Source organism: Agelaius phoeniceus (genome assembly GCF_051311805.1).
Source record: "Agelaius phoeniceus isolate bAgePho1 chromosome W unlocalized genomic scaffold, bAgePho1.hap1 SUPER_W_unloc_2, whole genome shotgun sequence".
NCBI classification, from domain to species: domain Eukaryota; kingdom Metazoa; phylum Chordata; class Aves; order Passeriformes; family Icteridae; genus Agelaius; species Agelaius phoeniceus.
In genome coordinates, this window is record NW_027509867.1 from 7,224,519 (window position 1) to 7,791,023 (window position 566,505).

The following is a 566,505-nucleotide window of genomic DNA, read 5'->3' on the forward strand; positions in this document are numbered from 1 at the left end:
GACATCCAACCCGAGCCTGCCCCGACTCAGCTGCAGCCGCTCCCTCCACTCCTGTCCCTGGGCACCAGAGGGAAGAGGTTCCCACAGCCCCAGCCAGGGACCCGCTCCCAAGGCTGCTGCCATGGCCACCAGGGCTGGCACCAGCTGGGATGCTCGGTTTCCACGGGCCGGGCTTCAGCAATGGGATTCCCCAATTTCCTGCTCCCGCTAAAACCGTGCTGCCCTCGCTGCCCTCCCGCCCATGGAAAGCACAAAAGGCAAAGATCCCGGGCTGGGATAAGAACAATTTATTGCGAACAACAATGAGATAAGGAAACAAACAGAACAAAAAAAATATTGATAACAGAAGGGATAAATAAAACTATTTACAGGGAAAACAAAAACACAGCTCACTGAGTCTGCCTGGCCACAATTTCCCCTGCCTGGAAAGGACACCTTTTTCCTCAGGGAGGGAGAAAGAGAGAGAGTCCCTTTCCTGCCCCTGGCAATGACCTGAGGTGGGAGCGAATGTAATGACAGGGCCATGGCCAGACCCTCATGTTCTTCCATCCTACATCAGGTCATTCGCAGGGGCAGGAAAAGAAACAGGTGTCTTACCAGCATGGATCACAGGGAACATGGATCACCAGGGCTCTTCCCAATGTGGCTTCTCCCATGGAGGATGAAACTGGAGTGGTGCATGAAGCTGTTCCTGTAGTCGGGGCAATTCCAGGGCTTCTCTTACCGGTGGCTCCGTTTATGTTTTGTCAAATGAGAGCTGCTGGTGAAGCTCTTCCACACTGGGGACACTCGTAGGGCCTCTCCCCAGTGTGGATGCGCCGGTGGGTGATGAGGGTGGAGTTGTGCTTAAAGCCCTTTCCACAGTCTGGGCAGAGGAAGGGCCTCTCCTCTGAGTGAATCCGCTGGTGTTAGAGGAGCTGGAAGCTGGTGGGAAACCTCTTCTGACAATTGGGACACTCGTAGGGCCTCTCCCCTGTGTGGAGGCGCTGGTGCCTGATGAGGTGGGATTTCTGCTTGAAGCCCTTCCCACAGTCAGGGCAGTGGAAGGGCCTCTCCTCTGAGTGAATTCGCTGGTGGCAGAGGAGATGGGAGCTGGTGTGAAGCCTCTTCTGACACTCGGGACACTCGTAGGGCCTCTCCCCAGTGTAGATGCATTGGTGGATGATGAGGGCAGAGCTGCAGCTGAAGCCCTTCCCACACTCCCCACACTCGTAGGGCCATTCCCCGGTGTGGATCATCTGGTGGCTGATCAGGGTGCTGCTCTGCCTGAAGCTCTTCCCACACTCCAAGCACTTGTGGGGCTTCTCCCCATTGTGAAGCTGCCCATGGACCACCAGCTCTGAGCTCTGGCTGAAGCTCTGTCCACCTTCCTGGCCCAGGGTGGGTCTTTCCTCCTCAGGGCACCCTGGGCTGGGTTTTTAGCCCCTCCTCCTGTGGGATCTCTGGGGCTTTTCCTCCACGTTAGAATTCTGCACCATGGAGCCACTCAAAATGGCCTCTTCCACGTGGTTCTGCGGTGGGGATTTGTCCTCCCTGGTCTCCATCCTGAGCTCCTTGCCTGGGGGAGGAAGTTTTAGACTCTCCCCAGGTTTGCCTTCAAACAAGTACAAAATTCAATGTACTTATCCCTTGTTTTCTTCTCAAAACAGGATTTTCCATCCCATAAACTTGGCCAGATGGAGGAGGAGGCTGTGAGGAAGAAGAAGGTGCCCCAGGAGCCCCAGGCAGGTGAGGAGGAAGTCAATGCCCCTTTCCCCCTCTCTCCTGCTCCATCTCCCAGCCCAGTACAGCCCCCGGCTCCAGGACAACCCTGCTGCCAACCCCGTCCTGCCGGGGATGCACTGGGGGGATCTCCTTCCCCTTCCCTCTGGCACGGAGGCAAATCCCATCCTCTCCTTGTCCTTCCTCCCCCAGGGAAGAAGCTGAGGATGGGGACCGGGGAGGACAAATCTCCATGGCAGAACGTCATGGGAGAGGCCATTTTGAGTTACTCCTGGGCACAGGAATCCAACAGGGAGGAAAATTCCTGGAGATCCCACAGGAGGAGGGTCTCCAAACCCAGCCCAGTGTGTTCTGAGGAGGAAAGACCCACCCTGAGCCAGGAAGGTGGACAGAGCTTCATCCAGAGCTCAGAGCTGGTGGCCCATGAGCAGCTTCATGATGGGGAGAAGTCCCACAAGTGCTTGGAGTGTGGGAAGAGCTTCAGGCAGAGCAGCACCCTGATCAGCCACCAGATGATCCACACTGGGGGGAGGCCCTACGAGTGTCCTGAGTGTCAGAAGAGGTTTCACACTAGCTCTGATCTCGCCAGGCACCAGCAGATTCACACAGAAGAGAGGCCTTTCCTCTGCCCTGACTGTGGGAAGGGCTTCAAGCGCAAGTCCCACCTCATCAGGCACCAGCTCATCCACACTGGGGAGAGGCCCTACGAGTGCCCCATGTGCAGGAAGAGGTTTCAGACCAGCTCAAATCTCCGCCTGCATGAGCGCATTCACACTGAGCAGAGGCCCTTCCGCTGCCCTGACTGTGGGAAGGGCTTCAAGCGCAACTTCACCCTCATCAGGCACCGGCACATCCACGCTGGGGAGAGGCCCTATGAGTGTCCCAGTGTGGGAAGAGCTTCACCCACAGCTCTGACCTGACCAAACACCAACAGAGGCACCGGTAAGTGAAGTCCTGAAAATGCCCCAAGTGCAGGAGGAGCTTCGTGCACTGCTCCAGCTTCATCCCCCATTGGAGGATCTCTATTGGGAAAAACCCTGGGAGATCCATTTCCCTCTGATCCATGCTAGGAAGACACTTGTACCTTTTCCTGCCCCTGCCGATGATATGATGTGGGATTGAAGAACATGAGGGTCTGGCCATGGCCCTGTCATTACATTCACTCCCACCTCAGGTCATTGCCAGGAGCAGGAAAGGGACTGTCTCTCTCTCTCTCTCCCACCAGGGAGAAGGGTGTCCTTTCCAGACAGGAGGAAATACATGGCCAGGCAGACCCAGTCGTTGATCTTGTAGTTTTCCCTGTAAATCCTTTTTCTTATCCCTTCTGTTACCAATATTGTTTCTGTTCCCTTTTTTCCTTATCTCGTTGCTGTTCCCAATAAATTGTTCTTACCCCGTACCAGGATCTTTGCCTTTTGTCCTTTCCATGGGAGGCGGGAGGGCAGCAAGGGCAGCACGGTTTTAGCGGGAGCAGGAAATTGGGGAATCCCATTGCTGAAGCCCGGCCCGTGGAAACCGAGCATCCCAGCTGGTGCCAGCCCTGGTGGCCATGGCAGCAGCCTTGGGAGCGGGTCCCTGGCTGGGGCTGTGGGAACCTCTTCCCTCTGGTGCCCAGGGACAGGAGTGGAGGGACCGGCTGCAGCTGAGTTGGGGCAGGCTCAGGTTGGCTGTCAGGAAAAGGTTTTTGGCCAGAGGCTGCTGGGGCCCTGGCCAGGCTCCTCAGGGCAGGGTCCCAGCTCCAGGGCTCTCTAAGCTGCAGCAGCATTTGGCCAGCGCTGCCAGGCCCAGGCTGGCATTGTTGGGGTGTCCTGTGCAGGGCCAGCAGTTGGACTGGAGGATCCTGATGGGTCCCTCCCAGCTCAGCCAATTCTGTGCTTCTGGGATCCCATCAGCCTGGGGATGGGGCTGCCAATGGTTGCCATGGCAATGGGCTCTGGCTGCAGGCCTGAGCTGGTGTCCATGGCAACCACCCCTGGCATGGGGTCTCCATGGAGCTGCCAAGGGACTGAGCATAGCAACAGGGGGCTGGTGATGGTTTCCATGGAAACTGACCATAGCAACAGGGGGCCTGGTGATGGTTGCCTGCTAAGGATCAGATTTGTCACAGGCCCTCACAGGGGTTCCATGGGGATCTTTCCAAGAGTCTCCAGGCTGTTCCAGAGCTGGAATGTCACAGGCACAGACAGGGGCTCCATGGAGACCTCCCAGGGCTTTCTGGGGATGGTAAAGAGCCCTGTGGTCAGAGGCTGTCACAGCCATTCCATGGTGACATCCCAGGGCACCTTGGGCTGCAAAGGCACCGATCTGTCACGGGCACTCACGGGGGCTCCACGGTGACATCCCAGGAGTCCCCAGGCTGCCAAAGAGCCAGGATGGCCCAGACACTCACAGGGGTTCCTGCTATGGGCAATGTGGGAGCTTCAGGCAAACGCTTTGTTTCTTTATTGGTGAAACTCCTCCTGAGTCATGAGATGGAGAAATGACCCCCAACAGACACCATGGATCCTCTAACTCCTGCAGGGCCCCTAGACTTCTCAAATTCCTTCAAAGAGAGGAGAATGGGAGCAGCTGGATCCAATCCCAGCCCCAGAATTTTTCAAAGGTTTATGTGTAAAGATTGGACAGGTGGGATTGAACTTTAACCCAATTTGACCCACAGGATTAATGATGGTGTACCAGATAAATTTATATAAATAGAGCTCTGATTGATTCTGATCATGATCAGACAGAAAGATCTTTAACAGAATTATTTACTCCACAGTACAGGAGCTATAACAATTATTAGAATATCGTGCTCTAGGCAGCAATTTTGAAGTCAACAGGGCCTTGCTGGAGTTGTTGGAGGCCATTGCAGGCAGAGCCTCCTGCTCCAGCAGGAACTGCCTTTCCTGTGCCATCAGCAGGGCAGGTCCCGCTGCAGGAAAAGCCCCAGGCCAGCCCCAGCACAGGGAAGGCCTCGGGCACAAGGGCAGAGTGCCGTGCTGGGAGCTGTGCCAGGGAGAGCCTGAGGCACCAAAGGCACCTTGGCAGCAGCAGCTGCCCACAGGCCATGGCCAGAAGCCTCCCTTGGCAGCTCGGCCTGGTGGCCACCACTGTAGAGCTGCTGCCTCAGGGCTCATTCCTGGTTGGCCTCTGAAAAGCCACTTCTGCTCCAGGAGCCTGACTGGGAAGCCATTGGCCCCAGCACCTCGGGGACAAGATATCAATGACAAAACTCTTCATGCCAGCAGAGCCAAGGCAGGGGCAGAAGAAAGGGCAGAGCCAGGCCCAGGGGACAGGGCTGCCATGGTGATGGCTGTGAGGTCACTGCCCCTGCAGCAGCCTGGCTGCCCTCAGCAGACATTCTGGCCAGAAGCGTTGTGAGGGCACCCAGCACATCAGAGAACACACACTACAGGAATTCTGTCCTTGGGGATGAGAGGGTTTCACTAGGTCAGGCTGCACAAGGCTTCTGATCTTGGAGTGTTCCTGGGATTGGGCATCCAATTCTCTGGAGAAACTCTTGCAGTTTTGTGCCTCGGTCATAACTGCAAAATATTTCCTGTTCTAATAAATGTAAATCTGCCCTCATTCAGTTTAGAGATATTGACCCTTGTTTTGTCACTGCAAGATTTGGGAGAAAATACTTCTGATCAGTATTTTTCCATTTTCACAGACCTTGGAGAGGACCCGAAAATCTCCCAAGATGGGGTTTGGAGGCCTCATCATAAAACGGGCAGGGAGAGGCTGCAGACTCTGGGCTCAGTTTTGTGGAGACTGAGGACAGAACAGGAATAGCCTGGGAGGGATGGAAGGGTGGTTTCAGAGAGGCTGGAGTGTTTCTTCATAGTGGGAATGAGCCTGAAGAAGACATAATAGCACCAAGGGCAGCTGGGGAGGCCCAGAGTGGACACCAGGAGAAAGGAATTTCCCTGCCAGGGCAGGGCTGTGGTGCAGCACGTCCCCCAGCAGGAGCCTGGAGCAGCCCAAGGCTTTGTGTGGGCAGGCAGAGGCAGGCAGGAGGCAGAGCTGTGAGCAAAGGAAGGGGCCAGCCAGGTGGGGCAGCCGGGGGATGCCCACAGCCTGCAGGGACAGAGGCGCAGGTTTGCTCAGCACCAGAGACACCTTTGCCTTGCTTGTCCCCACCTGTCATCACTGCCACCAGTGTTCTGCTCTACCTGGAACCTGGGGACACTTTCTCAGTCCTTTCCCTCAGAAGGTTCTATTTAAAGTTTAAAGTATGAGAAACTTCAGTGTTTCACTTTCTTTTTGAATCCCTGAGAAGTTCTTTGAGCACACTCTGAGGGACTGAGTCTGATGCAAAGAGCACCAAAGGCCCAGAGGGTCATTACAGTCCTTGTGCTGTGTCTGTGCTGCTGAGCTGGGCCGGGCTCCTGGCCAAGAGGCAGCTCCTGGCAAGGGCAGCAGAGCTGCAGAGAGACAGCTCTGGCCAGGACCACCTCCTGTGCACAGCCCAGCAGGGCTGGGGCACTGCCAGGGCCCCTCAGGGACACCAGCAGGGCACAGACAGAGCTCCCAGGGGCTCAGCACTGGCAGGGGCTGTGGCATGTCCCAGAGGGGGCTGTGTCACAGCAGCTCCTCTGTGGCTGTGTCATGGAGGCACAGAGCAGCTGTGATGTCAGCAAGGGGCTGTGTGACAGCACAGAGTGGGCTGTGTGAGGTCACAGATTGGGCTGTGACATCACTGTGTTTGTTTTGTGAGGTAATTTTGGTGACTGAGCATCATAGAGGGGACTGTGTGACATCACAGAGCAGATTGTTACATCAAGGCATGGCTGTATGACATCATAGAGCTTGCTGTGAGGTCAAAGTGTGTGCTGTGACATTAAAGAGTGTTAGTATGACATCACAGAGAGGGTTTTGTGGCATCACTTAGGGGATTGTGACATCACACATCTGTCTGTGACATCATAGTGTGAGGCCATAGAGCAGATCTTTCCTTCATAGAGAGTGGCTCTGTGATATGAGAGAGTTGGTTGTGACATCACCAGGTGGCTGTGTAACATCATAGAGCAGCCTGTGACATCACACTACAAACTGTGACATCGCAGTGTGACTCTTTGACATCAGAGTCTTCTGTGACATCTAAGAGCAGCTGTGTAACACCACAGGGGACTGTGTGACATCACAGAGTAGCTGTGTGACATCACAGGGGCTGTGTGACATCACAGGGGCTGTGTGAGGGCACTGGGGAGGTCACTCTGCCCCGGCCCCCCTCACAGTTCCCCCCAGAGCAGTCCAACCCTGCTCGTGCACAGCGGGGTCCCCTGTCCCCCCGGGTCCCCCCGCCCCTGGCGCCGCAGCCTCCCCCAGAGGATGTTCCACGAGATCGACCCCAGAGCCTGACACGAGGACAGGGGGCCGGGGCCCTGGGGGTGGCACAGGGGGACAGGGACCCCCCGGCAGCGTCCCTGTGTCCCCCAGGGCCAGAGCCTGGGCCAGGGCTCCTTCACCCTGTTACCAACGAGACCTTGAGAGCGCTGAAAAAATCCCCAGCAAGGGATCAGCAAAAACCAGATTGAATATTAAGGGACAGCAGCACAAAGTTCCTTGGCAAGAGTCACTCTGCTCCTGACTGGACACTTCAGGCACAGCAGGGAAACAAAGCAACAACGAAACGAAACAAAATCCAGGCAATCAAACCAGAAATGAACTGAGAACTCTCCCTGTGTGTGTGACAAAGAACAGTGAGGACAAGGATAAAAGGAATAAAGAGATAAAAGCTTAGAAGAGCTCAAACTTAACAGGACTTAACTTACACCTTAACCTTAACTGATACCTTCAACTTCACAATTATGCAAAAGAACAGCACTTAACACTATTTAACCTAACTTTTAACCTATAACTTAATGATTCAATAGTGGAATAACACATACCAATATTCAACTTAGCTAATAACTTATATTAAACTTAAGAACTTAGCAAAAGAACAACACTTAGGAGCATTGAACTTTGCTTAGACCACATGACCTAACCTCACTTCCAGGCCTGAGTGTCTCAGCTGTCCAAGGCTCTCAAACCCCTCAGAGAGCAGCATTTCTGCCACATTTCCCCAGCACGGGCACTCCTGTATGCACACAGACACAAAGAGTCAGTGCAAGGCACCTGGGAGAAATTCCCCTCAGGGCAGGAAATGCTCCCTGTGGATCCTTTGGCATCTCCCCAGAGGGTGAAGGGTTGAGCCTGGAGGAGTGGGGGGATCAGCCCAGGCTCCGTTGTTGTTGGGGATCCCCGAGTGCAGCAAACAGGAGAGTTCCCGGCTGGGAGAGGCCCCACTCAGAGGGAGTCGCTGGCCCAGGAGAGCTCCAAGGGCTCCTTTTGGAGCGCTGTTTGTAGGGCCCCAAGAGAGGGGCTTCAGTCCCAGCAATGGCTCATCCTGGCCACACGTGGCATCAACAGCTTTCTTTGGCAGTGTGAGAACAGGGATGTTGTGCCACGGAGGGAACAAAACCAGTTCCCAGGGCTGCTCCTCCAGAAAGCAGGAGCTGGTTGGGCAGCAGCAGTGCCTGGAGCAGACAGTGTTTGTGATGAGCTGCAGAGGAGCTGAGCCCAGGGGCTGTTGGCCAAGGCCGAGCCCCAAGGAGCATTTCTCAGCTTGCAGGGCGGCCTGAGAAGGGGAGGGGGGAATGCAGCAGCACAGGGCCCACGGAACCAAGGGAGCATTGTGACACTGTGGGGCCTTGTGAGACCCGGGGACCCGGGGACCACTGTGACTCTGAAGGGCCCCATGGAATCGTGGAGAGCACTGTGACATTGCCGGGCCTCATGGAACCAAGGGGACCATACTGACACTGTGTGGCTCCATGGAATGCAGGGATCATTGTGACACTGTGAGGCCCCATCAAACCAAGGTTCCATTGTAACACCGCAGGGCCTAATGGAACCGTGGAGACCATTAAGACACTTCAGAGCCTCATGGAACCAAGAGGCCTTTTTGTACTATGGGGCACCATGGAATCATGGAGATCGTTGTGACACTGAGGGGACCCATGGGATCATGGAGACCATTGTGATGCTATGAGGGCCCATGGAATAAGCAAAGCATTGTGAGATTGTGAGGCTTCATGGAACCAGTGAGACCGAGACCATGGTGACCCTGGGGGTCCCCAAAGAACCAAGAGGACCATTGTGATGCTGTGGGGCCTCATGAAACCAAGAGGCCTTTGTGACACTGCAGGGCTGCATGGAACCAAAGCTCCAGGGTGACACAGAGGGGCCTCCTGTCATCAGTGGTCCATTGTGACACTGCAGAGCCAAAGGAGACCATTGTGACACTGCAAACCCCCAGGGTCCAAAGGTCCATTGTGATATTGCAGTGCTCATGGAACAGAGGAGTCCTGTGACATTGTGGGGCCGGTGGAACCAAGGAGGCCATTGTGACACTGCAAGGCCTCATGGAATCATTGGGACCATAGTGACACTTCAGGGCCTTGTGGAATCGTAGGGACCATTGTGATACTTTGGGGCCTTCTGAAACCTAGGGGCCACTGTGACGTTGTGGGACCCTATCAAACCAAGGGGACAGAGAGCATATCTGACTGGTTTGGTCTCCCATGGACTGCCTGACTGGTCCAGCTGACCATTGCATGTTGAGGGTCTCTTCTCATCTGCTGCTGAAACACTGGGGCTCCATGCTTTCCTTCCCAATGGAAAAGAACTCTCCTTCTCTGCCAGGCACCCATGGCCAGATTTGGGATTTCACCTCCAAATTTTCCTTATATCCAAGGATAGTTCCAATAGGAATATTGCCAGGACAAGTCTGGCTGGAAATGGTTTCACAAGGGTCAGGTCTCACCCATCCCTAAAACCCTGGGGAAGGCTCCATGCTCACCTTCCTATGGAAAAGAACTTTCCTGCTTCTGCAGGTGCCCATGGTTGAGATTATGGTTCCACCTCCAAAATTCCTCAAATCCAAAGACTGCTCCCAGACAAAATCTGCCATTCCTGACAAGTCTGGCTGGCCATGGACTAGTGAGGATCTCACCCTCCTTCCAAACACTGTGGCTCTCTGCATTCCTTCCTATGGAAAAAAGCTGCCCTTCTTGTCCAGGTGCCCATGGCCAGAATTGGCATTTCATCTCCAACATTCCCTGTTGTGAGAGACTGGAGGAAATTCTTGGCTCAAAACATTTAATGTATGGGGGAGGAAGGGGCAGGTCCAGCCTTGCCCTGCCCTGGAACCCCAGCCCTGCCCTGCCCTGGAACCCCAATCCCCCCAGAGCCTCTATCCCAGCCCAGCAGTGACTGCCAGTCCCTGGCACAGCACAGGCAATGCTCCACAGCCACCTCTGCAGCCCCAGCCCAGCTCCTGAGGGACCAAATGAGCCCAAGCCCCACCTGGGGGAAGGGCCCAGGGAGACCAAGGGGTATTGAAGGCTGACCACAAGGTGAGCACACATCTTGACCCTGCATCCTCTTGGAATTTCCATCAGAACACTGCTGGAATCCAGGAGTTGGTAGCTGTGTGTCTGTGCTTCTCTGTATCTTTTTTGTCTTTTATCTCTTTCTGTGTCTTCTTCTGTTTCTGTGCTCCTGCAAATTTTGATTAACATTCTATTGAACAGGCTTAGAGTTTGTGAAGTTGAATGGACCTAGTCAATGCTTTGAGAAGTGTTTTTTGTTGACTGAGTATCTGTCGTAGTTTGACACGAGAAGAATTTTAAAAAGTAATACAAAACTTTTTGTGTAACTGACAATCTGTTAAACCACTAAGATACTGAACACGCCTCTGTGAAACACAAATGTTAAAGATGAAAAAACCCAGGAACCTCCTCTTTCTTTCCAGTCAACAAAGAAGCAGCGGGTCCCAGCCCCCATCTCAACCAAACCAAACCAAACCAAACCAAACCAAACCAAACTAAACCAAGCAACCCTGCCATGGGCTGAGCCCCTTCCCCCTCCCCAGGCTGCTCCACCCCCATCAGCCCCATTCTGACCAAACCAAACCCCAACAACTCCCAAACAGGAAAACAAAAGAGGCTACAAAACCCCAACCAGAACAAAGCCAGCCACAGCTATTAAAATCTCACCATCAAGTCCCCGCCCCCAACACAATTAAAACCAAAACCCCTACAATCTACAACCCACACAAAATAACCCTACAACTAAAACACAAAAAACCCTAAAACCAACCATAAAACCAATCCTAACACAACCCAACCACAACTTCCACCACACGATGCCAGCAGGTCAGGTGTTAACTCTTTCAATACTTCAATCCTCCCATGAGTAAAAGAAAAAAAAACAAAATACAAGCTTGTAAGAAACCAATATAAAACCATCAAAGTAAGTAAAGAAGAGATTAAATCCTAAAAAAAAAAAAGAATAAAAAATACTTTACTCTTAAAACTAAAATCCTCTTGTAAACTATAAAGAAAAAACTCTTTTTCTTTTTAACACAAAATAATATTTTTAAAAATTCAAAATATTATCAAAGAAAAACCTCCATACTAAAATAAACAAATGTTAAAAATACTTTAATTTCATAAAATGCTTAAACAGGGAAAAAACAAAGTAATCCAGTATCTCCAAGAGAAGATCTCTATTCCCAGACATAAAAATAATTTTAAAAGTAAATAATAAAAACTTATACCTTTAAATAAGTCATCTTTAAAACAATACCTCATAAGTCAACATGGCCCATCAGCAAGCTGTGAAAAAGCTTGTAGCAATAAAAACAACTTAACAAGAGCAAAGTTCCCAGACAGGTGTTATCCATGGCAAAATTAAGAGCCACAAAAAAGTATATTTTTTCCTCTTGTAAAATATCTCCACAACCTTAACAAGAAAAACTTCTCTCCCTAAGTAAACTAAAGAAAAACAATTCTATAACTAGTAAACTAACTAGAAATTTTAAGTTTACATTCTTTACATTGTCAGTAAAAAGAAAAAGTTGTAAAGAAAAAAAAGTGTTCTAAATAAATTATTTAATTCCTACTACATTTTTTCTTTATGAATTTATTTTAAATAAAATTTTCTATATACCCTTTTAAAATCTTAGGCCTACTTTACTATTCTTATATTACAATCTCACAATAAAATAAATAGATAAATAATTACTGACACTAAAACCCCCCATATTCATCAATCCATTAATTAAGAAATCTCAATAATAGAAAAATCTTAAATTGACAAACCAAAACCACTACAATGTCATAATAAATCTTTTGCCAAAGTTTCTCTGATTTTCTGAACTTCCCAGGGAAGGCTGTTTGGTTGTTTTGAGCTCCTAGAATCTCTTGTACTGGTATTTATCCAGTGCACCTAACTCAGAGGACACAAACAATTGTAATTCCTTTTAAATATCTCCTTGAGAGAATTATTTTAGGGATGGGAGTCAGGGCTTGTGTGTGCTGCTTGGCCCAGCCCAGGCAGGGCTTTCCCAGCCCCATTCCACACTCCATTGCCCAGCTGGAGCCGCTGCTGCCTCTGAGTTGTGCTGCCCCAGCCCCAGGGACGCTCTCCTTGTCTGCCCATTCCCCCACGGTCTCTGGGCAGGGATGGCCTCACTGGGGGCTGCTGACATCCTCAGCAACTTGGAGGCTGCTGCTGAATTTCACTGCTCCAGAGGCTTGTTCAGCCTTCAGCTCTTCAGTGCAGGAATTCAGTGTCCCAGGGCCCATGAACATTCAGAGCACCTGAACAAGCCAAGCCTCTGGGAATCATTTGATTTTAATTTTCAAATAATTTGTGGTTAAGTAGATCTCAGTAGTGCATTGAAACTGAATACATGATATTTAAACAGACAGCGAGAAAAGATTTTTTAGGTCCTGTTTAGATTTGTTTTCTTGTTAATTCAATCATATGTGCAATCTCCAATTGACACTGAATCCAAGTACCTCCTCATGCAGTTTGAATGGATATGAAAATCAAGACCCTTCATGGCTGACAATCAATCAGACTCTGTCCCTACCCCCAGCCCACCATTTCCCCCATCCAAGCCCTGGCACTCAGAGCAGCCTTGTGCAAATCTGAGCTCCCTCCAGCCCAGGCTGCACCTGCAGCTTTCAGCTCCTTGGCTCCAACTCCCACCTGCTTTCCTTGCAGAAGGAGCTGCCCGAGACACAGAGGGATGTTCATTTCTTGTCAGCCAACAAAGCCAAGGGAAGGCACAGCTCCATCAAATGCCAAAGTCATTCTTCTCCCTGCATCTGCCCCTGATCCCCCCAGCCTGTTCTGTTTCCTTCATCCCTGCATTGCCAGGGACTCTCTGGGACAAGGGAGCTCTGCTCTGGGGATGGATGGAGGTGCAAGTGCCACCACTGGAGTGGGAACCACAACTCATCAGGTTTGTGTCCTTTGGGGGTCAGGAACTGGTGAGACTCAGAGGAACAGAAAGTTTCTCCTAGTGCCCTAGAGATCACAGTTGAAGAGGACACAATTTAATAACAATCACGCTCTTCCCTGAGCTATGTGCAATGTCCCAGCAGCATCTGATGAGTCCTCCATCCACAAGTGATTTCCATACTAGAATTAATTTTAGACAAAACGTGGTTCTGTGACAGATATAAACACAATTAAGTTCTTGTATCAGGATGCTCATCCTGGAGTGGGTGCAAAACAGCTCCAACAATTCCTGATTTGCAAAGCTGTCAGTGGTGGATGGAGAAGGGAGGTCAGGCTGCTTTTGGTGTTGAGGAAATGCTGAAACCAGCCTGACTCATTTCATCTCCTCCTGTCCTGGCTGATCTCCCCTCTTTCCCCTTCCACCCATTGGCTTTTGTCTCCCACCAGGCCCCCGGTGAAGAGCCTGGCTCTGTGTTCTCCATCCCCTCCTCGCTGGCACTGCCAGGCTGGGATGAGGAGCCCCTCAGCCTTCCCTGCTCTGGGCTGGACAAGCCCAGCTCCCTCAGCCTCTGCTCACAGGCCAAGGGCTCCAGCCCCACCTTGGAGGCCCTTCCCAGACCCTGCTCCAGCTGCCAGACATCTTTCCTGCCCTGGGCAACCCAAACCAGGCCACAGTGACCTGGATAATCCCCGTCCTTGATGTCCTGGTCACACAGCCCTGGCCCCTTGTCCCCATGTCAGGCTCTGGGGTGGATCCTGTGGAACATCCTTTGGTGGAGGCTGTGGCTCCAGGTGAGCCGGGGGGATCCCGGGGGACAGGGACCCCGCTGGGCATGGACAGCATTGGACTTGTTGGGAGAAACTGTGAGGGGGAGCTGGGGCAGAGTGACCAACCCAGTGACCTGACACAGCCCTGCTGGGATGTCACACAGCCCCTCTGGGATGGCACACAGCCCCTCTGGGATGTCACAGCCTGCTCTGTGAGCTCACAGCCCCTTCTCTAATGTCACACAGCTGGTCTCTGATGTCACAGCCAACTCTGTGATGTCATAGTCTGCTCTGTGATGTCAGACATCTGCTCTGTGATGTCACAGAGGCAGCCTATGATGTCATAGCTTCTCAATGACCTCACATAACCCACTCTGTGATGTCATAGCCCACTCTGTCACCTCATGTTACCAGATAATCAATTGCCTACACCAGCTGAGCTGACACCTGGAGCTTGTTCTCCACATCCCCAGGCCTATGGAAACCACACAAGGCCCATTGTGTGAGAAGGGGAACTGGAAGTTCAGCAGCCTCAGGGTCCTGCCAGCTCAGCCAGGCCCACTGGAACATTGGGGTCCACGACCACCAGGGACCACCAGAGAGACCCCCCCAGGACAGAAGAACACATGGGTAAAGGGGAGGGGAAATATGTTAATGATTTTGGGGAAATGATTATCATATGTATGTTTAGTCCAGGACAATCAATGGATATGTGTGCAAAATACAGAAAATAAACAGAAACTTTCCTGTACTCAGCATGCAGGGCTTTGGGAGGAGCTCTCCCCTGTGCATCCAGCTGAATAAAGAATGCTGCTTCTTAATGCTACACTGGGGTTAAAAGGAGTTTTCTGTTTTACTGAATTTTTGGTAACACTCCCACTGCCAAGGAAAGCTCTGTCTGCTGCTGTTCACAGACAGAGAAGGGCTGGGGGCAGATGTGGGGCTCAGAGGCTGCCTGGGGCACAGTGACCATGAAATAATCAAGTTTTCAATGTTTTGTGAAAGAAGGAGGGGCAGCAACAAAACTTCTACACTGGAATTAGGAAGGGCAGACTTTGGCCTGTTTAGGATGCAGATTTGGGGAGTACCAAATCAGGTACTGACTTTTTTAAAGAGAAAGAGCCCTTTAAAACAAAGGGGTCCAGGAAGGATGGAAACATTTCAACAAAGTAATCTTAAGGGGGAAGAGCAGCCTGTCCCATTGTGGCAAACGATGAGCTGGTGAGGAAAATGACTGGCCTGGCTCCACATGGAGCTTTTGTGGGATCTCGGGAAAGAAAAGGATGCATGAACTTTTGACAGAAGGTCAGGCAACTTAGAAAGTGTTTAAGGATGTTGTTAGGTTATGCAGAAAGAAAAGTTGAGATGTGAAAGCTCAATTAGAGCTTAACCTGGCCACTTCTGTGAAAAACAATAGAAAATATTTCTATAAATAAATTAATATCAAATGATAAGGTAAGAAGAACCTATACTCTTTTTTGAGTGCAGTGGGGAATACAGTAACTAAAGATAAGGAAAAGGCTAAGCTACTTTACACTTGTTTCCCTCAATTTTCAGTATTAGGACAGGTTGTCCTCAGGACAAGTGTTCTCCTGAGCTGGTAGATAGGCACAGGGAGCAGAACAGCCCCCTGGAATCCAGGAGGAAGCAGCTGGGGACCTGCTGAGCCACTCAGGTGCTCACAGGTGTATGGGATCAGATGGGATCCATCCTAGGGGGATGAGGGAGCTGTGGATCCCAAGCTGCTCTCCATCATTTACCATCAGTCCTGGCTCAGCAGGGAGGGCCCAGAGCACTGGAGGTGCCAGTGTGAGCCCATCCCCAGGAAGGGCTGGAAGGAGGAGCTGGGGAACTCCAGGCCTGTCAGCCTGACCTGGGTGCCCGGCAAGGTTATGGAACAGATCACCTTGAGTGCCATCACAGGGCACCCACAGGATGGCCCAGGGATCAGAGCCAGCCAGCGTGGATTTAGGGCTGGCAGGTCCTGCCTGACCAACCTGGTCTCCTTTTATGCCCAGGTGACCCACCTGTGGATGCGGGAAAGGCTGTGGATGTTGTGTGCCTGGACTCCAGCAGAGCCTTTGACTCTGTCTCTGACAGCATTCCCTGGAAAAGCTGCAGCCCACGGCTTGGGCAGGTTCCCTCCTGGCTGGGAGATTTAAGAGCTGGCTGCAGGCTGGGCCCAGAGAGTGGTGGGGATGGTGCTGCACCCAGCTGGTGTCCAGGCACTGGGGCTGTCCCCAGGGATCTGTGCTGGGCCCAGTCCTGTTTAATATCTTCACTGATGATCTGGGTGAGGGGATCGAGTGCTGCATTCACAAATTGCAGATGGCACCAAGCTGGGTGTGAGTGTGGATCTGCTGGAGGGCAGGACAAGAAGACCCAGCCTTAAGCTGCACCAGGGGAGGCTCAGGCTGGACAATAGGAAGGAGTTCTTCACAGAAAGGGTGAGTGGGAACTGGAATGGGCTGGCCAGGGGGGAGGTGGCAGAGTCACTGTCCCTCTCCAGTGGCACTCAGTGGCATGGTCTGGGTGACAAGGCAGTATTAGGGCATTGGTTGGACTTGATGATCCCAAAGGTCTTTTCCAGCCTATTTGATTCTGTCATTCTGTGATGATTGGGACACTCTGGGACCTTTGTGACACTGCAGGGCCTTGTGGAACTAAGAGGACCAGGGTGACACCGTGCAGCCCCACAGAACCAGGGCTCCATGGTGGTGCTCTGGGGCCAAATGGACCCAGGAAGTGCCCCGTGACACTCTGGGTCCTCGTGGAACCACAGAGGCCATTGTGACACTGCAGGGCCTCGTGCAACCAAGGGGTTTCACCATTTTGACACTGCAAAACCAAGGAGACCATTGGGAGACTGCAGGGCCCAGTGGAACCAAGGGGCCGTTCTGACACTGCTGGGCCTCATGGAACCAAGGAGACATTGTGACACTGCAGGATCCTGTGTAACCAAGGGGCCACTGTGACACGATGGGGCCTCAAGGGATCTGGAATAATGCTGTGACACTGTGTGGCCTTGTGGAAACAAGGAGTCCATTGTGACTCTGAGGGGACTTGTGGAACCAAGGGGACCATTGTCACATTTTGGGGCCCCATGGAAGCAAGGAGTCCATTCTTGATCTGCATGGTCTCATGAAACCAAGGAGACCAGTGTGACAGTGCAGGGCCTGGTGTAACTAAGAGGCCGTTGTGACACTGAGGGGCCCCTTGGAACCTAGGACTTCTATGCAGATGTCACCAAGCTGGATGTGAGTTTTGATCTGAGAGAACATACGAGTGGTCTGCACAGGGACCTTGATAGGCTGGACCCAGAGGATGAACCCAACAAGGTGAGGTTTAACAAATCCAAGTGCTAGGCCCTGATATTTGGCCCCAGTGCTACAGGCTGGGGACAGAGTGGCTGGAGAGCAGCCAGGCAGAAAGGGACCTGCAGGGACTGATGGACAGTAGGCTGGACATGAGGCAGCAGTGTGCCCAGGTGGCCAAGAAGGCCAATGGCTCCTGGCCTGGATCAGGAATGGTGTGGCCAGCAGGAGCAGAGCTGCTGTGCCAGCACTGATCTGCCCCAGCTCTGCACACAGACATTGCTGCTGCAGCTCCAGAGAACGGAACACAAGGGGATCTCTGCAGAAAACTCTGCTAGGAGATCCTTTAGTTAATTTAAAGCCACCAAGAGCACAACCCCTCATTGACACAGTCTGTGGGCACAGGGAAGATGGAGAGAAACAAAATGAGAAATGGCACAAACAATGACATTTATTTGTAGATAATATGAAAAAAGTAAAAAAAATAAAAAGAAATTCCAATTGAAACCAACAAGAAGTATGAAAGATGAATTTTATTACAAGTGATATGCAGAAATTGGCCAGCAGTTTAATGTTTCCGAAACCATTCAGACATCAGTCTCCACACTGCAGCCTTGAGCTCCTGGTTCCTCAGGCTGTAGATGAGGGGGTTCAGGGCTGGAGGCACCACCGAGTACAGAACTGACAGGGCCAGATCCAGGGATGGAGAGGAGATGGAAGGGGGCTTCAGGTGAGCAAATATTGCAGTGCTGATGAACAGGGAGACCACAGCCAGGTGAGGGAGGCAGGTGGAAAAGGCTTTGTGCCGTCCCTGCTCAGAGGGGATCCTCAGCACAACCCTGAAGATCTGCACATAGGAGAAAACAATAAACACAAAACAGCCAAGTGCTAAATAGACACTAACAGAAAGAAGCCCCAGTTCCCTGAGGTAGGATTTGGAGCATGAGAGCTTGAGGATCTGTGGGATTTCACAGAAGAACTGGCCAAGGGCATTGCCATGGCACAGGGGCAGGGAAAATGTATTGGCCGTGTGCATGAGAGCAGTGAGAAAGGCACTGGCCCAGGCAGCTGCTGCCATGTGGGCACAAGCTCTGCTGCCCAGGAGGGTCCCGTAGTGCAGGGGTTTGCAGATGGACACGTAGCGGTCGTAGCACATGATGGTCAGGAGGTAATACTCTGATCCAAGAAAGAACAGAAAGAAAAAGAGCTGAGCAGCACATCCAGTGTAGGAGATGTTCCTGGTGTCCCAGAGGGAATTGTGCATGGCTTTGGGGACAGTGGTGCAGATGGAGCCCAGGTCAGTGAGGGCCAGGTTGAGCAGGAAGAAGAACATGGGCGTGTGCAGGTGGTGGCCGCAGGCTACGGCGCTGATGATGAGGCCGTTGCCCAGGAGGGCAGCCAGGGAGATGCCCAGCAAGAGGCAGAAGTGCAGGAGCTGCAGCTGCCGCGTGTCTGCCAATGCCAGCAGCAGGAAGTGCCTGATGGAGCTGCTGTTGGACATTTGCTGGGGCTGCACATGGGCACCTGTTTGTGGAGAAAAGGACAGTGAAGAGTTAGAGGAGATACCTGTAAACAAAATCAAAGCCTTTTCCCATACACCCTCCCCTGGAACACACAGACAGCTTTTGGTGTTTAAGAGTTCTAGGATTTTCTTTTTAAGCTCCCCCTATGTCTCTTCTTCTATTCTTAGATATCAGGAACTCCCAGGCTGAGGGCAGAGGCTTGGCTGGGGCACAGGAGGGAGGGGGCTTGTTCAGAGTGAGGGGCTGCACTGCAGGGGCTCCTGTGGGCATCTCTAAACTCTCCCTGCCACAGCATTGCTGGGGTTTGGTTTCTCTCATTGCCTGATCTTCTCTCTGCTTCCTGCAGATTTCCCTCCTGCAGGTGTTTCCCTGTGCCTGATCTCTCCCTGCCAGCACTCACAGACCCCAAATCTCTGTGCACTCTCCTTGGCCCTAAAGAACCCTGCCTGTTTTCAGGGCACTGGCTGGGGGCAGGTTCTGTTTGCAGCTTGGAGAAAGGACAGCTCAGACTGAGCCTGATGGCTCCAGCAAAGGTGATGCTGCTGCTGTCCATGGGCAGAGGGGCTGAAAGCACATTAGGGATCTCCTGTGAACCTATTGATCACTGAAAGGAACAGTTCGGATGTCTCAGGATCTTGTCAAAATTAATAATTAATAATTCAGAATTAATCTTTAATATGTATCCCCTCCTCCCTGCCATTCTCCAGTAGTAGTAAACTGAATACCTAGTCTTAGGAAATTTCCTCATTTTGAACAAAACCCTTGCCCTGGAAATATTCTATGACTGATCAGAACTCCTCAGCATGTCAGAATTTCATGAGCATTTCACCTCCCCTGCGCCAGAAATACTCAGAGTTGTACTCACAGGCTCTGCAGGCATTGGGATGTTCCAGCTGCAGGAGATGGCTCCAGGAGCTGCAGCTGCATTGTCCTGCAGCCAGAGGTTCCTGTGCCAAGGGCTGGCAGTGATTGTGCCCCAGGCACTTCTCAGCCCCTTCTCAGCCCTGACTGATTGAAGCTCTCTGTGCCTCTGGGCTGTGCCCGGGCTGGCTGCAGGCAGTGCCCCAGCCCTGCTGGGCTGGCACAAGAGCTGCTCATCCAGAGAAATGTGCTTTTGAAGTTCTTCTTGGTGACCAGGAGCTGCCTCTGTGCCAGGAGCCCAGCCCAGCTCAGCAGCACAGACACAGCACAAGGACTTTTATGAGCCCCTGGGGCTTTGTGCTCAGGCCCTGGACATCAGTCCCTGAGAGGGAGCTGAAGAAACCTCTGCAGAACTCCACGTCAGAATCCAACTCCAAACTTTCTTGGACTTTTAATGGCTCCCAGAGAGGGACACGACTGAGCAAGTGTCCCCAGGCCCCAGGCAGGGCAGAGAACTGCAGGCAGTGATGACAGGTGGGGACAAAGAGAAGCCAAGTCTTGGTGCCCTGGGGCACAGCAGGGTCTGTGCCAGCAAGGGCTGGGAGGAGACACCTTGTCCTGAGGCCCTGGGGCCTCCTGGCACAGCCCCAGCCAGGCTGGGCACTGTCAGCCCCTTGTGCTGCCCTCAGCATCCCCCCCTAGCCCACATCCCAGTGGCCTCAAGGATCTGCTGCAAGGAGTCCCTGGGGAGCCTTGCTCAGCAATGGCCCTGGGGGCTCCTGAATGCTCCCTGCTGGGACTGCAGGTTTTTCAAAGGACTTTGGGTTTGGCTTTTGCCTTGCAGTCTCTGAGAGCTTTGTGCAATCCTGGCCTCCAATTATCTGCTGTAATTAGTCCCTGGAGAGGCTTTGTCATTAACAACACTCAGTGGGGCTCATTAATACTTCAAGGTACTTCAGTTATTTGAAGGTACTTGGTGTTTCCCTTTTGATACAAATTCTGTGAGAGGTTTGTGCAATCATGGCCCCAATTATCTGCTTTAACGAGTCCCTTGAGAGCTTTGTACTGACACTCAGTGGGGCTCATTAATACTTTCAGATACTCAAGGTTTTTAAGGTACTTTGGATCTAAGAATACTTTTAGCTATTTTTAAGGATTTTCCTTCCCACACTGAGTCTCTGGGAGGTTTTTGTGCCATCCTGGCCTCCAATTCTCTCCTCCAAGGATTCCATGAGGAGCCTGTGTTGGGTATCTTAGCCCTTTCTGTTTTAACACAAAGATGGAATTGAAAGAATTTTGTAAGACTTTCTAAAAGCATCCAAGCAAACATGGGACAATTAACAATACAACAACAACCACTAAGAGAATGAAGAGTCCTGTTGTAGCTAGACATCATCCAGCCCTTTTAGTCCCTTGGATTGGAAGAGTTTATTGAACCAGTCTTTGTTTTCCACTTGAAGCTTCTTGAACCCTTCCTTCAGTACCTGAATGCTCTTGTGGATTGACTCGCTGTGGCTGGAGAGGTTCATGCAGCACATGCCCTCAGAGTCTACACAGCCATGCCCATGTGCCCAGAGTAAAAACTCTATCGCTGTTCTGCAAGGTGGCGTGTCTGATGGTCTCTGTGTCTGAGAGCAGCCACTCAATGTGAGGGAGGCAGCATTGGTTTGCTTACTTAACAGGCATCCAGGATGGTCTGATTGCCCTAAAGCTTTAGCTGCAGCCATCCAAGGTAGTCCAAATTGGGGGTGCTACCATCCGACACCTGGATTAAAGTTTTCAAAGCCATCTCTTTGATATCATCCAATACTTCTCTGGGGATACCTGCTGCTTGATCATCTGGTCGGCTGTGTTGTCCTTCTCCAGCTAGATGGTTGATTGTCAATTCTGCCCTTGCCTCATTATTAGCATAGTCTGCTATTAATTGATTTAGTAAACACTTCCATCCCCCTTCCCACAGGGTGTATTCTGTAGGTGACAACAACATGGTCATAATATATTTTAAATCTTAGGGAGTTAAGACGTGGGGTAAACATGGCCCTCATTATGCCATTAAAACAAGGTAAGTCCTTCCTATGGTCTTTAGCTGCCCTACACAGATCCTTGATTTCCCCGTAAACCAATGGTTGATACCTGGGATTCTGCCCCCTTCTTTCATAACATACCAGGGCAATGAGGAGTTTCGAGGCTATTTGCCAGTCTCCTTCCTTAACTGGAGGCATGGCCCAGGGTGGAGGGGACGATTGACACTGGGGGTGTGACCCGCAGTTATGGGGGCGGAGTCTGGAGGTTCGTTCAGGGCGGAAGTGAAGGCTGTGGTAGCAGGAAGTGGAGGAGCCAAGATGGAGGGAGGATGGTTGGGCTCCCGTGCCACATTCGGGCTCCTTCTGTCTTGAGTCTCCAGGGCATGATGCTCCAAGACTGCGTGGCCATTGCCATCTTGGACCATCTTGGAAGGTCTGAGAAAGGCAGGTTTTGAGGGGAGGTCCCAAGTTAGGAGTGACAAAGGGATCGAGTTTTCAACACACTGCTTGCTGGTGAAGGGTCTCAAGGATGGTGTGGAAGATGGGGAGCATGCAGGGTGCAATGGGGTCCCTTTTGATCGAAAGGTTGTACAATTTAACTCCCAGTGACTCCCAAAATTCAGTGGTATGGATTTCGTCAGCAGAGGTGTCTGGAAAATTTTTAATGATCCACCTCATGATTGATTTTAATTCGTTCTTTCAAAATATTATGTCATGATCAGTGAGAATTAAAGCACCCATATATGCTCCTTTCTACTTTGGACATCTGGCTGCCCATTTTTCTCTTTCTCTGCCTTATGGGGAAGAGCCACTGGAATGCCCCAAATCAGTTATGGGACATGGGTGCATATTGTAAAAACACTGTGACAAAATGGGCAATAAATGTCTTGCATTTCCCCAAACCCACCTGCAATCCTATGCAGGTGAAACTGTTGTTGTCCCTGCTGATCCTGTGCAAGATCCCTTGAAGCAACGATGAATCCACTGGGCCCGGCACAATCCAAAATCCCAGGGAGCGCTGGCCTATCCATCAGCTAACCCCAGCTGACGTGACTGACACAGGGAGCCCTGAGTGTCATGGTCCCTGTTCGGGCGCCAAAGGTCACAATGAGGGTGGCTGTGACAAACCTCTCTGGTTCCCTGACTTCAGGGCAAGGGTGGGGAAAATGAAAAGGAGCAGGATCAATGGAGTTGCTTAAAAGGAACTTTAATAACAGGGTGAAAAACAATAAACATGGAGAAGTCGAGAACAGTATGAGGGGCAGGATCCTAAGACCCGAGACAAAGGGGAAGTAACAACATGTACACTTGGGGGTAGAACACTCTAGAACAATAACCCTCTAGGGGAAACTAGTAACCAATAGGGGAGGAGAACTTGGACAACTTAGCATAACAACACTAAAGGCTTATGGGCGAACTCTCAAGCTCACCCTAAGTTAAACACATGATTCCCAGGGCTTGAAACTCACGCCCAGTTCTTCCGAGGTAAAATCTGGCTGACTCTGAGTTACAGCTGGGCTAACTCCCACATTGCTTCTTTGCTCTGGTCCCTTGGGACCATGCAGCCTAACAGAGCCACAATGATGTCCTTGGTTCCACGAGGCCCCACAGTGTCACAATGGTCCCTTGGATCCATGGTGCTCTGCAGTGTCACAATGGCCCCTGCATTTCACAAGGCTCCCAAATGTCACATTGGTCTGCATAGGAAGGAAACCACGGAGCCCTTGTGTTTCAGGAGCTGATGAACGGCAGCCACCAGAGGCCAAGGCAAGCCTGACCTGTCTGTCCTGGCAGGTTTGCTTGGAGCAACCCTTGGATATTTGAAATTATGAATGTGGAGTCCTAATTTCAGACATTTGTGCCTGGAGAAGGATGATTTTTTCCATAAAAGGAAAAGTACAGATCCCTTTCCAGTGTTTGGAAAACAGGTGAGTTCTGGCACTCAGGAGTCAAAGACCAGCCAGATTTGTTTGTCCTGGCAGCTTTTGTCTGGCAGGAATCCTTTCATACACAGAAATTTGGAGGTGGAATTCTAAATTTTGGCCATGGATACCTGGAAAGAATGGACAGTTCTTTTCCATAAAAAGAAAAGCCCAGAGCCCCAGTGTTTCAGGGGCAGATGGGAGTGGCCTTCCACATTCCAAGGTCAGCCAGACCTGTCAGGTGGCCCCTGGGAGGCCAAGGCAGCCACAGCTGTTTCATGTTCCCTTGGTTCCACAGGGCCCTGCAGTGTCACAATGGCTCCTTGCTCCCATGAGGCCCTCAGGTGTCATAATGGCCCCTTGATTACACAAGTCCTTAAGGATCTTAATGGTCTCCATGGTTCCACAAGGCCCCACAGTGTCAGAATGGCCTTTGGGTTCCATGAAGCCTGGCTGTGTCCAATGGCCCCTTGGTTCCATTGGGGCCCAGTAGTGCAACAATGATTCCCTTGGTTCCACAAGTTCCCATAGTGCCACAATGGCCCCTTCCTTCCATGAGGCCCCACAGGGTCACAATGGTCTCCATGATTCCATGGGGCCTTGCAATGCCACAATGCTCTCCATGGATCCACCGTGCCCTGCAGGATCACAACGGCCCTTTGGCTCCATGAGGCCCTGAAATGCAGCAATGGCCTCTTGGTTCCACAAAGCCCTGCTGCTTCACACTGGCCCCTTGGGACCATGCGGCCCAACAGAGCCACAAAGATGTCCTTGGTTCCACAAGGCCCCACAGTGTCACAGTGGCCCCTTGGATCCATGGTACCCTGCAGGGTCACAATGTTCCCCTTGGTTCCACAAGTTCCTACAGTGTCACAGGTTCCACAAGGGCCTGCAGTGTCACCATGGCCCATTGGTTCCACAATGCTCCGCAGTGTCACAATGGTCTCCATAGGAGAGAAACAAGTGAGCCCCAGTGGTGCAAGGTCAGATGAGAGGCAGTCACCAGAGGCCAAGGCTGGCCAGACTTGACTGTATGGGCAGATTTTGTCTGGGAGTAACCCTTGGATATAGGGAATTTTAGATGCACAATCCTAATTTCAGCCATGGGAGCCTGGAGAAGAAAGACAGTTCTTTCCCATAGGAATAAAAGCACAGAGCCCCAGTGCTTCATGGTCAGATGGGAAGTGGCCCTTGACATGCCAAATTCAGTGGGACCTGTCAGACAGCCCCCAGGAGGCCAAACCAGGCAGGCCTGTTCCATGTTCCATGGACTTCATGGGTCCTAACACTGTCACAATGGTCTCCTTGATTCGATGAGCTCTGGCAATGTCACAATGGCTTCTTGGTTTCATGAGCCCCAACAGAGTCACAGGGTTCCCGTGGCTCCATGTGGCCCCGCTGTGTAACAATGGCTCCTTGTTTCTATTTTAAATCAATCACAATCAAAGCACAGTTTGATCATTGATCCTTGCTTCCATAGGGCCCATGATTTGCACAATGGTCTCCTTGATTCCATGATTCCTGGATTCCACAGTCTCACCATTGTTTCCTTGGATCTCCATTGTCACAAGTGACCCATGGCTCCATGAGGTTCCGTAGTGTCACCGTGGTCGCTGTCAGAGGCTGGATGAGATCCATGTCCCGAGACACCTTGGGATGCTCGGAATGCCCGTGTGGGGCCAGGGCCGGGTCAGGCCTTGGTTTGTGGTGGGACAGAGCCCCGCCCCCAGCCCTGACCTGGCAGAGCTGCCAATCACACAGCAGGGGGCGGTGCTAACCCAGCTCTGATTGGCCCAGCTGTCAATCAATCACACGCCAGCAGCTGGTGCTACCCTGGCTCTGATTGGACAAGCAACTGGCAGTCCCACCCCAGGGGCGGGGCCATGAAGGCCCAGGGGGTTAAAAGCCGGAGCACGAGGCCAGCCCAGCGTCTGGATCCTGCTTTCTCCTGGGGTTCCTCTGTTGGTGATGCTGGAACCCCAGCAGTTGGTACCCATGTGCGTGTCTTTCTATGGATCTTCTGTCTTTCTGTGGTTCTCTATTTCTTCTCCTTCTAATCCTGCTTACCTGGAACATTTTTGGCTAACTTGACATGTTAAGGGTTAAAAGATTTTAGATTAAATCTGTGGGAACCCAGGGCACAGGGAATATTTCTCTGTCTGCTCTGAGGGGTCCTGACCCCCAGAGAAACACTGCCTTTAACCTTCGCCCATGGAGAGGACTTCCAGGACTTTGCGCGTGATTAGAATTTACTAAGGTGTGGAATAGGTAATAGAGAGTAGCATACTATGTCACTTGGGTGAGAAATTTAGGTTTTGGGATTTCTAGTACGGTCTAGATAGGAAGCAAGATGCAGGAATTTGGGTGTAGTCCCTGTCTTCTTCTTCATCTACTCCATTTTCTGCAGTGTTGGTGGCACAGGGTGATTGGTCAAGGAAAGCACAGTGCAGAGGTTATGTGGACAGTCAAGGGATGAGTTAGTGGTTGATAAGTAGAAATAATGTAGGTTTTAAGAATTAATTGGATGAGAAAACTTTAAACGACCTTTAAACCATTCATTTTAGTACCATTTTGAGGTGTTTTCCCAGCATGTTGAGCCTGGTGTGGATAGCAATGCAAAACTTCAGATAAGATAAGAAAAAACAAGAAGCTGAAGACTGAAAAAGTCCCATGCATCTCCTTTTACCTGGCACAGAACTGCTACAGAGGGTTTCCCCCATCCAGGGAGCCCCCAGAAAGGCCCAACATGAAACAAACATCAATAACTGGTGCCTCTACAATGTTTCTTATACATTGGCTTTTTTCCATAAAGTTGTTTACTAAAGGGTGTTGGCTTAATTGGCCAATCATGTGAAATGTGTTGATTAAATGACCAGTGGGGTCTACCTGTAGCAAATCAAGATATAAAAGAAGAGGACTGAAAAAACAGGTGGCTTTTAGCCCTTAGCCTTCTGATCTGAGTCTGTGTCATCTCTGATTCAACGGTGAAATTTGGGGATCTGTGGGGGCTATTGGGGCTCCTTTCTGCACCTTGTGACCCAACAGGAGCTTCTCTAATAAACTTTGCCTGAAGCTCCCACTGTGCCCATGACAGGAACCCCTGTGAGTGTCTGGGACATCCCGGCTCTTTGGCAGCCTGGGGACTCCTGGGATGTCACCGTGGAGCCCCCGTGAGTGCCTGTGACAGATCGGTGCCTTTGCAGCCCAAGGTGCCCTGGGATGTCACCATGGAATGGCTGTGACTGCCTCTGACCACAGGGCTCTTTACCATTCCAGAAAGCCCTGGGAAGTCTCCATGGAGCTCCTGTCTCTGCCTGTGACATTGCAGCTCTGGAACAGCCTGGAGATTCTTGGAAAGTTCCCATGGAACCCCTCTGAGGGCCTGTGACAAATCCGATCCTTAGCAGGCAACCATCCCCAGCCCCCTGTTGCTATGGTCTGTTTCCATGGCAAACATCACCAGCCCCCTGTTGCTATGGTCAGTTTCCATGGCAACCATCACCAGCCCCCTCTTGCTATGCTCAGTCCCTCGGCTGCTCCATGGAGACCCCATGCCAGGGGTGGTTGCCATGGACACCAGCTCAGGCCTGCAGCCAGAGCCTGTTGCCATGGCAACCATTGGCAGCCCCATCCCCAGGCTGATGGGATCCCAGAAGCACAGAATGGGCTGAGCTGGGAGGGACCCATCAGGATCCTCCAGTCCAACTGCTGGCCCTGCACAGGACACCCCAACAATGCCAGCCTGGGCCTGGCAGCCCTGGCCAAACGCTGCTGGCGCTCAGAGAGCCCTGGAGCTGGGACCCTTCCCTGGGGAGCCTGGCCAGGGCCCCAGCAGCCTCTGGCCAAAAACCTTTTCCTGACAGCCAACCTGAGCCTGCCCCAACTCAGCTGCAGCCACTCCCTCCACTCCTGTCCCTGGGCACCAGAGGGAAGAGGTTCCCACAGCCCCAGCCAGGGACCCGCTCCCAAGGCTGCTGCCATGGCCACCAGGGCTGGCACCAGCTGGGATGCTCGGTTTCCACGGGCCGGGCTTCAGCAATGGGATTCCCCAATTTCCTGCTCCCGCTAAAACCGCGCTGCCCTCGCTGCCCTCCCGCCTCCCATGGAAAGCACAAAAGGCAAAGATCCCGGGCTGGGATAAGAACAATTTAATGGGAACAGCAATGAGATAAGGAACAAATGGAACAGAAATAATATTGATAACAGAAGGGATAAATAAAACTGTTTAGATATAACTGTTTACAGGGAAAAGAAAAACACAACTCACTGTGTCTTCCTGGCCACAATTTCTCCTGTCTGGAAAGGACACCCTTCTCCTCAGGGAGAGAGAGAGAGAGAGTCCCTTTCCTGCTCCTGGCAATGACCTGAGGTGGGAGTGAATGTAATGACAGGGCCATGGCCAGACCCTCATGTTTTTCAATGCCACATCATGTCATTGGAAGGGGCAGAAAAAGGGACAGGTGTCTTCCCAGCATGGATCACAGGGAAAATGGAACACCAGGGCTCTTCCCAATGTGGATGCTCCAATGTTGGATAAAGTTGGCAGCGCACAAAAATCCTCCTTCACTTGGGGCATTGGCAGAGCTTCCCTTACCGGTGCCTCCATTGGTGTCTGGTCAAATGAGAGCTGCAAGTGAAGCTCTTCCCACACTGGTGACACTCGTAGGGGCTCTCCCCAGAGTGCATGCGCCGGTGCCTGATGAGGGTTAACTTGTGGTTGAAGCCCTTCCCACAGTCTTGGCAGAGCAAGGGCCTCTCCTCTGTGTGAATCCGCTGGTGGCAGAGGAGATGGAAGCTGGTCTGAAACCTCTTCCCACACTGGGGACACTCGTAGGGCCTCTCCCCAGTGTGGTTGCATTGGTGGATGATGAGGGCAGAGCTGCAGCTGAAGCCCTTCCCACACTCCCCACACTCGTAGGGCCATTCCCCAGTGTGGATCATCTGGTGGCTGATCAGGGTGCTGCTCTTCCTGAAGCTCTTCCCACACTCCAAGCACTTGTGGGGCTTCTCCCCATTGTGAAGCTGCCCATGGACCATCAGCTCTGAGCTCTGGCTGAAGCTCTGTCCACCTTCCTGGCTTAGGGTGGGTCCCACAATGGGATGATGGAATTTTATCAGCCCTGCAGTGACACTCAATGGCCCATTCACAGAAGATATCTCCCCTGGAGGGCATTATCAGGGCTGAGTCATGGAAGAGATCAAGAACACTGCCCCACCTGTTTATAGCAGTTGATGAAGATGGGCATTGAAAACATGCATTTGGTTTAGGGCAAATTTGGTTGAAAACCTCCAAAAGGGGTTTCCTCTAGAATGCAGATTCAGCAGCCCCACCCTCAGCCAGTTCGGGAAAATATTTCCTTGGGGAAAAGTGGAAAAAACTTTATTTAACAGGCAAAGTGTTCACCAGCACAAAAATTGAACAATATTAAGTAATAAAACCTCCTGCTGCTCCAAAAGAGATGACAAATTCCGAAAGTGCCTCCGTGGGCTGTAGCTCGTCTCACTCAGTCTCTTATCAGTCTCTTATCAGTCCCTTATCAGTCCCTCCAGCACTGGAAATGCCGCGACCCAGGCCCGGCCAGGTGGGCCACAGGTGGGAGCTGCTGGTGGTGTTCTGGGTGTTCAGTCCAGAGCAGGATTAAACAGCTCCAAAGAAAAAGAAAAACCACAGTCCAGGGAACTTCTCTGCCTCAGAGAGCTAAAAACTAACTAAAAGCAAAGGAGAGCTCTGTCCCACACTCTGTGCATCCAGGAGCCAAAATGTGGAGGAGTGAGTGCAGTGTCTGAAAACAAACTGCCGCTTCTTCCTCCTCCCCTTGGCTCTCAGAACCAGCCTTAAAGGTGCAGAACTCATTTCTGGGCTAAAGGGACCGATGGGGCACGAGCATCATGAAGTCACCCCAGGACGCGCCCCTGTCAGGGTCAGGGGGTCCCGTCCCCGCCTCATCTCCGGGCTGCCGGGGGTGCCCCAGCTCCGCTATCGCCCCTTCCCCTCTCCCCGCCCCGGGGGTCCCCCGTTCCACAGCCCCGGCTCTCACGGGGATCCCCAAAACCAATGTCCCGCCCCGTCGGTACCAGGCCATCCCCACGTGGACCCCCCGGGACCCTCCCGAGGGGCGATGGCGGCTCCTCTGCCCCCGAAAAAGCTCCTCTTAGGGAGCCCGGAGATACCCGGGGCTCGAGTCCGGGATCTGCCGGCTCCGAACACGCTCCAAAAAAATCCTCCCGGAGACCCCTGGCTGGAGTTATTTGGGAATTGAGCTACTAGAGCTGGGCTTCTTGTGGGACTTTTAGCAGCCTTGTGTTTCTCACCCCTGAGTAAATGAACTTTATCAGTCACGCTGATATCATTTGCTCCCTCTCCTCCAGTGATTTTAAAACTTTTCAAGGAAGGACAACAAAATATTTTCTTTTTCCTGGCCACCCACAACAGCCATTTTCCTCATAATTTCTCCCATAAGTTCCCCGGGAGGAAGGAGGGACTGTTTCCAAGTTTCCAAGAGTTCCTCCAGAGAGAACCACAACCTCCTCAGAGTAGGGAACCATGCTGTTGTCAAAGGCACTTGGGGTCAGACAGCAGTGCCTAAACTCACAATGCCCGAAAAATGTTGCCATCTGGTTAAGAAAATTGTTACAGAGATGCCTCTGCCCCAATTAAAGTGCCAACGAAATCAAATCCATCGTGGATTTTATTGAACAGTAAATGTGAGGTAGAGAGAGAGTTGGAAAGAATGAGAAGAGGGGGGCGGGCAAGGGAGTGACAGGGACAGAGACCTCCCCTGGGGCAGGGCAAGTGTGACATTGTCCCCTGTGTGTGTGGCCTTCCCAGGGTAGGGGTTTTACACATGAGCCAGTTTGGGTAAGGAGGGTGGTGTTCACCCCCTGAGCAGGGATTCCCCCACTGTTTCAGGTTGCAATGTAAGATGGAACCAAATGCATGTTTTCAATGCCCATCTTCATCAACTGCTATAAACAGGTGGGGCAGTGTTCTTGATCTCTTCCATGACTCAGCCCTGATAACGCCCTCCAGGGGAGATATCTTCTGGGAATGGGCCATTGAGTGTCACTGCAGGACTGATCAAATTCCATCATCCCATTGTGGGATGCTCCGCCCAGGGGGAGGATCCAAGCATTCCTACCTGCATATAAGCTGAGGCTCTCAACACCAGGAGCAGCTTGCCTACTGGATTCCCAGAGGACAAGAGCTCCAGAACCACCCCTGGACCTCCAAAGGAAGACCAGACCCTTCTACAGGATCACTGCTTGGACAGAATCACGTTCATCACTCCCACAGGACTGCAGCCACCATTTAATGGGACTGCAGCCACCACCCTGACCAGCAACAGGGTGTCAGGTTATATCCAGACTCTGTCAGTTTAAGGCAGTGTTTCTGCATCATTGCCTTGATCTTCATTTTCTTATTAAATTGTAATCCTGTTTTAGACTCTCCCCAGGTTTGCCTTCAAACAAGTACAAAATTCAATGTACTTATCCCTTGTTTTCTTCTCAAAACAGGATTTTCCATCCCTTAAACTTGGCCAGATGGAGGAGGAGGCTGTGAGGAAGAAGAAGGTGCCCCAGGAGCCCCAGGCAGGTGAGGAGGAAGTCAGTGCCCCTTTCCCCCTCTCTCCTGCTCCATCTCCCAGCCCAGCAGAGCCCCCGGCTGCAGGACAACCCTGCTGCCAACCCTGTCCTGCCGGGGATGCACTGGGGGGATCTCCTTCCCCTTCCCTCTGGCACGGAGGCAAATCCCATCCTCTCCTTGGCCTTCCTCCCCCAGAAAAGGAGCTGAGGATGGAGACCAGGGAGGAGAAATTCCCACAGCAGAAACTCATGGATGAGGCCATTTTGAGTGACTCCAGGACACAGGAATCCAATGGGGAGGAAAATCCCCAGAGATTCCACAGGAAGAGGGGCTCCAAACCCAGCCCAGGGTGCTCTGAGGAGGAAAGACCCACCCTGAGCCAGGAAGGTGGACAGAGCTTCAGCCAGAGCTCAGAGCTGGTGGCCCATGAGCAGCTTCATGATGGGGAGAAGCCCCACAAGTGCTTGGAGTGTGGGAAGAGCTTCAGGCAGAGCAGCACCCTGATCAGCCACCAGATGATCCACACTGGGGAATGGCCCTACGAGTGTGGGGAGTGTGGGAAGGGCTTCAGCTGCAGCTCTGCCCTCATCACCCACCAACGCATCCACACTGGGGAGAGGCCCTATGAGTGTCCCCAGTGTGGGAAGAGGTTTCAGACCAGCTCCAGTCTCCTCCAGCACCAGCAGATTCACACAGAGGAGAGGCCCTTCCACTGCCCTTACTGTGGGAAGGGCTTCAAGCGCAACTCCACCCTCATCACCCACCAGCGCATCCACGCTGGGGAGAGGGAGAGGCCCTACGAATGTCCCCAGTGTCAGAAGAGGTTTTACACCAGCTCTGATCTCCTCCTGCATGAGCGGATTCACACGGATGAGAGGCCCTTCCGCTGCCCTGACTGTGGGATGGGCTTCAAGCGCAACTCCCACCTCATCAGGCACCGGCGGATCCACACCGGGGAGAAGCCCTACGAGTGTGGGGAATGTGGGATGAGCTTCTGCCAGAACTTTAACCTGATCTCCCACCAGAAGACCCACACCAGGGAACGGCCCTATGAATGTGGGGAATGTGGGAAGAGCTTTAGGCTGAAGTCTCTCTTGATCTGCCACCAGAGGATCCACACTGGGGAAAGGCCATACAACTGCGGGGAATGTGGGATGACCTTTAGTAGGAAGACCCAAATGATCATCCACCAAATGATCCACACAGGGGAGAGGTCCTACCAGTGCCCCGAGTGTGAGAAGAGGTTTCACACCAGCTCTCAGCTCCTCCAGCATCAGCGGATTCACACGGATGAGAGGCCCTTCCTCTGCCCCGACTGCGGGAAGGGCTTCAAGCACAACTCCACCCTCGTCACCCACCGGCGCATCCACACTGGGGAGAGGCCCTACGAGTGTCCCCAGTGTGGGAAGAGCTTCACCAGCAGCTCTCACTTGAGCAGACACCAACGGAGGCACCAGTAAAAGAAGCCCTGCACATGCCCCAACTGCAGGAAGAGTTTAATGCACTGCTCCAGCTTTATCCCCCATTGGAGACCCCACATTGGGAAGAGACCTGGTGATCCATGTTCCCTGTGATCCATGCTGGGAAGACACCTGTCCCTTTTCCTGCCCCTGCCAATGACATGATGTGGGATTGGAGAACATGAGGGTCTGGCCATGGCCCTGTCATTACATTCACTCCCACCTCAGGTCATTGCCAGGGGCAGGAAAGGGACTCTCTCTCTCTCTCTCTCCCTGAGGAGAAGGGTGTCCTTTCCAGACAGGAGGAAATACATTGCCAGGAAGAACAAGTTGTTGATGTTGTAGTTTTCTCTGTAAATAGTTTTACTTATCCCTTCTGTTATCAATATTGTTTTTGTTCCTGTTTGTTTTTTATCTCATTGCAGTTCCCAATAAATTGTTCTTATCCCAGCCCGGGATCTTTGCCTTTTGTGCTTTTCATGGGAGGCGGGAGGGCAGCGAGGGCAGCGCGGTTTTAGCGGGAGCAGGAAATTGGGGAATCCCATTGCTGAAGCCCGGCCCGTGGAAACCGAGCATCCCAGCTGGTGCCAGCCCTGGTGGCCATGGCAACCACCCCTGGCATGGGGTCTCCATGGAGCTGCCAAGGGACTGACCATAGCAACAGGGGGCTGGTGATGGTTGCCATGGAAACTGGCCATAGCAACAGTGGACTGGTGATGGTTGCCTGCTAAGGATCAGATTTGTCACAGGTCCTCAGAAGGGTTCCATGGGATCTTTCCAAGAATCTCCAGGCTGTTCCAGAGCCGGAATGTCACAGGCAGGGGCAGGGGCTCCATGGAGACCTCCCAGGGCTTTCTGGGGATGGTAAAGAGCCCTGTGGTCAGAGGCAGTCACAGCCATTCCATGGTGACATCCCAGGAGTCCCCAGGCTGCCAGACAGCTGGGATGTCCCAGACACTCACAGGGGTTCCTGTGATGGGCACAGTTGGAGCTTCAGGCAACATTTATTAGAGGAGCTCCTGTTGGGTCACTGGGTCCAGAAACGATCCCCAATGCTCCCCATAGATCCCCAAATGTCACTGTTGAATCAGTGTTCCATGGTTTCTTTCCAATGGAAAACAACCATCCTTATCCTCCAGGTGTCCATGTCTGAAATTGGGATTCCACCTCCAAAATTCTGGATATCCAAAGGTTATTCCCAGGCACAATCTGCCAGTACCATCAAGCCTGGCTGGCCTGGACCTCTGGTGGCAGCCCCTGCAACACTGGGGCTGGGTTCTTCCCTTCCCATGGAGATCACTGGGACACTGTGGGGACCTCATGGAACCAAGGGGATCATTGTGGCACCACTGGAGCCCATGGAACCAAGGAGCCATGGTGACACAGCGGGGCTTCATGGAACCCAGAGACAATTCTGGCTCTGTGAGGCCTGATGGAACCATAGAGACCATCGGGACCCTTCAGGGCCTTGTGTCACCAAGGGGGCATTATGGCACCTCAGGGCCTCAGGGAAGCAAGGGACCATTGGGACACTGTGGGGCCCCATGGAACTGAGGGAACATGGAATAGGTCTGGCTGGCTTGGTCTCCCAGGGGTCCCCTGACAGGTCTGGCTGATGTTGTGATGTCAAGGGCTGCCTCTCATCAGCTCCTGGAAAACTGGGGCTCTGTGCTTTTTTTGCTATGGAAAAGAACCGTCCCCCTTTTCAGATGCCCATTGCCAAAATTGGAACTCTCCCTAAAACAATTCCTATATGCAAGGATTTCACTCAGAACAAAATTCTGCTTGCTCTGGCTGGCCTTGGCCTCTGGTGGCCACCTCTCATCTGCCTCTGAAACTCTGGGGCTCTGTTCCTTCCTTCCAATGGAAAAGAACCGGCTTTCATGTCCAGGGACCATGGCCAAAGTTAGAATTTGGCCTCTCAATTCTGTTTATCTAAGGACTGATCTCAGACAAAAGTAGCCAGGACAGAGAGGTCACCCTTGCCCTGTCCTCTTGTGATTTTCTTAGACCTTGAGCTGAATGTTTTCATTTGAAAACATCTTGGATAGGGCACAGAGATCTCCCAAGGAGGGGTTTTGAGGCCTTGGGCACATGAGCCCTACATATGGACAAAGGAGCTCTGTGCTCTGTGCAGTTGTGGTGGTTTTGCATCACAGAATTGATGTCCTAAAAGGAGTTGCTAGCAGTTTTCTTCCATGTCTGACAAAAAACCAATCAGTAATTATCTTTGAGAATTGACAATCTGTTAAACCACTAAGGGAACTGTACAAGGCTCTGTGAAGACACATGTTAAAGATGGGAAAGCCTGGGAGGGTCTCTTTCCCTTCTGGCTGGCACAGAGGTAACCAGGCTGACCCGGCCCCGTCTCAGCCAGGCCGGGCCGGGCGGCTCCTGCCGTGGGGCCGGGCCCCTTCCCAGGGACCCCGCCAGGCCCCATCGGCTGCCGGGCAGGGCAGGGGAGGCTGCGGGGCCGAGGCCGGGCCGGGCCATGGCTGCAGTTGGGAACATCTGGGCCCTGCTGAGCCCTGCCCCGCCGCCAGCCCGGGCCCAGCCAGGATCCGCCGGGCCCCAGGAGCAGCCCCGGGCCGGGCCGGCTCGGCCAAGATTCTGCCACCCTTGGGCTTCAGCCGCAAGCCCCGGGCAGGGGCAGGAGAAGCCATCGGCCCCCGGCCGTGCTGCTGCTGTGCTCTGGCCTGGCTGCTGAGATCCTGGCCCTGCCCCAGCGTGGCCCATCCTGACACAGCCCCAGCGCAGCCGCTGCAGAAACCTCCATCATAAAACAGCTCCGGCTGCAAGCACCGAGCCCGGCCGGGGGCACGGAACCATCTGCAGGCCCTGGGTGAGATATGAACTCTTTCAGTGCTTCCATCCTCCCTCCAGTGAGAGAAAAGGACAAACATGAAGACACCCAGGTCACTGAAGGGGAAGCTGAGTCCCAGATGGGAGGAATGAGGAGATGCCTTGATCTTGGGGCTGAAATCCTCTTGTAAAGCTATGGAGAAGGATGGAATTAATATATCAGACTCTCTTTTCCCTATAACTATTTGAAAATATGGGGAGATGACCTGTTCAGCAAAAACCTCCATGCTAAAGTAGGCAATTGTTGAAGTAGCTGTGATCCCATGAGAAGTTTAAACAGAGAAAGAGAGAAGAGTGGTGAGACCCTGTGCCCTCAGGGAGAGAAGAAGAAGATCTCTGTTCTCAGAGATGAGGATGATTTCAGAAATAGATGAAGAGAATCTTTGCTCTTGAACAGCTCATCTTTAAACTCATACCCCATAAGTTGACATGGCCCATAAAACCAGCTGTGGGTTAAGCTGTGAAAAATGGGAGGGACTTCACAGTTGCAGATTTTCTGGGCACCTTCTCTTCGTGGGAATTGAGAGCCACAAGAGAACATTTTTCTTATGGAGAAGTCTCCATAGCATGAAAGAGAGTCTCCTCTCCCTAAGTGAACTGAAGAAAGACTGTTCTAGATGGTGTAAACTGACTGAAACTTTCAGGTTTTGTCTCCTTGCATTGTCAGTAAGAAAGAAAAGGTTGTAGGGAGAGGAGAAGTGTTCAGATTCTTATTATTCTTTTTTCTATCTAGTGGTAATAAACTTTTCTATATACCCTTTTAAAATTTTGAGCCTACTTTGCCTTTCTCCTAATCCTATCTCACAGCAGGAAATGAGTAAATATATTCCAGTGAGTGCAATGGTAATTAGCTAACACTGATCCCACTGCACTGATAGGTGCATTGGCTGAGAAATCTCAAATTAGCAAACCAAAATCACTCCAGATACATTCCTGATAAAATGCATTAGAGCAGAGGGAAATCAAGGCAGAGCCATGGTTTGTCAGGACTTGCTGCATCCTGATGAGCCCTGTGGTGCATTTGGAGCTGAGCCCTTGAACCTCAGGGCCTGAGAGGAGATGGCACAAACCTTTCCAGGAGTCAAAGTCAGAAGAAAACCCCAAAGTGTCTCAAAGCATGAATGGGTCCCACTGAGGTCCATCCCCAACACAGGCTTCTCATGGACATCTTGGAGGAGAGAATTGGAGGCCAGGATTAACCAAAAACCTCTAAGAGTCTCAATATGGAAAGGAAATTCCAAACTACCTTAAAAATTTTGAGTATCTCAAAGCATTAATGAGCCCCACTGAGTGTCAGTGCAAAGCTCTCAAGGGACTCGTTAAAGCCGTTAATTGGGGCCATGATTGCACAAACCTCTCACAGAGTCTGTATCAAAAGGGAAACACCAAGTACCTTCAAATAACTGAAGTACCTTGAAGCATTAATGAGCCCCACTAAGTGTTGTTAATGACAAAGCCTCTCCGGGGACTAATTACAGCAGATAATTGGAGGCCAGGATTGCACAAAGCTCTCAGAGACTCCAAGGCAAAAGCCAAACCCAAAGTCCTTTGAAAAAACTGCAGTCCCTGCAGGGAGCATTCAGGAGCCCCCAGGGCCATTGCTGAGCAAGGCTCCCCAGGGACTCCTTGCAGCAGATCCTTGAGGCCACTGGGATGTGGGCTAGGGGGGGATGCTGAGGGCAGCACAAGGGGCTGACAGTGCCCAGCCTGGCTGGGGCTGTGCCAGGAGGCCCCAGGGCCTCAGGACAAGGTGTCTCCTCCCAGCCCTTGCTGGCACAGACCCTGCTGTGCCCCAGGGCACCAAGACTTGGCTTCTCTCTGTCCCCACCTGTCATCACTGCCTGCAGTTCTCTGCTCGGCCTGGGGCCTGGGGACACTTGCTCAGTCCTGTCCCTCAGTGGGACCCATTAAAAGTCCAAGAGACTTTGGAGTTGGATTCTGACGTGGAGCTCTGGAGAGGTTTCTTCAGCTCCCTCTCAGGGACTGATGTTCAGGGCCTGAGCACAAAGCCCCAGAGGCTCATTAAAGTCCTTGTGCTGTGTCTGTGCTGCTGAGCTGGGCTGGGCTCCTGGCACAGAGGCAGCTCCTGGTCACCAAGAAGAGCTTCAAAAGCACATTTCTCTGGATGAGCAGCTCTTGTGCCAGCCCAGCAGGGCTGGGGCACTGCCTGCAGCCAGCGCGGGCACAGCCCAGAGGCACAGAGAGCTTCAATCAGTCAGGGCTGGGAAGGGGCTGAGAAGTGCCTGGGGCACAATCACTGCCAGCCCTTGGCACAGGAACCTCTGGCTGCAGGACAATGCAGCTGCAGCTCCTGGGGCCATCTCCTCAAGCTGGAACATGCCAATGCCTGCAGAGCCTGTGAGTACATTCTCTGCTTGTCTCTTGTGCAGAGCAGCCAGGGGTGCCCAGGGCTGTCCGGCAGAGCAGGGTCCTGCAGCCCAGGGCGCTGTGCTGGGGCAGGGACTCTGCTGCCTGCCAGGGACAGCTCTCAGCCAGCCCTGGCAGCTGCTCCCAGCGCTGGGGAGAAGCTCTGGGGGGAAGGAGCCGCCCTGAGCAGGGCAGGGGCTGCTGCTGAGAGAGCCTGGGTGGGGCAGGGCTGCTCCCAGCTCCAGACCAGCCTGGCCACAGCTCCGCAGGGCACTTCCCAAAGAAGGTAAGCCTGGGATTGCTGTATAGATCAGGAGCTTTCCTGAGAGTGTTTTCAATTTCATGCTTGAAGAAGGATGGGAACACTGGGGTGATTACAAGAAGATTTTTTTTACTTTATACAATTTTCATATATTTGTAGCTCTATAAATTACTATTACATAATTATAAATCTATATTGCTTTTTTAAGTCTATTAAACTCTTAATGAACTCTATTACTATTATATAAATCTATAACTATAATCCTTTATTAACATTATTATTTTCCCTAACCTTTTTCTTTGATTTTAGAAAAATAAACTGATTGTCTAAATGCATTCCTGAAATTCATATAGTATACAAAACATATAGTATCCTGTATAGTTTTATTATCAGGAAGAGGACCTACAAGAAGAACATTTTGTTTTTTGACCAGAATGTGAGCAGTCATAACAAAAAGTGAAGGCAAAGAAGCCCTTGGACCTACTCCAATGGATTGAGCCAGGGATGTGTAACTGGGGTAAGTGAATCCCCTATTGGATGTTCCTGTTAAATATCCTAATTAATCAACCTTAATAAATTGTTGAAATCAGGCCCTGGGTGTGCCCCATCCCCACTGGGACACCTGGAAGCTTCCAATTAATGTCTGGTTTTTACTTTACTGTTCTAACACTGTTGAAAGGGGTTTTTTTTCTCTTTTGATTATAAAAAACAAGGGGATGAGAGAAGCAGAACAGGAATTGTAATCCAAGAATCCCAGGACATTCTGAGTTGAAAGGGACACACAGGATCATCAAAGGAATGTTTGAACATTTACAGAGAGTCCAGAACTGTAAATTAAGTTGATCAGTGTCTCTGCTGGGAGCCTCCCAAAGGGCCCTCAGCCACTCCTCAGCCCTGCACAGCAGCAGCATCACCTTTGCGGGGCCCAGCAGGGCTCTCCTGAGCTGCCCTTGCCCAGCTGCACACAGAGCCTGCCCCAGCCAGGGCCCTGCACACAGGCAGGTTTCTGTAGGGCCCCAGCCAGGGCACACAGGCTGGCATGGGCTCTGTGAGCGCTGGCAGGGACAAGGCTCCTCTCAGGAGGGAATGTCCAGGCCCAGGGAGATGCTCAGGGAAGCAGAGGGGGCTGAAGAGAGCAGGGCTGGGGCAGGAGGGCACTGTTGGTGTGTGGGAGGTGCCGGGCACAGCTGGGCACGGGAACACTGTCCTGAGTGCCCGGCTGTCTCTGCCCTGCCCTCTCAGGCACAGCACCACAACATCTGCTCTTGCTTCTGCCCTGCCCTGACATTGGCACTGTTATCTGCTGCTCTCAGGGAGGCTCTGGCATCTGCAGCAGCTGAGTCAGGCACTGCCCTTGGCATTCCTGCCAGGCAGGGCTGTCCATGGGAATGGGGTGTCCAAGCTTCCTTGGCACCTGTGGGGCTGTGGGCGAAGCAGTCCATGGGAAAGGGGAATGAGCTGAGCCCCCTCCCTGAGATCCCATCATGGGCACAGCCAGGGATCTCCTTGCTGTGCCCTGCCGGGCTCTGAGCTGCCCTCCTGGGTGCAAATCTGTGCCAGAGCCTCTGGGAGTTCCCTGAATGTCCCACCGAGAAGGGCAGAGCTGCCACAGCTGAGGAAATGCTGCTGGGTTTGCCCAGGGAGCCGTGAGTGTCCTTGGCACGAGGGGGTGCTGAGACCTTGCCCAGAGACCTTGAGAGAGGGTGAGACATTCAGGGATCCCTCTGCTCTGGGCAGGGTCTAGTTCATCCCAGGGTACCTGGGGAGTGTGATTGTGCTCTGATTGCAGCCAAAGGCTTTCCCACAGAAGCTAGAAGGGCAGTTTGTCCCAAATGTAGGGACAGTCTACAGGGAATGGCCCAGGTTTGGCTCCAAGCAGCCTCTCCTAACTTGTCATTGTCCTTTCTCCATCAACAGGTGCACCTGTGCAGCCCCAGCAAATGTCCAACAGCAGCTGCATCAGGCACTTCCTGCTGCTGGCATTGGCAGACACGCGGCAGCTGCAGCTCCTGCACTTCTGCCTCTTGCTGGGCATCTCCCTGGCTGCCCTCCTGGGCAACGGCCTCATCATCAGCGCCGTAGCCTGCGGCCACCACCTGCACACGCCCATGTTCTTCTTCCTGCTCAACCTGGCCCTCGCTGACCTGGGCTCCATCTGCACCACTGTCCCCAAAGCCATGCACAATTCCCTCTGGGACACCAGCAACATCTCCTACACAGCATGTGCTGCACAGCTCTTTTTTTTTGCCTTTTTCATCTCAGCAGAGTATTTCCTCCTGACCGTGATGTGCTACGACCGCTACGTGTCCATCTGCAAACCCCTGCACTACGGGATCCTCCTGGGCAGCAGAGCTTGTGCCCACATGGCAGCAGCTGCCTGGGCCAGTGCCTTTCTCAATGCTCTCATGCACACAGCCAATGCATTTTCCCTGCCCCTGTGCCATGGCAATGCCCTGGGCCAGTTCTTCTGTGAAATCCCACAGATTCTCAAGCTCTCCTGCTCACACTCAAACCTCAGGGAATTGGGGCTTCTTGCTGTTAATGCCTGTGTAGCACTTGGTTCTTTTGTGTTCATTGTTTTCTCCTATGTGCAGATCTTCAGGGCTGTGCTGAGGATCCCCTCTGAGCAGGGACAGCACAAAGCCTTTTCCACCTGCCTCCCTCACCTGGCCGTGCTCTCCCTGTTCCTAAGCACTGCCATATTTGCCTACCTGAAGCCCCCCTCCATCCCCTCCCAATCCCTGGATCTGGCCCTGTCAGTTCTGTACTCAGTGGTGACTCCAGCCCTGAACCCCCTCATCTACAGCCTGAGGAACCAGGAGTTCAAGGCTGCAGTGTGGAGACTGATGACTGGATGGTTTCGCAAACATTAAACATCTGGCCAATTTCTTTAAATCACTTGAAATACAATTCATATTTGATACTTCTTCTTGGTTTCATTTTTGGAAGTTCTTTTCCTTTGCTTTACTTTTTTCATATTGTCTGCAAAGTAATGTCATTCTTTGTGCCATTTTTCATTTTGTTTCTCTCCACCTTCCCTGTGGTACCAGACAGTATCAACGAGCTCTCGGTGGCTTTAAAGGAACTAAAGGATCTCCCAGCAAAGTTTTCTGCATGGATGCCCTTTTGTTGCCTTCTCTGGAGCTGCAGCAGCAATGTCTGTGTGCAGAGCTGGGGCAGATCAGTGCTGGCCCAGCAGCTGTGCCCAGCAGCAGCAGCAGCAGCACTTGGTGTTGCCAGTGCTGCTGCTGTTGTAGTGCGTTCTTATATTTTGTAATACTTTGAAGTAGTTGGTTTTGTATTCTCATGTTTTTCCCAAATGGTTTATCTCAGACTGTACCCCCCCCCTCCTTTTCCCTGTACTTGTGCTATCCCTTTCCTGGGATAAGGTCTCCAAAACCCCCACCCTGGCTCTCTGCCAGTCACCTCGACATCCCAGCCCCCTACCTAGAAGTTTCGGTCCAAGTTGTCGAGTGATTAGCCAGGGGCCAAGGGTCAACCCCCCAAGTCCTGCCCCATATGCTGTTTTGTATGTCTGTCCCCCCAGCACCCATCCCCCAGAGATACCTATTGGTCAGTAGGATTTTATCTATGTTAGTTTCCTCCCCCCTTTAAATGTGAGCTCCAGACTTCCCCCAGCGCTCTCGGCAGGAACCCCCTGAGGTATAGGAGCTCTCTCGGGACTCCTTAATAAAACCTTGGAATACCCCCTGCTGGGAGTCGGCCCCTTTCCTCTTCCACCGACGTCTCGGTCGTCTCTGCTGCAACGAAGGCAACCAGCCTGAGTGCCCTCAGCACCCTCGGGGCACAGAGAGTGTCTCCCCGCAGTCGGCCGTGGTGGGGTCACCCCCCCCACTCTCTGCCGACCCGGGTAAGGCCCAGGGACTCGAGAGGCTTGCAGAGAGACTGGGACAGCTTGGCGCCCAACGTGGGGCTCTGGGACCATTCCAGGAGCCCACGGAAAAGGGCTCGGACATACTTTCAGTCTGTTCGATAAGCCTTCGGCCGGCAAGCTACCTCAGGAAAGAAAAAACTCCGTTTTAGTGAGTTGCTCTCCTGTGGACGAAGCTGGGAGCTTCTTATGTACCCTAAGAAGTCAGCTTTAGGTGGAAATCAACATCCCAAGCTTTTTCGTTCCCCTCTCCTGCAGTTGGATTGGTAAGTTTTACCCTTCTCTTGTTTTTCCCCTCTTTGGGAGGGGGTGTTTCCCTTCCCTTTGTTCTCAGCCCCGCCGCGGAGGGCTGAAGTTTTTTTTCTCTCTATTGTGGGCAGGCTGCCAGCTGTAGGCTTTTTTCTTCTCCCCCCCCCCCCACCTGGGTTGCTGAAATTTGAGATACAAATTTAAAATCAGAGCCAAAATGGGTGCTAGGCTTTCTGTATCTCACAAGGGTGTCTATTATCATCTCTTAAACATTCTTAAGAGTGAAAAAATCCGATTTTCAAAAACAGATGTTAAACAGTTTGTCAGATGGCTTTTTGTTCACTTCCCTGACGTGTCCACTGAAAATCTCAGTGATTTAGCTTTTTGGGACAAAATTGGTAGTGAATTATTGAAAGCAGGGAAAGCAGGAGACATATCTCCGTCAAAATTCGCTTTTTTAGCCCTGTAGATAAGAAATGTTGTAAAATTTAATTTAAAGATGCAAGAACAGCCATCCGGCAACAGTTTCAATATCTCTGTTTCCCAAAAACCCGATCTACCCCCCTCCGAGTTCGGTTCTCCCTCCCCCACCCCCCTTTCCCCACTCCCAGCCCCTGCACAAACCCCCGCTCCCCCCCCGAGGCTTCCTGTCTCCAACCCGGACACTTCTACCCTGAATTCCCGAAATCCCACCCTCCCCCCTGCTTCCACAAGTTATAATACCGTGTCTCACAACCTTAGTGCCCGCCTTTGTACCCCCGAGCCGCGTCCGGTAACTTCTCAGGACCATAATGGCGGACACCACGTGGCAATGGTGGTTTCCTCTCTTTCCCAGAATTCCTTTCGCTCTCCCAACAACCCATTCTGCTCGGAGCACCCCGCCCCCGAAACCCGCCCTCCCTCCCTTCCCCCTTCTCCTCCTCCGGCCCCTCCTCCGGCTCCTCCCACCCCGGCCCCGGCCGCCCCTCCCGCTCTGGCCCCGGCCGCCCCCGCCCCCTCAGAGCTCTGCCCGCCCGCCGCGGGCTCCCTCCGCCCCCCCCACGGCCCGCCCTCCGGCCCTCAGACCAGTGTAATAAGAGACGCTGTCGCCGGCAGACAGAACCCGGAAACAGGACAGTCCTTTTCTGCTGCCCCTGTCTCATATATTCCAGATGTCACCGGGGCATTCCAGCCAAATTATAGCCCCCTTTCTGTTGATTCTGTTAAAGAACTAGCCAAAGCCCAAAAAGATTTTGGGAGATCAAGTGAATATTTTAGAGGACTCCTTAAAGCTACATTATTCGCTCACATTCTAACCCCTGCTGATATAAAACACCTTTTTTCCTGCCTGTTATCCTCTTCTGAATATCTCTTGTGGGAAGTTGCATGGCAAAAAGGATTGAGAGCGATTTTACCAGCTCTGTGAGCTGATGAAGCTACTGCTCGTGATGTTTATGGTAATATGTTATCCCTCGATCACCTCTGTGGACAGGGGGGTTGGGAAGACGCCGTGATCCAGGCAGAAAGCATTCCCACAAAGGCTTTCAGAGAAGGTGCTAGAGCAGCTGAGAAAGCTTTCTTTGGGCTCCGTCCTAGTATTCCAATTGAAAATTATTTGAAAATAACACAATCTCCATCTGAGTCCTTTTTGAGTTTTGTGGAAAGGTTGAGAAAAGCTGTTGAATTGCAAGTTCAGAATGAAGGAGCCAGGATGGAAATCCTCACCGAAATTGCTAAAGAAAATGCCAATGAGAAGTGCAAAGCTGCTATTCTCAGCCTGCCTCTTGACCCAACGCCTACGCTGCAGGCCATGCTTGAAGTGTGTGAAAAGAAAATTACCATTACCCTCGCTGACCACGACGAGAGACCAAAACCACAGAGGAAGATTGCTGCAGTGGAAACCCCTGAGCCATCATTTACCAGCCAGCTCCAGCATGTCACGATGCCACAAGAGAGAATCTCCAGCTCTAATAGACCTTGCCATCTTTGTGGGAAGTTAGGGCATTAGATGCCTGGCTGCCCTCTGAAAAAGCAGTTTTTAGACTTTAAATACAATACGCTTAAAAACCAGAATTCCCCAAAGGACCACCTCTCAAAAAACTGAGTAAAGAGCGCTCCTTTCCCCAGCGCTATGACAAAAATAGGGTGGGCTCAATTCAAGTACGGGGGAGGGAAAAGAAATCTAGTGTAAAAGATGTATCAGTGCCAAGCGAAGCACTGGCTTTGAACAAAACAGAACATTCATTTCATTGGAATAATCCCAGACCAATCTTAACCACTGACTCTTCACATAACCCTTACAGGCTGGCGTTGACCGAACCTCTCCATCTCAGAGACACTAACTGGCATTTCATATCTGTTAACCCTGAACAACCAGGTACTTGGACACAGCTTTGCCAGAAACGTCACAGTAAGTATGTCGTCCTTGGGGACACAAAACACACACCCCAAGAAATTATTATTCCTCCGGGTCTCATATCATCAGACCCGAAACAATTTGTCATATGGCTTCACTGTACTCATCCACCCGTGTACTTGCCCAAAGGCCAAATCATAGCCCAAGCCATCCCAGTACCTGAGCCTCCATGGGACCAGGAGCAAGCAGACACCCTCAGAAGTAAACTCCTTCCCAATGTCTGCTGGACTCAGGTATTGGGAAAAGAAAAACCCAAGCTATCATGTGGGTTACACCGTGGTGGCGAGTACAAGTCCATACAAGGACTTTTAGATACTGGAGCAGATGTCACGATTATTCCATCTAAAGAGTGGCCATCACACTGGGAATTGCAAAACGTAGCAGGACACGTGCAAGGTGTAGGGGGAATTCAATTGGCAAGACAGTCAAAAAACGTTGTTCAAATTGAGGGACCCAATGGCAAAATAGCTTCCATTCGCCCGTTTGTTTTAGACTACACAGAGCCCCTCTGGGGCAGAGATTTAATGGTTCAATGGGGAACCACAATTGACATCCCAGAAAACCCGCAGGTTTTTCGGGGAGCGGTCGCTGAAGTGCGCCATGCCCAAAAATTGATTTGGAAAACTGATACTCCAATAAGGGTAGTTCAGTGGCCGCTCAACAAAACCAAATTAAAGGCGCTTGAAGAACTTGTACAAGAGCAGTTAGAAAAAGGTCACATTGTAGAGACCACGTCGCCGTGGAATTCGCCTGTCTTTGTCATTAAAAAACCAAACAAAGACAAGTGGAGACTACTCCATGACCTCCGTCAAATCAACAACGTTATTGAGGACATGGGCTCCCTACAACCAGGGATGCCCTCACCAAGCATGCTTCCACAAAATTGGTCTTTAGCTGTAATTGACATTAAAGATTGTTTTTTTCACATTCCCCTACATCCTGACGATGCTCCGCGTTTTGCCTTTTCGGTTCCCACCATTAACCTAGAGGCCCCAATGAAGAGATACCATTGGACCGTCCTCCCTCAGGGACTGAAAGTCAGTCCTGTGATTTGCCAGAGGTATGTTTCTTCCTTGTTGTCTCCAGTCCGTGAAGCTGCAGGAGATTCCATCATCCTGCACTACATGGATGACATCCTGGTGTGTGCCCCAAGTGATGACATGCTTACTCACACACTTGACCTGACAATCAATGCATTGGTTGCTGCAGGGTTCGAGCTCCAAGAAGAAAAGATTCAAAAGATGCCACCTTGGAAGTACCTGGGCCTTGAAATTGGAAAGCGGACCATTGTGCCGCAAAAATTGACTATCAAACATGATATCAAAACCTTAGCGGATCTCCATCAACTCTGTGGATCCTTAAATTGGGTGAGACCTTAGCTAGGCATTTCCACCGAAGACCTAGCCCCCCTTTTCAATTTGTTAAAAGGGGGAGATGACCTTAGTGCTCCCAGGACCCTCACCCAGGAAGCGAAAACCGCACTGGAGAAAGTTCAGGAAATCATGTCTACTAGACAGGCCCACAGGTGCCAGCAGGGTCTCCCCTTCAAATTTATCATTCTAGGCAAGCTGCCACATCTCCATGGTATGATTTTTCAGTGGGAAACTGTCCAGGCAAAGAAAAAGGACCAGGTCAAGAAAGATCCCCTCTTAATTATAGAATGGGTCTTTCTCAGTCACAACAGGTCAAAAAGGATGACAATGCCACAAGAGCTGATGGCAGAATTGATCCGGAAAGCAAGGATACGGATCAGAGAATTGGCAGGGTGTGACTTTGACTGCATTTACATTTCCTTAAACCTGAAATCAGGCCATTTGTCTCAAGCAATGCTAGAGCAATTTTATCAAGAGAATGAAGCCTTGCAATTAGCCCTAGATAGCTACACAGGCCAAATTTCAATTCACAGACCGGCCCACAAAATTTTCAACTCAGATGTTCAGTTTTCATTATCACTGACAAGAATTCAGAGCAGGACACCTCTAAAAGCACTGACAGTTTTTACTGATGCGTCTGGTGCGTCTCACAAGTCAGTGGTAACTTGGAAAGATCCCCAAACTCAACAGTGGGAGGCAGATATTGCCAAGGTGGAAGGATCACCCCAAATTGCTGAATTGGCCGCTGTAGTCAGAGCTTTTGAGAAGTTTCCTGAGCCTTTAAATGTAGTTACTGATTCAGCTTATGTTGCAGGTGTAGTGTCTAGGGCAGAGAATGCTGTGTTGCAAGAAGTTTCCAACATTCCTTTATATGAATTACTTTCTAAGTTAGTAAGAATTATTTCTGGCCGAGAACACCCATTTTATGTGATGCATGTTAGGTCACACACAGACCTGCCGGGGTTCATTGCAGAAGGTAACCGGAAAGCTGATGCCCTTGCGGCTACAGCCAAGATGGCCCCGCTCCCAGAAGTATTCCAACAAGCAAAGATCAGTCATCAATTTTTTCATCAGAATGCACCTGCCTTGGTCCGACAATTCCATCTGAAGCACAAACAAGCCCAAGCCATCGTAGCCACCTGCCCTTCTTGTCAAAATCAGTCACTACCTACCTTAAGTGCAGGTGCAAACCCTAGGGGCTTGCAGAGCTGCGAAGTGTGGCAGACAGATGTAACCCACATCCCATCATTTAGCAGATTTAAATATGTCCACGTCTCCGTGGATACCTTTTCTGGTGCCATCTATGCTTCTGCCCACACAGGGGAGAAAGCCAGTGAGGTAAAGAAGCATTTCATGCAAGCCTTTTCCACATTAGGAATCCCTAAGGTCATCAAAACGGACAATGGCCCAGCGTACAAGTCCAAAGACCTTCAGAGCTTCCTGCAGCAATGGGGAATAGAACACAAAACAGGCATCCCCTATTCCCCGACAGGCCAAGCAGTGGTGGAGAGAGCCCATCAGAACCTAAAAAAGGTTCTTCACCGACAACGTGAAGTGATGAAAACAGAGACCCCTCAAATCCAGCTGTCCAAAGCGCTGTTCACACTGAACTTTTTGAACTGTACCTTTGAAAACCTTAACCCACCTATTGTAAGACATTTTAACGAGAACAGTCAGCACAAATTAAAAGTGCATCCGCCAGTCCTCATAAAGGACCCTGAAACTTGGAAAATAGAGGGGCCCCATGAGCTCGTAGTCTGGGGTAGGGGGTATGCGTGCGTATCCACTCCCTCAGGCTTGAGATGGATCCCCTCCAGGTGGGTGAGACCGTACATTCCCAAGGTGTCAAAGGACAAAGCTGCAACACAGGTAGCCAGCGCCTGCTGGAGGAGGAAGCGCCGTCAGACTCTTTAAAGTTAAATTGTTGTTACCTGGACCTCATCCCTAACATTTTTTATTTTCAGTTTTAGTGTTTTCCTTTGATCTGAACTCAGCCCTGGTATCATCAGAATGAGCCCCATCCTTCCGTTGCTTCTGTTGACAGCCGTCCATCCAGGTCAGATGTGGATCGTTCCACAACCCCAAGCAAATGTGTGGACCACCCTCGCCAGAGTCCTCAACCAAGACCACATTTGCCTGTCAGCCTCTTCTGTGTCTGACCCGATGTCCACTTGCCTTGTGGGGATCCCATCTAAATATGATGAATTTCCGCCAACATTAGCTGCTCCCCTTCCCCCAGTATATAATCCGTTATCCCCTTGGTCAAAATTAATTGATAGACAAGCAGTAGCAGAAAAAGAACCCCAAGAATTTGAACTCCTTGGTTCTGCCAAGGCATTCTATTGTGTTCAGTTTACGTTTACACCAAAAGATCAAGTAGATTTGTACCATGAAGTCAAACAGTTTAAAGTGAACTATACAGCAAAAATTTGGTGTAAGAAAATTTCCCAAGTAGGAACACCTTCTACCCCTGATAATAAGCCCCGTGCCCTTCCTAAGGGGTTTTTCCTCATTTGTGGTGACAGGGCATGGGCAGGCATCCCCTCTCGTCTAATCGGAGGTCCATGCACCATTGGAAAGCTGAGCCTGTTTACACCCAACAAAACCCAAATTATGGATTGGCGAACCAAAACCAACACCCGCAATTCGGCCCGCAAAAAGAGAGATTTAAAGAATCTGGACCCAAATTGCGATTCTGAAATTGTACATTGGTCCAAGCCAAAAGGAGTTGCAATCACCGTGTTTTTGCCATGGGTGTCTGCAGCTAAAGCTCTAGGCGAATTATCACATCTAGAGTGTTGAGTTGCTAAACAGGCCAATATTACATCAGCTGCACTTTCAGACCTCCTGGCAGACGATGAAACAACAAGGAAAGCCACCCTACAAAATCGGGCTGCAATTGATTTTCTCCTCTTGCTACATAATCATCGTTGTGAGGAGTTTGAAGGTCTCTGTTGCCTGAATCTGTCATCCAAAGCTGAAAATGTCCACAAAATCATCGGAAAGATGCAACAAATGGTCCAAGACATCAAGCAAGAAACAGCGGACTGGATGGATGGACTCTTTCAGGGATGGGGACTCTCGGGCTGGGTCAAATCCATTTTGAAATCTGTATTTTTAGTTTTGCTTGTTCTTCTTGTTATTTTGATCAGTTTTGGGATCATCAAGAGCATTGTGACCAAACTGATCTCGAAAGCTATTTCCCCTTTAGAGGTCAATCAGGTGACTGTTCCCACCTCTTCTGAGGAAGGGACAGGAACCTCTGCAGAATTTACAAAACAGCCTTGGTTTGCTGATGATTGATAGCACTCCGAGCTGAAATTTAATGTTTAGGTGCCTCTTCCTTTTTTATTTAAACGAAAAGAGGGAGATGTTGTAGTGCGTTCTTATATTTTGTAATACTTTGAAGTAGTTGGTTTTGTATTCCCATGTTTTTCCCAAATGGTTTATCTCAGACTGCACCCCCCCCCTCCTTTTCCCTGTACTTGTGCTATCCCTTTCCTGGGATAAGGTCTCCAAAACCCCCACCCTGGCTCTCTGCCAGTCACCTCGACATCCCAGCCCCCTACCTAGAAGTTTCGGTCCAAGTTGTCGAGTGATTAGCCAGGGGCCAAGGGTCAACCCCCCAAGTCCTGCCCCATATGCTGTTTTGTATGTCTGTCCCCCCAGCACCCATCCCCCAGAGATACCTATTGGTCAGTAGGATTTTATCTATGTTAGTTTCCTCCCCCCTTTAAATGTGAGCTCCAGACTTCCCCCAGTGCTCTCGGCAGGAACCCCCTGAGGTATAGGAGCTCTCTCGGGACTCCTTAATAAAACCTTGGAATATCCCCTGCTGGGAGATGGCCCCTTTCCTCTTCCACCGACGTCTCGGTCGTCTCTGCTGCAACGAAGGCAACCAGCCTGAGTGCCCTCAGCACCCTCGGGGCACAGAGAGTGTCTCCCCGCAGTCGGCCGTGGGGTCACCCCCCGGCCCGTGGGGTCACCCCCCCCACTCTCTGCCGACCCGAGTAAGGCCCAGGGACTCGAGAGGCTTGCAGAGAGACTGGGACATGCTGCCGTGGCCCTGCCCCGCTGCCCTGGTGGCCCTGGTGTTGCTGCAGGGCCTGAGTGCTCTCGGGGCCGGGCACAGCCCTGGGGGTGGCAGTGCCGGGGCTGCAGCAGGGACAGGCCATGGGCACTGCTGGGGCAGCGCTGACGCCTCAGGCCAGGCCCTGGGGGCTCCAGGCTCCTTGCCCAGGCTCTCTCAAGAACACGGCCAGGCCAATGCTCAGCACAGAAACCCCCGTCAGCAGCCCCAGGCTGGCCGTGGGCAGGCTGGGGGCAAACAGCATGGCTGGGGCTCTGCAAGGGCCCTGGGGCAGACGGGAAGGAGCAGCAGAGCAGGGGCTGATCCATGCCCAGTGTGCTGCACAGCCCAGGGCAGTGTCCCAGAGCGTCCTCATGCAGCTGCCAACAACATCCCCCCTCTGCAGCCCTGGCCTCTCCCCCAGCTCACACAGGTGCCCCATCCTTGCAGGCACAGACACGGCAGCACTGCCTCAGCAGCCCTTGTTTGCATTGCATACAGCAGGACCAGCACCCCCATGCTGTTGCTGTGGGGACATGAACCTGAGGGAGCACAAATGCCATCAGCTCCTGGGGCCATCAAGGGCTGGGGGACACCAGGGAAACCACTCAGCTTTGTCCTGGCCTCTGCACTCAGCCAGAAAGTTTGTTCCCATCAGCTGGGAGTTTCCTGTGCCACTGCAGACGCTGTTGCTCAGAGCCAGGGCTGCCTGGCAGCCACCCCCAAACTGCCCTGAGCATTTCCTTTGTGCCACCTTTGCTTTCTTTACTCTTCCTGGTACATATTTCTCTCTAATGCCCACCCCAAGGGGTCTAGAACTGGACACAGCACTCGAGGTGCTGCCCAACCAGTGCTGAGCACAGGGGAAGAATCCCTGCCCTGCTCCTGCTGGCCACACCATTCCTGATCCAGGCCAGGAGACATTGGCCTTCTTGGCCACCTGGGCACACTGCTGCCTCATGTCCAGCCTGCTGTCCATCCGTCCCTGCAGGTCCCTTTCTACCTGGCTGCTCTCCAGCCACTCTGTCCCCAGCCTGTAGCACTGCAGGGGTTGTTGTGGCCAAAGTGCAGGGCCTGGCACTGGGACTTTTTAAAGCTCACCTTGTTGGATTTGGGCCCTGGATCCAGCCTGTCCAGGGCCCTTTGCAGAGCCCTCCTACCATCCAGCAGATCAACACTCCCAGACAACTTGGTGTCACCAGGGTTCCATGTGGCCTCCCAGTTTCACAATGGCACTGTGGTCCCCCAAGGCCCAGCAGTGTCACAATGGATCCTGGGTTCCATGAGGTCTGGCAGTGCAGCAATGCTCTCCTTGGTTCCACAGTGGCACAATGGCCTCTTGGTCCCAAGGGCCACCACGGTGTCAAACATGTTTCCTTCATTCCATGAGTCCCTGAGGAGCAGCCCTGGGCCCTTGGTTCCATGGGGCCCTGCAGTGTCACAATGGCCCCATCATGACACCAGGTCCTGCTCTGTCACAATGCTCTGCATGGTCCCACAAGGCCCTGCAGGGTCACAGTGGCCTCTGTGGTGCCACCAGGACCCAGACTGTCACCATGGACTCCTTGCTTCCATCCAGCCCCACCGTGTCACAATGGCCCCTTGGCTCTGTGCTGCCATGTCGTACACACTGTCACCATGGTCCTCTTGGTGCCACCAGGCCCCGCAGTGTCACAATGGCCCCTTGCTTCCCCAGGGCCCTGCAGTGTCACAATCATCAGAGAATCAGCCAGGCTGGAAAAGACCTTGGAGAGCATCAAGTCCAACCTGGCACCCAATACCACCTTGTCACCCAGACCATGGCACTCAGTGCCACATCCAGTCTTTCTTTAAACACTTCCAGGGACGGCGACGCACCCACCTCCCTGGACAGCCCATGCCGTTGCCCGATCACCCTCTGTTTGAAGAATATTTCCAATGTCCAACCTAAATGTCCCCTGGTGCAGCTGAAGGCTGTGTCCTCTTGTCCTGTCCCTGTTCCCTGGGAAGAGAGCCCGACCCCCACCTGGCTGCACCCTCCTGTCAGGGAGTTGTAGACAGTGATGAGGTCTCCCCTGAGCCTCCTCTTCTCCAGGATAAACAACCCCAGCTCCCTCAGCCACTCCTCACAGGACTTGTGCTCCAGAGCCCTCAGCAGCCTTGTTGCCCTTCTCTGGACACGCTCCAGCCCCTCCATGTCCTTCCTAAATTGGGGGTCCCTGAACTGGACACAGACCTTGGCATGCTGCCCCACCAGTGCTGAGCACAGGGGAAGAATCCCTGCCCTGCTCCTGCTGGCCACACCATTCCTGATCCATAGGAGATCCAGTGATTGGATGAGGGAAATGGTGGGGAGGAGGTGGGGACAAAGTGTTATTGATTGTCAGCCATGAAGGGCCTTGATTTTCATATCTATTTAGACTGCAATAGAAGGTACTGGGGATCAATATCAACTGGACATTGCTGATATGAATCTATAAACAGGAAGAGAAAACAGGACATATCACTTCTCTCTGCATTCTTTTCAATACAGTATATTCACCTTTAATAAATGTCTGAAATCTGTTCAATTAACCACAGAAAGTTGAACATTTATATGATTCCCAGGGGTTTTTCCTGTTCAGGTGTTTTGGAACAAATGTTTATGTTCCTTTTTCAGTGAATTCCTGAACTGAAGAGTTCAAGAAAGAAGATGCCTCTGGAGTAGTGAATTCATCAGCAACCTCCAAATGGCTGAGGATACATCCCCATGAGAACAGCAATGAACAGAAATGGGCACAGCTTTGTGGCTGCTGTCCCAGCTCTGGCATGGGCCCTGGGCCTGGAGCAGGAGCAGCTCTTGAGGGCCCCAAGGCCGGGGCTCTGGTGCTGCCCTGGGCAGATGGGATGGCAGCAGGGGCTGCAGAGCTCTCAGCACCTCAGGCCGAGGGGAGCAGGGCAGCCAGGGAGCCTCCTTTGGCCTTGGCCAAGCACCTTCCCCCATGGCTGGGGCTGAGTCCTGTGGCAGCTGCAGCTGCTGCTGTGGCCTTGGCAGGGGCTGAGGCCGTGGGGCCAGTGCCCAGAGCAGCCTGGCCTGAGCAGAGCTGTGGGGCCAGAGCCGGCTGGGCTGGGCTGGGCTCAGAGAGGCCCTTGGTGCTGCCCAGAGCTCAGGGCAGCTGGCAGAGCTTGCAGGGAGCTGGGCTGGGCTCCGAGAGCCTGGCCCAGAAACCATCAGTGTCCATCTCAGCCTGGCTGAGCGTGCAGGGCCAGGACTCAGGCCAGGCCTTGTGGGGCAGGGCCAGCGCCTGTGCAAGGCATTTAATATCCAGCAGAGGAATGACTTTTGCATTTGATGGAGCTGTGCCTTCCCTTGGCTTTGTTGGCTGACAAGAAATGAACATCCCTCTGTGTCTCGGGCAGCTCCTTCTGCAAGGAAAGCAGGTGGGAGTTGGAGCCCAGGAGCTGAAAGCTGCAGGTGCAGCCTGGGCTGGAGGGAGCTCAGATTTGCACAAGGCTGCTCTGAGTGCCAGGGCTTGGATGGGGGAAATGGTGGGCTGGGGGTAGGGACAGAGTCTGATTGATTGTCAGCCATGAAGGGTTTAATTTTCATATCTATTCAAAGGGCATGAGGAGGTACTTGGACTCAGTGTCAATTGCAGATTGCACATATCATTTAATTAACAGGGGAAAAAAACTGGTCCTGAAAAATCTTTTTCTCACTGTCTTTTTAAATATATTGCATTCACTTTGGATATACTACTGAGATCTGTCTAATTAACCACAAAAGATTTGGAAATTAAAATCAAATGATTCCCAGAGGCTTGGCTTGTTCAGGTGTTCTGAATGTTCATGAGCCCTGGGACACTGAATTCCTGCACTGAAGAGCTGAAGGCTGAACAAGCCTCTGGAGCAGTGAAATTCAGCAGCAGCCTCCAAGTTGCTGAGGATGTCAGCAGCCCCCAGTGAGGCCATCCCTGCCCAGAGACCGTGGGGGAATGGGCAGACAAGGAGAGCGTCCCTGGGGCTGGGGCAGCACAACTCAGAGGCACCAGCAGCTCCAGCTGGGCAATGGAGTGTGGAATGTGGCTGGGAAAGCCCTGCCTGGGCTGGGCCAAGCAGCACAGACAAGCCCTGACCCCCATCCCCTAAACAACTCTCTCAAGGAGACATTTAAAAGGAATTACAATTGTTTGTTTACTCTGAGTTAGGTGCACTGGAGAAATATCAGCAAGAGATTCTCAGGAGCTCTAAACAACAAAAGACGAACTTTACTGGCAAATTTAGAATATCAGAGAAACTTTGTCAAAAGGTTTAATACAACATTCAATTAACAAGAAACACTTCTAATAACATTAACTTTGCTCATTCAATTTCCCAAACTCTAAGCCTGTTCCATTTTAGGTTACTCAAATTTTGCAAGAAGAGGGAATAAGAAGAAGACAAATAAGATTTAGAGAAGCACACACACACCTTGTAACCCCTGGATTCCAGGACATTTCAGAAGGAAGTTCCAAGAGGATCCAGGGTCAAGATGTGTGCTTGCCTTGTGGTCAGCCTTCAATACCCCTTGGTCTCCCTGGGCCCTTCCCCCAGGTGGGGCTTGGGCTCATTTGGTCCCTCAGGAGCTGGGCTGGGGCTGCAGAGGTGGCTGTGGAGCATTGCCTGTGCTGTGCCAGGGCCTGGCAGCCACTGCTGGGCTGGGATAGAGGCTCTGGGGGGATTGGGGTTCCAGGGCAGGGCAGGGCTGGGCTTCCAGGGCAGGGCAAGGCTGGACCTGCCCCTTCCTCCCCCACACACAATAAATGTTTTGAGCCAACAATCTCCTTCAGTCTGTCACAACAGGGAATGTTGGAGGTGGAAATCCCATTTCTGGCCATGGGCACCTGGCTGAGAAGCACAGTTGTTTTCCATAGGAAGGAAAGTATGGACCCCCAGTGTTTGGAGAGCCTCACGAGGCCAAGGCCAGCCAGACTTGTCAGGAATGGCAGATTTTGTCTGGAATGAGTCTTTGGATTTAGGGAATTTTTTAGGTGGAAGCCCAGTATCAGCCATGGGCACCTGGAGAAGCCGGACAATTCTTTCCCACAAGAAGGAAAGCACAGAGTCTTTCCCAGTGTTTTGGGGATAGCTGAGAGGTGACCCTTGTAAAACCATTGCCAGCCATACTTGTCCTGGAAATATTCCTGTGGGAACAATCTCTGGATATAAGGAAATTTGAAGGAGAAATCCTAATTCTGGACCTGAGTGCCTGGAGGAGAAGGAGAGTTCTTTTCCATAGAAAGGCAAGTACAGAGCCCCAGGGTTTCATTAGCAGAAGAGACCCTCAACAGGCCAAGGTCAGCTGGACCAGTCAGGTGGCCTCTGGGACAGACCATTTCCATGTTCCCTTGGTCTTATGGGGCCCTGCAGTATCATAATGGTACCTTGATTCCATGCGGTCCAGCAGTGTCACAATGGTCTCCGGGGTTCCCCAGGCCCTACAATGTCACAGGACTCCTCTGTTCCATGAGCCCTGCAATGTCACAATGGACCTTGGGACCCTGGGGGTTTGCAATGTCACAATGGTCTCCTTTGGCTCCACAGTGTCACAATGGACCATTGATGACAGAAGGCCCCTCTGTGTAACCATGGAGTTTTGGTTCCATGCAGCTCTGCAGTGTCACAAAGGCCTCTTGGCTTCACGAGGCCCCACAGTATCACAATGGTCCTCTTGGTTCTGTGGGGACGCCACAGTCACAGTGGTCTCACTGGTTCCATGAGGCTTCACAGTGTCACAATGCTTTGCTTATTCCATGGGGTCTCATAGTGTCACAATGGTCTCCATGATTCCATGAGTCCCCTCAGTGTCACAATGGTCCCTTGGTCTCACAGGGCCCCACAGGGTCACAATGGTCCCTTGGTTCCATGGGCCCTGTGCTGCTGCATTCCCCCCTCCCCTTCTCAGGCCGCCCTGCCAGATGAGAAATGCTCCTTGGGGCTCGGCCTTGGCCAACAGCCCCTGGGCTCAGCTCCTCTGCAGCTCATCACAAACACTGTCTGCTCCAGGCACTGCTGCCGCCCAACCAGCTCCTGCTTTCTGTAGGAGCAGCCCTGGGAGCTGGTTTTGCTCCCTCCGTGGCACAACATCCCTGTTCTCACCCTGCCAAAGAAAGCTGTTGGTGCCAAGTGTGGCCAGGATGAACCATTGCTGGGACTGGAGCCCCTCTCTTGGGGCCCTGCAAACAGCGCTCCAAAAGGAGCCCTTGGAGCTCTCCTGGGCCAGTTCTCAGTTCATTTCTGGTTTGATTGCCTGGATTCTGTTTGGTTTTGTTGTTGCTTTGTTTCCTTGGTGTGCCTGAAGTGTCCAGTCAGGAGCAGAGTGACTCTTGCCAAGGAACGTTGTGCTGCTGTTGCTTAATGTTAAATCTGGTCTTTGCTGCTCCCTTGCTGGGGATTTTTTCAGCGCTCTCAAGGCCTCGTTGGTAGCAGGGTGAAGGAGCCCTGGCCCAGGCTCTGGCACTGGGGGACACGGGGATGCTGCTGGGGGGTCCCTGCCCCCAGGGGCACCCCCAGGGCCCTGGCCCCCCGTCCCCGTGTCAGGCTCTGGGGTCGATCTCGTGGAACATCCTCTGGGGGAGGCTGCGGCGCCGGGGGCGGGAGGACCCGGGGGGACAGGGGACCCCGCTGTGCACGAGCAGGGTTGGACTGCTCTGGGGGGAACTGTGAGGGGGGCCGGGGCAGAGTGACCTCCCCAGTGACCTCACACAGCTCCTGTGATGTCACACAGCCATCTGTGATGTCACACAGCCATCTGTGATGTCACACAGTCCCCTGTGATGTCATACAGTCAGCTGTGATGTTACACAGCTGCTCTGTGATGTCACAGAAGACTGATGTCAAAGAGTCACGCTGCAATGTCACAGTTTGTTCTGTGATGTCACAGCCTGCTCTATGATGTTACACAGCCACCTGGTGATGTCACAACCCACTCCCTCATGTCACAGAGCCACCCTCTATGATGGCAAGATCTGCTCTATGGTCTCACACTATGATGTCACAGGCAGCTGTGTGACGTTACAATCCCTTCAGTGATGTCACAAAACCCTCTCTGAGATGTCATAATGACACTCTGGAATGTCACAGCACACACTTTGACCTCACAGCCTGCTCTCTGATGTCAAACAACCACACCATGATGTCACAGCCCACTCTGTGATGTCACACAGTTCCCTCTATGATGCTGTAGCTTCTCAATGACCTCACACAACAAACTCTATGATGTCATAGTCCAATCTGTGCCCTCACACAGCCCACTCTGTGCTGTCAAACAGCCCCTTACTGACATCACAGCTGCTCTGTGCCTCCATGACACAGCCCCAGAGGAGCTGCTGTGACACAGCCCCCTCTGGGACATGCCACAGCCCCTGCCAGTGCTGAGCCCCTGGGAGCTCTGTCTGTGCCCTGCTGGTGTCCCTGAGGGGCCCTGGCAGTGCCCCAGCCCTGCTGGGCTGTGCACAGGAGCTGCTCCTGGCCAGAGCTGTCTCTCTGTAGCCCTGCTGCCCTTGCCAGGAGCTGCCTCTGGGCCAGGAGCCCGGCCCAGCTCAGCAGCACAGACACAGCACAAGGACTTTAATGACCCTCTGGGGCTTTGGTGCTTTTTGCATCAGACTCAGTCCCTCAGAGTGTGCTCAAAGAACTTCTCAGGGACTCAAAAAGAGAGTGAAACACTGAAGTTTCTCATACTTTAAATAGATCCATCTGAGGGACAGGACTGAGAAAGTGTCCCCAGGTTCCAGGTAGAGCAGAACACTGGTGGCAGTGATGACAGCTGGGGACAAGCAAGGCAAAGGTGTCTCTGGTGCTGAGCAAACCTGCACCTCTGTCCCGGCAGGCTGTGGGCATCCCCCGGCTGCCCCACCTGGCTGGCCCCTTCCTTTGCTGACAGCTCTGCCTCCTGCCTGCCCCAGCCTGCCCACACAAAGCCTGGGGCTGCTCCAGGCTCCTGCTGGGGGACGTGCTGCACCACAGCCCTGCCCTGGCAGGGAAATTCCTTTCTCCTGGTGTCCACTCTGGGCCTCCCCAGCTGCCCTTGGTGCTATTATGTCTTCTTCAGGCTCATTCCCACCATGAAGAAAAGCTCCAGACTCTCTGGAACCACCCTTCTATCCCTCCCAGGCTAGTCCTCTTCTGTCCTCAGTCTCCACACCACTGAGCACAGAGCCCTCAGCCTCTCCCTGCTGGTTTTGTGAGGAGGCCTCCAAATCCCATCTTGGGAGATTTTTGGGTATTCTCCAAGGTCTGTGAAAATTGAAAAATACTGATCAAAAGTATTTTCTCCCAAATCTTGCCGTGACAAAACAAGGGTCAATATCTCTAAACTGAATGAGGGTGGATTTACATTTGTTAGAAAGGGGGAAAATTTTAGAATTATAAGAGTGGCAAAAGACTGCAAGATTTATTCCAGAGAAGTGGATTCCCCATCCCAGGAATTGTACAAGAACAGGAGCTTTGTGCAACCTGACCCAGTGAAACCCCCTGCCCTCCCCAGTGACAGAATTCCTAGTGTGGGTTCTCTGATGCGCTGGGTGTCCTCACAAGGCTTCTGGCCAGAATGTCTGCTGAGGGCAGCCAGGCTGCTGCAGGGGCAGTGCCCTCACAGCCATCACCATGGCAGCCCTGGCCCCTGGGCCTGGCTCTGCCCTTTCCTCTGGCCCTGCCTTGGCTCTGCTGGCATGAAGAGTTTTGTCATTAATATCTTCTCCCTGAGGTGCTGGGGCCAACGGCTTCCCAGTCAGGCTCCTGGAGCAGCAGTGGCTTTTCAGAGGCCAGCCAGGAATGAGCCCTGAGGCAGCAGCTCTGCAGTGGTGGCCACCAGGCCGGGCTGCCAAGGGAGGCTTCTGGCCATGGCCTGCAAGCAGCTGCTGCTGCCAAGGTGCCTTTGGTGCCTCAGGCTCTCCCTGGCACAGCTCCCAGCACGGCACTCTGCCCTTGTGCCCGAGGCTTTCCCTGTGCTGGGGCTGGCCTGGGGCTTTTCCTGCAGCGGGACCTGCCCTGCTGATGGCACAGGAAAGGCAGTTCCTGCTGGAGCAGGAGGCTCTGCCTGCAATGGCCTCCAACAACTCCAGCAAGGCCCTGTTTGCAAAGGCCCCAGTGGGAAATGAAGGAGGGGGGGGTCATGCTGCTTTTGGGGTGAATAATGCAGAAACCAGCCTGACTCCTCCATCCCAAAGTTCAACATCCTCAGAGGGAGCTGAAGCTGTGACAGTGCTGGAAAATCCCCAGAGTAAGGAACAACCAAGTGACACCACTGAGAGCTTCTGCAGAGCTGCTGAGCTGGCCCAGCCTGGGCACACCTGACTGACAGGGCAGCACCTCAGACTAGAAAAGCCCCATCTCAAATTTTAATGGCAGCATCTCCTGATATTTCCCTTCCTGGGGGGTGTGGAGATTCCTCCCTGCAGTCGGGACACCCCTTAAGGTCACTTCTTCAGGCTGAGCCCATGGTCATTGGTCTGTGGAAGTGACATCAATCTCTCCTTAAAAACAGCTTCTTTTCCTTTAATAAAATTGCTTTGAAATCCCTTCTGAGTGCTTTCTATAAATTAATATAATATAATATAATATGGTACAGCTCCTATACCTTGGACTCAATATTTCTGATTAAGATAAGATAATTTTGTCTAATTGTTACCATAAGAGATAATAGAAATTTTTTATAAATATATATGCTTTGTCATCCTTAATCCTGTGGGACAAATGCTAAAGGTTAAATTTCACCTTGATAATTCTTTACCCATGAACTCTGTAAAAGTCTGAGGCTGGGATTGGAGCCAGCTGCTCCAAGGCTCCTCTCACAGAAGGAGATTACAAAGCCTGGAGGTCCTTGGGGATATTTTTCTGTGGATATGAGAGTCTGGTCAGAGACACAGAAAGCAAGAGAGTTTTCCCATTAATTAGATTTGGAACCATTAGGAAGCTGGAGAGAAAGAATTGTAAATTATCAACAGGTGGTGTCTGTAATAGGTTGTTTTTTCCATAAAGTTGTTTACCAAAGGGGGTTGTCTTTATCAGCCAATCATGTGAAATGTGTTGATTAAATGACCAATGAGATCCACCTGTAGAAAACCAAGGTCAAAAGGAAGAGGATTGAAAAAATGGGTGGCTTTTAGCCCTTAGCCTTCTGATCTGAGTCTGTGTCATCTCTGACTCAACGGTGACATTTGCGGATCTATGGGGACTATTGGGAATCGTTTCCGCACCTTGTGACCCAACAGGAGCTTCTCTAATAAACTTTGCCTGAAGCTCCCACTGTGCCCATGACAGGAACCCCTGTGAGTGTCTGGGACATCCCGGCTCTTTGGCAGCCTGGGGACTCCTGGGATGTCACCGTGGAGCCCCCGTGAGTGCCTGTGACAGATCGGTGCCTTTGCAGCCCAACGTGCCCTGGGATGTCACCATGGAATGGCTGTGACTGCCTTTGACCACAGGGCTCTTTACCATCCCCAGAAAGCCCTGGGAGGTCTCCATGGAGCCCCTGTCTCTGTGTGTGACATTCCAGCTCTGGAACAGCCTGGAGACTCTTGGAAAGATCCCATGGAACTCCTCTGAGGGCCTGTGACAAATCAGATCCTTAGCAGGCAACCATCACCAGCCCCCTGTTGCTATGATCAGTTTCCATGGCAACCATCACCAGCCCCCTGTTGCTATGCTCAGTTTCCATGGCGACCATCACCAGCCCCCTGTTGCTGTGTTCAGTCCCTTGGCAACTCCATGGAGACCCCATGCCAGGGGTGGTTGCCATGAACACCAGGGCTGGCACCAGCTGGGATGCTTGGTTTCCATGGGCCAGGCTTCAGGAATGGGATTCCCCAATTTCCTGCTACCACTAAAACCGCGCTGCCCTCGCTGCCCTCCCACCTCCCATGGAAAGCACAAAAGGCAAAGATCCCGGGCTGGGATAAGAGCAATTTATTGGGAACAGCAACAAGATAAAGAAAAAATCAACAGAAACAATATTGATAACAGAAGGGATAAATAAAACTTTGACAGGGAAAACTACAATACAACTGACTGTCTCTTCCCAGCCACAAATTCCCCTGTCTGGAAAGGACACCCTTCTCCTCAGGGAGAGAGAGAGTGAGAGAGAGTCCCTTTCCTGCCCCTGGCAATGGCCTGAGGTGGGAGTGAATGTAATGAAAGGGCCATGGCCAGACCCTCATGTTCTTAAAACACACATCATGCCACGGGCAGGAAAAGGGACAGGTGTCTTCCCAGCATGGATCATGGGCAACACGGATCCCCAGGACTCTTCCCAATGCGGGTCCTCTAAAGGGGGATGAAGCTGGAGTGGTGCATGAAGCTGTTCCTGCAGCTGGGGCATTTGCAGGGCTTTCCTTACTGGCGGCTCCGTTGGTGTCTGGTCAAGGGAGAGCTGCTGGTGAAGCTCTTCCCACACTGGGGACACTGGGCCTCTCCCCAGTGTGGATGTGCCGGTGGGTGACGACAGTGGAGTTGTGCTTGAAGCCCTTCCCACAGTCAGGGCAGCGGAAGGGCCTCTCATCGGTGTGATATCGCTGGTGGCAGAGGAGACTGGAGCTGGTGTGAAACCTCTTCTGACACTCAGGACACTCGTAGGGCCTCTCCCCAGTGTGAATGCGTTGGTGGATGATGAGGGCAGAGCTGCAGCTGAAGCCCTTCCCACATTCCCACACTCGTAGTGCCATTCCCCGGTGTGGATCATCTGGTGGCGGATCAGGTGGTTACTCTTCCTGAAGCTCTTCCCACACTCCAAGCACTTGTGGGGCTTCTCCCCATTGTGAAGCTGCCCATGGACCACCACCTCTGAGCTCTGTCCACCTTCCTGGCTCAGGGTGGGTCTTTACTCCTCAGAGCACACTGGGCTGGGTTTGCAGCCCCTCCTCCTGTGCAATCTCTGGGGCCTTTCCTCTACATTGGAATTCTGCACCGTGGAGCCACTCAAAATGGCCTCTTCCACGATGTTTTGCTTTGGGGATTTCTCCTCCCTGGTCTCCATCCTCAGCTTCTTCCCTGGGGGAGGAAGGACAAGGAGAGGATGGGATTTGCCTCCGTGCCAGAGGGAAGGGGAAGGAGATCCCCCCCAGTGCATCCCCAGCAGGACGGGGTTGGCAGCAGGGTTGTCCTGCAGCCGGGGGCTGTGCTGGGCTGGGAGATGGAGCAGGAGAGAGGGGGAAAGAGGCACTGACTTCCTCCTCACCTGCCTGGCTGTCCCAGGGCATTGTGTCAGTTTTAAAAGACAGGTGTCTGCTAAGGAAGGCAGGAGACTCCCTTGAAATGGAAAATGTTAATCCCTTCACTTGGAATTATAATTTTCAAAACAAGAGGCTGTCAAGCAAATCTATGGGAATAGGAATAACAGTTCTTCAGAAGGAAAATTAAAAATACAAATGCAGTAGTACTAAAAACTACTTACAGAGTAAGAATACAACCTGACACCCTGTGGGTCAGAGTGTTGGTAGCACTCCTGTTAAATGGTGGCTGCAGTGCTCCTGCAGTGACAGGTGTGGTTTTGTTGGAGCAGTGATCCTGTAGAAGGGTGGAGTGTTCCTCTGAAGGTCCAGTTGTGGCGTCGATTGGTCTGATCTTCCTCTGGGATCCAGTGGAGCTGAAAGCTGCTCTTCTGGGAATCCTGTGGGAGAAGGCTGACTCTGTTGTTCACATTCTCAGATTATATCCCGGTAGGAATGCTTGGCTCCTCCCTCTGGGCAGAGCTTCTCACAATGGGATGATGGAATTTTTATCAGTGACACTCAATGGCCCATTAACAGAAGATATCTCCCTGGAGGGAGGATTCCTTGCGGAAGAGATAAAGTAAACTGTTCAATTAACAGATGATAATTGCCCCAGCTTTAACAGAGGGTAATTGAATACACACCCAGCTAAACCTGAGACACTGTTCCAGCCTTGGAAAGCAGGATTTGGTACCAGGATTCTTTAGGGAATGCAACCCTGATTGAAGGCAGAGATAGAATCTCCAGAGCCTGCAGCCAGAAATGGACAGTTGTGTGATACTCATTTCAACATCTTCTCTTTTGGAATTATTGACTAATGATTATTTGCTTTGCCTACCTAATATTTTTGTAATTTTTTCCAAATTTGCATTATCTAAATTACACTGTTCCTTAAGTTAAGTTGGTGTCTGTGTCTTTGGTGCAGGCTCTGCCTACTGGCGAAACAGGGCCCAATCCTGCCTAAGTGTTACCTGGGGAGACAAAACCCTGACTGCAAATGTGCCCCCTTCCTCCTTGTTCCCCACACTTCATGCACTGATCATGATGTCCTATGGTCTGGGCTATCCCTGGGGTCAGCTGGGATCTCCTGTCCTGGCTGTGTCCCCTCCCAAGCTCCCCCACACCCTCAGCCCCTCCCCAGCGTGGCCGAATGAGGGGCAGGACAGGCCTTGGTTCAGTGTGAGCTCAGCAAGAACAAAACCATCTCTGTGTGCTCAGCCCTGTGCTCAGCCCCCGGGCCCGGCATTTCCTCCACTGCCACCCCGGAGCCCCCTTTCCCACCCCTCTGCCCCACGGCCGCCGCAGCACCGGCTGACAATAGAAGCAATTCTGTGGCAATTCCAAGTTTCCTTGGTTCCTGCACAGCTCCAGCTCAGCTGCTGGCAGGTTACAATTAAAGAAAAGTGCAAATTCGGCCCAATACAGATATTATTAAAAGGAAGGGAAAGCTCTGTGTAGCTGTCACAAAGGTGACAGGGATGAAGAGAATAATGATTCTCACATTTGGAAAAAACCCAAGCCTGGGAATTCAGTAGTTATTTGGGAATTTAGCTACTTGAGCTGGGCTTCTTGTGGGACTTTTAGCAGCCTTGTGTTCCTCACCATGTGGTGAATGAACCTTGTCAGTCTTGCTGGTATTATTTGCTCCATTTCCTCCAGTGATTTTACCAAACTTTTCAAGTAGGGACAACAAAGTATTTTCTTTACACTCCAGTCCCACAACAGCCATTTTCCTCATCAGTTCTCCCATAGGTCGCTCAGACAAAGCTGCATCCAAGTTTCCAAGAGTTCCTCCAGAGAGACCCACAACCTCCTCAGAGGAAGGAACCATGCTGTTATCAAAGGCAACTGGGGTCAAAGAACAGTGCCCTGAACTCCCTGTGCCAAAATAATTTTGCAATCTGGTTAAGAAAATATTAGAGAGATGCCATTTGCCCTGGAGCAGGGCAAGTGTGACATTGTCCCATGTGTGTGTGGCCTTCCCGGGGTGGGGGTTTTACACCTGAGCCAGTTTGGGTAAGGGGGGTGGTGTTCACCCCCTGAGCAGGGATTCCCCCACTGTTTCAGGCTGCAATGTAAGATGGAACCAAATGCATGTTTTCAATGCCCATCTTCATCAACTGCTATCAACAGGCGGGGCAGTGTTCTTGATCTCTTCCATGACTCAGCCCTGATAACGCCCTCCAGGGGAGATATCTTCTGTGAATGGGCCATTGAGTGTCACTGCAGGACTGATAAAATTCCATCCTCCCATTGTGGGATGCTCCGCCCAGGGGGAGGAACCAAGCATTCCTATCTGGATATAAGCTGAGCCTTGCAACACCAGGAGCAGCTTGCCTACTGGATTCCCAGAGGACAAGAGCTCCAGAACCACCACTGGACCTTCAAAGGAAGACCAGACACTTCCTCAGGATCACTGCTCGGACAGAATCACGTTCATCACTCCAACAGGACTGCAGCCACCATTTAATGGGACTGCTGCCACCAGCCTGACCAGCAGGGTGTCAGGTTATATCCTGACTCTGTCAGTTTAAGGCAGTGTTTCTGCATCATTGCCTTGATCTTCATTTTCTTATTAAATTGTAATCCTGGTTTAGACCCTCCCCAGGTTTGCCTTCAAACAAGTACAAAATTCAATGTACTTATCCCTTGTTTTCTTCTCAAAACAGGATTTTCCATCCCTTAAACTTGGCCAGATGGAGGAGGAGGCTGTGAGGAAGAAGAAGGTGCCCCAGGAGCCCCAGGCAGGTGAGGAGGAAGTCAATGCCCTTTTCCCCCTCTCTCCTGCTCCATCTCCCAGCCCAGCACAGCCCCCGGCTGCAGGACAACCCTGCTGCCAACCCCATCCTGCTGGGGATGCACTGGGGGGATCTCCTTCCCCTTCCCTCTGGCACGGAGGCAAATCCCATCCTCTCCTTGTCCCTCCTCCCACCGAAAAGGAGCTGAGGATGGAGACCAGGGAGGGCAAATCCCTGTGGCAGAACCTCATGGAAGAGGCCATTTTGAGTGGCTCCACAGTGCAGAATTCCAACGTGGAGGACAAGTCCCAGAGATCCCACAGGAGGAGGGGCTCCAAACCCAGCCCAGGGTGCTCTGAGGAGGAAAGACCCACCCTGAGCCAGGAAGGTGGACAGAGCTTCAGCCAGAGCTCGGAGCTGGTGGCCCATGAGCAGCTTCACAATGGGGAGAAGCCCCACAAGTGCTTGGAGTGTGGGAAGAGCTTCAGGCAGAGCAGCACCCTGATCAGCCACCAGATGATCCACACTGGGGAATGGCCCTATGAGTGTGGGGAGTGTGGGAAGAGCTTCAGCTGCAGATCCACCCTTTTGACCCACCACTGCATCCACACTGGGGAGAGTCCCTACGAGTGTCCTGAGTGCCAGAAGAGGTTTCACACCAGCCCTGATCTCGCCAGGCACCGGCAGATTCACACAGAAGAAAGGCCCTTCCACTGCCCTGATTGCGGGAAGGGCTTCAAGCGCAAGTCCCACCTCATCAGGCACCAGCTCATCCACACTGGGGAGAGACCCTACGAGTGCCGTCGTGTGGGAAGAGGTTTCGGACCAGCTCAAATCTCCTCCTGCATGAGCGGATTCACACAGATGAGAGGCCCTTCTACTGCCCTGACTGCGGGAAGAGCTTCAAGCACAATTCCACCCTCATCAGGCACCAGCGCATCCACACTGGGGAGAGGCCCTACGAGTGTCCCCAGTGTGGGAAGAGCTTCACCAGAAGCTCTCATTTGACAAGACACCAACGGAGCCACCAGTAAATGAAGCCCTGCAAGTGCCTCGATTGCAGGAACAGCTTCATGCACCACTCCAGCTTCATCCCCCATGGGAGAAGCCAGATTGGAAAGAGCCCTGGTGATCCATGTTCCCTGTGATCCATGCTGGGAAGACACCTGTCCCTTTTCCTGCCCTTTGCCAATGACCTGATGTGGCATTCAAAAACATGAGGGTCTGGCCATGGCCCTGTCATTACATTCAGTCCCACCTCAGATCATTGCCAGGGACAGGAAAGGGACTCTCTCTCTCTCCCTGAGGAGAAGGGTGTCCTTTCCAGGCAAGAAATATTGTAGCCAGGCAGACCCTGTGAGTTGTGTTGTAGTTTGCCCTGTAAACAGTTTTATTTTTCCCTTCTGTTATCAATATTGTTTCTGTTCCTGTTTCTTCTTTATCTCATTCCTGTTCCCAATAAATTGTTCTTATCCCAGCCCGGGATCTTTGCCTTTTGTGCTTTCCATGGGAAGCGGGAGGGCAGCGAGGGCAGCGCGGTTTTAGCGGGAGCAGGAAATTGGGGAATCCCATTGCTGAAGCCCAGCCCGTGGAAACCGAGCATCCCAGCTGGTGGCAGCCCTGGTGGCCATGGCAGCAGCCTTGGGAGTGGGTCCCTGGCTGGGGCCGTGGGAACCTCTTCCCTCTGGTGCCCAGGGACAGGAGTGGAGGGAGCGGCTGCAGCTGAGTCGGGGCAGGCTCCGGTTGGATGTCAGGAAAAGGTTTTTGGCCAGAGGCTGCTGGGGCCCTGGCCAGGCTCCCCAGGGCAGGGTCCCAGCTCCAGGGCTCTCTGAGCTGCAGCAGCGTTTGGCCAGTGCTGCCAGGCCCAGGCTGGCATTGTTGGGGTGTCCTGTGCAGGGCCAGCAGTTGGACTGGAGGATCGTGATGGGTCCCTCCCAGCTCAGCCAATTCTGTGCTTCTGGGATCCCATCAGCCTGGGGATGGGGGCTGCCAATGGTTGCCATGGCAACGGGCTCTGGCTGCAGGCCTGAGCTGGTGTCCATGGCAACCACCCCTGGCATGGGGTCTCCATGGAGCTGCCAAGGGACTGAGCATAGCAACAGGGGGCTGGTGATGGTTGCCATGGAAACTCACCATAGCAACAGGGGGCTGGTGATGGTTGCCTGCTAAGGATCTGATTTGTCACAGGCCCTCAGAGGGGTTCCATGGGATCTTTCCAAGAGTCTCCAGGCTGTTCCAGAGCTGGAATGTCACACACAGAGACAGGGGCTCCATGGAGACCTCCCAGGGCTTTCTGGGGATGGTAAAGAGCCCTGTGGGACAGAGGCAGTCACAGCCATTCCATGGTGACATCCCAGGGCACCTTGGGCTGCAAAGGCACCCATCTGTCACAGGCACTCACGGGGGCTCCACGGTGACATCCCAGGAGTCCCCAGGCTGCCAGACAGCTGGGATGTCCCAGACACTCACAGGGGTTCCTGTGATGGGCACAGTTGGAGCTTCAGGCAACATTTATTAGAGGAGCTCCTGTTGGGTCACTGGGTCCAGAAACGATCCCCAATGCTCCCCATAGATCCCCAAATGTCACTGTTGAATCAGTGTTCCATGGTTTCTTTCCAATGGAAAACAACCATCCTTATCCTCCAGGTGTCCATGTCTGAAATTGGGATTCCACCTCCAAAATTCTGGATATCCAAAGGTTATTCCCAGGCACAATCTGCCAGTACCATCAAGCCTGGCTGGCCTGGACCTCTGGTGGCAGCCCCTGCAACACTGGGGCTGGGTTCTTCCCTTCCCATGGAGATCACTGGGACACTGTGGGGACCTCATGGAACCAAGGGGATCATTGTGGCACCACTGGAGCCCATGGAACCAAGGAGCCATGGTGACACAGTGGGGCCTTCATGGAACCCAGAGACCATTATGGCTCTGTGGGGCCTGATGGAACCATGGAGACCATGGGGACCCTTCAGGGCCTGGTGTCACCAAGGGGGCATTATGACTCCTCAGGGCCTCAGGGAAGCAAGGGACCATTGGGACACTGTGGGGCCCCATGGAACTGAGGGAACATGGAACAGACCTGGCTGGTTTGGCTTCCCAGGGGTCCCCTGACAGGTCTGGCTGATGTTGCAATGTCAAGGGCCGCCTCTCATCAGCTCCTGGAAAACTGGGGCTCCGTGCTTTTCTTGCTATGGGAAAGAACCGCCCCCCTTTTCAGATGCCCATTGCCAAAATTGAAACTCTCCCTAAAACAATTCCTATATGCAAGGATATCACTCAGAACAAAATCCTGCTTGCTCTGGCTGGCCTTGTCCTCTGGTGGCCATTTCTCATCTGCCCCTGAAACACTGGGGCTCTGTTCCTTCCTTCCTATGGAAAAGAACCGGCTTTCAGGTCCAGGGACCATGGCCAAAATTAGAATTTGGCCTCTAAATTCTGTATATCCAAGGACTGATCCCAGACAAAAGTAGCCAGGACAGACAGGACAGGTTGGCCCTGTCCTCTGGTGATTTTCTTAGACTCTGAGCTGAATATTTTAATTTGAAAACACCTTGGAGAGGGCACAGAGATCTCCCAAGTAGGGGTTTTGAGGCCTTGGGCACATGAGCACTACCTATGGACAAAGGAACTCTGTGCTCTGTACTGTTGTGAGGGTTTGGCATCATGGAAGTGATGTTCGAAGAGAAGCTGCTAGCAGTTTCATCCGTGTCTGACTAAAAAACCAATCAGTAATTAGCTTTGAGAACTGACAATCTGTTAAACCACTAAGGAAACTGTACACACCTCTGTGAAGACACATGTTAAAGATGGGAAAGCCTGGGAGGGTCTCTTTCCCTTCTGGCTGGCACAGAGGTAACAAGGCTGACCCGGCCCCGTCTCAGCCAGGCCGGGCCGGGCGGCTCCTGCCGTGGGGCCGGGCCCCTTCCCAGGGACCCCGCCAGGCCCCATCGGCTGCCGGGCAGGGCAGGGGAGGCTGCGGGGCCGAGGCCGGGCCGGGCCATGGCTGCAGTTGGGAACATCTGGGCCCTGCTGAGCCCTGCCCCGCCGCCAGCCCGGGCCCAGCCAGGATCCGCCGGGCCCCAGGAGCAGCCCCGGGCCGGGCCGGCTCGGCCAAGATTCTGCCACCCTTGGGCTTCAGCCGCAAGCCCCGGGCAGGGGCAGGAGAAGCCATCGGCCCCCGGCTGTGCTGCTGCTGTGCTCTGGCCTGGCTGCTGAGATCCTGGCCCTGCCCCAGCGCGGCCCATCCTGACACAGCCCCAGCGCAGCCGCTGCAGAAACCTCCATCATAAAACAGCTCCGGCCGCAAGCACCGAGCCCGGCCGGGGGCACGGAACCATCTGCAGGCCCTGGGTGAGATATGAACTCTTTCAGTGCTTCCATCCTCCCTCCAGTGAGAGAAAAGGACAAAGTGCAGGCACAGAGAGGAGCAACATGAAGACACCCAGGTCAGTGAAGGGAAAGTTGAGTCCCAGATGGGAGGGATGAGAAGATGCCTTGATCTTGGGGCTGAAATCCTCCTGTAAAGCAATGGAGAAGGATGTAATTAATATATCAGACTCTCTTTTTCCCTAGAACTAATTGAAAATATGGGGAGATGACTTGTTCAGCAAAGGCCTCCATAGTAAAGTAAGCAAATGTTGAAGTAGCTGTGATCCCATGAGAAGTTTGATCAGAGAAAGAGAGAAGAGTGGTGAGACCCTGTGCCCTCAGGGAGAGAAGAAGAAGATCTCTGTTCTCAGAGATGAAGATGATTTCAGAAATAGGTGAAGAGAATCTTTGCTCTTGAACAGCTCATCTTTAAACTCATACCCCATAAGTTGACATGGCCCATGAAAACAGCTGTGGGAAAAGCTATGAAAAATGGAAGGGACTTCACACTTGCAGATTTTCTGGGCACCTGCTCTTCGTGGGAATTGAGAGCCACAAGAGAACTTTTTTCTTATGGAGAAGTCCCCATAGCATGAAAGAGGGACTCCTCTCCCTAAGTGAACTGAAGAAAGAATGTTCTAGATGGTGTAAACTGACTGAAACTTTCAGGTTTTGTCTCCTTGCATTGTCAGTAAGAAAGAAAAGGTTGTAGGGAGAGGAGAAGTGTTCATATTCTTATTACTCTTTCTTCTATTTACTGGTAATAAGCATTTCTATATACCCCTTTAAAATTTTGAGCCTACTTTCCCTTTCTCCTAATCCTTTCTCACAGCAGGAAATGAGTAAATATATTCCAGTGAGTGCAATGGTAATTAGCCAACACTGATCCCACTGCACTAATAGATGCATTGGCTGAGAAATCTCAAATTAGCAAACCAAAATCACTCCAGATACATTCCTGATAAACTGCATAAGAGCAGAGGGAAATCAAGGCAGAGCCATGGTTTGTCAGGACTTGCTGCATCCTAATGAGCCCTGTGGTGCATTTGGAGCTGAGCCCTGGAACCTCAGGGCCTGAGAGGAGATTGCACAAACCTTTCCAGGAGTCAAAGTCAGAAGAAACACCCAAAGTGTCTCAAAGCATGAATGGGTCTCAGTGAGGTCCATCCCAACACAGGCTCCTCATGGACTCCTTGGAGGAGAGAATTGGAGGCCAGGATTGACCAAAAACCTCTCAGAGTCTCAGTGTGGACAGAAAATTCCAAACTACCTTAAAAAATGTGAGTATCTCCAAGCAATACTGAGCACCACTTAGTGTCAGTACAAAGCTCTCCAGGGACTCATTAAAGCAGATAATTGGAGCCATGATTGCACAAACCTCTCACAGAGTCTGTATCAAAAGGGAAACACCAAGTACCTTAAATAACTGAAGTACCCTGAAGTATTAATGAGCCCCACTGAGTGTTGTTACTGACAAAGCCTCTCCAGGGACTAATTACAGCAGATAATTGGAGGCCAGGATTGCACAAAGCTCTCAGAGACTCCAAGGCCAAAGCCAAACCCAAAGTCCTTTGAAAAACCTGCAGTCCCTGCAGGGAGCATGAAGGAGCCCCCAGGGCCATTGCTGAGCAAGGCTCCCCAGGGACTCCTTGCAGCAGATCCTTGAGGCCACTGGGATGTGGGCTAGGGGGGGATGCTGAGGGCAGCACAAGGGGCTGACAGTGCCCAGCCTGGCTGGGGCTGTGCCAGGAGGCCCCAGGGCCTCAGCACAAGGTGTCTCCTCCCAGCCCTTGCTGGCACAGACCCTGCTGTGCCCCAGGGCACCAAGACTTGGCTTCTCTTTGTCCCCACCTGTCATCACTGCCTGCAGTTCTCTGCTCTGCCTGGGGCCTGGGGACACTTGCTCAGTCGTGTCCCTCTCTGGGACCCATTAAAAGTCCAAGAAAGTTTGGAGTTGGATTCTGCCTTGGAATACTGGAGAGGTTTCTTCATCTCCCTCTCAGGGACTGATGTTCAGGGCCTGAGCACAAAGGCCCAGAGGCTGATTAAAGTCCTTGTGCTGTGTCTGTGCTGCTGAGCTGGGCTGGGCTCCTGGCCCAGAGTCAGCTCCTGCTCACCAAGAAGAGCTTCAAAAGCACATTTCTCTGGATGAGCAGCTCTTGTGCCAGCCCAGCAGGGCTGGGGCACTGCCTGCAGCCAGCCCGGGCACAGCCCAGAGGCACAGAGAGCTTCAATCAGTCAGGGCTGGGAAGGGGCTGAGAAGTGCCTGGGGCACAATCACTGCCAGCCCTTGGCACAGGAACCTCTGGCTGCAGGACAGTGCAGCTGCAGCTCCTGGAGCCATCTCCTCAAGCTGGAACATCCCAATGCCTGCAGAGCCTGTGAGTACATCTCTGGGTATTTCTGGTGCAGGGGAGGTGAAATGCTCATGAAGCTCTGACATGCTGAGGGGTTCTGATCAGTCATAGAATATTTCCAAGACTAGGATTTTGATAAAATATAAGAAATTTCTTAAGACTTTGTATTCAGTTTCCTACTATTGAGGAATGGTAGGGAGGTGGTGATAAATATTAAAGGATGATTATAAATTTTGACAATTGCCTATAATATCTGACCTGGTAAATTTTGCTTATGAATTATTATTTATGAAATTTTAAAAGTTCCCAAGACATCTGAACTGTTACTTTTAGTGATCAATAGGTTCACAGGAGATCCCTAATGTGCTTTCAGCCACTCTGCCCATGGAAAGCACCAGCATCACCTTTGCTGGAGCCATCAGGCTCAGTCTGAGCTGTCCTTTCTCCAAGCTGCAAACAGAACCTGCTCCCAGCCAGTGCCCTGCAAACAGGCAGGGTTCTGTGGGGCCAAGGAGAGTGCACAGAGATTTGGGGTCTGTGGGTGCTGGCAGGGAGAGATCAGGCACAGGGAAATACCTGCAGGAGGGAAATCTGCAGGAAGCAGAGAGAAGATCAGGCAATGAGAGAAAACAAAGCCCAGCAATGCTGTGGCAGGGAGAGTTTAGAGATGCCCACAGGAGCCCCTGCAGTGCAGCCCCTCCCTCTGAACAAGCCCCCTCCCTCCTGTGCCCCAGCCAAGCCTCTGCCCTCAGGGCCGGGCTCCAAGGCGTGCAGCCCCTCCTGTGCAGGCAGAGCTGCAGCAGAGCCGTGGGGCAGCTCTGCAGCCCCGGGCCCAGTTCCCTCTGCAGAGCACAGGGCTGGGAGCAGCTGCCCGGCCCTGAGGGCTCTGGCAGGGGGCACAGCTGGCTCAGGGTGACGCTGTCCCCAGGGCCCGGCTCTGGGCAATGCTGTCAGTGCAGCCAGGGAAGGAGCTGCATCTCCCACAATCCAATGCCATCAGAAGGACACTTGGAAGTCTCCATGAGATTTCAGTCCAAGATGGGAGCTTCAATCCAGGGTGCAAACCTGTCCCAGAGCATCTCTGTGTTATGAGATTAATGGGGAAAGGCAGAGGTGTTGTGACACTGAAAATGCTGCTGGGTTGGTGAAATGAGCAACGTGAGTCCTTGGCTACAAATGTGGAGCTGGGCTCTGGTGGATCCATTTGTTCTCAGGAGTACCTGGTGACATTTTAGGGGAAGCATGGGAAGGTGATCACCCTCCACCTGAGAAAGGTTAAAGCCCAGAGAAATTCTGAACAGGTCAGAATAACAGACCATCTCCCCTCCGTCTCCACTCATCATCTTGCCCCAGGGAAATCACTCTTCTCCCTGAGGGCAGCAGAAATGCTGAAGGTTTGATATCCAAAACTACCGGCAGACACATGGGGGGAGCTTATCAAGAAAACTTCAGAACTCTGAAACACTAAAGACCATGTCTGTGTGTTACAGAGGAGGGTGTATGGGGAATGGCTTTGATTTTGGTTACGAGGATCTCGTCTAAATCTTCTCTGTCCTTTCATCCATGTGCAGCCCCAGCAAATGTCCAACAGCAGCTGCATCAGGCACTTCCTCCTGCTGGCATTGGCAGACACGTGGCAGCTGCAGCTCCTGCACTTCTGCCTCTTGCTGGGCATCTCCCTGGCTGCCCTCCTGGGCAACGGCCTCATCATCAGCGCCGTAGCCTGCGGCCACCACCTGCACACGCCCATGTTCTTCTTCCTGCTCAACCTGGCCCTCGCTGACCTGGGCTCCATCTGCACCACTGTCCCCAAAGCCATGCACAATTCCCTCTGGGACACCAGCAACATCTCCTACACAGCATGTGCTGCTCAGCTCTTCTTCTATCTGTTCTACCTCTCAGCAGAGTTTTCCCTCCTGCCCGTGATGTGCTATGACCGCTACGTGTCCATCTGCAAACCCCTGCACTACGGGACCCTCCTGGGCAGCAGAGCTTGTGCCCACATGGCAGCAGCTGCCTGGGCCAGTGCCTTTCTCAATGCTCTCATGCACACGGCCAATACATTTTCCCTGCCCCTGTGCCATGGCAATGCCCTGGGCCAGTTCTTCTGTGAAATCCCACAGATCCTCAAACTCTCCTGCTCCAAATCCCACCTCAAGGAACTTGGGCTCATTGCAGTTAGTGCCTGTTTAGCATTTGGCTTTTCTGTGTTCATTGTTTTCTCCTATGTGCAGATCTTCAGGGCTGTGCTGAGGATCCCCTCTGAGCAGGGACGGCACAAAGCCTTTTCCACCTGCCTCCCTCACCTGGTCGTGGTCTCCCTGTTCATCAGCACTGCAGTGTTTTCCCACCTGAAGCCCCCCTCCATGTCCTCTCCATCCCTGGATCTGGCCCTGTCAGTTCTGTACTCGGTGGTGCCTCCAGCCCTGAACCCCCTCATCTACAGCCTGAGGAACCAGGAGCTCAAGGCTGCAGTGTGGACACTGATGACTGCAAGCTTTCAGAAACATTAAACTGCTGGCCAATTTATCTAAACCACTTGTAATAAAAGTCATCTTTGATACTTCTTGTTGGTTCCACAGTGGAGGTTCTTTTTCTTTGTTTTACTTTTTTCAATATCGTCCACACATATATGTCATTGTTTGTGCCATTTTTCATTTTGTTTCTCTCCAACTTCCCTTGGCCACAGACTGTGTCAATGAGGGGCTGCACTCTCAATGGCTTTAAAGGAACTAAAGGATCTCCCAGCAGAGTTTTCAGCAGAGATGCCCCTGTGTTCCCTTCTCTGGAGCTGCAGCAGCAATGTCTGTGTGCAGAGCTGGGGCAGATCAGGGCTGGCCCAGCAGCTGTGCCCAGCAGCAGCAGCAGCAGCACTTGGTGTTGCCAGTGCTGCTGCCGTGGCCCTGCCCCGCTGCCCTGGTGGCCCTGGTGTTGCTGCAGGGCCTGAGTGCTCTCGGGGCTGGGCACAGCCCTGGGGGTGGCAGTGCCGGGGCTGCAGCAGGGACAGGCCATGGGCACTGCTGGGGCAGCGCTGACGCCTCAGGCCAGGCCCTGGGGGCTCCAGGCTCCTTGCCCAGGCTCTCTCAAGAACACGGCCAGGCCAATGCTCAGCACAGAAACCCCCGTCAGCAGCCCCAGGCTGGCCGTGGGCAGGCTGGGGGCAAACAGCATGGCTGGGGCTCTGCAAGGGCCCTGGGGCAGACGGGAAGGAGCAGCAGAGCAGGGGCTGATCCATGCCCAGTGCGCTGCACAGCCCAGGGCAGCATCCCAGAGCGTCCTCATGCAGCTGCCAACAACATCCCCCCTCTGCAGCCCTGGCCTCTCCCCCAGCTCACACAGGTGCCCCATCCTTGCAGGCACAGACACGGCAGCACTGCCTCAGCAGCCCCTGTTTGCATTGCACACAGCAGGGCCAGCACCCCCATGCTGTTGCTGTGGGGACATGAACCTGAGGGAGCACAAATGCCATCAGCCCCTGGGGCCAGCAAGGCCTGCGGGACACCAGGGAAACCACTCAGCTTTGTCCTGGCCTCTGCACTCAGCCAGAAAGTTTGTTCCCATCAGCTGGGAGTTTCCTGTGCCACTGCAGACGCTGTTGCTCAGAGCCAGGGCTGCCTGGCAGCCACCCCCAAACTGCCCTTAGCATTTCCTTTGCTTCTTTGACTTCTTTACTATTGCTGCTACAGATTTCTTCATGTTGCCCAGCCCTGTTCCCTGCCCTGCAAACAGCCCATCCCTGTTTGCCTTTTCCTCTCTGGCCCCACTCCCCATTGCAGTTCCTGACTTGGCCTCATGGGAATGTCCCTTGGGCAGCAGGATCATCCTACAAGTGCTGCAGGAATTGTCTGCAGGCTCCTGCAGTGCCTGCTGCTGCTCCCTTGCCAGAGGCACCCCAGGCCAGGGGGGCACATCTGGGCTGCTGTGTCTGCCTCTGGGGCTCCCTGTTCTGGGCAATGAGGAGGAGCTGCAGAGGCTCTGCAGGACTGACAGGATGGGCTTTGGGGCTGCCAGGAGAAGCTGAGGGACCTGGGCTGCTGGAGCTGCTGAAGAGGAGGCCCAGGGCTCATCCTGCAGCTGCTCCAAGGGTGGTTTCAGGGAATCCCAGAATTAGGAAGTTTGGAAAAGGCCTTGGAGATCATCAAGTCCAACCTGTGCCCTGGCGCTGCCTTGTCTCTCCTGAGCCTCCTCTTCTCCAGGATAAACAACCCCAGCTCCCTCAGCCGCTCCTCACAGGACTTGTGTTCCAGATCCCTCCCCAGCCTTGTTGCCCTTCTCTGGACATGCTCCAGCCCCTCCAAGTCCTTCCTAAATTGCGGGGCCCAGAACTGGACACAGCACTCGAGGTGCTGGCCAACCAGTGCTGAGCACAGGGGAAGAATCCCTGCTCTGCTCCTGCTGGCCACACCATTCCTGAGCCAGGCCCAGAGCCATTGGCCTTCTTGGCCACCTGGGCACACTGCTGCCTCATGTCCAGCCTGCTGTCCATCAGTCCCTGCAGGTCCCTTTCTGCCTGGCTGCTCTCCAGCCACTCTGTCCCCAGCCTGTAGTGCTGCAGGTGTTATTGTGGCCAAAGTGCAGGACCCGGCACTGGGACTTGTTCAACCTCACCTTGTTGGATTTGGGCCCTGGATCCAGCCTGTCCAGCTTGGTATCATCTGCTAATTTGCTGACGATGATGGACTCTATCCCCTCATCCAGATCATCAATGCAGTTTTTGAAATGCATGCTGGCTCTGATCCCTGGGCCATCCTGTGGGTGCCCTGTGATGGCACTCAAGGTGATCTGTTCCATAACCTTGCCAGGCACCCAGGTTAGGCTGACAGGCCTGGAGTTCCCCAGATCCGCCTTCCAGCCCTTCCTGGGGATGGCCTCACACTGGCACCTCCAGTGCTCTGGGCCCTCCCTGCTGAGCCAGGACTGATGGTAAATGATGGAGAGCAGCTTGGAGAGCTCATCCACCAGGTCCCTCATCCCCCTAGGATGGATCCCATCTGATCCCATACACCTGTGAGCATCTGAGTGTCTCAGCAGGTCCCCAGCTGCTTCCTCCTGGATTCCAGGGGACTGTTCTGCTCCCTGTGCCCATCTACCAGCTCAGGAGAACGCTTGTCCTGAGGACAACCTGTCCTAATATTGAAAATTGAGACAAACAAGGTGTTAAGTAGCTCAGCCATTTCCTTGTCTTTAGTTACAATTTTCTCCCCTTTATCCAATAAAGAGTAGAGGTTCTCCTTCTCCCTCCTTTTTGCTATTAAATTTTATATAAAAACTACTTAACTTTTTTTTACAGATGCTGCCAGGTTAATTTCTAATTCAGCTTTCACCTCTCAACTTTTTTTTCTGTATAACCTAACTACATTTAAACACCTTCTGAGTTAATGGTCCTTTTATCCTCTGAGTTCCCACAAAAGCTCCATGTGGAGCCAGGACAGTCATTTTCCTCACCAGCTCATCATTTGCCACACTGGGACCGACTGTTCCTTCCCCCTTAAGATTACTTTCTTGAAATATGTCCATCCTTCCTTGACCCCTTTTTTGTAATGGCTGTTTCCCTTAAAAGAATCAGTACCTGATTCGGTACTCCCCAAATCAGCATCCTAAATAGGCCAAAGTCTGCCCTTCCTAAATGCAGTGTCAGCAATAAAGAGATTGAACCGACCAGGCCCCAACCCTGAGCCGTGGGGACAACCCTGAATGTGACTCCATTTCTGAGCTGCTCTGAGTGGCAGGGATTGGATGATTGGATGAGGGAAATGGTGGTGTGGGGGTAGGGACAAAGTCTGATTGATTGTAAGCCATGAAGGGTCTGGATTTTCATACCAGTCTGGATTTTCATACCTGTTCAAACTTCATGAGGAGGTGCTAGGGATAAATATCAACTGGACATTGCTGATATCAATCCATAAACCGGAGAAGGTAAAAGGACAGAACAGTTCTCTCTGCATTGTTTTCAATATTTTATTTCACCTCGAATATATTTCTGAAATCTGACTAATTAGCCACAGAAGAATTGAAAACCTAAATTTTTCCCAAGGGCTTTTCTTCTTAAGGTGTTTTGAACAAATGTTTATGAGCTTCCTTTTTCAGTGAATTCCTGAACTGAAGAGCTCAAGAAAGACAAGGCCTCTGGAGTAGGAAAATTCTTCAGCAACCTCCAAGTGGCTGCAGATCCATCCCCATGAGAGCAGCAATGAACAGAAATGGGCACAGCTTTGTGGCTGCTGCCCCAGCTTTGGCATGGGCCCTGGGCCTGGAGCAGGAGCAGCTCTTGAGGGCCCCAAGGCCGGGGCTCTTGTGCTGCCCTGGGCAGATGGGATGGCAGCAGGGGCTGCAGAGCTCTCAGCACCTCAGGCCGAGGGGAGCAGGGCAGCCAGGGAGCCTCCTTTGGCCTTGGCCAAGCACCTTCCCCCATGGCTGGGGCTGAGTCCTGTGGCAGCTGCAGCTGCTGCTGTGGCCTTGGCAGGGGCTGAGGCCGTGGGGCCAGTGCCCAGAGCAGCCTGGCCTGAGCAGAGCTGTGGGGCCAGAGCCGGCTGGGCTGGGCTGGGCTCAGAGAGGCCCTTGGTGCTGCCCAGAGCTCAGGGCAGCTGGCAGAGCTTGCAGGGAGCTGGGCTGGGCTCCGAGAGCCTGGCCCAGAAACCATCAGTGTCCATCTCAGCCTGGCTGAGCGTGCAGGGGCAGGACTCAGGCCAGGCCTTGTGGGGCAGGGCCAGCGCCTGTGCAAGGCATTGCAAACAGGCAAGTGGCCCAGAGAGGAGGCTGCTCTGTGCCCTTGGTGGCATGGACAGAGCAGGGAGGAGGCCCAGGACATTTGTCAGCTCCAGCCTCTGTGCCCATGCGTTGGCAGCCCTGGCTGCTGAGCCCAGCTTTGGCCTGGGCTGAGTTTGGCTGTGGCCCAGCTCCATCCTCCTGCGGGGCTCAGGGCCTGTTCCCGGCCATGGCCAGCCCTGGCTGCCTCTCTGCTGGCCCAGAGGCCAGCAGAGCCCGGGCAGGGCTGTCTGTGCAGCCCCACAGGTGCCACGGGCTCTGCAGGAGCTGGCAGAGGCTGCCCAGCAGGGAGGCCATGGGGCACAGAGCCCCAAGGCTGCTGTGGGCACCACGGCACAGGGGCCGTTCCCAGCCGCAATGCTCCTGGCCTGGGCTGGGCCTGCACAGGGGCTGGGCCACCATGGCTGGGCCAGCACAGGGCCACAAAGGGGCCACGCAGCCGCTCACAGGGCTGACAGCAAGGCCAGGCACACACAAGCAATTGCTGAGCATGGCCTGCGCTGGCCAGGCCTGACTGTGCCAAAGGCAGAGCTCAGCTGCCCTTGGGGGCTGCAGCAACACTCCAGAGCCCAAAGAGCCTCCATGGCTGGGATGGAGACCAAGGCTGCAGCAGGGAAATGCAGGGCTGCTGCGGGATGGGGAGGCCATTGAATTCCAGCACACACCTCAGCTCTCTGATGATCCCGGCACCATGCTGGGCCCTGTTTCATATTTTAACAGAGCATAGCAGATGTTGATGGGACAGGAGTCCTGCAGGTTTGGCAGGGACCTGCAGCTTGCAAGGTGCTCTGCTCTCCCTCAGGTGCTCTCAGAGAGATCCAATCCCAGCTGGGCACCTCAGGGCACAAGTGGCACTGCCTGTTCATGGGGACACAGCTGATGTCTGCCTGGAAAGGGACACAGGTTTTAATACTTGTAAATTTTATAATATGCAAGCACATTTTCATTATCTGGGTCATTTGAGTACTCTTAAGACATGGCAAAATTTTCTCACCAGGAACAGCAATTTCCTGGAAGTATACTGATGGCAGGAGAAGAAATACTGATCTTGCTCTCTGCTTGAGTCTCCAATAATCTGTGTATTATATCATCTCCCTTTTCCTCACAGGTGTTACCTGTGCTGTTTAAACGGCCGTCTCTGTGTATGTCTCTTCACTAGACACACTGGATCTTTGTCATTCCCACTGCTTCCAGATTTCTTCCTCCAGATGCTCCCTGGTTATTCAAGTGCCTCTCAACTGACTGGATTCCTGCTTTGAACTTCAGGGAGTTTCCCAATCTTTCTGATATTCAGTAAATATCACCTTAGTCAACATCCTAATTTTTCTTATGTCTTTATCTAAAACTGTTCCAGTACAGAAATCCCTTGAGGATGGGGGACATGTCAGATGCAGCTGGGACATCCCAGAGAGCTGAAGGAAGAGCTGTGATGGTTATTAAACTGTCCAAATGTTCATCTTGTGTTTGTTGGCGAGAAACCTTTCTGTGCCTCTGAGTGTCACCAGTCCCTAAGCCCAAAGGACACAAACCTGATGAGTTGTGGTTCCCACTGCAGGGGCTGCACTTGGACCTTGGCTCTGCACAGGAGAGCTCTTCATCCCCTTTCTCTCTTTTCCTCCCTCTGGGCATGGAGGGAGCTCCTGACTTCAGCCTGTGACTTGTGTGTGCAAAGAGCAAATCTGGGCAGAATCGGGGCAGGGAGGGTTTGGGGGGACCTTGGAATCTGTGCTGGGCACAGAAGGTGTTTTCCATTGCTCTGAGACTGTCTGCTGTGCAAAGTGGATTTAATATCCAGCAGAGGAATGACTTTGGCATTGGATGGAGCTGTGCCTTCCCTTGGCTTTGTTGGCTGACAAGAAATGAACATCCCTCTGTGTCTCGGGCAGCTCCTTCTCCAAGGAAAGCAGGTGGGAGTTGGAGCCAAGGAGCTGAAAGCTGCAGGTGCAGCCTGGGCTGGAGGGAGCTGAGATTTGCACAAGGCTGCTCTGAATGCCAGGGCTTGGATGGGGGAAATGGTGGGGTGGGGGTAGGGACAGAGTCTGATCGATTTTCATATCTATTTAACTGCTTGAGGAGTTACTTGGATTCAGTGTCAATTGGAGATTGCACATTTCAATGTATTAACAGGAAAAAAAAAACCCTAAACAGCATCTAAAAAAATCTTTTCTTACTGTTGTTGTAAATAAAATACATTCACTTTGAATACACTACTGAAATCTGTCAAATTAACCACAGAAGATTTGGAAACTTAAATCAAATGATTCCCAGAGGCTTGGCTTGTTCAGGTGTTCTGAATGTCAATGAGCCCTGGGACACTGAATTCCTGCACTGAAGAGCTGAAGGCTGAACAAGCCTCTGGAGCAGTGAAATTCAGCAGCAGCCTCCAAGTTGCTGAGGATGTCAGCAGCCCCCAGTGAGGCCATCCCTGCCCAGAGACCGTGGGGGAATGGGCAGACAAGGAGAGCGTCCCTGGGGCTGGGGCAGCACAACTCAGAGGCACCAGCGGCTCCAGCTGGGCAATGGAGTGTGGAATGGGGCTGGGAAAGCCCTACCTGGGCTAGGCCAAGCAGGACACACAAGCCCTGACCCCCATTCCCCAAACAATTCTCTCAAGGAGACATTTAAAATAATTGCAATTGTCTACTCTGAGTTGTATGTACTGGAGAAATACCAACAAGAGATTCTCAGGAGCTGAAAACAACCAAAGAGCCTTTACTGGCAACTTTAGAAAATCAGAGAAACTTTGGCAAAAGGTTTATTACAACATTCAATCAACACAAAACACTTCTCAAAGCATTAATTTGTGCCATTCAACTTCAAAAATTCTAGGCCTGTTCAATTTTAAGTTGCTCAAAATTTTACAACAAGTGGGAATAGGAAAGATACAGGGAATCACACACACAGCTACAAACTCCTGGATTCCAGCACTGTTCCAATGGAAATTCCAAGAGGATGCAGGGTCAAGATGTGTGCTTGCCTTGTGGTCAGCCTTCAATACCCCTTGGTCTCCCTGGGCCCTTCCCCCAGGTGGGGCTTGGGCTCATTTGGTCCCTCAGGAGCTGGGCTGGGGGCTGCAGAGGTGGCTGTGGAGCATTGCCTGTGCTGTGCCAGGGACTGGCAGCCACTGCTGGGCTGGGATAGAGGCTCTGGGGGGATTGGGGTTCCAGGGCAGGGCAGGGCTGGGCTTCCAGGGCAGGGCAAGGCTGGACCTGCCTTTCCTCCCCACACACGAAATGTTTTGAGCCAACAATCTCCTCCAGTCTCTCACAACAGGGAATGTTGGAGGTGAAATCCCAATTCTGGCCATGGGTGCCTAGAGGAGCAGGACAGTTCTTTTTCATAGGAAGGAAAGCACAGAGCTCCAGTGCTTGGAAGGAAGGTGAGAGCCTCACTAGGCCAAGGCCATCCAGACTTGTCAGAAATGACATATTTTGTCTGGGTCCTATCTTTGGATGTAGGTAATTTTGGAGATGGAAGCCCAATCTCAGCCATGGGCATCTGGAGAAGCAGGACAGTTCTTTCCCATGGGAAGCAAAGCTCAGAGCCTTTCCCAGTGTTTTGGGGACAGATGGGAGGTGACCCTTTTAAAACCAATGCAAGACAGACTTGTCCTGGCAATATTCCTCTGGGAACAATCTCTGAATACAAGAAAATTTGGAGGTGAAATCCCAATTCTGGCCCTGGGTACCTGGTGGAGAAGCAGAGTTCTTTTCCATTGGGAAGGAAAGCACAGAGCCCCAGTGTTTCAATAGCAGATGAGAAGAGACCCTCAACATTCCAGGGTCATTTGGACCAGTCAGGCAGTCAATGGGAGGCCAGACCAGCCAGACCTGTTCCATGTTCCCTTGCTTTTATGAGGTCCTGCAGTATCACCATGGTCCCCTTGGTTCCATGGGGTCCCGTACTGTCCCAGTGGTGCTTTGATTCCATGGGGTCCAGCAGTGTCACAATGGACCCTTGGTTCCAGAAGGCTCTGCAGTGTCACAATGGTCTCCGTGGTCCACAGGCCCCACAATGTCACGGGACTCCTCTGTTCCATGAGCCCTGCAGTGTCACAATGACCTTTGGACCCTGGGGTTTTGCAGTGTCACAATGGTCTCCTTTGGCTCCACAGTGCCACAGTGGACCACTGATGACATCAGGTCCTGCAATATCACCCTGGAGCTTTGGTTCCATGCAGCCCTGCAGTGTCACAAAGGCCTCTTGGATTCACCAGGCCCCACAGTATCACAATGGTCCTCTTGGTTCTGTGGGGACCCCAAGGGTCACAATGGTCTCACTGTTTCCATGAGGCCTCACAGTGTCACAATGCTTTGCCTATTCCATTCGCTGACATAGCACCACAATGGTCTCCATGATTCCGTGAGTCCCCTCAGTGTCACAATGGTCTACTTGGTACCATGAGGCTATGCAGTGTCTTAATGGACTCCCCATGTTTCCATGATGCCTTGCAATGTCACAGTGGACCCTTGGCACCATTGTGAGACCATGGGGTCTCGCAGTGTCACAATGGCCCCTTGGTTCCACGACCCCCCAAAGTGTCACAATGGTCTCCACAGTTCCATGAGGCCCCACAGTGTCACAATGGTCCCTTGGTGTCACAGGGCCCCACAGTGTCACAATGGTCCCTTGGTCTCACAGGGGCCCCACAGTGTCACAATGGCCCCTTGGTTCCATGGGCCCTGTGCTGCTGCATTCCCCCCTCCCCTTCTCAGGCCGCCCTGCCAGATGAGAAATGCTCCTTGGGGCTCGGCCTTGGCCAACAGCCCCTGGGCTCAGCTCCTCTGCAGCTCATCACAAACACTGTCTGCTCCAGGCACTGCTGCTGCCCAACCAGCTCCTGCTTTCTGGAGGAGCAGCCCTGGGAACTGCTTTTGTTCCCTCAGTGGCACAACATCCCTGTTCTCACACTGCCAAAGAAAGCTGTTGGTGCCAAGTGTGGCCAGGATGAACCATTGCTGGGACTGAAGCCCCTCTCTTGGGGCCCTGCAAACAGCGCTCCAAAAGGAGCCCTTGGAGTTCTCCTGGGCCAGCGACTCCCTCTGAGTGGGGCCTCTCCCAGCCGGGAACTCTCCCGTTTGCTGCACTCGGGGATCCCCAACAACGATGGAGCCTGGGCCGATCCCCCCACTCCTCCAGGCTCAACCCTTCACCCGCTGGGGAGATGCCAAAGGATCCACAGGGAGCATTTCCTGCCCTCAGGGGAATTTCTCCCAGGTGTCTTGCCCTGACTCTTTGTGTCTGTGTGCACACAGGAGTGTCTGTGCTGGGGAAATGTGGCAGAAATGCTGCTCTCTGAGGGGTTTGAGTGCCTTGGATAGCTGAGTCAGTGAGGCCTGTAAGTGAGGTTAAGTCATGAGGTCTATGTGAAATCAAATGCTGCTAAGAGTTGTTCTTTTGCCAAGGTATTAAGTTTAATTTAATTTACTAGCTACGTTGAATATTAAATGGTATTCCTCTGTTAAATTGCTAAGTCATATGTTTTAAGTTTGGTTAAATAGTGTTAAGTGCTGTTCTTTTGCTAAATTGTAAAATTGAATGTATCAGTTAAGAATAAGGTATAAGTTAAGTCTTGTTAAGTTTGAGCTCTGTTAAGCTTTCGGGCCATATTCCTTTTATCCTTGCCCTCACTGTCCTTTTGTCACACACACACACAGGGACAGTTCTTGGTTTGTTTCTGGTTTGATTGTCTGGATTTTGTTTGGTTTTGTTGTTGCTTTGTTTCCTTGGTGTGCCTGAAGTGTCCAGTCAGGAGCAGAGTGACTCTTGCCAAGGAACTTTGTGCTGCTGTCCCTTAATATTCAATCTGGTTTTGCTGATCCCTTGCTGGGGATTTTTTCAGTGCTCTCCAGGCCTCATTGGTACCAGGGTGAAGGAGCCCTGGCCCAGGCTCTGGCCCTGGGGGACACGGGGACGCTGCCGGGGGGTCCCTGTCCCCCTGTGCCACCCCCAGGGCCCCGGCCCCCCGTGCCCGTGTCAGGCTCTGGGGTCGATCTCATGGAACATCCTCTGGGGGAGGCTGCGGGGCCGGGGGCGGGGGGACCCGGGGGGACAGGGGACCCCGCTGTGCACGAGCAGGGTTGGACTGCTCTGGGGGGAGCTGTGAGGGGGGCCGGGGCAGAGTGACCTCCCCAGTGACCTCACACAGCCCCTGTGATGTCACACAGCCATCTGTGATGCTGCACAGCCCCCTGTGATGTCACATTGCCTCCTATGATGTCACACAGTCCCCTGTGATGTTACACAGTTGCTCTGTGATGTCACAGAAGACTCTGATGTCAGAGTCACACTGCGATGTCACAGTTTGTTCTCTCATGTCACAGCCTGCTCTATGATGTTACACAGCCACCCAGTGATGTCACAACCCCCTCCCTCATGTCACAGAGCCACCCTCTATGATGGCAAGATCTGCTCTATGGCCTCACATTATGATGTCACAGACAGCTGTGGGATGTCACAATCCCCTCAGTGATGTCACAAAGCCCTCTCTGTGATGTCACCCTACCACTCTGTAATGTCACAGCGCACACATTGGCCTCACACCTGGCTCTATGATATCATACAGCCATGCCATGATGTCACAGACTGCTCTGTGATGTCACAGAATGCCCTCTATAATGCCATAGCTGTTCAATGACCTCACACAACAAACTCTGTCGTGTCATAGCCCAATCTGTTGACTTCAAAATTGCTGCCTAGAACACTATATTCTAATTATTGTTGTAGCTCCTGAACTGTGGAGTAAATAACTGTGGTTTAGATCTTTCTGTCCGATCATGATCAGAATCAATTGGAGCTCTATTTATATAAATTTATCTGGTGTTTGATCATTAATCCTGTGGGACAAATTGGGTTGAAGTTCAATTCCACCTGTCCAATCTTTTACACATAAACCTTGGACAAATTCATGGGCTGGGATTTGATCCACACACTCCCAGTCTCCTCTCTTAGAGGGAATTTAAGAAGTCTAGGGGCCCTGCGGGGGTAGAGGATCCATGGTGTCTGTTGAGTCTCATTTCTCCATCTCATGACTCAGCAGGAGTTTCTCCAATAAAGAAATAAAGCTTTTTCCTGAAGCTCCCACTGTGCCCATGACAGGAACCCCTGTGAGTGTCTGGGACATCCCGGCTCTTTGGCAGCGTGGGGACTCCTGGGATGTCACCGTGGAGCCCCCGTGAGTGCCTGTGACAGATCAGTGCCTTTGCAGCCCAAGGTGCCCTGGGATGTCACCATGGAATGGCTGTGACTGCCTCTGACCACAGGGCTCTTTACCATCCCAGAAAGCCCTGGGAGGTCTCCATGGAGCCCCTGGCTCTGCCTGTGACATTCCAGCTCTGGAACAGCCTGGAGACTCTTGGAATGTCCCCATGGAACCCCTGTGAGGGCCTGTGACAAATCTGATCCTTAGCAGGCAACCATCACCAGCCCCCTGTTGCTATGGTCAGTTTCCATGGCAACCATCACCAAACCCCTGTTGCTATGGTCAGTTTCCATGGCAACCATCCCCAGCCCCCTGTTGCTATGCTCAGTCCCTTGGCAGCTCCATGGAGACCCCATGCCAGGGGTGGTTGCCATGGACACCAGATCAGGCCTGCAGCCAGAGCCCGTTGCCATGGCAACCATTGGCAGCCCCCATCCCCAGGCCCATGGGGTCCCAGAAGCACAGAATTGGCTGAGCTGGGAGGGACCCATCAGGATCCTCCAGTCCAACTGCTGGCCCTGCACAGGACACCCCAACAATGCCAGCCTGGGCCTGGCAGCCCTGGCCAAACGCTGCTGCAGCTCAGAGAGCCCTGGAGCTGGGACCCTTCCCTGGGGAGCCTGGCCAGGGCCCCAGCAGCCTCTGGCCAAAAACCTTTTCCTGACATCCAAGCTGAGCCTGCCCTGACTCAGCTGCAGCCGCTCCCTCCACTCCTGTCCCTGGGCACCAGAGGGAAGAGGTTTCCACAGCCCCAGCCAGGGACCCGCTCCCAAGGCTGCTGCCATGGCCACCAGGGCTGGCACCAGCTGGGATGCTCGGTTTCCACGGGCCGGGCTTCAGCAATGGGATTCCCCAATTTCCTGCTCCCGCTAAAACCGCGCTGCCCTCGCTGCCCTCCCGCCTCCCATGGAAAGCACAAAAGGCAAAGATCCCAGGCTGGGATAAGAACAATATTTTGGGAACAGCATACAGATAAGGAACAAACAGGAACAGAAAATATTGATTACAGAAGGGATAAGAAAATCTATTTACTGGGAAAACTACAAGACAAATGACTGGGTCTTCCCGGCCACGTAGTTCCCCCTGTCTGGAAAGGACACCTTTCTCCTCAGGGAGAGAGAGAGAGAGATTTCCTTTCCCGCCCCTGGCAATGACCTGAGGTGGGAGTGAACATAATGACACAGCCATGGCCAGACCCTCATGTTCTTCAATCCCACATCAGGTCATTGGAGGAACAGGAAAAGGGACAGTTTCACCAGCAGCTCTCACTTGACCAGACACCAACGGAGGCACCCGTAAGGGAAGCCCTTCCAGTGCCCCAACTGCAGGAAGAGCTTCATGACCAGCTCCAGCTTCTTTCTCCATTGGAGACCCCATGTTGGGAAGACCTCTGGTGATCCACATTACCTGTGATCCATGTTGGATCCAGACTCAGCCCTGATAACGCCCTGATAAGGGGGGGAATCCCTGCTCAGGGGGTGAACACCACTGTTGCAGACATCTTTTCACTAAAAATCCTTTCTTTAGGATTTTTCCTTCTGAGAAGCTAAGAGGCCTCAGAGACAGAATGTAAACAATTATTTTCTGCTGCTGTGGAATGCAACAGGTCCCTGTTGGATGTGATTGGCCCCTCTTGGATGTTTATAATTAATGGCCAATCAAGGACTGAGGTATCTTAGACAGAGTCTGAGAGAGCTGCCTTTGTTATCATTCTTTTCTCTATTCTTAGCTTAGCTCAGTTAGCTTCTGAGAAAACCTGTCCTTCTTTTTCTTTTTAGTATAGTTATAGTGTAATATATACATATATCATAAAATAATAAATCAAGCCTTCTAAACATGGAGTCAACATTCTCGTCTCTTCCCTCATCCAAGAACCCCTGTGAACACAGTCACAGTTGGTGATCCTGAGTGACTGAAGAGGAAAATCATCGATTGGTGAGACCCCAGAGGAGCACTGCTGCATTTGGGTAAACCCCGAGTATATGGCACTTATGATTCCCTCCCAAGTGACCACAGAAGTGGATTCCAGCCAGGAGCTGAGGAACTGAGATCCTGATTTGGACAGAGTTGACAGCAAGGCTGACCACAGAGAGAACCTTCTGAAAAGCCTCCAGGAAGATGGCCAGAAATCTCAGCAGCACCAAGCAGCTGGCCAGAGAGTGCTGGACACTGTCACAAGGTTCTGTTCGCTTTTCCCCTCCTGAAAATGCTGCCCTTCACACTTTGTGGCTGCAAATGTGGAGGACCCCTCCCACAGAGGCAGAGGCTCCTTTCTCCCCTTCAGAGGAGAGACTTATTGCCCTCTGGCAAAAATGGGGTGAAGAGGATGGAATTCTCCTGTTGGAGAGATATTTCTATGAGTTTTTTCGATGGGCAAAGGTCTTTGGGTTTTCTACGAATGTGCTCTATGCCCTTGATATGTTTGTGTGGGAGTGCATGGAATCCATTTTCCAAGTCATTTTGAACAGTAGATTCGGGTGCGCCTGGATTTATCCAGTGTTCAGCGCACTTTTTCAGGTTTTGCAACGGAGAGCAGCTGTTTTTCCCTGGATTGCTAACTGCACGGGGCAAGCCCCATTCCCCCCAATTCTCACGGGAGGAGACCCTTTGGAGGGGGACGCTCTGCTGCTTCCCAGCCCCCCTGAATCGCAGCGGGGGGGGCGAAGATTTGCCCGGAGCTGAAGAAGTTTTTTTTCCTGTGTTTTTGGAGCATGCTCAGACGGAGCCGTCTTTTCCCCCCCTCATGTCTCTCCGGGGGATGATGAGTGGGCGGCGCCGCCCCTGGCAGCCCTGCAGGCCCCACTCCGGCCGGGCCCCTGGACCCCGCCCTGCTCAGAGCTGGGGGCGGCATCGGTGCCCGAGGTCCCATCTCTGGGGCCCATGGGGCCGCCTCCCGTGCCTGGGGGGCCGCTCCAGCTCTCCCCGCGGCCGCTTCTCCGGGCAGCCCCGCCCGCGGCTCCACCGGCTTCTGCGCCTGGGCGGCTGACCTCCGAAACAGCGCTTCCCGCGGCTGCACCGGTGTTGCCAGGCAACGAGGATCCAGCGTCGCTTCTGCCGCTTCCTGTGGCTGTGCCGGTGTTGCCAGGCAATGGAGATCCGGTGTCGCTTCCACCGCTTCCCGTGGCTGCGCCGGTGTTGCCAGGGAACGACGACGCGGCTGCTGCTTCCGGCCTGGCGGGGGGTTCATTCTCTCTGGCCCCACCGCCCCCGCCAGCCCCCCCAGCGGCTTCACTGCCTTCCCCCGAATCAGTCCCAGTTCAGGATGCTGCTGAAAATGACACCGAGCCCACGGGACCCTCGGAGCTGCCCACGGTCCCGCTGCCCCCGGCAGCAGCTGCCACGGCGGCTCCTGCACCCAGCGTGACTCCCCCCTGAGTTTTTCGGGCTGTCCCGGGGCGGCCTCTGTGGGTGGAGCTGGGACAGGGGAAGAGGGCGTCAGCCTCTCCTTCGATGGAGGAGGCATGGCCCGACAGCTGGGTGTGGGTGCAGCCCAGCTGCCTGCTTTCAAACTCAGCGTTCTTGGCGGGGTGGGGGGTGTTTGGTCGGGGACTGCCCCTTGGAGGTTGCCATCCCTGCCGCCCCTCGCGCGCCCCAGCGGCGTTGGGGAGATGGCTCCCGAAAGTTCTGCCCCCGGTCCCCTGGCCGGAGAGGTTTGGTGTGGTGCCGGGAGGCAGATGGGAGGAACGCCTTTTGCATTTGCATTGCTGAGGCAAGGGGAACAGCGGGAAGCGGTCATCGCTTGTTTGCTATGGGGAACAAACATTCCCAGACCCGAGATGAAGATCCTCGGGGCAGCTTCTGTCCCCCCCATTGCCGGCATTCCTCGGTGATTTTGGGGGAGGAAGCGTTTGGTCACCTGTTCTGCCATTGTACTGGCAGCAGGGTGCGGGTCTGTGACAATGCAGACCCTGCCACGGACCGGGCCTGGGCTGTTGGGCTCGGGTCCCTGGACCAGGGCCACCTCCCGGCCTCCTGCTGGGTTTGGGAGCTTTGCTTCCCCCTTCAGGTCCTGGGCCACCGTTTTGTGGGCCAGGTCTGGGGTTCCTGATCCTTCTGCATGGGCCAGGGCCCCCCAGGGCCTCTCTCAGGCTCCTCTGCTGCTGCTGCTGCTCTTTCCGACCAATAAAAAAAAAAAGAAAAAAAATTAAATTAAATAAAAAGAGTTGAAATAGCTGGCAGCAGGTCAGAAGTATTGAAGGGCCAAAAGATAGCTTCAGCCCAAGTTGTTCCATAAAGGGCTGTGTCAAGACATGCCAGAAATCTTCTCAAAATTGTTTGAAATTGTTTGATGACTGTCAATGGACTTTTGATAACTATTGATAGATTTTTCTGTAGCAAGCCTGTTTCAGGACCAAAAGGAACTTTCAGAGATGGCAAAGAGGAACATCTGCAGTCCATGGACTTTTCCTGAAACTCAGCTGCTTGGACTTGAACTTTCTTTGCATTGCTTTTGCATTTTCTTATATTGTAAATGGTTTAGTGATGTGATAGAATTTAATGTTCTACAGGTGAAGAAATTTTCTGTTCATTCCACAGGAGCACTTGACCCAAGTTCTGTTGGCAACAGATAACCTGTCAAGTGTTTGTTCTTTCCTCTGCATGTGCCTAGCAGAGAAAATTACAAACACTTTTCTTTTTAATTTAACTAAATAAAAAAGGTGACGTGTCACAGACATCTTTTCACTAAAAATCCTTTCTTTAGGATTTTTCCTTCTGAGAAGCTAAGAGGCCTCAGAGACAGAATATAAACAATGGTTATCTGCTGCTGCGGAATGCAACAGGTCCACCTGTGACTGGCCCATCTGGGATGTTTGTAATTAATGGCCAATCAAGGACCGAGCTGTCTCGGACAGAGTCTGAGAGAGCTGCCTTTGTTATCATTCTTTTCTTTTCTATTCTTAGCTTGGCTAGTTTCTGAGGAAACCTTTTCCTTTCCTATTTCTTTTTAGCATAGTTATAATGTAATATATATATCATAAAATAATAAATCAAGCCTTCTGATCATGGAGTCAACATTCTCGTCTCTCACTTCCCCTGAAAACCCCTGTGAGCACGGTCACACTAACCCCTGCTAAGAGTCGGCCCTTTCTCTTCTACCGATGTCTCTGGTGTCTCTTGTGCTGCCCAGGCGCCCAGCCCAGGTGCCCTCAGTACCCTCGGGGCACAGAGAGTGTCTCCCCGCTGTCGGCCGTGTCGGGGCTGCCCCCGGTGTCTGCCGACTCGGGACTGGCCCAGGGTTCCTGAGAGGCTCCCAGAGGGACAGAGACAGTGATGCTGGTGGCAGCACCAGGAAGCTGCCGGGGTTTGGCTTTTCTTGCCAGAAAATTGCTGCATTTGGGTTGTGCCAGCACTGGGAAATTGCCAGATGTGGGCACTGGCAATGCCAGCGCACAGCAGATCTTGGTGGGGAATGTGCTGCCACTGGGAAATTGCCAAATGTGAACTTTCTGTGCCAGCAAACTGCTGGAATTGTGCTGTGCAGGCATCTGAAAAATTCCGGATCTGGGCACTGGCGGTGTCAGCAAACACGAGATTGGAGTAGTGTAGGCACCAGGTATTTGCCTGGTTTTGGCTTTCTTTGGCAGCAAATTGCTGCACTTGGGCTGTGGTGGCACAGGGAAATGTCCAGATCTGGGCATGGGCGGTGCCATCAAACACCAGGTCTGGGCAGTGACAGTCTTGGCACCAGGAAATTGTTGTGTTTTGTCGTCTTTTTCCAAAAAATTGTTGCACTTGGGCTGTGTTGGAACCGAGAAATGTCCAGATTGGGGTAGGGGCAGTGGCAGCAAACACCAGATCTTGGCATTGCCAGTGCCGGCAGCGGAAATTGCCAGATTTTGGCTTTCTTTAACAGGAAATTGCTGGATTTCGCTGTGCCAGAACAAGGGAATTTTCAGATCTGGGCACTGGTGGTGGCAGCAAACAGCAGATCTGGGCGGTGCCAGACCCAGTAATGTTGGACATGAATTTGTAGAGAATTTTTAAGGTTTAATAGAAGGTTTATATAGTATGTATACAAGTGTCACAATCCGTCCTTACGAACAGGTTTTGTGATGGTTTGTGGGTTGATCTCAGAGTGCAAAAAACACCAACATGGTACAGGGGGTTGCAGTGATAGTCAAAACAAATGTACCTTTATTGAATAACCACAACAAAATGCTTTGGGGAGGAACTGGGGGAAAGGGAAAAAGAGGGAGGAAGAGAAAGGAAGGTGTAGAGCTACCAAACGTAGAATGGGCGAAGTCCTTCAATGTCCAGCCAATGGAGTTCACCAGGTCACATCTGGGAAGGTCTCAGGGTTGCAGTTCATCCAAACTCTTATTATACTCTTTTTCTTGATGGGGGAAGGGGTAAAACTTGAAACCAAATCAAAGGTAGTCTATTGTATTTTGGGGGGAAAGAATGGTATTTAGAGAAGGGTACACACAGTCCATGTTCTCTGCAGTGGGCGAGAGCCATTGTCTTCTTGGTCCACTGCTCACACCTGCAACATCCATCTTGCTTTGGTCAGCTTGCCTCCCTCACACACCCCCCCCAGGTTGGGGGTCTCAGTCCCAGTCCTTGGAAAGAGTGGGGGGGCCTTTTCCCATAGGGATTTCATGTCTTGGTCTTTGATGGAGAGGCTTCTTACATCTCAGTCTGTCTGTCACAGTGGTTGTAAGACAAGTGAGGGATCTTCTGTGAGGGACCACCCAAAACTCAGGAGAAGTCCAGCCAGGCCGAGAGGTGGGACAACTTCCAAGGCTTTTGATGCAAAAAGGGCACGGTGCCCCCTTCTTCCTTTCATTGGGTTCAGTGTAGCATACTGCAAACACACCTGTGAACCCCATCCTGTCTCCCCTCACTCACCTGGGACCTGCTTTGCTTGGAGAACTGGCTGCAAACAGCCAAAGAGGGATTTTCTCTTTTTAATTTTTTAAAGCAATCTAAAACTCCTGAGTTTCCCCACTGCAAACAGACATCCTCCTCAAGTGTGTGCCAAGCCCAAGCTGCCACCAAGAGCACTCCAGGCCTGCCTGGGCCAGCTGTGAGGGTGGATCATCATCCCAACCTGCACTGGGCCATTGCAAGGGACTGTTGCCATGGACACTGCAGGGACCCCACTGCTGGCTTTGGGTGCCATGGCAACCCCCATCAGTTCAGGTTTCCTTGGAAACCAGCCCAAGGAGCCATTTCTGCAGCCAGGTTCCATGGCCCCTTGCCTGCAGAGCTGTTGCTGCCCTCGGCTGCCATGGCAACCCTGAGGACAAAGCGGTGCCAGGGCTGTTCCAGGTACAATTGCAGTGACACTCGTTGGTGCCACCAGGTGCCATGGCAACGGCCACGGGGACCCGTTCCTTGGTTTGGTGCCATGGCAACCAATGCCCAGACCCATTGTGGTGGTTGGTGGCCATGGAAAGCTGCCCTGGGCCCCTTGCTCAGGGCTGGTGTCAGTGCCCAGAGCCAGAGGGGATCCCTTGCTGGGGGCTGTGCCATGGCCACCTGCCCTGTGCCGCGCTGGCCGCTCGGGCACCAGGAACCAGCAGCCAAGGGCACTGCCAGGGCCAAAGGCCAGGTCAGCCAGACAGAAAGGGGCAGCGCTGGGCACTGTTTCCATGGCAACCGGCACTGGGGGGGACACCTGGGTCACCTGGCCTGGCAGTTGCCATGGAAAGCCCTGGCAGGCACTGAGGGCACAGCCCCTGGCACTGAGACACTGCTGGGCCGGGTGCTGAGCACAGGGCTGAGCACGCAGAGATGGTTTTGTTCTTGCTGAGCTGCAGCACAGCCAAGGCCTGTCCTGCCCCTCGTCCAGCCACGCTGGGGAGGGGCTGGGGCTGCGGGGGAGCTGGGCAGGGGACACAGCCAGGACAGGTGACCCCAACTGACCCCGGGCATAGCCCAGACCAGAGCACATCATGCTCAGGGTATGAAGGGGGGGAACAAGGAGGAAGGGGGAATTTTGGAGGGAGGGTTTCTGCCTTGCCAGGTAACACTTAGGCAAGAGGGGGCCCTGTTTCTCCAGCGGGCAGGGTCACTATCAAAGACACAGACACCAACTGAAGGAATTGTGGCATTTATATCATGCACAGCTGCAAAGAATTACAAAAGGATAAGCTCAGCAAAGCACATCATCATTAGCAAAGAATTACAAAAGAAGCTCAGCAATCCATCAGAACTCATCATTACATTTTGATGACTAACCCCTTGGTGAAACTCTAGAGGTGTTTGTGGCAGACAAAGATTCTGGCTGACTATCAAGGTACAACTTACAGACATCAGTAGTACTTTAGTGACACCGTTCTTCATGCATTTTTCTCAATCTCATTTGAGTTAGGAACAAGAATACTGTTGTCCATGGAGCTGGCACCATGTTAATTCCAGAATAATGCCCCCAGGCCCTTTGCTGTTCAGCTTTACCATGCTGTCTGTGGCTAACAAGGCCTGGGGGGGCCCTTTCCCCTCTGGCTGGAAGGGGCCAGGTCCCAGTCCCTGAGGGGCACCCGGGCTCCTGGATGCAATTCCTGTGCAAGTCCCTCAGTGTCACAGCAGCCTTCCCATGGAGCCCCGTGGATCAGAGCATTTCCCAAAGGGGCCCTTGGGGCAAACAGGGAGATTTGGTCTGGCAGCATGTGTAAAACAATATCCTGTCAGATCTCCTTGTTCTCACACAGAACACTTGGCTGCAGGGACACATTCCCATTGTTCCTGCCCAGGTTTCAGGACTCAGAGTTGTCTTTCCCAGGAGCTGCTCCTTCAGCTGCCTCGGGAGGGCCATTTGGCCTCCGGACCCACACTCGGGCTCCATTATTAGGGCTGCTGGATCCAAACCCTTTATCTCCACAAACGGTGGTGATTGCAGGTGGATCTCCTTTTTTCACAATCCTTCTTCAAATTGCAATATTGATAATTGTGCTACCCTGTCATGGGGTTGAATAATCCAATCCTGGTCACTATTGTTTAACACAATTCCTTTAATTTCTCCTTGATATTCTGCATCAATTCCTCCTGCCATGACATGACCACTTTGCAAGGCCAAGCTCCAAGGGAGCAGTTACCAAAGCAAAGTTTCCTGGAGGAATCTGAATTCCTGTTTCAGTATTGATAGCTCTCATTTGCTTTGAATTTATCCAAACTAATTCCAGTGCATGAAGGCCCAGCCCTGCAGCCTCTGGGCTGGCCCTGCCAGGGGCCATCACAGCCAGAACAATTTCCCAGGCAGCCCAAGTCTCACTGCCCATGGTTGGATTTGCAAATTGGGGGCAGCCGTGCACAGCCAGGGGGTTTCCATTTCCCCATGGGCCATTGTTAAGGGCATGGAGCACATCTGGGAGATGGGTTCTCCATGGGCAAAGGTTCCCATCTCCTCACTTTTTCAACTGCTTTTTAAACAACCCCTTCACCCATGCAACCAATCCTGCAGCTTGTGCATAGTCTGGTACATGAAAAGCCCTGCAGGCTTAATCACGGAATTTTTCACAGGAACAGACAAAGCACTCTGCATCACAGTATCAGCAAACCCTGGGAAAACAGCCAATTTCCTCCCTTCCTCCTTTTTTCATTGTATACAATCTCAAAAAGTTGACCACTGACATTAGGGTCCTGGCCAATCCTGTTCTGTAGGGTATTTAGTGTTACATCCCTGAGTAGCCAAAGCTACCAAATTAGTATTGTCAGCACTACTTCACATTATTATAATTTTATATGTAGATAAACATATTGATATAGATAGACAGACCTAGACATACATATAAAAATATATTAAAAAATATATATGAATGTCTTATTGCACTATAAATACATATATAGTTACTTATTATATTGATATTTCACTTGCACAAATGCATCTGAGCTCAAGAATGAAACCTTCTTCTCTTGCTCCATGTGGGAGCATTCCAACAATAATTGTTCCTTCTGAAGCTGCTGTATCCAATGTACTCTTAACAAATTCATCTTTGTCTGCCCAACCCCACAAGTTCTTTTCCGGTTCCATGTGCAATTTTTGGATGCATTTGAAGCCATCCAGGGGTTCAGCCTCTTTTACCTGACTGCCCCACTGCTCCCACGGGGCTCTGACCTCAGCCCACTCCAGAGCCAGGGAACTCCAGGGAAGGGCTTCCCATCTGGGAATTTCTGATGGCACTGATTCCTCACATTTACACTGAACAAATGACATTTTGTTGGGATCTGGCCAGACTGTGCCAGTTTTGTTTTACCAGTGGGCAGGGTCAGCACCAAAGACACAGACTCCAACTGAAGGAATCAGTGTCATTTCCTGCAGCTCAAAGCAGCAAAGAATCACAACAGGAGCAGCTCAGCAATGCACCCAACCATCCCCACCAAAGATTGCCTGCAGTGACTGAGAAAGATCCAGCCCCAGTTACCCTCAGCCTTTACCATCCCCCAGACCCACACAGCAGCTGGGGAAGCTGTCACAGCCAAGGGCTGCAGAGCCACTCCTGGGCACTGGCAATTCCTGCAGGTGCCTCTCCAGCCACAGGTGAGGCTCCAACCCCGCTGGGAGAGGGCCCAGCTCTGACAGTGCTGAATGGACAAACTGACAGCACTGCTAGTGTGCCAACATCTGCTTTCATCCTCCTCTTGGGTCCCTCCCAAAGCCTGGCCAGGGTCCCAGGAGGAACCAAGGGAGGTGACTTTGACCATTCAGCCCCAAACAAGGCCAGATGTCAGATTTCATGGCCTTGTCTGGCTTCTAAAAACACAAAGGTCAATACATGTTTCACTAATGAGTGGCTACATCTATCACAGTGCTAATGACCATGCATATTTCATCAGGGAGCAGATACAAAGATAATCTTTGGTTGGAAGGTTCATCCAGAGGCCACCTTTGGCTCAGGGCCTGCTGTCCAGGCCTCACTCAGGGCTGCCGTCCAGGCCTTGGCACTTCAGGGACGTGGTTTAGTGCTGGGCTTGGCACTGCTGGCTGAGCGGCTGCACTGGGTGAGCTCAGAGGGCTTTTCCAAGAGAAAGGATTCTGTGATTCCATGATTCTATCCACTGCATTCAGCTGGGTCCATGTTAGCAGCATTCATTTGCTCAGAAAGTCTCCTCTTGCCCAGCTCCTGTGGCCTGAGGCTTCAGCTCCTTCAGCTCCTGGTGCTGAGCTGCTCATGCTGAACGAGACGACTCGGAGAGAAGAGCACAGTCCATGCAATTCCTTCTGGGACACGGAGAGGGGAGGCTGTGCAAACAGGAGCATTGTTTGCTGTGGCCTCCTCTCTGCCCTTCACGCCTTTCAGCGCTTTGAACCAGCCAAGAGCTTTCTCCAAGAGTGCAATGGAGCAGCTGTTCCTGCTCCTGGCTCTGGCTCTCTCCAGTCTCTGCCCTTGCCTGCTTCTGTCCCTCGTGCTGTGCCCTCTTTTCTCCCAGGGCTTGCTGGCTGCTGCCCAGGACTGTGGCACTGGCACAGATCCAGTGCTCCAGAGCCTCCTTTCTGTGCCCTTGGAGCTGCCTGGCCACAGCAGCCTTTTCCATCTGGCAGCTCCCCATGGACAGGGAGTGCCCAGCTCTGTTCCCTGCACAGCCTCCAGGAGCCCAGGGCTGCCATCTCAAGTCCCTGCTGGCTCTGGGGGCTCCCAGGTGCCTCAGGCTGCTGTGACACCGCTGCAAATGGGAGGGAACAGGGGCAGGGCTGTGCTGAAAGTCAGCTCCATCTGCTGCTGCTGCTGCTGCTGCTGCTGCTGCTGCTGCTGCTGCTGCTGCTGCTGCTGTGGGGTCATTTGTGCAGCCCTGGCCCAGAGTCGGGGATCAGATCCTGCCAGTCTCTTCCAGCCCTGGCTGCTCAGAGGTTGGGCCTTGGAGCCTCAGGTGGGCAAAGGCAGCTGCTCCTGGTCCCTCTGTGTGCCCGTGTTCAGCAGTGCTGCTCCATCAGTCTGTGCCCAGCAACGGGGAAAAGCCTCAGCCCTGCAGGGCCAGGAGCTGCCGGGCTCTGCCTGAGCAGCTCAGCCAGCAGCAAGGGAGCTGCTCCACACAGGAACCAGGAGCAAAGGACACTCCTTTTTTACAGCATGCTTTGTGGTTTACGGATAAAAGAAAGAAAAAGAAAAGAAGAAAACGTTTATAAAATTTGAAAGATAAAAACAAAATGCAAGTGTGCAATGACAAATCTTCTGTAACTCTAAATTAAGAGGTAACTGATCTTTTGAAACAGAGAGCTCAGTTATTTACATTGTAAATGTGCTGATGGCATTCATGCATCTTACTGGCCTTAGTAATTTTTTAAAACAAATTTTTGGGGTTTGTTTCCAACATTGTTATTTTAAAGTGTGGTTTAAGCAAGAGGAAATTGCTTTGTGCTCTGCCAGCTCCAAGCAGAACTGGGAATCTAACCTCTGTCAAACTCCAAATCCTTTAGAAGATGCCCTTCTTTCTCACCCTGTGAATGAGCTGCACATTCCCTTTGAAACTGTCAGGGGATTTCTTAAAGACACAAAGTCCCACTTAGGGCATTTTGCTCTGGTTTGGCAGTGCAGAAGGGCAATTCTCCATCCACCAGCTCCAGACTGCACTGCCTCAGGAGCACGGCCCACTCGCCAGCTTTGGCCCACTCGTGGCACTGCTAGAGGAGGAAGAAAGTGCAAATGCACAATTCCAGCCAATCAAGAAGGAAGAATGGGACAGACAAAACAGCCTGTACAGATCCAGGCGTTCAGCTGGGACTGTGGAGAGTTTGGGTCCTTGCCAGTTGGATGTGTGTCCCCAGCTGCAATCTCTGGGCCTGCAGCAGAGTCTCACTCAGCTGCCAAAGCAGAAAGCTCAGGCACTGTGCTCGCAACGGGCTCGTCTGATGCAGAGCTGTCAGAGCAATGGGAGGGCAGAGCCAGCCCAGCTGGGCCCAGGGCTGAGCCCAGCAGAGCCCTGGCAGAGCCCAGAGCAGCCTCAGCAGCCGCAGAGCCCAGCTGCAAGGAGAGAAAGCAGAAACCGCCCGTCAGCTGAGGGCTCCTGTGCCCTTGTGCCAACTCCCTGTGGAGTTTGGCTTTGAAGAAGGTGCCAGAATCAAAGTCCATCACCTTCAGCCTCCAGTGGCCAGGCTGAGGAAGAGCTTGTCATCCTTGATGTCATCCTGGCTGTCTCCAGCAGCAGCAGCAGCAGCAGCAGCAGCAGCATCCCCACCCGGTACAGCTTCTCCAGGGGCTCCTGCTCCTTCCCTGGGGGGAGACCAGGCTCTCAGGGCTCTGCCCAGGGTCCCAGCTGTCAGGGAACCAGCACAAGCAAAACCAGCTTGGATGGCGGCCACCAGTGCTGGGCAGAGCAGCTCAGCTCCAGCACAAGGGCTGCGTGTGCCCATCCCATGGCCCCGGTGCAGTGACACAGGCAGCACAAAAAGGTCTGGCTTCCTCTTCTTCTCATTGCCAAGGCATGTGTGGAGCTGGAACTTACCAGGGCCCTGGATACTCCAGGGACCTGGAGAACCATTCCCAGCAACTGGGAGAATCCTAGGTGCTCCATCCACCTATAGATGAGGTCTCCAAATTTGCCCCAAAATTTGGTCCAGCTTTTACAGGCCAAAAAAGAGCAAGTCCAAGTGACTTGATGGTATTTTTAGCCCAGAAAGCCCTGCAGCTGATGGCACACTTCACAATCAGCAGGGGACACAGCTAGGCCAAAGCCCAGACCTCTGCTGGGAGCCTTTCTCCTCAAATACTCTTCAAGCAAAACTCCATGCAAGTAAGTTGGGAAAGTTTCTTCAAATGATACATTTCTGGCACATAACTACACAGGCTTATGGGAAAGATCCTAAAGCAGCTGCTCTGGAGTCAAAGAGGCAGCACTAAGAGTCCTTGCCATGTGTTTGTAGCTAAATCCCACTTTGGGGGAGTTGAAGGAGTTTGGAACGAGCTAGAGAGCGGAGCTCTGAGTTTTTTCGATGATGCCATTGCTTTTTCTTCTCTTCTACAAAGACAGGAAGGGTGAGTTTGGCTGACATCTCCACCGCATGGCTCACAAGGCTGCAAGACTTGTAGTTACAAGAGCTTTGAAGGATTTCTTGGCCAAGAAGACACTGCCAACAAGGATATTTGTGTTTTGGAGCCAATCCTTCAATATTTCGTCTTATGGACTCATGCTACAGTGCAAGCTTCCTTAGCCAATCATCTTATGACACACAAACCTACAGCACTGCATCCTAAACTTCTTGTTTACCATTGTAACTACTTTTACTTTTTCTGCATCTTGAACTATAAAACTTTAAACTTTCCTCCATTTCAACTTTCCTCCTGTGTCTCTGCTACAAACTAGAAATCTGCATTCTCGCTTCTAGCACCTAAGTTTGGAAGCCCTTTTCAAGGTCTCAGATCAAATCCTGGGTTTAATTCTAAGCTTTGCTGACAAGACCAAAGGTCTGGGATTTCCCTGCATTTGGGTTTCCAACAACACTGATGCTGTTAGTTCCACAGTGCCCAGGATCCCTCTTGCAAGTCAACTCTGGCAGGAACAAGGCGGCTGCCAGGGGGCTGCTTGTGGCCTCTGACAGCCCCATTGCTCAGGGCTTGCCAGCGCCCCAGCCCCTCAGGCCCTGCCCCAGCCCAGCCAAGCTGCCCGGCAGCAGCGCCACAGCCCCACAGCAGCTCCAGAGCAGCCCCAGCCAGAGGCACCTGGGAGCCCTCAGCAAGGCAGGCAGCAGCACATGGGCAGGAGGGCACGGATGGCGCTTCCTGCCTGGCACAGGGCTTGTGGCCATCTCCAGGCACCGCTCTGGCAGGGATCCCCGCAGCTCCGGCCCCTGCCCGGCCGCTCTGTGGGCAGCACAAAGGCTTCAGCAGAACCACCACAGGCCAAGGGGCTTCTGGCCATTTCCCCTTGCCCGCTGCACGCCCGGGCAGCTGGCTGAGCACAAGCACCCTTTCCCCCTTCAGGGCCTCAGGACCCCTCAGCCTGCTGTGCTGCTGAGCACAAGCTCCCTTTTCACCCTTTCCTGCCTCTTGCCCTGCAGACCCTGGGCAGCAAAGAAAAGCTCCTGGCAGTCTGTGTATCATAACACATTCTAGAATTATTTACAGTAATATATGATCTATAATAATATATATAATTCTATATACTCTATAATTTATTTATTTACAATATAGATAAAAAATAGAAAAGAAGAAAAATCTTAAAGGAAATTACCTCTGGCTCAGGTTGCCCCAGCAAAGACAGCCTCCCAGATCAGCTCTCCTCCTAAGTCATCCGGCAGTGCAGGCAGCCGACCCCCGACAGGCGAGGCCGAGTCCTCCATGCCCTGCGCAGCTGATCTTGCAGCCTCTGGATGGTGGAATATCGCCCACGCTCTATTGCCCGGAGGACATGCAGTGTTTCAAGTGCCAGCTGTGACACGGCACTGCTCACGTCCTCCGTCAGGCGTTCCAGGGCTGCAAGAGAGAGGAACAGAGCCACGGTCAGAGCCGGATCTGTGGGGAGCCGAGGAGAGCCCCCTGCTAGGGCCATCCCAGCTGGCTCTGGCCATGGCCAGGAGGGAGCAGGGAGCAAGGGGACCAGCCCGAAGCTGCTGGCCTCCAATGGCCCACGTGGCCCTGAAAGCTCCGTGTGCTCTGGCCACGGGAGCAGAGCCCTCCGCAGCCGGGGCAGGGCTTGCAGCTCTCCCCCCGGCAGCCCCCGCTGTCAGCCCGCTGCCCTCACTCACCAGTGCAGATCAGCTGCAGCTCTCGCTGCTGCCCCCTCAGGCGCCGCCCGGCCATGCCTGTGAACACAGAGCCTGTCACGGCCCCAGCGGCACAGCTCCCTGCCGGCGGCGCTGCCGGCGCTGTGGCCACACGGGCTGCTGGCCCGGCAGGGCTCAGCCCGGCCCTTGGCGCACGCTGCCGCCCCAGGGCACGGCTGCCAGAGGGCGGCAGCAGCAATGCCCAGCCCAGGCGGGGCTCCACGGCGCCGGGCCCGGCTGGCGCTGCCGGGGCAGCAGGCGGGGCCGGGGCCGAGCTGTGGCGGGCCGGGGAGGGAGCCCGGGCTCGGGACTCACCCATGAACCTGATGGCCGCCTCTCGCAGGGGCTCCTGTGGGCTCTGCAGGTAGCGCAGGGCCCGGCGCAGGTGCTCGGCCGCTCGGCTCCTGTCCTCTGCCAGCTGCAGAGAGCGGCAGGAGGGAAGGGTTGGCGCAGGCTCAGCCCCTGGGCCGGGCGCTGCCTGTGCCCAGCCCCGGCCTCCCCTGCCCGCACAGCCCTGAGGCACGGCCAGCAGCCGCTGGCCAAGGGCCCCCGAGGGCAGGGGGCAGAGGGCCGGCTGCTGCCCGGGGAGCCGCGGTGCTGGCCCGCAGCCCCGCCGGGCCGGGGCTCCATGGGCACCCGGCTCGGGCCCACGGGAGCCTGGAGAAGAGCCCGCGCGGCCTCTGGCTGCAGCAGCGGGCAGGGGCACAGCTGCCAGCCCCGCACACTGAGCACCGCCCTCAGGGGCCTTCTCCGGGCTGAGGCTGGAGCTTGCAAGCCCTCCTTACCAGGAGCTCAGCGAACTTGGAGAGTTTCTCTTTCTTCACACTTTTTTCAAGATCTTTCTTTTTCAGGAACTTGACCGCACAAAGCAGCGTTTCCCGAGAAGTCTGGAGAGCAACAGAGACGCGGGGATGGCCCCAGAGCCCAGGGCACAGGAGCCGCAGCCTGGAGGAGGCTGCGGTCCAGCAGGCGCAGGGCAGGAGGCAGCCGAGCCCCTGCCATGGGGACAGCAACAGCCCACGAGTCCTCACCTGTGCCACACGCAGATTCTCATCGTGGCAGTGGAAGAGCAGTGGGAGCAGGCTCTGCCACACTTGTGTCATCAGGGCCTTCTTTCCTTCTTCTTCTACAGCAGACATCAAGGTGTGAAAGACAATCATGGAGAGCTGCTGCACCTGGCTATCACCCTGTAGAACAGGAAGGCAGCAAGAGCTCAGCATCAGCTGATTCTGGCCCACACTGCTGCAGGCCTGCATCTCCACAGGGCACCAAGTGTCCGGGCAGCAGCCAGTGGCCGTGGCTGGGGACACAGAGCCTTACGTAGTCAAAGAGTGGCAGGAACACGTTAGCCAAATGCAGGGCGATGGGGCTGGGTATGCGGGCACCATTATCCAGGAACAGATAGCCCAGTAGCATGGTGGTCATCCTGACCCGCAGGAGCTCCACGAGCCTTTCCGTCAGGCTCCACATTCTTTCAGCCTGTGCGGAAGGCAAATTTGTGAAAGGCCACCCTGCTGCCACGGGGCCCAGAGGCCAAAGGCCTGTCCTGAAGCACTCGGGCAGCTGAAGCGGGAGGCAGGAGAGCTGGGAGCAGCTGCCCCAGCGCCCAAAGTCCAGGCAAGGCCAAGCGACTGCGTTGCCCAGCCCCACGCTGCCTGCAGGGCTTCAGCCACTGCCCCCTTCTCACCAGCGGGGAATGGTCCCTGAGCGGGAGGAGGGCCCTGAGAAGCTGGCTGCCAATGTCTGCGCGCTCCCTCTGCAGGTGCCATGACAAGACAAGATCCATGATGCTGTCCCTGCATTCCCTCAAGTCCAGGCACTCGAGGAGCTGAAAGGCACAGGCCAGTGATGGGGGAGCCGGCCGGCAGGAGCCCGGAGCCGCACAGGGCTGGGCCCAGGCAGCAGCACAGGGCACGGGCACCGTCCCAGGTGGCTGTGGCGACGAGAGGGCAGAGAGCTGGGAGGCAGCTCAGCCAGGTCATGCTGGCCTTCAGGCTCACCTCCACAAGGAATGCCAGGGCAGGGAAATCCCAGTATGGCATCTCTTTGCTGAGCATCTCAAGGAGGCAGCATAAGATCCTTTTACACAAGGGCCTGGATGCATGGCGAATCTCCCTGGAAGGTGGAAAATGGCACTCAGACCCTGAGCCGGGGGGGGGAAGCCTCTCCCAGCACTGACTCACACGGTTCTTGTCTTTCCCCACCACCCTGCCAGGGGACCTGGACCCTTTGAGATGTGGCCGCTCCTGGGCACTCTCCTTTCCCAGCCTTTCCCAGTCTGCTTGGCTGTCCCTCGTCCCTTTGGCCCACAGCCATGGGGACCGTGTGGGACAGCCCGGGCTCAGGGCACAAATGCCGGGAGCAATGGGGACAAGGGGGGTCTCACCTGGCCAGCAGAGCCACGGCATAGTGGTGGGTATCAACGCAGAGCAGCGTGTCCCAGCCACGCTTGCCTTCCATTGACACCACCACGTGCTCACACTGGACAAGGCAGAGCAGGGACTTCAGGGTCTGCACTGCAAACCTGTGTGCACAGCAAAGCCCAGGTCACACTGGCAGCACTGGCTCCTTGGCAGGCCATGTGGCAGGGACAGGAGGACTGGCATGGAGCACCTGTTGGGGCTGGTGGCAAGGCCGTGCTCTTCCTGGCATCCCTTCCAGAAGGCATCGACCTCCTCTGGCATCTCTTCTGTGCTGAAGAACACTTGGAAGAGCAGATGCAAAAATAGGCGGGGGAAATACGGAGCCACTACACGTGGGACAGGGGGCTCCTGGAGGATCTTCCACATCACCACGGTTGCCTGCAAGGGACAAAGCCCCCCAAGACAGTGCTCAGTGCCGAGGTGTCCGTGTGGCAGGGCCCGAGCTTGGCAGGGAGAGGCCTGGAGAGACCTTGGCAGGGGGAGCACGGGGCCTGGTGGGCCTGAAGCTGCCCCTGGGCCAGGTTTCAGGCCAGTGCCTGAGGCAGGGAGATGCAGTGGGGGAAGAAGGATGGAGAGCTGCTGGAGAGGCAGCCTTGGGGCCAGCAAAGGCCACTTGCAGAAACTCACAGCCAGGCCAAAGACACCCGTTTTGTCCCCATCAGAGGTGCACATGCTGTGCTTGGGCCAGCTCCCCAGCACATCCAGGAGGATCAGCTGCACTGGCTCCGCAGTCCTGAGCGAGCACATGATGGTCTTCCACATGGTGATGGCAGCTCTGTGGGGTTAGAGCTCTGTCTCAGGGGGGTCTCAGACACGGCACCATGGCCTGGGCATCCCTAGGGGCCCGGGCTGACGGCTGGCTTTTCCTCTGCCCACTGGCCCTCGCCAGCAGCAGCCAGGCAGCCCAGCCCTGTGGGGACAGAGCCCTGAGGGGGGGCAAGGGAGCATGGCAGCAGGCTCGGGGGCTGACATGCCAGGGCTGGAAAAGGCAGCAGCCAGAGGGCCCTGGAACTCTCTGTTGGTCAGACACCTTGGCCAGGCGGTACAGGGTGATGGGCTGGGGAGGCCTGAGCCCTCTGGGCAGGTGGGCCCCATACCTGTCACAGGACGGGGCCACACGCAGCAGCGTCACGACTGCATCACCCGGGTGTGCTTTGGTGAGAGTCAGCAGGGCCTCATCCAGCCTGTGCTCGGCAGAATCATTGGCCAGGAGCCATCGGTGAATGTACCTCACCATGGCGGGCACCTGGAGAAGGCACAGGGAGACTTGGAAAGCTGCCAGAGGGAGCAATGTCCCCAGGGTCCCCAGAGAATGCTTCCCTTGCCAGCGCACTGCCATGGCCTCAAAGGCTCCCAGGGACCAGCAGGCCTGGCAGGAGAAGCCACGGGACTCATGGGGGAATTGAAGCCTGGCCCCAGGCTGCTTACTTGTTCTGGCCTGGCAGCCCCCTTCTCCAGGAGCAAATCCAGCAGGGCGGCACTGGTCTCATGATTGAGGAGCTCGGAGTGAGCTCTGAGCCCAGTGCCCATGGTGCTGATCTCTTCCTGCTGAATGCTCCGGATGAAGTTGCAAACGAGCTGTAGGAGAAGGGCAGGAAGCCGGGGATGTTGCATGGAGTGCTGCACACACGGTGCTGGGCTGAGCAGGGACAGCAGGCCCAGCCCAGCTGGGGGTGGCTGCAGGTACCTGCGCTGTGCTGCGGAAGCGGCCACGGCTGGATTCCTGCCCTTGTGTGCGCTCCACGGCTGCATCTGGCAAAGAGCGAGCGCAGCCAGAGCTGAGGGGCTGCGGAAGAGGCCGGAGAACAGAGCCCAGCCCTGCGCTGCCCAGGCAGGGAGAGCCCTGGCATGCTCCAGGGGGATGGAGCACGGCCACTGCGGGGTGTCTGCCCGGCCCCTCTTCCGTCCTGTCCCTGGGCATTTCCCCAGGGGATGGGATGGGATGGGATGGGATGGGATGGGATGGGATGGGATGGGATGGGATGGGATGGGATGGGATGGGGCCAAGTTGGCTGCAGGCTCCAGCCCTGCAGCCCAGCTCTGCCACTCACCCTCCTGCGGTGGATGGACGGGCACCGCCTCGGTCCCCTGTGCTGGGGCAGCTCCAGGGCCTTCGTCCTCCTCCTCCTGATCCAGCCAGACCACCTTGCGCACTCTCGGCGCTCTCTGCTCCATGTCTGTGACTGGAGCGCGGCCCCAGCAGCGAACCCAGCCGGTGCCGCTCCTGCAGGGCCTCCTGCGCCTTCCCTGCGGGCGAGACGCGGCTGTCAGAGCTCGGCCCGGGGCCAGCAACGGCCCCCGAGCGTCCCTCAGCCGCCCCGGGCCGGCCATGCCCAGGCGTTCGCTCTTTGGAACGCGGCACGGGAGGCTCGGGGCCGGCGGCCGCGCTGTCGAGCGGCGGAGCTCGGGCCGGGGAAGCCCCAGCGGAGGCGGCGGGAGCGGCCGCGCCGCCTGTGTCCTCCGCGGGCCCCGGGAGGAGCCGGGGCCGGGGCCGGGGCCGGGACTGGACTCTGCGTCGGGTCCGGGGCCGGGCTCGGGCCAGGCGGAGCCGAAGGGCGGCGATGTCGCCCCCGTACAAGGCACTGACACCCGCCCAGCAGCGCCACCGCCAGTACAGCCAGAGGCGGGCGGAGGCGAGAGCGCGGCGGGACGGCCGGGGCCGGGCACGGGGCAGCCCCGCCCGGGGCCGGGGGCGGGCCGGGGGCATGGCCCGGCCCGGCAGGGGAGAGGGAGGCGGGGAGAGGAGAGGGACGCAAGGCAAGGGACCCCGAGAGAAGGGTGACCGACCGAGGGAAAGGGAGAGAAAGAAACAAAGGGAGAGAAAGAAAAAGAGAAAGAGAAAGAAAGAAAGAAAGAGTGATCTAAAATATCTGTTTTTCTGCTGTCGCTGCTGCTGCTGTCGCTGCTGCTGCTGCTGCTGCTGCTGCTGCCGCCGCTGCCGCCGCTGCAACTGAAGCACCGGGGCTGTTCGTCCCCGTGTCCGTTCCCCGCTCGCCCCACGAGCCCCACGTTCGAGCCCCGCGCGCCCCGGGCACAGCCCCTGAGTCTGTCCAAACACGGGAACTTTGCAGCGGTGAGCCCAGATGCAGAGCCCTGACTCCTGCACACTGGCACAGCAATCCCCTCGCTTGCTGCTCTGCATTGGCCTGGCTGAGGGGCAAACACTGTCGGGCCACCTTCCCTTGCTGTAGGATTCCTACCTGAGCCCAGCACTGCACTTACATCTCCAGTGTTGCCTTCCAGTAAAACCAGGGGAAGGAAAACTGTGTGTGGCTCATGGTATTTTCGAGTGTCTAAAAATCACTAAGTCACCGATCTTAGAGGTGCGGTGCATCTGGAATTCCTGTGATGGAGAAGTAGTGCCACATGGAAAAGGGAGCATAGAAATAAATAGAGGAAAATATCTTGGATTGTTTCTTTCATTTTCATTTCCCTTCTGCAAAGCTGTTTCAGTTTTCCAGGAATCTTCTCCTGTCTCTCTTCCCAAGAATGTCTCATGGAGAACAAGGTCAAGCTTCTGTCCCAAGATTTGCCAGCAGGAAATTATGCCACTGGTGAAATTTTCATGATGACTGTTTGTGCTGGCTTAGGGCAAATTTTGGGAGGAAACCTCCAAAAGGAGTCTGTTTTGCAGAGATAGACAAAAACTCCACAACTTTGTGTAAGTTGTAAAGCCGGTATGTTTATTATTACAGCGCCGGATGCATGCAGAGATTACTCTCCTTAAAAGACATGCGTACCTCTGGGAACTTCAGGTCCCTTTTTATCCTCCTCTCAAATACATATCCATACAATTTCACAATAGGTTCATACATATTCATTTTTACAAATTTTGCGTGACATTTGCCACTAGTTCTTCTTTATCAGAAAGAATTCTTAGGTCAGGTTGACCTGCTTTCACAGCAGTCTCTCTGTCTCTCTTTATCACCCTCTGTCCCGTCCCTCCCCTTATCTCTGTCCTTCACTGAATCAGTTTCCCTGAGCCTAGGCTTTGCAGTCAGGCTACATAGCTATGTTTTCTAACCACAGACTCAAAGATGTACATTTCACCTAAATCAAAATGGATTTCTACTCTGGAGAATTTCTCCTCTGTCTCAGAAGCACTCCTCCCTCTGTCCCTCACACGCTGGCCCTGCCTGGCGTTCCTCATCCCTTTCCCCACCGCTCTCCTGCCCTTCCCCTCTGCTAGAAGGCGAACAAAGCTGCCTTGGACAGCAAAGTCGATTGCAGCCAGTATGAAGAGAACATGGAGGAGCTGGATGAGAGGATGCAGGAGTTGCAGAGCCAGATTTCAGGCCAGGAGCAGCACTGGAACAATACGCAGCAGCAGTTCAGCGATGCAATTGAAGACAAGGTGAGGGGTACCTCGTCCCCACCACGAGGAACTGGCACCTTTGGGACTTGACAGCCTGAGGCAGCATCCCTCTGAGGATCCCCCTCCAGGCTTTTCCCTGGAGAGCTCCATGTCACATCCTGGAGCAGCTGGCTGAGGCTGTGCACCTGTTCACAGCTGGATCGCCTGGAGCTGAAGACTTTCCGTAAACACCGGGAGGACTCCTGAAACAGGAACATGGAGGAACTCGAGGATAGGCTGTTGCGTGAAAATGCTGCTGGGATTAAGAAGTGAGTGCAATGGAGATTCTGATGGCTTTGGGGACAGCGATGGCAACTGCTCCTGCCAGGCAGGGCTGTCACACACCATGCCCTGAGCTGGGTTGTGCCCTGCCCTCCTGGCCGTGCACACGGGGGAGCTTTGGTGCCAGAGAGGGGCTGAAAGCACTGCAGGGGCTGCTTGGGATGGTGGCATGGGTGCCTGTGCCCTTCACCTGGCATCAGCCAGCACCTTGGGGATGGGGAGAAAAGGCTCAAGAGCCCACGGTTCACCCTGCAATGGCCGTGACCCTGTGCAGTGAGCTGCCCAGCAGCTGGCTGCTGCAGGGAGCTGCTGCCTGTGTGCTGCAGGGCTGTGGGCCCAGGAGCTCAGCCAGCCCTCTTCCCTCCCCCTCCTTAGGCAGCTGCCAGTCCCTTTCTCGTGCCTGTCCTGTGACCGCATGCTCAGCGTGCAGGTTCCTGGCCAGTGAGTAGCACCAGTGCCTCGGGGGCAGCGGGGCTGGCATGGGGAGAGATGGGTGCCAGCAGTGACCCGCTGTGCTGGCACAGGGGGACAGTGTCTGCTTGGGAGGGGCTGATGTGGGGAGCCCCCTCTGCAGCCCTGCCCATCAGCAGGGGCTGTGGGGGCTCATCCCAAGGGCTACAGGCAGCGGGATGCCATGGGCTGCAATCCCATGGCTTTGGGGGTGCTGCCTCCAACAGGAACAGGTTCTTTGTCCCCTGTCACACACCTGTGACTCCTGCCCTCCCCAGGTACCCCGAGACACTCCCGTATTTACAGCCCATGCCCCCCAGCAAGGAGCCACCACCCAGCCAAAGGTGAGGGCCCTGAGGACACATCCCCAGCGCCTGGGGTGCAGAGCAGCCCTGACACAGCAAGGAGGGCTCTGCACCTGGGCTGGGGCAGAGCAGCCTGGGGGGACGGGGCAGGGCAGGGGAGCAGAGGGCAGCTGTGGAGGGCCAGTGCTTGCTCCAGGGCTGGGGGCTTTTGCATTCCTTGCCTTGCACTGCCCTGTCTGGCCCATCTCTCTATCCCAAGGCTGCTGAAAGCACATCTGGTGAGCTGCGTCTGTTTGCAGTCTGAGCTCAGGCTTGGAGGGCTGTTGGGGAAGATGAAACAGGAAAGCCTTATAAATATGATTGCCTGGCAAAATATTTTGAGAATATGGAAACTATAAGTGAGATTGAAATGAAAGCAAGCTTCGAGATCCCTTAGTTACTGAACAATGGGAAAACAACGGTGTGGCCAGCTGAAGGTAATCCCCGTTTGATGAAACAAGACCCTCTGCTTACAGGCAGGTCCAAGGGTCCCAGCAGACCCTGCCAGCTTGGCAGAAGGGGTCCAAAGAGGAGTTTTTAGGGTTTAAAATGTAGCACAGTATGGTAATGTAGTGATTCTTATAGGCTGTATGGAAATGCTATAGGATTTGTATGTTGTACTAGATTGGTTAAGTGAGAATCAGAATATTCAACGCAGATGATTTATTGTATTGTAATGGGAACTTAGCTCTTACTTTTCTATGCTCTTAACTCTTACCTCTTAGCTCTTACCTCTTGTCCCTTAGCTCTTGCCTTTTATCCTCATACCCCTTTTACTCTCTTATGCTTTTGCTCTCTTACCCTCTCATCCTCTCTACCCCTCTCTTCTCTCAGACCTGCTCTGAGCTGTGGCTGGCAGCTCCAAGCAGGGCCCTGCACCCATGCCCTTTGCAATAAACCGTCCACGACCTGGCTTCAGAGATCTCTCGTCTCCGTTCGTCCCAACCGTGCTACCCCTGTCAATCCTACAGACGGGGATTGGGTGCCTCCTGTGAAAGGAGTTCCCAAAACCAATCCCTGCAGCTGGGACAGCCCAGCTCCTGCCAGCTGGTGTCCTGTGCACAGGGACCTGCCTGGTGCCATGGCCAGCACACCTGGCCATGGGGACAGAGCCAGCAGATCCAGCCTGGTGGGATGGGCTTGGGGCTCCTTCAGCAGGTGGACAGGAGCTGGCAGGGACATGCCCCTGCAGGCAGAACTGCCAGTGCCCTCCCTGGCACAGCAGGGTGATGCCCTGAATGCCACAGGGCTGGGCACTGAGTGTCCTGTGCCCCATCCTACAGGAGGCCGCTGGTCCGTGCCAGTGTCCCCGTGTGCCGCAGAGCTCTGGGGACCATCAGAGCAGCAGCTCCACGATGCAGAACATCAAGGCTTCCCCACATACAAGTGCACAGCTGCAGCGTCTCCTGGTACACAACAAGGTAGGTGTGATGAAGGTGGGGACACAGAATGGTGACTGAGGCTTGATGGCATTGCTGACTGTCCAGGGGGAATCTGTGCCCTCAGTCTCCAGAGAGACCTGAGTTGGATTATTGGGGTGTGCTGGATTGGGCCCTGCATTGCAGCCAGCTGCCCTCTCCTCATCAGTCCAGTGTGACCCTGCTGCACGGTGATGGACACATCTCGAGGGGCTGTAATGACCAGCATCGTACGGCGATCAGGACACAGGATGCGTCAGGTATGGCCCTGTCAGGGCAAGGGGGTCAGTGACGACAGGGGCTGATTATCTGCAGGATGCCAGCTGGGGGATGAGTAGGGCTCTGTGTACAGAGCTGGGTAATGTGGCATGGGTATTTTGTTCCTAGGGCAAGAAAGAAGGGGCAGAATGGAGCAGGAGGACTGGCACATGGGGCAGCTGAGCTTGGAGCTGGAGTAACGTGGGAGAATGGCCATGCCCAGTGTGGGACAAGAGCTTGAGTCCTGGTGCGCTGGGGCCAGCACCTGTGGCGGCTCACCCTTGCCCTTCACGCCCAGGCCCTGCCGCCTCAGGAGAGCACGGCCAGGCACAGCTCCTCGACAGGTCTCATGGGCCCCAGGGCTCGAGCAGCCTCTGCAGCCCCGCCAGACATCAACAGCCCCCGGCCAGCTGGAAAGGACTCAGCGCCCAATGCTCGACCTGGGACATCTTGTCCAAAGCGAGAAACACCTGTGACAATTGTCATAAGAAACTTGACTTTTTACTTGTATATAGTTATTAAGTTAGTTGTATATAGTTTTAGGCTAATAAAAACTGTTAAAATTATAGGCAGAGCCTTGTCTCACAGCCTGTCTCTCCCCGGGCTCCCTGGTGCTCCTTCAGCTCCTTCCCCCCTGCTGTGGCTCTGCCCCCGGGCTGAGCAGATCGAGCCCCGGACCGGGCCCTGAGGCCGCTGCTGCTGCCGCGGCGCCTGCGGGGCAGCCCTGAGGCTCCGGGCCGGCTGTGGGAGCAGGAGCGGCGCTGCAGAGCCCGCGGCCCTCACGGGCTGCGAAGGCACGGGCAGATGGCCGTGGGGCCCGGCTGGCACTGCCGGCGCTGCTGCTCTCGGCTGCCGCCTGCAATCCTTACAGGCAGCCCTTAGGCCGGCTCAGGAGCCGCTCGGAGCCGTGCCCGAGGGCTGGCCCCGACCCCCGGCCCCCAAGGGCACTTGTCCCTTCATCTCTGCACTGCCACATTCCAAGCTCGTTTGTCAGCTTCCTCCTGCCCTTCCTTTCTGCGGGGCAGCGTTAGGGGCTGGCCCAGCGGCTTTCCTCCCGCACGGCTGCAGCCCCTTGCCCACAGCTCCCTGGCGGGAGCCAGAGCTGCTTTGCAGCCGGGCACCCCCGCCGTGTCCCGCAGCCCACGCCGGCTCCTGCCCGCTGCCGGCGAGGCCCCGCGGCTGGGCCCGGCCATCCCAGGCCAGAGCAGCTCCCTGCCCGGGGGAACACAGGGGGACACGGCGGGATGTGAAATACAAAGCTGTGTGTCGTGTCAGGTACACACAGGCAACGTGTGTATTTGTGATTGCGACATGTGTGGAGACCGACAATGGGAGAGCTGTGAATTCTAATAATAACTGAGGAAAGTAAAGCATGGAAGAAGTCCTTTGAACCCATCTTTTGTTTGCAATTAACCTTGGTTGATTTAGGAGCATTAGCATTAAGCATTAAAAATGTTGCTTCTTGCTTGTAGTTAATCCTTAAAGAGTTCTGCAATAATAACCTTTTGAAGTATAATTTTAGAACATTGCTTGTATCCTTGAAACTATAGCTTTGGAATATATATAAAGGAAACATGCTTATCTCATGCCTTAATAAAGCAGAGAAAAAAGCTTGAGAAAGGAAGATGAACATCACCTCAAGGATTTATGGTTTCAACCAAGGGAAGCTGGACACCACTGTTGTTAGATTTATAGTCTTTGCAATTAAAAGGAGGACCCACATCTGGACAGCTGGACCTCACCAGATGGGATTCGTCTTTCTTCTTTTGGAAACCGGACTGCCACCATCTGGGGATACTCCTTTTGGGATACATCCTGAGAAAAGCTAAATCACAATAGTACATAGAATTGTGATGTAAAAATTGGGAATAGAAACTGATGATGAGTAAGAATTGGAATAGAAACCGCTGAGAAAGCTGATGAGTACCCCTATAAATACCTGTAAGACTCAACTATGGGTGTGCAGTTGGAGGGAAAACTTCCCCGACTGTACCCAGCGCTGTATTGCTCATACTTTACCATATTAATTAATAAATTGATTGCTGCTTGAACATTGGCCTAGTCAAGCTTCTTATTTATACCATCCATAACTGTAAAAGGAAAACTTCCTGCTGAACTGAACAAGACTAGACAGAAATCAAGGCAGAGCCATGGTTCGTCAGGACTTGCTGCATCCTAATGAGCCCCGTGGTGCATTTGGAGCTGAGCCATGGAACCTCAGGGCCTGAGAGGAGATTGCACAAACCTTACCAAGAGTCAAAGTCAGAAGAAAACCCCAAAGTGTCTCAAAGAATGAATGGGTCCAACTGAAGCCCATCCCAACACTGGCTCCTCATGGACTCCTTGGAGGTGACAATTGGAGGCCAGGATGGACCAAAAATTTGTCAGAGTCTCAGTGTGGAAAGGAAATTCCAAACTACCTTAAAAAATCTGAGTATCTCCAAGCATTACTGAGCACCACTGAGTGTCAGTACAAAGCTCTCCAGGGACTCGTTAAAGCAGATATTTGGGGCCATGATTGCACAAACCTCTCACAGAGTCTGTATCAAAAGGGAAACACCAAGTACCTTCAAATAACTGAAGTAACCTGTAGTATTAATGAGCCCCACTGAGTGTTGTTACTGACAAAGCCTCTCCAGGGACTAATTACAGCAGATAATTGGAGGCCATGATTGCACAAAGCTCTCAGAGACTGCAAGGCCAAAGCCAAAGCCAAAGTCCTTTGAAAAAGCTGCAGTCCCTGCAGGGAGCATGAAGGAGCCCCCAGGGCCATTGCTGAGCAAGGCTCCCCAGGGACTCCTTGCAGCAGATCCTTGAGGCCACTGGGATGTGGGCTAGGGGGGGATGCTGAGGGCAGCACAAGGGGCTGACAGTGCCCAGCCTGGCTGGGGCTGTGCCAGGAGGCCCCAGGGCCTCAGCACAAGGTGTCTCCTCCCAGCCCTTGCTGGCACAGACCCTGCTGTGCCCCAGGGCACCAAGACTTGGCTTCTCTTTGTCCCCACCTGTCATCACTGCCTGCAGTTCTCTGCTCTGCCTGGGGCCTGGGGACACTTGCTCAGTCGTGTCCCTCTCTGGGACCCATTAAAAATCCAAGAAACTTTGGAGTTGGATTCTGCCTTGGAGCTCTGGAGAGGTTTCTTCAGCTCCCTCTCAGGGACTGATGTTCAGAGCCTGAGCATAAAGCCCCAGAGGCTGATTAAAGTCCTTGTGCTGTGTCTGTGCTGCTGAGCTGGGCTGGGCTCCTGGCACAGAGGCAGCTCCTGCTCACCAAGAACAGCTTCAAAAGCACATTTCTCTGGATGAGCAGCTCTTCTGCCAGCCCAGCAGGGCTGGGGCACTGCCTGCAGCCAGCCCGGGCACAGCCCAGAGGCACAGAGAGCTTCAATCAGTCAGGGCTGGGAAGGGGCTGAGAAGTGCCTGGGGCACAATCACTGCCAGCCCTTGGCACAGGAACCTCTGGCTGCAGGACAATGCAGCTGCAGCTCCTGGAGCCATCTCCTCAAGCTGGAACATGCCAATGCCTGCAGAGCCTGTGAGTACATTCTCTGCTTGTCTCTTGTGCAGAGCAGCCAGGGGTGCCCAGAGCTGTCCTGCAGAGCAGGGTCCTGCAGCCCAGGGCGCTGTGCTGGGGCAGGGACTCTGCTGCCTGCCAGGGACAGCTCTCAGCCAGCCCTGGCAGCTGCTCCCAGCACTGGGGGACAAGATCTGGGTGGGAGGAGACAGCTGGTGAGGCTTGGAAGTGTTCTCCTTGTGTGGGGAGGATGCTGCATTGTTCAGGACAGCTCCCAGCATGACATTTACCTGCAGAACATTTCCAAGTAGATTATACAGGGAGCACAGCAAGGCAGGGGTTGCATAAAGGGGAAAATCCTGTTTTTTTAATCTACTGCTCTGGGTTTCCTGGTTGGGAATCTGCCCATAGATATTCATATCTCAGTTCAGGCTGAGAAAAATAAATAATAATATTCTCTTAGATCTGAATAAACTGCGCATTTACAGAGATCAACAGATGGCCCCTGAGAGGCAGCATCAGTGTTGCTTTTTCAGCCTCCTCAGGGTTGCTCTGACATTGCCATCAGAGCCTGAAGAGCCAGAGCTGCCCCTGGGCAGTGCCTGAGCTGGGAGGGCTCTGCAGGGCAGAGCTGAGCCCCCAGGGCTGGGCTGGGCTCTGGCAGCACTGGCAGGGCCCAGCCCTGGGCACAGGGAAGCAGCTGCTGGCAGGGACAGCTCCAGGCAGCAGAGCCCTGGGCAGGCAGTGGGGGGAAAGTGCCCCCAGCCTGTGCTGGGATATTTCAAGTCCTCTCCAAACCCAACTATCCCATGATTACTTTTCTTACAGATCCCCATGCCAAGGCACAGCAAATGTCCAACAGCAGCTCCATCAGGCACTTCCTCCTGCTGGCATTGGCAGACACGCGGCAGCTGCAGCTCCTGCACTTCTGCCTCTTGCTGGGCATCTCCCTGGCTGCCCTCCTGGGCAACGGCCTCATCATCAGCGCCGTAGCCTGCGGCCACCACCTGCACACACCCATGTTCTTCTTCCTGCTCAACCTGGCCCTCGCTGACCTGGGCTCCATCTGCACCACTGTCCCCAAAGCCATGCACAATTCCCTCTGGGACACCAGCAACATCTCCTACACTGGATGTGCTGCTCAGCTATTTCTCTTTATGTTCTTCATCTCAGCAGAGCTTTGCCTGCTGACCATCATGTGCTACGACCGCTACGTGTCCATCTGCAAACCCCTGCACTACGGGACCCTCCTGGGCAGCAGAGCTTGTGCCCACATGGCAGCAGCTGCCTGGGCCAGTGCCTTTCTCAATGCTCTGCTGCTCACAGCCAGTACATTTTCCTTGCCCCTGTGCCATGGCAATGCCTTGGGCCAGTTCTTCTGTGAAATCCCTCAGATCCTCAAGCTGTCCTGCTCCAAATCCTACCTCAGGGAATTTGTGCTCATTGCTGTTAGTGCCTTTTTAGCTTTTAGCTGTTTTGTGTTCATTGTTTTCTCCTATGTGCAGATCTTCAGGGTTGTGCTAAGGATCCCCTCTGAGCAGGGACGGCACAAAGCCTTTTCCACCTGCCTCCCTCACCTGGCTGTGCTCTCCCTGTTCATCAGTAGTGCCATATTTGCTCACCTGAAGCCCCCCTCAATCTCTTCCCCATCCCTGGATATGGCAGTGACAGTTCTGTACTCATTGATGCCTCCAGCCCTGAACCCCCTCATCTACAGCCTGAGGAACCAGGAGCTCAAGGCTGCAGTGTGGACACTGATGACTGGATGCTTTCAGGAACATCAAACTGCTGGAAAATTTCTCCAAATCATTTATAACAAAAGTAATATTTGATACTTCATGTTGATTTCATTTTGGATGTTCGTTTCCTTTGTTTTATTTTTCTCATATTGTTGACAAAGAAATGTCAATGTTTGTGCCATTTCTCATTTTGTTTCTCTCCATATTCCCTGTGGCCACAGATTGTGTCGGTGAGGGGCTGCACTCCGTGTGGCTTTAAAGAAACTAAAGGATCTCCCAGCAAAGTTTTTTCCAGAGATGCCCTTGTGTTCCCTTCTCTGGAGCTGCAGCAGCAATGTCTGTGTGCAGAGCTGGGGGCAGATCAGTGCTGGCCCAGCAGCTCTGCTCCTGCTGACCGCACCATTCCTGATCCAGGCCAGGAGCCATTGGCCTTCTTGGCCACCAGGGCACACTGCTGCCTCATGTCCAGCCTGCTGTCCATCAGTCCCTGCAGGTCCCTTTCTGCCTGGCTGCTCTCCAGCCACTCTGTCCCCAGCCTGTAGCACTGGGCCCAAATATGAGGGCCTGGCCCTTGGATTTGTTAAACCTCACCTTGTTGGATTCATCCCCTGGATCCAGCCTGTCCAAGTCACTGTGCAGAGCCCTCCAACTCTCCAGCAGATCAACACTCACATCCAACTTGGTGTCATCTGCAAAGATGTCCTTGGTTCCATGGGGCCCCTCAGTGTCAAAATGGCCTCTTGGTCACACCAGGCCCTGCACTGTCACACTGGTCTCCTTGGTTCCATGAGACCATGCAGAGTACAATGGTCTCCTTGGTTCCATGGGGCTTCACAGTGTCACAATATTCTCGTTGGTGCTGCAGTTCCACACTGGTCCCCTTGGTTCCATGGGACCCCAGAGTGTCACAATGGCCCCATGGCCACATGAGGTCCCACACTGTCACCATGGTCTCTGTGGATCCACAAGTCCCCTCAGTGTCACAATGGACTCCTTGTTTCCACAAGGCCACACAGTGTCACAGCATTATTCCAGATCCCTTGAGGCCCCATCGTGTCACAGTGGCCCCTTGGTTACACAGGATCCTGCAGTGTCACAATGTCCCCTTGGTGCCATGAGGCCCCGCAGTGTCAGAACGGCCCCTTGGTTCCACTGGGCCCTGCAGTCTCCCAATGGTCTCCTTGGTTTTGCAGTGTCAAAATGGTGAAACCCCTTGGTTCCACGAGGCCCTGCAGTGTCACAATGGCCTCTGTGGTTCCACGAGGGCCCAGAGTGTCACGGGGCACTCCCTGGGTCCATTTGGCCCCACAGCACCACCATGGAGCCCTGGTTCTGTGGGGCTGCACGGTGTCACCCTGGTCCTCTTAGTTCCACGAGGCCCTGCAGTGTCACAATGGCCCCAGAGTGTCCCAATCATCACAGAATGACAGAATCAAATAGGCTGGAAAAGACCTTTGGGATCATCAAGTTCAACCAATGCCCTAATACTGCCTTGTCACCCAGACCATGCCACTGAGTGCCACTGCAGAGGGACAGTGACTCTGCCACCTCCCCCCTGGCCAGCCCATTCCAGTTCCCACTCACCCTTTCTGTGAAGAACTCCTTCCTATTGTCCAGCCTGAGCCTCCCCTGGTGCAGCTTAAGGCTGGGTCTTCTTGTCCTGCCCTCCAGCAGATCCACACTCACACCCAGCTTGGTGCCATCTGCAGTTTGTGAATGCTGGACTCGATCCCCTCACCCAGACCATCAGTGAAGATATTAAACAGGACTGGGCCCAGCACAGATCCCTGGGGACAGCACCAGTGCCTGGACACCAGCTGGGTGCAGCACCATCCCCACCACTCTCTGGGCCCAGCCTCCAGCCAGCTCTTAAATCTCCCAGCCAGGTGGGAGCCTGCCCAAGCCGTGGGCTGCAGCTTTTCCAGGGAATGCTGTCAGAGACAGAGTCAAAGGCTTTGCTGGAGTCCAGGCACACAACATCCACAGCCTTTCCCACATCCACAGGTGGGTCACCTGGGCATAAAAGGAGACCAGGTTGGTCAGGCAGGACCTGCCAGCCCTAAATCCACGCTGGCTGGCTCTGATCCCTGGGCCATCCTGTGGGTGCCCTGTGGTGGCACTCAAGGTGATCTGTTCCATAACCTTGCCGGGCACCCAGGTCAGGCTGACAGGCCTGGAGTTCCCCAGCTCCTCCTTCCTGCCCTTCCTGGGGATGGGCTCACACTGGCACCTCCAGTGCTCTGGGCCCTCCCTGCTGAGCCAGGACTGATGGTAAATGATGGAGAGCAGCTTGGGGAGCTCATCCACAGCTCCCTCATCCCCCTGGGATGGATCCCATCTGATCCCATACACCTGTGAGCATCTGAGTGTCTCAGCAGGTCCCCAGCTGCTTCCTCCTGGATTCCAGGGGGCTGTTCTGCTCCCTGTGCTCATCTACCAGCTCAGGAGAACGCTTGTCCTGAGGACAGCCTGTCCTACTATTGAAAATTGAGACAAACAAGGTGTTAAGTAGCTCAGCCTTTCCCTTATCTTTAGTTACTATATTCCCCATTCCATCCAATGAAGAGTGGAGGTTCTCCTTATCCCTCCTTTTGCTATAAATTTTTTTATAAAAACATTTTTATTTTTTTACAGAAGCTGATAGGTTAAGTTCTGATTGAGTTTTCAGCTCTCAACTTTTCTTTCTGCATAACCTAATGACATCCTTAAACACTTCCTGAGTTGTCAGTCCGTTTTCCCCTTGACTTCCCACAAAATCTCCATGTGGAGCCAGGCCAGTCATTTTCCTCACTGGCTCATCTTTTGCCACACTGGCACAGGCTGCTCCTTCCCCCTTAAGATTACTTTCTTGAAATATGTCCATCCTTCCCAGCCCTCTTTGTTTTTAAGGGCTGTTTCTCCTTAAAAAAATCAGTACCCAATTTGGTACTCCCCAAATCAGCATCCTAAACAGGCCAAAGTCTGCCCTTCCTAATTCCAGTGTAGAAGATTTGTTGCTGCCCCTCCTTCTTTCACAGAACATTCAAAACTTGATTATTTCATGGTCACTCTGCCCCAGGCAGCCTCCGAGCCCCACATCTGCCCCCAGCCCTTCTCTGTCTGTGAACAGCAGCAGACAGAGCTTTCCTTGGCAGTGGGAATGTTACCAAAAATTTAGTAAAACAGAAAACTCCTTAACCCCAATGTAGCATTAAGAAGCAGCATTCTTTATTCAGCTGGATGCACGGGGGAGAGCTCCTCCCAAAGCTGTGCAGGCTGAGAACAGGAAAGTTTCTGTTTATATTCTCTATTTTGCACACATATTCATTGATTGTCTTGGACTAAACCCACATATGATAATCATTTCCCCAAAATCATTAACATATTCCCCCTCCCCTTTACCCATGTGTTCTTCTGTCCTGGGGGTCTCTCTGGTGGTCCCTGGTGGTCGTGGACCCCAATGTTCCAGTGGGCCTGGCTGAGCTGGCAGGACCCTGAGGCTGCTGAACTTCCAGTTCCCCTTCTCACACAATGGGCCTTGTGTGGTTTCCATAGGCCTGGGGATGTGGAGAACAAGCTCCAGGTGTCAGCTCACCTGGTGTAGGCAATTGATCATCTGGTAACATGAGGTCACAGAGTGGGCTATGACATCACAGAGTGGGGGATGTGAGGTCATGGAGATGCTATGACATCATAGGCCATATCTGTGACACCACATGGCAGAATTCTGACATCAAAGAGGAGATGATGACATCAGAGATTTGGCTGTGACATCAGAGACCAGCTGTGTGACATTAGAGAATAGGCTGTGACATCACAGAGCAGACTATGACATCAATGAGTTGGCTGTGACATCAGAGGCCAGCTGTGTGACATTAGAGAAGGGGCTGTGACATCACAGACCAGGCTGTGGCATCCCAGAGGGCTGTGTGACATCCCAGAGGGGCTGTGTGACATCCCAGCAGGGCTGTGTCAGGTCACTGGGTTGGTCACTCTGCCCCAGCTCCCCCTCACAGTTTCTCCCAACAAGTCCAATGCTGTCCATGCCCAGCGGGGTCCCTGTCCCCCGGGATCCCCCGGCCCACCTGGAGCCACAGCCTCCACCAAAGGATGTTCCACAGGATCCACCCCAGAGCCTGACATGGGGACAAGGGGCCAGGGCTGTGTGACCAGGACATCAAGGACGGGGATTATCCAGGTCACTGTGGCCTGGCTTGGGTTGCCCAGGGCAGGAAAGATGTCTGGCAGCTGGAGCAGGGTCTGGGAAGGGCCTCCAAGGTGGGGCTGGAGCCCCTGCGCTGTGAGCAGAGGCTGAGGGAGCTGGGCTTGTCCAGCCCAGAGCAGGGAAGGCTGAGGGGCTCCTCATCCCAGCCTGGCAGTGCCAGCGAGGAGGGGATGGAGAACACAGAGCCAGGCTCTTCACCGGGGGCCTGGTGGGAGACAAAAGCCAATGGGTGGAAGGGGAAAGAGGGGAGATCAGCCAGGACAGGAGGAGATGAAATGAGTCAGGCTGGTTTCAGCATTTCCTCAACATCAAAAGCAGCCTGACCTCCCTTCTCCATCCACCACTGACAGCTTTGCAAATCAGGAATTGTTGGAGCTGTTTTGCACCCACTCCAGGATGAGCATCCTGATACAAGAACTTAATTGTGTTTATGTCAATCACAGAACCATGTTTGTCCAGAATTACTTTTAGTATGGAAATTACTTGTGGATGGTGGACTCATCAGACACTGCTGGGACATTGCACTTAGCTCAGGGAAGAGTGTGATTGTTATTAAATTGTGTCCTGTTCAACCATGGTCTGTTGGCCATGAAGAGAAACTTTCTGTGCCTCTGAGTCTCACCAGTTCCTGACCCCCAAAGGACACAAACCTGATGAGTTGTGGTTCCCACTCCAGGGCTGCACTTGGACCTCCCTCCATAGCCAGAGAGTCCCTGGGAATGCAGGGACAAAGGAAACAGGACAGGCTGTGGGGATCAGGGGCAGGGCAGAGCCACGGAGAAGAATGACTTCTGCATTGGATGGAGCTGTGCCTTCCCTTGGCTTTGCTGGCTGACAAGAAATGAACATCCCTCTGTGTCTCAGGCAGCTCCTTCTGCAAGGAAAGCAGGTGGGAGTTGGAGCCAAGGAGCTGAAAGCTGCAGGTGCAGCCTGGGCTGGAGGGAGCTCAGATTTGCACAAGGCTGCTCTGAGTGCCAGGGCTTGGATGGGGGAAATGGTGGGGTGGGGGTAGGGACAGAGTCTGATTGATTGTCAGCCATGAAGGGTCTTGATTTTCATATCCATTCAAACTGCATGAGGAGGTACTTGGATTCAGTGTCAATTGGAGATTGCACATATCAATGAATTAACAGGAAAACAAAACTAAACAGGACCTAAAAAATGTTTTCTCGCTGTCTTTTTAAATATCATGTATTCAGTTTGAATACACAACTGAGATGTACTTAACCACAAAGGATTTGAAAATTAAAATCAAATGATTCCCAGAGGCTTGGCTTGTTCAGGTGTTCTGAATGTTCATGAGCCCTGGGACACTGAATTCCTGCACTGAAGAGCTGAAGGCAGAACAAGCCTCTGGAGCAGTGAAATTCAGCAGCAGCCTCCAAGTTGCTGAGGATGTCAGCAGCCCCCAGTGAGGCCATCCCTGCCCAGAGACCGTGGGGGAATGGGCAGACAAGGAGAGCGTCCCTGGGGCTGGGGCAGCACAACTCAGAGGCACCAGCGGCTCCAGCTGGGCAATGGAGTGTGGAATGTGGCTGGGAAAGCCCTACCTGGGCTGGGCCAAGCAGGACACACAAGCCCTGACCCCCATCCCCCAAACAACTCTCTCAAGGAGACATTTAAAAGGAATTACAGTTGTTTGTGTCCTCTGAGTCGCTTGCACTGGAGGAATACTGACAAGAGATTCTCAGGAGCTCAAAACAACAAAGCAGCATTTACTGGCAACTTTAGAAAACTTTAGAGAAACTTTGCAAAATGTTTATCATGATATTTTACTGGTTCTGGTTATTAATTTAAGATTTTTCTAATCTTGAGATTTCTTAATGTATTGATGAGCGTGATGTGTTTTAATGTCACTTAATATTTATGTATTTTGTTCTGAAATAGGATTATGAGAAAGGTAAAGTAGGTCTAAAATTTTAAAAGAGTATAAAGAAAATATCAATAAAAGCAGCCTAAAAAAAAAAGGTAGTGAGAATTGAAATAAACTCTTTGGAACAATTTTTTTCTTTACAACTTTTTCTTTTTACTGACAATGTAAAGAAATTAAACTTAAAATTTCTAGTTAGTTTACTATTTCTAGAATAGTCTTCTTTTAGTTTACTTTGGGAGAGACGTTTTTCTTGTTAAGGTTATGGAGATTTTTTTGCCAGTGGAAAAATTACGGTTTTTGTGGTTCTTAATTCTGTCATGAATAAGAGTTGTCTGGGGAACTTTGTTACTGTGAAATTGTTTTTATTGCCAGAAGCTTTTTTACAGCTTGTGGATGGGCCATGGGAACTTATGGGGTATTGCTTTAAAGATGAGTTCTTTAAGGGTAAAAGTTTTTATTTTTACTTTTAATTTTTTTTTATCTCTGGAAATAGAGATCTTCTCTTGGGGGTACTGGATTATGTTTTTATCTTTTCCTGTTTAAACTTTTTATGAAATTACAGTTATTTTAACTTTTTTTTTTTAGTATGCAGGTTTTTGTTTGATAATAATCTAAATATTTTTATTTTTTTATAATTTAAGTGCTATAAAAAAGAATTTTTTTCTTTATCATTTACAAGAGGATTTTATTTTTAAGATTAAGGTATTTTTTCTTATTTTTTATTGGGGATTTCATTTCTTCTTTACTTACATTGATGGTTTTATAATTTTTTTATATGTTTGTATTTTGTTATTTCCTTTTACTTGCGGGAGGACTGAAGTATTGAAAGGGTAAAACCTGACCTGCCAGTAACTTGTAGTTGAAGTTGTGGCTGGGTTGTGTTAGGATTGGTTTTATGGTTGATTTTTGTGGGGTTTTTTGTTTAATTTTAGTTGTAGGGTTATTTTGTATGGGTTGTAAGTTTTAGGGATTTTTGGTTTTAGTTGTGTTGGGGAGAGGAACTTCATGGTAAGATTTTAATAGCTGTGGTTGGCTTTGTTCTGGTTGGGGTTTTGTAGCCTCTTTTGTTTTCCTGTTTGGGAGTTGTTGGGGTTTGGTTTGGTCAGAATGGGGCTGATGGGGGTGGGGGGGCAGCCTGGGGAGGGGGGAAGGGGCTCAGCCCATGGCAGGGTTGCTTGGTTTGGTTTGGTTTGGTTTGGTTTGGTTTGGTTTGGTTTGGTTGAGATGGGGGCCAGGGCCATGGCCCGCTGCTTCTTTGTTGACTGGAAAAGAAAGAGGAGGTTCCTGGGTTTTTTCATCTTTAACATTTGTGTTTCACAGAGGCGTGTTCAGTATCTCAGTGGTTTAACAGATTGTCAGTTACACAAAAAGTTTTGTATTACTTTTTAAAAATTCTTCTCATGTCAAACTACAATAGACATTCAACCAACAAAAAACATTTCTGAAAGCATTGACTTGGCCCATTCATCTTCACAAACTCTAAGCTTGTTCAATTTCATGTTAATCAAAATTTGCAAGAGGAAGAGAAGAAGAAGACACAGAAAGAGAGAAAGACAGAAAAGATGCAGAGAAGCACACACACAGCTACCAACTCCTGGATTCCAGCACTGTTCCGATGGAAATTCCAAGAGGAGGTAGGGTCAAGATGTGTGCTTGCCTTGTGGTCAGCCTTCAATACCCCTTGGTCTTCCTGGGCCCTTCCCCCAGGTGGGGCTTGGGCTCATTTGGTCCCTCAGGAGCTGGGCTGGGGCTGCAGAGGTGGCTGTGGAGCATTGCCTGTGCTGTGCCAGGGACTGGCAGCCACTGCTGGGCTGGGATAGAGGCTCTGGGGGGATTGGGGTTCCAGGGCAGGGCAGGGCTGGGCTTCCAGGGCAGGGCAAGGCTGGACCTGCCCCTTCCTCCCCCACGCATGAAATGTTTCCAGCCAACAATCTCCTCCAGTCTGTCACAACAGGCAATGCTTGAGGTGGAATCCCATTTCTGGGCATGGGCACCTGGCTGAGAAGGACAGTTCTTTTCCATAGGAAGGAAAGTATGGACCCCCAGTGTTTGGAGAGCCTCACGAGGCCAAGGCCATTCAGACTTGTCAGGAATGGCAGATTTTGTCTGGGAGCAGTCTTTGGATTAAGGGAATTTTGATGGTGGAAGCCCAATCTCAGCCATGGGCACCTGGAGAAGCAGGACAGTTCTTTTCCATAGGAAGGAAAGCACAGAGCCTTCCCCAGTGTTTTGGGGATAGCTGAGAGGTGAGCCTTGTAAAACCATTGCCAGCCAGACTTGTCCTGGAAATATTCCTGTGCGAACAATCCCTGGATAGAAGGAAATTTGGAGGTGAAATCCCAAGTCTGGCCATGAGTGCCTGTAGAAGAAGGAGAGTTCTTTTCCATAGGAAGGAAAGCACAGAGCCCCAGTGTTTCAGCAGCAGATGAGAAGAGACCCTCAACATGCCAAGGTCAGTTGGACCAGTCAGGTGGCCCCTGGGGGGCCAAACCAGCCAAACCTGTTCTGTGTTCCATTTGTTTTCTGGGACCCCATAGTGTCACAATGATGCCTTGGATCCATGAGGCCCCACAGTGCCCTAATGGTGACTTGTTTCCATGGGGTCCCACAGTATCACAATGGCTCCTAGGTTCCAGAAGGCCCTGCAGTGTCACAATGGTCCCAACAATTCCATGGGGCCTTGCAGAGTCACAATGGTCTCAGTAGTTCCACAGGCCCCACAGTTTCACATGACTTCTCTACTCCATGAGCCCTGCAATGTCACAATGGACCTTTGGACCCTGGGGGTTTGTGGTGACCCAATGGTCTCCTTTGGTTCCACAGTGTCACAATCGACCACTGATGACATCAGGCCCTGCAATGTCACAATGGACCTTTGGTTCCATGCAGCCCTGCAGTGTCCCAAAGGCCTCTTGGTTTCAGGAGGTCCCACAGTATCACAATGGTCGTCTTGGTTCTGCGGGGACCCCCAGGGGCACAATGGTCTCACTGGTTCCATGAGGCCCCACAGTGTCACCATGGTCCCTTGGTGTCAAAAGGCCCCACAGTGTCACAATGGTCCCTTGGTCTCACAGGGCCCCACAGTGTCACAATGGACCCTTGGTCTCACAGGGCCCCACAGTGTCACAATGCTCCCTTGGTTCCATGGCCCCTGTGCTGCTGCATTCCCCCCTCCCCTTCTCAGGCCGCCCTGCCAGATGAGAAATGCTCCTTGGGGCTCGGCCTTGGCCAACAGCCCCTGGGCTCAGCTCCTCTGCAGCTCATCACAAACACTGTCTGCTCCAGGCACTGCTGCTGCCCAACCAGCTCCTGCTTTCTGGAGGAGCAGCCCTGGGAACTGGTTTTGTTCCCTCAGTGGCACAACATCCCTGTTCTCACCCTGCCAAAGAAAGCTGTTGGTGCCCAGTGCGGCCAGGATGAACCATTGCTGGGACTGAAGCCCCTCTCTTGGGGCCCTGCAAACAGCGCTCCAAAAGGAGCCCTTGGAGCTCTCCTGGGCCAGCGACTCCCTCTGAGTGGGGCCTCTCCCAGCCGGGAACTCTCCCGTTTGCTGCACTCGGGGATCCCCAACAACGACGGAGCCTGGGCCGATCCCCCACTCCTCCAGGCTCAACCCTTCACCCACTGGGGAGATGCCAAAGGATCCACAGGGAGCATTTCCTGCCCTCAGGGGAATTTCTCCCAGGTGCCTTGCACTGACTCTTTGTGTCTGTGTGCACACAGGAGTGCCTGTGCTGGGGAAATGGGGCAGAAATGCTGCTCTCTGAGGGGTTTGTGTGCCCTGGATAGCTGAGTCAGTCAGGCCTGAAGGTAAGGTTAAATCATAAGGTCTAAGTGATGTTAAATGCTGATAGGAGTTTTTCTTTTGCTAAGTTTTATGTTTAATATAAGTTATAAGCTGAGTTAAATATTTTTAAGTGTTATTCCTCTTTTAAATTGCTAAGTCATAGGTTATAAGTTAGGTTAAATACTGTTAAGCTCTGTTCTTTTGTTAAATTGTGAAGTTGAAGGTAGCAGTTAAGTCCTGTTAAGTTTGAGCTGTGTTAAGCTCTTAGACCATATTCCTTTTATCCTTGCCCTCACTGTAGTTGTGTCACACACAAACCCACAGGGATAGTTCTTGGCTCATTTCAGGTTTTATTGTCTGGATTCTGTTTGGTTTTGTTGTTGCTTTATTTCCTTGCTGGGCCTGAAGTGTCCAGTCAGGAGCAGAGTGACTCTTGCCAAGGAACTTTGTGCTGCTGTCCCTTAATATTCAATCTGGTTTTTGCTGTTCCCTTGCTGGGGATTTTTTCAGCGCTCTCAAGGCCTCGTTGGTACCAGGGTGAAGGAGCCCTGGCCCAGGCTCTGGCCCTGGGGGACACGGGGACGCTGCCGGGGGGTCCCTGTCCCCCTGTGCCACCCCCAGGGCCCCGGCCCCCGTCCCCGTGTCAGGCTCTGGGGTCGATCTCGTGGAACATCCTCTGGGGGAGGCTGCGGCGCCGGGGGCGGGGGGACCCGGGGGGACAGGGGACCCCGCTGTGCACGAGCAGGGTTGGACTGCTCTGGGGGGGAACTGTGAGGGGGGCCGGGGCAGAGTGACCTCCCCAGTGCCCTCACACAGCCCCTAGGATGACACACAGACCTCTTGTGATGTCACACAGCCTCCTGTGATGACACACAGTCCTCTTGTGATGTCACAGGCCACATTATGATGTCACAGTCAATATTGTGATGTCACACTGCTATTTTATGATATCACAGCCTGGTCTGTGATATCACAGAGCAGCCCACTATGATGGCAGAGTCTGCTCTGTGACCTCACCACCCACTCTGTGATGTCACAGCCCACTCTGTGCTGTCACACAGCCCCTTGCTGACATCACAGCTGCTCTGTGCCGCCATGACACAGCCACAAAGGAGCTGCTGTGACACAGCCCCCTCTGGGACATGCCACAGCCCCTGCCAGTGCTGAGCCCCTGGGAGCTCTGTCTGTGCCCTGCTAGGGTCCCTGAGGGGCCCTGGCAATGCCCCAGCCCTGCTGGGCTGTGCACAGGAGCTGCTCCTGGCCAGAGCTGTCTCTCTGCAGCTCTGCTTCCCTTGCCAGGAGCTGCCTCTGGGCCAGGAGCCCGGCCCAGCTCAGCAGCACAGACACAGCACAAGTGTTTTAATGACCCTCTGGGGCTTTGGTGCTCTTTGTGTCTGCCATGGCCAAAGTGCTGCCCAAGTTGGCTCTGTCAGGGCTGTCTTGCAGCTGCTGCCCATCCCTGTGCCCTGCGCAGCCCAGGCTGTCCTACGGTGTCCCTGCCCTGCGCCTCTGTCCCTGCAGGCTGTGGGCATCCCCCGGCTGCCCCACTTGACTGGGCCCTTCCTTTGCTGACAGCTCTGCCTCCTGCCTGCCTCTGCCTGCCCACACAAAGCCTGGGGCTGCTCCCGGGTCCTGCGGGGGGACGTGCTGCACCACAGCCCTGCCCTGGCAGGGAAATTCCTTTCTCCTGGTGTCCACTCTGGGCCTCCCCAGCTGCCATTGGTGCTATTGTTTTCTTCTCATGCTTATATCCTCTAGGAAGAAAAGCTCCAGCCTCTCCGAAACCACCCTTCCATCCCTCCCAGGCTATTCCTGTTCTGTCCTCAGTCTCCACCCCACTGACTCCAGAGCCCGCAGACTGTCCCTGCTGGTTTTGTGATGAGGCCTCCAAACCCCATCTTGGGAGATTTTTGGGTCGTCTCCAAGGTCTGTGAAAATGGAAAAATAGTGGTCAAAGGTATTTTCTCCTAAATCTTGCAGTGACAACACAAGGGTCAATATCTCTAAACTGAATGAGGGTGGATGTACATTTGTTAGAAAGAGGAAAAATTTTAGAATTATAAGAGTGGCAAAAAACTGCAAGAGTTATTCCAGAGAAGTGGATGCCCCATCTCAGGAACTGACCAAGATCAGGAGCTTTGTGCAACCTGACCCAGTGAAACCCCCTGCCTGTCACCCCAGTGACAGAATTCCTGCAGTGTGGGTTCTCTGATGTGCTGGGTGCCCTCACAATGCTTCTGGCCACAATGTCTGCTGAGGGCAGCCAGGCTGCTGCAGGGGCAGTGCCCTCACAGCCATCACCATGGCAGCCCTGTCCCCTGGGCCTGGCTCTGCCCTTTGCTCTGCCCCTGCCTTGGCTCTGCTGGCATGAAGAGTTTTGTCATTGATATCTCGTCCCCAAGGTGCTGGGGCCAATGGCTTCCCAGTCAGGCTCCTGGAGCACAAGTGGCTTTTCAGAGGCCAGCCAGGAATGAGCCCTGAGGCAGCAGCTCTGCAGTGGTGGCCACCAGGCCGGGCTGCCAAGGGAGGCTTCTGGCCATGGCCTGCAAGCAGCTGCTGCTGCCAAGGTGCCTTTGGTGCCTCAGGCTCTCCCTGGCACAGCTCCCAGCACGGCACTCTGCCCTTGTGCCTGAGGCCTTCCCTGTGCTGAGGCTGGCCTGGGGCTTTTCCTGCAGCGGGACCTGCCCTGCTGATGGCACAGGAAAGGCAGTTCCTGCTGGAGCAGGAGGCTCTGCCTGCAATGGCCTCCAACAACTCCAGCAAGGCCCTGTTTGCAAAGCCCCCAGTGGGAAATGAAGGAGGGGAGGGGTCACGCTGCTTTTGGGGTGAATATTGCAGAAACAAGTCTGACTCCTCCATCCCAAAGTTCAACATCCTCAGAGGGAGCTGAAGCTGTGACAGTGCTGGAAAATCCCCAGAGTAAGGAACAACCAAGTGACACCACTGAGAGCTTCTGCAGAGCTGCTGAGCTGGCCCAGCCTGGGCACACCTGACTGACAGAGCAGCACCTCAGACTAGAAAAGCCCCATCCCAAATTTTAATGGCAGCATCCCCTGACATTTCCCTTCCTGGGGGGTGTGGAGATTCCTCCCTGCAGTCGGGACACCCCTCAAGGTCACTGCTTCAGGCTGAGCCAAAGGGATTTGCCCGTGGTCATTGGTCTGTGGGAGTGACATCAATCTCTCCTTAAAAACAGCTTCTTTTCCTTTAATAAAATTGCTTTGAAATCTCTTCTGAGTGCTTTCTATAAATTAATATAATATAATATAATATAATATAATATGTTACAGCTCTTATTCCTTGGACTAAATATTTCTGATTAAGATAATTCTGTCTAATTTTTACCATAATAGATAATAGAATTTTTTTATAAATCTATGTGCTTTGTCATCCTTAATCCTGTGGGACAAATGCTAAAGGTTAAATTTCACCTTGATAATTCTTTACCCATGAACTCTGTAAAAGTCTGAGGCTGGGATTGGAGCCAGCTGCTCCAAGGCTCCTCTCACAGAAGGAGATTACAAAGCCTGGAGGTCCTTGGGGGTATTTTTCTGTGAATATGAGAGTCTGGTCAGAGACAGAGAAAGCAAGAGAGTTTTCCCATTAATTAGATTGGGAACCATTAGGAAGCTGGAGAGAAAGAATTGTAAATTATCGACAGGTGGTGTCTGTAATAGGTTGTTTTTTCCATAAAGTTGTTTACTGAAGGGGGTTGTCTTTGTCAGCCAATCATGTGCAATGTGTTGATTAAATGACCAAAGAGATCCACCAGTAGAAAATCAAGGTCAAAAGGAAGAGGATTGAACAAATGGGTGGCTTTTAGCCCTTAGCCTTCTGATCTGAGTCTGTGTCATCTCTGACTCAATGGTGACATTTGGGGATCTGTGGGGCCTATTGGGGCTCCTTTCTGCACCTCGTGACCCAACAGGAGCTTCTCTAATAAACTTTGCCTGAAGCTCCCACTGTGCCCATGACAGGAGCCCCTGTGAGTGTCTGGGACATCCCGGCTCTTTGGCAGCCTGGGCACTCCTGGGATGTCACCGTGGAGCCCCCGTGAGTGCCTGTGACAGATCAGTGCCCTTGCAGCCCAGGGTGCCCTGGGATGTCACCATGGAATGGCTGTGACTGCCTCTGACCACAGGGCTCTTTACCATCCCTGGAAAGCCCTGGGAGGTCTCCATGGAGCCCCTGTCCATGCCTGTGGCATTCCAGCTCTTGATCAGCCTGGAGACTCTTGGAAAGTCCCCATGGAACCCCTCTGAGGGCCTGTGACAAATCTGATCTTTAGCAGGCAACCATCACCAGGACCCTGTTGCTGTAGTCAGTTTCCATGGCAACCATCACCAGCCCCCTGTTCTATGGTCAGTTTCCATGGCAACCATCACCAGCCCCTTGTTGCTATGCTCAGTCCCTTGGCAGCTCCATGGAGACCCCATGCCGGGGTGGTTGCCATGAACACCAGGGCTGGCACCAGCTGGGATGCTCGGTTTCCATGGGCTGGGCTTCAGGAATGCGATTCCCCAATTTCCTGCTCCTGCTAAAACAGCGCTGCCCTCGCTGCCCTCCCGCCTCCCATGGAAAGCACAAAAGGCAAAGATCCCGGGGTGGGTAAAGAACAATTTATTGGGAACAGCAACGAGATAAGGAAAAAATGGAACGGAAACAGTATTGATAACAGAAGGGATAAATTAAACTTTGACAGGGAAAACTAAACACAACTAACTGTCTCTTCCCAGCCACAATTTCCCCTGTCTGAAAGGACACCCTTCTCCTCAGGGAGAGAGAGAGAGAGTCCCTTTCCTGCCCCTGGCAATGACCTGAGGTGGGAGTGAATGTAATGAAAGGGCCATGGCCAGACCATCATGTTCTTCAATCCCACATCATGTCACAGGCAGGAAAAGGGAATGGTGTCTTCCCAGCATGGATCATGGGCAACATGGATCCCCAGGACTCTTCCCAATGCGGGTCGTCCCATGGGGGATGAAGCAGGACTGGTGCATGAAGCTGTTCCTGCAGCTGGGGCATTTGCAGGCCTTTCTTTACTGGTGGCTCCGTTGGTGTCTGGTCAAGTGAGAGCTCTGGGTGAAGCTCTTCCCACACTGGGGACACTCGTAGGGCCTCTCCCCAGTGTGGATGCGCCGGTGGGTGATGAGGGTGGAGTTGTGCTTGAAGCCCTTTCCGCAGTCTGGGCAGAGGAAGGGCCTCTCATCTGTGTGAATCCGCTGGTGTTGGAGGAGCTGGAAGTTGGTGGGAAACCTCTTCTGACAATTGGGACACTCGTAGGGCCTCTCCCCTGTGTGGATGAGGTGGGATTTCTGCTTGAAGCCCTTCCCACAGTCAGGGCAGTGGAAGGGCCTCTCCTCTGAGTGAATTCGCTGGTGGCAGAGCAGATGGGAGCTGGTGTGAAGCCTCTTCCCACACTGGGGACACTCGTAGGGCCTCTCCCCAGTGTGGATGCGTTGGTGGATGATGAGGGCAGAGCTGCAGCTGAAGCCCTTCCCACACTCCCCACACTCGTAGGGCCATTCCCCAGTGTGGATCATCTGGTGGCTGATCAGGGTGCTGCTCTGCCTGAAGCTCTTCCCACACTCCAAGCACTTGTGGGGCTTCTCCCCATTGTGAAGCTGCCCATGGGCCACCAGCTCTGTGCTCTGGCTGAAGCTCTGTCCACCTTCCTGGCTCAGGGTGGGTCTTTCCTCCTCAGAACACACTGGGCTGGGTTTGGAGCCCCTCCTCCTGGGTAATCTCTGGGGCTTTTCCTCCACGTTGGAATTCTGCACTGTGGAGCCACTCAAAATGGCCTCTTCCATGATGTTCTGCTGTGGGGATTTTTCCTCCCTGGTCTCCATCCTCAGCTCCTTGTCTGGGGGAGGAAGGCCAAGGAGAGGATGGGATTTGCCTCTGTGCCACAGGGAAGGGGAAGGAGATCCCCCCAGTGCATCCCCGGCAGGACGGGGTTGGCAGCAGGGTTGTCCTGCAGCCGGGGACTGTGCTGGGCTGGGAGATGGAGCAGGAGAGAGGGGGAAAGGGGCACTGATTTCCTCCTCACCTGCCTGCGTGTCCTAGGGCATTGTGTCAGTTTGAAAAGACAGGTGTCTGCTAAGGAAGGCAGGAGACTCCCCTGAAATCGAAAATGTTAATCCCTTCACTTAGAATTATAATTTCCAAAACAAGAGGCTGTCAAGCAAAGTCTATGGGAATAGGAATAACAGTTCTTCAGAAGGAAAATTAAAAATACAAATGCAGTAGTACTAAAAACTACTTACAGAGTAAGAATACGTCCTGACACCCTGTGGGTCAGAGTGTTGGTAGCACTCCTGTTAAATGGTGGCTGCAGTGCTCCTGCAGTGACAGGTGTGGTTTTGTTGGAGCAGTGATCCTGTAGAAGGGTGGAGTGTTCCTCTGAAGGTCCAGTTGTGGCGTCGATCGGCCTGGCCTTCCTCTGGGATCCAGTGGAGCTAAAAGCTGCTCTTCTGGGAATCCTCTGGGAGAAGGCTGACTCTGTTGTTCACATTCTCAGATTATATCCCGGTGGGAATGCTTGGCTCCTCCCTCTGGTCAGAGCTTCTCACAATGGGATGATGGAATTTTTATCAGTGACACTCAATGGCCCATTAACAGAAGATATCTCCCTGGAGGGAGGATTCATGTGGAAGAGATAAAGTAAATTGCTCAATTAACAGATGATAATTGCCCCACCTTTAACAGAGGGTAATTGAATACACACCCAGCTAAACCTGAGACACTGTTCCAGCCTTGGAAAGCAGGATTTGGTACCAGGATTCTTTAGGGAATGCAACCCTGATTGAAGGCAGAGATAGAATCTCCAGAGCCTGCAGCCAGAAATGGACAGTTGTGTGATACTCATTTCAACATCTTCTCTTTTGGAATTATTGACTAATGATTATTTGCTTTGCCTACCTAATATTTTTGTAATTTTTTGCAAATTTGCATTATCTAAATTACACTGTTCCTTAAGTTAAGTTGGTGTCTGTGTCTTTGGTACGGGCCCTGCCCACTGGCGAAACAGGGCCCAATCCTGCCTAAGTGTTACCTGGGGAGACAAAACCCTCACTGCAAATGTGCCCCCTTCCTCCTTGTTCCCCACACTTCATGCACTGATCATGATGTCCTATGGTCTGGGCTATCCCTGGGGTCAGCTGGGATCTCCTGTCCTGGCTGTGTCCCCTCCCAAGCTCCCCCACACCCTCAGCCCCTCCCCAGCGTGGCCGAATGAGGGGCAGGACAGGCCTTGGTTCAGTGTGAGCTCAGCAAGAACAAAACCATCTCTGTGTGCTCAGCCCTGTGCTCAGCCCCCGGGCCCGGCATTTCCTCCACTGCCACCCCGGAGCCCCCTTTCCCACCCCTCTGCCCCACGGCCGCCGCAGCACCGGCTGACAATAGAAGCAATTCTGTGGCAATTCCAAGTTTCCTTGGTTCCTGCACAGCTCCAGCTCAGCTGCTGGCAGGTTACAATTAAAGAAAAGTGCAAATTCGGCCCAATACAGATATTATTAAAAGGAAGGGAAAGCTCTGTGTAGCTGTCACAAAGGTGACAGGGATGAAGAGAATAATGATTCTCACATTTGGAAAAAACCCAAGCCTGGGAATTCAGTAGTTATTTGGGAATTTAGCTACTTGAGCTGGGCTTCTGGTGGGACTTTTAGCAGCCTTGTGTTCCTCACCATGTGGTGAATGAACCTTGTCAGTCTTGCTGGTATTATTTGCTCCATTTCCTCCAGTGATTTTAACAAACTTTTCAAGGAGGGACAACAAAGTATTTTCTTTACACTCCAGTCCCACAACAGCCATTTTCCTCATCAGTTCTCCCATAGGTCGCTCAGACGAAGCTGCATCCAAGTTTCCAAGAGTTCCTCCAGAGAGACCCACGACCTCCTCAGAGGAAGGAACCATGCTGTTGTCAAAGGCAACTGGGGTCAAAGAACAGTGCCCTGAACTCACTGTGCCAAAATAATTTTGCAATCTGGTTAAGAAAATATTAGAGAGATGCCATTTGCCCTGGAGCAGGGCAAGTGTGACATTGTCCCCTGTGTGTGTGGCCTTCCCAGGGTGGGGGTTTTACACCTGAGCCAGTTTGGGTAAGGGGGGTGGTCTTCACCCCCTGAGCAGGGATTCCCCCACTGTTTCAGGTTGCAAGGTAAGATGGAACCAAATGCATGTTTTCAATCCCCATCTTCATCAGCTGCTATAAACAGGCGGGGCAGTGTTCTTGATCTCTTCCATGACTCAGCCCTGATAATGCCCTCCAGGGGAGATATCTTCTGGGAATGGGCCATTGAGTGTCACTGCAAGACTGATAAAATTCCATCATCCCATTGTGGGATGCTCCGCCCAGGGGGAGGATCCAAGCATTCCTACCTGCATATAAGCTGAGCCTTGCAACACCAGGAGCAGCTTGCCTACTGGATTCCCAGAGGACAAGAGCTCCAGAACCACCACTGGACCTTCAGAGGAAGACCAGACCCTTCTACAGGATCACTGCTTGGACAGAATCACGCTCATCACTCCCACAGGACTGCAGCCACCATTTAATGGGACAGCTGCCACCAGCCTGACCAGCAGGGTGTCAGGTTATATCCTGACTCTGTCAGTTTAAGGCAGTGTTTCTGCATCATTGCCTTGATCTTCATTTTCTTATTAAATTGTAATCCTGGTTTAGACCCTCCCCAGGTTTGCCTTCAAACAAGTACAAAATTCAATGTACTTATCCCTTGTTTTCTTCTCAAAACAGGATTTTCCATCCCATAAACTTGGCCAGATGGAGGAAGAGGCTGTGAGGAAGAAGAAGATGCCCCAGGAGCCCCAGGCAGGTGAGGAGGAAGTCAGTGCCCCTTTCCCCCTCTCTCCTGCTCCATCTCCCAGCCCAGCACAGCCCCCGGCTCCAGGACAACCCTGCTGCCAACCCTGTCCTGCCGGGGATGCACTGGGGGGATCTCCTTCCCCTTCCCTGTGGCACGGAGGCAAATCCCATCCTCTCCTTGTCCTTCCTCCCCCAGGGAAGAAGCTGAGGATGGAGACCAGGGAGGGCAAATCCCTGTGGCAGAACCTCATGGAAGAGGCCATTTTGAGTGGCTCCACAGTGCAGAATTCCAACGTGGAGGACAAGTCCCAGAGATTACACAGGAGGAGGGGCTCCAAACCCAGCCCAGGGTGCTCTGAGGAGGAAAGACCCACCCTGAGCCAGGAAGGTGGACAGAGCTTCAGCCAGAGCTCGGAGCTGGTGGTCCATGAGCAGCTTCATGATGGGAAAAAGCCCCACAGGTGCTTGGAGTGTGGGAAGAGCTTCAGGCAGAGCAGCACCCTGATCAGCCACCAGATGATCCACACTGGGGAATGGCCCTATGAGTGTGGGGAGTGTGGGAAGGGCTTCAGCTGCAGCTCCACCCTTTTGACCCACCAGTGCATCCACACTGGGGAGAGGCCCTACGAGTGTCCTGAGTGCCAGAAGAGGTTTCACACCAGCCCTGATCTCGCCAGGCACCGGCAGATTCACACAGAAGAAAGGCCCTTCCACTGCCCTGATTGCGGGAAGGGCTTCAAGCGCAAGTCCCACCTCATCAGGCACCAGCTCATCCACACTGGGGAGAGGCCCTAAGAGTGCCGCACATGTGGGAAGAGGTTTCGGACCAGCTCAAATCTCCACCTGCATGAGAGGATTCACGCAGATGAGAGGCCCTTCTACTGCCCTGACTGCGGGAAGAGCTTCAAGCACAATTCCACCCTCATCAGGCACCAGCGCATCCACACTGGGGAGAGGCAGAGGCCCTACGAGTGTCCCCAGTGTGGGAAGAGCTTCACCAGAAGCTCTCATTTGACAAGACACCAACGGAGCCACCAGTAAATGAAGCCCTGCAAGTGCCTCGATTGCAGGAACAGCTTCATGCACCACTCCAGCTTCATCCCCCATGGGAGAAGCCAGATTGGAAAGAGCCCTGGTGATCCATGTTCCCTGTGATCCATGCTGGGAAGACACCTGTCCCTTTTCCTGCCCTTTGCCAATGACCTGATGTGGCATTGGAGAACATGAGGGTCTGGCCATGGCCCTGTCATTACATTCACTCCCACCTCAGATCATTGCCAGGGACAGGAAAGGGACTCTCTCTCTCTCCCTGAGGAGAAGGGTGTCCTTTCCAGGCAAGAAATATTGTAGCCAGGCAGACCCTGTGAGTTGTGTTGTAGTTTTCCCTGTAAACAGTTTTATTTATCCCTTCTGTTATCAATATTGTTTCTGTTCCTGTTTGTTCCTTATCTCGTTGCTGTTCCCATTAAATTGTTCTTAAACCAGTCCGGGATCTTTGCCTTTTGTGCTTTCCATGGGAGGCGGGAGGGCAGCGAGGGCAGCGCGGTTTTAGCGGGAGCAGGAAATTGGGGAATCCCATTGCTGAAGCCCGGCCCGTGGAAACCGAGCATCCCAGCTGGTGCCAGCCCTGGTGGCCATGGCAGCAGCCTTGGGAGCGGGTCCCTGGCTGGGGCTGTGGGAACCTCTTCCCTCTGGTGCCCAGGGACAGGAGTGGAGGGACCGGCTGCAGCTGAGTCGGGGCAGGCTCAGCTTGGATGTCAGGAAAAGGTTTTTGGCCAGAGGCTGCTGGGGCCCTGGCCAGGCTCCACAGGGAAGGGTCCCAGCTCCAGGGCTCTCTGAGCTGCAGCAGCGTTTGGCCAGGGCTGCCAGGCCCAGGCTGGCATTGTTGGGGTGTCCTGTGCAGGGCCAGCAGTTGGACTGGAGGATCCTGATGGGTCCCTCCCAGCTCAGCCCATTCTGTGCTTCTGGGATCCCATCAGCCTGGGGATGGGGGCTGCCAATGGTTGCCATGGCAACGGGCTCTGGCTGCAGGCCTGAGCTGGTGTCCATGGCAACCACCCCTGGCATGGGGTCTCCATGGAGCTGCCAAGGGACTGAGCATAGCAGCAGGGGGCTGGTGATGGTCGCCATGGAAACTCACCATAGCAACAGGGGGCTGGGGATGGTTGCCTGCTAAGGGTCAGATTTTTCACAGGCCCTCAGAGGGGCTCCATGGGATCTTTCCAAGAGTCTCCAGGCTGTTCCAGAGCTGGAATGTCACACACAGAGACAGGGGCTCCATGGATGCCTCCCAGGGCTTTCTGGGATGGTAAAGAGCCCTGGGGTCAGAGACAGTCACAGCCATCCCATGGTGACATCCCAGGAGTCCCCAGGCTGCCAAAGAGCCGGGATGTCCCAGACACTCACATGGGTTCCTGTCATGACCACAGTGGGAGCTTCAGGCAACATTTATTAGAGAAGCTCCTGTTGGGTCACGAGGTGCAGGAACAATCCCCAATACTCCCCATAGATCCCCAAATGTCACTGTGTAATCAGTGTTCCGTTCTTTCTTTCCAATGGAAAACAAGCATCCTTATCCTCCAGGTGTCCATGTCTGAAATTGGATTCCACCTCCAAAATTCTGGATATCCAAGGGTTGCTCCCAGGCACAATCTGCCAGTACCATCAAGCCTGGCTGGCCTGGACCTCTGGTGACTGCCCCTGCAACACTGGGGCTGGGTTCTTCCCTTCCCATGGAGATCACTGGGACACTGTGGGGACCTCATGGAACCAAGGGGATCATTGTGGCACCACTGGAGCCCATGGAACCAAGGGGCCATGGTGACACCACGGGGCTTCATGGAACCCAGAGACCATTATGGCTCTGTGGGGCCTGATGGAACCATGGAGACCATTGGGACCCTTCAGGGCCTTGTGTCACCAAGGGGGCATTATGGCACCTCAGGGCCTCAGGGAAGCAAGGGACCATTGGGACACTGTGGGGCCCCATGGAACTGAGGGAACATTGAAGAGGTCTGGCTGGTTTGGCTTCCCAGGGGTCCCCTGACAGGTCTGGCTGATGTTGCAATGTCAAGGGCCGCCTCTCATCAGCTCCTGGAAAACTGGGGCTCTGTGCTTTTCTTGCTATGGGAAAGAACCGCCCCCCTTTTCAGATGCCCATTGCCAAAATTGAAACTCTCCCTAAAGCAATTCCTATATGCAAGGATATCACTCAGAACAAAATCCTGCTTGCTCTGGCTGGCCTTGGCCTCTGGTGGCCATTTCTCATCTGCCCCTGAAACACTGGGGCTCTGTTCCTTCCTTCCTATGGAAAAGAACCAGCTTTCAGGTCCAGGGACCATGGCCAAAATTAGAATTTGGCCTCTCAATTCTGTTTATCTAAGGACTGATCTCAGACAAAAGTAGCCAGGACAGACAGGTAAGGCTGGCCCTGTCCTCTGGTGATTTTCTTAGACTCTGAGCTGAATGTTTTCAGTTGAAAACACCTTGGAGAGGGCCCGGAGATCTCCCAGGGAGGTATTTTGAAACCTCGGGCACATGAGCACTATATATGGACAAAGGAGCTCTGTGCTCTGTGCAGTTGTGGTGGTTTTGCATCACGAAAGTGATGTTCTAAGAGAAGCTGCTAGCAGTTTCCTCCATGTCTGACAAAAAAAACAATCAGTAATTAGCTTTGAGAATTGACAATCTGTTAAACTATGAAGGAAACTGTACAGGCCTCTGTGAAGACACATGTTAAAGATGGGAAAGCCTGGGAGGGTCTCTTTCCCTTCTGGCTGGCACAGAGGTAACAAGGCTGACCCGGCCCCGTCTCAGCCAGGCCGGGCCGGGCGGCTCCTGCCGTGGGGCCGGGCCCCTTCCCAGGGACCCCGCCAGGCCCCATCGGCTGCTGGGCAGGGCAGGGGAGGCCGCGGGGCCGAGGCCGGGCCGGGCCATGGCTGCAGTTGGGAACATCTGGGCCCTGCTGAGCCCTGCCCCGCCGCCAGCCCGGGCCCAGCCAGGATCCGCCGGGCCCCAGGAGCAGCCCCGGGCCAGGCCGGCTCGGCCAAGCTTCTGCCACCCTTGGGCTTCAGCCGCAAGCCCCGGGCAGGGGCAGGAGAAGCCATCGGCCCCCGGCCGTGCTGCTGCTGTGCTCTGGCCTGGCTGCTGAGATCCTGGCCCTGCCCCAGCGCGGCCCATCCTGACACAGCCCCAGCGCAGCCGCTGCAGAAACCTCCATGGTAAAACAGCTCCGGCCGCAAGCACCGAGCCCAGCCGGGGGCACGGAACCACCTGCAGGCCCCGGGTGAGATATGAACTCTTTCAGTGCTTCCATCCTCCCTCCAGTGAGAGAAAAGGACAAAGTGCAGGCACACAGAGGAGAAACATGAAGACACCGAGCTCAGTGAAGAGGAAGTTGGGTTCCAGATGGAAAGGATGAGGATATGCCTTGATTTTGGGGCTGAAATCCTCTTGTAAAGCTATGGAGAATGATGGAATTGATACATCAGACTCTCTTTTTCCCTATAAGGCATTGAAAAGTATGGGGAGATGACTTGTTCAGCAAAGGTCTCCATGCAAAATAAGCAAATGTTGAAGTAGCTGTGGTCCCATGAGAAGTTTGAACGCAGAAAAAGAAAAGAGTGATGAGACTCTGTGCTCTCAGGGAGAGAAGAAGATCTCTGTTCCCAGAGAGGAAGATTGTTTCAGAAATAGATAAGGAGAATCTTTGCTCTTGAACAGCTCATCTTTAAACTCATACCCCATTAGTTGACATGGCCCATAAAAACAGCTGTGGGAAAAGCTGTGAAAAATGGGAGGGACTTCATGATTGCAGATTTTCTGGGCACCTGCTATTTGTGGGAATTGAGAGCCACGAGCAAACGTTTTTCTTATGGAGAAGTCTCCATAGCATGAAAGAGAGACTCCTCTCCCTAAGTGAACTGAAGAAAGACTGTTCTAGGTGGTGTAAACTGACTGAAACTTTCAGGTTTTGTCTCCTTGCATTGTCAGTAAGAAAGAAAAGGTTGTAGGGAGAGGAGAAGTGTTCAGATTCTTATTAATCTTTCTTCTTTTTACTGGTAATAAGCTTTTCTATGTACCCTTTTAAAATTTTGAGCCTATTTTGCCTTTCTCCTAATCCTATCTCACAGCAGGAAATGAGTAAATATATTCCAGTGAGTGCAATGGTAATTAGCCAACACTGATCCCACTGCACTAATAGATGCATTGGCTGAGAAATCTCAAATTAGCAAACCAAAATCACTCCAGATACATTCCTGATAAACTGCATAAGGGCAGAGGGAAATCAAGGCAGAGCCATGGTTTGTCAGTACTTGCTGCATCCTGATGAGCCCTGTGGTGCATTTGGAGCTGAGCCCTGGAACCTCAGGGCCTGAGAGGAGATTGCACAAACCTTTCCAGGAGTCAAAGCCAGAAGAAAACCCCAAAGTGTCTCAAAGCATGAATGGGTCTCAGTGAGGTCCATGCCCAACACAGGCTCCTCATGGACTCCTTGGAGGAGAGAACTGGAGGCCAGGATTGACCAAAAACATCTCAGAGTCTCAATGTGGAAAGGAAATTCCAAACTACCTTAAAAATTTTGAGAAGCTCAAAGCATTACTGAGCCCCACTGAGTGTCAGTACAAAGCTCTCCAGGGGCTCATTAAAGCAGATAATTGGGGCCATGATTGCACAAACCTCTCACAGAGTCTGTATCAAAAGGGAAACACCAAGTACCTTAAAATAACTCAAGTACCTTGAAGCATTAATGAGCCCACTGAATGTTGTTACTGATAACGGCTCTCCAGGGACTCATTAAGCAGATAATTGGAGCCTGTAAATGCACAATCTTTCTCATAGAGTCTGTATCAAAAGGGAAAGGGGAAGTAGCTTAAAAAACTTAAGTACCCTGAAGTATTAATGAGTCCTAATCAATGCTGCAACAGGCAGAGAATCTCCAGGGACTAATTACAGCAGATAATTGGAGGCCAGGATTGCACAAACCTCTCAGAGACTCCAAGGCCAAAGCCAAAGTCCTTTGAAAAACCTGCAGTCCCTGCAGGGAGCATGAAGGAGCCCCCAGGGCCATTGCTGAGCAAGGCTCCCCAGGGACTCCTTGCAGCAGATCCTTGAGGCCACTGGGATGTGGGCTAGGGGGGGATGCTGAGGGCAGCACAAGGGGCTGACAGTGCCCAGCCTGGCTGGGGCTGTGCCAGGAGGCCCCAGGGCCTCAGGACAAGGTGTCTCCTCCCAGCCCTTGCTGGCACAGACCCTGCTGTGCCCCAGGGCACCAAGACTTGGCTTCTCTTTGTACCCACCTGTCATCACTGCCTGCAGTTCTCTGCTCTGCCTGGGGCCTGGGGACACTTGCTCAGTCGTGTCCCTCACTGGGACCCATTAAAAGTCCAAGAAACTTTGGAGTTGGATTCTGCCGTGGAGTTCTGGAGAGGTTTCTTCAGCTCCCTCTCAGGGACTGATGTTCAGGGCCTGAGCACAAAGCCCCAGAGGCTGATTAAAGTCCTTGTGCTGTGTCTGTGCTGCTGAGCTGGGCTGGGCTCCTGGCACAGAGGTGTCCCAGTCTCTCTGCAAGCCTCTCAAGTCCCTGGGCCTTACCCGGGTCGGCAGAGAGTGGGGGGTGCAGCCCCACCACGGCCGACTGCGGGGAGACACTCTCTGTGCCCTGAGGGTGCTGAGGGCACTCAGGCTGGTTGCCTTCGCTGCAGCAGAGACGACCGAGACGTCGGTGGAAGAGGAAAGGGGCCATCTCCCAGCAGGGGATATTCCAAAGTTTTATTAAGGAGTCCCGAGGGAGCTCCTATACCTCAGGGGTCTCCTGCCGAGAGCGCTGGGGGATGTCTGGAGCTCACATTTAAAGTGGGGAGGAAACTAACATAGATAACATCCTACTGACCAATAGGTATATCTGGGGGATGGGTGCTGGGGGGATAGACATACAAAACAGCATATGGGACAGGACTTGGGGGGTTGACCCCTAACCTCTGGCTAATCACTCGATAACTTGGACCGAAACTTCTAGGTAAGGGGCTGGGATGTCGAGGTGACTGACAGAGAGCCAGGGTGGGGGTTTTGGAGATCTTATCCCAGGAAAGGGATAACACAAGTAGAGGGGAAAAGGAGGGGGGGGGGGTACAGTCTGGGATAAACCATTTGGGAAAAACATGGGAATACAAAACAAACTACTTCAAAGTATTACAAAATATAAGAACGCACTACAACATCTCCCTCTTTTCGTTTAAATAAAAAAGGAAGAGGCACCTAAACATTAAATTTCAGCTCGGAGTGCTATCAATCATCAGCAAACCAAGGCTGTTTTGTAAATTCTGCAGAGGTTTCTGTCCCTTCTTCAGAAGAGGTGGGAACAGTCACCTGATTGACCTCTAAAGGGGAAATAGCTTTCGAGATCAGTTTGGTCACAATGCTCTTGATGATCCCAAAACTGATCAAAATAACAAGAAGAACAAGCAAAACTAAAAATACAGATTTCAAAATGGATTTGACCCAGCCCGAGAGTCCCCATCCTTGAAAGAGTCCATCCATCCAGTCTGCTGTTTCTTGCTTGATGTCTTGGACCATTTGTTGCATCTTTCCGATGATTTTGTGGACATTTTCAGCTTTGGATGACAGATTCAGGCAACAGAGACCTTCAAACTCCTCACAACGATGATTATGTAGCAAGAGGAGAAAATCAATTGCAGCCCGATTTTGTAGGGTGGCTTGCCTTGTTGTTTCATCGTCTGCCAGGAGGTCTGAAAGTGCAGCTGATGTAATATTGGCCTGTTTAGCAACCCAACACTCTAGATGTGATAATTCACCTAGAGCTTTGGCTGCAGACACCCATGGCAAAAACACGGTGATCGCAACTCCTTTTGGTTTGGACCAATGTACAATTTCAGAATCGCAATTTGGGTCCAGATTCTTTAAATCTCTCTTTTTGCGGGCCGAATTGCGGGTGTTGGTTTTGGTTCGCCAATCCATGATTTGGGTTTTGTTGGGTGTAAACAGGCTCAGCTTTCCAATGGTGCATGGACCTCCAATTAGACGAGAGGGGATGCCTGCTCATGCCCTGTCACCACAAATGAGGAAAAACCCCTTAGGAAGGGCATGGGGCTTGTTATCAGGGGTAGAAGGCATTCCTACTTGGGAAATTTTCTTACACCAAATTTTTGCTGTATAATTCACTTTAAACTGTTTGACTTCATGGTACAAATCTACTTGATCTTTTGGTGTAAACGTAAACTGAACACAATAGAATGCCTTGGCAGAACCAAGGAGTTCAAATTCTTGGGGTTCTTTTTCTGCTACTGCTTGTCTATCAATTAATTTTGACCAAGGGGATAACGGATTATATACTGGGGGAAGGGGAGCAGCTAATGTTGGCGGAAATTCATCATATTTAGATGGGATCCCCACAAGGCAAGTGGACATCGGGTCAGACACAGAAGAGGCTGACAGACAAATGTGGTCTTGGTTGAGGACTCTGGCGAGGGTGGTCCACACATTTGCCTGAGGCTGTGGAACGATCCACATCTGACTTGGATGGACGGCTGTCAACAGAAGCAACGGAAGGATGGGGCTCATTCTGATGATACCAGGGCTGAGTTCAGATCAAAGGAAAACACTAAAACTGAAAATAAAAAATGTTAGGGATAAGGTCCAGGTAACAACAATCTAACTTTAAAGAGTCTGACGGCGCTTCCTCCTCCAGCAGGCACTGGCTACCTGTGTTGCAGCTTTGTCCTTAGACACCTTAGGAATGTACGGTCTCACCCACCTGGAGGGGATCCATCTCAAGCCTGAGGGAGTGGATACGCACGCATATCCCCTACCCCAGACTACGAGCTCATGGGGCCCCTCTATTTTCCAAGTTTCAGGGTCTTTTATGAGGACTGGTGGACGGACTTTTAGTTTGTGCTGACTGTTCTCGTTAAAATGTCTTATAATAGGTGGGTTAATGTTTTCATAGGTACAGTTCAAAAAATTCAGTGTGAACAGCGCTTTGGACAGCTGGATTTGAGGGGTCTCCGTTTTCATAACTTCACGTTGTCGGTGAAGAACCTTTTTTAGGTTCTGATGGGCTCTCTCCACCACAGCTTGGCCTGTCGGGGAATAGGGGATGCCTGTTTTGTGTTCTATTCCCCATTGCTGCAGGAAGCTCCGAAGGTCTTTGGACTTGTACGCTGGGCCATTGTCTGTTTTGATGACCTTAGGGATTCCTAATGTGGAAAAGGCTTGCATGAAATGCTTCTTTACCTCACTGGCCTTCTCCCCTGTGTGGGCAGAAGCATAGATGGCACCAGAAAAGGTATCCACGGAGACGTGGACATATTTAAATCTGCCAAATGATGGGATGTGGGTTACATCTGTCTGCCACACTTCGCAGCTCTGCAAGCCCCTAGGGTTTGCTCCTGTACTTAAGGAAGGTAGTGACTGATTTTGACAAGAAGGGCACGTGGCTACGATGGCTTGGGCTTGTTTGTGCTTCAGGTGGAATTGCCGAACTAAGGCAGGTGCATTCTGATGAAAAAATTGATGACTGATCTTTGCTTGTTGGAATACATCTGGGAGCGGGGCCATCTTGGCTGCTGCTGCAAGGGCATCAGCCCTACGGTTGCCTTCTGCAATGAACCCCGGCAGGTCTGTGTGTGACCTAACATGCATCACATAAAAGGGTTGTTCTCGGCAAGAGATAATTCTTACTAACTTGGAAAGTAATTCATATAAAGAAATGTTGGAAACTTCTTGCAACACAGCATTCTCTGCCCTAGACACTACACCTGCAACATAAGCTGAATCAGTAACTAAATTTAAAGGCTCGGGAAACTTCTCAAAAGCTCTGACTACAGCGGCCAACTCAGCAATTTGGGGTGATCCTTCCACCTTGGCAATATCTGCTTCCCACTGTTGAGTTTGGGGATCTTTCCAAGTTACCACTGACTTGTGAGACGCACCAGACGCGTCAGTAAAAACTGTCAGTGCTTTTAGAGGTGTCCTGCTCTGAATACTTGTCAGTGATAATGAAAACTGAACATCTAAATTGAAAATTTTGTGGGCCGGTCGGTGAATTGAAATTTGGCCTGTGTAGCTCTCTAGGGCTAATTGCAAGGCTTCATTCTCTTGATAAAATTGCTCTAGCATTGCTTGAGACAGATGGCCTGATTTCAGGTTTAAGGAAATGTAAATGCAGTCAAAGTCACACCCTGCCAATTCCCTGATCCGAATCCTTGCTTTCCGGATCAGTTCTGCCATCAGCTCCTGTGGCATTGTCATCCTTTTTGACCTGTTGTGACTGAGAAAGACCCACTCTATAATTAAGAGTGGATCTTTCTTGACCTGGTCACCTTTCCTTGCCTGGACAGTTTCCCACTGAAAAATCATCCCATGGAGGTGTGGCAACTTGCCTAAGATGATAAAATTGAAGGGGAGACCCTGCTGGCACCTGTGGGCCTGTCTAGTAGACATGATTTCCTGAACTTTCTCCAGTGCGGTTCTCGCTTCCTGGGTGAGGGTCCTAGGAGAACTAAGATCATCTCCCCCTTTTAACAAATTGAAAAGGGGGGCTAGGTCTTCAGTGGAAATGCCTAGCCAAGGTCTCACCCAGTTTAAGGATCCACAAAGTTGATGGAGATCCGCTAAGGTTTTGATGTCACGTTTGATAGTTAATTTTTGCGGCACAATGGTCCGCTTTCCAATCTCAAGGCCCAAGTACTTCCAAGGTGGCATCTTTTGAATCTTTTCTTCTTGGAGCTCAAACCCTGCAGCAACCAATGCATTGATTGTCAGGTCAAGTGTGTGAGTAAGCATGTCGTCAGTTGGGGCACACACCAGGATGTCACCCATGTAGTGCAGGATGATGGAATCTCCTGCAGCTTCACAGACTGGAGACAACAAGGAAGAGACATGCCGCTGGCAAATCACAGGACTCACTTTGAGATCTTGTGGGAGAACTTTCCAGTGGTATCTCTTCATTGGGGCCTCCAGGTTAATGGTGGGAACCGAAAAGGCAAAACGCGGGGCATCGTCAGGATGTAGGGGAATTTGAAAAAAACAATCTTTGATGTCAATTACAGCTAAAGACCAATTCTGTGGAAGCATGCTTGGTGAGGGCATCCCTGGTTGTAGAGAGCCCATGTCCTCAATAATGTTGTTGATTTGACGGAGATCATGGAGAAGCCGCCACTTGTCTTTGTTGGGTTTTTTAATGACAAAGACAGGCGAATTCCACGGCAACGTGGTCTCCACAATGTGACCTTTCTTTAACTGCTCTTGTACAAGCTCTTCAAGCGCCTTTAATTTGGTTTTGTTGAGCGGCCACTGAACTACCCGTATTGGAGTATCAGTTTTCCAAATCAATTTTTGGGCATGGCGCACTTCAGCGACCGCTCCCCGAAAAACCTGCGGGTTTTCTGGGATGTCAATTGTGGTTCCCCATTGAACCATTAAATCTCTGCCCCAGAGGGGCTCTGTGTAGTCTAAAACAAACGGGCGAATGGAAGCTACTTTGCCATTAGGTCCTTCAATTTGAACAACGTTTTTTGACTGTCTTGCCAATTGAATGCCCCCTACACCTTGCACGTGTCCTGCTACGTTTTGCAATTCCCAGTGTGACGGCCACTCTTTAGATGGAATGATCATGACATCTGCTCCGGTATCTAAAAGTCCTTGTATAGATTTGTACTCACCACCACGGTGCAACCCACATGATAGCTTGGGTTTTTCTTTTCCCAATACCTGAGTCCAGCAGACATTGGGATGGAGTTTATCTCTGAGGGTGTCTGCTTGCTCCTGGTCCCATGGAGGCTCAGGTACTGGGATGGCTTGGGCTATGATTTGGCCTTTGGGCAAGTACACGGGTGGGTGAGTACAATGGAGCCAAATGACAAATTGTTTCGGGTCTGATGATATGAGACCCGGAGGAATATTAATTTCTTGGGGTGTGTGTTTTGTGTCCCCAAGGACGACATACTTACTGTGACGTTTCTGGCAAAGCTGTGTCCAAGTACCTGGCTGTTCAGGGTTAACAGATATGAAATGCCAGTTAGTGTCCTTGAGATGGAGAGGCTCTGTCAACGCCAACCTGTAAGGGTTGTGGGGAGAATCGGTAGTTAGAATTGGTCTGGGATTGTCCCAATCAAATGAATGTTCTGTTTTGTTCAAAGCCAGTGCCTCGCTTGGCACAAATACATCTTTTACACTAGATTTCTTGTCCCTCCCCTGTACTTGAATTGAGCCCACCCTATTTTTGTCATAGTGCTGGGGAAAGGAGCACTCTTTACTCAGTTTTTTGAGAGGTGGTCCTTTGGGGAATTCTGGTTTTTAAGCTTATTGTATTTAAAATCTAAAAACTGCTTTTTCAGAGGGCAGCCAGGCATCCAATGCCCTAACTTCCCACAAAGATGACAAGGTCGATTGGAGTTGGAGATTCTCTCTTGTGGCATCGTGACGTGCTGGAGCTGGCTGGTGAATGGTGGATCAGGGGCTTCCACTGCAGCAATCTTTCTCTGTGGTTTTGGTCTCTCGTCCTGGTCAGCAAGGGTGATGGTAACTTTCTTCTCACACACTTCAAGCATTGCCTGCAGCGTAGGCGTTGGATCAAGAGGCAGGCTCAGGATGGCAGCTTTACACTTCTCATTGGCATTTTCTTTAGCAATCTCGGTGAGGATTTCCATCCTGGCTCCTTCGTTCTGAACTTGCAATTCAACAGCTTTTCTCAACCTTTCCACAAAACTCAAAAAGGACTCAGATGGAGATTGTGTTATTTTCAAATAATTCTCAATTGGAACAGCAGGCCGGAGCCCAAAGAAAGCTTTCTCAGCTGCTCTAGCACATTCTCTGAAAGCCCTTGTGGGAATGCCCTCTGACTGACTTGCTCCATCCTCCCAACCTCCCTGTCCACAGAGATGGTAGAGAGATATCACGTTACCATAAACATCACGAGCAGTAGCTTCATCAGCCCACAGAGCTGGTAAAATTGCTCTCAATCCTTTTTTCCATGCTGCATCCCACAAGAGATATTCAGAAGAGGATAACAGGCAGGAAAAAAGGTGTTTGATATCAGCAGGGGTTAAAATGTTAGCAAACAATGTAGCTTTAAGGAGTCCGCTAAAATATTCACTTGATCTCCCAAAATCTTTTTGGGCTTTGGCCAGTTCTTTGACAGAATCAACAGAAAGGGGGCTATAATTTGGCTGGAACCCCCCGTTTAAATCAGAGATATATGACATCGGGGCTGCAGAAAGGAGCTGTGCTGTTTCCGGCTTCTGTCTGCCGACCTCAGCATCTCTGGTTACACTGCCGTGGGAGGGGCGGAGGGAAGCCGCGGCGGGAGCAGGAGGGGGGGCCGGGGCCGGGGCGGGAGGGGCCGGAGGAGGGGCCGGGGCCAGGGCGGGAGGGACCAGAGGAGGGGCCGGGGGAAGGACGCAGGGAGGGCGGATTTCGGGGGCGGGGTACTCCGAGCAGAATGGGTTGTTGGGAGAGCGAAAAGGATTATGGGAAGAAGAAAGAGCCGACGTGGCCACGTGGTGTCCACCATTATGGTCCGGGGAAGTTACCTGACGCGGATCGGGGGTACAAAGGCGGGCACTAAGGTTGTGGGACATGGTATTACAACTTGGGGAAGCAGGGGAAGGGGTAGGGTCCCAGGAAGTCAGGCCAGAAGTGTCCGGGTTGGAGACAGGGAGCTTCTGAGGGAAACTAGGGAGTGTAGCTTTCTTCAGAATGTCTTGTGCCGGAGCTGGGGGTGGGGAAAAGGGGTTCGGAGAGGGAGAACATAACTTGGAGGGGGATAGATCGGGTTTTTGGGAACAGAGGTGTTGAAACTGTTCCCGGATGGGTTTTCCTGCATCTTTAAATTAAATTTTACAACATTTCTTATCTGCAGGGCTAAAAAAGCAAATTTTGTCGGAGAGGTGTCTCCTGATTTCCCTGCTTTCAATAACTCATTACCAATTTTTCCCAAAAAGCCAAATCACTAATATTTTCAGTTGATACATCGGGAAAATGAAGAAAAAGCCATCTGACAAATTGTTTAACATCTGTTTTTGAAAATCGGATTTTTTCACTCTTAAGAATGTTCAAAAGATAATAATAGACACCCTTGTGAGATACAGAAAGCCTAGCACCCATTTTGTCTATGATTTTAAATTTTGTATCTCAAATTTCACCAACCCAGGTGGGGGGGGGGGGGGGTGGGGACGAAAAAAAACCTGCGGCTGGCAGCCTGCCAAAAATAGAGAGAAAAAAAAAAACCTCGGCCCTCCGCGGCGGGCCTGAGAACAAAAGGCAGGGAAACACCCCCCTCCCAAAGAGGGGAGAAACAAGAGAAAGGTAAAACTTACCAATCCAGCTGCAGGACAGGGAAACGGAAAATCCTGGGATGGTGTGTTCCACCTGAAACTGACTTTTGAGGGTACGTCAAAAGCTCCCAGCTTCGTCCACAGGAGAGCAACTCACTAAAACGGAGTGTGTTCTTCTGAGGTAGCTTGCCGGCCAAAGGCTTAACGAACAGACTGGAAGAATGTCCGAGCCCCTTTCCGTGGGCTCCGGGGATGGTCTCAGAGCCGCACGCCTGGGCGCCAAGCTGTCTCAGTCTCTCTGCAAGCCTCTCAAAGTCCCTGGGCCTTACCCGGGTCGGCAGAGAATGGGGGGAGCAGCCCCAACACGGCCGACTGCGGGGAGACACTCTCTGTGCCCCGAGGGTGCTGAGGGCACTCAGGCTGGTTGCCTTCGCTGCAGCAGAGACGGCAGAGACATCGGTGGAAGAGAAAGGGGCCGACTCCCAGCAGGGGATATTCCAAGGTTTTATTAAGGAGTCCCGAAGGAGCTCCTGCACCTCAGGGGGCCTCCTGCCGAGAGTGCTGGGGGATGTCCGGAGCTCACATTTAAAGGGGGGAGGAAACCAAAGTAGATAACATCCTACTGACCAATAGGTATCTCTGGGGGATGGGTGCTGGGGGGATAGACATACAAAACAGCATATGGGACAGGACTTGGGGGGCTGACCCCTAGCCTCTGGCTAATCACTCGATAACTTGGACCGAAACTTCTGGATAGGGGGCTGGGATGCTAAGTGACTGACAGAGAGCCAGGGTGGGGGTTTTGGAGATCTCATCCCGGGAAAGGGATAACACAAGTAGAAGGAAAGGGGGGGGGTACAGTCTGGGATAAATCATTTGGGAAAAACATGGGAATACAAAACAAACTACTTCAAAGTATTACAAAATATAAGAACGCACTACAACAGAAGATGGTGAAACACACAAAATTACAAGAAAAAAGAAACTATCAGGAGAGACATCTCCCCATACCATCCCACTTACAAAACCACACCTGATGGTGTAATTACACCTCTTCCATAATTTCTTGGTCCAGTAGCTACCCACTGCAGTTGCTGCAGGGTGTGTTTCGTATTTGCAAGGATAGAGCATGGCCTGGTGTCCCTTCAGACATGAAAGGCGCATCTTGTAGCTTGGGGAGGCTTACCTTGCTGGCACCCAAGACAAAAATGACTAATGGCCAGAGAAACAGAGCAAAAAGATCTACACACTACTGTGTATCTGATTGCAAAAATAATGTCATCTATTGGAGTCAAAACAAAAGAATGGCAGCCTCCATGTTACTACCTTGGGTGGCTGCAGCTAAAGCTTTAGGGCAGTCGGACCATCCTGGGTGCCTGTTAAGTAAGCAAACCAATGCTGCCTCCCTCACATTGAGTGGCTGCTCTCAGACACAGAGACCATCAGACACGCCACCTTGCAGAACAGCGATAGAGTTTTTACTCTGGGCACATGGGCATGGCTGTGTAGACTCTGAGGGCATGTGCTGCATGAACCTCTCCAGCCACAGCGAGTCAATCCACAAGAGCATTCAGGTACTGAAGGAAGGGGTCAAGAAGCTTCAAGTGGAAAACAAAGACTGGGTCAAAAAACTTTTCCAAACATGGGGACTAAAGAGCTTGGATGAGGTCTAGCTAAAAGAGGACTATAATTTCTCTAAGTGGTTGTTGTTGTATTGTTAATTGTCCCATGTTTGTTTGGATGCTTTTAGAAAATCTCACAAAATTCTTTCAGTTCCATCTTTCTTGTAAAAGAGAAAGGGGGAAGATACCCAACACAGGCTCCTCATAGACTCCTTGGAGGAGAGAATTGGAGGCCAGGATGGCACAAAAACCTCTCAGAGACTCTGTGTGGGAAGGAAAATCCTTGAAAGTACCTAAAAGTATTCTTAAATCCATAAAGTACCTTAAAAATTTTGAGTATCTCAAGGCATTAATGAGCCTCTTTGAGTATCAGTACAAAGCTCTCAAGGGACTCATTAAAGCAGATAATTGGGGCCATGATTGCACAAACCTCTCACAGAGTCTGTATCAAAAGGGAAACACCAAGTACCTTCAAATAACTGAAGTACCTTGAAGCGTTAATGAGCCCCACTGAGTGTTGTTACTGACAAAGCCTCTCCAGGGACTAATTACAGCAGATAATTGGAGGCCATGATTGCACAAACCTCTCAGAGACTGCAAGGCAAAAGCCAAAGCCAAAGTCCTTTGAAAAACCTGCAGTCCCTGCAGGGAGCATGAAGGAGCCCCCAGGGCCATTGCTGAGCAAGGCTCCCCAGGGACTCCTTGCAGCAGATCCTTGAGGCCACTGGGATGTGGGCTAGGGGGGGATGCTGAGGGCAGCACAAGGGGCTGCCAGTGCCCAGCCTGGCTGGGGCTGTGCCAGGAGGCCCCAGGGCCTCAGGACAAGGTGTCTCCTCCCAGCCCTTGCTGGCACAGACCCTGCTGTGCCCCAGGGCACCAAGACTTGGCTTCTCTTTGTCCCCACCTGTCAGCACTGCCTGCAGTTCTCTGCTCTGCCTGGGGGCTGGGGACACTTTCTCAGTCGTGTCCCTCTCTGGGACCCATTAAAAGTCCAAGAAACTTTGGAGTTGGATTCTGCCTTGGAGTTCTGGAGAGGTTTCTTCAGCTGCCTCTCAGGGACTGATGTTCAGGGCCTGAGCACAAAGCCCCAGAGGCTGATTAAAGTCCTTGTGCTGTGTCTGTGCTGCTGAGCTGGGCTGGGCTCCTGGCACAGAGGCAGCTCCTGGTCACCAAGAAGAGCTTCAAAAGCACATTTCTCTGGATGAGCAGCTCTTGTGCCAGCCCAGCAGGGCTGGGGCACTGCCTGCAGCCAGCCCGGGCACAGCCCAGAGGCACAGAGAGCTTCAATCAGTCAGGGCTGGGAAGGGGCTGAGAAGTGCCTGGGGCACAATCACTGCCCGCCCTTGGCACAGGAACCTCTGGCTGCAGGACAATGCAGCTGCAGCTCCTGGAGCCATCTCCTCAAGCTGGAACATGCCAATGCCTGCAGAGCCTGTGAGTACATTCTCTGCTTGTCTCTTGTGCAGAGCAGCCAGGGGTGCCCAGGGCTGTCCTGCAGAGCAGGGTCCTGCAGCCCAGGGCGCTGTGCTGGGGCAGGGACTCTGCTGCCTGCCAGGGACAGCTCTCAGCCAGCCCTGGCAGCTGCTCCCAGCACTGGGGGACAAGATCTGGGTGGGAGGAGACAGCTGGTGAGGCTTGGAAGTGTTCTCCTTGTGTGGGGAGGATGCTGCATTGTTCAGGAGTGCTCCCAGCATGGCATTTAACTGCAGAACATTTCCAAGTAGAATGTACAGGGAGCACAGCAAGGCAGGGCCTGAATAAAAGGTAAGCCCCTTCTTTATTAATCTACTTCTCTAGGTTGCATGGATGGGAAATTGCACACAGATATTCATCCCTCAAATCAGGTGGAGAATTTTTTTTTTTTCCTCAGATCTTACAAAACCAGGCAGTGAAAGAAATCAGCCCTTAGGGGCAGCATCAGTTTTGCTTTTCCAAGAGCTCCTTAAGGTTTTTACCATGTTTCCATCAGAGCCTGCAGAGCCAGAGCTGCCCCTGGGCAGTGCCTGAGCTGGGAGGGCTCTGCAGGGCAGAGCTGAGCCCCCAGGGCTGGGCTGGGCTCTGGCAGCACTGGCAGGGCCCAGCCCTGGGCACAGGGAAGCAGCTGCTGGCAGGGACAGCTCCAGGCAGCAGAGCCCTGGGCAGGCAGTGGGGGGAAAGTGCCCCCGGCCTGTGCTGGGATATTTCAAGTCCTCTCCAAACACAACTATTCCATGATTACTTTTCTTACAGATCCTCATGCCAAGGCATATCAAATGTCGAACAGCAGCTCCATCAGGCACTTCCTCCTGCTGGCATTGGCAGACACGCGGCAGCTGCAGCTCCTGCACTTCTGCCTCTTGCTGGGCATCTCCCTGGCTGCCCTCCTGGGCAACTGCCTCATCATCAGCGCCGTAGCCTGCGGCCACCACCTGCACACGCCCATGTTCTTCTTCCTGCTCAACCTGGCCCTCGCTGACCTGGGCTCCATCTGCACCACTGTCCCCAAAGCCATGCACAATTCCCTCTGGGACACCAGCAACATCTCCTACACTGGATGTGCTGCTCAGCTCTTTTTCATTCTGTTCTTTCTTGGATCAGAGTATTACCTCCTGACCATCATGTGCTACGACCGCTACGTGTCCATCTGCAAACCCCTGCACTACGGGACCCTCCTGGGCAGCAGAGCTTGTGCCCACATGGCAGCAGCTGCCTGGGCCAGTGCCTTTCTCACTGCTCTCATGCACACGGCCAATACATTTTCCCTGCCCCTCTGCCATGGCAATGCCCTGGGTCAGTTCTTCTGTGAAATCCCACAGATCCTTAAGCTCTCCTGCTCACACTCCAACTTCAGAGATCTGGGGCTCATTGTTGTTAGTTGCTGTTTAGGTTTTGGTTGTTTTGTGTTCATTGTTTTCTCCTATGTGCAGATCTTCAGGGCTGTGCTGAGGATCCCCTCTGAGCAGGGACGGCACAAAGCCTTTTCCACCTGCCTCCCTCACCTGGCCGTGCTCTCTCTGTTCCTCAGCACTATTATCTTTGCTCACCTGAAGCCCCCCTCCGTGTCCTCCCCATCCCTGGATCTGGCCCTGTCAGTTCTGTACTCGGTGGTGCCTCCAGCCCTGAACCCCCTCATCTACAGCCTGAGGAACCAGGAGCTCAAGGCTGCAGGGTGGAGACAGATGACTGGATGCTTTCAGAAACATTAAACTGCTGGCCAATTTACGCCAATTACTTGTAATAAAGGGAATCTTTGATACTTCTTGTTGGTTTGTTTGTGGGGTTTTTTCTTTTCTTTTACTTTTTTCATATTTTCCACAAATAAATGTCATTGTTTGTGCCATTTCTCATTTTATTTCTCTCCATCTTCCCTGTGGCCACAGACATTGTCAATGAGGGGCTGCGCTCTTGGTGCCTTTAAAGGAACTAAAGGATGTCCCAGCAGAGTTTTCTGCAGAGATGCCCTTCTGTTGCCTTCTCTGGAGCTGCAGCAGCAATGTCTGTGTGCAGAGCTGGGGCAGATCAGTGCTGGCCCAGCAGCTGTGCCCAGCAGCAGCAGCAGCAGCAGCACTTGGTGTTGCCAGTGCTGCTGCCGTGGCCCTGCCCCGCTGCCCTGGTGGCGCTGGTGTTGCTGCAGGGCCTGAGTGCTCTCGGGGCCGGGCACAGCCCTGGGGGTGGCAGTGCCGGGGCTGCAGCAGGGACAGGCCATGGGCACTGCTGGGGCAGCGCTGACGCCTCAGGCCAGGCCCTGGGGGCTCCAGGCTCCTTGCCCAGGCTCTCTCAAGAACACGGCCAGGCCAATGCTCAGCACAGGAACCCCCGTGAGCAGCCCCAGGCTGGCCGTGGGCAGGCTGGGGGCAAACAGCATGGCTGGGGCTCTGCAAGGGCCCTGGGGCAGACGGGAAGGAGCAGCAGAGCAGGGGCTGATCCATGCCCAGTGTGCTGCACAGCCCAGGGCAGCGTCCCAGAGCGTCCTCATGCAGCTGCCAACAACATCCCCCCTCTGCAGCCCTGGCCTCTCCCCCAGTTCACACAGGTGCCCCATCCTTGCAGGTACAGACACGGCAGCACTGCCTCAGCAGCCCCTGTTTGCATTGCACACAGCAGGGCCAGCACCCCCATGCTGTTGCTGTGGGGACATGAACCTGAGGGAGCACAAATGCCATCAGCCCCTGGGGCCAGCAAGGCCTGCGGGACACCAGGGAAACCACTCAGCTTTGTCCTGGCCTCTGCAGTCAGCCAGAAAGTTTGTTCCCATCAGCTGGGACTTTCCTGTGCACTGCAGATGCTGTTGCTCAGAGCCAGGGCTGCCTGGCAGCCACCCCCAAACTGTCCTGAGCATTTCCTCTGCTTCTCCTTTGCTTTCTTTACTATTCCCTGATACAGATTTATTCCTCTTTCCCAGCCCTGTTGCCTCCCCTGCAAACAGCCCATCGCTGTTTGCCCTTTCCTCTCTGGCCCCACTCCCCATTGCAGTTCCTGACTTGGCCCCATGGGAACGTCCCTTGGGCAGCAGGATCATCCTACAAGTGCTGCAGGAATTGTCTGCAGGCTCCTGCAGTGCCTGCTGCTGCTCCCTTGCCAGAGGCACCCCAGGCCAGGGGGGCACATCTGGGCTGCTGTGTCTGCCTCTGGGGCTCCCTGTTCTGGGCAGTGAGGAGGAGCTGCAGAGGCTCTGCAGGACTGACAGGATGGGCTTTGGGGCTGCCAGGAGAAGCTGAGGGACCTGGGCTGCTGGAGCTTCTGAAGAGGAGGCCCAGGGCTCATCCTGCAACTGCCCCAAGGGTGGTTTCAGGTGTTGTGAACGGCGGAAGAAATGCCTCACACAATATGCGTGAATAGCAAATCCCAAAGTTTATTGATAGCTCGCACGTATTTATATTGGTGTTAATGAAGCTTATACATATTGTAAAAGCTGAGCTCATTATTGGCTAAAGCACACTTAGATCAACCACACCTCCTTCTATGCTCTAATGATTATTTTGTTTCTATGTTTACATTCTTGTAGCTTCTCTACCTAGGCTATCTTCATTTTCTGGCAAGCGATTTTCTCCCCCATCTTCCTGTTTCAGCCAAGGTCACTGTGACCTATGTCAGTGATTGGACACTGGTTGCACAATCCCCAGCTTGTTTCCCCTATCCTTATCCAACGGTATCACATCAAAGTGGCCCTTCTCAGCTAGCCAATTATCCAAAAAGCTCTCAACATTTCCCCCGTTTTTCTGTTGAACAAGCATGGTTTGATTAAATGCGGTAGTTATCATCTTTCGCACCATATTCTGTAAGCATATACAAAAACATGGCAAAATTAATACTAACAACAAAGCTACAATAGCTACTACAATGCTAACCTTAACAATAGAGCGTAACCATGATCCTAAGCTTAAAGATTTGAGCCACCCATCAATACCAAGGCCTGATTCTACCTGTAAGTTCCCAGTTAACCTCCGTAACTCAGAGAGCTGTGAGTGTACAGACTGTGCATGATCAGAAAGATTCATGCAACACATGCCCTCAAATTCATCACAGCCATGGACTTGTGCAAGTAAGAGAAAATCAATTGCAGTTCTATTTTGAAGTGTCGCATGGCAAATAGAATCAACATCAAGCAAAAGACTAGAAATCGCTAAAGAAGTTGCATTTGTTTGTTTAGCAAGCCGACATCCCAACTTGTTTAAAATAGCACGAGCACCTGCTACTGATACCCCTGGAGCTAAGAAAGATGCTGCAACTATGGCCGCTGGAGACCAAAACTTTACATCATCCTGGCAGTCGGCTGCAAATGCATGAGCCATTCGTCTGCCTCTATGATGGCGGCGGCTCATGTTTAGTATCATGGACATGTTGGGTGTAAGTAGAGACAGCCGTCCAAGTGTACATGGTCCCCCGTGCAGCATTGATGGGATACCGGCCCAGGCACGGTCTCCACATATCAGGAAATATCCTGCTGGCAATTGAATAGGGTCATTTGATGAGACTGACACTCTCTTTGTTGTATAATTGCACCAGGCCGATGCATTTCGATAGACAGCCATGCTGGAAGTTACAACATTAGAATGGTTCTTGACTGACAGCAGGCTTCTATGGTTAAAATGAATGCATGCATCTGCCATCACTGACCTTAACAGCTCCAACTCTTGGGGTTCCTGTGGTGCTATAGGAAAGTGAGAAACCCATTGATCCCAATTATCCACACTCATCCTAGCATTGCTGACCTTACAAGTTGGTACATGCAAAGGGCACGGCCAGGGATCTGCCGGCAATCCAACCAAACAGGTTGTGAATGGATTGCCAGGAGAAGATAATGACAGGCAAATAGTCTGCTGTTTAGTTAAGTTTGCCAGGGTGACCCATATGTTAGTCTTGGGCTGAAGTGGGGCCCATGCCTGATGGTCTACACTGTCCACAAAAGAAGCAAAAATTAATAACGCAATAGCATAAGGTCTCCATATCACCCTGATCTTTCCAGGCACTATTTTGAACCACCCGGCCATCATGTCTGTCACAAACTTTTAAGAATATCTCTTTTTTCTCAGATTTAGCTTCTTTAGGTCCTTCAAACAATCCTTCCACACTTGGTTGGGATCCTGACCTTCTGAAATAGGACCTATCACACTTGACTGTGACAGAGGAATATTTTTATCACACTTAGTCTGCAAAATACATGACTGAGATAGCCCCAAAACACGTTTGACTAAATGTTGTGTTTCCCATCTAAACCATGCAAGGATTTTCTGTTCTGGGGATTCATACAACTGTAACCCTTGGAGGCCAGGTAGTCCTGTAAACGATTTAAGTTCTCTCTGCCAAGAGTTAAACTGCCAATAGAAATTATACTTTCTACACCACAATTCAGATAATTGGGATTGATGTACCCACTTAGTTTCCTGACAACCTCCACAAAAAAGCAGTATCCATGCAGCACAATGTCTCTCTTGACACTTAATACAAGCTAAATTTCTAGGCCCTTTAAATTCAAAATCAGAAAACATTGAATGCAAGCTTAATATGTTATCAATAGATTTGCACCGATCAACTGCTCGATCGATGGCAGCATTACACTGTCCTTTCAGTTCAAGAAGTATCGGTCGAAGGATGATCAACAGCCTTGTCTCCACTCGCTGACGATCTTCTTCGCTCAGCTGATCGAGGTGTTCCATCAAACACAGCTGCTCGGGTCCATTTAGCAGGTATCCACAGAGATCCTGTAGGGGTAGAAACACAAAGATACCCACGACCTCAATATAACACTTTAGCAGGACCTTGCCATTGTCCTGTTTTAGGATCTCTGTATCTTACCCATGCATCTTGCTTCACACCATCTGTTTCTTGTACATAATGACGAATCACAGCAGGAACCTTATTTTCCCCGAAAACACACAAGTGGTTCAAAACAAACAAACACTTCAGCAATCTTTCTTGTGGCTCTCTGATATCTGTGTACTTACTCAGATATGTTTTCAAGGTACCATTTGCTCTCTCTACGATCGCTTGCCCTGCAGGAGAATTAGGGATGCCTGTTACGTGTTCTATCCCCCACATTTGCATGAATTGCTTTATTCTTTTGCTACAGTAAGCAGGCCCATTATCTGTCTTGATGCGCTGTGGCACTCCCATTACTGCAAAACAACTGCTAAGATGTCTCTCCACCTGCCCTGCTTTTTCACCAGTCTGTGCTGTGGCCCATATAAAATGACTGTAAGTGTCTATGGTAACATGTACGTACTTCAACATCCCAAACTCTGCCACATGTGTGACATCCATTTGCCAGGTCTCATTTGTGCTCAGCCCTCTTGGGTTAACTCCCAGACCTAGTCCACAGCCTCCATTATGATGACTACATATAGGACAGGCTTTGACTATTGCCCGTGCCTCCTCCATAGATATCTGAAATTCTCTATGGAGGCCTTTTGCATTTTGGTGGAACATGGAGTGCGCCTCTCTGGCTATGGTTTGTTTGGGAATCGGAGTTGCTTGTGTGATTGAGACTAATTTATCTGCTTGCATGTTACCCTCTCCCAGACCAATATCCCATTTGTGATTTCTGATATGGATAACACAAAAAGAATGCTTTCTTAGCTTAATTGCTCTCTGCAACTGCATAAACAGTTCATGCAAACTCCTGTTTTGAACCTCTTTTATAGAGGCATCCTCTATTTGCTCACACACTCCTGCAACATACAAAGAATCCATCACGATGTTGAGAGGCCCAGAGAAATGCATCATGGCCCATACAACAGCCAACAGCTCCATCGTTTGTAAAGTACCCATCTCGGTAGCTTGGAGTATATGATGATGCCATTGTCCCTCTTTTGGACATTGCCAGGTCACTGCAGCAGTTTTGGATTTTCTTCCTGCATCCATATAAACAGTTATAGCATCCAATAAGGGCTTTAGTGATCTTTTTGGGCATTGAATCCAACCCCACTGTCCTATCCAATTCAACGGTATATTGGGAATATCATCAGTGGCAATCACACTACCGGCTCCCAATAGGGCCTCTTGTAACTCCATACTGTTTGCCAGATACCATGTCAATGTATCCTTTTTCATTGGTATCTGTATCTGATCAGGTTCCTTTCCCGTAATCTGTACCGCCCGTTCACAACCCTTTTTGAGCAAATCAGCTAAAATTTCAATTTTTTGAAGAAGGGTTTTATGTTGTTGAAGTGGAGGAGATATCCATTCCAAGGCCCATATCTCCCCTGTTTTTCTGTTATGCTGAGTAAGTGCACCCAGTAAAAATTTTGGTCCACACCAAACTGTCAACTGTATAGGAAGATCAAGATCACGTCTCCGAACACTGCCTTGTGTGACACAGTCCAATATCTGCTGCAGTGTCTTAACCTGTTCAGGGGTTATACGAACAGGCTGTGCCGGATCAGTTCCCTTTAGCAAAGGTCGAAGTTCATCTAACAGTTCATTAGGGATACCAACAATGGGGCGTAGCCACTGTAGGTCTCCCAGTAATTTCTGAACATCATGCAATGTATGCAATTTAATGTTTAATTGCAATTTCTGAGGGGTAACAATTTGATCAGTAAGTGTCCACCCCAGATATTTCCAAGGTGCAGATAACTGAATTTTCTCAGAAGCTACAGTCAATCCATAGCGCTTCAAAGCATCGTGTATTGCCTGAATTTGTTGACCTGCAAAAGGTTCTGGTTGTGCAAATAAAATATCATCCATATAATGGTAAATGATTGTGCCAGGCCAGGCATGCCGTAAGGGTTGTAAAGCTGCATCGACATAGAGTTGACACAAGGTGGCGCTGTTCCGCATGCCCTGGGGAAGAGAAACCCATTCAAATCTCTTGTCCGGCTCCCCTCTGTTTAAAGCCGGCAGAGTGAATGCAAACGTCCGAGTGTCTCGAGGATGCAGAGCAATAGTAAAGAAGCAGTCCTTCAGATCAATAATCAAAAGTGGCCAGTTTCTTGGCAGCATAGCTGGATTAGGTAATCCTGGTTGTAAGGCCCCCATAGGCTCCATTTGTTCATTTACAGCCCGCAAATCATGTATTAAGCGATACTTTCCCGACTTCTTTTTAATCACAAAGATAGGGGTATTCCATGGGCTTGTTGACAACTGTAAATGTCCTTGTTTATATTGTTCATATACCAGTATGTGAACTTGTTCGAGACTCTCCCTTTTTAAAGGCACTGCTTAACCCATACCGGAACATCCGTGGTCCAGGTTAATGGGATTGGGAAAGTCCATGCAATGGCCTTTAGCCCAAAGGGTGCTCATTTGTCAGTACTACTCCCATTTGAGCCAAAATGTCCCGACCAATGAGGCACTGCACAGTAGGAGGCAAAGGTACAACTGATAAAACACCCCGCACAGTTTTGCAATCAATAGTCACAGATAGCACGGGTGTGTTTCTTGCAAATGTCAGGCCTCCAACTCTGGTTACTGGCACTGTGGTTGGCTGTAATGGCCAGTTGTGGGGCCAAAAATCCGGACTCACAATGCTGGAGTCTGCGCCAGTATCCAATAATCCTTCCAAGGTTTGCTTTTCACCCTGATAATCCAATATTACAGTGCGCTTTGGTCGTTCATTCAGGTTCATTGTTAAAAGATTAAGCCCTCCAGTGGAACCAAATCCATGCTCTCCTCTCGACTGTGCTTGACGAGGGGGTAAAGTTTTAGCCAACTGTTCCAAAGGAATCAATTGAGCTATTCTTTGTCTTTTTTCGATTTGCATAGCTGGAAAAAGAGTATGCACCATAACACAAATCTCCCCTGTATAATCAGCGTCTATTACTCCAGATAAAACAAATAATCCCATCATGGTGGCCAATGATTGTCCCAGAAGTAAAGCTCCCATAGGTTGTCCATCAATGATGATTGGTCCCATTATTCCAGTTGGAACCTTTTCCGGTTGGGTCATCAGGGTTACTGCTGCTGCGGCTGCCATATCCAATCCGAGGCTCCCGGTGGTGGCTGGTTGAAGGGAAGCTGAGCTGAAGCGGTGACAGCTGCTACTTGTGTCTGAGAGTGGTGGCTGGTGGGCGCGCTGGCTTTCCCGTTTCCCGAGCGGCGTCTGCAGGCTCCGGTGTTGTGGGTATCCAAGTGACAATTGTGACACCAAACACTGATATCGGGACAAGCCCATCACATGTGCTCCGTACCTCCACACCGGTAGCATTTGAATCGGCCAGCAGATGGAGCCCGTGGAGTATTTATTGCTGGTGCCTGGAGTGGAGCGAGCGCGGCTAGCATTTGGTTTTGTGATGATTCTGCCTGTTTTTGTAACCCTGCTCCTAACTCCTTAATAGCATCTACTAACATTGCTTGAGACCACACGGGAACATTTGCTCAGCACCAGAGACACCTTTGCCTTGTTTGTCCCCACCTGTCATCATTGCCTCCAGTGTTCTGCTCTGCTTGGAACCTGGGGACACTTTCTCAGTCCTGTCCTTCAGAAGGATCTGTTTAAAGTATGAGAAACTTCAGTGTCTCAATCTCACTTTGAGTCCCTGAGAAGTTCTTTGAGCCCTCTCTGAGGGGCAGAGTCTGATGCAAAGAGCACCAAAGCCCCAGAGGGTCATTACAGCCCTTGTGCTGTGTCTGTGCTGCTGAGCTGGGCCGGGCTCCTGGCCCAGAGGCAGCTCCTGGCAAGGGCAGCAGAGCTGCAGAGAGACAGCTCTGGCCAGGAGCAGCTCCTGTGCACAGCCCAGCAGGGCTGGGGCACTGCCAGGGCCCCTCAGGGACACCAGCAGGGCACAGACAGAGCTCCCAGGGGCTCAGCACTGGCAGGGGCTGTGGCATGTCCCAGAGGGGGCTGTGTCACAGCAGCTCCTCTGTGGCTGTGTCATGGAGGCACAGCGCAACTGGGATGTCAGCAAGGGGCTGTGTGACAGCACAGAGTGGGCTTGTGAGGTCACAGATTGGGCTATGACACCACAGAGTTCCTTGTGTGAGGTCATTGAGGTGACTGAGCATCATAGAGGGGACTGTGTGACATCACAGAGCAGATTGTTACATCAAGGCATGGCTGTATGACATCATAGAGCTTGCTGTGAGGTCAAAGTGTGTGCTGTGACATTACAGAGTGGCAGTATGACATCACAGAGAGGGATTTGTGGCATCACTGAGGGGGTTGTGACATCACACAGCTGTCTGTGACATCATAGAATAGGGTGTGTGGCCATAGAGAAGATCTTGCCATCATAGAGGGTGGCTCTGTGACATGAGGGAGTGGGTTGTGACATCACTAGTTGGCTGTGTAACATCACAGAAGAGGCTGTGACATCACAGAACAAACTGTGACATTGCAGTGTCACTCTTTGACATGAGAGTCTTCTGTGACATCACAGTGCAGCTGTGTAACATCACAGGGGCTGTGTGACATCCCAGGGGCTGTGTGAGGTCACTGGGGAGGTCACTCTGCCCCGGCCCCCCTCACAGTTCCCCCCCAGAGCAGTCCAACCCTGCTCGTGCACAGCGGGGTCCCCTGTCCCCCCGGGTCCCCCCGCCCCCGGCGCCGCAGCCTCCCCCAGAGGATGTTCCACGAGATCGACCCCAGAGCCTGACACGGGGACGGGGGCCGGGGCCCTGGGGGTGGCACAGGGGGACAGGGACCCCCCGGCAGCGTCCCCGTGTCCCCCAGGGCCAGAGCCTGGGCCAGGGCTCCTTCACCCTGGTACCAACGAGGCCTTGAGAGCGCTGAAAAAATCCACAGCAAAGGAACAGCAAAAACCAGATTGAATATTAAGGGACAGCAGCACAGAGTTCCTTGGCAAGAGTCACTCTGCTGCTGACTGGACACTTCAGGCACACCAAGGAAACAAAGCAACAACAAAACCAAACAAAATCCAGGCAATCAAACCAGAAATAAACCAAGAACTGTCCCTGTGTGTGTGTATGAGACACGAGGACAGTGAGGGCAAGGATAAAAAGAATACAGCTAAAAAGCTTAACAGGCCTCACACTTAACAGGACTTAACTCAGACCTTAACCTTAACTGATACCTTCAACTTCACAATTTAGCAAATGAACAGCACTTAACAGTACGTAATCTAACTCACAACCTATGACTTAATGATTTAATGGTGGAAAAAAAATGAAACAATATTCAACTTAGATTATAACATATTAAACTTTACTTAGCAAAAAAAGCTCTTAACACCATTTAACTTATTCCTCATGATGTAACCTCACTTAGAGGCCTCACTGATTCAGCTTTCCAAGGCACCCAAGCCCCTCAGAGAGCAGCATTTCTGCCACATTTCCCCAGCACAGGCACTCCTGTGTGCACACAGACACAAAGAGTCAGTGCAAGGCACCTGGGAGAAATTCCCCTGAGGGCAGGAAATGCTCCCTGTGGATCCTTTGGCATCTCCCCAGCGGGTGAAGGGTTGAGCCTGGAGGAGTGGGGGGATCGGCCCAGGCTCCGTCGTTGTTGGGGATCCCCGAGTGCAGCAAACGGGAGAGTTCCCGGCTGGGAGAGGCCCCACTCAGAGGGAGTCGCTGGCCCAGGAGAGCTCCAAGGGCTCCTTTTGGAGCGCTGTTTGTAGGGCCCCAAGAGAGGGGCTTCAGTCCCAGCAATGGTTCATCCTGGCCGCACTTGGCACCAACAGCTTTCTTTAGCAGTGTGAGAACAGGGATGTTGTGCCACGGAGGGAACAAAAGCAGTTCCCAGGGCTGCTCCTCCAGAAAGCAGGAGCTGGTTGGGCAGCAGCAGTACCTGGAGCAGACAGTGTTTGTGATGAGCTGCAGAGGAGCTGAGCCCAGGGGCTGTTGGCCAAGGCCGAGCCCCAAGGAGCATTTCTCAGCTGGCAGGGCGGCCTGAGAAGGGGAGGGGGGAATGCAGCAGCACAGGGCCCATGGAACCAAGGGACCATTGTGACACTGTGGGGCCCTGTGAGACCAAGGGACCATTGTGACCCTGAAGGGCCCCATGGAATGATGAGACCATTATGACACTTTGGGGTGTCATGGAACCAAGGAGCCCTTGTGACACTGTGGGACACCATGGAATCATGGAGACCTTTGTGAGCCTCAGAAACCAAGAGGATGTTCTGACACTGCAGGGCCACATGGAACCAGTGAGACCATTGTGACACAATGAGGTCCCATGGAACCAAGCAGAGCATTCTGACATTGTGTGGCAACATGGAACCAAGGACCCATTGTGATACCATGGGGCCTCATGGAACCAAGGGCACCATAGTGACGCTGGGGAGATCCATAGGACCAAGGGAACCATTGTGACATTGTGAGGCCTCTGGAACCACAGAGACCATTGTGACACTGCAGGGCCAATGGAACCAGGAGAACACAGTATAGGTGTGGCTTGTTTGGCATCCTGGGGGCTGCCTGACTGGTCCAGCTGACTCTGGCATGTTGAGGGTCTCCTCTCATCTGCTACTGAAACACTGGGTCTCCATCCTTTCCTTCCTATGGAAAAGAACTGTCCTTCTCAGCCAGGTTCCCATGGCCAGAATTGGGATTCCACCTACAACATTGCCTGTTGAGACAGACTGGAGGAGATTGTTGGCTGGAAACATTTCATGTGTGGGGGAGAGGAGGGGGCAGGTCCAGCCTTGCCCTGCCCTGGAAGCCCAGCCCTGCCCTGCCCTGGAACCCCAATCCCCCCAGAGCCTCTATCCCAGCCCAGCAGTGGCTGCCAGTCCCCGGCACAGCACAGGCAATGCTCCACAGCCACCTCTGCAGCCCCAGCCCAGCTCCTGAGGGACCAAATGAGCCCAAGCCCCACCTGGGGGAAGGGCCCAGGGAGACCAAGGGCTATTGAAGGCTGACCACAAGGCAAGCACACATCTTGACCCTGCATCCTCTTGGAATTTCCATCTGAACACTGCTGGAATCCAGGAGTTGGTAGCTGTGTGTGTGCCTCTCTGCATCTTTTTTGTCTTTCTCTCTTTCTGCATCTTCTTCTGTTTCTGTGCTCCTGTAAATTCTTATTAACATGAAATTGAACAGGCTTAGAGTATGTGAAGTTGAATGGGCCAAGTCAATGCTTTGAGAAGTGTTTTTTGTTGATTGAATATCTGTTGTAATTTGACATTAGAAGAATTTTAAAAAGTGATACATAACTTTTTGTGTAACTGACAATCTGTTAAACCACTGAGATACTGAACACGCCTCTGTGAAATACAAATGTTAACGATGAAAACACCCAGGAACCTCCCCTTTCTTTCCCAGTCAACAAAGAAGCAGCGGGCTCCAGCCCCCATCTCAACCAAACCAAGCAACCCTGCCATGGGCTCAGCCCCTTCCCTCCTCCCCAGGCTGCCCCCCTCCATCAGCCCCATTCTGACCAAACCAAACCCCAACAACTCCCAAACAGGAAAACAAAAGAGGCTACAAAACCCCAACCAGAACAAAGCCAACCACAGCTATTAAAATCTCACCATCAAGTCCCCTCCCCGCAACACAACTAAAACCAACACCCCTACAATCTACAACCCACACAAAATAACCCTACAACTAAAACACAAAAAACCCTAAAACCAACCATAGAACCAATCCTAACACAACCCAACCACAACTTCCACCACACGCTGCCAGCAGGTCAGGTGTTTACTCTTTCAATACTTCAATCCTCCCATGAGTAAAAGAAAAGAAACAAAATACAAGCCTGTAAAAAACTAATATAAAACCATCAAAGTAAGTAAAGAAGAGATTAAATCCTAAAAAAAATGAATAAAAAATACTTTACTCTTAAAACTAAAATCCTCTTGTAAACTATAAAGAAAAAAACTCTTTTTCTTTATAACACAAAATAATATTTTTAAAAATTCAAATTATTATCAAAGAAAAACCTCCATAAACTAAAATAAACAAATGTCAAAAATACTTTAATTTCATAAAATGCTTAAATAGGGAAAAAAAGTAATCCAGTATCTCCAAGACAAGATCTCTATTCCCAGAAATAAAAATAATTTTAAAAGTAAATAATAAAAACTTATACCTTTAAATGAGTCATCTTTAAAACAATACCTCATAAGTCAACATGGCCCATCAGCAAGCTGTGAAAAAGCTTGTAGCAATAAAAACAACTTCACAAGAACAAAGTTCCCAGACAGGTTTTATCCATGGCAAAATTAAGAGCCACAAAAAAGTATATTTTTTCCTCTTGTAAAATATCTCCACAACCTTAACAAGAAAAACTCCTCTCCCTAAGTAAACTAAAGAAAAACAATTCTATAAATAGTAAACTAACTAGAAATTTTAAGTTTACATTCTTTACATTGTCAGTAAAAAAAAAAAGTTGTAAAGAAAAAAAAGTGTTCTAAATAAATTATTTAATTCTTACTACATTTTTTCTTTATAAATTTATTTTAAATAAATTTTTCTATATACCCTTTTAAAATCTTAGGCCTACTTTATTATTCTCATATTACAATCTCACAATAAAATAAATAGATAAATAATTACTGACACTAAAACCCCCCATACTCATCAATCCATTAATTAAGAAATCTCAATAATAGAAAAATCTTAAATTGACAAAACAAAACCACTACAATGTCATAATAAATCTTTTGCCAAAGTTTCTCTGATTTTCTGAACTTCCCAGGGAAGGCTGTTTGGTTGTTTTGAGCTCCTAGAATCTCTTGTACTGGTATTTCTCCAGTGCACCTAACTCAGAGGACACAAACAATTGTAATTCCTTTTAAATATCTCCTTGAGAGAATTATTTTAGGAATGTGAGTCAGGGCTTGTCTGTGCTGCTTGGCCCAGCCCAGGCAGGGCTTTCCCAGCCACATTCCACACTCCATTGCCCAGCTGGAGCCACTGGTGCCTCTGAGTTGTGCTGCCCCAGCCCCAGGGACGCTCTCCTTGTCTGCCCATTCCCCCACGGTCTCTGGGCAGGGATGGCCTCACTGGGGGCTGCTGACATCCTCAGCAACTTGGAGGCTGCTGCTGAATTTCCCTGCTCCAGAGGCTTGTTCAGCCTTCAGCTCTTCAGTGCAGGAATTCAGTGTCCCAGGGCTCATGAACATTCAGAACACCTGAACAAGCCAAGCCTCTGGGAATCATTTGATTTTAATTTTCAAATCCTTTGTGGTTAAGTAGATCTCAGTAGTGCATTGAAACTGAATACATGATATTTAAACAGACAGCGAGAAAAGATTTTTTAGGTCCTGTTTAGATTTGTTTTCTTGTTAATTCAATCATATGTGCAATCTCCAATTGACACTGAATCCAAGTACCTCCTCATGCAGTTTGAATGGATATGAAAATCAAGACCCTTCATGGCTGACAATCAATCAGACTCTGTCCCTACCCCCAGCCCACCATTTCCCCCATCCAAGCCCTGGCACTCAGAGCAGCCTTGTGCAAATCTGAGCTCCCTCCAGCCCAGGCTGCACCTGCAGCTTTCAGCTCCTTGGCTCCCACTCCCACCTGCTTTCCTTGGAGAAGGAGCTGCCCGAGACACAGAGGGATGTTCATTTCTTGTCAGCCAACAAAGCCAAGGGAAGGCGCAGCTCCATCAAATGCAAAAGTCATTCTTCTCCCTGGCTCTGCCCTGCCCCTGATCCCCCCAGCCTGTTCTGTTTCCTTCATCCCTGCATTGCCAGGGACTCTCTGGGACAAGGCAGCTCTGCTCTGGGGATGGAGGGAGGTGCAAGTGCCACCACTGGAGTGGGAGCCACAACTCACCAGGTTTGTGTCCTTTGGGGGTCAGGAACTGGTGAGACTCAAAGGCACAGAAAGTTTCTCTTCATGGCCAACAGACCATGGTTGAAGAGGACACAATTTAATAACAATCATACTCTTCCCAGAGCTAAGTGCAATGTCCCAGCAGCATCTGAGGAGTCCACCATCCACAAGTGATTTCCATACTAGAATTAATTTTAGACAAACGTGATCCTGTAGTAGATATAAACACAATTACATACTTGTATCAGGATGCTCATCCTGGAGTGGGTACAAAACAGCTCCAACAATTCCTGATTTGCAAAGCTGTCAGTGGTGGACGGAGAAGGGAGGTCAGGCTGTTTTTGGTGCTGAGGAAATGCTGAAACCAGCCTGACTCATTTCATCTCCTCCTGTCCTGGCTGATCTCCCCTCTTTCCCCTTCCACCCATTGGCTTTTGTCTCCCACCAGGCCCCCGGTGAAGAGCCTGGCTCTGTGTTCTCCATCCCCTCCTCGCTGGCACTGCCAGGCTGGGATGAGGAGCCCCTCAGCCTTCCCTGCTCTGGGCTGGACAAGCCCAGCTCCCTCAGCCTCTGCTCACAGCCCAAGGGCTCCAGCCCCACCTTGGAGGCCCTTCCCAGACCCTGCTCCAGCTGCCAGACATCTTTCCTGCCCTGGGCAACCCAAGCCAGGCCACAGTGACCTGGATAATCCCCGTCCTTGATGTCCTGGTCACACAGCCCTGGCCCCTTGTCCCCATGTCAGGCTCTGGGGTGGATCCTGTGGAACATCCTTTGGTGGATGCTGTGGCTCCAGGTGGGCCGGGGGGATCCCGGGGGACAGGGACCCCGCTGGGCATGGACAGCATTGGACTTGTTGGGAGAAACTGTGAGGGGGAGCTGGGGCCGAGTGACCAACCCAGTGACCTGACACAGCCCCTCTGGGATGTCACACAGCCCCTCTGGGATGTCACAGCCTGCTCTGTGAGGTCCCAGCCCCTTCTCTAAAGTCACACAGCTGGTCTCTGATGTCAGAGCTAACTCTGTGAGGTCATAGTCTGTTCTGTGATGTCACAGAGGCAGTCTATGACGTCATAGGTGATCAATGACCTCACATGACCCACTCTGTGATGTCATAGCCCACTCTGTGACCTCATGTTCCCAGATGATCAATTGCCTACACCAGGTGAGCTGACACCTGGAGCTTGTTCTCCACATCCCCAGGCCTATGGAAACCACACAAGGCCCATTGTGTGAGAAGGGGAACTGGAAGTTCAGCAGCCTCAGGGTCCTGCCAGCTCAGCCAGGCCCACTGGAACATTGGGGTCCACGACCACCAGGGACCACCAGAGAGACCCCCAGGACAGAAGAACACATGGGTAAAGGGGAGGGGATGTATGTCAATGATTTTGGGGAAATGATTATCATATGCATGTTTAGTCCATGACAATCAATGAATGTGTGTGCAAAATACAGAAAATAAACACAAACTCTCCTGTACTCAGCATGCACAGCTTGGGGAGGAGCTCTCCCCCTTGCATCCAGCTGAATAAAGAATGCTGCTTCTTAATGCTACATTAGGGCTAAAAAGAGTTTTCTGTTTTACCGAATCTTTGGTAACGCTCCCACTGCCAATGAAAGCTCTGTCTGCTGCTGTTCACAGACAGAGAAGGGCTGGGGGCAGATGTGGGGCTCAGAGGCTGCCTGGGGCACAGTGACCATGAAATAATCAGGTTTTCAATGTTCTGTGAAAGAAGGAGGGGCAGCAAAAAAACTTCTGCACTGGAATTAGGAAGGGCAGACTTTGGCCTATTGAGGATGCTGATTTGGGGAGTACTGAATCAGGTCCTGATTTGTTTTAAGGGAAACAGCCCTTAAAAACAAAGGGGTCCAGGAAGGATGGACACATTTCAAGAAAGTAATTTAAGGGGGAAGGAGCAGCCTGTCCCAGTGTGGCAAAAGATGAGCTGGTGAGGAAAATGACTGTCCTGGCTGCCCATGGAGCTTTTGTGGGAACTCGGGGGATAAAAGGACTGGACACTCAAGAAGCATTTAAGGATTTCGATGGGTTATTCAGAAAGAAAAGTTGAGATGTGAAAGCTCAATTAGAACTTCACCTGGCGGCTTCTGTAAAAAAAAAGGTTTTTATAAAAAAAATTATAGCAAAAGTAGGGAGAAGAAGAACCTCTACTCTTTATTGGATGCAGTAGAGAATATAGTAACTAAAGATAAGGAAAAGGCTGAGCTACTTAACAGCTTATTTGCCTCACTTTTCAATATTAGGACAGGTTTCCCTCAGGACAAGTGTTTTCCTGAGCTGGTAGATGGGCACAGGGAGCAGAACAGCCCCCTGGAATCCAGGAGGAAGCAGCTGGGGACATGCTGAGCCACTCAGATGCTCATAGGTGTATGGGATCAGATGGGATCCATCCCAGGGGGATGAGGGAGCTGTGGATGAGCTCCCCAAGCTGCTCTCCATCATTTACCATCAGTCCTGGCTCAGCAGGGAGGTCCCAGAGCACTGGAGGTGCCAGTGTGAGCCCATCCCCAGGAAGGGCAGGAAGGAGGAGCTGGGGAACTCCAGGCCTGTCAGCCTGACCTGGGTGCCTGTCAAGGTTATGGAACAGATCACCTTGAGTGCCATCAAAGGGCACCCACAGGATGGCCCAGGGATCAGAGCCAGCCAGCGTGGATTTAGGGCTGGCAGGTCCTGCCTGACCAACCTGGTCTCCTTTTATGCCCAGGTGACCCACCTGTGGATGCGGGAAAGGCTGTGGATGTTGTGTGCCTGGACTCCAGCAGAGCCTTTGACTCTGTCTCTGACAGCATTCCCTGGAAAAGCTGCAGCCCACGGCTTGGGCAGGTCCCCTCCTGGCTGGGAGATTTAAGAGCTGGCTGGAGGCTGGGCCCAGAGAGTGGTGGGGATGGTGCTGCACCCAGCTGGTGTCCAGGCACTGGTGCTGTCCCCAGGGATCTGTGCTGGGCCCAGTCCTGTTTAATATCTTCACTGATGATCTGGGTGAGGGGATCGAGTGCAGCATTCACAAATTGCAGATGGCACCAAGCTGGGTGTGAGTGTGGATCTGCTGGAGGGCAGGACAAGAAGACCCAGCCTTAAGCTGCACCAGGGGAGGCTCAGGCTGGACAATAGGAAGGAGTTCTTCACAGAAAGGGTGAGTGGGAACTGGAATGGGCTGGCCAGGGGGGAGGTGGCAGAGTCACTGTCCCTCTCCAGTGGCACTCAGTGGCATGGTCTGGGTGACAAGGCAGTATTAGGGCATTGGTTGGACTTGATGATCCCAAAGGTCTTTTCCAGCCTATTTGATTCTGTCATTCTGTGATGATTGGGACACTCTGGGACCTTTGTGACACTGCAGGGCCTTGTGGAACTAAGAGGACCAGGGTGACACCGTGCAGCCCCACAGATCCAGGGCTCCATGGTGGTGCTGTGGGGCCAAATGGACCCAGGGAGTGCCCCGTGACACTCTGGGCCCTCGTGGAACCACAGAGGCCATTGTGACACTGCAGGGCATTGTGTAACCAAGGGGTTTCACCATTTTGACACTGCAAAACCAAGGAGACCATTGGGAGACTGCAGGGCCCAGTGGAACCAAGGGGCCGTTCTGACACTGCTGGGCCTCATGGAACCAAGGAGACATTGTGACACTGCAGGATCCTGTGTAACCAAGGGGCCACTGTGACACGATGGGGCCTCAAGGGATCTGGAATAATGCTGTGACACTGTGTGGCCTGGTGGAAACAAGGAGTCCATTGTGACTCTGAGGGGACTTGTGGAACCAAGGGGACCATTGTCACATTTTGGGGCCCCATGGAAGCAAGGAGTCCATTCTTGATCTGCATGGTCTCATGAAACCAAGGAGACCAGTGTGACAGTGCAGGGCCTGGTGTAACTAAGAGGCCGTTGTGACACTGAGGGGCCCCTTGGAACCTAGGACTTCTATGCAGATGTCACCAAGCTGGATGTGAGTTTTGATCTGAGAGAACATACGAGTGGTCTGCACAGGGACCTTGATAGGCTGGACCCAGAGGATGAACCCAACAAGGTGAGGTTTAACAAATCCAAGTGCTAGGCCCTGATATTTGGCCCCAGTGCTACAGGCTGGGGACAGAGTGGCTGGAGAGCAGCCAGGCAGAAAGGGACCTGCAGGGACTGATGGACATGAGGCAGCAGTGTGCCCAGGTGGGCAAGAAGGCCAATGGCTCCTGGCCTGGATCAGGAATGGTGTGGCCAGCAGGAGCAGAGCTGCTGTGCCAGCACTGATCTGCCCCAGCTCTGCACACAGACATTGCTGCTGCAGCTCCAGAGAACGGAACACAAGGGGATCTCTGCAGAAAACTCTGCTAGGAGATCCTTTAGTTAATTTAAAGCCACCAAGAGCACAACCCCTCATTGACACAGTCTGTGGGCACAGGGAAGATGGAGAGAAACAAAATGAGAAATGGCACAAACAATGACATTTATTTGTAGATAATATGAAAAAAGTAAAAAAAATAAAAAGAAATTCCAATTGAAACCAACAAGAAGTATGAAAGATGAATTTTATTACAAGTGATATGCAGAAATTGGCCAGCAGTTTAATGTTTCCGAAACCATTCAGACATCAGTCTCCACACTGCAGCCTTGAGCTCCTGGTTCCTCAGGCTGTAGATGAGGGGGTTCAGGGCTGGAGGCACCACCGAGTACAGAACTGACAGGGCCAGATCCAGGGATGGAGAGGAGATGGAAGGGGGCTTCAGGTGAGCAAATATTGCAGTGCTGATGAACAGGGATAGCACAGCCAGGTGAGGGAGGCAGGTGGAAAAGGCTTTGTGCCGTCCCTGCTCAGAGGGGATCCTCAGCACAACCCTGAAGATCTGCACATAGGAGAAAACAATAAACACAAAACAGCCAAGTGCTAAATAGACACTAACAGAAAGAAGCCCCAGTTCCCTGAGGTAGGATTTGGAGCATGAGAGCTTGAGGATCTGGGGGATTTCACAGAAGAACTGGCCCAGGGCATTGCCATGGCACAGGGGCAGGGAAAATGTATTGGCCGTGTGCATGAGAGCAGTGAGAAAGGCACTGGCCCAGGCAGCTGCTGCCATGTGGGCACAAGCTCTGCTGCCCAGGAGGGTCCCGTAGTGCAGGGGTTTGCAGATGGACACGTAGCGGTCGTAGCACATGATGGTCAGGAGGTAATACTCTGATCCAAGAAAGAACAGATAGAAGAAGAGCTGAGCAGCACATGCTGTGTAGGAGATGTTGCTGGTGTCCCAGAGGGAATTGTGCATGGCTTTGGGGACAGTGGTGCAGATGGAGCCCAGGTCAGTGAGGGCCAGGTTGAGCAGGAAGAAGAACATGGGCGTGTGCAGGTGGTGGCCGCAGGCTACGGCGCTGATGATGAGGCTGTTGCCCAGGAGGGCAGCCAGGGAGATGCCCAGCAAGAGGCAGAAGTGCAGGAGCTGCAGCTGCCGCGTGTCTGCCAATGCCAGCAGGAGGAAATGCCTGATGGAGCTGCTGTTGGACATTTGCTGGGGCTGCACATGGGCACCTGTTTGTGGAGAAAAGGACAGTGAAGAGTTAGAGGAGATACCTGTAAACAAAATCAAAGCCTTTTCCCATACACCCTCCCCTGGAACACACAGACAGCTTTTGGTGTTTAAGAGTTCTAGGATTTTCTTTTTAAGCTCCCCCTATGTCTCTTCTTCTATTCTTAGATATCAGGAACTCCCAGGCTGAGGGCAGAGGCTTGGCTGGGGCACAGGAGGGAGGGGGCTTGTTCAGAGGGAGGGGCTGCACTGCAGGGGCTCCTGTGGGCATCTCTAAACTCTCCCTGCCACAGCATTGCTGGGGTTTGGTTTCTCTCATTGCCTGATCTTCTCTCTGCTTCCTGCAGATTTCCCTCCTGCAGGTGTTTCCCTGTGCCTGATCTCTCCCTGCCAGCACTCACAGACCCCAAATCTCTGTGCACTCTCCTTGGCCCTACAGAACCCTGCCTGTTTGCAGGGCACTGGCTGGGGGCAGGTTCTGTTTGCAGCTTGGAGAAAGGACAGCTCAGACTGAGCCTGATGGCTCCAGCAAAGGTGATGCTGCTGCTGTCCATGGGCAGAGGGGCTGAAAGCACATTAGGGATCTCCTGTGAACCTATTGATCACTGAAAGGAACAGTTCGGATGTCTCAGGATCTTGTCAAAATTAATAATTAATAATTCAGAATTAATCTTTAATATGTATCCCCTCCTCCCTGCCATTCTCCAGTAGTAGTAAACTGAATACCTAGTCTTAGGAAATTTCCTCATTTTGAACAAAACCCTTGCCCTGGAAATATTCTATGACTGATCAGAACTCCTCAGCATGTCAGAATTTCATGAGCATTTTACCTCCCCTGCCCCAGAAATACACAGAGTTGTACTCACAGGCTCTGCAGGCATTGGCATGCTCCAGCTTGAGGAGATGGCTCCAGGAGCTGCAGCTGCATTGTCCTGCAGCCAGAGGTTCCTGTGCCAAGGGCTGACAGTGATTGTGCCCCAGGCACTTCTCAGCCCCTTCCCAGCCCTGACTGATTGAAGCTCTCTGTGCCTCTGGGCTGTGCCCGGGCTGGCTGCAGGCAGTGCCCCAGCCCTGCTGGGCTGGCAGAAGAGCTGCTCATCCAGAGAAATGTGCTTTTGAAGCTCTTCTTGGTGAGCAGGAGCTGCCTCTGTGCCAGGAGCCCAGCCCAGCTCAGCAGCACAGACACAGCACAAGGACTTTAATCAGCCTCTGGGGCTTTGTGCTCAGGCCCTGAGCATCAGTCCCTGAGAGGGAGCTGAAGAAACCTCTGCAGAACTCCACGTCAGAATCCAACTCCAAACTTTCTTGGACTTTTAATGGCTCCCAGAGAGGGACACGACTGAGCAAGTGTCCCCAGGCCCCAGGCAGGGCAGAGAACTGCAGGCAGTGATGACAGGTGGGGACAGAGAGAAGCCAAGTCTTGGTGCCCTGGGGCACAGCAGGGTCTGTGCCAGCAAGGGCTGGGAGGAGACACCTTGTCCTGAGGCCCTGGGGCCTCCTGGCACAGCCCCAGCCAGGCTGGGCACTGTCAGCCCCTTGTGCTGCCCTCAGCATCCCCCCCTAGCCCACATCCCAGTGGCCTCAAGGATCTGCTGCAAGGAGTCCCTGGGGAGCCTTGCTCAGCAATGGCCCTGGGGGCTCCTTCATGCTCCCTGCAGGGACTGCAGGTTTTTCAAAGGACTTTGGCTTTGGCTTTTGCCTTGCAGTCTCTGAGAGGTTTGTGCAATCATGGCCTCCAATTATCTGCTGTAATTAGTCCCTGGAGAGGCTTTGTCATTAACAACACTCAGTGGGGCTCATTAATACTTCAAGGTACTTGAGTTATTTGAAGGTACTTGGTGTTTCCCTTTTGATACAGACTTTGGAAGAGGTTTGTGCAATCATGGCCCCAATTATCTGCTTTAACGAGTCCCTTGAGAGCTTTGTACTGACACTCAGTGGGGCTCATTAATACTTTCAGATACTCAAGGTTTTTAAGGTACTTTGGATCTAAGAATACTTTTAGCTATTTTTAAGGATTTTCCTTCCCACACTGAGTCTCTGGGAGGTTTTTGTGCCATCCTGGCCTCCAATTCTCTCCTCCAAGGAGTCCATGAGGAGCCTGTGTTGGGTATCTTAGCCCTTTCTGTTTTAACACAAAGATGGAATTGAAAGAATTTTGTAAGACTTTCTAAAAGCATCCAAGCAAACATGGGACAATTAACAATACAACAACAACCACTAAGAGAATGAAGAGTCCTGTTGTAGCTAGACATCATCCAGCCCTTTTAGTCCCTTGGATTGGAAGAGTTTATTGAACCAGTCTTTGTTTTCCACTTGAAGCTTCTTGACCCCTTCCTTCAGTACCTGAATGCTCTTGTGGATTGACTGGCTGTGGCTGGAGAGGTTCATGCAGCACATGCCCTCAGAGTCTACACAGCCATGCCCATGTGCCCAGAGTAAAAACTCTATCACTGTTCTGCAAGGTGGCGTGTCTGATGGTCTCTGTGTCTGAGAGCAGCCACTCAATGTGAGGGAGGCAGCATTGGTTTGCTTACTTAACAGGCACCCAGGATGGTCTGATTGCCCTAAAGCTTTAGCTGCAGCCACCCAAGGTAGTCCAAATTGGGGGTGCTACCATCCAACACCTGGATTAAAGTTTTCAAAGCCATCTCTTTGATATCATCCAATACTTCTCTGGGGATACCTGCTGCTTGATCATCTGGCAGGCTGTGTTGTCCTTCTCCAGCTAGATGGTTGATTGTCAATTCTGCCCTTGCCTCATTATTAGCATAGTCTGCTATTAATTGATTTAGTAAACACTTCCATCCCCCTTCCCACAGGGTGTATTCTGTAGGTGACAACAACATGGTCATAATATATTTTAAATCTTAGGGAGTTAAGACGTGGGGTAAACATGGCCCTCATTATGCCATTAAAACAAGGTACGTCCCTTCCTATGGTCTTTAGCTGCCCTACACAGATCCTTGATTTCCCCGTAAACCAATGGTTGATACCTGGGATTCTGCCCCCTTCTTTCATAACATACCAGGGCAATGAGGAGTTTCGAGGCTATTTGCCAGTCTCCTTCCTTAACTGGAGGCATGGCCCAGGGTGGAGGGGACGATTGACACTGGGGGTGTGACCCGCAGTTATGGGGGCGGAGTCTGGAGGTTCGTTCAGGGCGGAAGTGAAGGCTGTGGTAGCAGGAAGTGGAGGAGCCAAGATGGAGGGAGGATGGTTGGGCTCCCGTGCCACATTCGGGCTCCTTCTGTCTTGAGTCTCCAGGGCATGATGCTCCAAGACTGCGTGGCCATTGCCATCTTGGACCATCTTGGAAGGTCTGAGAAAGGCAGGTTTTGAGGGGAGGTCCCAAGTTAGGAGTGACAAAGGGATCGAGTTTTCAACACACTGCTTGCTGGTGAAGGGTCTCAAGGATGGTGTGGAAGATGGGGAGCATGCAGGGTGCAATGGGGTCCCTTTTGATCGAAAGGTTGTACAATTTAACTCCCAGTGACTCCCAAAATTCAGTGGTATGGATTTCGTCAGCAGAGGTGTCTGGAAAATTTTTAATGATCCACCTCATGATTGATTTTAATTCGTTCTTTCAAAATATTATGTCATGATCAGTGAGAATTAAAGCACCCATATATGCTCCTTTCTACTTTGGACATCTGGCTGCCCATTTTTCTCTTTCTCTGCCTTATGGGGAAGAGCCACTGGAATGCCCCAAATCAGTTATGGGACATGGGTGCATATTGTAAAAACACTGTGACAAAATGGGCAATAAATGTCTTGCATTTCCCCAAACCCACCTGCAATCCTATGCAGGTGAAACTGTTGTTGTCCCTGCTGATCCTGTGCAAGATCCCTTGAAGCAACGATGAATCCACTGGGCCCGGCACAATCCAAAATCCCAGGGAGCGCTGGCCTATCCATCAGCTAACCCCAGCTGACGTGACTGACACAGGGAGCCCTGAGTGTCATGGTCCCTGTTCGGGCGCCAAAGGTCACAATGAGGGTGGCTGTGACAAACCTCTCTGGTTCCCTGACTTCAGGGCAAGGGTGGGGAAAATGAAAAGGAGCAGGATCAATGGAGTTGCTTAAAAGGAACTTTAATAACAGGGTGAAAAACAATAAACATGGAGAAGTCGAGAACAGTATGAGGGGCAGGATCCTAAGACCCGAGACAAAGGGGAAGTAACAACATGTACACTTGGGGGTAGAACACTCTAGAACAATAACCCTATAGGGGAAACAAGTAACCAATAGGGGAGGAGAACTTGGACAACTTAGCATAACAACACTAAAGGCTTATGGGCGAACTCTCAAGCTCACCCTAAGTTAAACACATGATTCCCAGGGCTTGAAACTCACGCCCAGTTCTTCCGAGGTAAAATCTGGCTGACTCTGAGTTACAGCTGGGCTAACTCCCACATTGCTTCTTTGCTCTGGTCCCTTGGGACCATGCAGCCTAACAGAGCCACAATGATGTCCTTGGTTCCACGAGGCCCCACAGTGTCACAATGGTCCCTTGGATCCATGGTGCTCTGCAGTGTCACAATGGCCCCTGCATTTCACAAGGCTCCCAAATGTCACATTGGTCTGCATAGGAAGGAAACCACGGAGCCCTTGTGTTTCAGGAGCTGATGAACGGCAGCCACCAGAGGCCAAGGCAAGCCTGACCTGTCTGTCCTGGCAGGTTTGCTTGGAGCAACCCTTGGATATTTGAAATTATGAATGTGGAGTCCTAATTTCAGACATTTGTGCCTGGAGAAGGATGATTTTTTCCATAAAAGGAAAAGTACAGATCCCTTTCCAGTGTTTGGAAAACAGGTGAGTTCTGGCACTCAGGAGTCAAAGACCAGCCAGATTTGTTTGTCCTGGCAGCTTTTGTCTGGCAGGAATCCTTTCATACACAGAAATTTGGAGGTGGAATTCTAAATTTTGGCCATGGATGCCTGGAAAGAATGGACAGTTCTTTTCCATAAAAAGAAAAGCCCAGAGCCCCAGTGTTTCAGGGGCAGATGGGAGTGGCCTTCCACATTCCAAGGTCAGCCAGACCTGTCAGGTGGCCCCTGGGAGGCCAAGGCAGCCACAGCTGTTTCATGTTCCCTTGGTTCCACAGGGCCCTGCAGTGTCACAATGGCTCCTTGCTCCCATGAGGCCCTCAGGTGTCATAATGGCCCCTTGATTACACAAGTCCTTAAGGATCTTAATGGTCTCCATGGTTCCACAAGGCCCCACAGTGTCAGAATGGCCTTTGGGTTCCATGAAGCCTGGCTGTGTCCAATGGCCCCTTGGTTCCATTGGGGCCCAGTAGTGCAACAATGATTCCCTTGGTTCCACAAGTTCCCATAGTGCCACAATGGCCCCTTCCTTCCATGAGGCCCCACAGTGTCACAATGGTCTCCATGATTCCATGGGGCCTTGCAATGCCACAATGCTCTCCATGGATCCACGGTGCCCTGCAGGATCACAACGGCCCTTTGGCTCCATGAGGCCCTGAAATGCAGCAATGGCCTCTTGGTTCCACAAAGCCCTGCTGCTTCACACTGGCCCCTTGGGACCATGCGGCCCAACAGAGCCACAAAGATGTCCTTGGTTCCACAAGGCCCCACAGTGTCACAGTGGCCCCTTGGATCCATGGTACCCTGCAGGGTCACAATGTTCCCCTTGGTTCCACAAGTTCCTACAGTGTCACAGGTTCCACAAGGGCCTGCAGTGTCACCATGGCCCATTGGTTCCACAATGCTCCGCAGTGTCACAATGGTCTCCATAGGAGAGAAACAAGTGAGCCCCAGTGGTGCAAGGTCAGATGAGAGGCAGTCACCAGAGGCCAAGGCTGGCCAGACTTGACTGTATGGGCAGATTTTGTCTGGGAGTAACCCTTGGATATAGGGAATTTTAGATGCACAATCCTAATTTCAGCCATGGGAGCCTGGAGAAGAAAGACAGTTCTTTCCCATAGGAATAAAAGCACAGAGCCCCAGTGCTTCATGGTCAGATGGGAAGTGGCCCTTGACATGCCAAATTCAGTGGGACCTGTCAGACAGCCCCCAGGAGGCCAAACCAGGCAGGCCTGTTCCATGTTCCATGGACTTCATGGGTCCTAACACTGTCACAATGGTCTCCTTGATTCGATGAGCTCTGGCAATGTCACAATGGCTTCTTGGTTTCATGAGCCCCAACAGAGTCACAGGGTTCCCGTGGCTCCATGTGGCCCCGCTGTGTAACAATGGCTCCTTGTTTCTATTTTAAATCAATCACAATCAAAGCACAGTTTGATCATTGATCCTTGCTTCCATAGGGCCCATGATTTGCACAATGGTCTCCTTGATTCCATGATTCCTGGATTCCACAGTCTCACCATTGTTTCCTTGGATCTCCATTGTCACAAGTGACCCATGGCTCCATGAGGTTCCGTAGTGTCACCGTGGTCGCTGTCAGAGGCTGGATGAGATCCATGTCCCGAGACACCTTGGGATGCTCGGAATGCCCGTGTGGGGCCAGGGCCGGGTCAGGCCTTGGTTTGTGGTGGGACAGAGCCCCGCCCCCAGCCCTGGCCTGGCAGAGCTGCCAATCACACAGCAGGGGGCGGTGCTAACCCAGCTCTGATTGGCCCAGCTGTCAATCAATCACACGCCAGCAGCTGGTGCTACCCTGGCTCTGATTGGACAAGCAACTGGCAGTCCCACCCCAGGGGCGGGGCCATGAAGGCCCAGGGGGTTAAAAGCCGGAGCACGAGGCCAGCCCAGCGTCTGGATCCTGCTTTCTCCTGGGGTTCCTCTGTTGGTGATGCTGGAACCCCAGCAGTTGGTACCCATGTGCGTGTCTTTCTATGGATCTTCTGTCTTTCTGTGGTTCTCTATTTCTTCTCCTTCTAATCCTGCTTACCTGGAACATTTTTGGCTAACTTGACATGTTAAGGGTTAAAAGATTTTAGATTAAATCTGTGGGAACCCAGGGCACAGGGAATATTTCTCTGTCTGCTCTGAGGGGTCCTGACCCCCAGAGAAACACTGCCTTTAACCTTCGCCCATGGAGAGGACTTCCAGGACTTTGCGCGTGATTAGAATTTACTAAGGTGTGGAATAGGTAATAGAGAGTAGCATACTATGTCACTTGGGTGAGAAATTTAGGTTTTGGGATTTCTAGTACGGTCTAGATAGGAAGCAAGATGCAGGAATTTGGGTGTAGTCCCTGTCTTCTTCTTCATCTACTCCATTTTCTGCAGTGTTGGTGGCACAGGGTGATTGGTCAAGGAAAGCACAGTGCAGAGGTTATGTGGACAGTCAAGGGATGAGTTAGTGGTTGATAAGTAGAAATAATGTAGGTTTTAAGAATTAATTGGATGAGAAAACTTTAAACGACCTTTAAACCATTCATTTTAGTACCATTTTGAGGTGTTTTCCCAGCATGTTGAGCCTGGTGAGCAGAGCAAAGCAAAACTTCAGATAAGATAAGAAAAAACAAGAAGCTGAAGACTGAAAAAGTCCCATGCATCTCCTTTTACCTGGCACAGAACTGCTACAGAGGGTTTCCCCCATCCAGGGAGCCCCCAGAAAGGCCCAACATGAAACAAACATCAATAACTGGTGCCTCTACAATGTTTCTTATACATTGGCTTTTTTCCATAAAGTTGTTTACTAAAGGGTGTTGGCTTAATTGGCCAATCATGTGAAATGTGTTGATTAAATGACCAGTGGGGTCTACCTGTAGCAAATCAAGATATAAAAGAAGAGGACTGAAAAAACAGGTGGCTTTTAGCCCTTAGCCTTCTGATCTGAGTCTGTGTCATCTCTGATTCAACGGTGAAATTTGGGGATCTGTGGGGGCTATTGGGGCTCCTTTCTGCACCTTGTGACCCAACAGGAGCTTCTCTAATAAACTTTGCCTGAAGCTCCCACTGTGCCCATGACAGGAACCCCTGTGAGTGTCTGGGACATCCCGGCTCTTTGGCAGCCTGGGGACTCCTGGGATGTCACCGTGGAGCCCCCATGAGTGCCTGTGACAGATGGGTGCCTTTGCAGCCCAAGGTGCCCTGGGATGTCACCATGGAATGGCTGTGACTGCCTCTGACCACAGGGCTCTTTACCATTCCAGAAAGCCCTGGGAAGTCTCCATGGAGCTCCTGTCTCTGCCTGTGACATTGCAGCTCTGGAACAGCCTGGAGATTCTTGGAAAGTTCCCATGGAACCCCTCTGAGGGCCTGTGACAAATCCGATCCTTAGCAGGCAACCATCCCCAGCCCCCTGTTGCTATGGTCTGTTTCCATGGCAAACATCACCAGCCCCCTCTTGCTATGGTCAGTTTCCATGGCAACCATCACCAGCCCCCTCTTGCTATGCTCAGTCCCTCGGCTGCTCCATGGAGACCCCATGCCAGGGGTGGTTGCCATGGACACCAGCTCAGGCCTGCAGCCAGAGCCTGTTGCCATGGCAACCATTGGCAGCCCCATCCCCAGGCTGATGGGATCCCAGAGCCACAGAATTGGCTGAGCTGGGAGGGACCCATCAGGATCCTCCAGTCCAACTGCTGGCCCTGCACAGGACACCCCAACAATGCCAGCCTGGGCCTGGCAGCGCTGGCCAAACGCTGCTGCAGCTCAGAGAGCCCTGGAGCTGGGACCCTGCCCTGGGGAGCCTGGCCAGGGCCCCAGCAGCCTCTGGGCAAAAACCTTTTCCTGACATCCAACCTGAGCCTGCCCCGACTCAGCTGCAGCCGCTCCCTCCACTCCTGTCCCTGGGCACCAGAGGGAAGAGGTTCCCACAGCCCCAGCCAGGGACCCGCTCCCAAGGCTGCTGCCATGGCCACCAGGGCTGGCACCAGCTGGGATGCTCGGTTTCCACGGGCCGGGCTTCAGGAATGGGATTCCCCAATTTCCTGCTCCCGCTAAAACCGCGCTGCCCTCGCTGCCCTCCCGCCTCCCATGGAAAGCACAAAAGGCAAAGATCCCGGGCTGGGATAAGAACAATTTAATGGGAACAGCAATGAGATAAGGAACAAATGGAACAGAAATAATATTGATAACAGAAGGGATAAATAAAACTGTTTAGATATAACTGTTTACAGGGAAAAGAAAAACACAACTCACTGTGTCTTCCTGGCCACAATTTCTCCTGTCTGGAAAGGACACCCTTCTCCTCAGGGAGAGAGAGAGAGAGAGTCCCTTTCCTGCTCCTGGCAATGACCTGAGGTGGGAGTGAATGTAATGACAGGGCCATGGCCAGACCCTCATGTTTTTCAATGCCACATCATGTCATTGGAAGGGGCAGAAAAAGGGACAGGTGTCTTCCCAGCATGGATCACAGGGAAAATGGAACACCAGGGCTCTTCCCAATGTGGATGCTCCAATGTTGGATAAAGTTGGCAGCGCACAAAAATCCTCCTTCACTTGGGGCATTGGCAGAGCTTCCCTTACCGGTGCCTCCATTGGTGTCTGGTCAAATGAGAGCTGCAAGTGAAGCTCTTCCCACACTGGTGACACTCGTAGGGGCTCTCCCCAGGGTGCATGCGCCGGTGCCTGATGAGGGTTAACTTGTGGTTGAAGCCCTTCCCACAGTCTTGGCAGAGCAAGGGCCTCTCCTCTGTGTGAATCCGCTGGTGGCAGAGGAGATGGAAGCTGGTCTGAAACCTCTTCCCACACTGGGGACACTCGTAGGGCCTCTCCCCAGTGTGGTTGCGTTGGTGGATGATGAGGGCAGAGCTGCAGCTGAAGCCCTTCCCACACTCCCCACACTCGTAGGGCCATTCCCCAGTGTGGATCATCTGGTGGCTGATCAGGGTGCTGCTCTTCCTGAAGCTCTTCCCACACTCCAAGCACTTGTGGGGCTTCTCCCCATTGTGAAGCTGCCCATGGACCATCAGCTCTGAGCTCTGGCTGAAGCTCTGTCCACCTTCCTGGCTTAGGGTGGGTCCCACAATGGGATGATGGAATTTTATCAGCCCTGCAGTGACACTCAATGGCCCATTCACAGAAGATATCTCCCCTGGAGGGCATTATCAGGGCTGAGTCATGGAAGAGATCAAGAACACTGCCCCACCTGTTTATAGCAGTTGATGAAGATGGGCATTGAAAACATGCATTTGGTTTAGGGCAAATTTGGTTGAAAACCTCCAAAAGGGGTTTCCTCTAGAATGCAGATTCAGCAGCCCCACCCTCAGCCAGTTCGGGAAAATATTTCCTTGGGGAAAAGTGGAAAAAACTTTATTTAACAGGCAAAGTGTTCACCAGCACAAAAATTGAACAATATTAAGTAATAAAACCTCCTGCTGCTCCAAAAGAGATGACAAATTCCGAAAGTGCCTCCGTGGGCTGTAGCTCGTCTCACTCAGTCTCTTATCAGTCTCTTATCAGTCCCTTATCAGTCCCTCCAGCACTGGAAATGCCGCGACCCAGGCCCGGCCAGGTGGGCCACAGGTGGGAGCTGCTGGTGGTGTTCTGGGTGTTCAGTCCAGAGCAGGATTAAACAGCTCCAAAGAAAAAGAAAAACCACAGTCCAGGGAACTTCTCTGCCTCAGAGAGCTAAAAACTAACTAAAAGCAAAGGAGAGCTCTGTCCCACACTCTGTGCATCCAGGAGCCAAAATGTGGAGGAGTGAGTGCAGTGTCTGAAAACAAACTGCCGCTTCTTCCTCCTCCCCTTGGCTCTCAGAACCAGCCTTAAAGGTGCAGAACTCATTTCTGGGCTAAAGGGACCGATGGGGCACGAGCATCATGAAGTCACCCCAGGACGCGCCCCTGTCAGGGTCAGGGGGTCCCGTCCCCGCCTCATCTCCGGGCTGCCGGGGGTGCCCCAGCTCCAGTATCGCCCCTTCCCCTCTCCTCGCCCCGGGGGTCCCCCGTTCCACAGCCCCGGCTCTCACGGGGATCCCCAAAACCAATGTCCCGCCCCGTCGGTACCAGGCCATCCCCACGTGGACCCCCCGGGACCCTCCCGAGGGGCGATGGCGGCTCCTCTGCCCCCGAAAAAGCTCCTCTTAGGGAGCCCGGAGATACCCGGGGCTCGAGTCCGGGATCTGCCGGCTCCGAACACGCTCCAAAAAAATCCTCCCGGAGACCCCTGGCTGGAGTTATTTGGGAATTGAGCTACTAGAGCTGGGCTTCTTGTGGGACTTTTAGCAGCCTTGTGTTTCTCACCCCTGAGTAAATGAACTTTATCAGTCACGCTGATATCATTTGCTCCCTCTCCTCCAGTGATTTTAAAACTTTTCAAGGAAGGACAACAAAATATTTTCTTTTTCCTGGCCACCCACAACAGCCATTTTCCTCATAATTTCTCCCATAAGTTCCCCGGGAGGAAGGAGGGACTGTTTCCAAGTTTCCAAGAGTTCCTCCAGAGAGAACCACAACCTCCTCAGAGTAGGGAACCGTGCTGTTGTCAAAGGCACTTGGGGTCAGACAGCAGTGCCTAAACTCACAATGCCCGAAAAATGTTGCCATCTGGTTAAGAAAATTGTTACAGAGATGCCTCTGCCCCAATTAAAGTGCCAACGAAATCAAATCCATCGTGGATTTTATTGAACAGTAAATGTGAGGTAGAGAGAGAGTTGGAAAGAATGAGAAGAGGGGGGCGGGCAAGGGAGTGACAGGGACAGAGACCTCCCCTGGAGCAGGGCAAGTGTGACATTGTCCCCTGTGTGTGTGGCCTTCCCAGGGTGGGGGTTTTACACATGAGCCAGTTTGGGTAAGGAGGGTGGTGTTCACCCCCTGAGCAGGGATTCCCCCACTGTTTCAGGTTGCAATGTAAGATGGAACCAAATGCATGTTTTCAATGCCCATCTTCATCAACTGCTATAAACAGGTGGGGCAGTGTTCTTGATCTCTTCCATGACTCAGCCCTGATAACGCCCTCCAGGGGAGATATCTTCCGTGAATGGGCCATTGAGTGTCACTGCAGGACTGATCAAATTCCATCATCCCATTGTGGGATGCTCCGCCCAGGGGGAGGATCTAAGCATTCCTACCTGCATATAAGCTGAGCCTTGCAACACCAGGAGCAGCTTGCCTACTGGATTCCCAGAGGACAAGAGCTCCAGAACCACCCCTGGACCTCCAAAGGAAGACCAGACCCTTCTACAGGATCACTGCTTGGACAGAATCACCTTCATCACTCCCACAGGACTGCAGCCACCATTTAATGGGACTGCAGCCACCACCCTGACCAGCAACAGAGTGTCAGGTTATATCCAGACTCTGTCAGTTTAAGGCAGTGTTTCTGCATCATTGCCTTGATCTTCATTTTCTTATTAAATTGTAATCCTGTTTTAGACTCTCCCCAGGTTTGCCTTCAAACAAGTACAAAATTCAATGTACTTATCCCTTGTTTTCTTCTCAAAACAGGATTTTCCATCCCTTAAACTTGGCCAGATGGAGGAGGAGGCTGTGAGGAAGAAGAAGGTGCCCCAGGAGCCCCAGGCAGGTGAGGAGGAAGTCAGTGCCCCTTTCCCCCTCTCTCCTGCTCCATCTCCCAGCCCAGCAGAGCCCCCGGCTGCAGGACAACCCTGCTGCCAACCCTGTCCTGCCGGGGATGCACTGGGGGGATCTCCTTCCCCTTCCCTGTGGCACGGAGGCAAATCCCATCCTCTCCTTGGCCTTCCTCCCCCAGAAAAGGAGCTGAGGATGGAGACCAGGGAGGAGAAATTCCCACAGCAGAAACTCATGGATGAGGCCATTTTGAGTGACTCCAGGACACAGGAATCCAATGGGGAGGAAAATCCCCAGAGATCCCACAGGAGGAGGGGCTCAAAACCCAGCCCAGGGTGCTCTGAGGAGGAAAGACCCACCCTGAGCCAGGAAGGTGGACAGAGCTTCAGCCAGAGCTCAGAGCTGGTGGCCCATGAGCAGCTTCATGATGGGGAGAAGCCCCACAAGTGCTTGGAGTGTGGGAAGAGCTTCAGGCAGAGCAGCACCCTGATCAGCCACCAGATGATCCACACTGGGGAATGGCCCTACAAGTGTGGGGAGTGTGGGAAGGGCTTCAGCTGCAGCTCTGCCCTCATCATCCACCAACGCATCCACACTGGGGAGAGGCCCTATGAGTGTCCCCAGTGTGGGAAGAGGTTTCAGACCAGCTCCAGTCTCCTCCAGCACCAGCAGATTCACACAGAGGAGAGGCCCTTCCACTGCCCTTACTGTGGGAAGGGCTTCAAGCGCAACTCCACCCTCATCACCCACCAGCGCATCCACGCTGGGGAGAGGGAGAGGCCCTACGAATGTCCCCAGTGTCAGAAGAGGTTTTACACCAGCTCTGATCTCCTCCTGCATGAGCGGATTCACACGGATGAGAGGCCCTTCCGCTGCCCTGACTGTGGGATGGGCTTCAAGCGCAACTCCCACCTCATCAGGCACCGGCGGATCCACACCGGGGAGAAGCCCTACGAGTGTGGGGAATGTGGGATAAGCTTCTGCCAGAACTTTAACCTGATCTCCCACCAGAAGACCCACACCAGGGAACGGCCCTATGAATGTGGGGAATGTGGGAAGAGCTTTAGGCTGAAGTCTCTCTTGATCTGCCACCAGAGGATCCACACTGGGGAAAGGCCATACAACTGCGGGGAATGTGGGATGACCTTTAGTAGGAAGACCCAAATGATCATCCACCAAATGATCCACACAGGGGAGAGGTCCTACCAGTGCCCCGAGTGTGGGAAGAGGTTTCACACCAGCTCTCAGCTCCTCCAGCATCAGCGGATTCACACGGATGAGAGGCCCTTCCTCTGCCCCGACTGCGGGAAGGGCTTCAAGCACAACTCCACCCTCGTCACCCACCGGCGCATCCACACTGGGGAGAGGCCCTACGAGTGTCCCCAGTGTGGGAAGAGCTTCACCAGCAGCTCTCACTTGAGCAGACACCAACGGAGGCACCAGTAAAAGAAGCCCTGCACATGCCCCAACTGCAGGAAGAGTTTAATGCACTGCTCCAGCTTTATCCCCCATTGGAGACCCCACATTGGGAAGAGACCTGGTGATCCATGTTCCCTGTGATCCATGCTGGGAAGACACCTGTCCCTTTTCCTGCCCCTGCCAATGACATGATGTGGGATTGGAGAACATGAGGGTCTGGCCATGGCCCTGTCATTACATTCACTCCCACCTCAGGTCATTGCCAGGGGCAGGAAAGGGACTCTCTCTCTCTCTCTCTCCCTGAGGAGAAGGGTGTCCTTTCCAGACAGGAGGAAATACATTGCCAGGAAGAACAAGTTGTTGATGTTGTAGTTTTCTCTGTAAATAGTTTTACTTATCCCTTCTGTTATCAATATTGTTTCTGTTCCTGTTTGTTCTTTATCTCGTTGCTGTTCCCAATCAATTGTTCTTATCCCAGCCTGGGATCTTTGCCTTTTTTGCTTTCCACGGGAGGCGGGAGGGCAGCGAGGGCAGCGCGGTTTTAGCGGCAGCAGGAAATTGGGGAATCCCATTGCTGAAGCCCGGCCCGTGGAAACCGAGCATCCCAGCTGGTGCCAGCCCTGGTGGCCATGGCAACCACCCCTGGCATGGGGTCTCCATGGAGCTGCCAAGGGACTGACCATAGCAACAGGGGGCTGGTGATGGTTGCCATGGAAACAGACCATAGCAACAGTGGACTGGTGATGGTTGCCTGCTAAGGATCAGATTTGTCACAGGTCCTCAGAAGGGTTCCATGGGGACTTTCCAAGAATCTCCAGGCTGTTCCAGAGCCGGAATGTCACAGGCAGGGGCAGGGGCTCCATGGAGACCTCCGAGGGGTTTCTAGGATGGTAAAGAGCCCTGTGGTCAGAGGCAGTCACAGCCATTCCATGGTGACATCCCAGGAGTCCCCAGGCTGCCAGACAGCTGGGATGTCCCAGACACTCACAGGGGTTCCTGTGATGGGCACAGTTGGAGCTTCAGGCAACATTTATTAGAGGAGCTCCTGTTGGGTCACTGGGTCCAGAAACGATCCCCAATGCTCCCCATAGATCCCCAAATGTCGCTGTTGAATCAGTGTTCCATGGTTTCTTTCCAATGGAAAACAACCATCCTTATCCTCCAGGTGTCCATGTCTGAAATTGGGATTCCACCTCCAAAATTCTGGATATCCAAAGGTTATTCCCAGGCACAATCTGCCAGTACCATCAAGTCTGGCTGGCCTGGACCTCTGGTGGCAGCCCCTGCAACACTGGGGCTGGGTTCTTCCCTTCCCATGGAGATCACTGGGACACTGTGGGGACCTCATGGAACCAAGGGGATCATTGTGGCACCACTGGAGCCCATGGAACCAAGGGGCCATGGTGACCCAGTGGGGCTTCATGGAACCCAGAGACAATTCTGGCTCTGTGAGGCCTGATGGAACCATAGAGACCATCGGGACCCTTCAGGGCCTTGTGTCACCAAGGGGGCATTATGGCACCTCAGGGCCTCAGGGAAGCAAGGGACCATTGGGACACTGTGGGGCCCCATGGAACTGAGGGAACATGGAATAGGTCTGGCTGGCTTGGCCTCCCAGGGGTCCCCTGACAGGTCTGGCTGATGTTGTGATGTCAAGGGCTGCCTCTCATCAGCTCCTGGAAAACTGGGGCTCTGTGCTTTTTTTGCTATGGAAAAGAACCGTCCCCCTTTTCTGATGCCCATTGCCAAAATTGGAACTCTCCCTAAAACAATTCCTATATGCAAGGATTTCACTCAGAACAAAATTCTGCTTGCTCTGGCTGGCCTTGGCCTCTGGTGGCCACCTCTCATCTGCCTCTGAAACTCTGGGGCTCTGTTCCTTCCTTCCAATGGAAAAGAACCGGCTTTCATGTCCAGGGACCATGGCCAAAGTTAGAATTTGGCCTCTCAATTCTGTTTATCTAAGGACTGATCTCAGACAAAAGTAGCCAGGACAGAGAGGTCACCCTTGCCCTGTCCTCTTGTGATTTTCTTAGACCTTGAGCTGAATGTTTTCATTTGAAAACATCTTGGATAGGGCACAGAGATCTCCCAAGGAGGGGTTTTGAGGCCTTGGGCACATGAGCCCTACATATGGACAAAGGAGCTCTGTGCTCTGTGCAGTTGTGGTGGTTTTGCATCACAGAAGTGATGTCCTAAAAGGAGTTGCTAGCAGTTTTCTTCCATGTCTGACAAAAAACCAATCAGTAATTATCTTTGAGAATTGACAATCTGTTAAACCACTAAGGGAACTGTACAAGGCTCTGTGAAGACACATGTTAAAGATGAGAAAGCCTGGGAGGGTCTCTTTCCCTTCTGGCTGGCACAGAGGTAACAAGGCTGACCCGGCCCCGTCTCAGCCAGGCCGGGCCGGGCGGCTCCTGCCGTGGGGCCGGGCCCCTTCCCAGGGACCCCGCCAGGCCCCATCGGCTGCCGGGCAGGGCAGGGGAGGCCGCGGGGCCGAGGCCGGGCCGGGCCATGGCTGCAGTTGGGAACATCTGGGCCCTGCTGAGCCCTGCCCCGCCGCCAGCCCGGGCCCAGCCAGGATCCGCCGGGCCCCAGGAGCAGCCCCGGGCCGGGCCGGCTCGGCCAAGATTCTGCCACCCTTGGGCTTCAGCCGCAAGCCCCGGGCAGGGGCAGGAGAAGCCATCGGCCCCTGGCCGTGCTGCTGCTGTGCTCTGGCCTGGCTGCTGAGATCCTGGCCCTGCCCAAGCGCGGCCCATCCTGACACAGCCCCAGCGCAGCCGCTGCAGAAACCTCCATCATAAAACAGCTCCGGCCGCAAGCACCGAGCCTGGCCGGGGGCACGGAACCATCTGCAGGCCCTGGGTGAGATATGAACTCTTTCAGTGCTTCCATCCTCCCTCCAGTGAGAGAATAGGACAAACATGAAGACACCCAGGTCACTGAAGGGGAAGCTGAGTCCCAGATGGGAGGAATGAGGAGATGCCTTGATCTTGGGGCTGAAATCCTCTTGTAAAGCTATGGAGAAGGATGGAATTAATATATCAGACTCTCTTTTCCCTATAACTATTTGAAAATATGGGGAGATGACCTGTTCAGCAAAAACCTCCATGCTAAAGTAGGCAAATGTTGAAGTAGCTGTGATCCCATGAGAAGTTTAAACAGAGAAAGAGAGAAGAGTGGTGAGATCCTGTGCCCTCAGGGAGAGAAGAAGAAGATCTCTGTTCTCAGAGATGAAGATGATTTCAGAAATAGATGAAGAGAATCTTTGCTCTTGAACAGCTCATCTTTAAACTCATACCCCATTAGTTGACATGGCCCATAAAACCAGCTGTGGGTTAAGCTGTGAAAAATGGGAGGGACTTCACAGTTGCAGATTTTCTGGGCACCTGCTCTTCGTGGGAATTGAGAGCCACAAGAGAACATTTTTCTTATGGAGAAGTCTCCATAGCATGAAAGAGAGTCTCCTCTCCCTAAGTGAACTGAAGAAAGACTGTTCTAGATGGTGTAAACTGACTGAAACTTTCAGGTTTTGTCTCCTTGCATTGTCAGTAAGAAAGAAAAGGTTGTAGGGAGAGGAGAAGTGTTCAGATTCTTATTATTCTTTTTTCTATCTAGTGGTAATAAACTTTTCTATATACCCTTTTAAAATTTTGAGCCTGCTTTGCCTTTCTCCTAATCCTATCTCACAGCAGGAAATGAGTAAATATATTCCAGTGAGTGCAATGGTAATTAGCTAACACTGATCCCACTGCACAAATAGATGCATTGGCTGAGAAATCTCAAATTAGCAAACCAAAATCACTCCAGATACATTCCTGATAAAATGCATTAGAGCAGAGGGAAATCAAGGCAGAGCCATGGTTTGTCAGGACTTGCCGCATCTTGATGAGCCCCGCGGTGCATTTGGAGCTGAGCCCTTGAACCTCAGGGCCTGAGAGGAGATTGCACAAACCTTTCCAGGAGTCAAAGTCAGAAGAAAACCCCAAAGTGTCTCAAAGCATGAATGGGTCCCACTGAGGTCCATCCCCAACACAGGCTCCTCATGGACTCCTTGGAGGAGAGAATTGGAGGCCAGGATTAACCAAAAACCTCTAAGAGTCTCAATATGGAAAGGAAATTCCAAACTACCTTAAAAATTTTGAGTATCTCAAAGCATTAATGAGACCCACTGAGTGTCAGTGCAAAGCTCTCAAGGGACTCGTTAAAGCCGTTAATTGGGGCCATGATTGCACAAACCTCTCACAGAGTCTCTATCAAAAGGGAAACACCAAGTATCTTAAAATAACTGAAGTACCTTGAAGCATTAATGAGCCCCACTAAGTGTTGTTAATGACAAAGCCTCTCCGGGGACTAATTACAGCAGATAATTGGAGGCCAGGATTGCACAAACCTCTCAGAGACTGCAAGGCAAAAGCCAAACCCAAAGTCCTTTGAAAAACCTGCAGTCCCTGCAGGGAGCATGAAGGAGCCCCCAGGGCCATTGCTGAGCAAGGCTCCCCAGGGACTCCTTGCAGCAGATCCTTGAGGCCACTGGGATGTGGGCTAGGGGGGGATGCTGAGGGCAGCACAAGGGACTGACAGTGCCCAGCCTGGCTGGGGCTGTGCCAGGAGGCCCCAGGGCCTCAGCACAAGGTGTCTCCTCCCAGCCCTTGCTGGCACAGACCCTGCTGTGCCCCAGGGCACCAAGACTTGGCTTCTCTCTGTCCCCACCTGTCATCACTGCCTGCAGTTCTCTGCTCGGCCTGGGGCCTGGGGACACTTGCTCAGTCCTGTCCCTCTCTGGGACCCATTACAAGTCCAAGAGACTTTGGAGTTGGATTCTGCCTTGGAGTTCTGCAGAGGTTTCTTCAGCTCCCTCTCAGGGACTGATGTTCAGGGCCTGAGCACAAAGCCCCAGAGGCTGATTAAAGTCCTTGTGCTGTGTCTGTGCTGCTGAGCTGGGCTGGGCTCCTGGCACAGAGGCAGCTCCTGGTCACCAAGAAGAGCTTCAAAAGCACATTTCTCTGGATGAGCAGCTCTTGTGCCAACCCAGCAGGGCTGGGGCACTGCCTGCAGCCAGCCCGGGCACAGCCCAGAGGCACAGAGAGCTTCAATCAGTCAGGGCTGGGAAGGGGCTGAGAAGTGCCTGGGGCACAATCACTGCCAGCCCTTGGCACAGGAACCTCTGGCTGCAGGACAATGCAGCTGCAGCTCCTGGAGCCATCTCCTCAAGCTGGAACATGCCAATACCTGCAGAGCCTGTGAGTACATTCTCTGCTTGTCTCTTGTGCAGAGCAGCCAGGGGTGCCCAGGGCTGTCCTGCAGAGCAGGGTCCTGCAGCCCAGGGCGCTGTGCTGGGGCAGGGACTCTGCTGCCTGCCAGGGACAGCTCTCAGCCAGCCCTGGCAGCTGCTCCCAGCCCTGGGGAGAAGCTCTGGGGGGAAGGAGCCGCCCTGAGCAGGGCAGGGGCTGCTGCTGAGAGAGCCTGGGTGGGGCAGGGCTGCTCCCAGCTCCAGACCAGCCTGGCCACAGCTCCGCAGGGCACTTCCCAAAGAAGGTAAGCCTGGGATTGCTGTATAGATCAGGAGCTTTCCTGAGAGTGTTTTCAATTTCATGCTTGAAGAAGGATGGGAACACTGGGGTGATTACAAGAAGATTTTTTTTACTTTATACAATTTTCATATATTTGTAGCTCTATAAATTACTATTACATAATTATAAATCTATATTGCTTTTTTAAGTCTATTAAACTCTTAATGAACTCTATTACTATTATATAAATCTATAACTATAATCCTTTATTAACATTATTATTTTCCCTAACCTTTTTCTTTGATTTTAGAAAAATAAACTGATTGTCTAAATGCATTCCTGAAATTCATATAGTATACAAAACATATAGTATCCTGTATAGTTTTATTATCAGGAAGAGGACCTACAAGAAGAACATTTTGTTTTTTGACCAGAATGTGAGCAGTCATAACAAAAAGTGAAGGCAAAGAAGCCCTTGGACCTACTCCAATGGATTGAGCCAGGGATGTGTAACTGGGGTAAGTGAATCCCCTATTGGATGTTCCTGTTAAATATCCTAATTAATCAACCTTAATAAATTGTTGAAATCAGGCCCTGGGTGTGCCCCATCCCCACTGGGACACCTAGAAGCTTCCAATAAAGGTCTGGTTTTTACTTTACTGTTCTAACACTGTTGAAAGGGGGTTTTTTTCTCTTTTGATTATAAAAAACAAGGGGATGAGAGAAGCAGAACAGGAATTGTAATCCAAGAATCCCAGGACATTCTGAGTTGAAAGGGACACACAGGATCATCAAAGGAATGTTTGAACATTTACAGAGAGTCCAGAACTGTAAATTAAGTTGATCAGTGTCTCTGCTGGGAGCCTCCCAAAGGGCCCTCAGCCACTCCTCAGCCCTGCACAGCAGCAGCATCACCTTTGCGGGGCCCAGCAGGGCTCTCCTGAGCTGCCCTTGCCCAGCTGCACACAGAGCCTGCCCCAGCCAGGGCCCTGCACACAGGCAGGTTTCTGTAGGGCCCCAGCCAGGGCACACAGGCTGGGATGGGCTCTGTGAGCGCTGGCAGGGACAAGGCTCCTCTCAGGAGGGAATGTCCAGGCCCAGGGAGATGCTCAGGGAAGGAGAGGGGGCTGAAGAGAGCAGGGCTGGGGCAGGAGGGCACTGTTGGTGTGTGGGAGGTGCCGGGCACAGCTGGGCACGGGAACACTGTCCTGAGTGCCCGGCTGTCTCTGCCCTGCCCTCTCAGGCACAGCACCACAACATCTGCTCTTGCTTCTGCCCTGCCCTGACATTGGCACTGTTATCTGCTGCTCTCAGGGAGGCTCTGGCATCTGCAGCAGCTGAGCCAGGCACTGCCCTTGGCATTCCTGCCAGGCAGGGCTGTCCATGGCAATGGGGTGTCCAAGCTTCCCTGGCACCTGTGGGGCTGTGGGCAAAGCAGTCCATGGCAAAAGGGAATGAGCTGAGCCCCCTCCCTGAGATCCCATCATGGGCACAGCCAGGGATCTCCTTGCTGTGCCCTGCCAAGCTCTGAGCTGCCCTCCTGGGTGCAAATCTGTGCCAGAGCCTCTGGGAGTTCCCTCAACGTCCCACGGGGAAGGGCAGAGCTGCCACAGCTGAGGAAATGCTGCTGGGTTTGCCCAGGGAGCCGTGAGTGTCCTTGGCACAAGGGGGTGCTGAGACCTTGCCCAGAGACCTTGAGAGAGGGTGAGACACTCAGGGATCCCTCTGCTCTGGGCAGGGTCTGGTTTATCCCAGGGTGACCCAGGAGTGTGACTGTGCTCTGATTGCAGCCAAAGGCTTTCCCACAGAAGCTAGAAGGGCGGTGTGTCCCAAAAGTAGGGACAGTCTACAGGGAATGGCCCAGGTTTGACTCCAAGCAGCCTCTCCTGACTTGTCACTGTCCTTTCTCCATGAACAGGTGCACATGTGCAGCCCCAGCAAATGTCCAACAGCAGCTCCATCAGGCACTTCCTCCTGCTGGCATTGGCAGACAGGCGGCAGCTGCAGCTCCTGCACTTCTGCCTCTTGCTGGGCATCTCCCTGGCTGCCCTCCTGGGCAACGGCCTCATCATCAGCGCCGTAGCCTGCGGCCACCACCTGCACACGCCCATGTTCTTCTTCCTGCTCAACCTGGCCCTCGCTGACCTGGGCTCCATCTGCACCACTGTCCCCAAAGCCATGCACAATTCCCTCTGGGACACCAGCAACATCTCCTACACTGGATGTGCTGCTCAGCTCTTTTTGATTTTCTTCTTCCTGTCAGCAGAGGTTTCTCTCCTGACCATCATGTGCTACGACCGCTACGTGTCCATCTGCAAACCCCTGCACTACGGGACCCTCCTGGGCAGCAGAGCTTGTGCCCACATGGCAGCAGCTGCCTGGGCCAGTGCCTTTCTCAATGCTCTCATGCACACGGCCAATACATTTTCCCTGCCCCTTTGCAAGGGCAATGCCCTGGGCCAGTTCTTCTGTGAAATCCCCCAGATCCTCAAGCTCTCCTGCTCTAAATCCTACCTCAGGAGTCTACCACTTCTTGCTGTTAGTGCCTGTTTATCATTTGGCTGTTTTGTGTTCATTGTTTTCTCCTATGTGCAGATCTTCAGGGCTGTGCTGAGGATCCCCTCTGAGCAGGGACGGCACAAAGCCTTTTCCACCTGCCTCCCTCACCTGGCTGTGGTCTCCCTGTTTGTCACCACAGGCATGTTTGCCTACCTGAAGCCCCCCTCCATGTCCTCCCCATCCCTGGATCTGGCCCTGTCAGTTCTGTACTCAGTGGTGCCTCCAGCCCTGAACCCCCTCATCTACAGCCTGAGGAACCAGGAGCTCAAGTCTGCAGTGAGGAGACTGATGACTTGATTGTTTTGGAAACATTGAAGTGCTGGGCAATTTCTGCAAATCACTTGTAATAAAAGTTGTTTTTGATAATTCTTGTTGGTTTCATTTTGGAGGTTCTTTTTCTTTGTTGTACTTTATTAATCTCGTCTGATACTGTTAGATTGGATGTGAACTACACACATGTGATTAGGGTCAAAGAAGAAAATGTTTTTATATTTAATGTTCTCTAGTTTAGATATTTTTAAGAAAACATCATTTTAAGTCATTAATTACATCACAATAACTTATTATATTCATTAGAACAAAGCTATTAGTATCAATATATTTGGCAAAAGTTTTACAGAAAGTTAATAAGCTATGCATACAAATTTACTCTTGCATCTAGTCTACCTAACAAAAATTTACATGTATCTCTTCTAATCTATTTCCATGCTAATGCCTTGTCTTCTTCCTTGCTATGGATACACTCTAAAATCATCAATTGTTATTTCATCTATTAACTCAGCTTTGCTTGTCAGCTAGCTGTCAAGCCCGACTGTATTGTCCACAGAGAAATGTCATTGCTTGTGCCATTTCCCCTTTTGTTTCTCTCCACCTTCCCTGTGGCCCCACACTGTGTCAATGAGGGGCTGCGCTCTTGGTGCCTTTAAAGGAACTAAAGGTTCTCCTAGCAAAGTTTTCTGAAGTGATCCCCCTTTTGTTGCCTTCTCTGGAGCTGCAGCAGCAATGTCTGTGTGCAGAGCTGGGGCAGATCAGTGCTGGCCCAGCAGCTGTGTCCAGCAGCAGCAGCAGCAGCAGCACTTGGTGTTGCCAGTGCTGCTGCCGTGGCCCTGCCCCGCTGCCCTGGTGGCCCTGGTGTTGCTGCAGGGCCTGAGTGCTCTCGGGGCCGGGCACAGCCCTGGGGGTGGCAGTGCCGGGGCTGCAGCAGGGACAGGCCATGTAATATCAATCACCTTTGATAATTCTTTTGGGTTTGGTTGTGAGTTTGTTCTTTTTTTTCCCATGTTTCAGTTTTTTAATATTGTCCACAAAGAAAAGCCATTGGTTTTGCCATTTATCATTTTGTTTCTCTCCATCTTCCCTGTGGCCACAGATTGTGTCGGTGAGGGGCTGCACTCCATGTGGCTTTCAAGGAACTAAAGGATCTCCCAGGAAAGTTTTTTCCAGAGATGCCCTTGCGTTCCCTTCTCTGTAGCTGCAGCAGCAATGTCTTTGTGCAGAGCTGGGGGCAGACCAGTGCTGGCACAGCAGCTCTGCTTCTGCTGGCCACACCATTCCTGATCTAGGCCAGGAGCCAATGGCCTTCTTGGCCACTTGGGCACACTGCTGCCTCATGTCCAGCCTGCTGTCCATCAGTCCCTGCAGGTCCCTTTCTGCCTGGCTGCTCTCCAGCCACTCTGTCCCCACCTGTAGCACTGGGGCCAAATATCAGGGCCTGGCACTTGGATTTGTTAAACTTCACCTTGTTGGATTCATCCCCTGGATCCAGCCTGTCCAAGTCACTGTGCGGAGCCCTCCGACCCTCCAGCAGATACATCCAGCTTGTTGTCATCTGCAAAGATGTCCTTGGTTCTTTGGGCCCCCTCAGTGTCACAATGGCCTCTTGGTTACACCAGGCCCTGCACTGTCACACTGGTCTCCTTGCTTCCATGGGGCCTCAAAATGTGACAATGGTCTCCTTGGTTCCATGGGGCTTCACAGTGTCACAATGTTCTCATTGGTGCTGCAGTTTCACAGTGGCCCCTTGATTCCATGGGGCCCCAGGGTGTCACAATGGCCCCATGGTTACATGAGGTCCCACACTGTCATCATGGTCTCCTTGGTTTTGCAGTGTCAAAATGGTGAAAAGCCTTGGTTACACGAGGCTCTGCAGTGTCACAATGGCCTCTGTGGTTGCACGAGGACCCAGAGTGTCATGGGGCACTCCCTGGGTCCATTTGGCCCCACAGCACCACAATGGAGCCCTGGTTCTGTGGGGCTGCACGGTGTCACCATGGTCCTCTTAGTTCCACGAGGCCCTGCAGTGTCACAATGGCCCCAGAGTGTCCCAATCATCACAGAATGACAGAATCAAATAGGCTGGAAAAGACCTTTGGGATCATCAAGTCCAACCAATGCCCTAATACTGCCTTGTCACCCAGACCATGCCACTGAGTGCCACTGGAGAGGGACAGTGACTCTGCCACCTCCCCCCTGGCCAGCCCATTCCAGTTCCCACTCACCCTTTCTGTGAGGAACTCCTTCCTATTGTCCAGCCTGAGCCTCCCCGGGTGCAGCTTAAGGCTGGGTCTTCTTGTCCTGCCCTCCAGCAGATCCACACTCACACCCAGCTTGGTGCCATCTGCAATTTGTGAATGCTGCACTCGATCCCCTCACCCAGACCATCAGTGAAGATATTAAACAGGACTGGGCCCAGCACAGATCCCTGGGGACAGCCCCAGTGCCTGGGCACCAGCTGGGTGCAGCACCATCCCCACCACTCTCTGGGCCCAGCCTCCAGCCAGCTCTTAAATCTCCCAGCCAGGAGGGAACCTGCCCAAGCCGTGGGCTGCAGCTTTTCCAGGGAATGCTGTCAGAGACAGAGTCAAAGGCTCTGCTGGAGTCCAGGCACACAACATCCACAGCCTTTCCCACATCCACAGGTGGGTCACCTGGGCATAAAAGGAGACCAGGTTGGTCAGGCAGGACCTGCCAGCCCTAAATCCACGCTGGCTGGCTCTGATCCCTGGGCCATCCTGTGGGTGCCCTGTGATGGCACTCAAGGTGATCTGTTCCATAACCTTGCCGGGCACCCAGGTCAGGCTGACAGGCCTGGAGTTCCCCAGCTCCTCCTTCCAGCCCTTCCTGGGGATGGGCTCACACTGGCACCTCCACTGCTCTGGGCCCTCCCTGCTGAGCCAGGACTGATGGTAAATGATGGAGAGCAGCTTGGGGAGCTCATCCACAGCTCCCTCATCCCCCTGGGATGGATCCCATCTGATCCCATACACCTGTGAGCATCTGAGTGGCTCAGCAGGTCCCCAGCTGCTTCCTCCTGGATTCCAGGGGGCTGTTCTGCTCCCTGTGCTCATCTACCAGCTCAGGAGAACACTTGTCCTGAGGACAACCTGTCCTAATATTGAAAATTGAGACAAACAAGGTGTTAAGTAGCTCAGCCTTTCCCTTATCTTTAGTTACTATATTCTCCACTTTATCCAATAAAGAGTAGAGGTTCTCCTTATCCCACATTTTGCAATTAATTTATTTATAGACACATTTTCTATTATTTTTCACACAAGTGGACAGGTTAAACTCTAATTGAGGTTTCACCTCTTTCCTTTTCTTTCTGCATAACCTAATAACATCCTTAAACACTGCCTATGTTTCCTGACCTTGTGTCCAAAGGTGATGCTCACTCTTCCTTCCCTTGACTTCCCACAAAAGCTCCATGGGCAGCCAGGCCAGTCATTTTCATCACCAGCTCATCTTTTGCCACACTGGGACAGGCTGCTCTTCCCCTTAAGATTACTTTCTTGAAATGTGTCCATCCTTCCTGGACCCCTTTGATTTAAAGGGCTGTTTCTCCTTAAAAATTCAGTACCTGATTTGGTACTCCCCAAATCAGCGTCCTAAACAGGCCAAAGTCTGCCCTTCCTAATTCCAGTGTAGAACTTTTGTTGCTGCCCCTCCTTCTTTCACAAAACATTGAAAACTTGATTATTTCATGGTCACTGTGCCCCAGGCAGCCTCTGAGCCCCACATCTGCCCCCAGCCCTTCTCTGTCTGTGAACAGCAGCAGACAGAGCTTTCCTTGGCAGTGGGAGTGTTACCAAAAATTCAGTGAAAGAGAAAACTCCTTAACCCCACTGTAGCATTAAGAAGCAGCATTCTTTATTCAGCTGGATGCACAGGGGAGAGCTCCTCCCAAAGCTGTGCATGCTGAGTACAGCAAAGTTTCTGTTTATATTCTGCATTTTGCACACATATTCATTGATTGTCCTGGACTAAACATACATATGATAATCATTTCCCCAAAATCATTAACATATTCCCCCTCCCCTTTACCCATGTGTTCTTCTGTCCTGGGGGTCTCTCTGGTGGTCCCTGGTGGTCGTGGACCCCAATATTCCAGTGGGCCTGGCTGAGCGGGCAGGACCCTGAGGCTGCTGAACTTCCAGTTCCCCTTCTCACACAATGGGCCTTGTGTGGTTTCCATAGGCCTGGGGATGTGGAGAACAAGCTCCAGGTGTCAGCTCACCTGGTGTAGGCAATTGATCATCTGGTAACATGAGGTCACAGAGTGGGATATGACATCACAGAGTGGGTTATGTGAGGTCATTGATCAACTATGGCATCATAGACTATCTCTGTGACATCACAGAGCCAGCTCTGTGACCTTAGAGAATGGGCTGTGACATCACAGAGCAGGCTGTGACATCCCAGAGGGGCTGTGTGACATCCCAGCAGGGCTGTGTCAGGTCACTGGGTTGGTCACTCGGCCCCAGCTCCCCCTCACAGTTTCTCCCAACAAGTCCAGTGCTGTCCATGCCCAGCAGGGTCCCTGTCCCCCGGGATCCCCCCGGCCCACCTGGAGCCACAGCCTCCACCAAAGGATGTTCCACAGGATCCACCCCAGAGCCTGACATGGGGACAAGGGGCCAGGGCTGTGTGACCAGGACATCAAGGATGGGGATTATCCAGGTCACTGTGGCCTGGGTTGGGTTGCCCAGGGCAGGAAAGATGTCTGGCAGCTGGAGCAGGGTCTGGGAAGGGCCTCCAAGGTGGGGCTGGAGCCCTTGGGCTGTGAGCAGAGGCTGAGGGAGCTGGGCTTGTCCAGCCCAGAGCAGGGAAGGCTGAGGGGCTCCTCATCCCAGCCTGGCAGTGCCAGCGAGGAGGGGATGAAGAACACAGAGCCAGGCTCTTCACCGGGGGCCTGGTGGGAGACAAAAGCCAATGGGTGGAAGGGGAAAGAGGGGAGATCAGCCAGGACAGGAGGAGATGAAATGAGTCAGGCTGGTTTCAGCATTTCCTCAACACCAGAGCAGCCTGACCTCCCTTCTCCATCCACCACTGACAGCTTTGCAAATCAGGAATTGTTGGAGCTGTTTTGCCCCCACTCTGGGATGAGCATCCTGATACAAGAACTTAATTGTGTTTCTATCTATCACAGGATCACATTTGTTTAGAATTAATTTTAGTATGTAAATCACTTGTGGATGGTGGACTCGTCAGACGCTGCTGGGACATTGCACATAGCTCAGGGAAGAGCGAGATTGTTATTAAATTGTGTCCTGTTCAACTGTGGTCTGTTGGCCATAGAGAGAAACTTTCTGTGCCCCTGAGTCTCACCAGTTCCTGACCCCCAAAGGACACAAACCTGATGAGTTGTGGTTCCCACTCCAGTGGCTGCACTTGGACCTCCCTCCATAGCCAGAGCAGAGCTCCCTTGTCCCAGAGAGTCCCTGGCAATGCAGGGATGAAGGAAACAGGACAGGCTGTGGGGATCAGGGGCAGGGCAGAGCCAGGGAAAGAATGACTTTTGCATTTGATGGAGCTGTGCCTTCCCTTGGCTTTGTTGGCTGACAAGAAATGAACATCCCTCTGTGTCTCGGGCAGCTCCTTCTCCAAGGAAAGCAGGTGGGAGTTGGAGCCAAGGAGCTGAAAGCTGCAGGTGCAGCCTGGGCTGGAGGGAGCTCAGATTTGCACAAGGCTGCTCTGAGTGCCAGGGCTTGGATGGGGGAAATGGTGGGGTGGGGGTAGGGACAGAGTCTGATTGATTGTCAGCCAGGAAGGGTCTTGATTTCCATATCTATTCAAACTGCATGAGGAGGTACCTGGATTCAGTGTCAATTGGAGATTGCACATATCAATGAATTAACAGGAAAACAAAACTAAACAGGACCTAAAAAATGTTTTCTCGCTGTCTTTTTAAATATCATGTATTCAGTTTCAATGCACTACTGAGATCTACTTAACCACAAAGGATTTGAAAATTAAAATCAAATGATTCCCAGAGGCTTGGCTTGTTCAGGTGTTCTGAATGTTCATGAGCCCTGGGACACTGAATTCCTGCACTGAAGAGCTGAAGGCTGAACAAGCCTCTGGAGCAGTGAAATTCAGCAGCAGCCTCCAAGTTGCTGAGGATGTCAGCAGCCCCCAGTGAGGCCATCCCTGCCCAGAGACCGTGGGGGAATGGGCAGACAAGGAGAGCGTCCCTGGGGCTGGGGCAGCACAACTCAGAGGCACCAGCGGCTCCAGCTGGGCAATGGAGTGTGGAATGGGGCTGGGAAAGCCCTGCCTGGGCTGGGCCAAGCAGGACACACAAGCCCCGACCCCCATCCCCCAAACAACTCTCTCAAGGAGACATTAAAAAGGAATTACAATTGTTTGTGTACTCGGAATTGGACTCCCTGGAGAAATACCAGTACAAGACATTCTCAGGAGCTCAAAACAACCAAACAGCCTTTACTTGCAACTTTAGAAAATCAGAGAAACTTTGGCAAAAGATTTTTTATGACATTGTAGTGGTTTTGTTTTGTTAATTTAAGATTTTTCTAATCTTGAGATTTCTTAATTAATGGATTGATGAATGTGGTGGGTTTTAGTATTGGTTAATTATTTATGTATTTATTTTATTGTGAGATAGGTTTAGGAGAAAGGTAAAGAAGGTGTAAAATTTTAAAACAGTATAAAGAAAATTTTATTAAAAGTAAATAAAAGAAAAAATGAAGTAAGAATTAAAATAAACTCTTTAGAACACTTTTTTTTCTTTTACGACCTTTTTTTTACTGACAATGTAAAGAAATTAAACTTAAAATTTCTGGTTAGTTTACTATTTCTAGTGTAGTCTTTCTTTAATTTACTTATGGAAAGTTGCTTTTGTTGTTAAGGTTATGGAGATTTTTTACAATAGGAAATAATATTTTTTTGTGGTTTTTAATTTTGTCATGGATAACAATTGCCTGAGGAACTTTGTTGATGGTCCATGTCAACTTACGGGGTATTGTTTTAAAGATGAGTTGTTTAAAGGTAAAAGTTTTTATTGTTTACTTTTAGAATTATTTTTATCTCTGGGAATAGATATCTTCTCTTGGGGATACTGGATTACTTTTTTTGCTTCTGTTTAAAATTTGGATGAAATTGCAGTTATTTTAACATTTGTTTATTTTAGTATAGAGTTTTTGGTTTGATATTATTTTTAATATTTAAAATTTTTAATAGTTTTAGATGTTATAAAAAAAGAGTTTTTTCTTTATAGTTTATAAGAGGATTTTAGTTTTAAGATTAAGGGTGTTTTTTTTTTAATTTGGGATTTAACTTCTTCTTTACTGTCTTTGATGGTTTTATGGTTTCTTTTATATGTTTGTATTTTGTTTTTTTCTTTTACTCGAGGGAGGATTGAAGTATTGACAGGGTTAACAACTGACCTGCCGGTAACTTGTGGTGGAAGTTGTGGTGGGGTTGTGTTAGGATTGGTTTTATGGTTGGTTTTTGGCTTTTTTTATGTTTAAGTTTTTAGTTGTAGGGTTATTTTGTATGGGTTGTAGGGGTTTTTGGTTTTAGTTGTGTTGGGAGAGGGGACTTGATGGTGAGATTTTAATAGCTGTGTTCGGCTTTGTTCTGGTTAGGGTTTTGTAGCCTCTTTTGTTTTCCTGTTTGGGAGTTGTTGGGGTTTGGTTTGGTCAGAATGGGGCCGATGGGGGTGGGGGCACAGCCTGGGGAGGGGGGAAGGGGCTGAGCCCATGGCAGGGTTGCTTGGTTTGGTTTGGTTTGGTTTGGTTTGGTTTGGTTTGGTTTGGTTGAGATGGGGCCAGGGCCAGGGACGCTACTTCTTTGTTGACTGGAAAAGAAAGAGGAGGTTCCTGGGTTTTTTCATCTTTAACATTTGTGTTTAACAGAGGCATGTTCAGTATCTCAGTGGTTTAACAGATTGTCAGTAACACAAAAAGAAGTTTTGTATTACTTTTTAAAATTCTTCTCATGTCAAACAATGACAGACATTCAATCAACATAAAATGCTTTTCAAAGCATTGACTTGGCCCTTTCAACTTCACAAACTCTAAGCTTGTTCAATTTAATGTTAATCAAAATTCGCAGGAGCACAGAAACAGAAGAAGAACACACAGAAGGAAAGAAAGACATAAAAGATACAGAGAAGCACACACAGAGCTACCAACTCCTGGATTCCAGTGGTGTTGGGATGGAAATTCCAAGAGGATCCAGGGCCAAGATGTGTGCTTGCCTTGTGGTCAGCCTTCAATAGCCCTTGGTCTCCCTGGCCCCTTCCCCCAGGTGGGGCTTGGGCTCATTTGGTCCCTCAGGAGCTGGGCTGGGGCTGCAGAGGTGGCTGTGGAGCATTGCCTGTGCTGTGCCAGGGCCTGGCAGCCACTGCTGGGCTGGGATAGAGGCTCTGGGGGGATTGGGGTTCCAGGGCAGGGCAGGGCTGGGGTTCCAGGGCAGGGCAAGGCTGGACCTGCCCCTTCCTCCCCCACACATGAAATGTTCCCAGCCAACAATCTCCTCCAGTCTGTCACAACAGGCAATGCTTGAGGTGGAAATCCCATTTCTGGGCATGGGCACCTGGCTGAGAAGGGCAGTTCTTTTCCATAGGAAGGAAAGTATGGACCCCCAGTGTTTGGAGAGCCTCACTAGGCAAAGGCCATCCAGACTTGTCAGGAATGGCAGATTTTGTCTGGAAGCAGTCTTTGGATTTAGGGAATTTTTTAGGTGGAAGCCCAGTATCAGCCATGGGCACCTGGAGAAGCAGGACAATTCTTTCCCACAAGAAGGAAAGCACAGAGCCTTTCCCAGTGTTTTGGGGATAGCTGAGAGGTGACCCTTGTAAAACCATTGCCAGCCAGACTTGTCGTGGAAATATTCATGTGGGAACAATCCCTGGATATAAGGAAATTTGGAGGAGAAATCCTAATTCTGGTCCTGGGTGCCTGGAGGAGAAGGAGAGTTCTTTTCCATAGGAAGGAAAGTACAGAGCCCCAGGGTTTCATTAGCAGAAGAGACCTTCAACATGCCAAGGTCAGCTGGACCAGTCAGGTGGCCTCTGGAACACTGAGACAGACAATTTCCATGTTCCCTTGGTCTTATGGGGCCCTGCAGTATCATAATGGTGCCTTGATTCCATGCAGTCCAAATGTGTCACAATTGTCTCCATGGATCCCCAGGCCCCACAATGTCACGTGAGTCCTCCGTTCCATGAGTCTTGCAATGTCACAATGGACTTTTGGACCCTGAGACTTTGCAGTGTCACAATGGTCTCCTTTGGCTCCACAGTGTCACAATGGACCATTGATGACAGGAGGCCCCTCTGTGTCACCCTGGAGCTTTGGTTCCATGCAGCCCTGCAGTGTCACAATGGTCTCCTTTGGTTCCCAGTGTTACAATGGACCCCTGATGACACGAGGTTCAACAATGTCACAATGGAGACCTTTGGTTCCATGCAGCCCTGCAGTGTCACAAAGGCATTTTGGTTTCATGACGCCCCACAGTATCACAATGGTCCTCTTGGTTCTGTGGGGACCCCCAGGTTCACAATGGTCTCACTGGTTCCATGAGGCCTCAGAGTGTCACAATGGTCTCCTTGGTTCCATGACACCCCAAAGTGTCACAATGGTCTCCACAGTTCCATGAGGCCCCGTGGTGTCACAATGGACCCTTGGTTTGATGGGGTCTCTCAGTGTCACAATGATCCCTACATTCTATGGAGCCCCACAGAGTCAGTACTGTCCCCTTGGTTCCATGAGGCCCAGCAATGTCACAGTGCTCTCCATGATTCCATGAGGCCCCACAGTGTCACAATGGTCCCTTGGTCTCACAGGAGGCCCACAGTGTCACAATGGTCCCTTGGTCTCACAGGGCCCCACAGTGTCACAATGCTCCCTTGGTTCCATGGGCCCTGTGCTGCTGCATTCCCCCCTCCTCTTCTCAGGCCGCCCTGCCAGCTGAGAAATGCTCCTTGGGGCTCGGCCTTGGCCAACAGCCCCTGGGCTCAGCTCCTCTGCAGCTCATCACAAACACTGTCTGCTCCAGGCACTGCTGCTGCCCAACCAGCTCCTGCTTTCTGGAGGAGCAGCCCTGGGAACTGGTTTTGTTCCCTCAGTGGCACAACATCCCTGTTCTCACACTGCCAAAGAAAGCTGTTGGTGCCAAGTGTGGCCAGGATGAACCATTGCTGGGACTGAAGCCCCTCTCTTGGGGCCCTGCAAACAGCGCTCCAAAAGGAGCCCTTGGAGCTCTCCTGGGCCAGCGACTCCCTCTGAGTGGGGCCTCTCCCAGCCAGGAACTCTCCCGTTTGCTGCACTCGGGGATCCCCAACAACGACGGAGCCTGGGCTGATCCCCCCACTCCTCCAGTCTCAACCCTTCACCCTCTGGGGAGATGCCAAAGGATCCACAGGGAGCATTTCCTGCCCTCAGGGGAATTTCTCCCAGGTGCCTTGCACTGACTCTGTGTGTCTGTGTGCACACAGGAGTGCCTGTGCTGGGGAAATGTGGCAGAAATGCTGCTCTCTGAGGGGTTTGAGTGCCTTGGATGGCTGAGTCAGTCAGATATCCAGATATCAGTAAGTAAGGTTAAGTCAGGAGATCTAAGCTAAGTTAAATGCTGCTAAGAGTTGTTCTTTTGCTAAGTTGTTAAGTTTAATTCTAGTTATTAGCTTAGTTTTGTTAAGTGTTATTCCTGTGTTAAATTACTGAGTCATTGTTTTTAAGGTAGGTTAAGTACTGTTAAGTGCTGTTCTTTTGCTAAATTGTGAAGTTGACGGCATCAGTTAAGGTTAAGTCCTTTTAAATTTCACCTCATTTAACCTTTTGGGCTGTATTCCTTTTATCCTTGCCCTCACTGTCCTTGTGTCTCATACACACAGGGACAGTCCTCAGTTCATTTCTGTTTTGATTGCCTGGATTTTATTTGGTTTTGTTGTTGCTTTGTTTCCTTGACTCTGCTCCTGACTGGACACTTCAGGCACACGAGGGAAACAAAGCAACAACAAAACCAAGCAAAATCCAGGCAACCAAACCAGAAATGAGCCGAGGACTGTCCCTGTGTGTGTGTGTGACACAAGGAGATTGAGGGCAAGGATAAAAGGATTATGGCCCAAAGGTTTAACAGAGCTCAAACTTAACAGGACTTAACCATACCTGATAGCTTAAATGTCACAATTCAGGCAAAAAGAGCAGCTAACAATATTTAACCTAACTTATAACCTATGACTTAGCAATTTAACAGAGGAATAACACTTAACAGTATTTAACTTAGCCTAATAACTTACATTAAAATAACAACTTCGCAAGAGAAAAACTCTCAGGAGCATTTAACTTAGCTCATACCTCATGACTGGACATTTCGTACAGGCCTGACTGACTCAGCTATCCAAGGCACTCAAACCCCTCAGAGAGCAGCATTTCTGCCACATTTCCCTGAGCACAGGCACTCCTGTGTGCACACAGACACAAAGAGTCAGTGCAAGGCACCTCTGAGAAATTCCCCTGAGGGCAGGAAATGCTCCCTGTGGATCCTTTGGCATCTCCCCAGAGGGTGAAGGGTTGAGACTGGAGGAGTGGGGGGATCAGCCCAGGCTCCGTCGTTGTTGGGGATCCCCGAGTGCAGCAAACGGGAGAGTTCCCGGCTGGGAGAGGCCCCACTCAGAGGGAGTCGCTGGCCCAGGAGAGCTCCAAGGGCTCCTTTTGGAGCGCTGTTTGCAGGGCCCCAAGAGAGGGGCTTCAGTCCCAGCAATGGTTCATCCTGGCCCCACTTGGCATCAACAGCTTTCTTTGGCAGGGTGAGAACAGGGATGTTGTGCCACTGAGGGAACAAAACCAGTTCCCAGGGCTGCTCCTCCAGAAAGCAGGAGCTGGTTGGGCAGCAGCAGTGCCTGGAGCAGACAGTGTTTGTGATGAGCTGCAGAGGAGCTGAGCCCAGGGGCTGTTGGCCAAGGCCGAGCCCCAAGGAGCATTTCTCAGCTGGCAGGGCAGGCTGAGAAGGGGAGGGGGGAATGCAGCAGCACAGGCCCATGGAACCAAGGGACCATTGTGCCACTGTGGGGCCCCGTGGAACCATTCAGACCATTGTGGCCCTGGGGGTCCCCACAGAACCAAGAGGACCATTGTGATGCTGTGGGGCCTCATGAAACCAAAATGCCTTTGTGACATTGCTGGGCTGCATGGAACCAAAGGTCCATTGTGACATTGTGGAACCTCGTGTCATCAGGGGTCCATTGTGACACTGGGAACCAAAGGAGACCATTGTGACACAGCAGGGCTGCATGGAAACTTGGGACCATTGTGACATTGCGGAACCCCATTGAACCAAGGTTCATTGTGACACTGCAGGGCTGCACGGAACCAAAGCTCCAGGGTGACACAGAGGGGACTCCTGTCATCAATGGTCCATTGTGACACTGTGGAGCCAAAGGAGGCCATTGTGACACAGCAAACCCCCAGGGTCCAAAGGTCCATTGTGACATTGCAGGGCTCATGGAACAGAGGAGTCCCGTGACACTGTGGGGCCTGTGGAACCGTTGAGATCATTGTGACACTGCAAGGCCTCATGAAATAAGTGGGACCATTGTGACACTGTGGGGCCCTGTGACACCAAGGGTCCATTGTGACACTGCTGGACCCCGTGGAATCAAAGCACCATTTAGACACTGCGGGGCCCCATGGAACCATGGGGACCATGGGGATACTGCAGGGCCTCATAAAACCAATAGAACACAGAAAAGGTCTGGCTGGTTTGGCCTCCCATGGACTACCTGATTGGTCCAGCTGACTTTGGCATGTTGAGGGTCTCTTCTCATCTGCTGCTGAAACACTGGGGCTCCATGCTTTTCTTGCCATGGAAAAGAAATCTCCTTCTCCTCCAGGGACCCATGGCCAGAATTAGGATTTCACCTCCAAATTTCCTTATTTCCACAGATTTTTCCCATAGTAATATTGCCAGGACAAGTCTGGCTGGCAATGGTTTCATAAGGGTCACCTCTCATTGGTCCCCAAAACACTGGGGAAGGGTCTGTGCTTTCCTTCCTATGGAAAAGAACTGTGTTGCTTCTGCATGTGCCCATGGCCGAAATTGGGTTTCCAACTCAAAAATTCCTTAAATGCAAGGACTGCTCCCAGGCAAAATTTGCCATTCTTGACAAGTCTGGCTGGCCTTGGTGTAGTGAGGCTCTCACCTGCCTTCCAAACACTGGGGCTCTGTGCTATGGAAAAGAACTATCTTTCTCACCCAGGTGCCCATGGGCAGAATCGGGATTTCACCTTCATCATTCCCTATTGTGACAGCCTGGAGGAGATTGTTAACTGGAAATATTTTGTGTGTGGGGGAGGAAGGGGCAGGTCCAGTCTTGCCCTGCCCTGGAACCCCAGCCCTGCCCTGCCCTGGAACCCCAATCCCCCCAGAGCCTCTATCCCAGCCCAGCAGTGGCTGCCAGTCCCTGGCACAGCACAGGCAATGCTCCACAGCCACCTCTGCAGCCCCAGCCCAGCTCCTGAGGGACCAAATGAGCCCAAGCCCCACCTGGGGGAAGGGGCCAGGGAGACCAAGGGCTATTGAAGGCTGACCACAAGGCAAGCACACATCTTGACCCTGCATCCTCTTGGAATTTCCATCAGAACAGTGCTGGAATCCAGGAGTTGGTAGCTGTGTGTATGTCGGGATCGTTAGCTTGTCAGAGTGACCCCGAGAAAAGTTTGAAAGTCTCTTTTCCCAGCCTGGCGCTTGAAGAAATAGTCAGAGCTCTTCATTTCTTGGTCTCAAGGTTGTTTATTTTACCTTATCTATACAAAATTTTCTTCTGCCCTGCCGAGGTCAGATAAGCAGGACAGTCTGAGGCATTCTGCCTGCCCCCGGGGTGGTGTTATGTCTTTATACTAAAAACTACGTGTACAATGTTTACAATTCCTTTCCAATACCTATCACCTATGTTAGACAGTGAGCTTCTACTCGAAACCAATCTCTAAGTGCCAACATCACAGCAGAAGATGGAGGCCAAGAAGAAGAAGGAGAAAATACCCAGTTCCAAGTTCCCTCCATGTTGCCTCCTGGACCCCCATACCAAAAACCCTAAAATCTCCTTTTCCGCCCCATGATAACTTCACTAATATTCTACTTAAACTGTTGTGGCTTGCCGATTTTCATACAAGGTTGGTAATTTGCTCCACGGGTCATAATCAAAACCACAGGTGTTTTGGGCTCTGTGCCACGGTCTCTGAGACCCCTGGCAGGGGTCTTGGCTGCTCAGGACAGCCAGAGGGATGTCCTGGGTCCTGACATGTGTGCACTTCTCTAAATTATATTTTCTCTCTTTCTGTGTCTACTTCTATATATGTCCTCTTGGATATTTTGTTTAACTTAAATTGAACAGGCTTAGAGTATGTGAAGTGGAATGGGCCAAGATAATGCTTTGATAAGTGTTTTTTGTTGATTGAATGTCATATTAAAACTTTTGCCAAAGCTTCTCTGATTTCCTGAAGTTCCAAGTAAAGTTCCTGTTTTGTTGTTTTGAGCTCCTAAAAATCTCTTATTGATATTTCTTAGTGCATCTAACTTAGAGTACACAAACAATTGTAATTCCTTTTAAATGTATCCTTGAGAGAGTTTTTTTGGGAGATGGGAGTCAGGGCTTGTGTGTGCTGCTTGGCCCAGCCCAGGCAGGGCTTTCCCAGCCACATTCCACACTCCATTGCCCAGCTGGAGCCGCTGGTGCCTCTGAGTTGTGCTGCCCCAGCCCCAGGGACGCTCTCCTTGTCTGCCCATTCCCCCACGGTCTCTGGGCAGGGATGGCCTCACTGGGGGCTGCTGACATCCTCAGCAACTTGGAGGCTGCTGCTGAATTTCACTGCTCCAGAGGCTTGTTCAGCCTTCAGCTCTTCAGTGCAGGAATTCAGTGTCCCAGGGCTCATTAACATTCAGAGCACCTTAACAAGCCAAGCCTCGGGGAATCATTTGATTTAATTTTCCAAATCACTTGTTCAGCCTTCAGCTCTTCAGTGCAGGGATTCAGTGTCCCATGGCTCATTAACATTCTTTCATGGTTTGACACTGGCACAATGCCAGTGCCCCCATGAGGCATACCCTCTCCCTGGTTTCTGCTGTGAGATGTGACCAGGAATGAGCAAAGCGGGCTTCCACTTGGAAATGAAGAAAACAAAACTTTATTAACTACGCTACAACTATAGATAAAAAGGAACACACACAGGAAAATGAAAACCTTACAAGTACATTTCCTCCTCCCCCCACCAAATTCCCAACACAATACATCTATTCCTCAAATCACCAACTCCTGGCCTAGCACCACCTTTTAGACAATCAATCCTCAGTTCATCAAGAGGAGAGGAGTCCTTCTTGTACAATGGGCTTCCCCTGGAAACACAGCTGAAGCCTCGTGTGTTTCCGTGTCACTCGTGGCACCGCCTGGAGTCCATCTGCCATCGTGACCTCTTCCTTTCATGTCCAGTGCTCTCACCACTGAACACGGACCAGAGCTGCTTCTAGGGTTGTCTTTTTAGGGATGCTCTGTCTCGATCTAAAAAAGGCACAGTCTCTCCTTTGGGACACCTGTCCCCACAATCTCTCCTTTGGGACACCTGTCCCCCCCATATTTTTTCACCCCCTGGGGCCGAGGGGCATCAACACTGAACCCTCTTGTTTCTGAGGCATTGCCTCCCCCTAGAATGCAGTCTCTGTGTCACAAGGAACATGGTTCTGTCCATGGCTATACAAAAAGAGTCCAGCAAAAGCTACTCCATCATCTCTTCCCACTAGGATTCTTCTCTATTCTTCCACTCTCTCTCACTCGGCCAGACCTCTCACACTTGCACATTTCCTTCATCATCTTCCACTCTATCTTCTAGGAGACGTCAATGTTCTGTAAAGTTCTCATTCTCTGAAAAGGGGTTAAAAGCTCCTACAAGTGGCCGGCTGCACCCCCCTTCTTCTCCGTCCCAGCCGTGCTGCCGGCACAGGCCCATGTTTATCCAGTTTCAAGGTTACAGTCTCTGGCACTGGCTCTCTCTCTCTCTCTCTCTCTCTCTATGTCTCTCAGGGGGGCTCCCCGATGACTCCCGGTGTCTCTCTCTCTCTCTTCCACCCTTCCACCCCGGGGCTCAGGCCTACCTCTCTTGGCCACATGGCTTTTCCCCTCCCCCTGCCCAGCCAGCAGCTGGGCCGGGGGAGAGACCCGAACTCTTTCCCGCCGGAAACCCAAGAGGCCCTCCCAGGGGAGAGCTCTGCTTTTAACCCCGTGTTCTCAGAGGCGTGTCCATATCCCAATGGCCAGGTTAAATGCCAATATTAAAGCCTGAATATCCATTGGCCAAAAACACAGCATCCCAAAAACACATTTCCTGTCAAACCACCACATTCCACCCTTCGCCTCTGAGAACACACTTTCTAAAATTATTAACAAAATTACAAAACACTTCAACACTTCTACAAAACAGGAAAACCTTCATCCCCAGATTTTTACTATGCAGCTACCTTAACTCAATACATGCTTTGTTCTTATTCTTCTTTGGTCCCATCTCACAGCTTTACTCACAACTTTATCGTATCATTCCCCCAAGGTTCGATTTCCCGGTCAGGGAACCAAAAATGTCATGGTTTAACACTGGCACAATGCCAGTGCCCCCATGAAGATACCTTCTCCCTGGTTTCTGCTGTGAGATGTGACCAGGAATAAGCAAAGCAGGCTCCTACTTAGGGAAAAAAGAACTAGAACTTTATTAACTACTCTACAACTACAGATAAAATCAAACGCACACACTGGGAAAATGAAAACCTCACAAATGCATTTCCTCCTCCCCCCACCAAACTTCCAACACAATACATTTGTTTCTCAAATCACCAACTCTCGGTCCAGCACCACCCTTTAGACAATCAATCCTCAGTTCATCAAGAGGAGAGGAGTCCTTCTTGTGCCATGGGCTTCCCCTGGAAACACAGTCGAAGCCTCGTGTGTTTCCGTGTCACTCGTGGCACCGCCCGGAGTACATCTGCCGTCGTGACTTCTTCCTTTTCATGTCCAGTGCTCTCACCACTGAACACGGACCAGAACTGCTTCTAGGGTTGTCTTTTAAGGATGCTCTGTCCCGATCCAAAAAAGGCACAGTCTCTCCTTTGGGACACCTGTCCCCACAATCTCTCCTTTGGGACACCTGTCCCCCCCATATTTTTTCACCCCCTGGGGCCGAGGGGCATCAACACTGAACCCTCTTGTCTCTGAGGCCATTGCCTCCCCCTAGAATGCAGTCTCTGTATCACAAGGAACATGGTTCTGTCCATGGCTATACAAAAAGAGTCCAGCAAAAGCTACTCCATCATCTCTTCCCACTAGGATTCTTCTCTACTCTTCTAGTATCTCTCGCTTGCCCAGACCTCTCTCACACTGGCCCATTTTCTTCATCATCTTCCACTCTATCTTCTAGGAAAGGTCAATGTTCTGTAAAGTTCTCATTTTCCAAAAAGGGGTTAAAAGCTCCTACAAGCGGCCGGCTGAACCCCCCCCTCTTCTCCGTCCCAGCCGTGCTGCCGGCACAGGCCCATGTTTATCAAGTTTCAAGGTTACAGTCTCAGGCAGCGGCTCTCTCTCTCTCTCTCTCTCTCTCTCTCTGTGTCTCTCAGGGGGGGCTGCCCGATGCCTCCCGGTGTCTCTCTCTCTCTTTCTCTCTTCCACCCTTCCACCCCGGGGCTCAGGCCTACCTCTCTTGGCCACATGGCTTTTCCCCTCCCCCTGCCCAGCCAGCAGCTGGGCCGGGGGAGAGACCCGAACTCTTTCCCGCCGGAAACCCAAGAGGTCCTCCCAGGGGAGAGCTCTGCTTTTAACCCAGTGTTCTCAGAGGCGTGTCCATATCCCAATGGCCAGGTTAAATGCCAATATTAAAGCCTGAATATCCATTGGCCAAAAACACAGCATCCCAAAAACACATTTCCTGTCAAACCACCACAGATGGTCATCTCATAAGTGACCACAGAAGTGGATTCTAGCCAGGAGCTGAAGAACTGAAGATCCTGATTTGGACAGAGTTCACAGCAAGGCAGACCACAGAGAGAACCTTCTGAAAATCCTCCAGAAAAATGGCCAGAAAGCTCAGCAGCACCAAGCAGCTGGCCAGAGAGTGCTGGACACTGTCACAAGGTTCTGTTAGCTTTTCCCCTCCTAAAAATGCTGCCCTTCACAGTTTGTGGCTGCAAATGTGGAGGACCCCTCTCACAGAGGCAGAGGTTCCTTTCTCCCCTTCAGAGGAGAGACTTATTGCCCTCTGGCACAAATGGGGTGAAGAGGATGGAATTCTCCTGTAGGAGAGATATTTCTATGAGTTTTTCAATGGGCAAAGCTCTTTGGGTTTTCTATGAATGTACTCTATGCCCTTGATATGTTTGTGTGGGAGTGCATGGAATCCATTTTCCAAGTAGTTTTGAACAGTGGGTTCGGGTACCCCCAGATTTATCCAGTGTTCAGCGCACTTTTTCCGGTGTTGAAATGGAGAGCAGCTGTTTTTCCCTAGATTGCTAACTGCATGGGGCAAGCCCCATTCCCCCCAATTCTCACTGGAGGAGACCCTTTGGAGGGGGACGATCTGCTGCTTCCCAGCCCCCCTGAATCGCAGCGGGGCGGCGAAGTTTTGCCCGGAGCCGAAAAAGTTTTTTTTCCTGCGTTTTTGGAACATGCTCAGACAGAGCCGTCTTTTCCCCCCCTCCTCTCTCTCCAGGGGATGATGAGTGGGCGGCGCTGCCCTGGCAGTCCTGCAGGGCCCACCCCGGCCGGGCCCCTGGACCCCGCCCTGCTCAGAGCTGGGGGCGGCATCGGTGCCCGAGGTCCCGTCTCTGGGGCCCACGGGGCCGCCTCCCGTGCCTGGGGGGCCACTCCAGCTCTCCCCGTGGCCGCTTCTCCGGGCAGCCCCGCCCGCGGCTCCACCGGCTTCTGCGCCTGCGCGGCTGACCTCCGAAACAGCGCTTCCCACGGATGCGCCGGTGTTACCAGGCAACGGAGATCTGGTGTCACTTCCACCGCTTCCTGCGGCTGCGCCTGTGTTGCCAGGCAACGGAGATCCGGCATCACTTCCACTGCATCCCGCGGCTGCGCCACTGTTGCCAGGCAACGGAGATCCGGTGTCGCTTCCGCCTCTTCCCGCAGCTGTGCCGGTGTTGCCAGGCAACGGAGATCCGGTGTCGCTCCCGTCGCTTCCCACAGCTGTGCCGGTGTTGCCAGGCGACAACGACGCGGCTGCTGCTTCCAGCCTGGTGGGGGGTGCATTCTCTCCGGCCCCGCCGCCCCCGCCAGCCCCCCCGGTGGCTTTGCCGCCTTCCGCCGAACCAGTCCCAGTTCAGGATGCTGCTGAAAATGACACCGAGCCCACGGGACCCTCGGAGCTGCCCACGGTCCCGCCGCCCCCGGCAGCAGCTGCCACGGTGGCTCCTGCACCCAGCGTGACTCCCCCCTGAGTTTTTCGGGTTGTCCCGGGGCGGCCTCTGTGGGTGGAGCTGGGACAGGGGAAGAGGGCGTCAGCCTCTCCTTCCGTAGGGGAGGCATGGCCCGACAGCTGGGTGTGGGTGCAGCCCGGCTGCCTGCTTTCAAACTCAGCGTTCTTGGCGGGGTGGGGGGTGTTTGGTCGGGGACTGCCCCTTGGAGGTTGCCATCCCTGCCGCCCCTCGTGTGCCCCAGCGGCGTCAGGGAGGTGGCTCCTGAATGTTCTGCCCCCGGTCCCCTGGCCAGCCGGAGAGGTTTGGTGTGGTGCCGGGAGGCAGATGGGAGGAACACCTTTTGCATTTGCATTGCTGAGGCAAGGGGAACAGCGGGAAGCGGTCATCGCTTGTTTGCTATGGGGAACAAACATTCCCAGACCCGAGATGAAGATCCTCGGGGCAGCTTCTGTCCCCCCATTGCTGGCATGCCTCGGTGATTTTGGGGGAGGAAGCGTTTGGTCACCTGTTCTGCCATTGTACTGGCAGCAGGGTGCGGGTCTGTGCCAATGCAGAGCCTGCCTCGGGGGCTGGGCCTGGGCTGTTGGGCTCGGGTCCCTGGACCAGGGCCACCTCCCGGCCTCCTGCTGGGTTTGGGGGCTTTGCTTCCCCCTTCAGGTCCTGGGCCACCTTTCTGTGGGCCAGGTCTGGGGTTCCTGATCCTTCCACATGGGCCAGGGCCCCCCAGGGCCTCTCTCAGGCTCCTCTGCTGCTGCTGCTGCTCTTTCTGACAAAAAAAAAAAAAAAAAAAAAAGGAGTTGAAATAGCTGGCAGCAATTCAGAAGCATGGAAGGGCCAAAAGATAGCTTCAGCCCAAGTTCCAAGCTGTTCAATAAAGGGCTGTGGCAAGACATTCCAGATATCTTCTCAGAATTGTTTGAAATTGTTTGATGACTGTCAATGGACTTTTGATAACTATTGATGGATTTTTCTGCAGCAAGCCTGTTGCAGGACCAAAAGGAACTTTCAGAGATGGCAAAGAGGAACATCTGCAGTCCATGGACTTTTCCTGAAACTCAGCTGCTTGGACTTGAACTTCCTTTGCATTGTTTTTGCATTTTCTTATATTGAAAATTGTTTTAGTAATGTGATACAATTTTATGTTCTACAGGTGCAGAAATTCCCTGTTCATTCCACAGGAGCACTTGACCCAAGTTTTGATTGGCAACAGATAACCTGTCAAGTGTTTGTTCTTTCCTCTGCATGTGCCTAGCAGAGAAAATTACAAACACTTTTCTTTTTAATTTAACTAAATAAAAAAGGTGACATGTCACAGACATCTTTTCACTAAAAATCCTTTCTATAGGATTTTTCCTTCTGAGAAGTTAAGAGGCCTCAGAGACAGAATGTAAACAATGGTTATCTGCTGCTGCGGAATGCAACAGGTCCACCTGTGATTGGCCCATCTTGGATGTTTATAATTAATGGCCAATCAAGGACCGAGCTATCTCAGACAGAGTCTGAGAGAGCTGCCTTTGTTATCATTCTTTTCTTTTCTTTTCTATTCTTAGCTTAGCAAGCTTCTGAGGAAAACTTTTCCTTTCCTATTTCTTTTTAGCATAGTTATAATGTAATATATATATCATAAAATAATAAATCAAGCCTTCTGATCATGGAGTCAACATTCTCGTCTCTTACTTCCCCTGAAAACCCCTGTGAGCACGGTCACATTAACCCCTGCTAAGAGTCGGCCCTTTATCTTCTACCGATGTCTCTGGTGTCTCTTGTGCTGCCCAGGCGCCCAGCCCAGGTGCCCTCAGTACCCTCGGGGCACAGAGAGTGTCTCCCCGCTGTCGGCCGTGTCGGGGCTGCCCCCGGTGTCTGCCGACTCGGGACTGGCCCAGGGTTCCTGAGAGGCTCCAGAGGGACAGAGACAGTGGTGCTGGTGGCAGCACCAGGAAGCTGCCGGGGTTTGGCTTTTCTTGCCAGAAAATTGCTGCATTTGGGTTGTGCCAGCACTGGGAAATTGCCAGATGTGGGCACTGGCAGTGCCAGCGCACAGCAGATCTTGGTGGGGAATGTTCTGGCACTGGGAAATTGCCAAATGTGAACTTTCTGTGCCAGCAAACTGCTGGAATTATGCTGTGCAGGCATCCGAAAAATTCTAGATCTGGGCACTGGCGGTGTCAGCAAACATGAGGACGGAGTAGTGTAGGCACCAGGTATTTGCCTGGTTTTGGCTTTCTTTGCCAGCAAATTGCTGGACTTGGTCTGTGGTGGCACAGGGAAATGTCCAGATCTGGGCATGGGCAGTGCCATCAAACACCAGGTCTGGGCGGTGACAGTCTTGGCACCAGGAAATTGCTGTGTTTTGTCGTCTTTTTCCAAAAAAATTGCTGCACTTGGGCTTTGTTGGAACTGAGAAATGCCCAGATCAGGGTAGGGGCAGTGGCAGCAAACACCAGATCTTGGCATTGCCGGTGCCGGCAGCAGAAATTGCCAGATTTTGGCTTTCTATACCAGAAAATTGCTGGACTTGGCTCTGCCGGAACAAGGGAATTTCCAGATCTGGACGCTGGTGGTGGCAGCAAACAGCAGATCTGGGCGGTGCCAGACCCAGTAATGTTGGACATGAATTTGTAGAGAATTTTTAAGGTTTAATAGAAGGTTTATATAGTATGTATACAAGTGTCACAGTCCGTCCTTACGAACAGGTTTCGAGATGGTTCATGGGTTGATCTCAGAGTGCAAAAAGCACCAACACGGTACAGGGGGTTGCAGTGATGATCAAAACAAATGTACCTTTATTGAATAACCACAAAAAAATGCTTTGGGGAGGAACTGGGGGAAAGGGAAAAAGAGGGAGGAAGAGAAAGGAAGGTGTAGAGCTATCAAACGTAGAACAGCAAAGTCCTTCAATGTCCAGCCAATGGAGTTCACCAGGTCACGTCTGGGGAGGTCTCAGGGTTGCAGTTCATCCAAACTCTTATTATACTCTTTTTCTTGATGGGGGAAGGGGTAAAAACTGAAATCGAATCAAAGGTAGTCTATTGTATTTTTGGGGGGAAAGAATGGTATTTAGAGAAGGGTACACACAGTCCATCTTCTCTGCAGTGGGTGACAGCCATTGTCTTCTTGGTCCACTGCTCACACCTGCAACATCAATCTCGCTTTGGTCAGCTTGCCTCCCCCACACACCTCCCCCAGGTTGGGGGTCTCAGTCCCAGTCCTTGGAAAGAGTGTGGGGGGCCTTTTCCCATAGGGATTTCATGTCCTGGTCTTTGATGGAGAGGCTTCTTACATCTCAGTCTGTCTGTCACAGTGGTTGTAACGCAAGTGAGGGATCTTCTGTGAGGGACCACCCAAAACTCAGGAGAAGTCCAGCCAGGCTGAGAGGTGGGACAACTTCCAAGGCTATTGTTGCAAAAAGGGCACGGTGCCCCCTTCTTCCTTTCATTGGGTTCAGTGGAGCATACAGCAAACACACCTGTGAACCCCATCCTGTCTCCCCTCACTCACCTGGGACCTGCTTTGCTTGGAGAACTGGCTGCAAACAGCCAAAGAGGGATTTTCCCTTTTTAATTTTTTGAAGCAATCTAAACCTCCTGAGTTTCCCCACTGCAAACAGACATCCTCCTCAAGTGTGTGCCAAGCCCAAGCTGCCACCAAGAGCACTCCAGGCCTGCCTGGGCCAGCTGTGAGGGTGGATCATCATCCCAACCTGCACTGGGCCATTGCAAGGGACTATTGCCATGGACACTGCAGGGACCCCACTGCTGGCTTTGGGTGCCATGGCAACCCCCATCAGTTCAGGTTTCCTTGGAAACCAGCCCAGGGAGCCATTTCTGCAGCCAGGTTCCATGGCCCCTTGCCTGCAGAGCTGTTGCTGCCCTGGGCTCCCATGGCAACCCTGAGGACAAAGCGGTGCCAGGGCTGTTCCAGGTACAATTGCAGTGACACTCGTTGGTGCCACCAGGTGCCATGGCAATGGACACAGGGACCCGTTCCTTAGACTGGTGCCAAGGCAACCAATGCCTGGAGCCGTTGTGGTGGTTGGTGGCCATGGAAAGCTGCCCTGGGCCCCTTGCTCAGGGCTGGTGTCAGTGCCCAGAGCCAGAGGGGATCCCTTGCTGGGGGCTGTGCCATGGCCACCTGCCCTGTGCCGCGCTGGCCGCTCGGGCACCAGGAACCAGCAGCCAAGGGCACTGCCAGGGCCAAAGGCCAGGTCAGCCAGACAGAAAGGGGCAGCGCTGGGCACTGTTTCCATGGCAACCGGCACTGGGGGGGACACCTGGGTCACCTGGCCTGGCAGTTGCCATGGAAAGCCCTGGCAGGCACTGAGGGCACAGCCCCTGGCACTGAGACACTGCTGGGTCGGGTGCTGGGCACAGGGCTGAGCACGCAGAGATGGTTTTGTTCTTGCTGAGCTGCAGCACAGCCAAGGCCTGTCCTGCCCCTCGTCCAGCCACGCTGGGGAGGGGCTGGGGCTGCGGGGGAGCTGGGCAGGGGACACAGCCAGGACAGGTGACCCCAGCTGACCCCGGGCACACCCCAGACCAGAGCACATCATGCTCAGGGTATGAAGGGGGGAACAAGGAGGAAGGGGGGAATTTTGGAGGGAGGGTTTCTGCCTTCCCAGGTAACACTCAGGCAAGAGGGGGCCCTGTTTCTCCAGTGGGCAGGGTCACTACCAAAGACACAGACACCAACTGAAGGAATTGTGGCATTTATATCATGCACAGATGCAAAGAATTACAAAAGGAAAAGCTCAGCAAAGCACATCAGCATTAGCAAAGAATTACAAAAGAAGCTCAGCAATCCATCAGAACTCATCATTATATTTTGATGACTAACCCCTTGGTGAAACTCTAGAGGTGTTTGTGGCAGACAAAGATTCTGGCTGACTATCAAGGTACAACTTACAGACACCAGAAGTACTTTAGTGACACCGTTCTTCATCCATTTTTCTCAATTTCATTCGAGTTAGGAACAAGAATTCTGTTGTCCATGGAGCTGGCACCATGTTAATTCCAGAATAATGCCCCCAGGCCCTTTGCTGTGCAGCTTTACCATGCTGTCTGTGGCTAACAAGGCCTGGGGGGGCCCTTTCCCCTCTGGCTGGAAGGGGCCGGGTCCCAGTCCCTGAGGGGCACCCGGGCTCCTGGATGCAATTCCTGTGCAAGTCCCTCAGTGTCACAGCAGCCTTCCCATGGAGCCCCGTGGATCAGAGCATTTCCCAAAGGGGCCCTTGGGGCAAACAGGGAGATTTGGTCTGGCAGCATGTGTAAAACAATATCCTGTCAGATCTCCTTGTTCTCACACAGAACACTTGGCTGCAGGGACACATTGCCATTGTTCCTGCCCAGGTTTCAGGACTCAGAGTTGTCTTTCCCAGGAGCTGCTCCTTCAGCTGCCTTGGGAGGGCCATTTGGCCTCTGGACCCACACTCTGGCTCCATTATTAGGGCTGCTGGATCCAAACCCTTTATCTCCACAAATGGTGGTGATTGCAGGTGGATCTCCTTTTTTCACAATCCTTCTTAAAATTGCAATATTGATAATTGTGCTACCCTGTCATGGGGTTGACTAATCCAATCCTGGTCACTATTGTTTAACAGAATTACTGTAATTTCTCCTGGATATTCTGCATCAATTCCTCCTGCCATGACATGACCACTTTGTAAGGCCAAGCTCCAAGTGAGCAGTTACCAAAGCAAAGTGTCCTGGAGGAATCTGAATTCCTGTTTCAGTATTGATAGCTCTCATTTGCTTTGAATTTATCCAAACTAATTCCAATGCATGAAGGCCCAGCCCTGCAGCCTCTGGGCTGGCCCTGCCAGGGGCCATCACAGCCAGAACAATTTCCCAGGCAGCCCAAGTCTCACTGCCCATGGTTGGATTTGCAAATTGGGGGCAGCCATGCACAGCCAGGGGGTTTCCATTTCCCCATGGGCCATTGTTAAGGGCATGGAGCACATCAGGGAGATGGGTTCTCCATGGGCAAAGGTTCCCATCTCCTCATTTTTCAACTGCTCTTTTAACAACCCCTTCACCCCTTCAACCAATCCTGCAGCTTGTGCATAGTCTGGTACATGAAAAACCCTGCAGGCTTCATCACTGAATTTTTCACAGGAACAGACAAAGCACTCTGCATCACAGTATCAGCAAACCCTTTAAAAACAGCCAATTTCCTCCCTTCCTCCTTTTTAATTTTATACAATCTCACAAAGTTGACCACTGACATTAGGGTCCTGGCCAATTCTGTTCTGTAGGGTATTTAGTGTTACATCCCTGAGCAGCCAAAGCTACCAAATTAGTATTGTCAGCACTACTTCACATTATTATAATTTTATATGTAGATAAACATATTGATATAGATAGACAGACTTAGACATACATATAAAAATATATAAAAATATATATATGAAGGTCTTATTGTACTATAAACACATATATAGTTATTTATTATATTGATATTTCACTTGCACAAATGCATCTGAGCTCAAGATTAAAACCTTCTTCTCTTGCTCTATGTGGGAGCATTCCAACAACAGGTTTTCCTTCTGTTGCTCCTGTTTCCAATGTACTCTTAACAAATTCATCTTTGTCTGCCCAAACCCACACGTTCTTTTCCTTCTCCATGTGCAATTTTTGGATGCATTTGAAGCCATCCAGGGGTTCAGCCTCTTTTACCCGACTGCCCCACTGCTCCAACGGGGCTCCCACCTCAGCCCACTCCAGAGCCAGGGAACTCCAGGGAAGGGCTTCCCATCTGGGAATTTCTGATGGCACTGATTCCTCACATTTACACTGAACAAGTGACATTTTGTTGGGATCTGGCCAGACTGTGCCAGTTTTGTTTTACCAGTGGGCAGGGTCAGCACCAAAGACACAGACTCCAACTGAAGGAATCAGTGTCATTTCCTGCAGCTCAAAGCAGCAAAGAATCACAACAGGAGCAGCTCAGCAATGCACCCAACCATCCCCACCAAAGATTGCCTGCAGTGATTGAGAAAGATCCAGCCCCAGTTACCCTCAGCCTTTACCATGCCCCAGACCCACACAGCAGCTGGGGAAGCTGTCACAGCCAAGGGCTGCAGAGCCACTCCTGGGCACTGGCAATTCCTGCAGGTGCCTCCAGCCACAGCTGAGGCTCCAACCCCGCTGGGAGAGGGCCCAGCTCTGACAGTGCTGAATGGACAAACTGACAGCACTGCTAGTGTGGCAACATCTGCTTTCATCCTCCTCTTGGCTCCCTCCCAAAGCCTGGCCAGGGCCCCAGGAGGGACCAAGGGAGGTGACTTTGACCATTCAGCCCCAAACAAGGCCAGATGTCAGATTTCATGGCCTTGTCTGGCTTCTAAATACACAAAGGTCAATACATGTTTCACTAATGAGTGGCTACATCTATCACAGTGCTAATGACCATGCATATTTCATCAGGGAGCAGATACAAAGATAACCTTTGGTTGGAAGGTTCATCCAGAGGCCACCTTGGGCTCAGGGCCTGCTGTTCAGGCCTCACTCAGGGCTGCTGTCCAGGCCTTGGCACTTCAGGGACGTGGTTTAGTGCTGGGCTTGGCACTGCTGGGTGAGCGGCTGCACTGGGTGAGCTCAGAGGGCTTTTCCAACAGAAAGGATTCTGTGATTCCATGATTCTATCCACTGCATTCAGCTGGGTCCATGTTAGCAGCATTCATTTGCTCAGAAAGTCTCCTCTTGCCCAGCTCCTGTGGCCTGAGGCTTCAGCTCCTTCAGCTCCTGGTGCTGAGCTGCTCATGCTGAACGAGACGACTCGGAGAGAAGAGCACAGTCCATGCAATTCCTTCTGGGACACGGAGAGGGGAGGCTGTGCAAACAGGAGCATTGTTTGCTGTGGCCTCCTCTCTGCCCTTCACGCCTTTCAGCGCTTGGAACCAGCCAAGAGCTTTCTCCAAGAGTGCAACGGAGCAGCTGTTCCTGCTCCTGGCTCTGGCTCTCTCCAGTCTCTGCCCTTGCCTGCTTCTGTCCCTCGTGCTGTGCCCTCTGTTCCCCCAGGGCTGGCTGGCTGCTGCCCAGGACTGTGGCACTGGCACAGTTCCAGTGCTCCAGAGCCTCCTTTCTGTGCCCTTGGAGCTGCCTGGGCACAGCAGCCTTTTCCATCTGCAAGCTCCCCATGGACAGGGAGTGCCCAGCTCCGTTCCTTGCACAGCCTCCAGGAGCCCAGGGCTGCCATCTCAAGTCCCTGCTGGCACTGGGGGCTCCCAGGTGCCTCAGGCTGCTGTGACACCGCTGCACACGGGAGGGAACAGGGGCAGGGGCTGTGCTGAAAGTCAGCTCCATCTGCTGCTGCTGCTGCTGCTGCTGCTGCTGCTGCTGCTGCTGCTGCTGCTGCTGCTGCTGTGGGGTCATTTGTGCAGCCCTGGCCCAGAGTCAGGGATCAGATCCTGCCAGTCTCTTCCAGCCCTGGCTGCTCAGAGTTTGGGCCTTGGAGCCTCAGGTGGGCAAAGGCAGCTGCTCCTGGTCCCTCTGTGTGCCCGTGTTCAGCAGTGCTGCTCCATCAGTCTGTGCCCAGCAAGGGGGAAAAGCCTCAGCCCTGCAGGGCCAGGAGCTGCCGGGCTCTGCCTGAGCAGCTCAGCCAGCAGGAAGGGAGCTGCTCCACACAGGAACCAGGAGCAAAGGACATTCCTTTTATAGGACATGTTTTCTATTTAAAAGAAAAAAAAAGAAAAAGGGAAAAAAATAGGTAAATTGTAAAAGATAAGAATAAAATCCAAGTGTTAGTGAAAAAACATAACATAATGTTAGTGAAAAAAACAAAACATAAATGTGAAGTTACATTCTTTGCATTAAGAGGTAAATTATTTTAAAAAGAGAACTCAGTTATTTACATTGTAAATGTGCTGATGGCATGAATCCATCTTACTGACCTCAGCACCCTTTTTTGAAAAGTTTTTGAGGTTGTTTCCAACATTGTTAATTTGTGGGTGAAGCAATGGGAAATTGCTTTGTGCCCTGCCACCTCCAAGCAGGACTGGGAATGGAAACTCTGTCAAGCCCCAAATCCTTTAGAAGATGCCCTTCCTTCTCACCCTCAGTTAATGAGCTGCACATTCCTGTTGAAACTGTCAGGGGTTTCTTAAAGACACAAAGTCGCACTTGCAGCTTTTTGCTCTGGTTTGGCAGTGCAGAAGGGCAATTCCCCATCCACCAGCTCCAGACTGCACTGCCTCAGGAGCACGGCCCACTCGCCAGCTTTGGCCCACTTGTGGCACTGCTAGAGGAGGAAGAAAGTGCAACTGCACAATTCCAGCCAATCAAGAAGGAAGAATGGGACAGACAAAACAGCCTGTGCAGATCCAGGCGTTCAGCTGGGACTGTGGAGAGTTTGGGTCCTTGCCAATTGGATGTGTGTCCCCAGCTGCAATCTCTGGGCCTGCAGCAGAGTCTCATTCACTGCCAAAGCAGAAAGCTCAGGCGCTGTGCTCACAATGGGCTCGTCTGATGCAGAGCTGTCAGAGCAATGGGAGGGCAGAGCCAGCCCAGCTGGGCCCAGGGCTGAGCCCAGCAGAGCCCTGGCAGAGCCCAGAGCAGCCTCAGCAGCCGCAGAGCCCGGCTGCAAGGAGAGAAAGCAGAAACCGCCCGTCAGCTGAGGGCTCCTGTGCCCTTGTGCCAAGGCCTGCGGTGCCCAGGCCATGCTGGCTGTGCCCAGAGCTGTGCCCAGAGCTGCCCATCCCTGCTGCCTTTGGCAGCAGAGCAGGAGGGCAGGACATGTGCCCAGCCTGCAGCCAGCCACGGCACATCCAGCCCTCAGCAGCTGCCCAGAGCAGGATGCTCCTGTGCTCGCTGCCATCTCCCAAAAGCTCTGATCCCACCCTGCCAAGCACACAGGGACCCACCTCACGCCAGCCACGGCTGCAAGAAAAGCTGCTCCCAAACCATGGCCTCAGCCTTCTCCAAGGGCACGGCCCATCCACGCCACAGCTGCTCCCAAGCACTTCCCCATCCACACTGGACCACCTAGAACGCTTCCTCTGGAAAAACAAACAACACATTCTTGAAAAGAGATTAGATGCAAAAAGGGAAAACAAGAAAAACGGGAAAAACTCTTATCTCTGTCAGGGCCTTGAGGAAGGCCCAACTCCTACATGGTAGGGAAAAACCCAGCCATGGCTGAGGGAAGCCCACACTTTCTCTCTTCCCCCTGCACTGCCCCCAAAATCACCGTGATCCCAAAGCAAACAAGGGCAGTGGAGCAGCCCAAGCCCTTCCTTGCCTGCAGAGCAAAGCAGCCCCTGCACAGGTTCTGGAGTCCCACCTCTGCTCCCACCATGGGGCTTTGTTTGTGTCGGGCTGGCTGCCCCAGCCCCAGCCCCAGCCCCAGCCCCAGCCCGGGGCACGGTGGGTGCTGGGGGCTGTTGGCAGGGCCAGGAGCCCACTCCCATTTCATACCCAGCCCAGCCCATCCCCCCAGCCCTGCCAAAAAGCAGCTGGGCAGCGACTGAAGGATGAGTTGCATCTGCCCCAGCAAAGGGGGAACCTTTGGTTCCCAGCCAGGCTGGGCCATGCCCAAATCTGGCAGAATTTCCCCGGCTGGGGACTTGTCTGCAAATTCCCTGTGGAGTTTGGCTTTGAAGAAGGTGCCAGAATCAAAGTCCATCACCTTCAGCCTCCAGTGGCCAGGCTGAGGAAGAGTTTGTCATCCTTGATGCCATCCTGGCTGTCTCCAGCAGCAGCAGCAGCAGCAGCAGCATCCCCACCCGGTACAGCTTCTCCAGGGGCTCCTGCTCCTTCCCTGGGGGGAGACCAGGCTCTCAGGGCTCTGCCCAGGGCCCCAGCTGTCAGGGAACCAGCACAAGCAAAACCAGCTTGGATGGCGGCCACCAGTGCTGGGCAGAGCAGCTCAGCTCCAGCACAAGGGCTGCGTGTGCCCATCCCATGGCCCCGGTGCAGTGACACAGGCAGCACAAAAAGGTCTGGGTTCCTCTGCTTCTCATTGCCAAGGCATGTGTGGAGCTGCAACTTACCAGGGCCCTGGATACTCCAGGGACCTGGAGAACCATTCCCAACAATTGGGAAAATCCTAGGTGCTCCATCCACCCATAGATGAGGTCTCCAAATTTGCCCCAAAATTGGGTCCAGCTTTTAGAGGCCAAAAAGAGCAAGTCCAAGTGATATTTTTAGCCCAGAAAGCCCTGCAGCTGATGGCACACTTCACAATCAGCAGGGGACACAGCTCGGCCAAAGCCCAGACCTCTGCTGGGAGCCTTTCTCCTCAAACACCCTTCAAACAAGCCTCCATGCAAGTCAGTTGGGAAAATTTCTTCAAATGATACATTTCTGGCACATAACTACACAGGCTTATGGGAAAGATCCTAAAGCAGCTGCTCTGGAGTCAAAGAGGCAGCACTAAGAGTCCTTGTCACGTGTTTGGAGCTAAATCCCACTTTGGGGGAGTTGAAGGAGTTTGGAATGAGCTAGAGAGCAGACCTCTGAGTTTTTTAGATGATGACATTGCTTTTTCTTCTCTTCTACAAAGACAGGAAGGGTGAGTTTGGCTCCCATCTGCACTGCATGGCTCACAAGGCCACAAGACTTGTAGTTACAAGAGCTTTGAAAGATTTCTTGGCCAAGAAGACACTGCCAACAAGGATATTTGTGTTTTGGAGCCAATCCTTCAATCTTTCGTCTTATGGACTCATGCTACAGTGCAAGCTTCCTTAGCCAATCATGTTATGACACACAAACCTACAGCACTGCATCCTAAACTTCTGGTTTACCATTTTAACTACTTTTACTTTTTCTACATCTTGAACTCTAAAACTCTAAACTTTCCTCCACTTCAATTTTCCTCCCCGTGTCTCTGCTAGAAACTAGAAATCCACATTCTCACTTCTAGCACCTAAGTTTGGAAGCCCTTTCCAAGGTCACAGATCAAATCCTGGGTTTAATTCTAAGCTTTGCTGACAAGACCAAAGGTCTGGGATTTCCCTGCATTTGGGTTTCCAACAACACTGATGCTGTTGGTTCCACAGTGCCCAGGATCCCTCTTGCAAGTCAACTCTGGCAGGAACAAGGCAGCTGCCGGGGGCTGCTTGTGGCCTCTGACAGCCCCATTGCTCAGGGCTTGCCAGCGCCCCAGCCCCTCAGGCCCTGCCCCAGCCCGGCCAAGCTGCCCGGCAGCAGCGCCGCAGCCCCACAGCAGCTCCAGAGCAGCCCCAGCCAGAGGCACCTGGGAGCCCTCAGCAAGGCAGGCAGCAGCACACGGGCAGGAGGGCACGGATGGCGCTTCCTGCCTGGCACAGGGCTTGTGGCCATCTCCAGGCACCGCTCTGGCAGGGATCCCCGCAGCTCCGGCCCCTGCCCAGCCGCTCTGTGGGCAGCACAAAGGCTTCAGCAGAACCACCACAGGCCAAGGGGCTTCTGGCCATTTCCCCTTGCCCGCTGCACGCCTGGGCAGCTGGCTGAGCACAAGCACCCTTTCCCCCTTCAGGGCCTCAGGATCCCTCAGCCTGCTGTGCTGCTGAGCACAGGCTCCCTTTTCACCCTTTCCTGCCTCTTGCCTTGCAGACCCTGGGCAGCAAAGAAAAGCTCCTGGCAGTCTGTGTATCATAACACATTCTAGAATTATTTACAGTAACCTGTAATCTATAATAATATATATTATTCTATATACTCTACAATTTATTTATTTACAATATAGATAAAAAATGGAAAAGAAGAAAAATCTTAAAGAAAATTACCTCTGGCTCAGGTTGCCCCAGCAAAGACAGCCTCCCAGATCAGCTCTCCTCCTAAGTCATCCGGCAGTGCAGGCAGCCGACCCCCGACAGGCGAGGCCGAGTCCTCCATGCCCTGCGCAGCTGATCTTGCAGCCTCTGGATGGTGGAATATCGCCCACGCTCTATTGCCCTGAGGACATGCAGTGTTTCAAGTGCCAGCTGTGACACGGCACTGCTCACGTCCTCCGTCAGGCGTTCCAGGGCTGCAAGAGAGAGGAACAGAGCCACTGTCAGAGCCGGATCTGTGGGGAGCCGAGGAGAGCACCCTGCCAGGGCCATCCCAGCTGGCTCTGGCCATGGCCAGGAGGGAGCAGGGGCCAAAGGGATCAGCCCGAAGCTGCTGGCCTCCAATGGCCCACGTGGCCCTGAAAGCTCCGTGTGCTCTGCCCACGGGAGCAGAGCCCTCTGCAGCCGGGGCAGGGCTTGCAGCTCTCCCCCCGGCAGCCCCTGCTGCCAGCCCGCTGCCCTCACTCACCAGTGCAGATCAGCTGCAGCTCTTGCTGCTGCCCCCTCAGGCGCCGCCCGGCCATGCCTGTGAACACAGAGCCTGTCACGGCCCCAGCGGCACAGCTCCCTGCCAGCGGCGCTGCTGGCGCTGTGGCCACACGGGCTGCTGGCCCGGCAGGGCTCAGCCCGGCCCTTGGCGCACGCTGCCGCCCCAGGGCACGGCTGCCAGAGGGCGGCAGCAGCAATGCCCAGCCCAGGCGGGGCTCCACGGCGCCGGGCCCGGCTGGCGCTGCCGGGGCAGCAGGCGGGGCTGGGGCCGAGCTGCGGCGGGACGGGCCGGGGGAGGGAGCCCGGGCTCGTGGCTCACCCGTGAACCTGATGGCCGCCTCTCGCAGGGGCTCCTGTGGGCTCTGCAGGTAGCGCAGGGCCCGGCGCAGGTGCTCGGCCGCTCGGCTCCTGTCCTCTGCCAGCTGCAGAGAGAGGCAGGAGGGAAGGGTTGGCACGGGCTCAGCCCCTGGGCCGGGCGCTGCCTGCGCCCAGCCCTGGCCTCCCCTGCCCGCACAGCCCTGAGGCGCGGCCAGCAGCCGCTGGCCAAGGGCCCCCGAGGGCAGGGGGCAGAGGGCCGGCTGCTGCCCGGGGAGCCGCGGTGCCGGCCCGCAGCCCCGCCGGGCCGGGGCTCCATGGGCACCCAGCTCGGGCCCACGGGAGCCTGGAGAAGAGCCCCCGTGGCCTCTGGCTGCAGCAGCGGGCAGGGGCACAGCTGCCAGCCCCGCACACTGAGCACCGCCCTCAGGGGCTTTCTCCAGCCTGAGGCTGGGGCTTGCAAGCCCTCCTTACCAGGAGCTCAGCGAACTTGGAGAGTTTCTCTTTCTTCACACTTTTCTCAAGATCTTTCTTTTTCAGAAACTTGACCGCACAAAGCAGCGTTTCCCGAGAAGTCTGGAGAGCAGCAGAGACGCGGAGATGGCCCCAGAGCCCAGGGCACAGGAGCCGCAGCCTGGAGGAGGCTGCAGTCCAGCAGGCGCAGGGCAGGAGGCAGCCGAGCCCCCTGCCAGGGGGACAGCAGCAGCCCACGAGTCCTCACCTGTGCCACACGCAGATTCTCATCGTGGCAGTGGAAAAGCAGTGGGAGCAGGCTCTGCCACACTTGTGTCATCAGGGGCTTCTTTCTTTCTTCTTCTACAGCAGACATCAAGGTGTGAAAGACAATCATGGAGAGCTGCTGCACCTGGCTATCACCCTGTAGAACAGGAAGGCAGCAAGAGCTCAGCATCAGCTGATTCTGGCCCACACTGCTGCAGGCCTGCATCTCCACAGGGCACCAAGTGTCCGGGCAGCAGCCAGTGGCCGTGGCTGGGGACACAGAGCCTTACGTAGTCAAAGAGTGGCAGGAACACGTTAGCCAAATGCAGGGCGATGGGGCTGGGTATGCGGGCACCATTATCCAGGAACAGATAGCCCAGTAGCATGGTGGTCATCCTGACCCGCAGGAGCTCCACGAGCCTTTCGGTCAGGCTCCACATTCTTTCAGCCTGTGCGGAAGGCAAGTTTGTGAAAGGCCACCCTGCTGCCGCGGGGCCCAGAGGCCAAAGGCCTGTCCTGAAGCACTCGGGCAGCTGAAGCGGGAGGCAGGAGAGCTGGGAGCAGCTGCCCCAGCGCCCAAAGGCCAGGCAAGGCCAAGCGACTGCATTGCCCAGCCCCACGCTGCCTGCAGGGCTTCAGCCACTGCCCCCTTCTCACCAGCGGGGAATGGTCCCTGGGAGGGAGGAGGGCCCTGAGAAGCTGGCTGCCAATGTCTGCGCGCTCCCTCTGCAGGTGCCATGACAAGACAAGATCCATGATGCTGTCCCTGCATTCCCTCAAGTCCAGGCACTCGAGGAGCTGAAAGGCACAGGCCAGTGACGGGGGAGCCGGCCGGCAGGAGCCCGGAGCCGCACAGGGCTGGGCCCAGGCAGCAGCACAGGGCACGGGCACCGTCCCAGGCGGCTGCGGCGACGAGAGGGCAGAGAGCTGGGAGGCAGCTCAGCCAGGTCATGCTGGCCTTCAGGCTCACCTCCACAAGGAATGCCAGGGCAGGGAAATCCCAGTATGGCATCTCTTTGCTGAGCATCTCAAGGAGGCAGCATAAGATCCTTTTACACAAGGGCCTGGATGCATGGCGAATCTCCCTGGAAGGTGGAAAATGGCACTCAGACCCTGAGCCGGGGGAGGGAGGGAAGCCTCTCCCAGCACTGACTCACAAGGTTCTTGTCTTTCCCCACCACCCTGCCAGGGGACCTGGGCCCTTTGAGATGTGGCCGCTCCTGGGCACTCTCCTTTCCCAGCCTTTCCCAGTCTGCTTGGCTGTCCCTCGTCCCTTTGGCCCACAGCCACGGGGACCGTGTGGGACAGCCCGGGCTCAGGGCACAAATGCCGGGAGCAATGGGGACAAGGGGGGTCTCACCTGGCCAGCAGAGCCACGGCATAGTGGTGGGTATCAACGCAGAGCAGCGTGTCCCAGCCACGCTTGCCTTCCATTGACACCACCACGTGCTCACACTGGACAAGGCAGAGCAGGGACTTCAGGGTCTGCACTGCAAACCTGTGTGCACAGCAAAGCCCAGGTCACACTGGCAGCACTGGCTCCTTGGCAGGCCATGTGGCAGGGACAGGAGGACTGGCATGGAGCACCTGTTGGGGCTGGTGGCAAGGCCGTGCTCTTCCTGGCATCCCTTCCAGAAGGCATCGACCTCCTCTGGCATCTCTTCTGTGCTGAAGAACACTTGGAAGAGCAGATGCAAAAATAGGCGGGGGAAATACGGAGCCACTACACGTGGGACAAGGGGCTCCTGGAGGATCTTCCACATCACCATGGTTGCCTGCAAGGGACAAAGCCCCCCAAGACAGTGCTCAGTGCCGAGGTGTCCATGTTGCAGGGCCTGAGCTTGGCAGGGAGAGGCCTGGAGAGACCTTGGCAGGGGGAGCACGGGGCCTGCTGGGCCTGAAGCTGCCCCTGGGCCGGGTTTCAGGCCAGTGCCTGAGGCAGGGAGATGCAGTGGGGGAAGAAGGATGGAGAGCTGCTGGAGAGGCAGCCTTGGGGCCAGCAAAGGCCACTTGCAGAAACTCACAGCCAGGCCAAAGACACCCGTTTTGTTCCCATCAGAGGTGTAAGTGCTGTGCTTGGGCCAGCTCTCCAGCACATCCAGGAGTATCAGCTGCACTGGCTCCGCAGTCCTGAGAGAGCCCATGATGGTCTTCCACATGGTGATGGCAGCTCTGTGGGGTTAGAGCTCTGTCTCAGGGGGGTCTCAGACATGGCACCATGGCCTGGGCATCCCTAGGGGCCCGGGCTGATGGCCGGCTCTGCCTCTGCCCACTGGCCCTCGCCAGCAGCAGCCAGGCAGCCCAGCCCTGTGGGGACAGAGCCCTGAGGGGCGGCAAGGGAGCATGGCAGCAGGCTCGGGGGCTGACGTGCCAGGGCTGGGAAAGGCAGCAGCCAGAGGGCCCTGGAACTCTCTGTTGGTCAGACACCTGGGCCAGGCGGTACAGGGTGATGGGCTGGGGAGGCCTGAGCCCTCTGGGCAGGTGGGCCCCATACCTGTCACAGGACGGGGCCACACGCAGCAGCGTCACGACTGCATCACCCGGGTGTGCTTTGGTGAGAGTCAGCAGGGCCTCATCCAGCCTGTGCTCGGCAGAATCATTGGCCAGGAGCCATCGGTGAATGTACCTCACCATGGCGGGCACCTGGAGAAGGCACGGGGAGACTTGGAAAGCTGCCAGAGGGAGCAATGTCCCCAGGGTCCCCAGAGAATGCTTCCCTTGCCAGCGCACTGCCATGGCCTCAAAGGCTCCCAGGGACCAACAGGCCTGGCTGGGGAAGCCACGGGACTCATGGGGGAATTGAAGCCTGGCTCCAGGCTGCTCACTTGTTCTGGCCTGGCAGCACCCTTCTCCAGGAGCAAATCCAGCAGGGCGGCACTGGTCTCATGATTGAGGAGCTCAGAGTGAGCTCTGAGCCCAGTGCCCATGGTGCTGATCTCTTCCTGCCGAATGCTCCAGATGAAGTTGCAAACGAGCTGTAGGAGAAGGGCAGGAAGCCGGGGATGTTGCATGGAGTGCTGCACACACGGTGCTGGGCTGAGCAGGGACAGCAGGCCCAGCCCAGCTGGGGGTGGCTGCAGGTACCTGCGCTGTGCTGCGGAAGCGGCCACGGCTGGATTCCTGCTCTTGTGTGCGCTCCACGGCTGCATCTGTCAAAGAGCGAGCGCAGCCAGAGCTGAGGGGCTGCGGGAGAGGCCGGAGAACACAGCCCAGCCCTGCACTGCCCAGGCAGGGAGAGCCCCGGGATGCTCCAGGGGGATGGAGCACGGCCACTGCGGGGTGTCTGCCCGGCCCCTCTTCCGTCCTGTCCCTGGGCATTTCCCCAGGGGATGGGATGGGATGGGATGGGATGGGATGGGATGGGATGGGATGGGATGGGATGGGATGGGATGGGATGGGATGGGATGGGATGGGGCCAAGTTGGCTGCAGGCTCCAGCCCTGCAGCCCAGCTCTGCCACTCACCCTCCTGCAGTGGATGGACGGGCACCGCCTCGGTGCCCTGTGCTGGGGCAGCTCCAGGGCCTTCGTCCTCCTCCTTCTGATCCAGCCAGACCACCTTGCGCACTCTCGGCGCTCTCTGCTCCATGTTTGTGACTGGAGCGCGGCCCAGCAGCGAACCCAGCCGGTGCCGCTCCTGCAGGGCGTCGTGCGCCTTCCCTGCGGGCGAGACGCGGTTGTCAGAGCTCGGCCCGGGGCCAGCAACGGCCCCCGAGCGCCCCTCAGCCGCCCCGGGCCGGCCATGCCCAGGCGTTCGCTCCTTGGAACGCGGCACGGGAGGCTCGGGGCCGGCGGCCGCGCTGTCGAGCGGCGGAGCTCGGGCCGGGGAAGCCCCAGCGGAGGCGGCGGGAGCGGCCGCGCCGCCTGTGTCCTCCGCGGGCCCCGGGAGGAGCCGGGGCCGGGGCCGGGGCCGGGGCCGGGGCCGGGGCCGGGGCCGGGGCCGGGGTCGGGACTGGACCCTGCGTCGGGTCCGGGGCCGGGCTCGGGCCAGGCGGAGCCGAAGGGCGGCGATGCCGCCCCCGCACCAGGCACTGACGCCCGCCCAGCAGCGCCACCGCCAGTACGGCCAGAGCCGGGCGGAGGCGAGAGCGCGGCGGGACGGCCGGGGCCGGGCACGGGGCAGCCCCGCCCGGGGCCGGGGGCGGGCCGGGGGCATGGCCCGGCCCGGCAGGGGAGAGGGAGGCGGGGAGAGGAGAGGGACGCCGGGCAAGGGACCCCGAGAGAAGGGTGACCGACCGAGGGAAAGGGAGAAAAAGAAACAAAGGGAGAGAAAGAAAAAGAGAAAGAGAAAGAAAGAAAGAAAGAGTGATCTAAAATATCTGTTTTTCTGCTGTCGCTGCTGCTGCTGTCGCTGCTGCTGCTGCTGCTGCTGCTGCTGCCGCCGCTGCCGCCGCTGCAACTGAAGCACCGGGGCCGTTCGTCCCCGTGTCCGTTCCCCGCTCGCCCCACGAGCCCCACGTTCGAGCCCCGCGCGCCCCGGGCACGGCCCCTGAGTCTGTCCAAACACGGGAACTTTGCAGCGGTGAGCCCAGGTGCAGAGCCCTGACTCCTGCACGCTGGCACAGCAATCCCCTCGCTTGCTGCTCTGCATTGGCCTGGCTGAGGGTCAAACACTGTCGGGCCACCTTACCTTGCTGTAGGATTCCTACCTGACCCCAGCACTGCACTTACATCTCCAGTGTTGCCTTCCAGTAAAACCAGGGGAAGGAAAACTCTGTGTGGCTCATGGTATTTTTGAGTGTCTAAAAATCACTGAGTCACCGATCCTAGAGGTGTGGTGCATCTGGAATTCCTGGGATGGAGAAGTAGTGCAACATGGGAAAGGGGAGCATAGAAATAAATAGAGGAAAACATCTTGGATTGTTTCTTTCATTTTCATTTCCCTTCTGGAAAGCCATTTCAGTTTTCCAGGAATCTTCTCCTGTCTGCTCTTCCCAAGAATGTCTCATGGAGAACAAGGTCAAGCTTCTGTCACAAGATTTGCCAGCAGGAAATTATACCACTGGTGAAATTTTCATGATGACTGTTTTTGCTGGCTTAGGGCAAATTTGGGGAGGAAACCTCCAAAAGGGCTCTGTCTAGAAAGCAAGTTCAAGCAGCCCCTCCCCCTACTAGTTCAGGAAAAGACTTCCCTCGAAAAAAGTGAAAAAACCCCAGTTTATTTAACAAGTAAATAATTCAGAAGCATGAAAAAAGAATAATATTAAATAAAACCTCTGACAGTGCTGAAGAGATGGCAAATTCAGAAAGTCCTTTTTTTGTGGGTTGTAGTTGGCTCACTCGGTCTCTTCTAAGTCCCTCTGGTGCTGGAATGCAGCGTCCCAGACCTTGGTGGGCCACAGGTGTGAGCTGCCAGTGTTTTTCTGGGTTTTCAGTCCAGAGCAGGTTTAAACATTTCCCAGAAAAAGGAAAGTCACAGTCCAAGGAACTTCTCTGCCTAAGCTAGCTAAAACCAAATTGCTAGACCTGGGCTGTGAAGGCATCGGGAAATTTCCAAATCTGGGCACTGGCGGTCCCAGCAAACACCAGATCTGGATGGTGCTGGAGCCAGAACCTGGAAATTTCCAAATTTTGGCTTTCTGTGCCAGCAAATCACTGGACTTGGGCTGTGCCAGCACCAGGAAGTTTTCAGATCTGGGTGCTGGCACTGTCAGCAAACACCAGATCTGGGTGGTGTCGTTGCCAGTGACAGAAATCTGCTGGATTTGGGCTCTGCTGGCACCGGGAAATTTCCCAATCTGGGCACTGGCGCAGCAAACACAAGATGTGGGCAGTGCCAGAGCCAGTAGCAGAAAGTTGCCGGGTTTTGGATTTCTGTGCCAGTAAATTGCTGCTGCACTTGGGCTGTGTCAGAATAGGGAAATTTCCAGATGTGGGCACTGGCAGTGCCAGCAAACACCAGTGAAACCTTCTGGCCCTTGTCCAGACCATTGACCAGTGGTTTCCCTGAGAACCAGCTCTGGCCACTTTACAGACAGAGACTGCTTTCATCTGGTGCTCTGGAAACAGAACTTTAATGAAGGCAAACACAACAAACAGGACGGCGTGCACAGTAGAGAGAGCAAAGCAGAAAAAAGCCTGGGTCCAGGGTCTAGCAGGGATATTTATCCATTTATTTATGGGGAGGGGTTAAGGTGGGATCTGAGGAAAGGATCCAAGAGAAAGGAAGGATTAAGAATATTACAATTTTTGCAGTAAAAAGTAACCAATGGTAGCAAAGAGAACTCAGAACTTTCTAGTAACAATCTGCATAACTGAACAAGAGGATTATGGGTGGGAGCTCCTGCTGACCCTGACTAAAGAGGGTTTTCCCACGGCCTTAAGCCGAGGTCTCCCTCTTCTTTTAAACCAACCCCAGCACACCTGATCTGGGCAGTGCTGAGTTTTGGCCTTCTTTGCCAGACAATTGCTGCATTTGGGTTGTGGTGGCACAGGGAAATTGCCAGATCTGGGCACTGGCGGTGCCAGCTAACCACAGATCTGGGTGGTGCCAGTGCTGACACCAGAAAATTGCTGGGTTTTGTCTTTCTGTGCCAGCAAACTGCTGGACTTGGGCTGTGCTGCCACTGGGAAACTGCTGGATCTGAGCGCTGGCAGTGCCAGCAAACACCAGATCTGGGTGAGGCCAGCACCAGGTATTTGCAAGGTTTTGACTTTCTTTGCCAGAAAATTACTAGATTCGGGTTGTGCTGGCACCGGGAAAATCCCGCATCTGGGCACTGGTGGTGCCAGCAAACACCGGATCTTGGCATTGCCAATGACGATAGCAGGGAATTGCCAGATTTTGGCTTTCTTTGCCAGAAAATTGCTGGACTTGGCTCTGCCAGAACAGGGAATATCCAGATCTGAGCACTGGCAGTGGCAGCAAAGACCAGGTCTGGGCGCCTGTATTGGCATCAGGAAATTGCCGGATTTTGGCTTTCTGTGCCAGCAAATTGCTGGACTTGGGCTGTGCCAGCCTTGGGAAATTTCTGGATCTGGGCACTTGCTCAGCAAACACCAGATCTGGGTGGTGTGTTGTAGTGTGTTTTTATACTTTGTAATAATTTTGTAATAGTTTTGGGTTTGAATCCCCGTATTTTTTCCAAATGGTTCATCCCAGATGGTACCCCCCTCCCTTCAACTGTGTAATCCCTTTCCCTTGCTGAGATCATCCCCAAATCCCCACCCTTGCTCTCTGTCAATCACTCAGCATACCATCCCCTCCATCCAGAAGCTTCGGTCCAGGATGTCGAGTGATCAGCCAGAGGCCAGGGGTCAGCCCCCCAAGCCCTGCCCCATACGCTGTCCTAAATGTCCATCCCCCAGTACCCATCCCTTAGGGTCACTTCTTGGTTAGTAAAATGTTATCTACTTTGGGTTTCCACCTCCCTTTAAATGTAACCTTGGCACATCTCCCGGGGCTCTGGGCAGGAGGCCCCTGAGGTGTAGGGGCTCCTTTGGGACTCCTAGAATAAAACCTTGGATTAACCCCTGCTAAGAGTCGGCCCTTTATCTTCTACCGATGTCTCTGGTGTCTCTTGTGCTGCACAGGCCACCAGCCCAGGTGCCCTCAGTACCCTCGGGGCACAGAGAGTGTCTCCCCGCTGTCGGCCGTGTCGGGGCTGCCCCCGGTGTCTGCCGACTCGGGACTGGCCCAGGGTTCCTGAGAGGCTCCAGAGGGACAGAGACAGCGCACGTATAGGTAAACTGAATCGCCCTGGGATTTTGGAGGTAATTACAAATTGGCCCGAAGGTGAAAATTTTGGTGTCACAGATGAAGAACAAGAAGCAGTGACACGGGCTGAAGAGGCTCCTCCATGTAACCAACTGCCCCCAGAGGAAACACGCTATGCTCTTTTCACTGACGGTTCCTGTCGCATCGTAGGGATGAACCGGAAGTGGAAAGCAGCCGTATGGAGCCCCACACGACAGGTCACAGAGGCCACTGAAGGAGAAGGTGGATCAAGCCAACTTGCTGAACTCAAAGCCATTCAGGTGACCCTGGACATTGTAGAAATAGAGAAATGGCCAAAGCTCTACCTCTACACTGATTCATGGATGGTAGCCAATGCTCTGTGGGGATGGCTGGAGAGGTGGAATGAGTCCAACTGGCAGCATAGAGGAAAACCAATTTGGGCTGCTGAAGAGTGGAAAGACATTGCTGCCAGGGTAGGGAGGCTACCTGTGAAGGTCCACCATGTAGATGCCAATGTCCCCAAGAGTAGAGCTAGTGAGGAGCACCAAAACAATGAGCAGGTAGACCAGGTAGCAAAGATAGAAGTGTCAAAGACAGACTTAAATTGGCAACATAAAGGAGATTTATTCCCAGCTCAATGGGCCCATGATGCCTCAGGCCATCAGGGCAGAGATGCCACCTATAAGTGGGCACGAGACCGAGGGGTGGATTTAAGCATGGACAGTATTTCTCAGGTTATCCATGACTGTGAGACGTGTGCTGCCATCAAGCAGGCCAAGCGAGTGAAGCCCCTATGGTATGGTGAGCAGGGGTCCAAGTACAAGTATGGGGAGGCCTGGCAGATTGACTCCATCCCACTGCCCCAGACACGCCAGGGCAAGCGCCATGTGCTGACCATGGTGGAAGCCACCACTGGATGGTTGGAAACCTACCCTGTGCTTCATGCTACTGCCCAGAACATCATCCTGGGCCTGGAAAAGCAGGTCCTGTGGAGACATGGAACCCCTGAGAGGATTGAGTCAGACAACGGGACTCATTTCAAGAACAGCCTTATCAACACCTGGGCTAGGGAACATGGCATTGAGTGGGTGTACCATATCCCCTACCATGCACCAGCTGCAGGCAAAGTGGAGAGGTACAATGGACTACTAAAAACCCAGCTGAAAGCTTTGGGTGGGTGATCTTTCAAAAATTTGGAGCAGCATTTAGCAAAGGCCACCTGGTTAGTTAACACCCGAGGTTCCACCAACCGAGCAGGTCTTGCCCAGTCTGAGTCCCTGAATGTAATAGATGGAGATAAAGTCCCAGTGGTGCATGTCAGAAGTTTGTTGGGGAAGAGTGTGTGGATCAATTCTGCCTCGAGTACAGACAAACCCATTTGTGGGGTTGTCTTTGCTCAGGGACCAGGTTGCACATGGTGGATAATGCAAAGAGATGGAACAACACGACGTGTACCTCAGGGAGATCTGATTGTGGGGTGGGAATGATATGCAATATCACTGTTTGTTGGATGTTACTGCCATTGTCTGTACATTACACCATACAGACATGAGATAGAAGGAAATGTGTAAGTGTTGAAGGTCTGGGCAAGTGGGAGATGGAGAAGGAGATGTGCAAGTGTCGAAGGTCTGAGCAAGTGATAGATGGAGCTTTGAGTGAGTAAGGTGAAAGGGGTGAAATCCTGCCACTCTGTGGTATAGGGCATGGATTCAGTGGTCCAGTGTGGGGATGTGATGAGGGCATGATGGGTATTGCTTGTAAATTTTGGGGGAGCAGATGGAAATTTTGTGTGAATAAATGCATGATGTGTGGTAGTATGTTGATGACATGGGGATAAGGGGTGGAATGTCTTAGGGTGATGTTATGATGCTTGTATCCCCATTCATGTGTTCTGTTAATGTTGGATATTATGTTCTGCACCTTTAAGACCGGCTCTGAAGAGGGAAAGTTTTTTTTGGTTTTCTTATCAGCCTGGTGGGACACAGAGACTGCAGCTTTTGCTTTTGCTGCTTTTGCTTTTTGCTTTTGCTCTCTCGCTCTTGCTTGCTTCGCTTCTGCTTGCTTTTGCTCATTAGCTAGTTTGCTAAACTGTCCAATTTCTTCCTGGACTGTTTCTCCTTTCCTTTTTCTGACCATTTTGAACCTGCTCCGGACTGGGACCTGGGAAACACCAAGAATCTGCACCTTGAGGCCTGCAGCAGCTGCCCCAGCGCTGGAGGGACTGAGAACAGAGGAACCACCCCCAAGAGAGAGTTTCTGAATTTTTCATCTTTTTTTCAGAGCGGTGTCATCCGGTATTGTTCATTTTGTGTGCTGAGGAGTGCTGTGCCTGTTAAATAAACAGGTTCTTTCCACTCCTCTCCGAGAAATCCTTCCCGAACTGGTTGGGGGGAGGGGCTCTGTGGGTTTGCTTACTGGAGGAGCCCTAATTTGGAAATTCTCCTCCAAATTTGCCCTAAACCTCGACAGGGGCCTTGTGACACCAAGGGACCATTGTGACACTGTGGGGCTCTGTGACACCAAGGGACCATTGTGACACTGTGGGGCCTCATGGAATCATGGAGAGCACAGTGACATTGCTGGACCTCATAGAATCAAGGGAACCATACTGATGCAGTGTGTCTCCATGGAATACAGGGATCATTGTGACACTGAGAGGCTCCATCAAACCAAGGGTCCATTGTGACACTGCAGGGCCTCATGGAACTGTGGAGACCATTGTGACACTTTGGGGTATCGTGGTACCAAGGGGCCATTGTGACACAGTGATACCCCATGGTCTCACAATGTTGCCAAAGGTCCATTGTGACATTGCAAGGCCGCACGGAACCTACTGGAGAGACCATTAAGCAACTTCACAGCCTAAAGGAATCAAGAGGACATTGTGACACCAAGGGGACTCCTGAAACCACGGAGACCATTGTGGTGCTATGTTGGCGAATGGAATAGGCAAAGCATTGTGACACTGTGAGGCCTCATGGAACCAGTGAGACCATTGTGACCCTGGGGATCCCCAAAGAACCAAGAGGACCATTGTGATACTGTGGGGCGTCATGAAACCAAGAGGCCTTTGTGACACTGCAGGGCTGCATGGAACCAAAGCTCCAGGGTTATATTGCAGGGCCTGATGTCATCATTGGTCCATTGTGACACTGTGGAGCCAGAGGAGACCATTGTGACACTGCAAACCCCCAGGGTCCAAAGGTCCATTGTGACATTGCAGGGCTCATAGAACAGAGGAGTCCCGTGACATTGTGGGGGCTGGGGAACCACGGAGACCATTGTGACACTGCAAGGCGTCATGGAATCCTTGGGACCGCTGTGACACTGCAGGGCCTTCTGGAACCTAGGAGTCATTGTGACACTCTGGGACCCCATTGAACCAAGGGTCCATTGTGACACTGCTGGACCCCATGGAATCAAAGCACCACTGGGACACTGCAGGGCCCCATGGAACCAAGGGGACCATGGTGATACTGCAGGGCCTCATAAAAGCAAGGGAACACCGAACAGGTCTGGCTGGTCTGGCCTCCTGTTGACTGCCTGACTGGTCCAAATGACCATGGAATGTTGAGGGTCTCTTCTCATCTGCTATTGAAACACTGGGGCTCTGTGCTTTCCTTCCCAATGGAAAAGAACTCTGCTTCTCCACCAGGTACCCATGGCCAGAATTGGGATATCACCTCCAAATTTCCTTATATCCAGGGATTGTTCCAATAGGAATATTGTCAGGACAAGTCTGTCTTGCAGTGGTTTCACAAGTGTGAATTTTCCATCTGTCCCCAAACCACTGGGAAATGCTCCATGCTTTCCTTCCTATGGAAAAGAACTGTCCTGCTTCTCCAGGAGCCTACGGCCAAGATTGGGCTTCCACCTCCAAAATTCCCATAATCCAAAGACTGCTCCCAGACAAAATCTGCTATTCCTGACAAGTCTGGCTGGCCCTGGCCTAGTGAGTCTCTCAGCTGCCTTTCAAACATTGGGCTCTGGGCTTTCCTTCCTATGGAAAAGATCTGTCCTTCTCGGCCAGGTGCCCATGGCCAGAATTGGAGTTCCACCTCCAACATTCCCTAGTGTGACAGACTGGAGGAGATTGTTGGCTGGAAATATTTCATGTGTGGGGGAGGAAGGGGCAGGTGCAGCCTTGCCCTGCCCTGGAAGCCCAGCCCTGCCCTGCCCTGGAACCCCAATCCCCCCAGAGCCTCTATCCCAGCCCAGCAGTGGCTGCCAGGCCCTGGCACAGCACAGGCAATGCTCCACAGCCACCTCTGCAGCCCCAGCCCAGCTCCTGAGGGACCAAATGAGCCCAAGCCCCACCTGGGGGAAGGGCCCAGGGAGACCAAGGGCTATTGAAGGCTGACCACAAGGCAAGCACACATCTTGACCCTGCATCCTCTTGGAATTTCCATCTGAACTCTGCTGGTATCCAGGAGTTGGTAACTGTGTGTGTGTGCTTCTCTGTATCTTTTTTGCCTTTCTCTCTTTCGGTCCTTTCCTTCTATTTCTGTCCTTTTGCAAATTTGAGTAATATAAAATTCAAATAGCTTAGAGTTTGTGAAGTTGAATGGGCCAAGTCAGGGCTATAAGAAGTGTTCTGTGTTGATTGAATGTCGTATTAAATCTGTTGCTAAAGTTTCTCTGATTTTCTAAAGTTGCCAGTAGAGGCTGTTTTGTTTTTTTGAGCTCCTCAGAATCTCTTGTTGGTATTACTCTAGTGCTCCAACTCAGAGTACACAAACAATTGTAATTCCTTTTAATTGTCTCCGTGAGAGAGTTGTTTGGGAGATGGGAGTCAGAGCTTGTCTGTCCTGCTTGGCCCAGCCCAGGCAGGGCTTTCCCAGCCACATTCCACACTCCATTGCCCAGCTGGAGCCGCTGGTGCCTCTGAGTTGTGCTGCCCCAGCCCCAGGGACGCTCTCCTTGTCTGCCCATTCCCCCACGGTCTCTGGGCAGGGATGGCCTCACTGGGGGCTGCTGACATCCTCAGCAACTTGGAGGCTGCTGCTGAATTTCCCTGCTCCAGAGGCTTGTTCAGCCTTCAGCTCTTCAGTGCAGGAATTCAGTGTCCCAGGGCTCATGAGCATTCAGAACAGCTGAACAAGCCAAGCCTTTGGGAATCATTTGATTTTAATTTGATTTTAATTTTCAAATCCTTTGTGGTTAATTAGACAGAGCTCAGTAGTCTATCCAAAGTGAATACAATATCTTTAAAAAGACAGTGAGAAAAGATTTTTCAGGTCCTGTTTAGGTTTTTTTCCTCTGTTAATTCATGGACATGTGCAATCTCCAATTGACACTGAATCCAAGTACCTCCTCATGCAGTTTGAATAGATATGAAAATCAAGACCCTTCATGGCTGACAATCAATCAGACTCTGTCCCTACCCCCAGCCCACCATTTCCCCCATCCAAGCCCTGGCACTCAGAGCAGCCTTGTGCAAATCTGAGCTCCCTCCAGCCCAGGCTGCACCTGCAGCTTTCAGCTCCTTGGCTCCAGCTCCCACCTGCTTTCCTTGGAGAAGGAGCTGCCCGAGACACAGAGGGATGTTCATTTCTTGTCAGCCAACAAAGCCAAGGGAAGGCACAGCTCCATCAAATGCCAAAGTCATTCCTCTGCTGGATATTAAATCCACTTTGCACAGCAGACAGTCTCAGAGCAATGGAAGACACCTTCTGTGCCCAGCACAGATCCCAAGGTCCCCCCAAACCCTCCCTGCCCCGATTCTGCCCAGATTTGCTCTTTGCACACACGAGTCACAGGCTGAAGTCAGGAGCTCCCTCCATGCCCAGAGGGAGGAAAAGAGAGAAAGGGGATGAAGAGCTCTCCTGTGCAGAGCCAAGGTCCAAGTGCAGCCCCTGCAGTGGGAACCACAACTCATCAGGTTTGTGTCCTTTGTGCTCAGGGCCTGGTGACACTCAGAGGCACAGAAAGGTTTCTTCCCAAAAACCCAAAAAGAACATTTGAACAGTTTAATAATCATCACAGCTCTTCCCTCAGCTCTCTGAGATGTCCCAGCAGCATCTGACATGTCTCCCATCCCCAAGGGATTTCTGAACTGTTCTAGACAGAGACATAAGAAAAGGTAATTTAGTGATAGATATAACCATAATGAGATATTTAATTCATATTTATTTGAACTTGAAAGACTTGGCCACTCCCTGAAGCTCAAAGCATGAAACCAGTCAGTTGAGAGGCACTTGAATGACCAGAGAGCATCTGGAGGGGGAAATCGTAGAGCAGCAGGAAGTACATGGATCCAGCTGGTCTAGTGAAGAGATGTAGTCAGACATGGCCATTTCAACAGGAGAGATTGAAACACCTGACGGAAGAGGGAGAGGATATAATAGACTGATCATTGGTGAGAGGAATAGAGTGGAAGATCAATATTTCTTCTTCTGCCATCAGCAAACTTCCAAGAAATTCCCATTCCTGGTGGGAAGACATTGCCATTTCTTAAAAGGAATCAACTGACCCAGATAATAAAGATTGCCTGAGTATTAAGAAACTAACAGGTAATAAAACCTGTGTCCCTTTCCAGGCAGACATCAGCTGTGTGCCCATGGACAGGCAGTGCAACTTGTGCCCTGAGGGGCCCAGCTGGGATTGGATCTCTCCCAGAGCACCTGAGGGAGAGCAGAGCACCTTGCAAGCTGCAGGTGCCTGACAGCCCCACAGGGATCCTGTGCCATCAACATCTGCTCTGCTCCAGTCTGAAACAGGGCCCAGCATGGTGCCGGGATCATCAGAGAGCTGAGGTGTGTGCTGGAATTCAATGGCCTCCCCATCCCGCAGCAGCCCTGCATTTCCCTGCTGCAGCCTTGGTCTCCAGCCCAGCCATGGAGGCTCTTTGGGCTCTGGAGTGTTGCTGCAGCCCCCAAGGGCAGCTGAGCTCTGCCTTTGGCACAGTCAGGCCTGGCCAGCGCAGGCCATGCTCAGCAATTGCTTGTGTGTGCCTGGCCTTGCTGTCAGCCCCGGCAGCGGCTGCGTGGCCCCTTTGTGGCCCTGTGCTGGCCCAGCCATGGTGGCCCAGCCCCTGTGCAGGCCCAGCCCAGGCCAGGAGCATTGCGGCTGGGAACGGCCCCTGTGCCGTGGTGCCCACAGCAGCCTTGGGGCTCTGTGCCCCATGGCCTCCCTGCTGGGCAGCCTCTGCCAGCTCCTACAGAGCCCCTGGCACCTGTGGGGCTGCACAGACAGCCCTGCCCTGGGCTGGGCCGGCCTCTGGGCCAGCAGAGAGGCAGCCAGGGCTGGCCATGGCCGGGAACAGGCCCTGAGCCCCGCAGGAGGATGGAGCTGGGCCACAGCCAAACTCAGCCCAGGCCAAAGCTGGGCTCAGCAGCCAGGGCTGCCAATGCATGGGCACAGAGGCTGGTGCTGACAAATGTCCTGGGCCCCCTCCCTGCTCTGTCCCTGCCACCAAGGGCACAAAGCAGCCTCCTCTCTGGGCCACTTGCCTGTTTGCAATGCCTTGCACAGGTGCTGGCCCTGCCCCACAAGGCCTGGCCTGAGTCCTGCCCCTGCACGCTCAGCCAGGCTGAGATGGACACTGATGGTTTCTGGGCCGGCTCTCGGAGCCCAGCCCAGCTCCCTGCAAGCTCTGCCAGCTGCCCTGAGCTCTGGGCAGCACCAAGGGCCTCTCTGAGCCCAGCCCAGCCCAGCCGGCTCTGGCCCCACAGCTCTGCTCAGGCCAGGCTGCTCTGGCCACTGGCCCCACGGCCTCAGCCCCTGCCAAGGGCACAGCAGCAGCTGCAGCTGCCACAGGACTCAGCCCCAGCCATGGGGGAAGGTGCTTGGCCAAGGCCAAAGGAGGCTCCCTGGCTGCCCTGCTCCCCTGGGGCTGAGGTGCTGAGAGCTCTGCAGCCCCTGCTGCCATCCCATCTGCCCAGGGCAGCACAAGAGCCCCGGCCTTGGGGCCCTCAAGAGCTGCTCCTGCTCCAGGCCCAGGGCCCATGCCAAAGCTGGGGCAGCAACAAAGCTGTACCCATTTCTGTTCATTGCTGTTCTCACGGGCATGGATCCTCAGCCACTTGGAGTTTGCTGATGAATTTTATTACTCCAGAGGCCTCTTCTTTCTTGAGCTCTTCAGTTCAGGAATTCAGTGAGAAGAGATCATAAACATTTGTTCAGAATACCTGAACAAGAAAAGGCCCTGGGGAATATTTCAAATTTTCAATTCTTAATGTGTTTAGTTGTACAAATGACAGAAGTCTACTCAAAGTGAATATACAATAGTATAAAACAATGCTGACAGCACAGTTTTGTTCAGTTAAGTTTTATTTTCCTGTTTATAGCTTGATCTTAGCAATTTCCAATTGATATTGATCCCCAGCAGCTTTTAATGCAGTCGGAACAGATATGAAGATCAAGACCCTTCATGGCTAACAATCAATAACACTTTGTCCCCACCTCCTCCCCACCATTTCTCTCATCCAACCCCTGGAACTCCTATGGATCAGGAATGGTGTGGCCAGCAGGAGCAGGGCAGTGATTCTTCCCCTGTGCTCAGCACTGGTTGGGCAGCACCTCGAGTGCTGTGTCCAGTTCTGGGCCCCCCAATAAAGGAAGGACATGGAGGGACTGAGCGTGTCCAGAGAAGGGCAACAAGGCTGGGGAGGGGTCTGGAACACAAGTCCTGTGAGGAGAGGCTGAGGGAGCTGGGGTTGTTTATCCTGGAGAAGAGGAGGCTCAGGGGAGACAAGGCAGTGTCAGGGCACAGGCTGGACTTGATGATCTCCAAGGCCTTTTCCAACTTTACTGATTCTGGGATTCTCTGAAACCACCCTTGGAGCAGTTGCAGGATGAGCCCTGGGCCTCCTCTTCAGCAGCTCCAGCAGCCCAGGTCCCTCAGCTTCTCCTGGCAGCCCCAAAGCCCATCCTGTCAGTCCTGCAGAGCCTCTGCAGCTCCTCCTCATTGCCCAGAACAGGGAGCCCCAGAGGCAGACACAGCAGCCCAGATGTGCCCCCCTGGCCTGGGGTGCCTCTGGCAAGGGAGCAGCAGCAGGCACTGCAGGAGCCTGCAGACAATTCCTGCAGCACTTGTAGGATGATCCTGCTGCCCAAGGGACGTTCCCATGGGGCCAAGGCAGGAACTGCAATGGGGAGTGGGGCCAGAGAGGAAAGGGCAAACAGGGATGGGCTGTTTGCAGGGCAGGGAAAAGGGGGGGGCAACATGAAGACATTTGTAACAGGAAAGAGTAAAGAAAGCAAAGGTGCAGCCAAGGAAATGCTCAGGGCAGTTTGGGGGTGGCTGCCAGGCAGCCCTGGCTCTGAGCAACAGCGTCTGCAGTGGCACAGGAAACTCCCAGCTGATGGGAACAAACTTTCTGGCTGACTGCAGAGGCCAGGACAAAGCTGAGTGGTTTCCCTGGTGTCCCCCAGCCCTTGCTGGCCCCAGGGGCTGATGGCATTTGTGCTCCCTCAAGTTCATGTCCCCACAGCAACAGCATGGGGGTGCTGGCCCTGCTGTGTGCAATGCAAACAGGGGCTGCTGAGGCAGTGCTGCCGTGTCTGTGCCTGCAAGGATGGGGCACCTGTGTGAGCTGGGGGAGAGGCCAGGGCTGCAGAGGGGAGATGCTGTTGGCAGCTGCATGAGGACGCTCTGGGACGCTGCCCTGGGCTGTGCAGCGCACTGGGCATGGATCAGCCCCTGCTCTGCTGCTCCTTCCCGTCTGCCCCAGGGCCCTTGCAGAGCCCCAGCCATGCTGTTTGCCCCCAGCCTGCCCACGGCCAGCCTGGGGCTGCTGACGGGGGTTTCTGTGCTGAGCCTTGGCCTGGCCGTGTTCTTGAGAGAGCCTGGGCAAGGAGCCTGCAGCCCCCAGGGCCTGGCCTGAGGCGTCAGCGCTGCCCCAGCAGTGCCCATGGCCTGGCCCTGCTGCAGCCCCGGCACTGCCACCCCCAGGGCTGTGCCCGGCCCCGAGAGCACTCAGGCCCTGCAGCAACACCAGGGCCACCAGGGCAGCGGGGCAGGGCCACGGCAGCAGCACTGGCAACACCAAGTGCTGCTGCTGCTGCTGCTGCTGCTGGGCACAGCTGCTGGGCCAGCACTGATCTGCCCCAGCTCTGCACACAGACATTGCTGCTGCAGCTCCAGAGAAGGCAACAAAAGGGCATCTCTGCAGAAAACTCTGCTGGGAGATCCTTTAGTTCCTTTAAAGCCACTGAGAGCACAACCCCTCATTGACACAGTCTGTGGGCACAGGGAAGGTGGAGAGAAACAAAATGAGAAATGGCATAAATAATGACATTTCTTTGTGGACAATATGAAAAAAAGTAAAACAAAGAAAAGCAACCCCCAAGAGTATCAAAGATGACTTATATTACAAGTGATATGCAGTATTTTTCGAGCAGTTTAATGTTTCCAAAACCATCCTGTCATCAATCTCCACAATGCAGTCCTGAGCTCCTGGTTCCTCAGGCTGTAGATGAGGGGGTTCAGGGCTGGAGGCACCACTGAGTACAGAATTGACAGGGCCAGATTCACAGATGGGGAGGACATGGAGGGGGGTTTTATGTGGGCAAATATGGCAGTGCTGACTAACAGAGAGACCACAGCCAGGTGAGGGAGGCAGGTGGAAAAGGCTTTGTGCCGTCCCTGCTCAGAGGGGATCCTCAGCACAGCCCTGAAGATCTGCACATAGGAGAAAACAATGAACACAAAACAGCCAAATGATAAACAGGAACTAAAAGCAAGAAGCCCAAGTTCCCTGAGGTTTGAGTGTGAGCAAGAGAGCTTGAGGATCTGTGGGATTTCACAGAAGAACTGGCCCAGGGCATTGCCATGGCACAGGGGCAGGGAAAATGTATTGGCCGTGTGCAGCAGTGAATAGAGAAAGGCACTGGCCCAGGCAGCTGCTGCCATGTGGGCACAAGCTCTGCTGCCCAGGAGGGTCCCGTAGTGCAGGGGTTTGCAGATGGACACGTAGCGGTCGTAGCACATGATGGTCAGGAGGAAATACTCTGCTCCCATGAAGAACACAAAGAAAAAGAGCTGAGCAGCACATGCAGTGTAGGAGATGTTGCTGGTGTCCCAGAGGGAATTGTGCATGGCTTTGGGGACAGTGGTGCAGATGGAGCCCAGGTCAGCGAGGGCCAGGTTGAGCAGGAAGAAGAACATGGGCGTGTGCAGGTGGTGGCCGCAGGCTACGGCGCTGATGATGAGGCCGTTGCCCAGGAGGGCAGCCAGGGAGATGCCCAGCAAGAGGCAGAAGTGCAGGAGCTGCAGCTGCCGCGTGTCTGCCAATGCCAGCAGCAGGAAGTGCCTGATGGAGCTGCTGTTGGACATTTGCTGTGCCTTGGCATGAGGATCTGTAAGAAAAGTAATCATGGAATAGTTGGGTGTGGAGAGGACTTGAAATATCCCAGCACAGCCTGGGGGCACTTTCCCCCCACTGCCTGCCCAGGGCTCTGCTGCCTGGAGCTGTCCCTGCCAGCAGCTGCTTCCCTGTGCCCAGGGCTGGGCCCTGCCAGTGCTGCCAGAGCCCAGCCCAGCCCTGGGGGCTCAGCTCTGCCCTGCAGAGCCCTCCCAGCTCAGGCACTGCCCAGGGGCAGCTCTGGCTCCGCAGGCTCTGATGGCAACATCAGAACAACCCTGAGGAGGCTGGAAAAGCGACACTGATGCTGCCTCTAAAGGCTGATTTCTGTCACTGCCCAATTTATTCAGATCTGAGAAAAAATTTATTTTTATTTATCTCAGCCTGAACTGAGCGATTAATATCTATGGGCAATTTCCCATCCCAGCAACCCAGAGTAGTAGATTAAAAAAGCAGGATTTTCCCTTTTATACAGTCCCTGCCTTGCTGTTCTCCCTGTATAATCTACTTGGAAATGTTCTGCAGTTCAATGCCATGCTGGGAGCAGTCCTGAACAATGCTGCATCCTCCCCACACAAGGAGAACACTTCCAAGCCTCACCAGCTGTCTCCTCCCAGCCAGATCTTGTCCCCCAGTGCTGGGAGCAGCTGCCAGGGCTGGCTGAGAGCTGTCCCTGGCAGGCAGCAGAGTCCCTGCCCCAGCACAGCGCCCTGGGCTGCAGGACCCTGCTCTGCAGGACAGCCCTGGGCACCCCTGGCTGCTCTGCACAAGAGACAAGCAGAGAATGTACTCACAGGCTCTGCAGGCATTGGGATGTTCCAGCTTGAGGAGATGGCTCCAGGAGCTGCAGCTGCACTGTCCTGCAGCCAGAGGTTCCTGTGCCAAGGGCTGGCAGTGATTGTGCCCCAGGCACTTCTCAGCCCCTTCCCAGCCCTGACTGATTGAAGCTCTCTGTGCCTCTGGGCTGTGCCCGGGCTGGCTGCAGGCAGTGCCCCAGCCCTGCTGGGCTGGCACAAGAGCTGCTCATCCAGAGAAATGTGCTTTTGAAGCTCTTCTTGGTGAGCAGGAGCTGACTCTGGGCCAGGAGCCCAGCCCAGCTCAGCAGCACAGACACAGCACAAGGACTTTAATCAGCCTCTGGGGCTTTGTGCTCAGGCCCTGAACATCAGTCCCTGAGAGGGAGCTGAAGAAACCTCTGCAGAACTCCAAGGCAGAATCCAACTCCAAAGTTTCTTGGACTTTTAATGGCTCCCAGAGAGGGACACGACTGAGCAAGTGTCCCCAGGCCCCAGGCAGAGCAGAGAACTGCAGGCAGTGATGACAGGTGGGGACAAAGAGAAGCCAAGTCTTGGTGCCCTGGGGCACAGCAGGGTCTGTGCCAGCAAGGGCTGGGAGGACACACCTTGTGCTGAGGCCCTGGGGCCTCCTGGCACAGCCCCAGCCAGGCTGGGCACTGTCAGCCCCTTGTGCTGCCCTCAGCATCCCCCCCTAGCCCACATCCCAGTGGCCTCAAGGATCTGCTGCAAGGAGTCCCTGGGGAGCCTTGCTCAGCAATGGCCCTGGGGGCTCCTTCATGCTCCCTGCAGGGACTGCAGGTTTTTCAAAGGACTTTGGCTTTGGCTTTTGCCTTGGAGTCTCTGAGAGGTTTGTGCACTCATGGCCTCCAATTATCTGCTGTAATTAATGCCTGGAGAGGCTTTGTCAGTAACAACACTCAGTGGGGCTCATTAATACTTCAGGGTACTTGAGTTATTTGAAGGTACTTGGTGTTTCCCTTTTGATACAGACTCTGTGAGAGGTTTGTGCATTATGGCCCCAATTATCTGCTTTAATGAGTCCCTGGAGAGCTCTGTACTGACACTCAGTGGGGCTCATTAATGCCTTGAGATACTCAAGGTTTTTAAGGTACTTTATGGATTTAAGAATACTTTTAGGTACTTTTAACGATTTTCCTTCCCACACTGAGTCTCTGAGAGGTTCTTGTGCCATCCTGGCCTCCAATTCTCTCCTCCAAGGAGTCCATGAGGAGCCTGTGTTGGGTATCTTCCCCCTTTCTATTTTACAACAAAGATGGAACTGAAAGAATTTTGTAAGACTTTCTAAAAGCATCCAAACAAACATGGGACAATTAACAATACAACAACAACAACTAAGAGATTTAATAGTCCTGTTTTAGGTAGACATCATCAAACCCTTTAGTCCCTTGGATTGGAAGAGTTTATTGACCCAGTCTTTGTTTTCCACTTGAAGCTTCTTGAACCCTTCCTTCAGTACCTGAATGCTCTTGTGGATTGACTCTCTGTGGCTGGAGAGGTTCATGCAGCACATGCCCTCTGAGTCTACACAGCCATGCCCATGTGCCCAGAGTAAAAACTCTATCGCTGTTCTGCAAGGTGGCGTGTCTGATGGTCTCTGTGTCTGAGAGCAGCCACTCAATGTGAGGGAGGCAGCATTGGTTTGCTTACTTAACAGGCACCCAGGATGGTCTGATTGCCCTAAAGCTTTAGCTGCAGCCACCCAAGACAATCCAAATTGGGGGTGCTACCATCCAATACCTGGATTAAAGCTTGCAAAGCCATCTCTTTGATATCATCCAATACTTCTCTGGGGATACCTGCTGCTTGATCATCTGGTAGGCTGTGTTGTCCTTCTCCAGCTAGATGGTTGATTGTCAATTCCGCCCTTGCCTCATTATTAGCATAGTCTGCTATTAATTGATTTAGTAAACACTTCCATCCCCCTTCCCACAGGGTGTATTCTGTAGGTGACAACAACATGGACATAATATATTTTAAATCATAGGGGGTTAAAGCATGTGCTGTAAACATGGCCCTCATTAGGCCATTAAAATAAGATGAGTCCTTTCCATGGTCTTTAGCTGCCCTACACAGATCCTTGATTTCCCCATAAATCAATGGCTGACACCTGGGATTCTGCCCCCTTCTTTCATACAGGGGCAATGAGGAGTTTTGAGGTTATTTGCCAGTCTCCTTCCTTAACTGGAGGCATGGCCCAGGGTGGAGAGGATGATTGACAGTGGGGGAGTGACCCACAGTTGTTGGGGTGGAGTCTGGAGGTTCATTCAGGGCGGAAGAGAAGGTTGTGGTAGCAGGAAGTGGAGGAGCCAAGATGGAGGGAGGATGGTCGGGCTCCCGAGCCGCATTCAGGCTCCTTCCACCTTGAGTCTCCAGGGCATGATGCTCCAAGACAGCGTGGCCATTGCCATCTTGGACCATCTTGGAAGGTCTGAGAAAGGCAGGTTTGAGGGGTGGTCCCGAGTTAGGAGTGAGCAACAGATTGAGTTTTCAGCACACTGCTTGCTCGTGAAGGGTCTCAAGGATGGTGTGGAAGATGGGGAACATGCAGGGTGCAATGGGGTCCCTTTTAACTCCGACGGAGTCCCAAAATTCAGTGGTATGGATTTCATCAGCAGAGGCATCTGGAAAATTTTTAATGATCCACCTCATGATTGATTTTAATTCGTACTTTGAAAATATTAAGTCATGATCAGTGAGAATTAAAGCATCCATGTATGCTCCTTTCTACTTTGGACATCTGACTACCCTTTTTTTTTTCTCTGCCTTATGGGGAAGAGCCACCAGAACACTCCAAATCAGTTATGGGACATGGGTGCATATTGTAAAAACACAGTGGCAAAATGGGCAATAAATGTCTTGCATTTCCCCAAACCCACCTGCAATCCTATGCAGGTGAAACCATTGTTGTCCCTGCCGATCCTGGGCAAGGTCCCTCGAAGCAACGATGAATCTGCCGGGCCCAGCACAATCCAAAATCCCGGGGAGCCCTGGCCTATCCATCGGCTAACCCCAGCTGACGTGACTGACACAAGGAGCCCTGAGTGTCAGGGTCCCTGTTTGGGCGCTGTCATGGTTTGACACTGGCACAATGCCAGTGCCCCCATGAAGATACCCTCTCCCTGGTTTCTGCTGTGAGATGTGACCAGGAATAAGCAAAGCAGGCTCCTACTTAGGAAAGAAAACAAAACTTTATTAACTACACTACGCTATATATAAAAAGGAACACACACAGGGAAAATGAAAACCTTACAAATACATTTCCTCCTCCCCCCACCAAATTTCCAATACAATACATCTATTCCCCAAAATCACCAACTCCTGGTCCAGCACCACCCTTCAGACAATCAATCCTCAGTTCATCAAGAGGAGAGGAGTCCTTCTTGTACCATGGGCTTCCCCTGGAAACACAGCTGAAGCCTCGTGTGTTTCCGTGTCACTCGTGGCACCGCCCAGAGTACATCTGCCATCGTGACCTCTTCCTTTCATGTCCAGTGCTCTCACCACTGAACGCAGACCAGAGCTGCTTCTAGGGTGGTCTTTTTAAGGATGCTCTGTCCCGATCCAAAAAAGGCACAGTCTCTCCTTTGGGACACCTGTCCCCACAATCTCTCCTTTGGGACACCTGTCCCCCCCATATTTTTTCACCCCCTGGGGCCGAGGGGCACCAACACTGAACCCTCTTGGTTCTGTGGCCATTGCCTCCCCCTAGATGCAGTCTCTGTATCACAAGGAACATGGTTCTGTCCATGGCTGTACAAAAAGGGTCCAGCAAAATCCACTCCATCATCTCTTCCCACTAAGATTCTTCTCTATTCTTCCACTATCTCTCACTTACCCAGACCTCTCTCACACTTGCACATTCCTTCCTCATCTTCCACTCTATCTTCTAGGAGAGGTCAATGATCTGTAAAGTTCTCATTCTCCAAAAAGGGGTTAAAAGCTCCTACAAGCGGCCGGCTGCACCCCCCCTTCTTCCCCGTCCCAGCCGTGCTGCCGGCACAGGCCCATGTTTATCCAGTTTCAAGGTTACAGTCTCAGGCAGCGTCTCTCTCTCTCTCTCTCTCTCTCTCTCTCTCTCTCTCTCTCTCTCTCTGTGTCTCTCAGGGGGGGCTGCCCGATGGCTCCCGGTGTCTCTCTTTCTCTCTTCCACCCTTCTACCCCCGGGCTCAGGCCTACCTCTCCCGACCACATGGCTTTTCCCCTCCCCCTGCCCAGCCAGCAGCTGGGTGCCGGAACCCAAGAGAGCCTCCCAGGCGAGAGCTCTGCTTTTAACCCCGTGTTCTCAGAGGCGTGTCCAATGTCCCAATGGCAAGACTAGATGCCAATATTAAAATCTGAACATCCAAAGGCCTGACCACAGCATCCCAGAAAACACATTTCCTGTCAAACCACCACAATAGCTAAGAAGGCAAAGTGTATGTTAGTTAGAAGGGGTTTTTATGACTTAGAGCAAAGGATAAGCCCACCTCAAACAAGATGTTTTTACCAAGCAGAAAGATAGCACAGGCAAACAAGTCAGCAAATGCTGCAGGTAGAAAAAAGGTCTCAGAATTTTCCACTGCAAGAAAACTGGAAAACATCTTCTAGCTTAAACTGTAATGTACTAACTTTTAGTGACTGGAGAATAGTAACATGAATAGGGTAATTATAGTAGTTACTATTGGCTATAGATAAAAATATAGGTATAGATTGGTTCTACTGTATTAAGATGCTCAGCAAAGAAAAGTATATAATGCATTTGTAACCTAAACTAAGGGTCTCCAGGCCTGCAGCTGGAGCTGACAGCTGTGGGCACAGCTCTGTCACCCACGACCCTGGACTGCTGTAACACCTTGCAAACAATAAACTGCATTTTGAAGAGCCGCCTGAAGTGCCACATCCCTCATTTCGGCTCTCACAAACTGATGTTTCCCAGATCTACCAGTGCCCAGATCCAGAAATTTCCTGGTGCTGGTGCAGCCCAAGTGCAGCAATTTGCAGGCAAAAAAAGCCAAAATCTGGCAATTTTCCATTGCTGGCTCTGTCGCTGCCCAGACCTGGAGTTGCCCAGCACTGCCATTGCCCAGATGCAGAAATTTCCCAGTGCTGGCAAAGCCCAAGTGCAGCAATTTGCTGGCACAGAAATCCAAAACCCGGCAAATACCTGGGGCTGGCACCACCCAGATCTGGTGTTTTCCAGCACTGCCAGTGTCCAGACCTGGCAATTTCCTGGTGCTGGCACAGCCTAATTCCAGCAATTTGCTGGCAAAGAAAGCCAAAATCAAGCAAATACCTGGTACCTAAAGCAATGCAATCTCGTGTTTGCTGACATCGCCAGTGCCCAGATCCAGAATTTTTCAGATGCCTGCACAGCATAATTCCAGCAATTTGCTGGCACAGAAGGTTAACATTTGGCAATTTCCCGGTGCTGGCACATTCCCCACCCAGATCTGGTGTGCGCTGGCACTGCCAGTGCCCACATTGGCAATTTCCTGGTGCCACCACAACCCAAATGCAGCAATTTTCTGGCAAAGAAAGCCAAAACCAGGCTCCACCCAGATCTGGTGTGTTGGGGTTGGTTAAAAGAAGAAGGAGACCTCGGCTTAAGGCTGTGGGAAAACCCTCTGTAGTTGGGGTCAGCAGGAGCTCCCGCCCATAATCCTCTTGTTCAGGTTTGCAGATTGTTACTAGAAAGTTCTGAGTTCTCTTTGCTACCATTGGTTACTTTATACTGCAAAAATTTCAATATTCATAATCCTTCCTTCTTCTTGGATCCTTCCCTCAGATCCCACCTTAACCCCTCCCCATAAATAAATGGATAAATATCCCTGCTAGACCCTGGACCCAGGCTTTTTTCTGCTTTGCTCTCTCTACTGTGCACGCCGTCCTGTTTGTTGTGTTTGCCTTCATTAAAGTTCTGTTTCCAGAGCACCAGATGAAAGCAGTCTCTGTCTGTAAAGTGGCCAGAGCTGGTTCTCAGGGAAACCACTGGCCAATGGTCTGGACGAGGACCAGAAGGTTTCACTGGTGTTTGCTGGCACTGCCAGTGCCCAGAGCTGGAAATTTCCCTATTCTGACACAGCCCAAGTGCAGCAGCAATTTACTGGCACAGAAATCCAAAACCCGGCAACTTTCTGCTACTGGCTCTGGCACTGCCCACATCTTGTGTTTGCTGCGCCAGTGCCCAGATTGGGAAATTTCCCAGTGCCAGCAGAGCCCAAATCCGGCAGATTTCTGTCACTGGCAATGACACCACCCAGATCTGGTGTTTGCTGGCAGTGCCAGCGCCCAGATCTGAAAACTTCCTGGTGCCAGCACAGCCCAAGTCCAGTGATTTGCTGGCACAGAAAGCCAAAATTTGGAAATTTCCAGGTTCTGGCTCCAGCACCATCCAGATCTGGTGTTTGCTGGGACCGCCAGTGCCCAGATTTGGAAATTTCCCGATGCCTTCACAGCCCAGGTCCAGCAATTTGGTTTTAGCTAGCTTAGGCAGAGAAGTTCCTGGGACTGTGACTTTCCTTTCTCTTGGAACTGTTTAAACCTGCTCTGGATTGAAAACCCAGAAAAACACCGGCAGCTCACACCTGTGGCCCACCAAGGTCTGGGACGCTGCATTCCAGCACCAGAGGGACTTAGAAGAGACCGAGTGAGCCAACTACAACCCACAAAAAGGACTTTCTGAATTTGCCATCTCTTCAGCACTGACAGAGGTTTCATTTAATATTATTCATTTTTCATGCTTCTGAATACTTTACTTGTTAAATAAACTGGGGTTTTTTCACTTTTCTCGAGGGAAGTCTTTTCCTGAACTAGTAGGGGGAGGGGCCGCTTGAACTTGCTTTCTAGACTGATCCCTTTTGGAGGTTTCCTCCCCAAATTTGCCCTAAGCCAGCACAAACAGTCATCATGAAAATTTCACCAGTGGCATAATTTCCTGCTGGCAAATCTTGGGACAGAAGCTTGACCTTGTTCTCCATGAGACATTCTTGGGAAGAGCAGACAGGAGAAGATTCCTGGAAAACTGAAACAGCTTTCCAGAAGTGAAATGAAAATGAAACAATCCAAGATCTTTTCCTCTATTTATTTCTATGCTCCCCTTTTCCATGTTGCACTACTTCTCCATCCCAGGAATTCCAGATGCACCGCACCTCTAAGATCGGTGACTTAGTGATTTTTAGACACTCGAAAGTACCATGAGCCACACACAGTTTTCCTTCCCCTGGTTTTACTGGAAGGCAACACTGGAGATGTAAGTGCAGTGCTGGGGTCAGGTAGGAATCCTACAGCAAGGGAAGGTGGCCCGACAGTGTTTGCCCCTCAGCCAGGCCAATGCAGAGCAGCAAGCGAGGGGATTGCTGTGCCAGTGTGCAGGAGTCAGGGCTCTGCATCTGGGCTCACCGCTGCAAAGTTCCCGTGTTTGGACAGACTCAGGGGCTGTGCCCGGGGCGCGCGGGGCTCGAACGTGGGGCTCGTGGGGCGAGCGGGGAACGGACACGGGGACGAACGGCCCCGGTGCTTCAGTTGCAGCGGCGGCAGCGGCGGCAGCAGCAGCGGCGGCAGCAGCAGCGACAGCAGAAAAACAGATATTTTAGAGCATTCTTTCTTTCTATCTCTTTATCTTTTTCTTTCTCTTTCTGTTTTTCCTTCTGTTTTTCTTTCTCTCCCTTTCCCGCGGTCGGGCACCCTTCTCTCGGGGTCCCTTGCCCGGCGTCCCTCTCCTCTCCCCGCCTCCCTCTCCCCTGCCGGGCCGGGCCATGCCCCCGGCCCGCCCCCGGCCCCGGGCGGGGCTGCCCCGTGCCCGGCCCCGGCCGTCCCGCCGCGCTCTCGCCTCCGCCCGGCTCTGGCCGTACTGGCGGTGGCGCTGCTGGGCGGGCGTCAGTGCCTGGTGCGGGGGCGGCATCGCCGCCCTTCGGCTCCGCCTGGCCCGAGCCCGGCCCCGGCCCCGGCCCCGAGGCAGGGTCCAGTCCCGACCCCGTGCCCGGCCCCGGCCCCGGCCCCGGCTCCTCCCGGGGCCCTCGGAGGACACAGGCGGGGCGGCCGCTCCCGCCGCCTCCGCTGGGGCTTCCCCGGCCCGAACTCCGCCGCTCGGCAGCGCGGGCGCCGGCCCCGAGCCTCCCGTGCCGCGTTCCAAGGAGCGAACGCCTGGGCATGGCCGGCCCGGGGCGGCTGAGGGGCGCTCGGGGGCCGTTGCTGGCCCCGCGCCGAGCGCTGACAGCCGCGTCTCGCCCGCAGGGAAGGCGCACGAGGCCCTGCAGGAGCGGTACTGGCTGGGTTCGCTGCTGGGGCGCGGAGGATTCGGCAGCGTCTTCGCGGCCACGCGGCTCTCGGACGGCGCCCCGGTGAGCGGCGGGGCCGGCGGCGGGCGCAGGAGGAGGGGGCGGAGGAGGAGGAGGAGGAGGATGGGGCTGGGCAGGGCGGGCGGCGAGATGAGCCCGCTGCTGTCCTTGGCTTGCAGGTGGCCATCAAAAGGGTGCCACGGAACCGCGTCCGGCACTGGGGCGAGCTGGTGAGTGAGCGAGGCCAGCGGCAGCAGCCGGGGCTGCCGGGCGGGGATGAGCCGAGGCCCGGCACGGTGGAAGCCGCCAGGACGCCTCGAGGGAGAGCGGGCGTGGGTCCAGCGCAGGGCGCAGAGCATCCCGGGCTGGCTGAGGGCTCCCCGAGCCCCGGCACGGCATCGGCCCCACTGAGGGCATCGTGCTCCTCCCGCAGCCCGACGGCAGCAGGGCCCCGCTGGAGATCGTGCTGCAGGCCAAGGTGTCCACTGGCTTCCCTGGTGTGGTGCAGCTGCTGGAGTGGCTTGAGCTGCCCAACCACATCGTGATGGTGCTGGAGCGGCCAGAGCGGTGTCAGGACCTGCAGCGTTTCATTGGGGCACGGCGGTTCCTGCCCGAGGAGGAGGCGCGGGCGCTGTTCCGCCAGGTGCTGGAGGCCGTGCGGCACTGCACCAGCTGCGGGGTCCTGCACAGGGACATCAAGCCCGAGAACATCCTGCTCGACCTGCACACCGGGAAGGCCAAACTGATCGACTTTGGCTGTGGCACCTACCTGCAAGACACAGCCTACACTCACTTTGCAGGTGAGCCCACGTAAGGGTGTACTCCTGGTCCCGGCATCTCATGGCCCAACATCTCCCAGCCCAAGCTGGCTGTGGCAGCGGGGATTCTCCCTTTTGCTGCCAGTCAGGGGACTGAGTCTTCAGCTGAGTTGCTTTAGAGCGGGGCTGGGTGGGGAACCATCTTCCAGCCCTGCTGGCAGCCTTTGCCAGCCACTCTGCCCAGGACTGGGGCTGGGCTGGGGCAGCCAGCCCGACCAAAACCCCCGTGGGTGGGGGTAGCAGAGATGGGGGCGGAACCTGTGCCCCAGCCAGTTTGGTGTGCAGGCAAGAGGAAGGGCTTGGATTGATCCACTCTCCCTGTTTGCCTTGGCTTCCTAATATTTTTGGGGCAATGCAGGCAGGGAGGATAAGGGCATGTTTTTCCCAGCACGGAGAGGGTTTTTCCTTTACAGGTCAGGGTCAGGCTTAGCCAGGGCTTCCTCTGCCCTCTTCTGACACCAGTGGCTTCTTTTGCAAGCCTAAGTTTGTGCACAAGTCCCAGGTGCTGGCGAGAGGGCAGTGGTCACCCTGTGTGCCACTGATGCAGCCCCCGCAGGCCCAGGGATGCTGGGGCCAGGCTGTGGGAGCAGCAGCATCCCCCTGCTGAACTCCATCTGTATTCCATAGGAACACTGTCCTACAGCCCCCCGGAATGGAACGACTTTGGCTGGTACCATGGCGAGGCAGCAACGATCTGGTCCCTGGGCATCCTGCTGCACCAGATGGTCTGCGGGGAGCACCCGTTCAGGAGGGGCCGGAACCTCAGCTGGGGCCAGCTCCCGCTGCCACAAGGGCTCTCTCAAGGTGGATCCTCTTCTCTGGGCACGGGGGGAATCCCAGTGCTGGCAGCCATCAGCGGGCTCGTGAGCATCCCGCTCTGGCAGCTGCTGAGGAGGTGGCACATGTCCTGCTCTCCTCCAAAACAGGGAAGTGATGGGAAAGTTTAGGCCCAACCCTGAGTGCATCCAGAATGGCCTGGCCATGGGAATAGTGGGGCAAAGCAGACAGGAGCCTTCTCTGGCTGACCGGCAGTTTCTGCTTTGTCTCCCCAGAGTGCAAAGATCTGATCAGGTGGTGTTTATCCGTGAACTCCTTGGAAAGACCCACATTAGAAGACCTGGTCTGTGATCCTTGGGTGCAGGATATTCCTCTGCCATAGAAGAAGGGAGAGAGCCACAGGCACACTTTGATCCAGGGCCCTGGTAAGTTCCAGCTCCACACATGCCGTGGCAATGAGAAGCAGAGGAACCCAGACCTTTTTGTGCTGCCTGTGTCACTGCACCGGGGCCATGGGATGAGCCCACGCAGCCCTTGTGCTGGAGCTGAGCTGCTCTGCCCAGCACTGGTGGCCGCCATCCAAGCTGGTTTTGCTTGTGCTGGTTCCCTGACAGCTGGGGCCCTGGGCAGAGCCCTGAGAGCCTGGTCTCCCCCCAGGGAAGGAGCAGGAGCCCCTGGAGAAGCTGTACCGGGTGGGGATGCTGCTGCTGCTGCTGCTGCTGCTGCTGCTGCTGCTGCTGCTGCTGGAGACAGCCAGGATGACATCAAGGATGACAAGCTCTTCCTCAGCCTGGCCACTGGAGGCTGAAGGTGATGGACTTTGATTCTGGCACCTTCTTCAAAGGCAAACTCCACAGGGAATTTGCAGATGAGTCCCCAGCCGGGGAAATGCTGCCAGATTTGGGCATGGCCCAGCCTGGCTGGGAAGCAAAGGTTCCCCCTTTGCTGGGGCAGATGCAACTCATCCTTCAGTCGCTGCCCAGCTGCTTTTTGGCAGGGCTGGGGGCATGGGCTGGGCTGGGTATGAAATGGGAGTGGGCTCCTGGCCCTGCCAACAGCCCCCAGCAGCCACCCTGCCCCGGGCTGGGGCTGGGGCTGGGGCTGGGGCAGCCAGCCCGACACAAACAAAGCCCCATGGTGGGAGCAGAGGTGGGACTCCAGAACCTGTGCAGTGGCTGCTTTGCTCTGCAGGCAAGGAAGGGCTTGGGCTGCTCCACTGCCCTTGTTTGCTTTGGGATCACGGTGATTTTGGGGGGCAGTGCAGAGGGGAAGAGAGAAAGTGTGGGCTTCCCTCAGCCATGGCTGGGTTTTTCCCTACCATGTAGGAGTTGGGCCTCCCTCAAGGCCCTGACAGAGATAAGAGTTTTTACTGTTTTTCTTGTTTTCCCCTTTTGCATCTAATCTCTTTTCAAGAATGTGTTGTTTGTTTTTCCAGAGGAAGCGTTCTAGGTGGTCCAGTGTGGATGGGGAAGTGCTTGGGAGCAGCTGTGGCGTGGATGGGCGGTGGCCTTGGAGAAGGCTGAGGCCATGGTTTGGGAGCAGCTTTTCTTGCAGCCGTGGCTGGCGTGAGGTGGGTCCCTGTGTGCTTGGCAGGGTGGGATCAGAGCTTTTGGGAGATGGCAGCGAGCACAGGAGCATCCTGCTCTGGGCAGCTGCTGAGGGCTGGATGTGCCATGGCTGGCTGCAGGCTGGGCACATGTCCTGCCCTCCTGCTCTGCTGCCAAAGGCAGCAGGGATGGGCAGCTCTGGGCACAGCTCTGGGCACAGCCAGCATGGCCTGGGCCCCGCAGGCCTTGGCACAAGGGCACAGGAGCCCTCAGCTGACGGGCGGTTTCTGCTTTCTCTCCTTGCAGCCGGGCTCTGCGGCTGCTGAGGCTGCTCTGGGCTCTGCCAGGGCTCTGCTGGGCTCAGCCCTGGGCCCAGCTGGGCTGGCTCTGCCCTCACATTGCTCTCACAGCTCTGCATCAGACGAGCCCGTTGCCAGCACAGCGCCTGAGCTTTCTGCTTTGGCAGGTGAGTGAGACTCTGCTGCAGGCCCAGAGATTGCAGCTGGGGACACACATCCAATTGGCAAGGACCCAAACTCTCCACAGTCCCAGCTGAACGCCTGCATCTGCATAGGCTGTTTTGTCTGTCCCATTCTTTCTTCTTGATTGGCTGGAATTGTGCAGTTGCACTTTCTTCCTCCTCTAGCAGTGCCACGAGTGGGCCAAAGCAGGCGAGTGGGCCGTGCTCCTGAGGCAGTGCAGTCTGGAGCTGGTGGATGGAGAATTGCCCTTCTGCACTGCCAAACCAGAGCAAAAAGCCCTAAGTGGGTCTTTGTGTCTCTAAGAAATCCCTGACAGTTTCAAAGGGTATGTGCAGCTCATTTCCAGGCTGAGAAGGAAGGGCATCTTCTAAAGGATTTGGGCTTTGACAGAGTTTCCATTCCCAGTCCTGCTTAGAGCTGGAAGGGCACAAAGCAATTTCCTCTTGCTTCAACCACAGTTTCAAATACCAATGTTGGAAACAAAGCCCAAAATCTTTTAAAAGGCTGCTGAGGTCAGTAAGATGCATCCATGGCATCAGCACATTTACAATGTAAATAACTGAGTTCTCTTTTTCAAAAGATCATTTACCTCTTAATGCAAAGAATGTAACTTTGCATTTATGTTATGTTTTTTCACTAACACTTGGATTTTATTCTTATCTTTTACAATTTACCTATTTTTTTCCCTTTTTCCTTTTTTTTCTTTTAAATCGAAAACATGTCCTATAAAAGGAATGTCCTTTGCTCCTGGTTCCCGTGTGGAGCAGCTCCCTTCCTGCTGGCTGAGCTGCTCAGGCAGAGCCCGGCAGCTCCTGGCCCTGCAGGGCTGAGGCTTTTCCCCGTTGCTGGGCAGAGACTGATGGAGCAGCACTGCTGAACACGGGCACACAGAGGGACCAGGAGCAGCTGCCTTTGGCCACCTGGGGCTCCAAGGCCCAACCTCTGAGCAGCCAGGGCTGGAAGAGACTGGCAGCATCTGATCCCTGACTCTGGGCCAGGGCTGCACAAATGACCCCACAGCAGCAGCAGCAGCAGCAGCAGCAGCAGCAGCAGCAGCAGCAGCAGCAGCAGCAGATGGAGCTGACTTTCAGCACAGCCCCTGGCCCTGTTCCCTCCCGTGTGCAGCGGTGTCACAGCAGCCTGAGGCACCTGGGAGCCCCCAGTGCCAGCAGGGACTTGAGATGGCAGCCCTGGGCTCCTGGAGGCTGTGCAAGGAACGGAGCTGGGCACTCCCTGTCCATGGGGAGCTTGCAGATGGAAAAGGCTGCTGTGCCCAGGCAGCTGCAAGGGCACAGAAAGGAGGCTCTGGAGCACTGGATCTGTGCCAGTGCCACAGTCCTGGGCAGCAGCCAGCCAGCCCTGGGGGAACAGAGGGCACAGCACGAGGGACAGAAGCAGGCAAGGGCAGAGACTGGAGAGAGCCAGAGCCAGGAGCAGGAACAGCTGCTCCATTGCACTCTTGGAGAAAGCTCTTGGCTGGTTCCAAGCGCTGAAAGGCGTGAAGGGCAGAGAGGAGGCCAGAGCAAACAATGCTCCTGTTGGCACAGCCTCCCCTCTCCATGTCCCAGAAGGAATTGCATGGACTGTGCTCTTCTCTCCGAGTCGTCTCGTTCAGCATGAGCAGCTCAGCACCAGGAGCTGAAGGAGCTGAAGCCTCAGGCCACAGGAGCTGGGCAAGAGGAGACTTTCTGAACAAATGAATGCTACTAACATGGACCCAGCTGAATGCAGTGGATAGAATCATGGAATCACAGAATCCTTTCTCTTGGAAAAGCCCTCTGAGCTCACCCAGTGCAGCCGCTCACCCAGCAGTGCCAAGCCCAGCACTAAAGCACGTCCCTGAAGTGCCAAGGCCTGGACAGCAGCCCTGAGTGAGGCCTGAACAGCAGGCCCTGAGCCAAAGGTGGCCTCTGGATGAACCTTCCAAGCAAAGGTTATCTTTGTATCTGCTCCCTGATGAAATGTGCATGGTCATTGGCACTGTGATAGATGTAGCCACTCATTAGTGAAACATGTATTGACCTTTGTGTATTTAGAAGCCAGACCAGGCCATGAAATCTGACATCTGGCCTTGTTTGGGGCTGAATGGCCAAAGTCACCTCCCTTGGTTCCTCCTGGGGCCCTGGCCAGGCTTTGGGAGGGAGCCAAGAGGAGGATGAAACCAGATGTTGCCACACTAGCAGTGCTGTCAGTTTGTCCATTCAGCACTGTCAGAGCTGGGCCCTCTCCCAGCGGGGTTGGAGCCTCAGCTGTGGCTGGAGGCACCTGCAGGAATTGCCAGTGCCCAGGAGTGGCTCTGCAGCCCTTGGCTGTGACAGCTTCCCCAGCTGCTGTGTGGGTCTGGGGGATGGGAAAGGCTGAGGGTAACTGGGGCTGGATCTTTCTCAATCACTGCAGGCAATCTTTGGTGAGGATGGTCAGGTGCATTGCTGAGCTGCTCCTTTTGTGATTCTTTGCTGCTTTGAGCTGCAGGAAATGACACTGATTCCTTCAGTTGGTGTCTGTGTCTTTGGTGCTGACCCTGCCCACTGGCAAAACAAAACTGGCCCAGTCTGGCCAGATCCCAACAAAATGTCACTTGTTCAGTGTAAATGTGAGGAATCAGTGCCATCAGAAATTCCCAGATGGGAAGCCCTTCCCTGGAGTTCCCTGGCTCTGGAGTGGGCTGAGGTGGGAGCCCCGTGGGAGCAGTGGGGCAGTCGGGTAAAAGAGGCTGCAGCCCTGGATGTCTTCAAATGCATCCAAAAATTGCACATGGAAAAGGAAAAGAACTTGTGGGTTTGGGCAGACAAAGATGAAATTGTTAAGAGTACATTGGAAACAGCACCTTCAGAAGGAACATTTATTGTTGGAATGCTCCCACATGGAGCAAGAGAAGAAGGTTTTAATCTTGAGCTCAGCTGCATTTGTGCCAGTGAAATATCAATATAATAAATAACTATATGTATTTATTGTATAATAAGACCTTAATATATATATATATATATTTGTATATTTATATATATATATTATATATATGTCTGTATTTATCTGTCTATATGTATATCAATATGTATATCTACATATGAAATAATAATAATGTGAAATAGTGCTGACAATACTAATTTGGTAGCATTGTCTGCTCAGGGATGTAACACTAAATACCCTACAGAACAGGATTGGCCAGGACCCTAATGTCAGTGGTCAACTTTGTGAGATTGTATACAGTGAAAAAAGGAGGAAGGGAGGAAATTGGCTGTTTTCCCAGGGTTTGCTGATACTGTGATGCAGAGTGCTTTGTCTGTTGCTGTGAAAAATTCAGTGATGAAGCCTGCAGGGTTTTTCATGTACCAGACTATGCACAAGCTGCAGGATTGGTTGCATGGGTGAAGGGGTTGTTAAAAGAGCAGTTGAAAAAATGAGGAGATGGGAACCTTTGCCCATGGAGAACCCATCTCCCAGATGTGCTCCATGCCCTTAACAATGGCCCATGGGGAAATGGAAACCCCCTGGCTGTGCACGGCTGCACCCAATTTGCAAATCCAACCATGGGCAGTGAGACTTGGGCTGCCTGGGAAATTGTTCTGGCTGTGATGGCCCCTGGCAGGGCCAGCCCAGAGGCTGCAGGGCTGGGCCTTCATGCACTGGAATTAGTTTGGATAAATTCAAAGCAAATGAGAGCTATCAATACTGAAACAGGAATTCAGATTCCTCCAGGAAACTTTGCTTTGGTAACTGCTCACTTGGAGCTTGGCCTTGCCAAGTGGTCATGTCATGAGAGGAGGAATTATTGTCGCAGATATCCAGGAGAAATTAAAGGAATTGTGTTAAACAATAGTGACCAGGATTGGATTATTCAACCCCATGACAGGGTAGCACAATTATCAATATTGCAATGTTAAGAAGGATTGTGAAAAAAGGAGATCCACCTGCAATCACCACTGTTTGTGGAGATAAAGGGTTTGGATCCAGCAGCCCTAATAATGGAGCCAGAGTGTGGGTCCGGAGGCCAAATGGCCCTCCCGAGGCAGCTGAAGGAGCAGCTCCTGGGAAAGACAACTCTGAGTCCTGAAACCTGGGCAGGAACAATGGGAATGTGTCCCTGCAGCCAAGTGTTCTGTGTGAGAACAAGTAGATCTGACAGGATATTGTTTTACACATCCTGCCAGACCAAATCTCCCTGTTTGCCCCAAGGGCCCCTTTGGGAAATGCTCTGATCCACGGGGCTCCATGTGAAGGCTGCTGTGACACTGAGGGACTTGCACAGGAATTGCATCCAGGAGCCCGGGTGCCCCTCAGGGACTGGGGCCCGGCCCCTTCCAGCCCGAGGGGAAAGGGCCCCCCCAGGCCTTGTTAGCCACAGACAGCATGGTAAAGCTGAACAGCAAAGGGCCTGGGGGCATTATTCTGGAATTAACATGGTGCCAGCTCCATGGACAACAGGATTCTTGTTCCTAACTCGAATGAGATTGAGAAAAATGGATGAAGAATGGTGTCACTAAAGTACTACTGGTGTCTGTAAGTTGTACCTTGATAGTCAGCCAGAATCTTTGTCTGCCACAAACACCTCTAGTGTTTCACCAAGGGGTTAGTCATCAAAATGTAATGATGAATTCTGATGGATTGCTGAGCTTCTTTTGTAATTCTTTGCTAATGATGATGTGCTTGGTGAGCTTATCCTTTTGTAATTCTTTGCAGCTGTGCATGATATAAATGACACAATTCCTTCAGTTGATGTCTGTGTCTTTGGTAGTGACCCTGCCTACTGGTGAAACAGGGCCCCCTCTTGCCTGAGTGTTACCTGGGAAGGCAGAAACCCTCCCTCCAAAATTCCCCCTTCCTCCTTGTTCCCCCCCTTCATGCCCTGAGCATGGTGTGCTCTGGTCTGGGCTGTGCCCGGGGTCAGTTGGGGTCACCTGTCCTGGCTGTGTCCCCTGCCCAGCTCCCCCGCAGCCCCAGCCCCTCCCCAGCGTGGCTGGACGAGGGGCAGGACAGGCCTTGGCTGTGCTGCAGCTCAGCAAGGACAAAACCATCTCTGCGTGCTCAGCCCTGTGCTCAGCACCCGGCCCAGCAGTGTCTCAGTGCCAGGGGCTGTGCCCTCAGTGCCTGCCAGGGCTTTCCATGGCAACTGCCAGGCCAGGTGACCCAGGTGTCTCCCCCAGTGCCGGTTGCCATGGAAACAGTGCCCAGCGCTGCCCCTTTCTGTCTGGCTGACCTGGCCTTTGGCCCTGGCAGTGCCCTTGGCTGCTGGTTCCTGGTGCCCGAGCGGCCAGCGCGGCACAGGGCAGGTGGCCATGGCACAGCCCCAGCAAGGGATCCCCTCTGGCTCTGGGCACTGACACCAGCCCTGAGCAAGGGGCCCAGGGCAGCTTTCCATGGCCACCAACCACCACAATGGCTCCAGGCATTGGTTGCCTTGGCACCAATCTAAGGAACGGGTCCCTGTGGCCGTTGCCATGGCACCTGGTGGCACCAACGAGTGTCACTGCAATTGTACCTGGAACAGCCCCGGCACCGCTTTGTCCTCAGGGTCGCCATGGCAGCCCAGGGCAGCAACAGCTCTGCAGGCAGGGGGCCATGGAACCTGGCTGCAGAAATGGCTCCTTGGGCTGGTTTCCAAGGAAACCTGAACTGATGGGGGTTGCCATGGCACCCAAAGCCAGCAGTGGGGTCCCTGCAGTGTCCATGGCAACAGCCCCTTGCAATGGCGCAGTGCAGGTTGGGATGATGATCCACCCTCACAGCTGGCCCAGGCAGGCCTGGAGTGCTCTTGGTGGCACCTTGGGCTTGGCACACACTTGAGGAGGATGTCTGTTTGCAATGGGGAAACTCAAAGAGTTTTAGATTTCTTAAAAAAATAAAAGAAGAAAAGCCACTCTTTGGTTTTGTGCAGCCAGTTCACCAAGCAAAGCAGGTCCCAGGTGAGTGAGGAGAGAAAGAATGGGGTTGGGGAATGTGGAGCAAGGTTGTCCTCACTGGGTCAGACTTAAAAGGCACAGCTTCTCTGACCAGGCCAGACCTCCTTAGGAGAGTCCCTGGATCAATATCAGTCACAGAATGCTGCAATCACCTCTTGTGTAATAGGACAGCAATAAAAGGCACCTTTTCAAATAGAAATATGTATTTCCTAGAAGCTTGTTTCTCCATATTTCTCCAAATATTTCTCCATAGCTGGAGCACGAAACCTACCTAGTGAACTGCACTAGAGCAGAGGGAAATCCTGGTTCCACCAGGACCCAGACTGTCACCATGGACTCCTTGCTTCCATCCAGCCCCACAGTGTCACCATGGCCCCTTGGCTCTGTGCTGCCACTGCTGTCGTACACAGTGTCACCATGGTCCTCTTAGTGCCACCAGGCCCCGCAGTGTCACAATGGCCCCTTGCTTCCCCAGGGCCCTGCAGTGTCACAATCATCAGAGAATCAGCCCGGCTGGAAAAGACCTTGGAGAGCATCAAGTCCAACCTGGGACCCAACACCACCTTGTCACCCAGGCCATGGCACTGAGTGCCACATCCAGTCTTTCCTTAAACACTTCCAGGGATGGTGACTCATTCACCTCCCTGGGCTGCCCATTCCAATGTCCAATTCCCCTTTGTGTGGAAAATATTTCCTAATGTCCAGCCTAAACTTTACCTGGTGCAGCTGAAGGCTGTGTCCTCTTGTCCTGTCACTGTTCCCTGGGAAAAGAGCCCGACCCCCACCTGGCTGCACCCTCCTGTCAGGGAGTTGTAGAGAGTGATGAGGTCTCCCCTGAGCCTCCTCTTCTCCAGGATAAACAACCCCAGCTCCCTCAGCCACTCCTCACTGGACTTGTGCTCCAGACCCCTCCCCAGCCTTGTTGCCTTTCTCTGGACAGGCTCCAGCCCCTCCATGTCCTTCCTAAATTGGGGGCCCAGAACTGGACACAGCACTCGAGGTGCTGCCCAAGCAGTGCTGAGCACAGGGGAAGAATGACTGCCCTGGTCCTCTGTGGTGGTGTTCGCAGGGGTCCCAGGATGAGGGAAGAGATGAGAACTTAACTCCATGTTTCATAAGGCTGATTTATTATTTTATGATATATATTATATTAAAAGAAAATGATATATTAAAACCATACTAAAAGAATAAAAGAAAGGATTTCATCCAAAGGCTAGGAAGTAAAGGAATGGAATGATAATAAAATCTTGTGACTGACCAGAGTCCCAAACGGGCTGGACGTCTGATTGGTCATCAAGTAGGAACGATTTTACCTGGGGGGTAAACAATTCTCTAAATCGCATTCCAAAGTAGCAAAACATGGAAAAGATGAAGCTTCCCAGATTCTCAGGAGAAAAGATCCCAGTGTGACGGTCCTCCTGGCCACACCATTCCTGATCCATAGGAGTGCCAGGGGTTGGATGAGGGAAATGGTGGGGAGAGGGTGGGGACAAAGTCTGATTGATTTTCAGCCATGAAGGGTCTTGATCTTATCTATTCAGACTGCATTAGATGTTGCTGGGGGTCAATATCAATTGAAAATTGCTGATACCAAACTATAAACACGGAAAAAAAACAGGACAAAACAGTTGTCTCTGCTTTTTTTTTTCAATATAGCAGATTCAATTTGAATACACTTGTGAAATGTGTCTAATTAACCACAGAAGAATTGAAAACTAAAATTATTCGATGGGGCTTTTCTTGTTTGGGTCTTTAGAACAAATGTTTATGAGCCTTTTTCAGTGAATTCTTGAACTGAGGAGCTCAAGAAAGAAGAGGCCTCTGGAGCAGTAAAATTCATCAGCAACCTCCAGGTGGCTGAGGATCCATGCCCATGGGAGCAGCAAGGAACAGCAATGGGCACAGCTTTGTGGCTGCCCCAGCTTTGGCATGGGCCCTGGGCCTGGAGCAGGAGCAGCTCTTGAGGGCCCCAAGGCCGGGGCTCTTGTGCTGCCCTGGGCAGATGGGATGGCAGCAGGGGCTGCAGAGCTCTCAGCACCTCAGGCCGAGGGGAGCAGGGCAGCCAGGGAGCCTCCTTTGGCCTTGGCCAAGCACCTTCCCCCATGGCTGGGGCTGAGTCCTGTGGCAGCTGCAGCTGCTGCTGTGCCCTTGGCAGGGGCTGAGGCCGTGGGGCCAGTGGCCAGAGCAGCCTGGGCTGAGCAGAGCTGTGGGGCCAGAGCCGGCTGGGCTGGGCTGGGCTCAGAGAGGCCCTTGGTGCTGCCCAGAGCTCAGGGCAGCTGGCAGAGCTTGCAGGGAGCTGGGCTGGGCTCCGAGAGCCTGGCCCAGAAACCATCAGTGTCCATCTCAGCCTGGCTGAGCATGCAGGGGCCAAGAAGAGACACCTTTGCCTTGCTTGTCCCCAGCTGTCATCACTGCCTCCAGTGTTCTGCTCTACCTGGAACGTGGGGACACTTTGTCACTCTTGTGCCTCACAGGAATCTATTTAAAGTACAAGAAACTTCAGTGTTTCAATCTAAGTTTGAGTTCCCGAGAAATTTTTGAGCCCTCTCTGGGGACTGACTCTGATGAAAAGAGCACCAAAGCCTGAGGGGGCACCTCTGTGGCTGTGTCATGGAGGCACAGAGCAGCTGTGATGTCAGCAAGGGGCTGTGTGACAGCACAGAGTGGGCTGTGTGAGGTCACAGATTGGGCAATGACATCACAGAGTTTGTTGTGAGAGGTCACTGAGCAGCTACAGCATCATAGAGGGGATTCTGTGACATCACAGAGCAGGCTGTGACATCATGGCATGGCTGTATGACATCATAGAGCTGGCTGTGAGGTCAAAGTGTGTGCTGTGACATAACAGAGTGTTAGTATGACATCCCAGAGAGGGTTTTGTGACATCACTGAGGGGGTTGTGACATCACACAACTGTCTGTGACATCATAGTGTGAGGCCATAGAGCAGACCTTGCCATCATAGAGGGTGGCTCTGTGAAATGAGGGAGTGGGTTGTGACATCACCGGGTGGCTGTGAAACATCACAGAGCAGATTCTGACATCAAATGGTGGCTTTCTGACATCCCAGGGTCTTTTGCAACATAACAGTGCAGCTGCATGACATTCCAGGGTGAAATACCAGAGTTTGCTCTGTGACATCACAAGGGTGGGTTGTGATGTCCCAGAGTGAGCTGTGACATCACAGGCGATGTGTGACAACACAGGAAGTCTGTGTGACATCACAGGGGCTGTGTGACATCACAGGGGCTGTGTGAGGTCACTGGGGAGGTCACTCTGCCCCGGCCCCCCTCACAGTTCCCCCCAGAGCAGTCCAACCCTGCTCGTGCACACCGGGGTCCCCTGTCCCCCCGGGTCCCCCCGCCCCTGGCGCTGCAGCCTCCCCCAGAGGATGTTCCACGAGATCGACCCCAGAGCCTGACACGGGGACGGGGGGCCGGGGCCCTGGGGGTGGCACAGGGGGACAGGGACCCCCCGGCAGCAGCGTCCCCGTGTCCCCCAGGGCCAGAGCCTGGGCCAGGGCTCCTTCACCCTGGTACCAACGAGGCCTTGAGAGCGCTGAAAAAATCCCCAGCAAGGGATCAGCAAAAACCAGATTTAATATTAAGGGACAGCAGCACAAAGTTCCTTGGCAGGAGTCACTCTGCTCCTGACTGGACACTTCAGGCACAGCAGGGAAACAAAGCAACAACAAAACCAAACAAAATCCAGGCAATCAAACCAGAAATGAAGTGAGAACTGTCCCTGTGTGTGTGTGTGTGTGTGTGACACAAGGACAGTGAGGGCAAGGATAAAAGGAATACGGCCTGAAAGCTTAACAGAGCTCAAACTTAAGGGGACAATTTAACCAAAAAAACCCCACCAGCAGCTAACAGAATTTAACCTAACGTATAACCTATGACTTTTTGTTTAATAGAGGATTAACATTTAACAGTATTTAACTCAGCTAATAACTTAAATTAAACATAACAACTTAGCAAAAGAACAACTCTTAGCAGCATTTAACTTCACATAGTGAAACAGAGTAAAAATTCCCCAGAGTAGAAATCCATTTTGATTTAGGTGAAATGAACACCTCTAAGTCTGTGTAGCCTGACTGCAAGGCCTAGGCTCAAGGCAAACTGCATCAACGAAAGACAGAGATAAGGGGGGGTGTGGGGGGGGACACGAGACAGAGGGTGATAAAGAGAGACAGAAAGACTGCTGTAAAAGCAGGTCAGCCTGACCTAGGAATTCTTTCTGATAAAGAAGAACTAGCAGCAAATGTCACGTGAAATTCATAAAAATGAATATGTATGAACCTATTGTGAAACTGTATGCATATGTATTTGAGAGGAGGATAAAAAGGGACCTGAAGTTCCCAGAGGTATGCATGCCTTTCAAGGAGAGTAATCTCTGCATGCGTCCAGTGCTGTAATAAACATAGTGGCTTTACAACTTTCACAAATTTGTGGAGTTTTTTTCTCTCTCTCTCTCTGCAAAACAACAGACCTTGTGACTTAACCTTACCTGCAGGCAATGTTTCATCCTGGCTGCACTTGGCATCAACAGCTTTCTTTGGCAGTGTGAGAACAGGGATGTTGTGCCACTGAGGGAACAAAACCAGTTCCCAGGGCTGCTCCTCCAGAAAGCAGGAGCTGGTTGGGCAGCGGCAGTGCCTGGAGCAGACAGTGTTTGTGATGAGCTGCAGAGGAGCTGAGCCCAGGGGCTGTTGGCCAAGGCCGAGCCCCAAGGAGCATTTCTCTGCTGGCAGGGCGGGCTGAGAAGGGCAGGGGGGAATGCAGCAGTGCAGGGCCCATGGAACCAAGGGACCATTGTGACACTGTGGGGCCCTGTGAGACCAAGGGACCATTGTGACACTGTGGGGCCTCATGGAACCAAGAGGAGCATACTGACACTGTGTGGCTCCATGGAATGCAGGGATTATTGTGACACTGAGCGGCCCCATCAAACCAAGGTTCCATTGTGACACCACGGGGCCTCATGGAACTGTGGAGACCATTGTGACACTTTGGGGTTTCATGGAACCAAGGGGCCATTGTGACACTGCAAGACCCCATGGAGCCAAAGGTTCATTGTGACATTGCAAGGCCTCATGAAGCAATGGAGAGACCACTAAGACACTTCACAGCCTCATGAAATCAAGGGGCCATTGTGACACTGAGAGGACTCATGGGATCATGGAGACCATTGTGACACTATAAGGCCCCATGGAATAAGCAAAGCATTGTGACACTGTCAGGCCTCATGGAACCAGTGAGACCATTGTGACCCTGGGGGTCCCCACAGAACCAAGAGGATCATTGTGATACTGTGGGGCCTCCTGAAACCAAGAGGCCTTTGTGACACTGCAGGACTGAATGGAACCAAAGGTCCATTGTGACATTGCAGGGCCTTGTGTCATCAGTGGTCCATTGTGACACTGTGGAGCCAAAGGAGACCATTGTGACACTGCAAACCCCCAGGGTCCAAAGGTCCATTGTGACATTGCAGGGCTCATGGAACAGAGGAGTCATGTGACATTGTGGGGCCTGGGGAACGACAGAGACGACTGTGACACTGCAAGGCCTCATGGAATCCTTGGGACCATTGTGACACTGCAGGGCCTTCTGGAACCTAGGGGCCATTTTAACATTGTGGGACCCCATTGAACCAAACGTCCATTGTGACACTGCAGGTCTTCCTGTAATCAAGGGGCCATTGTGACACTGTGAGCCCCCACAAAACCAAGGTTACACAGAACAGGTCTGGCTGGTTTGGCCTTCCATGGACCACCTGACTGGTCCAACTGACCTTGGCATGTTGAGGGTCTCTTCTCTTCTGCTGCTGAAACACTCGGGCTCCATGCTTTCCTTTCCAATGGAAAAGATCTGTCCTCCTCCAAGCACCCATGCCCAGAACTTCAGGGATTTCAGCTCCAAATTTCCTTATACACAGGGATTGTTCCATAGGAATATTGCCAGGACAAGTCTGTCTCTCAGTGGTTTCACAAGGGACATTTTCCATCTGTCCCCAAAACATTGGGGAAGGCTCCGTACTTTCCTTCCTATGGGAAAGAAATGTCCTGCTTCTCCAGGTGCACAGGGCTGAGATTGTGGTTCCACGTCCAAAATTCCGTAAATTCAAAGTCTGTTCCCAGACAAAATTTGCCATTCCTGACAAGTCTGGCTGGCCTTGGCCTAGTGATGATCTCGCCTGCCTTCCAAACACTGGGGCTCTGTACTTCACTTCTTAGGAATAAGAACTGTCCTTCTAGTCCAGGTGCCCATGGCCAGAATTGGAATATCACCTCCAGCATTCCCTATTGTGACAGTCCCAAGGAGACTGTTGGCTCAAAATCTTTCATGTGTGGGGGAGGAAGGGGCAGGTCCAGCCTTGCCCTGCCCTGGAACCCCAGCCCTGCCCTGCCCTGGAACCCCAATCCCCCCAGAGCCTCTATCCCAGCCCAGCAGTGGCTGCCAGTCCCTGGCACAGCACAGGCAATGCTCCACAGCCACCTCTGCAGCCCCAGCCCAGCTCCTGAGGGACCAAATGAGCCCAAGCCCCACCTGGGGGAAGGGCCCAGGAAGACCAGGGGGTAAAAAGGCTGACTACAAGGCAAGCACACATCTTGACCCTCCCTCCTCTTGGAATTTCCATCTGAACACTGCTGGAACCCAGGAGTTGGTAGCTGTGTGTGTGTGCTTCTCTGTATCTTATTTGTCTTCCTTTCTCTGTCTACTTCCTCTAATCTGTTGTCTTGAATATTTTGATTAACTTTAAATTGAATAGGCTTAGAGTTGTGAAGTGGAATGGGCCAAATTAATGATTTGAAAAGTGTTTTCTGCTGATTGAGTATAATTTTAACCTATGGCCAAAGTTTGTCTCATTTTCTAAAGTACCCAGTAAAAGCTGTTTAGTTCTTTTGAGCTCCTCAGAATCCCTTGTTGGTATTTCTCCAGCACATCCAACTCAGAGGGCACAAACAATTGTAATTCCTTTTAAATGTCTCTTTGAGAGAGTTGTTTGGGGGATGGGGGTCAGGGCTTGTGTGTCCTGCTTGGCCCAGCCCAGGCAGGGCTTTCCCAGCCACATTCCACACTCCATTGCCCAGCTGGAGCCGCTGGTGCCTCTGAGTTGTGCTGCCCCAGCCCCAGGGACGCTCTCCTTGTCTGCCCATTCCCCCACGGTCTCTGGGCAGGGATGGCCTCACTGGGGGCTGCTGACATCCTCAGCAACTTGGAGGCTGCTGCTGAATTTCACTGCTCCAGAGGCTTGTTCAGCCTTCAGCTCTTCAGTGCAGGAATTCAGTGCCCCAGGGCTCATTACCATTCAGAACACCTGAACAAGCCAAGCCTCTGGGAATCATTTGATTTTAATTTTCAAATCATCTGTGGTTAAGTAGATCTCAGTAGTGTATTCAAACTAAATACCTGTTATTTAAAAAGACAGTGAGAAAAGATTTTTAAAGTCCTTTTAGTTTTGCTTTCCTGTTAATTCATTGATTTGTGCAATCTCCAATTGACACTGAATCCAGGTACCTCCTCATGCAGTTTGAATGGATATGAAAATCAAGACCCTTCATGGCTGACAATCAATCAGACTCTGTCCCTACTCCCACCCCACCATTTCCCCCATCCAAGCCCTGGCACTCACAGCAGCCTTGTGCAAATCTGAGCTCCCTCCAGCCCAGGCTGCACCTCCCACCTGGAGTTCCTTGGCTCCAACTCCCACCTGCTTTCCTTGCAGAAGGAGCTGCCCAAGACACAGAGGGATGTTCATTTCTTGACATCCAACAAAGCCAAGGGAAGGCACAGCTCCATAATGCAAAAGTCATTCCTCTGCTGGGTGTTATATCCACTTTGCACAGCAGACAGTCTCAGAGCAATGGAAAACACCTTCTGTGACCAGCACAGATCCCAAGGTCCCCCCAAACCCTCCCTGCCCTGATTCTGCCCAGATTTGCTCTTTGCACACACGAGTCACAGGCTGAAGTCAGGAGCTCCCTCCATGCCCAGAGGGAGGAAAAGAGAGAAAGGGAATTAAGAGCTCTCCTATGCAGAGCCAAGGTCCAAGTGCAGCCCCTGCAGTGGGAACCACAACTCATCAGGTTTGTGTCCTTTGGGCTCAGGGCCTGGTGACACTCAGAGGCACAGAAAGGTTTCTTGCTGACAAACACAAGTTGAACATTTGAACAGTTTAATAACCATCACAGCTCTTCCCTCAGCTCTCTGGGATGTTCCAGCAGCATCTGACATGTCCACCATCTCCAAGGGATTTCTGTACAGGAACAGTTTTAGACAAAGACATAAGAAAACACAATGCTGTGATACATATAAACACAATTGAGATGATGTTTAATTATTTATTCATTTCAACTTCAGAAATATTGGGCAACTTCTTGCAGCTCAAAGCATGAAACCACTCAATTGAGAGGCACTTGAATGACCAGAGAGGACCTAGAGAAGCAAATCTGGGAGCAGCAGGAAGTACATAGGTCCACCTGCTCTAAGAGAAGAAATGTCCTTAGACATGGACATTTAAACAGGAGAGCTGGAAACACCTGATGGAAAGAAAGATTAAATAATAGACTGAATATTGGTGAAGGAAGGGCAAGATCAGTATTTCTTCTCCTTCTGCCATCAGTACACTTCCAGGAAATGCCTGTTTCTGATGGGAAAACATTCCTTAAAAGTACTCAGATGACCCAGATAATAAAGATTTGCTTCTATATTATGAAACTAAGAGTTATTAAAACCTTTGCCCCTTTCCAGGCAGACATCAGTTTTGTGGACATGAACAGGCAGTGCCACTTGTACCCTGAGGTGCCCTGAGCTGGGATTGGATCTCTCCAAGAGCACCTGAGGGAGAGCAGAGCACCTTGCAAACTGCAGGTCCCTGACAGCCCCACAGGGCTCCTGTCCCATCAACATCTGCTCTGCTCCAGTCTGAAACAGGGCCCAGCATGGTGCCGGGATCATCAGAGAGCTGAGGTGTGTGCTGGAATTCAATGGCCTCCCCATCCCGCAGCAGCCCTGCATTTCCCTGCTGCAGCCTTGGTCTCCAGCCCAGCCATGGAGGCTCTTTGGGCTCTGGAGTGTTGCTGCAGCCCCCAAGGGCAGCTGAGCTCTGCCTTTGGCACAGTCAGGCCTGGCCAGCGCAGGCCATGCTCAGCAATTGCTTGTGTGTGCCTGGCCTTGCTGTCAGCCCCGGCAGCGGCTGCATGGCCCCTCTATGGCCCTGTCCTGGCCCAGCCATGGTGGCCCAGCCCCTGTGCAGGCCCAGCCCAGGCCAGGAGCATGGCGGCTGGGAACGGCCCCTGTGCCGTGGTGCCCACAGCAGCCTTGGGGCTCTGTGCCCCATGGCCTCCCTGCTGGGCAGCCTCTGCCAGCTCCTGCAGAGCCCGTGGCACCTGTGGGGCTGCACAGACAGCCCTGCCCTGGGCTCTGCCGGCCTCTGGGCCAGCAGAGAGGCAGCCAGGGCTGGCCATGGCCGGGAACAGGCCCTGAGCCCCGCAGGAGGATGGAGCTGGCCCACAGCCAAACTCAGCCCAGGCCAAAGCTGGGCTCAGCAGCCAGGGCTGCCAACGCATGGGCACAGAGGCTGGCACTGACAAATGTCCTGGGCCCCCTCCCTGCTCTGTCCGTGCCACCAAGGGCACAGAGCAGCCTCCTCTCTGGCCACTTGCCTGTTTGCAATGCCTTGCACAGGTGCTGGCCCTGCCCCACAAGGCCTGGCCTGAGTCCTGCCCCTGCACGCTCAGCCAGGCTGAGATGGACACTGATGGTTTCTGGGCCAGGCTCTCGGAGCCCAGCCCAGCTCCCTGCAAGCTCTGCCAGCTGCCCTGAGCTCTGGGCAGCACCAAGGGCCTCTCTGAGCCCAGCCCAGCCCAGCCGGCTCTGGCCCCACAGCTCTGCTCAGCCCAGGCTGCTCTGGCCACTGGCCCCACGGCCTCAGCCCCTGCCAAGGGCACAGCAGCAGCTGCAGCTGCCACAGGACTCAGCCCCAGCCATGGGGGAAGGTGCTTGGCCAAGGCCAAAGGAGGCTCCCTGGCTGCCCTGGGGCTGAGGTGCTGAGAGCTCTGCAGCCCCTGCTGCCATCCCATCTGCCCAGGGCAGCACAAGAGCCCCGGCCTTGGGGCCCTCAAGAGCTGCTCCTGCTCCAGGCCCAGGGCCCATGCCAAAGCTGGGGCAGCCACAAAGCTGTGCCCATTTCTGTTCCTTGCTGCTCCCATGGGGATGGATCCTCAGCCATTTGGAGGTTGCTGATGAATTTTATTACTCCAGAGGCCTCTTCTGTCTTGAGTTCTTCAATTTATGAATTCAGTGTGAAAAGCTCATAAACATTTGCTCAAAATACCCAAACATGGAAAGCCCCTGGGAATCATTCAAGCTTTTAATTCTTCTGTGGTTAATTAGACAAATTTCAGAATGTATTTAAAGTGAGTATTCTGTAATGAAAACAATGAAGAGAGAACTGTCCTGTTAAGTTTTCTTTTCCTGTTCATAGATTGGTGTCAGCAATCCCCAGTTGATATTGACCTCTAGCACCTCCTAATGCAGCCTGAACAGATATGAAAATTAAGACCCTTCATGGCTGACAGTCAATCACAATTTGTCCCTACCCACACCCTACCATTTCCCTCATCCAACCCCTGGCTCTCAGAGCAGCTGAGGAATGGAGTCACATCCAGGGGTGTCCCCAGGGCTCAGGATTGGGGACAGATCAATTCAATCTCTTTATTGCTGATCTGGATGAGGCCATCGAGGGCACCCTCAGTCAGTTCCCAGGTGAGCCCAGGCTGGGTGGGAGTGTGGCTGTGCTGGAGGGCAGGAAGCTCTGCAGAGGGATCTGGACAGGCTGGAGCCATGGGCCCCAGGACAATTGGATGAGATTCACCAAGGCCAAGGGCCGGGTCCTGCCCTGGGCTCACAACCACCCCAAATCCCTGACTGTGCTCTGCCCCTGATCCCCTTAGCCTGTCCTGTTTCCTTCATCCCTCCTTTGCCACGGACTTTCTTGGACAAGGGAGCTCTGCTCTGGGGATGGAGGGAGGTGCAAGTGAAGCCTCTGGATTGGGAACCACAACTCACCAGGTTTGTGTCCTTGGTCAGGAACTGCTGAGACTCAGAGGCACAGAAAGTTTCTCCTCATGGCCTGGAGACCCCTGTTGAACAGGACACCATTTAATAACAATCACGCTCTTCTCTGAGCTATGTTCAAAGTTCCAGCAGTGTCTGAGGAGTCCACCATCCACAAGGGATTTCCATACTAAAATTAATTTCAGACAAATGTGGTTCTGTGACAGATATAAGCACAACTAAGTTCTTGTATTAGAATGCTCCTCCTGGAGTGGTGGCAAAACAGCTCCAACAATTCCTGATTTGCAAAGCTGTCAGTGGTGGATGGAGAAGGGAGGTCAGGCTGCTTTTGGTGCTGAGGAAATGCTGAAACCAGCCTGACTCATTTCATCTCCTCCTGTCCTGGCTGATCTCCCCTCTTTCCCCTTCCACCCATTGGCTTTTGTCTCCCACCAGGCCCCCGGTGAAGAGCCTGGCTCTGTGTTCTCCATCCCCTCCTCGCTGGCACTGCCAGGCTGGGATGAGGAGCCCCTCGGCCTTCCCTGCTCTGGGCTGGACAAGCCCAGCTCCCTCAGCCTCTGCTCACAGCCCAGGGGCTCCAGCCCCACCTTGGAGGCCCTTCCCAGACCCTGCTCCAGCTGCCAGACATCTTTCCTGCCCTGGGCAACCCAACCCAGGCCACAGTGACCTGGAGAATCCCCGTCCTTGATGTCCTGGTCACACAGCCCTGGCCCCTTGTCCCCATGTCAGGCTCTGGGGTGGATCCTGTGGAACATCCTTTGGTGGAGGCTGTGGCTCCAGGTGGGCCGGGGGGATCCCGGGGGACAGGGACCCCGCTGGGCATGGACAGCATTGGACTTGTTGGGAGAAACTGTGAGGGGGAGCTGGGGCCGAGTGACCAACCCAGTGACCTGACACAGCCCCTCTGGGATGTCACACAGCCCCTCTGGGATGTCACACAGCCCCTCTGGGACGTCACAGCCTGCCCTGTGAGCTCACAGCCCCTTCTCTAATGTCACACAGCTGGTCTCTGATGTCACAGCCAAATCTCTGAGGTCATCATCCGCTCTATGAAGTCAGAATTCTGCCATGTGGTGTCACAGATATGGCCTATGATGTCATAGCTTCTCCATGACCTCACATACCCCACTCTGTGATGTCACATTCCACTCTGTGACCTCATGTTACCAGATGATGAATTGTCTCCACCAGCTGAGCTCACACCTGGAGCTTGTTCTCCAGGGACCACCAGAGGGACCCCCAGGACAGAAGAATGCATGGGTAAAGGGGAGGGGAAATATGTCAATGATTTTGGGGAAATTATTATCAAATGTATGTTTAGTCGAGGACAATCAATGAATATGTGAGCAAAATACAGAAAATAAACAGAAACTTTCCTCTACTCAGCCTGCATGGCTTTGGGAGGAGCTATCCCCCGTACATCCAGCTGAATAAAGAATGCTGCTTCTTAATGCTACACTGGGGTTAAGGATTTTTCTGTTTTGCTGAATTTTTGGTGACACTCCCAAGGAAAGCTCTGTATGTTGCTGTTCACACGGAGGCAGCCTGGGGCCCAGTGACCATGAAATAATCAAGTTTTCAATGTTCTATGAAAGAAGGAGGGGTAGCAACAAAACTTCTACACTGGCATTAGGAAGGGCAGACTTTGGCCCTCCCCAGACTTTGGGGAGTACCAAATCTGGTACTGATTTTTTGAAAGGAAAGAGCCCTTTAAAACAAAGGGATCCAGGAAGGATGGACAAATTTCAAGAAAGTAATCTTAAGGGGGAAGGAGCAACCTGTCCCAGTGTGCCAAAACATGATCTAGAGAGGAAAAGGACTGCCCTGGCTGCACATGCAGCTTTTCTGGGAACTCAGGGGAAAAAAGGACCAGCAATGCAGAAAGTGTTTAAGGATGTTGTTAGGTTATGAAGAAAGTGATGTGAAGAAATGAAAGCACAATTAGAATTTAAAATGGCGGCTTGTAAAAAGAATAAAAAAATTTTTTATAAAAACAATTATAGCAAAAGGAGGGAGAAGGAGAACCTCTACTCTTTATTGGATGCAGTTAGAAATAGAGCAACTGAAGATAAGTAAAAGAAAAAGCTACTTAATATCTTGTTGTCAATTTTCAGTATTAGTACAGGTTGTCCTCAGGACAAGTGTTCTCCTGAGCTGGTAGTTGGGCACAGGGAGCAGAACAGCCCCCTGGAATCCAGGAGGAAGCAGCTGGGGACCTGCTGAGCCACTCAGATGCTCACAGGTGTCTCTGGGATCAGATGGAATCCATCCTAGGGGGATGAGGGAGCTGTGGATGAGCTCCCCAAGCTGCTCTCCATCATTTACCATCAGTCCTGGCTCAGCAGGGAGGTCCCAGAGCACTGGAGGTGCCAGTGTGAGCCCATCCCCAGGAAGGGCTGGAAAGAGGAGCTGGGGAACTCCAGGCCTGTCAGCCTGACCAGGGTGCCCGGCAAGGTTATGGAACAGATCACCTTGAGTGCCATCACAGGGCACCCACAGGATGGCCCAGGGATCAGAGCCAGCCAGCGTGGATTTCAATATCTGCATTCATGGTCTGGATGAGGGGATTGATTCCAGCATCAGCAAATTTGCAGATGACACCAAGCTGGGTGTGAGTGTGGATCTGCTGGAGGGCAGGAGGGCTCTGCACAGGGCCCTGGACAGGCTGGATCCAAGGCCCAAATCCAACAAGGTGAGGTTGAACAAGTCCAAGTGCCAAGCCCTGATATTTGGCCCCAGTGCTACAGGCTGGGGACAGAGTGGCTGGAGAGCAGCCAGGCAGAAAGGGACCTGCAGGGACTGATGGGCAGCAGGCTGGACATGAGGCAGCAGTGTGCCCAGGTGGCCAAGAAGGCCAATGGCTCCTGGCCTGGCTCAGGAATGGTGTGGCCAGCAGGAGCAGGGCAGGGATTCTTGTCCTGTGCTCAGCACTGCTTGGGCAGCAACTCGAGTGCTGTGTCCGGTTCTGGGCCCCCCAATTTAGGAAGGCCATGGAGGGGCTGGAGCGTGTCCAGAGAAGGGCAACAAGGCTGGGGAGGGGTCTGGAGCACAAGTCCTGTGAGGAGTGGCTGAGGGAGCTGGGGTTGTTTATCCTGGAGAAGAGGAGGCTCAGGGGAGACAAGGCAGTGTCAGGGCACAGGTTGGACTTGATGATCTCCAAGGTCTTTCCCTACCTTGCTGATTCTGGGATTCTCTGAAACCACCCTTGGAGCAGTTGCAGGATGAGCCCTGGGCCTCCTCTTCAGAAGCTCCAGCAGCCCAGGTCCCTCAGCTTCTCCTGCCAGCCCCAAAGCCCATCCTGTGAGTCCTGCAGAGCCTCTGCAGCTCCTCCTCATTGCCCAGAACAGGGAGCCCCAGAGGCAGACACAGCAGCCCAGATGTGCCCCCCCTGGCCTGGGGTGCCTCTGGCAAGGGAGCAGCAGCAGGCACTGCAGGAGCCTGCAGACAATTCCTGCAGCACTTGTAGGATGATCTTGCTGCCCAAGAGATGTTCCCATGGTGCCAAGTCAGGAACTGCAATGGGGAGTGGGGCCAGAGAGGAAAGGGCAAACAGGGATGGGCTGTTTGCAGGGCATGGAAGGGGGGGGGGGGGGGGGGGGGGGGGGGGGGCGGGGCAAGAGGAAGAAATTTGTCTAAGGAAAGAGGAAAGAAAGCAAAGGTGGCACAGAGGAAATGTTGAGGGCAGTTTGGGGGTGGCTGCCAGGCAGCCCTGGCTCTGAGCAACAGCGTCTGCAGTGGCACAGGAAACTCCCAGCTGATGGGAACAAACTTTCTGGCTGAGTGCAGAGGCCAGGACAAAGCTGAGTGGTTTCCCTGGTGTCCCGCAGGCCTTGCTGGCCCCAGGGGCTGATGGCATTTGTGCTCCCTCAGGTTCATGTCCCCACAGCAACAGCATGGGGGTGCTGCCCCTGCTGTGTGCAATGCAAACAGGGGCTGCTGAGGCAGTGCTGCCGTGTCTGTGCCTGCAAGGATGGGGCACCTGTGTGAGCTGGGGGAGAGGCCAGGGCTGCAGAGGGGGGATGTTGTTGGCAGCTGCATGAGGACGCTCTGGGACGCTGCCCTGGGCTGTGCAGCGCCCTGGGCATGGATCAGCCCCTGCTCTGCTGCTCCTTCCCGTCTGGCCCAGGGCCCTTGCAGAGCCCCAGCCATGCTGTTTGCCCCCAGCCTGCCCACGGCCAGCCTGGGGCTGCTGACGGGGGTTTCTGTGCTGAGCATTGGCCTGGCCGTGTTCTTGAGAGAGCCTGGGCAAGGAGCCTGGAGCCCCCAGGGCCTGGCCTGAGGCGTCAGCGCTGCCCCAGCAGTGCCCATGGCCTGTCCCTGCTGCAGCCCCGGCACTGCCACCCCCAGGGCTGTGCCCGGCCCCGAGAGCACTCAGGCCCTGCAGCAACACCAGGGCCACCAGGGCAGCGGGGCAGGGCCACGGCAGCAGCACTGGCAACACCAAGTGCTGCTGCTGCTGCTGCTGCTGGGCACAGCTGCTGGGCCAGCACTGATCTGCCCCAGCTCTGCACACAGACATTGCTGCTGCAGCTCCAGAGAAGGCAACAAAAGGGCATCTCTGCAGAAAACTCTGCTGGGACATCCTTTAGTTCCTTTAAACCCATCAAGAGCGCAGCCCCTCATTGAAACAGTGTGGGGCCACATGGAAGGGGGAGAGAAACAAAATGAGAAATGGCACAAAGACTGACATTTCTTTGTGGACAATATGAAAAAAGTAAAAGAAAGACAAAGGACCGTGAAAATGAAACCAACAAGAAGTGTCAAAGATGACTTTTATTTAAAGTAATTGGCAGAAACTGGCCAGCAGTTTACTGTTTCTGAAAGCATCCAGTCATCAGTCTCTTCACAGCAGCCTTGAGCTCCTGGTTCCTCAGGCTGTAGATGAGGGGGTTCAGGACTGGAGGCACCACTGAGTACAGAACTGACAGGGCCAGATCCAGGGATGGGGAGGACATGGAGGGGGGCTTCAGGTAGGCAAAGACTGCAGTGCTGAGGAACAGAGAGACGATGGCCAGGTGAGGGAGGCAGGTGGAAAAGGCTTTGTGCCGTCCCTGCTCAGAGGGGATCCTAAGCACAGCCCTGAAGATCTGCACATAGGAGAAAACTATGAAAACAAAACAACCAAAACCAAAACAGGAACTTACTGCAATGAGCCCAAGTTCCCTGAGGTAGGATTTGGCGCAGGACAGCTTGAGGATCTCTGGGATTTCACAGAAGAACTGGCCCAGGGCTTTGCCATGGCACAGGGGGAGGGAAAATGTATTGGCCATGTGCAGCAGTGCATAGAGAAAGGCACTGGCCCAGGCAGCTGCTGCCATGTGGGCACAAGCTCTGCTGCCCAGGAGGGTCCCGTAGTGCAGGGGTTTGCAGATGGACACGTAGCGGTCGTAGCACATGATGGTCAGGAGGGCAAGCTCTGCTGACATGAAGAACACAAAGAAAAGGAGCTGAGCAGCACATCCTTTGTAGGAGATGTTGCTGGTGTCCCAGAGGGAATTGTGCATGGCTTTGGGGACAGTGGTGCAGATGGAGCCCAGGTCAGCGAGGGCCAGGTTGAGCAGGAAGAAGAACATGGGCGTGTGCAGGTGGTGGCCGCAGGCTACGGCGCTGATGATGAGGCTGTTGCCCAGGAGGGCAGCCAGGGAGATGCCCAGCAAGAGGCAGAAGTGCAGGAGCTGCAGCTGCCGCGTGTCTGCCAATGCCAGCAGGAGGAAGTGCCTGATGGAGCTGCTGTTGGACATTTGCTGCGGCTGCACATGGGCACCTGTTTGTGGAGAAAGGGACAGTGAAGTGTTAGAGGAGATACCTGTAACCAAAATCAAAGCCATTTCCCATACACCCTCCTCTGTAACCTACACAGATTAATTTCATTTTAAATTAAATGCTTCTGTGTTTAAGAGGACTGAGGTTTTCTTTTTAGGCCCCTCCCATGTGTCTCCTGGTATTCTTGAATATGAGAAACCCTCAACATTCTTTCTGCACTAAGGGAGAACAGAGCAAGTTCTGTGAGTCAATGTGATAAGAAGAGATGCAGGGGAAATTGTCTGACATTCTGACTTGTTCAGAGTTTATCTGGGCTTTAAACTCTCTCAGGTGGAGGATGATCACCATGCAATGTTTTCCCTAAAATGCCACGAGGCACTGCTGAGAGCAGATGAATCCACCACAGCCCAGCTCCACATTTGTAGCCAAGGATTCACGTTTCTCATTTCACCAACCCAGCAGCATTTTCAGTGTCACAACACCTCTGCCTTTCCCCACCAATCTTATAACTCAGAGATGCTCTAGGACAGGTTTGCACCCTGGACTGAAGCTCCCAGCCTGGACTGAAATCTCAGGGAGACTCCCAAGTGTCCTTATGATGGCATTGGATTGAGGGAGATGCAGCTCCTTCCCTGGCTGCACTGACAGCATTGCCCAGAGCCGGGCCCTGGGGACAGCGTCACCCTGAGCCAGCTGTGCCCCCTGCCTGAGCCCCCAGGGCCGGGCAGCTGCTCCCAGCCCTGTGCTCTGCAGAGGGAACTGGGCCCGGGGCTGCAGAGCTGCCCCACGGCTCTGCTGCAGCTCTGCCTGCACAGGAGGGGCTGCACGCCTTGGAGCCCCGGCCCTGAGGGCAGAGGCTTGGCTGGGCCACAGGAGGGAGGGGGCTTGTTCAGAGCGAGGGGCTGCACTGCAGGGGATCCTGTGGGCATCTCTAAACTCTCCCTGCCACAGCATTGCTGGGCTTTGTTTTCTCTCATTGCCTCATCTTCTCTCTGCTTCCTGCAGATTTCCCTCCTGCAAGTGTTTCCCTCTGCCTGATCTCTCCCTGCCAGCACTCACAGACCCCAAATCTCTGTGCACTCTCCTTTGCCCTCAAGAACCCTGCCTGTTTGCAGGGCACTGGCTGGGGGCAGGTTCTGTTTGCAGCTTGGAGAAAGGGCAGCTCAGACTGAGCCTGATGGCTCCAGCAAAGGTGATGCTGCTGCTGTCCATGGGCAGAGTGGCTGAAAGCACATTAGGGATCTCCTGTGAACCTATTGGTCACTAAAGGCAACACTTTGGATGTCTCAGGCACTATTCAAAATTAATACTTAAAAATACATAACCTTTAATATACTCCCCCCCACCACCCCACTCCCCGCCCCCCACCATTCTCCAGTACTAGGAAACTGACTAAAAAGTCTTAGGAAATGTTGTTGTTATTGTTGAAATCATTGACTTGGAAATATTCTATGACTGATCAGAACCCCTCAGCATGTCAGATCTTCATCAGTATTTTACCTCCCCTGCACCAGAAATACCCAGAGTTGTACTCACAGAGTCTGCAGGCATTGGCATGTTGCAGCTTGAGGAGATTGCTCCAGGAGCTGCAGCTGCACTGTCCTGCAGCCAGAGGTTCCTGTGCCAAGGGCTGGCAGTGATTGTGCCCCAGGCACTTCTCAGCCCCTTCCCAGCCCTGACTGATTGAAGCTCTCTGTGCCTCTGGGCTGTGCCCGGGCTGGCTGCAGGCAGTGCCCCAGCCCTGCTGGGCTGGCACAAGAGCTGCTCATCCAGAGAAATGTGCTTTTGAAGCTCTTCTTGGTGAGCAGGAGCTGCCTCTGTGCCAGGAGCCCAGCCCAGCTCAGCAGCACAGACACAGCACAAGGACTTTAATCAGCCTCTGGGCCTTTGTGCTCAGGCCCTGAACATCAGTCCCTGAGAGGGAGCTGAAGAAACCTCTCCAGAACTCCAAGGCAGAATCCAACTCCAAACTTTCTTGGACTTGTAATGGGTCCCAGTGAGGGACACAACTGAGCAAGTGTCCCCAGGCCCCAGGCAGAGCAGAGAACTGCAGGCAGTGATGACAGGTGGGGACAAAGAGAAGCCAAGTCTTGGTGCCCTGGGGCACAGCAGGGTCTGTGCCAGCAAGGGCTGGGAGGAGACACCTTGTCCTGAGGCCCTGGGGCCTCCTGGCACAGCCCCAGCCAGGCTGGGCACTGTCAGCCCCTTGTGCTGCCCTCAGCATCCCCCCCTAGCCCACATCCCAGTGGCCTCAAGGATCTGCTGCAAGGAGTCCCTGGGGAGCCTTGCTCAGCAATGGCCCTGGGGGCTCCTGAATGCTCCCTGCAGGGACTGCAGCTTTTTCAAAGGACTTTGGGTTTGGCTTTTGCCCTGGAGTCTCTGAGAGGTTTGTGCAATCCTGGCCTCCAATTATCTGCTGTAATTAGTCCCTGGAGAGGCTTTGTCAGTAACAACACTCAGTGGGGCTCATTAATACTTCAGGGTACTTCATTTATTTAAGGTACTTGGGGTTTCCCTTTTGATACAGACTCTGTGAGAGGTTTGTGCAATCATGGCTCCAATTATCTGCTTTAATGAGTCCATTGAGAGCTTTGTACTGACACTCAGTGGTGCTCAGTAATGCTTGGAGATACTCACATTTTTTAAGGTAGTTTGGAATTTTCTGTCCACACTGAGACTCTGAGAGGTTTTTGGTCAATCCTGGCCTCCAATTCTCTCCTCCAAGGAGTCCATGAGGAGCCTGTGTTGGGATGGACCTCACTGAGACCCATTCATGCTTTGAGACACTTTGGGGTTTTCTTCTGACTTTGACTCCTGGAAAGGTTTGTGCAATCTCCTCTCAGGCCCTGAGGTTCCAGGGCTCAGCTCCAAATGCACCACAGGGCTCATCAGGATGCAGCAAGTCCTGACAACCATGGCTCTGCCTTGATTTCCCTCTGCTCTAATGCAGTTTATCAGGAATGTATCTGGAGTGATTTTTGCTTTGCTAATTTGAGATTTCTCAGCCAATGCATCTATTAGTGCAGTGGGATCAGTGTTGGCTAATTACCATTGCATTCACTGGAATATATTTACTCATTTCCTGCTGTGAGATAGGATTAGGAGAAAGGCAAAGTAGGCTCAAAATTTTAAAAGGGTATATAGAAAATTTTATTACCAATAAATAGAAGAAAGAATAATAAGAATCTGAACACTTCTCCTCTCCCTACAACCTTTTCTTTCTTACTGACAGTGCAAGGAGACAAAACCTGAAAGTTTCAGTCAGTTTACACCATCTAGAACAGCCTTTCTTCAGTTCACTTAGGGAGAGGAGTCTCTCTTTCATGCTATGGAGACTTCTCCATAAGAAAAAAGTTCGCTCGTGGCTCTCAATTGCCACGAAGAGCAGCTGCCCAGAAAATCTTCAAATGTGAAGTCCGTCCCATTTTTCACAGCTTTTCCCACAGCTGTTTTTATGGGCCATGTCAACTTATGGGGTATGAGTTTAAAGATGAGCTGTTCAAGAGCAAAGATTCTCTTCATCTATTTCTGAAATCATCTTCATCTCTGAGAACAGAGATCTTCTTCTTCTCTCCCTGAGGGCACAGGGTCCCACTCTTCTCTCTTTCTCTCTTTAAACTTCTGATGGGATCACAGCTACTTCAACATTTGCTTACTTTAGCATGGAGGTTTTTGCAGAACAAGTCATCTCCCCATATTTTCAATTAGTTATAGGGAAAAAGAGAGTCTGATATATTAATTACATCCTTCTCCATTGCTTTACAAGAGGATTTCAGCCCCAAGATCAAGGCATCTCCTCATCCCTCCCATCTGGGACTCAACTTCCCCTTCATTGACCTCGGTGTCTTCATGTTGCTCCTCTCTGTGCCTGCACTTTGTCCTTTTCTCTCACTGGAGGGAGGATGGAAGCACTGAAAGAGTTCATCTCTCACCCGGGGCCTGCAGATGGTTCCGTGCCCCCGGCCGGGCTCGGTGCTTGCGGCCGGAGCTGGTTTACGATGGAGGTTTCTGCAGCGGCTGCGCTGGGGCTGTGTCAGGATGGGCCGCGCTGGGGCAGGGCCAGGATCTCAGCAGCCAGGCCAGAGCACAGCAGCAGCACGGCCGGGGGCCGATGGCTTCTCCTGCCCCTGCCCGGGGCTTGCGGCTGAAGCCCAAGGGTGGCAGAATCTTGGCCGAGCCGGCCCGGCCCGGGGCTGCTCCTGGGGCCCGGCGGATCCTGGCTGGGCCCGGGCTGGCGGCGGGGCAGGGCTCAGCAGGGCCCAGATGTTCCCAACTGCAGCCATGGCCCGGCCCGGCCTCGGCCCCGCGGCCTCCCCTGCCCTGCCCGGCAGCCGATGGGGCCTGGCGGGGTCCCTGGGAAGGGGCCTGGCCCCACGGCAGGAGTCGCCCAGCCTTGCTGGAGCCCTGGATGCTGAGAAATTTAAACATTCTCTGCTGAAAGGCACAGACCTGCAAGAGAACACTGCATTTGACCTGAGGCTATGGAGAAGGCTTCCAAAATTGATCAATAGCATTGGGATTATGGGTGTGTAGTTGGTTAGAAGTGTATAATATCACAGAAAAATCTTAAGACTTCGGGGTTTTAGAAGATAATATTAAATATGAAGCCATATATATGGAGGTGTTAGGGTGGAGACAGCTTGTTCTTCTTTACCTTCTTCCTTCATCTTCACCTTCTTCTTCCTTCTTCTTCATGGGTTTGGGTGGTATTTTGTAATTGGACATAAAAGTCTGCATTGCAGGCTTCAAATGATCAATTATTGGTTAAAAGGGAAAATAAATTAGATATCTTTTCTTAATTGGATAGTTTAGCCCCAAAAGACCTTGTAACAAGATATAGTTAGCCATTTTGTGCCCTGCTAATGAAAGAGTGCAGACCTCATGCCTTAAGAATGTAACATGGGTAAGAAACAATAAACACCTGAGTCTGAACACGTACTGTCATCTCAAGTGCCTTCAATCCCAAGCCCAAGAGAAGTAGAAAAAGCAAGCAGAGAACCCACATGGCCCACCCTGGCTGAGATGGGGAGCTGGGCTGGCCTTGTTACCTCTTTGCCAGCCAGAAGGGAAAGAGACTCTCCCAGGCTTTCTCATCTTTAACATGTGTCTTCACAGAGGCGTGTACAGTTTCCTTACTGGTTTAACTGATTGTCAATTCTCAAAGATAATTACTCAGTGTTTTTTTGTCAGACGTGGAGGAAACTGCTAGCAGCTTCTTTCAGAACATCACTTCCATGATGCCAAACCCTCACAATAGCACAGAGCCAAGAGCTCCTTTGTCCATATATAGTGCATATGTGCCCAAGTCCTCAAAAACGCTTCTTGGGAGATCTCTGGGCCCTTTCCAAGTTTTTTTCAACTGAAAGCATTCAGCTCAGAGTCTAAGAAAATCACCAGAGGACACAGCCAGCCTGACCTGTCTGTCCTTGCTACTGTTGTCTGGGACCAATCTTTGGAAATATAGAATTTGGGAGGCCAAATTCTAATTTTGGCCATGGACCCTGGACATGAAGGTTGGTTCTTCTCCATAGGAAGGAAGGAACAGAGCCCCAGTGTTTGCCAGGCAGAAGAGAGTGACCACCAGAGGACAAGGCCAGGTAGAGCTGGCAGGTTTTTTTCTGAGAGAAACTCTTGCATATAGGAAAATTTTTAGAGAGAATAACAATTTTGGCAATGGACATTTAAAAAGAGGGACGGTTCTTTCCATAGCAAGGAAAGCACGTAGCCCCAGTGTTCCAGGAGCTGATGAGAGGCAGCCCTTGACATTGCAACATCAGCCAGACCTCTCAGGGGACCCCTGGGAGGCCAAGCCAGCCAGACCTGTTCCATGTTCCCTCGGTTCCATGGGGCCCCACAGTGTCCCAATGGTCCCTTGCTTCCCTGAGGCCCTGAGGTGTCATAATGCCCCCTTGGTGACACCAGGCCCTGAAGGGTCCCAATGGTCTCCATGGTTCCATCAGGCCCCACAGAGCCATAATGGTCTCTGGGTTCCATGAAGCCCCGCTGTGTCAGCATGGCCCCTTGGTTCCATGGGCTCCAGTGGTGCCACAATGATCCCCTTGGTTCCATGAGGTCCCACAGTGTCCCAGTGATCTCCATGGGAAGGGAAGAACCCAGCCCCAGTGTTGCAGGGGCAGCCACCAGAGGTCAAGGCCAGCCAGGCTTGATGTACTGGCAGATTGTGCCTGGGAGCAATCCTTGGATATACAGAATTTTGGAGGTGGGATCCCAATTTCAGACATGGACACCTGGAGGATAAGGATGGTTGTTTTCCATTGGAAAGAAACCATGGAACAATGATTCAACAGTGACATTTGGGGATCTATGGGGAGCATTGGGGATCATTTCTGGACCTTGTGACCCAACAGGAGCTCCTCTAATAAATGTTGCCTGAAGCTCCCACTGTGGTAATGACAGGAGCCCCTGTGAGTGTCTGGGACATCCCGGCTCTTTGGCAGCCTGGGGACTCCTGGGATGTCACCATGGAATGGCTGTGACTGCCTCTGACCACAGGGCTCTTTACCATCCTAGAAACCCCTGGGAGGTCTCCATGGAGCCCCTGTCTCTGCCTGTGACATTCCAGCTCTGGAACAGCCTGGAGATTCTTGGAAAGTCCCCATGGAACCCTTCTGAGGGCCTGTGACAAATCTGATCCTTAGCAGGCAACCATCACCAGTCCACTGTTGCTATGGGCAGTTTCCATGGCAACCATCACCAGCCCCCTGTTGCTATGCTCAGTCCCTTGGCAGCTCCATGGAGACCCCATGCCAGGGGTGGTTGCCATGGCCACCAGGGCTGGCACCAGCTGGGATGCTCGGTTTCCACGGGCCGGGCTTCAGCAATGGGATTCCCCAATTTCCTGCTCCTGCTAAAACCGCGCTGCCCTCGCTGCCCTCCCGCCTCCCATGGAAAGCACAAAAGGCAAAGATCCCGGGATGGGAAAAGAACAATTTATTGGGAACTGCAACGAGATAAAGAACAAAAAGGAACAAAAACAATATTGATAACAGAAGGGATAAGTAAAACTATTTACAGAGAAAACTACAACATCAACAACTAGTTCTTCCTGGCAATGTATTTCCTCCTGTCTGGAAAGGATACCCTTCTCCTCAGGGAGAGAGAGAGTCCCTTTCCTGCCCCTGGCAATGACCTGAGGTGGGAGTGAATGTAATGACAGGGCCATGGCCAGACCCTCATGTTCTCCAATCCCACATCATGTCATTGCCAGGGGCAGGAAAAGGGACAGGTGTCTTCCCAGCATGGATCACAGGGAACATGGATCACCAGGGCTCTGACCAATGTGGGGTCTCCAATGGGGGATAAAGCTGGAGCAGTGCATTAAACTCTTCCTGCAGCTGAGGCATGTGCAGGGCTTCTTTTACTGGTGCCTCCGTTGGTGTCTGCTCAAGTGAGAGCTGCTGGTGAAGCTCTTCCCACACTGGGGACACTCGTAGGGCCTCTCCCCAGTGTGGATGCGCCGGTGGGTGACAAGGGTGGAGTTGTGCTTGAAGCTCTTCCCACAGTCGGGGCAGAGGAAGGGCCTCTCATCCGTGTGAATCCGCTCATGCTGGAGGAGCTGAGAGCTGGTGTGAAACCTCTTCCCACACTCGGGGCACTGGTAGGGCCTCTCCCCAGTGTGGATCATTTGGTGGATGATCATTTGGGTCTTCCTACTAAAGGTCATCCCACATTCCCCACAGTTGTATGGCCTTTCCCCAGTGTGGATCCTCTGGTGGCAGATCAAGAGAGACTTCTGCCTAAAGCTCTTCCCACATTCCCCACACTCATAGGGTCGTTCCCTGGTGTGGGTCTTCTGGTGGGAGATCAGGTTAGAGTTCTGGCTGAAGCTCATCCCACATTCCCCACACTCGTAGGGCTTCTCCCCGGTGTGGATCCGCTGGTGCCTGATGAGGTGGGAGTTGCGCTTGAAGCCCATCCCACAGTCAGGGCAGCGGAAGGGCCTCTCATCTGTGTGGATCCACTCATGCAGAAGGAGATCGGAGTTGGTGTAAAACCTCTTCTGACACTGGGGACACTCGTAGGGCCTCTCCCTCTCCTCAGCGTGGATGCGCTGGTGGGTGATGAGGGTGGAGTTGCGCTTGAAGCCCCTCCCACAGTCTGGGCAGAGGAAGGGCCTCTCATCAGTGTGAATCTGCTGGTGCTGGAGGAGACTGGAGCTGGTCTGAAACCTCTTCTGGCACTGGGGACAATCATAGGGCCTCTCCCCAGTGTGGATGCGTTGGTGGATGATGAGGGCAGAGCTGCAGCTGAAGCCCTTCCCACACTCCCCACACTCGTAGGGCCATTCCCCAGTGTGGATCATCTGGTGGCTGATCAGGGTGCTGCTCTGCCTGAAGCTCTTCCCACACTCCAAGCACTTGTGGGGCTTCTCCCCATTGTGAAGCTGCTCATGGGCCACCAGCTCCAAGCTCTGGCTGAAGCTCTGTCCACCTTCCTGGCTCAGGGTGGGTCTTTCCTCCTCAGAGCACCCTGGGCTGGGTTTGGAGCCCCTCCTCTTGCAGAATCTCTGGGGCTTTTCCTCCCCATTGGATTCCTGTGCCCTGGAGTCACTCAAAATGGCCTCATCCATGAGTTTCTGCTGTGGGGATTTCTCCTCTCTGGTCTCCATGCTCAGCTCCTTCCTGGGGAGAGGAAGGCCAAGGAGAGGATGGGATTTGCCTCCGTGCCAGAGGGAAGGGGAAGGAGATCCCCCCAGTGCATCCCCAGCAGGACGGGGTTGGCAGCAGGGTTGTCCTGCAGCCGGGGGCTGTGCTGGGCTGGGAGATGGAGCAGGAGAGAGGGGGAAAGGGGCACTGACTTCCTCCTCACCTGCCTGAATGTCCCGGGGCTCCTTCCTCTTCCTTGCAGCCTCCTCCTCCATCTGGCAAAGGTTTGGGGATGTGAAATCCTGTTCTGGGAGGAAAGCAAGGGATGAGCGCATTGAATTTTTTACTGGTTTCAAGGCAAACCTGGGGGAGAGTCTAAACCAGAATTACAATTTCATAAGAAAAGAAGATCAAGGCAATGATACAGAAACACTGCCTTAAACTGACAGAGTCAGGATATAACCTGACACCCTGTTGCTGCTCAGGGTGGTGGCTGCAGTCCCATTAAATGGTGGCTGCAGTCCTGTTGGAGTGATGAAGGTGATTCTGTCCAAGCAGTGATCCTGTAGAAGGGTCTGGTCTTCCTCTGAAGGTCCAGTGGTGGTTCTGGAGCTCTTGTCCTCTGGGAATCCAGTAGGCAAGCTGCTCCTGGTGTTGCAAGGCTCAGCTTATATGCAGGTAGGAATGCTTGGATCCTCCCCCTGGGCGGAGCATCCCACAATGGGATGATGGAATTTTATCAGCCCTGCAGTGACACTCAATGGCCCATTCACAGAAGATCTCTCCCCTGGAGGGCGTTATCAGGGCTGAGTCTTGGAAGAGATCAAGAACACTGCCCCACCTGTTTCTAGCAGTTGATGAAGATGGGGATTGAAAACATGCATTTGGTTCCATCTTCCATTGCAGCCTGAAACAGTGGGGGAATCCCTGCTCAGGGGGTGAACACCACCCCCCTTACCCAAACTGGCTCAGGTGTAAAACCCCCACCCTGGGAAGGCCACACACACAGGGGACAATGTCACACTTGCCCTGCCCCAGGGGAGGTCTCTGTCTCTCTCAGTCCGTGGCTGTCCCCCATTTTCTCTTTCACAGGCCGGGGGCTTTGCCAAATCTAAGAATATTTTTTTTCTTTTTCCCTGTCACCTTTGTGACATCTACACAGAGCTTTCCCTTCCTTTTCATAATCTTTTCATAAAAGAGGTATCGCAATGTATTGGGCCGAATTTCCACGCTTCTTTTATCAGAATGTGGCAGCAGCAGAGCTGGAGCTGTGCAGGACCAATGGATTTTGGAATTGCCACAAAATTGCTTCTACTGTGAGTTTACTGAATTTTGGGATTTGTTTGTGTTTTCACCACAAGTGACTTGTGGGAAGAGCAAATTCAAGGCATTTTCTGTAGGGTTAAGTTTGATTTTTGTCAAGAAACAACTTTACTTTGTCCAGTGCCCTGGGGATGGTCAAGGGGTCACTGACCCTCTCACACTGGGGGATGCTTGGGAGGGGCTTAGGAGGGCTGTCCCTGTCCCTGTCACCCCAGGCCATTCCCCAGGGGTGTCCCTGTCCCTGTCACCCCAGGCCATTCCCCAGGGGTCTCCATCATTCTCACCCAGGGAATGCCTGGGGGGTCTCCCTCCCTCTCTCCCCTGTGCCAGGGGGTGCTCGGGGCAGTCTCTGTCCCTCTCAGCCCAGGGGATGCTCGGGGCTCTCTGTCCCCTGGCCCTGGGGGATGCTCGGGGGGTCTCCATCCCTCTGGCCTCAGGCAATGCCTGTGCAGGGCTGGGCACCAGGGGCTCTGTGTCCCTCTCACCGCTGAGGCTGCTCGGGGCTGGGGGGGCTCTGCCACCTTCTCACCCCTGGGGAGGCCGGGGGGGTCTCTGTCCCTCTCAGCCCTGCTGGGACCCCACCCAAACATCATCGGGGTCACAGGGACAGAGACACCCCCAAAGCCCCAGAAGGGCTGAACCTGGGATTTGGTTTGGGGCTGAGGATTTAGGAAGGGGCTGGAATTGGGGCTGGGCTTAGAGTTGGGGCTGAGATTTGGATTAGAGCTGGGATTGGGGTTAAGGCTAGACATGGCATTGGCTTTAGGGCTGGGGTTGGGATTGGCTCTGGGGCTAGACGAGTCCGGCATTGGGATGAGATTAAATACAGAACTGTGAGTGTGTCTAAACGTGGAGTGAGATTGAGACCAGGATCAGGGTCAGGTTTGGGACTGAGCTCACCCAGAGCAGGACAGGAGGGGATGTCACTGTGGGAAGGTTTGGGAAAAATACTGATTTGGGGAGAAACAAGGTGTGAATGCCTTGGGTTGGGGATTCCACCCCCACAAGTCCATCTCTAGAAGTCACCTGATGTCCATAAAAACCTCCAAAAATCAAGAGTGAATAAAAAAAAAGCCACCAGGAGTGTCCCATGTCCAGTCTCATCCCTCTGGGGTTCTGGTGGTCCCCTGTCTCTGGGCTGTTGGGGATCCCATGGGTCCTGGGGATCCCCCCTCTCCAGGGTCCTGCTAAGGGATGTAGGCGGATTTTGGGGTCCCAAGGTCCCTCTCTCCAGGCTCCCCTCAATCCAGCCACTTGGGGTTCCCCCTTCTTTCCACTACCCTGTCCTGCTTTAGGGCAAATTTGGTTGAAAACCTCCAAAAGAAGTTTCCTCTGGAATGCAGATTCAGCAGCCCCACCCTCAGCCAGTTGGGGAAAATATTTCCTTGGAGAAAAGTGGAAAAAACCACTTTATTTACCAGGCAAAGCATTCACCAGCACAAAAATTGAACAATATTAAGCAATAAAACCTCCTGCTGCTGGAAAATAGGTGACAAACTCCTAAAGTCCCTCCTTGGGCTGGGGCTTGGCTGACTCAGTCTCTTATCAGTCCCTGCAGCGCTGGAAATGCCGCGACCCAGGCTCAGCCAGGTGGGCCACAGGTGGGAGCTGCCGGTGGTGTTCTGGGTGTTCAGTCCAGAGCAGGTTTAAACAGCTCCAAAGAAAAAGAAAAACCACAGTCCAGGGAACTTCTCTGCCTCAGAGAGCTAAAAACTAACTAAAAGCAAAGGAGAGCTCTGTCCCGCCCTCTGTCCATCCAGGAGCCGGAATGTGGAGGAGTGAGTGCAGTGTCTGAAAACAAACTGCAGCTTCTTCCTCCTCCCCTTGGCTCTCAGAACCAGCCTTAAAGGTGCAGAACTCATTTCTGGGCTAAACGGGCCGATGGGGCACGAGCATCATGAAGTCACCCCAGGACGCGCCCCTGTCAGGGTCAGGGGGTCCCGTCCCCGCCTCATCTCCGGGCTGCCGGGGGTGCCCCAGCTCCGGTATCGCCCCTTCCCCTCTCCCCGCCCCGGGGGTCCCCCGTTCCACAGCCCCGGCTCTCACGGGGATCCCCAAAACCAATGTCCCGCCCCGTCGGTACCGGGCCATCCCCACGTGGACCCCCCGGGACCCTCCCGAGGGGCGATCGCGGCTCCTCTGCCCCCGAAAAAGCTCCTCTTAGGGAGCCCGGAGATATCCGGGGCTCGAGTCCGGGATCTGCCGGCTCTGAACACGCTCCAAAAAAATCCTCCCGGACACCCCTGGCTGGAGCCGGGGCGAGCTCGGCCTCGCCCTCACCTGCGGCTCGGGGCTGGGGGCGATGCTCCCGGGGCAGGGGCTGCTGCAGGCTCAGCGTGCGGGCGCTGCGAGCGCCGGGATTCTCCCGCTCCCGCTCCTGCTTCTCCTCTCCCTCCTCTTCCTCCCGCATTTCCTCCGCTGCCAGCCCGGACCCCCCTTTCCCACCCCTCTGCCCCGCGGCCCCGCAGCCCCGGCTGCTGGGTGGGGGAGCCCCCGATCGGCCCCAGGGCTGGGCAGGGGGCTCGGGGACCCCCCCGGGGCGGATCCGTGCCCCCGGCCCGAGCCCCAAACTCCGCTCCGGGGCCGCTGGGCTCTGCGAGTCCGCCTGGCAACCGGTGAGTCACCGGCGAGAAAAGCTCTGGTTGGCTGGAAATTGTTCAGCGCGTTCTCTGATTGGCTGGAATTGTGAAAGGCGCTGAGCCCTGCGGTGTCCCCGGGAGCTGCGGAGTCCGGGCCGGAGCCTTTTCCTCTTTCTTTCTCCCCCTCTGAGAACTCTTTCCTATTTCTTTCTCTCTCTGAGATCTCTTCCCGATTTCTTTCTCTCCCTCTCTCTTCCCCATTTCTTGTTCAATTCAATCCAAGTTCGAGCAGATCCACAGGTTGCGTTCCCACGCTCTCATTCGCACCTTCACTGGGGCAGAGGCGTCTCTCCCTTGCGAAATCGTAACCCATGGGCAGGGTCCTTTCCCAGCCCAATCCTTCCAAGATTTTGTCGGGGACTCGCTTCCATTTCCTCCCTCCCTCTGCTTCCAGCGGGGAAGGTGCTGGGAAATGTCCATCAAAGCCACCTTTGCCGTGTGCTCTGGGAGCCCACAGAGCTGCTGGCCCTTGTCCCCTGGCCCTGCACAGCTCCTTGGGAGGCACGGCAGGAGCAGCACCCTGGCAGCCTCGGGAATGCCCCTCTGGGATCCATGGCACACACTGCCAGGGGCTGGAATTCCAGTTCCCAGCCAGGAAAAGATGTTCCTGCCCTGGAAAGCAAAGCTCTTAAGAAGGAGCCAAAAGCCAAGTGGAGCAAGATCCTACAGTGACATTTCACTGCCAGCCTTCATAACTTCACCCATGGTTGTTGTAGCTCATGGACTGGGAATTAAATCAGGGCAGGGTCTGTGGTGGGAGATGCCCTGGGTCAAGGGAGACACTGAGAGAGAAACAGAGCAGGCAGAGAAAGGCAGGAGAGAAAGGAGTGAGATAAGGGACTACATTTTGTTCGTCACGAAAAAGAGACCAGTGTGTTACAAGAGTTGTCTGCTGACTATTTCTGTACTACTTCATGAGATATGAGCCACAAGGATACCAGGGAAGGGGAGGGGTTGCAGGGGCCCACACATAGTCCCACCCAGCAAATGGTACAAACAGATAACTCACAGAAATAACGACCAGGGAAAGGCTGGGGAAGGGGCAGGGACAGATTAACACCCAGCAGGGAAACCTTTCCCACTGACAAATGGTACAAGCAGATAACTCACAGAGATAACGACCAGGGAAAAGGTGGGGAAGGGGCAGGGGCAGATAAACAGTCTGCAAGACAGGATATTTGCTTGCTTAAGCTTGATAGGACACATATTGCGTTAATCATAAGATTTTGGTAATTTTCCACGGAGAAGTCACCAAATAAAGACATAGGGTGAAGAAGACGCGGCTGAGGAAGACTCCGCAGCCTTTTATCACCGACCACCAGGAGACAGCAGGATGACCCTCTAGCAACAACCAGCGCAGGCGCAGAGAACTCCGAGATAACATGGACTCCTGAAGGATAGAGAGGATAAAAGGACTGAATCAGAAACTAGTTGGCGCGGTAGTAGGTGGAGCGGAGACTCCCCTGTCGCCCAGCGCTGAGCCTTTGCTTACGTAGTATAACTGCTTCAATAATTAATAAATTCTTTGATTGGAAATTACTCGTTTTGAGTCAATTTTATAACAAGGAGGACACAAGCACAACCAGCTGAGAAGGTGGCACTCTGAAAACAGACCAGAACTGACTGAAAAGGAATATGAGAGAAAGAAATAATTTTGCCCCTTTTATTTCCTATCAAAATACAATTTTTTCCCCTTCTCACAAACCTTTTGCCGTTGTCATTCAGCAGGGCTGTCAGAAAGTCCTTAATTCTGGGTGGATGTTCCAGACTGCAGCCACAGGCAAACAGGGAATGGGGATTTTCCTGCTCCTGGGGAGTGACATCCTCAGCTGAGGAAAGGAGGAGACACCAGAAGAAAATGGCAGCCGGGCTTCATCCTCCCACAGGAAAGAGAGGGGGGAAATCTCTCATCCTGTCTGCAGCTGCTCCCACAGGGATGTGAGGGCTGATCCCAGAGCCCCAAGGGTCACATTTAGGGCTGCCCTCAGGGAATGCTCACCTGGTATTGAGGGGCAGCGTGGGAGCACCTGGATCTTGGGGCACCCAGCTGCCCCCCATGTTTGGAGGTGCCTGAGGAGGGCTGGGACAATGCCAGGGACATCCTGCAGTGACATCCCCCCTGTCCTGCTCTGGGTGAGCTCAGTCCCAAACCTGACCCTGATCCTGGTCTCAATCTCACTCCACGTTTAGACACACTCACAGTTCTGTATTAAATCACATCCTAGTCCCAGACTCATCTAGCCCCAGACCCAATCCCAACCCCAGCCCTAAAGCCAATCCCATGTCTCGCCTTAACCCCAATCCCAGCTCTAATCCAAATCTCAGCCCCAACTCCAAGCCCAGCCCCAATTCCAGCCCCTTCCTAAATCCTCTGCCCCAAACCAAATCCCAGGTTCAGCCCTTCTGGGGCTTTGGGGGTGTCTCTGTCCCTGTGACCCCGATGATGTTTGGGTGGGGTCCCAGCAGGGCTGAGAGGGACAGAGACCCCCCTGGCCTCCCCAGGGGTGAGAAGGTGGCAGAGCCCCCCCAGCCCCGAGCAGCCTCAGCGGTGAGAGGGACACAGAGCCCCTGGTGCCCAGCCCTGCACAGGCATTGCCTGAGGCCAGAGGGATGGAGACCCCCCGAGCATCCCCCAGGGCCAGGGGACAGAGACCCCCGAGCATCCCCTGGGCTGAGAGGGACAGAGACTGCCCCGAGCACCCCCTGGCACAGGGGAGAGAGGGAGGGAGACCCCCCAGGCATTCCCTGGGGTGAGAATGATGGAGACCCCTGGGGAATGGCCTGGGGTGACAGGGACAGGGACACCCCTGGGGAATGGCCTGGGGGTGATAGGGACAGGGACACCCCTGGGGAATGGCCTGGGGTGACAGGGACAGGGACAACCCTGGGGAATGGCCTGGGGTGACAGGGACAGGGACAACCCCCCCAGCCCCTCCCAAGCATTCCCAGGGCATGAGGTACAGAGACCCCTCGAGCATCCACTGAGCACTGTGTTATAAATGAGAAGCTTGACTAGCCCAATATTCAAGAAACAATCAATTTATTAATTAATATGTTAAAGCATGAGCAATACAGCGCTGGGTACCGTGGGGGAGGTTTTCCCTCCAACTGCACACCCATAGTTGAGGCTTACGGGTATTTATAGGGGTACTCATCAGCTTTCTCAGCAGTTTCTATTCCCAATTTTTACCTCACAATTCTATACACTATTGTGATTTAGTCTTTCTCAGGATGTTTCCCAGAAAGGAGTATCCCCAGATGGTGGTGGTTCGGTTTCTGAAAGAAGGAAGAAGTCTCCCACATGGTGGGGTCCGGCTCTGCAGATGTGGGTCCACATTTTAATTGCAAGGACTATAAATCTCATCTAATTCCATGAGCCCCTGCAATGTCAAAATGGACCTTTGGATCCATGGGGGCCCACAGTGTCACAATGGGCTCTTTTGGTTCCACAGCTTCACTATGGCCCCTCGGTTCCATGTGTCCTGCACTGTTCCATGAATCCTTAGTTCCATGGGGCCCTGTAGGGTCACAATGGTCTCCTTGGTTTCATGGTGCCACAGCTGCCATAATTTCCATGGTATCACAACTGCCCTTGGATCCCAAGAGGCCCCATCGTGTGACAATGGCCCCTTGCTTCCATGGCGCCCTGCAGTGTCACAATGGTGCCCATGATTCCATCAGGCCCTGCAGTGTCACCATGGACAGTTGGTTCAATGACACTCCACAATGTCCCCACGGCCCCTTGGTTCCACAGGGCCCCACTGTGTCACTGTGGTCCCTTTGGTTCCAAGGCTCAGAAGTGCCAGTATGGTTTGGTTCCATCAGGTCTTGAAGGTTCACAATGGTCTCCATGGTTTCACGAGTACCCCCTGTGTCACAAGAGACTCTTGGGTCCCTGAAGTTCTTCAGTGTCACAATGGGCCCTTGGTTCCATGAGGTTTGGTAGAGTCCCAATTGACTCCTTGGTTCCATGAAGCCCTGCTGTTGTCACAATGCCCATGGTTCCATGAGTTTCCATGGTGTCACCACGGTCTCCTTGGATCCCCAGTATCACCATGGTCTCCTTGGTACCATCCAGGCCTTGTAACAAGAGGTACTGAGCCATTTTGTGCCTTAGATGAAAGGCTGCAGAACTCACGGTTGTGAGGCTGTGTCACTGATAAGAAACAAAAACCACCTGAATCTGAATGCAAAATATCATCTCAAGCACCTTCAATCCCAGCCTCGACAGAGGTAGAAAATACAAACAGAGATTCCACAGTAAAGCAAAAACAGGGACCGGACTTTGAATGCATGCAAAATGCATTGAATGCATTCCAATGCACTCGATATGATGGGGAGGTGATGATCCCCTATTCCAAGAGTGAACCTAAGAAGGGCTGACTATTGAAGGAACCACAGAGAACCACAATATAAGAAAAGCAGGTGGCATGGGTAATTCTGGGATAGGCAGACCAGAAAGCAAGAGCAGATGAGCCAGTGTAGTCGCCACCAAGGAGATCACGTTCACATGCTGTGGGCAGCAACCCCATCAGGCCGTGTCACCATCCCCTGGCACAAGGGGGGTCACGATGGTTCGTTTTACTGATCTCAGAGTGCAAAGACACACAGCAGGGGACCTTCAGTATTAACCAAAACAAATGCACCTTTCATTGAGTGCCCACAGCAGATGCAACACAAGGATTAGAAAGCAGATAAAGGATAGAGAGACAGAGAAAAGGAGGGGGGGAATAGCTGCCAACAGAGAGATGAAATCCTCGTGGTCCGGCCAATAGATCTGTCTTGTCACATCGGGGAGAATCTCAAAGTCTTTGGTTAACTCAGGGCTCTTTTATAATCTACCACCGGGAGGGGAGCAGGACGGCACATGGAGGGAACAGTGGAGAATAAATGCATTGAGAACAGGTACAGACAGCCCAGTTCTGAACAGCACAAACTGGTGCCAGCAGTGAGCGGGGCCCGTTGTTTCAGGACTGGCTCCTATGGGAAACATCCCGCTTCCCATGGCAGACATCCCGCTCCAGTCAGGCCAGCACCCCTGGGTTAGAATTTGAAGGGTCTCAGTCTCAGTCCTTGGGGAGGGCTTCAAGCTCTGTCCTTGACAGTGGTTGTGAGGCAGATGAGGGATCTTTGGACCGTCTCTTACAGACTGACATGCCAAAACATAATTATGCATTTCCCCTTAAAAATAAAATTTACTGAATTAATAACATTATAATTATTTTTCTTATTTATAAAAGAATTATTCTATATTTGTATTATCAAATTTGAATGTTTACATTAAAAATCCATACCATTTTAGCAAGCAAAAAATTTATTGGTCATTGGTTCTAAGGAAGACAATTCCCTTCATTAATTCATTGACCAGTGTGGCTATTGATTTCTCCTTCTTTATGCTAATTAGTCCCATTTTAAATCCTTCTGTCATCTTTTTTATCATTTTCACAGACAGGATAAAAGGGGCCACTTTGGGGTCCAGGGAGACATTTCTGAGGCACATTTGGGGCAGGTCTGGATCTGGGGAGGGAATTCAGAGAGAACTTGAGGGTCTGGAGGACACTTGGGGGAGCCGGATGGGCACCTGGAGGGGCACTCAGGGATTCCGAGGGACAGTTCGGCGGCTCGGGCAGCACTTGGGGGGTCCAGGGGGGCCCTTGAAGGTCAGGGAGGGGAATTTGGGGCACTTCGGGGTCCGGGGCAGCACTTGGGGGGCTCTGATGGGGCTCTCTGGGGCGCGGGGGGTGATGGGAGTTGTAGGCACGGGTCTAATACAGTTTAACGGGGCCGGGGAGCATCACGGGAGTTCGACGCGCAGCTGCAATGGCTCTCGGTGGAAGCGCGGGGCATGACGGGAGATGAAGTCCCGGCTGGAAAAGCTCTGGACGTGCGCCGCGGAGCATGATGGGAGCCGTAGTCCCGGAAGTGGCTCGAACACTTTGTTTAGGGGTCCGGGAAGGCACTTGGGGGACACTTTTGCGTCCGAGCCGCGACTTGAGATCCTCGTGGTAACGTAAACGGTTCGAGAGAACTTGCGGGGATCTCGGGGAGCTCTAACCGGGCTGTTTAGGGTGCGGGGTACAGCAGGAGCTTTCGGCGCGGGACTGTTCTGAGGGGCTCGGGGCCGCGGGGGATGAGAGGAGATGAATTCCCAGAAGTGGCTGTACCGGGCATCTGTGGGGTTGTGAGGACTGGGGGATCCGGGGACGCTTCTGGAGGGTCCCGAATGGGCGCTGAGGGGGCACTGACGGATCCTGGAGGGTCTGAGGGACACTTAGGGGACAGAGGGGGGGCGGGTACCGGGGGTTCTGTGGAGCGCGGGGCATGACGGGCGTTGTAGTCCCGGCTCCAATGGGGCTCAATCGGGCCGCGGGGCATGACGGGAGTGTAGGCAAAAAGGAAAGATGGCGCCCAGCCGAGGACCGCCTTCGGGGCCCCTTTCCAGGCGCTGATTGTCTGTGGGTGGTGATGGGCGGAAGCCTCGGCAAATGGGATGCGGTGGAGGCGGGAACAGCCCATTCAACCTCTCCAGTCCCTCCCAGTACAGCGCAGTTCATCCCAAGTACAGCCCAGTTCATCCCCAGTACTACCCCAGTACAACCCCAGTGCCCCTCCAATCCCTCCCAGGACAGCCCAGTAAAACCCCAGTTCCTCCCCAGTCCCTCCCAACACACCTGAGTGTACATTCCCTGTCCCTTCCAGTTCCCACCCAATGTCATCCACAGGATGCCCCAGTGTCTCCCAGTCTTCCCCCAATGTTCCCAGTGTCCCCAGTATGTCCCAGTGTCCCCCCAGTGTCCCTCCCAGTATATCCCAGTGTCTCCCACAGCGCTCCCAGTGTTCCCCAGTATGTCCCAGTCCCCCCCAGTGTTTCCAAGGACAGTTTAATTTCTCTCGGTGCCTGTGGCAGCCAAACCCACCAGTGGGGTCAATGCAGTGCCCATGGGCACAGCCCCTTGCAGCAGCCCAGTGCAGCTTGGGCTGATGATCCACCCTCACAGCCGGCCCAGGGCAGCTCTGCAGTGCCTTTGGTGGCACCTGGAGCTGGCACACACCTGAGCAGTGTGTCTGTTTGCAGTGGGGAAACTCAGGAGTTTGAGATTGCTGCAAAAAGCACAAAAAGGGAAAACCCCTCTTCGGCTGGGTGCAGCCAGCTCTCCAAGCACAGCAGCTCCCAGGGCAGTGAGGACAGACAGGATGGGGCTAGGCAATGTGGAGCAAGGCTGTCCACGCTGGGTCAGAGCTCCAGGCACAGCTTCTGTGAGCAGGCCAGGGCTGCTGAGGAGAGACCCTGGGTCAATATCAATCACAGAATGCTGCAACTACTTCTGATCTAAAGAGAAATAAAGGACACCCTTTAAAATAGGAATGTGTATTTCTTACAAGTTCTTTGAAATCTTTTTCCATAACTGGACTAGGAAAACTTTAATGACCCTCTCAGGGCTTTGGTGTTGTTTACATCAGACTCAGTGCCTGAGAGTGTCTTGAAAAAACTTCTCAAAATCTCCAAGTCAGTTTCAAACTCCAAATTTTCTTGAAGTTTTAATGGGTCCCACAGAGGGACACGACTGGGAAAATGTCCCCAGGTTCCAGGTAGAGCAGAACACGGGAGGCAGTGATGACCGGTGGGGACAAGCAAGGCAAAGGTGTCTCTGATAGTGGAGCCCTGGAAAATGTTAAAAATAGTCTTTGAAAATATTGGGCTTTGTGTTTTCTCAGATTGCTGCACCTGCGTAAGCAGTATGATAAAAGATATAATTATTAGATGTGGTGGTTGTTTAGTAATTAAATGTAATTATTACATAACCATAAGAAGAATCATGAGAAACTATGTTGGAAATTTAAAGGGGGCTATGTTTAGCTGAAATCTGTGTATACAATAGAACAATATAAGTTTAATAATTAACATGAAAGTTATGTAATGATAGAGTATAAAACACGTTCACCTCGAATGTATGGTTAGAATCAGATTTGGGTGGAAACTACCCCGATTCCCAGAGCTCTTGAATAAAAAGCACCACATATAATCGCTGATGTGATTATGTGTTTGTGAACACTAACATCTCTGGTGCTGAGCAAAGCTGGATGTGGTTCAGGAATGCAAAGTGCCAAGGCCTGAGCCCCAGCCCCTGGCCAGGCAGATCCTGTCCCTCCCTCATTGCTCAGGGCTCTTCCCGGGATGGGCACTGGGATGTGGGGATGGGCAATGCTAAGGGCAGGAGCATGGGACAGCCCCTGCCAGGCTGCTGAGCAGGGACAAGGAGGCAATGAGGCCCCAGGCCTGCAAGGGTCACTTGTCCCCTCATGGCCTCAGGCCCAGGCCCAGCAGCCATGGCCAAAGTGCTGCCCAAGTTGGCTCTGTCAGGGCTGTCTTGCAGCTGCTGCCCATCCCTGTGCCCTGTGCAGCCCAGGCTGTCCTACAGTGTCCCTGCCCTGCGCCTCTGTCCCTGCAGGCTGTCGACCCTGAGCAATGAGAGAGGGACAGGATCTGCCTGGCCAGGGGCTGGGGCTCAGGCCTTGATCCTTTGCATTCCTGAAACACATCCAGCTTTGCTCAGCAACAGAGACACCTTTGCCTTGCTTGTGCCCAGCTGCCATCACTGCCTCCCGTGTTCTGCTCTACCTGGAACCTGGGGACATTTTCCCAGTCAAGTCCCTCAGTGGGATCCATTAAAACGTCAAGAAAATTTGGAGTTTGAAATTGACTTGGAGTTTTTGAGTTTTTTCAAGACACTCTCAGGCACTGAGTCTGATGTAAACAACACCAAAGCCCTGAAAGGGTCATTAAAGTTTTCCTAGTCCAGTTATGGAAAAAGATTTCAAAGAACTTGTAAGAAATACACATTCCTATTTTAAGGGGTTTCTTTTATTTCTCTTTAGAGCAGAGGTGATTGCAGCATTCTGTGATTGATATTGACCCAGGGTCTCTCCTCAGCAGCTCTGGCCTGCTCACAGAAGCTGTGCCTGGAGCTCTGACCCAGCGTGGACAACCTTGCTCCACATTGCCCAGCCCCATCCTGTCTGTCCTCACTGCCCTGGGAGCTGCTGTGCTTGGAGAGCTGGCTGCACCCAGTCTAAGCGGGGTTTTCCCTTTTTATGCTTTTTGCAGCAATCTCAAACTCCTGTGTTTCCCCACTGCAAACAGACACACTGCTCAGGTGTGTGCCAGCCCCAGGTGCCACCAGAGCCACTGCAGAGCTGCCCTGGGCCGGCTGTGAGGGTGGATCATCAGCCCAAGCTGCACTGGGCCACTGCAAGGGGCTGTGGCCATGGGCACTGCACTGACCCCACTGCTGGGTTTGGCTGCCACGGGCACCGAGAGAAATTAAACTGTCCTTGGAAACACTGGGGGGGACTGGGACATACTGGGGAACACTGGGAACGCTGTGGGAGACACTGGGACATACTGGGAGTGACACTGGGGAGGACTGGGACATACTGGGGACACTGGGAGTGCTGTGGGACACACTGGGACATACTGGGGACATGAGGAATGCTGAAGGAGAATCTGTGGACTGGGATGGACTGTGGGGGTGCACTGAGACAGACCGGGACATACCAGGACATACTGGGAGTGATACTGGGAGATACTGGGACAAACTGGGGACACTGGGGCCATTGCAGAGCAGACTGGGAGACACTGGGGCATCCTGTGGATGATACTGGGCAGAACTGGAAGGGACTGGGAATAAACTCAGGTGTCTTGGGAGGGACTTGGCTGTCCTTGGAGGGATTGGAGGGGCACTGGGGTTGTACTGGGTTCTACTTGGGATCAGTTGGTCTGTACTGAGGATGAACTGGGCTGTACTGGGAGGGACTGGAGAAGTGGAATGGGCTGTTCCGGTCTTCACCGCATCCCATTTGCCGAGGCTTCCGCCCATCACCACCCGCAGCCAATCAGCGCCGGGATCGGGGCCTCGAAGGCGGTGTCTAGGGTGGGCAACATATTTTCATTGTGCTTACAACTCCCGTCATGCCCCGCGGGCCGATTGAGCCCCATTGGAGCCGGGACTACAACGCCCGTCATGCCGCGCGCTCCACAGAACCCCCGGTATCCGCACCCCCTCTATCCCTTAAGTGTCCCCCAGACCCTCCAGGATCCCTCAGTGCACCCTCAGCGCCCATTCAGGACCCCCCCAGAAGCGTTCCCGGACCCCCCAGAGCTCCCAAGCCCACAGATGCCCGGTACAGCCACTTCTGGGAATTCATCTCCTCTCATCCCCCGCGGCCCCAGAGCCCTTATAACACGGTCCAGCGCCGAAAACTCCTCCTGTGCCCCACGCCCTAAAGAGCCCGGTTAGAGCTCCCTGAGATCCCCGCAAGTTCTCCCGAACCGTTTACGTTACCACGAGGATCTCAAGTCGCGGCTCGGACGCAAAAGTGTCCCCCAAGTGCCTTCCCAGACCCCTAAACTAAGCGTTCGAACCACTTCCGGGACTACGGCTCCCATCATGCTCCGCGGCGCACGTCCAGAGCTTTTCCAGCCGGGACTTCATCTCCCGTCATGCCCCGCGCTTCCACCGAGAGCCATTGCAGCTGCGCGTCGAACTCCCGTGATGCTCCCCGGCCCCGTTAAACTGTATTAGACCCGCGCCGTCAACTCCCATTACCCCCCGCGCCCCAGAGAGCCCCATCAGCGCCCCCAAGGGCCCACCTGGACCCCGCAGGGCCCCAAATTCTCCTCCCTGACTTCCAAGGGCCCCCCTGGACCCCCAAGTGCTGTCCCGGACCCCGAACTGTCCCTCGGAATCCCTGAGTGCCCCTCCAGGTGCCCATCCGGCTCCCCCAAGTGTCCTCCAGACCCTCAATTCTCTTTGAATTCCCTCCCCAGACCCAGAACTGCCCCAAATGTGCCCCAGAAAGTTCTCCCTGGACCCCAAAGTGGCCCCGTTTATCCTGCCTGTGAAAATGATAAAAAAGATGACAGAAGGATTGAAAATAGGACTAATTAGCATAAAGACGGAGAAATCAATAGCCACACTGGTCAATGAATTAATGAAGGGAATTGTGTTACTTAGAACCAATGACCAATAAATTTTTTGCTTGCTAAAATGGTATGGATTTTCAATATAAATATTCAAATTTGGTAATACAAATATAGAATAATTCTTTTATAAATAAGAAAAATAATTTTATTAATTCAGTAAATTTTATTTTTAAGAGGAAATGCATGATTATTTTTATGTTTTGGGATGTCAGTCTGTAAAAGATGGTGCAAAGATCCCTCATCTGCCTGTGAGATGCAAAGCTGTGTTTCATGTCAGGTGCAAACAGGTGAAGTGTGTACTTGCGAATGCAAAATGTGAGGACATCGACAATGGGATAGTTGCGAATTCTAATAATAACTGAGGAAAATAAAGCATGGAAAAAGGCCTTTGACCCTATCTTTTGTTTGCAATTAACCCTGGTTGATTTAAGAGCATTGGAATTAAGGTGTTAAGGATGTTGCTTTTTTCTTGCATTTAATCCATAAAAAAGCTCTGCAATAATAACATTTTGAAGTATAATTTTAGAACATTACTTGTATCCTTGAAACTATAGCTTTGGATCATATATATAGGAAATATGCTTATCTCACGCCTTATTGAAGCAGAGAAAAACAGTTTGAGAAAGGAAGATGAACATCACCTCAAGGATTTATGGTTTCGTCCATAGGGAAGCTGGACATCACTGTTATGAGATTTATAGTCTCTGCAATTAAAAGGTGGACACATCTGGGGAGCTGGACTCCACCAGATGGGATTCGTCTTTCTTCTTTTGGAAACTGGACCATCACCATCTGGGGATACACCTTTGAAAATACGTCCTGAGAAATTAAAATCACAATAGTGTATAAAATTGTGATGTAATAATTTGGAATAAAAATTGCTGATGAGTAAAAATTGGAAATATAAACTGTTGAAAAAAGCTGATGAGTACCCCTATAAATACCTGTAACCCTCAATTATCGGGGTGCAGTTGGAGGGAAAACTTCCCCCACTGTCCCCAGCGCTGTATTGCTCATACTTTACCATATTAATTAATAAATTGATTGCTGCTTGAATATTGGCCTAGTCAAGCTTCTTATTCATAACATGCCTCACAAGTGCTGTCAAGGACGGAGCTTGAAGCCCTCCCCAAGGACTGAGACTGAGACCCTTCAAATTCTAACCCAGGGGTGCTGGCCTGACTGGAGCGGGATGTCTGCCATGGGAAGCGGGATGTTTCCCATAGGAACCAGTCCTGAAACAACAGGCCCCGCTCACTGCTGGCACTGGTTTGTGCTTGAATAATGGCCCAGTCAAGTTTCTCATTTATAACAGTCCCAAAGGGATCTGGGCTGATCTGGATCCAATGGCTGCAGTAGGTGTGCCACTCCTAAATCCAGTTTGGGAGAGCCATGGCCGTGTTGCTGTGTGAGCTCTGAGGTATCTGATGCTGGGAGATGCTCAGGTTTGTCCTGTTTGCATCCCCAGCTCCTGCAGAGCCGCTGTCAAACAGCGCCAGGGGATGATCCTGGCACTGACCCTGGCCTGGCTCAGGGCTCAGCTTTCCTCCATCAATCCCACTTCAGAGCTTCACTCTGGGGGGAAGGTGTAAGTGGGTCAGGAGCAGCACAATCCAGAGAATTGGAGGATGGCTTTATGTTGGTAATTCTGGGAATGGGTTTCTCTGGCAGGATGCTGGACACTGGGGATTTCTGCCCTCCTTTCTCAGGAGAGTTTGGGTTTCTCGTGTCAGTGCTGTTCCACAGCTCCCACCATCCCTACTCCTTTCACTGACACTTCCCCAGCTTCCCAGTGTCCTTTCTGAGGGGAAGAAAGGAACATCCATGGTGGCTCCCCTTGGCTGCCTGGGGCTCCAGCTGCTCCTGGAGCTGCAGCGTGTCCGGCACAGCCGCTCTCAGTGGGGCTGGGCCTTGGTTCAGGCCCCACAGTCCCTGTCAGTGCCCACTCCCCACTGGGCTCACGCTCTGGCCGTGTGGGGCTGCTGAAGGCTCAGCGGCTCTGGCTGAGCACTCCCAGCTCTGCAGCTCCTGACTCATCCCAGGGATGGGGTCCCGCAGCCCCGGTCGGGGCCGTGTTGCCAACGGGGCCCTGCTTTGGGGTGGCCATGGGTACCTGCTGCTCCTCCACCCTCAGCAGCCCCACAGCAGAAGGGTCCTCTGGGAGCCCAGGCAAGGGATCCAGCTGTGCCATTCCCTCTGTGTCCACAGCAGCTCTCCCCAAAGTCCTTTGGGCTCCCTGAAATCCTGTCTCCTGAGGTGATCCATGCCAGGGAGTCCCAGGGCCTCTGGGCCAGTCCCAGGGGGTGTTTTTGCCATTCCCAGTCGTGGTCACTTCAGCTGCTGATGTGCTCAGGCCTGAGGGGCAGCCCTCAGCCAGAGCTGGCTTACAGGACAAACCCTGGGCATTATGTGACTAACACCATCAGTTTTAGTTAGCTAAAAATAGATGACCAAGGTGCTTCTGCAGCTGTTTAACACCAAATCAGCTGCTTTGGAGACTTTCACATAATCTTGTGTAGTTACCTGCAAGAAATGTGTCATTCTAAGAAATTTTCCCAACTGACATGAATAGAGGCTTGTAGGATATTTTAGGGGAAACTCTCCAAGCCAGGGACTGGGCTCTGGCCAAGCCATGGGTCCTCCTGGTCAGCAAAAGTGCCAGGAGACCCAGGAGTTCATGGGCAAAAAATATAATCCAGTTCCTTTGACTTGCTGATTTAGGCCTAAAAACCTGGACCCACTTTTGGAGCAAATTGGGAGACCTCACCTATGGGTGGATGCACCACGTGGGATTTTCCCAAGTGCTTGCAAGAGTTCTCCAGGTCCTTGCTGTGAAATGGGGCTCCCCAGCGACTGTAGACTCTGGATGATGGTAAAGTGTTTAGGCAATTGGGGATGTGTCTTTCTCAGTCCCTATCCTTTCTCTCCTATAATAATGATTAGGTGCATTACCTTGCTTCTTTTTGCTTGTTGCTAAAGCCAAGCATGTAGTTGTATTGAATGTATAATTTTAATTTTGTGTTGCCTTAACACTCACAGTAAAATAAGACCATTCTTCCCATTGGTTTCTGTGTTCTTTAAATCAGCCCTGTCAGCTGGCAGAACAGGTATCAGAACCTGATGAAAGCCAGGCTCTGCTGTGATCTAGCTGGGCCCATGGAATGCAGAGGGCCACTGTCAGTCCATGGAACCCATGGGAGCAAGGCTCAGATGGGAGAAAGGCGTGCACCAAGGAACCCCAGAGACCCTGATGGAGCCAGGGCTGCAGGGTGTCACAGAGGGAGGGACCTCACGGCAGCAGGAGAGCACTGTGAGGCTGGGGAACAACGTGGCACCAAGGTTCCACTGGAACTTGACAGAACCCCATGGACGTGGATGGCCCCAAACGGGGCCCAGAGACACTTCCCAGACAAAGCCCAGGGAGGGGGATTTGCTTTATTCAGCACGGGGTGTGCAGGGATATCTCCTCCTGACAGCACACAGCACACAGAGATTACAATGGATGGTTACACTCTATGCACATTCATGGTTTTCATTAGAAAAGGTGTGGTTATGCAAACGATCTCTCAGCACTCATTACCATCATTAGCATGCGCCAGGCGCAGGCGCAGCGCGCACTGGTGCTGGCACTGAGGAAGGCTCCGCGTCTTCCTCGGGGGGCTCCTGATGAAGGCTGGACGTCTTCATCGCCGTGCCCTTTGCACCTTTCTCCTCTAGGCATGCACAGTCTCTTGTTGGCTGTTTCAGCAATTTCCTCACTGGTTTTAGCAAGCTCTGCCCTTCATTTCTGCCAGTTTTGTTCTCTGTTTCTTGCCAACATTCATCCTGTGTCTTGAGCTTGTGGCTGAATCTTTGCAAGCTTCCATATTGGGTGCAGTGTCTCTTATTCTTGCCCAGGTATGCCTGGGCACAGTGCTTTTAACCCTTTCACAGCCAAGGACTGGAGAGCCACTCCTGGACCCTGGGAATTCCTGCAGGTGCACCCACCTTTGCAGACAATGAGGCTCCAACCTCACTGTGAGAGGGCCCAGCTTTTACACTGTTAAACAAACAAGCTGACACCACTGCTGGTGTGGGAACATCTGGTTTCATTCTCCTGATTGGCTTCTCCCAAAGCCTGGCCAGGGCTCAAGGAGGAACCAAGGGAGGTGACTTTGATCCCACAGCCTCAAACAAAGCCAGATGGGATCTGGCCTGCTTTCTAAATACAGGAATGTAAATCCATATTTCACCAATGAACACATACAGAGATCATATTGCTAATAATGATTCATTGATGAGTGGATACAAATATTACCTTTGGTTGGAAGGTTCATCTGGAGCTCAGCTTTGCCTCAGGGCCTGTTGTTCAGGCCTCAGTCAGGGCCTGGTGAGGCCTCAGTGCTTCACTCAGTGCTTTGACCTACAGATGAACTGCAACCTTCAGAACAATTGCAATAACACAGTTTAAATTTAGGTATTAGGCACAAAGGCATCACCTCTTGTTCTTCAATTATGTGCTGCTAAAGTTCATTACTCAGAGCTACAATTTGCATTCCTTTTAAAACATGCCTAATTAGTTGCTATTCTCTGTTCTTTATCAAATGCCCCTTTTTTCCTTGAGACTGTGTCTCTTTTTAGACAAGTCCCAGTATTCCATTTCCAGCACAAGGTGTCACAACAACTCCAACATGGAATCATAACACACCAAGTGCTCACAATGCAATGATTGCAGTGACTGCCACGAATGCATTTCACAGCAGCCTCCAATTTGGGAGCCAATCCCACCATGAGGAATTTTCTTCTTTCTGCCTCTCTTCTACTCATCTTTCTATTGAGGTGATTCCTGATTGTTGGACCTCAAACCCAGCACTGATAGACATTCCTGCAACATTCCTGTCTTGGCATACCCCAGGATCCTCCCTGGCCAGCAAGCAGATAATCCAAGGCCGTGCAGTTCTGCAGAGCCCCATTTGTGTTTGTTGGAGCTCGCAGAATGTGCTGTTGGATATTTTAACAGCATCACTTCTTACTTCTTCTAATAATTGATTTAGTTCATTAATGTAAATTGGGTGCAGCCGTGCACAGCCAGGGGTTTCCATTTCCCCACTGGGCCATTGTTAAGGGCATGGAGCACATCTGGGAGATGGGTTCTCCATGGGGACAGGGTCCCATCTCCTCATTTTTTCAGCTGCTCTTTTAACAACCCCTTCACCCATTCAACCAATCCTGCAGCCTGTGCATAGTCTGGTACATGAAAAGCCCCGCAGGCTTAATCACTGTATTTTTTACAGGAACAGACAAAGCACTCTGCATCACAGTATCAGTAAACCCTGTAAAAACAGCCAATTTCCTCCCTTCCTCCTTTTTTCATTGTATACAATCTCACAAAGTTGACCACTGACATTAGGGTCCTGGCCAATCCTGTTCTGTAGGGTATTTAGTGTTACATCCCTGAGCAGCCAAAGCTACCAAATTAGTATTGTCAGCACTACTTCACATTATTACAATTTTATATGTAGATATACGTATTGATATAGATAGACAGACCTAGACATACATATAAAAATATATAAAAATATATATATGAAAGTCTTTTATCGTACTATAAATACATATATAGTTATTTATTATATTGATATTTCACTTGCACAAATGCATCTGAGCTCAAGATTAAAACCTTCTTCTCTTGCTCCATGTGGGAGCATTCCAACAATAATTGTTCCTTCTGAAGGTGCTGTTTCCAATGGACTCAACAAATTCATCTTTGGCTGCCCAAGCCCACAAGTTCTTTTCCTTTTCCATGTGCAATTTTGGATGCATTTGAAGCCATCCAGGGGTTCAGCCTCTTTTACCCGACTGCCCACTGCTCCCACGGGGCTCTGACCTCAGCCCACTCCAGAGCCAGGGAACTCCAGGGAAGGGCTTCCCATCTGGGAATTTCTGATGGCACTGATTCCTCACATTTACATTGAACAAGTGACATTTTGTTGGGATCTGGCCAGACTGGGCCAGTTTTGTTTTGCCAGTGGGCAGGGTCAGCACCAAAGACACAGACTCCAACTGAAGGAATCAGTGTCATTTCCTGCAGCTCAAAGCAGCAAAGAATCACAACAGGAGCAGCTCAGCAATGCACCCAACCATCCCCACCAAAGATTGCCTGCAGTGATTGAGAAAGATCCAGCCCCAGTTACCCTCAGCCTTTACCATCGCCCAGACCCACACAGCAGCTGGGGAAGCTGTCACAGCCAAGGGCTGCAGAGCCACTCCTGGGCACTGGCAATTCCTGCAGGTGCCTCCAGCCACAGCTGAGGCTCCAACCCCGCTGGGAGAGGGCCCAGCTCTGACAGTGCTGAATGGACAAACTGACAGCACTGCTAGTGTGGCAACATCTGGTTTCATCCTCCTCTTGGGTTCCTCCCAAAGCCTGGCCAGGGCCCCAGGAGGAACCAAGGGAGGTGACTTTGACCATTCAGCCCCAAACAAGGCCAGATGTCAGATTTCATGGCCTTGCCTGGCTTCTAAATACACAAAGGTCAATACATGTTTCACTAATGAGTGGCTGCATCTATCACAGTGCTAATGACCATGCATATTTCATTAGGGAGCAGATACAAAGATAACCTTTGCTTGGAAGGTTCATCCAGAGGCCACCTTGGGCTCAGGGCCTGCTGTTCAGGCCTCACTCAGGGCTGCTGTCCAGGCCTTGGCACTTCAGGGACGTGGTTTAGTGCTGGGCTTGGCACTGCTGGCTGAGCGGCTGCACTGGGTGAGCTCAGAGGGCTTTTCCAACAGAAAGGATTCTGTGATTCCATGATTCTATCCACTGCATTCAGCTGGGTCCATGTTAGCAGCATTCATTTGCTCAGAAAGTCTCCTCTTGCCCAGCTCCTGGGCCTGAGGATTCAGCTCCTTCAGCTCCTGGTGCTGAGCTGCTCATGCTGAACGAGACGACTCGGAGAGAAGAGCACAGTCCATGCAATTCCTTCTGGGACACGGAGAGGGGAGGCTGTGCAAACAGGAGCATTGTTTGCTGTGGCCTCCTCTCTGCCCTTCACGCCTTTCAGCGCTTGGAACCAGCCAAGAACTTTCTCCAAGAGTGCAATGGAGCAGCTGTTCCTGCTCCTGGCTCTGGCTCTCTCCAGTCTCTGCCCTTGCCTGCTTCTGTCCCTCGTGCTGTGCCCTCTGTTCCCCCAGGGCTGGCTGGCTGCTGCCCAGGACTGTGGCACTGGCACAGATCCAGTGCTCCAGAGCCTCCTTTCTGTACCCTTGCAGCTGCCTGGGCACAGCAGCCTTTTCCATCTGCAAGCTCCCCATGGACAGGGAGTGCCCAGCTCCGTTCCTTGCACAGCCTCCAGGAGCCCAGGGCTGCCATCTCAAGTCCCTGCTGGCACTGGGGGCTCCCAGGTGCCTCAGGCTGCTGTGACACCGCTGCACACGGGAGGGAACAGGGGCAGGGGCTGTGCTGAAAGTCAGCTCCATCTGCTGCTGCTGCTGCTGCTGCTGCTGCTGCTGCTGTGGGGTCATTTGTGCAGCCCTGGCCCAGAGTCAGGGATCAGATGCTGCCAGTCTCTTCCAGCCCTGGCTGCTCAGAGTTTTGGCCCTGGAGCCTCAGGTGGCCAAAGGCAGCTGCTCCTGGTCCCTCTGTGTGCCCGTGTTCAGCAGTGCTGCTCCATCAGTCTGTGCCCAGCAACGGGGAAAAGCCTCAGCCCTGCAGGGCCAGGAGCTGCCGGGCTCTGCCTGAGCAGCTCAGCCAGCAGGAAGGGAGCTGCTCCACACGGGAACCAGGAGCAAAGGACACTCCTTTTTTACAGCATGCTTTGTGGTTCACAGATAAAAGAAAGGAAAATGAAAAGAAGAAAATGTTTCTTAAATTTGAAAGATAAAAACAAAACCCAAGTGTGCAATGAAAAATCTTCTGTAACTCTAAATTAAGAGGTAACTGATCTTTTGAAACAGAGAGCTCAGGTATTTACTTTATAAATGTGATGATGGCATTGATGCATCTTACAGGCCTTAGTAATTTTACAAAAAAATTTTTGGGGTTTGCTTCCAACATTGTTATTTTAAAGTGTGGTTGAAGCAATAGGAAATTGCTTTGTGCCCTGCCAGCTCCAGCAGGACTGGGAATGGAAACTCTGTCAAGCCACAAATCCTTTAGAAGATGCCCTTCCTTCTCACCCTGTGAATGAGCTGCACATTCCAGTTGAAACTGTCAGGGATTTCTTAAAGACACAAAGTCCCACTTAGGGCTTCTTGCTCTGGTTTGGCAGTGCAGAAGGGCAATTCTCCATCCACCAGCTCCAGACTGCACTGCCTCAGGAGCACGGCCCACTCGCCAGCTTTGGCCCACTTGTGGCACTGCTAGAGGAGGAAGAAAGTGCAACTGCACAATTCCAGCCAATCAAGAAGGAAGAATGGGACAGACAAACACCCTGTGCAGATGCAGGCGTTCAACTGGGACTGTGGAGAGTTTGGGTCCTTGCCAATTGGATGTGTGCCCCCAGCTGCAATCTCTGGGCCTGCAGCAGAGTCTCACTCAGCTGCCAAAGCAGAAAGCTCAGGCGCTGTGCTCGCAAGGGGCTCGTCTGATGCAGAGCTGTCAGAGCAATGTGAGGGCAGAGCCAGCCCAGCTGGGCCCAGGGCTGAGCCCAGCAGAGCCCTGGCAGAGCCCAGAGCAGCCTCAGCAGCCGCAGAGCCCGGCTGCAAGGAGAGAAAGCAGAAACCGCCCGTCAGCTGAGGGCTCCTGTGCCCTTGTGCCAAGGCCTGCGGTGCCCAGGCCAGGCTGGCTGTGCCCAGAGCTGTGCCCAGAGCTGCCCATCCCTGCTGCCTTTGGCAGCAGAGCAGGAGGGCAGGACATGTGCCCAGCCTGCAGCCAGCCACGGCACATCCAGCCCTCAGCAGCTGCCCAGAGCAGGATGCTCCTGTGCTCGCTGCCATCTCCCAAAAGCTCTGATCCCACCCTGCCAAGCACACAGGGACCCACCTCACGCCAGCCACGGCTGCAAGAAAAGCTGCTCCCCAACCATGGCCTCAGCCTTCTCCAAGGCCACCGCCCATCCACGCCACAGCTGCTCCCAAGCACTTCCACATCCAGACTGGACCACCTAGAACGCTTCCTCTGGAAAAACAAACAACACATTCTTGAAAAGAGATTAAATGCAAAAAGGGAAAACAAGAAAAACAGTAAAAACTCTTATCTCTGTCAGGGCCTTGAGGGTGGCCCAACTCCTACATGGTAGGGAAAAACCCAGACATGGCTGAGGGAAGCCCACACTTTCTCTCTTCCCCCCTGCACTGCCCCCCAAAATCACCGTGATCCCAAAGCACACGAGGGCAGTGGAGCAGCCCAAGCCCTTCCTTGCCTGCAGAGCAAAGCAGCCCCTGCACAGGTTCTGGAGTCCCACCTCTGCTCCCACCATGGGGCTTTGTTTGTGTCGGGCTGGCTGCCCCAGCCCCAGCCCCAGCCTGGGCACGGTGGGTGCTGGGGGCTGTTGGCAGGGCCAGGAGCCCACTCCCATTTGTACCCAGCCCAGCCCATGCCCCCAGCCCTGCCAAAAAGCAGCTGGGCAGCGACTGAAGGATGAGTTGCATCTGCCCCAGCAAAGGGGGAACCTTTGCTTCCCAGCTAGGCTGGGCCATGCCCAAATCTGGCAGAATTCCCCCAGGTGGAGACTCATCTGCAAATTCCCTGTGGAGTTTGCCTTTGAAGAAGGTGCCAGAATCAAAGTCCATCACCTTCAGCCTCCAGTGGCCAGGCTGAGGAAGAGCTTGTCATCCTTGATGTCATCCTGGCTGTCCCCAGCAGCAGCAGCAGCAGCATCCCCACCCGGTACAGCTTCTCCAGGGGCTCCTGCTCCTTCCCTGGGGGCAGACCAGGCTCTCAGGGCTCTGCCCAGGGCCCCAGCTGTCAGGGAACCAGCACAAGCAAAACCAGCTTGGATGGCGGCCACCAGTGCTGGGCAGAGCAGCTCAGCTCCAGCACAAGGGCTGCGTGTGCCCATCCCATGGCCCCGGTGCAGTGACACAGGCAGCACAAAAAGGTCTGGGTTCCTTTGCTTCTCATTGCCACGGCATGTGTGGAGCTGGAACTTACCAGGGCCCTGGATATTCCAGGGACCTGGAGAACCATTCCAGGCAATTGGGAAAATCCTAGGTGCTCCATCCACCCACAGATGAGGTCTCCAAATTTGCCCCGAAAGTGGGTCCAGCTTTTAGAGGCCAAAATGAGCAAGTCCAAGTGACTTGATGATATTTTTAGCCCAGAAAGCCCTGCTGCTGATGGCACACTTCACAATCAGCAGGGGACACAGCTTGGCCAAAGCCCAGACCTCTGCTGGGAGCCTTTCTCCTCAAATACCCTTCAAACAAACCTCCATGCAAGTCAGTTGGGAAAGTTTCTTCAAATGATACATTTCTGGCACATAACTACACAGGCTTATGGGAAAGATTCTAAAGCAGCTGCTCTGGAGTCAAAGAGGCAGCACTAAGTGTCCTTGTCATGTGTTTGTAGCTAAATCCCACATTGGAGGAGTTGAAGGAGTTTGGAACGAGCTAGAGAACGGACCTCTGAGTTTTTTAGATGATGCCATTGCTTTTTCTTCTCTTCTACATAGACAGGAAGGGTGAGTTTGGTTCCCATCTGCACCACATGGCTCACAAGGCCGCAAGACTTGTAGTTACAAGAGCTTTGAAGGATTTCTTGGCCAAGAAGACACCTCCAACAAGGATATTTGTGTTTTGGAGCCAATCCTTCAATCTTTCGTCTTATGGACTCATGCTACAGTGCAAGCTTCCTTAGCCAATCATGTTATGACACACAAACCTACAGCACTGCATCCTACACTTCTTCTTTACCATTGTAACTACTTTGATTTTTTCTACATCTTGAACTCTAAAACTCTAAACTTTCCTCCATTTCAACTTTCCTCCCCGTGTCTCTGCTAGAAACTAGAAATCTGCATTCTCGCTTCTAGCACCTAAGTTTGGAAGCCCTTTCCAAGGTCTCAGATCAAATCCTGGGTTTAATTCTAAGCTTTGCTGACAAGACCAAAGATCTGAGATTTCCCTGCATTTGGGTTTCAACAACACTGATGCTGTTAGTTCCACAGTGCCCAGGATCCCTCTTGCAAGTCAACTCTGGCAGGAACAAGGCGGCTGCCGGGGGCTGCTTGTGGCCTCTGACAGCCCCATTGCTCAGGGCTTGCCAGCGCCCCAGCCCCTCAGGCCCTGCCCCAGCCTGGCCAAGCTGCCCGGCAGCAGCGCCGCAGCCCCACAGCAGCTCCAGAGCAGCCCCAGCCAGAGGCACCTGGGAGCCCTCAGCAAGGCAGGCAGCAGCACACGGGCAGGAGGGCACGGATGGCGCTTCCTGCCTGGCACAGGCCTTGTGGCCATCTCCAGGCACCGCTCTGGCAGGGATCCCCGCAGCTCCGGCCCCTGCCCAGCCGCTCTGTGGGCAGCACAAAGGCTTCAGCAGAACCACCAAAGGCCAAGGGGCTTCTGGCCATTTCCCCTTGCCCGCTGCACGCCGGGGCAGCTGGCTGAGCACAAGCACCCTTTCCCCCTTCAGGGCCTCAGGACCCCTCAGCCTGCTGTGCTGCTGAGCACAAGCTCCCTTTTCACCCTTTCCTGCCTCTTGCCCTGCAGACCCTGGGCAGCAAAGAAAAGCTCCTGGCAGTCTGTGTATCATAACACATTCTAGAATTATTTACAGTAATCCATAATCTATAATAATATATATAATTCGATATACTCTACAATATAGATAAAAAATAGAAAATAAGTAAAATCTTAAAGAAAATTACCTCTGGCTCAGGTTGCCCCAGCAAAGACAGCCTCCCAGATCAGCTCTCCTCCTAAGTCATCCGGCAGTGCAGGCAGCCGAGCCCCGACAGGCGAGGCCGAGTCCTCCATGCCCTGCGCAGCTGATCTTGCAACCTCTGGATGGTGGAATATCGCCCACGCTCTATTGCCCGGAGGACATGCAGTGTTTCAAGTGCCAGCTGTGACACGGCACTGCTCACGTCCTCCGTCAGGCGTTCCAGGGCTGCAAGAGAGAAGAACAGAGCCACGGTCAGAGCCGGATCTGCGGGGAGCCCAGGAGAGCCCCCTGCCAGGGCCATCCCAGCCGGCTCTGGCCATGGCCAGGAGGGAGCAGGGAGCAAGGGGATCAGGCCGAAGCTGCTGGCCACCAATGGCCCACATGGCCCTGAAAGCTCCGTGTGCTCTGCCCACGGGAGCAGAGCCCTCCGCAGCCGGGGCAGGGCATGCAGCTCTCCCCCCGGCAGCCCCCGCTGCCAGCCCGCTGCCCTCACTCACCAGTGCAGATCAGCTGCAGCTCTCGCTGCCGCCCCCTCAGGTGCCGCCCGGCCATGCCTGTGAACACAGAGCCTGTCACGGCCCCAGAGGCACAGCTCCCTGCCGGCGGCGCTGCCGGCGCTGTGGCCACACGGGCTGCTGGCCCGGCAGGGCTCAGCCCGGCCCTTGGCGCACGCTGCCGCCCCAGGGCACGGCTGCCAGAGGGCGGCAGCAGCAATGCCCAGGCCAGGCGGGGCTCCACGGCGCCGGGCCCGGCTGGCGCTGCCGGGGCAGCAGGCGGGGCCGGGCCGAGCTTTGGCGGGCCAGGGAGGGAGCCCGGGCTCGTGGCTCACCCATGAACCTGATGGCCGCCTCTCGCAGGGGCTCCTGTGGGCTTTGCAGGTAGCGCAGGGCCCGGCACAGGTGCTCGGCCGCTCGGCTCCTGTCCTCTGCCAGCTGCAGAGAGCGGCAGGAGGGAAGGGTTGGCGCGGGCTCAGCCCCGGGGCCGGGCGCTGCCTGCGCCCAGCCCCGGCCTCCCCTGCCCGCACAGCCCTGAGGCGCGGCCAGCAGCCGCTGGCCAAGGGCCCCCGAGGGCAGGGGGCAGAGGGCCGGCTGCTGCCCGGGGAGCCGTGGTGCCGGCCTGCAGCCCCGCCGGGCCGGGACTCCATGGGCACCCGGCTCGGGCCCACGGGAGCCTGGAGAAGAGCCCGCACGGCCTCTGGCTGCAGCAACGGGCAGGGGCACAGCTGCCAGCCCCCCACACTGAGCACTGCCCTCAGGGGCCTTCTCCGGGCTGAGGCTGGGGCTTGCAGGCCCTCCTTACCAGGAGCTCAGCGAACTTCCAGAGTTTCTCTTTCTTCACACTTTTCTCAAGATCTTTCCTTTTCAGGAACTTGACCGCACAAAGCAGCGTTTCCCGAGAAGTCTGGAGAGCAGCAGAGACGCGGAGATGGCCCCAGAGCCCAGGGCACAGGAGCCGCAGCCTGGAGGAGGCTGCGGTCCAGCAGGCGCGGGGCAGGAGGCAGCCGAGCCCCCTGCCAGGGGGACAGCAGCAGCCCACGAGTCCTCACCTGTGCCACACGCAGATTCTCATCGTGGCAGTGGAAGAGCAGTGGGAGCAGGCTCTGCCACACTTGTGTCATCAGGGGCTTCTTTCCTTCTTCTTCTACAGCAGACATCAAGGTGTGAAAGACAATCATGGAGAGCTGCTGCACCTGGCTATCACCCTGTAGAACAGGAAGGCAGCAAGAGCTCAGCATCAGCTGATTCTGGCCCACACTGGTGCAGGCCTGCATCTCCACAGGGCACCAAGTGTCCGGGCAGCAGCCAGTGGCCGTGGCTGGGGACACAGAGCCTCACGTAGTCAAAGAGTGGCAGGAACACGTTAGCCAAATGCAGGGCGATGGGGCTGGGTATGCGGGCACCATTATCCAGGAACAGATAGCCCAGTAGCATGGTGGTCATCCTGACCCGCAGGAGCTCCACGAGCCTTTCAGTCAGGCTCCACATTCTTTCGGCCTGTGCGGAAGGCAAGTTTGTGAAAGGCCACCCTGCTGCCGCGGGGCCCAGAGGCCAAAGGCCTGTCCTGAAGCACTCGGGCAGCTGAAGCGGGAGGCAGGAGAGCTGGGAGCAGCTGCCCCAGCGCCCAAAGGCCAGGCAAGGCCAAGCGACTGCGTTGCCCAGCCCCACGCTGCCTGCAGGGCTTCAGCCACTGCCCCCTTCTCACCAGCGGGGAATGGTCCCTGAGCGGGAGGAGGGCCCTGAGAAGCTGGCTGCCAATGTCTGCGCGCTCCCTCTGCAGGTGCCATGACAAGACAAGATCCATGATGCTGTCCCTGCATTCCCTCAAGTCCAGGCACTCGAGGAGCTGAAAGGCACAGGCCAGTGACGGGGGAGCCGGCCGGCAGGAGCCCGGAGCCGCACAGGGCTGGGCCCAGGCAGCAGCACAGGGCACGGGCACCGTCCCAGGCGGCTGCGGCGACGAGAGGGCAGAGAGGTGGGAGGCAGCTCAGCCAGGTCATGCTGGCCTTCAGGCTCACCTCCACAAGGAATGCCAGGGCAGGGAAATCCCAGTATGGCATCTCTTTGCTGAGCATCTCAAGGAGGCAGCATAAGATCCTTTTACACAAGGGCCTGGATGCATGGCAAATCTCCCTGGAAGGTGGAAAATGGCACTAAGACCCTGAGCCGGGGGGGGGAGGAAGACTCTCCCAGCACTGACTCACAAGGTTCTTGTCTTTCCCCACCGCCCTGCCAGGGGACCTGGGCCCTTTGAGATGTGGCCGCACCTGGGCACCTTCCTTTCCCAGCCTTTCCCAGTCCGCTTGGCTGTCCCTCGTCCCTTTGGCCCACAGCCACGGGGACCGTGTGGGACAGCCCGGGCTCAGGGCACAAATGCCAGGAGCAATGGGGACAAGGGGGGTCTCACCTGGCCAGCAGAGCCACGGCATAGTGGTGGTATCAACGCAGAGCAGCGTGTCCCAGCCATGCTTGCCTTCCATTGACACCACCACGTGCTCACACTGGACAAGGCAGAGCAGGGACTTCAGGGTCTGCACTGCAAACCTGTGTGCACAGCAAAGGCCAGGTCACACTGGCAGCACTGGCTCCTTGGCAGGCCACGTGGCAGGGACAGGAGGACTGGCATGGAGCACCTGTTGGGGCTGGTGGCAAGGCCGTGCTCTTCCTGGCATCCCTTCCAGAAGGCATCGACCTCCTCTGGCATCTCTTCTGTGCTGAAGAACACTTGGAACAGCAGATGCAAAAATAGGCGGGGGAAATACGGAGCCACTACACGTGGGACAGGGGGCTCCTGGAGGATCTTCCACATCATCACAGTTGCCTGCAAGGGACAAAGCCCCCCAAGACAGCGCTCAGTGCTGAGGTGTCCGTGTGGCAGGGCCCGAGCTTGGCAGGGAGAGGCCCAGAGAGACCTTGGCAGGGGGAGCACGGGGCCTGCTGGGCCTGAAGCTGCCCCTGGGCCAGGTTTCAGGCCAGTGCCTGAGGCAGGCAGATGCAGTGGGGGAAGAAGGATGGAGAGCTGCTGGAGAGGCAGCCTTGGGGCCAGCAAAGGCCACTTGCAGAAACTCACAGCCAGGCCAAAGACACCCGTTTTGTCCCCATCAGAGGTGCACATGCTGTGCTTGGGCCAGCTCCCCAGCACATCCAGGAGTATCAGCTGCACTGGCTCCGCGGTCCTGAGCGAGCACATGATGGTCTTCCACATGGTGATGGCAGCTCTGTGGGGTTAGAGCTCTGTCTCAGGGGGGTCTCAGACACGGCACCATGGCCTGGGCATCCCTAGGGGCCCGGGCTGACGGCCAGCTCTGCCTCTGCCCACTGGCCCTCGCCAGCAGCAGCCAGGCAGCCCAGCCCTGTGGGGACAGAGCCCTGAGGGGCGGCAAGGGAGCATGGCAGCAGGCTTGGGGGCTGACGTGCCAGGGCTGGAAAAGGCAGCAGCCAGAGGGCCCTGGACTCTCTGTTGGTCAGACACCTTGGCCAGGCGGTACAGGGTGATGGGCTGGGGAGGCCTGAGCCCTCTGGGCAGGTGGGCCCCATACCTGTCACAGGACGGGGCCACACGCAGCAGCGTCACGACTGCATCACCCGGGTGTGCTCTGGTGAGAGTCAGCAGGGCCTCATCCAGCCTGTGCTCGGCAGAATCATTGGCCAGGAGCCATTGGTGAATGTACCTCACCATGGCGGGCACCTGGAGAAGGCACGGGGAGACTTGGAAAGCTGCCAGAGGGAGCAATGTCCCCAGGGTCCCCAGAGAATGCTTCCCTTGCTAGCGCACTGCCATGGCCTCAAAGGCTCCCAGGGACCAGCAGGCCTGGCTGGGGAAGCCACGGGACTCGTGGGGGAATTGAAGCCTGGCCCCAGGCTGCTCACTTGTTCTGGCCTGGCAGCACCCTTCTCCAGGAGCAAATCCAGCAGGGCGGCACTGGTCTCATGATTGAGGAGCTCGGAGTGAGCTCTGAGCCCAGTGCCCATGGTGCTGGTCTCTTCCCGCCGGATGCTCCGGATGAAGTCGCAAAGGAGCTGTAGGAGAAGGGCAAGAAGCCAGGGATGTTGCATGGAGTGCTGCACACACGGTGCTGGGCTGAGCAGGGACAGCAGGCCCAGCCCAGCTGGGGGTGGCTGCAGGTACCTGTGCTGTGCTGCGGAAGCGGCCACGGCTGGATTCCTGCCCTTGTGTGCGCTCCAGGGCTGCATCTGGCAAAGAGCGAGCGCAGCCAGAGCTGAGGGGCTGCGGGAGAGGCCGGAGAACACAGCCCAGCCCTGCGCTGCTGAGGCAGGGAGAGCCTCGGGATGCTCCAGGGGGATGGAGCACAGCCCCTGCGGGCTGTCTGCCCGGTCCCTCTTCCGTCCTGTCCCTGGGCATTTCCCCGGGGGATGGGATGGGATGGGATGGGATGGGATGGGATGGGATGGGATGGGATGGGATGGGATGGGATGGGATGGGGCCAAGTTGGCTGCAGGCTCCAGCCCTGCAGCCCAGCTCTGCCACTCACCCTCCTGCGGTGGAAGGACGGGCACCGCCTCGGTCCCCTGTGCTGGGGCAGCTCCAGGGCCTTCGTCCTCCTCCTCCTGATCCAGCCAGACCACCCTGCGCACTCTCGGCGCTCTCTGCTCCATGTTTGCGACTGGAGCGCGGCCCAGCAGCGAACCCAGCCGGTGCCGCTCCTGCAGGGCCTCCTGCGCCTTCCCTGCGGGCGGGACGCGGCTGTCAGAGCTCGGCCCGGGGCCAGCAACGGCCCCCGAGCGCCCCTCAGCCGCCCCGGGCCGGCCATGCCCAGGCGTTCGCTCTTTGGAACGCGGCACGGGAGGCTCGGGGCCGGTGGCCGCGCTGTCGAGCGGCGGAGCTCGGGCCGGGGAAGCCCCAGCGGAGGCGGCGGGAGCGGCCGCACCGCCTGCGTCCTCCGCGGGCCCCGGGAGGAGCCGGGGACGGGGACGGGGACGGGGCCGGGGCCGGGGTTGGGGCCGGGGCCGGGGCCGGGACTGGATCCTGCGTCGGGTCCGGGGCCGGGCTCGGACCAGGCGGAGCCGAAGGGCGGCGATGCCGCCTCCGCACCAGGAACTGACGCCCGCCCAGCAGCGCCACCGCCAGTACGGCCAGAGCCGGGCGGAGGCGAGAGCGCGGCGGGACGGGCGGGGCCGGGCACGGGGCAGCCCCGCCCGGGGCCGGGGGCGGGCCGGGGGCATGGCCCGGCCCGGCAGGGGAGAGGGAGGCGGGGAGAGGAGAGGGACGCCGGGCAAGGGACCCCGGGAGAAGAGTGCCCGACAGTGGGAAGGGGAGAGACAGAGAAAGAAAAAGATAAAGAGAAAGAAAGAAAGAGTGCTCTAAAATATCTGTTTTTCTGCTGCTGCTGCTGCCGCTGTCGCTGCTGCTGCCGCCGCTGCTGCTGCCGCCGCTGCAACTGAAGCACCGGGGCCGTTCGTCCCCGTGTCCGTTCCCCGCTCGCCCCACGAGCCCCACGTTCGAGCCCCGCGCGCCCCGGGCACAGCCCCTGAGTCTGTCCAAACACGGGAACTTTGCAGCGGTGAGCCCAGATGCAGAGCCCTCACTCCTGCACACTGGCACAGCAATCCCCTCGCTTGCTGCTCTGCATTGGCCTGGCTGAGGGGCAAACACTGTCGGGCCACCTTACCTTGCTGTAGGATTCCTACCTGAGCCCAGCACTGCACTTACATCTCCAGTCTTGCCTTCCAGTAAAACCAGGGGAAGGAAAACTCTGTGTGGCTCTTGGTATTTTCAAGTGTCTAAAAATCACTAAGTCACCGATCTTAGAGGTGCGGTGCATCTGGAATTCCTGGGATGGAGAAGTAGTGCAATATGGAAAAGAGGAGCATAGAAATAAATAGAGGAAAAGATCTTGGATTGTTTCTTTCATTTTCATTTCCCTTCTGGAAAGCTGTTTCAGTTTTCCAGGAATCTTCTCCTGTCTGCTCTTCCCAAGAATGTCTCATGGAGAACAAGGTCAAGCTTCTGTCCCAAGATTTGCCAGCAGGAAATTATGCCACTGGTGAAATTTTCATGATGACTGTGCTGGCTTAGGGCAAATTTTAGGAGGAAACCTCTAAAAGGGGTCTGTTTTGCAGAGATAGCCAAAACCTCCACAACGTTGTGTAAGTTGTAAAGCCGGTATGTTTATTATTACAGCGCTGGATGCATGCAGAGATTACTCTCCTTAAAAGGCATGCGTACCTCTGGGAACTTCAGGTCCCTTTTTATCCTCCTCTCAAGTACATATCCATACAATTTCACAATAGGTTCATACATATTCATTTTTACAAATTTTGCGTGACATTTGCCACTAGTTCTTATCAGAAAGAATTCTTAGGTCAGGTTGACCTGCTTTCACAGCAGTCTCTCTCTGTCTCTCTTTATCACCCTCTGTCCCGTCCCTCCCCTTATCTCTGTCCTTCACTGAATCAGGTTCCCTGAGCCTAGGCTTTGCAGTCAGGCTACATAGCTATGTTTTCTAACCACAGACTCAAAGATGTACATTTCACCTAAATCAAAATGGATTTCTACTCTGGAAAATTTCTACTCTGTCTCAGAAGCACTCCTCCCTCTGTCCCTCACACGCTGGCCCTGCCTGGCGTTCCTCATCCCTTTCCCCACCGCTCTCCTGCCCTTCCCCTCTGCTAGAAGGCGGACAAAGCTGCCTTGGACAGCAAAGTCAATCGCAGCCAGTGTGAAGAGAACATGGAGGAGCTGGATGAGAGGATGCAGGAGTTGCAGAGCCAGATTTCAGGCCAGGAGCAGCACTGGAACAGTACCCAGCAGCAGTTCAGCGATGCAATTGAAGACAAGGTGAGGGGTACCTCGTCCCCACCACGAGGAACTGGCACCTTTGGGACTTGACAGCCTGAGGCAGCATCCCTCTGAGGATCCCCCTCCAGGCTTTTCCCTGGAGAGCTCCACATCACATCCTGGAGCAGCTGGCTGAGGCTGTGCACCTGTTCACAGCTGGATCGCCTGGAGCTGAAGACTTTCCGTAAACACCGGGAGGATTCATGGAACAGGAACATGGAGGAACTCAAGGATAGGCTGTTGTGTGAAAACGCTGCTGGGATTAAGAAGTGAGTGCAATGGAGATTCTGATGGCTTTGGGGACAGTGATGGAAACTGCTCCTGCCAGGCAGGGCTGTCACACACCATGCCCTGAGCTGGGTCGTGCCCTGCCCTCCTGGCCGTGCACACGGGGGAGCTTTGGTGCCAGAGAGGGGCTGAAAGCGCTGCAGGGGCTGCTTGGGATGGTGGCATGGGTGCCCGTGCCCTTCACCTGGCATCAGCCAGCACCTTGGGGATGGGGAGAAACAGGCTCAAGAGCCCACGGTCACCCTGCAATGGCCGTGCCCCTGTGCAGTGAGCTGCCCAGCAGCTGGCTGCTGCAGGGTGCTGCTGCCTGTGTGCTGCAGGGCTGTGGGCCCAGGAGCTCAGCCAGCCCTCTTCCCTCCCCCTCCTTAGGCAGCTGCCAGTCCCTTTCTCGTGCCTGTCCTGTGACCGCATGCTCAGCGTGCAGGTTCCTGGCCAGTGAGTAGCACCAGTGCCTCGGGGGCAGCGGGGCTGGCATGGGGGGAGATGGGTGCCAGCAGTGACCCGCTGTGCTGGCACAGGGGGACAGTGTCTGCTTGGGAGGGGCTGATGTGGGGAGCCCCCTCTGCAGCCCTGCCCATCAGCAGGGGCTGTGGGGGCTCATCCCAAGGGCTACAGGCAGCGGGATGCCATGGGCTGCAATCCCATGGCTTTGGGGGGCTGCCTCCAACAGGAACAGGTTCTTTGTCTCCTGTCACACACCTGTGACTCCTGCCCTCCCCAGGTACCCCGAGACACTCCCGTATTTGCAGCCCATGCCCCCCAGCACGGAGCCACCGCCCAGCCAAAGGTGAGGGCCCTGAGGACACATCCCCAGCGCCTGGGGTGCAGAGCAGCCCTGACACAGCAAGGAGGGCTCTGCACCTGGGCTGGGGCAGAGCAGCCTGGGGGGACGGGGCAGGGCAGGGGAGCAGAGGGCAGCTGTGGAGGGCCGGTGCTTGCCCCAGGGCTGGGGGCTTTTGCATTCCTTGCCTTGCACTGCCCTGTCTGGCCCATCTCTCTGTCCCAAGGCTGCTGAAAGCACATCTGATGAGCTGCGTCTGTTTGCAGTCTGAGCTCAGGCTTGGAGGGCTGTTGGGGAAGATGAAACAGGAAAGCCTTATAAATATGATTGCCTGGCAAAAGATTTTGAGAATATGGAAACTATAAGTGAGATTGAAATAAAAGCTTCGAGATCCCTTAGTTACTGAACAACGGGAAAACAACGGTGTGGCTGGCTGAAGGTAATCCCCTTTTGATGAAACAAGACCCTCTGCTTGCAGGCAGGTCCAAGGGTCCCAGCAGACCCTGCCAGCTTGGCAGAAGGGGTCCAAAGAGGAGTTTTTAGGGTTTAAAATGTAGCACAGTATGGTAATGTAGTGATTCTTATAGGCTGTATGGAAATGCTATAGGATTTGTATCTTGTACTAGATTGGTTAAGTGAGAATCAGAATATTCAACACAGAAGATGATTTATTGTATTGTAACGGGAACTTAGCTCTTACTTTTCTATGCTCTTAGCTCTTAGCTCTTACTCTTACCTCTTGTCTCTTAGCTCTTGCCTTTTATCCTCATACCCCTTTTACTCTCTTATGCTTTTACTCTCTTACCCTCTCATCCTCTCTACCCCTCTCTTCTCTCAGGCCTGCTCTGAGCTGTGGCTGGCAGCTCCAAGCAGGGCCCTGCACCCACACCCTTTGCAATAAACTGTCCATGACCTGGCTTCAGAGATCTCTCATCTCCGTTCATCCCGACCGTGCTACCCCCGTCAATCCTACAGACGGGGATTGGGTGCCTCCTGTGAAAGGAGTTCCCAAAACCAATCCCTGCAGCTGGGACAGCCCAGCTCCTGCCAGTTGGTGTCCTGTGCACAGGGACCTGCCTGGTGCCATGGCCAGCACACACGGCCATGGGGACAGAGCCAGCAGATGCAGCCTGGTGGGATGGGCTTGGGGCTCCTGCAGCAGGTGGACAGGAGCTGGCAGGGACATGCCCCTGCAGGCAGCACTGCCAGTGCCCTCCCTGGCACAGCAGGGTGGTGCCCTGCATGCCACAGGGCTGGGCACTGAGTGTCCTGTGCCCCATCCCACAGGAGGCCGCTGGTCTGTGCCAGTGTCCCCAAGTGCTGCAGAGCTCTGGGGACCATCAGAGCAGCAGCTCCACGATGCAGAACATCAAGGCTTCCCCACATACAAGTGCACAGCTGCAGTGTCTCCTGGTACACAACAAGGTAGGTGTGATGAAGGTGGGGACACAGAATGGTGACTGAGGCTTGATGGCATCGCTGACTATCCAGGGGGAATCTGTGCCTTCAGTCTCCAGAGAGACCTGAGTTGGAATATTGGGGTGTGCTGGACTGGACCCTGCATTGCAGCCAGCTGCCCTCTCCTCCTCAGCCCAGTGTGACCCTGCTGCACCGTGATGGACACATCTCGAGGGGCCGTAATGACCAGCATCGTACGGCGATCAGGACACAGGATGCGTCAGGTATGGCTCTGTCAGGGCAAGGGGGTCAATGACAACAGGGGCTGATTATCTGCAGGGTGCCAGCTGGGGGATGAGTAGGGCTCTGTGTACAGAGCTGGGTAATGTAGCCTGGGTATTTTGCGTCTGGGGTAAGAAGGAAGGGGCAGAATGGAGCAGGAGGACTGGCACATGGGGCAACTGAGCTTGGAGCTGGAGTAACGTGGGAGAATGGCCATGCCCAGTGTGGGACAAGAGCTTGAGTCCTGGTGCGCTGGGGCCAGCACCTGTGGTGGCTCACCCTTGCCCTTCACGCCCAGGCCCTGCCGCCTCAGGAGAGCACGGCCAGGCACAGCTCCTCGACAGGTCTCATGGGCCCCAGGGCTCGAGCAGCCTCTGCAGCCCCGCCAGACATCAACAGCCCCCGGCCAGCTGGAAAGGACTCAGCGCCCAATGCTCGACCTGGGACATCTTGTCCAAAGCGAGAAACGCCTGTGACAATTGTCATAAGGAACTTGACTTTTTACTTGTATAAAGTTATTAAGTTAGTTGTAGATAGTTATTAGGTTAATAAAAACTGTTAAAATTCTAGGCAGAGCCTTGTCTCACAGCCTGTCTGTCCCTGGGCTCCCTGGTGCTCCTTCAGCTCCTTCCCCCCTGCTGTGGCTCTGCCCCCGGGCTGAGCAGATGGAGCCCCGGGCCGGGCCCTGAGGCCGCTGCTGCTGCCGCGGCGCCTGCGGGGCAGCCCTGAGGCTCCGGGCCGGCTGTGGGAGCAGGAGCGGCGCTGCAGAGCCCGCGGCCCTCACGGGCTGCGAAGGCACGGGCAGATGGCCGTGGGGCCCGGCTGGCACTGCCGGCGCTGCTGCTCTCGGCTGCCGCCTGCAATCCTTACAGGCAGCCCTTCGGCCGGCTCAGGAGCCGCTCGGAGCCGTGCCCGAGGGCTGGCCCCGACCCCCGGCCCCCAAGGGCACTTGTCCCTTCATCTCTGCACTGCCACATTCCGAGCTCATTTGTCAGCTTCCTCCTGCCCTTCCTTTCTGCGGGGCAGTGTTAGGGGCAGGCCCAGCGGCTTTCCTCCCGCACGGCTGCAGCCCCTTGCCCACAGCTCCCTGGCGGGAGCCAGAGCTGCTTTGCAGCCGGGCACCCCCGCCGTGTCCCGCAGCCCGGGCCGGCTCCTGCCCGCTGCCGGCGAGGCCCCGCGGCTGGGCCCGGCCATCCCGGGCCAGAGCAGCTCCCTGCCCGGGGGAACACAGGGGGACACGGGGGATGTGAAATACAAAGCTGTGTGTCGTGTCAGGTACACACAGGCAATGTGTGTATTTGTGATTGCGACATGTGTGGAGACCGACAATGGGACAGTTCTGAATTCTAATAATAACTGAGGAAAGTAAAGCATGGAAGAAGTCCTTTGAACCCATCTTTTGTTTGCAATTAACCTTGGTTGATTTAGGAGCATTAGCATTAAAGCATTAAAAATGTTGCTTTTTGCTTGTAGTTAATCCTTAAAGAGTTCTGCAATAATAACCTTTTGAAGTATAATTTTAGAACATTGCTCGTATCCTTGAAACTATAGCTTTGGAATATATATAAAGGAAACATGCTTATCTCATGCCTTAATAAAGCAGAGAAAAAAGCTTGAGAAAGGAAGATGAACATCACCTCAAGGATTTATGGTTTCAACCAAGGGAAGCTGGACACCACTGTTGTTAGATTTATAGTCTTTGCAATTAAAAGGAGGACCCACATCTGGAGAGCTGGACCTCACCAGATGGGATTTGTCTTTCTTCTTTTGGAAACCGGACCACCACCATCTGGGAATACTCCTATTGGGATACATCCTGAGAAAAGCTAAATCACAATAGTACATAGAATTGTGATCTAAAAATTGGGAATAGAAACTGCTGATGAGTAAGAATTGGAATAGAAACTGCTGAGAAAGCTGATCAGTACCCCTATAAATACCTGTAAGACTCAACTATGGGTGTGCAGTTGGAGGGAAAACTTCCCCGACTGTAGACAGTGCTGTATTGCTCATACTTTACCATATTAATTAATAAATTGATTGCTGCTTGAACATTGGCCTAGTCAAGCTTCTTATTTATACCATCCATAACTGTAAAAGGAAAACTTCCTGCTGAACTGAACAAGACTAGACAGAAATCAAGGCAGAGCCATGGTTTGTCAGGACTTGCTGCATCCTAATGAGCCCCCGTGCATTAGGAGCTGAGCCCTGGAACCTCAGGGCCTGAGAAGAGATTGCACAAACCTTTCCAGAAGTCAAAGTCAGAAGAAAACCCCAAAGTGTCTCAAAGCATGAATGGGTCCAACTGAGGTCCATCCCAACACAGGCTCCTCATGGACTCCTTGGAGGTGACAATTGGAGGCCAGGATGGACCAAAAACTTCTCAGAGTCTCAGTGTGGAAAGGAAATTCCAAACTACCTTAAAAAATCTGAGTATCTCCAAGCATTACTGAGCCCCACTGAGTGTCAGTACAAAGCTCTCCAGGGACTCATTAAAGCAGATAATTGGAGCCATGATTGCACAAACCTCTCACAAAGTCTGTATCAAAAGGGAAACACCAAGTACCTTCAAATAACTGAAGTAACCTGTAGTATTAATGAGCCCCACTGAGTGTTGTTACTGACAAAGCCTCTCCAGGGACTAATTACAGCAGATAATTGGAGGCCATGATTGCAGAGACCTCTCAGAGACTGCAAGGCAAAAGCCAAAGCCAAAGTCCTTTGAAAAAGCTGCAGTCCCTGCAGGGAGCATGAAGGAGCCCCCAGGGCCATTGCTGAGCAAGGCTCCCCAGGGACTCCTTGCAGCAGATCCTTGAGGCCACTGGGATGTGGGCTAGGGGGGGATGCTGAGGGCAGCACAAGGGGCTGACAGTGCCCAGCCTGGCTGGGGCTGTGCCAGGAGGCCCCAGGGCCTCAGCACAAGGTGTCTCCTCCCAGCCCTTGCTGGCACAGACCCTGCTGTGCCCCAGGGCACCAAGACTTGGCTTCTCTTTGTCCCCACCTGTCATCACTGCCTGCAGTTCTCTGCTCTGCCTGGGGCCTGGGGACACTTGCTCAGTTGTGTCCCTCACTGGGACCCATTACAAGTCCAAGAAAGTTTGGAGTTGGATTCTGCCTTGGAGTTCTGGAGAGGTTTCTTCAGCTCCCTCTCAGGGACTGATGTTCAGGGCCTGAGCACAAAGCCCCAGAGGCTGATTAAAGTCCTTGTGCTGTGTCTGTGCTGCTGAGCTGGGCTGGGCTCCTGGCACAGAGGCAGCTCCTGGTCACCAAGAAGAGCTTCAAAAGCACATTTCTCTGGATGAGCAGCTCTTGTGCCAGCCCAGCAGGGCTGGGGCACTGCCTGCAGCCAGCGCGGGCACAGCCCAGAGGCACAGAGAGCTTCAATCAGTCAGGGCTGGGAAGGGGCTGAGAAGTGCCTGGGGCACAATCACTGCCAGCCCTTGGCACAGGAACCTCTGGCTGCAGGACAGTGCAGCTGCAGCTCCTGGAGCCATCTCCTCAAGCTGGAACATGCCAATGCCTGCAGAGCCTGTGAGTACAACTCTGGGTATTTCTGGTGCAGGGGAGATGAAATACTCATGAAGTTCTGACATGCTGAGGGGTTCTGATCAGTCATAGACTATTTCCAAGACAAGGATTTTAAAAGAAAAGAGGATATTCCTAAGACTTTGTATTCAGTTTCCTACTATTGGACCATGGCAGCAAGGAGTTGATAAATATTAAAGGTTGATTAGGAATTATTATTATGTATGCTGACAAGAGCTTGACACATCCAAACTGTTGCTTTTAGTGACCAGTAGGTTCACAGGAGATCCCTAATGTGCTTTCAGCCACTCTGCCCATGGACAGCAGCAGCATCACCTTTGCTGGAGCCATCAGGCTCAGTCTGAGCTGTCCTTTCTCCAAGCTGCAAACAGAACCTGCCCCCAGCCAGTGCCCTGCAAACAGGCAGGGTTCTGTGGGGCCAAGGAGAGTGCACAGAGATTTGGGGTCTGTGGGTGCTGGCAGGGAGAGATCAGGCACAGGGAAACACCTGCAGGAGGGAAATCTGCAGGAAGCAGAGAGGAGATAAGGCAATGAGAGAAAACAAAGCCCAGCAATGCTGTGGCAGGGAGAGTTTAGAGATGCCCACAGGATCCCCTGCAGTGCAGCCCCTCCCTCTGAACAAGCCCCCTCCCTCCTGTGCCCCAGCCAAGCCTCTGCCCTCAGGGCCGGGGCTCCAAGGCGTGCAGCCCCTCCTGTGCAGGCAGAGCTGCAGCAGAGCCGTGGGGCAGCTCTGCAGCCCCGGGCCCAGTTCCCTCTGCAGAGCACAGGGCTGGGAGCAGCTGCCCGGCCCTGGGGGCTCTGGCAGGGGGCACAGCTGGCTCAGGGTGACGCTGTCCCCAGTGCTCGGCTCTGGGCAATGCTGTCAGTGCAGCCAGGGAAGGAGCTGCATCTCCCACAATCCAATGCCATCAGAAGGACACTTGGAAGTCTCCCTGAGATTTCAGTCCAAGCTGCGAGCTTCAATCCAGGGTGCAAACCTGTCCTAGAGCATCTCTGAGTTATGAGATTGATGGGGAAAGGCAGAGGTGTTGTGACACTGAAAATGCTGCTGGGTTGGTGAAATGAACAACGTGAGTCCTTGGCTACAAATGTGGAGCTGGGCTGTGGTGGAAACATCTGCTCTCAGCAGTACCTGGGGGAATTTTAAAGGGAAACATGGAGAGGTGATCACCCTCCAACTGGCAAAGGTTAAACCCCAGCGAAGTTCTGAACAGGTCAGAATGACAGGCAATGTCCACTAGTTCTCCACTTATCACTTTGCCTCTCAGAACATGCTCTCTATTCCCTAAGGGCAGTAGAAATGTTGAGGGTTTCTGATATTCAAGAACACCAGCAGAGGTATGGGGAAGCTTTAAAGTAAACACCAGAATTCTTAAAAACAGAAGTGTATCTATGTGTGTTCCATGGTAGGTGTATGGGAAAAGGCTTTGATTTTGGTTACAGGTATCTCCTCTAACTCTTCACTGTCCTTTCTCCATGAACAGGTGCCCATGTGCAGCCCCAGCAAATGTCCAACAGCAGCTGCATCAGGCACTTCCTCCTGCTGGCATTGGCAGACACGCGGCAGCTGCAGCTCCTGCACTTCTGCCTCTTGCTGGGCATCTCCCTGGCTGCCCTCCTGGGCAACGGCCTCATCATCAGCGCCGTAGCCTGCGGCCACCACCTGCACACGCCCATGTTCTTCTTCCTGCTCAACCTGGCCCTCGCTGACCTGGGCTCCATCTGCACCACTGTCCCCAAAGCCATGCACAATTCCCTCTGGGACACCAGCAACATCTCCTACACTGGATGCGCTGCTCAGCTCTTTTTCTTTGTGTTCTTCCTCTCAGCAGAGCTTTCCCTGCTGACTGTGATGTGCTACGACCGCTACGTGTCCATCTGCAAACCCCTGCACTACGGGACCCTCCTGGGCAGCAGAGCTTGTGCCCACATGGCAGCAGCTGCCTGGGCCAGTGCCTTTCTCTATTCATTGCTGCACACGGCCAATACATTTTCCCTGCCCCTGTGCCATGGCAATGCCCTGGGCCAGTTCTTCTGTGAAATCCCACAGATCCTTAAGCTCTCCTGCTCACATTCCTACATCAGGGAACTTGGTCTTATTGTGGGTAGTCTTTGTATAGCTTTTGGCTGCTTTGTGTTCATAGTTTTCTCCTATGTGCAGATCTTCAGGGCTGTGCTGAGGATCCCCTCTGAGGAGGGATGGCACAAAGCCTTTTCCACCTGCCTCCCTCACCTGGCTGTGGTGTCCTTGTATATCAGCACTGGCATATTTGCTCACCTGAAGCCCCTCTCCATCTCATCCCCATCCCTGGATCTGATGGTATCAGTTCTGTACTCGGTGGTGCCTCCAATCCTAAACCCCCTCATCTACAGCCTGAGGAACCAGGAGCTCAAGGCTGCAGTGTGGAGACTGATGACTGGAAAATTTCAGAAGCATTAAACTGCTGGCCAGTGTTTGCAAATCACTCGTAATAAAAGTCATATTTGATACTTCTTCTTGGTTTCATTTTAGAGTATCTTTACCTTTGTTTTACTTTTTTCTTATTGTCCACAAAGAAATGTAATTGGTTGTGTCTTTGGTCATTTTGTTTCTCTCCACCTTCCCTGTGGCCACAGACTGTGTCAATGAGGGGCTGCGCTCTCGGTGCCTTTAAATGAAATGGTGCCCTCTCCCAACCAAGTTTTCTGCAGAAAACTGCAGAAATTTTCAGCCCTTTTATTGCCTTCTCTGGAGCTGCAGCAGCAATGTCTGTGTGCAGAGCTGGGGCAGATCAGTGCTGGCCCAGCAGCTGTGCCCAGCAGCAGCAGCAGCAGCAGCACTTGGTGTTGCCAGTGCTGCTGCCGTGGCCCTGCCCCGCTGGCCTGGTGGCCCTGGTGTTGCTGCAGGGCCTGAGTGCTCTCGGGGCCGGGCACAGCCCTGGGGGTGGCAGTGCCGGGGCTGCAGCAGGGACAGGCCATGGGCACTGCTGGGGCAGCGCTGACGCCTCAGGCCAGGCCCTGGGGGCTCCAGGCTCCTTGCCCAGGCTCTCTCAAGAACATGGCCAGGCCAATGCTCAGCACAGAAACCCCCGTCAGCAGCCCCAGGCTGGCCGTGGGCAGGCTGGGGGCAAACAGCATGGCTGGGGCTCTGCAAGGGCCCTGGGCCAGACGGGAAGGAGCAGCAGAGCAGGGGCTGATCCATGCCCAGTGCGCTGCACAGCCCAGGGCAGCGTCCCAGAGCGTCCTCATGCAGCTGCCAACAACATCCCCCCTCTGCAGCCCTGGCCTCTCCCCCAGCTCACACAGGTGCCCCATCCTTGCAGGCACAGGCACGGCAGCACTGCCTCAGCAACCCCTGTTTGCATTGCACACAGCAGGGCCAGCACCCCCATGCTGTTGCTGTGGGGACATGAACCTGAGGGAGCACAAATGCCATCAGCCCCTGGGGCCAGCAAGGCCTGCGGGACACCAGGGAAACCACTCAGCTTTGTCCTGGCCTCTGCACTCAGCCAGAAAGTTTGTTCCCATCAGCTGGGAGTTTCCTGTGCCACTGCAGACGCTGTTGCTCAGAGCCAGGGCTGCCTGGCAGCCACCCACAAACTGCCCTGAGCATTTCCTTGCCTTCACCTTTGCTTTCTTTCCTCTTTCCTAATCCAGATTTCTTCCTCTTGCCCAGCCCTGTTCCCTCCCCTGCAAACAGCCCATCCCTGTTTGCCCTTTCCTCTCTGGCCCCACTCCCCATTGCAGTTCCTGACCTGGCCCCTTGGGAACGTCCCTTGGGCAGCAGGATCATCCTACAAGTGCTTCAGGAATTGTCTGCAGGCTCCTGCAGTGCCTGCTGCTGCTCCCTTGCCAGAGGCACCCCAGGCCAGGGGGGCACATCTGGGCTGCTCTGTCTGCCTCTGGGGCTCCCTATTCTGGGCAATGAGGAGGAGCTGCAGAGGCTCTGCAGGACTGACAGGATGGGCTTTGGGGCGGCCAGGAGAAGCTGAGGGACCTGGGCTGCTGGAGCTGCTGAAGAGGAGGCCCAGGGCTCATCCTGCAACTGCTCTAAGGGTGCTTTCAGAGAATCCAGAATCAGCAAGGCTGGAAAAGACCTTGGAGATCATCAAGTCCAACCTATGCCCTGACACTGCCTTGTCTCCCCTGAGCCTCCTCTTCTCCAGGATAAACAACCCCAGCTCCCTCAGCCACTCCTCACAGGACTTGTGCTCCAGACCCCTCCCCAGACTTGTTGCCCTTCTCTGGACACGCTCCAGCCCCTCCGTGTCCTTCCTAAATCGGGGTGCCCAGAACTGGACACAGCACTCGAGGTGCTGCCCAATCCTTGCTGAGCAGAGGGGAAGAATCCCTGCCCTGCTCCTGCTGGCCACACCATTCCTGATCCAGGCCAGGAGCCATTGGCCTTCTTGGCCACCTGGGCACACTGCTGCCTCATGTCCAGCCTGCTGTCCATCAGTCCCTGCAGGTCCCTTTCTGCCTGGCTGCTCTCCAGCCACTCTGTCCCCAGCCTGTAGTGCTGCAGGGGTTGTTGTGACCAAAGTGCAGGCCCCAGTACTTGGACTGGTTAAACCTCATCTTTTTTGGATTTGGGCCCTGGATCCAGCCTGTCCAGGGCCCTGTGCAGAGCCCTCCTACCCTCCAGCAGATGCACACTCCCAGACAACTTGGTGTCACCCCGGTTCCATGAGGCCCCAGAGTGTCCTAATGCTCTCCATGAGGCCTGCCAGTGTCACAATGTCCCTTTGGTTCCATGAGACCCCTTGGAGTCACAAAGTCCCTTGGATCCTTGGGTCCTGCAGTGTCACAATGGATCCTTGGTTCCATGAGGTCTGGCAGTGCAGCAATGCTCTCCTTGGTTCCACAGTGTCCCAATTGCCTCTTGGTCCCAAGGGCCACCACTGTGTCAAACATGTTTCCTTCATTCCAGGAGTCCCTGAGGAGCAGCCCTGGCCCCTTGGTTCCATGGGGCCCTGCAGGGTCACAATGGCCCCATCATGACACCAGGTCCTGCTCTGTCACAATGCTCTGCATGGTTCCACAAGGCCCTGCAGGGTCACAGTGGCCTCTGTGGTTCCATGAGGCCTCAGAGTGCCACAATGAATTCCTTGGTGCTGCAGTGTCACAATGGAGCCCTGGTGACACAAGATCCTGCAGTGTCACCAGGGACCCTTGGTTCCATGGGGCTCCACAGTGTCACAATTGTTCCCTCCTTTCCCGGAGTCCTTGCAATGGAGCAATGGCCCCTTGATTCCATTGTCCCCAGGCTCTCCCAAGGGTCTCCTTGGTTCCGCAGTGCCACAATGGCCCCTTGGTTCCACAAGGCCCTGCAGTGTCACAGTGGCCTCTGTGGTGCCACCAGGACCCAGACTGTCACCATGGACTCCTTGCTTCCATTCAGCCCCACAGTGTCACAGTGGCCCCTTGGCTCTGTGCTACCGTGTCGTACACAGTGTCACCATGGTCCTCTTAGATCAGCCAGACCTGTCAGGTGATCCCTGGGAGACCAAGGCAGCCATACCTATTTTGTGTTCCCTTGCTTCCAAAGGGCCCTGCAGTGTCACAATGGCTCCTTGCTTCCATGATGTCCCAATGTGTCATAATGTCCCCTTGGTTACACAAGTCCTTAAGGATCTTAATGATCTCCATGGTTCCACAAGGCCCCACAGTGTCCTAATGGTCTTTGGGTTCCATGAAGCCTGGCTGTGTCCAATGGCCCCTTGGTTCCATTGGGGTCCAGTAGTGCAACAATGATCCCCTTGTTTCCAGAAATTCCCGTAGTGTCACAATGTCCCCTTGCTTCCATGAGGCCCTGCAGGGTCACAATGTTCCTTTGGTTCTGTGGGGCCCCACAGTGTCACAGTGGTCTCCATGATTCCATGGGGCCTTGCACTGCCACAATGCTCTCCATGGATCCATGGTGCCCCGCAGGATCACAACGGCCATTTCGCTCCACGAGGCCCTGAAATGCAGCAATGGCCTCTTGGTTCCACAAAGCCCTGCTGCTTCACACTGGCCCCTTGGGACCACGTGGCCCAACAGAACCACAATGATGACCTTGGTTCCACGAGGCCCCACAGTGTCAGAGTGGCCCCTTGGATCCATGGTACCCTGCAGGGTCACAATGGTTGCATGAGGCCCTGAAGTGTCACCATGGTTCCACAGAAAGGAAAGCACGGAGCCCCAGTGTTTCAGGGGCTGATGAACAGCAGCCACCAGAGGCCAAGACCAGCCAGATCTGTCTGTCCTGGCAGCTTTCATCTAGGAGCAACATAACAATAAATATCTTGGATACCGTATCTTGGATATACAAATTTTGGGGGCACAATCCCGATTTTAGCCATGATCATCTGGATGAGACATCCAGTTCTTTCCCATAGGACGGAAAACACAGAGCCCCAGTGTTTCCAGGGCAGATTAGAGGCGGCCACCAGAGGCCAAGGTGAGCCAGGCCTGTCTGTCCTGGCAGCTTTTGTCTGGGAGAAACTCTTGCATATAGGGTATTTTGGTGAAGTACCAATTTTGGTCATGGGTGCCTGGGCAGGACAGATGGTTCTTTTCTATCTGAATGAAATCTCAGAGCCCCAGTGTTTTGGGGCCACATGAGAAGTGACCTTCAACATGTTCAGGTCAGTTGAGCTAGTCTGGCTAGGCGAACCAAACCTGTTACCTGTTCCCTTGGATCCACAAGGCCCCTCAGTGTCATAATGGTGGTGTCATATTGGATCCTTGGTACCATGAGGCTCCACTGTATCACACTGGCCCCTTGTTTCCATGGGGCCCTGCAGTGTCAAAATGGTTTCCTTGTTTCCATGGAGCTGCACAATGACACAATGGCCCCCTTGGTTCCATGAGGCTGCAGAGTGTCTCAATGGCCTCTTGATTCTTTTGCGGTCCTCAGGATCCCAGGGGCCCCTTGGCTGCAGGAGGCCCAGCTGTGTCACACTGGCCCCTTGCTTCCATTGGGCCCCAAAGCATCACAATTGTCCCACCCTTGCTTCCATAAGACCTCACCGTGTCACAGGGGTCTCCTTGGTACCACAATATCACAATGGACCCTTGGTTCAACAAGACCCTGCAGTGTCAAAATTATTTCCTTGGTTCCACTTGGTCCTGCAGAGCCCCTTGGTTCAATGAGGCCTTGAAGTGTCACAATGGGCTTCAGTATTCCATGAGGCCCTGCAATGTCACAATGAAATTTTGGTTCCATGGGGTCCTGCACTGTTCCATGAATCCTTAGTTCCATGGGGCCCTGTAGTGTCACAATGGACTCCTCATTCCATAGTGCCACACAGTTTGACAACTGCCCCTTGGCCTGCCAAGACTCCACATTGCCAAAATGGTTCCTTGCTTCAATGAGGTCTTGTAGTGTCACAATGGACTCCTTGGTTCCATGGGGACACAAAGTGCCACGATGGCTCTTTGGCTTCATAAGGCCTCAAAGTAAAAATGGCCCCCGTGGTTTCACAAGGCCATGCTGTTTCACAATGGACCCTCCACTCCATGATGCCCCAGAGTGTCACAACAGCCTCCTTGGTTCTGCACTTTAAGAATGCCCCCTTGTTCCCTTGGAGCCCCACAGTGTCACTATTGTGCCCTTGGTTCCATGAGGCCCTGCAGTGCCACAATGGTCCTTTGGTTCCACGAGGTCGCATGTGACACAATGGTCTCCTTGGTTCCATGATGCCCCGGGGATAGCATAGCAGTGGTCTCCTTGGTTGCATGAGACCTTGCAGTGCCATGATGGTTCTTTGGTTCCATGGGACCCCATGTGTCATAATGGCCTCCTTGGTTCCATGATGCCCCGTAGCACAGCAATGATCTCCTTGGTTCAATGATGTCCTGTAGCACAGCAATGGCCTCCTTGATTCCACGGTGTCAGATTGGCCCCTTTGTTCCATGGAGCCCCACAGTGTCACTGTGGTCCCCTTGGTTCCATGAGGCCCTGCCGTGCTACAATGGCCCCTTGGTGACAATGGGTTCCAAAGGGTCATAATGTTCTCCGTGGTTCCATGAGAGCCTGCAATATCCCAATGGATCCTTGGTTCCAAGGGGGCCCGCAGTGTCACAAGGCTGCCTTAGTTTGACGAGGCCCTGCAGTGTCGTAGTGGCCCCTTGGTTCCATGAGGCAAAGCAGAATCAGAATGGCCCCTTGGTTCCATGGAGCACCACAGTGTCACCATGGTCCCTTGGTTCCATGGAGCACCACAGTGTCACCATCGTCCCCTTGGTTCCATGGAGCACTATGGTGTCACCATGGTCCCACTGGTTCCACAGGGCCCCACAGTGTAACAATGGACCTTTGGTTCCATGAGGTTCCAATGCAACACAATAGACTTTGGTTCCATGAGGTTCCTCAGTGTCTCAGTGGCCCCTTGGCTCCATGTGGCCCTGCTGTGTCACAGTGGCAGGTGGTTCCATGAGGCCTCACAGTGTCAAAATGGTCTCCTTGGTTCTGTGAAACCTTACAGAACCACAGTGAACCCTTGGTTCCAAGCAGCCCTGCTGTGCCACAATGGAATTTGATTCCATGAGCTTTCACACTGTCAACAATGGTCTGAGTTCCACAATGTCACCATGGATCCTTTGTTCCATGAGGTTCCAAGTGTCACAGCTGGATCCTTGGTTCTGTCAGCCTCTGCTGTCACCAAATGGCCAAAATATCAGAATAAGACTCCTTAACACTAACTTGGTATTTGAGAGAGCATCATTTATTCAGGCCTGAGGTCCAGTGAGTGGACACATGATTCTTATATACATAAGTGTATATATATAAGTGTATAGCTTATATACAGTCACTATGTGTATAATGAAATTTACCCATTTCCATAAAACCCACCCCAAATTCCCAGATTCAGCTCTTGCTTTTTCTATCACTGCATTCTTGAGTCAGATGTCTTCATCTTCTCTTCCAACCATTCCTTCTGGGAAAGCAGCCCCTGAATGCCTTGTTTCTCTGTGAAAGTTCACAGGCACAGTAAAAATTGAATGAACCCTTTTGGTATCAGCCCAAGGCTTTGTGTGGGCAGGCAGAGGCAGGCAGGAGGCAGAGCTGTCAGCAAAGGAAGGGGCCAGTCAGGTGGGGCAGCCGGGGATGCCAACAGCCTGCAGGGACAGAGGCGCAGGGCAGGGACACTGTGGGACAGCCTGGGCTGCACAGGGCACAGGGATGGGCAGCAGCTGCAAGACAGACCTGCCAGAGCCAACTTGGGCAGCACTTTGGCCATGGCTGCTGGCCCTGGGCTTGAGGCCATGAGGGGACAAGTGACCCTTGCAGGCCTGGGGCGTCATTTCCTCCTTGTCCCTGCTCAGCAGCCTGGCAGGGGCTGCCCCATGCTCCTGCCCTTGGCACTGCACATCCCCACATCCCAGTGCCCATCCCGGGAAGAGCCCTGAGCACTGAGGGAGGGACAGGATCTGCCTGGCCAGGGGCTGGGGCTCAGGTCTGGCCCTTTGCATTCCTGAAACACATCCAGGTTTGCTCAGCACCAGAGACACCTTTGCCTTGCTTGTGCCGATCTGTCATCACTGCCTCCCGTGTTCTGCTCTACCTGGAACCTGGGGACACTTTGTCACTCTTGTGCCTCACAGGAATCTATTTAAAGTACAAGAAACTTCAGTGTTTCAATTTACGTTTGAGTTCCTGAGAAATTTTTGAGCCTTCTCTGGGGACTGACTCTGATGAAAAGAGCACCAAAGCCTGAGGGGGCACCTCTATTGCTGTGTCATGGAGGCACAGAGCAGCTGTGATGTCAGCAAGGGACTGTGTGACAGCATAGAGTGGGTTGTGTGAGGTCACAGATTGGGCTATGGCATCAACAACAGTTTGTTGTGTGAGGTCACTGAGCAGCTACAAGCATCATAGAGGGGCTTCTGTGACATTACAGAGCAGGCTGTGACATCATGGCATGGCTGTATGAATCACAGAGCAGGCTATGATGTGAACGTGTGTGCTGTGACATTATAGAGTGCCAGTGTGACATCACTGAGAGAGTTTTATGACATCACAGTTCTGTCTGTGACATCATAGAGTAGGGTATGTGGCCATAGAGCAGATCTTGCCGTCATAGAGGGTGTTTCTGTGGCATCAGAGAGTGGTTGTGACATCCCTGGGTGGCTGTGTAGCATCATAGAGCAGGCTGTGACATCACAGAAAAGACTCTGGCATCACAGAATGACTTTTTGACATCAGAGTCTTCTGTGATATCACAGAGCAGCTGTGTGACATCACAACATGCTGTGTGACATCCCAGGGGCTGTGTGACATCACAGGGGCTGTGTGAGGTCACTGGTGAGGTCACTCTGCCCTGGCCCCCCTCACAGTTCCCCCCAGAGCAGTCCAACCCTGCTCGTGCACAGCGGGGTCCCCTCTCCCCCCGGGTCCCCCCGCCCCCAGCGCCGCAGCCTCCCCCAGAGGATGTTCCACGAGATCGACCCCAGAGCCTGACACGGGGACGGGGCCCGGGGCCCTGGGGGTGGCACAGGGGGACAGGGACCCCCTGGCAGCGTCCCCGTGTCCCCCAGGGCCAGAGCCTGGGCCAGGGCTCCTTCACCCTGTTACCAATGAGTCCTTGAGAGCTCTGAAAAATCCCCAGCAAGGGATCAGCAAAAACCAGATTGAATATTAAGGGACAGCAGCACAAAGTTCCTTGGCAAGAGTCACTCTGCTCCTGACTGGACACTTCAGGCACACCAAGGAAACAAAGCAACAACAAAACCAAACCAAATCCAAATCTCGGTTCAGAAATGAGCCGAGAACTGTCCCTGTGTGTGTGTGTGTGTGACACAAGGACAGTGAGAGCAAGGATCAAAGGAATACGGCTTAAAAGCTTAACGGAGCTGCAACTTAACAGGACTTAAGTTACACCTTAACCTTAACTGATACCATCAATTTCACAATTTAGCAAAATAACAGCACTTAACACTATTTAACCTAACTTAAAACATATGACTTAGCAATTTAACAGAGGAATAACATTTAATATTCAACTTAGCTAATAAATTAAATTAAACTTAATACCTTAGCAAAAGAACAACTCTTAGAAGCATTTAACTTCACTTAGACCTCATGACTCACCCTTAATTACAGGCCTGACTGACTCAGCTGTCCAAGACACTCAAACCCCTCAGAGAGCAGCATTTCTGCCACATTTCCCCAGCATGGGCACTCCTGTGTGCATACAGACACAAAGAGTCAGTGCAAGGCACCTGGGAGAAATTCCCCTCAGGGCAGGAAATGCTCCCTGTGGATCCTTTGGCATCTCCCCAGCGGGTGAAGGGTTGAGCCTGGAGGAGTGGGGGGATCGGCCCAGGCTCCGTCGTTGTTGGGGATCCCCGAGTGCAGCAAACGGGAGAGTTCCCGGCTGGGAGAGGCCCCACTCAGAGGGAGTCGCTGGCCCAGGAGAGCTCCAAGGGCTCCTTTTGGAGCGCTGTTTGCAGGGCCCCAAGAGAGGGGCTTCAGTCCCAGCAATGGTTCATCCTGGCCGCACTGGGCACCAACAGCTTTCTTTGGCAGTGAGAGAACAGGGATGTTGTGCCACTGAGGGAACAAAAGCAGTTCCCAGGGCTGCTCCTCCAGAAAGCAGGAGCTGGTTGGGCAGCAGCAGTGCCTGGAGCAGACAGTGTTTGTGATGAGCTGCAGAGGAGCTGAGCCCAGGGGCTGTTGGCCAAGGCCAAGGCCCAAGGAGCATTTCTCAGCTGGCAGGGCGGCCTGAGAAGGGGAGGGGGGAATGCAGCAGCACAGGGCCCATGGAACCAAGGGAGCATTGTGACACTGTGGGGCCCTGTGAGACCAAGGGACCATTGTGACACTGTGGGGCCTCGTGGAATCATGGAGAGCACTGTGACATTGCTGGGCCTCATTGAACAAAGGGGACCATACTGACACTGTTTGGCACCATGGAATGCAGGGATCATTGTGACACTGAGAGGCCCCATCAAACCAAGGGTCCATTGTGACACCATGGGGCCTCATGGAACTGTAATGCCATTGTGACACTTTGGGGTGTCATGAGACTAAGGGGCCGTCGTGACCTGTGAGACCCCATGGAGCCAAGGGTCCATTGTGACATTGCAAGGCTGCAGGGAACCTAATGGAGAGACCATTAAACCACTTCACAGCCTCATAGAACCAAGGGGCCATTGTGACACTGAGGGGATTCATAGAATCATGGAGACTCATAGAATCATTGTGACACTGTGAGGCCCTACGCAAAAAGGAAAGCATTGTGACACTGTGAGGCCTCATGGAACCAGTGAGACCATTGTGACCCTGGGGGTCCCCACACAACCAAGAGGACCATTGTGATACTGTGGGGCCTCATGAAACCAAGAGGCCTTTGTGACAGTGCAGGGCTGCATGGAACCAAGGGGGCATGGTGACACAGAGGGGCGTCCTGTCATCAATGGTCCATTGTGACACTGTGGAGCCAAAGGAGACCATTGTGACACTGCAAACCCTCAGGGTCCAGGAGACCATTGTGACACTGCAAACCCTCAGGGTCCAAAGGTCCATTTTGACATTGCAGGGCTCATGGAACAGAGGAGTCCCATGACATTGTGGGGGCTGGGGAACAACAGAGGCCATTGTGACACTGTGGGGCCTCATGGAATCATTGGGACCATTGTGACACTGCAGGGCCTTATGGAACCTAGGGGCCACTGTGAAACTGTGAGACCCCATTGAACCAAGGGTCCATTGTGACACTGAGGGTCTTCTTGTTATCAAGGAGCCATTTGACACTACTGGACCCCATGGAAACAAGTCACCCTTATGGCACTGTGGGGCCTCATAGATCCAAGGCACCAATGTGACACAGTGGGGTCCCACAAAACCAAGGGAACACAGAACAGGCCCGGCAGCTTTGGCCTCCCAGGAGCCACCTGAGTGGTCCAACTTACCTTGGCATGTTGAGGGTCTCTTCTCTTCTGCTGCTGAAGCACTGGGGCTCCATGATTTCCTTCCTATGGAAAAGAACTCTCCTTTGTCTACAGGCACCCATTGCCAGAATTGGGACTTGACCTCCAAATATCCTTATTTGCAGGGATTGTTCCAATAGGAATATTACCAGGACAAGTCTGGCTGGCAATGGTTTCATGAGGGTCACCTCCCATCTGTCCACAAAACACTGGGGAAGGCTCCGTGCTTTCCTTCCTATGGGAAAGAACTGTCCTGCTTCTGCATGTGCCCACAGCCAAGATTGGGCTTCCACCTCCTGAATTCCCTAAATACAAAGACTGCTCCCAGATCTGCCATTCCTGACAAGTCTGGCTGGCCTTGGCCTACTGGGGCTCTCACCTGCCTTTCAAATACTGGGGCTCTGTGCTTTCCTTCCTATGGAAAAGAACTGTCCTTCTCGGCCAGATGCCCATGGCCAGAATTGGGGTTCCACCTCCAAAATTCCCTGTTGTGACAGCCCGGAGGAGATTGTTGGCTCAAAACATTTCATGTGTGGGGGAGGAAGGGGCAGGTCCAGCCATGCCCTGCCCTGGAACCCCAGCCCTGCCCTGCCCTGGAACCCCAATCCCCCCAGAGCCTCTATCCCAGCCCAGCAGTGGCTGCCAGTCCCTGGCACAGCACAGGCAATGCTCCACAGCCACCTCTGCAGCCCCAGCCCAGCTCCTGAGGGACCAAATGAGCCCAAGCCCCACCTGGGGGAAGGGCCCAGGGAGACCAAAGGGTATTGAAGGCTGAGCACAAGGCAAGCACACATCTTGACCCTGGATCCTCTTGGAATTTCCATCTGAAATGTCCTGGAATCCAGGGGTTGCAAGGTGTGTGTGTGCTTGTCTAAATTTTATTTGTCTTCTTATTCCCTCTTCTTGCAAAATTTGAGTAACCTAAAATGGAACAGGCTTAGAGTTTGGGAAATTGAATGAGCAAAGTTAATGTTATTAGAAGTGTTTCTTGTTAATTGAATGTTGTATTAAATCTTTTGCCAACGTTTCTCTGATTTTCTAAAGTTGCCAGTAAAGGCTGTTTTTTTCTTTTAAGCTCCTGAGAAGCTCTTGTTGGTATTTCCCCAGGGAGTCCAATTCAGAGTACACCAACAATTGTAATTCCTTTTAAATGTCTCCTTGAGAGAGTTGTTTGGGGATGGGAGTCAGGGCTTGCATGTCCTGCTTGGCCCAGCCCAGGCAGGGCTTTCCCAGCCACATTCCACACTCCATTGCCCAGCTGGAGCTGCTGGTGCCTCTGAGTTGTGCTGCCCCAGCCCCAGGGACGCTCTCCTTGTCTGCCCATTCCCCCACGGTCTCTGGGCAGGGATGGCCTCACTGGGGGCTGCTGACATCCTCAGCAACTTGGAGGCTGCTGCTGAATTTCCCTGCTGCAGAGGCTTGTTCAGCCTTCAGCTCTTCAGTGCAGGAATTCAGTGTCCCAGGGCTCATGAACATTCAGAACACCTGAACAAGCCAAGCCTCTGGGAATCATTTGATTTTAATTTTCAAATCCTTTGTGGTTAAGTAGATCTCAGTAGTGCATTCAAACTGAATACATGACATTTAAAAAGACACCGAGAAAAGATTTTTTTGGTCCTGTTTAGATTTGTTTTCTTGTTAATTCAATCATATGTGCAATCTCCAATTGACACTGAATCCAAGTACCTCCTCATGCAGTTTGAGTAGATATGGAAATCAAGACCCTTCATGGCTGACAATCGATCAGACTCTGTCCCTACCCCCAGCCCACCATTTCCCCCATCCAAGCCCTGGCACTCAGAGCAGCCTTGTGCAAATCTCAGCTCCCTCCAGCCCAGGCTGCACCTGCAGCTTTCAGCTCCTTGGCTCCAATTCCCACCTTCTTTCCTTGCAGAAGGAGCTGCCCGAGACACAGAGGGATGTTCATTTCTTGTCAGCCAGCAAAGGCAAGGGAAGGCACAGCTCCATCCAATGCCAAAGTCAGTCCTCAGCCGAATAATAAATCCACTTTGCACAGCAGACAGTCTCAGAGCAATGGAAAACACCTTCTGTGCCCAGCACAGATCCCAAGGTCCCCCCAAACCCTCCCTGCCCCGATTCTGCCCAGATTTGCTCTTTGCACACATGAGTCACAGGCTGAAGTCAGGAGCTCCCTCCATGCCCAGAGGGAAGAAAAGAAAGAAAGGGGATGAAGAGCTCTCCTGTGCAGAGCCAAGGTCCAATTGCAGCCCCTGCAGTGGGAACCACAACTCATCAGGTTTGTGTCCCTTGGGCTCAGGGCCTGGTGACACTCAGAGGCACAGAAAGGTTTCTTGCCAACAAACACAAGTTGAACATTTGAACAGTGTACGAACCATCACAGCTCTTCCCTCAGCTCTCTGTGATGTCCCAGCAGCTTCTGACATGTCCACCATCCCCAAAGGATTTCTTACAGGAACAGTTTTAGACAGAGACATGAGCAAAGGTAATTCTCTGATACATATAAACACAATTAGGATGTTTATATGTAATGTGGAGTTGTATATATAATATGTGAAGTTCAAATATATACCACTAATGTGGTATATATTTGAACTTCAGAAAGATTGGCAACTAGCTGAAGTTAAAAGCATGAAACCAGTCATTTGAGAGTCACTTGAATAATCAGAGAGCATCTGGATGAGAAAATCTGGGAGCGATGGAAAGGACATAGATCCAGATGCTCTAAATTAAGAGATATTCTTAGACATGGACATTTAAACAGGAGAGCTGGAAACACCTGAAGGAAGTGGAGTCATTAAATATTAGAGTGAATGTCAGTGGCAAAGGTAGAGGGGAAGATGGGTATTTCTTCTCCTGCCATCAGTAGAAGAATCCAGTAGATCCAGGAAATTCCTGTTCCTGCTGGGAAAAGTTTGCCGTTTCTTAAAAGTAATCAACTGACCCAGATAATAAAGATTTGCTTGTATATTAGGAAACTAACAGGTATTAAAACCTGTGCCCCTTTCCAGGAAGACATTAGCTGTGTGCCCATGGACAGGCAGTGTCACTTGTGCCCTGAGGTGCCCAGCTGGGATTGGATCTCTCCCAGAGCACCTGAGGGAGAGCAGAGCACCTTGCAAGCTGCAGGTCCATGACAGCCCCGCAGGGCTCCTGTCCCATCAACATCTGCTCTGCTCCAGTCTGAAACAGGGCCCAGCATGGTGCCGGGATCATCAGAGAGCTGAGGTGTGTGCTGGAATTCAATGGCCTCCCCATCCCGCAGCAGCCCTGCATTTCCCTGCTGCAGCCTTGGTCTCCAGCCCAGCCATGGAGGCTCTTTGGGCTCTGGAGTGTTGCTGCAGCCCCCAAGGTCAGCTGAGCTCTGCCTTTGGCACAGTCAGGCCTGGCCAGCGCAGGCCATGCTCAGCAATTGCTTGTGTGTGCCTGGCCTTGCTGTCAGCCCCGGCAGTGGCTGCGTGGCCCCTTTGTGGCCCTGTGCTGGCCCTGCCATGGTGGCCCAGCCCCTGTGCAGGCCCAGCCCAGGCCAGGAGCATTGCGGCTGGGAACGGCCCCTGTGCCGTGGTGCCCACAGCAGCCTTGGGGCTCTGTGCCCCATGGCCTCCCTGCTGGGCAGCCTCTGCCAGCTCCTGCAGAGCCCGTGGCACCTGTGGGGCTGCACAGACAGCCCTGCCCCGGGCTCTGCCGGCCTCTGGGCCAGCAGAGAGGCAGCCAGGGCTGGCCATGGCCGGGAACAGGCCCTGAGCCCCGCAGGAGGATGGAGCTGGGCCACAGCCAAACTCAGCCCAGGCCAAAGCTGGGCTCAGCAGCCAGGGCTGCCAGCACATGGGCACAGAGGCTGACGCTGACAAATGTCCTGGGCCCCCTCCCTGCTCTGTCCCTGCCACCAAGGGCACAGAGCAGCCTTGCCTGTTTGCAATGCCTTGCACAGGCGCTGGCCCTGCCCCACAAGGCCTGGCCTGAGCCCTGCCCCTGCACGCTCAGCCAGGCTGAGATGGACACTGATGGTTTCTGGGCCAGGCTCTCGGAGCCCTGCCCAGCTCCCTGCAAGCTCTGCCAGCTGCCCTGAGCTCTGGGCAGCACCAAGGGCCTCTCTGAGCCCAGCCCGGCCCAGCCGGCTCTGGCCCCACAGCTCTGCTCAGCCCAGGCTGCTCTGGCCACTGGCCCCACGGCCTCAGCCCCTGCCAAGGCCACAGCAGCAGCTGCAGCTGCCACAGGACTCAGCCCCAGCCATGGGGGAAGGTGCTTGGCCAAGGCCAAAGGAGGCTCCCTGGCTGCTCTGCTCCCCTCGGCCTGAGGTGCTGAGAGCTCTGCAGCCCCTGCTGCCATCCCATCTGCCCAGGGCAGCACAAGAGCCCCGGCCTTGGGGCCCTCAAGAGCTGCTCCTGCTCCAGGCCCAGGGCCCATGCCAAAGCTGGGGCAGCCACAAAGCTGTGCCCATTTCTGTTCACTGCTGCTCTCATGGGGATGGATCCTCAACCACTTGGAGGTTGATGATGCATTTTATTACTCCAGAGGCCACTTTCTTCTTGAGCTCTTCAGTTGAGGAATTCAGTGACAAACGCTCATAAACATTTGTTCGAAACCCCCAAACAAGAAAAGCCCATGGGAATAATTGAAGTTTTCAATTCTTCTCTAGTTAATTAGACATATTTCAGAATTGTATTCAAAGTGAATATACTATATTGAAAACAATGCAGAGAGAATTGTTTTGATCGTTTAAGTGTTCTTTTCCTGTTTATAGATAGATATCAACATTGTCCACTTAATAGTGACCGCCAGCACCTCCTAATGCAGTTTCAACAGATTTGAAAATGAAGACCCTTAATGGCAGACAATCACACTTTGTCCCTACCCACACCCCAGGACTTCCCTCAATCAACCCCTGGCACTCAGAGAAGCTGAGGAATGGAGTCGCATCCAGGGGTGTCCCCAGGCCTCAGGATTTGGGCCAGGTCAGTTCAATCTCTTTATTGCTGATCTGGACAAGGCCATCGAGGGCACCCTCAGTCAGTTCCCAGGTGAGCCCAAGCTGGGTAAGAGTGTGGCTGTGCTGGAGGGCAGGAAGCTCTGCAGAGGGATCTGGACAGGCTGGAGCCATGGGCCCAAAACAATAGGATGAGTTTCACCAAGGCCAAGGGCTGGGTCCTGCCCTGGGCTCACAACCACCCCAAATCCCTGGCCATGCCCTGTCCCTGATCCCCCCAGCCTGTCCTGTTTCCTTCATCCCTGCATTGCCAGGGACTCTCTGGGACAAGGGAGCTCTGCTCTGGGGATGGAGGGAGGTGCAAGTGCCACCACTGGAGCAGGAACCACAACTCATCAGGTTTGTGTCCTTTGGGGGTCAGGAACTGCTGAGACTCAGAGGCATAGAAAGTTTCTCCTCATGGCCAACAGACCATGGTTGAACAGGACACAATTTAATAACAATCTCACTCTTCCCTGAGCTACATGCAAAGTCCCAGCGGTGTCTGATGACTCCTCCATCCACATTTCCATTCAAACATTAATTTCACACAAATGTGGTTCTGTGATAGATAAAAACACAATTAAGTTCTTGTATCAGGATGCTCATCCTGGAGTGGGTGCAAAACAGCTCAGAACAATTCCTGATTTGCAAAGCTGTCAGTGGTGGATGGAGAAGGGAGGTCAGGCTGCTTTTGGTGCTGAGGAAATGCTGAAACCAGCCTGACTCATTTCATCTCCTCCTGTCCTGGCTGATCTCCCCTCTTTCCCCTTCCACCCATTGGCTTTTGTCTCCCACCAGGCCCCCGGTGAAGAGCCTGGCTCTGTGTTCTCCATCCCCTCCTCGCTGGCACTGCCAGGCTGGGATGAGGAGCCCCTCAGCCTTCCCTGCTCTGGGCTGGACAAGCCCAGCTCCCTCAGCCTCTGCTCACAGCCCAAGGGCTCCAGCCCCACCTTGGAGGCCCTTCCCAGACCCTGCTCCAGCTGCCAGACATCTTTCCTGCCCTGGGCAACCCAACCCAGGCCACAGTGACCTGGAGAATCCCCGTCCTTGATGTCCTGGTCACACAGCCCTGGCCCCTTGTCCCCATGTCAGGCTCTGGGGTGGATCCTGTGGAACATCCTTTGGTGGAGGCTGTGGCTCCAGGTGGGCCGGGGGGATCCCGGGGGACAGGGACCCCGCTGGGCATGGACAGCATTGGACTTGTTGGGAGAAACTGTGAGGGGGAGCTGGGGCCGAGTGACCAACCCAGTGACCTGACACAGCCCCTCTGGGATGTTACAGCCCATTCTCTAATGTCACACAGCTGGTCTCTGATGTCACAGCCAAATCTCTGATGTCATCATCTGCTCTATGATGTCAGAATTCTGCCGTGTGGTGTCACAGATATGGCCTATGATGTCATAGCTTCCCTATGACCTCACATCCCCCACTCTGTGATGTCATAGCCCACTCTGTGACCTCATGTTACCAGATGATCAATTGCCTACACCAGGTGAGCTGACACCTGGAGCTTGTTCTCCACATCCCCAGGCCTATGGAAACCACACAAGGCCCATTGTGTGAGACGGGGAACTGGAAGTTCAGCAGCCTCAGGGTCCTGCCAGCTCAGCCAGGCCCACTGGAACATTGGGGTTTTCAAGTTTTCAATATTCTGGGTAAGAAAGAGAGGCAGTAACAAAACTTCTACTGGAATTAGGAAGGGCAGACTGGCCTGTTCAGAATGCAGATTTGGGGAGTACCAAATTGGGTACTGATTTTTTTAAGGGAAACAGCCCTTAAAAACAAAGAGGGCTGGGAAGGATGGACACATTTCAAGAGAGTAGTCTTAAGGGGGAAAGAGCTGCCTGTCCCAGTGTGGCAAAAGATGAGCCAGTGAGGAAAATGACTGGCCTGGCAGGGCATGGAGCTTTTCTGGGAAGTCAAGGGGAAAATGGACTGACAACTCAGGAAGTGTTAAAGGATGTCATTAGGTTATGCAGAAAGAAAAGTTGAGAGTTGAAAACTCAATCAGAACTTAACCTATCAGCTTGTGTAAAAAAATAAAAATGTTTTTATAAAAAAATTTATAGCAAAAGTAGGGAGAAGAAGAACCTCTACTATTTATTGGATGCAGTAGAGAATACAGTAACTAAAAATAAGGAAAAGGCTGAGCTACTTAACACCTTGTTTCTCTCAATTTTCAGTATTAGGACAGGTTGTCTTCAGGACAAGTGTTCTTCTGAGCTGGTAGATGGGCACAGGGAGCAGAGAAGCCCCCTGGAATCCAGGAGGAAGCAGCTGGGGACCTGCTGAGCCACTCAGATGCTCACAGGTCTATGGGAGCAGATGGGATCCATCCCAGGGGGATGAGGGAGCTGTGGATGAGCTGCCCAAGCTGCTCTCCATCATTTACCATCAGTGCTGGCTCAGCAGGGAGGGCCCAGAGCACTGGAGGTGCCAGTGTGAGCCCATCCCCAGGAAGGGCTGGAAGGAGGAGCTGGGGAACTCCAGGCCTGTCAGCCTGACCTGGGTGCCCGGCAAGGTTATGGAACAGATCACCTTGAGTGCCATCCCAGGGCACCCACAGGATGGCCCAGGGATCAGAACCAGCCAGCGTGGATTTAGGGCTGGCAGGTCCTGCCTGACTAACCTGGTCTCCTTTTATGCCCAGGTGACCCACCTGTGGATGTGGGAAAGGCTGTGGATGTTGTGTGCCTGGACTCCAGCAGAGCCTTTGACTCTGTCTCTGACAGCATTCCCTGGAAAAGCTGCAGCCCACGGCTTGGGCAGGTTCCCTCCTGGCTGGGAGATTTAAGAGCTGCCTGGAGGCTGGGCCCAGAGAGTGGTGGGGATGGTGCTGCACCCAGCTGGTGCCCAGGCACTGGGGCTGTCCCCAGGGATCTGTGCTGGGCCCAGTCCTGTTTAATATCTTCACTGATGATCTGGGTGAGGGGATCGAGTCCAGCATTCACAAACTGCAGATGGCACCAAGCTGGGTGTGAGTGTGGATCTGCTGGAGGGCAGGACAAGAAGACCCAGCCTTAAGCTGCACCAGGGGAGGCTCAGGCTGGACAATAGGAAGGAGTTCTTCACAGAAAGGGTGAGTGGGAACTGGAATGGGCTGGCCAGGGGGGAGGTGGCAGAGTCACTGTCCCTCTCCAGTGGCACTCAGTGGCATGGTCTGGGTGACAAGGCAGTATTAGGGCATTGCTTGGACTTGATGATCCCAAAGGTCTTTTCCAGCCTATTTGATTCTGTCATTCTCTGATGATTGGGACACTCTGGGGCCATTGTGACATTGCAGGGCCTTGTGGAACTAAGAGGACCATGGTGACACCGTGCAGCCCCACAGAACCCGGGGTCCATGGTGGTGCTGTGGGGCCAAATGGACCCAGGGAGTGCCCCGTGACACTCTGGGTCCTCGTGGAACCACAGAGGCCATTGTGACACTGCAGGGCCTCGTGTAACCAAGGGGTTTCACCATTTTGACACTGCAAAACCAAGGAGACCATTGGGAGACTGCAGGGCCCAGTGGAACCAAGGGGCCGTTCTGACACTGCGGGGCCTCATGGCACCCAGGGGACATTGTGACACTGCAGGATCCTGTGTAACCAAGGGGCCACAGTGACACGATGGGGCCTCAAGGGATCTGGAATAATGCTGTGACACTGTGTGGCCTTGTGGAAACAAGGAGTCCATTGTGACACTGAGGGGACTTGTGGAACCCCAGAGACCATGGTGACAGTGTGGGACCTCATGTGGCCATGGGGCCATTGTGACACCCTGGGGCCCATGGCACCAAGGGGCCACTGTGAAACTGCAGCACCAATGAGAACATTGTGACACTGTGAAGCACCATGGAACCAAGGGGACCATTGTCACATTTTTGGGCCCCATGGAACCAAGAAGAGCATTATTACTCTGCATGGTCTTATGGAACCAAGGAGACCAGTGTGACAGTGCAGGGCCTGCTGTAACCAAGAGGCCATTGTGACACTGAGGGGCCCCTTGGAACCAAGGACATCTTTGCCGATGACACCAAGCTGGGTGCGAGCGTTGATCTGCTGGAGCATAGGAGTGGTCTGCACAGGAACCTTGACAGGCTGGATCCAGAGGATGAATCCAACAAGGTGAGGTTTAAGAAATCCAAGTGCCAGGCCCTGCTATTTGGCCCCAGTGCTACAGGCTGGGGACAGAGTGGCTGGAGAGCAGCCAGGCAGAAAGGGACCTGCAGGGACTGATGGACAGCAGGCTGGACATGAGGCAGCAGTGTGCCCAGGTGGCCAAGAAGGCCAATGGCTCCTGGCCTGGATCAGGAATGGTGTGGCCAGCAGGAGCAGAGCTGCTGTGCCAGCACTGATCTGCCCCAGCTCTGCACACAGACATTGCTGCTGCAGCTCCAGAGAAGGCAACAAAAGGGCATCTCTGGAGAAAACTCTGCTGGGAGATCCTTTAGTTCATTTAAAGCCACCAAGAGCACAACCCCTCATTGACACAGTCTGTGGCCACAGGATAGGTGGAGAGAAACAAAATGAGAAATGACACAAACAATGACATTTATTTGTAGATGATATGAAAAAAGTAAAAAAAAGAAAAAGAACCTCCAAAATGAAACCAACAAGAAGTATGAAAGATGACTTTTATTACAAGTGATATGCAGAAATTGGCCAGCAGTTTAATGTTTCCGAAACCATCCAGTCATTTGTCTCCACACTGCAGCCTTGAGCTCCTGGTTCCTCAGGCTGTAGATGAGGGGGTTCAGGGCTGGAGGCACCACTGAGTACAGAACTGACACTGCCAGATCCAGGGATGGAGAGGAGATGGAGGGAGGCTTCAGGTGAGCAAACACTGCAGAGCTGATGAACAGGGAGAGCACAGCCAGGTGAGGGAAGCAGGTGGAAAAGGCTTTGTGCCGTCCCTGCTCAGAGGGGATCCTCAGCACAGCCCTGAAGATCTGCACATAGGAGAAAACAATGAACACAAAACAGCCAAAACCAAAACAGGCACTGACAGCAAGAAGCCCCAATTCCCTGAGGTAGGATTTGGAGCAGGAGAGCTTGAGGATCTGTGGAATTTCACAGAAGAACTGGCCCAGGGCATTGCCATGGCACAGGGGCAGGGAAAAGGTATTGGCCGTGTGCATGAGAGCATTGAGAAAGGCACTGGCCCAGGCAGCTGCTGCCATGTGGGCACAAGCTCTGCTGCCCAGGAGGGTCCCGTAGTGCAGGGGTTTGCAGATGGACACGTAGCGGTCGTAGCACATCACAGTCAGGAGATAAAGCTCTGCTCCAGTAAAGAACACAAAGAAAAAGAGCTGAGCAGCACATCCAGTGTAGGAGATGTTTCTGGTGTCCTAGAGGGAATTGTGCATGGCTTTGGGGACAGTGGTGCAGATGGAGCCCAGGTCAGCGAGGGCCAGGTTGAGCAGGAAGAAGAACATGGGCGTGTGCAGGTGGTGGCCGCAGGCTACGGCGCTGATGATGAGGCCGTTGCCCAGGAGGGCAGCCAGGGAGATGCCCAGCAAGAGGCAGAAGTGCAGGAGCTGCAGCTGCCGCGTGTCTGCCAATGCCAGCAGGAGGAAGTGCCTGATGCAGCTGCTGTTGGACATTTCTTCTGTCTTGGCATGGGGATCTGTAAGAAAAGTAATCATGGAATAGTTGGGTTTGGAGAGGACTTGAAATATCCCAGCACAGCCTGGGGGCACTTTCCCCCCACTGCCTGCCCAGGGCTCTGCTGCCTGGAGCTGTCCCTGCCAGCAGCTGCTTCCCTGTGCCCAGGGCTGGGCCCTGCCAGTGCTGCCAGAGCCCAGCCCAGCCCTGGGGGCTCAGCTCTGCCCTGGAGACCCCTCCCAGCTCAGGCACTGCCCAGGGGCAGCTCTGGCTCTGCAGGCTCTGATGGCAACATCAGAGCAACCCTGAGGAGGCTGGAAAAGTGACACTGATGCAGCCTCTAAAGGGGCTCTGTTCTGATTTCTGTCTCTGCCTGCTTTATTCAGATCAGAGAGAAATTATTTTTTTTTCCACCTGAACTCAGCGATGAATATCTCTGTGCAGTTTCCCATACAGGCAACCCAGAGCAGTAAAATAAAAAGCAGGATTTTCCCTTTTATGCAGCCCCTGCCTTGCTGTGCTCCCTGTATAATCTACCTGAAAATGTTCTGCAGTTCAATGCCATGCTGGGAGCAGTCCTGAACAATGCAGCATCCTCCCCACATAAGGAGAACACTCCCAAGCCTCACCAGCTGTCTCCTCCCAGCCAGATCTTGTCCCCCAGTGCTGGCAGCAGCTGCCAGGGCTGGCTGAGAGCTGTCCCTGGCAGGCAGCAGAGTCCCTGCCCCAGCACAGCGCCCTGGGCTGCAGGACCCTGCTCTGCAGGACAGCCCTGGGCACCCCTAGCTGCTCTGCACAAGAGACAAGCAGAGAATGTACTCACAGGCTCTGCAGGCATTGGGATGTTCCAGCTTGAGGAGATGGCTCCAGGAGCTGCAGCTGCATTGTCCTGCAGCCAGAGGTTCCTGTGCCAAGGGCTGGCAGTGATTGTGCCCCAGGCACTTCTCAGCCCCTTCCCAGCCCTGACTGATTGAAGCTCTCTGTGCCTCTGGGCTGTGCCCGGGCTGGCTGCAGGCAGTGCCCCAGCCCTGCTGGGCTGGCACAAGAGCTGCTCATCAAGAGAAATGTGCTTTTGAAGCTCTTCTTGGTGAGCAGGAGCTGCCTCTGTGCCAGGAGCCCAGCCCAGCTCAGCAGCACAGACACAGCACAAGGACTTTAATCAGCCTCTGGGCCTTTGTGCTCAGGCCCTGAACATCAGTCCCTAAGAGGGAGCTGAAGAAACCTCTCCAGAGCTCCAAGGCAGAATCCAACTCCAAAGTTTCTTGGACTTTTAATGGGTCCCAGAGAGGGACATGACTGAGCAAGTGTCCCCAGGCCCCAGGCAGAGCAGAGAACTGCAGGCAGTGCTGACAGGTGGGGACAAAGAGAAGCCAAGTCTTGGTGCCCTGGGGCACAGCAGGGTCTGTGCCAGCAAGGGCTGGGAGGAGACACCTTGTCCTGAGGCCCTGGGGCCTCCTGGCACAGCCCCAGCCAGGCTGGGCACTGTCAGCCCCTTGTGCTGCCCTCAGCATCCCCCCCTAGCCCACATCCCAGTGGCCTCAAGGATCTGCTGCAAGGAGTCCCAGGGGAGCCTTGCTCAGCAATGGCCCTGGGGGCTCCTTCATGCTCCCTGCAGGGACTGCAGGTTTTTCAAAGGACTTTGGCTTTGGCTTTTGCCTTGGAGTCTCTGAGAGGTTTGTGCACTCATGGCCTCCAATTATCTGCTGTAATTAGTCCCTGGAGAGGCTTTGTCAGTAACAACACTCAGTGGGGCTCACTAATGCTTCAGGGTACTTCAGTTATTTTAAGGTACTTGGTGTTTCCCTTTTGATACCAACTCTGTGAGAGGTTTGTGCAATCATGGCCCCTATTATCTGCGTTAATGAGTCCCTGGAGAGCTTTGTACTGACACTCAGTGGGGCTCATTAATGCTTTGAGCCTCTCAAATTTTTTAAGGTAGTTTGGAATTTCCTTCCCACACTGAGTCTCTGAGAGGTTTTTGTGCCATCCTGGCCTGCAATTGTCACCTCCAAGGAGTCCATGATGAGCCCGTGTTGGGGATGGACCTCAGTGGGACCCATTCATGCTTGGAGACACTTTGGGGTTTTCTTCTGACTTTGACTCCTGGAAAGGTTTGTGCAATCTCCTCTCAGGCCCTGAGGTTCAAGGGCTCAGCTCCAAATGCACCGCGGGGCTCATTAGGATGCAGCAAATCCTGACAAACCATGGCTCTGCCTTGATTTCCCTCTGCTCTAATGCAGTTTATCAGGGATGTATCTGGAGTGATTTTGGTTTGCTAATTTGAGATTTCTCAGCCAATGCATCTATTCGTGCAGTGGGATCCGTGTTGGCTAATTACCATTGCACTCACTGGAATATATTTACTCATTTCCTGCTTTGAGATAGGATTAGGAGAAAGGCAAAGTAGGCTCAAAATTTTAAAGGGGTATATTGAAAAGTTTATTATCAGTAAATAGAAGAAAGAGTAATAAGAATCGGAACACTTCTCCTCTCCCTACAACCTTTTCTTTCTTACTGACAATGCAAGGAGACAAAACCTGAAAGTTTCAGTCAGTTTACACCATCTAGAACAGTCTTTCTTCAGTTCACTTAGGGAGAGGAGTCTCTCTTTCATGCTATGGAGAATTCTCCATAAGAAAAAAGTTCTCTCGTGGCTCTCAATTCCCATGAATACCAGGTGCCCAGAAAATCTGCAATTGTGAAGTCCCTCCCATTTTTCATAGCTTTCCCCACAGCTGTGTTTATGGGCAATGTCAACTTATGGGGTATGAGTTTAAAGATGAGCTGTTCAAGAGCAAAGATTCTCTTCACCTATTTCTGAAATCATCTTCATCTCTGACAACAGAGATCTTCTTCTTCTCTCCCTGATGGCACTGGATCTCATTACTCTTCTCTCTTTCTCTGTTTAAACTTCTCATGGGATCACAGCTACTTCAACATTTGCCTACTTTAGCATGGAGGTTTTTGCTGAACAGGTCATCTACCCATATTTTCAATTACATATAGGGAAAAAGAGAGTCTGATGTATCAATTACATCCTTCCCCATAGGTTTGCAAGAGGATTTCAGCCCCAAGATCAAGGCATCTCCTCATCCCTTCCATCTGGGGCTCAACTTCCTCTTCAGTGACCTCGGTGTCTTCGTGTTGTTCCTCTCTGTGCCTGCAGTTTGTCCTTTTCTCTCACTGGAGGAAGGATGGAAGCACTGAAAGAGTTCATCTCTCACCCGGAGCCTGCAGATGGTTCCGTGCCCCCGGCCGGGCTCGGTGCTTGCGGCCGGAGCTGTTTTACGATGGAGGTTTCTGCAGCGGCTGCACTGGGGCTGTGTCAGGATGGGCCGCGCTGGGGCAGGGCCAGGATCTCAGCAGCCAGGCCAGAGCACAGCAGCAGCACGGCCGGGGCCGATGGCTTCTCCTGCCCCTGCCCGGGGCTTGCGGCTGAAGCCCAAGGGTGGCAGAATCTTGGCCGAGCCGGCCCAGCTCAGGGCTGTTCCTGGGGCCCGGCGGATCCTGGCTGGGCCCGGGCTGGCGGCGGGGCAGGGCTCAGCAGGGCCCAGATGTTCCCAACTGCAGCCATGGCCCGGCCCGGCCTCGGCCCCGCGGCCTCCCCTGCCCTGCCCGGCAGCCGATGGGGCCTGGCGGGGTCCCTGGGAAGGGGCCCGGCCCCACGGCAGGAGCCACACGGCCCGGCCTGGCTGAGACGGGGCCGGGTCAGCCTTGTTACCTCTGTGCCAGCCAGAAGGGAAAGAGACCCTCCCAGGCTTTCCCATCTTTAACATGTGTCTTCACAGAGGCGTGTACAGTTTCCTTAGTGGTTTAACAGATTGTCAGTTCTCAAAGCTGATTACTGATTGGTTTTTTTGTCAGACACAGATGCAACTGCTAGCAGCTTCTCTTAGGACATCACTTCCATGATGCAAAATCACCACAACAGCACAGAGCCCAGAGCTCCTTTGTCCATATGTATCGGTCATGTGCCCAAGTCCTCAAAAACACTTCTTGGGAGATCTCTGGGCCCTTTCCAAGGTTTTTTCAACTGAAAGCATTCAACTCAGAGTCTAAGAAAATCACCAGAGGACACTGCCAGCCTGACCTGTCTGTCCTTGCTACTGTTGTCTGGGACCAATCTTTGGATATATGGAATTTGGGAGGCCAAATTCCAATTTTGGCCATGGACCATGGACATGAAGGTTGGTTCTTTTCCGTAGGAAGGAAGGAACAGAGCCCCAGTGTTTGCCAGGCAGAAGAGAGGTGACCACCAGAGGACAAGGCCAGCCAGAAGTGGCAGGTTTTTTTCTGAGAGAAACCCTTGCATATAGAAAAATTTTTAGAGAGAATACCAATTTTGGCAATGGACATTTAAAAAGAGGGATGGTTCTTTTCTATAGCAAGGAAAGCACGGAGCCCCAGTGTTCCAGGAGCTGATGAGAGGCATTCCTTGACATCACAACATCAGCCAGAGCTTTCAGGTGGCCCCTAGGAGGCCAAACCAGCCAGGCCTGTTCCATGTTCCCTCGGTTCCATGGGGCCCCACAGTGTCCCAATGGTCCCTTGCTTCCCTGAGGCCCTGAGGTGTCATAATGCCCCCTTGGTGACACCAGGCCCTGAAGGGTCCCAATGGTCTCCATGGTTCCATCAGGCCCCACAGAGCCATAATGGTCTCTGGGTTCCATGAAGCCCCGCTGTGTCACCATGGCTCCTTGGTTCCTTCATGGGCTCCAGTGGTGCCACAATGATCCCCTTGGTTCCATGAGGTTCCCACAGTGTCCCAGTGATCTCCATGGGAAGGGAAGGACCCAACCCCAGTGTTGCAGGGGCAGCCACCAGAGGCCAAGGCCAGCCAGGCTTGATGGTACTGGCAGATTGTGCCTGGGAGTAACCCTTGGATATACAGAATTTTGGAGGTGGAATCCCAATTTCAGACATGGACACCTGGAGGATAAGGATGGTTGTTTTCCATTGGAAAGAAACCATGGAACACTGATACAACAGTGACATTTGGGGATTTATGGGGAGCACTGGGGATCGTTTCTGCACCTCGTGACCCAACAGGAGCTTTTCTAATAAATGTTGCCTGAAGCTCCCACTGTGCCCATCACAGGAACCCATGTGAGTGTCTGGGACATCCCAGCTCTTTGGCAGCCTGGGGACTCCTGGGATGTCACCATGGAATGGCTGTGACTGCCTCTGACCACAGGGCTCTTTACCATCCCCAGAAAGCCCTGGGAGGTCTCCATGGAGCCCCTGTCTCTGTGTGTGACATTCCAGCTCTGGAACAGCCTGGAGACTCTTGGAAAGTCCCCACGGAACCCTTCTGAGGGCCTGTGACAAATCTGATCCTTAGCAGGCAACCATCACCAGCCCCCTGTTGCTATGCTCAGTCCCTTGGCAGCTCCATGGAGACCCCATGCCAGGGGTGGTTGCCATGGCCACCAGGGCTGGCACCAGCTGGGATGCTCGGTTTCCACGGGCCGGGCTTCAGGAATGGGATTCCCCAATTTCCTGCTCCCGCTAAAACCACGCTGCCCTCGCTGCCCTCCCGCCTCCCATGAAAAGCACAAAAGGCAAAGATCCCGGGCTGGGATAAGAACAATTTATTGGGAACAGCAACAAGATAAGGAGCAAAAGGAACAGAAACAATATTGATAACAGAAGGGATAAGTAAAACTATTTACAGAAAAAACTACAACATCAACAACTAGTTCTTCCTGGCAATGTATTTCCTCCTGTCTGGAAAGGAGACCCTTTTCCTCAGGGAGAGAGAGAGAGAGAGTCCCTTTCCTGCCCCTGGCAATGACCTGAGGTGGGAGTGAATGTAATGACAGGGCCATGGCCAGACCCTCATGTTCTCCAATCCCACATCATGTCATTGCCAGGGGCAGGAAAAGGGACAGGTGTCTTCCCAGCATGGATCACAGGGAACATGGATCACCAGGACTCTGACCAACGTGGTGTCTCCAATGGGGGATAAAGCTGGAGCAGTGCATTAAACTCTTCCTGCAGTTGGGGCATGTGCAGGGCTTCTTTTACTGGTGGCTCCGTTGGTGTCTGCTCAAGTGAGAGCTGCTGGTGAAGCTCTTCCCACACTGGGGACACTCGTAGGGCCTCTCCCCAGTGTGGATGCGCCGGTGGGTGACGAGGGTGGAGCTGTGCTTGAAGCCCTTCCCGCAGTCGGGGCAGAGGAAGGGCCTCTCATCCGTGTGAATGCGCTGGTGCTGGAGGAGCTGAGAGCTGGTCTGAAACCTCTTCCCACACTCGGGGCACTTGTAGGGCTGCTCCCCTGTGTGGATCATTTGGTGGATGATCATTTGGGTCTTCCTACTAAAGGTCATCCCACATTCCCCGCAGTTGTATGGCCTTTCCCCAGTGTGGATCCTCTGGTGGCAGATCAAGAGAGACTTCTGCCTAAAGCTCTTCCCACATTCCCCACACTCATAGGGTCGTTCCCTGGTGTGGGTCTTCTGTTGGGAGATCAGGTTAGAGTTCTGGCTGAAGCTCATCCCACATTCCCCACACTCATAGGGCTTCTCCCCGGTGTGGATCCGCTGGTGCCTGATGAGGTGGGAGTTGCGCTTGAAGCCCATCCCACAGTCAGGGCAGCAGAAGGGCCTCTCATCTGTGTGAATCCGCTCATGCAGAAGGAGATCAGAGCTGGTGTAAAACCTCTTCTGACATTGGGGACACTCGTAGGGCCTCTCCCTCTCCCCAGTGTGGATGCGCTGGTGGGTTATGAGGGTGGAGTTGCGCTTGAAGCCCTTCCCACAGTCAGGGCAGCGGAAGGGCCTCTCCTCAGTGTGAATCTGCTGGTGCTGGAGGAGACTGGAGCTGGTCTGAAACCTCTTCTGACACTGGGGACACTCATAGGGCCTCTCCCCAGTGTGGATGCGTTGGTGGATGATGAGGGCAGAGCTGCAGCTGAAGCCTTTCCCACACTCCCCACACTCATAGGGCCATTCCCCAGTGTGGATCATCTGGTGGCTGATCAGGGTGCTGCTCTGCCTGAAGCTCTTCCCACACTCCAAGCACTTGTGGGCCTTCTCCCCATTGTGAAGCTGCCCACGGACCACCAGCTCCATGCTCGGGCTGAAGCTCTGTCCACCTTCCTGGCTCAGGGTGGGTCTTTCCTCCTCAGAGCACCCTGGGCTGGGTTTGGAGCCCCTCCTCCTGTGGGATCTCTGGGGATTTTCCTCCCCATTGGATTCCTGTGCCCTGGAGTCACGCAAAATGGCCTCTTCCATGAGTTTCTGCTGTGGGGATTTCTCCTCTCTGGTCTCCATCCTCAGCTCCTTGTCTGGGGGAGGAAGGCCAAGGAGAGGATGGGATTTGCCTCCGTGCCAGAGGGAAGGGGAAGGAGATCCCCCCAGTGCATCCCCGGCAGGACGGGGTTGGCAGCAGGGTTGTCCTGCAGCCGGGGGCTGTGCTGGGCTGGGAGATGGAGCAGGAGAGAGGGGGAAAGGGGCACTGACTTCCTCCTCACCTGCCTGCGTGTCCCGGGCCTCCTTCCTCTTCCTTGCAGCCTCCTCCTCCATCTGGCAAAGGTTTGGGGATGTGAAATCCTGTTCTGGGAGGAAAGCAAGGGATGAGCGCATTGAATTTTTACTGGTTTGAAGACAAACCTGGGGGAGAGTCTAAACCAGAATTACAATTTAATAAGAAAAGAAGATCAAGGCAATGATACAGAAACACTGCCTTAAACTGACAGAGTCTGGATATAACCTGACACTCTGTTGCTGGTCAGGGTGGTGGCAGCAGTCCCATTAAATGGTGGCTGCAGTCCTGTGGGAGTGATGAAGGTGATTCTGTCCAAGCAGTGATCCTGTAGAAGGGTCTGGTCTTCCTCTGAAGGTCCAGTGGTGGTTCTGGAGCTCTTGTCCTCTGGGAATCCAGTAGGCAAGCTGCTCCTGGTGTTGCAAGGCTCACCTTATATGCAGGTAGGAATGCTTGGATCCTCCCCCTGGGCGGAGCATCCCACAATGGGAGGATGGAATTTTATCAGTCCTGCAGTGACACTCAATGGCCCATTCCCAGAAGATATCTCCCCTGGAGGGCGTTATCAGGACTGAGTCATGGAAGAGATCAAGAACACTGCCCCACCTGTTTACAGCAGTTGATGGGGATGGGCATTGAAAACATGCATTTGGTTCCATCTTACATTGCAGCCTGAAACAGTGGGGGAATCCCTGCTCAGGGGGTGAACACCACCCCCCTTACCCAAACTGGCTCAGGTGTAAAACCCCCACCCCGGGAAGGCCACACACACAGGGGACAATGTCACACTTGCCCTGCCCCAGGGCAAATGGCATCTCTCTAATATTTTCTTAACCAGATTGCAAAATTATTTTGGCACAGTGAGTTCAGGGCACTGTTCTTTGACCCCTGTTGCCTTTGACTACAGCATGGTTCCTTCCTCTGAGGAGGTTGTGGGTCTCCCTGGAGGAACTCTTGGAAACTTGGATGCAGCTTCGTCTGAGCGACCTATGGGAGAACTGATGAGGAAAATGGCTGTTGTGGTACTGGAGTGTAAAGAAAATATTTTGTTGTCCCTCCTTGAAAAGTTTGTTAAAATCGCTGGAGGAAATGGAGCAAATGATACCAGCAAGACTGACAAGGTTCATTCACCACATGGTGAGGAACACAAGGCTGCTAAAAGTCCCACAAGAAGCCCAGCTCAAGTAGCTAAATTCCCAAATAACTACTGAATTCCCAGGCTTGGGTTTTTTCCATATGTGAGAATCATTATTCTCTTCATCCCTGTCACCTTTGTGACAGCTACACAGAGCTTTCCCTTCCTTTTAATAATATCTTTAATGGGCCAAATTTGCACTTTTCTTTAATTGTAACCTGCCAGCAGCTGAGCTGGAGCTGTGCAGGAACCAAGGAAACTTGGAATTGCCACAGAATTGCTTCTATTGTCAGCTGGTGCTGCGGCGGCCGTGGGGCAGAGGGGTGGGAAAGGGGGCTCCGGGGTGGCAGTGGAGGAAATGCCGGGCCCGGGGGCTGAGCACAGGGCTGAGCACACAGAGATGGTTTTGTCCTTGCTGAGCTCGCACTGAGCCAAGGCCTGTCCTGCCCCTCATTCGGCCACGCTGGGGAGGGGCTGAGGGTGTGGGGGAGCTTGGGAGGGGACACAGCCAGGACAGGAGATCCCAGCTGACCCCAGGGATACCCCAGACCATAGGACATCATGATCAGTGCATGAAGTGTGGGGAACAAGGAGGAAGGGGGCACATTTGCAGTCAGGGTTTTGTCTCCCCAGGTAACACTTAGGCAGGATGGGGCCCTGTTTTGCCAGTGGGCAGGGCCCGCACCAAAGACACAGACACCAACTTAACTTAAGGAACAGTGTAATTTAGATAATGCAAATTTGCAAAAAATTACAAAAATATTAGGTAGGCAAAGCAAATAATCATTAGTCAATAATTCCAAAAGAGAAGATGTTGAAATGAGTATCACACAACTGTCCATTTCTGGCTGCAGGCTCTGGAGATTCTATCTCTGCCTTCAATCAGGGTTGCATTCCCTAAAGAATCCTGGTACCAAATCCTGCTTTCCAAGGCTGGAACAGTGTCTCAGGTTTAGCTGGGTGTGTATTCAATTACCCTCTGTTAAAGCTGGGGCAATTATCATCTGTTAATTGAGCAGTTTACTTTATCTCTTCCACATGAATCCTCCCTCCAGGGAGATATCTTCTGTTAATGGGCCATTGAGTGTCACTGATAAAAATTCCATCATCCCATTGTGAGAAGCTCTGCCCAGAGGGAGGAGCCAAGCATTCCTACCTGGATATAAGCTGAGAATGTGAACAACAGAGTCAGCCTTCTCCCAGAAGATTCCCAGAAGAGCAGCTTTCAGCTCCACTGGATCCCAGAGGAAGACCAGGCCGATCGACGCCACAACTGGACCTTCAGAGGAAAACTCCACCCTTCTACAGGATCACTGCTCCAACAGAACCACACCTGTCCCTGCAGGAGCACTGCAGCCACCATTTAACAGGAGTGCTACCAACACTCTGACCCACAGGGTGTCAGGTCGTATTCTTACTCCGTAAGTAGTTTTTAGTACTACTGCATTTGTATTTTTAATTTTCCTTCTGAAGAACTGTTATTCCTATTCCCATAGACTTTGCTTGACAGCCCCTTGTTTTGAAAATTATAATTCCAAGTGAAGGGATTAACATTTTCCATTTCAAGGGAGTCTCCTGCCTTCCTTAGCAGACACCTGTCTTTTCAAACTGACACAATGCCCTGGGAGACCCAGGCAGGTGAGGAGGAAGTCCGTGCCCCTTTCCCCCTCTCTCCTGCTTCATCTCCCAGCCCAGCACAGCCCCCGGCTGCAGGACAACCCTGCTGCCAACCCCGTCCTGCTGGGGATGCACTGGGGGGATCTCCTTCCCCTTCCCTGTGGCACGGAGGCAAATCCCATCCTCTCCTTGTCCTTCCTCCCCCAGGGAAGAAGCTGAGGATGGAGACCAGGGAGGGCAAATCCCTGTGGCAGAACCTCATGGAAGAGGCCATTTTGAGTGACTCCAGGGCACAGGAATCCAATGGGGAGGAAAATCCCCAGAGATTCCACAAGAGGAGGGGCTCCAAACCCAGCCCAGGGTGCTCTGAGGAGGAAAGACCCACCCTGAGCCAGGAAGGTGGACAGAGCTTCAGCCAGAGCTCAGAGCTGGTGGGCCATGGGCAGCTTCACAATGGGGAGAAGCCCCACAAGTGCTTGGAGTGTGGGAAGAGCTTCAGGCAGAGCAGCACCCTGATCAGCCACCAGATGATCCACACTGGGGAATGGCCCTACGAGTGTGGGGAGTGTGGGAAGGGCTTCAGCTGCAGCTCTGCCCTCATCACCCACCAACGCATCCACACTGGGGAGAGGCCCTATGAGTGTCCCCAGTGTCAGAAGAGGTTTTACACCAACTCCGATCTCCTCCTGCATGAGCGGATTCACACGGATGAGAGGCCCTTCCGCTGCCCTGACTGTGGGATGGGCTTCAAGCGCAACTCCCACCTCATCAGGCACCAGCGGATCCACACCAGGGAGAAGCCCTACGAGTGTGGGGAATGTGGAATGAGCTTCAGCCAGAACTCTAACCTGATCTCCCAACAGAAGACCCACACCAGGGAACGACCCTATGAATGTGGGGAATGTGGGAAGAGCTTTAGGCAGAAGTCTCTCTTGATCTGCCACCAGAGGATCCACACTGGGGAAAGGCCATACAACTGTGGGGAATATGGGATGACCTTTAGTAGGAAGACCCAAATGATCATCCACCAAATGATCCACACAGGGGAGCAGCCCTACAAGTGCCCCGAGTGTGGGAAGAGGTTTCAGACCAGCTCTCAGCTCCTCCAGCACCAGCGGATTCACACGGATGAGAGGCCCTTCCTCTGCCCCGACTGCGGGAAGGGCTTCAAGCACAACTCCACCCTCGTCACCCACCGGCACATCCACACTGGGGAGAGGCCCTACGAGTGTCCCCAGTGTGGGAAGAGCTTCACCAGCAGCTCTCACTTGACCAGACACCAACGGAGCCACCAGTAAAAGAAGCCCTGCACATGCCCCAACTGCAGGAAGAGCTTCATGCACTGCTCCAGCTTAATCCCCCATTGGAGACACCACGTTGGTCAGAGCCCTGGTGATCCATGTTCCCTGTAATCCATGCTGGGAAGACACCTGTACCTTTTGTTGCCCCGCCAATGACATGATGTGGGATTGGAGAACATGAGGGTCTGGCCATGGCCCTGTCATTACATTCACTCCCACCTCAGGTCATTGCCAGGGGCAGGAAAGGGACTCTCTCTCTCTCTCTCCCTGAGGAAAAGGGTGTCCTTTCCAGACAGGAGGAAATACATTGCCAGGAAGAACTAGTTGTTGATGTTGTAGTTTTCTCTGTAAATAGTTTTACTTATCCCTTCTTTTATCAATATTGTTTCGGTTCCTTTTGCTCCTTATCTCCTTGCTGTTCCCAATAAATTGTTCTTATCCCAGCCCGGGATCTTTGCCTTTTGTGCTTTCCATGAGAGGCGGGAGGGCAGCGAGGGCAGCGCGGTTTTAGCGGGAGCAGGAAATTGGGGAATCCCATTCCTGAAGCCCGGCCCGTGGAAACCGAGCATCCCAGCTGGTGCCAGCCTTGGTGGCCATGGCAACCACCCCTGGCATGGGGTCTCCATGGAGCTGCCAAAGGACTGAGCATAGCAACAGGGGGCTGGTGATGGTTGCCTACTAAGGATCAGATTTGTCACAGGCCCTCAGAAGGGTTCCATGGGGACATTCCAAGAATCTCCAGGCTGTTCCAGAGCTGGAATGTCACACACAGAGACAGGGGCTCCATGGAGACCTCCCAGGGCTTTCTGGGGATGGTAAAGAGCCCTGTGGTCAGAGGCAGTCACAGCCATTCCATGGTGACATCCCAGGAGTCCCCAGGCTGCCAAAGAGCTGGGATGTCCCAGACACTCACAGGGGTTCCTGTGATGGGCATAGTGGGAGCTTCAGGCAACATTTATTAGAAAAGCTCCTGTTGGGTCACGAGGTGCAGAAACGATCCCCAGTGCTCCCCATAGATCCCCAAATGTCACTGTATCAGTGTTCCATGCTTTCTTTCCAATGGAAAACAACCATCCTTATCCTCCAGGTGTCCATGTCTGAAATTGGGATTCCACCTCCAAAATTCTGTATATCCAAGGGTTGCTCCCAGGCACAATCTGCCAGTACCATCAAGCCTGGCTGGCCTTGGCCTCTGGTGGCTGCCCCTGCAACACTGGGGCTGGGTTCTTTCCTTCCCATGGAGATCACTGGGACACTGTGGGGACCTCATGGAACCAAGGGGATCATTGTGGCACCACTGGAGCCCATGGAACCAAGGGGCCATGGTGACCCAGCGGGGCTTCATGGAACCCAGAGACCATTCTGGCTCTGTGGGGCCTGATGGAACCATGGAGACCATTGGGACCCTTCAGGGCCTGCTGTCACCAAGGGGGCATTATGGCACCTCAGGGCCTCAGGGAAGCAAAGGACCATTGGGACACTGTGGGGCCTGATGGAACTGAGGGAACATGGAACAGGCCTGGCTGGCTTGGCCTCCCAGGGGCCACCTGACAGCTCTGGCTGACGTTGCAATGTCAAGGAATGCCTCTCATCAGCTCCTGGAACACTGGGGCTCCGTGCTTTCCTTGCTATAGAAAGGAACCATCCCTTTTTTTAAATGTCCATTGCCAAAATTGGTATTCTCTCTAAAAATTTTCCTATATGCAAGGGTTTCTCTCAGAAAAAAACCTGCCGCTTCTGGCTGGCCTTGTCCTCTGGTGGTCACTCTCTTCTGCCTGGCAAACACTGGGGCTCTGTTCCTTCCTTCCTACGGAAAAGAACCAACCTTCATGTCCATGGTCCATGGCCAAAATTAGAATTTGGCTTCCCAAATTCCATATATCCAAAGATTGCTCCCAGACAAAAGTAGCAAGGACAGACAGGTCAGGCTGGCCATGTCTGCTGGTGATTTTCTTAGACTCTGAGTTGAATGCTTTCAGTTGAAAAAATCTTGGAAAGGGGCCAGAGATCTCCCAAGAAGGGTTTTTGAGGACTTGGGCACATGACCGATACATATGGACAAAGGAGCTCTGGGCTCTGTGCTGTTGTGGTGATTTTGCATCATGGAAGTGATGTCCTAAGAGAAGCTTCTAGCAGTTTCATCTCTGTCTGACAAAAAAAACAATCAGTAATCAGCTTTGAGAACTGACAATCTGTTAAACCACTAAGGAAACTGTACATGCCTCTGTGAAGACACATGTTAAAGATGGGAAAGCCTGGGAGGGTCTCTTTCCCTTCTGGCTGGCACAGAGGTAACAAGGCTGACCCGGCCCCGTCTCAGCCAGGCCGGGCCGGGCGGCTCCTGCCGTGGGGCCGGGCCCCTTCCCAGGGACCCCGCCAGGCCCCATCGGCTGCCGGGCAGGGCAGGGGAGGCCGCGGGGCCGAGGCCGGGCCGGGCCATGGCTGCAGTTGGGAACATCTGGGCCCTGCTGAGCCCTGCCCCGCCGCCAGCCCGGGCCTGGCCAGGATCCGCCGGGCCCCAGGAGCAGCCCCGGGCCGGGCCGGCTCGGCCAAGATTCTGCCACCCTTGGGCTTCAGCCGCAAGCCCCGGGCAGGGGCAGGAGAAGCCATCGGCCCCCGGCCGTGCTGCTGCTGTGCTCTGGCCTGGCTGCTGAGATCCTGGCCCTGCCCCAGCGCGGCCCATCCTGACACAGCCCCAGCGCAGCCGCTGCAGAAACCTCCATCGTAAAACAGCTCCGGCCGCAAGCACCGAGCCCGGCCGGGGGCACGGAACCATCTGCAGGCCCTGGGTGAGATATGAACTCTTTCAGTGCTTCCATCCTCCCTCCCGTGAGAGAAAAGGACAAAGTGCAGGCACAGAGAGGAGCAACACGAAGACACCGAGGTCAGTGAAGGGAAAGTTGAGTCCCAGATGGGAGGAATGAGGAGATGCCTTGATCTTGGGGCTGAAATCCTCTTGTAAAGCTATGGAGAAGGATGTAATTGATACATCAGAGTCTCTTTTCCCTATAACTAATTGAAAATATGGGTAGATGACCTGTTCAGCAAAAACCTCCATGCTAAAGTAGGTAAATGTTGAAGTAGCTCTGATCCCATGAAAAGTTTCAACAGAGAAAGAGAGAAGAGTAACAAGATCCTGCGCCCTCATGGAGAGAAGAAGAAGATCTCTGTTCTCGGAGATGAAGATGATTTCAGAAATAGATGAAGAGATTCTTTGCTCTTGAACAGCTCATCTTTAAACTCATACCCCATAAGTTGACATGGCCCATAAAAACAGCTGTGGGAAAAGCTGTGAAAAATGGGAGTGACTTCACTATTCCAGATTTTCTGGGCAGCTGCTCTTCGTGGGAATTGAGAGCCACGAGCAAATGTTTTTCTTATGGAGAAGTCTCCATAGCATGAAAGAGAGACTCCTCTCCCTAAGTGAACTGAAGAAAGACTGTTCTAGATGGTGTAAACTGACTGAAACTTTCAGGTTTTGTCTCCTTGCATTGTCAGTAAGAAAGAAAAGGTTGTAGGGAGAGGAGAAGTGTTCAGATTCTTATTAATCTTTCTTCTATTTACTGGTAATAAACTTTTCTATATACCCTTTTAAAATTCTGAGCCTACTTTGCCTTTCTCCTAATCCTATCTCACAGCAGGAAATGAGTAAATATATTCTAGTGAGTGCAATGGTAATTAGCCAATACTGATCCCACTGCACTAATAGATGCATTGGCTGAGAAATCTCAAATTAGCAAACCAAAAATTACTCCAGATACATTCCTGATAAACTGCATTAGAGCAGAGGGAAATCAAGGCAGAGCCATGGTTTGTCAGGACTTGCTGCATCCTGATGAGCCCTGTGGTGCATTTGGAGCTGAGCCCTGGAACCTCAGGGCCTGAGAGGAGATTGCACAAACCTTTCCAGGGGTCAAAGCCAGAAGAAAACCCCAAAGTGTCTCAAAGCATGAATGGGTCTCAGTGAGGTCCATCCCCAACACAGGCTCCTCATGGACTCCTTGGAGGAGAGAACTGGAGGCCAGGATTGACCAAAAACCTCTCAGAGTCTCAGAGTGGAAAGGAAATTCCAAACTACCTTAAAAATTTTGAGAAGCTCAAAGCATTACTGAGCACCACTGAGTGTCAGTACAAAGCTCTCCAGGGACTCATTAAAGCAGATAATTGGAGCCATGACTGCACAAACCTCTCAAAGAATTTGTATCAAAAGGGAAACACCAAGAACCTTAAAATAACTAAAGTACCTTGAAGCATTAATGAGCCCACTGAATGTTGTTACTGATAACGGCTCTCCAGGGACTAATTACAGCAGATAATTGGAGCCTGTAAATGCACAATCTTTCTCATAGAGTCTGTATCAAAAGGGAAAGGGGAAGTAGCTTAAAAAACTTAAGTACCCTGAAGTATTAATGAGTCCCAATCAATGCTGCAACAGGCAGAGAATCTCCAGGGACTAATTACAGCAGATAATTGGAGGCCATGATTGCACAAACCTCTCAGAGATTCCAAGGCAAAAGCCAAAGCCAAAGTCCTTTGAAAAACCTGCAGTCCCTGCAGGGAGCATGAAGGAGCCCCCAGGGCCATTGCTGAGCAAGGCTCCCCAGGGACTCCTTGCAGCAGATCCTTGAGGCCACTGGGATGTGGGCTAGGGGGGGATGCTGAGGGCAGCACAAGGGGCTGCCAGTGCCCAGCCTGGCTGGGGCTGTGCCAGGAGGCCCCAGAGCCTCAGGACAAGGGGTCTCCTCCCAGCCCTTGCTGGCACAGACCCTGCTGTGCCCCAGGGCACCAAGACTTGGCTTCTCTTTGTCCCCACCTGTCAGCACTGCCTGCAGTTCTCTGCTCTGCCTGGGGCCTGGGGACACTTGCTCAGTCGTGTCCCTCACTGGGACCCATTAAAAGTGCAAGAAACTTTGGAGTTGGATTCTGCTTTGGAGTTCTGCAGAGGTTTCTTCAGCTGCCTCTCAGGGACTGATGTTCAGGGCCTGAGCACAAAGCCCCAGAGGCTCATTAAAGTCCTGGTGCTGTGTCTGTGCTGCTGAGCTGGGCTGGGCTCCTTGCTCAGAGGCAGCTGCTGCTCACCAAGAAGAGCTTCAAAAGCACATTTCTCTGGATGAGCAGCTCTTCTGCCAGCCCAGCCGGGCTGGGGCACTGCCTGCAGCCAGCCCGGGCACAGCCCAGAGGCACAGAGAGCTTCAATCAGTCAGGGCTGGGAAGGGGCTGAGAAGTGCCTGGGGCACAATCACTGCCAGCCCTTGGCACAGGAACCTCTGGCTGCAGGACAGTGCAGCTGCAGCTCCTGGAGCCATCTCCTGCAGCTGGAACATGCCAATGCCTGCAGAGCCTGTGAGTACATTCTCTGCTTGTCTCTTGTGCAGAGCAGCCAGGGGTGCCCAGGGCTGTCCTGCAGAGCAGGGTCCTGCAGCCCAGGGCGCTGTGCTGGGGCAGGGACTCTGCTGCCTGCCAGGGACAGCTCTCAGCCAGCCCTGGCAGCTGCTCCCAGCGCTGGGCAGAAGCTCTGGGGGGAAGGAGCCGCCCTGAGCAGGGCAGGGGCTGCTGCTGAGAGGGGCTGGGTGGGGCAGGGCTGCTCCCAGCTCCAGACCAGCCTGGGCACAGCTCCGGAGGGCACTTCCCAAAGAAGGTAAGCCTGGGATTGCTGGAAAGATCAGGAGCTTTCCTGAGAGTGTTTTCAATTTCCTGCTTGAAGAAGGATGGGAACACGGGGCTGATTACAAAAAGATTTTTTCTTACTTTATACAATTTTCATATATTTGTAGCTCTATAAATTACTATTACATAATTTTAAATATATATTCCTTTTTTAAGTCTATTAAACTCTTAATGAACTCTATTACTATTATATAAATCTATAACTATAATCCTTTATTAACATTATTATTTTCCCTAGCCTTTTTCTTTGATTTTAGAAAAATAAACTGATTGTCTAAATGCATTCCTGAAATACATATAGTATACAATACATATAGTATCCTGTATAGTTTTATTATCAGGAAGAGGACCTACAAGAAGAACATTTTGTTTTTTGACCAGAATGTGAGCAGTCATAACAAAAAGTGAAGGCAAAGAAGCCCTTGGACCTACTCCAATGGATTGAGCCAGGAATGTGTAACTGGGGTAAGTGAATCTCCTATAGGATGTTCCTGTTCAATATCCTAATTAATCAACCTTAATAAATTGCTGAAATCAGGGGCCGGGTGTGCCCCATCCCCACTGGGACACCTGGAAGCTTCCAATTAATATCTGGTTTTTACTTTACTGTTCTAACACTGTTGCAAGGGGATTTTTTTCTCTTTTGATTTTAAAAAACAAGGGGATGAGAGAAGCAGAACAGGAATTGTAATCCCAGAATGACAGAACATTCTGAGTTGAAAGGGACACAGCAGAATCATCAAACTAATGTTTGATCTTTTACAGGGACTGCAGAACTGTAAATTAAGTTGATCAGTCTCTGCTGGGAGCCTCCCAAAGGGCCCTCAGCCACTCCTCAGCCCTGCACAGCAGCAGCAGCATCACCTTTGCAGGGCCCAGCAGGGCTCTCCTGAGCTGCCCTTGCCCAGCTGCACACAGAGCCTGCCCCAGCCAGGGCCCTGCACACAGGCAGGTTTCTGTAGGGCCCCAGCCAGGGCACACAGGCTGGCATGGGCTCTGTGAGCGCTGCCAGGGACAAGGCTCCTCTCAGCAGGGAATGTCCAGGCCCAGGGAGATGCTCAGGGAAGGAGAGGGGGCTGAAGAGAGCAGGGCTGGGGCAGGAGGGCACTGTTGGTGTGTGGGAGGTGCCAGGCACAGCTGGGCACGGGAACACTGTCCTGAGTGCCCGGCTGTCTCTGCCCTGCCCTCTCAGGCACAGCACCACAACATCTGCTCTTGGTTCTGCCCTGCCCTGACATTGGCACTGTTATCTGCTGCTCTCAGGGAGGCTCTGGCATCTACAGCAGCTGAGCCAGGCACTGCCCTTGGCATTCCTGCCAGGCAGGGCTGTCCATGGGAATGGGGTGTCCAAGCTTCCCTGGCACCTGTGGGGCTGTGGGCAAAGCAGTCCATGGCAAAGGGGAATGAGCTGAGCCCCCTCCCTGAGATCCCATCATGGGCACAGCCAGGGATCTCCTTGCTGTGCCCTGCCAGGCTCTGAGCTGCCCTCCTGGGTGCAGATCTGTGCCAGAGCCTCTGGGAGTTCCCTGAATGTCCCACGGGCAAGGGCAGAGCTGCCACAGCTGAGGAAATGCTGCTGGGTTTGCCCAGGGAGCCGTGAGTGTCCTTGGCACAAGGGGGTGCTGAGACCTTGCCCAGAGACCTTGAGAGAGGGTGAGACCTTCAGGGATCCCTCTACTCTGGGCAGGGTCTGGTTTATCCCAGGGTACCCGGGGAGTGTGATTGGGCTCTGATTGCAGCCAAAGGCTTTCCCACAGAAGCTAGAAGGGCGGTGTGTCCCAAAAGTAGGGACAGTCTACAGGGAATGGCCCAGGTTTGACTCCAAGCAGCCTCTCCTGACTTGTCACTGTCCTTTCTCCATGAACAGGTGCCCATGTGCAGCCCCAGCAAATGTCCAACAGCAGCTCCATCAGGCACTTCCTGCTGCTGGCATTGGCAGACACGCGGCAGCTGCAGCTCCTGCACTTCTGCCTCTTGCTGGGCATCTCCCTGGCTGCCCTCCTGGGCAACGGCCTCATCATCAGCGCCGTAGCCTGCGGCCACCACCTGCACACGCCCATGTTCTTCTTCCTCCTCAACCTGGCCCTCACTGACCTGGGCTCCATCTGCACCACTGTCCCCAAAGCCATGCACAATTCCCTCTGGGACACCAGCAACATCTCCTACACTGGATGTGCTGCTCAGCTCTTTTTCCTTGTTTTTTTTATTTCAGCAGAGCTTTCCCTCCTGACCGTGATGTGCTATGACCGCTACGTGTCCATCTGCAAACCCCTGCACTAGGGGACCCTCCTGGGCAGCAAAGTTTGTGCCCACATGGCAGCAGCTGCCTGGGCCAGTGCCTTTCTCTATTCACTGCTGCACACGGCCAATACATTTTCCCTGCCCCTGTGCCATGGCAATGCCCTGGGCCAGTTCTTCTGTGAAATCCCACAAATCCTCAAGCTCTCCTGCTCAGACACATACCTGAGGGAATTTGGGCTTCTTGCTTTTAGTGCTTTTCTTTTTTTTGGTTGTTTTGTGTTCATTGTTTTCTCCTATGTGCAGATCTTCAGGGCTGTGCTGAGGATCCCCTCTGAGCAGGGACGGCACAAAGCCTTTTCCACCTGCCTCCCTCACCTGGCCGTGGTCACCCTGTTCCTCAGCACTGGCATGTTTGCCTACCTGAAGCCCACCTCCATCTCGTCCCCATCCCTGGATCTGTCAGTGTCAGTTCTGTACTCAGTGGTGCCTCCAGCCCTGAACCCCCTCATCTACAGCCTGAGGAACCAGGAGCTCAAGGATGCCCTGAGGAAAATGATTACTTTACCTTTCAGAAATAATAAACTCTCTCTTTTCTGCTTCAGAACCTTCAGAATGTAACTCTTTACAATCTCTCGGCCATTTTTTCCTATTTGTCCATTTTTTCATTGGGACTTTTTCTTATTATTTTTCCAGTGTTATAATGTTTTTTATAAAATGCTGTAATACTACACTGAGCATTTCTACATGAACATCTACTTTTTTTTTGAAACAGAAGGACTTTCTGGAGTCTTGTTCCCTGTTCATTTCAATAAAATCCAGTGTCTGCCCTGCCTTGTGTGTCCAAGGCATTTCCTCAGCCCTTCTCTGGCTCTGCAGGGGCTGTGCCTGTGAGCAGAGGCTGAGGGAAGGGGCTCCCAGCACAGCAGCACGGCCAGGGACAATGGCCCTGCCTCTTTGCACATCTGCTCCCCCCAGCTCCACACTCCCCTCCCCAGCCCTGCTGTGGGTGCAAGGCCAGAGTGCTCTGGCAGCTTGGTCCCTGTCCTGCTGCGTGTCCCTGCTGTCACCTCAGGCAGGGACAGGCCATGGGCACTGCTGGGACACAGCTGGGCTCCAGCACAGCAGCTCCATCAGCAAAGGGCATCTCCTGAGGGCAGGGCAGGGAGGCTTTGCTCCCCTCCAGAGTCACTCTCAGGACTCTCAAGAGGCTCCTTGTGTTCCTTGTTCTCCCAGGGCTCAGTGGGATGAGATCAGGGTCTCACTGGGGCCTTCAGGGGACTCAGGTCTGGGTCAGGTTTTGCTTGTTGGTGGCCAGTGTCCATCAGATGCTGAATGGTCTGTGCTGAACCTTCCTGGGGCTCTGCAGCTTGTGCCAGGGCTGATGGCAGGGGAATGTTTGTCTGGAGGGCCTTGGGAGCTGCAGGAGAGCACAGGGGACCTGCAGGGACAGAGTGTGCCAGGGACCAGCAGGGAGTGGAGCTCACTGGGCACAGGCCTGGCCAGGGTGGGGTCACCCTGAGATCAAGGCCTGAATGTCTGCTGTGAGCCAGGAGAGCTCTGCAGCCCAGGGACACAGCAGGCACAGGGAAAGGAGTCTGGGCACTGACTCCTCTGCCCCTCAGGGATCTCCCCCAGGAGGATCCAGGGCAGCCCCGAGCCCCTCTGGCAGCCCTGGAACAAGGCAGGCACCTCTGAGCCCCTCCATGGCCCCGCAGAGCCCGTGTGGGAGGGGGTCAGGGCAGGAGCACCCTCAGCTGCCTCTGTGTCCCAGGCTGAGCAGCAGAGCCCAGCAGAGGCAGCCCAGGGCCCCGGGCAGCACAGCCCCCGTGCTCTGCAGAGCAGCAGCCCCAGCTCGGGGCTCTGGGCAGCAGGGCAGGGCTGCAGCAATGGCTGCTCGGGCCAGCACAGACGTGTTCCCCTGGGAAAGGCTCTGGGGGCAGCTGGCATGGGCCAGGAGCAGGGCAGGAGCCCGTGGGGGTGCAGAGGAGCCCTGGCAAGAGGCTGCCCTGTCCCTGGGCCAGCAGGAGCTGCCTGAGGAGCCCCGGGGCCAACTCTGCTGCTGGGCTGGGCAGCGGGGCTGGCCCTGGGGCTGCAGGAGCTGCCCGAGCTGAGCATCTGCTGAGCATCCCAGACACAGAGTGGCTGTCCCTGACCTCCAGGGCCTCCAGTTCCTGCTGCAGGGCCTGACCTGACTCTGCTGCTCTGCTGGGCTGGGGCAGGGGCAGGGAGGGGAAAACAGTGGAGCCTTGTCCCCATGAGTCCCCACAGAGTGAGAATGGTATCTGTGGTTCCATGAGCCCCACAGTGTCACAATGGCCCCTTGGTTCCATTAGGCCCCACAGGATCACCATGGTCCCCTGGTTACAGGAGGCCCTGCAGTGTCACAAGGGCCCCCTTGGTTCTATGGAGCCCACAGGGTCAGTTTTGCCAGTGGGCAGGGTCAGCACCAAAGACACAGACACCAACTGAAGGAATTGTGTAATTTATATAATGTATGTCTGCAAAAAATTACATACAGTAGGAGAGGCTCAGCAAAGCACATAATCATTAGAAAATAATCACAAAAGGAGCAGCTCAGCAATGCACCCAATCATCCCCACCAAAGATTGCCTGCAGTGATTGAGAAAGATCCAGCCCCAGTTACCCTCAGCCTTTACCATCCCCCAGACCCACACAGCAGCTGGGGAAGCTGTCACAGCCAAGGGCTGCAGAGCCACTCCTGGGCACTGGCAATTCCTGCAGGTGCCTCCAGCCACAGCTGAGGCTCCAACCCCGCTGGGAGAGGGCCCAGCTCTGACAGTGCTGAATGGACAAACTGACAGCACTGCTAGTGTGGCAACATCTGGCTTCATCCTCCTCTTGGGTCCCTCCCAAAGCCTGGCCAGGGCCCCAGGAGGGACCAAGGGAGGTGACTTTGACCATTCAGCCCCAAACAAGGCCAGATGTCAGATTTCATGGCCTTGTCTGGCTTCTAAATACACAAAGGTCAATACATGTTTCACTAATGAGTGGCTACATCTATCACAGTGCTAATGACCATGCATATTTCATCAGGGAGCAGATACAAAGATAACCTTTGGTTGGAAGGTTCATCCAGAGGCCACCTTTGGCTCAGGGCCTGCTGTTCAGGCCTCACTCAGGGCTGCTGTCCAGGCCTTGGCACTTCAGGGACGTGGTTTAGTGCTGGGCTTGGCACTGCTGAGTGAGCGGCTGCACTGGGTGAGCTCAGAGGGCTTTTCCAAGAGAAAGGATTCTGTGATTCCATGATTCTATCCACTGCATTCAGCTGGGTCCATGTTAGCAGCATTCATTTGCTCAGAAAGTCTCCTCTTGCCCAGCTCCTGTGGCCTGAGGCTTCAGCTCCTTCACCTCCTGGTGCTGAGCTGCTCATGCTGAACGAGACGACTCGGAGAGAAGAGCACAGTCCATGCAATTCCTTCTGGGACACGGAGAGGGGAGGCTGTGCAAACAGGAGCATTGTTTGCTGTGGCCTCCTCTCTGCCCTTCACGCCTTTCAGCGCTCTGAACCAGCCAAGAGCTTTCTCCAAGAGTGCAATGGAGCAGCTGTTCCTGCTCCTGGCTCTGGCTCTCTCCAGTCTCTGCCCTTGCCTGCTTCTGTCCCTCGTGCTGTGCCCTCTGTTCCCCCAGGGCTGGCTGGCTGCTGCCCAGGACTGTGGCACGGGCACAGATCCAGTGCTCCAGAGCCTCCTTTCTGTGCCCTTGGAGCTGCCTGGGCACAGCAGCCTTTTCCATCTGCAAGCTGCCCATGGACAGGGAGTGCCCAGCTCCGTTCCTTGCACAGCCTCCAGGAGCCCAGGGCTGCCATCTCAAGTCCCTGCTGGCACTGGGGGCTCCCAGGTGCCTCAGGCTGCTGTGACACCGCTGCACACGGGAGGGAACAGGGGCAGGGGCTGTGCTGAAAGTCAGCTCCATCTGCTGCTGCTGCTGCTGCTGCTGCTGCTGTGGGGTCATTTGTGCAGCCCTGGCCCAGAGTCAGGGATCAGATCCTGCCAGTCTCTTCCAGCCCTGGCTGCTCAGAAGTTGGGCCTTGGAGCCTCAGGTGGGCAAAGGCAGCTGCTCCTGGTCCCTCTGTGTGCCCGTGTTCAGCAGTGCTGCTCCATCAGTCTGTGCCCAGCAACGGGGAAAAGCCTCAGCCCTGCAGGGCCAGGAGCTGCCGGGCTCTGCCTGAGCAGCTCAGCCAGCAGGAAGGGAGCTGCTCAACACAGGAACCAGGAACAAAGGACATTCCTTTGATAGGACAGGTTTTCTATTTAAAAGAAAAAAAAAGAAAAAGGGAAAAAAATAGGTAAATTGTAAAAGATAAGAATAAAATCCAAGTGTTAGAGAAAAAATATGTTAGTGAAAAAAACAAAATATAAATGCAAAGTAACATTCTTTGCATTAAGAAGGTAAATGATCTTTTTAAAAAGAGAACTGAGTTATTTACATTGTAAATATGCTGATGGCATGGATCCATCTTACTGACCTCAGCAGCCTTTTAAAAGATTTTGGGCTTTGTTTCCAACATTGCCATTTGAAATAGTGGTCGAAGCAAGAGGAAATTACTTTGTGCCCTTCCAGCTCCAAGCAGGTCTGGGAATGGAAACTCTGTCAAAGCCCAAATCCTTTAGAAGATGCCCTTCCTTCTCAGCCTGGGAAGGAGCTGCACATTCCCTTTGAAACTGTCAGGGATTTCTTAGAGACACCAAGTCCCACTTAGGGCTTTTTGCTCTGGTTTGGCAGTGCAGAAGGGCAATTCTCCATCCACCAGCTCCAGACTGCACTGCCTCAGGAGCACGGCCCACTCGCCAGCTTTGGCCCACTCGTGGCACTGCTGGAGGACGAAGAAAGTGCAACTGCACAATTCCAGCCAATCAAGAAGGAAGAATGGGACAGACAAAACAGCCTGTGCAGATCCAGGCGTTCAGCTGGGACTGTGGAGAGTTTGGGTCCTTGCCAATTGGATGTGTGTCCCCAGCTGCAATCTCTGGGCCTGCAGCAGAGTCTCACTCACTGCCAAAGCAGAAAGCTCAGGCACTGTGCTCGCAAGGGGCTCGTCTGATGCAGAGCTGTCAGAGCAATGTGAGGGCAGAGCCAGCCCAGCTGGGCCCAGGGCTGAGCCCAGCAGAGCCCTGGCAGAGCCCAGAGCAGCCTCAGCAGCCGCAGAGCCCGGCTGCAAGGAGAGAAAGCAGAAACCGCCCGTCAGCTGAGGGCTCCTGTGCCCTTGTGCCAAGGCCTGCGGTGCCCAGGCCGTGCTGGCTGTGCCCAGAGCTGTGCCCAGAGCTGCCCATCCCTGCTGCCTTTGGCAGCAGAGCAGGAGGGCAGGACATGTGCCCAGCCTGCAGCCAGCCACGGCACATCCAGCCCTCAGCAGCTGCCCAGAGCCAAAAAGCAGCTGGGCAGCGACTGAAGAATTCATTGCATCTGTCCCAGCAAAGGGGGAACCTTTGGTGCCCGGCCAGGCCGTGCCAGGCCCAGATCTGGGAGCATCCCCCTGCCTGTGGACTCACCTGCAAATTGGGCCTGGAGCCTGGCTTTGAAGAAGTTGCCAGAATCCAAGTCCATCATCTTCAGCTGGCCAGGCCGAGGAAGAGATTGTCATCCTTGAGCTTGTCCTTGGTGTCTCCAGCAGCAGCCCCACCTGGTACAGCTTCTCCAGGGGCTCCTTCTCCTTCCCTGGGGCCAGACCAGGCTGTCAGGGCTCTGCCCAGGGCCCCAGCCATCCATGAACCAGACAAACCAAACCAGGGGGGGATGGTGGCCACCAGTGCTTGCCCCACCAGGTCTCCAGCTCAGCTCCAGCCCAAGAGCTGCGTGTTCCCTTCTGCTGACCCCTGCTCAGAGCTACAGGCAGCACAAAACCAGCCTGGTTTGCTTTGCCACTGAGTGCCAAGAGATGTGTGGAGCTGGTACCTGCCAGGCCCCTGGATCCAACTGTGCATGTGGATCTCTCCCATCTTCTAGGGCAGAGGAACACCCTGCACCCAAGGATGGCAGAAAAGCTCTTCTAAGGATGGCCTGTCCGAGGGTTGCATGGACAAACACCTCTTAATGATATCCTGGCACTCTGGGGAGAGAAACCAGAAATCACCAGTCAGCTGGAGAAGTTGCCCCCCTGTTCCCGTGCCCAGGCCATGCTGGGTGTGCCCAGAGCTGGGCCTAAACCTCCCCATAGATGCTCTCTTTGGAGGAGAGCAGGAGAGCAGGACCTGTGCCACCTCCTCAGCAGCTGCCAGAGCGGGATGCCCACGAGCCCGCTGCTGTCTCCCAGCACTGGGATTCCCCCCGTGCCCAGAGATGAGGATCCACCTTGAGAGAGCCATCGTGGGAATAAGATCCGCCCCCGGATGATCTCCTGGCCCCTCCTGAACGGGTGCTTGCCCATGACCAGGTGGCACAGCAGGAGGCCCAGGGACCAGATTGTTGCTGCCTTGCCGTGGTAGCGTTGGTGCTGGATCCACTCTGGTGGGCTGTAGGACAGGGTTCCTGTGGAACACAGACACAGCTCAGCAGGGGGAGGCTGCTGCTCCCAGAGCCTGGCCCCAGCATCCCTGGCCATGTGGGGGCTGCCCCAGAGGCACACGGGGTGAGCGCTGCCCTCTCGCCAGCACCTGGGACTTGTGTACAAACTCGGGGCTGGAAAAGAAGCCACTGGTGCTGGAAGAGGGCAGCAGAAACCCTGGGAAGGCCCAACCATGACACACAAAGGAGAAACCCACCCAGTGGTAGAGAAAACCCACTCTCCTCCCCACCTGCATGGCCCCCAAAAATGTTAATAAGCCAAGGCAAACCAGGGGAGCAGAGCAGTCCAAGCCCTTCCTCACCTGCACACCAAACCATCCGGGGCACGGGGTCAGACCCCCCTCTCTGCTACCCCCATGGGGGTTTGTGTCGGGCTGGCTGCCCCAGCTCCAGCCCCAGCCCAGGCCACAGTGGGTGCTGAAGGCTGTCGGCAGGGCTGGGAGTTGGCCCCCCTCACACCCCACCCAAATCAACTCGGCTCCAGCATCAATCCCATCCCAGCTGCAATAGGGGGAAGCCCCAGTGCTGCACCCAGGCTGGGCCATGAGATGCCCAGGAGCATCCCCTGGAGGGCTCACCTGCAAACTGGGTGTAGGCTGTGTCTTGGAGGAAGGCGCCACAGCCAAAGTCGATGAGTTTCAGCTGCCCCCTGGCCAGGTCGAGCAGGATGTTCTCGGGCTTGATGTCCCTGTGCAGGACCCCGCAGGCGGTGCAGTGCCGCACGGCCTCCAGCACCTGGCGGAACAGCGCCCGCGCCTCCTCCTCGGGCAGGAACCCCCGCTCCGCCAGGAAAGCCGAGAGCTCCTGGCACCGCTCCGGACGCTCCAGCACCAGCAGGAAGCTGTCGGGGAGCTCGAGCCACTCCAGGAGCTGAATGACAGCGGCACAGCCACGGGACACCTTGGCCAGCAGCACGATCTCCAGCGGCGCGCTGCTGCCGTCGGGCTGCGGGAGGAGCGCGGTGCCGTCAGTGGGGCTGAGGCCGTGCCGGGGCTCTGGGAGCCCTCAGCCAGCCCGGGATGCTCTGCACGCCCCGCTCAGCCCACGCCCGCTCTCCCCGCAGGGCTCCGGCGGCTCCCACCCTGCCGGGCCCCGGCTCCTCGCCGCCCGGCCCGGCCCGGCCGCTGCCGCTGGCCCCGCTCACTCACCAGCTCGCCCCAGTGCCGGATGCGATCCCGCGGCAAGCGTTTGATGGCCACCTGCGAGCGAGGGAGAGCAGCGGGTGAGCTCGGCGCCCTGCCCGCCGCGCTCCGACCTTCTCCTCCTTGTCCCCCTTCTCCTCCCCCTCCTCCTCCTCCTCCCCCTCCGCCCGCCGCCGGCTCGCCGCTCACCGGGGCGCCGTCCGAGAGCCGCGTGGCCGCGAAGACGCTGCCGAAGCCGCCGCGCCCCGGCAGCGAACCCAGGCGGTACCGCTCCTGCAGGGCCTCCTGCGCCTTTCCTGCGGGCGAGACGCGGCTGTCAGCGCTCGGCCCGGGGCCAGCAACGGCCCCCGGGCGCCCCCCGAGCGGCCCGGGCTGGGCATCCCCACCCGCCTCGGGCCCCGGCGGCTCGGGGCCGGCGGCCGCGCTGCCGAGCGGCGGAGTTCGGGCCGGGGAAGCGGCAGCGGAGGCGGCGGCAGCGGCCGCGCCGCCTGTGTCCTCCGCGGGCCCCGGGAGGAGCCGGGGGCGGGGACGGGGACGGGGCCGGGGCCGGGGCCGAGGCCGGGATCGGGACGGGACTTCACGTCGGGTCCGGGGCCGGGCTCGGGCCAGGCGGAGCCGAAGGGCGGCGATGCCGCCCCCGCATCAGGAACTGACGCCCGCCCAGCAGCGCCACCGCCAGTACGGCCAGAGCCGGGCGGAGGCGAGAGCGCGGCGGGACGGGCGGGGCCGGGCACGGGGCAGCCCCGCCCGGGGCCGGGGGCGGGCCGGGGGCATGGCCCGGCCCGGCAGGGGAGAGGGAGGCGGGGAGAGGAGAGGGACGCCGGGCAAGGGACCCCGAGAGAAGGTGCCCGACCGCAGGAAAGGGAGAGAAAGAAAAACAAAAACAGAAAGAAAAAGAGAAGGAATGTTGAAGCGTCTCTGCTTTTGCTGCCGCTGCTGCTGCCGCCGCTGCCGCCGCTGCAACTGAAGCACCGGGGCCGTTCGTCCCCGTGTCCGTTCCCCGCTCGCCCCACGAGCCCCACGTTCGAGCCCCGCGCGCCCCGGGCACAGCCCCTGAGTCTGTCCAAACACGGGAACTTTGCAGCGGTGAGCCCAGATGCAGAGCCCTGACTCCTGCACACTGGCACAGCAATCCCCTCGCTTGCTGCTCTGCATTGGCCTGGCTGAGGCTCAAACACTGTCGGGCCACCTTCCCTTGCTGTAGGATTCCTACCTGACCCCAGCACTGCACTTACATCTCCAGTCTTGCCTTCCAGTAAAACCAGGGGAAGGAAAACTCTGTGTGGCTCATGGTATTTTTGAGTGTCTAAAAATCACTAAGTCACTGATCTTAGAGGTGTGGTGCATCTGGAATTCCTGGGATGGAGAAGTAGTGCAACATGGAAAAGGGGAGCATAGAAATAAATAGAGGAAAAGATCTTGGATTGTTTCTTTCATTTTCATTTCACTTCTGGAAAGCTGTTTCAGTTTTCCAGGAATCTTCTCCTGTCTCTCTTCCCAAGAATGTCTCATGGAGAACAAGGTCAAGCTTCTGTCACAAGATTTGCCAGCAGGAAATTATGCCACTGGTGAAATTTTCATGATGACTGTTTGTGCTGGCTTAGGGCAAATTTTGGGAGGAAACCTCCAAAAGGGGTCTGTTTTGCAGAGATAGCCAAAACCTCCACAACGTTGTGTAAGTTGTAAAGCCGGTATGTTTATTATTACAGTGCCGGCTGCATGCAGAGATTACTCTCCTTAAAAGACATGCGTACCTCTGGGAACTTCAGGTCCCTTTTTATCCTCCTCTCAAGTACATATCCATACAATTTCACAATAGGTTCATACATATTCATTTTTACAAATTTCGCGTGACATTTGCCACTAGTTCTTCTTTATCAGAAAGAATTCTTAGGTCAGGTTGACCTGCTTTCACAGCAGTCTCTCTGTGTCTCTTTATCACCCTCTGTCCCGTCCCCCCCTTATCTCTGTCCTTCACTGAATCAGGTTCCCTGAGCCTAGGCTTTGCAGTCAGGCTACATAGCTATGTTTTCTAACCACAGACTCAAAGATGTACATTTCACCTAAATCAAAATGGATTTCTACTCTGGAGAATTTCTACTCTGTCTCAGAAGCACTCCTCCCTCTGCCCCTCACACGCTGGCCCTGCCTGGCGTTCCTCATCCCTTTCCCCACCGCTCTCCTGCCCTTCCCCTCTGCTAGAAGGCGGACAAAGCTGCCTTGGACAGCAAAGTGGATTGCAGCCAGTGTGAAGAGAACATGGAGGAGCTGGATGAGAGGATGCAGGAGTTGCAGAGCCAGATTTCAGGCCAGGAGCAGCACTGGAACAGTACCCAGCAGCAGTTCAGTGATGCAATTGAAGACAAGGTGAGGGGTACCTCGTCCCCACCACGAGGAACTGGCACCTTTGGGACTTGACAGCCTGAGGCAGCATCCCTCTGAGGATCCCCCTCCAGGCTTTTCCCTGGAGAGCTCCATGTCACATCCTGGAGCAGCTGGCTGAGGCTGTGCACCTGTTCACAGCTGGATCGCCTGGAGCTGAAGACTTTCCGTAAACACCGGGAGGATTCCTGGAACAGGAACATGGAGGAACTCGAGGATAGGCTGTTGCGTGAAAATGCTGCTGGGATTAAGAAGTGACTGCAATGGAGATTCTGATGGCTTTGGGGACAGCGATGGCAACTGCTCCTGCCAGGCAGGGCTGTCACACACCCTGCCCTGAGCTGGGTCGTGCCCTGCCCTCCTGGCCGTGCACACGGGGGAGCTTTGGTGCCAGAGAGGGGCTGAAATCGCTGCAGGGGCTGCTTGGGATGGTGGCATGGGTGCCTGTGCCCTTCACCTGGCATCAGCCAGCACCTTGGGGATGGGGAGAAAAGGCTCAAGAGCCCACGGTTCACCCTGCAATGGCCGTGCCCCTGTGCAGTGAGCTGCCCAGCAGCTGGCTGCTGCAGGGAGCTGCTGCCTGTGTGCTGCAGGGCTGTGGCCCCAGGAGCTCAGCCAGCCCTCTTCCCTCCCCCTCCTTAGGCAGCTGCCAGTCCCTTTCTCGTGCCTGTCCTGTGACCGCATGCTCAGCGTGCAGGTTCCTGGCCAGTGAGTAGCACCAGTGCCTCGGGGGCAGCGGGGCTGGCATGGGGGGAGATGGGTGCCAGCAGTGACCCGCTGTGCTGGCACAGGGGGACAGTGTCTGCTTGGGAGGGGCTGATGTGGGGAGCCCCCTCGGCAGCCCTGCCCATCAGCAGGGGCTGTGGGGGCTCACCCCAAGGGCTACAGGCAGCGGGATGCCATGGGCTACAATCCCATGGCTTTGGGGGGGTTGCCTCCAACAGGAACAGGTTCTTTGTCCCCTGTCACACCCCTGTGACTCCTGCCCTCCCCAGGTACCCCGAGACACTCCCGTATTTGCAGCCGATGCCCCCCAGCAAGGAGCCACCGCCCAGCCAAAGGTGAGGGCCCTGAGGACACATCCCCAGCGCCTGGGGTGCAGAGCAGCCCTGACACAGCAAGGAGGGGTCTGCACCTGGGCTGGGGCAGAGCAGCCTGGGGGGACGGGGCAGGGCAGGGGAGCAGAGGGCAGCTGTGGAGGGCCAGTGCTTGCCCCAGGGCTGGGGGCTTTTGCATTCTTTGCCTTGCACTGCCCTGTCTGGCCCATCTCTCTGTCCCAAGGCTGCTGAAAGCACATCTGATGAGCTGTGTCTGTTTGCAGTCTGAGCTCAGGCTTGGAGGGCTGTTGGGGAAGATGAAACAGGAAAGCCTTATAAATATGATTGCCTGGCAAAAGATTTTGAGAATATGGAAACTATAAGCGAGATTGAAATTAAAGCAAGCTTCGAGATCCCTTAGTTACTGAACAACGGGAAAACAATGGTGTGGCCGGCTGAAGGTAATCCCCTTTTGATTAAACAGGACCTTCTGCTTGCAGGCAGGTCCAAGGGTCAGAGCAGACCCTGCCAGCTTGGCAGAAGGAGTCCAAAGAGGAGTTTTTAGGGTTTAAAATGTAGCACAGTATGGTAATGTAGTGATTCTTACAGGCTGTATGGAAATGCTATAGGATTTGTATGTTGTACTAGATTGGTTAAGTGAGAATCAGAATATTCAACACAGAAGATGATTTATTGTATTGTAACAGGAACTTAGCTCTTACTTTTCTATGCTCTTAGCTCTTACCTCTTGTCTCTTAGCTCTTGCCTTTTATCCTCATACCCCTTTTACTCTCTTATGCTTTTACTCTCTTACCCTCTCATCCTCTCTACCCCTCTCTTCTCTCAGGCCTGCTCCGAGCTGTGGCTGGCAGCTCCAAGCAGGGCCCTGCACCCACGCCCTTTGCAATAAACCGTCCACGACCTGGCTTCAGAGATCTCTCGTCTCCGTTCATCCCGACCGTGCTACCCCCGTCAATCCTACAGACGGGGATTGGGTGCCTCCTGTGAAAGGAGTTCCCAAAACCAATCCCTGCAGCTGGGACAGCCCAGCTCCTGCCAGCTGGTGTCCTGTGCACAGGGACCTGCCTGGTGCCATGGCCAGCACACCTGGCCATGGGGACAGAGCCAGCAGATCCAGCCTGGTGGGATGGGCTTGGGGCTCCTGCAGCAGGTGGACAGGAGCTGGCAGGGACATGCCCCTGCAGGCAGCACTGCCAGTGCCCTCCCTGGCACAGCAGGGTGATGCCCTGCATGCCACAGGGCTGGGCACTGAGTGTCCTCTGCCCCATCCCACAGGAGGCCGCTGGTCCGTGCCAGTGTCCCCGAGTGCTGCAGAGCTCTGGGGACCATCAGAGCAGCAGCTCCACAATGCAGAACATCAAGGCTTCCCCACATACAAGTGCACAGCTGCACTGTCTCCTGGTAGACAACAAGGTAGGTGTGATGAAGGTGGGGACACAGAATGGTGACTGAGGCTTGATGGCATTGCTGACTATCCAGGGGGAATCTGTGCCTTCAGTCCCCAGGGAGACGCGAGTTGGATTATTGGGGTGTGCTGGATTGGGCCCTGCATTGCAGCCAGCTGCCCTCTCCTCCTCAGCCCAGTGTGACCCTGCTGCATGGTGATGGACACATCTCGAGGGGCCGTAATGACCAGCATCTTACGGTGATCAGGACACAGGATGCGTCAGGTATGGCCCTGTCAGGGCAAGGGGGTCAATGATGACAGGGGCTGATTATCTGCAGGGTGCCATCTGGGGGATGAGCAGGGCTCTGTGTACAGAGCTGGGTAATGTGGCGTGGGTATTTTGTGTCTGGGGTAAGAAGGAAGGGGCAGAATGGAGCAGGAGGACTTGCACATGGGGCAACTGAGCTTGGAGCTGGAGTAACGTGGGAAAATGGCCATGCCCAATGTGGGACAAGAGCTTGAGTCCTGGTGCGCTGGGGCCAGCACCTGTGGCGGCTCACCCTTGCCCTTCATGACCAGGCCCTGCTGCCTCAGGAGAGCACGGCCAGGCACAGCTCCTCGACAGGTCTCATGGGCCCCAGGGCTCGAGCAGCCTCTGCAGCCCCGCCAGACATCAACAGCCCCCGGCCAGCTGGAAAGGACTCAGCGCCCAGTGCTCGACCTGGGACATCTTGTCCAAAGCGAGAAACGCCTGTGACAATTGTCATAAGGAACTTGACTTTTTACTTGTATATAGTTATTAAGTTAGTTGTAGATAGTTATTAGGTTAATAAAAACTGTTAAAATTCTAGGCAGAGCCTTGTCTCACAGCCTGTCTGTCCCTGGGCTCCCTGGTGCTCCTTCAGCTCCTTCCCCCCTGCTGTGGCTCTGCCCCCGGGCTGAGCAGATGGAGCCCCGGGCCGGGCCCTGAGGCCGCTGCTGCTGCCGCGGCGCCTGCGGGGCAGCCCTGAGGCTCCGGGCCGGCTGTGGGAGCAGGAGCGGCGCTGCAGAGCCCGCGGCCCTCACGGGCTGCGAAGGCACGGGCAGATGGCCGTGGGGCCCGGCTGGCACTGCCGGCGCTGCTGCTCTCGGCTGCCGCCTGCAATCCTTACAGGCAGCCCTTAGGCCGGCTCAGGAGCCGCTCGGAGCCGTGCCCGAGGGCTGGCCCCGACCCCCGGCCCCCAAGGGCACTTGTCCCTTCATCTCTGCACTGCCACATTCCGAGCTCATTTGTCAGCTTCCTCCTGCCCTTCCTTTCTGCGGGGCAGCGTTAGGGGCTGGCCCAGCGGCTTTCCTCCCGCACGGCTGCAGCCCCTTGCCCACAGCTCCCTGGCGGGAGCCAGAGCTGCTTTGCAGCCGGGCACCCCCGCCGTGTCCCGCAGCCCGGGCCGGCTCCTGCCCGCTGCCGGCGAGGCCCCGCGGCTGGGCCCGGCCATCCCGGGCCAGAGCAGCTCCCTGCCCGGGGGAACACAGGGGGACACGGGGGGATGTGAAATACAAATCTGTGTGCCGTGTCAGTTACCCACAGGCAATGTGTGTATTTGTGATTGCGACATGTGTGGAGACCGACAGTGGGACAGTTGTGAATTCTGATAATAACTGAGGAAAGTAAAGCATGGAAGAAGTCCTTTGAACCCATCTTTTGTTTGCAATTAACCTTGGTTGATTTAGGAGCATTGGCATTAAAGCATTAAGGATGTTGCTTTTTGATTGTAGTTAATCCTTAAGAGTTCTGCAATAATAACCTTTTGAAGTATAATTTTAGAATATTGCTTGTATCCTCGAAACTATAGCTTTGGAATATATATAAAGGAAACATGCTTATCTCACGCCTTAATAAAGGAGAGAAAAACAGCTTGAGAAAGGAAGATGAACACCACCTCAAGGATTTATGGTTTCAACCAAGGGAAGCTGGACATCACTGTTGTTAGATTTATAGTCTTTGCAATCAAAACATGGACCCACATCTGGAGAGCTGGACCTCACCAGATGGGATTCATCTTTCTTCTTTTGGAAACCAGACCACCACCATCTGGGGATACTCCTTTTGGGATACATCCTGAGAAAAACTAAATCACAATAGTACATAGAATTGTGACGTAAAAATTGGGAATAGAAACTGCTGATGAGTAAGAATTGGAATAGAAACTGCTGTGAAAGCTTATGAGTACCCCTATAAATACCTGTAAGCCTCAACTATCGGTGTGCAGTTGGAGGGAAAACTTCCCTGACTGTACCCAGCGCTGTATTGCTCACACTTTACATATTAATTAATAAATTGATTGCTGCTTGGATATTGGCCTAGTCAAGCTTCTTATTTATACCATCCATAACTGTAAAAGGAAATCTTCCTGCTGAACTGAACAAGACCAGAGGGAAATCAAGGCAGAGCCATGGTTTGTCAGGACTTGCTTCAGCCTGATGAGCCCTGTGGTGCATTTGGAGCTGAGCCCTTGAACCTCAGGGCCTGAGAGGAGATTGCACAAACCTTTCCAGGAATCAAAGTCAGAAGAAAACCCCAAAGTGTCTCAAAGCATGAATGGGTCTCACTGAGGTCCATTCCCAAAACAGGCTCCTCATGGACTCCTTGGAGGAGAGAACTGGAGGCCAGGATGGCACAAAAACCTCTCAGAGACTCAGTGTGGAAAGGAGAATCCAAAACACCTTAAAAAACCTTGAGTATCTCAAAGCATTAATGAGCCCCACTGAGTGTTGTTACTGACAAAGCCTCTCCAGGGACTAATTACAGCAGATAATTGGAGGCCATGATTGCACAAACCTCTCAGAGACTCCAAGGCAAAAGCCAAAGCCCAACTCCTTTGAAAAACCTGCAGTCCCTGCAGGGAGCATGAAGGAGCCCCCAGGGCCATTGCTGAGCAAGGCTCCCCAGGGACTCCTTGCAGCAGATCCTTGAGGCCACTGGGATGTGGGCTAGGGGGGGATGCTGAGGGCAGCACAAGGGGCTGACAGTGCCCAGCCTGGCTGGGGCTGTGCCAGGAGGCCCCAGGGCCTCAGGACAAGGTGTCTCCTCCCAGCCCTTGCTGGCACAGACCCTGCTGTGCCCCAGGGCACCAAGACTTGGCTTCTCTTTGTCCCCACCTGTCATCATTGCCTGCAGTTCTCTGCTCTGCCTGGGGCCTGGGGACACTTGCTCAGTCGTGTCCCTCTCTGGGACCCATTAAAAGTCCAAGAAAGTTTGGAGTTGGATTCTGCCTTGGAGTTCTGGAGAGGTTTCTTCAGCTCCCTCTCAGGGCCTGATGTCCAGGGCCTGAGCACAAAGCCCCAGAGGCTGATTAAAGTCCTTGTGCTGTGTCTGTGCTGCTGAGCTGGGCTGGGCTCCTGGCACAGAGGCAGCTCCTGCTCACCAAGAAGAGCTTCAAAAGCACATTTCTCTGGATGAGCAGCTCTTGTGCCAGCCCAGCAGGGCTGGGGCACTGCCTGCAGCCAGCCTGGGCACAGCCCAGAGGCACAGAGAGCTTCAATCAGTCAGGGCTGGGAAGGGGCTGAGAAGTGCCTGGGGCACAATCACTGCCAGCCCTTGGCACAGGAACCTCTGGCTGCAGGACAGTGCAGCTGCAGCTCCTGGAGCCATCTCCTGCAGCTGGAACATCCCAATGCCTGCAGAGCCTGTGAGTACATTCTCTGCTTGTCTCTTGTGCAGAGCAGCCAGGGGTGCCCAGGGCTGTCCTGCAGAGCAGGGTCCTGCAGCCCAGGGCGCTGTGCTGGGGCAGGGACTCTGCTGCCTGCCAGGGACAGCTCTCAGCCAGCCCTGGCAGCTGCTCCCAGCACTGGCGGACAAGATCTGGGTGGCAGGAGACAGCTGGTGAGGCTTGGAAGTGTTCTCGTTGTGTGGGGAGGATGCTGCATTGTTCAGGACTGCTCCCAGCATGGCATTTAACAGCAGAACATTGCCAAGTAGATCATTCAGGGAGCACAACAAGGCAGGGGCTGCATGAATGGGGAAATCCAGTTTTTTAAATTTATGGCTGTGGGTTGCTGGGATGGGAAATCGAACATGGATATTCATCTCTCAGTTCAGGTTGAGAAAAATTAAAAAATCTTCTCTCTGTTCTGAACAAACAAGGCAGTGAGAGAAATTAGCAAAGGGCCCCTTAGAGGCAGCAACAGTGTCACTTTTCCAGCCTCCTCAGGGTTGATCTGACGTTGCCATCAGAGCCTGCAGAGCCAGAGCTGCCCCTGGGCAGTGCCTGAGCTGGGAGGGCTCTGCAGGGCAGAGCTGAGCCCCCAGGGCTGGGCTGGGCTCTGGCAGCGCTGGCAGGGCCCAGCCCTGGGCACAGGGAAGCAGCTGCTGGCAGGGACGGCTCCAGGCAGCAGAGCCCTGGGCAGGCAGTGGGGGGAAAGTGCCCCCAGGCTGTGCTGGGATATTTCAAGCCCTCTCCAAACCCAACTATTCCATGATTACTTTTCTTACAGATCCCCATGTGCAGTCCCAGCAAATGTCCAACAGCAGCTCCATCAGGCACTTCCTGCTGCTGGCATTGGCAGACACGCGGCAGCTGCAGCTCCTGCACTTCTGCCTCTTGCTGGGCATCTCCCTGGCTGCCCTCCTGGGCAACGGCCTCATCATCAGCGCCGTAGCCTGCGGCCACCACCTGCACACGCCCATGTTCTTCTTCCTGCTCAACCTGGCCCTTGCTGACCTGGGCTCCATCTGCACCACTGTCCCCAAAGCCATGCACAATTCCCTCTGGGACACCAGCAACATCTCCTACACTGGATGTGCTGCTCAGGTTTTTCTGATTTTCTTCTTTCTTGGATCAGAGTTTTCCCTCCTGACCATCATGTGCTACGACTGCTACGTGTCCATCTGCAAACCCCTGCACTACGGGACCCTCCTGGGCAGCAGAGCTTGTGCCCACATGGCAGCAGCTGCCTGGGCCACTGCCTTTCTCTATTCACTGCTGCACACAGCCAATACATTTTCCCTGCCCCTGTGCCATGGCAATGCCCTGGGCCAGTTCTTCTGTGAAATCCCACAGATCCTCAAGCTCTCCTGCTCACACTCAGACCTCAAAGAACTTGGGCTCCTTATGTTTTCCATCTCTTTACTATTTGGTTGTTTTATGTTCATTGTTTTCTCCTATGTACAGATTTTCAGGGCTGTGCTGAGGATCCCCTCTGAGCAGGGGCGGCACAAAGCCTTTTCCACCTGCCTCCCTCACCTGGCTGTGGTCTCTCTGTTTATCAGCACTGGCACATTTGCCTACGTGAAGCCCCCCTCCATGTCCTCTCCATCCCTGGATCTGTCAGTGTCAGTTCTGTACTCAGTGGTGCCTCCAGCCCTGAACCCCCTCATCTACAGCCTGAGGAATCAGGAGCTCAAGGCTGCAGTGTGGAGACTGATGACTGGATGGTTTCAGAAACATTAAACTGCTGGCCAATTTCTGCAAATCACTTGTAATAAAAGTCATCTTTGATACTTCTTGCCGATTTGTTTGTGGGGTTTTTTCTTTTGTTTTACTTTATTCATGTTTTCCACAAAAAAAGTCATTGTTTTTGCCATTTCTCATTTTATTTCTCTGCACCTCTCCTATGGCCACAGACTGTGGCAATGAGAGGCTGTGCTCTCAGTGGCCGTAAAAGAACTAAAGGATGTCCCAGCAGAGTTTTCTGCAGAGACGCTCTTTTGTTGCCTTCTCTGGAGCTGCAGCAGCAATGTCTGTGTGCAGAGCTGGGGCAGATCAGTGCTGGCCCAGCAGCTGTGCCCAGCAGCAGCAGCAGCAGCAGCACTTGGTGTTGCCAGTGCTGCTGCCGTGGCCCTGTCCCGCTGCCCTGGTGGCCCTTGTTATAAAATTGACTCAAAACGAGTAATTTCCAATCAAAGCATTTATTAATTATTGAAGCAGTTATACTACATAAGCAAAGGCTCAGCGCTGGGCGACAGGGGAGTCTCCGCTCCACCTACTGCCGCCCCAACTAGTTTCTGATTCAGTCCTTTTATCCTCTCCATCCTTCAGGAGTCCATGTTATCTCGGAGTTCTCTGCGCCTGCGTTGGTTGTTGCTAGAGGGTCATCCTGCTGTCTCCTGGTGGTCGGTGATAAAAGGCTGCGGAGTCTTCCTCAACTGCGTCTTCTTCACCCTATGTCTTTATTTGGTGACTCCTCCGTGGAAAATTACCAAAATCTTATGATTAACGCAATATGTGCCCTATCAAGCTTAAGCAAGCAAATATCCTGCCTTGCAGACTGTTTATCTGCCCCTGCCCCTTCCCCAGCTTTTCCCTGGTCGTTATCTCTGTGAGTTATCTGCTTGTACCATTTGTCAGCGGGAAAGGTTTCCCTGCTGGGTGTTAATCTGCCCCTGCCCTTTCCCCAGCCTTTCCCTGGTCGTTATTTCTGTGAGTTATCTGTTTGTACCATTTGCTGGGTGGGACTATGTGTGGGCACCTGCAACCCCTTCCCTGGTATCCTTGTAGCTCATATCTCATGAAGTAGTACAGAAATAGTCAGCAGACAACTCTTGTAACACACTGGTCTCTTTTTCGTGACGAACAAAATGTAGTCCTTCATCTCAATCCCCCCTTTGTTTTGATACTCAATTTTGTTCGTCAAAACGCTCTAATTCCCTTTTGCTGAGCTCCAGAGATTCTTCTGGATCATCCATCTTCAAGGTTTCGTATTTTGCTCGTATGAGCATAAGGTGAGCAGCTTCTAATCTGCCTTTTACAATGCTAATCAATTTATTAAAAATACAAGGGCCAAACGTGAGTCCCAATAGTAAGAGAAGTAGTGGATCCGCTATTGTTGATAATAAAGTTGTAAGCCAAGGAGAATAGTTAAACCAAGATTCATACCAGCTTTGGTGTTCTTCCCTTTCTCTTTGTCTTCTTTCTAGCCCCTCCCGTAGTTTTGCCATTGAGTCCCATATAATTCCGCTCTTGTTTACATATGTGCAGCATTCTTCTCTTAAAGCAGCACATAGTCCTCCTTGTTGCAGGAATAATAGATTTAACCCCCTTCGATTTTGTAAGGCTACCTCTGCTAGGGAATCTAATGATTCTGTGAGGTCTTTGATGGAGGTTTCGATCCTCCTGAGGTCTTCATCTACAGAGGCTCTTAGTTCTTGGAATCCTCGGTGTTGCTGTATGAGTGAGGCTATTCCTGTTCCTGTCCCGGCTGCACCTATTCCTAGTAACATTGCTACAGTGAAGGTTGTGAATATTTCCCGTTTCACTATGTGGGGTCCTATATTTTGATATTGTTCATAAACATACTCTACGGGGTGGTAAAGGACTCTGGGTACTATCAATACTTGAATACAAAAGTCACTGGATTCATTAAATCGGTCTATATTTATACATGGGGTGACTCCGAGAGTGTTACAGACCCATTTAGTATTTGCTGCTGGCAGTATCCAGCTGGCAGGTTTCTTAGGGTCACTCAAATTCCCCATAACCTGACATAGATGTCGTTTTTCCACTGGTACTCGTCCTATACATCTTCCTCTCCCCGTTACCCTTGCCAAGGTTATCCCTCTTGATTCTTCTCCTTCTTTTTTCCATAGGCACCTAGCTGGGTGTGTCCCATTTACTCATCTGCTTTTTGCTGTTACCCCTATGGCTTCATAGAACGGGGGGTTTACGGTGTAACACAGCCAACATTCCTTAGTTAGATTTGGATGGGTCTCATTCAGGACTAGGAAAGTGGCCTGTAATATTTTCCACAAGTCCCCTTCTCCCGGGTTTTCAGGTCCTCGGGTCGAATTAGTAAAGTTTTGCGTATACATTTCTGGAAGACTAGTGGTTGGGGCTGTTTCTGATTCATTTCCATTATTTTCTCCTAGCGTTAGTTCTCCAGCTATCGCCTGGTTTGGTCCAATTGGTTCAGGGTCGTGTGGCACGGTTGTCTTTTGGATTATAAAGTGCCCCCCTCTGTCTGTCCCTGGTTCCCATAATCGGGCTCCCCACATTTTCCCTAATAACCAGACTTGGTCATGTGGTTTTGTCACATTAATGTAAATCATATTGCATGTTCCATCTAACCCTCCTTCTTTCTGGGTATATGTGGAAGTGGGCTGTGTACACCCGTATGGACCCCATCCAGTTCTGATAAACCCGTCCTCGTTCCCCCCAAAGGAGCTTACTGATACACAGTCCCAATAAGCACAGTAAAAGTGTCCTGGATAGTTACAATACCCTTTTCCCGGGTTTGAGCTTGGACAAAATTAATATCCAAACTGATTTAAACATGGATTTACAGGTATTAAATCACACAAAGTACATAAAAAGCTGGGTGCGCCAGATGTGATTTTGGTCTGGATAACATACTGGTCTTCCCATCTAATCAGTGACCATTTGAAGGGTTGATGTGAATACCCTTCTGCCCCTGAACTTGTTACGATGCACCAGAAAAGAATTAAGGCTTGTAATTTGGGGCTGTCATTGTCGGAGCTCAGGTTGAATTTTACCTTTGGTTTCCCCAGTGGTGGGTTACCAATCCTGGGGCAGGACGGCCAACATTTCCCGGACATCCCATATGGGGGTCGAGGCTTCCGACGGACTCCACTGGTTATTACCTCTCTGCCTCGCCCGACGACTCGGTTGCTGTGAGCCTCGGGGTTTGCCATCTTCTCGGCAGCAGGGGTATTCTTCAGGAGCCGGATAAACCTCCCGTTTCCACTTTTTAGCACTGGCGGCCCAGTTATCAGCTTTTATTAATGAGAGGTCACGCCGCAAATTGGGGGCTTTCTTCTGACACACCACTTCCAGGATGTCCAGGAGAAAGGGGATCGGTTCGTTAGGGTGGTAGCAGAACCGATCAGGATTTACCCCTTTGGAAAAGGTTTCCCACCACTCGTCAGATCCAAGCTTTACCTCCCCCGTAGCAACTCTGCTACTAAGAATGATAGAAGTTAGTCTCCTCTCTTTCTCATAGCACGGCGTGCAAATTCCCCTAGGTGTTCTACCACTCCGACAATGAGACCACCAAGGTTCGTGACACAATTTACAGGAAAAGCATACAAGGGGGTGACAGTCACAATCTAACCAGTTACACTTTAACCTTATATCTTTGTTTTGTGCTTTTTCCCCCTTCCACCATGGGTGCCCTTTATGTTCTAATCTCGGGGACTTAAAGTAGGGCTTTCTTAACTCGTCCTCTAAGAGTTTGCAATATCCAAGAGCCTCCCGATTCCCTATTAGCTGGGTTTGGAGATAATGGTTATCTCCAACCCAGATTACTATCCAAATCATTTATCAGTTCGTTTCAGCTTTAATTTGGTTTCTCCCGGGAGACTGCAAACCTCCCAGCTGTGAGGGGGTTTCACCGGTCCTTTTATGCGACTAGCATGAGTCCATCCTTTTTCAGCGGTTCGTATGGCTGCTTCTGTGCTGAGGAGTACTTGGAACGGTCCTTCCCACCTTGGAGTCAAGGGGTTTTCTTTCCAGCTTTTCACGAGCACCCAATCTCCTGGCTGTACCTGGTGTAAGATAAAATCTAAAGGAGGCCGTTGTGCTAACATACCTTTTTCCCATAATGCCTTTCTGTACTTTGTCAATTCCACCAAATATTTTTGTGTACATGTGTCATTAATGACAGGATGTTCGTTAGGATTTTCTAGGTTATACGGCATCCCATACATCATTTCAAAGGGTGATACCCCTAAATCAGCTCTAGGTCTTGTTCTTATATTTAGCAACGCTAGAGGAATACATTTAACCCAGGTCAAATTGGTTTCTGCTACCAGTTTGGTCAATTGCTTTTTTATTTCCCCATTCATTCGTTCAACTCGTCCAGAGCTCTGGGGATGCCAGGGGGCATGTTGTTCCCACCGTATGCCCAGAGCTGTTGCTAAGTTTTGGGTAACTTGGGAAATAAAATGCGGCCCTCTATCTGAGTCAATGACTTCTGGGACCCCATATCTCGGGATTATCTCTTCCATCAATATTTTCGTAACTACTTTGGCTGTTTCTCTTACGGTTGGGAAGGCTTCCACAAAATGTGTTAGGTGGTCCACCAAGACCAATAAATATTTGGTTCTCCCTACTTTGGGGAGCTCGGTGAAATCTATCTGAATGTGGGAGAAAGGCCTTTTCGCTAGCGGTCGGCCTCCCTCCGGTAATTTTCTCAAATTTTTTTTTTTTCTATTTACTTGTAAGCAAATTAGGCATCCTCTGGTTACTTGTTTGGCAATGTCCCAGATTCCCACACTCACATACTTTGCAGCAAAATAATCTACCAGTCCCTGTGATCCCCAATGTGTTTTTTTGGTTTTTTTTGGTTTTTTTTTTTGATGTATCTTAGTCAGTAATCTATGTGCCGCATTTTGGTGGTCCCAATGGGGGTTCTGTAGGGGCCATTTAGTGTCCGCAGCCGGGCCTTGGACATGCTGCGTGTCCCAAATACGCATTCCTTCCCTTCTTATCATATTCCGTTCTTCAGTAGAGAACAGAATGCCCAAAATGGACTGCATTTCTTCCCAGGTATAGATGTTTGGTCCTAAGAACTGGTCGACCCTCTCGGCTACCCCAAAAGGGTCCTCTAATAAATGTCCCATGTCCTTCTTAAAGTCTCGTACATCTGCCGAACTCAAGGGGACAGTAAAAAATCCTATACCCGCCTGTGGTCCACCCATAGGCATCTCCCGTAGAGGGAATAGCCCCGTCTCAACCCTACTGCGGCTCCTTATAATCGGGCCTTGGTAACCGGTTTGGTTAACCTCCCCTTGGTTACCCTCCTCATCATTGTTCGGTGCAGGTGGTTGTGGAGGTGGTGGGGCATTGGGTGCTAGCGGTGGGACATATGGGGGCGGTGCTATAATTAAGTTGCCCAAATGATTGTCCCTCTTCCCCTTTTTGTCCGGATCCCCTTTCCCTTCTCTTAATTGGAAAACATACACTTCGGGTCTTGCTACCCATATTTTGGCATAATCACTCTCCTCTTGCGAGAAGGGCTCTTTAGAATTTACCCATAGGTTCAAGTCCTGTCGAACCCAGTCTTCAGATGATCCAAACACGGGCCAAAAAACTTTTTTTGGAAATCTCTTTCCCACCCCATACTTCCATACAATAATGTATCATTCTGGCCCTATCCTTAGTCTCGGTCCCCGGGTAATGCTTCCAATTACTAAGCATAAATCCTAGGGGATTGTCCCTTGGAATGGGGGGGAGTTTGACTTGGGTTGGGGTCTTGCTTTTCCCCTGCCCCATTCGTCTGGAGTGCCTTCTTTCACTCTCAAATTCCTTTCACTTCCCCTTTTTCGTGGCCCGAGCCCTCGCGGGTCTACGGGAGCCGCACTACTCCAGGGTCCGCACTCACTTGGAGAGTCCGGCTGCCGGCCCTCCTCTCATTCACACTTGTCCACCACCACACTCCGGGATCCCAACCCCGCCCGAACGGATTCCCTTTTATACTTACGCGTCCTGCGTCTTCGTCCGGACTCCGTGCACAGATTATTAAGGGGTTCACCAGTATAATTTGTCCCGTTTGCTTACTAGTATATATTTTAGGGTCGTCGGTGAGAGTGGCGGAGGTCTTCCCAGAGGGGCCACCCGAAAAGCACTGGATGAGGCGCCCCCCACTCTGGGTGGATCCTACCCGATCCAAACTCTCATCCGAGTCACGGCACCAAATTGTTATAAAATTGACTCAAAACGAGTAATTTCCAATCAAAGCATTTATTAATTATTGAAGCAGTTATACTACGTAAGCAAAGGCTCAGCGCTGGGCGACAGGGGAGTCTCCGCTCCACCTACTGCCGCCCCAACTAGTTTCTGATTCAGTCCTTTTATCCTCTCCATCCTTCAGGAGTCCATGTTATCTCGGAGTTCTCTGCGCCTGCGCTGGTTGTTGCTAGAGGGTCACCCTTCTGTCTCCTGGTGGTCGGTGATAAAAGGCTGAGGAGTCTTCCTCAGCTGCGTCTTCTTCACCCTATGTCCTTATTTGGTGACTTCTCCGTGGAAAATTACCAAAATCTTATGATTAACGCAATATGTGCCCTATCAAGCAAGCAAATATCCTGCCTTGCAGACTGTTTATCTGCCCCTGCCCCTTCCCCAGCTTTTCCCTGGTCGTTATCTCTGTGAGTTATCTGCTTGTACCATTTGTCAGCGGGAAAGGTTTCCCTGCTGGGTGTTAATCTGCCCCTGCCCATTCCCCAGCCTTTCTCTGGTCGTTATTTCTGTGAGTTATCTGTTTGTACCATTTGCTGGGTGGGACTATGTGTGGGCTCCTGCAACCCCTTCCCTGGTATCCTTGTAGCTCATATCTCATGAAGTAGTACAGAAATAGTCAGCAGACAACTCTTGTAACACACTGGTCTCTTTTTCATGACGAACAAAATGTAGTCCTTCATCTCACCGGCCTCCTGCTGGGTTTGGGGGCTTTGCTTCCCCCTTCAGGTCCTGGGCCACCGTTTTGTGGGCCAGGTCTGGGGTTCCTGATCCTTCCACATGGGCCAGGGCTCCCCAGGGCCTCTCACCTCTCTGGCTCCTCTGCTGCTGCTGCTCTTTCTGACCAAAAAAAAAAAAAATTAAATTAAATAAAAAGAGTTAAAATAGTTGGCAGCAGCTCAGAAGCATTGAAGCACCTAAAATTAGCTTCAGCCCAAGTTGTTCCATAAAGGGCTGTGGCAAGACATTCCAGAAATCTTCTCAAAATTGTTTGAAATTGTTTGATGACTGTCAATGGACTTTTGATAACTATTGATGGATTTTTCTGCAGCAAGCCTGTTGCAGGACCAAAAGGAACTTTCAGAGATGGCAAAGAGGAACATCTTCAGTCCATGGACTTTTCCTGAAACTCAGCTGCTTGGACTTGAACTTTCTTTGCATTGCTTTTAGTAAATGGTTTAGTGATATGATAGAATTTTCTGTTCTACAGGTGAAGAAATTCCCTGTTCATTCCACAGGAGCACTTGACCCAAGTTCTGTTGGCAACAGATAACCTGTCAAGTGTTTGTTCTTTCCTCTGCATGTGCCGAGCAGAGAAAATTACAAACACTTTTCTTTTTAATTTAACCAAATAAAAAAGGTGACAGACATCTTTTCACTAAAAATCCTTTCTTTAGGATTTTTCCTTCTGAGAAGCTAAGAGGCCTCAGAGACAGAATGTAAACAATGGTTATCTGCTGCTGTGGAATGCAACAGGTCCACCTGTGATTGGCCCATCTTGGATGTTTATAATTAATGGCCAATCAAGGACCGAGCTATCTCGGACAGAGTCCAAGAGAGCTGCCTTTGTTATAATTTTTTTCTTTTCTATTCTTAGCTTAGCTAGTTTCTGAGGAAACCTTTTCCTTTCCTATTTCTTTTTAGCATAGTTATAATGTAATATATATATATATCATAAAATAATAAATCAAGCCTTCTGATCATGGAGTCAACATTCTCGTCTCTTACTTCCCCTGAAAACCCCTGTGACCACGGTCACATTAACCCCTGCTAAGAGTCGGCCCTTTCTCTTCTACCGATGTCTCTGGTGTCTCTTGTGCTGCACAGGCGCCCAGCCCAGGTGCCCTCAGTACCCTCGGGGCACAGAGAGTGTCTCCCCGCTGTCGGCCGTGTCGGGGCTGCCCCCGGTGTCTGCCGACTCGGGACTGGCCCAGGGTTCCTGAGAGGCTCCCAGAGGGACAGAGACAGTGATGCTGGTGGCAGCACCAGGAAGCTGCCGGGGTTTGGCTTTTTTTGCCAGAAAATTGCTGCATTTGGGTTGTGCCAGCACTGGGAAATTGCCAGACGTGGGCACTGGCAGTGCCAGCGCACAGCAGATCTTGGTGGGGAATGTGCTGGCACTGGGAAATTGCCAAATGTGAACTTTCTGTGCCAGCAAACTGCTGGAATTATGCTGTGCAGGCATCTGAAAAATTCCGGATCTGGGCACTGGCGGTGTCAGCACACACGAGATCAGAATAGTGTAGGCACCAGGTATTTGCCTGGTTTTGGCTTTCTTTGCCAGCAAATTGCTGCACTTGGGCTGTGGTGGCACAGGGAAATGTCCAGATCTGGCATGGGCGGTGCCATCAAACACCAGGTCTGGGCAGTGACAGTCTTGGCACCAGGAAATTGCTGCGTTTTGTCTTCTTTTTCCAAAAAGTTGCTGCACTTGGGCTGTGTTGGAACTGAGAAATGTCCAGATTGGGGTATGGGCGATGGCAGCAAACACCAGATCTTGGCATTGCCAGTGCCGGCAGTGGAAATTGCCAGATTTTGGCTTTCTTTACCAGAAAATTGCTGGACTTGGCTCTGCCGGAACAAGGGAATTTCCAGATCTGGGCACTGGTGGTGGCAGCAAACAGCAGATCTGGGCGGTGCCAGACCCAGTAATGTTGGAAATGAATTTGTAGAGAATTTTTAAGGTTTAATAGAAGGTTTCTATAGTATGTATACAAGTGTCACAATCCGTCCTTACGAACAGGTTTTGTGATGGTTTGTGGGTTGATCTCAGAGTGCAAAAAACACCAACACGGTACAGGGGGTTGCAGTGATAGTCAAAACAAATGTACCTTTATTGAATAACCACAACAAAATGCTTTGGGGAGGAACTGGGGGAAAGGGAAAAAGAGGGAGGAAGAGAAAGGAAGGTGTAGAGCTACCAAACGTAGAATGGGCGAAGTCCTTCAATATCCAGCCAATGGAGTTCACCAGGTCACGTCTGGGGAGGTCTCAGGGTTGCAGTTCATCCAAACTCTTATTATACTCTTTTTTTGATGGGGGAAGGGGTAAAACTTGAAACCAAATCAAAGGTAGTCTATTGTATTTTGGGGGGAAAATGGAATTTAGAGAAGGGTACACACAGTCCATGTTCTCAGCAGTGGGCGAGAGCCATTGTCTTCTTGGTCCACTGCTCACACCCACAACATCCATCTTGCCTTGGTCAGCTTGCCTCCCCCACACACCTCCCCCAGGCTGGGGGTCTCAGTCCCAGTCCTTGGAAAGAGTGTGGGGGCCTTTTCCCATAGGGATTTCCTGTCCTGGTCTTTGATGGAGAGGTTTCTTACATCTCAGTCTGTCTGTCACAGTGGTTGTAAGACAAGTGAGGGGTCTTCTGTGAGGGACCACCCAAAACTCAGGAGAAGTCCAGCCAGGCTGAGAGTTGGGACAACTTCCAAGGCTATTGTTGTAAAAAGGGCACGGTGCCCCCTTCTTCCTTTCATTGGGTTCAGTGTAGCATACAGCAAACACACCTGTGAACCCCATCCTGTCTCCCCTCACTCACCTGAGACCTGCTTTGCTTGGAGAACTGACTTCACTCAGCTGAAGAGGGATTTTGACTTTTTAATTTTTTGAAGCAATCTAAAGCTCCTGAGTTTCCCCATTGCAAACAGACATCCTCCTCAAGTGTGTGCCAAGCCCAAGCTGCCACCAAGAGCACTCCAGACCTGCTCTGGGCCAGCTGTGAGGGTGGATCATCATCCCAACAGGCAGTGGGCCACTGCAAGGGGCTGTTGCCATGGACACTGCAGGGACCCCACTGCTGGCTTTGGGTGCCATGGCAACCCCCATCAGTTCAGGTTTCCTTGGAAACCAGCCCAGGGAGCCATTTCTGCAGCCAGGTTCCATGGCCCCTTGCCTGCAGAGCTGTTGCTGCCCTCGGCTGCCATGGCAACCCTGAGGACAAAGCGGTGCCAGGGCTGTTCCAGGTACAATTGCAGTGACACTCGTTGGTGCCACTAGGTGCCATGGCAATGGACACAGGGACCTGTTCCTTAGATTGGTGCCATGGCAAGCAATGCCCGGAGCCGTTGTGGTGGTTGGTGGCCATGGAAAGCTGCCCTGGGCCCCTTGCTCAGGGCTGGTGTCAGTGCCCAGAGCCAGAGGGGATCCCTTGCTGGGGGCTGTGCCATGGCCACCTGCCCTGTGCCGCGCTGGCCGCTCGGGCACCAGGAACCAGCAGCCAAGGGCACTGCCAGGACCAAAGGCCAGGTCAGCCAGACAGAAAGGGGCAGCGCTGGGCACTGTTTCCATGGCAACTGGCACTGGGGGGACACCTGGGTCACCTGGCCTGGCAGTTGCCATGGAAAGCCCTGGCAGGCACTGGGGGCACAGCCCCTGGCACTGAGACACTGCTGGGCCGGGTGCTGAGCACAGCACTGAGCACGCAGAGATGGTTTTGTTCTTGCTGAGCTGCAGCACAGCCAAGGCCTGTCCTGCCCCTCGTCCAGCCACGCTGGCTGGACAGGCACAGCCCAGACCAGAGCACATCATGCTCAGGGTATGAAGGGGGGAACAAGGAGGAAGGGGGAATTTTGGAGGGAGGGTTTCTGTCTTCCCAGGTAACACTTAGGTAAGAGGGGGCCCTGTTTCTCCAGTGGGCAGGGTCACTATCAAAGACACAGACACCAACTGAAGGAATTGTGTCATTTATATCATGCACAGCTGCAAAGAATTACAAAAGGATAAGCTCAGCAAAGCACATCATCATTAGCAAAGAATTACAAAAGAAGCTCAGCAATCCATCAGAACTCATCATTACATTTTGATGACTAACCCCTTGGTGAAACTCTAGAGGTGTTTGTGGCAGACAAAGATTCTGGCTGACTGTCAAGGTACAACTTACAGACACCAGTAGTACTTTAGTGACACCGTTCTTCATTCATTATTCTCAATCTCATTTGAGTTAGGAACAAGAATTCTGTTGTCCATGGAGCTGGCACCATGTTAATTCCAGAATAATGCCCCCAGCCCTTTGCTGTTCAGCTTTACCATGCTGTCTGTGGCTAACAAGGCCTGGGGGGGCCCTTTCCCCTCTGGCTGGAAGGGGCCAGGTCCCAGTCCCTGAGGGGCACCCGGGCTCCTGGATGCAATTCCTGTGCAAGTCCCTCAGTGTCACAGCAGCCTTCCCATGGAGCCCCGTGGATCAGAGCATTCCCCAAAGGGGCCCTTGGGGCAAACAGGGAGATTTGGTCTGGCAGCATGTGTAAAACAATATCCTGTCAGATCTACTTGTTCTCACACAGAACACTTGGCTGCAGGGACACATTCCCATTGTTCCTGCCCAGGTTCAGGACTCAGAGTTGTCTTTCCCAGGAGCTGCTCCTTCAGCTGCCTCGGGAGGGCCATTTGGCCTCCGGACCCACAGTCGGGCTCCATTATTAGGATTGCTGGATTCAAACCCTTTATCTCCACAAACGGTGGTGATTGGAGGTGGATCTCCTTTTTTCACAATCCTTCTTAACATTGCAATATTGATAATTGTGCTACCCTGTCATGGGGTTGACTAATCCAGTCCTGGTCACTATTGTTTAACACAATTCCTTTAATTTCTCCTTGATATCTGCAACAATAATTCCTCCTGCCATGACATGAACACTTAGCAAGGCCAAGCTCCATGGGAACAGTTACCAAAGCAAAGTGTCCTGGAGGAATCTAAATTCCTGTTTCAGTATTGATAGCTCTCATTTGCTTTGAATTTATCCAAACTAATTCCAGTGCATGAAGGCCCAGCCCTGCAGCCTCTGGGCTGGCCCTGCCAGGGGCCATCACAGCCAGAACAATTTCCCAGGCAGCCCAAGTCTCACTGCCCATGGTTGGATTTGCAAATTGGGGGCAGCTGTGCACAGCCAGGGGGTTTCCATTTCCCCCGTGGGCCATTGTTAAGGGCATGGAGCACATCTGGGAGATGGGTTCTCCATGGGCAAAGGTTCCCATCTCCTCATTTTTTCAACTGCTTTTTAAACAACCCCTTCACCCATGCAACCAATCCTGCAGCTTGTGCATAGTCTGGTACATGAAAAACCCTGCAGGCTTCATCACTGAATTTTTCACAGCAACAGACAAAGCACTCTGCATCACAGTATCAGCAAACCCTGTAAAAACAGCCAATTTCCTCCCTTCCTCCTTTTTTCACTGTATACAATCTCACAAAGTTGACCACTGACATTAGGGTCCTGGAAATCCTGTTCTGTAGGGTATTTAGTGTTACATCCCTGAGCAGCCAAAGCTACCAAATTAGTATTGTCAGCACTACTTCACATTATTATAATTTTATATGTAAATAGTGATATAGAAATATTGATACAGATTTGGATAGATATAGACATATATATATATAAATCTATAAATATATATTAAGGTGCTATTATCCTACAAATATGTATATAGTAATTTACTAGATTGATATTTCACTTGCACCAATGCATCTGAGCTCAGGATTAAAACCTTCTTCTCTTGCTCCATGTGGGGGTATTCCAACAATAATTGTTCCTTCTGAAGGTGCTGTTTCCAATGGACTCTTAACAAATTCATCTTTGTCTGCCCAAACCCACAAGGTCTTTTCCGTTTCCATGTGCAATTTTTGGATGCATTTGAAGCCATCCAGGGGTGCAGCCTCTTTTACCCGACTGCCCCACTGCTCCCAGGGGCTCTGACCTCAGCCCACTCCAGAGCCAGGGAACTCCAGGGAAGGGCTTCCCATCTGGGAATTTCTGATGGCACTGATTCCTCACAGTTACACTGAACAAGTGACATTTTGTTGGGAACTGGCCAAACTGTGCCAGTTTTGTTTTGCCAGTGGGCAGGGTCAGCACCAAAGACACAGACTCCAACTGAAGGAATCGGTGTCATTTCCTGCAGCTCAAAGCAGCAAAGAATCACAACAGGAGCAGCTCAGCAATGCACCCAACCATCCCCACCAAAGATTGCCTGCAGTGGTTGAGAAAGATCCAGCCCCAGTTACCCTCAGCCTTTACCATCCCCCAGACCCACACAGCAGCTGGGGAAGCTGTCACAGCCAAGGGCTGCAGAGCCACTCCTGGGCACTGGCAATTCCTGCAGGTGCCTCCAGCCACAGCTGAGGCTCCAACCCCGCTGGGAGAGGGCCCAGCTCTGACAGTGCTGAATGGACAAACTGACAGCACTGCTAGTGTGGCAACATCTGGTTTCATCCTCCTCTTGGCTCCCTCCCAAAGCCTGGCCAGGGCCCCAGGAGGAACCAAGGGAGGTGACTTTGACCATTCAGCCCCAAACAAGGCCAGATGTCAGATTTCATGGCCTTGTCTGGCTTCTAAATACACAAAGGTCAATACATGTTTCACTAATGAGTGGCTCCATCTATCACAGTGCTAATGACCATGCACATTTCATCAGGGAGCAGATACAAAGATAACCTTTGGTTGGAAGGTTCATCCAGAGGCCACCTTGGGCTCAGGGCCTGCTGTTCAGGCCTCACTCAGGGCTGCTGTCCAGGCCTTGGCACTTCAGGGACGTGGTTTAGTGCTGGGCTTGGCACTGCTGGCTGAGCGGCTGCACTGGGTGAGCTCAGAGGGCTTTTCCAACAGAAAGGATTCTGTGATTCCATGATTCTATCCACTGCATTCAGCTGGGTCCATGTTAGCAGCATTCATTTGCTCAGAAAGTCTCCTCTTGCCCAGCTCCTGTGGCCTGAGGCTTCAGCTCCTTCAGCTCCTGGTGCTGAGCTGCTCATGCTGAACGAGACGACTCGGAGAGAAGAGCACAGTCCATGCAATTCCTTCTGGGACACGGAGAGGGGAGGCTGTGCAAACAGGAGCATTGTTTGCTGTGGCCTCCTCTCTGCCCTTCACGCCTTTCAGTGCTTTGAACCAGCCAAGAGCTTTCTCCAAGAGTTCAATGGAGCAGCTGTTCCTGCTCCTGGCTCTGGCTCTCTCCAGTCTCTGCCCTTGCCTGCTTCTGTCCCTCGTGCTGTGCCCTCTGTTCCCCCAGGGCTGGCTGGCTGCTGCCCAGGACTGTGGCACGGGCACAGATCCAGTGCTCCAGAGCCTCCTTTCTGTGCCCTTGGAGCTGCCTGGGCACAGCAGCCTTTTCCATCTGCAAGCTCCCCATGGACAGGGAGTGCCCAGCTCCGTTCCTTGCACAGCCTCCAGGAGCCCAGGGCTGCCATCTCAAGTCCCTGCTGGCACTGGGGGCTCCCAGGTGCCTCAGGCTGCTGTGACACCGCTGCACACGGGAGGGAACAGGGGCAGGGGCTGTGCTGAAAGTCAGCTCCATCTGCTGCTGCTGCTGCTGCTGCTGCTGCTGTGGGGTCATTTGTGCAGCCCTGGCCCAGAGTCAGGGATCAGATCCTGCCAGTCTCTTCCAGCCCTGGCTGCTCAGAGTTTGGGCCCTGGAGCCTCAGGTGGCCAAAGGCAGCTGCTCCTGGTCCCTCTGTGTGCCCGTGTTCAGCAGTGCTGCTCCATCAGTCTGTGCCCAGCAACGGGGAAAAGCCTCAGCCCTGCAGGGCCAGGAGCTGCCGGGCTCTGCCTGAGCAGCTCAGCCAGCAGGAAGGGAGCTGCTCCACACGGGAACCAGGAGCAAAGGACATTCCTTTGATAGGACATGTTTTCTATTTAAAGGAAGAAAAAAGAAAAAGGGAAAAAAATAGGTAAATTGTAAAAGATAAGAATAAAATCCAAGTGTTAGTGAAAAAACATAACATAATGTTAGTGAAAATAACAAAACATAAATGCAAAGTTACATTCTTTGCATTAAGAAGTGAATTATTTTAAAAAGAGAACTCAGTTATTTACATTGTAAATGTGCTGATGGCATGGATCCATCTTGCTGACCTCAGCACCCGTTTTTGAAAAGTTTTTGAGGTTGTTTCCAACATTGTTAAATTGTGGGTGAAGCAATGGGAAATTGCTTTGTGCCCTGCCACCTCCAAGCAGGACTGGGAATGGAAACTCTGTCAAACCCCAAATCCTTTAGAAGATGCCCTTCCTTCTCACCCTCAGTTAATGAGCTGCACATTCCCGTTGAAACTGTCAGGGGTTTCTTAAAGACACCAAGTCCCACTTAGGGCTTTTTGCTCTGGTTTGGCAGTGCAGAAGGGCAATTCTCCATCCACCAGCTCCAGACTGCACTGCCTCAGGAGCACGGCCCACTCGCCAGCTTTGGCCCACTTGTGGCACTGCTAGAGGAGGAAGAAAGTGCAACTGCACAATTCCAGCCAATCAAGAAGGAAGAATGGGACAGACAAACACCCTGTGCAGATCCAGGCGTTCAGCTGGGACTGTGGAGAGTTTGGGTCCTTGCCAATTGGATGTGTGTCCCCAGCTGCAATCTCTGGGCCTGCAGCAGAGTCTCACTCAGCTGCCAAAGCAGAAAGCTCAGGCGCTGTGCTCACAATGGGCTCGTCTGATGCAGAGCTGTCAGAGCAATGTGAGGGCAGAGCCAGCCCAGCTGGGCCCAGGGCTGGGCCCAGCAGAGCCCTGGCAGAGCCCAGAGCAGCCTCAGCAGCCGCAGAGCCCGGCTGCAAGGAGAGAAAGCAGAAACCGCCCGTCAGCTGAGGGCTCCTGTGCCCTTGTGCCAAGGCCTGCGGGGCCCAGGCCATGCTGGCTGTGCCCAGAGCTGTGCCCAGAGCTGCCCATCCCTGCTGCCTTTGGCAGCAGAGCAGGAGGGCAGGACACGTGCCCAGCCTGCAGCCAGCCACGGCACATCCAGCCCTCAGCAGCTGCCCAGAGCAGGATGCTCCTGTGCTCGCTGCCATCTCCCAAAAGCTCTGATCCCACCCTGCCAAGCACACAGGGACCCACCTCACACCAGCCAGAGCTGCAAGAAAAGCTGCTCCCAAACCATGGCCTCAGCCTTCTCCAAGGGCATGGCCCATCCACGCCACAGCTGCTCCCAAGCACTTCCCCATCCACACTGGACCACCTAGAACACTTCCTCTGGAAAAACAAACAACACATTATTGAAAAGAGATTAGATGCAAAAAGGGAAAACAAGAAAAATGGTGAAAACTCTTATCTCTGTCAGGGCCTTGAGGAAGGCCCAACTCCTACATGGTAGGGATAAACCCAGCCATGGCTGAGGGAAGCCCACACTTTCTCTCTTCCCCCCTGCACTGCCCCCCAAAATCACCGTGATCCCAAAGCAAACAAGGGCAGTGGAGCAGCCCAAGCCCTTCCTTGCCTGCACAGCAAAGCAGCCCCTGCACAGGTTCTGGAGTCCCACCTCTGCTCCCACCATGGGGCTTTGTTTGTGTCGGGCTGGCTGCCCCAGCCCCAGCCTCAGCCCCAGCCCAGGGCACGGTGGGTGCTGGGGGCTGTTGGCAGGGCCAGGAGCCCACTCCCATTTCGTACCCAGCCCAGCCCATGCCCCCAGCCCTGCCAAAAAGCAGCTGGGCAGCGACTGAAGGTTGAGTTGCATCTGCCCCAGCAAAGGGGGAACCTTTGCTTCCCAGCCAGGCTGGGCCGTGCCCAAATCTGGCAGCATTTCCCTGGGTGTGGACTCATCTGCAAATTCCCTGTGGAGTTTGCCTTTGAAGAAGGTGCCAGAATCAAAGTCCATTACCTTCAGCCTCCAGTGGCCAGGCTGAGGAAGAGCTTGTCATCCTTGATGTCATCCTGGCTGTCTCCAGCAGCAGCAGCAGCAGCAGCAGCAGCAGCAGCAGCAGCAGCAGCAGCAGCAGCAGCAGCAGCAGCAGCATCCCCACCAGGTACAGCTTCTCCAGGGGCTCCTGTTCCTTCCCTGGGGGGAGACCAGGCTCTCAGGGCTCTGCCCAGGGCCCCAGCTGTCAGGGAACCAGCACAAGCAAAACCAGCTTGGATGGCGGCCACCAGTGCTGGGCAGAGCAGCTCAGCTCCAGCACAAGGGCTGCGTGTGCCCATCCCATGGCCCCGGTGCAGTGACACAGGCAGCACAAAAAGGTCTGGGTTCCTCTGCTTCTCATTGCCAAGGCATGTGTGGAGCTGGAACTTACCAGGGCCCTGCATCAAAGTGTGCCTGTGGCTCTCTCCCTTCTTCTATGGCAGAGGAATATCCTGCACCCAAGGATCGCAGACCAGGTCTTCTAATGTGGGTCTGTCCAAGGAGTTCACGGATAAACACCACCTGATCAGATCTTTGCACTCTGGCAAGAGAAAGCAGAACCTGCCGGTCAGCCAGAGAAGGCTCCTGTCTGCTTTGCCCCACTATTCCCATGGCCAGGCCATTCTGGATGTGGTCAGGCTTGGGCCTAAACTTTCCCATCAATTCCCTGTTTTGGAGGAGAGCAGGACATGTGCCACCTCCTCAGCAGCTGCCAGAGCGGGATGCTCACGAGCCCGCTGCTGGCTCCCAGCACTGGGATTCCCCCTGTGCCCAGAGAAGGGGATCCACCTTGAGAGAGCCCTTGTGGCAGCGGGAGCTGGCCCCAGCTGAGGTTCCGGCCCCTCCTGAACGGGTGCTCCCCGCAGACCATCTGGTGCAGCAGGATGCCCAAGGACCAGATCGTTGCTGCCTCGCCATGGTACCAGCCAAAGTCGTTCCATTCCGGGGGGCTGTAGGACAGTGTTCCTATGGAATACAGATGGAGTTCAGCAGGGGGATGCTGCTGCTCCCACAGCCTGGCCCCAGCATCCCTGGGCCTGCGGGGGCTGCAGCAGTGGCACACAGGGTGACCACTGCCCTCTCACCAGCACCTGGGACTTGTGCACAAACTTAGGCTTGGAAAAGAAGCCACTGGTGTCAGAAGAGGGCAGAGGAAGCCCTGGCTAAGCCTGACCATGACCTGCAAAGGAAAAACCCTCTCCGTGTTGGGGAAAACATGCCCTTATCCTCCCTGTCTGCATTGCCCCAAAAATATTAGGAAGCCAAGGCAAACAGGGCGAGTGGATCAGTCCAAGCCCTTCCTCTCGCCTGCACATCAAACTGGCTGGGGCACAGGTTCCGCCCCCCTCTCTGCTACCCCCACCCATGGGGGTTTTGGTCAGGTTGGCTGCCCCAGCCCAGCCCCAGTCCTGGGCAGAGTGGCTGGCAAAGGCTGCCAGCAGGGCTGGAAGATGGCTCCCCACCCAGCCCCACTCTAAAGCAACTCAGCTGAAGACTCAGTCCCCTGACTGGCAGCAAAAGGGAGAATCCCCTCTGCCACAGCCAGCTTGGGCTGGGAGATGTTGGGCCATGAGATCCCGGGACCAGGAGTACACCCTTACGTGGGCTCACCTGCAAAGTGAGTGTAGGCTGTCTCTTGCAGGTAGGTGCCACAGCCAAAGTCAATCAGTTTTGCCTTCCCGGTGTGCAGGTCGAGCAGGATGTTCTTGGGCTTGATGTCGCGGTGCAGGACCCCGCAGCTGGTGCAGTGCCGCACGGCCTCCAGCACCTGGCGGAACAGCGCCCGCGCCACCTCCTCGGGCAGGAACCGCCGTGCCCCAATGAAACGCTGCAGGTCCTGACACCGCTCTGGCCGCTCCAGCACCATCACGATGTGTTCGGGGAGCTCAAGCCACTCCAGCAGCTGCACCACACCAGGGAAGCTAGTGGACACCTTGGCCTGCAGCACGATCTCCAGAGGGGCCCTGCTGCCGTCGGGCTGCGGGAGGAGCACGATGCCCTCAGTGGGGCCGATGCCGTGCCGGGGCTCGGGGAGCCCTCAGCCAGCCCGGGATGCTCTGCGCCCTGCGCTGGACCCACGCCCGCTCTCCCTCGAGGCGTCCTGGCGGCTTCCACCGTGCCGGGCCTCGGCTCATCCCCGCCCGGCAGCCCCGGCTGCTGCCGCTGGCCCCGCTCACTCACCAGCTCGCCCCAGTGCCGGACGCGGTTCCGTGGCACCCTTTTGATGGCCACCTGCAAGCCAAGGACAGCAGCGGGCTCAGCTCGCCGCCCGCCCTGACCAGCCCCATCCTCCTCCTCCTCCGCCCCCTCCTCCTGCGCCCGCCGCCGGCCCCGCCGCTCACCGGGGCGCCGTCCGAGAGCCGCGTGGCCGCGAAGACGCTGCCGAATCCTCCGCGCCCCAGCAGCGAACCCACTCGGTAGCGCTCCTGCAGGGCCTCCTGCGCCTTCCCTGCGGGCGGGACGCGGCTGTCAGCGCTCGGCCCGGGGCCAGCAACGGCCCCCGAGCGCCCCTCAGCCGCCCCGGGCCGGCCATGCCCAGGCGTTCGCTCTTTGGAACGCGGCACGGGAGGCTCGGGGCCGGCGGCCGCGCTGCCGAGCGGCGGAGCTCGGGCCGGGGAAGCCGCAGCGGAGGCGGCGGGAGCGGCCGCCCCGCCTGTGTCCTCCGCGGACCCCGGGAGGAGCCGGAGCCGGGGCCGGAGCCGGGGCCGGGGCCGGGGCCGGGGCCGGGGCCGGGGCCGGGGCCGGGGCCGGTTCCGGTTCCGGGACTGGACCCTGCCTCGGGTCCGGGGCTGGGCTCGGGCCAGGCGGAGCCGAAGGGCGGCGATGCCGCCCCCGCACCAGGCACTGACGCCCGCCCAGCAGCGCCACCGCCAGTACGGCCAGAGCCGGGCGGAGGCGAGAGCGCGGCGGGACGGCCGGGGCCGGGCACGGGGCAGCCCCGCCTGGGGCCGGGGGCGGGCCGGGGGCATGGCCCGGCCCGGCCCGGCAGGGGAGAGGGAAGCGGGGAGAGGAGAGGGACGCCGGGCAAGGGACCCCGAGAGAAGGGTGCCCGACCGCGGGAAGGGGAGAGACAGAGAAAGAAAAAGATAAAGAGAAAGAGAGAAAGAGTGATCTAAAATATCTGCTTTTCTGCTGCTGCTGCTGCCGCTGTCGCTGCTGCTGCCGCCGCTGCTGCCGCTGCAACTGAAGCACCGGGGCCGTTCGTCCCCGTGTCCGTTCCCCGCTCGCCCCACGAGCCCCACGTTCGAGCCCCGCGCGCCCCGGGCACAGCCCCTGAGTCTGTCCAAACACGGGAACTTTGCAGCGGTGAGCCCAGATGCAGAGCCCTGACTCCTGCACACTGGTACAGCAATCCCCTCGCTTGCTGCTCTGCATTGGCCTGGCTGAGGGTCAAACACTGTCGGGCCACCTTCCCTTGCTGTAGGATTCCTACCTGAGCCCAGCACTGCACTTACATCTCCAGTGTTGCTTTCCAGTAAAACCAGGGGAAGGAAAACTCTGTGTGGTTCATGGTTTTTTTGAGTGTCTAAAAATCACTAAGACACCGATCTTAGAGGTGAAGTGCATCTGGAATTCCTGGGATGGAGAAGTAGTGCAACATGGAAAAGGGGAGCATAGAAATAAATAGAGGAAAAGATCTTGGATTGTTTCTTTCATTTTCATTTCCCTTCTGGAAAGCTGTTTCAGTTTTCCAGGAATCTTCTCCTGTCTCTCTTCTCAAGAATGTCTCATGGAGAACAAGGTCAAGCTTCTGTCACAAGATTTGCCAGCAGGAAATTATGCCACTGGTGAAATTTTCATGATGACTGTTTGTGCTGGCTTAGGGCAAATTTGGGGAGGAAACCTCCAAAAGGGATCTGTCTAGAAAGCAAGTTCAAGCAGCCCGTCCCCCTACTAGTTCAGGAAAAGACTTCCCTCGAAAAAAGTGAAAAAACCCCCGTTTATTTAACAAGTAAAGTATTCAGAAGCATGAAAAATGAATAATATTAAATAAAACTTCTGACAGTGCTGAAGAGATGGCAAATTCAGAAAGTCCTTTTTGTGGGTTGTAGTTGGCTCACTCGGTCTCTTCTAAGTCCCTCTGGTGCTGGAATGCAGCGTCCCAGAGCTCGGTGGGCCACAGGTGTGAGCTGCCGGTGTTTTTCTGGGTTTTCAGTCCAGAGCAGGTTTAAACAGTTCCAAGAAAAAGGAAAGTCACAGTCCCAGGAACTTCTCTGCCTAAGCTAGCTAAAACCAAATTGCTGGACCTGGGCTGTGAAGGCATCGGGAAATTTCCAAATCTGGGCACTGGCGGTCCCAGCAAACACCAGATCTGGATGGTGCTGGAGCCAGAACCTGCAGATTTCCAAATTTTGGCTTTCTGTGCCAGCAAATCACTGGACTTGGTCTGTGCCAGCACCAGGAAGTTTTCAGATCTGGGCGCTGGCACTGTGAGCAAACACCAGATCTGGGTGGTGTCGTTGGTAGCGACAGAAATCTGCTGCATTTGGGCTCCGCTGGCACCGGGAAATTTCCAAATCTGGGCACTGGCGCAGCAAACACAAGATGTGGGCGGTGCCAGAGCCAGTAGCAGAAAGTTGCCGGGTTTTGGATTTCTGTGCCGGTAAATTGCTGCTGCACTTGGGCTGTGTCAGAATAGGGAAATTTCCAGATGTGGGCACTGGTGGTGCCAGCAAACACCAGTGAAACCTTCTGGCCCTCGTCCGGACCATTGACCAGTGGTTTCCCTGAGAACCAGCTCTGGCCACTTTACAGACAGAGACTGCTTCCATCTGGTGCTCTGGAAACAGAACTTCAATGAAGGCAAACACAACAAACAGGACGGCATGCACAGTAGAGAGAGCAAAGCAGAAAAAAGCCTGGGTCCAGGGTCTAGCAGGGATATTTATCCATTTATTTATGGGGAGGGGTTAAGGTGGGATCTGAGGAAAGGATCCAAGAGAAAGGAAGGATTAAGAATATTACAATTTTTGCAGTATAAAGTAACCAATGGTAGCAAAGAGAACTCAGAACTTTCTAGTAACAATCTGCAAACCTGAACAAGAGGATTATGGCCGGGAGCTCCTGCTGACCCTGACTAAAGAGGGTTTTCCCACAGCCTTAAGCCAAGGTCTCCCTCTTCTTTTAAACCAACCCCAACACACCAGATCTGGGCAGTGCTGGGTTTTGGCTTTCTTTGCCAGACAATTGCTGCATTTGGGTTGTGCTGGCACAGGGAAATTGCCAATCTGGGCACTGGCGGTGCCAGCTAACCGCAGATCTGGGTGGTGCCAGTGCTGACACCAGAAAATTGCCGGGTTTTGTCTTTCTGTGCCAGCAAATTGCTGGACTTGGTCTTTGCTGCCACTGGGAAACTGCTGGATCTGAGCACTGGCAGTGCCAGCAAACACCAGATCTGGGTGGGGCCAGCACCAGGTATTTGCAAGGTTTTGGCTTTCTTTGCCAGAAAATTACTTGACTGGGGCTGTGCCAGCACCGGGCAATTCCCGCATCTGGGCACTGGTGGTGCCAGCAAACACCGGATCTTGGCATTGCCAATGACGGTAGCAGGGAATTGCCAGATTTTGGCTTTCTTTGCCAGAAAATTGTTGGACTTGGCTCTGCCAGAACAGGGAAATATCCAGATCTGGGCACTGGCAGTGGCAGCAAACACCAGGTCTGGGCACCTGTATTGGCATCAGGAAATTGCCAGATTTTGGCTTTCTGTGCCAGCAAATTGCTGGACTTGGGCTGTGCCAGCCCTGGGAAATTTCCGGATCTGGGCACTTGCACAGCAAACACCAGATCTGGGTGGTGTGTTGTAGTGTGTTTTTATACTTTGTAATAGTTTTGTAATAGTTTTGGGTTTGAATCCTGGTATTTTTCCCAAGTGGTTCATCCCAGATGGTACCCCCCTCCCTTTACCTGTGTAATCCCTTTCCCTTGCTGAGATCATCCCCAAACCCCCACCCTGGCTCTCTGTCAATCACTCAGCATCCCATCCCCTCCATCCAGAAGCTTCGGTCCAGGATGTCGAGTGATGAGCCAGAGGCCAGGGGTCAGCCCCCCAAGCCCTGCCCCATATGCTGTCCTAAATGTCCATCCCCCAGTACCCATCCCTTAGGGTCACTTCTTGGTTAGTAAAATGTTATCTACCTTGGGTTTCCACCTCCCTTTAAATGTAACCTTGGCACATCTCCCGGGGCTGTGGGCAGGAGGGCCCTGAGGTGTAGGGGCTCCTTTGGGACTCCTAGAATAAAACCTTGGATTAAGCCCTGCTAAGAGCTGGCCCTTTATCTTCTAGCGATGTCTCTGGTGTCTCTTGTGCTGCACAGGCGCCCAGCCCAGGTGCCCTCAGTACCCTCGGGGCACAGAGAGTGTCTCCCCGCTGTCGGCCGTGTCGGGGCTGCCCCCGGTGTCTGCCGACTCGGGACTGGCCCAGGGTTCCTGAGAGGCTCCAGAGGGACAGAGACAGCGCCCGTATAGGTAAACTGAATCGCCCTGGGATTTTGGAGGTAATTACAAATGGGCCTGAAGGTGAGAATTTTGGTGTCACAGATGAAGAACAAGAAGCAGTGACACGGGCTGAAGAGGCTCCTCCATATAACCAACTGCCCCCAGAGGAAACGCGCTACGCTCTTTTCACTGACGGTTCCTGTCGCATCGTAGGGATGAACCGGAAGTGGAAAGCAGCCGTATGGAGCCCCACACAACAGGTCGCAGAGGCCACTGAAGGAGAAGGTGGATCGAGTCAACTTGCTGAACTCAAAGCTGTTCAACTGGTGCTGGACATTGCAGAAAGAGAGAAGTGGCCAAAGCTCTACCTCTACACTGATTCATGGATGGTAGCCAATGCTCTGTGGGGATGGCTGGAGAGGTGGAAAGAGGCCAGCTGGCAGTGTAGAGGAAAACCAATTTGGGCTGCTGAAGAGTGGAAAGACATTGCTACCAGGGTAGGGAGGCTACCTGTGAAGGTCCACCATGTAGATGCTCATGTCCCCAAGAGCTGGGCTAATGAGGAACACCAAAACAACAAACAGGTAAATCAGGTAGCAAAAATAGAGGTGTCAAAGATAGACTTAGATTGACAACAGAAGGGAGAGTTATTCCTAGCTTAATGGGCCCATGATGCCTCAGGCCATCAGGGCAGAGATGCCACCTATAAGTGGGCAAGAGACCGAGGGGTGGATTTAACCATGGACAGTATTTCTCAGGTTATCCATGACTGTGAGACGTGTGCTGCCATCAAGCAGGCCAAGCGAGTGAAGCCCCTATGGTATGGTGGGCAGGGGTCCAAGTACAAGTATGGGGAGGCCTGGCAGATTGACTCCATCCCACTGCCCCAGACACGCCAGGGCAAGCGCTACGTGCTGACCATGGTGGAAGCCACCACTGGATGGTTGGAAACCTACCCTGTGCCTCATGCCACTGCTCAGAACACCATCCTGGGCCTTGAAAAGAAGGTCCTGTGGAGGCATGGTAGCCCTGAGAGGATTGAGTCAGACAATGGGACTCATTTCAAGGACAGCCTTATCAACACCTGGGCCAAGGAACTTGGCATTGAATGGATCTATCATATCCCCTACCATGCACCAGCTGCTGGGAAAGTTGAATGGTTCAATGGATTACTTTAGACTACCCTGAAGGCACTTGGCGAGGGAATTTAAATTCGGAAATGACCTTAGCAAAAGCCACCTGGATGGTCAACAGCAGAGGGTCCATCAGTTGAGCTGGTCCTGCCCAGTCTGAGCCGCTGCACACAGTGGATGGAGATAAAGTCCCTGTTGTACACATGAAAGGTATCTTAGGAAAGACTGTTTGGGTTACTCCCACCTCAGGCAAAGACAAACCCATCCATGGAATTGTTTTTGTTCTAGGACCTGGTTACACTTGGTGGGTAATGCAGAAAGATGGGGAAAGCCATTGTGTACCACAGGGAAACCCAGTCATAAGTGAGAATTGTGTGTAAGGTTTCATTGTGATGCAGATGGAAATAGAATAAGGCATGGATAATGTCCTAGACTGCAAGGCAATGTGTGTGTTCTATTCCCATCTGTTAGAGGTGGGCCAGTTTTCATCTGTTAATTGGGCAGTTTTTCTTTATCTCTTCCACAAACCAGTCCTCCCTCCAGGGAGACATCTGCTGTTAATGGGCCATTGAGTGTCACTGCATGACTGATAAAATTACATCATCCCACTGTGAGATGCTCTCCCCAGAGGGAGGAGCCAAGCATTCCGTCCTGGATACAATCTGAGATTTTGGGACACCAGAACAGTCTTTCCACTGGATTCCCGGAGGAGCACCTGCCCCTTCCACTGGATTCCCAGAGGAAGACCAGGCCCCTCTACATCACCACTGGATATTCAGAGGAAGACTACACCCTTCTACAGCATCACTGCTCCAACAGAACCACACCTGTCTGCAGGAAAACTGCAGAAGGACTGCAGCCACTGTTTTCATTGCACTGCTAGCAACACCCTGACCCACAGTGTGTCAGGTCATATTCTGATTCTATCAGTGTTGTTTTGTATTACTGCATTGTTTATTTTATTTTGATTTCTTTGCTAATAAAGAACTGTTATTCCTGCTCCTGTATCTGTGCCTGAGAGACCCCTCAATTTCAAAATTATAACAATTCGGAGGGAGGGGGTTTACATTTTCCATTTCAGGGGCAGCTTCTGCCTTCATTAGCCGAAACTTGTCTTTTCAAACCTTGATAAGAGGAAGGTTTCAAAGCCTCAGTAAGAATGCAAATAAAGTTTGAAGGAACAAATAAAATAGGAATTGGGGATGTTCTATTAGTTCCAGATGCAGGGTGAAATTTATTAGGACAGGATTTACACGTGCAGTTAGACATTGGAGTGCTCCCAGAGAAAGGGAAAATGGTAGTTAAGCTTCTCCAATTAAGGGAAGAAAATGAGGAGAAAATTCTTGAAATGGTGTGGGCAAAACAAAAAAAGTGAGGTAAATTAAACATGAAACCTATAGTACTGAAAATAGTTCATGAGAACCATCCAGTTCAGGTACGGCAATATCCACTCTCCCTGGAAGGGAGACGAGGACTGCAGCCACTGATCCAGGACCTGCTTGAGGAAGGGACTTTAGAACCATGTATATCCCCCCATAATACACCCATATTACCAGTAAAGAAGTCAGATGGGACGTACAGGCTTGTCCAAGATTTGAGAGAAGTGAACAAAAGAGCAGTGAGTCGGTACCCAATAGTGCCTAACCCCTATACACTACTGAGTAATATCCCCCCAGAACACCAGTGGTTTAGTGTCATAGACCTAAAAGATGCTTTTTGTGTGTGGCCACTGGCAGAGAAAAGTGGAATATATTTATCTTTGAATGAGAGGACCCCAATTCGGGGAAGAAGCAACAGCTTTGGTGGACTGGGTTACCCCAGGGGTTTTCCGAATCCCCAAACCACTTCGGTCAAGCCCTAGGAGAAGTACTACAACTCCTCCATGAAACCTGAGATAAAGTTCATCCAATACATAAACTAATTGCTTCTCTCAGGACAGGAAGAAAAAGAAGTTTGGGAATCCGCCATAGTGTTGTTAAATTTTCTGGGGGACCAAGGACTTTTTGTATCAAAAGGGAAACTCCAATGTGTAGAATGGGAAGTAAAATTCCTAGGACATGTGATTTGTCAAGGGAGCTGGAGACTGAACCCTGAGAGAATTAGGGGATAGTCTCACTCCCATGGCCAAAAACTAAGAGGGAAGTCAGAAGGTTTTTAGGCCTGTTGGGATATTGTAGGCTATGGATTGAAGGACACACACAGGCTGTCTGGTTCTTGTATGAAAAGTTAGTTAAAGAAGAGCTTAGGTGGGAAAAAGACAATGAACAAAAGTTTGAAACTTTAAAGCAAAAATTAGTCAGTGCACCAGCACTGAGTCTTCCTGCCTTAGACAAACCTTTTCATCTGTTTATAGATGTAGAAAGTGAGGTAGAACATGGAGTACTAGCCCAAAACTGGGGAGGATCCAGGAAACCAGTGGCCTATTTATAAAAATTACTAGACCCTGTCAGCCAGGAGTGGCCAACCTGCATTCAGACTGTGGCAGTGACTGCCATACTCCTAGAAGAAAGCAAAACATTAACCATTTGGGGAAAATTGAAGATATATATCCAAACTCAGCAAGGAGTATCCTGAGCCAAAAGGCTGAGAAATGCCTCACCAATTCCCAAGTGCTTAAGTATGAAGCCATCTTAATAGATAATGGTTTAGAGCTGATCATGAGTAACCAACTCAACCCTGCCCAGTTTTTGTATGGAGAACCAGATGAGGAACTAATACATAATTGCCTAGAGGTTACAAACTATCAAACTAAAGGAAGAGAGGACCTAACAGATCAACCACTCCAAGGTGGAAAATGATTGTACAACGATGGATCTTCATGGGTAATAAAGGGGCACAGGGTATCAGGGTACACTAGAGTGCATGAAGAGTTAATGGCCATAGAAATGGGAAAGTTACCTTACAACTGGTCAGCCCAAGGTGTGAGTTGTATGCCCTAAAACAACCTATGGAAATTTTGGCACAGAAAAGGGGAACAAAATATAGACTGAAAATATGCTTTTGGAACAGTGCATATCTTTGGAAAAATATGGGAAGAGAGGGGGCTATTAAATTCAAAGGGAAAGGGACTAATTCATGAAAAATTTGTCTTAGAAGAGTTAAAAACTTTACAATTACCAGAGGAAGTAGTGGTGGTATATGTTGAAGGACATCAAAAAGGGAGCAAGGGAACAATTTAGCCAATTTAGAAGCTAAAAATGCAACTGAATCAGAGACAGAAAAACTAAGAATAGTATTAACACCCATGAGAGAAATCCAAAAAGTCCCTGTATTCAGTGGGACAGAAGAGGAAGAAAACTCCTTAAAACAGGAGCCAAAAAAGATAACAAAGGGAAATGAGCAGATGGAAGGAAATAATAATAAACCCCTTGCCAAGAAAATGCTAGAAGGCATACATGGAACAACACATTGGGGTACACAAGTGCTAAGTGATCAATTTCTAAGGGACTGGGGCTGCACAGGAATTTTCAGAATAGCTAAGCAAGTAACTGAACAGGGTGTGATATGTCAACAAGTGAATAAGAAAATGATGAGGAAAACACCCAGGGGAGGGCAAGAACTGGCCTTATGACCCTTCCAAAACATCCAAGTAGACTTTACTGAGCTTCCCCAGGTACAATGGTGGAAGTTTTTGCCAGTGATAGTAGATCATGTGACTCATTCGGTAGAGGTGGTACCCACTGTGAAAGCCAATGCCAATGTTGTGAGTAAAACACTTCTAGAATCAATCATTCCATAATATGGGATGGTAAACAGGATTGATTCCCACTGGGGAACTCACTTCACATTGAAGATGTTGCAGAAAGTTGTTCAGTCCCTGGGAGTAAAATGGGAATTACACACTCCATGGCATCCACAGAGTTCCAGTCAGGTAGAGAGAATGAATGAAACTCTTATAGGAGCTCTAGTGAAGCTAATGATTGAAACCCAAATGTCATGGATAAAATATCTCCCTTTGGCCTTATTAAGAATTAGAACCCAACCCCAGTCAGATCTGGGGGTGTCACCCTATGAAATGATGTTTGGGTTTCCCTTCCTGACCTCACCCCAGAAGGCTGCCACCTATGAGGAAGGGGAAGCCAATGCCAAGAAATAAGTGATGTCTATCGCACAAACCTTAGAAGGGCTAAGACATAAAGGGGCAATTCCTCAAACTACCACCCTGGATTTCAGAATCCATAATATTAATCCCGGGGATTGGGTGATGATTAAGCCATGGAGAGATCAGCCTCTAACTCCCCAGTGGGAAGGTCCCTTTCAGGTACTGCTCACCACCGAATCGGCCGTGCGAGCTGCAGAGCGGGGATGGACTCATGGCAACAGAGTCAAAGGCCCAGGAGAAGAACCCAAAGAGTGGACTGTAACATCCAGGCCAGGTGAAACAAGATTGACTCTCAAGCAGAGACTGAAAGACAACCAGGAAAACACCAAGACGCCCAAAAAGTAGAGTCAAGCTTCCATCAACCAGCTCGGGAACTGTCTTGCTGTTTTCATGGGTGAGAATTACCAGCATCTCTTGAGGGGAAACACACAAGGGACTGTAAAAGGCAATGGGACAGCTTCTTTAAGAAAATAAGACAAAGGAAGGAAGGCAAGACCGGGTTGGCCCCTTTGTTTGCTACCAAGAAGGCTCCATAGCCCTGCTGTGGGTAGCAACCCCATGGGCATGGTAAAGTAGGGACAAAAGGCCAGACCAGACCTCTGTCATTCCTCAGTTGTCTTTTAATTCAACAGGGACTGGAGGGCAGGACTGAGTTGGCCTCTGTACTCACCCCTAAGATGCACCAACTATGGGTAGCAGCCACATAGGCACGGTAGATGGGAGTCAAAGCCACACTGGACCTCTGGGATGCCCTTTTGTCCATTCCAAATAAGTGTGTCTAAGGAAAACCTGAGATTTTTTTCTCCTGTTCCCACTGTCCTTGCCCACATCAACAGATGCTGGTATGACTCATTCAAGAGAGAGAAAAAATTTCTTACTTAACTGTTTGAGCAAAATTACTTATAGAAAAAGAAAAAGGGGGTTTGTTATAGATGAGTAATCCTATGGTTGAGTCTCACAATTATGGGGTGAATATTAAATATATGTTATGAGAAGTTTTGTAGTTGTACAGTTATCCTTCCCCTCCCCCTTGCATTGTTATCACAGGATGGCCTCAGCAGTTGGGGCATTTGGGAGGGTTGGCTTGTTCCTATGGCAGCACCTGACTGTGGTGATGTTCACAGGGGTTCTTGGATGAGGGAAGAGATGAGAATGTTGACTCCATGTTTCAGAAGGTTTATTTATTATTTTATGATATATATTATATTAAAACTATACTAAAAGAATAGAAGAAAAGTTTTCATCAGAAGGCTGGCTAAGCTAAGAATAGAATGGAATGATAACAAAAGCTTCTGTCTCTGACAGAGAGTCCAAGCCCGCTGACCGTGACTGGCCATTAATTAGAAACAACTCTATGAGACCAATCACAGATCCACCTGTTGCATTCCACAGCAGCAGATAACAATTGTTTAAATTTTGTTCCTGAGGCCTCTCAGCTTCTCAGGAGGAAACATCCTAAAGAAAGGATTTTTCATGAAAAGATGTCTGTGACACCTGACGTCCAATCAAGGTGTGAGACAGTGATCTCCACCACTGGACAGTGAAAAAGGAGTCGATTGACAAGACTTTGGGAGGGGCCAGAGGTATAAAAGACAGAACAGCCATTTTGTAGATGAGCACATCCTGACTGAATCCTTTGCTTCTCGCACTGTGTTATTTTCTTTATTCAGTCTTCTGTTGTGTTTTGATAAGATCTTGATATTTTAAATTTTTGAAAGTGAAAATGGTTTCTCACATGAGGTTGGGGAATGTGGGGCAAGGTTGTCCACACTGGGTCAACTCTCAAGGTAAAACTTCTCTGACCTGGTGAGACCTCCTTAGGAGCGGCCCAACATCAATATAAATCACAGAAAGCTGCAATCAGCTCTTCTCTGAAGAGAACAGTAATAAAATACACTCTTTAAAATAGGATTACTTATTTCTTAGAAGGTCATTGAAATATTTCGTCACAACTGTAAAAGGAAATCTGCCTAATAAACGCTCCAGAGCCGAGGGAAATCAAGGCAGAGCCATGGTGTGTCAGGACTTGCTTGACCCTAATGAGCCTCATGGTGCATTTGGAGCTGAGCCCTGGAAGCTCAGGGCCTGAGATTGCAGAAACTTTTCCAGGAGTCAAAGTCAGAGGAAAAACTCAGAGTATCTCAAAGCATGAATGGGCCCCACTGAGGTCCATCCCCAACAAAGGCTCCTCATGGACTCCTGGGAGGGGAGAACTGGAGGCCAGAATTGGAAAAAACACCTCTCAGAGATTCAGAGTGGAAAGGAAAATCCAAAATACCTTAAAAACCTTGAGTATCTGAAAGTATTAATGAGCCCCACTCAGTGTCAGTACAAAGCCCTCAAGGGACTCATTAAAGCAGATAATTGAGACTATGATTGCAGAAACCTCTCACAGAGTCTGTATCAAAAGGGCAACACCAAATACCTTAAAATAACTGAAGTACCTTGAAGCATTAATGAGCCCATGAGTGTCATTACTGATAAAGGCTCTCAAGGGACTAATTACAGTAGATAATTGGGGGCTGCAACTGCCCAATCCTTCTCACAGAGTCTGTATCAAAAGGGAAACACCAAGTACCTTTAAATAACTGAAGTACCTTGAAGCATTAATGAGCCCCACTGAGTGTTGTTACTGACAAAGCCTCTCCAGGGACTAATTACAGCAGATAATTGGAGGCCATGATTGCACAAACCTCTCAGAGACTGCAAGGCAAAAGCCAAAGCCCAACTCCTTTGAAAAACCTGCAGTCCCTGCAGGGAGCATGAAGGAGCCCCCAGGGCCATTGCTGAGCAAGGCTCCCCAGGGACTCCTTGCAGCAGATCCTTGAGGCCACTGGGATGTGGGCTAGGGGGGGATGCTGAGGGCAGCACAAGGGGCTGACAGTGCCCAGCCTGGCTGGGGCTGTGCCAGGAGGCCCCAGGGCCTCAGGACAAGGTGTCTCCTCCCAGCCCTTGCTGGCACAGACCCTGCTGTGCCCCAGGGCACCAAGACTTGGCTTCTCTTTGTCCCCACCTGTCATCACTGCCTGCAGTTCTCTGCTCTGCCTGGGGCCTGGGGACACTTGCTCAGTCGTGTCCCTCTCTGGGACCCATTAAAAGTGCAAGAAACTTTGGAGTTGGATTCTGCCTTGGAGTTCTGGAGAGGTTTCTTCATCTCCCTCTCAGGGACTGATGTTCAGGGCCTGAGCACAAAGGCCCAGAGGCTGATTAAAGTCCTTGTGCTGTGTCTGTGCTGCTGAGCTGGGCTGGGCTCCTGGCACAGAGGCAGCTCCTGGTCACCAAGAAGAGCTTCAAAAGCACATTTCTCTGGATGAGCAGTTCTTGTGCCAGCCCAGCAGGGCTGGGGCACTGCCTGCAGCCAGCCCGGGCACAGCACAGAGGCACAGAGAGCTTCAATCAGTCAGGGCTGGGAAGGGGCTGAGAAGTGCCTGGGGCACAATCACTGCCAGCCCTTGGCACAGGAACCTCTGGCTGCAGGACAATGCAGCTGCAGCTCCTGGAGCCATCTCCTGCAGCTGGAACATCCCAATGCCTGCAGAGCCGGTGAGTACATTCTCTGCTTGTCTCTTGTGCAGAGCAGCCAGGGGTGCCCAGGGCTGTCCTGCAGAGCAGGGTCCTGCAGCCCAGGGCGCTGTGCTGGGGCAGGGACTCTGCTGCCTGCCAGGGACAGCTCTCAGCCAGCCCTGGCAGCTGCTCCCAGCACTGTGGGAAAAGATCTGGGTGGCAGGAGACAGCTGGTGATGCTTGGGAGTGTTCTCCTTGTGTGGGGAGGATGCTGCATTGTTCAGGACTGCTCCCAGCATGGCATTGAACTGCGAAATATTTCCAAGTAGATTATACAGGGAGCACAGCAAGGCAGGGGCTGCATGAAAGGGAAAATTCTGCTTTTTTAATCTACTGCTCTGGGTTGCCTGGATGCGAAATTCCACATGAATCCTCATCTCTCAGGTCAAGTTGAGAAAACAAGAAATCTTTTAGATGTTAATAAACAAGGCAGTGACAAAAATCAGTACAGGGCCCCTCATAGGCAGCATCAGAGTTGCTTTTTCAGTCTCCTCAGGGTTGCTCTGTCGCTGCCATCAGAGCCTGCAGAGCCAGAGCTGCCCCTGGGCAGTGCCTGAGCTGGGAGGGCTCTGCAGGGCAGAGCTGAGCCCCCAGGGCTGGGCTGGGCTCTGGCAGCACTGGCAGGGCCCAGCCCTGGGCACAGGGAAGCAGCTGCTGGCAGGGACAGCTCCAGGCAGCAGAGCCCTGGGCAGGCAGTGGGGGGAAAGTGCCCCCAGGCTGTGCTGGGATATTTCAAGTCCTCTCCAAACCCAACTATTCCAAGATTACTTTTCTTACAGATCCCCATGCCAGGACACCACAGCAAATGTCCAGCTCCAGCAGCTCCATCAGGCACTTCCTGCTGCTGGCATTGGCAGACACGCGGCAGCTGCAGCTCCTGCACTTCTGCCTCTTGCTGGGCATCTCCCTGGCTGCCCTCCTGGGCAACGGCCTCATCATCAGCGCCGTAGCCTGCGGCCACCACCTGCACACGCCCATGTTCTTCTTCCTGCTCAACCTGGCCCTCAGCGACCTGGGCTCCATCTGCACCACTGTCCCCAAAGCTATGCACAATTCCCTCTGGAACACCAGGAACATCTCCTACACAGGATGTGCTGCACAGCTATTTCTACTACTCCTCTTTCTTGCAACAGAGCTTTCCCTCCTGACCATCATGTGCTACGACCGCTACGTGTCCATCTGCAAACCCCTGCACTACGGGACCCTCCTGGGCAGCAGAGCTTGTGCCCACATGGCAGCAGCTGCCTGGGCCAGTGGCTTCCTCAATGCTCTCATGCACACGGCCAATACATTTTCCCTGCCCCTGTGCCATGGCAATGCCCTGGGCCAGTTCTTCTGTGAAATCCCACAGATCCTCAAGCTCTCCTGCTCCAAATCCTATCTAATGGAACTTGGACTTCTTGTGGTTACTAGCAGTTTATCATTGTGTTGTTTTGTGTTCATTGTTTTCTCCTATGTGCAGATCTTCAGGGCTGTGCTGAGGATCCCCTCTGAGCAGGGACGGCACAAAGCCTTTTCCACCTGCCTCCCTCACCTGGCTGTGGTCTCCCTGTTCATCAGCACTGCCGCATTTTCCTACCTGAAGCCCCTGTCCATGTCCTCCCCATCCATGGATCTGACCCTGTCAGTTCTGTACTCAGTGGTGCCTCCAACACTTAACCCCCTCATCTACAGCCTGAGGAACCAGGAGCTCAAGGCTGCAGTGTGGACACTGATGACTCGATGCTTTCAGAACCATTAAACAGCTGGCCAATTTCTGCAAATCACTTGTAAAAAAAGTTATCTTTTATCCTTCTTGTTGATTTAATTATGGAGGTTCTTTTCCTTTGTTTTAGTATTTTCATATTGCCAACAAAGAAATGTCCATATTTCTGCCATTTCTCATTTTGTTTTCCTCCACCTTCCCTGTGGCCACAGACTGTGTCAGTGGGGAGTTGTGCTCTCAATTGCTTTAGAGGAACTAAAGGATCTCCCAGCAGAGTTTTCTGCAGAGATGCCCTTTTGTTGCCTTCTGTGGAGCTGCAGCAGCAATGTCTGTGTGCAGAGCTGGGGCAGATCAGTGCTGGCCCAGCAGCTGTGCCCAGCAGCAGCAGCAGCAGCACTTGGTGTTGCCAGTGCTGCTGCCGTGGCCCTGCCCCGCTGCCCTGGTGGCCCTGGTGTTGCTGCAGGGCCTGAGTGCTCTCGGGGCCGGGCACAGCCCTGGGGGTGGCAGTGCCGGGGCTGCAGCAGGGACAGGCCATGGGCACTGCTGGTGCAGCGCTGCCGCCTCAGGCCAGGCCCTGGGGGCTCCAGGCTCCTTGCCCAGGCTCTCTCAAGAACACGGCCAGGCCAATGCTCAGCACAGAAACCCCCGTGAGCAGCCCCAGGCTGGCCGTGGGCAGGCTGGGGGCAAACAGCATGGCTGGGGCTCTGCAAGGGCCCTGGGGCAGACGGGAAGGAGCAGCAGAGCAGGGGCTGATCCATGCCCAGGGCGCTGCACAGCCCAGGGCAGCGTCCCAGAGCGTCCTCATGCAGCTGCCAACAACATCCCCCCTCTGCAGCCCTGGCCTCTCCCCCAGCTCACACAGGTGCCCCATCCTTGCAGGCACAGACACGGCAGCACTGCCTCAGCAGCCCCTGTTTGCATTGCACACAGCAGGGCCAGCACCCCCATGCTGTTGCTGTGGGGACATGAACCTGAGGGAGCACAAATGCCATCAGCCCCTGGGGCCAGCAAGGCCTGCGGGACACCAGGGAAACCACTCAGCTTTGTCCTGGCCTCTGCACTCAGCCAGAAAGTTTGTTCCCATCAGCTGGGAGTTTCCTGTGCCACTGCAGACGCTGTTGCTCAGAGCCAGGGCTGCCTGGCAGCCACCCCCAAACTGCCCTCAGCATTTCCTGTGTGCCACCTTTGCTTTCTTTACTCTTCCCTTGTACAAATTTCTTCCCATTGCCCAGCCCTGTTCCCTCCCGTGCAAACAGCCCATCCCTGTTTGCCCTTTCCTCTCTGGCCCCACTCCCCATTGCAGTTCCTGACTTGGCCCCATGGGAACGTCCCTTGGGCAGCAGGATCATCCTACAAGTGCTGCAGGAATTGTCTGCAGGCTCCTGCAGTGCCTGCTGCTGCTCCCTTGCCAGAGGCACCCCAGGCCAGGGGAGCACATCTGGGCTGCTGTGTCTGCCTCTGGGGCTCCCTGTTCTGGGCAATGAGGAGGAGCTGCAGAGGCTCTGCAGGACTGACAGGATGGGCTTTGGGGCGGCCAGGAGAAGCTGAGGGACCTGGGCTGCTGGAGCTGCTGAAGAAGAGGCCCAGGGCTCATCCTGCAACTGCTTCAAGGGTGGTTTCAGAGAATCCCACAATCAGCAAGGTTGGAAAAGTCCTTGGGGATCATCAAGTCCAACCTGTGCCCTGACACTGCCTTGTCTCCCCTGAGCCTCCTCTTCTCCAGGATAAACAACCCCAGCAGTTCCCTCTGCCACTCCTCACAGGACTTGTGCTCCAGACCCCTCCCCAGCCATGTTGCCCTTCTCTGGACACGCTCCAGCCCCTCCATGTCCTTCCTAAATTGGGGGGCCCAGTACTGGACACAGCACTCGAGTTGCTGCCCAGACAGTGCTCAGCACAGAGGAAGAATCCCTGCCCTGCTCCTGCTGGCCACTCCATTCCTGATCCAGGCCAGGAGCCATTGGCCTTCTTGGCCACCTGGGCACACTGCTGCCTCATGTCCAGCCTGCTGTCCATCAGTCCCTGCAGGTCCCTTTCTGCCTGGCTGCTCTCCAGCCACTCTGTCCCCAGCCTGTAGAGCTGCAGGGGTTGTTGTGGCCAAAGTGCAGGACCTGGCACTTGGACTTGTTAAAACTCACCTTGTTGGATTTGGGCCCTGGATCCAGCCTGTCCCGGGCCCTGTGCAGAGCCCTCCTACCCTCCAGCAGATCCACACTCCCACACAACTCGGTGTTACCATGGTTGCTTGATACCCTAAAGTGTCACAATGGTCTCCATGACTCCATGAGGCCTCCCAGTGTCACAATGTCCCTTTGGTTCCATGGGATCCCTTGGTGTCACAAAGTCCCTTGGATCCTTGGGCCCTGCAGTGTCACAATGGCCCTTGGTCCCCCAAGGCCCTGCAGTGTCACAATGGATCCTTGGTTCCATGAGGTCTGGCAGTGCAGCAATGCTCTCCTTGGTTCCACTGTGTCACAATGGCCTCTTGGTCCCAAGGGCCACCATGGTGTCAAACATGTTTCCTTCATTCCAGGAGTCCCTGAGGGGCAGCACTGGCCCCTTGGTTCCATGGGTCCCTGCAGTGTCACAATGGCCCCATCATGACACCAGGTCCTGCTCTGTCACAATGCTCTGCATGGTTACACAAGGCCCTGCAGGGTCACAGTGGCTTCTTGGTTCCAGGAGGCCTCAGAGTGCCACAATGAATTCCTTGGTACTGCAGTGTCACAATGGAGCCCTGGTGACACAAGATCCTGCAGTGTCACCAGGGACCCTTGGTTCCATGGGGCACCACAGTGTCACAACTGTTCCTTCAGTTCCAAGAGTCCTTGCAATGGAGCAATGGCCCCTTGATTCCATTGTCCCCAGGCTCTCCCAAGGCTCTCCTTGGTTCCGCAGTGGCACAATGGCCCCTTGGCTCTGTGCTGCCATGTCGTTCACAGTGTCACTATGGTTCTCTTAGTGCCACCAGGCCATGCAGTGTCACAATGGCCCCTTGCTTCCCCAAGGCCCTGCAGTGTCACAATCATCAGAGAATCAGCCAGGCTGGAAAAGATTTTGGAGAGCATCAAGTCCAACCTGGGACCCAACACCACCTTGTCACCCAGACCATGGCACTGAATGCCACATCCAGTCTTTCCTTAAACACCTCCAGGGATGGTGACTCCCCTACCTCCCTGGGCAGCCCATTCCAATGCCCAATCACCCTTTGTGTGGAGAATATTTCCTAATGTCCAGCCTAAACATCCCCTGGTGCAGCTGAAGGCTGTGTGTTTTGTCCTGTCACTGTTCCCTGGGAGAAGAGCCCGACCCCCACCTGGCTGCACCCTCCTGTCAGGGAGTTGTAGAGAGTGATGAGGTCTCGCCTGAGCCTCCTCTTCTCCAGGATAAACAACCCCAGCTCCCTCAGCCACTCCTCACAGGACTTGTGCTCCAGACCCCTCCCCAGCCTTGTTGCCCTTCTCTGGACACGCTCCAGCCCCTCCATGGCCTTCCTAAACTGGGGGGCCCAGAACTGGACACAGCACTCGAGGTGCTGCAGAACCAATGCCAAGCGCAGGGGAAGAATCCCTGCCCTGCCCCTGCTGGCCGCACCATTCCTGATCCATAGGAGTGCCAGGGGTTGGATGAGGGAAGTGGTGGGGAGGGGCTTGGGGACAAAGTTTCATTTGTTACCAGCCATGAAGGGTCTTGATCTTTATATCTCTTTAGAGTACATTAGAAGTTGCTGGGGGTCAATATCAATTGGACATTGCTGATACAAACTATAAGGAAAACAAAACAGGACAAATCAGTTCTCTCTGCATTGTTTTAAATACAATATATTCACATTAAATAAACTACTGAAATCTCTTTAATTAACCACAGAAGAATTGAACATTTAAATGATTCCCAGGGGCTTTTCTTGTTCAGGTGTTTTGAACACGTGTGTATGAGACTTTTTCAGTGAATTCCTGAACTGAAGAGCTCAAGAAAGAAGAGGCCTCTGGAGTATTTAAATTCATCAGCAAACTCCAAGTGGCTGAGGATCCATCCCCATGAGAGCAGCAATGAACAGAAATGGGCACAGCTTTGTGGCTGACCCAGCTTTGGCATGGACCCTGGGCCTGGAGCAGGAGCAGCTCTTGAGGGCCCCAAGGCCGGGGCTCTTGTGCTGCCCTGGGCAGATGGGATGGCAGCAGGGGCTGCAGAGCTCTCAGCACCTCAGCCCCAGGGGAGCAGGGCAGCCAGGGAGCCTCCTTTGGCCTTGGCCCAGCACCTTCCCCCATGGCTGGGGCTGAGTCCTGTGGCAGCTGCAGCTGCTGCTGTGCCCTTGGCAGGGGCTGAGGCCATGGGGCCAGTGCCCAGAGCAGCCTGGCCTGAGCAGAACTGTGGGGCCAGAGCCGGCTGGGCTGGGCTGGGCTGGGCTCAGAGAGGCCCTTGGTGCTGCCCAGAGCTCAGGGCAGCTGGCAGAGCTTGCAGGGAGCTGGGCTGGGCTCCGAGAGCCTGGCCCAGAAACCATCAGTGTCCATCTCAGCCTGGCTGAGCGTGCAGGGGCAGGACTCAGGCCAGGCCTTGTGGGGCAGGGCCAGCGCCTGTGCAAGGCATTGCAAACAGGCAAGTGGCCCAGAGAGGAGGCTGCTCTGTGCCCTTGGTGGCAGGGACAGAGCAGGGAGGGGGCCCAGGACATTTGTCAGTGCCAGCCTCTGTGCCCATGCATTGGCAGCCCTGGCTGCTGAGCCCAGCTTTGGCCTGGGCTGAGTTTGGCTGTGGCCCAGCTCCATCCTCCTGCGGGGCTCAGGGCCTGTTCCCAGCCATGGCCAGCCCTGGCTGCCTCTCTGCTGGCCCAGAGGCCGGCAGAGCCCGGGGCAGGGCTGTCTGTGCAGCCCCACAGGTGCCAGGGGCTCTGCAGGAGCTGGCAGAGGCTGCCCAGCAGGGAGGCCATGGGGCACAGAGCCCCAAGGCTGCTGTGGGCACCACGGCACAGGGGCCGTTCCCAGCCGCAATGCTCCTGGCCTGGGCTGGGCCTGCACAGGGGCTGGGCCACCATGGCTGGGCCAGCACAGGGCCACAAAGGGGCCACGCAGCCGCTCACGGGGCTGACAGCAAGGCCAGGCACACACAAGCAATTGCTGAGCATGGCCTGCGCTGGCCAGGCCTGACTGTGCCAAAGGCAGAGCTCAGCTGCCCTTGGGGGCTGCAGCAACACTCCAGAGCCCAAAGAGCCTCCATGGCTGGGCTGGAGACCAAGGCTGCAGCAGGGAAATGCAGGGCTGCTGCGGGATGGGGAGGCCATTGAATTCCAGCACACACCTCAGCTCTCTGATGATCCCAGCACCATGCTGGGCCCTGTTTCAGACTGGAGCAGAGCAGATGTTGATGGGACAGGAGCCCTGCGGGGCTGTCAGGGACCTGCAGCTTGCAAGGTGCTCTGCTCTCCCTCAGGTGCTCTCAGAGAGATCCAATCCCAGCTGGGCACCTCAGGGCACAAGTGGCACTTCCTGTCCATGGGCACACAGCTGATGTCTGCCTGGAAAAGGGCACAGGTTTTATTACCTGTTAGTTTCATAATACCCAGGCAATCTTTATTATCTGGGTCAGTTGATTCCTTTTAAGAAATGGCAATGTTTTCCCACCAGGAATGGGAATTTCCTGAAGTTTGCTGATGGCAGAAGAAGAAATACTGATCTTGCCCTCTGCTTGAGTCTCCAATAACCTGTGTATTATATCATCTCCCTTTTCCTTCAGGTGTTACCAGCTCTCCTGTTTAAATGGCCATCTCTGTGTATATCTCTTCACTAGACACACTGGATCTTTGTCCTTCCCATTGGTCCCAGATTTCTTCCTGCAGGTGCTCCCTGGTCATTCAAGTGCCTCTCAACTGACTGGGTTCCTGCTTTCAACTTCAGGGAGTTTCCCAATCTTTCTGAAGTTCAAATAAATATCACCTTAGTCAACATCCGAATTGTGTTTATATCTATCACAGAATTACTTTTTCTTATGTCCTTATCTAAAACTGTTCCAGAACAGAAATCCCTTGGGAATGGGGGACATTTCAGATGCTGCTGGGACATCCCAGAGAGCTGAGGGAAGAGCTGTGATGGTTATTAAACTGTTCAAATGATCAGGTTCTGTTTGCTGGAAAGAAACCTTTCTGTGCCTCTGAGCGTCACCAGGCCTTGAGCCCAAAGGACACAAACCTAATGAGTTGTGGTTCCCACTGCAGGGGCTGCACTTGGACCTTGGCTCTGCACAGGAGAGCTCTTCATCCCCTTTCTCTCTTTTCCTCCCTCTGGGCATGGAGGGAGCTCCTGACTTCAGCCTGTGACTCGTGTGTGCAAAGAGCAAATCTGGGCAGAATCGGGGCAGGGAGGGTTTGGGGGGACCTTGGGATCTGTGCTGGGCACAGAAGGTGTTTTCCATTGCTCTGAGACTGTCTGCTGTGCAAAGTGGATTTAATATCCAGCAGAGGAATGACTTTGGCATTTGATGGAGCTGTGCCTCCCCTTGGCTTTGTTGGCTGACAAGAAATGAACATCCCTCTGTGTCTCAGGCAGCTCCTTCTGCAAGGAAAGCAGGTGGGAGTTGGAGCCAAGGAGCTGAAAGCTGCAGGTGCAACCTGGGCTGGAGGGAGCTGAGATTTGCACAAGGCTGCTCTGAGTGCCAGGGCTGGGATGGGGGAAATGGTGGGGTGGGGGTAGGGACAGAGTCTGATTGATTGTCAGCCAGGAAGGGTCTTGATTTGCATATCTATTCAAACTGCATGAGGAGGTACTTGGACTCAGTGTCAATTGGAGATTGCACATATCAATAAATTAACAGGGGAAAAAAACAGGTCCTGAAAAATCTTTTTCTCACTGTCTTTTTAATAGATTACATTCACTGTGGATATACTACTGAGATCTGTCTAATTAACCACAGAGGATTTGAAAATTAAAATCAAATGATTCCCAGAGGCTTGGCTTGTTCAGGTGCTCTGAATGTTCATGAGCCCTGGGACACTGAATTCCTGCACTGAAGAGCTGAAGGCTGAACAAGCCTCTGGAGCAGGGAAATTCAGCAGCAGCCTCCAAGTTGCTGAGGATGTCAGCAGCCCCCAGTGAGGCCATCCCTGCCCAGAGACCGTGGGGGAATGGGCAGACAAGGAGAGCGTCCCTGGGGCTGGGGCAGCACAACTCAGAGGCACCAGCAGCTCCAGCTGGGCAATGGAGTGTGGAATGTGGCTGGGAAAGCCCTGCCTGGGCTGGGCCAAGCATCACAGACAAGCCCTGACTCGATCCCTAAAACAACTCTCTCAAGGAGACATTTAAAAGGAATTACAATTGTTTGTGTTCTCTGAGTTGGACTCCCTGGATTAATACCAACGAAGATTCTCAGGAGCTGAAAAGAAGAAAACAGTCACTACTGGGAGCTTTAGAAAATCAGAGAAACTTTTGCAAATGGTTTATTATGACATTGTAGTGGTTTTAGTTTGTTAATTTAAGATTTTTCTAATATTGAGATTTCTTAATTGATGAGTGTAGTGAGTTTTCGTGTCGGTTAATTATTTATTTATTTATTTTATTGTGAGATAGGATTAATGGAAAGGTCAAGTAGGCCTAACATTTTAAAAGGGTATAAAGAAATTTTTATTAAAAGTAAATTTAAAAAGAAAAAAGTAGTAAGAATTATAATAAACCCTTTAGAACACTTTTTTTTTCTTTATAACTTTTTCTTTTTACTGACAGTGTAAAGTAAACTTAAAATTTCTAGTTGGTTTACTATTTCAAGAGTAGTCTTTTTTTAGTTTACTTGGGGAGAGAAGTTTTTCTTGTTAAGGTTATGGATATTTTTTTACAAGAAGAAATTTTTTTTTTTTTTTTGGTTCTTAATTCCATCATGGATAACAGTTGTCTGGGGAACTTTGTTCTTGGGAAGTTGTTTTTATTGCTACAAGCTTTTTCACAGCTTGTAGATGGGCCATGTCAACTTATGGGGTATTGTTTTAAAGATGAGTTCTTTAAGGGTAAAAGTTTTTATTTTTTATTTTTAAAATTATTTTTATCTCTGGGAATAGAGATCTTCTCTTGGGGATACTGGATTACTTGGATTTTTTTCCCTTCTGTTTAAACTTTTTATGAAATTACAGTTATTTTAACATTTGTTTATTTTATTATGGAGGGGTTTTTTTATATTAATTGTAATTTTTTTAAAAAGTTTTTTGTGTTATAAAGAAAAAGAGTTTTTTCATTATAGTTTACAAGAGAATTTTAGTTTTAAGATTAAGGTATTTTTTCTTCTTTTTTATTTGGGATTTAATTTCTCCTTTACTGACTTTGATGGTTTTATATATTTTTTATATGCTGGTATTTTGTCTTTTTCTTTTACTCGATGGAGCAATGAAGTATTGAAAGGATTAACACCTGACCTGCCAGTAACTTGTGGTGGAAGTTGTGGTTGGGTTGTGTTAGGATTGGTTTTATGGTTGGTTTTGGGTTTTTCTTTGTGTTTAATTTTAGTTGCGGGGTTATTTTGTATGGGTGGTAGGTTGTAGGGGTTTTTGGTTTGAGTTGTGTTGGGGAGAGGGGACTTGATGGTGAGATTTTAATAGCTGTGGCTGGCTTTGTTCCGTTTGGGGTTTTGTAGCCTCTTTTGTTTTCCTGTTTGGGAGTTGTTGGGGTTTGGTTTGGTCAGAATGGGGCCGATGGGGGGGGGCAGCCTGGAGAGGGGGGAAGGGGCTCAGCCCATGGCAGGGTTGCTTGGTTTGGTTTGGTTTGGTTTGGTTTGGTTTGGTTGAGATGGGGGCCAGGGCCATGGCCCGCTGCTTCTTTGTTGACTGGAAACGAAAGAGGAAGTTCCGGGGTTTTTTCATAATTAACATTTGTGTTTCACAGAGGCATGTTCAGAATCTCAGTGGTTTAACAGATTGTCAGTGACACAAAAAGTTTTACATTACTTTTAGAAATTCTTGTCATGTATTACAACAGATATTCAATCAACAAAAAACACTTCTGAAAGCATTGACTTGGCCCATTCAACTTCACAAACTCTAAGCCTGTTCAATTTAAAGTTAATCAACATTTGCAGGAGCACAGAAACAGAAGAAGAAGATGCAGAAAGAGAAAAACTCAAAAAAGATACAGAGAAGCACACACACAGCTACCAACTCCTGGATTCCAGCACTGTTCAGATGGAAATTCCAAGAGGAGGTAGGGTCAAGATGTGTGCTTGCCTTGTGGTCAGCCTTCAATACCCCTTGGTCTCCCTGGGCCCTTCCCCCAGGTGGGGCTTGGGCTCATTTGGTGCCTCAGGAGCTGGGCTGGGGCTGCAGAGGTGGCTGTGGAGCATTGCCTGTGCTGTGCCAGGGACTGGCAGCCACTGCTGGGCTGGGATAGAGGCTCTGGGGGGATTGGGGTTCCAGGGCAGGGCAGGGCTGGGCTTCCAGGGCAGGGCAAGGCTGGACCTGCACCTTCCTCCCCCCACATATGAAATGTTTCCAGCCAATAGTCTCCTCCAATTTGTCACAACAGGCAATATTCAAGGTGGAACCCAAATTCTGGCCATGGGCATCTGGACTAGAAGGACAGTTGTTTCCCATAGAAGAAAAGCACAGAGCCTCAGTGTTTGGAGAGCCTCACTAGACCAAGGCCAGCCAGACTAGTCAGGAATGGAAGACTTTGTCTGGGACCAGACTTTGGATATAGGGAATATTAGAGGTGGAACCCCAATCTCAGCCATGGGCACCTGGAGAAGCAGGACAGTTCTTTGCCATAGGAAGGAAATCGCAGAGCCTTCCCCAGTGTTTTTTGAGACCGATGCAAAGTGACCCTTGTAAAACCACTGCAAGACAGACTTGTCCTGGCAATATCCCTATTGGAACAATCGCTGGATATAAGGAAATTTGGAGGTGAAATCCCAGTTCAGGCCACAGGTGCCTGGAGGAGGAGGACAGTTCTTTTCCATAGGAAGAAAAGCACGGAGCTGCAGTGCTTCAGCAGCAGATGAGATGAGACCCTCAACATGCCAGGGTCAGCTGGACCAGTCAGGAAGCCCCTGGGAGGCCAAACCAGCCAGATCTGTTCTGTGTCCCCTTGGTTTTGTGGGGCCCTACAGTGCCACAATCGTGCCTTGGATCCATGGGGCCCCGCCGTGCCATAATGGTGGCTTGATCCCATGGGGTCCAGCAGTGTCACGATGGATCCTTGTTTCCATGGGATCCAGCAATGTCACAATGGCCCCTGGGTTCCAGAAGACCCCGCAGTGTCACAATGGTCCCAATGATTCCATGAGGCCTTGCAGTGTCACAATGGACCTTTGGACCCTGGGGGTTTGCAGTGTCACAATGGTCTCCTTTGGCTCCACAGTGTCACAATGGACCATTGATGACAGGAGGCCCCTCTGTGTCACCCTGGACCTTTGGTTCCATGCAGCCCTGCAATGTCACAAAGGCCTCTTGGTTTCACCAGGCCCCAGAGATCACAATGGTCCCCTTGGTTCTTTGGGGACTCCATGGGTCACAATGGTCTCACTGGTTCCATGAGGCCTCACAGTGTAACAGTGCTTTGCTTATTCCCTTAGGCCTCATAGTGTCACAATGGTCTCCATGATTCAATAGTGCCCCACAGTATAACAATGGTCTCCTTGGTTCCAGGAGGCAGTGAAGTGTCTCAATGATCTCTCCATGGTTCCATGAGGCCCAGCAATGTCACTGTGGTCTCTTTGATTCCATGACACCCCACAGCGTCACCATGGTCCCTTGGTCTCACAGGGCCCCACAGTGTCAGAATGGTCCCTTGGTCGCACAGGGCCCCACAGTGTCACAATGGTCCCTTGGTCTCACAGGGCCCCACAGTGTCACAATGCTCCCTTGGTTCCATGGGCCCTGTGCTGCTGCATTCCCCCCTCCCCTTCTCAGCCTGCCCTGCCAGCTGAGAAATGCTCCTTGGGGCTCGGCCTTGGCCAACAGCCCCTGGGCTCAGCTCCTCTGCAGCTCATCACAAACACTGTCTGCTCCAGGCACTGCTGCTGCCCAACCAGCTCCTGCTTTCTGGAGGAGCAGCCCTGGGAACTGGTTTTGTTCCCTCCGTGGCACAACATCCCTGTTCTCACACTGCCAAAGAAAGCTGTTGGTGCCAAGTGCGGCCAGGCTGAACCATTGCTGGGACTGAAGCCCCTCTCTTGGGGCCCTACAAAAGGAGCCCTTGGAGCTCTCCTGGGCCAGTGACTCCCTCTGAGTGGGGCCTCTCCCAGCTGGGAACTCTCCCGTTTGCTGCACTCGGGGATCCCCAACAATGACGGAGCCTGGGCTGATCCCCCCACTCCTCCAGGCTCAACCCTTTGCCTGCTGGGGAGATGCCAAAGGATCCTCAGGGAGCATTTCCTGCCCTCAGGGGAATTTCTCAGAGGTGCCTTGCACTGACTCTTTGTGTCTGTGTGCACACAGGAGTGCCTGTGCTGGGGAAATGTGGCAGAAATGCTGCTCTCTGAGGGGTTTGAGTGGCCTGGATATCTGAGTCAGTCAGGCCTTGAGGTAAGGTTAAATCACAAGGTCTAAGTAAAGTTAAATGCTGCTAAGAGTTGTTCCTTTCCTAAGGTATTAAGTTCAATTTAATTTATTAGCTAAGTTGAATAGTAAATGTTATTCTTATGTTAAATTGGTAAGTCATATGTTTTAAGTTTGGTTAAATAGTGTTAAGTGCTGTTCTTTTGCTAAATTGTGAAATTGATGGTATCAGTTAAGGTTAAGGTGTAACTTAAGTCCTGTTAAGTTTGAACTCTGTTCAGCTTTTGGGCCATATTCCTTTTATCCTTGCCCTCACTGTCCTTGTGTCACACACACACAGGGACAGTTCTCAGTTCATTTCTGGTTTGATTGCCTGGATTTTGTTTGGTTTTGTTGTTGCTTTGTTACATTGGTGTGCCTGAATTGTCCAGTCAGGAGCAGAGTGACTCTTGCCAAGGAACTTTGTGCTGATGTCCCTTAATATTAAATCTGGTTTTTGCTGTTCCTTTGCTGGGGATTTTTTCAGCGCTCTCAAGGCCTCGTTGGTACCAGGGTGAAGGAGCCCTGGGGGACACAGGGACGCTGCCGGGGGGTCCCTGTCCCCCAGGGCCACCCCCAGGGCCCCGGCCCCCGTCCCCGTGTCAGGCTCTGGGGTTGATCTCGTGGAACATCCTCTGGGGGAGGCTGCGGCGCCGGGGGCGGGGGGACCCGGGGGGACAGGGGACCCCGCTGTGCACGAGCAGGGTTGGACTGCTCTGGGGGGAACTGTGAGGGGGGCCGGGGCAGAGTGACCTCCCCAGTGACCTCACACAGCCCCTGTGATGTCACACAGCCCCCGTGATGTCACACAGCCAACTATGAGATGTCACCCTATGATGTGATACAGCTGCTCTATGATGTCACAGAAGTCTCTGTGATGTCACAGCCTGCTCTATGATATTACACAGCCACCCAGTGATGTCACAACCCCCTTCTCTGATGTCACTGAGCTACCCTCTATGATGGCAGAGTCTGCTCTGTGGCCTCACACTATGATGTCACAGACAGCTGTGTGATGTCACAACTCCCTCAGTTATGCCAGAAAACCCTCTCTGTGATGTCATACTGCCACTCTGTAATGTCACAGCACACACTTTGACCTCACAGCCCCCACAATGATGACACACAGCCATGCCATGATGTCACAGCCTGCTCTGTGATGTCACAGAATCCCCGCTATGATGCTGTAGCTGCTCAATGACCTCACACAAAGAACTCTGTGATGTCATAGCCCAATATGTGACCTCACACAGCCCACTCTGTGCTGTCACACAGCCCCTTGCTGACATCACAGTTGCGCTGTGCCTCCATGACACAGCCACAGAGGAGCTGCTGTGACACAGCCCCCTCTGGGACATGCCACAGCCCCTGGCAGTGCTGAGCCCCTGGGAGCTCTGTCTGTGCCCTGCTGGTGTCCCTGAGGGGCCCTGGCAGTGCCCCAGCCCTGCTGGGCTGTGCACAGGAGCTGCTCCTGGCCAGAGCTGTCTCTCTGCAGCTCTGCTGCCCTTGCCAGGAGCTGCCTCTGGGCAAGGAGCCCAGCCCAGCTCAGCAGCACAGACACAGCACAAGGCCTGTAATGACCCTCTGGGGCTTTGGTGCTCTTTGTGTCTACCGTGGCCAAAGTGCTGCCCAAGTTGGCTCTGGCAGGGCTGTCTTGCAGCTGCTGCCCATCCCTGTGCCCTGTGCAGCCCAGGCTGTCCTACGGTGTCCCTGCCCTGCGCCTCTGTCCCTGCAGGCTGTCGGCATCCCCTGGCTGCCCCACCTGGCTGGCCCCTTCCTTTGCTGACAGCTCTGCCTCCTGCCTGCCCCTGCCTGCCCACACAAAGCCTTGGGCTGCTCCAGGCTCCTCCTGGGGGACGTGCTGCACCACAGCCCTGCCCTGGCAGGGAAATTCCTTTCTCCTGGTGTCCAGCCTGGACCTCCGCAGGTGCCTTTGGAAATAATTCTTTCTTTCTCTGGCTGTTTTCTACTATGTCAAAAGGATCCACCATCTCTGAAACCACTCTTCAGTCCCTCCCAGGGCTCTCCTCCAATGTCCTCAGTCTCCACCCCACTGAGCACAGAGCTCCTGTGTCCCTATAGAGTGGTCAAGGGCTTGAGGCCAAGAGCACCCGGACAAGAGGGACAGTTCTTTTCTATAGGAAGGAAACACAGAACCCCAGGGTTTGAAGGCAGATGAGAAGCAGTCACCAGAGGCCAAGGCCAGCGAGACCTGTCTGTCCTTGCAGCTTTTGTCTGAAAGCAGCGTTTGGATATATGGGGAGTTTTGGGTGTGGAATTCCATTTCAGCCACGGGTTCCTGGACTGGAATGACAGTTCTCCATAAGAAGGAAAGGACAGAGCCCCAGTGTTCCAAAGGCTGATTAGAGGCAACCCCAAGGAGGCCAAGGCAGCCAGATCTGTTGTCAGGGAAGAATCCTTGGATAGACAGAATCTGGGAGGCCAAACCCCACTTTTGTCTATTGGGCTCTGGACAAGAAGGACAGTTCTTTTCCATAGGAAGGAAAGTGCAGAACCCCAGTGCTTCAAAGGGAGATGTGAGCTGGCCCTTAGCAAGCCGAGGGAACCTAGATAGTCCTGAAAGCTTTTGTCTGGAGCTCTCCTTGGATTTAAGGAATTCTGGAGGTGAATTCTCAGTTTTGGCCATGGATGCCTGGACTTGAGAGATGTTTTTTCCCATGAGGAGAAAAGCACAGGCCCCCAGTGCTTTGAAGGCAGATGAGAGGTGGCCCCCAAGAGGCCAAGGCCAGCCAGAGCTGTCTGTCCCTCCAGGTGACCAATGGGAATAATCCTTGGATATAATCAAATTTGGAAGAGGAATCCCAATTTCAACCATGAACCCCTGGAGGAGAAGGACAATTCTTTCCCACAGGAAGGAAAGCACAGAACTCCAAGGTTTCAGGGGCTGATGAGAAGCAACCCTCAATATGCCAAGGTCAGCTGGACCAGTCAGGCAGCCCCCAGGAGGCCCAGCCAGCCAGACCTGTTCCATGTTCTTGGATCCTTGGGGCCCTGCAGCATCACAATGGCCCCTTGGTTCCATGAGGCTCTGTAGGATCACAACAGATCTTTGTTTCCATGAGGCCCAGCGATATAACAATGGTCTCCTTGGCTCCACAGTGGCACAATGGCCCCTTGCTTCCATGAGGCCTTGCAGTGTCCATGAGGCCTTGCTTGTTTCCATGGGACTGTGCAATGCCACAATGGCCCCTTGGTTCCATGAGGTCACAGAGTCTCAAAATGGCCCCTTGGTTCTTTTGGGTTCCTGAGGATCACAATGGCCCCTTGGTTCCAGCAGGCCTGGATGTGTTACACTGGCCCCTTGCTTCCATGGGGACCCGCAGTGTCACAATGGTCCCTTGCTTCCATGAAACCTTGCAGTGTCACAGTGGCTGCCTTGGTTCTGTGAGGCCCTGTGGTGTCACAATGGCCCCTTGGTTCCATGGGGACTCAGAGTGCCAGAATGGTCTCATTGGTTCCATGAAGCCCCTCAGTGTCACAATGGTCTCTTTTGGTTCCACAGTATCACAATGGCACCTTGGTTCCGTGAAGCCCTGAAGTAAAGAATGGCCCCTTGGTTCCATTGGGCTCCTCCCTGCCACACGAGTTCTCAGTTCCACGGAGCCCTGCAGTGTCACAGTGCTCTCCTTGGTTCCATCGTGCCACACAGGGTCACAAGGGCCCCTCAGCTCTACAAGACCCATAGTGTCACAATGGCCCCTTGCTCCCATGAGGCCGTGCCATGTCACAATGGTCTCATTTGTTCCACGAGGCCCTGCAGCTCCACAATGGCCCTTGAAGTGTCACAATAGTCTCAGCAGGTTCCCCGACTGGATCACAATGGCCTCCTTGGTTCCATGATGCCCCATAGTGTAACAATGGTATCCTTGGTTCCACAGTTAAAACAGCCCCATGGTCTCATAGAGCCCACAGCCCCTTATAGAGCCCCACAGCCCCTTGTGGAGCCCCACAGGGTCACTGTGATCCCCTTGATTCCATGAGGCCCTGCTGTGCTACAATGGCTCCTTGGTTCTATGAGGCCCTGTGGTGTCACAATGGCCCCTTGGTTCCAGTGGGTCCCTAAGTGTCATATCAGTCTCCTTGGTTCTATGAGGCCCCACAGTGTCACAATGGACTTTTTGTTCCATGAGCTTTTGTACTGCCAAAACCAGACAACAACAGTCTCCTTGGTTCCATGGTGTCACACTGGACCTTGGTTCCATGGGTACTCACAATGTCAGAAGGGGCTCCTTGGTTCCATGAGGCCCTGCAGAGCCCCGTGATTCAACGAGGCCTCAAAGTGTCATCATGGCCTCCAGGATGTCATGAGGCCCTGCAGTGTCATAATGGACCTTTGGTTCCATGTGTTCCAGCACTGTTCCACAAATCCTTAGTTCCATGGAGCCCTGTAGTGTCACAATGGACTCCTTGGTGCCACACAGTGTGACAACTGCCCCTTGGCCTGCCAACGCTCCATGGTACCACAATGATTCCTTGCTTCCAAGAGGCCTTGTAGTGTCACAATGGCCCCTTGTTTCAATGAGGCCTTTGGTGTCACCATGGTCTCCATGATTCCATAAGGCCTCGTAGTGTCACAACAGACCATTGGTTTCACTGAGACCCGCAGTGTCACTGTGGTCCCCTTGGCTCCACAAGGTCCAGCTGTGTCACAATGGACCTTTGGTTCCATGATGCCCCAGAGTGTCACAATGGTATCCTTGGTTCCTTGGACCCTTCATCCCATGGAGACCCCCAAGGTTCACTGTAGTCCCCTTGATTCCTTGAGGCCGTGCCATTCTATAATGGTCCTTTGGTTCCAGTGGGTCCCAAAGTGTCAGAACAGTCTCCATTGTTCCATGAGGCCCCACAAAGTCACTGTCATACCCTTGGTTCCACCGGCCCCACAGTGTAAAAATGAACTCTCGGTTCCATGAGGTTTCTCCATCCCAATGGCCTCCTTGGATCTGCAGTGTCACAGTGGCCCCTTGGCTCCATGTGGCCACGCTGTGTCACAATGGCTCATGATTCCATGAGGCCACAGAGTTTAACAAGGGACCCTTGGTTCCATAAGGCGTTGCTGTGTCACAATGGATTTCTGGTTCCATGAGCTTTCACACAGCCAACAGCATCTCCTTGGTTCTGCAGGGTCACCATGGACCATTTGTTCCATGAGGTTCCATAGCAGAACACGGTCACCTTGGTTCCGTGAGGTTCTGCAGTGTCACAATGGACCCATGGTTCTACCAGGCCTTGCTGTGTTGGAATGGCCCCATGGTTCCCAGAGGTTTTTCAGTGTCACAATGGTCTCCTTGAATGCACAGTTTCACAATGGGCCATTTTTTCAATGTGGCCCCAATGTGCCAAAATGGATTTTGGTTCCATGGGGTTCCATGCTGTCACAATGGACCCTTTATTCCATGGGTTTGCTCAGTGTCACAGCTGAATCCTTGGTTCTGTGAGGCCTCACCACTATCAAAGCCAAAATATCAGAATAGGACTCATTAACACTAAATTGCTGTTTAAGAGGGTATCATTTATTCAGGCCTGAGATCTAGTTTGGGATAACTCCTAACCCTATGTGGATGTGTAATTCTACCAGCGTCACTAAATGTGTATTACAATTTACCCATTACCATAAAATCCACCCCAAGTTCCCAGTTTCAGTCCTTCTTTTTTCTGCCGTTACATTCTTGAGCTAGATGTCTTCTTGTCTTCCAACCATCCTTGCTGGGAAAGCAGCCCCTGCATGGCTTGTTCTTGTGCTGAAAGTTCACAGGCACAGTAAAAATTGAATGAACCCTTTTGGTATCTGCCCAAGGCTTTGTGTGGGCAGGCAGAGGCAGGCAGGAGGCAGAGCTGTCAGCAAAGGAAGAGCCCAGTCAGGTGGGGCAGCCAGAGGATGCCGACAGCCTGCAGGGACAGAGGCGCAGGGCAGGGACACCGTAGGACAGCCTGGGCTGCACAGGGCACAGGGATGGGCAGCAGCTGCAAGACAGCCCTGCCAGAGCCAACTTGGGCAGCACTTTGGCCACGGTAGACACAAAGAGCACCAAAGCCCCAGAGGGTCATTACAGGCCTTGTGCTGTGTCTGTGCTGCTGAGCTGGGCTGGGCTCCTTGCCCAGAGGCAGCTCCTGGCAAGGGCAGCAGAGCTGCAGAGAGACAGCTCTGGCCAGGAGCAGCTCCTGTGCACAGCCCAGCAGGGCTGGGGCACTGCCAGGGCCCCTCAGGGACACCAGCAGGGCACAGACAGAGCTCCCAGGGGCTCAGCACTGCCAGGGGCTGTGGCATGTCCCAGAGGGGGCTGTGTCACAGCAGCTCCTCTGTGGCTGTGTCATGGAGGCACAGAGCAGCTGTGATGTCAGCAAGGGGCTGTGTGACAGCACAGAGTGGGCTGTGTGAGGTCACAGACAGGGCTATGACAAGACAGAGTTTGTTGTGTGAGGTCACTGAGCAGCTACAGCATCATAGAGGGAACTGTATGACATCATAGAGGGGTTCTGTGACATCACAGAGCAGGCTGTGACATCATGGCATGGCTGTATGGCATCATAGAGCTGGCTGTGAGGTCAGAGTGTATACTGTGACCTTACAAAGTGGCAATATGACATCACAGAGAGGGTTTTGTGATATCATTGAGGGGTTTGTGACATCACACATCTGTCTGTGACATCACAGAGAACGGTGTGAGGCCATAGAGCAGATCCTGAATTCATAGAGGGTGGCTCTGTGACATCAGAGAGAGCATTGTGACATCACTGGCCAGCTGTGTAACATCATAGAGCAGGCTATGACATCACAGTACAGATTGTGACATCACAGGGTGACTTTCTGACATCACAGAGTCTTCTGCGACATCACAGTGCAGCTGCATGACATTCCAGGGTGACATCCCAGATTTGGCTCTGTGACATCACAGGGGCTGTGTGAGGTCACTGGGGAGGTCACTCTGCCCCGGCCCCCTCACAGTTCCCCCCAGAGCAGTCCAACCCTGCTCGTGCACAGTGGGGTCCCCTGTCCCCCCGGGTCCCCCCGCCCCCGGCGCCGCAGCCTCCCCCAGAGGATGTTCCACGAGATCGACCCCAGAGCCTGACACGGGGACGGGGGCCGGGGCCCTGGGGGTGGCAAAGGGGGACAGGGACCCCCCGGCAGCGTCCCCGTGTCCCCCAGGGCCAGAGCCTGGGCCAGGGCTCCTTCACCCTGGTACCAACGAGGCCTTGAGAGCGCTGAAAAAATCCCCAGCAAGGGAACAGCAAAAGCCAGATTGAATATTAAGGGACAGCAGCACAAAGTTCCTTGGCAGGAGTCACTCTGCTCCTGACTGGACACTTCAGGTACACCAAGGAAACAAAGCAACAACAAAACCAAATAAAGTCTGGACAATCAAACCAGAAATGAGCCGAGAACTGTCCCTGTGTGTGTGTGTGTGACACAAAGACAGTGAGGGCAAGGATAAAAGGAATACGGCCCAAAAGCTGAACAGAGCTCAAACTTAACAGGACTTAACTTACACTTTAACCTTAACTGATACCTTCAACTTGACAATTTAGCAAAAGAACAGCACTTAACTTTAACACCAGCTGGGGGTTTATTTACAGATGCGAACGAGATGGGGGTGCTATGGAAAGTGTCTCGAGCTGTTTCTTTTTTCAGCATCAGTCTCATTACATGATTATGATAATGGGAAGATGCTAGCAGCTCACAATCCAGGCAGCAGGCCAGAAAACTTCATGTTACAACATACTTTATAAGCTTCTTGACCAATCACACAAAGCAAAAGCATATTGAGAGTAGTTCTATCCAATCACCATAAGCACACGTACCTTTGGTTAAAACAATGCTTGCTTATTTAGAATACAGTACCTGTTTGTAAGAGACAACGCACAGAGCTCCATTACTAAGCTTTAACCTTCCTAATATCTTGCTAGATAAACTTGCTGCAACTTAGAGAGCTATTCAGACAAGCATTAATACATAGGCTATTGTTCTATTTGCCCTTGCCTTTTCTACAGTTTAAATAATTTTTCTGCTGACCTATCTCATGACTGTTGCTTTAGCACTGTTCACAATTCTGCTGTATCTGAGGCCTGTCTTTTGCAGCTTTCCTAGAACCCTCTAATTTTATGGATTCCCACAAACAGTATTTAACTTAACTTACACACTACGACTTAATGATTTAATGGTAGAATAACAGTAAAAAATATTCAACTTAACTTATATCATATGAAACGTTACTTGGCAAAAAAAAGCTCTTAATAGCTTTTAACTTATTCCTCATGATGTAATCTTACTTACAGGCCTGACTGACTCAGCTATCCAAGGCTCTCAAACCCCTCAGAGAGCAGCATTTCTGCCACATTTCCCCAGCACAGGCACTCCTGTGTGCACACAGACACAAAGAGTCACCTCCAAATTCCCTCTATCCAAAGACTGCTCCCGGACAAAATCCGCCATTCCTGACAAGTCTTGCTGGCCTTGGATGAGAGAAGCTCTCACTTGCCTTCCAAACACTGGGGCTCTGTGCTTTCCTTCCTATGGAAAGGAACTGTCCTTCTGGGCCAGGCACACATGGCCAAATTTGGGATTTCACCTCCAACATTGCCTGTTGTGACAGCCTGGAGGAGATTGTTGGCTTGAAACATTTTGTGTGTGGGGGAGAGCAGGGGGTAGGTCCAGCCTTGCCCTGCCCTGGAACACCAGCCCTGCCCTGCCCTGGAACCCCAATCCCCCCAGAGCCTCTATCCCAGCCCAACAGTGGCTGCCAGTCCCTGGCACAGCACAGGCAATGCTCCACAGCCACCTCTGCAGCCCCCAGCCCAGCTCCTGAGGCACCAAATGAGCCCAAGCCCCACCTGGGGGAAGGGCCCAGGGAGACCAAGGGGTATTGAAGGCTGACCACAAGGCAAGCACACATCTTGACCCTACCTCCTCTTGGAATTTCCATCTGAACAGTGCTGGAATCCAGGAGTTGGTAGCTGTGTGTGTGCTTCTCTGAAGCTTATTTGTCTTTCTATCTCTTTGAGAGAGAGAAAGAAAAATACTTCTTCTATTTTTGTCCTCTTGCAAATTTTGATTAACATGAAATTGAACAGGCTTAGCGTTTGTGAAGTTGAATAGGCCAAATTAATGCTTTGAGAAGTGTTGTTTTGTTGATTGAATGTCCTATTAAACCTTTTGCGAAAATTTATTTGATTTTCTAAAGTTGCCAGTAAAGGCTGCTTGGTTGTTTTGAGCTCCTGAGAATTTCTTGTCAGTATTTCTCCAGTGTTTTCAACTCAGGGTACACAAACAATTTTAATTCCTCTTAAATGTCTCCTTGAGAGAATTGTTTGGGAGATGGGAGTCAGGGCTTGTGTGTCCTCCTTGGCCCAGCCCAGGCAGGGCTTTCCCAGCCACATCCCACACTCCATTGCCCAGCTGGAGCCGCTGGTGCCTCTGAGTTGTGCTGCCCCAGCCCCAGGGACGCTCTCCTTGTCTGCCCATTCCCCCACGGTCTCTGGGCAGGGATGGCCTCACTGGGGGCTGCTGACATCCTCAGCAACTTGGAGGCTGCTGCTGAATTTCCCTGCTCCAGAGGCTTGTTCAGCCTTCAGCTCTTCAGTGCAGGAATTCAGTGTCCCAGGGCTCATGAACATTCAGAACACCTTAACAGGCCAAGCCTCTGGGAATAATTAGATTTAATTTCCAAATCACTTGTTCAGTTCAGCTCTTCAGTGCAGGAATTCAGTGTCCCAGGGCTCATTAACATTTATAACACCTGAACAAGCCAAGCCTCTGGGAATGATTTGATTTTAATTTTCAAATCCTTTGTGGTTAAGTAGATCTCAGTAGTGTATTGAAACTGAATACATGATATTTAAAAAGACAGCAAGAAAACATTTTGTAGGTCCTGTTTAGGTTTTTTTTTCCCTGTTAATACAATGATATGCACAATCTCCAATTGACATTGAATCCAGGTACCTCCTCATGCAGTTTGAATAGATATGAAAATCAAGACCCTTCATGACTGACAATCAATCAGACTCTGTCCCTACCCCCATCCCACCATTTCCCCCATCCAAGCCCTGGCACTCAGAGCAGCCTTGTGCAAATCTGAGCTCCCTCCAGCCCAGGCTGCACCTGCAGCTTTCAGCTCCTTGGCTCCAACTCCCACCTGCTTTCCTTGGAGAAGGAGCTGCCTGAGACACAGAGGGATTTTCATTTCTTGTCAGCCAACAAAGCCAAGGGAAGGCACAGCTCCATCAAATGCCAAAGTCATTCCTCTTCTGGATATTAAATCCACTTTGCACAGCAGACAGTCTCAGAGCAATGGAAAACACCTTCTGTGCCCAGCACAGATCCCAAGGTCCCCCCAAACCCTCCCTGCCCCGATTCTGCCCAGATTTGCTCTTTGCACACACGAGTCACAGGCTGAAGCCAGGAGCTCCCTCCATGCCCAGAGGGAGGAAAAGAGAGAAAGGGGATGAAGAGCTCTCCTGTGCAGAGCCAAGGTCCAAGCGCAGCCCCTGCAGTGGGAACCACAACTCATCAGGTTTGTGTCCTTTGGGCTCAGGGACTGGTGACACTCAGAGGCACAGAAAGGTTTCTTGCCAACAAATAGAAGATGAACATTTGAACAGTTTAATAACCATCACAGCTCTTCCCTCAGCTCTCTGGGATGTCCCAGCAGCATCTGACATGTCCACCATCCCCCACGGCTTTCTGAACAGGAATAGTTTTTAAGCAAATACATAAGAAATGGAAATTCAGTGATAGGTATAACCACAGTGAGATACTCAATTCATATTTTTTTTAACATGAAATATTTGGCCACTCCCTGAAGTTCAAAGCATGAAACCAGTCAGCTGAGAGGCGTTCAAATGACCAGAGAGCATCTGGAGGAGGAAATCTGAGAGCAGCAGGAAGGACATAGATCCAGCTGATCCAGTGAAGAGATGTCCTTAGACACAGCCATTTAAACAGGAGAGCTGGAAACCTGTAGCCAATAAACCTGAAGGAAGGGGGTCATTAAATATTAGACTGAATGTCAGTGGCAGAGGGCAAGATCTGTATTTCTTCCCGTGACATCAGTAGAAGGATCCAGTAGATCCAGGAAGTTCCTCTTCCTGGTGGGAAAACGTTGCCATTACTTAAAATCCTCAAGTGACCCAGATAACAAAGATTTGCTTGTATATTATAAAACTAACAGGAAATTAAACCTGTGCCCCTTTCCAGGCAGACATTAGCTGTGTGCCCATCAACAGGCAGCGCCACTTGTGCCCTGAGGTGCCCAGCTGGGATTGGATCTCTCCCAGAGCACCTGAGGGAGAGCAGAGCACCTTGCAAGCTGCAGGTCCCTGACAGCCCCACAGGGCTCCTGTCCCATCAACATCTGCTCTGCTCCAGTCTGAAACAGGGCCCAGCATGGTGCTGGGATCATCAGAGAGCTGAGGTGTGTGCTGGAATTCCATGGCCTCCCCATCCCGCAGCAGCCCTGCATTTCCCTGCTGCAGCCTTGGTCTCCAGCCCAGCCATGGAGGCTCTTTGGGCTCTGGAGTGTTGCTGCAGCCCCCAAGGGCAGCTGAGCTCTGCCTTTGGCACAGTCAGGCCTGGCCAGCGCAGGCCATGCTCAGCAGTTGCTTGTGTGTGCCTGGCCTTGCTGTCAGCCCTGGCAGCGGCTGTGTGGCCCCTTTGTGGCCCTGTGCTGGCCCAGCCATGGTGGCCCAGCCCCTGTGCAGGCCCAGCCCAGGCCAGGAGCATTGCGGCTGGGAACGGCCCCTGTGCCATGGTGCCCACAGCAGCCTTGGGGCTCTGTGCCCCATGGCCTCCCTGCTGGGCTGCCTCTGCCAGCTCCTGCAGAGCCCGTGGCACCTGTGGGGCTGCACAGACAGCCCTGCCCCGGGCTCTGCCGGCCTCTGGGCCAGCAGAGAGGCAGCCAGGGCTGGCCATGGCTGGGAACAGGCCCCGCCGGAGGATGGAGCTGGGCCACAGCCAAACTCAGCCCAGGCCAAAGCTGGGCTCAGCAGCCAGGGCTGCCAACGCATGGGCACAGAGGCTGGCGCTGACAAATGTCCTGGGCCCCCTCCCTGCTCTGTCCCTGCCACCAAGGGCACAGAGCAGCCTCCTCTCTGGCCACTTGCCTGTTTGCAATGCCTTGCACAGGCGCTGGCCCTGCCCCACAAGGCCTGGCCTGAGTCCTGCCCCTGCACGCTCAGCCAGGCTGAGATGGACACTGATGGTTTCTGGGCCAGGCTCTCAGAGCCCTGCCCAGCTCCCTGCAAGCTCTGCCAGCTGCCCTGAGCTCTGGGCAGCACCAAGGGCCTCTCTGAGCCCAGCCTAGCCCAGCCAGCTCTGGCCCCACAGCTCTGCTCAGCCCAGGCTGCTCTGGGCACTGGCCCCACGGCCTCAGCCCCTGCCAAGGCCACAGCAGCAGCTGCAGCTGCCACAGGACTCAGCCCCAGCCATGGGGGAAGGTGCTTGGCCAAGGCCAAAGGAGGCTCCCTGGCTGCCCTGCTCCCCTCGGCCTGAGGTGCTGAGAGCTCTGCAGCCCCTGCTGCCATCCCATCTGCCCAGGGCAGCACAAGAGCCCCGGCCTTGGGGCCCTCAAGAGCTGCTCCTTCTCTAGGCCCAGGGCCCATGCCAAAGCTGGGGCAGCCACAAAGCTGTGCCCATTTCTGTTCATTGCTGTTCTCATGGGGATGGATCCTCAGCCACTTGGAGGTTGCTAATGAATTTTATTACTCCAGAGGCCTCTTCTTTCTTCAGCTCTACAGTTCAGGAATTCAGTGGGAAAAGCTCATAAATATTTGTTCAAAACCCCCAAACAAGAAAATCCCATGGGAATAATTGAAGTTTTCAATTCTTCCTTGGTTAATTAGACATATTTCAGAAGTGTATTCGAAGTGAATATACTATATTGAAAACAATGCGGAGAGAATTGTTTTGCCCGTTTAAGTTTTCTTTTCCTGTTTATAGCAATGGACATCAGCAATGTCCACTTGATAGTGACCACCAGCACCTCCTCATGCACTCTGAACAGATTTGAAAATCAAGACCCTTCATGGCTGACAATCAATCACACTTTGTCCCTACCCACACCCCACCATTTCCCTCATCCAGCCCCTGGCACTCAGAGCAGCTGAGGAATGGAGTCACATCCAGGGGTGTCCCCAGGGCTCAGGACTGGGGACAGATCAATTCAATCTCTTTATTGCTGATCTGGATGAGGCCTTCAAGGGCACCCTCAGTCAGTTTCCAGGTGAGTCCAGGCTGAGTGGGAGTGTGGCTGTGCTGGAGGGCAGGAAGCTCTGCAGATCTGGACAGGCTGGAGCCATGGGCCCAGGACAATTGGATGATATTCACCAAGGCCAAGGGCCAGGTCCTGCCCTGGGCTCACAACAACCCCAAATCCCTGACTATGCTCTGCCCCTGATCCCCTTAGCCTGTCCTGTTTCCTTCATCTCTACATTGCCAGGGACTCTCTGGGACAAGGGAGCTCTGCTCTGGGGATGGAGGGAGGTCCAAGTGCAGCCACTGGAGTGGGAACAACAACTCATCAGGTTTGTGTCCTTTGGGGGCCAGGAACTGGTGAGACTCAGAGGCACAGAAAGTTTCTCTTCATGGCCAACAGACCATGGTTGAACAGGACACAATTCAATAACACTCATGCTCTTCCCTGAGCTAAGTGCAATGTCCCAGCAGCATCTGATGAGTCCACCACCCACAAGGGATTTCCATCCTAAAAGTAGTTTTAGACAAATGTCATTCTGTGATAGATATAAACACAATGAAGTTCTTGTATCAGGATGCTCATCCTGGAGTGGGTGCAAAACAGCTCCAACAATTCCTGATTTGCAAAGCTGTCAGTGGTGGATGGAGAAGGGAGGTCAGGCTGCTTTTGGTGCTGAGGAAATGCTGAAACCAGCCTGACTCATTTCATCTCCTCCTGTCCTGGCTGATCTCCCCTCTTTCCCCTTCCACCCATTGGCTTTTGTCTCCCACCAGGCCCCCAGGGAAGAGCCTGGCTCTGTGTTCTCCATCCCCTTCTCGCTGGCACTGCCAGGCTGGGATGAGGAGCCCCTCAGCCTTCCCTGCTCTGGGCTGGACAAGCCCAGCTCCCTCAGCCTCTGCTCACAGCCCAAGGGCTCCAGCCCCACCTTGGAGGCCCTTCCCAGACCCTGCTCCAGCTGCCAGACATCTTTCCTGCCCTGGGCAACCCAACCCAGGCCACAGTGACCTGGAGAATCCCCGTCCTTGATGTCCTGGTCACACAGCCCTGGCCCCTTGTCCCCATGTCAGGCTCTGGGGTGGATCCTGTGGAACATCCTTTGGTGGAGGCTGTGGCTCCAGGTGGGCCGGGGGGATCCCGGGGGACAGGGACCCCGCTGGGCATGGACAGCATTGGACTTGTTGGGAGAAACTGTGAGGGGGAGCTGGGGCCGAGTGACCAACCCAGTGACCTGACACAGCCCCTCTGGGATGGCACACAGCCCCTCTGGGATGTCACAGCCTGCTCTGTGAGCTCACAGCCCATTCTCTGATGTCACAGAGATGGTCTCTGATGTCACAGCCAAATCTCAGATGTCATCATCTGCTCTATGATGTCAGAATTCTGCCGTGTGGCATCACAGATATGGCCTATGATGTCATAGCTTCTCTATGATCTCACATTACCCACTTTGTGATGTCATACCCCACTCTGTCACCTCATATTACCAGATGATCAATTGTCTACACCAGGTGAGCTGACACCTGGAGCTTGTTCTCCACATCCCCAGGCCTATGGAAACCACACAAGGCCCATTGTGTGAGAAGGGGAACTGGAAGTTCAGCAGCCTCAGGGTCCTGCCAGCTCAGCCAGGCCCACTGGAACATTGGGGTCCACGACCACCAGGGACCACCAGAGACCCCCAGGACAGAAGAACACATGGGTAAAGGGGAAGGGAAATATGTCAATGATTTTGGGGAAATGATTATCATATGCATGTTAAGTCCAGGACAATCAATGAATATGTGTGCAAAATGCAGAATATAAACAGAAACTTTCCTGTACTCAGCATGCACAGCTTTGGGAGGAGCTCTCCCCCGTGCATCCAGCTGAATAAAGAATGCTGCTTCTTAATGCTACACTGGGGTTAAAAAGATTTTTCTGTTTCACTGAATTTTTGGTGACACTCCCACTGCCATGGAAAGCTCTGTCTGCTGCTGTTCACAAACAGAGAAGGGCTGGGGGCAGATGTGGGGCTCAGAGGCTGCCTGGGGCAGAGTGACCATGAAATAATCAAGTTTTCAATGTTCTGTGAAAGAAAGAGGGGCAGCAACAAAACTTCTACATTGCAATTAGGAAGGGCAGACTTTGGCCATTTTAGGATGCAGACTTGGGGAGTAGCAAATCAGGTACTGATTTTTTGAAGGGAAACAGCCCTTAGGAAAAAAGGGGTCCAGGAAGAATGAACACACTTAAAGATAGTAATCTTAAGGAGGAAGGAGCAGCCTGTCCCAGGATGGCAAAAGATGAGCTAGAGAGGAAAATGACTGTCCTGGCTCCACATGGAGATTTTGTGAGAACTTGGAGGGAAAAAGGACCAGAAACTCAGGAAGTGTTTAAGGACATCCTTAGGTTATACAGAAGGAAAATTATAGAAGTCAAAGCTCAATTAGAACTTAATCTGGTGGTTCCTGTAAGGAAAAAAAAAAGAGTTTTTATAAAAATTCATAGCAAAAGTTAGGAGAAGAACATCTACTCGTTGTTGGATGCAGTGGAGAATATAGTAAGAAAAGAAAAAGAAAAGTCTGAGCTACTTAACACCTTGTTTGTCTCAATTTTCAGTATTAGGGCAGGTTGTCCTCAGGACAAGTGTTCTCCTGAGCTGGTAGATGGGCACAGGGAGCAGAACAGCCCCCTGGAACCCAGGAGGAAGCAGCTGCTGACCTGCTGAGCCACTCAGATGCTCACAGGTGTATGGGATCAGATGGGATCCATCCTAGGGGGATGAGGGAGCTGGTGGATGAGCTCCCCAAGCTGCTTCCATCATTTACCATCAGTCCTGGCTCAGCAGGGAGGGCCCAGAGCACTGGAGGTGCCAGTGTGAGCCCATCCCCAGGAAGGGCTGGAAGGAGGAGCTGGGGAACTCCAGGCCTGTCAGCCTGACCTGGGTGCCCGGCAAGGGTATGGAACAGATCACCTTGAGTGCCATCACAGGGCACCCACAGGATGGCCCAGGGATCAGAGCCAGCCCGCATGGATTTCAATATCTGCACTGATGATCTGGATGAGGGGATTGAGTCCATCATCAGCAAATTTGCAGATGACACCAAGATGGGTGTGAGTGTGGATCTGCTAGAGGGTAGGAGGGCTCTGGACAGGGCCCTGGACAGGCTGGATCCAGGGCCCAAATCCAACAAGGTGAGGTTTAACAAGTCCCAGTGCCGGGTCCTGCACTTTGGCCACAACAACCCCTGCAGCACTACAGGCTGGGGACAGAATGGCTGGAGAGCAGCCAGGCAGAAAGGGACCTGCAGGGACTGATGGACAGCAGGCTGGACATGAGGCAGCAGTGTGCCCAGGTGGCCAACAAGGCCAATGGCTCCTGGCCTGGATCAGAAACGGTGTAGCCAGCAGGAGCAGGGCAGGGATTCTTGCCCTGTGCTGGGCACTGGTTGGGCAGCACCTCAAGTGCTGCGTCCAGATCTGGGCCCCCTGGGGTGGGCAAGAGGAAGAAATTTGTGCAAGGAAAGAGTAAAGAAAGCAAAGGAGCAAAGGTTCATCCAAGGAAATGCTGAGGGCAGTTTGGGGGTGGCTGCCAGGCAGCCCTGGCTCTGAGCAACAGCGTCTGCAGTGGCACAGGAAACTCCCAGCTGATGGGAACAAACTTTCTGGCTGAGTGCAGAGGCCAGGACAAAGCTGAGTGGTTTCCCTGGTGTCCCCCAGGCCTTGCTGGCCCCAGGGGCTGATGGCATTTGTGCTCCCTCAGGTTCATGTCCCCACAGCAACAGCATGGGGGTGCTGGCCCTGCTGTGTGCAATGCAAACAGGGGCTGCTGAGGCAGTGCTGCCGTGTCTGTGCCTGCAAGGGCACCTGTGTGAGCTGGGGGAGAGGCCAGGGCTGCAGAGGGGGGATGTTGTTGGCAGCTGCATGAGGACGCTCTGGGACGCTGCCCTGGGCTGTGCAGCGCACTGGGCATGGATCAGCCCCTGCTCTGCTGCTCCTTCCCGTCTGCCCCAGGGCCCTTGCAGAGCCCCAGCCATGCTGTTTGCCCCCAGCCTGCCCACGGCCAGCCTGGGGCTGCTGACGGGGGTTTCTGTGCTGAGCATTGGCCTGGCCGTGTTCTTGAGAGAGCCTGGGCAAGGAGCCTGGAGCCCCCAGGGCCTGGCCTGAGGCGTCAGCGCTGCCCCAGCAGTGCCCATGGCCTGTCCCTGCTGCAGCCCCGGCACTGCCACCCCCAGGGCTGTGCCCGGCCCCGAGAGCACTCAGGCCCTGCAGCAACACCAGGGCCACCAGGGCAGCGGGGCAGGGCCACGGCAGCAGCACTGGCAACACCAAGTGCTGCTGCTGCTGCTGCTGCTGCGCACAGCTGCTGGACCAGCACTGATCTGCCCCAGCTCTGCACACAGACATTGCTGCCGCAGCTCCAGAGAAGGCAACAAAAGGGCATCTCTGCAGAAAACTCTGCTGGGAGAGATCCTTTAGCTCCTTTAAAGCCACAGAGAGTGTTAGGAACATTAATCCACAAACACCAGAGTTTTATGTCCAAAATGGAGACAGGGGAGTCGTTTCTAGCTTTATTCGAATAAAGGGAGAAGACATGGGGAATTCCCCTGGGATCTCTCGAATTTTTACACGATGCAGCCATCTTTTTATGCTAATTTCCTGGCTGCATTTCCCTTCTCTCTTTCCATATTGGCTGAGGTACTTGATGGGTACAGACTCCCCGATAGGCCTGATACCAAAGATTTTCCAAAGATTTCCCTCTAATGTATAACCCTCCCTTTTACTTTTTAATTCTTATGGAATTTAGGGATTTTTCTTCCCCATTGTTTTTTATATCTCTCAATCTCTAATTGCATTTATCAGCAAACTAAAGTTTATTTGTAAAAGCAAATATCTTTTTCCATTCATCAATCAGTGGAATCCTTCACGTTGTTTCTTTTATCTTCCAGAGCTAGTTTTATCTACCAGCAGACCCACAGATATTTTGTAAAGACAAATCCTCTATTCCTCTCAATAGCACAGCCCCTCATTGAGACAGTCTATGGCCACAGGGAAGGTGGAGAGAAACAAAATGAGAAATGGCCTAGATGAATGACATGTCTTTGTTCAAAATCAGAAAAAAGTAAAACAAAAGAAAAAACCCCACAGCCAAAGCAATGAGAAGTATCCAATACTACTTCTATTGCAAGTGATTTCAAGAAATTGCCCAGCAGTTTAATGTTTCTGAAAGCATCCAGTCATCAGTCTCCACACTGCAGCCTTGAGCTCCTGGTTCCTCAGGCTGTAGATGAGGGGGTTCAGGGCTGGAGGCACCACCGAGTACAGAACTGACAGGGCCAGATCCAGGGATGGGGAGGACATGGAGGGGGGCTTCAGATAGGCGAGCAATGCAGTGCTGACAAACAGGGAGACCACGGCCAGGTGAGGGAGGCAGGTGGAAAAGGCTTTGTGCCGTCCCTGCTCAGAGGGGATCCTCAGCACAGCCCCGAAGATCTGAACATAGGAGAAAACAATGAACACAAAACAACCAAATGCCAAAAAGGCACCCACACCAAGAAGCCCCAGTTCCCTGAGGTAGGATTTGGCACAGGAGAGCTTGAGGATCTGTGGGATTTCACAGAAGAACTGGCCCAGGGCATTGCCATGGCACAGGGGCAGGGAAAATGTATTGGCAGTATGCAGCAGTGAATAGAGAAAGGCACTGGCCCAGGCAGCTGCTGCCATGTGGGCACAAGCTCTGCTGCCCAGGAGGGTCCCGTAGTGCAGGGGTTTGCAGATGGACACGTAGCGGTCGTAGCACATCACGGTCAGGAGGCAAAACTCTGCTACAATAAAGAAGAGAAAGAAAAAGAGCTGAGCAGCACATCCTGTGTAGGAGATGTTGCTGGTGTCCCAGAGGGAATTGTGCATGGCTTTGGGGACAGTGGTGCAGATGGAGCCCAGGTCAGCGAGGGCCAGGTTGAGCAGGAAGAAGAACATGGGCGTGTGCAGGTGGTGGCCGCAGGCTACGGCGCTGATGATGAGGCCGTTGCCCAGGAGGGCAGCCAGGGAGATGCCCAGCAAGAGGCAGAAGTGCAGGAGCTGCAGCTGCCGCGTGTCTGCCAATGCCAGCAGCAGGAAGTGCCTGATGCAGCTGCTGTTGGACATTTGCTGGGGCTGCACATGGGCATCTGTAAGAAAAGTAATCATGGTATAGTTGGGTTTGGAGAGGACTTGAAATATCCCAGCACAGTCTGGGGGCACTTTCCCCCCACTGCCTGCCCAGGGCTCTGCTGCCTGGAGCTGTCCCTGCCAGCAGCTGCTTCCCTGTGCCCAGGGCTGGGCCCTGACAGTGCTGCCAGAGCCCAGCCCAGCCCTGGGGGCTCAGCTCTGTCCTGCAGAGCCCTCCCAGCTCAGGCACTGCCCAGGGGCAGCTCTGGCTCTGCAGGCTCTGATGGCAACGTCAGAGCAACCCTGAGGAGGCTGGAAAAGCAACACTGATGCTGCCTGTGAGGGGCCCTGTGCTGATTTCTTTTACTGCCTGGTTTATAAACATCTGAGAGGATTGTTTTTTAAAACCTGAACTGAGAGATAAATATCTATGTGCATTTTCCTATCAAGGCAACCCAGAAAAATACATTTAAAAAGCATGATTTGCCCTTTGATCCAGTCCCTGCCTTTCTGTGCTCCCTGTATAATCCAGTTGGAAATGTTCTGCAGTTCAATGCCATGCTGGAAGCAGCCCTGAACAATGCAGCATCCTCCCCACACAAGGAGAACACTTCCAAGCCTCACCAGCTGTCTCCTCCCACCCAGATCTTGTCCCCCAGTGCTGGGAGCAGCTGCCAGGGCTGGCTGAGAGCTGTCCCTGGCAGGCAGCAGAGTCCCTGGCCCAGCACAGCGCCCTGGGCTGCAGGACCCTGCTCTGCAGGACAGCCCTGGGCACCCCTGGCTGCTCTGCACAAGAGACAAGCAGAGAATGTACTCACAGGCCCTGCAGGCATTGGCATGTTCCAGCTTGAGGAGATGGCTCCAGGAGCTGCAGCTGCACTGTCCTGCAGCCAGAGGTTCCTGTGCCAAGGGCTGGCAGTGATTGTGCCCCAGGCACTTCTCAGCCCCTTCCCAGCCCTGACTGATTGAAGCTCTCTGTGCCTCTGGGCTGTGCCCGGGCTGGCTGCAGGCAGTGCCCCAGCCCTGCTGGGCTGGCACAAGAGCTGCTCATCCAGAGAAATGTACTTTTGAAGCTCTTCTTGGTGAGCAGGAGCTGCCTCTGTGCCAGGAGCCCAGCCCAGCTCAGCAGCACAGACACAGCACAAGGACTTTAATCAGCCTCTGGGCCTTTGTGCTCAGGCCCTGAACATCAGTCCCTGAGAGGGAGATGAAGAAACCTCTCCAGAACTCCAAGGCAGAATCCAACTCCAAAGTTTCTTGCACTTTTAATGGGTCCCAGAGAGGGACACGACTGAGCAAGTGTCCCCAGGCCCCAGGCAGGGCAGAGAACTGCAGGCAGTGATGACAGGTGGGGACAAAGAGAAGCCAAGTCTTGGTGCCCTGGGCCACGGCAGGGTCTGTGCCACCAAGGGCTGGGAGGAGACACCTTGTCCTGAGGCCCTGGGGCCTCCTGGCACAGCCCCAGCCAGGCTGGGCACTGTCAGCCCCTTGTGCTGCCCTCAGCATCCCCCCCTAGCCCACATCCCAGTGGCCTCAAGGATCTGCTGCAAGGAGTCCCTGGGGAGCCTTGCTCAGCAATGGCCCTGGGGGCTCCTTCATGCTCCCTGCAGGGACTGCAGCTTTTTCAAAGGACTTTGGGTTTGGCTTTTGCCTTGGAGTCTCTGAGAGGTTTGTGCAATCATGGCCTCCAATTATCTGCTGTAATTAGTCCCTGGAGAGGCTTTGTCAGTAACAACACTCAGTGGGGATCATTAATACTTCAAGGTACTTCAGTTATTTGAAGGTACTTGGTGTTTCCCTTTTGATACAGACTCTGTGAGAGGTTTGTGCAATCATGGCCCCAATTATCTGCTTTAACGAGTCCCTGGAGAGCTTTGTACTCACACTCAGTGGGGCTCATTAATGCCTTGAGATACTCAACGTTTTTAAGGTACTTTATGGATTTAAGAATACTTTTAGGTACTTTTAAGGATTTTCCTTCCCACACTGAGTCTCTGGGAGGTTTTTGGGCCATCCTGGCCTTCAATTCTCTCCTCCAAGGAGTCCATGAGGATCCTGTGTTGGGTATCTTCCCCCTTTCTGTTTTACAACAAAGAAGGAACTGAATAATTTTGTAAGACTTTCTAAAAGCATGCAAACAAACATGAGACAATTAACAATACAACAACAACCAATAAGAGAATTATAAGTTCTGTTTCAGCTCGACATCATCCAACCCTTTAGTCCCTTGGACTGGAAGAGTTTATTGAACCAGTCTTTGTTTTCCACTTGAAGCTTCTTGAACCCTGCCTTCAGTACCTGAATGCTCTTGTGCATTGACTCGCTGTGGCTGGAGAAGTTCATGCAGCACATGCCCTCAGAGTCTACACAGCCATGCCCATGTGCCCAGAGTAAAAACTCTATCGCTGTTCTGCAAGGTGGCGTGTCTGATGGTCTCTGTGTCTGAGAGCAGCCACTCAATGTGAGGGAGGCAGCATTGGTTTGCTTACTCAACAGGCACCCAGGATGGTCTGATTGTCCTAAAGCTTTAGCTGCAGCCACCCAAGGTAGTCCAAATTGGGGGTGCTACCATCCAATACCTGGATTAAAGCTTTCAAAGCCATCTCTTTGATATCATCCAATACTTCTCTGGGGATACCTGCTGCTTGATCATCTGGTAGGCTGTGTTGTCCTTCTCCAGCTAGATGGTTGATTGTCAGTTCCACCCTTGCCTCATTATTAGCATAGTCTGCCATTAATTGATTTAATAAACACTTCCATTCTCCTTCCCACAGGGTGTATTCTGTAGGTGACAACAACATGGTCATAATATATTTTAAATCATAGTGTTTTAAGACATGTGCTGTAAACATGGCCCTCATTAGGCCATTAAAACAACGTAAGTCCTTCCTATGGTCTTTAGCTGCCCTACACAGATCCTTGATTTCCCCATAAACCAATGGCTGATACCTGGGATTCTGCCCCCTTCTTTCATAACAAATGGGGGCAATGAGGAGTTTCGAGGTTATTTGCCAGTCTCCTTCCTTAACTGGAGCTATGGCCCAGGGTGGAGAGGCTGATTGACAGTGGGGGCGTCACCTGCAGCTGTTGTGGTGGAGTCTGGAGGTTCGTTCAGGGAAGAAGAGAAGGCTGTGGTAGCAAGAAGTGGAGGAGCCAAGATGGAGGGAGGATGGTCGGGCTCCCAAGCCACATTCGGGCTCCTTCTGTCTTGAGTCTCCAGGGCATGATGCTCCAAGACAGCCGGGCCATTGCCATCTTGGACCATCGTGGAAGGTCTGAGAAAGGCAGGTTTTAGGGGTGGTCCCAGGTTGGGAGTGACCAATGGATTGAGTTTTAGAGACGCTGCTATCTGGTCAAGGGTGGTGTGGAAGATGGGGAGCATGCAGGGTGCAATGGGGTCCCTTTTGATGGAAAGTTGCACAGTTTAACTCTCATGAGTCCCAAAATTCAGTGGTATGGATTTCATCAGGAAAGGCCTCTGGAAAATTTTTAATGATCCACCTCATGATTGATTTTAATTTCTTCTTTGAAAATATTTTGTCATGATCAGTGAGAATTACTTAAAGCATCCATATATGCTCCTTTCTAATTTGGACATCTGGCTGCCCATTTTTCTCTTTCTCTGCCTTATGGGGAAGATCCACCGGAACACCCCAAATCAATTATGGGACATGGGTGCTTATTGTACAAACACAGTGGCAAAATGGGCAATAAATGTCTTTCATTTCCCCAAACCCACCTGCAATCCTATGCAGGTGAAACCTTCGTTGTCCCTGCCGATCCTGGGCAAGGTCCCTTGAAGCAACGATGAATCCGCTGGGCCTGGTACAATCCAAAATCCCGGGGAGCACTGGCCTATCCATCAGCTAACCCCAGCTGACATGACTGACACAGGGAGCCCTGAGTGTCATGGTCCCTGTTTGGGTGCCAAATGTCACAATGAGGGTGGCTGTGACAAACCTCTCTGGTTCCCTGACTTCAGGGCGAGGGTGGAAAAAATGAAAAGGAGCAGGATCAATGGAGTTGCTTAAAAGGAACTTTAATAACACAGGGTGAAAAACAATAAACATGGAGAATTTGAGAACAGTATGAGGGACAGGATCCTAAGAACCGAGACAAAGGGGAAGCAACAATATATACACTTGGGGGTAGAACACTCTAGAACAATAACTCTATAGGGGAAACATGTAACCAATATGGGTCTGGAACTTGGACAAGTTAGCATAGCAACACTAAAGGCTTATGGGGGAACACTCAAGCTCACCCTAAGTTAAACAAATGATTCCCAGGGCTTGAAACTCATGCCCAATTCTTTTGGGGTAAAATCTGTCTGACTCTGAGTTACAGCTGGGCTAACTCCCACACCGCTGCTTTGCTCTGGCCCCTTGGGACCATGTGGCCCAGCAGAGCCACAATGTTGTCCTTGGTTCCACGAGGCTCCACAGTGTCACAATGGTCCCTTGGTTCCACAGGGCCCTGCAGTGTCACAATGGCTCCTTTCTTCCATGATGCCCTCAGGTGTCATAATGGCCCCTTGATTACACAAGTCCTTAAGGATCTTCATGGTCTCCATGGTTCCAAAAGGCCCCACAGTGTCACGATGGTCTATTGGTTCCATGAAGCCTCGCTGTGTCCAATGGCCACTTGATTCGATTGGGGCCCAGTAGTGCAACAATGATTCCCTTGGTTCCACAAGTTCCCATAGCGTCACAATGGCCCCTTCCTTCCATGAGGCCCCACAGTGTCACAATGCTCTCCATGGATCCATGGTGCCCTGCAGGATCACAATGGCCCTTTGGCTCCATGAGGCCCGGAAATGCAGCAATGGCCTCTTGGTTCCACAAAGCCCTGCTGCTTCACACTGGCCCCTTGGGACCATGCGGCCCAACAGAGCCCAAAGATGTCCTTGGTTCCACGAGGCCCCACAGTGTCACAGTGGCCCCTTGGATCCATGGTACCCTGCAGGGTCACAATGTTCCCCTTGGTTCCATAAGTTCCTACAGTGTCACAGGTTCCACAAGGGCCTGCAGTGTCACCATGGCCCATTGGTTCCACAATGCCCTGCAGTGTCACAATGGTCTCCATAGGAAGGAAACAAGTGAGCCCCAGTGGTGCAGGGGCAGATGAGAGGCAGTCACCAGAGGCCAAGGCTGGCCAGACTTGACTGTATTGGCAGATTCTTTCTGGGAGTAACCCTTGGATATAGGGAATTTTAGATACAGAATCCCAATTTTGGCCATGTGAGCCGAGACAAGAAAAACAGTTCTTTCCCATAGGAATAAAAGCACAGAGCCCCAGTGCTTCACGGTCAGATGGGAAGTGGCCCTTGACATGCCAAATTCAGTGGGACCTGTCAGACAGCCCCCAGGAGGCCAAACCAGGCAGACCTGTTCCATGGATTTCATGGGTCTCCACACTGTCATAATGGTCTCCTTGATTCCATGAGGTCTGGCAATGTCACAATGGCTTCTTGGTTTCATGAGCCCCAACAGAGTCACAAGGGTCCAGTGGCCCCATGCAGCCCCGCTGTGAAGCAATGGCTCCTTGTTTCTATTTTAAATCAATCACAATCAAACCACAGTTTGATCATTGATCCTTGCTTCCATAGGGGCCATGATTTGCACAATGGTCTCCTTGATTCCATGATTCCTGGATTCCACAGTCTCACCATCGTTTCCTTGGATCTCCATTGTCACAACTGAGCCACAGTTCCATGAGGTTCCGTAGTGTCACCGTGGTCGCTGTCAGAGGCTGGATGAGATCCATGTCCCGAGACACCTTGGCATGCTCGGAATGCCCGTGTGAGGCCAGGGCCGGGTCAGGCCTTGGTTTGTGGTGGGACAGAGCCCCGCCCCCAGCCCTGGCCTGGCAGAGCTGTCAATCACACAGCAGGGGCGGTGCTAACCCAGCTCTGATTGGCCCAGCTGTCAATCAATCAATCACACAGCAGCAGCTGGTGCTACCCTGGCTCTGATTGGACAAGCAACTGGCAGTCCCACCCCAGGGGCGGGGCCATGAAGGCCCAGGGGGTTAAAAGCTGGAGCACGAGGCCAGCCCAGGGTCTGGATCCTGCCTTCTGCTGGGGTTCCTCTGTTGGTGATGCTGGAACCCGAGCAGTTGGTACCCATGTGAGTGTCTTTCTATGGATCGTCTGTCTTTCGGTTGGTCTCTATTTCTTCACCTTCTTATTCTACTTTGTTGGATCATTTTTGGGTAACTTAAAATCTTAAAGCTTAAAGGATTTTAGGTGAAATGTGTGGGAATCCAGGGCACAGGGAATATTTCTGTGTCTGCTCTGAGGGCTCCTGACCCCCAGAGAAACACTGCCTTTAACCTTCGCCCATGGAGAGGACTTCCAGGACGTTGAGATAGATTAGAATTTACCAAAGTGTGAAATAGATTAGAGGGTAGTATACTATAGCCCTTGGGTGAGAAATTTAGTTTTTGGGATTTTTAGTATGGTGTAGATAGGAGGTGAGATGGAAGAATTTGGGTGTAGTCCCTGTCTTCTTCATCTACTCCATTTTCTGCAGTGTTGGTGGCAGAGGATGATTGGTCAAGGAAAGCACAGTGCAGAGATTTTGTGGACAGTCAAGGGATGAGTTTTTGGTAGATAAGTAGAAATAATTTACGTTTTAAGAGTTAATTGGATGAGACAATTTTAAAAGACGTAGAAACCGTACATTTTAGAGCAATTTTGAGGTGTTTTCCCAGCATGCTGAGCCTGGTGAGCACAGCAAAGCAAAACTTTAGATAAGATAACAATAAGCAAGAAGCTGAAGATTGAAGAAGTCCCATGCATCTCCTTTCACCTGGCACAGAACTGCTATAGGAGGGTTTCCCCCATCCAGGGAGCCCCCAGAAGGGCCCAACATAAAAGAAACATAAATAATGGGTTCCCTGAAAATGTTTGTAATAAGTTGGCTCTTTTCCATAAAGTTGTTTACTGAAGGGTTTTTTATTAACTGGCCAATCATGTGAAATGCGTTGATTAAAGGACCAGTGAGGACCACCTGTAGCAAACCAAGGCATAAAAGAAAAGGATAAAAAAAAAAAAAGTGGCTTTTAGCCCTTACCCTTCTGATCTGGATCTGTGTCATCTCTGACTCCACACCGACATTTGGGGATCTGTGGGGGCTATTGGGGATCCTTTCTGTATTTTGTGACCCAACAGGAGCTCCTCTAATAAATGTTGCTGGAAGCTCCCACTGTGCCCATGGCAGGAACCCCTGTGAGTGTCTGGGACATCCCGGCTCTTTGGCAGCCTGGGCACTCCTGGGATGTCACCGTGGAGCCCCCGTGAGTGCCTGTGACAGATGGGTGCCTTTGCAGCCCAAGGTGCCCTGGGATGTCACCATGGCATGGCTGTGACTGCCTCTGACCACAGGGCTCTTTACCATCCCAGAAAGGCCTGGGAGGTCTCCATGGAGCCCCTGTCTCTGCCTGTGACATTCCAGCTTTGGAACAGCCTGGAGACTCTTGGAAAGTCCCCATGGAATCCCTCTGAGGGCCTGTGACAAATCTGATCCTTAGCAGGCAACTATCACCAGCCCCCTGTTGCTATGGTCAGTTTCCATGGCAACCATCACCAGCCCCCTGTTGCTATGGTCAGTTTCCATGGCAACCATCACCAGACCCCTGTTGCTATGGTCAGTTTCCAAGGCAACCATCCCCAGCCCCCTGTTGCTATGCTCAGTCCCTTGGAGCTCCATGGAGACCCCATGCCGGGGTGGTTGCCATGGACACCAGCTCAGGCCTGCAGCCAGAGCCCGTTGCCATGGCAACCATTGGCAGTCCCCATCCCCAGCCTCATGGGATCCCAGAAGCACAGAATTGGCTGAGCTGGGAGGGACCCATCAGGATCCTCCAGTCCAACTGCTGGCCCTGCACAGGACACCCCAACAATGCCAGCCTGGGCCTGGCAGCGCTGGCCAAACGCTGCTGCAGCTCAGAGAGCCCTGGAGCTGGGACCCTGCCCTGGGGAGCCTGGCCAGGGTCCCGGCAGCCTCTGGCCAAAAACCTTTTCCTGACATCCAACCTGAGCCTGCCCCGCCTCAGCTGCAGCCACTCCCTCCACTCCTGTCCCTGGGCACCAGAGGGAAGAGGTTCCCACAGCCCCAGCCAGGGACCCGCTCCCAAGGCTGCTGCCATGGCCACCAGGGCTGGCAACAGCTGGGATGCTCGGTTTCCATGGGCCAGGTTTCAGGAATGGGATTCCCCAATTTCCTGCTCCCGCTAAAACCGCGCTGCCCTCGCTGCCCACCCGCCTCCCATGGAAAGCACAAAAGGCAAAGATCCCGGGCTGGGATATGAACAATTTATTGGGAACAGCAACGGGATAAGGAACAAACAGGAACAGAAACAATATTGATAACAGAAGGGATAAATAAAACTGTTTACAGGGAAATCTAAAACACAACTCACTGGGTCTGCCTGGCCACAATTTCCCCTGTTTGGAAAGGACACCCTTCTCCTCAGAGGTGAGAGAGAAAGAGAGAGTCCCTTTCCTGCTCCTGGCAATGACCTGAGGTGGGAGTGAATGTAATGACAGGACCATGGCCAGACCCTCATGTTTTTCAATGCCACATCATGTCACTGGGAGGGGCAGGAAAAGGTACAAGTGTCTGTCCAGCATGGATCATGGGGAACATGGATCTCCAGGGCTTTTCCCAATATAGATCCTCCAATGGGGGATGAAGATGGACCAGTGCACGAAGCTCCTCCTGCACTTGGGGAATTTGTAGGACTTTTCTTACTGGTGCCTCTGTTGGTGTTTGGTCAGGTCAGAGCTCTGGGTGAAGCTCTTCCCACACTGGGAACACTCATAGGGCCTCTTCCTCTCCCCAGCGTGGATGCGCCAGTGCCTGATGAGAGTGAAGTTGCGCTTGAAGCCCTGCCCGCACTCAGGGCAGCGGAAGGGCCTCTCCTCAGTGTGAATGTGCTCATGCAGGCGGAGATTTGAGGTGGTCTGAAACCTCTTCCCACATGTGGGACACTCGTAGGGCCTCTCCCCAGTGTGGATGCGTTGGTGGATGATGAGGGCAGAGCTGCAGCTGAAGCCCTTCCCACACTCCCCACACTCGTAGGGCCATTCCCCAGTGTGGATCATCTGGTGGCTGATCAGGGTGCTGCTCTGCCTGAAGCTCTTCCCACACTCCAAGCACTTGTGGGGCTTCTCCCCATTGTGAAGCTGCTCATGGGCCACCACCTCTGAGCTCTGGCTGAAGCTCTGCCCACCTTCCTGGCTCAGGGTGGGTCTTTCCTCCTCAGAGCACCCTGGGCTGGGTTTGGAGCCCCTCCTCCTGTGGGATCTCTGGGACTTGTCCTCCCTGTTGGAATTCTGCAGTGTGGAGCTGCTCAAAACAGCCTCTTCCATGAGGTTCCACCACAGGGATTTCTCCTCTCTGGTCTCCATCCTCAGCTCCTTCCCTGGGGGAGGAAGGACAAGGAGAGGATGGGATTTGCCTCCGTGCCAGAGGGAAGGGGAAGGAGATCCCCCCGAGTGCATCCCCAGCAGGACGGGGTTGGCAGCAGGGTTGTCCTGCAGCCGGGGGCTGTGCTGGGCTGGGAGATGGAGCAGGAGAGAGGGGGAAAGGGGCATTGACTTCCTCCTCACCTGCCTGGGGCTCCTGGGGCATCTCCTTCTTCCTCACAGCCTTCTCCTCCATCCGGCCAAGTTTTGGGGATTTAAAATCCTGTTTTGGGAAGAAAACAAGGGATAAGTACATTGAATTTTGTACTTGTTTGAAGGCAAACCTGGGGAGGGTCTAAACCAGGATTACAATTTAATAAGAAAATGAAGATCAAGGCAATGATACAGAAACACTGCCTTAAACTGACAGAGTCAGGATATAACCTGACACCCTGTTGCTGGTCAGGGTGGTGGCTGCAGTCCCATTAAATGGTGGCTGCAGTCCTGTTGGAGTGATGAACGTGATTCTGTCCAAGCAGTGATCCTGTAGAAAGGTCTGGTCTTCCTCTGAAGGTCCAGTGGTGGTTCTGGAGCTCTTGTCCTCTGGGAATCCAGTAGGCAAGCTGCTCCTGGTGTTGCAAGGCTCAGCTTATATGCAGGTAGGAATGCTTGGATCCTGCCCCTGGGCGGAGCATGCCACAATGGGATGATGGAATTTTATCAGTCCTGCAGTGACACTCAATGGCCCATTCACAGCAGATATCTCCCCTGGAGGGCGTTATCAGGGCTGAGTCATGGAAGAGATCAAGAACACTGCCCCACCTGTTTATAGCAGTTGATGAAGATGGGCATTGAAAACATGCATTTGGTTCCATCTTACACTGCAGCCTGAAACAGTGGGGGAATCCCTGCTCAGGGGGTGAACACCACCCCCCTTACCCAAACTGGCTCAGGTGTAAAACCCCCACCCCGGGAAGGCCACACACACAGGGGACAATGTCACACTTGCCCTGCCCCAGGGGAGGTCTCTGTCCCTGCCTCTCCCTTTCTCTCCCCCCTTTACTCTTTCTTTCCATCTCTCTCTTTACCCCGCATTTACTGTTCAATAAAATCCACTTTGGATTTGGTCTCATTAGCACTTTAATTGGGGCAGAGGCATCTCTCTAACAATTTTACCAACCTGATTGTGATATTATTTTGGCACAGTGAGTTCAGGGCACTGTTCTCTGACCCCAAGTGCCTTTGACAACAGCATGGTTCCCTCCACTGAGGAGGTTGTGGTTCTCTCTGGAGGAACTCTTGGAAACTTGGACGCAGCTTCCTCTGAGCAAACTTAGAGGAGAACTGATGAGGAAAATGGCTGTTGTGGGTGGCCAGTGTAAAGAAAATATTTTGATGCCCTTTCTTGAAAAGCTTGTTAAAATCACTGGAGGAAAGGGAGAAAAAATACCAGCGAAACTAACAAGGTTCATTCACCCCAAGGTGAGGAACACAGGGCTGCTAAAAGTCCCACAAGAAGCCCAGCTCAAGTAGCTAAATTCCCAAATAACTCCTGAATTCCCAGGCTTGGGGGCTTTGCCAAATGTGAGAATCATTTTTCTCATTATCCTTGTCACCTTTGTGACAGCTACACAGAGCTTTCCCTTCCTTTTCATAATCTGTATTGGGCTGAATTCCCACTTTTCTTTTCTAAGAACCTGCCAGCAGCTGAGCTGGAGCTGTGCAGGAACCAATGAAACTTGGAATTGCCACAGAATTGCTTCTATTGTCAGTTTATTCATGTTTGGGATTTGTTTGTGTTTTCATCACATGTGACTTGTGGGAAAATCAAATATTCATGAAAGTGATTTATGCAGAGTTAATTTTGATTTCTGCCAAGTTTATTTTGTCCAATGCTCTGGGGATCCTCGAGGGGTCTCTGTGCCTCTTGCCCTGGGGGATTCTTGGGAGGGGCTTGGAAGGGTTGTCCCTGTCCCTGTCACCCCAGGCCATTCCCCAGGGGTGTCCCTGTCCCTGTCACCCCAGGCCATTCCCCAGGGGTGTCCCTGTCCCTGTCACCCCAGGCCATTCCCCAGGGGTGTCCCTGTCCCTGTCACCCCAGGCCATTCCCCAGGGGTCTCCATCATTCTCACCCAGGGAATGCCTGGGGGGTCTCCCTCCCTCTCTCCCCTGTGCCAGGGGGTGCTTGGGGCAGTCTCTGTCCCTCTCAGCCCAGGGGATGCTCGGGGCTCTCTGTCCCCTGGCCCTGGGGGATGCTCGGGGGGTCTCCATCCCTCTGGCCTCAGGCAATGCCTGTGCAGGGCTGGGCACCAGGGGCTCTGTGTCCCTCTCACCGCTGAGGCTGCTCGGGGCTGGGGGGGCTCTGCCACCTTCTCACCCCTGGCGAGGCCGGGGGGGTCTCTGTCCCTCTCAGCCCTGCTGGGACCCCACCCAAACATCATCGGGGTCACAGGGACAGAGACACCCCCAAACCCCCAGAAGGGCTGAGCCTGGGATTTGGTTTGGGGCTGAGGATTTAGGAAGGGGCTGGAATTGGGTCTGGGCTTGGAGTTGGGGTTGAGATTTGGATTAGAGCTGGGATTGGGGTTAAGGCTAGACATGGGATTGGCTTTAGGGCTGGGGTTGGGATTGGGTCTGGGGCTAAATGAGTTTGGGACTTGGATGAGATTTAATACAGAACTGCGAGTGTGTCTAAACATGGAGTGAGATTGAGACCAGGATCAGGGTCAGGTTTGGGACTGAGCTCACCCAGAGCGGGACAGGGGGGATGTCAGTGTGGGAAGGTTTGGGGAAAATACTGATTTGGGGAGAAAAAAGGCGTGAATGCCTTGGGTTGGGGATTCCTCTTGCCCAAGTCCATCTCTAGAAGTCACCTGATGTCCATAATAACCTCCAAAAATCAAGAGTGTATAAAAAAAAGCCACAAAGAATTTCCCATTTCCAGTCTCATCCCTCTGGGGTTCTGGTGGTCCCCTGTCTCTGGGCTGTTGGGGATCCCATGGGTCCTGGGGATCCCCCCTCTCCAGGGTCCTGCTAAGGGATGCAGGTGGATTTTGGGGTCCCAGGGTCCCCCTCTCCAGCCTCCCCTCAATCCAGCCACTTGGGCTTCCCCCCTCTTCCCACCACCCTGTCCTGCTTTAGGGCAAATTTGGGAGAAAACCCCCAAAAGGAGTTTCCTCTAGAATGCAGATTCAGCAGCCCCACTCTGAACCAGTTCAGGAAAATATTTCCTTGGAGAAAAGTGGAAAAAAACGCTTTATTTAACAGGCAAAGCATTCACCAGCACAAAAATTGAACAATATTAGGTAATAAACTTCCAGCTGCTCCAAAATAGATGGGAAACTCCGAAAGTCCTTCCTTGGGCTCTACCAGGGCTCACTCAGTCTCTTATCAGTCTCTTATCAGTCTCTTATCAGTCTCTTATCAGTCCCTCCAGCGCTGGAAATGCCACTTCCAGCGGCCCAGGCCCGGCCAGGTGGGCCACAGGTGGGAGCTGCCGGTGGTGTTCTGGGTGTTCAGTTTAGAGCAGGTTTAAACAGCTCCAAAGAAAAAGAAAAACCACAGTCCAGGGAACTTCTCTGCCTCAGAGAGCTAAAAACTAACTAAAAGCAAAGGAGAGCTCAGTCCTGCCCTCTGTCCATCCAGGAGCCGGAATGTGGAGGAGTGAGTGCAGTGCCTGAAAACAAACTGCAGCTTCTTCCTCCTCCCCTTGGCTCTCAGAACCAGCCTTAAAGGTGCAGAACTCATTTCTGGGCTAAACGGACCGATGGGGCATGAGCATCATGAAGTCACCCCAGGACGCGCCCCTGTCAGGGTCAGGGGGTCCCGTCCCCGCCTCATCTCCGGGCTGCCGGGGGTGCCCCAGCTCCGGTATCGCCCCTTCCCCTCTCCCCGCCCCGGGGGTCCCCCGTTCCACAGCCCCGGCTCTCACGGGGATCCCCAAAACCAATGTCCCGCCCCGTCGGTACCGGGCCATCCCCACGTGGAACCCCCGGGACCCTCCCGAGGGGCGATCGCGGCTCCTCTGCCCCTGAAAAAGCTCCTCTTAGGGAGCCCGGAGATACCCGGGGCTCGAGTCCGGGATCTGCCGGCTCCCAACACTCTCCAAAAAAATCCTCCCGGACACCCCTGGCTGGAGTTATTTGGGAATTGAGCTACTAGAGCTGGGCTTCTTTTGGGACTTTCAGCAGCCTTGTGTTCCTCACCCTGGAGTAAATGAACCTTATCAGTCTCGCTGGTATCATTTGCTCACTCTCCTCCAGTGATTTTAAGAAACTTTTCAAGGAAGGACAACAAAATATTTTCTTTTTCACTGGCCACCAACAACAGCCATTTTCCTCATCAGTTCTCCCATAAGTTCCCCGGGAGGAAGGAGAGACTGTTTCCAAGTTTCCAAGTGATCCTCCAGAGAGAACCACAACCTCCTCAGAGTAGGGAACCGTGCTGTTGTCAAGGGCACTTGGGGTCAGACAGCAGTGCCTAAACTCACAATGCCCGAAAAATGTTGCCATCTGGTTAAGAAAATTGTTACAGAGATGCCTCTGCCCCAATTAAAGTGCCAACGAAATCAAATCCATTGTGGATGTTATTGAACAGTAAATGTGAGGTAGAGAGAGAGTTGGAAAGAATGGGAAGAGGGGGGCGGGCAAGGGAGTGACAGGGACAGAGACCTCCCCTGGGGCAGGGCAAGTGTGACATTGTCCCCTGTGTGTGTGGCCTTCCCAGGGTGGGGGTTTTACACCTGAGCCAGTTTGGGTAAGGGGGGTGGTGTTCACCCCCTGAGCAGGGATTCCCCCACTGTTTCAGGCTGCAATGTAAGATGGAACCAAATGCATGTTTTCAATCCCCATCTTCATCAACTGCTAGAAACAGGTGGGGCAGTGTTCTTGATCTCTTCCTTGACTCAGCCCTGATAACGCCCTCCAGGGGAGATATCTTCTGGGAATGGGCCATTGAGTGTCACTGCAGGACTGATAAAATTCCATCATCCCATTGTGGCATGCTCCGCCCAGGGGCAGGATCCAAGCATTCCTACCTGGATATAAGCTGAGCCTTGCAACACCAGGAGCAGCTTGCCTACTGGATTCCCAGAGGACAAGAGCTCCAGAACCACCACTGGACCTTCAGAGGAAGACCAGACCCTTCTACAGGATCACTGCTTGGACAGAATCACGTTCATCACTCCAACAGGACTGCAGCCACCATTTAATGGGACTGCTGCCACCACCCTGACCAGCAACAGGGTGTCAGGTTATATCCTGACTCTGTCAGTTTAAGGCAGTGTTTCTGCAGCATTGCCTTGATCTTCTTTTCTTATTTAATTGTAAATTCTGGTTTAGACTCTCCCCCAGGTTTGCCTTGAAACCAGTAAAAAATTCAATGCGCTCATCCCTTGCTTTCCTCCCAAAACAGGATTTTACATCCCCAAACCTGTGCCAGATGGAGGAGGAGGCTGCAAGGAAGAGGAAGGAGCCCCAGGACATGCAGGAAGGTGAGGAGGAAGTCAGTGCCCCTTTCCCCCTCTCTCCTGCTCCATCTCCCAGCCCAGCACGGCCCCCGGCTGCAGGACAACCCTGCTGCCAACACCGTCCTGCCGGGGATGCACTGGGGGGATCTCCTTCCCCTTCCCTGTGGCATGGAGGCAAATCCCATCCTCTCCTTGTCCTTCCTCCCCCCAGGAAGGACCTGAGCATGGAGACCAGAAAGAAGAAATCCCCACAGCAGAAACTCATGGATGAGGCCATTATGAGTGACTCCAGGGCACAGGAATCCAATGGGGAGGAAAATCCCCAGAGATTTTACAGGAAGAGGGGCTCCAAACCCAGCCCAGGGTGCTCTGAGGAGGAAAGACCCACCCTGAGCCAGGAAGGTGGACAGAGCTTCAGCCAGAGCTCAGAGCTGGTGGACCATGGGCAGCTTCACAATGGGGAGAAGCCCCACAAATGCTTGGAGTGTGGGAAGAGCTTCAGGCAGAGCAGCACCCTGATCAGCCACCAGATGATCCACACTGGGGAATGGCCCTATGAGTGTGGGGAGTGTGGGAAGGGCTTCAGCTGCAGCTCTGCTGTCATAAGGCACCAATGCATCCACACCAGGGAGAGGCCCTTCGAGTGTCCCCAGTGTCAGAAGAGGTTTCAGACCAGCTCTGATCTCTGCAAGCACCGCCGGATTCACACAGAGGAGAGGCCCTTCCGCTGCCCTGACTGTGGGAGGGACTTCAAGCGCAACTCCACCCTCATCACCCACCAGCGCATCCACGCTGGGGAGAGGGAGAGGCCCTACGAGTGTCCCCAGTGTCAGAAGAGGTTTCAGACCAGCTCTGATCTCCTCCTGCATGAGCGGATTCACACGGATGAGAGGCCCTTCCGCTGCCCTGACTGTGGGATGGGCTTCAAGCGCAACTCCCACCTCATCAGGCACCAGCGGATGCACACCGGGGAGAAGCCCTACAAGTGTGGGAAATGTGGGATGAGCTTCAGCCAGAACTCTAACCTGATCTCCCACCACAAGACCCACACCAGGGAACAACCCTATGAATGTGGGGAATGTGGGAAGAGCTTTAGGCAGAAGTCTCTCTTGATCTGCCACCAGAGGATCCACACTGGGGAAAGGCCATACAACTGTGGGGAATGTGGGATGACCTTTAGTAGGAAGCCCCAAATGATCATCCACCAAATGATCCACAGAGGGGAGCAGCCCTACAAGTGCCCCGAGTGTGGGAAGAGGTTTCACACCAACTCTCAGCTCCTCCAGCACCAGCGAATTCACACGGATGAGAGGCCCTTCCTCTGCCCTGACTGCGGGAAGGGCTTCAAGCACAACTCCACCCTCGTCACCCACCAGCACATCCACACTGGGGAGAGGCCCTACGAGTGTCCCCAGTGTGGGAAGAGCTTCACCAGCAGCTCTCACTTGACCAGACACCAACAGAGGCACCAGTAAATGAAGCCCTGCAAGTGCCTCAACTTCAGGAAGAGCTTCCTGCACTGCTCCAGCTTCATCCCCCATTGGAGATCCCACGTTGGTCAGAGCCCTGGTGATCCATGTTCCCTGTAATCCATGCTGGGAAGACAATTGTACCTTTGGTTGCCCCACCAATGACTTTATGTGGGATTGGAGAACATGAGGGTCTGGCCATGGCCCTGTCATTACATTCACTCCCACCTCAGGTCATTGCCAGGGGCAGGAAAGGGACTCTCTCTCTCTCTCTCCCCAGGGAGAAGGGTGTCCTTTCCAGACAGGAGGAAATACATTGCCAGGAAGACCTAGTTGTTGATGTTGTAGTTTTCTCTGTAAATAGTTTTACTTATCCCTTCTGTTATCAATATTGTTTCTGTTCCTGTTTGTTCCTTATTTCGTTCCTGTTCCCAATAAAATGTTCTTATCCCAGCCCGGGATCTTTGCCTTTTGTGCTTTCCATGGGAGGCGGGAGGGCAGCGAGGGCAGCGCGGTTTTAGCGGGAGCAGGAAATTGGGGAATCCCATTGCTGAAGCCCGGCCCGTGGAAACCGAGCATCCCAGCTGGTGCCAGCCCTGGTGGCCATGGCAACCACCCCTGGCATGGTGTCTCCATGGAGCTGCCAAGGGACTGAGCATAGCAACAGGGGGCTGGTGATGGTTGCTATGGAAACTGCCCATAGCAACAGTGGACTGGTGATGGTTGCCTACTAAGGATCAGATTTGTCACAGGCCCTCAGAAGGGTTCCATGGGGACATTCCAAGAGTCTCCAGGCTGTTCCAGAGCTGGAATGTCACACACAGAGACAGGGGCTCCATGGAGACCTCCCAGGGCTTTCTGGGGATGGTAAAGAGCCCTGTGGTCAGAGGCAGTCACAGCCATTCCATGGTGACATCCCAGGAGTCCCCAGGCTGCCAAAGAGCCGGGATGTCCCAGACACTCACATGGGTTCCTGTCATGAGCACAGTGGGAGCTTCAGGCAACATTTATTAGAAAAGCTCCTGTTGGGTCATGAGGTGCAGAAACGATCCCCAATGCTCCCCATAGATCCCCAAATGTCACTGTATCAGTGTTCCGTGGTTTCTTTCCAATGGAAAACAAGCATCCTTATCCTCCAGGTGTCCATGTCTGAAATTGGGATTCCACCTCCAAAATTCTGTATATCCAAGGGTTGCTCCCAGGCACAATCTGCCAGTACCATCAAGCCTGGCTGGCCTTGACCTCTGGTGACTGCCCCTGCAACACTGGGGCTGGGTCCTTCCCTTCCCATGGAGATCACTGGGACATTGTGGGGACCTCATGGAACCAAGGGGATCATTGTGGCACCACTCGAGCCCATGGAACCAAGGGGCCATGGTGACCCAGCGGGGCTTCATGGAACCCAGAGACCCTTATGGCTCTGTGGGGCCTGATGGAACCATGGAGACCATTGGGACCCTTCAGGGCCTGGTGTCACCAAGGGGGCATTATGACACCTCAGGGCCTCATGGAAGCAAGGGACCATTGGGACACTGTGGGGCCCCATGGAACTGAGGGAACATGGAACAGGCCTGGCTGGCTTGGCCTCCCAGGGGCCACCTGACAGCTCTGGCTGATGTTGCAATGTCAAGGAATGCCTCTCATCAGCTCCTGGAACACTGGGGCTCCGTGCTTTCCTTGCTATAGAAAAGAACCATCCCTTTTTTTAAATGTCCATTGCCAAAATTGGTATTCTCTCTAAAAATTTTCCTATATGCAAGGGTTTCTCTCAGAAAAAAACCTGCCACTTCTGGCTGGCCTTGTCCTCTGGTGGTCACTCTCTTCTGCCTGGCAAACACTGGGGCTCTGTTCCTTCCTTCCTACAGAAAAGAACCAACCTTCATGTCCATGGTCCATGGCCAAAATTAGAATTTGGCTTCCCAAATTCCATATATCCAAAGATTGCTCCCAGACAAAAGTAGTAAGGACAGACAGGTCAGGCTGCCCATGTCTGCTGGTGATTTTCTTAGACTCTGAGTTGAATGCTTTCAGTTGAAAAAACCTTGGAAAGGGCCCAGAGATCTCCCAAGAAGGGTTTTTGAGGACTTGGGCACATGACCGATACATATGGACAAAGGAGCTGTTGTGGTGATTTTGCATCACAGAAGTGATGTCCTAAGAGAAGCTGCTAGCAGTTTCATCTGTGTCTGACAAAAAACCAATCAGTAATTAGCTTTGAGATCTGACAATCTGTTAAACCACTAAGGAAACTGTACACGCCTCTGTGAAGACACATGTTAAAGATGAGAAAGCCTGGGAGGGTCTCTTTCCCTTCTGGCTGGCACAGAGGTAACAAGGCTGACCCGGCCCCGTCTCAGCCAGGCCGGGCCGGGCGGCTCCTGCCGTGGGGCCGGGCCCCTTCCCAGGGACCCCACCAGGCCCCATCGGCTGCCGGGCAGGGCAGGGGAGGCCGCGGGGCCGAGGCCGGGCCGGGCCATGGCTGCAGTTGGGAACATCTGGGCCCTGCTGAGCCCTGCCCCGCCGCCAGCCCGGGCCCAGCCAGGATCCGCCGGGCCCCAGGAGCAGCCCCGGGCCGGGCCGGCTCGGCCAAGCTTCTGCCACCCTTGGGCTTCAGCCGCAAGCCCCGGGCAGGGGCAGGAGAAGCCATCGGCCCCCGGCCGTGCTGCTGCTGTGCTCTGGCCTGGCTGCTGAGATCCTGGCCCTGCCCCAGCGCGGCCCATCCTGACACAGCCCCAGCGCAGCCGCTGCAGAAACCTCCATCGTAAAACAGCTCCGGCCGCAAGCACCGAGCCCGGCCAGGGGCACAGAACCATCTGCAGGCCCCAGGTGAGATATGAACTCTTTCAGTGCTTCCATCCTCCCTCCAGTGAGAGAAAAGGACAAACTGCAGGCACAGAGAGGAGCAACATGAAGACACCCAGGTCAGTGAAGGGGAAGTTGAGTCCCAGATGGGAGGGATGAGGAGATGCCTTGATCTTGGGGCTGAAATCCTCTTGTAAAGCTATGGAGAAGGATGTAATTAATATATCAGACTCTCTTTTTCCCTATAACTAATTGAAAATATGGGGAGATGACTTCTTCAGCAAAGGCCTCCATGCTAAAGTAAGCAAATGTTGAAGTAGCTGTGATCCCATGAGATGTTTAAACAGAGAAAGAGAGAAGAGTAATGAGATCCTGTGGCCTCAGGGAGAGAAGAAGAAGATCTCTGTTGTCAGAGATGAAGATGATTTCAGAAATAGATGAAGAGAATCTTTGCTCTTGAACAGTTCATCTTTAAACTCATACCCCGTAAGTTGACATGGCCCATAAAAACAGCTGTGGGAAAAGCTGTGAAAAATGGGAGGGACTTCACAATTGCAGATTTTCTGGGCAGCTGCTCTTCGTGGGAATTGAGAGCCATGGGAGAACGTTTTTCTTATGGAGAAGTCTCCATAGGATGAAAGAGAGACTCCTCTCCCTAAGTGAACTGAAGAAAGACTGTTCTAGATGGTGTAAACTGACTGAAACTTTCAGGTTTTGTCTCCTTGCATTGTCAGTAAGAAAGAAAAGGTTGTAGGGAGAGGAGAAGTGTTCAGATTCTTATTACTCTTTCTTCTTTTTACTGGTAATAAACTTTTCGGTATACCCCTTTAAAAATTTGAGCCTAGTTTGCCTTTCTCCTAATCCTATCTCACAGCAGGAAATGAGTAAATATATTCCAGTGAGTGCAATGGTAATTAGCCAACACAGATCCCACTGCACTAATAGATGCATTGGCAGAGAAATCTCAAATTAGCAAACCAAAATCACTCCAGATACGTTCCTGATAAACTGCTTTAGAGTATAGGGAAATCAAGGCAGAGCCATGGTTTGTCAGGACTTTCTGCATCCTGATGAGCCCTGTGGTGCATTTGGAGCTGAGCCCTGGAACCTCAGGGCCTGAGAGGAGATTGCACAAACCTTTCCAGGAGTCAAAGCTAGAAGAAAACCCCAAAGTGCCTCAAAGCATGAATGGATCCAACTGAGGTCCATGCACCAACACAGGCTCATCATGGACTCCTTGGAGGAGAGAATTGGAGGCCAGGATGGCACAAAAACCTCTCAGAGACTCAGTGTGTAAAGGAAATTCAAAACTACCTTAAAAAATGTGAGAAGCTCAAAGCATTACTGAGCACCACTGAGTGTCAGTACAAAGCTCTCCAGGGACTCATTAAAGCAGATAATTGGGGCCATGATTGCACAAACCTCTCACAGAGTCTCTATCAAAAGGGAAACACCAAGTACCTTCAAATAACTCAAGTATCCTGAAGCATTAATGAGCCCCACTGAGTGTTGTTAGTAACAAAGCCTTTCCAGAGACTAATTACAGCAGATAATTGGAGGCCATGATTGCACAAACCTCTCAGAGACTGCAAGGCAAAGCCAAAGCCAAAGTCCTTTGAAAAAGCTGCAGTCCCTGCAGGGAGCATGAAGGAGCCCCCAGGGCCATTGCTGAGCAAGGCTCCCCAGGGACTCCTTGCAGCAGATCCTTGAGGCCACTGGGATGTGGGCTAGGGGGGGATGCTGAGGGCAGCACAAGGGGCTGACAGTGCCCAGCCTGGCTGGGGCTGTGCCAGGAGGCCCCAGGGCCTCAGGACAAGGTGTCTCCTCCCAGCCCTTGCTGGCACAGACCCTGCTGTGCCCCAGGGCACCAAGACTTGGCTTCTCTTTGTCCCCACCTGTCAGCACTGCCTGCAGTTCTCTGCTCTGCCTGGGGCCTGGGGACACTTGCTCAGTTGTGTCCCTCAGTGGGACCCATTAAAAGTCCAAGAAATTTTGAGATGGATTCTGACGTGGAGGTCTGGAGAGGTTTCTTCAGCTCCCTCTCAGGGACTGATGTTCAGGGCCTGAGCACAAAGCCCCAGAGGCTGATTAAAGTCCTTGTGCTGTGTCTGTGCTGCTGAGCTGGGCTGGGCTCCTGGCACAGAGGCAGCTCCTGGTCACCAAGAAGAGCTTCAAAAGCACATTTCTCTGGATGAGCAGCTCTTGTGCCAGCCCAGCAGGGCTGGGGCACTGCCTGCAGCCAGCGCGGGCACAGCCCAGAGGCACAGAGAGCTTCAATCAGTCAGGGCTGGGAAGGGGCTGAGAAGTGCCTGGGGCACAATCACTGCCAGCCCTTGGCACAGGAACCTCTGGCTGCAGGACAATGCAGCTGCAGCTCCTGGAGCCATCTCCTCAAGCTGCAACATCCCAATGCCTGCAGAGCCTGTGAGTACATTCTCTGCTTGTCTCTTGTGCAGAGCAGCCAGGGGTGCCCAGGGCTGTCCTGCAGAGCAGGGTCCTGCAGCCCAGGGCGCTGTGCTGGGCCAGGGACTCTGCTGCCTGCCAGGGACAGCTCTCAGCCAGCCTTGGCAGCTGCTCCCAGCACTGGGGGAAAAGATCTGGGTGGGAGGAGACAGCTGGTGAGGCTTGGAAGTGTTCTCCTTGTGTGGGGAGGATGCTGCATTGTTCAGGACTGCTCCCAGCATGGCATTGAACTGCAGAACATTTCCAAGTAGATTATACAGGGAGAAGAGCAAGGCAGGGACTGAATAAAAGGGAAAATCCTGCTTTTTTAATCTACTACTATGGGTTGCTGGGATGGGAAATTGCCCATAGATATTAATCTCTCAGTTCAGGCTGAGATTAAAAAAAATAAAATTTCTCTCAGATATGAATAAATTGGGCAGTGACAGAAATCAGCCCTTAGAGGCAGCATCTGAGCCGCTTTTCCAGCCTCCTCAGGGTTGCTCTGATGTTGCCATCAGAGCCTGCAGAGCCAGAGCTGCCCCTGGGCAGTGCCTGAGCTGGGAGGGCTCTGCAGGGCAGAGCTGAGCCCCCAGGGCTGGGCTGGGCTCTGGCAGCACTGGCAGGGCCCAGCCCTGGGCACAGGGAAGCAGCTGCTGGCAGGGACAGCTCCAGGCAGCAGAGCCCTGGGCAGGCAGTGAGGGGAAAGTGCCTCCAGGCTGTGCTGGGATATTTCAAGTCCTCTCCAAACCCAACTATTCCATGATTACTTTTTTTACAGATCCCCATGCCAAGGCACAGCAAATGTCCAACAGCAGCTCCATCAGGCACTTCCTGCTGCTGGCATTGGCAGACACGCGGCAGCTGCAGCTCCTGCACTTCTGCCTCTTGCTGGGCATCTCCCTGGCTGCCCTCCTGGGCAACGGCCTCATCATCAGCGCCGTAGCCTGCGGCCACCACCTGCACACGCCCATGTTCTTCTTCCTGCTCAACCTGACCCTCGCTGACCTGGGCTCCATCTGCACCACTGTCCCCAAAGCCATGCACAATTCCCTCTGGGACACCAGCAACATCTCCTACTCAGGATGTGCTACTCAGCTCTTTTTCTTTATGTTCTTCATCTCAGCAGAGCTTTTCCTCCTGACCGTGATGTGCTACGACCGCTACGTGTCCATCTGCAAACCCCTGTACTACGGGACCCTCCTGGGCAGCAGAGCTTGTGCCCACATGGCAGCAGCTGCCTGGGCCAGTGCCTTTCTCAATGCTCTCATGCACACGGCCAATACATTTTCCCTGCCCCTGTGCCATGGCAATGCCCTGGGCCAGTTCTTCTGTGAAATTCCACAGATCCTCAAGCTCTCCTGTGCCAAATCCTACCTCAGGGAACTTGGGCTCATTGCTGTTAGCGCCTGCTTCTGTTTTGGCTGTTTTGTGTTCATTGTTTTCTCCTATGTTCAGATCTTCAGGGCTGTGCTGAGGATCCCCTCTGAGCAGGGACGGCACAAAGCCTTTTCCACCTGCCTCCCTCACCTGGCTGTGCTATCCCTGTTCTTCAGCACTGGTACTTCTCTGTACCTTAAGCCCCCCTCCCTCTCCAGCCCATCCCTGGATCTGGCCCTGTCAGTTCTTTTCTCTGTGGTGCCTCCAACCCTGAACCCCCTCATCTACAGCCTGAGGAACCAGGAGCTTAAGGCTGCAGTGTGGAGAACGATGACTGGATGGTTTCAGAAATGTTAAACTGCTGTCCAATTTCTGCCAATCACTTGTAATAAAAGTCAACTTTGATACTTCTTATTAGTTTGGTTGTGCGGTTTTTTCCCCCTTTTTTTACTTTTTTTAATCTTGACTACAAATAAATGTCATTGTTTGTGCCACTTCTCATTTTGTTTCTCTCCACCTTCCCTGTGGCCACAGACTGTGTCAATGAGGGGCTGCACTCTTGGAGCCTTTAAATGAACTAAAGGATCTTCCAGCAAAGTTTTCTGCAGAGATGCCCTTGTGATCCCTTCTCTGGAGCTGCAGCAGCAATGTCTGTGTGCAGAGCTGGGGGGACATCACTGCTGGCACAGCAGCTCTGCTCCTGCTGGCCACACCATTCCTGAGCCAGGCCAGGAGCCATTGGCCTTCTTGGCCACATGGGCACACTGCTGCCTCATGTCCAGCCTGCTGTCCATCAGTCCCTGCAGGTCCCTTTCTGCCTGGCTGCTCTCCAGACACTCTGTCCCCAGCCTGTAGCACTGGGGCCAAATATCAGGGCCTGGCACTTGGATTTATCAAACCTCACCTTGTTGGATTTGGGCCCTGGATCCAGCCTGTCCAGGTCCCTTTGCAGAGCCCTCCTACCCTCCAGTAGATTCACACTCCCACCCAGCGTGGTGTCATCTGCAAAGATGTCCTTGGTTCCATGGGGCCCCTCAGTGTCACAATGGCCCTTTGATTACACCAGGCCCTGCACTGTCACACTGGTCTCTTTGGTTCCATGGGGCCTCAAAATGTGACAAGGGACTTCTTGCTTCTGTGAGGCTTTACAGCATCACAATGTTCTCGTTGGTGCTGCAGCTCCACAGTGGCCCCTTGGTTCCATGGGGCCCCAGGGTGTCACAATGGCCCCATGGTCACATGAGGTCCCACACTGTCACCATGGTCTCTGGGGTTCCACAAGTCCCCTCAGTGTCACAATGGACTCCTTGTTTCCACAAGGCCACACAGTGTCACAGCATTATTCCAGATCCCTTGAGGCCCCATCGTGTCACTGTGGCCCCTTGGTTACACAGGATCCTGCAGTGTCACAATGTCCCCTTGGTTCCATGAGGCCCCACAGTGTCAGAACGGCCCCTTGGTTCCACTGGGCCCTGCAGTCTCCCAATGGTCTCCTTGGTTTTGCAGTGTCAAAATGGTGAAACCCCTTGGTTACATGAGGCCCTGCATTGTCACAATGGCCTCTGTGGTTCCACGAGGGCCCAGAGTGTCACAGGGCACTCCCTGGGTCCATTTGGCCCCAGAGCACCACAATGGACCCCTGGTTCTGTGGGGATGCACGGTGTCACCATGGTCCTCTTAGTTCCACGAGGCCCTGCAGTGTCACAATGGCCCCAGAGTGTCCCAATAATCACAGAATGACAGAATTAAATAGGCTGGAAAAGACCTTTGGGATCATCAAGTCCAAGCAATGCCCTAATACTGCCTTGTCCCCCAGACCATGCCACTGAGTGCCACTGGAGAGGGACAGTGACTCTGCCACCTCCCCCCTGGCCAGCCCATTCCAGTTCCCACTCACCCTTTCTGTGAAGAACTCCTTCCTATTGTCCAGCCTGAGCCTCCCCTGGTGCAGCTTAAGGCTGGGTCTTCTTGTCCTGCCCTCCAGCAGATCCACACTCACACCCAGCTTGGTGCCATCTGCAGTTTGTGAATGCTGGACTCGATCCCCTCACCCAGATCATCAGTGAAGATATTAAACAGGACTGGGCCCAGCACAGATCCCTGGGGACAGCACCAGTGCCTGGACAGCAGCTGGGTGCAGCACCATCCCCACCACTCTCTGGGCCCAGCCTCCAGCCAGCTCTTAAATCTCCCAGCCAGGAGGGAACCTGCCCAAGCCATGGGCTGCAGCTTTTCCAGGGAATGCTGTCAGAGACAGAGTCAAAGGCTCTGCTGGAGTCCAGGCACACAACATCCACAGCCTTTCCCCCATCCACAGGTGGGTCACCTGGGCATAAAAGGAGACCAGGTTGGTCAGGCAGGACCTGCCAGCCCTAAATCCACGCTGGCTGGCTCTGATCCCTGGGCCATCCTGTGGGTGCCCTGTGATGGCACTCAAGGTGATCTGTTCCATAACCTTGCCAGGCACCCAGGTCAGGCTGACAGGCCTGGAGTTCCCCAGCTCCTCCTTCCAGCCCTTCCTGGGGATGGGCTCACACTGGCACCTCCAGTGCTCTGGGCCCTCCCTGCTGAGCCAGGACTGATGGTAAATGATGGACAGCAGCTTGGGCAGCTCATCCACAGCTCCCTCATCCCCCTGGGATGGATCCCATCTGATCCCATACACCTGTGAGCATCTGAGTGGCTCAGCAGGTCCCCAGCTGCTTCCTCCTGGATTCCAGGGGGCTGTTCTGCTCCCTGTGCCCATCTACCAGCTCAGGAGAACACTTGTCCTGAGGACAACCTGTCCTAATATTGAAAATTGAGAGAAACAAGGTGTTAAGTAGCTCAGCGTTTTCCTTATCTTTAGTTACTATATTCTCTACTGCATCCAATCAATAGTAGAGGTTCTTCTTCTCCCTAGTTTTGCTATAATTTTTTTCTTATAAAAACCTTTTTTTTTTTTTACAGAAACCACCAGGTTAAGTTCTAATTGATCTTTCACATCTCAACTTTTCTTCCCAGATAACCCATCAAAATCCTTAAATGCTTCCTTAGTTGCCAGTCCTTTTATCCCCCGAGTTCCCACAAAAGCTGCATGGGCAGCCAGGACAGTCATTTTCCTCACCAGGTCATCTTTTGCCACACTGGGACAGGCTGCTCCTTCCCCCTTAAATAACCTTCTTGAAATGTCTGTCCTTCCTTGACCCCTTTGTTTTTAAGGACTGTTTCCCTTAAAATAAATCAGGACCCGATTTGATACTGCCCAAATCAGCATCCTAAATAGTCCAGAGTCTGCCCTTCCTAATTCCAGTGCAGAAGTTTTGTTGCTGCCCCTCCTTCTTTCACAGAACATTGAAAACTAGATTATTTCATGGTCACTGTGCCCCAGGCAGCCTCTGAGCCCCACATCTGCCCCCAGCCCTTCTCTGTTTGTGAACAGCAGCAGACAGAGCTTTCCTTGGCGGTTGGAGTGTTACCAAACATTCAGTAAAACAGAAAACTCTTTTTAGCCCCAATGTAGCATTAAGAAGCAGCATTCTTTATTCAGCTGGATGCACGGGGGAGAGCTCCTCCCAAAGCCCTGCAGGCTGAGTACAGGAAAGTTTCTCTTTGTTTTCTGTATTTTGCTCACATATTCATTGATTGTCCTGGACTAAACATACATATGATAATCATTTCCCCAAAATCATTAGCACATTTCCCCTCCTTTTTACCCAAGCATTCTTCTGTCCTGGGCGTCTCTCTGGTGGTCCCTGGTGGTCATGGACCCCAATGTTCCAGTGGGCCTGGCTGAGCTGGCAGGACCCTGAGGCTGCTGAACTTCCAGTTCCCCTTCTCACACAATGGGCCTTGTGTGGTTTCCATAGGCCTGGGGATTTGGAGAACAAGCTCCAGGTGTCAGCTCACCTGGTGTAGGCAATTGATCATCTGGTAACATGAGGTGACAGAGTGGGCTATGACATCACAGAGTGGGGGATGTGAGGTCATGGAGATGCTATGACATCATAGGCTGCCTCTGTGACATCACAGAGCAGATGTCTGACATCACAGAGCAGACTATGACATCACAGAGTTGGCTGTGACATCAGAGACCAGCTGTGTGACATTAGAGAATGGCTGTGACATCCCAGAGCAGGCTGTGCCATCCCAGAGGGGCTGTGTGACATCCCAGAGGGGCTGTGTGCCATCCCAGCAGGGCTGTGTCAGGTCACTGGGTTGGTCACTCGGCCCCAGCTCCCCCTCACAGTTTCTCCCAACAAGTCCAATGCTGTCCATGCCCAGCAGGGTCCCTGTCCCCCGGGAACCCCTGGGCCCACCTGGAGCCACAGCCTCCACCAAAGGATGTTCCACAGGATCCACCCCAGAGCCTGACATGGGGACAAGGGGCCAGGGCTGTGTGACCAGGACATCAAGGACGGGGATTATCCAGGTCACTGTGGCCTGGGTTGGGTTGCCCAGGGCAGGAACGATGTCTGGCAGCTGGAGCAGGGTCTGGGAAGGGCCTCCAAGGTGGGGCTGGAGCCCTTGGGCTGTGAGCAGAGGCTGAGGGAGCTGGGCTTGTCTAGCCAAGAGCAGGGAAGGCCGAGGGGCTCCTCATCCCAGCCTGGCAGTGCCAGCGAGGAGGGGATGGAGAACACAGAGCCAGGCTCTTCACCGGGGGCCTGGTGGGAGACAAAAGCCAATGGGTGGAAGGGGAAAGAGGGGAGATCAGCCAGGACAGGAGGAGATGAAATGAGTCAGGCTGGTTTCAGCATTTCCTCAACACCAAGAGCAGCCTGACCTCCCTTCTCCATCCACCACTGACAGCTTTGCAAATCAGGAATTGTTGGAGCTGTTTTGCACCCACTCCAGGATGAGCATCCTGATACAAGAACTTAATTGTGTTTATATCTGTCACAGAACCACGTTTTGTCTAAAATTAATTCTAGTATGGAAATCCCTTGTGGATGGAGGACTCATCAGATGCTGCTGGGACATTGCACATGGCTCAGGGAAGAGCGTGATTGTTATTAAATTGTGTCCTGTTTAACTGTGATCTCTAGGGCACTAGGAGAAACTTTCTGTGCCTCTTAGTCTCACCAGTTCCTGACCCTCAAAGGACACAAACCTGATGAGTTGTGGTTCCCACTCCAGTGGTGGCACTTGGACCTCCCTCCATCCCCAGAGCTGAGCTCCCTTGTCCCAGAGAGTCCCTGGCAATGCAGGGATGAAGGAAACAGAACAGGCTGGGGGGATCAGGGGCAGATCCAGGGAGAAGAATGACTTTTGCATTTGATGGAGCTGTGCCTTCCCTTGGCTTTGTTGGCTGACAAGAAATGAACATCCCTCTGTGTCTCGGGCAGCTCCTTCTGCAAGGAAAGCAGGTGGGAGTGGGAGCCAAGGAGCTGAAAGCTGGAGGTGCAGCCTGGGCTGGAGGGAGCTGAGATTTGCACAAGGCTGCTCTGAGTGCCAGGGCTTGGATGGGGGAAATGGTGGGCTGGGGGTAGGGACAGAGTCTGATTGATTGTCAGTCATGAAGGGTCTTGATTTTCATATCCATTCAAACTGCATGAGGAGGTACTTGGACTCAGTGTCAATTGGAGATTGCACATATGATTGAATTAACAAGAAAACAAATCTAAATAGGACCTAAAAATCTTTTCTCGCTGTCTGTTTAAATATCATGTATTCCGTTCCAATACACTACTGAGATCTACTTAACCACAAAGGATTTGAAAATTAAAATCAAATGATTCCCAGAGGCTTGGCTTGTTCAGGTGCTCTGAATTTTAATGAGCCCTGGGACACTGAATTCCTGCACTGAAGAGCTGAAGGCTGAACAAGCCTCTGGAGCAGGGAAATTCAGCAGCAGCCTCCAAGTTGCTGAGGATGTCAGCAGCCCCCAGTGAGGCCATCCCTGCCCAGAGACCGTGGGGGAATGGGCAGACAAGGAGAGCGTCCCTGGGGCTGGGGCAGCACAACTCAGAGGCACCAGAGGCTCCAGCTGGGCAATGGAGTGTGGAATGTGGCTGGGAAAGCCCTGCCTGGGCTGGGCCAAGCAGCACACACAAGCCCTTACTCACATCCCTAAAATAATTCTCTCAAGGAGACATTTAAAAGGAATTACAATTGTTTGTGTCCTCTGAGTTAGGTGCACTGGAGAAATACCAGTACAAGAGATTCTAGGAACTCAAAACAACCAAACAGCCTTCCCTGGGAACTTTAGAAAATCAGAGAAACTTTGGCAAAAGATTTATTATGACATTGTAGTGGTTTTGTTTTGTCAATTTAAGATTTTTCTATTATTGAGATTTCTTAATTAATGGATTGATGAGTGTGGTAGGTTTTAGTGTCAGTAATTATTTATCTATTTATTTTATTGTGAGATTGTAATATGAGAATAGTAAAGTAGGCCTAAGATTTTAAAAGGGTATATAGAAAAATTTATTTAAAATAAATTTATAAAGAAAAAATGTAGTAAGAATTAAATAATTTATTTAGAACACTTTTTTTTCTTTATAACTTTTTCTTTTTACTGACAATGTAAAGAATGTAAACTTAAAATTTCTAGTTAGTTTACTATTTATAGAATTGTTTTTCTTTAGTTTACTTAGGGAGAGGAGTTTTTCTTGTTAAGGTTGTGGAGATATTTTACAAGAGGAAAAAATATACTTTTTTGTGGCTCTTAATTTTGCCATGGATAACACCTGTCTGGGAACTTTGTTCTTGTGAAGTTGTTTTTATTGCTACAAGCTTTTTCACAGCTTGCTGATGGGCCATGTTGACTTATGAGGTATTGTTTTAAAGATGACTTATTTAAACTTAATAAGTTTTTATTATTTACTTTTAAAATTATTTTTATTTCTGGGAATAGAGATCTTGTCTTGGAGATACTGGATTACTTTTTTTCCCCCTGTTTAAGCATTTTTTGAAATTCAAGTTATTTTAACATTTGCCTATTTTAGTATGGAGGTTTTTCTTTGATAATAAGTTGAATTTTTGAATTTTTTTTTGTGTTATAAAGAAAAAGAGTTTTTTCTTTATAGTTTATAAGAGGATTTTAGTTTTAAGAGTAACATATTTTTATTGTTTTTATTTAGGATTTAATTTCTTCTTTACTAACTTTGATGGTTTTATATTGGTTTTTTATAGGCTGGTATTTTTTTTTTCTTTTACTCATGGGAGGATTGAAGTATTGAAAGAGTTAACACCTGACCTGCTGGCATCGTGTGGTGGAAGTTGTGGTTGGGTTGTGTTAGGATTGGTTTTATGGTTGGTTTTAGGGTTTTTTGTGTTTTAGTTGTAGGGTTATTTTGTGTGGGTTGTAGATTGTAGGGGTTTTGGTTTTAGTTGTGTTGGGGGAAGGGGAGTTAATGGTAAGATTTTAATAGCTGTGGCTGGCTTTGTTCTGGTTGGGGTTTTGTAGCCTCTTTTTTTCCCTGTTTGGGAGTTGTTGGGGTTTGGTTTGGTCAGAATGGGGCTGATGGGGGGGGCAGCATGGAGAGGGGGGAAGGGGCTCAGCCCCTGGCAGGGTTGCTTGGTTTGGTTTGGTTTGGTTTGGTTTGGTTTGGTTTGGTTTGGTTGAGATGGGGGCTGGGTCCCGCTGCTTCTTTGTTGACTGGAAAGAAAGAGGAGGTTTCTGGGTTTTTTCATCTTTAACATTTGTGTTTCACAGAGGCGTGTTCAGAATCTAAGTGGTTTAACAGATTGTCAGTGACACAAAAAGTTTTGTATTACTTTTTAAAATTCTTCTCATGTCAAACTACGACAGATACTCAGTCAACAAAAAACACTTCTCAAAGCATTGACTTGGCCCATTCAACTTCACAAACTCTAAGCCTGTTCAATGGAATGTTAATCAAAATTTGCAGGAGCACAGAAACAGAAGAAGACACAGAAAGAGATAAAAGACAAAAAAGATAGAGAAGCACAGACACACAGCTACCAACTCCTGGATTCCAGCAGTGTTCAGATGGAAATTCCAAGAGGAGGCTGGGTCAAGATGTGTGCTTGCCTTGTGGTCAGCCTTCAATAGCCCTTGGTCTTGCTGGGCCCTTCCCCCAGGTGGGGCTTGGGCTCATTTGGTCCCTCAGGAGCTGGGCTGGGGCTGCAGAGGTGGCTGTGGAGCATTGCCTGTGCTGTGGCAGGGACTGGCAGCCACTGCTGGGCTGGGATAGAGGCTCTGGGGGGATTGGGGTTCCAGGGCAGGGCAGGGCTGGGCTTCCAGGGCAGGGCAAGGCTGGACCTGCCCCTTCCTCCCCCATACATGAAATGTTTTGAGCCAAGAATTTCCTCCAGTCTCTCACAACATGGAATGTTGGAGATGAAATCCCAATTCTGGCCATGGGCACCTGGACAAGAAGGGCAGCTTTTTTCCATAGGAAGGAATGCAGAGAGCCACAGGGTTTGGAAGGCGGGTGAGAGCCTCACTAGTCCAAGGCCAGCCAGACTCGTCAGGAATGGCAGATTTTGTCTGGAAGCAGTCTTTGGATTTGAGGAATTTTGGAGGTGGAACCATAATCTCAACCATGGGCACCTGCAGAAGCAGGAAAGTTCTTTTCCATAGGAAGGTGAGCATGGAGCCTTCCCCAGGGTTTTAGGGATGGGTGAGACCTGACCCTTGTGAAACCATTTCCAGGCAGACTTGTCCTGGCAATATTCCTATTGGAACTATCCTTGGATATAAGGAAAATTTGGAGGTGAAATCCCAAATCTGGCCATGGGTGCCTGGCAGAGAAGGAGAGTTCTTTTCCATTGGGAAGGAAAGCACGGAGCCCCAGTGTTTCAGCAGCAGATTGAGAAGTGCCCCTCAACATGCAATGGTCAGCTGGACCAATCAGGCAGTCCATGGGAGACCAAACCAGTCAGATATGCTCTCTGTCCCCTTGGTTTTGTGGGGCCCCACAATGTCACAATGGCCTGTTGATTACAAGAATACCTGCAGTGTGACACTGGTCCCTAGGTTTGATAGGGTCCCACAACGTCACAGTGGCCCCTAGGTTTCAGAAGGCCCCAAAGTATCACAATGGTCCCCACCATTCCAGAAGGCCCTGAAGTGTCACTATGGTCCCAATGATTCCATGAGGCCCTGCAGTGTCACAATGGTCTCCTTGGTTCCACCGGCCCCACAATGTCACGGGACTCCTCTGTTCCATGAGCACTGCAATACCACAATGGACCTTTGGGCCCTGGGGGTTTGCAGTGTCACAATGGTCTCCTTTGGCTCTACAGTGTCACAGTGGACCATTGATGACAGGAGGCCCCTCTGTGTCACCCGGGAGCTTTGGTTCTATGCATCCCTGCAGTGTCACAAAGGCCTCTTGGTTTCATGAGGCCCCATAGTATCACAGTGGTCCTCTTGGATCTATGGGGACCCTCAGGGTCACAATGGTCTCACTGGTTCCATGAAGCCTCACAGTGTCACAATGCTTTGCTTATTCCATAGGCCCTCATAGCATCACAATGTTCTCCATGATCCCATGGGTCCCCTCAGTGTCACAACGGTCTCCATGATTCCATGGTGCCCCATAGTACAAAAAGGCCTCTTGATTCCATGAGGCTGTGAAGTGTCTTAATGGTCTCCACAGTTCCATTAGGCCCTGCGGTGTTACAATGGACCCTTGGTGTGATGGGGCCTCACAGTGTCACAATGATCCCTGCATTCCATGGAGCCACACATTGTCAGTATGGTTCCCTTGGTTCCATGAGGCCTGGCAATGTCACAGTGCTCTCCACGATTCCATGGGGCCCTTCAGGGTCACAATGGTCCCCAGGTCTCACAGGGCCCCACAGTGTCACAATGCTCCCTTGGTTCCATGGGCCCTGTGCTGCTGCATTCCCCCCTCCCCTTCTCAGGCCGCCCTGCCAGCTGAGAAATGCTCCTTGGGGCTCGGCCTTGGCCAACAGCCCCTGGGCTCAGCTCCTCTGCAGCTCATCACAAACACTGTCTGCCCCAGGCACTGCTGCTGCCCAACCAGCTCCTGCTTTCTGGAGGAGCAGCCCTGGGAACTGCTTTTGTTCCCTCAGTGGCACAACATCCCTGTTCACACCCTGCCAAAGAAAGCTGTGGATGCCAAGAATGGCCAGGATGACTTAACCTTACCTACATTGCCTGTAGGTAAGGTAAAATCACAAGGTCTAAGTGAAGCTAAACACTGCTAAGAGTTGTTGTTTTCCTAAGTTGTTATGTTTAATATAAGTTATAAGCTGAGTTAAATACTGTTAAATGTTAATCCTCTGTTAAATTGAAAAGTCATAGTTTAGAAGTTAGGTTAAATCCTGCTAAATGCTGGTTTTGGCTAAATTGTGAAATTAAAGGTATCAGTGAAGGTTAAGGTGTAACTTAAGTCCTGTTAAGTTTGAGCTCTGTTAAGCTTTTGGGCCATATTCCTTTTATCCTTGCCCTCACTGTCCATGTGTCATATACACACAGGGACAGTTCTCGGTTCATTTCTGGTTTGATTGCCTGGATTTGGTTTGGTTTTGTTGTTGCTTTGTTTCCCTGCTGTGCCTGAAGTGTCCAGTCAGGAGCAGAGTGACTCTTGCCAAGGAACTTTGTGCCGCTGTTGCTTAATATTAAATCTGGTTTTTGCTGCTCCCTTGCTGGGGATTTTTTCAGCGCTCTCAAGGCCTCGTTGGTACCAGGGTGAAGGAGCCCTGACCCAGGCTCTGGCCCTGGGGGACACGGAGACCCTGCCGGGGGGTCCCTGTCCCCCTGTGCCACCCCCAGGGCCCCGGCCCCCCGGCCCCGTGTCAGGCTCTGGGGTCGATCTCGTGGAACAACCTCTGGGGGAGGCTGCGGGGCGGGGGCGGGGGGAGCCGGGGGGAAAGGGGACCCCGCTGTGCACGAGCAGGGTTGGACTGCTCTGGGGGGAACTGTGAGGGGGGCCGGGGCAGAGTGACCTCCCCAGTGACCTCACACAGCCTTCCTATGATGTCACACTACCTCCTGTGATGTCATACAACCTCCTGTGATGTTACAAAGCCTCCTGAGATGTCACTCTGTGATTTCATACAGCTGCTCTGTGATGTCACAGAAGACACTATGATGTCACAAAGTCATCATGTGACGTCACAGTCTGTTCTGTGATGTCACGACCTGCTCTATGATGTTACACAGCCACCCAGTGATGTCATAACCCTCTCTCTGATGTCACAGAGCCACCCTCTATGATGGCAGTCAGGTCTATAGCCACACACCCTATTATATGATGTGACAGCCAGGTCTGTGATGTCACAACCCTCTCAGTGATGCCACAAAACCCTCTTTTGTGGGTTTTTAGGTCAAAGCACACACTTTGACCTCACAGCCTGCTCTATGATGTCATACAGCCATGCCATGAGGTCACAGCCTGCTCTGTGATGTCACACAGTTCCCTCTATGATGCTGTAGCTGCTAAGTGACTTCACACAACAAACTCTGTGATGTCATAGCCTAATCTGTGACCTCACACAGCCCACTCTGTGCTGTCACACAGCCCCTTGCTGACATCACAGCTGCTCTGTGCCTCCATGACACAGGCACAGAGGAGCTGCTGTGACACAGCCCCCTCTGGGACATGCCACAGCCCCTGCCAGTGCTGAGCCCCTGGGAGCTCTGTCTGTGCCCTGCTGGTGTCCCTGAGGGGCCCTGGCAGTGCCCCAGCCCTGCTGGGCTGTGCACAGGAGCTGCTCCTGGCCAGAGCTGTCTCTCTGCAGCTCTGCTGCCCTTGCCAGGAGCTGCCTCTGGGCCAGGAGCCCGGCCCAGCTCAGCAGCACAGACACAGCACAAGGGCTTTAATGACCCTCTGGGGCTTTGGTGCTCTTTGCATCAGACTCAGAACCTCACTGTGTGCTCAAAGAACTTCTCAGGGACTCAAAAAGAGGGTGAAACACTGAAGTTTCTCATACTTTAAATAGATCCTTCTGAGGGACATGACTGATAAAGCATCCCCAGGTTCCAGGTAGAGCAGAACACTGGTGGCAGTGATGACAGCTGGGGACAAGCAAGGCAAAGGTGTCTCTGGTGCTGAGCAAACCTGCGCCTCTGTCCCTGCAGGTTGTGGGCATCCCCCGGCTGCCCCACCTGGCTGGCCCCTTCCTTTGCTGACAGCTCTGCCTCCTGCCTGCCCCTGCCTGCCCACACAAAGCCTGGGGCTGCTCCAGGCTCCTGCTGGGTGACGTGCTGCACCACAGCCCTGCCCTGGCAGGGAAATTCCATTCTCCTGGTGTCCACTCTGGGCCTCCCCCGCTGTCCTTGGTGCTATTATGTCTTCTTCAGGCTCATTCCCACTATGAAGAATAGCTCCAACGTCTCTGAAACCACCCTTCCATCCCTCCTAGGCTATTCCTGTTCTGTCCTCAGTCTCCACACCACTGACCCCAGAGCCTGCAGACTGTCCCTGCTGGTTTTGTGATGAGACCTCCAAACCCCATCTTGTGAGATTTCTGAGTCCTCTCCAAGGTCTGTGAAAATGGAAAAATAGTGATCAAAGTTATTTTCTCCCAGATCTTGCCATGACAGAATAAGGGTAAATGTCAATAAACTGAATGAGGGTGGATTTGCATTTGTTAGAAGAGGAAATATTTTACAATAATGACAGTGGCACAAAACTGCAGCTGTTTTTCCAGAGAAGTGGATGCCCCATTACAGGAATTGTCCAAGATCAGGAGCTTTGGGCAGCCTGACCCGGTGAAACCCCCTGCCCTCCCCAGTGACAGAATTCCTGTAGTGTGGGTTCTCTGATGTGCTGGGTGCCCTCACAACGCTTCTGGCCAGAATGTCTGCTGAGGGCAGCCAGGCTGCTGCAGGGGCAGTGCCCTCACAGCCATCACCATGGCAGCCCTGTCCCCTGGGCCTGGCTCTGCCCTTTCCTCTGCCCCTGCCTTGGCTCTGCTGGCATGAAGAGTTTTGTCATTGATATCTTGTCCCCAAGGTGCTGGGGCCAATGGCTTCCCAGTCAGGCTCCTGGAGCACAAGTGGCTTTTCAGAGCCCAGCCAGGAATGAGCCCTGAGGCAGCAGCTCTGCAATGGTGGCCACCAGGCCGGGCTGCCAAGGGAGGCTTCTGGCCATGGCCTGCAAGCAGCTGCTGCTGCCAAGGTGCCTTTGGTGCCTCAGGCTCTCCCTGGCACAGCTCCCAGCACAGCACTCTGCCCTTGTGCCTGAGGCCTTCCCTGTGCTGGGGCTGGCCTGGGGCTTTTCCTGCAGCGGGACCTGCCCTGCTGATGGCACAGGAAAGGCAGTTCCTGCTGGAGCAAGAGGCTCTGCCTGCAATGGCCTCCAACAACTCCAGCAAGGCCCTGTTGACTTCAAAATTGCTGCCTAGAGCACTATATTCTAATAATTGTTATAGCTCCTGACATGTGTAGTAAATACCTCTGGTCAAGATTTTTCTGTCCGATCATGATCAGAATCAATCAGAGCTGTATTTATACTAATTTATCTGCATTTCATTGTTAATCCTGTGGGACAAATTGGGTTAAAGTTCTATTCCAACTGTCCAATCCTTTAGACCTTTGACAAAGTCTGGGTCTGGGATTGGATCCAGCCGCTCACAGTCTCCCCTCGTAGAAGGAATTTTAGAAGTCTAGGAGTCCTGCAGGGGTTTGAGGATCCATGGTGGCTGTTAGGTGTCATTTCTCCACCTCATGTCTCAGCAGGAGTTTCTCCAAAAAAGAAATAAAGCTTTTGCCTGAAGCTCCCACTGTGCCCATGACAGGAACCCCTGTGAGTGTCTGGGCCATCCCGGCTCTTTGGCAGCCTGGGCACTCCTGGGATGTCACCGTGGAGCCCCCGTGAGTGCCTGTGACAGATCGGTGCCTTTGCTGTCCAAGGTGCCCTGGGATGTCAGCATGAAATGGCTGTGACTGCCTCTGACCCCAGGGCTCTTTACCATCCCCAGAAAGCCCTGGGAGGTCTCCATGGAGCCCCTGTCTCTGCCTGTGACATTCCAGCTCTGGAACAATCTGGAGACTCTTTGGAAAATACCCATGGAACCCCTGTGAGGGCCTGTGACAAATCTGATCCTTAGCAGGCAACCATCCCCAGCCCCTTGTTGCTATGGTCAGTTTCCATGGCAACCATCCCCAGCCCCCTGTTGCTATGGCCAGTTTCCATAGCAACCATCACCAGCCCCCTGTTGCTATGCTCAGTCCCTTGGCAGCTCCATGGAGACCCCATGCCGGGGTGATTGCCTCGGACACCAGGGCTGGCACCAGCTGGGATGCTCGGTTTCCACGGGCCGGGCTTCAGGAATGGGATTCCCCAATTTCCTGCTCCTGCAAAAACCGCGCTGCCCTCGCTGCCCTCCCGCCTCCCATGGAAAGCACAAAAGGCAAAGATCCCGGGATGGGATAAGAACAATTTATTGGGAACAGCAATGAGATGAGGAACAAACAGGAACAGAAACAATACTGATAACAGATGTGATAAGAAAAAGGGAAAACTACAACACAACTGACTGTCTCTTCCCGGGCACAAATTCCCGCTACCTGGAAAGGACACCCTTCTCCTCAGGGAGAGAGAGAGAGAGTCCCTTTCCTGCCCCTGGCAATGACCTGAGGTGGGAGTGAATGTAATGACAGGGCCATGGTCAGACCATCATGTTCTTCCATCCCACATCAGGTCATTGGGAGGGGCAGCAAAAGGGACAGGTGTCTTCCCAGCATGGATCACAGGGAAAATGGATCCCCAGGGCTCTTCCCAACATGGGACCTCCAATGGGGAAAGAAGCTGCAGTGGCATATGAAGTTCTTCCTGCAGTTTAGGCACTCGCAAAACTTCCGTTGCTGGTGACTCCATTGGTGTCTGATCAAGCCCGAGCTCATGGAGAAGCTCTTGCCATGATGTGGAGAAGTCATCAGGCCTCTCCCCAGGATGGATGCGCCAGTGCCTGATAAGGGAGAACTTTTTCTTGAAGCCCCTCCCACAATCAGGGCAGCGGAAGGGCCTCTCATCCGTGTGAATCCGCTCATGCAGGAGGAGATTTGAGCTGGTCTGAAACTTCTTCCCACAGGTGGGGCACTTGTAGGGCCTCTCCCCAGGGTGGATGCGGTGGTGGGTGATGAGGGTGGAGTTGCGCTTGAAGCACTTCCCACAGTCAGGGCAGCGAAAGGGCCCCTCCTCGGTGTGAATCCAGCGGTGCTTGCAGAGATCAGAGCTGGTCCGAAACCTCTTCTGACACTCAGGACACTCGAAGGGCCTCTCCCTGGTGTGGATGCATTGGTGCCTTATGACAGCAGAGCTGCAGCTGAAGCCCTTCCCACACTCCCCACACTCATAGGGCCATTCCCCAGTGTGGATCATCTGGTGGCTGATCAGGGTGCTGCTCGGCCTGAAGCTCTTCCCACAGTCCAAGCACTTGTGGGGCTTCTCCCCATCATGAAGCTGCTCATGGGCCACCAACTCCGAGCTCTGGCTGAAGCTCTGTCCACCTTCCTGGCTCAGGGTGGGTCTTTCCTCCTCAGAGCACCCTGGGCTGGGTTTACAGTGCCCCCTCCTGCAGGTTCTCTGTGGATTTTCCTCTCCATTGGACTTCTGCAGTGTGGAGCCAATCAAAACGGCCTCTTCCATGACGTTCTGCCACGGAAATTTTTCCTCCCCGGTCTCCATCCTCAGCTTCTTCCCTGGGGGAGGAAGGACAAGGAGAGGATGGGATTGGCCTCTGTGCCAGAGGGAAGGGGAAGGAGATCCCCCCAGTGCATCCCCGGCAGGACGGGGTTGGCAGCAGGGTTGTCCTGCAGCCAGGGGCTGTGCTGGGCTGGGAGATGGAGCAGGAGAGAGGGGGAAAGGGGCACTGACTTCCTCCTCACCTGCCTGGGTATCCCAGGGCTCCTTCCTCTTCCTCGCAGCCTCCTCCTCCATCCAATCAAGACATGGGAATGGGAATCCTGTTCTGGGAAGAAAACAAATGGTGTGCACATTGTCGTCTTTTGTACTGGTTTGAAGGCAAAACAGGGAGAGAGTCTAAGCTAGAATTGCAATTCAATAAGAAAATTTAGATCAAGGCAATGATACAGAAACACTGCCTTAAACTGACAGAGTCAGGATATAACCTGACACCCTGCTGGTCAGGCTGGTGGCAGCAGTCCCATTAAATGGTGGCTGCAGTCCTGTGGGAGTGATGAACGTGATTCTGTCGAGGCAGTGATCCTGTAGAAGGGTCTGGTCTTCCTCTGGAGGTCCAGGGGTGGTTCTGGAGCTCTTGTCCTCTGGGAATCCAGTAGGCAAGCTGCTCCTGGTGTTGCAAGGCTCACCTTATATCCAGGTAGGAATGCTTTGATCCTGCCCCTGGGCGGAGCATCCCACAATGGGAGGATGGAATTTGATCAGTCCTGCAGTGACACTCAATGGCCCATTCCCAGAAGATATCTCCCCTGGAGGGAGTTATCAGGGCTGAGTCATGGAAGAGATCAAGAACACCGCCCCACCTGTTTATAGCAGTTGATGAAGATGGGGATTGAAAACATGCATTTGGTTCCATCTTACATTGCAGCCTGAAACAGTGGGGGAATCCCTGCTCAGGGGGTGAACACCACCCCCCTTACCCAAACTGGCTCAGGTGTAAAACCCCTACCCTGGGAAGGCCACACACACAGGGGACAATGTCACACTTGCCCTGCCCCAGGGGAGGTCTCTGTCCCTGTCACTCCCTTGCTGTCTCCCCTTTTCTCTTTCTTTCCATCTCCCTCTCTACCTCACATATACTGTTCAATAAAATCTACTTTGGATTTGGTCTTGTTAGCACCTTAATTGGGGCAGAGGCATCTCTCTAACAATTTTCTTAACCAGAATGTGACATTATTTTGGCACAGTGAGTTTAGGCACTGTTGCCTGACCCCAGGTGCCTTTGACAACAGCATGGTTCCATCCTCTGAGGAGGTTGTGGTTCTTCCTGGAAGAACTCTTGGAAACTTGGACGCAGCTTCCTCTGAGTACCTTACAGGAGAATTGATGAGGAAAATGGCTGTTGTTGGTGGCCAGTGAAAAAGAAAATATTTTGTTGTCCTTCTTTGAAAAGTTTATTAAAATCACTAGAGGAAAGGGAGCAAATGTTACCAGCGAGACTAACAAGGTTCATTCACTCCAAGGTGAGGAACACAAGGCTGCTAAAAGCCCCACAAGAAGCCCAGCTCAACTAGCTAAATTCCCGAATAACTCCTGAATTCCCAGGCTTGGGTTCTTTGCCAAATGTGAGAATCATTTTTCTCTTCATCCCTGTCACCTTTGTGTGTGATTGATTGATTAACATCTGGGCCAATCAGAGCTGGGTTAGCACCGCCCCTGCTGTGTGATTGACAGCTCTGCCAGGCCAGGGCTGGGGGCAGGGCTCTGTCCCACCACAAAGCAAGGCCTGACTCAGCCCTGGCCCCACACGGGCATTCCGAGCATCCCAAGGTGTCTCGGGACATGGATCTCATCCAGCCTCTGACAGCGACCACGGTGACACTACGGAACCTCATGGAGCCATGGCTCAGTTGTGACAATGGAGATCCAAGGAAACGATGGTGAGACTGTGGAATCCAGGATCATGGAATCAAGGAGACCATTGTGCAAATCATGGGCCCTATGGAAGCAAGGATCAATGATCAAACTGTGGTTTGATTGTGATTGATTTAAAATAGAAACAAGGAGCCATTGTTTCACAGCGGGGCTGCGTGGGGCCAATGGACCCTTGTGACTCTGTTGGGGCTCATGAAACCAAGAAGCCATTGTGACATTGCCAGACCTCATGGAATCAAGGAGACCATTGATACAGTGTTAGGACCCATGAAGTCAATGGAACATGGAACAGGTCTGCCTGGTTTGGCCTCCTGGGGGCTGTCTGACAGGTCCCACTGAATTTGGCATGTCAAGGGCCACTTCCCATCTGACCGTGAAGCACTGGGGCTCCGTGCTTTTATTCCTATGGGAAAGAACTGTCTTTCTTGTCTAGGTGACCATGGCACAAATCGGGATTCTGCATCTAAAATTCTCTTTATCCAAGGGTTACTCCCAGACAAAATCTGCCCGTACAGTCAAGTCTGGCTAGACCTGGCCTCTGGTGGCTGCCTCTCATCTGCCCCTGCACCACTGGGGCTCACTTGTTTCCTTCCTATGGAGACCATTGTGACACTGCTGAGCATTGTGGAACCAATGGGCCATGGTGACCCTGCAGGCCCTTGTGGAACCTGTTACACTGCAGGAACTTGTGGAACCAAGGGGAACATTGTGACCCTGCAGGGCACCATGGAAGGAAGGGGCCACTGTGACACTATGGGAACTTGTGGAACCAAGGGAATCATTGTTGCACTACTGGGCCCCAATGGAACCAAGGGGCCATTGGACACAGCCAGGCTTCATGGAACCAATAGACCATTATGACACTGTGGGGCCTTGTGGAACCATGGAGACCATTAGGATCCTTAAGGACTTGTGTAATCAAGGGGCCATTATGGCACCAGAGGGCATCATGGAAGCCAGAGAACCATTGTGACACTGCAAGGCCTCATGGAAGCAAGGAGCCATTGTGGCACTGCAGGGCCCTGTGGAACCAAGGGAACATGAAACAGCTGTGGCTGCCTTGGCCTCCCAGGGGTCACCTGACAGGTCTGGCTGACCTTGGAATGTGGAAGGCCACTCCCAACTGCCCCTGAAACACTGGGGCTCTGGGCTTTTCTTTTTATGGAAGAGAACTGTCCATCTTTTCCAGGCATCCATGGCCAAAATTAGGATTCCACCTCCAAATTTCTGTGTATCCAAGGATTGCTCCCAGACAAAAGCTGCCAGGACAGACAGGTCTGGCTGGTCTTTGACTCCTGAGTGCCAGAACTCACCTGTTTTCCAAACACTGGAAAGGGCTCTCTGCTTTTCTTTGTATGGAAATAATAATCCTTCTCCAGGCCCAAAAGTCTGAAATTAGGACTCCATATTCATAATTTCAAATATCCATGGGTTGCTCCAGGCAAACCTGCCAGGACAGACAGATCAGGCTTGCCTTGGCCTCTGGTGGTTGCTGTTCATCAGCTCCTGAAACATGGGGGCTCTGTGGTTTCCTTCATTTGGAGACCAATGTGACATTTGGGAGCCTTGTGAAATGCAGGGGCCATTGTGGCACTGCAGAGCACCATGGATCCAAGGGACCATTGTGACACTCTGGGGCCTCGTGGAACCAAGGACATCATTGTGGCTCTATTGGGCTGCATGGTCCCAAGGGGCCAGAGCAAAGCAGCGGTGTGGGAGTTAGCCCAGCTGTAACTCAGAGTCAGACAGATTTTACCCTGGAAGAACTGGGCGTGAGTTTCAAGCCCTGGGAATCATTTGTTTAAATTAAGGTGAGCTTGAAAGTTCTCCAAAAAGCCTTCAGAGTTGTTATGCAAAGTTGTCCAAGTTCTCCTCCCCTATTGGTTACTTTTTTCCCCTATTGGGTTATTGTTCTAGAGTGTTCCACCCCCAGGTGTACATGTTGTTGCCCCCTTTGTCTTGGGTCTTTGGATCCTGCCCCTCATACTGTTCTTGACTTCTCCATGTTTATAATTTTTCACCCTGTTATTAAAGTTCCTTTTAAGCAACTCCATTGATCCTTCTCCTTTTCATTTTTGCCACCCTTGCCCTGAAGTCAGGGAACCAGAGAGGTTTGTCACAGCCACCCTCATTGTGACCTTTGGCGCCCAAACAGGGACCATGACACTCAGGGCTCCCTGTGTCAGTCACGTCCGCTGGGGTTGGCTGATGGATAGGCCAGGGCTCCCCAGGATTTTGGATTGTGCTGGGCCCAGTGGATTCATCGTTGCTTTGAGGGACCTTGCCCAGGATCGGCAGGGACAATGACGGTTTCACCAGCATAGGATTGCAGGTGGGTTTGGGGAAATGCAAGACATTTATTGCCCATTTTGCCACTGTGTTTTACAATATGCACCCATGTCCCATAACTGATTTGCGGTGTTCCAGTGGCTCTTCCCCATAAGGCAGAGAAAGAGAAAAATGGGCAGCCAGATGTCCAAAGTAGAAAGGAGCATATATGGATGCTTTAATTCTCACTGATCATGACATAATATTTTCAAAGAATGAATTAAAATCAATCCTGACATGGATAATTAAAAATTTTCCAGACGCCTCTGCTGATGAAATCCATATCACCAAAGCTTGGGACTCAGTGGAAGTTAAATTGTACAACCTTTCGATCAAAAGCGACCCCATCGCATTTGTGCATGCTCCCCATCTTCCACACCATCCTTGAGACCCTTCACCAGCAAGCAGTGTCTCGAAAACTCAATCCGTTGGTCACTCCTAACTTGGGACCTCCCCTCAAACCTGCCTTTCTCAGACCTTCCACGATGGTCCAAGATGGCAATGGCCACGCTGTCTTGGAGCACCATGGCCTGGAGAGTCAAGACAGAAGGAGCCCGAAGGTGGCTCGGTAGCCTGACCATCCTCCCTCCATCTTGGCTCCTCCACTTCCTGCTACCACAGCCTTCTCTTCCGCCCTGAACGAACCTCCAGACTCCACCCCCAACACTGCGGGTCACGCCCCCACTGTCAATCAGCCTCTCCACCCTGGGCCATGCCTCCAGTTAAGGAAGGAGACTGGCAAATAACCTCGAAACTCCTCATTGTCCCCATTTGTTATGAAAGAAGGGGGCAGAATACCAGGTATCAGCCATTGGTTTACGGGGAAATCAAGGATCTGTGTGGGGCAGCTAAAGACCATAGGAGGGACTTACCTTGTTTTAATGGCCTAATGAGGGCCATGTTTAAAGCACATGTCTTAAATCCCTATGATTTAAAATATATTATGACCATGTTGTTGTCACCTACAGAATACACCCTGTGGGAAGGGGGATGGAAGTGTTTACTAAATCAATTAATAGCAGACTATGCTAATAATGAGGCAAGGATAGAATTGACAATCAGCCATCTAGCTGGAGAAGGACAACACAGCCTACCAGATGATCAAGCAGCAGGTATCCCCAGAGAAGTATTGGATGATATCAAAGAGATGGCTTTGAAAGCTTTAATCCAGGTATTGGATGGTAGCACCCCCAATTTGGACTACCTTGGGTGGCTGCAGCTAAAGCTTTAGGGCAATCAGACCATCCTGGGTGCCTGTTAAGTAAGCAAACCAATGCTGCCTCCCTCACACTGAGTGGCTGCTCTCAGACACAGAGACCATCAGACACGCCACCTTGCAGAACAGCGATAGAGTTTTTACTCTGGGCACATGGGCATGGCTGTGTAGACTCTGAGAGCATGTGCTGCATGAACCTCTCCAGCCACAGCGAGTCAATCCACAAGAGCATTCAGGTACTGAAGGAAGGGTTCAAGAAGCTTCAAGTGGAAAACAAAGATTAGTTCAAAAACCTCTTCTAATCCAAGGTACTAAAGGGTTGGATGATGTCTAGCTAAAACAGGACTATTAATTCTCTTAGTAGTTGTTATTGTATTGTTAATTGTCCCTTGTTTTTTTGGATGCTTTTAGAAAGTCTTACAAAATTCTTTCAGTTCCGTATTTTTGGTAAAACAGAAAGGGGGAAGATGCCCAACACAGGATCCTCATGGACTCCATGACAAAGAGAATTGGAGGCCAGGATGGCACAAAAACCTCTCAGACACTCAGTGTGGGAAGGAAAATCCTTTAAAGTACCTAAAAGTATTATTAAATCCATAAAGTACCTTAAAAACCCTGAGTATTTCAAGGCATTAATGAGCCCCACTGCGTATCAGTACAAAGCTCTCCAGGGACTCATTAAAGCAGATAATTGGGGCCATGATTGCACAAACTTCTTATAGGGTCTGTATCAAAAGGGAAACACCAAGTACCTTCAAATAACTGAAGTACCCTGAAGTATTAATGAGCCCCAGTGAGTGTTGTTACTGACAAAGCCTCTCCAGGGACTAATTACAGCAGATAATTGGAGCCATGATTGCACAAACCTCTCAGAGACTGCAAGGCAGAAGCCAAACCCAAAGCCCTTTGAAAAACCTGCAGTCCCTGCAGGGAGCATGAAGGAGCCCCCAGGGCCATTGCTGAGCAAGGCTCCCCAGGGACTCCTTGCAGCAGATCCTTGAGGCCACTGGGATGTGGGCTAGGGGGGGATGCTGAGGGCAGGACGAGGGGCTGACAGTGCCCAGCCTGGCTGGGGCTGTGCCAGGAGGCCCCAGGGCCTCAGGACAAGGTGTCTCCTCCCAGCCCTTGCTGGCACAGACCCTGCTGTGGCCCAGGGCACCAAGACTTGGCTTCTCTTTGTCCCCACCTGTCATCACTGCCTGCAGTTCTCTGCTCTGCCTGGGGCCTGGGGACACTTGCTCACTCGTGTCCCTCTCTGGGACCCATTAAAAGTCCAAGAAAGTTTGGAGTTGGATTCTGCCTTGGAGTTCTGGAGAGGTTTCTTCAGCTCCCTCTCAGGGACTGATGTTCAGGGCCTGAGCACAAAGCCCCAGAGGCTGATTAAAGTCCTTGTGCTGTGTGTGCTGCTGAGCTGGGCTGGGCTCCTGGCACAGAGGCAGCTCCTGCTCACCAAGAAGAGCTTCAAAAGCACATTTCTCTGGATGAGCAGCTCTTGTGCCAGCCCAGCAGGGCTGGGGCACTGCCTGCAGCCAGCCCGGGCACAGCCCAGAGGCACAGAGAGCTTCAGTCAGTCAGGGCTGGGAAGGGGCTGAGAAGTGCCTGGGGCACAATCACTGCCAGCCCTTGGCACAGGAACCTCTGGCTGCAGGACAGTGCAGCTGCAGCTCCTGGAGCCATCTCCTGCAGCTGGAACATGCCAATGCCTGCAGAGCCTGTGAGTACATTCTCTGCTTGTCTCTTGTGCAGAGCAGCCAGGGGTGCCCAGGGCTGTCCTGCAGAGCAGGGTCCTGCAGCCCAGGGCGCTGTGTTGGGGCAGGGACTCTGCTGCCTGCCAGGGACAGCTCTCAGCCAGCCCTGGCAGCTGCTCCCAGCACTGGGGGACAAGATCTGGGTGGCAGGAGACAGCTGGTGAGGCATGGAAGTGTTCTCCTTGTGTGGGGAGGATGCTGCATTGTTCAGGAGTGCTTCCAGCATGGCATTTAACTGCAGAACATTTTCAGGTAGATTATACAGGGAGCACAGTAAGGCAGGCGCTGCATAAAAGGGAAAATCCTGCTTTTTATTTTACTGCTCTGGGTTGCCTGGATGTGAAATAGCACATAGATATTCATCTCTGATTTCAGGCAGTAAAAAATAAAAACCATTTCTCTTATATCTGAATAAACTGGGCAGTTACTGAGATGAGCACAGGGTCCCTTAAGGCAACATCTGTTTTGCTTTTCCAGCCTCCTCAGGGTTGCTCTGACGTTGCCATCAGAGCCTGCAGAGCCAGAGCTGCCCCTGGGCAGTGCCTGAGCTGGGAGGGCTCTGCAGGGCAGAGCTGAGCCCCCAGGGCTGGGCTGGGCTCTGGCAGCACTGGCAGGGCCCAGCCCTGGGCACAGGGAAGCAGCTGCTGGCAGGGACAGCTCCAGGCAGCAGAGCCCTGGGCAGGCAGTGGGGGGAAAGTGCCCCCAGCCTGTGCTGGGATATTTCAAGTCCTCTCCAAACCCAACTATTCCATGATTACTTTTTTTACAGATCCCCATGCCAAGACAGAACAAATGTCCAACAGCAGCTCCATCAGGCACTTCCTGCTGCTGGCATTGGCAGACACGTGGCAGCTGCAGCTCCTGCACTTCTGCCTCTTGCTGGGCATCTCCCTGGCTGCCCTCCTGGGCAACGGCCTCATCATCAGCGCCGTAGCCTGCGGCCACCACCTGCACACGCCCATGTTCTTCTTCCTGCTCAACCTGGCCCTCGCTGACCTGGGCTCCATCTGCACCACTGTCCCCAAAGCCATGCACAATTCCCTCTGGGACACCAGCAACATCTCCTACACTGGATGTGCTGCTCAGCTCTTTTTCTTTATGTTCTTCATCTCAGCAGAGTTTTATCTGCTGACCATCATGTGCTACGACCGCTACGTGTCCATCTGCAAACCCCTGCACTACGGGACCCTCCTGGGCAGCAGAGCTTGTGCCCACATGGCAGCAGCTGCCTGGGCCAGTGCCTTTCTCTATTCATTGCTGCACACAGCCAATACATTTTCCCTGCCCCTGTGCCATGGCAATGCCCTGGGCCAGTTCTTCTGTGAAATCCCACAGATCCTCAAACTCTCCTGCTCCAAATCCTATCTCAGGGAACTTGGGCTTCTTGGTGTTAGTACCTGTTTAGGACTCGGATGTTTTGTGTTCATTGTTTTCTCCTATGTGCAGATCTTCAGGGCTGTGCTGAGGATCCCCTCTGAGCAGGGACGGCACAAAGCCTTTTCCACCTGCCTCCCTCACCTGGCTGTGCTCTCCCTGTTTGTAAGCACTGCATTGTTTGCCTACCTGAAGCCCCCCTCCATCTTCTCCCCATCCCTGGATCTGGCCCTGTCAGTTCTGTACTCGGTGGTGCCTCCAGCCCTGAACCCCCTCATCTACAGCCTGAGGAACCAGGAGCTCAAGGCTGCAGTGTGGAGACTGATGACTGGATGGTTTCACAAATATTAAACTGCTGGACAGTTTCTCTAAATCAATTGAAATAAAAGTCATCTTCTATACTTCCTTTTAGTTTGATTGTGGGGTTTTTTTCCTTTGGTTTAGGTTTTCCATATTGTCCACAGAGAAATGTCACTTTTTGTGCTATTTCTAATTCTCTTTCTCTCCACCTTCCCTGTGGCCACAGACTGTGTCAATGAGGGGCTGCACTCTTGGTGGGTTTAAAGGAACTAAAGGATCTCCCAGCAGAGTTTTCTGCAGAGATGCCCTTTTGTTGCCTTCTCTGGAGCTGCAGCAGCAATGTCTGTGTGCAGAGCTGGGGCAGATCAGTGCTGGCCCAGCAGCTGTGCCCAGCAGCAGCAGCAGCAGCAGCACTTGGTGTTGCCAGTGCTGCTGCCGTGGCCCTGCCCCGCTGCCCTGGTGGCCCTGGTGTTGCTGCAGGCACTGAGTGCTCTCGGGGCCGGGCACAGCCCTGGGGGTGGCAGTGCTGGGGCTGCAGCAGGGACAGGCCATGTAATATAAATCACCTTTGATAATTCTTTTGGGTTTAGTTATGGGTTTGTTCTGTTTTCCCCCATGTTTCAGTTTTTCAATATTGTCCACAAAGAAAAGCCATTGGTTTTGCCATTTATCATTTTGTTTCCCTCTATCTTCCCTGTGGCCACAGAGTGTGTCGATGAGGGGCTGCACTCCATGTTGCTTTAAAGAACTAAAGGATCTCCCAGCAAAGATTTTTCCAGAGATGCCCTTGTGTTGCCTTCTCTGGAGCTGCAGCAGCAATGTCTGTGTGCAGAGCTGGGGGCAGATCAGTGCTGGCCCAGCAGCTCTGCTCCTGCTGGCCACACCATTCCTGATCCAGGCCAGGAGCCATTGGCCTTCTTGGCCACCTGGGCACACTGCTGCCTCATGTCCAGCCTGCTGTCCATCAGTCCTGCAGGTCCCTTTCTGCCTGGCTGCTCTCCACCCACTCTGTCCCCAGCCTGTAGCACTGGGGCCAAATATCAGGGCCTGGCACTTGGATTTGTTAAACCTCGCCTTTTTGGATTTGGGCCCTGGATCCAGCCTGTCCAAGTCACTGTGCAGAGCCCTCCTACCCTCCAGCAGATCAACACTCACACCCAGCTTGGTGACATTTGCGACAATGTCCATGGGGTTCCATTGGTTCCATGGGGCCCCTCAGTGTCACAATGGCCTCTTGGTTACACCAGGCCCTTGCACTGTCACACAGGTCTCCTTGGTTCCATGGTGCCTCAAAATGTGACAATGGTCCCCTTGGTTCCATGGGGCCCAGGGTGTCACAATGGCCTCATGGCCACATGTGGTCCCACACTGTCACCATGGTCTCTTTGGTTCCACAAGTCCCCTCAGTGTCACAATGGACTCCTTGTTTCCACGAGGCCACACAGTGTCACAGCATTATTCCAGATCCCTTGAGGCCCCATCGTGTCACAGTGGCCCCTTGGTTACACAGGATCCTGCAGTGTCACAATGTCCCCTTGGTTCCATGAGGCCCCACAGTGTCAGAACGGCCCCTTGGTTCCACTGGGCCCTGCAGTCTCCCAATGGCCCCCTTGGTTTTGCAGTGTCAAAATGGTGAAACCCCTTGGTTACACGAGGCCCTGCAGTGTCACAATGGCCTCTGTGGTTCCACGACGACCCAGAGTGTCACGGGGCACTCCCTGGGTCCATTTGGCCCCACAGCACCACCATGGACCCCTGGTTCTGTGGGGCTGCACGGTGTCACCATGGTCCTCTTAGTTCCACGAGGCCCTGCAGTGTCACAATGGCCCCAGAGTGTCCCAATCATCACAGAATGACAGAATCAAATAGGCTGGAAAAGACCTTTGGGATCATCAAGTCCAAGCAATGCCCTAATACTGCCTTGTCACCCAGACCATGCCACTGAGTGCCACTGGAGAGGGAGAATGACTCTGCCACCTCCCCCCTGGCCAGCCCATTCCAGTTCCCACTCACCCTTTCTGTGAAGAACTCCTTCCTATTGTCCAGCCTGAGCCCCCCCAGTGCAGCTTAAGGCTGGGTCTTCTTGTCCTGCCCTCCAGCAGATCCCCACTCACACCCAGCTTGGTGCCATCTGCAGTTTGTGAATGCTGGACTCGATCCCCTCACCCAGACCATCAGTGAAGATATTAAACAGGACTGGGCCCAGCACAGATCCCTGGGGACAGCACCAGTGCCTGGACAGCAGCTGGGTGCAGCACCATCCCCACCACTCTCTGGGCCCAGCCTCCAGCCAGCTCTTAAATCTCCCAGCCAGGAGGGAACCTGCCCAAGCCGTGGGCTGCAGCTTGTCCAGGGAATGCTGTCAGAGACAGAGTCAAAGACTCTGCTGGAGTCCAGGCACACAACATCCACAGCCTTTCCCACATCCACAGGTGGGTCACCTGGGCATAAAAGGAGACCAGGTTGGTCAGGCAGGACCTGCCAGCCCTAAATCCACGCTGGCTGGCTCTGATCCCTGGGCCATCCTGTGGGTGCCCTGTGATGGCACTCAAGGTGATCTGTTCCATAACCTTGCCAGGCACCCAGGTCAGGCTGACAGGCCTGGAGTTCCCCAGCTCCTCCTTCCAGCCCTTCCTGGGGATGGGCTCACACTGGCACCTCCAGTGCTCTGGGCCCTCCCTGCTGAGCCAGGACTGATGGTAAATGATGGAGAGCAGCTTGGGCAGCTCATCCCCAGCTCCCTCATCCCCCTAGGATGGATCCCATCTGATCCCATACACCTGTGAGCATCTGAGTGGCTCAGCAGGTCAGCAGCTGCTTCCTCCTGGATTCCAGAGGGCTGTTCTGCTCCCTGTGCCCATCTACCAGCTCAGGAGAACACTTGTCCTGAGGACAGCCTGTCCTAATATTGAAAATTGAGAGAAACAAGGTGTTAAGTAGCTCAGCCTTTTCCTTATTTTTAGTTACTGCATTCTCTACTGCATCCAATAAATAGTAGAGGTTTTTCTTCTCCCTACTTTTGCTATAATTTTTTTTAAAAAAAACCCTTTTTTTTCAGGTGCCGCCAGGTTAAGTTCTAATTGAGCCATTGAAAACTTGATTATTTCATGGTCACTGTGCCCCAGGCAGCCTCTGAGCCCCACATCTGCCCCCAGCCCTTCTCTGTCTGTGAACAGCAGCAGACAGAGCTTTCCTTGGCAGTGGGAGTGTTACCAAAGATTCGGTAAAACAGAAAACTCCTTAACCCCAGTGTAGCATTAAGAAGCAGCATTCTTTATTCAGCTGGATGCACGGGGGAGAGCTCCTCCCAAAGCTGTGAATGCTGAGTACAGGAAAGTTTCTGTTTATTTTCTGTATTTTGCACACATATTTATTGATTGTCCTGGACTAAACACACATATGATAATCATTTCCCCAAAATCATTGACATATTTCCCCTCCTTTTTACCCAAGCATTCTTCTGTCCTGGGGGTCTCTCTGGTGGTCCCTGGTGGTCATGGACCCCAATGTTCCAGTGGGCCTGGCTGAGCTGGCAGGACACTGAGGCTGCTGAACTTCCAGTTCCCCTTCTCACACAATGGGCATTGTGTGGTTTCCATAGGCCTGGGGATGTGGAAAACAAGCTCCAGCTGTCAGCTCACCTTGTGTAGGCAATTGATCATCTGGTAACATGAGGTCACAGAGTGGGCTATGACATCACAGAGTGGGTTATGTGAGGTCATTGATCAGCTATGACATCACAGACTCCCTCTGTGACAACATTAGGCAGAGGTCTGACATCATAGAGCAGATTATGACATCACAGAATTGGCTGTGACATCAGAGACCAGCTGTGTGACATTAGAGAAGGGGCTGTGAGCTCACAGAGCAGGCTGTGACATCCCAGAGGGGCTGTGTGACATCCCAGAGGGGCTGTGTGACATCCCAGCAGGGCTGTGTCAGGTCACTGGGTTGGTCACTCGGCCCCAGCTCCCCCTCACAGTTTCTCCCAACAAGTCCAATGCTGTCCATGCCCAGCGAGGTCCCTGTCCCCCGGGATCCCCCCGGCCCACCTGGAGCCACAGCCTCCACCAAAGGATGTTCCACAGGATCCACCCCAGAGCCTGACATGGGGACAAGGGGCCAGGGCTGTGTGACCAGGACATCAAGGATGGGGATTATCCAGATCACTGTGGCCTGGGTTGGGTTGCCCAGGGCAGGAAAGATGTCTGGCAGCTGGAGCAGGGTCTGGGAAGGGCCTCCAAGGTGGGGCTGGAGCCCCTGGGCTGTGAGCAGAGGCTGAGGGAGCTGGGCTTGTCCAGCCCAGAGCAGGGAAGGCTGAAGGGCTCCTCATCCCAGCCTGGCAGTGCCAGCGAGGAGGGGATGGAGAACACAGAGCCAGGCTCTTCACCGGGGGCCTGGTGGGAGACAAAAGCCACTGGGTGGAAGGGGAAAGAGGGGAGATCAGCCAGGACAGGAGGAGATGAAATGAGTCAGGCTGGTTTCAGCATTTCCTCAACACCAAGAGCAGCCTGACCTCCCTTCTCCATCCACCACTGACAGCTTTGCAAATCAGGAATTGTTGGAGCTGTTTTGCCACCACTCCAGGATGAGCATCCTGATACAAGAACTTAATTGTGTTTATATCTATCACAGAATCACTTTTGTCTGAAATTAATTTTAGTATGGAAATGACTTGTCAATGGTGGACTCCTCAGATGCTGCTGGGACATTGCACATAACTCAGGGAAGAGTGAGATTGTTATTAAATTCTGTCCTGTTCAACCATGGTCTGTTGGCCATGAGGAGAAACTTTCTGTGCCCCTGAGTCTCACCAGTTCCTGACCCCCAAAGGACACAAACCTGATGAGTTGTGGTTCCCACTCCAGTGGTGGCACTTGGGCATTCCTCCATAGCCAGAGCAGTGCTCCCTTGTACCAGAGAGTCCCTGGCAATGTAGAGATGAAGGAAACAGGACAGGCTGTGGGGATCAGGGACAGGGCAAGGCTGGGATTTGGGGTGGTTGTGAGCCCAGGGCAGGACCTGGCCCTTGGCCTTGGTGAATCTCATCCAATTGTCCTGGGCCCATGGCTCCAGCCTGTCCAGATCCCTCTGCAGAGCTTCCTGCCCTGCAGCACAGCCACACTCCCACCCAGCTTGGGCTCACCTGGGAACTGACTGAGGGTGCCCTCGATGGCCTCATCCAGATCAGCAATAAAGAGATTGAATTGATCTGTCCCCAATCCTGAGCCCTGGGGACACCTCTGGATGTGACTTCATTCCTCAGCTACTCTGAGTGCCAGGAGTTGGATGAGGGAAGTGTTGGGGAGGGGTAGGGACAAAATGTGATTGATTGTCAGCCATGAAGGGTCTTGATTTTCATATCTGTTCAAAATGCATTAGTAGGTGTTGGGGGTCAATGTAAATTCGACATTGCTGATATTAACCTAAACTGGAAAAGAAAACAGGACAAAACAGTTCTCTCTTCATTGTTTTCAATATAGTATATTCATTTTAAATACACTTCTGAAATCTGATTAATTAACCACAGAATAATTAAAAACTTGAACTATTCCCAGGGGCTTGTCTTGTTTGGGGGTTTCGAACAAATATTGATGAGCTTTTCTAACTGAATTCCTGAACTGAAGAGCTCAAGAAAGAAGAGGCCTCTGCAGTAGTAAAATTCATCATCACCCTCCAAGTGGTTAAGGATCCATCCCCATGAGAGCAGCAATGAACAGAAATGGGCACAGCTTTGTGGCTGCCCCAGCTTTGGCATGGGCCCTGGGCCTGGAGCAGGAGCAGCTCTTGAGGGCCCCAAGGCCGGGGCTCTTGTGCTGCCCTGGGCAGATGGGATGGCAGCAGGGGCTGCAGAGCTCTCAGCACCTCAGCCCCAGGGGAGCAGGGCAGCCAGGGAGCCTCCTTTGGCCTTGGCCCAGCACCTTCCCCCATGGCTGGGGCTGAGTCCTGTGGCAGCTGCAGCTGCTGCTGTGGCCTTGGCAGGGGCTGAGGCCGTGGGGCCAGTGGCCAGAGCAGCCTGGCCTGAGCAGAGCTGTGGGGCCAGAGCCGGCTGGGCTGGGCTGGGCTCAGAGAGGCCCTTGGTGCTGCCCAGAGCTCAGGGCAGCTGGCAGAGCTTGCAGGGAGCTGGGCTGGGCTCCGAGAGCCTGGCCCAGAAACCATCAGTGTCCATCTCAGCCTGGCTGAGCGTGCAGGGGCCAAGAAGAGCAGCCCAGGGTCCGCAAGTTCTCTCTGTGGGAGCCGAACTTGTGACTCCTTGAGCCCTCCCAAGTGCTGGGGCTGCAGCTCCAGCTCCAGAGAAGATATGACAGATGGGAGCAGACACAAATAATTCCTGCTGGATTCTTTATTATGTTTGCTTATACAGGTGGTCTGGATCCTTATGTAGAGGAGGTGTTTTGTGTCAGATGTGCTAGAGTGATAAGAATAATATTTTTTAGCTGAAAATAATGTTGCATTCATAATACACAATAAGAGCATCTGAGTTTTTCAGAGGATGAAAGACTCATTGATGTTCCTTTAGCAAACCTGTTCAAACACTTTCCTCAGAGTTTTCTTGAGATGCAAGGTGACCACCAGAGGCCAAGGCCAGCCAGAGCTCTCTGTCCTGGCAGCTTTTTGTGGGAGAACCCTTGCATATAGGGAATTTTTCCAGTGGAGTATGAATTTTGGCTGTGGGCACCTGGAAAGATGGACTGTTTTTTTTCTTAGGAAGGAAAGCATGGAGTCCCAGTGTTCCAGGGGCTGATGAGAGGCAGCCCTCAACGTTCCAAGATCAGCTGGACCTGTCAAGTGGCCTCTGGGAAGCAAAGCCGGCCAGACCTGTTCCATGTTGCCTTGGTTTCATGGCACTCTGCAGTGTCACAATGTTCTCCTTGCTTCTGCAGTGTCACAATGGCCCCGTGTTTCCATGAGGCCCTGCAGGGTCACAGTGGCCCTTTGGTTCCCTGGGGCCCCACAGTGTCACAAGGGTCTCCATGATTCCATGGGGCCTTGCAATGCCACAATGCTCTCCATGGATCCACGGTGCCCTGCAGGATCACAGCGGCCCTTTGGCTCCATGAGGCCCTGAAATGCAGCAATGGCCTCTGGGTTCCACAAAGCCCGACTGCTTCACACTGGCCCCTTGGGACCATGCCAGATCTGTCTGTCCTTGTAGTTTTTATCTGGGAGCAATGGAATAAATATCTTGGACTCTGTATTTAGGATATACAGAATTTTGGGGGCACAATCCCAATTTCAGCCCATGAGTGCCTGGATGAGACGGCCAGTTCTTTTTCATAGGAAGGAAAACACAGAGACCCAGTGTTTCCAGGGCAGAGTAGAGGTGACCACCAGAGGCCGAGGTGAGCCAGGCCTGTCTGTCCTGGCAGCTTTTGTGTGGGAGAAACCCTTGCGTACAGGGAATTTTGGAGAAGTACCAATTTTGGCCATGGGTGCCCGGGCAGGAGAGATGGTTCTTTTCCATAGAGGGGAAAGCACTGAGCCCCAGTGTTTCAGGGGCACATGAGAACAGTGACCCTCAACATGGCGAGGTCAGTTGAGCCAGTCAGGCCAAGCCAACCAGACCTGTTACCTGTTCCCTTGGATCCCTAAGGCCACACAGTGTCACCCTGATGGTGTCAAATTGTATCCTTAGTACCACGAGGCCCCGCTGTGTCACACTGGCCCCTTGTTCCCATGAGACCTTGCAGTGTCACAGGGGTCTCCTTCGTCCCACAGCATCACAATGGACTCTTGGTTCAATGGGACCCTGCAGTGTTCAAATGGTCTCCTTGGTTCCACAAGGTCCTGCAGAGCCCCTTGGTTCAATGAGGCCTTGAAGTGTCACAATGGGCTCTAGTATTCCATGAAGTCCTGCAATGTCACGATGAACCTTCGGTTCCATGAGTCCCACATTGTTCCATGAATCCTTTGTTCCATGGGCCCCTGTAGTGTCACAATTGTCTCCTTGGTTCCAGGGTGCCACACAGTGCCACAATTGCCCTTTGGCCCAACAGGGCCTCATAGTGTCCCAATGGACTCCTTGGTTCCATGGGGACGCAAAGTGCCGTGATGAACCTTTGGTTTCCCAAGGCTTCAAAGTGTAAAAATGGCCTCCATGGTTTCCCAAGGCTGTGCTGTTTCATAATGGATCCTTGACTCCATGATGCCCCAGAGTGTCACAACAGGTTCCTTGGTTCTGCACTTTAAGAATGCCCCTTTGGTCCCTCGGAGCCCCAAGGTGTCACTGTTGTGCCCTTGGTTCCATGAGGCCCTGCAGTGCCACAATGGTCCTTTGGTTCCACGTGGCCCCATGTGTCACAATGGCCTCCTTGGTTCCATGGTGTCAGAATGGCTCCTTCGTCCCATGGAGCCTCACAGTATCTCTATGAGGCCCTGCCATGCTACATTGACCCCTAGGTTACAATGGGTTCCAAAGGGCCATAATGTTCTCTGTGGTTCCATGAGGCCCTGCAATATCTCAGTGGATCCTTGGTTCCAAGAGGGCCTCGCAGTGTCACAAGGCTGCCTTAGTTCAACGAGGCCCTGCAGTGTCATAGTGGCCCCTTGGTTCCATGAGGCAAAGAAGAATCAGAATGGCCCCTTGGTTCCATGGAGCACTATGGTGTCACCATGGTCCCATTGGTTCCATGGAGGACTATGGTGTCACCATGATCCCACTGATTCCACAGGGCCCCACAGTCTAACAATGAACCTTTGGTTCCATGAGGTTCCACTGCATCACAATAGACTTTGGTTCCATGAGGTTCCTCAGTGTCTCAGTGGCCCCTTGGCTCCATGTGGCCTTGCTGTGTCACAGTGGCAGGTGGTTCCATGAGGCCTCACAGTGTCAAAATGGTCTCCTTGGTTCTGTGAAGCCCTACAGAGCCACAATGGACACTTGGTTCCATGAGCTTTTGCACTGTCAACAATGGTCTGAGTTCCACAGTGTCACCATGGATTCTTTGTTCAATGAGATTCCATAGCATAGCATGACCGCCTTGATTCCAGAAGGTTCTGCAGTGTCACAATGGACCCTTGGATCCATGCAGCCCCAAACTCTCACAATGACCCCATGGCTCCATGAACTTCCACACTGTCAGCAATGGTCTCCTGGGTTCCACGAGGCCTTGCTCTGATACAATGGACTTTTGGTTCCATGGGGTTCCACTGCATCACAATGGACCCTTTGTTCCATGAGGTTCCAAGTGTCACAGCTGGATCCTTGCTTCTGTGAGCCTCTGCTGTCACCAAATGCCCAAAATATCAGAATAAGACTGCTTAAAATGAATTTTGAGTTTAAGAGAGCATCATTTATTCAGGCCTGAAATCCAGCAGCAGATAACACCTAACCTTACATGGACACATGATTCCACAAGTGTATTGCTTACATACAGTCACTACATGGGTATTAAAATTTACCCATTTCCATAAAACCCAACCCAAGTTCCCAGATTCAGTCCTTGCTTTTTCTATCACGGCATTCTGAACACATCTGTTGTATTAAACCAGATGTCTTCTTCTCTTCCAACCATCCTTGCTGGGAAAGCAGCCCCTGCATGCCTTGTTCCTGTGCTGAAAGTTCACAGGCAGGGGAAAAATGGAATTAACCCTTTTGGTATCAGCCCAAGGCTTTGTGTGGGCAGGCAGGAGGAAGCAGGAGGCAGAGCTGTCAGCAAAGGAAAGGCCCAGCCAGATGGGGCAGCCGGGGGATGCCGACAGCCTGCAGGGACAGAGGCGCAGGGCAGGGACACCGTAGGACAGCCTGGGCTGCACAGGGCACAGGGATGGGCAGCAGCTGCAAGACAGCCCTGCCAGAGCCAACTTGGGCAGCACTTTGGCCATGGCTGCTGGCCCTGGGCCTGAGGCCACGAGGGGACAAGTGACCCTTGCAGGCCTGGGGCCTCATTGCCTCCTTGTCCCTGCTCAGCAGCCTGGCAGGGGCCGCCCCATGCTCCTGCCCTTGGCATTGGCCATCCTAACATGCCAGTGCCCATCCTGGGAAGAGCCCTGAGCAAGGAGGGAGGGACAGGATCTGCCTGTCCAGGGGCTGGGGCTCAGGCCTTGGCCCTTTGCATTCCTGGAACACATCCAGGTTTGCTCAGCACCAGAGACACCTTTGCCTTGCTTGTCCCCACCTGCCATCACTGCCTCCAGTGTTCTGCTCTACCTGGAACCTGGGGACGCTTTCTCAGTCATGTCCCTGACAGGGATCTCTTCAAAGTACAAGAAACTTCAGGGTTTCAATGTAACTGAGTTCTTGAGGGGTTTGTGACATCACTGAGGGAGTTGTGACATCACAGAGCTGTCTGTGACATAACATAGTAGGATGTGAGGCCATAGAGCAGACTCTACCATCATAGAGGGTGGCTCTGTGGCATCATAGAGAGGGTTGTGACATCACAGAACAGAGAGTGACATCACAGGGTCACTTTGTCACAATGATCCCTACATTCCATGGAACAACACACCTCTATTCCATGTGTGGAATGCCAGCTGTGTGGCCCCATGGAATGTAGGGATCATTGTGACACTGAGAGGCCCCATCAAACCAAGGGTCCGAGTCCATTGTGACACCATGGGGCCTCATGGAACCGTGGAGACCATTGTGACACTTTGGGGTGTCATGGAACCAAGGAGCCCCATGGAGCCAAATGCCCATTGTAACATTGCAGGGCCTCATGTCATCAGTGGTCCATTGTGACAGTGGGGAACCAAACAAGACCTTTGTGACGCTGCAAACCCCCGGTGTCCAAAGGTCCATTGTGACATTGCAGGGTCATGGAACAGAGGAGTCCCGTGACACTGTGGGGGCTGGGGAACAACGGAGATCATTGTGACACTGCGCGGCTTTCTGGAACCTAGGGGCCACTGTGAAACTGTGAGACCCCATTAAACCAAGGGTCCATTGTGACACTGAGGGTCTTCTTGTTATCAAGGAGCCATTTGACACTGCTGGACCCCATGGAAACAAGTCACCTTTATGGCACTGTGGGGCGTAGATCCAAGGCACCAATGTGACACTGTAGGGCCCCACAAAACCAAGGGAACACAGAACAGGCCCAGCAGCTTTGGCCTTCCAGGAGCCACCTGAGTGGTCCAACTGACCTTGGCATGTTGAGGGTCTCTTCTGCTGCTGAAGCACTGGGTCTCCATGATTTCCTTCCTATGGGAAAGAACTCTCCTTCATCTAAAGGCACCCATTGCCAGAATTGGGACTTGACCTCCAAATATCCTTATATGCAGGGATTGATCCAATAGGAATATTGCCAGGACAAGTCTGGCTGGCAATGGTTTCATGAGGGTCACCTCCCATCTGTCCACAAAACATTGGGGAAGGCTCCGTGCTTTCCTTCCTATGAGAAAGAACTGTCCTGCTTCTGCAGGTGCCCATGGCCAAGATTGGGCTTCTACCTCCAAAATTCCCTAAATACAAAGACTGCTCCCAGATCTGCCATTTCTGACAAGTCTGGCTGGCCTTGGCCTGGTGAGGTTCTCACCTGCCTTTCAAACACTGGGACTCTCTGCTTTCCTTCCTATGGAAAAGAACTGTCCTTCTTCGCCGGGTGCTAATGGCGAGAATTGGGATTTCACCTCCAACATTCCCTGTTGTGACAGAATGGAGGAGATTGTTGGCTGGTAACATCTCATGTATGGGGGAGGAAGGGGCAGGTCCAGCCTTGCCCTGCCCTGGAACCCCAATCCCCCCAGAGCCTCTATCCCAGCCCAGCAGTGGCTGCCAGTCCCTGGCACAGCACAGGCAATGCTCCACAGCCACCTCTGCAGCCCCCAGCCCAGCTCCTGAGGGACCAAATGAGCCCAAGCCCCACCTGGGGGAAGGGCCCAGGGAGACCAAGGGGTATTGAAGGCTGACCACAAGGCAAGCACACATCTTGACCCTACCTCCTATTGGAATTTCCATCTGAAATGTCCTGGAACCCAGGGGTGGCAAGGTGTGCGTGTGCTTCTCTAAATCTTATTTGTCTTCTTCTTATTCCCTCTTCTTGCAAAATTTGAGTAACCTAAAATGGAACAGGCTTAGAGTATGGGATATGGAATAAGCAAAGTTAATGTTATTAGAAGTGTTTCTTGTTAATTGAATGTTGTATTAAACCTTTACCAAAGTTTCTCTGATATTCTAAAGTTGCCAGTAAAGTTCCTGTTTTGTTGTTTTGAGCTCCTGAGAATGTCTTGCTGATATTTCTCCAGTGCATCCAACTCAGTGTACACAAACAATAGTAATTCCTTTTAAATGTCTCATTGAGAGAGTTGTTTGGGGGATGGCAGTCAGGGCTTGTGTGTGCTGCTTGGCCCAGGCCAGGCAGGGCTTTCCCAGCCACATTCCACACTCCATTGCCCAGCTGGAGCCACTGGTGCCTCTGAGTTGTGCTGCCCCAGCCCCAGGGACGCTCTCCTTGTCTGCCCATTCCCCCACGGTCTCTGGGCAGGGATGGCCTCACTGGGGGCTGCTGACATCCTCAGCAACTTGGAGGCTGCTGCTGAATGTTCCTGCTCCAGAGGCTTGTTCAGCCTTCAGCTCTTCAGTGCAGGAATTCAGTGTCCCAGGGCTCATGAACACTCAGAACACCTTAACAAGCCAAGCCTCTGGGAATAATTTCATTTAATTTTCCAAATCACTTGTTCAGCCTTCAGCTCTTCAGTTCAGGATTTCAGTGGCCCAGGGCTCATTAGCATTCGGAACACCTGAACAAGCCAAGCCTCTGGGAATCATTTGTTTTTAATTTTCAAATCCCTTGTGGTTAAGTAGATCTCAGTAGTGTATTCAAACTGATTACATGATATTTAAAAAGACAGTGAGAAAACATTTTTTAGGTCCTGTTTAGGATTTTTTCCTGTTTATAAATAGGTATGTGCAATCTCCAATTGACACTGAATCCTGGTACCTCCTCATGCAGTTTGAATAGATATGCAAATCAAGACCCTCCATGGCTGACAATCAATCAGACTCTGTCCCTACCCCCACCCCACCATTTCCCCCATCCAAGCCCTGGCACTCAGAGCAGCCTTGTGCAAATCTCAGCTCCCTCCAGCCCAGGCTGCACCTGCAGCTTTCAGCTCCTTGGCTCCAGCTCCCCCCTGCTTTCCTTGGAGAAGGAGCTGCCCGAGACACAGAGGGATGTTCATTTCTTGTCAGCCAACAAAGCCAAGGGAAGGCACAGCTCCATCCAATGCAAAAGTCATTGTTCTCCCTGGCTCTGCCCTGCCCCTGATCCCCACAGCCTGTCCGGTTTCATTCATTCCTCCTTTGCCAGGCACTTTCTGGGACAAGGGAGCTCTGCTCTGGGGATGGAGGGAGGTCCAAGTGCAGCCACTGGCATGGGAACCAAAATTCATCAGGTTTGTGTCCTTTGGGGGTCAGGAACTGGTGAGACTCAGAGGCACAGAAAGGTTTCTCTTCATGGCCAGCATAAAAAATGTGAAATGATAAAATGTAATAAGCATCAAAACACTTCCCCCAGCTCCTTCTGACATTGCAGCAACATCTGACATGTCCACCATCCACAAGGGATTTCCATACACTAAGGATTTTAGACAAAGATATAAGAAGAGGTGATATAAAAGAAAAAACTACAACTAAGGAAATATTTAAACTTCTGAAAGATTGGGCAATTCCCTGAAGCTCAAAGCATGATGGCCGTCAAGCGAGATGCATTGAAATGACCAGACAACATCTACAGGAGGCAGTCTTGGAGCAATATGAAAGACATAGGTCCAGCTGCTCTAAATGAAGAGATGTCCTAAGACATGGCCATTTAACCAGGAGGGACGGAAACCCCTAAAGGAAGAGGGTCATGAAATATTAGACTGAATGTTGGTGGCAGAGGGAGAGGGGAAAATCAGTATTTCTTCTTCTGCCATCAGTCAAAGAATCCAGTAGATCCAGAAAATTCCTGTTCCTGGTTGGAAAACTTTGCCATTTCTTAAGAATGCTCAATTGACACAGATAAAAAAGATTTGTTTGTATATTATGAAAAAAAAAAGGCATTAACACCTGTGCCCCTTTCCAGGCAGACATCAGCTGTGTGCCCATGGAAAGGCAGTGCCACTTTTGCCCTGAGGTGCCCAGCTGGGATTGGATCTCTCCCAGAGCACCTGAGGGAGAGCAGAGCACCTTGCAAGCTGCAGGTCCCTGACAGCCCCACAGGGCTCCTGTCCCATCAACATCTGCTCTGCTCCAGTCTGAAACAGGGCCCAGCATGGTGCTGGGATCATCAGAGAGCTGAGGTGTGTGCTGGAATTCCATGGCCTCCCCATCCCGCAGCAGCCCTGCATTTCCCTGCTGCAGCCTTGGTCTCCAGCCCAGCCATGGAGGCTCTTTGGGCTCTGGAGTGTTGCTGCAGCCCCCAAGGGCAGCTGAGCTCTGCCTTTGGCACAGTCAGGCCTGGGCAGCACAGGCCATGCTCAGCAATTGCTTGTGTGTGCCTGGCCTTGCTGTCAGCCCCGGCAGCGGCTGCGTGGCCCCTTTGTGGCCCTGTGCTGGCCCAGCCATGGTGGCCCAGCCCCTGTGCAGGCCCAGCCAGGCCAGGAGCATTGCGGCTGGGAACGGCCCCTGTGCCGTGGTGCCCACAGCAGCCTTGGGGCTCTGTGCCCCATGGCCTCCCTGCTGGGCAGCCTCTGCCAGCTCCTGCAGAGCCCATGGCACCTGTGGGGCTGCACAGACAGCCCTGCCCCGGGCTCTGCCGGCCTCTGGGCCAGCAGAGAGGCAGCCAGGGCTGGCCATGGCCGGGAACAGGCCCTGAGCCCCGCAGGAGGATGGAGCTGGGCCACAGCCAAACTCAGCCCAGGCCAAAGCTGGGCTCAGCAGCCAGGGCTGCCAACGCATGGGCACAGAGGCTGGTGCTGACAAATGTCCTGGGCCCCCTCCCTGCTCTGTCCATGCCACCAAGGGCACAGAGCAGCCTCCTCTCTGGGCCACTTGCCTGTTTGCAATGCCTTGCACAGGCGCTGGCCCTGCCCCACAAGGCCTGGCCTGAGCCCTGCCCCTGCACGCTCAGCCAGGCTGAGATGGACACTGATGGTTTCTGGGCCAGGCTCTCGGAGCCCAGCCCAGCTCCCTGCAAGCTCTGCCAGCTGCCCTGAGCTCTGGGCAGCACCAAGGGCCTCTCTGAGCCCAGCCCGGCCCAGCCGGCTCTGGCCCCACAGCTCTGCTCAGGCCAGGCTGCTCTGGCCACTGGCCCCACGGCCTCAGCCCCTGCCAAGGCCACAGCAGCAGCTGCAGCTGCCACAGGACTCAGCCCCAGCCATGGGGGAAGGTGCTTGACCAAGGAGGCCAAAGGAGGCTCCCTGGCTGCCCTGCTCCTCTCAGCCTGAGGCGCTGAGAGCTCTGCAGCCCCTGGTGCCATCCCATCTGCCCAGGGCAGCACAAGAGCCCCGGCCTTGGGACCCTCAAGAGCATCAAGAGCTGCTCCTGCTCCAGGCCCAGGGCCCATGCCAAAGCTGGGACAGCAGCCACAAAGCTGTGCCCATTTCTGTTCATTGCTGCTCTGATGGGGATGGATCCTCAGCCACTTGGAGGCACTCATGAATGTTACAAGTCTTGAGGCCTCTTCTTTCTTGCGCTTTTCAGTTCAGGAATTCAGTGAGAAAAGCGCACAAAAATTTGTTCAAAACACCTGAATGAAAAAAAGCCCTTGGGAATAATTCAAATTTTCAATTATTCTGTGGCTAATTAGACAGATTTCAGAATTGTATTCAAATTGAATATACTGGTTTGAAAAAAATGCAGAGAGAACTGTTTTGACCTGTTTTCTTTTCCTGTTTATTGATTGATTATCAGAAATATCCAATTGATATTGACACCCAGCACCTCATAATTAGACAGATTTCAGAATTGTATTCAAATTGAATATACTGGTTTGAAAAAAATGCAGAGAGAACTGTTTTGACCGGTTTTCTTTTCCTGTTTATTGATTGATTATCAGAAATATCCAATTGATATTGACCCCCAGCACCTCCTAATGCTGTCTGAACAGACATGAAAATCAAGACCCTTCATGGCTGACAATCAATAACACCTTGTCCCAACCCCATCCACACCATTTCCCTCATCGAGCCCCTGGCGCTCCTATGGATCAGGAATGGTGTGGCCAGCAGGAGCAGGGCAGTGATTCTTCCCCAGTGCTCTCATTGGTTGGGCAGCACCCTGAGGGCTGTGTCCAGTTCTGGGTCTCCCAATTTAGGAAGGACATGGAGGGGCTGGAGCGTGTCCAGAGAAGGGCAACAAGGCTGGGGAGGGGTCTGGAGCACAAGTCCTGTGAGGAGTGGCTGACGGAGCTCAGATTGTTTATCCTGGAGAAGAGGAGGCTCAGGGGACACAAGGCAGTGTCAGGGCACAGGTTGGACTTGATGATCCCCAAGGACTTTTCCAGCCTTGTTGATTCTATGATTCTCTGAAAGCACCCTTGGAGCAGTTGCAGGATGAGCCCTGGGCCTCCTCTTCAGCAGCTCCAGCAGCCCAGGTCCCTCCAGCTTCTCCTGGCAGCCCCAAAGCCCATTCTGTCAGTCCTGCAGAGCCTCTGCAGCTCCTGCTCATTGCCCAGAACAGGGAGCCCCAGGGGCAGACACAGCAACCCAGATGTGCCCCCCTGGCCTGGGGTGCCTCTGGCAAGGGAGCAGCAGCAGGCACTGCAGGAGCCTGCAGACAATTCCTGCAGCACTTGTAGGATGATCCTGCTGCCCAAGGGACGTTCCCATGGGGCCAAGGCAGGAACTGCAATGGGGAGTGGGGCCAGAGAGGAAAGGGCAAACAGGGATGGGCTGTTTGCAGGAGAAGGAACAGGGCTGGGGGGGCGGGGGGGGGGGGGGTAAGAAATTTGTACCAGGGAAGAGTAAAGAAAACAAAGGAGAAGCCAAGGAAATGCTCAGGGCAGTTTGGGGGTGGCTGCCAGGCAGCCCTGGCTCTGAGCAACAGCGTCTGCAGTGGCACAGGAAACTCCCAGCTGATGGGAACAAACTTTCTGGCTGAGTGCAGAGGCCAGGACAAAGCTGAGTGGTTTCCCTGGTGTCCCCCAGGCCTTGCTGGCCCCAGGGGCTGATGGCATTTGTGCTCCCTCAGGTTCATGTCCCCACAGCAACAGCATGGGGGTGCTGGCCCTGCTGTGTGCAATGCAAACAGGGGCTGCTGAGGCAGTGCTGCCGTGTCTGTGCCTGCAAGGATGGGGCACCTGTGTGAGCTGGGGGAGAGGCCAGGGCTGCAGAGGGGGGATGTTGTTGGCAGCTGCATGAGGACGCTCTGGGACGCTGGCCTGGGCTGTGCAGCGCACTGGGCATGGATCAGCCCCTGCTCTGCTGCTCCTTCCCGTCTGGCCCAGGGCCCTTGCAGAGCCCCAGCCATGCTGTTTGCCCCCAGCCTGCCCACGGCCAGCCTAGGGCTGCTGACAGGGGTTTCTGTGCTGAGCATTGGCCTGGCCGTGTTCTTGAGAGAGCCTGGGCAAGGAGCCTGGAGCCCCCAGGGCCTGGCCTGAGGCGTCAGCGCTGCCCCAGCAGTGCCCATGGCCTGTCCCTGCTGCAGCCCCGGCACTGCCACCCCCAGGGCTGTGCCCGGCCCCGAGAGCACTCAGGCCCTGCAGCAACACCAGGGCCACCAGGGCAGCGGGGCAAGCCCACGGCAGCAGCACTGGCAACACCAAGTGCTGCTGCTGCTGCTGCTGCTGGGCACAGCTGCTGGGCCAGCACTGATCTGCCCCAGCTCTGCACACAGACATTGCTGCTGCAGCTCTACAGAAGAGACCAAAAGGGCATCTCTGCAGAAAACTGCCGGGAGATCCTTTAGTTCTTTTAAAGCCATCAAGAGCGGAGCCCCTCATTGACACAATGTGGGGCCACAGGGAAGGTGGAGAGAAACAAAATGAGAAATTGCACAAGGAATGGCTTTTCTTCGTTGACAATATGAAAAAAGTAAAACAAAGGAAAAGTAAAAGTAAAAACAAAGGAAATGAAATCAAGAAGAAATATAAAAGATGAGTTTTATTACAAGTGATTTGCAGAAATTGGCCAGCAGTTTAATGTTCCTGAAACCATCCAGTCATCAGTGTCCACACTGCAGCCTTGAGCTCCTGGTTCCTCAGGCTGTAGATGAGGGGGTTCAGGGCTGGAGGCACCACCGAGTACAGAACTGACAGGGCCAGATCCAAGGATGTGGAGGACATGGAGAGGGGCTTCAGGTAGGAAAACATTGTAGTGCTGAGGAACAGAGAGACCACGGCCAGGTGAGGGAGGCAGGTGGAAAAGGCTTTGTGCCGTCCCTGCTCAGAGGGGATCCTCAGCACGGCCCTGAAGATCTGCACATAGGAGAAAACAATGAACACAAAACAGCCAAAAAATAAACAGGAACCTAGAGTAAGAAGTCCCAGTTCCCTGAGGTGGGATTTGGAGCAGGAGAGTTTGAGGATCTGTGGGATTTCACAGAAGAACTGGCCCAGGGCATTGCCATGGCACAGGGGCAGGGAAAATGTATTGGCTGTGTGCATGAGAGCATTGAGAAAGGCACTGGCCCAGGCAGCTGCTGCCATGTGGGCACAAGCTCTGCTGCCCAGGAGGGTCCCGTAGTGCAGGGGTTTGCAGATGGACACGTAGCGGTCGTAGCACATGATGGTCAGGAGGAAATACTCTGCTGAAATGAAAAACAGAAAGAAAAAGAGCTGAGCAGCACATCCTATGTAGGAGATGTTGCTGGTGTCCCAGAGGGAATTGTGCATGGCTTTGGGGACAGTGGTGCAGATGGAGCCCAGGTCGCTGAGGGCCAGGTTGAGCAGGAAGAAGAACATGGGCGTGTGCAGGTGGTGGCCGCAGGCTACGGCGCTGATGATGAGGCCGTTGCCCAGGAGGGCAGCCAGGGAGATGCCCAGCAAGAGGCAGAAGTGCAGGAGCTGCAGCTGCCGCGTGTCTGCCAATGCCAGCAGGAGGAATGGCCTGATGGAGCTGCTGTTGGACATTTGCTGTGATGCCTTGGCATGGGGATCTGTAAGAAAAGTAATCATGGAATAGTTGGGTTTGGAGAGGACTTGAAATATCCCAGCACAGCGTGGGGGCACTTTCCCCCCACTGCCTGCCCAGGGCTCTGCTGCCTGGAGCTGTCCCTGCCAGCAGCTGCTTCCCTGTGCCCAGGGCTGGGCCCTGCCAGTGCTGCCAGAGCCCAGCCCAGCCCTGGGGGCTCAGCTCTGCCCTGCAGAGCCCTCCCAGCTCAGGCACTGCCCAGGGGCAGCTCTGGCTCTGCAGGCTCTGATGGCAACGTCAGGGCAACCCTGAGGAGGTTGGAAAAGCGACACTGATGCTGCCTCAAAAGGCTGATTTCTTTCACTGCATGGTTTATTCAGATCTCAGATAATTTATTTTCTTTCCTCAGCCTTACCTGAGGGATGAATATCTATGTACAATTTCCCATCCAGGCAACACAGAGCAGTAGAATGAAAAGCAGGATTTCCCTTTTTATGCAGCCACTGCCTTGCTATGCTCCCTGTATAATCTAAATTCTGCAGTGAAATGCCATGCTGGGAGCATTCCTGAACAATGCAGCATCCTCCCCACACAAGGAGAACACTTCCAAGCCTCACCAGCTGTCTCCTCCCAGCCAGATCTTGTCCCCCAGTGCTGGGAGCAGCTGCCAGGGCTGGCTGAGAGCTGTCCCTGGCAGGCAGCAGAGTCCCTGCCCCAGCACAGCGCCCTGGGCTGCAGGACCCTGCTCTGCAGGACAGCCCTGGGCACCCCTGGCTGCTCTGCACAAGAGACAAGCAGAGAATGGACTCACAGGCTCTGCAGGCATTGGCATGTTCCAGCTTGAGCAGATGGCTCCAGGAGCTGCAGCTGCATTGTCCTGCAGCCAGAGGTTCCTGTGCCAAGGGCTGGCAGTGGTTGTGCCCCAGGCTCTTCTCAGCCCCTTCCCAGCCCTGACTGATTGAAGCTCTCTGTGCCTCTGTGCTGTGCCCGGGCTGGCTGCAGGCAGTGCCCCAGCCCTGCTGGGCTGGCAGAAGAGCTGCTCATCCAGAGAAATGTGCTTTTGAAGCTCTTCTTGGTGAGCAGGAGCTGCCTCTGTGCCAGGAGCCCAGCCCAGCTCAGCAGCACAGACACAGCACAAGGACTTTAATCAGCCTCTGGGCCTTTGTGCTCAGGCCCTGAACATCAGTCCCTGAGAGGGAGCTGAAGAAACCTCTCCGGAACTCCAAGGCAGAATCCAACTCCAAACTTTCTTGGACTTTTAATGGGTCCCAGGGAGGGACACGACTGAGCAAGTGTCCCCAGGCCCCAGGCAGAGCAGAGAACTGCAGGCAGTGATGACAGGTGGGGACCAAGAGAAGCCAAGTCTTGGTGCCCTGGGGCACAGCAGGGTCTGTGCCAGCAAGGGCTGGGAGGAGACACCTTGTCCTGAGGCCCTGGGGCCTCCTGGCACAGCCCCAGCCAGGCTGGGCACTGTCAGCCCCTTGTGCTGCCCTCAGCATCCCCCCCTAGCCCACATCCCAGTGGCCTCAAGGATCTGCTGCAAGGAGTCCCTGGGGAGCCTTGCTCAGCAATGGCCCTGGGGGCTCCTTCATGCTCCCTGCAGGGACTGCAGGTTTTTCAAAGGACTTTGTGTTTGGCTTTGCCTTGCAGTCTCTGAGAGGTTTGTGCAATCATGGCCTCCAATTATCTGCTGTAATTAGTCCCTGGAGAGGCTTTGTCAGTAACAACACTCAGTGGGGCTCATTAATACTTCAAGATACTCCAGTTATTTTAAGGTACTTGGTGTTTCCCTTTTGATAGAGACTCTGTGAGAGGTTTCTGCAATCATGGCTCCAATTATCTGCTTTAATGAGTCCCTTGAGAGCTTTGTACTGACACTCAGTGGGGCTCAGTAATGCTTTGAGATACTCAAAATTTTTAAGGTACTTTGGAATTTCCTTTCCACATTGAGACTCTGAGAGGTTTTTGGTCAATCCTGGCCTCCAATTCTCTCCTCCAAGGAGTCCATGAGGAGCCTGTGTTGGGCATGGACCTCACTGAGACCCATTCATGCTTTGAGACACTTTGGGGTTTTCTTCTGCCTTTGACTCCTGGAAAGCTTTGTGCAATCTCCTCTCAGGCCCTGAGGTTCCAGGGCTCAGCTCCAAATGCACCACAGGGCTCATCAGGATGCAGCAAGTCCTGACAAACCATGGCTCTGCCTTGATTTCCCTCTGCTCTAATGCAGTTTATCAGGAACGTATCTGGAGTGATTTTGGTTTGCTAATTTGAGATTTCTCAGCCAATGCATCTCTTAGTGCAGTGGGATCAGTGTTGGCTAATTACCATTGCACTAACTGGAATATATTTACTCATGTCCTGCAGTGAGACAGCATTAGGAGAAAGGCAACGTAGGCTTAAATTTTAAAGGGGTATATAGAAAAGTTTATTACCAGTAAATAGAAGAAAGAATAATAAGAATCTGAACACTTCTCCTCTCCCTACAACCTTTTCTTTCTTACTGACAATGCAAGGAGACAAAACCTGAAAGTTTCAGTCAGTTTACACCACCTAGAACAGTCTTTCTTCAGTTCACTTAGGGAGAGGAGTCTCTCTTTCATGCTATGGAGACTTCTCCATAAGAAAAAAGTTCTCTCGTGGCTCTCAATTCCCACAAAGAGCAGCTGCCCAGAAAATCTGCAATTGTGAAGTCCCTCCCATTTTTCATAGCTTTTCCCACAGCTGTGTTTATGGGCCATGTCAACTTATGGGGTATGAGTTTAAAGATGAGCTGTTGAAGAGCAAAGATTCTCTTCATCTATTTCTGAAATCATCTTCATCTCTGAGAACAGAGATCTTCTTCTTCTCTCCCTGATAGCACAGGATCTCACCACTCTTCTCTCTTTCTCTGTTGAAACTTCTGATGGGATCACAGCTACTTCAACATTTGCTTACTTTAGCATGGAGGTTTTTGCTGAACAGGTCATCTCCCCATATTTTCAATTAGTTATAGGGAAAAAGAGAGTCTGATATATTAATTACATCCTTCTCCATAGCTTTACAAGAGGATTTCAGTCCCAAGATCAAGGCATCTCCTCATCCCTTCCATCTGGGACTCAACTTCCCCTTCACTGACCTGGGTGTCTTCATGTTGCTCCTCTGTGTGCCTGCACTTTGTCCTTTTCTCTCACTGGAGGGAGGATGGAAGCACTGAAAGAGTTCATATCTCACCCGGGGCCTGCAGATGGTTCCGTGCCCCCGGCCGGGCTCGGTGCTTGCGGCCGGAGCTGTTTTACGATGGAGGTTTCTGCAGCGGCTGCGCTGGGGCTGTGTCAGGATGGGCCGCGCTGGGGCAGGGCCAGGATCTCAGCAGCCAGGCCAGAGCACAGCAGCAGCACGGCCGGGGCCGATAGCTTCTCCTGCCCCTGCCCGGGGCTTGCGGCTGAAGCCCAAGGGTGGCAGAATCTTGGCCGAGCCGGCCCGGCCCGGGGCTGCTCCTGGGGCCCGGCGGATCCTGGCTGGGCCCGGGCTGGCGGCGGGGCAGGGCTCAGCAGGGCCCAGATGTTCCCAACTGCAGCCATGGCCCGGCCCGGCCTCGGCCCCGCGGCCTCCCCTGCCCTGCCCGGCAGCCGATGGGGCCTGGCGGGGTCCCTGGGAAGGGGCCCGGCCCCACGGCAGGAGCCGCCCGGCCTTGCTGGAACCCTGGATGCTGAGAAATTTAAACTTTCTCTGCTGAACGGCACAGACCTGCAAGAGAACACTGCATTTGACCTGAGGCTGTGGAGAAGGCTTCCAAAATTGATCAATAGCATTGGGATTATGGGTGTGTAGTTGGTTAGAAGTGTATAATATCACAGAAAAATCTTAAGACTTCAGGGTTTTAGAAGATAATAATAAATATGAAGCCAGATGGAGGTTTTAGGGTGAAGACAGCTTGTTCTTCTTTACCTTCTTCTTTCTTCTTCACCTTCTTCTTCCTTCTTCTTCATGGGTTTGGGTGGTATTTTGTAATTGAACATAAAAGTCTGCATTGCAGGCTTCAAATGATCAATTATTGGGTTAAAAGGGAAAATAATTTAGGTACCTTTTCTTAATTGGATAGTTTAGCCTTAAAAGACCTTGTAACAAGAGATAGTTAGCCATTTTGTACCCTGATAATGAAAGAGTGTAGAACTCACGGCCTTAAGAATGTAACATGGGTAAGAAACAATAAACACCTGAGTCTGAACACGTACTGTCATCTCAAGTGCCTTCAATCCCAAGCCCAAGAGAGGTAGAAAAAGCAAGCAGGGAACCCACATGGCCCACCCTGGCTGAGATGGGGAGCTGGGCTGGCCTTGTTACCTCTGTGCCAGCCAGAAGGGAAAGAGACCCTCCCAGGCTTTCTCATCTTTAACATGTGTCTTCACAGAGGCGTGTACAGTTTCCTTACTGGTTTAACAGATTGTCAATTCTCAAAGATAATTACTCATTGGTTTTTTGTCAGACGTGGAGGAAACTGCTAGCAGCTTCTCTTAGAACATCACTTCCATGATGCCAAACCCTCACAACAGCACAGAGCCAAGAGCTCCTTTGTCCATATATAGTGCATATGGGCCCAAGTCCTCAAAAACGCTTCTTGGGAGATCTCTGGGCCCTTTCCAAGTTTTTTTCAACTGAAAGCATTCAGCTCAGAGTCTAAGAAAATCACCAGAGGACACGGCCAGCCTGACCTGTCTGTCCTTGCTACTCTTGTCTGGGACCAATCTTTGGAAATATGGAATTTGGGAGGCCAAATTCTAATTTTGGCCATGGACCCTGGACATGAAGGTTGGTTCTTTTCCATAGGAAGGAAGGAACAGAGCCCCAGTGTTTGCCAGGCAGAAGAGAGTGACCACCAGAGGACAAGGCCAGCCAGAAGTGGCAGGTTTTTTTCTGAGAGAAACCCTTGCATATAGGAAAATTTTTAGAGAGAATACCAATTTTGGCAATGGACATTTAAAAAAAGGGACAGTTCTTTCCATAGCACGGAAAGCACGGAGCCCCAGTGCTCCAGGAGCTGATGAGAGGCGGCCCTTGACATTGCAACATCAGCCAGACCTTTCAGGTGGCCCCTGGGAGGCCAAGCCAGCCAGGCCTGTTCCATGTTCCCTCAGTTCCATCAGGCCCCACAGTGTCCCAATGGTCCCTTGCTTCCCTGAGGCCCTGAGGTGTCATAATGCCCCCTTGGTGACACCAGGCCCTGAAGGGTCCCAATGGTCTCCATGGTTCCATCAGGCCCCACAGAGCCATAATGGTCTCTGGGTTCCATGAAGCCCCACTGGGTCACCATGGCCCCTTGGTTCCATGGGCTCCAGTGGTGCCACAAGGATCCCCTTGGTTCCATGAGGTCTCCACAGTGTCCCAGTGATCTCCATGGGAAGGGAAGGACCCAGCCCCAGTGTTGCAGGGGAAGCCACCAGAGGCCAAGGCCAGCCAGGCTTGATGGTACTGGCAGATTGTGCCTGGGAGTAACCCTTGGATATACAGAATTTTGGAGGTGGAATCCCAATTTCAGACATGGACACCTGGAGGATAAGGATGGTTGTTTTCCATTGGAAAGAAACCATGGAACACTGATTCAACAGTGACATTTGGGAATCTATGGGGAGCATTGGGGATCGTTTCTGGACCTTGTGACCCAACAGGAGCTTCTCTAATAAATGTTGTGTGAAGCTCCCACTGTGCCCACCACAGGAGCCCCTGTGAGTGTCTGGGACATCCCAGCTCTCTGGCAGCCTGGGGACTCCTGGGATGTCACCATAGAATGGCTGTGACTGCCCCTGACCACAGGGCTCTTTACCATCCCAGAAACCCCTCGGAGGTCTCCATGGATCCCCTGCCCCTGCCTGTGACATTCCAGCTCTGGAACAGCCTGGAGATTCTTGGAATGTCCCCATGGAACCCTTCTGAGGGCCTGTGACAAATCTGATCCTTAGCAGGCAACCATCACCAGTCCACTGTTGCTATGGGCAGTTTCCATAGCAACCATCACCAGCACCCTGTTCCTATGCTCAGTCCCTTGGCAGCTCCATGGAGACACCATGCCAGGGGTGGTTGCCATGGCCACCAGGGCTGGCACCAGCTGGGATGCTCGGTTTCCATGGGCCGGGCTTCAGGAATGGGATTCCCCAATTTCCTGCTCCCGCTAAAACCGCGCTGCCCTCGCTGCCCTCCCACCTCCCATGGAAAGCACAAAAGGCAAAGATCCCGGGCTGGGATAAGAACAATTTATTGGGAACTGCAAGGAGATAAAGAACAAAAAGGAACAAAAACAATATTGATAACAGAAGGGATAAGTAAAACTATTTACAGAGAAAACTACAACATCAACAACTAGTTCTTCCTGGCAATGTATTTCCTCCTGTCTGGAAAGGACACCCTTCTCCTCAGGGAGAGAGAGAGAGAGAGTCCCTTTCCTGCCCCTGGCAATGAACTGAGGTGGGAGTGAATGTAATGACAGGGCCATGGCCAGACCCTCATGTTCTCCAATCCCACATCATGTCATTGGCAGGGGCAGGAAAAGGGACAGGTGTCTTCCCAGCATGGATCACAGGGAACATGGATCACCAGGGCTGTTCCAAACGTGGGGTCTCCAATGGGGGATTAAGCTGGAGCAGTGCATTAAACTCTTCCTGCAGTTGGGGCATGTGCAGGGCTTCTCTTACTGGTGCCTCTGTTGGTGTCTGCTCAAGTGAGAGCTATGGGTGAAGCTCTTCCCACACTGGGGACACTCGTAGGGCCTCTCCCCAGTGTCGATGCGCCGGTGGGTGACGAGGGTGGAGCTGTGCTTGAAGCCCTTCCCGCAGTCGGGGCAGAGGAGGGGCCTCTCATCCGTGTGAATGCGCTGGTGCTGGCGGAGCTGAGAGCTGGTGTGAAACCTCTTCCCACACTCGGGGCACTGGTAGGGCCTCTCCCCTGTGTGGATCATTTGGTGGATGATCATCTGGGTCTTCCTACTAAAGGTCATCCCACATTCCCCGCAGTTGTATGGCCTTTCCCCAGTGTGGATCCTCTGGTGGCAGATCAACAGAGACTTCTGCCTAAAGCTCTTCCCACATTCCCCACATTCATAGGGTTGTTCCCTGGTGTGGGTCTTCTGGTGGGAGATCAGGTTAGAGTTCTGGCGGAAGCTCATCCCACATTTCCCACACTCGTAGGGCTTCTCCCCGGTGTGGATCCGCTGGTGCCTGATGAGGTGGGAGTTGCGCTTGAAGCCCATCCCACAGTCAGGGCAGCGGAAGGGCCTCTCATCCGTGTGAATCCGCTCATGCAGGAGGAGATCGGAGTTGGTGTAAAACCTCGTCTGACACTGGGGACACTCGTAGGGCCTCTCCCTCTCCCCAGCGTGGATGCGCTGGTGGGTGATGAGGGTGGAGTTGCGCTTGAAGCCCCTCCCACAGTCAGGGCAGTGGAAGGGCCTCTCATCAGTGTGAATCTGCTGGTGCTGGAGGAGACTGGAGCTGGTCTGAAACCTCTTCTGACACTCAGGACACTCGTAGGGCCTCTCCCCAGTGTGGATGGCGTTGGTGGATGATGAGGGCAGAGCTGCAGCTGAAGCCCTTCCCACACTCCCCACACTGGTAGGGCCATTCCCCAGTGTGGATCATCTGGTGGCTGATCAGGGTGCTGCTCTGCCTGAAGCTCTTCCCACACTCCAAGCACTTGTGGGGCTTCTCCCCATTGTGAAGCTGCCCATGGCCCACCAGCTCCATGCTCTGGCTGAAGCTCTGTCCACCTTCCTGGCTCAGGGTGGGTCTTTCCTCCTCAGAGCACCCTGGGCTGGGTTTGGAGCCCCTCCTCTTGTGGAATCTCTGGAGATTTTCCTCCCCATTGGATTCCTGTGCCCTGGAGTCACTCAAAATGGCCTCTTCCATGAGGCTCTGCCATGGAGATTTTTCCTCCTTGGTCTCCATCCTCAGCTCCTTCTCTGGGGGAGGAAGGACAAGGAGAGGATGGGATTTGCCTCCGTGCCAGAGGGAAGGGGAAGGAGATCCCCCCAGTGCATCCCCAGCAGGACGGGGTTGGCAGCAGGGTTGTCCTGCAGCCGGGGGCTGTGCTGGGCTGGGAGATGGAGCAGGAGAGAGGGGGAAAGGGGCACGGACTTCCTCCTCACCTGCCTGGCTGTCCCAGGGCATTGTGTCAGTTTGAAAAGACAGGTGTCTGCTAAGGAAGGCAGGAGACTCCCTTGAAATTGAAAATATTAATCACTTCCCTTGGAATTATAATTTTCAAAACAAGGGAATGTCAAGCAAAGTCTATGGGAATAGGAATAACAGTTCTTCAGAAGGAAAATTAAAAATACAAATGCAGTAGTACTAAAAACTACTTACGGAGTAAGAATACGACCTGACACCCTGTGGGTCAGAGTGTTGGTAGCACTCCTGTTAAATGGTGGCTGCAGTGCTCCTGCAGTGACAGGTGTTGTTCTGTTGGAGCAGCGATCCTGTGGAAGGGTGGAGTTTTCCTCTGAAGGTCCAGTTGTGGTGCCGATTGGCCTGGTCTTCCTCTGAGATCCAGTGGAGCTGAAAGCTGCTCTTCTGGGAATCTTGCAGGAGAAGGCTGACTCTGTTGTTCACATTCTCAGATTATATCCAGGTAGGAATGCTTGGCTCCTCCCTCTGGGCAGAGCTTCTCACAATGGGATGATGGAATTTTTATCAGTGACACTCAATGGCCCATTAACAGAAGATATCTCCCTGGAGGGAGGATTCATGTGGAAGAGATAAAGTAAACTGCTCAATTAACAGATGATAATTGCCCCAGCTTTAACAGAGGGTAATTGAATACACACCCAGCTAAACCTGAGACACTGTTCCAGCCTTGGAAAGTAGGATTTGGTACCAGGATTCTTTAGGGAATGCAACCCTGATTGAAGGCAGAGATAGAATCTCCAGAGCCTGCAGCCAGAAATGGACAGTTGTGTGATACTCATTTCAACATCTTCTCTTTTGGAATTATTGACTAATGATTATTTGCTTTGCCTACCTAATATTTTTGTAATTTTTTGCAAATTTGCATTATCTAAATTGCACTGTTCCTTAAGTTAAGTTGGTGTCTGTGTCTTTGGTGCGGGCCCTGCCCACTGGCGAAACAGGGCCCAATCCTGCCTAAGTGTTACCTGGGGAGACAAAACCCTCACTGCAAATGTGCCCCCTTCCTCCTTGTTCCCCACACTTCATGCACTGATCATGATGTCCTATGGTCTGGGCTATCCCTGGGGTCAGCTGGGATCTCCTGTCCTGGCTGTGTCCCCTCCCAAGCTCCCCCACACCCTCAGCCCCTCCCCAGCGTGGCCGAATGAGGGGCAGGACAGGCCTTGGCTCAGTGCGAGCTCAGCAAGAACAAAACCATCTCTGCGTGCTCAGCCCTGTGCTCAGCCCCCGGGCCCGGCATTTCCTCCACTGCCACCCCGGAGCCCCCTTTCCCACCCCTCTGCCCCACGGCCGCCGCAGCACCGGCTGACAATAGAAGCAATTCTGGGGCAATTCCAAGTTTCCTTGGTTCCTGCACAGCTCCAGCTCAGCTGCTGGCAGGTTACAATTAAAGAAAAGTGCAAATTCGGCCCAATACAGATATTATTTAAAGGAAGTAGAAGCTCTGTGTAGCTGTCACAAAGGTGACAGGGATGAAGAGAATAATGATTCTCACATTTGGAAAAAACCCAAGCCTGGGAATTCAGTAGTTATTTGGGAATTTAGCTACTTGAGCTGGGCTTCTTGTGGGACTTTTAGCAGCCTTGTGTTCCTCACCATGTGGTGAATGAACCTTGTCAGTCTTGCTGGTATTATTTGCTCCATTTCCTCCAGTTATTTTAACAAACTTTTCAAGGAGGGACAACAAAGTCTTTTCTTTACACTCCAGTCCCACAACAGCCATTTTCCTCATCAGTTCTCCCATAGGTCACTCAGACGAAGCTGCATCCAAGTTTCCAAGAGTTCCTCCAGAGAGACCCACAACCTCCTCAGAGGAAGGAACCATGCTGTTGTCAAAGGCAACTGGGGTCAAAGAACAGTGCCCTGAACTCACTGTGCCAAAATAATTTTGCAATCTGGTTAAGAAAATATTAGAGAGATGCCATTTGCCCTGGAGCAGGGCAAGTGTGACATTGTCCCCTGTGTGTGTGGCCTTCCCGGGGTGGGGGTTTTACACCTGAGCCAGTTTGGGTAAGGGGGGTGGTGTTCACCCCCTGAGCAGGGATTCCCCCACTGTTTCAGGCTGCAATGTAAGATGGAACCAAATGCATGTTTTCAATCCCCATCTTCATCAACTGCTAGAAACAGGTGGGGCAGTGTTCTTGATCTCTTCCATGACTCAGCCCTGATAACGCCCTCCAGGGGAGATATCTTCTGGGAATGGGCCATTGAGTGTCACTGCAGGACTGATCAAATTCCATCCTCCCATTGTGGGATGCTCCGCCCAGGGGGAGGATCCAAGCATTCCTACCTGCATATAAGGTGAGCCTTGCAACACCAGGAGCAGCTTGCCTACTGGATTCCCAGAGGACAAGAGCTCCAGAACCACCCCTGGACCTTCAGAGGAAGACCAGACCCTTCTACAGGATCACTGCTTGGACAGAATCACGTTCATCACTCCAACAGGACTGCAGCCACCATTTAATGGGACTGCTGCCACCACCCTGACCAGCAACAGAGTGTCAGGTTATATCCTGACTCTGTCAGTTTAAGGCAGTGTTTCTGCATCATTGCCTTGATTGTAATTTTCTTATTAAATTGTAATCCTGGTTTAGACCCTCCCCAGGTTTGCCTTCAAACAAGTACAAAATTCAGTGTACTTATCCCTTGTTTTCTTCTCAAAACAGGATTTTCCATCCCCTAAACTTGGCCAGATGGAGGAGGAGGCTGTGAGGAAGAAGAAGGTGCCCCAGGAGCCCCAGGCAGGTGAGGAGGAAGTCAGTGCCCCTTTCCCCCTCTCTCCTGCTCCATCTCCCAGTCCAGCACAGCCCCCGGCTGCAGGACAACCCTGCTGCCAACCCCGTCCTGCCGGGGATGCACTGGGGGGATCTCCTTCCCCTTCCCTCTGGCACAGAGGCAAATCCCATCCTCTCCTTGGCCTTCCTCCCCCAGGGAAGAAGCTGAGGATGGAGACCAGGGAGGGCAAAACCCTGTTGCAGAACCTCATGGAAGAGGCCAATTTGAGTGGCTCCACAGTGCAGAATTCAAACAGGGAGGACAAGTCCCAGAGATCCCACAGGAGAAGGGTCTCCAAACCCAGCCCAGGGTGCTCTGAGGAGGAAAGACCCACCCTGAGCCAGGAAGGTGGACAGAGCTTCAGCCAGAGCATGGAGCTGGTGGTCCATGGGCAGCTTCATGATGGGGAGAAGGCACACAAGTGCTTGGAGTGTGGGAAGAGCTTCAGGCAGAGCAGCACCCTGATCAGGCACCAGATGGTCCACACTGGGGAATGGCCCTACCAGTGTGGGGAGTGTGGGAAGGGCTTCAGCTGCAGCTCTGCCCTCATCATCCACCAACGCATCCACACTGGGGAGAGGCCCTACGAGTGTCCCCAGTGTCAGAAGAGGTTTCAGACCAGCTCCAGTCTCCTCCAGCACCAGCAGATTCACACTGAGGAGAGGCCCTTCCACTGCCCTGACTGTGGGAAGGGCTTCAAGCGCAACTCCACCCTCATCACCCACCAGCGCATCCACGCTGGGGAGAGGGAGAGGCCCTACGAGTGTCCCCAGTGTCAGAAGAGGTTTTACACCAGCTCTGATCTCCTCCTGCATGAGCGGATTCACACGGATGAGAGGCCTTTCTGCTGCCCTGACTGTGGGATGGGCTTCAAGCACAACTCCCACCTCATCAGGCACCAGCGGATCCACACCGGGGAGAAGCCCTACGAGTGTGGGGAATGTGGGATGAGCTTCAGCCAGAACTCTAACCTGATCTCCCACCAGAAGACCCACACCAGGGAACGACCCTATGAGTGTGGGGGATGTGGGAAGAGCTTTAGGCAGAAGTCTCTCTTGATCTGCCACCAGAGGATCCACACTGGGGAAAGGCCATACAACTGCGGGGAATGTGGGATGACCTTTAGTAGGAAGACCCAAATGATCATCCACCAAATGATCCACACAGGGGAGAGGCCCTACCAGTGCCCCAAGTGTGGGAAGAGGTTTCACACCAGCTCTCAGCTCCGCCAGCACCAGCGCATTCACACGGATGAGAGGCCCCTCCTCTGCCCCGACTGCGGGAAGGGCTTCAAGCACAACTGCACCCTCGTCACCCACCAGCGCATCCACACAGGGGAGAGGCCCTATGAGTGTCCCCAGTGTGGGAAGAGCTTCACCAGCAGCTCTCACTTGAGTAGACACCAACTGAGGCACCAGTAAGAGAAGCCCTGCACATGCCCCAACTGCAGGAAGAGTTTAATGCACTGCTCCAGCTTTATCCCCCATTGGAGACCCCACGTTGGGAAGAGCCCTGGTGATCCATGTTCCCTGTGATCCATGCTGGGAAGACACCTGTCCCTTTTCCTGCCCCTGCCAATGACTTGATGTGGGATTGGAGAACATGAGAGTCTGGCCATGGCCCTGTCATTACATTCACTCCCACCTCAGGCCATTGCCAGGGGCAGGAAAGGGACTCTCTCTCTCTCTCTCCCTGAGGAGAAGGGTGTCCTTTCCAGACAGGAGGAAATACATTGCCAGGAAGAACTAGTTGTTGATGTTGTAGTTTTTTCTGTAAATAGTTTTACTTATCCCTTCTGTTATCAATATTGTTTTTGTTCCTTTTTGTTCTTTATCTCCTTGCAGTTCCCAATAAATTGTTCTTATCCCAGCCCGGGATCTTTGCCTTTTGTGCTTTCCATGGGAGGCGGGAGGGCAGCGAGGGCAGCGCGGTTTTAGCAGTAGCAGGAAATTGGGGAATCCCATTGCTGAAGCCCGGCCCGTGGAAACCGAGCATCCCAGCTGGTGCCAGCCCTGGTGTTCATGGCAACCACCCCTGGCATGGTGTCTCCATGGAGCTGCCAAGGGACTGAGCATAGCAACGGGGGGCTGGTGATGGTTGCCTGCTAAGGATCAGATTTGTCACAGGCCCTCAGAAGGGTTCCATGGGGACTTTCCAAGAATCTCCAGGCTGTTCCAGAGCTGGAATGTCACAGGCAGGGGCAGGGGCTCCATGGAGACCTCCGAGGGGTTTCTAGGATGGTAAAGAGCCCTGTGGTCAGAGGCAGTCACAGCCATTCCATGGTGACATCCCAGGAGTCCCCAGGCTGCCAGAGAGCTGGGATGTCCCAGACACTCACATGGGTTCCTGTGATGGGCACAGTGGGAGCTTCAGGCAACGTTTATTAGAGGAGCTCCTGTTGGGTCACTGGGTCTAGAAACGATCCCCAATGCTCCCCATAGATCCCCAAATGTCACTGTTGAATCAGTGTTCCGTGGTTTCTTTCCAATGGAAAACAACCATCCTTATCCTCCCGGTGTCCATGTCTGAAATTGGGATTGCACCTCCAAAATTCTGGATATCCAAAGGTTACTCCCAGGCACAATCTGCCAGTACCATCAAGCCTGGCTGGCCTTGGCCTCTGGTGGCTGCCCCTGCAACACTGGGGCTGGGTCCTTCCCTTCCCATGGAGATCACTGGGACACTGTGGAGACCTCATGGAACCAAGGGGATCCTTGTGGCACCACTGGAGCCCATGGAACCAAGGGGCCATGGTGACCCAGCGGGGCTTCATGGAACCCAGAGACCCTTATGGCTCTGTGGGGCCTGATGGAACCATGGAGACCATTGGGACCCTTCAGGGCCTGGTGTCACCAAGGGGGCATTATGACTCCTCAGGGCCTCAGGGAAGCAAGGGACCATTGGGACACTGTGGGGCCCCATGGAACGAGGGAACATGGAACAGGCCTGGCTGGCTTGGCCTCCCAGGGGCCACCTGACAGGTCTGGCTGATGTGGGGATGTCAAAGGCTGCCTCTTATCAGCTCCTGGAACACTGGGGCTCCGTGCTTTCCTTGCTATAGAAAAGAACCCTCCCTCTTTGTAAATGTCCATTGCCAAAATTGGTATTCTCTCAAAAAATTTTCCTATATGCAAGGGTTTCTCTCAGAAAAAAACCTGCCACTTCTGGCTGGCCTTGTCCTCTGGTGGTCACTCTCGTCTGCCTGGCAAACACTGGGGCTCTGTTCCTTCCTTCCTATGGAAAAGAACCAACCTTCATGTCCAGGGTCCATGGCCAAAATTAGAATTTGGCCTCCCAAATTCCATATTTCCAAAGATTGCTCCCAGAAAAAAGTAGCAAGGACAGACAGGTCAGGTTGGCCACGTCTTCTGGTGATTTTCTTAGACTCTGAGTTGAATGCTTTCAGTTGAAAAAACCTTGGAAAGGGCCCAGAGATCTCCCAAGAAGAGTTTTTGAGGACTTGGGCTCTACAGGACATGACTACTACATATGGACAAAGGAACTCTGTGCTCTGTGCTGTTGTGAGGGTTTGGCATCACGAAAGTGATGTTCTAAGAGAAGCTGCTAGCAGTTTCCTCCACGTCTGACAAAAAACCAATCAGTAATTATCTTTGAGAATTGACAATCTGTTAAACCACTAAGGAAACTGTACACACCTCTGTGAAGACACATGTTAAAGATGGGAAAGCCTGGGAGGGTCTCTTTCCCTTCTGGCTGGCACAGAGGTACCAAGGCTGACCCGGCCCCGTCTCAGCCAGGCCGGGCCGGGCGGCTCCTGCCGTGGGGCCGGGCCCCTTCCCAGGGACCCCGCCAGGCCCCATCGGCTGCCGGGCAGGGCAGGGGAGGCCGCGGGGCCGAGGCCAGGCCGGGCCATGGCTGCAGTTGGGAACATCTGGGCCCTGCTGAGCCCTGCCCCGCCGCCAGCCCGGGCCCAGCCAGGATCCGCCGGGCCCCAGGAGCAGCCCTGAGCTGGGCCGGCTCGGCCAAGATTCTGCCACCCTTGGGCTTCAGCCGCAAGCCCCGGGCAGGGGCAGGAGAAGCCATCGGCCCCCGGCCGTGCTGCTGCTGTGCTCTGGCCTGGCTGCTGAGATCCTCGCCCTGCCCCAGCGCGGCCCATCCTGACACAGCCCCAGCGCAGCCGCTGCAGAAACCTCCATCGTAAACCAGCTCCGGCCACAAGCACCGAGCCCGGCCGGGGGCACGGAACCATCTGCAGGCCCCGGGTGAGATATGAACTCTTTCAGTGCTTCCAGCCTCCCTCCAGTGAGAGAAAAGGACAAACTGCAGGCACAGAGAGGAGCAACATGAAGACACCAAGGTCACTGAAGAGGAAGTTGAGTCCCAGATGGGAGGGATGAGGAGATGCCTTGATCTTGGGGCTGAAATCCTCTTGTAAAGCTATGGGGAAGGATGTAATTAATATATCAGACTCTCTTTTTCCCTATAACTAATTGAAAATATGGGGAGATGACCTGTTCAGCAAAAACCTCCATGCTAAAGTAGGCAAATGTTGAAGTAGCTGTGATCCCATGAGAAGTTTCAACAGAGAAAGAGAGAAGAGTGGTGAGATCCTGTGGCCTCAGGGAGAGAAGAAGAAGATCTCTGTTCTCAGAGATGAAGATGATTTCAGAAATAGGTGAAGAGAATCTTTGCTCTTGAACGGCTCATCTTTAAACTCATACCCCATAAGTTGACATGGCCCATAAACACAGCTGTGGGAAAAGCTATGAAAAATGGAAGGGACTTCACAATTGCAGATTTTCTGGGCAGCTGCTATTCGTGGGAATTGAGAGCCACAAGAGAACTTTTTTCTTATGGAGAAGTCTCCATAGCATGAAAGAGAGACTCCTCTCCCTAAGTGAACTGAAGAAAGACTGTTCTAGATGGTGTAAACTGACTGAAACTTTCAGGTTTTGTCTCCTTGCATTGTCAGTAAGAAAGAAAAGGTTGTAGGGAGAGGAGAAGTGTTCATATTCTTATTACTCTTTCTTCTATTTACTGGTAATAAACTTTTCTATATACCCCTTTAAAATTTAAGCCTACGTTGCCTTTCTCCTAATCCTATCTCACAGCAGGAAATGAGTAAATATATTCCAGTGAGTGCAATGGTAATTAGCCAACACTGATCCCACTGCCCTAATAGATGCATTGGCTGAGAAATCTCAAATTAGCAAACCAAAATCACTCCAGATACAGCCCTGATAAACTGCATTAGAGCAGAGGGAAATCAAGGCAGAGCCATGGTTTGTCAGGACTTGCCGCATCCTGATGAGCCCTGTGGTGCATTTGGAGCTGAGCCCTTGAACCTCAGGGCCTGAGAGGAGATTGCACAAACCTTTCCAGGCGTGAAAGTCAGAAGAAAATCCCAAAGTGTCTCAAAGCATGAATGGGTCTCAGTGAGGTCCATGCCCAACACAGGCTCCTCATGGACCCCTTGGAGGAGACAAGTGGAGTTCAGGATGGCACAAAAACCTCTCAGAGTCTCAGTGTTGGAAGGAAATTCCAAACTACCTTAAAAAATGTGAGAAGCTCAAAGCATTACTGAGCACCACTGAGTGTCAGTACAAAGCTCTCCAGGGACTCATTAAAGCAGATAATTGGGGCCATGATTGCACAAACCTCTCACAGAGTCTGTATCAAAAGGGAAACACCAAGTAGCTTCAAATAACTGAAGCACCCTGAAGCATTAATGGGCCCCACTGAGTGTTGTTACTGACAAAGCCTCTACAGGGACTAATTACAGCAGATAATTGGAGGCCATGATTGCACAAACCTCTCAGAGATTCCAAGGCAAAAGCCAAACTCGAAGTCCTTTGAAAAACCTGCAGTCCCTGCAGGGAGCATGAAGGAGCCCCCAGGGCCATTGCTGAGCAAGGCTCCCCAGGGACTCCTTGCAGCAGATCCTTGAGGCCACTGGGATGTGGGCTAGGGGGGGATGCTGAGGGCAGCACAAGGGGCTGACAGTGCCCAGCCTGGCTGGGGCTGTGCCAGGAGGCCCCAGGGCCTCAGGACAAGGTGTCTCCTCCCAGCCCTTGCTGGCACAGACCCTGCTGTGGCCCAGGGCACCAAGACTTGGCTTCTCTTTGTCCCCACCTGTCATCACTGCCTGCAGTTCTCTGCTCTGCCTGGGGCCTGGGGACACTTGCTCAGTCGTGTCCCTCTCTGGGACCCATTAAAAGTCCAAGAAAGTTTGGAGTTGGATTCTGCCTTGGAGTTCCTGAGAGGTTTCTTCATCTCCCTCTCAGGGACTGATGTTCAGGGCCTGAGCACAAAGGCCCAGAGGCTGATTAAAGTCCTTGTGCTGTGTCTGTGCTGCTGAGCTGGGCTGGGCTCCTGGCACAGAGGCAGCTCCTGGTCACCAAGAAGAGCTTCAAAAGCACATTTCTCTGGATGAGCAGCTCTTGTGCCAGCCCAGCAGGGCTGGGGCACTGCCTGCAGCCAGCCCGGGCACAGCCCAGAGGCACAGAGAGCTTCAATCAGTCAGGGCTGGGAAGGGGCTGAGAAGTGCCTGGGGCACAATCACTGCCAGCCCTTGGCACAGGAACCTCTGGCTGCAGGACAGTGCAGCTGCAGCTCCTGGAGCCATCTCCTGCAGCTGGAACATGCCAATGCCTGCAGAGCCTGTGAGTACAACTCTGTGTATTTCTGGTGCAGGGGAGGTGAAATGCTCATGGAGTTCTGACATGCTGAGGGGTTCTGATCAGTCATAGAATATTTCCAAGACAAGAACTTTGTAAAAAATGAGGAAACTTTCAAAGACTTTGTATTCAGTTTCCTACTATTGGAGAATGGCAGGGAGGGGGGGATAAGTACAAAGGTTGATTATGAATTATAATTATGACTTTTGACAAGTGCCTGAGACATCCCAACTGTTACTTTTAGTGATCAGTAGGAGATCCCTAATGTGCTTTCAGCCCCTCTGCCCATGGACAGCAGCAGCATCACCTTTGTTGGAGCCATCAGGCTCAGTCTGAGCTGTCCTTTCTCCCAGCTGCAAACAGAACCTGCCCCCAGCCAGTGCCCTGCAAACAGGCAGGGGTCTGTAGGGCCAAGGAGAGTGCACAGAGATTTGGGGTCTGTGAGTGCTGGCAGGGAGAGATCAGCACAGGGAAACACCTGGAGGAGGGAAATCTCCAGGAAGCAAAGAGAGGATCAGGAAATGAGGCAAAGTAAAAGCAACAAATGCTGTGGCAAGGAGAGTTTAGAGATGCCCACAGGAGCCCCTGCAGTGCAGCCCCTCCCTCTGAACAAGCCCCCTCCCTCCTGTTCCCCCAGCCAAGCCTCTGCCCTCAGCCTGAGAGTTTCTGATATCTAAGAATAGAAGAAGAGACATAGGGGGAGCTTAAAAAGAACACCCTAGAACTCTTAAACACCAAAGGCTGTCTGTGTGTTCCAGGGGAGGGTGTATGAGAAATGGCTTTGATTTTGATTACAGGAATCTCCTCTAACTCTTCAATGTCCTTTTCTCCATGAACAGGTGCCCATGTGCAGCCCCAGCAAATGTCCAACAGCAGCTCCATCAGGCACTTCCTCCTGCTGGCATTGGCAGACACGCGGCAGCTGCAGCTCCTGCACTTCTGCCTCTTGCTGGGCATCTCCCTGGCTGCCCTCCTGGGCAACGGCCTCATCATCAGCGCCGTAGCCTGCGGCCACCACCTGCACACGCCCATGTTCTTCTTCCTGCTCAACCTGGCCCTCGCTGACCTGGGCTCCATCTGCACCACTGTCCCCAAAGCCATGCACAATTCCCTCTGGGACACCAGCAACATCTCCTACACTGCATGTGCTGCTCAGCTCTTTTTTTTTCTCTTCTTCATTTCAGCAGAGTATTTCCTCCTGACCATCATGTGCTATGACCGCTACGTGTCCATCTGCAAACCCCTGCACTACGGGACCCTCCTGGGCAGCAGAGCTTGTGCCCACATGGCAGAAGCTGCCTGGGCCAGTGCCTTTCTCAATGCTCTCATGCACACAGCCAATACATTTTCCTTGCCCCTGTGCCATGGCAATGCCCTGGGCCAGTTCTTCTGTGAAATCCCTCACATCCTCAAGCTCTCCTGCTCAAACTTGTACCTCAGAGAACTTGAGCTTCTTGTGTTTTCCTTCTGTTTGGGCTTTGGTTGTTTTGTGTTCATTGTTTTCTCCTATGTGCAGATCTTCAGGGCTGTGCTGAGGATCCCCTCTGAGCAGGGACGGCACAAAGCCTTTTCCACCTGCCTCCCTCACCTGGCTGTGCTCTCCCTGTTCCTCAGCACTGCCACATTTTCTGACCTGAAACCCCACTCCATGTCCTCCCCATCCCTGGATCTTTCAGTGTCAGTTCTATACTCGGTGGTGCCTCCAGCCCTGAACCCTGTCATCTACAGCCTGAGGAACCAGGAGCTCAAGGCTGCAGTGTGGAGACTGATGACTGGATGCTTTCAGGAACATTAAACTGCTGGCCAATTTCTGCAAACCGCTTGTAATAAAAGTCACCTTTGATACTTGTAGGCTTCATTTCAGACGTTCTTTTCCTTTGTTTTAGTTTTTTTAATCTTGACACCAAAGAAAAGCCATTGTTTGTGCCATTTCTCATTTTGTTCCTCTCCACATTCCCTGTGGACACAGACTGTGTCAATGAGGGGCTGTGCTCTCGGTGGCTTTAAATGAACTAAAGGATCTCCAGTAGAGTTTTCTGCAGAGATGCCCTTTTGTTGCCTTCTCTGGAGCTGCAGCAGCAATGTCTGTGTGCAGAGCTGGGGCAGATCAGTGCTGGCCCAGCAGCTGTGCCCAGCAGCAGCAGCAGCAGCAGCACTTGGTGTTGCCAGTGCTGCTGCCGTGGGCTTGCCCCGCTGCCCTGGTGGCCCTGGTGTTGCTGCAGGGCCTGAGTGCTCTCGGGGCCGGGCACAGCCCTGGGGGTGGCAGTGCCGGGGCTGCAGCAGGGCCAGGCCATGGGCACTGCTGGGGCAGCGCTGACGCCTCAGGCCAGGCCCTGGGGGCTCCAGGCTCCTTGCCCAGGCTCTCTCAAGAACACGGCCAGGCCAATGCTCAGCACAGAAACCCCCGTCAGCAGCCCCAGGCTGGCCGTGGGCAGGCTGGGGGCAAACAGCATGGCTGGGGCTCTGCAAGGGCCCTGGGCCAGACGGGAAGGAGCAGCAGAGCAGGGGCTGATCCATGCCCAGTGCGCTGCACAGCCCAGGGCAGCGTCCCAGAGCGTCCTCATGCAGCTGCCATCAACATCCCCCCTCTGCAGCCCTGGCCTCTCCCCCAGCTCACACAGGTGCCCCATCCTTGCAGGCACAGACACGGCAGCACTGCCTCAGCAGCCCCTGTTTGCATTGCACACAGCAGGGCCAGCACCCCCATGCTGTTGCTGTGGGGACATGAACCTGAGGGAGCACAAATGCCATCAGCCCCTGGGGCCAGCAAGGCCTGGGGGACACCAGGGAAACCACTAACCTTGGCCTGGCCTCTGCACTCAGCCAGAAAGTTTTTTCCCATCAGCTGGGAGTTTCCTGTGCCACTGCAGACGCTGTTGCTCAGAGCCAGGGCTGCCTGGCAGCCACCCCCAAACTGCCCTGAGCATTTCCTCTGCTTCACCTTTACTTTCTTTACACTTCCTAATATAAATTTCTTCCTCTTGCCCAGCCCTGTTCCTTCCCCTGCAAACAGCCCATCCCTGTTTGCCCTTTCCTCTCTGGCCCCACTCCCCATTGCAGTTCTTGACTTGGCCCCATGGGAACGTCCCTTGGGCAGCAGGATCATCCTACAAGTCCTGCAGGAATTGTTTGCAGGCTCCTGCAGTGCCTGCTGCTGCTCCCTTGCCAGAGGCACCCCAGGCCAGGGGGGCACATCTGGGCTGCTGTGTCTGCCTCTGGGGCTCCCTGTTCTGGGCAATGAGGAGGAGCTGCAGAGGCTCTGCAGGACTGACAGGATGGGCTTTGGGGCTGCCAGTAGAAGCTTAGGGACCTGGGCTGCTGGAGCTTCTGAAGAGGAGACCCAGGGCTCATCCTGCAACTGCTCCAGTGGTGGTTTCAGGGAATCCCAGGATCAGCAAGGTTGGAAAAGTCCTTGGAGATCATCAAGTCCAACCTGTGCCCTGACACTGCCTTATCTCCCCTGAGCCTCCTCTTCTCCAGGATAAACAACCCCAGCTCCCTCAGCCTCTCCTCACAGGACTTGTGTTCCAGACCTCTCCCCAGCCCCACACTCCAGCCCCTTCATGTCCTTCCTAAATTGGGGTCCCAGAACTGGACACAGCACTTCTGCCCAACCAGTGCTGAGCACAGGGGAAGAATCCCTGCCCTGCTCCTGCTGGCCACACCATTCCTGATCCATAGGAGTTCCAGGGGTTGGATGAGGGAAATGGTGGAGAGGGGGTGGGGACAAAGTCTGATTGATTGTCAGCCATGAAGGGTCTTGATTTTCATATCTGTTCAAACTGCATTAAAAGCTGCTGGGGATCAATATCAATTGGAAATTGCTGAGATCAATCTATAAACAGGAAAATAAAACCTAACAGAACAAAACTGTACTCTCAGCATTGTTTTGTACTATTGTATATTCACTTTGAGTAGACTTCTGTCATCTGTCTAATTAACCACATTAAGAACTGAAAACTTGAAATATTCCCCAGGGCCTTTTCTTGATCACGTATTCTGAACACATATTTATGACCTCTTCTCACTGAATTCCTGAACTGAACAGCTGAAGAAAGAAGTCTCCGGAGCAGTAAAATTGATCAGCAACCTCCAAGTGGCTGAGGATCCATCCCCACCAGAGCAGCAATGAACAGAAATGGGCACAGCTTTGTGGCTGTCCCAGCTCTGGGATGGGCCCTGGGTCTGGAGCAGAAGCAGCTCTTGAGGGCCCCAAGGCCAGGGCTCTTGTGCTGCCCTGGGCAGATGGGATGGCAGCAGGGGCTGCAGAGCTCTCAGCACCTCAGCCCTCAGGGAGCAGGGCAGCCAGGGAGCCTCCTTTGGCCTTGGCCCAGCACCTTCCCCCATGGCTGGGGCTGAGTCCTGTGGCAGCTGCAGCTGCTGCTGTGGCCTTGGCAGGGGCTGAGGCCGTGGGGCCAGTGCCCAGAGCAGCCTGGCCTGAGCAGAGCTGTGGGGCCAGAGCCGGCTGGGCTGGGCTGGGCTCAGAGAGGCCCTTGGTGCTGCCCAGAGCTCAGGGCAGCTGGCAGAGCTTGCAGGGAGCTGGGCTGGGCTCCGAGAGCCTGGCCCAGAAACCATCAGTGTCCATCTCAGCCTGGCTGAGCGTGCAGGGGCAGGACTCAGGCCAGGCCTTGTGGGGCAGGGCCAGCACCTGTGCAAGGCATTGCAAACAGGCAAGTTGCCCAGAGAGGAGGCTGCTCTGTGCCCTTGGTGGCACGGACAGAGCAGGGAGGGGGCCAGGACATTTGTCAGCGCCAGCCTCTGTGCCCATGCGTTGGCAGCCCTGGCTGCTGAGTCCAGCTTTGGCCTGGGCTGAGTTTGGCTGTGGCCCAGCTCCATCCTCCTGCGGGGCTCAGGGCCTGTTCCCGGCTATGGCCAGCCCTGGCTGCCTCTCTGCTGGCCCAGAGGCCGGCAGAGCCCGGGGCAGGGCTGTCTGTGCAGCCCCACAGGTGCCACGGGCTCTGCAGGAGCTGGCAGAGGCTGCCCAGCAGGGAGGCCATGGGGCACAGAGCCCCAAGGCTGCTGTGGGCACCACGGCACAGGGGCCGTTCCCAGCCGCAATGCTCCTGGCCTGGGCTGGGCCTGCACAGGGGCTGGGCCACCATGGCTGGGCCAGAACAGGGCCACAAAGGGGCCACGCAGCCACTGCCGGGGCTGACAGCAAGGCCAGGCACACACAAGCAATTGCTGAGCATGGCCTGCGCTGGCCAGGCCTGACTGTGGCAAAGGCAGAGCTCAGCTGCCCTTGGGGGCTGCAGCAACACTCCAGAGCCCAAAGAGCCTCCATGGCTGGGCTGGAGACCAAGGCTGCAGCAGGGAAATGCAGGGCTGCTGCGGGATGGGGAGGCCATTGAATTCCAGCACACACCTCAGCGCTCTGATGATCCTGGCACCATGCTGGGCCCTGTTTCAGACTGGAGCAGAGCAGATGTTGATGGGACAGGAGCCCTGCGGGGCTGTCAGGGCCCTGCAGCTTGCAAGGTGCTCTGCTCTCCCTCAGGTGCTCTGGGAGAGATCCAATCCCAGCTGGGCACCTCAGGGCACAAGTGGCACTGCCTGTCCATGGGCACACAGCTGATGTCTTCCTGGAAAGGGGCACAGGTTTTAATACCTGTTAGTTTTATAATATACAAGCAAATCTTTATTATCTGGGTCACTTGAGTACTTTTAAGAAACAGCAAACTTTTCCCAGCAGGAACAGGAATTTCCTGGATCTACTGGATTCTTCTACTGATGGCAGGAGAGGAAATACTCATCTTCCCCTCTACCTTTGCCACTGACATTCACTCTAATATTTAATGACCACACCTCCTTCAGGTGTTTCTTGCTCTCCTGTTTAAATGTCCATGTCTAAGAATATCTCTTAATTTAGAGCATCTGGATCTATGTCCTTTCATTCACTCCCAGATTTTCTCATCCAGATGCTCTCTGGTAATTCAAGTGCCTCTCAAATGACTGGTTTCATGCTTTGAACTTCACATATTATATATACAACTCCACAATACTTATAAACATCCTAATTGTGTTTATATGTATCACAGAATTACCTTTGCTTAAGTTTCTGTCTGAAACTCTTCCTGTAAGAAATCCCTTGGGGATGGTGGACATGCCAGAAGCTGCTGGGACATCCCAGAGAGCTGAGGGAAGAGCTGTGATGGTTCTTAAACTGTTCAAATATTCATCTTCTATTTGTTGGCAAGAAACTTTTCTGTGGCTCTGAGTGTCACCAGGCCCTGAGCCCAAAGGACACAAACCTGATGAGTTGTGGTTCCCACTGCAGGGGCTGCACTTGGACCTTGGCTCTGCACAGGAGAGCTCTTCATCCCCTTTCTCTCTTTTCCTCCCTCTGGGCATGGAGGGAGCTCCTGACTTCAGCCTGTGACTCGTGTGTGCAAAGAGCAAATCTGGGCAGAATTGGGGCAGGGAGGGTTTGGGGGGACCTTGAGATCTGTGCTGGGCACAGAAGGTGTTTTCCATTGCTCTGAGACTGTCTGCTGTGCAAAGTGGATTTAATATCCAGCAGAGGAATGACTTTGGCATTTGATGGAGCTGTGCCTTCCCTTGGCTTTGTTGGCTGACAAGAAATGAACATCCCTCTGTGTCTTGGGCAGCTCCTTCTCCAAGGAAAGCAGGTGGGAGTTGGAGCCAAGGAGCTGAAAACTGCAGGTGCAGCCTGGGCTGGAGGGAGCTCAGATTTGCACAAGGCTGCTCTGAGTGCCAGGGCTTGGATGGGGGAAATGGTGGGCTGGGGGTAGGGACAGAGTCTGATTGATTGTCAGCCATGAAGGGTCTTGAATTTCATATCCATTTAAACTGCATGAGGAGGTACCTGGATTCAGTGTCAATTGGAGATGGCTATTAACAGTGGAAAAACAAAAACCTAAACAGGACCTAAAAAATGTTTTCTCACTGTCTTTTTAAATAGAACATATTCAGCTGAATCCATTCTGAAATCCCTCTTATTAACCAAACAAGACTTGGAAATTGAAATCTAATTAGTCTCAGAGGCTTGGCTTGTTCAGGTGCTCTGAATGTTCATGAGCCCTGGGACACTGAATTCCTGCACTCAAGAGCTGAAGGCTGAACAAGCCTCTGGAGCAGGAAAATTCAGCAGCAGCCTCCAAGTTGCTGAGGATGTCAGCAGCCCCCAGTGAGGCCATCCCTGCCCAGAGACCGTGGGGGAATGGGCAGACAAGGAGAGCGTCCCTGGGGCTGGGGCAGCACAACTCAGAGGCACCAGCGGCTCCAGCTGGGCAATGGAGTGTGGAATGTGGCTGGGAAAGCCCTGCCTGGGCTGGGCCAAGCAGCACACACAAGCCCTGACTCCCATTCACTAAAAAACTCTCTCAAGGAGACATTTAAAAGGAATTTACAGTTTTTTCTGTCCTCTGAGTTGGACTCCCTGGAGAAATGCCAACAAGAGGTTCTCAGGAGCTCCAAACTATAAATCAGCCTTTACTGGGAACTTTAGAAAATCAGGGAAACTTTGGCAAAAGGTTTATTATGACATTGTTGTGGTTTTGGTTTGTTAATTTAAGATTTTTCTAATCTTGAGATTTCTTAACTAATGATTTGATGAGTATGGTGGGTTTTAGTGTTGGTTAATTATTTATGTATTTATTTTGTTGTGAGATTGGATTACGAGAAAGGTAAAGTGGGCTTAAAATTTTAAAAGTGTACAAAGAAATTTTTATTAACAGTAAATTAAGAGAGGAAAAAGGAGTAACAATTATTTTTCTTTACAACTTTTTCTTTTTACTGACAATTTAAAGAAAGTAAAATTTCAATTTCTAGTTAGGTTACTATTTCTAGAATAGTCTTTTTTTATTTTACTTAGGGAGAGAAGTTTTTCTTGTTAAGGTTATGGAGATTTTTTTACAAAATGAAAAAATAGGGTTTTTGTGGTTCTTAATTTTGTCATGGATATCAGTTCTGTGGAACTTTGGTATTGTTAAGTTGTTTTTATTGCCCGAAGCTTTTCTACAGCTTGTTGATGGGCCATGTCAACTTATGGGGTATTGTTTTAAAGATGAGTTCTTTAAAGGTAAAAGCTTTTATTATTTACTTTTGAAATTATTTTTTCTCTGGGAATAGAGATCTTCTCTTGGGGGTACTGGATTATGTTTTTATCATTTCCTGTTTCAACCTTTTATGAAATTACAGTTATTTTAACATTTCATTTGTTTTAGTATGCAGGTTTTTTGTTTGATAATAATTTGAATATTTTTATTTTCTTTTAATTTTATGTGCTATAAAAAAGAGTTTTTTTCTTTATAGTTTACAAGAGGATTTTATTTTTAAGATTTAGGTACTTTTTCTTTTTTTTGTTTGGGATTTCATGTCTTCTTTACTGACTTTGATGGTTTTATAAGTTTTTTATGTTTGTATTTTGTTTTTCCCTTTTTTTTTGAGGGAGGATTGAAGTATTGAAAGGGTTGGCACCTGACCTGCCAGTAACTTGTGGTGGAAGTTATGGTTGGGTTGTGTTAGGATTGGTTTTATGGTTCATTTTTGGGGGCTTTTTGTTTAATTTTAGTTGTAGGGTTGTTTTGTATGGGTTGTAAGTTTTAGGGGGTTTTGGTTTTAGTTGTGTTGGGGGAGGGGACTTGATGGTGAGATTTTAATAGCTGTGGCTGGCTTTGTTCTGGTTGGGGTTTTGTAGCCTCTTTTGTTTTCCTGTTTGGGAGTTGTTGGGGTTTGGTTTGGTCAGAATGGGGCCGATGGGGGTGGGGGGGGGCACGGCCTGGGGAGGGGGGAAGGGGCTCAGCCCATGGCAGGGTTGCTTGGTTTGGTTTGGTTTGGTTTGGTTTGGTTTGGTTTGGTTTGGTTGAGATGGGGGCCGGGGCCAGGGCCGCTGCTTCTTTGTTGACTGGCAAAGAAAGAGGAGGTTCCTGGGTTTTTTCATCTTTACCATTTGTGTTTCACAGAGGCATATTCAGTATCTTAGTCGTTTAACAGATTGTCAGTAACACAAAAATATTCTATTACTTTTCAAAAATTCTTCTCATGTCAAACTACGACAGACATTCAATCAACAAAAAACATTTCTCAAAGCATTGACTTGGCCCATTCAACTTCACAAACTCTAAGCTTGTTCAATTTAATATTAATCAAAATTTGCAGGAGCACAGGAACAGAAGAAGAATACACAGAAAGAGAGAAAGACAAAAAAGATACAGAGAAGCACACACACAGCTACCAACTCCTGGATTCCAGCGCTGTTCAGATGGAAATTCCAAGAGGATTCAGGGTCAAGATGTGTGCTTGCCTTGTGGTCAGCCTTCAATACCCCTTGGTCTCCCTGGGCCCTTCCCCCAGGTTGGGCTTGGGCTCATTTGGTCCCTCAGGAGCTGGGCTGGGGCTGCAGAGGTGGCTGTGGAGCATTGCCTGTGCTGTGCCAGGGACTGGCAGCCACTGCTGGGCTGGGATAGAGGCTCTGGGGGGATTGGGGTTCCAGGGCAGGGCAGGGCTGGGCTTCCAGGGCAGGGCAAGGCTGGACCTGCCCCTTCTTCCCCCACACACAATAAATGTTTTGAGCCAACAATCTCCTTCAGTCTGTCACAACAGGGAATGTTGGAGGTGGAAATCCCATTTCTGGCCATGGGCACCTGGCTGAGAAGCACAGTTGTTTTCCATAGGAAGGAAAGTATGGACCCCCAGTGTTTGGAGAGCCTCACGAGGCCAAGGCCATTCAGACTTGTCAGGAATGGCAGATTTTGTCTGGAATGAGTCTTTGGATTTAGGGAATTTTTTTGGTGGAAGCCCAGTATCAGCCATGGGCACCTGGAGAAGCAGGACAATTCTTTCCCGTAGGAAGGAAAGCACAGAGCCTTTCCAAGTGTTTTGGGGATAGCTGAGAGGTGACCCTTGTAAAACCATTGCCAGCCATACTTGTCCTGGAAATATTCATGTGGGAACAATCTCTGGATATAAGGAAATTTGGAGGAGAAATCCTAATTCTGGTCCTGGGTGCCTGGAGGAGAAGGAGAGTTCTTTTCCATAGGAAGGCAAGTACAGAGCCCCAGGGTTTCATTAGCAGAAGAGACCCTCAACAGGCCAAGGTCAGCTGGACCAGTCAGGTGGCCTCTGGAACACCAAGACAGACCATTTCCATGTTCCCTTGGCCTTATGGGGCCCTGCAGTATCATAATGGTGCCTTGATTCCATGCGGTCCAGCAGTGTCACAATGGTCTCCGTGGTTCCACAGGCCCCACAATGTCACGGGACTCCTCTGTTCCATGAGCCCTGCAATGTCAAAATGAACCTTTGGACCCTGGGGGTTTGCAATGTCACAATGGTCTCCTTTGGCTCCACAGTGTCACAATGGACCATTGATGACAGGAGGCCCCTCTGTGTCACCCTGGAGTTGTGGTTCCATGCAGCCCTGCAGTGTCACAAAGGTCTCTTGGTTTCACAATGCCCCACATAATCACAATGGTCCTCTTGGTTCTGTGGGGACGCCACAGTCACAGTGGTCTCACTGGTTCCATGAGGCTTCACAGTGTCACAATGCTTTGCTTATTCCATGGGGCCTCATAGTGTCACAATGGTCTCCATGATTCCATGAGTCCCCTCAGTGTCACCATGGTCCCTTGGTCTCACAGGGCCCCACAGTGTCACAATGGTCCCTTGGTTCCATGGGCCCTGTGCTGCTGCATTCCCCCCTCCCCTTCTCAGGCCGCCCTGCCAGATGAGAAATGCTCCTTGGGCCTCGGCCTTGGCCAACAGCCCCTGGGCTCAGCTCCTCTGCAGCTCATCACAAACACTGTCTGCTCCAGGCACTGCTGCTGCCCAACCAGCTCCTGCTTTCTGGAGGAGCAGCCCTGGGAACTGGTTTTGTTCCCTCCGTGGCACAACATCCCTGTTCTCACACTGCCAAAGAAAGCTGTTGGTGCCCAGTGCCGCCAGGATGAACCATTGCTGGGACTGAAGCCCCTCTCTTGGGGCCCTGCAAACAGCGCTCCAAAAGGAGCCCTTGGAGCTCTCCTGGGCCAGCCACTCCCTCTGAGTGGGGCCTCTCCCAGCCGGGAACTCTCCCGTTTGCTGCACTCGGGGATCCCCAACAACGACGGAGCCTGGGCCAATCCCCCCATTCCTCCAGGATCAGCCCTTCACCCGCTGGGGAGATGCCAAAGGATGCACAGGGAGCATTTCCTGCCCTCAGGGGAATTTCTCCCAGGTGCCTTGCACTGACTCTTTGTGTCTGTGTGCACACAGGAGTGCCTGTGCTGGGGAAATGTGGCAGAAATGCTGCTCTCTGAGGGGTTTGAGTGCCTTGGATAGCTGAGTCTGTCAGGCCTGTAGGTAAGGTTAAATCACAAAGTCAAAGTAAATTTAAATGCTGCTAAGAGTTGTTCTTTTCCTAAGGTGTTAAGTTTAATTTACTTTATTAGCTAAGTTGAATATTAAATGTTATTCTTCTGTTAAATTGCTAAGTCATATATTTAAGTTAGGTTAAATACTGTTAAGCTCTGTTGTTTTGTTAAATTGTGAAATTGAAGGTATCAGTTAAGGCTTAGGTGTAAGTTAAGTCCTGTTAGGTTTAAGCTGCATTAAGCTTTTGGGCGATATTCCTTTTATCCTTGCCGTCACTGTGCTTTTGTAACACACACACACAGGGACAGTTCTCGGCTCATTTCTGGTTCGATTGCCTGGATTTGGTTTGGTTTTGTTGTTGCTTTGTTTCCTTGCTGGGCCTGAAGTGTCCAGTCAGGAGCAGAGTGACTCTTGCCAAGGAACTTTGTGCTGCTGTTGCTTAATATTAAATCTGGTTTTTGCTGATCCCTTGCTGGGGATTTTTTCAGCGCTCTCAAGGCCTCGTTGGTACCAGGGTGAAGGAGCCCTGGCCCAGGCTCTGGCCCTGGGGGACACGGGGACGCTGCCAGGGGGTCCCTGTCCCCCTGTGCCACCCCCAGGGCCCCGGCCCCCCGTCCCCGTGTCAGGCTCTGGGGTCGATCTCGTGGAACATCCTCTGGGGGAGGCTGCGGCGCCGGGGGCGGGGGGACCCGGGGGGACAGGGGACCCCGCTGTGCACGAGCAGGGTTGGACTGCTCTGGGGGGAACTGTGAGGGGGGCCGGGGCAGAGTGACCTCCCCAATGACCTCACACAGCCCCTGTGATGTCACACAGCCCCTGTGATGTCACACAGCCCCTGTGATGTCACACAACCTAGTGTTATGTCACTGCCCACTCTGGGATGTCACACAACACCCTTCTGCTGTTACAGAGCCAATTCTGTGATGTCATCCTGTGATGTCATAGAGCTGTACTGTGATGTCCCAGAAGACTTTCTGATGTCAGAAAGCCACCATGTGATGTCAGAATCTTTTCTGTGATGTCACAGCCTGCTCTATGATGTTACACAGCCACCCAGTGATGTCACAACCCACTCTCTGATGTCACAGAGCCACCCTCTATGATGGCAGAATCTGCTCTATGGCCTCACACCCTACTCTGTGATGACACAGACAGCTGTGTGATGTCACAAGCCCCTCAGTGATGTCACAAAACCCTCTCTGTGATGTCATACTGCCACTCTGTAATGGCACAGCACACACTTTGACCTCACAGCCTGCTCTGTGATGCCAGACAGCCATGCCATGATGTCACAGCCTGCTCTGTGATGTCACAGAATCCCCTCTATGATGCTGTGGGTGCTTAGTGACCTCTCACAACAAAGTCTGTGATGTCATAGCCCAACCTGTGACCTCACACAGCCCACTCTTGTCGGCGATGGAGAGAGACAGGCAGCCTGACTCGGTGATCAGAATCCGATTTTATTGTGGGATACAAATGCTTATATCCTATTACAGGAAGACTGGTAATGTGTACTACAATGATTAGGTTAAAATCACATACACAAACTTATCCACATAACAACATCTCTTGCTTGCAGAGTTTAATGGGATTTTCTTTTTCTGGTAAACCTGTCTGATTTAATCTTCTTACAATCCAGGTCTAATTTTCAAAGTTCCATTTGCTTTTGCTAAGGCATCCTGTTATCAAATCTCTTATTTAACCAGGTTCAAAGTCCATCATCTCTCTTGTGTCCCTCAACATTCCAACATTTTCCCCCTTCCTTTTGACTAAAAATACTCTTTAATGACCTTAATAATTAATCTCTGCACACATTGAAAGGTATCATGATTAATACAATTATTATCAAAATCATCAAATACATACCTATCTTAAGAAGAATCTTTTAGTTAAAAACTGTAGCCACTAAAAGGTTCAGGCTTGATTTTTATAGACTAAAAACATTCCTGATGGCAGCTGCATTACTGGATTTAGAAAGGCTACCAGAAGTGTAATTTTACAAAAAGTTTTGATTCTTATACACAGGGTGATAGGGAGAAACATTTTTAGACTGATTCCTTTCCATGTATTTAAAATGAACACAAAAATCCAATTTCACAGAACTCAGGAATTCTAATTCTTGGGGTTCCATAGTGGTGTTTCAGGAGGGTAAAGGATCCAATTTGATGTGATTTGATCTGCTTTCAAAAAAATTAATTTTTTTAGTGTAAAGTTCTGGAGGAGCAATATTCCCCCCTAATTTTTTGGTTTTTAATAACACGTGTGTTTCTCATTATGAACATGAAGGTAATATCAAAGCAAAACAACATGTAACATAACAATAAACTTATATTATGTAAAAATAAATCAGATAATAGATACAATTAGTAGCATGTGAAAAATAGAATGGTGATTTAAAACAATGCCTTATCAATTTCTTTAATATTGCACTATTACTTAGAGTCTGTAGTAATCGGCAAGCTTTATTTTTTAAAGTGAGGGTTTGGAAAATCATTCCCAGGTAAGATTTCTAAGTTTACCTTAAAAGGAGGTTTAGCTGTTATAGGTCCAATTTTGGTAAGTCAAAATTACTTGAATATAATTTTGGCGCAGAATATTTTCTCTACTAGTTAAGGCCAGGACTTGGCCACGGTACAGGCTTTTAACTGGAAGAATCTTTTTAATATATTTTAGAAACCTCTTAGTAATAGTAGTTAGAAAAATAATGTATGTCTTATAAATAGTTTCACAACAATAAGTGAAGGTTTGTAAAGTAGTTGGCTTTCTCATTTATTGTTAGTTAGTCAATGGTACCATAAACAAATTGCAAATGAAGAAAGTAATGCTTGTTATAAAAAGTTAGTGAATTCACATCATAAGATTAACAACATAATCAGGGTTACTTAATATATCAGTAGAAATTGTCTTAAGAAATTGAGGTTTATTTCCCTAGACATATATGACATTAAAGCAAAAAAGTAAAAGAAAGCATCCAACAACTCATAACTAATTACAGTCATAATATGGAGACTCATTCTTCAATACTACTTATAAAAAATAAAATAGCAAAAATTGTTCTTATTTCTATAGCAAAATAGCATTATCTTGGTATTTAAATGAGCAAATTTTGACAAAAATTCATTCAGACTTTATGTCATACACTTGTATGGCAAAGGAATTATATCTTATAACTCAAACAGGTATACTTCAACAAAACTTAAAATCAACTTCACTAAAACTTAACTTTAATAAAGCATCTCTAAAAGAACCTAAAGTTAACATCACTGAGACTAAACAAAATCAATCTTAACAAGAATTAACTTATTTAAACTCTATTATTACAAAAAGGTTACTGGAAATTTGTCATATAGCAGTTAAACATCAGAGTAAACAACATGCAAGTAAACAACTGTACTGAAATCTTTACAATAAAATTACCTTGTTAGAACTATGGAGTAAAAAGCAAGCACTTAACAAAGCTGACAGTGGAATTAAGTCTCAAATAATCAGTACAGATAAAGTTCAAGCTTTGTCTTGAATGGGAGCTAAAGAATTTTGAATTTAAAACTTATCTAATTCCTCTTAGTGAACAATGTATTTTTTCCTATGTTACTAATAGGTAAAAGACACTACTTCTATACAAACACTTGTGAATTTTTCTAGTAACAATCTTGTTAAAAATCACAAATCACAAGTTAGAAGGTGAATCTCAACACTGGCTGGTGCCAGACAGGGCGGAGGGGCAGGTGCACCCCCTGCAGCAGCTTTAAAGATTGCTTGTAGGATAGATTTAAGTTTGGCTTAATAAGAGCAATGGGATATAAGCATTGAAGGCTAAACCAAAAAGAGATGTAGTTACATAGTACTAAATAGCTGTACCAAAAAATTCACAACAAATATATTGTTTAAAAAAAGGGCAAGTAACTGGAAATTTGACCAAGGCTAGGTGTCTCTCAGGGCTTTAGATCTGTGTGAACTGTGGCTTTTGATAGCTGGTCTGCTCCTTCCAATGCTTGAAAGTGTCTGGGGCACTTCAGCCAGGGACCATTGTGGGGGTGTCAGCGTCCCCAATGACTCCTGTACAAAATCTGAATGCATAAAAATTCCCCACTGTGTTAACAAATCTCTCCCCCACAAAACTAGGGGGACAGACAGCACAAAAAGTTTAACTATGGCGATCTGCTTATCAGGCTCCTGTTATTTGCACCAAGTGTTGGCTTTTCAGGCTTTCTCTCCTTCCACTTAAGCCAGAGAGTTCCTGAGTTGTTAATGGCCACTCATTGGGACATTGGCTCCTTGAGATAACAGTCACATTGGCTCCTGTATCAATGAGTATGTTAGGAGTGTCTCTGCCTTTCAGAGTCACCTTGCATGGGCATGTTGGATGCTCAGATGTAATATGCCGTGTCTATAAAATCTGTGGGACTTCTGTGGAACTAAAAATCCCCCTCCTTCTGTTCAGTTATCGGGGATGCAGATAGGGGTACTGCTGGAAAGAGTATGAGTTGTGTTATATGGCTCACGGCCAGGATTGTACAGGGCAGCTGGGGAGTCCAAGCCATGATCTTTATTTCTCCAAGGGAATCAGAGTCCATAGCCAAGGGAGAGCAAACAAAGTATGCATACACTGTCTAGGTGGTCTGAAGACTCCTGTGGGAAGCACATGAACAGATGAATCAAGCAACGTTACTGTGTTGGAGGTTGCCAGGTCCATCCCTGCGCTGGGGTGGCTGCTCGGGGATGGTCCGGCCAGGGCTGCCTGTGGTCCGGCGAAGGCTGCTTGGGGAGACCGGGCTGAGGCTTGCGTGGTCCCTCCGAGGCATCGGCTGGGGCATCTGTGTCTCACACGGCGCCGCTCAGCGCTTCTGCTCCGGTTTCCCGATATCGGACACCCTTCAAAATCATACTTGACAGACATTGATAACAGCACCAAGGGCAAATACCAGGAGTTTTGGATCTGGCTTCCCTCTTTTCAAAACAGTCCTTTTTCAAATGCCGAGATTTCCCGCAAATTTGGGGGTCCCGCTCCATTTTTCTTTAGTTGCATGCTAAGGGAAGGGTCAGGAGGGAATGGATCAGTCTCATACTCTGAGTCTATTGGCCTTGGGTCAAAGGGCTCCCTCTCCTGCCTGCTAGAGCCTCGGTCAGTGATATAAACTGCTAATGACTGTGAGAAAGGATGCCTTCCCCTCCTTTGTCAGGGCAGGGGCAAGGTTAATGGCTGTGGCCGCTCTTCAGTATGAGAGGTGCCAGTTTCAAGTGGGCAGGGAGAGTCAGACTGAGGACAGCCAGAGTAGGGTAGGGGGCCGGCAGCATCTGGCTGCTCTCGCTTTTTCAACATCTTAAAAAGTATTCTTCAGGATGGGACTAAAGGTGACTTAAGGTCCTCCTTTAGGATGGGGGAGTCATGCTTGTCCAGAAGGACAAGTATGGTTTCATAGATGTTATAAATAATCAATCAAGAAGGCAGATTATCAAAAATGAGAAAATATTTTATTTATCTTTTTCTGCGACCAAAATATGGTCCTCAAAATCACCACAGCCAAAGAGACAGCATTGAGCCCAGGTTCGGTGCTGGGTGAATCTGGATCGGACCTCTATCGCATCGGACGCTTCCCCGTTCACGAGAGCCGCTTCCTGCGGGATTGTTTTATACAGTTCATTATTCCCAAGGCAGAGGAGTCCCAGTTTCTTTTGTAACTCTGCATATTCAAAGCTGGTTCTTTCACTATGCAGAGCTGGACAATCACTGTTTCCTGGTCAATAGCCAGTGTTAATCGAGTCCGGGGAAGTTGCGTATTCAGATGTATCTTTTTGGTGACTCTGGCTATCTTGATTGATGTTATCAACAGGGTGATGATCACTCTTAGGCATCTTCTGATGGCTCGGGATAGCGGTGATCATCGCGCTGGGCAAGCTAACTGCGGATTGTTCTCCTTCCGCCTCCAGGAATCTCAGAATTTGAGTAGATGTCTGCCTTTGGGCTGCTTGTGGTCAGAGACTCGTTCGGATTTCACAATTTTTATAAAATACATTCTCTCTATAGCATGAATTATTTCATAACATATATTACACTCATAAAAAGAACTCTTCTTCTTGTCCAGGTGCCAATGGCAAAAACTGATATTCCACCTCCAAAATGCCCTATGTCCAAGGATAGCCCCTAGATGAAAGGTGCCAGGAGAGACAGGGATGGCTGGCTTGGCCTAAGGGTGGCAACCTCTCATCATCTTCTACCAAAACACCTGGACTTTGTGCTTTTCTGTCCTATAGGAAAAAGCCGTCCATCATGACCGTGTGCCCATGGCCAAACCTGGGATTCCACCTCCAAAACTCCATACATCCAAGGATTGCTCCCAAGTGAAAGCAGCCAGGACAGACAGGTCTGGCTGCCCTTGACCTCTTGGGGGCTGCCTCTCACCTGCTTTCCAAACACTGGGGCTCAGTGCTTTCCTTCCTATGGAAAAATCCTTCTTTCTTCTCAAGGGTGTCGCAGACATCTTTTTGTGAAAATCTTTCTTAGGATTTTTCCTGCTGAAGCTGAGAAGTTTCAGCAACAAATGTAAACAATGGTTATCTGCTGCTGTGGAATGCAACAGGTCCATCTGTGATTGGGCCATCTTGAATGTTTACAATTAATGGCCAACCAAAGACCAGATAGCTTGGATTCTCTGTCTGAGACACAGATCTTTGTTATTCATTCTTTTCTATTCTTAGCATAGCTAGCTTCTGAGAAAACCTGTCCTTCTTTTTCTTTTTAGTATAGTTATAATGTAATATATATATATCATAAAATAATAAATCAAGCCTTCTGAACATGGAGTCAACATTCTTGTCTCTTCCCTCATCCAAGAACCCCTGTGAACACGGTCACACCCAGGGTGTGTTGTACAAATTGAGATTTCTCCTCCAAAACTCCATATATCCAGGGAATCCTCTATGACAAAAGCTACCAGAAAAACAGGTCAGGCTGACTTGGCCTCCCAGGAGCCACCTCTCTCCTCATCTGCCTTTGAAACACTTGGGCTCTGTGCTTTCCTTCCTTTGGAGAAGAACTGTCCTTATTATCTACACAGAAATGGCCAAAATTGGGGCTGCACCTCCAAAATTCCCTATATCCAAGGGTTGCTTTCAGACAAAATCTGCCAGTACCGTCAAGTCTGGCTGGCCTTGGCCTCTGGTGGCTGCCCCTGCAACACTGGGGCTGGGTTCTTTCTTTCCCATGGAGATCCCTGGGACACTGTGGGGACCTCATGAAACCAAGGGGATCCTTGTGGCACCACTGGAGCCCATGGAACCAAGGGGCCATGGTGACACCGCGGGGCTTCATGGAACCAAGGCCATTGTGAACCAGCAGGGGAACCTGCTGAGACAATTGTGACACTTCAAGGGCCATTGTGGAGCTGCAGGGCCTCGTGGAACCAATGAGACCATTGTGACATGGCACAGCCTCATGGGACCAAGGGGACATTGTGACACTGTGGGGCCTTGTAGAACTGAGGGGCCCTTGTGACCCTGTGTGGCACCGTGGAACCAAGGAGAGCACTGTGACACTGCAGGGCTCCGTGGAACTGAGAACTCGTGTGACAGTGAGGAGCCCAATGGAACCAAGGGCCCATTCCATACTTCAGGGCTTCACGGAACCAAGGTGCCATTGTGATACTGCAGAACCAAAAGAGACCATTGTGACACTGAGGGGCTTCATGGAACCAGTGAGACCATTCTGACACTTTGAGTCCCCATGGAACCAAGGGGCCATTGTGACACCACAGGGCCTCATAGAACCAAGGCAACCACTGTGACACTGCAGGGTCTCATGAAAGCAAGGGGCCATTGTGTCACTGTGGGTCCCCATGGAAGCAAGGGGACATTGTGACACATCCAGGCCTCATGGAAGCAAGGGGCCATTGTGATCCTCAGGAACCCATGGAAGCAAGGAGCCATTTTAAGACTACAACCTCATGGAACCAAGGGGCCATTGTGGCATTCTCAGTCCCATGGAAACAAGGAAACCATTTTGACACTGCAAGGCCTCATGGAAGCAAGGGGCCATTGTGCCACTGTGGAGCCAAGGAGACCATTGTTATATCACTGGGCCTCATGGAAACAAAGATCTGTTGTGATCCTACAGGGCCTTATAGAACCAAGGGGCCATTGTGATGCTGCAGGGCCCCAAGGATCCAAGAACATGGAACAGGTCTGGCTGGCTGGGCCTCCTGGGGGCTGCCTGACTGGTCCAGATGACCTTGGCATGTTGAGGGTTGCTTCTCATCAGCCACTGAAACCCTGGAGTTGTGTGCTTTCCTACCTGTGGGAAAGAACTGTCCTTCTCCTCCAGGGGTTCATGGCTGAAATTGGGATTCCTCCTCCAAATTTGATTATATCCAAGGATTATTCCCATATGTCACCTGGAGGGACAGACAGCTCTGGCTGGCCTTGGCCTCTTGGGGACACCTCTCATCTGCCTTCAAAACACCGGGGGCCTGTGCTTTTCTTCTCATGGGAAAAAACATCTTTCAAGTCCAGGAATCCATGGCCAAAACTGAGAATTGGCCTTCAGAATTCCTTAAATCCAAGGACAGCTCCCAGACAAAAGCTGCCAGGACTGTTTAGGTTCCCTCGGCTTGCTAAGGGCTAGCTCACATCTTCGTTTGAAAATCTGGGGTTCCACACTTTCCTTCCTATGGAAAGGAACTCTCCTTCTCATCCAGATCCCTCATCCAGACAAAAGTGGGGTTTGGCCTCCCTAATTCCGTCTGTCCAAGGATTCTTCCCTGACAAAAAGTCTGGCTGGCCTTGGCCTCCTTGGGGCAGCCTCTAATCAGCCTTTGGAACACTGGGGCTCTGTCCTTTCCTTCCTATGGAGAACTGTCATTCCAATCCAGGAACCCATGGCTGAAATAGAATTTCACCTCCCAAACTCCCCAAATATCCAAACGCTGCTTTCAGTCAAATGCTGCAAGGACAGACAGGTCTCGCTGGCCTTGGCCTCTGGTGACTGCTTCTCATCTGCCTTCAAACCCTGGGGTTCTGTGGTTTCCTTCCTATAGAAAAGAACTGTCCCTCTTGTCCAGGTGCTCTTGGCCTCAAGCCCTTGACCACACTATAGGGACACAGGAGCTCTGTGCTCAGTGGGGTGGAGACTGAGGACATCAGAGGAGAGCCCTGGGAGGGATTGAAGAGTGGTTTCAGAGATGGTGGATCCTTTTCACATAGTAGAAAACAGCCAGAGAAAGAAAGAAATAATACCAAAGGCACCTGGGGAGGTCCAGACTGGAAACCAGGAGAAAGGAATTTCCCTGCCAGGGCAGGGCTGTGGTGCAGCACGTCCCCCAGCAGGAGCCTGGAGCAGCCCCAAGCTTTGTGTGGGCAGGCAGGGGCAGGCAGGAGGCAGAGCTGTCAGCAAAGGAAGGGCCCAGCCAGGTGGGGCAGCCGGGGGATGCCCACACCTGCAGGGACAGAGGCGCAGGGCAGGGACACCGTGGGACAGCCTGGGCTGCACAGGGCACAGGGATGGGCAGCAGCTGCAAGACAGCCCTGACAGAGCCAACTTGGGCAGCACTTTGGCCATGGCAGACACAAAGAGCACCAAAGCCCCAGAGGGTCATTAAAGCCCTTGTGCTGTGTCTGTGCTGCTGAGCTGGGCCGGGCTCCTGGCCCAGAGGCAGCTCCTGGCAAGGGCAGCAGAGCTGCAGAGAGACAGCTCTGGCCAGGAGCAGCTCCTGTGCACAGCCCAGCAGGGCTGGGGCACTGCCAGGGCCCCTCAGGGACACCAGCAGGGCACAGACAGAGCTCCCAGGGGCTCAGCACTGGCAGGGGCTGTGGCATGTCCCAGAGGGGGCTGTGTCACAGCAGCGCCTCTGGGGCTGTGTCATGGAGGCACAGCACAACGGTGATGTCAGCAAGGGGCCGTGTGACAGCACAGAGTGGGCTGTGTCAGGTCACAGATTGGGCTATGACATCACAGAGTTCTTTGTGTGAGGTCATTGAGCAGCTACAGCATCATAGCGGGGATTCTGTGACATCACAGAGCAGGCTGTGACATCATGGCATGGCTGTGTGACATCATAGCGCAGGCTGTGAGGTCAAAGTGTGTGCTGTGACATTACAGAGTGGCAGTATGACATCACAGAGAGGGTTTTCTGGCATCACTGAGGGAGTTGTGACATCACACAGCTGTCTGTGACATCATAGTGTGAGGCCACAGAGCAGACTCTGCCATCATAGAGGGTAGCTCAGTGACATCAGAGAAGGGGGTTGTGACATCACTGGGTGGCTGTGTAATATCATAGAGCAGCCTGTGCCATCACAGACTTCTGTGACATCACAGAGCAACTGTATCACATCATAGGGTGACATCTCATAGTTGGCTGTGTGACATCACGGGGGCTGTGTGACATCACAGGGGCTGTGTGAGGTCACTGGGGAGGTCACTCTGCCCCGGCCCCCCTCACAGTTCTCCCCAGAGCAGTCCAACCCTGCTCGTGCACAGCGGGGTCCCCTGTCCCCCCGGGTCCCCCCGCCCCCGGCACCGCAGCCTCCCCCAGAGGATGTTCCACGAGATCGACCCCAGAGCCTGACACGGGGACGGGGGGCCGGGGCCCTGGGGGTGGCACAGGGGGACAGGGACCCCCCGGCAGCGTCCCCGTGTCCCCCAGGGCCAGAGCCTGGGCCAGGGCTCCTTCACCCTGGTACCAACGAGGCCTTGAGAGCGCTGAAAAAATCCCCAGTAAGGGATTAGCAGAAACCAGATTGAATATTAAGGGACAGCAGCACAAAGTTCCTTGGCAAGAGTCACTCTGCTCCTGACTGGACACTTCAGGCACACCAAGAAAACAAAGGAACAACAAAACCAAGCAAAATCCAAGCAATCGAACCAGAAATGAGCTGAGAACTGTCCCTGTGTGTGTGTGTGACACAAGGAGAGTGAGGGCAAGGATAAAAGGAATACAGGCTACAAGCTTAACAGAGCTCAAACTTAACAGGACTTAACTTCTACCTTAACCTTGACTGATACCTTCAACTTCACAATTTAGCCAAAGAACAGCACTTAACTGTATTTAAGCAAACTTAAAACCTATGACTTTGCAATTTAACAGAGGAATAACATTTAACAGTAATCAACTCCGCTTATAACTTATATTAAACAACTTAGCAATAGAACAACTCTTAACAGCATTTAACTTCACTTAGACCTTGTGATTTAACCTTACTTACAGGCCTGACTGACTCAGCTATCCAGGGCACTCAAGCCCCTCAGAGAGCAGCATTTCTGCCACATTTCCCCAGCACAGGCACTCCTGTGTGCACACAGACACAAAGAGTCAGTGCAAGGCACCTGGGAGAAATTCCCCTGAGGGCAGGAAATGCTCCCTGTGGATCCTTTGGCATCTCCCCAGCGGGTGAAGGGTTGAACCTGGAGGAGTGGGGGGATCGGCCCAGGCTCCGTTGTTGTTGGGGATCCCCGAGTGCAGCAAACGGGAGAGTTCCCGGCTGGGAGAGGCCCCACTCAGAGGGAGTCGCTGGCCCAGGAGAGCTCCAAGGGCTCCTTTTGGAGCGCTGTTTGCAGGGCCCCAAGAGAGGGGCTTCAGTCCCAGCAATGGTTCATCCTGGCGGCACTGGGCACCAACAGCTTTCTTTGGCAGTGTGAGAACAGGGATGTTGTGCCACGGAGGGAACAAAACCAGTTCCCAGGGCTGCTCCTCCAGAAAGCAGGAGCTGGTTGGGCAGCAGCAGTGCCTGGAGCAGACAGTGTTTGTGATGAGCTGCAGAGGAGCTGAGCCCAGGGGCTGTTGGCCAAGGCCGAGCCCCAAGGAGCATTTCTCAGCTGGCAGGGCGGCCTGAGAAGGGGAGGGGGGAATGCAGCAGCACAGGGCCCATGGAACCAAGGGAGCATTGTGACACTGTGGGGCCCTGTGACACCAAGGGACCATTGTGACACTGTGGGGCCTCATGGAATCATGGAGAGCACTGTGACATTGCTGGGCCTCATTGAACAAAAGGGACCATACTGACGCTGTGAGGCTTCATGGAATGTAGGGATCATTGTGACACTGAGAGGCCCCATCAAACCAAGGGTCCATTGTGACACCGCAGGGCCTCATGGAACTGTAATGCCATTGTGACACTTTGGGGTGTCATGAGACTCTAAGGGGCCGTTGTGACCTGTGAGACCCCATGGAGCCAAGGGTCCATTGTGACATTGCAAGGCTGCAGGGAACCTAATGGAGAGACCATTAAGCCACTTCACAGCCTCATAGAAACAAGGGGACATTGTGACACTGAGGGGATTCATAGAATCATGGAGACTCATAGAATCATTGTGACACTGTGAGGCCCTATGCAAAAAGGAAAGCATTGTGACACTGTGAGGCCTCATGGAACCAGTGAGACCATTGTGACCCTGGGGGTCCCCACAGATCCAAGGGGACCATTGTGATACTGTGGGGCCTGGTGAAACCAAGAGGCCTTTGTGACACTGCAGGGCTGCATGGAACCAAAGCTCCAGGGTGACACAGAGGGGCCTCCAGTCATCAATGGTCCATTGTGACACTGTGGAGCCAAAGGAGACCATTGTGACACTGCAAACCCCCAGGGTCCAAAGGTCCATTGTGACCTTGCAGGGCTCATGGAACAGAGGAGTCCCGTGACATTGTGGGGGCTGGGGAACAACAGAGGCCATTGTGACACTGTGGGGCCTCATGGAATCATTGGGACCATTGTGACACTGCAGGGCCTTAAGGAACCTAGGGGCCACTGTGAAACTGTGAGACCCCATTGAACCAAGGGTCCATTGTGACACTGAGGGTCTTCTTGTTATCAAGGAGCCATTTGACACTACTGGACCCCATGGAAACAAGTCACCCTTATGGCACTGTGGGGCCTCATAGATCCAAGGCACCAATGTGACACAGTGGGGTCCCACAAAACCAAGGGAACACAGAACAGGCCCCGCAGCTTTGGCCTCCCAGGAGCCACCTGGGTGGTCCAACTGACCTTGGCATGTTGAGGGTCTCTTCTATTCTGCTGCTGAAGCACTGGGGCCCCATTATTTCCTTCCTATGGAAAAGAACTCTCCTTTGTCTACAGGCACCCATTGCCAGAATTGGGACTTGACCTCCAAATATCCTTATTTGCAGGGATTGTTCCAATAGGAATATTGCCAGGACAAGTCTGGCTGGCAATGGTTTCATGAGGGTCACCTCCCATCTGTCCACAAAACACTGGGGAAGGCTCCGTGCTTTCCTTCCTATGGGAAAGAACTGTACTGCTTCTCCAGGAACCCATGGGTGAGATTGGGCTTCCACCTTCAAAATTCCCTTAATCCAAGGACTGCTCCCAGACAAAATCTGCCATTCCTGACAAGTCCGGCTGGCCTTGGACTAGTGAGACTCTCACCTGCCTTCCAAACACTGGGGCTCTGTGCTTTCCTTCCTATGGAAAAGAACTGTCCTTCTCGGCCAGGTGCCCATGGCCAG

The 566,505-nt window shown here is 52.8% G+C and overlaps 15 protein-coding genes and 1 pseudogene across 15 annotated transcripts; 7 read left to right on the top strand and 9 right to left on the bottom strand.

The window, feature by feature from the left end:
• Positions 1-746: 746 nt before the first annotated feature.
• On the bottom strand, positions 747-1,544 carry LOC143692688 (uncharacterized; annotated as a pseudogene).
• Positions 1,545-1,928: 384 nt separating this feature from the next.
• On the top strand, positions 1,929-367,570 carry LOC143692689 (uncharacterized). Its single transcript, XM_077172932.1, is given in 10 exon segments — positions 1,929-1,964; positions 2,154-2,380; positions 31,499-32,135; positions 65,644-65,680; positions 65,683-65,842; positions 135,132-135,226; positions 186,003-187,071; positions 279,595-279,623; positions 366,513-367,350; positions 367,540-367,570. Coding segments are annotated over 10 exon segments (3,159 nt in total).
• LOC143692597 (olfactory receptor 14J1-like) lies at positions 17,659-18,246 on the bottom strand. Its single transcript, XM_077172848.1, has one exon. The coding sequence runs from the start codon at positions 18,244-18,246 to the stop codon at positions 17,659-17,661; it is 588 nt and encodes a 195-aa protein (XP_077028963.1).
• LOC129131478 (olfactory receptor 14A16-like) lies at positions 152,839-153,771 on the top strand. The gene has a single exon (XM_054650469.2). The coding sequence runs from the start codon at positions 152,839-152,841 to the stop codon at positions 153,769-153,771; it is 933 nt and encodes a 310-aa protein (XP_054506444.2).
• Positions 172,268-172,855, bottom strand: LOC143692598 (olfactory receptor 14J1-like). Its single transcript, XM_077172849.1, has one exon. The coding sequence runs from the start codon at positions 172,853-172,855 to the stop codon at positions 172,268-172,270; it is 588 nt and encodes a 195-aa protein (XP_077028964.1).
• Positions 194,506-195,420, top strand: LOC143692773 (olfactory receptor 14J1-like). The gene has a single exon (XM_077173014.1). It carries the CDS (start codon positions 194,506-194,508, stop codon positions 195,418-195,420), a length of 915 nt encoding a protein of 304 aa, XP_077029129.1.
• On the bottom strand, positions 247,103-247,690 carry LOC143692599 (olfactory receptor 14J1-like). The gene has a single exon (XM_077172850.1). The coding sequence runs from the start codon at positions 247,688-247,690 to the stop codon at positions 247,103-247,105; it is 588 nt and encodes a 195-aa protein (XP_077028965.1).
• On the bottom strand, positions 281,244-362,949 carry LOC143692600 (uncharacterized). Its single transcript, XM_077172851.1, has 5 exons — positions 361,904-362,949; positions 307,587-307,593; positions 291,663-291,889; positions 290,940-291,404; positions 281,244-281,250 (listed from the first exon to the last, which is right to left on the bottom strand). Exons 1-5 carry the CDS (start codon positions 362,947-362,949, stop codon positions 281,244-281,246), a joined length of 1,752 nt encoding a protein of 583 aa, XP_077028966.1.
• Positions 333,951-334,883, top strand: LOC129132358 (olfactory receptor 14A16-like). Its single transcript, XM_054651435.2, has one exon. It carries the CDS (start codon positions 333,951-333,953, stop codon positions 334,881-334,883), a length of 933 nt encoding a protein of 310 aa, XP_054507410.2.
• LOC143692601 (olfactory receptor 14J1-like) lies at positions 350,039-355,530 on the bottom strand. Its single transcript, XM_077172852.1, has 2 exons — positions 354,982-355,530; positions 350,039-350,107 (listed from the first exon to the last, which is right to left on the bottom strand). Exons 1-2 carry the CDS (start codon positions 355,528-355,530, stop codon positions 350,039-350,041), a joined length of 618 nt encoding a protein of 205 aa, XP_077028967.1.
• Positions 367,571-381,282: 13,712 nt separating the features above from the next.
• On the bottom strand, positions 381,283-385,420 carry LOC143692690 (serine/threonine-protein kinase pim-1-like). Its single transcript, XM_077172933.1, has 6 exons — positions 385,365-385,420; positions 383,176-383,410; positions 382,993-383,043; positions 382,423-382,789; positions 381,632-381,808; positions 381,283-381,389 (listed from the first exon to the last, which is right to left on the bottom strand). The coding sequence occupies exons 1-6, from the start codon at positions 385,418-385,420 to the stop codon at positions 381,283-381,285; spliced, it is 993 nt and encodes a 330-aa protein (XP_077029048.1).
• A 6,889-nt stretch (positions 385,421-392,309) lies between these two features.
• LOC143692691 (olfactory receptor 14A16-like) lies at positions 392,310-393,242 on the top strand. The gene has a single exon (XM_077172934.1). The coding sequence runs from the start codon at positions 392,310-392,312 to the stop codon at positions 393,240-393,242; it is 933 nt and encodes a 310-aa protein (XP_077029049.1).
• Positions 393,243-410,512: 17,270 nt separating this feature from the next.
• LOC143692692 (serine/threonine-protein kinase pim-1-like) lies at positions 410,513-413,062 on the bottom strand (the record flags this gene model as incomplete). The annotated part of the gene is made up of 5 exons (XM_077172935.1): positions 410,513-410,619; positions 410,868-411,044; positions 411,690-412,056; positions 412,260-412,310; positions 412,421-413,062. Coding segments are annotated over 5 exons (1,344 nt in total), but the record flags the coding sequence as incomplete, so codon positions are not given.
• Positions 413,063-480,487: 67,425 nt separating this feature from the next.
• Positions 480,488-481,183, top strand: LOC143692693 (olfactory receptor 14C36-like). Its single transcript, XM_077172936.1, has 2 exons — positions 480,488-480,628; positions 480,944-481,183. The coding sequence occupies exons 1-2, from the start codon at positions 480,488-480,490 to the stop codon at positions 481,181-481,183; spliced, it is 381 nt and encodes a 126-aa protein (XP_077029051.1).
• Positions 481,184-504,696: 23,513 nt separating this feature from the next.
• On the top strand, positions 504,697-505,952 carry LOC143692694 (olfactory receptor 14J1-like). Its single transcript, XM_077172937.1, has 2 exons — positions 504,697-505,247; positions 505,940-505,952. Exons 1-2 carry the CDS (start codon positions 504,697-504,699, stop codon positions 505,950-505,952), a joined length of 564 nt encoding a protein of 187 aa, XP_077029052.1.
• A 12,903-nt stretch (positions 505,953-518,855) lies between these two features.
• On the bottom strand, positions 518,856-523,823 carry LOC143692695 (olfactory receptor 14J1-like). The gene is made up of 2 exons (XM_077172938.1): positions 523,275-523,823; positions 518,856-518,906 (listed from the first exon to the last, which is right to left on the bottom strand). Exons 1-2 carry the CDS (start codon positions 523,821-523,823, stop codon positions 518,856-518,858), a joined length of 600 nt encoding a protein of 199 aa, XP_077029053.1.
• Positions 523,824-566,505: the final 42,682 nt, after the last annotated feature.

Excerpts from the sequence above, each read along its gene's own strand:
- LOC129131478 (XM_054650469.2), top strand. The coding sequence starts at position 152,839 with ATGTCGAACAGCAGCTCCATCAGGCACTTCCTCCTGCTGGCATTGGCA.
- LOC143692597 (XM_077172848.1), bottom strand. The coding sequence starts at position 18,246 with ATGTGCTACGACCGCTACGTGTCCATCTGCAAACCCCTGCACTACGGG.
- LOC143692694 (XM_077172937.1), top strand. The coding sequence starts at position 504,697 with ATGTGCTACGACCGCTACGTGTCCATCTGCAAACCCCTGCACTACGGG.
- LOC143692693 (XM_077172936.1), top strand. The coding sequence starts at position 480,488 with ATGCACAATTCCCTCTGGGACACCAGCAACATCTCCTACTCAGGATGT. Across the intron at positions 480,629-480,943 it reads GCTACGTGTCCATCTGCAAA|CGGCACAAAGCCTTTTCCAC; the intron begins CCCCTGTACTAC and ends TCTGAGCAGGGA.
- LOC143692601 (XM_077172852.1), bottom strand. The coding sequence starts at position 355,530 with ATGTGCTACGACCGCTACGTGTCCATCTGCAAACCCCTGCACTACGGG. Across the intron at positions 350,108-354,981 it reads ACCAGGAGCTCAAGGCTGCA|GAGGTGCTGGCGGTCACTAT; the intron begins GTGTGGAGACAA and ends AAACTGCATTAG.
- LOC143692599 (XM_077172850.1), bottom strand. The coding sequence starts at position 247,690 with ATGTGCTACGACCGCTACGTGTCCATCTGCAAACCCCTGCACTACGGG.
- LOC143692690 (XM_077172933.1), bottom strand. The coding sequence starts at position 385,420 with ATGCTGCCTCAGGCTGTCAAGTCCCAAAGGTGCCAGTTCCTCGTGGTG. Across the intron at positions 381,809-382,422 it reads AGCCTACACCCAGTTTGCAG|GAACCCTGTCCTACAGCCCA; the intron begins GTGAGCCCTCCA and ends TGTGTTCCACAG. Across the intron at positions 381,390-381,631 it reads CCCACGATGGCTCTCTCAAG|AGTGCCAGGATATCATTAAG; the intron begins GTGGATCCTCAT and ends TTCTCTCCCCAG.
- LOC143692773 (XM_077173014.1), top strand. The coding sequence starts at position 194,506 with ATGTCCAACAGCAGCTCCATCAGGCACTTCCTCCTGCTGGCATTGGCA.
- LOC143692695 (XM_077172938.1), bottom strand. The coding sequence starts at position 523,823 with ATGTGCTACGACCGCTACGTGTCCATCTGCAAACCCCTGCACTACGGG. Across the intron at positions 518,907-523,274 it reads ACCAGGAGCTCAAGGCTGCA|ATGTTGTCTGGTCATTTCAA; the intron begins GTGTGGACACTG and ends TGCCTCCTGTAG.
- LOC143692600 (XM_077172851.1), bottom strand. The coding sequence starts at position 362,949 with ATGGAGCTGGTGGTCCGTGGGCAGCTTCACAATGGGGAGAAGGCCCAC. Across the intron at positions 291,405-291,662 it reads ACCAGCTCCAGTCTCCTCCA|GCACCAGCGGATCCACACCG; the intron begins GCACCAGCAGAT and ends CCACCTCATCAG.
- LOC129132358 (XM_054651435.2), top strand. The coding sequence starts at position 333,951 with ATGTCCAACAGCAGCTGCATCAGGCACTTCCTCCTGCTGGCATTGGCA.
- LOC143692598 (XM_077172849.1), bottom strand. The coding sequence starts at position 172,855 with ATGTGCTACGACCGCTACGTGTCCATCTGCAAACCCCTGCACTACGGG.
- LOC143692691 (XM_077172934.1), top strand. The coding sequence starts at position 392,310 with ATGTCCAACAGCAGCTCCATCAGGCACTTCCTGCTGCTGGCATTGGCA.